A 514715-nucleotide genomic window follows, 5' to 3' on the forward strand; every position below is an offset into this window, starting at 1 on the left:
CAAAATTAAACAAACAAAAAATCTTCCCATAGAAAGAAATGGGAAATATAGACAAAATATAAAACAAATATAAAATAATTATTAAAAATGTTAAACATATCAAACAATGTGTAAAAAAAGTTTGGAATATTTTATTGTACAAATTAAATAATAGTATGAAATATATACAGTGTTTTATATTCTATATTCTAATAAAAAATATGTTGAATGAAGAATAAAAATGTATTTAAACATAGTTCCATAATATCTAAAAATTATAATCAGTGGAAAATAACATCCAAAGATGTATGTAATACAAATATGTATTTAATCTGATTTACATGTTTGTAGAAAAAAAAAAGTTTATTTACTTTACTTTATAGTTGCTTTTATTAAATATATTTGTCAAAACGTAAAACTGCACAACAAATTGAGATTGTCAACAAATAAAGTTCAAAAAATATATGTGACATTTTTCTTTTAAATTGGGGACAATCTTGGACAAAAAGGTGACCTTACTATTCCCGCTCCAATCTAAAACAACTTGGGGAAGATGTTGGACACTACAAGTGTGACAGTTACTCCCACTTCAATCTAAACCAACTTGTGGAAGGTGTTGGACATTAAAGAGTGACATTTACTATTTCCCTCCAATCTAACCCAACTTGGGGACAGTGTTGGACATGAAAGGGATGATACTTAAACCCAAATTTAAGAGGGCCTAGCGCCTCCTTGCGCCACATTAGCATCATTTTTTTTATGCTAATGTGGGCCAATGAGGCCAAATTTGCCACGCCATATTTACAAAGTGGGGCAATGCATGCATCCACTTTGTAACCTCTTGCACCACATCATGCCTGCGCCAGGCAAAATGTATGTAAGGGGGGCATTCCTCCATTAGGGGCAGCACAAAAATGGTGCAGTGGAATCTAAGAGATTCAACTGTGTCATTTTTTAGTCTACTTTTAACGCCTGCACAGAGCAGGCGTTAAAAGGGGGCACACCTTTGCTTTTAGTGGGCCCCTATGTACTGTGCAGGATTAGCACCAGCATTTTGGCGCTAATCCTACATAGTACATGAGTGTCAAAAATGTTGATGCTATTGCCCCTACCCTGCGCCCTGGTGCTATATACACATTGAATATAAAAAAATACAGTACGTTACATATTAATTAGCACAAATAAACAATATTATACGCAACAATATTTACTACATCACTATGTCTGACAAGTATATTAGAAACCACAGTAAAAAAGATACTTTTACTTTTGATATTTCTGTCCATGATATATTTGAAGTCCTGATATCCTTGACTTTTTACTTCTATAGTTCAATATTTATTTACATATTTTGTCCCAACCCCTCAACATTGAGACTTAAATTTAGTTTTCTTTAATGTGCACCCCCTTTGAGCCACTGTGCAGTTGCCCTTTAAGACTTCCGACATTGAAGACTGTCTTTCCCATGGCCATAACATCACCTAGACCTGTGAGCGAGCTCCAGGCTCTTTCTGTCAACCCACCTTGTACAATATTCTTCGCACAGAAGCTGACATTGAGGGCCTGAGCTCCCTTCCTTCCAAATATAGTCACTCCATTTCATGTCAGGCTATCACTCTTCTGGCATTTTTTTCTCCACTTCAGAGAAACTCCATTATTGGACACCAAGGCCCTCATTAAGGCCCTCATTATAAGTTTGGTGGACGGGAGCACCTTTCCAGCAAACTCCCAACCCGGTGGCCGCCACTGTAGTAGGGACCTCCCCGCCAGCCCCATTATGACTTTCCTACTGGGCTCACAAGTGGAAATCAAGGTTTTCGCCGGTCAGCCCAGCAGAAAAGTGGTAGCAGCATTGCTGCAAGCTCGTAATCAAGCCGGCTGCAATACTGCCGCACACAGTGGGCACCTTCACCCTCGTAATGCACACTGTCTGCACAGCAGACAGTGCTGATTGCGAAGGTGTTGGACAGGGGGACTCCTACACTGCCTATGCCATGGGGATGGGCAGTGCAGGGCACCCCTGTAGCCCCATGCACCTGTTCTCCACCAGCCTTTTTATGGCAGTGAAAGCACCATGAGAAGGCTGCTGGAGAACCAGATTGTAATCAGCGGGTGGCCTGAGGTCAGCGCTGCCCTGGCTGATTCCATCCTGCACCACCATCAGCCAATCGGTGTCTCAAATCCCAGCGAAGAAGGCGGTAGATTTGCAGGGCTGCTCGCCACCCTTGTGATGTGGCGGCCAGACTGCCACAACCGTGGTGGCCTGACATCCACCACGAGTGTGGCGGTCTGAGGAACACCACACTCATAATCAGACCTTAAAAAGCACCAGGGTCATATATACTTTTCACAAAGTATATCGGGTAAACGATCAGCTCATTGGGAGAAAAAGGGCTAGGCACTGCAAAAACAGATAATCTCCTGATGGATTGTTCTCTCTATAATGATCTGTGACATGCTATGAAGAAGCATCTTCCAGAGGGCTTACAGTCTCATTCTTCCGGAGCCACAGCTGCTATTCACTGCAGTAGCATGCAAGGTCCCTGTTCTGGATATTTACCAGGGTGCCATATGTTCACTAAGCACTACTGCCTCAATGGCCAGGTCCATCAGGGAGCCATTTTGTCTGCTTGGTTCCGCTGGACTTTTTTGTCTGAGTCCTGCTGGACTTTTCGGCCAGATGTGTTTTTGTGGTATCTATTCATAGGGTGAGATATCTGTGGTTAGAATTATCCATCAGAACAACAAGTTTCCTGCCTTTGATAACAATCTAGTCGATCCTCTATCTAACTGCAGACCCCTCGCTGACCCGCCCACCTCCTCTTTCTGTGAACTGGACTCTTTTACATTCTAAAAAGGTCCTATCCTAGAGATCAGCACACTGTTAATGCCAAAATGGGCTCTGCATCTGAGGGCATGGACAGCCTAAGAAAACAACTGATGTCAGAGTGCATGGACTGCACTTATATGTAGCTCTGCTCATCCTCTGTGCCAATGTCGTTCTGCTCCACGTCGACGGGGGCGGGGCAGTCCGCCAACCACCCCATCCAATCTATCCGGCAACACCGAGTCATATTCAGGGGCCAGGTGCGGTAAATAACAAACGGGATGCAGCCAGAAATAAACAAAGTGCGCATGTGCACAATAATAATAAAGTTCTAGATCTGGGGGCGCACACCCGTCCTGCTCGAACGGCAGAGTCAGAGTTTCCCATGAGATTCTGGGCTGTTTCCTGGCCCATGCAAGGGCAAAAAGCGAGGATCTGAGCCGTCTCAGAAAGGTAGCGGTGAGAACAAGAGGCAGGTTGACGAAGAGATACAAAAATATTGTCAAAACCACCATCTTGGCCACCGCAATGCGTCCAGTCAGGGAGAGCAGCAGCAAGCACCAAACCGCTAACTTTTCCTCCAACCACGCAACCAATGTACCATAATTAGCCGACCACAGCTCATCCACCTTCTGGATCAGTCAGATACCCAGATACTGCACTGGTCCGTCCGCCCAGCACAGGGGATAACCAGAGTGACACTGCACAGTAGCATCAGATAAGGGTAGCACCACCAACATAGACCAATTTTTTATAATCCCAGAGATCTGACCAAAGTGGACCACTTTATCCAGCAAGGTGTCGAGATGTAACTGCGGATCGCGGACATACAGTGCAACATCGTCCGCGTATAGAGAGATTAGGATAGGGCGTTGTTGGAACGCCAACCCCCTATGCTTATGATACCGACGTAATCATGCCGCAAGGGGTTCCATAGCCAATGCAAAAAGTGGCGGTGAAAGAGGGCAACCCTGACGAGTGCCCCTAACTAATTCTAATATCCTTAACAGCTTTTTTGATGTGTTCAATTTTGCACTAGGGATTCTATTTTTATTCCTCATGTTTGCAAGAATGCTGTCTCTTTCTTATAATAGAGCTACACACCGAGGATTTGAGCGGTTTGTGAGAAAGGTGTTGGTGTGTCCATGGGTTATAAAGAATAAAGTAATTACTGCCACACATGGTAAGGATATTGCAATCACCTTGGAGTTCCATTCCCTTACGAAGGAACATAGCCTTCAGCATTGTTCCTTCACATGGTCATGGAACTCCTTGGTGCCTTGCAATATCTTTAAAATGTATGGCAGGGGGTGCCTTATCCCATATAGAATTAAAAAAGTGTTGTTATGGTATTCGCGAAGATACAGTAAATGCCATTATTTAATAACTTATTCCAAAAAAAATGGTGTGTTGTGTGGGGAGGGAGAAGGTTGATGTTTTAGGCCATTCTTAATTTCTGTTTTTGGAGAAAATTTGTCTGTATTTACTTTTAAGTTTTGAGCAAAAGAAACAAAACATATCTATCCACTGAAAAGTCATTGATTATGGGTTTTGGGAAATAACTACCATTAGCACCCTCTATTGAATGCCGCGATTGAGTCAGCTATACACAGGGTTCAGAATAAGGTCAATAATTACAGCTGTTCGCTAGAGCCTAAGTTCACTGAAAACGTGTCTAGGACACGAGGAAAGCATCTACAGTGTGTTTGTTGCATTGCGTGTTAGGACTTCCAATTATGTAATTATGCTGGAATTTAGCCGCAGTTCTTTCTACTGGAGGATTTGGATGTAATTAGGGTAACGTGTGATAATAGCCTTATTGCAACAAGAGACAAGTGTTTAAAAACTAATAATTGCCCGTCACCCTGATTATCGTCCCTTGCTCTCGGCTGTTGGCCATACCTGTCTAATTTAACAGCTCTTAACACGCATTGCAAAGTGCGAGGGCATTTTCTGGGCATCTGGACCCGGGGGAAAGAGTCTTACCGATAGAGAATCAATGGCAAGTTTGAAAGAACTGGCATGATTGAAAGTTCACAGTTCCTGGGATAGAGTCTAACTGAAAGAGATACCACAATAGAGGGAGAATCTGGATCATGAAGACAGAGAAGGACTGGGCAGTACCTGTGCCCAAAGCTCTTTTCTGAAACACGCGGCTGCTACATACAATTAAATGTGCGAGCACAGAAAACTGAGGCGGCGTAATCCTGAAGCGATTTTGGGCCTCTTTAATCCATTTGCAGCCACTCCCTGCCCCTTTAGCTTACTCGGGCAACCTTCTGCCTTTATTCATCTTTCACATGTGTCCTTTGCTCTCAGTAAATGCCTGAAGCAGAAAAATAAGTGCCAACCCCCAAAAATAGGTGCCGGTGCTCCCACCGAAAACAACCGGCTCAAATTAAGCACTGTGACAAGGTAAATAATACGAGGACTGAACCTAATAAGGCAAATAATCATTGTATTATGCAAAAATCAGTTTACAATATTATTTAAACGGTTGATTTTTTTCCCCCTTATGGTAATATATGCATAGCATTTTTAAAATTACTTATTTAATATGGAAGAAACCATGATTTTGTCAATTATAGTAGCTGTCAATTGAGATCATTTGTACAAGTTTTCTGTACAAATATTGCCAAATTTCCGTGAAGGACAATATATGAAACTCTCACCAGACCTAAGATTTAGAACGTAAAAGACTGGCTGATTGAAAAGTAACCACTTAGGTAGGGCGAAGAGAGTGCAGTTAGATCCTGCTAAAACTTAGGCTCGAAAAAGTAATTACTGTAAAAACGGTGGCCCTAATGTATTGCTCGACTAGTTTGGAATAGCCCGCTCGTCTGAGTTTCCAGCCTTACCCGCAACAGATTCTCTTCCAGAGTGCGAGATTACTGAAAACACATCAACGTCACCTGCACCATTGCAGAACATGTCACCCTTACAAGAGACTGCACTGTGATAAAAGCTGCAGCGAGCCAAGAGGAAAGTTGTTTTCCTTTTTTCTCTTCCAGACACTCCATCAACTTGAAATGGCTACGTGACATGGTTGGATGATTACCGTTTGTTGGGAATGTTATAGGTATTTTCGGTCATTTCTATCCTACATCCGGGGTGTTTGCTGTCAGTTCATCATGAGTTATAATGCTGATCAGGATCTTGAATATGGTGCATGGACACTTTCTTCTGAGTTGCCTCCGTTGTTTCCTTTCAGTACAGTAGGTGCAGGCATATTCATCATCTCATCTTTTGACAAGAAGCTACTAGTCTGTAAACATCACTACCTAGCCATTACCAAGTGAGATTTTTGGAATTACATTTCTTATCACATTTTAGGTCCTACAAAATATTCGTGGATTGAACTGGTGGAGTTTTACTCCGCGGAATTCTATAGAGTGACAAGAAAACTCAACGAGATTCAGCAGAATTCCGCAACCTAGAGGAAAAATACTAATTTGGCTCTTTGCTCTGTTTTCACGCCGGTAGCTCATTTCACGATGACAATCAGTGGAAGCAGCACCATGCAAGGGTGCAGCCGTTTTATTTTACCTGCTTTCTGCTGTTCTGTGCATGCTGCTGAGCCTCTTTTTAAATCTATGCCAATCTTCCCCCATCCCAATCATTCACCCATCACTTACTCATTTTTTTCATCAGTTTGTATATTCTACATTATTATTTTTTTAAAAACTTTTTCAATACTTTTTGTGCTTTTTTTGTTTGTTTTCCCTTTTGTTGTGTTTCACTTCCTTCAGTTATTCCTTTCTTCTTCATTATTGTGTTGTCCTACTTCTTTTATTTCACCCGGCCCCATGACAGAACAAGCAGGCAGCAGCAGCGGGCCAGTGCCAACTGTACATCGTGTGGGTGCCGGTGCAATTCAGGGGTGCAGCCCTGACTATATTTTTACTGAGGCAGAGGTGGTCTTGCGTTTTTTTTTGATCTAGTCACACCTTCCCTCCATGCTGACAGCAAGCAGCAGCAGCAGCAGGCCAAGGCGAAGGTACGCCCTGCCGGAGCATCAGATGCAGTGGGTGGGCATTATCGATAGGGAACAAGGCCTGCTCGACCTTCTGGAATCAAGGTTGCGGGGGCTGGTGAGTAACATTATTATTTGTTTTCTAAAAATGCTATTTTTTTTTCAAATAGCATGCTGCTCACACTCAGAGGTAAGTTATGGTTCTGTAATGATTAATATCTGATCAAGCTTGAGTAAGCCATGTGCTCAGCACTACCTATTCATTGCTCGGTTGGGCTGATTATTTAAGGAGTGATGCAGACTCCTCAAACCTTTCAATAACACAGCAGTATATGAAGGCGTTAGTGTTCTCTGTGCTTTTTGTTATGTAGCTCATATAGTCCCAATCTCCCAGTGATGTGTAGCATGCATTGAAAAGGGAAACTGAGTTGGCCCATCAAAGGTGGTGGAGAAGAAAAGATCATTCATTGGAATCTGTTAGTAGTTCAAAATGTAGTTTAAGAAATTAGGAATAGGGCAATATGCTATCTGATTCAGAAAAGTACTATGCTACTGCGTCTACCTGTCAAAATATATTTTTTAGAGATTATATCACTGATCTTTTTTATATTCTTTATTTCTTACATTAGCACCCAAGGGCAAGAGGGCATCAGAACAGGGTGAAGAAGCTGCCACCACCAGCACTGCATCGGATAGAACCACCACCTGTTCTGCCTCAGATGGTTCTGCTGGCCCCAGTAAGTACTGTTATTATTATATACCTAACTTTTATCTCTCCCCTCTAGCTAAACAATTTTGCCTTGTGTGTATGTAGATACTGTCTCCTTTTTTTCAACTCCTCTATCTAATGTTTGTTACATTTTTGTTATCCCAGCATTACCCTTTTTTCTTTATTTCCTATTTCTGTATCTAATGTCCTCTTGAATGCAGCTTTCTTCTGCTCTTTTAGTAAGCTTTCTCTCCACCCTTATATGTTTTATGGTACTGTAAAACTAATAGAACAGGTGTCTGATACTGTGATGACTGGAGGCCAAAGTAAGCTATTATTCACCACAAGTTTGTTGAGAAGACTTTGTTGCTCATGGTCAAACAGTCAAAACAAGAGAGTGGCCATGGTCATGGACCCTTCAATTTTGTGTTATCATTAATTTATACAGTATACCAGCATTTTCCATAACAGTGCAGCATGGCAGGAAATTCATGAGATCCCATTACATTTGCCAACCAGTACAATATGTCCTTCACTAACCATTCAACCTCGTTCATTGCCCTTAAATAAGTCATCATAGTCCTGTCTCTCCCTTATTAGGAAATGTTTTTGGTTAGTTTTACTACATGGCTTTTCCAATATGTCAACCAACAAACCTCTAAAGTAGTTTCGATAGAAGAAACTGCTGACCAAATTGTAGTGAGGTAGTGCTGTTGTACTTTATTCAAAATAATAATTACTTAGCAGGCAACCCAGGTATCTAATATGGGTAATTTTTCTCTAGCTGCACAGACCACCAGTGCCGGACCCAGTGGCAGTAAAATTAAAGGACGCCCAGGAGGTTGGAGGGGGAAGAGTGGTGGTAAGTCACATTGCTTGCTTATTAACAAATTAAGTACACATTGGGCCTGATTAAGAGGCTGGCAGTCTTGAGACCTCCTGTCTCGGGGTGACAGTCAAGACTGCCGCTGCTGTGGAAGCCAGATCGCCACATTCTGACCCTCGAGGTCAGACGGCCAGGGTACCGCCATCTCTGCCGGGATCAGTGATCCAGATGGGCTGATGGTGGCGGAGGTCAGAATCAGCCAAGGCAGCACTGTATGCAACACCACCCTGCAGATAATGACCTGGTTCTCCACCAGCCTTTTCATGGCGGTATCACTGCCATGAAAAGGATGGCAGAAAACAGGTACAGGTGACCACAGGGGGCCCCTGCACTGCCCATGTACTTTGCATGGGCAGTGCAGGGGTCCTTCTTCCCAACACCCTCGCAATGCTTACAGTCTACTCTGCAGACTGTGAGCATTGGGAGGGTGCTGGTGCACCCTGCGGAGGCAGCATTGCCATCATCTTGATTAGGAGCCAGGGACAATGCTTCTGCCACTTTCCCACTGGGCTCACATACAGAAACCTTGGTTTAAGCCCATCAGCCCAGCTGGAAAGTCGTACTGGGCATAGTGGAGAGGTAGCCAGCATGGCAGAGAACTCCCCATCGGAAGTTTGGCGGATGGGGTATCCCGTTGGCAGAACTCATAATGAGGCCCTTTATTTGTTAAGCGAAGAATATTTCCCACTCATCATTGTCACCTCCCTGCCCATGGGAGTTCGCCATTCATGACCTAACTGCAGCATGGTTCAAATTGGCATTGCAGTGTTGGCTGTGCAATGTGTGTCTACTTCAGTTAATGCAGCATTACAAAGTTTTCAATGCAATACAAACTTTAACCAAGGTGTATTTCTCAGTGCTCACTCAGTCACCTCCTATTAGTACTTCACTCAGCTATTTTTTCCTATTTCTGTCCCAGCCTACCAAAAAATTGAAAAACGAATTCTTGGCATGTGCCACATTTTTCTGACAAATTGATTTATGTATATATATTTCATGACTTCCATGAAGGATGTACGCCTGTTCAAAATTTTCTTATTCATCATTCATCATATAGTGACTGACTAAGCAAAAGCTTAGCAGATGATGATTAGCAACACCCCTCTATTCTGTTGCAAAACCACCATCTGGCTTAATCCTTCTAACTTACCTTGCAATAGAGTAACTTTCCTTACTGCCAATTGAAAGCATTTATTGAAAATAATTTCTGTTGGAGGGCAAGGCTGGTGAGTAAAACAGGACTAAGTGCCTGATTACTACTTTGACGGTGTGACCATTGGACTGCCAATGCTGCAGAGAGGAGGCCGCCTTCAATCCTGCGGCCCCACACCCCATCGTATTATGATGTTTCCACCAGACTGACCAGCGGAAATGTCACAATTACGATGTTTCTACTGGTTAGCCCTGTGGAAACAGTGCAGCAGCATTGGACTCAGCTCCCTTATGGAGCCAAGGCCTATGCTGTCGCACACCAGCACCCTTGGAATGTGCACTGTCTCCATAGCAGACAGAGCACATTCTGAGGGTGCTGGCAGGGGGGACCCTGCACTGCACTGACATGGTATTTTCAACATGGTCGTGGGTAGAGCAGAGGCCCTCCTGTGGCCCCCAGCACTGGTTTTCCGGCAACCTTTTCATGGCGGTGCAATCACCATGAAAAGGCTGTTGGAAAGTGAAGTTGTGATCAGCACTATAGTGCTGCCTTGGGCAGTGCCGTGGCTGACCACGAGATTCTGCTGTGCCAACCCATCGGGATCCATGATCCTGGTGGTGGTGACGGTCTTGTGGTGGTCTGACCATCAGGATCATAATCTGGTGGTTGGACCCCCAGGAGTATGGCGGTCCCACCTCCACTTTAAGGTTGCCTGGCCTAGGATCGCCAAACTTGTGATCAGGCCCTAAGTGTCTGATTTAGAGTTTGGCAAATGGAATACTCTGTGATGAACCTGCCAAAAAATATATATATCCTGTTCTCTTTCCTGTACTGTATCTTTTTTCCACTGTATCCACGTCATACAGGATATCCACATTGTGAGATTATTATATTTGTTAGTAGTAGTACTATTACTTTTATTATTAATATTATTATTATTATTCATCTGTCTCTTTGGAGTCAGGATATGATAGAAAGTGGGTCAGAGAAGAGCAGGACCATTTGAATCAAAGTAAGTTAATAAACTGTCCATTACAGCAGCCCTAAAACATGCTTCAGACTACGGAGAGTAGCAGGCCCAATGCTAGCACAAATAATTGTGCTGCATATATTTTTTCTTAACTCATTATTGATAGGTAATTATTCTATTTATACTCAAAATGTCTGTTTAGTTTTTACTATGAAATCCTATAAACGTGGCCATAGAGGACCAGCAATATTCTGATACTGTGCCACTATATAAACATGTTTTTGCACTGACTATTACAATTTGTGTTTTTTATTTTTTATTTCTTTCTTAAAATTGCTGCTCCTGCTGATCCACTATCATGGCAGGAGATAGCCACCCGGCTGTGGTGCCACAGGATGGAGGCCATCCATACCAAGGATTGCCATTGGTGCCTTTGGAGAAGGCGGAGGCACGTGCTACTGCCCCAGTCCCACCACCCAACCACCAGCACCTTCATCCCAGCCACACCATTGCCAGCATCATCCACAGGCCGCCTCCTCTGCTGCATCCTATGGGAGCTGGTGCTGTTTAACGAAGAGGTGGCATGCCTTCACGCCTGGCTAGATGCCCTCTAAAGCCCTTTCTTAAAATACTTTCTTTTGTTGGGAGGGATTTTGGTGTTCAAAGAGAGGGTGAGAATTAGGAAGGGGAACTAGGGCAAGGACCCTGGACTAGTTACTTTGGACATGGGCAATTTATTTATTTGTTTGGGGATAGGGGTGGTCCTCTTGTGGGCAGAGGGGTTGGATTTTATTTGTAAAAAAAATAAATGGATAGTTTGTTTTTTCATATGACAGCAATCTATATTTTGTCTTTGCACAGTGTTAGACCTGACAGCCTTAGGGTGTTCATCCCCAAACTTTTTGCCTGCCTCCCTCCACTTATCTGACACTGTTTTTTCTGGTTTTGGACTCTGCACACTTTACCACTGCTAACCAGTGCTAAAGTCCATATGCTCTCTCCCTTAAACATGGTAACATTGGTTCTTTCCTGATTGGCATATTTGATTTACTTTTAAGTCCTGAGTAAAGTGCGCTACATGTGCCCAGGCCATAGACATTGGAAGCTACTAGTGGGCCTGCAGCACTGATTGTGCCACACACATAAGTAGCCCATTAACCATGTCTCAGGCCTGCCAGTGTAAGGCCTTTGTGTACAGTTTCACTGCTAGTTTGACTGGCATTTAAAAGTACTTGCCAAGGCTTAAACTCCCCATTTTCTACATGTACATCACCCCTGAGGTAGGCCCTTGGTAACTCATAGGGCAGGGTGCTATGTAGATAAAAGGAGGGACATGTACATGTGTGTATATGTCCTTGTAGTGGAAAACTCCTAAATGTGTTTTTCACTACTGTGAGGCCTGCTCCTTTCATAGGATAGCATTAGGACTCCCCTCATATACTGTGTGAGTGGTAGATTCTGATCAGAAAGGGGTAACCAGGTCATATTTAGTGTGGCCAGAATAGTAATAAAAAGTCCTGCTTATTGGTGAGGTTGGATTTTATATTACTATTTTATAAATGCCACTTTTAGAAAGCGAGAATTTCTCTGCACCTAAAATCCTGCTGTGCCTTACAGCCTGTCTCTAATCCACGTCTAGGCTAGGCTGGTTGACAGCTCCCTTGTGTGTTTCACCAAGACAACCACAAACACAGAACACTCAGTCACACCTGCACTTATCTGCATACTGAATGGGTCTTCCTGGGCTGGAAGGGTGGAGGGCCTGACACTTAAATTTCAAAGCCTAGTGGTCTGCGCTCACACAGTGGACTGCCAAACCCCCTACTGGGACCCAGACAGACAGACAGACCTGTACTGAAACAGGAATTTGTGCACTTCAAACCCACTCTTTGAAGTCTCCCCCACTTTAAAGGCATTTTCTGATGGATACAACTACCTGTGGATTCCTCACCTAATGAATTCTCCCCATGCGTAGCATTCAACGGAAACTTATCTCCAGATCTGCACGTCGGCAACGATGTCACAATTGCCCGACTCCACGCGGCTCCCCCTGATGTCATTGAGGCAATAACGGATACTTTTCCAGCTACCTGTATCCTTTGCTGTTCGTAGGGATACTTTGTATTTTTGTCGACATGTCGCCCCGAAGAAGTCAGGCTTCAAGCCTTGCAGGGAATGCGGAAGTCAGATGTCGGTTACTGACCCCCATAACTATTGTCTTTGGTGCCTGAGTTCAGACCACCACATCCAGGAATGTGGTTCATGCCAAAAATGAACCCTAAAGCCTTGAAAGTACGTAAGGCTAAACTGTTCTTAGCAAAAGCTAAGAAGGAGAGAAAAAGGCACCATAGATCATCGTCGGGGAAGTCGAGTCACAAGAAGCGGCGTCATCGTGACTCCAGGCATCAATCCAGAGGAAGCTGGTCGAAGTCGAGGTCTCAGTCTCCCCGACGCTGTAAATCCTGGGAGGTCAGCCCGACGGTGTCTCCTCAACCGTTGACTCCGCAATCTTCTCCGGCGCCGTCGGTCTTTAAGGTGGTGGAGACTCAGAGTCAACATGCCTCTCCGGCGCATCCAGGCGCTCAGGATTCGAGTCCGGCTCCTCAAGACTATCCTGCCTTCCCGGCTCCGGGTACGGATCCGGCGGCATTTTTTAATGCCATGTTTACTATTTTCCAGAACATGGCTCCGGGAGGTGGTGCGCCGGCTGGCCCCACTGGTCCCCCGGCATTTAACTTAGGCGTTCCGGCTCCGTACAGGCCGACTCCGTTTATGCCATTCTGTCTGGCAGGAGACACTAGCCAGGCGCCGGTGCCGGTGGTGCAGCTATCGACGTCATGGGAGAGGCCTTCGACGCCAGTGTCCGTTGAGTTGGAGGAGTCCCTAAGCCGAATGGCGTCGATGGGTGCAGGGCGTGTGTCCACGGCACCGATGGATCCATCTCCGGTGTCGGAAGGATCCGGAGATCCTGTGATGACGCCTTCTCGGCACCACTCTCCGATGTCCTTACACTCCATGTCGATGCCGTGGCTGGAGGCCAAATTGCGGTCCAGGAGAAAGGCCCTCAGGTTGTTGGAGGAGAGAGAGTACCAGAGGCAGCTCCTTGAGGAAGGGGAGATTGCGGAGCCCCAGAGTGAGTTTCAGGGGTTGGATACAGCCAGTGGACTGGATACTTCCCCGGAGTGGGATCTGGCCTCGCCATGGGAATATACTGAGGAGGGAGCCACGTTCCATTATGTCATCAGGAAGGCTGCTGATTTCCTGGAACTCCCCCTTCCTATGGCACAGGTTAAAACCAATATCCTGACGGAGGTGCTTCATCCTGCAACGGCCATTGCAAATCCACTGTTACCATTTAATGAAGCTCTCATGGATCCCATAGGAGAGGTGTGGAAGAAACCTGTTTCTTCGTCGGCAGTGAGCAGGTCGGTGACCAGACGGTATAGGTCTGCACCTGGAAACCCCGAATTTCTTTCTAAACATCCGTCTCCAGAGAGTCTGGTCGTACAGGCATCCTGTTCTTCACGATCTGCTCCTGGCTCCTTTCCTGGTGTTCCATCTGACGGGAGTCCAAGCGCATGGAGCAGTCGGCAAAGAAGGTTTTCTCTTCGTGCAGCTTGGCATTGATATCTGCTAATGCTACGTGTATCCTTGGCAGATACATTCACGGAATAATGGATGCAGCAAAGACAGCGTTACCGGACATGCCCCAAGACTTGCATGGTCTCCTCTCGGATGCCCAGGTAGCGGCTACGCAAGTCATACAGTCGAGGCTGGACACCACCGACTCTGTTGCTAGAGCCATGGGGACCTCTATTGCCACCAGGCCTCATGCTTGGTTGCGCACATCTGGATTCTCATCGGATGTTCAGGCCACGCTCTTGGACTTGCCTTTTGATGGGGCTAAATTATTTGCATTAAAGCTGACTCTGTGTTAGAGCGCTTTAAGGAGTGTAGAGCCACTGCTAAATCCTGGGGCCTGCAGGCTGTTTCGACCCTCTTTAGGTCCTTTAGGCGGCTGCAAGTTTTTGGACGAGGGGCTTGCTTTCGTGGGAGATTGCAGCAGGCAGGCCAGCAGTCTTCAAGTCTCCCTTATAGATCATTTAGAGGGTGGGGTAGTGTTAGACCTGACAGCCTTAGGGTAGTCACCCCTAACTTTTTGCCTGCCTCCCTCCACTTTTTGGACACTGTTTTTGCTGGTTTATAGACTCTGCGCACTTTACCTCTGCTAACCAGGGCTAAAGTGCATATGCTCTCTCCCCTAAAACATGGTAACCTGGAATCATACCTGATTGGACTATTAATTTACTTATAAGTCTCTAGTAAGGTGCACTCTATGTGCATAGAGCTGGTAAATTAAATACTACTAGTGGGCCAGCCGCACTGGTTGTGCCACCCACTTAAGTAGCCCCTTCTCCTTGTCTCAGGCCTGCCATTGACAGGCCTGTGTGTGCAGTTTCACTGCCACATCGACTTGGCATTTAAAAGTTCTTGCCAAGCCTAGAACTCCCCTTTTTCTACATATAAGTCACCCTTAATGTGTGCCCTAGGTAACCCCTAGGACAGGGTGCTGTGTAGGTAAAAGGCAGGACATGTACCTGTGTAGTTATATGTCCTGGTAGTGTAAAACTCCTAAATTCGTTTTCACACTACTGTGAGGCCTGCTCCCTTCATAGGCTAACATTGGGGCTGCCCTCATACACTGTTGAAGTGACAGCTGCTGATCTGAAAGGAGCAGGAAGGTCATATTTAGTATGGCCAGAATGGTAATACAAAGTCCTACTGACTGGTGAAGTCGGATTTAATATTACTATTCTAGAAATGCCACTTTTAGAAAGTGAGCATTTCTTTGCACTTAAATCCTTCTGTGCCTTACAATCCATGTCTGGCTTGGCTTGGTTGACAGCTCCTTGTGCATTCACTCAGACACACCCCAAACACAGGGTACTCAGCCTCACTTGCATACATCTGCATTTTGAATGGGTCTTCCTGGGCTGGGAGGGTGGAGGGCCTGCTCTCACACAAAGGACTGCCACACCCCCTACTGGGACCCTGGCAGACAGGATTGAACTGAAAGGGGACCTGGTGCACTTCTTAGCCACTCTTTGAAGTCTCCCCCACTTCAAAGGCACATTTGGGTATAAAACAGGGCCTCTGCACTACCTCATCAGACATTTGCTGGAGAAGAAACCTGAACCAGAAACTACATCCTGCCAAGAAGAACTGCCTGACTGCTCAAAGGACTCACCTGTCTGCTTTCTACAAAGGACTGCTGCCTTGCTGTTGCCCTGCTGCCTTGCTGAACTCTTGTCTGGCTGTGAAAGTGCTCTCCAAGGGCTTGGATAGAGCTTGCCTCCTGTTCCTTGAAGTCTCAGGACCAAAAAGACTTCTCTCTTTTACCTGGACGCTCCGTGCGTCGAAAAATTCGACGCACAGCTTGTTTCGCGGCGAGAAAAACGCCGCTCTCCGACGCTGATCGACGCAACGCTCTTGGGACGATCGAAGATCCGACGCACAGCCTCGCAAGGACAACGCCACCCGACCTCTAGAGGAGAAATCGACGCAACGCCTGCCGTGAGATCGTAATTTCAACGCGCAGCCCCGCAGATCGAAGTCTAGAGGAGAAATCGACGCGACGCCTGCCTTGAGATCGTAATTTTGACGCTCAGCCCCGCAGACCGACGCGCAGCCGGAGAACAAGCAGGAAAATCCACGCACAGACCTGGGACATCTGGTAATCCCCGCGATCCACAGAAAGAGACTGTCCGCGCGCCGGAAAACGATGCCGACTTCCCCGCGTGGAAAATACCAACGCAAGTCCGTGTGTGCTGGGGAGAAATCGACGCACACACCCTTTTTCCACGCACCTCTTCTCTGGTGGCCCTCTGAGGAGATTTTTCCACTCCCAACCAGGTACTTGTGCTTGAAAGAGACTTTGTTTATATTCTAAAGACTTAAGACACTTCATATCACTTTTCCGTGATATTTCTACAATTTTCCATTGCAACCTTATACTTTTTGACCTACAATTATCCTGATAAATATTATATATTTTTCTAAACACTGTGTGGTGTATTTTTGTGGTGCTATATGGTGGTATTGTATGATTTATTGCACAAATACTTTCCACATTGCCTTCTAAGTTAAGCCTGACTGCTCGTGCCAAGCTACCAGAGGGTGGGCACAGGATAATCTTGGATTGTGTGTGACTTACCCTGACTAGAGTGAGGGCTTTTGCTTGGACAGGGGGTAACGTGACTGCCAACCAAAAACCCAATTTCTAACATTGGTGATCAGCGGTGAGGATAGGACTTGTATTTGTGCAGTGACATACAGTAGCTAAGTATTTCACTACCTACCCACAGTTGAAGGTCAACTTTGTTTTTATCTCTTTTTGAAAACCCGATTTTTTTCCTGACAATTTTCAAAAAACTAAATCCTCACTCAACATGTCTCTGACTGGGTCTCAGACAGGGGAATTTGACCTTGTCCAGTTGGATGCATATACGGTCAAACAACTAAGAGGATTCTGCAGGGCATTGAGGGTACCCACCCAAGGGGCCTCCAGAAAGGAGGACTTTCAAGTGGCGCTGAGGGCCTGGGCAGAAGCCCATTTAGAGGATGATGAGGAAGAGGAGCCAGAACATGGCCCCTCAGAGGAATTTTCACTATCTGTGGATGGTGTTACCACTGCAATTGTGCCCCCTTCCAGACCAGGGAGCAGTGTCTCTATGCAAAGCCTGACCGCAGAGGAAAGGAGAGAGGAAAGGGAGTTCCAATTGCAAATGGCAAAACTGAAAATTGAGGCTCAACAGGAGGAGAGGAGGGCAGAGAGAGAAGCCAAACAAAGTGAAGCTGAAAGAACAGACAAACAGATTCAAGCAGAAGCTGAAAGGGCAGCCAAACAAGCGGAAGCTGAAAGAGCAGCCAAACAAGTGGAAGCTGAAAGAGCTTTGGCTGAAAAGAAACTATTGTTGGCTCATGAACTGAGCCTCAAGGAGCTGGAGATCAAGGCGAGGCAGTCTGAATCCAGCAATAATGGTGGCAGCATACAGACAGGACCTGCTGGAGAAAAGAAGGTTTGTATACCCAAAAATGTGGTGCCCAGTTTTGTGGTGGGAGATGACATAGATAAATGGTTAGCTGCTTATGAAGTTGCACTAAGGGCTCATGAGGTTCCTGAAGGGCAATAGGGGGTAGCTATGTGGGGTTATGTGCCGCCATTGGGGAGGGACACACTTCTCACATTGGATCAACCTGATCAAAACACATACCCACTTCAGAAAGTCACTTTACTTGCCAAGTTTGGGCTGACCCCTGAGGGATACCGTCAGAGGTTCAGGGACAGCACCAAACAAACCACACAAACATGGGTAGATTTCTTTGATTTCTCCAGTAAGGCACTGAATGGATGGGTGCGGGGCAACAAAGTAGCAGATTATAAAGGTTTATATGACTTGATTCTGAGAGAGCATATGCTTAATACTACTTATACAGAGTTGCGCCAGCACCTAGTGGATAGTAAGCTGACTGATCCCAGGAAGCTTGCTGAGGAGGCGGACCTCTGGGTTAGCACCAGAGTGTCCAAAAAGGTACCTGGGGGGACTCCCACAAAGGTGGTCAGGGTTCCCAACAGAAGAAAGAGGGGGGAGATAAACTTGCGGATAAGGAACTTTCCAAAGGCCCCCAAAAGAATTCCCAGGGAGGGGGTGGCAACCCTTCCTTTTCCAAATTTGGGAAAAAGCCAGGGACATATGACAATTCAGGGAAATCTAGCCCCAAATGCATGGAGTGTTACCAGTATGGTCACTACAAAGGCGATCCACAGTGCCCTAAGAGGGCACCGTCCACTACCGGACAGGCACCTGGGTTGACTAGTGTAGCGCTCGGGGGGAGATGGACCCAAGTAGCTTTGGGGAGCAGGTAGAGATTTCCCTAGTGTCCCTGGGAGAAGGAGAAATGGTGCCCAAGGCCCACATGCCCAAAAATACTTCCAAGTACAGGCAGTGGGTCACCATTGATGGGCAGAAGGTGGAGGCTCTGCGTGACACAGGAGCCAGTATGACTACTATCAAGAGTCAGCTGGTGTCAACAGAGCAGATAGTACCTAATACATTCCACCAGGTCACAGTCGCTGACAATTGCGAGAGTCACCTACCGGTGGCTCTGGTTCCCTTTGAGTGGGGGGGGGGGTTTCTGGTACTCTGAAAGTAGCTGTGAGTCCTGCCATGCCTGTAGATTGTCTGTTAGGCAATGATCTTGAGCACACTGCTTGGAAAGAAGTGGAGCTCAGGTCTCACCTGGAGATGTTAGGGTTACCTGAGTGGGTCTGCATGACCACACGGTCCATGGCTGACCGAGAGGGAAGTCAAGTGCATCTGGAGCCTGGAACGATGGCCCAGAGAGCTGCCAGGAGGAGGGACCAGGGGTGCGGGAAACCGGCCCCAGAAGTTCCCACAGTGGCTGACAGGGCACCTGAGGAGGAGGCTCCCGAGCCAACTGGGGAAGACATTGCCACCCTAGGTGACTTACCTGAGCTTGCTGGCTGGCAAGTGGAGGGTGGACCCACCAGGGAGGAATTCTGCAAGGCGCAGAAAGAATGTCCCACTCTGGAAGGTTTGAGGAAACAAGCCTCAAACCAGGCAGCAGGCGACGCCTCTGGCGATCACCACCTATATTGGGAGAATGATCTCCTCTACAGTGAGCCTAAGGTTCCGGCCTTTGGGGCAGCACGTATGTTGGTGGTCCCCCAATGTTACCGAACCTTCCTACTGGGTCTGGCTCACGACATTCCCCTGGCACGACATTTGGGGCAGGGCAAGACCTTTAACAGGCTTGTCACCCACTTCTATTGGCCCAAAATGAGGACACACTCAGATAAGTTCTGCAGATCTTGTCCTACCTGCCAGGCCAGTGGTAAAGCAGGCAAAAGGGTTAAAACCCCCCTGATTCCACTTCCTGTCGTTGGCACCCCCTTTGAAAGGGTGGTCATTGACATTGTTGGTCCCTTGGACCCCAAAACTGCCTTAGGCAACAGGTTCATCCTGGTTTTGGTGGACCATGCCACCCGTTACCCAGAGGCAATCCCTCTGAGGATCGTAACTGCACCGGTGGTGGCCAGAACCCTGATGGGGATATTTATCCATGTGGGATTCCCCAAGGAAATAGTGTCTGACAGAGGCACTAACTTCATGTCTGCATACATGAAGTCTCTGTGGGATGCGTGTGGTGTAACTTACAAGTTCACCACCCCCTATCACCCCCAGTCTAATGGTCTTGTGGAGAGATTCAACAAGACCCTGAAGGGCATGATTGGTGGCCTCCCTGAGGCCATGAGGCATAAGTGGGACGTCCTATTACCATGCCTTCTCTTTGCTTACAGAGAGGTCCCCCAGAGGGGGGTAGGGTTCAGTCCCTTTGAGCTTCTCTACGGGTACCCTGTCAGGGGACCCTTAAGCATTGTCCAGGAGGGATTGGACAAAGCTCCAAAGACACCCCCTCAGGATGTGGTCAGCTATATGTTGGCCCTCCGCAACCAGATGACCCGCTTCTGGAAAGAGGCCCAAAGTAACCTTGAGGCCAGTCAAGAGGTAATGAAACACTGGTATGACCAGAAGGCCACCCTGGTAGAGTTTCAACCTGGAGACAAAGTGTGGGTAATGGAGCCAGTAGAGCCCAGAGCTCTCCAGGACCGCTGGTCTGGCCCATTTGAAATAAAGGAGCGGAAAGGGGAGGCCACTTACCTAGTGGACCTCCAAACCCCTAGGAATCCCCTAAGGGTGCTCCATGTGAACCGACTAAAAGCTCATTTTGAGAGGTCGGAGATCAACATGCTTCTGGTCACAGATGAAGGAACGGAAGAGGAGAGTGAACCTCTCCCCGACCTCCTCTCTGCCCAAGAAGGTGATGGGTCAGTAAGCGGGGTCATTCTGTTTGACTCCCTGACTCTAAACCAGAAAGGAGACTGCTATGAGCTGTTGGAGCAGTTCTCCCCCGTGTTCTCCCTTACTCCTGGACTGACCCACCTCTGTGTTCATGATATTGACACTGGTGACAGTCCCCCTGTGAAGAACAAAATTTACAGGTTGTCGGATAAGGTGAAGGCCAGCATCAAGGAGGAGGTCTCCAAGATGTTGACTCTAGGGGTTATCGAGAAATCCAGTAGTCCCTGGGCCAGCCCAGTGGTGTTGGTCCCTAAGGCTACTGCCCCAGGTGCGAAGCCAGAACTCCGGTTCTGTGTGGACTATCGGGGTCTCAACTCAGTCACACGGACTGATGCTCACCCCATCCCCCGAGCTGATGAGCTCGTGGACAGGCTAGGCGCTGCCAAGTTCCTGAGTACGTTTGATCTTACTTCAGGGTACTGGCAGATCGCCCTGACTGAGGGGGCCAAGGAAAGATCCGGTTTCTCAACCCCTGATGGCCATTACCAGTTCCGGGTGATGCAGTTTGGGTTGAAAAATGCCCCCGCTACCTTCCAACGGTTGGTTAACTGGGTCCTAGCTGGCAAGGATGCCTTCTGTGCAGCCTACCTGAATGACATAGCTGTCTACAGTTCCAGCTGGGAGGAACACCTGCTTCACCTCAAGGAGGTGCTTCAGGCCCTGCAACAGGCAGGCCTGACCATCAAGGCCAGTAAGTGCCAGATTGGGCAGGGTTCCGTGGTGTACTTGGGACACCTAGTGGGTGGTGGCAAGGTGCAGCCACTAAAGGCCAAGATTGAAACTATCAAGGCCTGGCAACCACCGCAAACGCAGACTGAGGTGAGAGCCTTTCTAGGCCTCACAGGATACTACCGCAGATTTGTCAAGGGCTATGGTACCATTGTAACACCCTTGACAGAACTCACTTCCAAGAAAACAACCTATGTTGGTGAATTGGACAGAGGCTTGTCAGAAAGCCTTTGACGCCCTGAAGGAAGCCATGTGCACGGCCCCGTACTCATGGCCCCTGACTACTCCCAGGAATTTATCGTGCAGACAGACGCTTCAGAGCATGGCATAGGGGCAGTCCAAGCACAGCTGAATGAGGAGGGCAGAGATCAACCGGTAGTCTTTATTAGCAGAAGGCTATTACCACGGGAACAGAGGTGGAGTGCTATTGAGAGAGAAGCTTTTGCTGTGGTCTGGGCACTGAAGAAGCTAAGACCCTACCTGTTTGGGACTCACTTCCGGGTTCAGACAGACCACAGGCCCCTCAGATGGCTCATGCAGATGAGGGGTGAGAATCCAAAACTCTTGAGGTGGTCCATTTCCCTACAGGGGATGGACTTTACGGTGGAACATTGCCCAGGGGTTGACCACGCCAATGCTGATGGTCTCTCCAGGTACTTCCGCCTTAGCGATGAGAGCTCCCAGGAGGTCGGGTAGCTCTCCCCACTTTCAGCTGGGGGGGACACATGTTAGACCTGACAGCCTTAGGGTAGTCACCCCTAACTTTTTGCCTGCCTCCCTCCACTTTTTGGACACTGTTTTTGCTGGTTTATAGACTCTGCGCACTTTACCTCTGCTAACCAGGGCTAAAGTGCATATGCTCTCTCCCCTAAAACATGGTAACCTGGAATCATACCTGATTGGACTATTAATTTACTTATAAGTCCCTAGTAAGGTGCACTCTATGTGCATAGGGCTGGTAAATTAAATACTACTAGTGGGCCAACCAGTGCGGTTGTGCCACCCACTTAAGTAGCCCCTTCTCCTTGTCTCAGGCCTGCCATTGCAAGGCCTGTGTGTGCAGTTTCACTGCCACATCGACTTGGCATTTAAAAGTTCTTGCCAAGCCTAGAACTCCCCTTTTTCTACATATAAGTCACCCTTAATGTGTGCCCTAGGTAACCCCTAGGACAGGGTGCTGTGTAGGTAAAAGGCAGGACATGTACCTGTGTAGTTATATGTCCTGGTAGTGTAAAACTCCTAAATTCGTTTTCACACTACTGTGAGGCCTGCTCCCTTCATAGGCTAACATTGGGGCTGCCCTCATACACTGTTGAAGTGACAGCTGCTGATCTGAAAGGAGCAGGAAGGTCATATTTAGTATGGCCAGAATGGTAATACAAAGTCCTACTGACTGGTGAAGTCGGATTTAATATTACTATTCTAGAAATGCCACTTTTAGAAAGTGAGCATTTCTTTGCACTTAAATCCTTCTGTGCCTTACAATCCACGTCTGGCTGGGCTTGGTTGACAGCTCCTTGTGCATTCACTCAGACACACCCCAAACACAGGGTACTCAGCCTCACTTGCATACATCTGCATTTTGAATGGGTCTTCCTGGGCTGGGAGGGTGGAGGGCCTGCTCTCACACAAAGGACTGCCACACCCCCTACTGGGACCCTGGCAGACAGGATTGAACTGAAAGGGGACCTGGTGCACTTCTTAGCCACTCTTTGAAGTCTCCCCCACTTCAAAGGCACATTTGGGTATAAAACAGGGCCTCTGCCCTGCCTCATCAGACACTTGCTGGAGAAGAAACCTGAACCAGAAACTACATCCTGCCAAGAAGAACTGCCTGACTGCTCAAAGGACTCACCTGTCTGCTTTCTACAAAGGACTGCTGCCTTGCTGTTGCCCTGCTGCCTTGCTGAACTCTTGTCTGGCTGTGAAAGTGCTCTCCAAGGGCTTGGATAGAGCTTGCCTCCTGTTCCTTGAAGTCTCAGGACCAAAAAGACTTCTCTCTTTTACCTGGACGCTCCGTGCGCCGAAAAATTAGACGCACAGCTTGTTTCGCAGCGAGAAAAAAAAGCCTCTCTCCGACGCTGATCGACGCGACGCTCTTGGGACGATCGAAGATCCGACGCACGGGCTCGCAAGGACAATGCCGCCCGACCTCTAGAGGAGAAATCGACGCAACGCCTGCCGTGAGATCGTAATTTCAACGCGCAGCCCCGCAGATCGAAGTCTAGAGGAGAAATCGACGCGACACCTGCCGTGAGATCGTAATTTCGACGTGCAGCCCCGCAGACCGACGCGCAGCCGGAGAACAAGCAGGAAAATCCACGCACAGACCCGGGACATCTGGTAATCCCCGCGATCCACAGAAAGAGACTGTCCGCGTGGCGGAAAACGACGCCGACTTCCCCGCGTGGAAAATAACGACGCAAGCCTGTGTGTGCTGGGGAGAAATCGACGCACACACCCTTTTTGCACGCACCTCTTCTCTGGTGGCCCTCTGAGGAGATTTTTACACTCCCAACCAGATACTTGTGCTTGAAAGAGACTTTGTTTATATTCTAAAGACTTAAGACACTTCATATCACTTTTCAGTGATATCTCTACAATTTTCCATTGCAACCTTATACTTTTTGACCTACAATTATCCTGATAAATATTATATATTTTTCTAAACACTGTGTGGTGTATTTTTGTGGTGCTATATGGTCGTATTGTATGATTTATTGCATAAATACTTTACACATTGCCTTCTAAGTTAAGCCTGACTGCTCGTGCCAAGCTACCAGAGGGTGGGCACAGGATAATCTTGGATTGTGTGTGACTTACCCTGACTAGAGTGAGGGCTTTTGCTTGGACAGGGGTTAACCTGACTGCCAACCAAAAACCCCATTTCTAACAGGTAGGGTCCGCACTAGAGGGGCCATCCAGCAGCAGCACCCTTCCTCTTCCTCAGGGGTGGATGCAACAGGGGAAGCAGCCCTAGTCCTCTCACCATTGCGTCCCATGCCTCTCCGGTAGGGGGAAGGTTGTCTCTTTTTCTTCCCATGTGGGAGTCCATAACATCCGATTCTTGGGTCATCAGCGTGGTAAGGAAAGTCTGTGTCCTTCCCTTTTGGAAGATTCCTCCTCCCTTCCCTCCCCGTCCTTCCTTTTGTTCAGAAGGTCATCTCCTGTTGCTGGAACAGGAGGTTCAAACCCTATTGTCAAAAGGTGCAGTGGAGTTGGTTCCCAAGCCGGAGAGGGGTCAGGGATGTTATTCAAGGTACTTTCTGATCCCCAGAAAGGATGGTCGCTTGAGACCTATCCTGGACCTGAGGATTTTGAATTGGTTCCTCAAGCAGGAGAAATTCAAAATGCTGACTCTAGCACAGGTTCTTATGGCATTGAACAAGGAGGATTGGATGGTGTCTGTCGACTTGCAGGATGCTTATTTCCATATTCCCATTCTCAAGTCACACAGAAAGTATCTCCGTTTTGTGGTAGGGTCGCAACACTACCAGTTTCCGGTCCTTCCTTTTGGTCTTACTTCCGCACCTCGGGACTTCACGAAGGTGATGGCGGTTGCTGCAGCAGACCTCAGAAGGAAAGGGATAGCGGTATTCACTTACCTGGACGATTGGTTGATCAAACCAAGTCTCCGGAGCTTGTGTTGCATCCTCTGCAGCTGGCAACCCAGTTGTTGTTCAGTCTGGGCTTTTCAATAAATGTGCCCAAGTCTCACCTGGAGCCCTCTCATCGCCTCCTGTTCATAGGGGCAGTATTGGACACTACATTGAATCGGGCCTTTCCTCCGCCACAGCGGATTCAGGACATTCAGGCGTTGATTCCAATGTTTCAAGAAGGAGCGGTTGTTCCGGTCCTCAAGGTCTTTCGTTTGCTCGGTTTGTTCGCTTCTTGCATTCTGTTGGTCACTCATGCACGCTGGCACATGAGGGCTCTTCAGTGGTGCCTCCGCAGGCAGTGGTTTCAACACAAAGGGGATCTCGAGGAGTCGATAAATATCTCCAGAGACACTGCAGCGGATATACAATGGTGGGCTGCGGGCGGCAACCTGTCTCAAGGAAAGCCGTTTTCGCTGCCTCCTCCAGTGACCACAGTGATAACAGATGCCTCCACTTTGGGGTGGGGAGCTCATCTGGGGGACCTGGAGATCAAGGGTCGTTGGTCTCCAGTGGAGCAGATGTTTCATATCAATCTGCTGGAACTGCAGGCGATTCGTTTGGCCCTCAAGGCCTTCCTCCCTTCTCTTCGCTGTCAGTCGGTTCAAGTCCTGACGGACAGCACGACCGCGATGTGGTACATCAACAAGCAGGGAGGAGTAGGGTGATACCTTGTCTGCAGAGAGGCTCTGCGGCTCTGGTCCTGGGCACAGGACCATCGGCTTTGTGTAATAGCAAACCATCTGGCCGGGGTTCAAAACGTGCGTGCGGACAGTCTCAGTCGGCTCTTCTCAGACGATCACGACTGGCGTCTTCATCCGGATCTGGTTCTTCACAACTTTTGGATGTGGGGTTTTCCCCGGATAGACCTATTTGCTACTCAGGAGAACGTGCGCTGCCCGTCGTTCTGCAGCCTTCAGTATCCGATGTAGGGAGAGTTGGGGGATGCATTTCAGATGTCCTGGTACGGCCAGTTGCTTTACGCGTTTCCACCCATACCTTTGATTCCTCGGGTTCTGAGGAAGATTCGCCAAGACTGGTCCCAAGTCATTCTAATAGCTCCGGATTGGCCACGAAGGGTGTGGTACGCAGACCTACTCCAACTCTCACTGTGCCCTCTGCTCCGTCTCCCTCACAGGGCAGACCTCCTCTGGCAGTCGCAGGGGCAGGTTCTACACCCCCACCTCCAGAGCCTGCACCTTCATACCTGGAGATTGAATGGGGCAACCTGAGTGCTTTTTGTCTCCCATCGGAGGTGGTGGAAGTTATTTTATCGGCCCGAAGACACTCTGTTAGAAATGGGGTTTTTGGTTGGCAGTCAGGTTACCCCCTGTCCAAGCAAAAGCCCTCACTCTAGTCAGGGTAAGTCACACACAATCCAAGATTATCCTGTGCCCACCTCTGGTAGCTTGGCACGAGCAGTCAGGCTTAACTTAGAAGGCAATGTGTAAAGTATTTGTGCAATAAATCATACAATACCACCATATAGCACCACATAAATACACCACACAGTGTTTAGAAAAATATATAATATTTATCAGGATAATTGTAGGTCAAAAAGAATAAAGTTGCAATGGAAAATTGTAGAGATATCACTGAAAAGTGATATAAAGTGTCTTAAGTCTTTAGAATATGAACAAAGTCTCTTTCAAGCACAAGTACCTGGTTTAGAGTGGTAAAATCTCCTCAGAGGGCCACAAAGGAAGAGGTGCGTGGAAAAAGGGTGTGTGCGTCGATTTCTCCCCAGCACACACGGACTTGCATCGTTATTTTCCACGCGGGGAAGTCGGCGTCGTTTTCCGGCGCGCGGACAGTCTCTTGCTGTGGATCGCGGGGATTACCAGATGTCCCGGGTCTGTGCGTGGATTTTCCGGCTTTGTTCTCCGGCTGCGCGTCGAATTTACGATCTCACGGCAGGCGTCGCGTCGATTTCTCCTCTAGACTTCGATCAGCGGGGCTGCGCGTTGAAATTACGATCTCACGGCAGGCGTCGCGTCGATTTCTCCTCTAGAGGTCGGGCGGCATTGCCCTTGCGAGGCCGTGCGTCGGATCTTCGATCGTCCCAAGAGTGTCGCGTCGATCAGCGTCGGAGTGCGGCGTTTTTCTCGCCGCGAAACAAGCTGTGCGTCGAAATTTTCGGCGCGCGGAGCGTCCAAGTAAAAGAGAGAAGTCTTTTTGGTCCTGAGACTTCAAGGAACAGGAGGCAAGCTCTATCCAAGCCCTTGGAGAGCACTTTCACAGCCAGACAAGAGTTCAGCAAGGCAGCAGGGCAACAGCAAGCAGCAGTCCTTTGTAGAAAGCAGACAGGTGAGTCCTTTGAGCAGCCAGGCAGTTCTTCTTGGCAGGATGTAGTTTCTGGTTCAGGTTTCTTCTCCAGCAAGTGTCTGATGAGGTAGGGCAGAGGCCCTGTTTTATACCCAAATGTGCCTTTGAAGTGGGGGAGACTTCAAAGAGTGGCTAAGAGGTGCACCAGGTCCCCTTTCAGTTCAATCCTGTCTGCCAGGGTCCCAGTAGGGGGTGTGGCAGTCCTTTGTGTGAGAGCAGGCCCTCCACCCTCCCAGCCCAGGAAGACCCATTCAAAATGCAGATGTATGCAAGTGAGGCTGAGTACCCTGTGTTTGGGGTGTGTCTGAGTGAATGCACAAGGAGCTGTCAACCAAGCCCAGCCAGACGTGGATTGTAAGGCACAGAAAGATTTAAGTGCAAAGAAATGCTCACTTTCTAAAAGTGGCATTTCTAGAATAGTAATCTTAAATCCGACTTCACCAGTCAGCAGGATTTTGTATTACCATTCTGGCCATACTAAATATGACCTCCCTGCTCCTTTCAGATCAGCAGCTGCCACTTCAACAGTGTATGAGGGCAGCCCCAATGTTAGCCTATGAAGGGAGCAGGCCTCACAGTAGTGTAAAAACGAATTTAGGAGCTTTACACTACCAGGACATATAACTACACAGGTACAGGTCCTGCCTTTTACCTACACAGCACCCTGCTCTAGGGGTTACCTAGGGGACACATTAAGGGTGACTTATATGTAGAAAAAGGGGAGTTCTAGGCTTGGCAAGTACTTTTAAATCCCGAGTCGAGGTGGCAGTGAAACTGCACACACAGGCCTTGCAATGGCAAGCCTGAGACAAGGTTAAGGGGGCTACTTAAGTGGGTGGCACAATCAGTGCTGCAGGTCCACTAGTAGCATTTAATCCACAGGCCCTAGGCACATGTAGTGCACATTACTAGGGACTTATAAGTAGATTAAATAGTCCAATCAGGTATGATCCAGAGTTACCATGTTTAAAAAGGGAGAGAGCATATGCACTTTAGCACTGGTTAGCAGTGGTAAAGTGCGCAGAGTCTAAAAGCCAGCAAAACAGGCTCCAAAAAGTGGAGGGAGGCAGGCAAAAAGTTAGGGGTGACCACCCTAAGGCATGTCAGGTCTAACACACTCCACAATGTCTGTCTATGCGGGCAAATTGGACTAAATTCGTTCATTGGTGTGGAGAGCGACAAATTAATCCCTTAAGTGCCCATCTGTCAGATATATTGATGTTTGCTTTGTCGTTGGCGCGGCGAGGTTGCGCTGTGACCACTGTCAAAGGCTATCTCTCTGCTCTTTCGGCCTTCTTATGTCTTCCTGACGAACCCTCTTTGTTTAAATCTCCTTTAGTGTTAAGGTTTTTGAAGGGGCTTAACAATAGGTTTCCTCCCACTCCGTTTATCATGCCCCAGTGGGATTTAAATCTGGTGTTAACCTTTTTGATGGGCTCCCCTTTTGAGCCTCTTCATTCTTGCCCTTTAAGGTTTTTAGTTCTAAAGACTGTGTTTCTGACGGCCATCACGTCTGCTAGGCGTGTGAGTGAGCTTCAGGCTCTTTCTGTTCACCCACCTTTTACAACCTTTCATAAGGACAAAGTGGTTCTGAGGACCAGGGCGGCTTTCCACCCCAACGTACTGACTCCAGTTCATTTGGGACAATCCATCACTCTCTCGACATTCTACCGTCCTCCACATCCATCTAAGGAGGAGGAGAGACTCCATCGACTGGACCCTAGGATGGCTTTCAGCTTTTACATAGACAGGACGAGAGAGTTCCGCTTGGACGACCACTTCTTTGTCGGATACGTGGGGAAGAGGAAGGGGAAGGCCGTCCACAAACGAACGCTATCCTGGTGGGTCGTTCTTTGTATTAAGATATGTTATTCATTGGCTAAGAAGGATCCTCCTGAGGGGATCAAAGCCCCTTCCACCAGGGCTAAGTCGACCACATCGGCCCTGGCTAGCGGTGTTCCGGTGGCGGATATTTGTAAGGCCGCGACTTGGTCTTCCCTCCACACCTTTGTTAAGCATTATTGCTTGGATTCAGAGGTGAGGAGGGATGGCCATTTTGCGTGGGCTGTGCTGCAGGAGTTCTTGGTATGACCAGACGGACACCCTCCTCCAAGGTGGTACTGCTTCGGGACTCTATTCATTAGGTGAGGAATCCACAGGTAGTTGTATCCATCAGAAGAGCAAGTTACTTACCTTCGGTAACACTTTTTCTGGTGGATACACTAGCTACCTGTGGGTTCCTCACGGTCTCTCCCACCTCCCCGTTGTGTGTCTGGTCATACCGAGATTTCCTTGGGTATGCATATGTATTATGAGGTTATACATTTATTTATATATATATATATATATATATATATATATATATATATATTTGTATTGGTTTATAATTGTGCAGAACTTTTATGATTGTGCATTGGTATTGTTTCTATTATTGGCTTTTGCTTTTTCCATAAAGGTTTATTGGATACAGTTATGAAGTGTTTGGAATGTCAATGTTTATCTATTCGTCTCAAAGGCACGTCAAAAATGTCTTATACTGACATCAGCATGCTGGCGAGGGCCTCTTATTGCCTCGATGACGTCAGGCGGAGCCGCATGGAGTCAGGCGATTGTGACGTCCTCGCCGATGTGCAGAGCTAGAAAGAAGTTTCTGTTGAATGCTACGCATGGGGAGAATTCATTAGGTGAGGAATGCACAGGTAGCTAGTGTATCCACCAGAAAAAGCATTACCGATGGTAAGTAACTTGCTCTTTGGGTATATAAACTGGGTCCCTGACCCCACCAACTCAGACACTTCTGGCCCTGAACCTGCAACCAGTCAAGAGGAACTGCCTGGCTGCCCAAATGACTCATGTTGACTGCTTTGCTCAGAAGGACTGCTGTCCTGCTGTTGCCCTGCTGCCCTTTGCCTTTGCTGAGAAGTGCTCTCCAAAGGCTTGGATTAAGCTTGCCTCCTGTTTTCTAAAGTCTCAGGGCCTCAGGGAAACTCCTTGTGTGCTGAAAATCGATGCACAGCCTGACGTAAACGACGCACAGGCATTTTTGCAACCAAGAAATCGCCACACAGCCGAGCCGGAACTACGTAGCCTGACTTTCCGAGTGAAGATTCGATGCAGCACCTGCCTTGTGACCAGAAATTCAACACACTGCCCTACTGGATTGACGCACAGCTGAATGGGAACAACACAGCTGATTTCCAGAGTGAAAAATCGATGCATCATAATTAGGCTCTAAGTCTGTCTTATTACCTGAGGATAATTTCTTTCCCTACTTGTATACCACTTAGTTATACCCTTGTTCTATTATACTCTGTAACTATATTGACCACTAGGGTGGTATAATGGTATGCCTATTGCCTACAACAAACACAAAAAATCGCAATATTCAGTCAATGTATCAACTAAACTTCTTTACTTCACTTCTTAGTCCTCTTACCTGAATAGATGACGCAATGGCTGCTTCCTCTCTCAATCCTCCAAAAGTTAATTGCAGGGTTTGTCAAGGTGCCTTCTTAATGGTGGTGGTAGTAGTAGAAGGCTAGGGGACTAACAAGGAAGACATCACAAGCGAGGTCCCATTCCCACCGAGTTGAACTCCAACTGTAGGATTATTCAGAAGGATTATCCATCACAGGCAAGTAGATTGGAAGATAACGCATAGTTAGTGTGATATTTCTATGATAATTTATCAAAGGCTGAGACCAGACTACCACAATGGCACAAAGACCTAATATTATAACCACAACCTCCTCACCAAGTGTGTAATCCATTTACGGTGTAAATTCATAAGTAATACCTCAATATATCACCCACCCTGGGGGAAGAGTGTTAGGTGTTTGTTGAATTGATAGGAACGAGTAATTGGGGAAAGGTATGACGAAGACAAACACTGAGCAACAGCAATATTCATCAGGTCAATGAGCAGAGCATCATATTCATCATATCTGTGGGGGAAGGAAATGAAGGATTGACAGTTCAATTAAATGCATTGCAAACATTCCTTGACCCCCGGAGGCCCAAGTTATTATAAACCTAAATGTTCTGTCATCTAGGATTAAAAAACAAATTTATGTGGGTGTGAACCCACACAGTTCCAAATATTATGATTGTAAAGAAAAATTATAGTGTATATAAACACTATTCTTCTTGAAATGTCCATCTTGGGTGCCTAGCGAACCGGTTAGGCAAGCAGGAGTGCTACAGATCATTCACCTTTCATGCAGGAGAAGAGAAGGCCTGTGATTGTAAAACAGAAACAATATTGTAAAGTCAAGGTGATGGACAGAGATGGTAAGCTTCATGAGAAGTGGGCCAAGAGGCAGAGGAAGAGCAAAAGCTGCTACAATCATTCATGATGACTGATGTACGATTAACTGTGAAGTTAGACCAATTTTACAACCAATCCCAGACAAGTAGTTTTATGTCGCTGGCTGATCAATCTCACAAGAAGAACAAGAAAAGCAAAAGAATTTGATAATTTTGGGTAGATTTGTATTTAACTAAACTGACTGGTCTGGTCTCTGAAGAACCTGAAAAAAATTACAGCAAAGAATAGACAATGCAACTAAATCTGGCTAAGTGTGAAAGGGCTAAACACCTTCAGGCGAAATCACCCATAAACCCCCAAACATTGCAAATCATCAAAATTAAATTGACAAATTAGTTGAACACCCACATTGTCTGCTACCACGTGAATCATCATCACTCACAATCACACAATATCATATCACTCATTAGTGCAATGGTTACCTGTTCCAATCAAAGCATGGTGGTACTCAATTGTCATATTGTAGAAGTAGACCCTCTTTTTCCATGGAAGCAAACTACTGGGAGTTTTGTAAATTAATGATCTTTACTCGGGCAGCCCTGCTAGGAAATGAAAAAAAAACGATAGGCATGGGATGGAGGCAGACATTATTTTCAATGTACTTGAAGGGAATGGGGAGGCTTCTTTACTGCACAGTGCAATCCGGCCATTCATGTGAATAACTAGTGGGGCTGCATAAGTCAGACACAAAATATATATTGTTCCTCTAGGTAAAGCCATTTGTTTTTGGCAAAGCAGTTTGACGATAATATGAACGTACTATGGTGGCCTACTCAGTCAGGGAAGTTGAGCTTGTCCTCAAACTTGGAGGTTTACCTAGAAGCCAGTCAGCTAAAACACTTCAATCTGACCAATCGCCCTCATCCTGTTCCTGTGGTGTTTGAAGAACATTGTAATTGTGTAGTATAAAGTTGGTTCATTTTGATCATGGTCATTCTTTCAACGTTTTGAGGAGAGAGACTTATCCTACTGACTTTGACAACTGAACCAGCTGCACTGAACACACGCTAAGCAGACCCACTTGCTACTGGACAAGCCGGATACTTTATTGCCAGCCTGCTGAGCTTTGGCCATTGGTGATTCTTCCCATACAAATAGACCAATGGGTTTTGGTCCACTTAGACCTCCTTTGTGTCATCCATGTAGTCTTGGACCATCCTCTGACTAGTCACTGGTGCTGCTACTTGCTCGACCTCTATTGCCTTTGCCTCTGCACTTGACTTAAGCCCTGTTACTTGAATTAAGGCCATTGCAGAGGTTGGGTCTGATTCTTCTGTTACTGGTGTTGTTGTTGCCGGTGTTGTTGCTGGTGTCGGCTGCTATGAGACAACAGCACTGCCCTCTCTGAAGGTTCAAGACTGCACACCAGAACTTCTTGCCAGGATTGTAACTTCCAGCCATTCTTCTTCCAGGTCTCCCACTTGTTCAACAATCCACGTCCTGTATATTCAAACAGTCCCTCCTGAGAAAGGAATTAAAGTGTCCAGTATTTTTTCTACTGTGGATCAAGTATTGTGGCACAGATGTATTCCTTGGAGGGCATGATCTCTTTTTGCAGCCTTGGATATACAGCCAAGTGAAGGATTAACCCCTCGACCAACTCATGCCCTTCTCTCTTTGCCATTCAGACCGGCAAACCTTTTTTTAACTGGCCCTGTAGCAGATACAACAACAAGACATCTTAGCTCATCATACTGTCCTCCTTGCTGACTTTCAATGTGAAAAGCTCAAAAGGAAGTGATGTTTGTGTCAGGCACTTGACTAGGCTCTTTTTGTCAATCTCCATAGTCATGCTTTTCCCAGTTGCATCCCCTCCTATTTAAGGAACATAGTCGGTGATCGGTCTGTATTTCTCAAACAGACATTCCAACATGTAATAGAAAATGTTCCAATGTGTTGGCACCTCCTGTATGAGGGCTTTAACTGCCACTTTATTAGCACACACAATGATCCTCAGCTGCTTCTGGACTACAAAAGAATGGCTGAAATGAGTGCAGGTTCTACTGCAGGTGTCAATATGTTGTTCACTATGTCTTCTTTAATAAGGTTGATGCAATATGCCAAACACAAGACTCTGAAATATCCACCATTTGCCGAGGCCTTGACTATATGACTGCCATTGTCTGTGGCAACAAATCCAATTCTGAGAACTGGGTCACAACCATTCCAATACCTTGCTGTTAAAGTCTTCCAAGATATTTGCAGCTGCATGGGAATTCTCCATGGCAACCATTGCTACTGTTGCATGCAGCTGAATGCCCTTAAAGGTTTCTTCAGCGCTGTGACTTGCAGATAGAGGTTGTCTAACTCACAAAAAAGCGATCCAGTGTGCAGTGATACACATGTAATCACTTGCTTGACAACTGGTCCACATGTCTGTCTTCAGGCGGATAGTATGAACAGCACTCTTCTGCAAAGCTTGTCCAACCAATTGCAGCACATATTTATGGAGTGCTGGAACAGCAACTTTTGCAACAAAGAGAACCTTCCATTTTGGACAGATGGCCTCCACAAATTCTAAAAATCTCACTCTTTTCACAAAAGAAAAAGGGAAGAGGCCCAGCACTAACATTTTAGCCAACTTCCCCTTGTACAAATGTACCATTCAGTGGTTGCATTAGTTGGATCCTTCCTGTCTAAACATGCCTGTACTAGTAGCTTTGATTTTTTTCTTTTGTGGTCCAACTAATGGAGGTGACTTCTAGAGAGAACCACTCTGGTACCAATGCCCGAAGAACTGGAGGAAGGTGGGTGTGTTGACAATTGCCTCTCTGCAGTGCGTACTGTGGCTGATGTAGTGGTTGATGAAGGTGGCCTTACATGTATGGAGACTGGCGGTGGTGGAACCAGTGTCACATCCTTCTGAGCAGGTTGAATAGGAAGGTATCATCGGTGTCCTCTGAGCCAGCTTCCATGACAATGACTGGCTTGTCCTCCTCACCTCTTTCCTAATTTCAGATCATTGGGAGTGTCTTGGAGAAGATGATTGAATACCCTTTCTTTTTCTTGCCTGAGATCAGGAAGCCACTGGTGCAAGAAGCTGTACATTTTGGTCAGCAGGAAGGTCGACCTCCTGTTCTGCTCCTACTTCAGGATGACCTATTGCTGACTGTTGCTCTTGTTTTCCACTTTGCTCTGTTTCCTGTGATTATTGGTACTAGTTTGAGCTAAGACAACTCCAATTCAGATTCACTGCTTATCGCCATGATTGCAGTGGCTACCTTATTGAGAGAAATGGGCTTGGGATTAGGTTGAGGTTGTGCCGTTGTTGAGACACGAATGGTGCTCCCAGCTTGCTGCACAGAGTATGGTGGGACAGGCAGATGATGTTGCCGGAAAAAGACAGAGGGCTGGAAGCCTGAGGTGGCAATCTGCTTTTTCTTCTCCTCCTCACTGGCCATATTCTTGGCAGCACCTTTCTTTGAGGCCATCTTCAAGCTCTGTCAGTTGCCACTGCGCTGCACTAGCGGAAGCAGAGGAGTCACATGTCACTTTGTGCCCTGCCTCCTGTCTTGTACACCTAAAAGCAAACAAGAAAAACATTTAGTAAAACATGGCACTTTTGCAGTTTCAATCATGCATAGTACGGAGAATATATTTAATGAGGTTATCCCAAAAATTAGTGGATAACATATCTCGTTCACAAGTGAAGTTTTACCAAGCCTTACATACGCAAAGAGGAATATAATTTTGCCATGATCCAGATGGCGGAATTTGACAGGAACTCTGCTTTATATGTGTAATGTGGAGTTACCCAAATTCTGCCAACTCCATGAGCAGAATTATTTCTGCCTAGGATCTACTGTAAAATGGTTCATATACTTCATGTCTTTCGTATTTCTTTGGATAACATTGCCCTCTCAGGTCAACTTGCAAATTGGAATAGCTTCTAGATGATTTCTACCCATATGCTGCTCTCTAAAATGAGATCCTTATTTAAACATAGACAATTTTAAGGAAATATATTGCTTCCAACATTATGGGCTTCACCAGAAACATTAATCAAATAGCCAGTGTAACATATAATTTTACACAATGGGAGCACTGTTATCTGAAAGCCCAAGGGTTTTCCAAGAAAGGTTTATTTATTTTTAAATTGTTAATAGATCTGGTTCTTCTGCTTATTTTTATTTGCAGGTACCTGTTCTTTGTCACAGTTCTGATGACACAGCAAAAACATATGTATTCACACAGGTTCCTCAATTGTTTTTATACACAAGGATATAAAATGCTTCCATTTCTGTGTGTAGTGTATGAGGAGAACAGTCAATGCAACTTAAAGGATCTTACACATTTCTTGCAGATTTATAGCTAGGAGAATTTTTTTTTAATACAGCTCCACAGCAAATAACATGCCTGAATTTTACTACTGTTAAAGAATTGCAGCCTCTACTATGAACATTATACTTATACTTCTAAAATGGAAATGGGGATGGGCATTATCTACTGATGAAATGAATACATTGATACAAGATTGTATGTTTAAGATGCCATCCTATGCAATGTAGAGTGTGGTTCACTGGCTGATCCAGGCTCCTCAATATGCTATAGCATTTTGTTTGTTCTATGTGTAACATAAATATATAAAATTAATTTAGATTATGTAACATTTATTTTTGAGTTTAATATATTTTAAAATGCTCTATATACGTTTTCCACAGGGAGACTCTGCAGCCCTCCCGACCATCCAAGGTCAGTCTGTCCAGATCTTGAGAGGCATGACAGAAATGTGGTACGGCAGCAAAAAAGGGGGATTATAGTTTCACCTCAATTTCCTGGAAGCATTGAAACTATGTTCTTGGGAGCACCGTCAAGGGATCTGGTTCACCACTAATCACCTAGCAGGGTCTCTCATATAGTAAGCCTTCATTCCCAGTAAGGCAGGGTATATGGTATGTAAAGGTTTAATGTAAAACATGTGCTTAAAGTGACAAACACTTAAAAGTTATTTTCACTGTAGCAGGGTTAACTGTTCCATAGGAAAGCAATGGGAATAATTATTAAAGATAAAGAATGTTATCTCCACCTAGGAACAATGTACAAAGTTAATTCTTGGGCTTTTTAAAATAGTTCTTGTATACCCCGTTTATTGGTAAGGTCCATACTTAATATTTTACTAAAGGCACTTTTTAAAAGTCACCTTTTGCCTGCCTACAGGCTCTAGAAGCCTATTTGCATAAGCTTCTGTCACCCAGGAGCTAAATTGCTTCTTGATGAGGGGTGAACCTTGTCCCTGAGCTGAGACAAAGGCCTGGGGAGGTGTTTTGTTCCTTTGACAAAATGTCCATGTGGCCTGATTTAGAGTCTGGCAGCTGGAGTTATTCTGTCACAAATATGAAGGATATCTTGTCTGCCGTATTACAATATCATTATATCCTATGGGAAGCGGAATATGGCGGACAGGACCTCTGTTACATTTGTGATGCAGTAACCCATCCGCCAAACTCTAAATCAGGCCCTAATTCCTCTGTTTTTTAAATTCGCCATCTAGTTTTCTTTGGCACCATAACCAAGGGGTCAGGACTGGTAGGACTCCTCTTGGGGGTTCAGAACTCCCTCAAGCTGGGTCTAGGTGTGTGATCAAGATGGTTGGATCCTTTTATATGCTTGTGGCCCTGAACAGGAAGCCAGCAAACTAACACCTGGAGTCACTTCAGGCAGTCCTAGGTGCAGGGCTCAAAAGCAGGGCTGGCCTTTGAGGGTTTGTTGGACCCGGCCTTTTTTACAGGGGCATCCCAAATATTTTTGCCTCCTTCCGCCTATTTTTTTCTGACCAGTTTTTGGTGGCTTTAGGACTCTGGGCACTTTACCACTGCTAACTAGTGCTAAAGTGCATATACTCTCTGTGTAAATTGTATTGTGGATTAGTTTTCCCTGATTGGCATATCTGATTTACTAGTAAGCCCTAGTAAAGTGCAATAGAGGTACCCAGGGCTTGTAAATAAAAATGCTAGTAGTGGGCCTGCAGCACTGGTTGGGCCACCCACATGGGTATCCCTGTAAACATGACTCAGACCTACCACTGCAGTGTCTGTGTGTGCAGTTCTAAACTGCCAATTCGATCTAGCATGTGTACTCACTTGCCAGGCCTATGCCTTCCTTTTTTCTACATGTAAGGTACCCCTAAGGTAGGCCCTAGTTAACCCCAATGGCAGGGTGCAGTATATGTTAAAGGGACATGTGCTAGTGTGTTTTACATGTCCTAACAATGGAATACTTATAGACTCAGCATTCACCTATTCAGGCCTATCTCTCTCATAGGTTAACATGGGGATTGCCTAAATATCATTAATGTTCAGATTCCCTTTGGGACCATATAGAAATACCAAGTTTGTAGTCTCTGAATTCACAATTTAAAAATACATCTTTTAGTGAAGTTGTTTTTTAGATTGTCAGTTTGAAAATGCCACTTTTAGAAAGCGGCATTTTCCTGCTTAAACCATTTTGTGTCTGTAAGGAAATGCCTCCTTGGCATGGTTACCCGTCTGACTTTTTGCCTTTGTTGATGCTAAGTCATGATTTGAAAGTGTGCTGGGACCCTGCTAACCAGGCCCCAGCACCAGTGTTCTTTCCCTAAACTGTACCTTTGTCTCCACAATTGGCACAACCCTGGCACTCAGGTAAGTCCCTTGTTGCTGGTACCAAGGGTCCTGATGCCAGGGAAGGTCTCTAAGGGCTGCAGCATGTCTTATGCCACCCTGGGGACCCATCACTCAGCACATGCACACTGCCTCACGGCTTGTGTGTGTTGGTGGGGAGAAAATGACTATGTCGACATGGCACTCCCCTCAAAGTGCCATGCCAACCTCACACTGCCTATGGCATAGGTAAGTCACCCCTCTAGCAGGCATTACAGCCCTAAGGCAGGAGGCACTATACCACAGGTGAGGGCATTTGTGCATGAGCACTATGCCCCTACAGTGTCTAAGCAAAACCTTAGACATTGTAAGTGCAGGGTAGCCATAACAGTATATGGTCTGGGAGTTTGTCAAACATGAACTCCACAGTTCCATAATGGCTACACTGAAAACTGGGAAGTTTGGTATCAAACATCTCAGCACAATAAATGCAGACTGGTGCCAGTGTGCAATTTATTGTAAAATACACCCAGAGGGCATCTTAGAGATGCCCCCTGAAAACATACCTGACTTCCAGTGTAGGCTGACTAGTTTTTGCCAGCCTGTCACACACCAGACATGTTGCTGGCCACATGGGGAGAGTGCCTTTGTCACTCTGTTGGCAGGAACAAAGCCTGTACTGGGTGGAGATGCTTCTCACCTCCCCCTGCAGGAACTGTAACACCTGGCGGTGAGCCTCAAAGGCTCACCCCTTTTGTTACAGTGCCACAGGGCATCCCAGCTAGTGAGATGCCCGCCCCTCCGGCCACTGCCCCCACTTGTGGCGGCAAGGCTGGAGGAGATAACTGAATAAACAAGGAGGAGTCACCCACCAGTCAGGACTGCCCTTAAGGTGTCCTGAGCTGAGGTGACCCTTACCACTGGTTCTGGAGGGGGCTTTGTGCCCAGAGTGCTTCATCCTGCCAAGGACAGAGGTAGTGGATGTAAATCTCCACTGGTTCTGGAGGGGCTTTGTGTTCAAAGTGCTTCATCCTGCCAAGGACAGAGGTAGTGGATGTAAATCTCCACTGGTTCTGGAGGGGGCTTTGTGCCCAGAGTGCTTCATCCTGCTCATTGGCCTGCGGTGCTGGTTGCGGCAGTGTCCTTGGCAGCGGTGCTTGTGGCGGCGGTGTCCTTGGCTGCTTGTGGTGGCGTGTCCTTGGCACCGGTGCTGGTGGCGGCGGTGTCCTGTGTAGTGGTGCTTGTGGTGGCGGTGTCCTTGGCAGCGGTGCTTGTGGCGGCGGTGTCCTTGGCAGCGGTGTCCTGTGAAGCGGTGCTTGTGGCGGCGGTGTCCTGTGAAGCGGTGCTTGTGGCTGCGGTGTCTTTGGCAGCGGTGCTGGTGGCGGTGGTGTCCTGTGAAGCGGTGCTTGTGGCGGCGGTGTCCTTGGCAGCGGTCCTGGTGGCGGCGGTGTCCTTGGCAGCGGTGCTTGTGGTGGCGGTGTCCTTGGCAGCGGTGGTGGTGGCGGCGGTGTCCTTGGCAGCGGTGCTGGTGGCAGTCTTGTCCGCCGTGCAGGTTTGCGGCGACTTGCCTTTCTTTCTGTGCCCCTTCCCCACCTTGGATGGTGGCACAGCTGCTTTTCCACTCCCAGCTGTACTCCTGGGAGAGCCTTTGGTGGCAGATGTTTTGCCTTTCTCCCCCCGGGCAGTGGCCAACTTTTTATGCTTCTGAGGTGGGGGACTGTCCGTGGTCTGGCTCCTTGGCACACTGGCTGCCCTGCTGCTTGGCACACTCCAGAAGCCGGTAACTGCTGGCACCACTGTTCCCGCTGATGTGGTGGCTGAGGTGCTGGGTTGGGACCTGGAAAGGCGGGCCCTAGGGGACTGAAGGGGTGGAGGAGGTGAGGGGAAGAGGTCAAGGTTGGACAGGAAAGGTTTTTTGGACACACTGGGACGGGTAGATGGAGGGGGTTTGGGAGTGGAGGAAGAGGTAGTGGTTGTAGGAGGTGTACGTTTGCAGACTATGGGTGAAGGTACATGGGCTGAAGGCTGTCGTGAGGTGGATGGCTGTTGGGTGGGTGTGTGGTTGCATTTGTGTACCTTGGGAGGTGGGCTCACAGACACACTGGGAGAGGACACGGGATGTGTGAATGGTAGTGGGGGTGGTGAGTGCACGTGAGCGGGGTGTGGTGATGGGTGTGCTGGTGATGGACTTAGTGGCTGAAGATGTAGTGCATGCAGGTGTGAGTGGAGACGAGAGAGGGAGGAGGGAGACGAGGAGGAGGGGGACACAGTGGAGGAGGTGGATGTTGGTATGTCTGCATGGGTATGATGCTTGTGTGAGTGCCTGTGAGATGTGTGGTGCTTATGTTTGCCAGAGCTTCCCTTGTGTGTTGAGGTGTGTGCATGCTGGTCTGAGGGTGTGCTTGGGATAGGCTGAGGTACAGGTGTTTGGGTCTGGGTAGGGGAAGTTGGAGGGGGGAAGCTGGACACAGGGACAGTGGATGCCATCAGTGCTGAGGCCATAGTCTGAAAAGCTCTCTGTTGGGCTGCCTGACCGTAATGAATGCCCTCCAGGTATGCATTGGTCTGTTGCATCTGCCTCTCTACACCCTGGATGGTATTCAAAATGGTAGACTGCCCAACAGTGAGGGACCTGAGGAGGTCAATGGCCTCCTCACTGAGGGCAGCAGGGCTCACAGGGGCAGGGGCTGAGGTGCCTGGGGCAAAGGAGATGCCCACCCTCCTGGGTGAGCGGCCACGGGGCACACGCTGAGGGGCTGCTGGGAGGGCAGTGCTGGTAGGGGGGTGGCGGCTGTACTTGTAGATGCAGTGGGCACAGAGGGGCCCGCCACTGCAAGGGAGCTCCCATCAGAGGAGGAGTTTGTGTCGCTGGTCTCAGCTCCTGTCCCAACCGTGGAGCTCCCCTCGCCCTCCGTCCCACTGGTGGCTTCAGACTCCTTTGTCTTGCCCTCCAGGGCCATGTGGGATGCAGCTCCCTCCTGCTCCGGTGCCACTGCTCCTCTGCCTGATGATGCTAATGCACACAAGAACAGGGAGACTACAAAAAGGGGGGGGGAAGACACAAGGAAGACATGTTCAGTGCATGCAATACCGCTACCGTTGGCGGACACTACAGACACAGACGCCCCCTGCACTATGCCATGCACTTTGAGTTCCCTAATTAATCACAGGGACATGGGTTACAAGGCCTATGCCCGATTGCTGCACACATACAAATCATAGGAGCCTGACTAGGTGTAGTTGGCTCTGAACACAGGTGGGGTGGAGTGCCACATGACCTGCCTTACAAAGGGACCTTGCCTACTAAACTCACCCTGGCCTAGGGGAACCCACAGCCCACCTCCCCCAGCCAGACACCTCCAATGCACGCAGAAGTAGGTGAACAAGAGTGTATTCACCCCCTTGTGGCTGCTGTGATGCTCTCAAGCACCCATACAACTTTGGATACGCCACCGCCAGGATCCGTAACACCAGGGGGATCCTGGTGCGACGGGCATCCCTCCCATGTTGGAAGGCCATCCCCAGCTGGGCCTCCGCCATCTTCTTGCTCCAGCGGCGAATGTCCTCCCATCTTTTACGGCAGTGGGTGCTCCGTCTGTGGTGGACCCCCAGGGTCTGGACTTCCTTGGCGATGGCACGCCAAATATCCTTCTTCTGGTGGGCGCTGACTTACAGGAATAGTATAGGGGAAAAGGAGAAGATATAACCGTCCGCACCGTCACAGTCATTGGCCCGCATCCCTACCCTTGCCATGATGCACATGCACTCACCGTCGTTTCATGCACGCCTCATTCTCCCCCCCTATCTTCCATCCACACCATTCCACACAGGCATTGCCCATACATCATGCTCACAGTGTACTTACCTGTTTGTCTGGAGGACCGTAGAGTAGTGTGTACTGGGGGAGGACCCCATCCACTAGTTTCTCCAACTTCTCTGTGCTGAAGGCAGGGGCCTTTTCCCCAGACACATGATCCAGTGTCTCTTCCAGACTGAGGTCACAGCAGCACTTGCAGTGTAGGTCCTCTCCTGTCAAAGATCAGGTATCAAGTGAGTGAACAGAGAGAAAATAGCGGTGACGTCCGTGGCGGTGCGTACCGTCACCGCCGGCGTACATCGTCATTGGCTCCTGGGACCCATAGGGTCCAATGTTAACCAATGGAGGATTGTGCCACGGTCTTCGACCGCCTACCGCTACGGTGTACAACGCCAGCGCATTTACCTCATATCCCCTTGTCCCACATTACAGGTCAGGCAGCCGCCATTTCAGGGGGCCACATTGCTTAATCTTAAATGTGTCACACACATCTAGGCCTTGCATACACACTAAGACAGGCATATATCGGATTTAAAAAATTGTGGAATTAAGTTGTGTTTTCGTACCTCAGTGTTGGCTGACTCTCTGCTCACTGTTCTCCATAGAGCACGTCCGCTGGGGCAGGTGAGGAGATGGCGGCATCCTCCAGTGTACAGACCGCTGGTGGACCTGTCTACAATGGAGGAGCGACATGTAATTGTCAAATACAGACTGGAGCATGTCCCAATCCAGGAACTGTGTGCCCAGCTGGAGCCAGACCTGATGTCAGCTATCCGCCATCCCACAGGAATCCCCCCTCTAGTGCAGATGCTGTCAGTACTCCATTTCCTGGCAAGTGGGTCTTTTCAAACTACAGTGGCCATAGCATCAGGGATGTCCCAGCCTATGTTCTCCAACGTGTTGTCCAGAGTGTTGTCTGCCCTGCTGAAACACATGCGCAACTACATCGTTTTCCCTCAGGTGGAGGATTTGCCTACAGTGAAAGGTGACTTCTATGCCCTTGGACATCATAGGTGCCATTGATGGGGCATATGTGGCCTTGGTCCCCCCCCTGCCACAGGAGTGAACAGGTGTACAGAAACCGGAAAAGTTACCATTCGATGAATGTGCAGATGGTATGTTTGGCCGACCAGTACATCTCCCATGTGAATGCCAAGTTTCCTGGCTCAGTGCATGACGCTTACATTCTGCGCAATTGCAGCATCCTTTATGTGATGGGGCAACTCCGTGTGTGGCTATTAGGTGAGGACATGGACTCTATACAGTGTGACTAGGTGTCTGGGTATGGGGATATCCCTAAGAGTTAGTGTATGTCTAACAGTTGTCCCTCAACATTTGCAGGTGACTCTGGTTACCCCAGTGAGGAATCCCAGGACAAGGGCAGAGGAACGCTACAATGAGGCCCAGGGGCGAACTAGGAGGGTTATAGAGAGGACCTTCGGCCTCCTGAAGGCCAGGTTCCGGTGCCTCCATATGACAGGTGGTTCCCTATTCTACTCCCCAAAGAAGGTGAGCCAGATCATCATGGCCTGCTGTATGCTTCACATCTTGGCTTTGCGATGACAGGTGCCTTTTCTGCAGGAGGATGGTCCAGATGGAGGTATTGTAGCAGCTGTGGAGCCTGTGGACAGTGAAGACGAAGAAGCAGAAGAAGAGGATATCGACAACAGAAACACAGTGATTCCTCAATACTTCCAGTGAGACACAGGTAAGAAGACATAACTGCCTGCTACATCTGATACCCTTGTTCTACCTCTCATCTGTCTGTCACTTTCACCCAGTGTATGGACCCTGAGTTGTCACTTTCCCTTTCAATTTCACAGATGTGGGTCCCACTGTGTGACATCTGCTTTGTTTCCTCATGGACTAGAGCTGTGTGACATAGGTATGTTGACAATACGATGGATATAGCTGTTTTCCACAGTTATTGCAAATACACATTTTCGAAAGCACAGACTGACTCCAGATTGTTTTGTGATTTAAGGGTGTTTATTTAAGTGCAACATATTGGAGGGTGTTGTAAAATGGTCAGGGGTGATGGTGGAGGAATGTCCATGGCAGAGTCCAGTCTTTTAGTCTCACAGGTGCATTGTCCGAAGGGGCATAGGAAGGGGAGCAATTGCAGTTTAATGATGGACAGGGTGACAAAGTGGGACAGAAGGATGACAATCAGGGTGGTCTAATTTTTTGGCGGGGGTCTTGACATTTTTCTCTGTCTTTGTCCTGCATCTCAGGGACCGTTTGCGGGGTGGTTCTCCATCTGCAGGGGGTGGGTGCTGGTGTCGTGGTCCTGTGGTGGTGCCTCCTGTCCACTAGCGCCGGCGGAGGTGGTAGGCAGTTCATCGTCCAGGCTAGTGTCAGGGGCCCCTTGTTGTGCCACAGTGTCCCTCCTGGTGTTGATGAGTTCCTTCAGCACCCCTACAATGGTGCCCAGGGTGGTATTGATGGATTTGAGTTCCTCCCTGAACCCCAAATACTGTTCCTCCTGCAGCCGCTGGGTCTCCTGCAACTTGGCCAGTACCGTTGCCATCGTCTCCTGGGAATGGTGGTAGGCTCCCATGATGTTGGAGAGGGCCTCGTGGAGAGTGGGTTCCCTGGGCCTGTCCTCCCCCTGTCGCACAGCAGCCCTCCCAGTTCCCCTGTGTTCCTGGGCCTCTGTCCCCTGAACCGTGTGCCCACTGCCCCCAGGTCCCTGGTGTTGTTAGGGTGGTGGGTTAGCCTGGGTTCCCTGTTGTGGTGGACACACTGCTGATTGACGTGTCCTGAGGACAGAGGTATGGGCCCGCTGGGTGGGTGCTGTGCTGGTGTTTCCAGAGGGGGAGGCTCTGTTGTGGCTTGTGCCAGTGTGAGGGGAACCGACTGTCCTGAGGTCCCAGATGGGCCGGGCTGGGTATCTAGATCCAGTTCTGCTTTCATCACTGTGGGCCTCTTCTGTGGGTGGAGTGGACATGTCTGGAACCTCCTGTCCGGTGACGTTGGGTAGGGGCCCTGCAGGGGTGTATAGGCATGATTATTGCATCTGTGTGTGCCATGGTGTGCAATGGGTGGGTGACCCTGTACCCCAGTGCTTGCATTCTTGTGTAGGACCTTGTGTGCTAAATGTTTAGGGGTGTGTGTGAGTATGTGTAGTGGCCATGCATTGGTGATGGGTGTCAATGCTTTGTTGTTACATGCAGGGCTTGGTGTTGGGATGTATGGTTTGTGATAGTGGGACATATGTGAGGAGTTGGAGTGATGGGGTTGAGGGCAAGGGTGAGGGTATGTGATAGCATGCAGGTAGGGTGGGGGATGAAGTAGTGAAATATTTGCCTTACCAGAGTCCATTCCTCCAGCTACTCCTGCGAGGCCCTCAGGATGCTGTATAGCCAAGACCTGCTCCTCCCATGTTGTTAGTTCTGGGGGAGAAGGTGGGGGTCCGCCGCCAGTCCTCTGAACTGCAATCTGGTGTCTTGAGACCACAGAACGTACCTTCCCCTATAGGTCGTTCCACCTCTTCATGATGTCATCCCGTGTTCTTGGGTGCTGTCCCACTGCGTTGACCCTGTCCACGATTCTGCGCCATAGCTCCATCTTCCTAGGTATGGTGGTGTGCTGCACCTGTGATCCGAATAGCTGTGGCTCTACCCAGATGATTTCCTCCACCATGACCCTGAGCTCCTCCTCAGAAAACCTGGGGTGTCTTTGCAGTGCCATGGGGTGGTGTGGGTGATGTGTGGGGTGGTGTGTGTTGTGATGTGTGGGGTGATGTTTAGGGGTGTGTGGTGTTTTGTGCGTGGATGTTGTGTGAGTGATGGTGTTGAGTGCCTGTGGATGCTAGTTTGTAGATGGTGGTGTCTCTCTCTGGCCTTCAGTCGCAATTGTGGTCGTAAGGGTTTGTGGGTGATGTGGGTGTGTGTTTTATATTGTATTGGGTGTGTGGGAGTGGTTTGTGTATGTGTATCAGGTGTGTGTATTTGGAATTGTCCAATGTGGTAGTGTTTTGTAAAAGTGTGTGTATTTTGAGCGCAGCGGTGTGTACCTCCAATGGAATACCGCAGTTGAAAGACCGCTGCGTGGATTCGTGGATTGTGATAGTGTGGGCCTATTCCTGTTGGCGTGACGGTGGAGGTTTTGTTATCGCCAGTTTATCACTGACCTTTGGTGTGGCGGACTTGTGTGGGTGTCTAGATTTTGGGGGATTTCGAGCTGTGGGTCGTAATAGCTGTGGCAGAATTCCACGGCCGCGACAGTGTGTTGGCAGTCTTCTGCACGGCGGTACGCAGCATTTACTGCCAATGTTGTAATGACCCTCTTCATGTGATGGCAGAGCACTGGTTATTTAGGTGTAAGTGGGACAATGCGCAGTTCTGTCCCCCAATCCTGCCAGCAGATGGCCCATTGAATCACACCTAATCCATTTATTGTTTGACTGTCTGCAAGGAATTCACAAACTGTTAGCTACTCCCAGTCATATGATCCCAAGACAGCCTGCAGGTACAAAAGGCTAAGGACAGGAAATGCCCATTTTCTAAAAGTGGCATTTTCAAAATTGGAATGACAAATCTGACTTTACCATTAAAGAGGATGCATCATTACAACTGCATATATACCATACATGACATATCTATTTGTTCTCAAATAGGAATTACAGCTTATTAAATGTAATAAGGAATCCCCAATGTTATCCCATGGGAGGAGTAGGCCTCAGAGTAGTGAAAAACAAATTTAGGAGTTTTTCACAACCAGGACATGCAAAACCTAAAAGTACATGTCCAACCTTTTAATTACACAGCACTGTGCCCAATAGACCACCTAGGGCATACCTAGGGGTGAATTTGTTTTAAAAAGGGGAGTTAAGATTTGGTAAGGGGGTTTAAATGGTAGTGTGGCACTGCATTCAGCTGAAATGGCAGGCCTGGGGCATGTTTTAGGGTGCTGCCTAAGTAGTTGGCACAATAAGTGTTGCTGGGCCACTGGTAGCATATCGTTTACAGGCCCTGTGTATAAGGTATAGCACTGTTCAAATGACCTATAAGTAAATTAAATATGCCAGTTAAGTATATGCCATTCAAGCCATGGTTAGGGGAGTGAGCACAAGCACTTTAGTACAGGTTAGCACTGCTAAAGTACACAAAGTCCTAAGGGCAACAAAAATGAAATCATGCACAAATTGGAGGTAAGTAGGCAAGATCTTTGAGGGAGGACCACCCTATGTCTGACAGGTCAGACAGAGGAGAATTGTAGGATTGCTTGAAGTAAGACACACACAAAGTGCTGCAAAGGTAGGGAGGGTTACACTTGGAAACTTTTTCCCTACTAGTTAGCGAGAGGCCAGGAGTCATCCCTATCCACTGGCTAGTGCCAGGCAAAAATGTAACCCCCTGAGAACCCACCTCAGATCACTACTGAACCTGTGCAATACAGACTGGTGTCATAGTGTACTCCTCCTTAATAACCCCAAAACCTGGGGCTTAGAAATGTTTCAAATACTTTTTTGCCTGCAGAGCAGACAAAACACTGGGACCACTCTGCCAAGTTGGTTGGCATTCAATGATGTTGAACCCTCTTAGGCTCCAGCATATAGCCTTGTCCTACTGTAGGAATACTACTTCCAGAAAAGTGCTAAGTCTGAAGGTAGAAAGCTTCACTGGGTCCGATGCTGAGCAGGATGCAATCAATTGCTTCCCAGGTGCTTACTATGGACATTTCCTTCTCTCTGTTTTTTTCATCATTATAGATGACTTCATTGAGACCTTTTCCTTTATCAACCCATCATTCATGACCTTGTATTCAGCTTCAGCCTGCTACTTTTCCACTTTGCCAGATGGGGATCAACCTAGTCCTCGTATCTGACCCAGGCCCCATTGAGGTAGTGCTTAGGGATTATCCTTGTGGCAGTCTAATGCGAACAGTGGTGCTATTTTATTTAAAACTTTAAAAACATACCTCTGGTTCACCTTATTCAATTTTTGTTGTTTAGGTGTGTGCTATAGCTCAGGTTTACATTATTGAAAACCTTTACTGGACCTAACAAGAAAGTTATGTTAGGTTATGTGTATCTGTAAAATGTACTATCACCCACGAGGGTATGCTGCTACTAAAAAAGTGTGTGTGCCTAGCACTACCTATGGTATTTAGGTTAATACAAAAGACAGGCCCTAGTGTTTTTGCAGGATTAAAGGAGTGGGAGGATGTTCAGTGCTTTATGAGCAATGTAAGTGAATGCCCATCCTCTGATCTAGTTCTGTGTATGTGTGGGATGTGTGTGAGTAAGCGACCTGCAGAGTGGAGGTGTCTGGGTGGTTGGTAGAAAGAGATGTGAGTGTTCAGAGGGGTGAGGCCTAAATTGTGTAGTGTCTTGAATGTGTGTTTGAGGAGGTAGAAATGAGACAGTTCATGTATTGGGGGCCAGTTTAGCTCTCAGAGGTGTGGGGTGATGTTCGTTCTGTGTGGGAGGTTAAAGATGTGTCTGGCTGTGGAGTTCTAGATGGGTTGTAGTCTTCTAGTGAGTTACTTGGTAATCCCAGAATAGGAGGTGTTCCCGTATTCCAACTTGCCGATGACTAGGGCATGATTGACAGTTTTCTAATTTTGCTTGACAACTATTTGAAGTTCTTCCTCAGCATCTGCAGGCTGTGGAAGCAGGCTACAGTGACATTGTTGACTTGCACAGTAATGTTCAGTTTGCTGTTGATGATTATTCTGAGGTTCCTAGCATAGGTGCTATGTGTGGGACCGGGTTTGTCTGGCCACTATTTGGAGTCCCATAGTGAGATGTTCTTGTCGAAGATCACTACTTGTCTTCTTGATGTTGAGTGTGAGACAGTTGGCTTTCTTCCAGTTAGGGACTTTGATTCTGCAGTTGGTGAACTTGTTTCTTGTGTTTGGGTCTTGTCTGACAGGGATGGAGTATAGTGACATATTACTTGCAGTGGACTACCATCTACCCCACCTAATAATCCACTTTCTCACAGCACAATTCCTATGATTTCATTAAGGTGCTGTGAGAATTGAGCCTTGGCACAACAATTTGTACAATCAAAAATATTTGCCCAATTGTCTTTTTTAATTAGTCTCATATTTTCAATAGTAATTAAACCTTTGTAAGTACACTCCCCCACACCTGAATTACTAATATGAGTTACTGGAGTATTTAAATGGGATCTAATTCTCAGCTTTAGAAATGTGAACAAATAAAGGCTCTTTATGTTGAGTATACTTCAGTTTACTGGCCAGCGGAATGGTGCTCTATGGCTCTGGGCACTTCGCCCTCGCCTGTTACTTATTCTGGGCATTAACCTTGATGGTGCCCTGTTACCTGGTGAGTATCAAATCAGTATAGCAGAAGACATATTTTTAATTTCTTGGAAAGGCTATTGCGCTTATACCCAATTCTTATTGGAGGGCTTGTCTCCAGGCCATCTTCTTCTTCCTCCTTGAGAACTCCCTAAAAAGCTGGGGCCAGATGTAGCAAAGAAACATTTTGCGACTTGCAAATAGCGAGTCATAGCGACTTGCTATTTGCAACTCGCAAAATGGGTTGCAGAACGGTGTCTCAGACACCGTCTGCGAGTCGGTATGGGGTCGCAATGACCCACCTCATTAATATTAATGAGGTGGGTCGCAAATTGCGGCCCCATACCGACTATGGGCACTCACTGACATGGAGGCCTGCTGTAGTCAGCAGACCTCCATGTTCGTGACTGCTTTTAAATAAAGCATTTTTTTTTTCTTTTAAGTGTAGCCCGTTTTCCTTAAAGGAAAACGAGCTGCACTTAAAAAAAAATCCGAAACCTTTAGTTTCGGTATTTTTTCAGGGTATGTAGTGGTCCCTTGGACCACTACCTGCCCTGAAAAAATAATTTGGGGTCCATTCACAAAGAGGAAGGGGTCCCATGGGGACCCCTTCCAATTTGCGAGTGGGTTACCATCCACTTGAAGTGGATGGTAACTGCGACACCATTTGCGACCGCATATGCGGTCGCAAATGGTATTGCATACCACTAGGAATCGCAAATAGATGGGGAACACCCCTTCCTATTTGCGATTCTGAAATGCATTTTGCGAGTCGGTCCCGACTCGCAGAATGCATTTCTGCATAGGAAAATGCGATTTGCGACTCGCAAACGGCAGTTTTTGCCGTTTGCGACCCGCAAATCCTTTCCTACATCTGGACCCTAGTCTCTAGGTGGCAAATTAGTCAAAATTTGGCCGGGTTTTTCTGCATTAGCTTAGGCTACTTTTGCCAAATGTGGCATCTTTAAAAGCGTATGAATTTGCAGTTGCTGAGTTTCAGGTAGTGGATCTGTTTTCTACAACACCCCATTAATTGCTATTTTGCAGCTCACTGCTTGTGAAGCATGACTGCGTGATCCATTTGTCCTGGTTACAGTAAGAACTTTTGCTTGCGTAAGTAATTGAACAGTCTCCAGAGGTTTCTTCGAGGACAGAACAATGTTTTTCTTCATAGAAAACATAAACCATAGCAGTTCTCAGAAGCCTTGTGTTAGATCTGACACCTTGGGTGGTGGTCCACCAAACTTATAGCCTTCACCGTTTCTATTGTGCTGAATTATTCATGTTGGCTTTACAATTCTGTGCACTTTACCACTGGTAACCAGTACTAAAATGCTTGTGTTCTTTCCCTAAATCATGGTAGAATTGTCACATACCTGACTGGCACATTTAACCTACATGTAGGTCCCCAGTACAATGCTACTATATCTACTGAGGGCCAATAAATGTAATGCTACTAGTTGACCTGCAGCACCCATTGTGCCACCTACTTAAGTAGCCTTTTTAAGCATGACTCAGGCCTGCCATTGCATCCTGTGTGCAGTTTTAACTGCCATTTTGACCTTGCAAAATAAACCTCTCGCCAGCCCCAAACCTCAACTTTTTAATACATATAGGCCTTCATTACAACCCTGGCTGTAAATGCCGCTTACTGCCGTGGAGAAGAACATACCACTGCGGCCGCGGAATTCCGCTACAGCTATTACGACCCACAGCTCGGAATCCGCCATAGTCCAGACACCTACCCAATTCTGCCACACCAAAGGTCAGTGATAAACTGGCGATAACAAAACCTCCACCGTCACGCCAACAGGAATACGCCCACACTATCACGACCCACAAATCCACACGGCGCTCTTTCAACCACATTGGACAATTCAAAATACACACACCTGACACACATACACACACCACACCCACACACCCAATCCAATATAAAGCACTCACCCACATCACCCACAAACCCTTACTACCAGAATTCTGAAACCACGCCAGAGAGAGACACAACCATAAACAACACCAGCATCCACAGACACACAACACCATCACTTACACAACATCCACGCACCTCAAACAACACACACCAACACATCCTCTCACACATCACAACACACACCACCTCACACATCACCCACACCACATCATGGCACCTCAACGAAACCCCAAGTTCTCTAAGGAGGGGCTCAGGGTCATGGTGGAGGAAATCGTCCAGGTAGAGCCACAGCTATTCGGATCACAGGTGCAGCACAGCTCCATTGCAAGGAAGATGGAGCTATGGCGCAGAATTGTCGACAGGGTCAACGCAGTGGGACAGCATCCAAGAACTAGGGATGACATCAGGAAGAGGTGGAACGACCTACGGGGGAAGGTGCGTTCTGTGGTCGCCAGACACCAGATTGCTGTACAGAGGACCGGCGGTGGACCCCCACCTCCTCCCCCACAACTGACAAGATGGGAGGAGCAGGTCTTGGCAATACTGCATCCTGAGGGCCTCGCAGGAGTAGCAGGAGGACTGGACTCTGGTAAGTCAAATCTTTACTACCTCATCCCCCCCACCCTACCTGCATGCCATCACATACTCCCACCCTCACCCTCACCCCCATCACTTCAACACCTCACATATGCCCCACTATCACAACCCACCCATCCCAATACCAAGCCCTGCATGCAAAACCAAAGCATGGACACCCATCACCAAAGCATGTCCACTACAGATACCACACAGACCCCAAACCAAATATCACACAAGGACCAAGACAAGAATGCAAGCACTAGAGTACAAGGTCACTCACCATTGCACACAATGGCACACACAGATGCAATAATCATGCCTTTACACCCCTGCAGGACCCCAGTAGGCAGGCAGGCTCTGTGGCACCCAAACCCCACGTCACCGGACAGGAGGTACCATACATATCCAGTCCCCCCACAGAGGAGACCCACAGTGATGACAGCAGCTCTGCACAACTGGATCAAGATGACCAGCCCGGCCCATCTGGGACCTCGGGACAGTCGGTTACCCTCACACTGGCACAAACCACAACAGAGCCTCCCCCCTCTGGAAACACCAGCACAGCACCCACCCAGCGGGCCCATACCTCTGTCCCCAGGACACGTCAATCAGCAGTGTGTCCACCACTACAGGGAACCCAGGCAAACCCACCAACCCAAAAAATCAGGGACCTGGGACAGTGGCAGTGGGCACACGGTTCAGGGGACAGAGGCTCAGAAAAACAGGGAAGCTGGGAGGACTGCTGTGTGACAGGGGGAGGACAGGCCCAGGGAACCCACTCTCCACGAGGCCTTCTCCAACATCATGGGAGCTTACCATCATTCCCAGGAGACAACGGCAACGGTACTGGCCAAGTTTCAGGAGACCTAGCGGCTGCAGGAGGAACACTATCTGGGGATCAGGGAGGACCTGAAGTCCATAAACAACCCCCTGGTCCCCATTGCAGGGGTGCTGCAAGCCCCTGTCAACACCAGGAGGGACACTGTGGCACAACAAGGGGCCCTTGACACTAGCCTGGACGATGAATAGCCCTCCACCTCCACCAGCGCTAGTGGACAGGAGGCACCACCACAGAAAGACGACATCAGCACCCCACCCCCTGCAGATGGAGAACCACCCTGCAAACGGTCCCTGAGATCCAGGAACAAGACAGAGAACATTGCCAAGACCCCCGCCAGGAAATGAGACCCCCCTGAATGTCACCTTTCTGTCCCACGTTGTCACCCTGTCCATTCTTCAACTGCCATTGCTCCACTTCCTATGCCCCTTTGGACAATGCACCTGTGAAACAAATAGACTGGACTCTGCCATGGACATTCCTCCACCATCCCCCCTGCCCATTTTACAACCCCCTCCACTTATTTGCACAGAAATAAACACACTTCAATTACAAAACAATCTGGAGTCAGTCTGTGCTTTCACACACGTGTAATTGCAATAACCATGGAATATAGCAGTATCAATTTACTTGTGCACATACCGATGTAACACAGCTGTAGGCCAGGAGGAAATATAACAGAGGGCACAAAGTGGGACCCACTTCTGTGAAATGGAAAGGCAAAGTGACAAGTCAGGGTTCATACACTGAGTGAAAATGACAGACTTATGCTAGCTCCAATAATAGTATGAGATATGGGAGGCAGTGACATCTTCTTACCTGTGTCTCACTGGAAGTATTGCATGATGATGTTGGTCCTGTTGTCGATATCCTCTTCTTCTGCCTCCTCTTCTTCACTGTCCACAGGCTCCACAGCTGCCACAAGACCACCATCTGGCCATCCTCCTGTAGCAAAGCCAGGTTGTGCAGCATACAGCAGGCCACGATTATCTGGCACACCTTCTTTGGTGAGTAGTAGAGAGAACCACCTGTTATATGGTGGCACCGGAATCTGGCCTTCAGGAGGCCGAAGGTGCATTCAATCACCCTCCTAGTTCGCCCATGTGCCTCATTGTAGCATTCCTCTGCCCTTGTCCTGGGATTTCTCACTGGGGTCAGTAGCCATGACAGGTTTGGGTAACCAGAGTCACCTGCAAATATGGAGGAACAACTGTTAGACACACACTAACCCGTAGGGACAACCCCATACCCAGACAACTATTCACACTGTATAGGGTCGTTGTCCTCACCTATTAGCCACACACAGTGCCTCTGGAGTTGCCCCATCACATAAGGGATGCTGCTATTCCTCAAAATGTAAGTGTCATGCACTGAGCCAGGAAATTTGGCATTCACATGGGAGATGTACTGGTCTGCCAAACACACCATCTGCACATTCATAGAATGGTAGCTCTTCCGGTTTCTGTACACCTGTTCACTCCTGCGGGGAGTACCAAGGCCACATGTGTCCCATCAATGGCACCTATGATGTTGGGGGTATGTCCCAGGGCATAGAAGTCACCTTTCACTGTGGGCAAATCCTCCACCTGAGGGAACACGATGTAGCTGCGTATGTGTTTTAGCAGGGCAGACAACACTCTGGACAACACGTTAGAGAACATTGGCTGGGACATCCCTGATGCAATGCCCACTGTTGTTTGAAAGGAACCACTTGCCCGGAATTGGATTACTGGCAGGACCTGCACTAGAGGGGGGATTCCTGTGGGATGGCGGATAGCTGACATCAGGTCTGGCTCCACCTGGGCACACAGTTCATGGATTGTTGCACGATCTAGTCTGTAGGTGACTATTATGTGTCTCTTTTCTGTTGTCGACAGGTCCACCAGCGGTCTGTACACCGGAGGATGCCGCCATCTCATCACCTGCCCCAGCAGACATGCCCTATGGACAAGAACAGCGAGCAGAGAGTCAGCTAAAACTGAGGTATCACAAAATGTCATTTGAACACATTTATTAATCCGCAATGTGCCTGTAACTGTGAGTATTCAAGGCCTACATTGGTGTGATGCAGTTAATATTAATGCCATGTGGCCCCCTGAAATGGCGGCTGCCTGACCTGTAAAGTGGGACAACGCGATATGAGGTAACTGGCGTTGTACACCGTCGCGGTGGGCGGTCGAAGACCGCAGCGCAATCCAGCATTGGTTAACATGGGACCCAATGGGTCCGAAGAGCCAATGACGATGTACGCCGGCAGTGATGGTACGCACCGCCGCAGACGTGACCGCCATTTTCTGTCTCTTTACTCACTTGATACCTGACCTTCCACATGAGAGGACCTACACTGCAAGTGGTGCGGTGACCTGTGTCTGGAAGCGACGATGGCTCATATGTCTGGGGAAAGGGCCCCGGCTTTCACTTCGGAGGAGTTGGAGAAACTAGTGGATGGGGTCCTCCCCCATTACACACAACTGTACAGACCTCCAGAAAAACAGGTGAGTACACTGTAAGCATGTTGCATGGGCAATGCCTGTTTGGAGTGGTGTGGATGGAAGATAAATGGGGGGGGGCTGAGGCCTGCATGTGCAGACGGTGAGTGTATGTGCGTCATTGCAAGGGTGGGAACGTAGGTCAATGAGTATGACGGTCCGGACGGGTAATGATTTTCCTTTCCCCCACCAGAAGAAGGCTATTTGGCGTGCCATCGCCAAGGGCGTCCGGACCCTGGGGGTCCACCACAGACGGAGCACCCACTGCCATAAAAGATGGGAGGACATGCGCCGCTGGAGGAAGAAGACAGCGGAGGCCCAGCTGGGGATGGCCTCCCAATGTGGGGGGGTTGCCCATCTCACCATGACCCCCCTGATGTTCCGGATCCTGGCGGTGGCGTATCCCGAGTTAGATTCACGCATTACGAGGTGTCTGGGTGGGGGAGGTGGGCAGTGGATTCCCTTAGGCCAGGGCGATCTTAGTAGGCAAGGTTCCTTGTGAAGCAGGCTCTGTGGCACCCCAACCCCACTTGTGGTTAGTGCCATCTACACCTAGTCAGGCTCCTGTGACTTCCAGGTGTGCAGCAATCGGGCTTAGGCCTTGTACCCCATGGGCATTTTATTAACCTAGAAACTATAAGTGCATGGCGTAGTGCAGAGGGCTGCTGTGTCTGTTGTGTCCGTCAACGGTAGTGGTGTTGCATGCACTAAACATGTCTTTCTCCTGTCTCCCCCCCTTTTTGTGGTCTCCCTGTTCTTGTGTGCAATAGCATCATCAGGCGGAGGAGCATTGGCACCGGAGCAGGAGGGAGCTGTATCCCACTTGGCCCTGGAGGGCGAAACAACAGAGTCTGAAGCCACCAGTGGGACTGAGGGGGAGGGGAGCTCCACGGCGGGGACAGGAGCAGAGACCAGAGACAGCGACTCCTCTTCTGATGGGAGTTCCCTTGCGGTGGCGGGCACCTCTGTGCCCACCGCATCAACAGGTACATCCGCCACCCCCCCACCAGCACCACCCTCCCAGCAGCCCCTCATCGTGTGTCCGGTGGCCACTCACCCAGGAGGGTAGGCATCTTCTTTGCCCCAGGCACCTCAGGCCCTGCCCTAGTCAGCACTGCTGCCCTCTGTGAGGAGGCTATTGACCTCTTGAGATCCCTCTCTGTTGGGCAGTCTACCATTCTGAATGCCATTCAGGGTGTTGAGAGGCATTTGCAACAAACAAATGCATACCTGGAGGGCATTCATTCTGGACAGGCAGCTCAACTGAGAGCATTTCAGGCTCTGGCCTCAGCACTGATGGCAGCCATTGTCCCTGTGTCCAGCCTCCCCCCTCCAACTTCCTCCACCCAGACCCAACCCCTGTACCTCAGCCTATCCCAAGCACACCATCAGACCAGCATGCACACACATCAACATACAAGAGTGGCTCACGCAAACATAAGCACCACATATCTCACAGGCACTCACACAAGCATCATACCCATGCACACATACCAACATCCACTGCCTCCACTTTGTCCACCTCCTCCACGTGTCCCTCCTCCCTACCAGTCTCGTCTCCACTCACAAATGCATGCACTACATCCTCAGCCACTACCTCCATCACCAGCACGCCCATCACCACACACCGCTCACGTGCACTCACCACCCCCACTACCATTCACACATCCCCAGTGTCCTCTACCAGTGTGTCTGTGAGCCCTCCTCCCAAAGTACACAAACGCAGGCACACACCCACCCAACAGCCATCCACCTTATAACAGCCTCCAGCCCATGCACCTTCACCCAAATTCAGCAGACGTACACCTCCTACAACCACTACCTCTACCTCCACTCCAAAACCCCCTCCATCTACCCGTCCCAGTGTGTCTAAAAAACCTTTCCTGGCTAACATTGACCTCTTCCCTACACCTCCCCCCCCGTCCTTCTCCTAGGGCCAGGCTTTCCAGGTCCCAGCCCAGCACCTCCCCATGCAGCAGTGGGCAACCCACCCACTGGAAAGACTTGAGAGACTGTGGCTTTCCACTCCCCAGGATAAAGCATTGGACAAACCACCCACTGGAAAGACTTGAGAGACTGTGGCTTTGCACTCCCCAGGATAAAGCAGTGGGCAAACCACCCACTGGAAAGACTTGAGAGACCATGGCTTTGCACTCCCCAGGACCAAACTGTGGGCATGGAGCCCACTCGTGGAGCAGTGGCGTTGCGCGTTCATCAGGCTCAGATGCCCCCTCTCCCTCCCCCTGAGGTGCCTGTATATTTTCTATGTGATGCCTCTCCAGTGTTCTCTCCGTTTGGAGTCAGGTATCTAGTGTGGGCCTCGCCCATGCATTTTGGGACCAGTGGTCCACGGAAAATGATTGGTGCACTATCCGGACTTGTGTATTTGGTGTACATAATTGTTTATACTGGATGTTGCATTTTGATAATGATACTTCACATGATTACATTTGTTCAAATCATTTCCTTTTGTAGTTGTGTTCTTTCATGAGGTTGGGGGGGTGTATATGTAATGTTGCAGCATGTGTTTGTGTGAATGGAGTTGTGGGTGAGGGTGGGGGTGGGGGTGTTGCGTGTTGCGTCTGTGTGTCACTCTCTTTTCCCTCCCCCCTCACCTGTGTTGTAGGTGCAGTACTCACCGTAGTCGTCATCGCCGCCGTCGTTGGAGCTCCTGATATAGGAAAAGGAAGACCATCGCCGGCAGTATCTGCAATTTGGGCTCCATGGTGTCCTGGTTCCTCGTGGGGTGTGGAGAGGTGAGTGTTTTCCCTTCTGTGTACGGTTTCCGCCTTGTTTTTATTCGCATTGGTTCCGCCCGGAAAAGGTGGCGGATAGGCCTGTTGTGATAGGGTGGGCGGTACATTGTCTCCCGCCTGTCTGTTGGCGGTGTCCGCCGTTCTGTTTGTTTGTACCGCTGTGGCGGTCGGAGTGTTAAAGTGGCTGTTTATGTTGGCGGTTTCCTGCACCAGCTCTAAGACTTTCAGCAGCTGCTCCCGCGTGAACCGGTAACTGCCTGAACTTCCCTGGGTGGCCCACAGGACCCCTCAATGACCTCGACCTAAAAACAGAAGGAGACTTTGGTAAACACATTGCCTGATTTTTATGCATTTTTAAAGTTTTCTCCCATTGATTCCTATAATGGAGATCATGCACAAAAATAGAATTTTTGGTGAACTTTGAAAAATCATAACTTAAAAAGTATTTCCCGATTTTGATTGTCTTAAAAATTTCAGAAATATCTGCAGTATCTTTGTAAATTGGTCTTGAGTTATTCCTTTGAGTGTGTGCCCACTTTTATTGATACTGTGAGTACAACTATTGTTTAGCACTTCTCTAAGATTGGCCTAACTGACCAAGCTACCACACATATTAGAGTATTAGGTGGTCTAGTTCTTACCTCCGTAAACCAATGTCGGGTTGCTCGGACTTGCTGCACAGTGCACATTCTTTTTTGTACACTATATATATCCTACACATACTGCTTGTAGATAGTCTGGAGGCAGGGCAAGGAAGTCAGGAAACCTTTACACTTCGAAGTAAAGTCTCTAGAAGCATCCTCCACTTTAAACGCAGAACAGGGTATAAATATTGGACCTCAGACTCCAACTCTTCAGTACACTTCTAGACCTGTGGATACTCTGTCAGGAAGAAAGTCTCCTGTGCTGCTGAAAGGACTACCTCTCTGCTGGACTGCTACTCTGTAGGACTGCTGCTGTGCTGTGCTGACTTGCTGCCTGCTGTCTTCTTGCCTGGGTGAGAAGGACTGAGCCTCGATCTGCTGAATCCAGGACCACCAGAGTGACTGCGGGCTAGCTGGCTGGCCTCCGGAATTGAGCCTCGGGAAGAGAAGGTTCCAACTACCTCATCCCCAGCACCTGGACTGTGCTACCTTTGAGTCTACCCTGCCAAATGGTGCCATCCACAGTCCTCAACCCTTGGCAGTAGTCCTAAGGCGCTCTTCCAGCCTCTATGGAGCCAGCGGAACTGACTAATTTCCTCTGCTGCTTGGGCCAACTCCGAGCAGAAGCGATGCATCACCACCACTGCTGGGATCAAATCTGTTGCAAATACCCGCATTGCTTCCACAGCCTCTTCAGAACACCAACTGTGTGATGCATGTTCGGCACAGGCCCTCACATCCCTCATTGACAGCAGCCTAGATGACAATGCCAGACTCTGCATCACTGCCCTGCTGCTCCTCGGAACTGATGCATCGCATGGACTGCTCAACACATCCTCAACACGATACTTTGCACTGCAAGCCCTCGTTAATGAGATCCAGATGTCTCTGAACCGATGCATCGTTTCAGCTGTGCGATGCATCTTCCGCATGGATCTTGCAATGCTCATCAAAGCAGGATTTAAGGTAATTTGTTCAGTGAGCCTAACTCCATCCTAGTTAGTCAAAACTTGTGACTTCGTCCCAGTCCAGGAGGACCACATATGCACAGTTGGTGCTTTGTGGCATGTTCTACTGAAATATGTAAAATTGCATATGTCAGGTTCCACTAATTGGATTTTTGTAGTTTTGGACTTGTTTTCTTACCAAATTTACTTTATTTTTTAAGCTGGTGTGGGATCCTTTTGTGGTGTGTTTTCACTGTGTTACTGTTTGAGGTGCTACACAAATACTTTACACATTGCCTCTAAGATAAGCCTGACTGTTATGTGCCAAGCTATCAGGGGACAAAGCACAGGTCAATTTAGGGTTTGCTTGTGACTTCACTCCGACAAGGATTGTGATTTCTGGTTGAGTAGTGTTTCACCCCCTCAACCAACAATCCAATGTCTTACACACCAAAACAACAAAAATCCAATTAGTAGAACTGAAGATATGACATTTTGGAGATTTAAGGTAAGTGAAGGGCTCAGAATCACAAAGCTCTAATTATTGGGTTGTGCGAGACCAGGTGAAACTCACAGGTTCAGGCCAACCACAATGAAGCAATGGTCAGACACATGGATGAGGTTAATCTTGCTGAAAACGTTACCTTCTAAAAACTAGTGTCTAGTGTCAAGAGTACAGGTGGCAGTGGAGGAGGCTGCAAGGAGCAAGGAGAGAGTTGCAGATGGTGTTTGCTGTAATGCTAAGGGCACACCCTGCATTGCAGAGGGTCTGTGCTTTAGAACAAAGATCCAGACGCATCACGGATGGTTGTTGCTGGAGATTCACATTAGCTGTCACCAGAGGCTTCAATGCTATAGTCTAAAGTGCAGATCTCATGTTGCCAGTCATCATTGGTGGCTGCTGTAGCTCAAAGATTCAGGTTCACCTAAGCTTTATGTTGGTTAGTGGAAGTGGCAAGATATTGGCATGAACTGCCTATTTGTGGTCATGAAGAACCCAGAACTTCAGGATTTCTCCTTTTCTTCAAGAAGGAGCTCAACTGATGCCAAACCAAGGGTCCAGAACCAGGAAGGTACCTCTTGAGGATCAGAAGGGCTTAGGCAGATCCAGTTGCAGGTCCAGGAAGGTTCAGTTCCAGCATGTCAGCTGGGCAGTGGAAGGGCACCTTCCGGAGCTTATTGTGTTCCTGTAGCTCATAACAAAAGGTCACTTAGCCTAAGATGAATGCAGCAGGTCTAGTCTTCCTTCTCAGCAAGCAGGTCAAGCCTCTATGCAGCAGGATTGTCAATCAGTCAGTCAAAAATCACTTAATTTCAGCTTATAAAAACCATAAAAGTAGGGCACAATAAAATATGTATTACAATTAGCAGTAAAAAATGTCACTTCAGTTGCAGTACTAAGACCAGAAAGTCCATGATAAAAAAACAATCATACATATTCTTGTTGTCATGGGTGAAATACAGTAAGCTATCTTAAGGTACACATACAACATTAAAACTAAGAATGCCTATGATTGCCCATGAGAGAAATAATAATAGGGGGCCTAAGTGTCTAAATGGGATATGCCGACCACGGGTTGACTAAGTAAAATGTTCCAAGCCTAAGAGAAGTGCCTAAGGATAGCAAGTACAAGTTACGCCAGAATATCACATCTCATCAGCCTGATGGCTTCCCTTTAGTGCAAGTTGCCTAATGTGCTAAAAAAAGAAGAAAGTCCACCCCTGACATGAAATGTGGCAACCTGGGGAGAAAACAGAAAAATTATTCTAACTCAAGAAGCAGAGGGTGAGAAGGATAATAAACAAGTATGATGAATCCTAGACCTCTCTTATAATGCTACTTTAAAGCACTTGTGCAACCTTTTAGGTAAAATAGTGCATGTAATAAATGTACAAGGTGAAATAGTACATTAGGACATGAGGCTTTACTAGGGCAGCCATTTTGGTGAGTTTCCAGATCTTATTCCCGAAGCCCAGTATAGGTACCTAGAGTTACCAAAAATGAGTGGGTCAGTGGTAACACACCTCATGAGCCTAGCAGCCTCCCAATAATGTAAAACACCCAATAATCTACAATATGGGCAAAAAATCTCTTTCTTCTAGTCAGATATCGTGGACAAAAAACTATAAGTGTTCTTCTGAGTTATGTATCATCAGACGGAAGGGACAATAGACAGGTGGAGTGGTGCCCTTAGCCCATTTATCCGTAAATGTTTTGAGAGAGGATTGCCATATCTAACTCTAATGTATAGGTTTTTGGCATAACTGCAGCTGATCCCATTTAGATAGTGCTCAAAGCTAGGGGTGCATCTGTGTAAATTAATTTTGTGGTAAGACTCTCCTCTTTTTGATAATTCCACAAACTAAACAGCATGCACTCCCACAAGCTTTTCTTAACGTTGTTAACTATATCTTTGCTCATTACCATTGGGGTGTCCCGTTCTTCCTATGTTTTGATGTGAGCGCACTGATATTTGATTTTGCTAATCCATGGGGTACAGGCCCTTCGTCTAGCTTGATAAATTCATTTAGGGCATCATGTTTTTGCCCAAAGACATATCCAGTATTTTAAGGCCTTTAGAGGTATTACTGAATCAACCTTGTTCAGTGCTAGATCAAAGCGTATGGGTATTAAAGGAGTGCTTGTGAGCAAATCAAACATTGATCTGATAAAATTATTTTCAACAAGTACCAAGGAAGAGGTATCAGCGTTACCCCATAGCTCTGCTCCATAAGTTGCCCCAGCAAGGGCTGTAGCCCTGTAAACTTCTAATACTGGTTAAATTGCACCACTAGAAGTTGCCTTGAACTTCCTTAAAGCCACTGCCCCCCTGTGTTGTAAAATAGACTTACTTTTTTCTATCTATGGAGCCCAGGAGCAATTCTCAGCTAACTCCTATATAGTCACAACTTTTAACTTGTTCAATGGGGGAACCCTCCATAATATCTTACCCTAAAAAGAATGATGGGGCCTAGTTGCTATAAATTTGGATTGTGCTGCATTTGTCCCCAAACCTCTGGACCTACAAAAAGAAGCAAGCTGGTCCAAGAGAACCTAAAGGCCCAAGAGTGTTCTAGAAAGTATGAGCGAATTATCAGCAAACATGAATACCAGAGTACTGATGCTCATTGATTTTGCGGGATCATGATTGCAATAGCATAGCCACACCACAACACCATTAATGAACAAGCTGAACAGCGTGGGGACCATAATGCAACTTTTCTTTATCTCACGCTTAATTGGAACTCTTTGGGTGAGATCTCCATCCATGTGCTTTCTGACCTGTGCATGGGTTTCTGAGTGCAGTAAAATCCTTAGTAGGTGATCCAGAATGCCATAATTCTTTAAGATCCCCCAAAGGTTTTCCCTGTGGACCAGATAAAAAGTGGCCCTCAAATCCATTAAGTCCACCTATAAGTGGTCCCACCTCAAGTCAAAATATTTCTAGCATATTGTCTTGAAGCAGAACACTTGGTCCAAAGTACTAAACTTACCTTTAAACCCGGCTTGATGTGGATGTGGTGATCTGAAATCCATGAAAAATATTTTGTGAAGACTGGTCTACAGAAGATTATTTGACTGATGTCAATCAGGCTAATCAGTCTATAATTGGCCAGAAGATCCTGCTCTCCTTCTTGAAGATGGGGACAATGAGAGCGTCACATCAAGATGAGAGAATGCCTCATAGAGCTCCATTGTTGAAAGTATTTATGTATGGAACCCAAACTGAAGACTCAGGCATGTACAAGTCCTCTGGGATGCCACCTAGCCCTGGAGCTTTTTCCCTCTTCATTTGGCACGAGGCCTGTTCAGTTTCAACCAGCCCAAAACCTGGGAAGTTCTCCTTATTTTTGTCAATCTGAGAATCTATCTAGGTGGTTCCAGTTTTATCCACGTAGCCACATTCATCCCCGCATGCATACATCCATTCACACACACATCCGCACACACTTTCATACATACATGCAGACACACATTCACACAACTCAACATACATGCACTCACACCTCCAGACATGCACACACATACAACACACACCTGCATACATGCACGTACAGAAAAACACCCCCACACCTCCCACACACAACACCCCCACACCCCTCCCCTGTCGGAGCACCCACTTACCTGTGTCCAGTGGTCCTTCGGCAGGAGACGGGGCGGGGCTCTGCTGCCAGCAGCAGTGTCCACCAGCAGAACACCGCCAGGCAATCCTTCTGGCAGAAATCTGGCCCTAGTCATAATACGGTGGATAGATGATGACCGCGGCTATGTTCTTTTGGCAGCCACCATCGCAGCGGTAGGGTTTTTTTAATGCGAAGGTCCAAATAAGGGCCAAAGAGTCTTACTCCATGGAAACAATGGAAATGTTGATTCTACACAAAGTACCTGGTTTGCATTAAAAATTAAGCTGCATGGGAAAACATGCATTGAATAGTCAGCGTTGCATTGATTCTTTACTTGCAAGTGAGGAAGTGCATTGTTTCTTCTCTGGTCGGGTTAGTGATGCAACATTTTTCTCTCCCATAAGAGAGCGATGCGTCAATTTCCACGCGGGCATCTCGAGCCCCGCAGTCTTGTGCTGATTTTTAAGGCCCAGCGATGATGCATGAGAAATCCAGTCGCATGGTGTTGGACAACTGTGCTGCATGGGGTTTGCATCATTATCAGCAGCTGCAAGAGGGTGCTGCGTCATTTCTCCAGGCGCAATGTGTTGATCTCCCAGCCACGATGCAGGTGGAGCATCGATTTTAGCTGCGAGGTGGGTGGCTCTTTATTTCTCAGCCGAGTAGCAGGTGTGTGTCCAAATTTTCCCTGTGCGGCATCCTGTGCATGGATTTCAGTCCATGTTCTACCAGATTTACCTTTCAAGGGCCAGGGGCTGGATGGGCACCACTTGGCAGGGTAGGAGTCTCAGCAGAGAGTCCAGGTGCTGGCAGAGGAAGACTTTGATGGCCCTGAGACTTCAAAACAGGAGGCAAGCTCAGTCCAAGCCCTTGGAGATACGACACAAGCAGGAATATACCACGTAGTCCAGTCTTTGTCCTCTTTCAGGCAGAAGCAACAGCCACAGGCCAAACCAGTAAAGCACAGTCACAGGCAAAGGGGCAGTACTCCTCATCCAGATTTTAAGCTCTTTCCCTTGTCAAAGGTTCCTTTTGATTCCAGAAGTAATCTGAAAATCTGGGGTTTTGGGTCCACTACTTATACCCCTTTCTACCTTTGAAGTAGGCAAACTTCAAAGAAAAGTCTCTCTTGTTCACAATATCCTGCTTTACCCAGGCCAGGCTCCAGACTCACACCAGGAGGTTATATGCTGCATTGTGTGAGGGCAGGCACAGCCCATTCAGGTGTAAGTGACCAATCCTCCCTCCACTCTAGCTCAGATGGCACATCAGGATATGCAGGCTACACCCCAGCTCACTGTCTAGAGGGGATTCACAATCAGCCTAACTGTCAGTCTGACCCAGACAGGGAATACAGAAGCAGGCAGAGTCACAGAATAGTTTAAGCAAGAAAATGCCCATTTTCATACTGACAATTTAAAAAATAACTTTACCGAAGAAGCATTTTTAAATTCTGAGTTCAGAGACACCAAACTCCAAATTTCCATCTGCTCTCAAATGGAAACTGCACTTAAGAGGTATTTAAAGGCATCCCCCATGTTATCCTATGAGAAAGATAGGCCTTGCAACAGTGAAAAACGAATCTGGCAGTATTTCACTGCTAAGACTTGAAAAACACATCAGTACATGTCCCATGTTTAACATACACTACACCCTGCCCATGGGGCTACCTAGTGTGTAGCTTAGGGGTGCCTTACATCTATGAAAAGGAAAGGTTTGGGCCTGGCAAGTGGATGCATTTGCCAGGTCGAATTGGTAGTTTAAAACTGCACACCCAGACACTGTAGTGGCAGGCTTGAGCCATGTTCACAGAACTACTTATGCGGGTGGCACAACCAGTGCTGCAGGCCCACTAGTAGTTGATTTACAGGGCTTAGGCACCTCTAGTGCACTTTACTAGGGACTTACTAGTAAATCAAATGTGGCCATTATGGAAAAGCCAATTTACATACAATTTCACAGAGGGAGCACTTGCACTTTAGGACTGGTTAGCAGTGGTAAAGTGCTCAGAGTACCAAAAACAGCAAAAACAGAGTCCAGCACACAGTCAAAACATGGGAAGCAGAGGCAAGGGGAGATTACGCCAAGGATTCCAGATCTAATGGTCAGTATGACGGTATGAATCTAATATATCTTCCCTGGTGATTGATCTACAGCTTCATCTTTTAAGAAGCCAATGGATAGCTTTATTTATCAAGGATTCTCGCATTTCTTTAACTCCATGTGGAATTTTCGGAACATTTGAATGAGCATTTGATATTTCACCCCTGGGCCCCCTGATTTGCTTGGGATTGAGGGAAGGATTAAGGAATACGGTGGTTAAATTGTCCATTTTCTAATTTAGCACTTTAGAAAGCTGGCTTTTGCAATCTTGTAGACCCATTATCTCGTAATACTTTGTTTGGGTATGAGGATCACTTTCTAATGGTGGTACAAGAACAGGAGTTATGGAACTGTCATGAATCTGACTGTGTGCAGTTCTACCATCATCTATTCTTCCCAGGGATTTAAATCTATTCCGGCATTCCACCTCAGCAGTATGAAGAGCTGTTGCATTAGTACCACTTTCAGGTGCATGCGAGGGATAGGCTGTTTGGCTGCTATAGTGGAAGATAAAGCATTATGGACTACAACACTCGTGGTGGCTGAGCTTTCTAGTGTAGAGGGCTTTTTGAAAAAAGATTTTAGGTCCCCCTTGTCAACCTTTTCTTCCCTTTTTCCTCTTTTTTCTCGTGGCCAAAAGGTCCTCGATCTCTTCAGTCAGTGCATTTACTTCATCAAAAGTGCAGATACCTGTTGAGTGCTGTGGGTGCTTTTCAGCATTACCCAGTTTGGGCAAGTTTTGAGTAGATTTTCATTTCCACATACCAAGGTGTCTGTTGAGGCACTGCATCGGGGATGTATGTTTGGGCAAGAAATACTCTTTTGGGGAGCTCATGACCCAGCGAAATAATAGAACCAGATGTATAGTACACAGATGAAATCTTGGCATGACAAGAAAAGATAAAACTAACAGAGGTTAAAACACATCACTAATCAACATGTATTAAGGGATTGATGCCCCTTCATGTATCAAACTAGTAAATAATAAGTGAGTACTAATAAGTCTATCAACACCAGTGCACACTATGTAAGTTTGAATTATAATAAGTCCCAGAAGGAGATGTAGAGAGCCAGTCCCCAAGCTGACAGTAACTTGCAATTTGAGAGACCAATAGGGGTGGCTCAGCCTAACCTCTTCCACACTCTGATGGGTGCAGATGGACCCACTCTTTACTTGGGCTGTGCCTGGATACGTCCCAAATGCAACCCACAGGCATGGTGATCATACGTGCTTTAAAGCGCCTTCTCAAGTGGCACCTCGTGACCAGGGTCAGTCTGGATAATGGAGTCCACTCTGATGCTGCTCCACACAAGCAGAGAAGGAGAAGGGCATCCCATTGGGTGTGGTGGTATTACATGCTTTAAAGCGCCACCTCAGGTGCCCACCCCCACCCACCCCCGGCCCAGGGCAGTCTTGATAATGGAATCCATTCCAATGAAGCTCCACTTAATGCCCACTTCCCTCTCAAGCTTGAGTTTAGCCAGGTGCAGTTTGAACTCCTTCTCAGCTCTCCTGTCCAGCGCCTCTGGGTCAGATTTTGGAAAGAGATGCTGCTGCTTGCCTTGGATCTGGCTTGAGAACTGTCCTCCTCTTTCCTGGAACCATGATTAGGGGACTGCCATTCTCCTCCTCCAACTTCTCCTCCTCCTCCTCCACCCCCTTCTTCCTTTCCCCTGTGACCTGTAACTGGTGAGCCTCTCACCAGGCCCTGAGAGCCTTCTGGAGCTCCTGCTTCTTGGTGCCCTTGGTTGCTAACAGCCCCCTCTCTCAGAAGAAACCCTAAAGCTCAACCACAGTATAGCTCACTAGATTGAGTTCAAACTCCATCCTTGCAGGTAAGGTCACAGGCACAGACAGTCAGATAAAATAGGAATACATTTGGAAACAGCAAAAGAGCAACTCAGGATGAATTTAAAAAGAGGGCTCAACTTTCATCCCAAAAACCTGGCCTCAGTCCCAGACATCACCACAGTTACAACTCCCGGCTACAAAATGAAACATCGTGACTGTTTGAACAGGCATGGTTGTGGCATTGCCGACATACATAAGGAATGGATCACCTGCACCATCACCAATGACGGAACCTCCCCTATCATTGAACACATGAATTTCAAGCTCCACACCAACAATAATACCACAGTCAAGGGCACCCTAGCATGCAGACATCCTGGTCTGAGAATAGGACTCGGTCACAACATTGAAGAATTTATCACCCTGCTCATCATGGACTCACAATACTACATGCTCCTGGGAGACCTCAACTTGCACCTCGGCGACACCACTAACACCAACTCCACCAACCTAATAGAAAGACTACACAGCTATACAACTGTGCATCATTGGCCTCGAGCAGCTGGGCACTGACTACCCGCACAAGGCAGGGCATACCTACAACCTGATTTTTTTATACCAGCAACAGAATCAGCTACAGCCAGCTCAGAACTTACCTGGTCAGACCGCAGCTTCCTCACCGGGCCCCACTGCGTCGCCCCTAAGCACCACAACCACTCCCTCTGGCATCTGGACCAAAGTCACTCAACAGCACTGGGCAGATGCTCTCAACACCTCACAACCCAACACCACTACCAATATGGTCCAGGCCGTACAGAATTTTAACGACTGGATCCCCAGAGCAGCTGATCTTGTCTCCCCAGGCAAGGGAGCTAAGTCCCTAAAAACCACCAATCAAGCCAGCTGGTACACCTCAGAACTCAGAGAAGCCAAATGCAAACAACTAGAACGAAGATGGTGCACATACAAGAACCCCACCAAATGGGCCGCCTTCACATTAGCCCTCAATAACTACCTCCGCCAGATAAAAACCATCAAAAGAAGTGCCCTGGTCTGCCAAATCGAATCCAGCAGCAACCGGACCAAAATACTCTTCACCATCATCAGAGAGTTCACCAGCCTGTCAGCGGTCAAAAACACCACCCTCCCCTCACATGAACTCTGCAAGGTCCTCTCAGACCACTTCCACAGCATGATAGAAAACATCAACAAAAACCTGGATTCCTAACACCCAGGATCACCCATCTCTACTTCCACTTCCATCACAAAACACACGGTCACTGCATGGGAACAGCTCAATGCACAGACCACAGCTACTCTCTTGAGATCCAGGTGCCCTCACCCTACTCGACCTCTCCGGCGCCGTGGACACGGTAACCCACCACACTCTCATTGATGGACTATACCATGAAGGGATCACTCATGACGTACTCAGATGGATGGCTTCCTTCCTCAAGGGATGCACCCAGAGAGTCCGCCTCCCCCTTCTCCTCACAAGCTAAGCATACCATCTGCGGCATCCCCCAAGCATCATCACTCCGCCCAACCCTCTTCAACATCTACATGGCACTTTTAGTAAGCATCGTAAGAACACACACCATCAACATTGTGTCCTACGCCGATGACACACAACTCATCCTCTCGCTCTCAACAGATCCTTCCTGACCAAAGACACAGTTCTACAACCATATGAAGAGCGCCTCCACATGGATGAGGGACAACTGCATGGAACTTAATACAGACAAAATGAAAGTACTGCTCTTTGGCTGACATGCAACATTGTGGAACAGCTCCTGGTGGTCCATGGAACTCGGACAAGCCCCTACACCCAAAGACCACACCCGGAACCTCTTCATCGTCCTCGACAGTAAGCTCTCCATGAAACAGCATGTCAATGCTGTTTTTTTAGCCTGTCTCTATACACTTTGCATGCTTCACAAAATCTTCAAATGATTCCTCCCTTTGACACAATGAAGACATTAACACAGACCCTCATTGCCAGTCAACTGGACTACGGCAACACACTCTACACTGGCACCACCACCGAACTCCTGTAGTGACTCTAATCTGTCCAAACCAAGGCTGCAAGACTAACCCTCAACCTCCCTAAAAGAACCCATCTTACCCAGCACCTGGAGGACCTCCACTGGCTCCCTGTCAACCAGAGATGTCTTTTCAAGCCCATAACCCATGCGTACAGTTCCCTCCACAACCTAGGACCCACCTACCTAAATCCCCACCTGAACCTCCACAATCCACCTAGTCCCTCCGTTCCACACCAACTCTGACCCATTCCAGAAAGGAGCTGAAGACATGGCTCTTTGAATAATTTCTGGCAGCAAGTGCCCGGGGACCCTCTTGGTTTACAAGCTGCACTATACAAGAATGGTCTGATTGATGATTGATTGATGGTATTTGTTAGAAATGGGGTTTCTGGTTGGCTAGGGTATGCACCTCAGCCAGGCAGAACTTACCCACTCTAGTCAGGGCAAGGGAGTTACACATCCAAGATAACCCCTACTCACCCCCTTGGTAGCTTGGCACGAGCAGTCAGGCTTAACCTGGAGGCGATGTGTAAAGCGTTGCACAACACACACACACATGTGACGCAATATCCCCACCACCAAGGAAACACAACACCAGATTATATGAAAATATACTGTATTGTACACAACGTAATTATTAGACCAACATCACATAACAGTACTATCCTGCTACCTTAGCAGTTGTCAGAACGTTACACATTAGTTACTCTGCAAACTAGCAGTAGTCACACATAACACACAGGTTACTCAGTATTCTGCAACATAAGCAGTAGTCAGGAAACACGTTATCACATTAGAACACTTGTCATAAGAATATCATAAAACGCCCATAGTAGGAACATTAGAAAATCTATGGCAAGTTAGGGAAACATATTAGCAAGTCATGCCCATAAAAGGAACATGTGCACATATATGTAAAAGCATCATAGAACAGGTAGGCAATATATCATAATTAACAAAGTCTGTAGAAAGAACTTCAATTATAGTTATATTGGTCCCTTTCAAAAGTACCTGTCTTGATGAAGAGGCACTTCCAGTGCCTAATACGACCAATGGGGCCCCCGGCGCTCCTCTGCGCAAAACGGGGGCCTCCCTGAACATTGCGGACCGAGAGGGGCGGCACGCACCCTCTCTGAATTCCTGATGGGCCCCTTCTGGGACCCGTGATCACTGGGGGCCCCCCGGGCCTCCACCGGCCCTCTCCAGGGGGGGCCTGTTAGAAATGGGGTTTTTGGTTGGCAGATAGGTTGTCCTCTGTCCAACCAAGAACCCTCACTCTAGTCAGGGTAAGTCACACACAATCCAAAATCAGCCTGTGCTCACCCTCCGGTAGCTTGGCACGAGCAGTCAGGCTTAACTTAGAAGGCAATGTGTAAAGCATTTGTGCAATAAATCATACAACACCATAGTATAACACCACAAAAAATACACCACACAGTGTTTAGAAAAATATAGAATATTTATCTGGATAATTGTAGGTCAAAACGATCAAAGTTGCAATACGAATTTGTAAAGATATCACTGAAAAGTGATATTAAGAGTCTTTAAGTCTTTAAAAAGCAATAAAGTGTCTTTCAAGCACAGAGTACCTGGTTTCTGGTGGGAAATCTCCTCAGAGGGCCACAGGAGAAGAGATGCGTGGAAAAAGGGGTGTGTGCGTCGTTTTCCGCTCAGCACACACAGACTTGCGTCGTTCTTTTCCACGCGGGGAAGTCGGGCGTCGTTTTCCGGCGCACAGACAGTCTCTTTTTGTGGATCGCGAGGATTACCAGATGCCCCGGGTCTGTGCGTGGATTCTCCTGCTCGTTTTCCGGCTGCGCGTCGTTCTGCGGGGCTGCGCGTCGAAGTTTCGATCTCACGGTAGGCGTCGCGTCGATTTCTCCTTGGAAGTCGGGCGGCGTTGTCCTTGCGAGGCCGTGCGTCGAAATTTTGGTCTCACGGCAGGCGTCGCGTCGATTTCTCCTTGGAAGTCGGGCGGCGTTGTCCTTGCGAGGCCGTGCGTCAAAGTTTCGCACTCACGGTAGGCGTCGCGTCGATTTCTCCTTGGAAGTCGGGCGGCTTTGTCCTTGCGAGGTTGTGCGTCGAAGTCTCGATCGTCCCGAGGGCGTCGCGTTGATCAGCGTCGGTGTGCGGCGTTTTTCTCGCCGCGAAACAAGCTGTGCGTCGAAATTTTCGGCGCACGGAGCGTCCACGTGAAAGGAAGAAGTCTTTTTGGTCCTGAGACTTCAAGGAACAGGAGGCAAGCTCTATCCAAGCCCTTGGAGAGCACTTTCACAGCCAGACAAGAGTTCAGCAAGGCAGCAGGGCAACAGCAAGACAGCAGTCCTTTGGAGAAAGCAGACAGGTGAGTCCTTTGAGCAGCCAGGCAGTTCTTCTTGGCAGGGTGTAGTTTCTGGTTCAGGTTTCTTCTCCAGCAAGTGTCTGAAGAGGTAGGGCAGAGGCCCTGTTTTATACTAAGTTGTGCCTTTGAAGTGGGGGTGACTTCAAAGAGTCTCTAAGAAATGCACCAAGTTCCCTTTCAGTTCAATCCTGTCTGCCAGAGTCCCAGTAGGGGGTGTGGCAGTCCTTTGTGTGAGGGCAGGCCCTCCACCCTCCCAGCCCAGGAAGACCCATTCAAAATGCAGATGTATGCAAGTGAGGCTGAGTACCCTGTGTTTGGGGTGTGTCTGAGTGAATGCACAAGGAGCTGTCAACTAAACCTAGCCAGACGTGGATTGAAGGGCACAACAAGTTTTTAGTGCAAAGAAATGCTTACTTTCTAAAAGTGGCATTTCTAGAATAGTAATATTAAATCCGACTTCACCAGTCAGCAGGATTTTATATTACCATTCTGGCCATACCAAATATGACCTTCCTGCTCCTTTCAGATCAGCAGCTGCCACTTCAACAGTGTATGAGGGCAGCCCCAATGTTAGCCTATGAAGGGAGCAGGCCTCACAGTAGTGTAAAAACGAATTTAGGAGTTTTACACTACCAGGACATATAACTACACAGGTACATGTCCTGCCTTTTACCTACACAGCACCCTGCTCTAGGGGTTACCTAGGGCACACATTAGGGATGACTTATATGTAGAAAAAGGGGAGTTCTAGGCTTGGCAAGTACTTTTAAATGCCAAGTCGAAGTGGCAGTGAAACTGCACACACAGGCCTTGCAATGGCAGGCCTGAGACAAGGTTAAGGGGCTACTGAGGTGGGTGGCACAACCAGTGCTGCAGGCCCCCTAGTAGCATTTAATCTACAGGCCCTAGGCACATGTAGTGCACTCTAATAGGGACTTACAGGTAGATTAAATAGTCAATCATGGATAAACCAATCAATAGTACAATTTACACAGAGAGCATATGCACTTTAGCACTGGTTAGCAGTGGTAAAGTGCTCAGAGGTCAAAAGCCAACAACAGCAGGTCAGAAAAAATAGGAGGAAGGAGGCAAAAAGTTTGGGGATGTCCCTGTCAAAAAGCCAGGTCCAACATGACCCCCCACCAGCCTAAAGCCAGGGGAGAACAATCACTATCCTGATGTACTTCCCTGTTTGAGGCGACAGAACAAGGACCCAGGCCCACAACAGCAGGGGCATGCTCCAGTTCTTCGCCTTCCTGACTCCAATTGGATCCCTCTGTCCATACTCTCAGGGCCCACTAAGCCCATCCATGGGGAACCTTTCTCCTTTCCTGCGGATCCCATCTGTGCAGCACCTAACCTTACTTTGCTCACAGATGTATCCCAGGAGCAGGATAGTACCCCCATGACCAACATAGTGGTGTTGCCCACTCTACCCCTGGGGTGTGACACTTGTCCCCTCCCCAGGGATAACTCTGTCCACCCGGACAGCAAGCCACAGTGATTACTGACAGCTGCCAGGGATGAGAGCCAGGCCCCAGGCCTCTCAAAGCTCTCCAACCACTGTGGCTGTGGAGAGTGGGGGGCGGTAGCCCCAGGTGCTGGGCACCCTTTAACCACTCTCCCTTCCACCAGGTCAGGGATGACAGCCTGAACCTGGTCCTCCCCTCTGGGGCTTTGTACCCTCCCTCCTGGAGCGGTACCCCCAGAGTCCAACATGGCCAGGGGGCTTACAGAAGTCGCCCTGTACCATTCCTCCACCAGTGCAGGGCTGTTAACCTGCCACTGGCCCTCCAACCTGGGGTCTGTACCTTCAGGTTGGACTAGGGCCCGGGGTGAGGCTTCCCTCCCCCTGCCCTCCCTTCTGGGGTCCAGCACCCTCCAACTAGGAGTGGCCTCCTCAGAAGACAACATGGTAGGGGCACTGTTATCAGTAGCCCCTCCCTCCAGGTCCGGGGGGACACCCTGAACCTGGTCTTCCAGCCCAGGGTCTGTACCCTCAGACTGGATCACCGCCTGGCAAACCAGGACTTCCTGGGAGGCACACCTACCCCCCACCAGGTCAGAGTTTAACCTCTGCACCTGCCCATTCAACTCAGAGTCTCCACCCTGAAGTTGAACAATTGCCTGGCACGCCAGGACTTCCTGGAGGGCACACTGACCCTCCACCAGGTCAGAGTTTAACCTCTGCACCTGACCATTCAACTCAGAGTCACCACCCTGAAGTTGAACAATTGCCTGGCACACCAGGACTTCCTGGAGGGCACACTGACCCTCCACCAGGTCAGAGTTTAACCTCTGCACCTGACCATTCAACTCAGAGTCACCACCCTGAAGTTGAACAGTTGCCTGGCGCACCAGGACTTTCTGGGGGGCACACCTACCTCCCACCAGGTCAGAGTTTAACCTCTGAGCCTGGTTCCCCAACCCAGGGTCACCACCCTGAGGTTGGGCAATTGCCTGGCACGCCAGGACTTTCTGGGGGGCACACCTACCCCCCACCAGGTCAGAGTTTAACCTCTGAACCTGGTCATCCAACCCAGAATCCACACCCTGAGGTTGGACAATTGCCTGGCACAGCAGGGCTTCTTGGGAGGCACACTTACCTCCCACCAGGTCAGAGTTTAACCTCTGAACCTGGGTATCCAACCCAGAGTCACCGCCCTGAGGTTGAACAATTGCCTGGCACGCCAGGACTTTCTGGGGGGCACACCTACCCCCCACCAGGTCAGAGTTTAACCTCTGAACCCGGTTATCCAACCCAGAGTCAGCACTCTGAGGTTGAACAATTGCCTGGCACGCCAGGACTTTCTGGAGGGCACCCTGACCCTCCACCAGGTCAGAGTTTAACCTCTGAACTGGGCCATTCAACTCAGAGTCACCACCCTGAAGTTGAACAATCGCCTGGCATGCCAGGACTTCCTGGAGGGCACACTGACCCTCCACCAGGTCAGAGTTTAACCTCTGAACCTGGTTATCCAACCCAGAGTCACCACCCTGAGGTTGAACCATTGCCTGGCAGGCCAGGACTTTCAGGGAGGCACACCTACCTCCCACCAGGTCAGAGTTTAACCTCTGAGCCTGGTTCTCCAACCCAGGGTCACCACCCTGAGGTTGAACCATTGCCTGGTATACCAGGACTTTCTGGGGGGCACACCTACCCCCCACCAGGTCAGAGTTTGACCTCTTCACCTGGTAAGCCAACCCAGAGTCACCACCCTGAGGTTGAGCCATTGCCTGGCATTCCAGGACTTTCTGGGGGGCACATCTACCCCCCACCAGGTCAAAGTTTAACCTCTGAACCCGGTTATCCAACCCAGAGTCACCACCCTGAGGTTGAATCTTTGCCTGGCATGCCAGGACTTCCTGGGGGGCACTCTCACCCCCCACAAGGGACACGCCGTCCCCAAGGGCCACACAAGAGTCTGGTTGGCGCAGGTCTCCCGACCTCTGCCCATCCGGCAGAGTCTGGGTTTCCCCCAAACCAGAAACGGTCTCACCTGGGTCATTCCTGGGGGGCTCTGCTCTCAGAGCTGACCCCTGACTTTCAAGATCCTCCACTGGGGTCTGCCACCCCCTCTCAACCCTATGTCTGGACTTCTGCACCCCCTCACTAGGAGTGGTACTGCCAGACACCAGAACTGTTGGGATGCTGTCTACAGTCATCCCCCCAAGTTCTTCTGACACTGCGGGCTTCCCTCAAAAGGTGGCCCTACGGTACAGGTTAGGCTCTGAGACCTACCTGGGACACTACAATCCTCTCCCACCACACTTGGTCGGGAACCACCTAGACCACTCCCTTCAGGAGCACCCCCAAATGCCTCTTCAGACTCTCTGGTACTCACCCAAAAGTCTGCCTCCACTGTAAGTTCCCGGGGGTCAGAGAACTCACACTCCACCTGGTGTTGGCGTAGCTCTGGAAAATAAGGACCAGACATATGCTCTCCAGCAATTACATCACTCTGCCCTTCACATGTATTAACCACAGTACCCTTCACCCAACCACCCAGTAACTCAACCTTGGAAAAGCACTCTACTTCACCCTCCTGAGACTGGTGAGACAGTATCTGTCTGTCCCTGACACTCAACCCAAACTCTTCTGGGATGTCTCTACACTCTATATCCAGGACGTCCACCAGGGGGGAACCCTTTTCTCTGTCACTCTCTGCTAGAGTCAGTAAAGTGTCCCTCCCCCCAGTAGGAATATGACTCCCTGTGCCAGTTCCCCAATCCTTCTCAGGGACCCTGTGCATAACGGGAACTACCTCATACCCTTGAACTACCTGGGGTGTGTCAACTCCCTTCTTCAAGTTGGGCACCACATCTCTGGGCTTGTGCCCTTCTTCAGCAGTACTAGATGCAAGATTTTTGCTGCCACCATCTGAACTGGACTCAGCCCTTCCGGCCTCCAGTTTCAGCTCTTTACCGCTCAGCTCTTGAGCTGCAATCTTTTCTTCTTCCAGGGCTAAAAGTCTTTTTGCCTCAACCTCTGCAAGATACTCCTCTAATTGTTGCTCCTGTCGCCTTTGACTTCGGAGCCATTCATCTATTTCTGGGTCACTGTCCAACTCTGAGTAGCCTTCCTCCTCATCTGAGTAGTCTTCCTCCTCATCTGAGGGGTACTTAGTCATTTGGTTTCTTGCTGCCTCTCTCTCTGCCCATCTTTCCTCCCCCCAGACTATGTAGTGATGGAGCATCTCCGCTTTAGTAGATCTCCTTGCTACAGGAAGGCCCCATTGTCTGCAAAGCTTCCTTAGGTCAGCCTTAGTGAGGTGGTCAGTACGAACAAAGAATGAGTAGGTAAGCAATCCCATTTTGATAAGATCTTATCAGCAAAAACCAAAATCCAAAGTCCAAAATATCAATAGTATATCCAGGAGGACATCAGAGAACCAAGAGCCAAAAAAAAGATGAAAAATCAAGTTGACCTTCCACTGTGAGTAGGTAGTGAAATACTTAGCTACTGTATGTCACTGCACAAACACAAGTCCTATCCTCACCGCTGATCACCAATGTTAGAAATGGGGTTTTTGGTTGGCAGATAGGTTGTCCTCTGTCCAAGCAAGAACCCTCACTCTAGTCAGGGTAAGTCACACACAATCCAAAATCAGCCTGTGCTCACCCTCCGGTAGCTTGGCACGAGCAGTCAGGCTTAACTTAGAAGGCAATGTGTAAAGCATTTGTGCAATAAATCATACAACACCATAGTATAACACCACAAAAAATACACCACACAGTGTTTAGAAAAATATAGAATATTTATCTGGATAATTGTAGGTCAAAACGATCAAAGTTGCAATACGAATTTGTAAAGATATCACTGAAAAGTGATATTAAGAGTCTTTAAGTCTTTAAAAAGCAATAAAGTGTCTTTCAAGCACAGAGTACCTGGTTTCTGGTGGGAAATCTCCTCAGAGGGCCACAGGAGAAGAGATGCGTGGAAAAAGGGGTGTGTGCGTCGTTTTCCGCTCAGCACACACAGACTTGCGTCGTTCTTTTCCACGCGGGGAAGTCGGGCGTCGTTTTCCGGCGCGCAGACAGTCTCTTTTTGTGGATCGCGAGGATTACCAGATGCCCCGGGTCTGTGCGTGGATTCTCCTGCTCGTTTTCCAGCTGCGCGTCGTTCTGCGGGGCTGCGCGTCGAAGTTTCGATCTCACGGTAGGCGTCGCGTCGATTTCTCCTTGGAAGTCGGGCGGCGTTGTCCTTGCGAGGCCGTGCGTCGAAATTTTGGTCTCACGGCAGGCGTCGCGTCGATTTCTCCTTGGAAGTCGGGCGGCGTTGTCCTTGCGAGGCCGTGCGTCAAAGTTTCGCACTCACGGTAGGCGTCGCGTCGATTTCTCCTTGGAAGTCGGGCGGCTTTGTCCTTGCGAGGTTGTGCGTCGAAGTCTCGATCGTCCCGAGGGCGTCGCGTTGATCAGCGTCGGTGTGCGGCGTTTTTCTCGCCGCGAAACAAGCTGTGCATCGAAATTTTCGGCGCACGGAGCATCCACGTGAAAGGAAGAAGTCTTTTTGGTCCTGAGACTTCAAGGAACAGGAGGCAAGCTCTATCCAAGCCCTTGGAGAGCACTTTCACAGCCAGACAAGAGTTCAGCAAGGCAGCAGGGCAACAGCAAGACAGCAGTCCTTTGGAGAAAGCAGACAGGTGAGTCCTTTGAGCAGCAAGGCAGTTCTTCTTGGCAGGGTATAGTTTCTGGTTCAGGTTTCTTCTCCAGAAAGTGTCTGATGAGGTAGGGCAGAGGCCCTGTTTTATACTAAGTTGTGCCTTTGAAGTGGGGGTGACTTCAAAGAGTCTCTAAGAAATGCACCAAGTTCCCTTTCAGTTCAATCCTGTCTGCCAGAGTCCCAGTAGGGGGTGTGGCAGTCCTTTGTGTGAGGGCAGGCCCTCCACCCTCCCAGCCCAGGAAGACCCATTCAAAATGCAGATGTATGCAAGTGAGGCTGAGTACCCTGTGTTTGGGGTGTGTCTGAGTGAATGCACAAGGAGCTGTCAACTAAACCTAGCCAGACGTGGATTGAAGGGCACAACAAGTTTTTAGTGCAAAGAAATGCTTACTTTCTAAAAGTGGCATTTCTAGAATAGTAATATTAAATCCGACTTCACCAGTCAGCAGGATTTTATATTACCATTCTGGCCATACCAAATATGACCTTCCTGCTCCTTTCAGATCAGCAGCTGCCACTTCAACAGTGTATGAGGGCAGCCCCAATGTTAGCCTATGAAGGGAGCAGGCCTCACAGTAGTGTAAAAACGAATTTAGGAGTTTTACACTACCAGGACATATAACTACACAGGTACATGTCCTGCCTTTTACCTACACAGCACCCTGCTCTAGGGGTTACCTAGGGCACACATTAGGGATGACTTATATGTAGAAAAAGGGGAGTTCTAGGCTTGGCAAGTACTTTTAAATGCCAAGTCGAAGTGGCAGTGAAACTGCACACACAGGCCTTGCAATGGCAGGCCTGAGACAAGGTTAAGGGGCTACTGAGGTGGGTGGCACAACCAGTGCTGCAGGCCCCCTAGTAGCATTTAATCTACAGGCCCTAGGCACATGTAGTGCACTCTAATAGGGACTTACAGGTAGATTAAATAGTCAATCATGGATAAACCAATCAATAGTACAATTTACACAGAGAGCATATGCACTTTAGCACTGGTTAGCAGTGGTAAAGTGCTCAGAGGTCAAAAGCCAACAACAGCAGGTCAGAAAAAATAGGAGGAAGGAGGCAAAAAGTTTGGGGATGTCCCTGTCAAAAAGCCAGGTCCAACAGGGCCCAAGTCAGCGAAATCCTGTGAGTAAGGAGGGTGGCGCCACGCACCCCCTCCAATTTGCGAACGGGCCCCTCCAGGGGCCCACGAACACCTGGGGTCTCCCGGGGCCTCCGTCGGCCCTTCCACGAAGGGAGACCCCTTTATTGCAAAGGCTTGCCCTCGCAGGGGCCCTGAAGAATCTGGGGGCGCTTCGAGCCTCCGATGAGGCTGCTGCCTGCTCCCAAGACAACCAAAGCCTTCTGAGGCTTCTCTAGGCGAGGGAGAGGTGTCCTCCTCTCCTCCTGCCCCTCTGACGGCAACCGAAGACTTCCGAGGCTTCTCCAGGCGAGGGAGAGGCGTCCTTCTCTCCTCTCGCCCATCCGACGATTCTCCAGCCCCATGCAGGGCCTTCCGGTGCCCCGGGGGCGCTCCTCGGAGCGATCCCTACCCCGGGGGCACCGCTAGGATCAGGCTTGCTCCTGATTCTTTTTGTGTTGCTTTTCTCGTGCACCGGGGGCACTGAGCTGAGCGCGATCCTCGCGCTCTGAAGCCATCAAACAACCCGGCTGCGGCAGTGATCCGGGGGTTCCAAATCAAGCGCTTTTCACAGCGCTAAGGCAAATTCTGCAGCCTGGGCTGCGGCGGTGATTCTTCCTTAGCGATTAGGAGAGCGCCTCCTGGACCAAGGTTGTAGAGATCGTTTACAGGGGTCAGGGGCCACTGCACCCTGCCCCTGGGAACAAATAAGCAAGGAAAAGGTACAGGGCTGGTAGGCCCAGCTACAGTCCAGGACAAGGGGTGCAGATGGTGGCAGTTCCTCCTAGTGACCAGGCAGGTCACAGGTCAGCACAGCAGCAGCAGTCCAAGGCGGTTTCCTGGTGAGTCCATTCATCAGCGTTCTGTGTCCAGTTTCAAGTTCCAAGAATGTTCAAATTGTGGGAAAAATTCCCCTGTACTTATAGTCCGTTTTTACAGTGTTTTACAATGATAGGGAGAAGAGGTTCTAGCCAGTTACAACTGGTTCTGGTAGTGCCCCCTCTCTCCTTTCAGCACAGGCTCCAAACATCAGTGGGGGGTTAACGACCCTATTGTGTGAGGCCAGGGCACAGTCTTTACAAATGCAGGTGTGCCCGCCTCTCCCTTCTCTCAGCCCAGGAAGACTATTCAGTATGCAGATGCACCTCTGTGACACCTCCACCCTCCCTGTGTACAGGCTGTCTGAAAAGTATGCACAAAGCCCCAACTGTCACTCTGCCCAGACGTGGATTGGAGTCAAGCTGCAACACCAGAGTCATAAGCACAGATAAATGCGCACTTTCTAGAAGTGGCATTTCTGTGATAGTAATAAAAAATACACCCACACCAGTAAGCAGTATTTATTATCACCATCACAACCATACCAAACACGCCTACGCTACCCCTCATAAATCAGACAATACCCCTACACATAAGGCAGGGCATTTCTAATGCAATCCTATGAGAAGGCAGCACTCACAGCAGTGAGACACCAAGTTAGGCTGTTTGTCACTACCAGGACAGGCCATGCAATATAGCACATGTCCTGCCTTTCTACATACATGGCACCCTACCCATAGGGCTATCTACCGCGTACCTTAGGGGTGACTTACATGTAGTAAAAGGGGAGTTCTGGGCCTGGCAAGTAAATTTAGATGCCAGGACCCTGTGGCAGAAAACTGCGCACACAAGCACTTTATTACTAGTTAGCATTGGTAAAGTACACAGAGTGCTAACAGCCAACAAAAAATTGATTCAGAAAACAGGAGTGGTAATGGCAAAACCATTGAGTGTGACCCTACAGAGAGGGCAAGGTCCAACAAGTAGTAACCTAGTTAATAATATGATTCTTGAAATGCCTAAGAAGAAACATAATTAATATTTTACCACTAGAATTATCTAAGCAGCAATCTAATTCATACTAAATCCCTTCAACTCTCTAACCAGAGACACTTTGAATATTATACCCCTAGAAATATGTAATAAGCATGTGAAAATGTGCTAAACATATAAAAGATGATTTGCCTGGACGGTCTTCTTTTTCTACTGTATTGGGAGAGTTTGGATAGATATATGAGGCCTTTTAAGGAACATCAGCTCCCCAGGTCCAGGGAAAACTTCCGATATCTATGGGGATTTACCACCCGGAATATGTTGCAGACAGTTTGATAGGACATATCAATAATGTTTAGAGTCAGGCTTGGGTGGCACACTAGCAGAGCATTTAGCGGTGGCTAGGATGCCTCAGTTAGTGCACAACTGTTCAGTCAAATTAGCGCACTAGCAATCCACAGTACATATATGGACCATCAAAGTTAAAAACATGGAGCTTATGCCACAAGTTCTAAACAGAACTTGACCACTGAAGTCAATACGCTGCAGGAGTTTTTTTCTGCATTGTTCCAGTTCCAGCTTTTGACTTAGGACTTTATAGACTCTATTTTTGGAGCTCAAATTCCTCCACTGGAGAAAGGCTGTATGCAGTAGCAGAGCAGGGGGATACAAGGCCTGTTAACTTTATCACAAGCTCCTGATGAACCCCTTTTTCTTCACAACAAAAAGCTTTGAGCATGACAAATCTCTAAATCTTTCTCACAGCTTTCCCCCTTTTTTCTGGGCAGCCTGGGCACCATGTCCCAACTATGAAAGTGAGAGTTTGTTTTTAGAAAACAAACTGTCACTGAACCTAACACACTTGGAGATTTCTCTCTGGGCTTTGGGGCTATTAACTGATTTCCCTGCTCACCACTGCTGTTCCTCACATTGAGGTCCCAGTCAGGTAAATCTCCTGGCAGTCCTCTGCCTTAGATAAAGCAGAGTCACTGTCATGATGACCAGTGGCAGACAGGCAAAGAGGTCAATGGTTTTAAATGGAGAGGTCAGTGGAGTTTCTGCTGGCAGAAACCCTATGGTCCTCCCACTTCTAAATGGGCAGGGAAACAATGACTTTGATGGGGCCAGCAATCAGCCAATATATGGTGGTTCACCCACTTTGCAACAATCTAAATGACCCTGGTGGTCCCTCAAGAACCTATCATAATTCTCACAGATACTTCTCAAAGTTTTCTGAATGTGGGTTTCCACAATAGAAGTGACACTCTTTTCCTCCTTTTAAGTTATTTCAGTAACAAATAGACCGCCAACATTCCTCAAGTTAAAAGGCGAGGCTTTTGTGCTCACTTTGTCACTTCAAATGCAAAACAGACTGCCAATATCCACTGAGTACCAAAGAAAAAAGATTAAGGGGTCATTTCAGTTTTGGAAGGCAGCCCATCCTCTGCCAGGGTGGCAGGAGAAATCAGTCTATCACCCTGACGGAGCTCCCGCCTGCAAGATTTAGAAATGTCTTCTGGCCCAGCAGACATTGCTAGCATTGACAGGAACCTCCATCTAGGCAGTTCCTGCCAATTCAATATCAGTTTGATGGACACATATGTCAACATGACGGAGCCCTATGTCAAACCTAACAACTGGTTTCCTCCCATGGCAAGGGGGGCATTGTGCCCTTTTCAGTGCTCATGGCCCCCAGGTTTTTCCTTGTGGTGACAAAAATGGATGTAGGTCAGCCCTTCTAAATTAGGTAGGTAGACATATAACCAAACCTCCGCTGGCTATTACACTGTAGGAGTTTGACCACTGCATAGAAGAAATAGTGCCCGCTGTTGTCAGACTATGGTCTGACAGAATTTAAATTGTGTGGGCGACCATAATGTTGGTGGGGAGGGAACTCTGTCACTGTTGCGTCAGAGTTCCCTCTCTGCAAAGATTTAAATGAGGCCCTAAGTTTAATTGCCTGAACACGGAACATACGTTGTAAACGACAATCATCATTTATGATAAAATGTGCTTGTCTGTGGAGTAAATTACAGCAGAGGATAAACAAAGGGAAAGCAAATAATCCTATTCTGTGTAAGACTTTGCTTGCATAATAAAAAATTATGCACAGCCATAGATGACATACGAGAAGAACTCCTTCAAGTCCACACTCTTCATCATTCCAATATTTCTAAGCCTTCTGCTTTGTTACTGATTTATAACAAAACAAAGCATTAGAGTACAACATGTATGGTATCTATGAAATTAAATGTGCAGGCATGAATTACTAATGCTGAATGAAAATTGCAATGAATGTGTTTTTCCAGAAAATGTTAAGATGGGTGTGCACGCCTAGCTTTCTAATTGATGGTTGCTCTAAAAAGCTGGTATGTGTAACTCAAGAAAAAACACCTTGACGGATTAAACCTGAAATCTGAGACACTTCTGTGCATATGTCACAAATTCTGTCGTAGGCCGATTATCTGTTTTTTTGTGGGTTGAAATTATGCCTTTCATAACTGACAATATTTTTGGCTCTCCTGATTGGTCTGATGGACGGTGACGCCCTCATCGTGTAGTGTATAAAATGAATTTCTTACATTCTGATAAAGAGACCGATCGAAGCAGGTGCAGCAGGTGCTGCCTCTGGGACATCTTACACAGGTACTGTACCATGTGCCTTTACTTCTCTGCGCCTCGTGGTTTAACTTTCAAGGGCCATCCCAGCAATAACAGTGATGCACCGGACTGGAAAGGCTCTCTGTGGATCTGAATATTTCTCCTAATATGCTCGTACAAGCTAAAGCACAAAAGTGAATTGCTCCGCAAAATGTGCATGGTTCAGCGAAATTGCGGGAGTCGATGTAGAGCAGGGAGAGGGTGAAGAACCTTATACAGTCATTCATGGAAATGGTTTGACTCCATGCGGTAAAGACTTTGTTTTTGTTCAATTTTGGTTTTTTCTTCGCAAAAATTCGATAGAGCAGGGCACACTGGTAGGTAATGATATATAAGATATGAATGCCTTATTTTCTAGGGTGGCTCAGTGAGTTAAACATTAGTCTCTGAGAGGTCATGAGTTTGAATGCAGGTAAGGCCAACTCATCCTTTTGTACCCTGTAAACTGAGTACCGTTAAATTGGGTAATAGACGTGTTACTTCCGGTGCTTAGAAAAGGCAGTGGCGCAGAATGCAGTGCTATTTAAACACAAGCTATTAATACTGTAGGGATCATTGTCTTCTACTTGTATCTAGAATTATATCATTTTACAATTCTCGCTCATCTTAGGTACTATTTCTCAGGTCGATGTTCGATTAACATCAGCTCCTTTGATGTGGAGGAGCATTACCAGAGACATAAATTGTATTAGGGGTGTGAGCAGCACTTTTGTCAATTGGAATATGCCTTTTAGACACGTTAAAATATCCTTTACATTTAGTCTCATCATATTATACATCTGCCTTCGGTAAGGAAAACAGTTCTATATGGCCCTAGAATTCTCTGAAGACTTATTTAGAGATGCGTTTTCAGTAATCTGAATAGGTTTGCAGTTGTGGGCATGGGAGATCCAGCGCGTTCTGTTGTGTCAGCAACCTCCTTGGAGAGGGACGTCATTTCTTTATAGACATGCTACAATTACACTCCTCAGACAAACCTTAAGGTACTCCATTTAGGAGAGTCTGTGGGCCTCTGTACTCAAAACAAATTGTCTTATTCCATTCTTGGGGAACAACCTCCCTCAAACAGTAAGAGGATGGGCGAATTTGACTGCGAGGCCGTTGCAATATAAACCTTTTATTGAAGTAATTAACGGAGCTGGTTTTATTTTGAAGTTCAGTCCTTCATGAAGTCGACATATAGATGTTGTCATTAAATGCCTAAAATAATCAATAATAAAAACCCTTGCATAATACTAAATAACGAGAAATTTGGAATATTGAAAGAAAATCATATGTGAACAGAAGAAGCCGGAAGTAAAGAAAGGAGATTGTTTAATAGGCAATAATATTATAGTATGAAATACATGATGGCACTTTATGTTCTGGAAAAGGGATTGCTAGCTAGTAGCTAAATGACAGCCCCAAGAATCTAGAGACCGGTGACTGAATCATAAAAAAAAATTGATAGACACAATTACCTTGGAGTTGAGTAAGGCAGTGTTTGGGCTAAGCTCCACCGCACTATGAAAGCAGATTTGTGTGGTGGTGATGTGTGACAAGGATGCTTGTGCATATGCGCTGTGTGCATTTTGTTGTGGTGGTGAGATTTTTATGATGTATTTTTGTGGCACGTTATTTCGATATGATGTTGTTGTGTTCTACTATAGCTTTGTATTATGTTCTGTATTGGTGTGCTGTGCTATGTTTTATGTTGTTATTTTGTTTTGTGTTTTGTTATTGTGATGTGTTTATTTGTGCTCTGTAACTACTTGAGTCAGGAGCATAAATGTTGCATTCCTTTAAGGTTCCACTCAGTGCTCAATTTGTAGAAACAATCAGTGCTGGGGCCCACAGTTTTACTCAGAGGGCTGTGGATGGCACTATGGTATGCTGGTATGCCGAATTCCAGAAACGCATAGTGCTATATCCACCTGGTGCCTCTTTAATGCACCACCAGACACTTCATGCCCCTTTGTCTCAGTCTTGCAGGTTCTTATTTTCTCCATTTGTTATGTTTTTTTCCATCTCCCTCTCCTCATTGTGTATATTCCCCTCTCTTGTTCTGGGTCTAAGTCTGATTAGGAACTGAAGTGAAGGTCCCCAAAAATGAGTGCCAGTGGGCCCCACTTCCACCCACTGGCTCAAATTAAGCACTGGTTTCACTAGCAAATAAAAAAAAATCATGTTGTAAGGTAGCACAAATACTCCAGCTATTCCACTTTTTACACTAGACAGCCAATGTGTGAAATTGATACTTTCAGCACTCACATTATGTGCCCCAGTTCTTTGATTTTAATCCTCCTTTTAGCACTTTACAAAGTGTTGAAGAATAGAGTCAAATCACTTCTCCCCTTGCTAAAGTCGCTATTACACATAATGAAAAGAATACATTTGTTTATCAGTGTATATTATGCGTAAGGCATTATCTCATGGATCATGATCACCTCCTCCACAGTTGTGTAAAAAGTGTTACTTAGCTAAACTTTCCAGGTTGAAAACATTTGTAAAATAAAATAAAAAAGCGATTCAGTTCAGATGCTCTTGGTAAGAATTTAGAGATATTTTATAGTAAATCTAACAGGATTGAAAGTAAATACTCCTGCAGGATTTGACCACTGTTGATATGTCTACGATGTCTATTCGAGTTCATTAATTCGAAACACTATTTCTATTAGTAATTAGTTATATTTTGTGAATAACTGGGTTTTAAATTCAGCATGTCACTGCTGTGTCTTAGTATCCGTGGGTAAAAGAATGTTTTACCCACTGTTGCTAGTCATAAAGGAATTCCAGGCTTGTCTGGCTGGGCACCGCTGGGGAGCAAAGAGCCCACCCTAGGGTAGGAAAAGCACACAGTTGTGGGGATGAGTGGCAGGAGGCCAGGTTTTTTTTTTCTTAACTTTTGGGAAAGGGGGCGAAGCTGTGTTGTGTATAGCTCCCCATTATTCCTCTGACCCTGTGTAGCAGTTGAAAGCAGGGAAAGATGATTTTGAAAGTCATACATAATATAAACTTGTAGACCGGTAAAAAGTAAATAACTTGGACGTTTTTCACCTCTGCCTTGCTCTTGTTGTCTATTTCATGACAGTCAGAAATCCTCAGTGAAAAACTTCCCCATTATTCATTTTTACTCATCTATAATTCTATATGTATATATCTCACAAGTGCAATCTCGCGCAGTAGCACAGTAAACTTGCCACTGGCCCTAATGTAAGTATGGACTTGGTAGTAAAAAATGGCTATAATGTAGGGACAGTCAGCCCCAGTGCCTCTGCACCTGCAGCACTATTGGTAACTATGCCCCTGCTCTTCTATACAATACTGGGCTTCCCTGAGCTGACATAATTTTCTTTTTTGCTCTATGATTACTCCAGATGCGTATGTAGCCACCGGAGAAAGTTGATCAAGATAACAGATTATCCCAAGCAGATGGTGAAAATCAGGACCTTGTAATAAAAAGTGATGTATAGGTCCTAATGGTAAGCCCGAGGCCACTGTCACATAGGACAGTTCTCATACGTTATATGTGCTACACAAGGAAAAAAATCACTATATACCTTTACCGACTTCTAGTTTCTATTATTAACGAATAGCATTATAATTGAAACTTTTTGGCTTTCTCAATAAAATTAATCTCTCAACATTTTGATACTGATTGAAAGGTCTCTATTTCGTTATTTCAGTTTCACGTGTTTATGGAAGTATTCTTATCCGCTCTATATTTTTACTTAACAGAGAAACACACTTGTTTAAGCCACATTACTTCAGAAAGGTCAGGTATTTTGTTTTATAAAAGCATACCCTGTGGACTCGAGAATGCAAATGACGCCCAGACAGGATCTTTGAACTACCTTGTTTCTACTACCACGTGTGCCTGGCATAGCAGCTCTTTGGGCTTTTTTTTGCAATTTCAGGTAATATGAATGTGTCCCGGAGCTTCAGAGCGCACACATTAAACAATGTTGGGCAAGGAGGAATTAGGTGGATTACCCACAATCACAGGATGTTAAGTGGAAGGTAGGGTTCCATCCTAGTTCCTTAGTTCCAAGGTGGCAGCTCTAGGCACTTGGTCACATCTCCACATACGAAATGCGAAAAAAGCCAAGCATTGTAGAATCTACTCAAATCGGCATTTGCGAACCCCGGAAACAACCTCGAATATACTCAAAGGCACAGTCAGAAGCAATGTTTCTGGTCACATACACCTTTTTAGCCTGTTCAGCAATAATTAGAAGGCGGCTCCGAAGAGATCTATCCATAAATGAACCAGTTTCAGGCTGCGAGCTGAATTTCTCTTGAGCTGTTAGGTGTGTATTTCACTGGTATGATGCTGGGCAGAAGTGAGCAGTTAAATGTAGGTTTGTGAAAGAATTCAGAACCTGGCGGCTGTCTGTGTAACCCCATACCTGAGCTTATTTCGTAGAAAAATATGAGTAGGTTTACCTCAGAGGACCAGACCAGCGTTGTATTGCGTCAGGGTGGCGGAAGAGTACTCTTAGGCCCATCTCGTTTCTCGTTCACCTTATCTCTTTGTCTCACTCTTCCAAGTTGTTTTTGTATTCCGGATTATTCTCTTTGTCATTGTGCTTATTTTTTCTCTTCTTCTGTTTCCTCCATTTTGTGCCTTTTTTAGGCGGCACGTCAAGGTCTGATCAAGAAAAACTAGTCTAATTACTCTTTAAGGATGACAGTAGCCACCAGCAGAAATTAAGCACTGCCAACGTATGAGGAAGGCAGAAAGGGCACGAACATAAAAGTCGCCCCAATTTGACAATCAGATAGCTAAAATGTGGACCACTTTTTCAAACCGGGCCATTTTTCAGCTAGTAACCACATGCTGTATAGGTGTTTTGCAAAGGCTGGGAGATAACATGATTTTTTCCTTGGTGCAGACAATGATTATAGCAATATCAGGGGAAAGAACAGTAAAATAACGCCCAGCAGACCATAAAACAAGCCCACAAAGAGCCAAAAAAGGCTCACACTCTGACCTATCAGACACGCCCTTCTTGCACTGCCAGAGGGCCCTATCGGCCAGTCCGACTTTTAGCACTGCCTAATACCATCATTGAATACACCGCGAGGAAGGTATGACATAGATGACCCTATACAAGAACCTTTGATGCAGCTCGGTGAGTAAAAATAGTCTCAGCAACCACAAAGAACATCAGGTTTTGCGGATCTCTACATGCAGTTAGTACTTACAATGCAGAAAATCAACAAGATCATCAGATATTGATACAACCTTAACATTTAGGTGAGGGATATAGAAAATAGTAGCAGCAGTAGGTGACTGTTGTCAATGTCAAGCTATATGTATGATTCCAAAAGGCACTCCTAATACTAATTTCACATTTACCTGTAGTTGTGAGAATAACTGGACTAAACCAGTAACTAGAGGGTAACATTTCTCAAAGATCTCCAGGTTTCTCAGTGGAGTGTGAGGAAATCATTTCCACATTTATTTTTTCCAATGCAAAAAGCAAGGGAAATAATGTCCTTTGTATTTTACCCCTCAGAAAAACTAAAGGAACGGCAATCAGAGGAACAAGAATGCACCCCAAAAAAATCAACTATTGTAAATTTCCAAATGTACGCCTTTGAATTTTGTGAAGGAAAGAGTAAACCTATTCAAGTCAAGGTGTAAAGAGATTGTTTTATGAATCAGGTGATGAAACATAGCACACCATTAATGTATAGAAAAAAGAAATCACACAATGTAAATAAAAATTCAATTTCAATATGGTGAACCTGAACATTTTCAAATAGTACTTAACCCACAAAACCCCAGGGGAGGTTTCAGATGTTGGTCTGTGGCTCCCATTCCTAATTTGGTGATGGCTCTTGTACCGTTACAGTGAGCTGTGTCTATTGAACTGGTAGCTTTTTAGCACTGGCCACCTGAAAGCAGGTAATTCATTGTGGCTTCTTCATATCCGACCACTGGACATGTCCATCTCTGCAGGGTTATGCCTTCACCCTCCTGTTTAACTGAATTAATTGTTGTTGGTTTGAATCCTCTGTGCACTTTACCATTGCTTGCTCACTCCCCTAAACATGGTAAGGTTGGCTTACACCCAATTTTCATATTCAATTTGCTTGTATGCCCTTAGCAAAGTGGTTCTACATGTACTCAGAGCCTTTAAATTAAATAATAATAGAGGGTCTGCAGCACTGATTGTGCCGCCCTCTTAAGCTGGCTGTTTAAACATCTCAGGCCTGCCATTGTAGTCTACGTGTAGTTTTAAACCATCATTTAAACATGGCAAATTAACCCTTTTGCCAAGCCTCAACCTTCCTTATTAATACATATAAATCACGCTTAGAGTAGGCCTGTAAAGTGTTACATACCCTGGAGGTGAAAAACTTAAATATGTTTCCACTACTGCCTATATCTCCTTTAGGATAGCATTGGGTTACCTTATTACTATTGATAAGTGATAACATTTGATTGGGAGTCGGTAGAAATGTCAAGTTTAGTCTCAAATAAACTGCAATTTTAAATCCTCTTTAATGGTAAAGTTGGATTTTAGGTCTCAATTCTAAAAATGCCACTTTTAGAATTTTAATATGTTCTTGTCCTAACCATTTGGCGCCTGTATCCTCAGTCATTTGACTGGGTGTAGTTGGCAGTTGGCCTTTTTGTAGTTTTCTCAGAAAGTACCACAAAGGGGAGGGATTGGGTGTTGACTGGATGGGTCATCTGGACCTGATGAGAGGGGCAGAGCTTTCATCTACCATACTTGAACTTCAAGGAGCTGCCTCAGCCCACACACACAAAACTTCACACTTGGCTTTTTTGACACCAGACATCCTGGGACAGGGCAGAGGAAGGAAGCAAATGCCAGAACCAGATGTGGGGGAAAGTTTCTCACTTCAAAACTGGCACCAGGTATAAATATTGGACCCCCAGGTCAACTGTTCAGATCACTTCTGGACCTGTGGAAAACTCAAAGCAGGATTTCTCTGCTGTCTTGCTGCTGGAAGGGCTGCCATGCTGGAAGAAGTACTGCCATGCTGCCCTGATGCCTGAGGAAGGAAGATTGGACCTGTTCCTTGACCTGAGAACCACCAGAGTGACACCAATGTTTAGCTGATTGGCCTACTGTTCTGAGCTACAGATGCATAATGTGCTCCAGCGACCTGTCCTGCATCTGCCCAGCTGCAGAGACTCAAATGGACATGCCTGTGCTCTGTAGCTGGAGAGAGTGCTGACCCCCAAGCAGTGCCTTCCCAGGTCCTGGACCCTTGGCTGCCATCAGAATGTACTCCTCCTTGCCCAACAGGGGTTCCCTCTTAACTGATGCAGTGTGACGCAACGACAGAGCTTGACACAGGACCTCGCATCGCAGCACCTCACAGCTTCTGAGCAGATATTTTGTTGGAACCAAAGATGTGCCACACATCTTGATGCAGACCCTTACATCATAGCACCTCACAGCTCCTGATTAGTGGCCTTATCGAAAACTGATGCAGTGCAATGCATTTCAACACAGCATCTCGCAGCTCCTGATTGGTGGCCCTGTCAGAACCAACACAACTCGATGCAGCTCAACGCAGGACCTTGCATCTCAGTCCAAGAACAACCAGGTACATTGCCCAGAGGGACCAACTCGGTCCTGTACTCGGCCTATGCTCCATTGGAGTCATCTTGAACCTGTGACTTTGTCCCAGTGTGGTGCAACCAGATAACCCCATTTAGTTTGTTGCTCTTTTTTGGTGCTATGTTTACCTAAGAATTTGAAATCGCATATGTCCGTTTCTACTGATTGGATTTTTTGTCATTCTGGTATCATTGTGTTTATGCTTTTAAATTGGTTTGTGATTTTTCTTGTGTTGTACTTTCCCTTTTTTACTGTTTGTGTGCTGCATTAGATATTCACACAGTCCCTCAAAGTTAAACCTGATTGACTTTGTGCAAAGCTGACAAAAGGTTAAACACGGTTTAATTTGGTTTTCTTGTGGTCACCCTGATGAAGACTATGGTTGTTGCTTAGAAGGCTGAAAATACTTTCTCACACTGATTATCTGCGAAAAGGTGTCCCTTTAACATGCATGATGTGCAGTCCCTGACTTCAAGGGACTATTAGCTGGCTGTGGTAAGCAAAGAATCTGTCTAGTCCAATGGCTAATAAAGTCATGGGCATAGGACATAAAGGTAAAAATGGCCATCATTTCTCGATGAGCAGGAAGTGGTTGGTTATTGCACTTCCACTATTGAAATGTAAAAATAAACATTGTAGTACTGGGCAGCCCCTCCTCTACTGCATCCCGGAGGGCATGCTTAATTATGTGATGGTGAAGGAAAGAGATGCAGGGGAGGCAGGAATAAATGATCTCTATACTGGTTGAGGCAGAGGGTGGAGCTAGAGGCATTCCCACTGAACTTGGGAACAGACGGCAGTATCCAGAAACAGAGTGAGAGAAAGATAGAGACAGAGAGAGAGAGAGAAAGAAGGCAAAGGAATATAGAGGGAGTGTGTAAAATGGAGGAAGAGCAAAAGCAAGAGAGAGGGCAGAAGTGAAAGAGCTATGGAAAGAGGTGAATGAGGAAGAACCTGAGGGATCATAGAGAGAGGGAAAGTGGGTACAGAAAGAGACAGCATAGAGTGTGAAAGAAAAATAGAGAAAGGGGAGAAACTTCCGAAGGAGACAGAGACCGATAAATGGAAATAGGGAGAAAGAAACAAAACAGGTACATAGTGAGATAGACAGAGAATGAGTCAAAGAGGGAAAACATTTCTCTGATGATTTTTTGCTGACTCGGCTCATGCTTTGGGTATTAATGTCAAGCTGTACTAGTTCAGCCCTTCTCATGAATTCTCTGGCTTTCCACCTCTGCTTTTCTGGCCCCCATTATGAGTTAGTCATCTAATTACGCTTCAATGTCAATCGCACCAAATTTCAGTCTCTCAATTTAATTGTGAGATAGAGGTGATATCCGTGCAGGAAACTCACTTTGTGAGATCAAAAAAATCTTTTGCAACCTCTTTGTGGGTTGCCCACTTGCATGTTTCATCTGCTAAAGACGTTTGTAGGGGCATGGCAATTTTCTTTAGAGGATTAGAGAATGGAATTATAGAATCGTCTTCGGCTAAGGAAGGTAGTTGGATGTGGGTTACATTTTTAATTCTTAACCCACCACTTATATTATTTAATTCCTTTGCCCTATTACAGATAACATTAACTACTGGACGCATGGCTGCCTGATGGCCCCAACGTTATTTAATTTATTGATTGAGCCCTTAAATAAGGCTCTGGCCAAAATTAAGGCCTCGTGATCTTTTAGGAGAAACTGTTTTGCTGATGACATCGTTTTGTTTTTGTAAAATGAAACAGAGAAAACTGCCAGATTTCCAATACCATTTAGAAATTTACATCAATTGGTGGATACAATGTCAACCATTAGAAAACAGAAACCTTCGCGTTAAGTGCCTCTCCTGATGTTCTTTCCTGCTACAGAGCAGTATGGGCATCTTCATATGACACAGCATACTCCTCTTCCACAGAAGACTACAATGCATGTGATGTGAAGCTTTTACACTGTCCATTGTAGTTCTAAAGGTTTGAGTTTAAATGCCAAGCATATAGAAGACATGCTAATTGGTGTTTAGCATTACCCAATTTCAAATCACTTCTAGTTTTAGTTCATCTAACTAGACAGGTAGCTATGATACTTCAATTATTGTAAGAATGTTTGATAAGCTGAAGATTGAGTAACACTATTTTAAAGAAACCCGCTGTCATAAAAGCGTTAGATTTAAATTCATTAGCCCTCTGATTAGTAGGAAAACTACACTTTCAACCACTTTAAACTACCTATCATTCATGGAAGGACTACTTTTGCAGGAATGTAAAGGGTTTGGTTAGTCGTTTTAACTGGCAAAAGGTGGCACAATATTGGTATCTGCTCCATCATGGATTTTTGTGTGGGGAGATGGGAGTTGCGGGATTGGTGTTCTGATAATGAAATCTGTTTTTGTTTCTCATATTAATAAAAACAGGTCTATCTTCTAGGCTTCAGAATGTTAGTGAATACTCTGAAAGCTTGTAAAGGATTTATTTCTAGAAGAGTGATAGATGTAGGGTGCTGGTATAAAATATTAAAAAGTGTGGCGTATGGCTGGTGTGTCAAGCGTTTTCTTATGAAACTGGAGTAAGAAGTTAGAATGAGGGTTACTAATCAGATGTGGAAGGAGATGTCAGTTCAACTCTGAATCTATTGGGGTGCCAATTTTAGATGGACAGACATTTTTATAAAGTGGATGATTTATTAATCTAAAAGGGACTCAAGAAAGCTGTAGGAAGTTGGCTCTGTATGTGCTATTTCAAAGTAAGGAATAGCATGCACAGAGTCCAAGGGTTCCCCTTAGAGGTAAAATAGTGGTAAAAATAGATAATACTAATGCTCTATTTTGTGGTAGTGTGGTCGAGCAGTAGGCTTATCCAAGGAGTAGTGTTAAGCATTTGTTGTACTTACACATAGACAATAAATGAGGTACACACACTCAGAGACAAATCCAGCCAATAGGTTTTTATATAGAAAAATATCTTTTCTTAGTTTATTTTAAGAACCACAGGTTCAAATTCTACATGTAATATCTCATTCGAAAGGTATTGCAGGTAAGTACTTTAGGAACTTCAAATCATCAAAATTGCATGTATACTTTTCAAGTTATTCACAAATAGCTGTTTTAAAAGTGGACACAGTGCAATTTTCACAGTTCCTAGGGGAGGTAAGTATTTGTTAGGTTAACCAGGTAAGTAGGTCACTTACAGGGCTTAGTTCTTGGTCCAAGGTAGCCCACCGTTGGGGGTTGAGAGCAACCCCAAAGTCACCACACCAGCAGCTCAGGGCCGGTCAGGTGCAGAGTTCAAAGTGGTGCCCAAAACACATAGGCTAGAATGGAGAGAAGGGGGTGCCCCGGTTCCGGTCTGCTTGCAGGTAAGTACCCGCGTCTTCGGAGGGCAGACCAGGGGGGTTTTGTAGGGCACCGGGGGGGACACAAGCCCACACAGAAATTTCACCCTCAGCAGCGCGGGGGCGGCCGGGTGCAGTGTAGAAACAAGCGTCGGGTTTGTTATGGAAGTCAATGGGAGATCTAGGGATCTCTTCAGCGCTGCAGGCAGGCAAGGGGGGGGTTCCTCGGGGAAACCTCCACTTGGTCAAGGGAGATGGACTCCTGGGGGTCACTCCTCCAGTGAAAGTCCGGTCCTTCAGGTCCTGGGGGCTGCGGGTGCAGGGTCTCTCCCAGGTGTCGGGACTTAGGATTCAAAGAGTCGCGGTCAGGGGAAGCCTCGGGATTCCCTCTGCAGGCGGCGCTGTGGGGGCTCAGGGGGGACAGGTTTTGGTACTCACAGTATCAGAGTAGTCCTGGGGTCCCTCCTGAGGTGTTGGATCTCCACCAGCCGAGTCGGGGTCGCCGGGTGCAGTGTTGCAAGTCTCACGCTTCTTGCGGGGAGCTTGCAGGGTTCTTTAAAGCTGCTGGAAACAAAGTTGCAGCTTTTCTTGGAGCAGGTCCGCTGTCCTCGGGAGTTTCTTGTCTTTTCGAAGCAGGGGCAGTCCTCAGAGGATGTCGAGGTCGCTGGTCCCTTTGGAAGGCATCGCTGGAGCAGGATCTTTGGAAGGCAGGAGACAGGCCGGTGAGTTTCTGGAGCCAAGGCAGTTGTCGTCTTCTGGTCTTCCTCTGCAGGGGTTTTTCAGCTAGGCAGTCCTTCTTCTTGTAGTTGCAGGAATCTAATTTTCTAGGGTTCAGGGTAGCCCTTAAATACTAAATTTAAGGGCGTGTTTAGGTCTGGGGGGTTAGTAGCCAATGGCTACTAGCCCTGAGGGTGGGTACACCCTCTTTGTGCCTCCTCCCAAGGGGAGGGGGTCACAATCCTAACCCTATTGGGGGAATCCTCCATCTGCAAGATGGAGGATTTCTAAAAGTTAGAGTCACCTCAGCTCAGGACACCTTAGGGGCTGTCCTGACTGGCCAGTGACTCCTCCTTGTTGCTTTCTTTGTTCCCTCCAGCCTTGCCGCCAAAAGTGGGGGCCGTGGCCGGAGGGGGCGGGCAACTCCACTAAGCTGGAGTGCCCTGCTGGGCTGTGACAAAGGGGTGAGCCTTTGAGGCTCACCGCCAGGTGTTACAGCTCCTGCCTGGGGGAGGTGTTAGCATCTCCACCCAGTGCAGGCTTTGTTACTGGCCTCAGAGTGACAAAGGCACTCTCTCCATGGGGCCAGCAACATGTCTCTAGTGTGGCAGGCTGCTGGAACCAGTCAGCCTACACAGATAGTTGGTTAAGTTTCAGGGGGCACCTCTAAGGTGCCCTCTGTGGTGTATTTTACAATAAAATGTACACTGGCATCAGTGTGCATTTATTGTGCTGAGAAGTTTGATACCAAACTTCCCAGTTTTCAGTGTAGCCATTATGGTGCTGTGGAGTTCGTGTAAAACAGACTCCCAGACCATATACTCTTATGGCTACCCTGCACTTACAATGTCTAAGGTTTTGTTTAGACACTGTAGGGGCACAGTGCTCATGCACTGGTACCCTCACCTATGGTATAGTGCACCCTGCCTTAGGGCTGTAAGGCCTGCTAGAGGGGTGTCTTACCTATACTGCATAGGCAGTGAGAGGCTGGCATGGCACCCTGAGGGGAGTGCCATGTCGACTTACTCATTTTGTTCTCACTAGCACACACAGGCTTGTAAGCAGTGTGTCTGTGCTGAGTGAGGGGTCTCTAGGGTGGCATAAGACATGCTGCAGCCCTTAGAGACCTTCCTTGGCATCAGGGCCCTTGGTACTAGAAGTACCAGTTACAAGGGACTTATCTGAATGCCAGGGTGTGCCAATTGTGGATACAATGGTACATTTTAGGTGAAGGAACACTGGTGCTGGGGCCTGGTTAGCAGGGTCCCAGCACACTTCTCAGTCAAGTCAGCATCAGTATCAGGCAAAAAGTGGGGGGTAACTGCAACAGGGAGCCATTTCTTTACAAAAGCTAATTCTAAAGTTGCCACTCTGCCCAAGATGCTGAATGAGAAAATTAGGGACTGCTATCATATGATATATATTTGTCTAAATTAGAAGAGTATAAGAATGATTTCTTTACTACATAATAATTCAAACAATTTTCATATTGTATTAGATCCTTTATTTAGTGTGCTTTGCAAATAATCTGTATGGAATGAACAATGAGGAGATTCCTTTTGTAACAATGCCTATTGCTAGATAATTAATCACTCAACAACGGTGCAGGCATCGAGTTTCAAAATTGATATAATTAAAATTTTAGGATAAAGTAATGACATATTTATATGCAAGAATGATAGGTTCAACTAAGACAGTTTTGAGACCTAGAAATACCTGCCTGATGTATTTCTTTTGGTTTAAATTAAGTGATGTGCTTAATGGTAATCGTGTGCCCAGATAACCTTGCATTTGTATTCTGACTATCATACGTATTGTGACATTTGTATATTTTCAGTTCTGAATAAACCAAAAAATAAAAAAGTGATGCACTACTGCAGGAGGCTGGCCTGGTTTGTAGTGCTTATCTTGGGTACTTACACCTTATACCAGGTCCTGTTATCCCTTATTAGTGAAATGTAGTAGTGTTCTAGAAGCTTAGGCTGATAGAGGTAGCTATAGCAGAGCAGCCTAGGAGGAACTAGGAGACATGCAAAGCTCCTGCAATACCACTTATAGTTACACAGTACTTATACACAACTAAAGACAATACTCAGTGTTACCAAAAATAAAGGTATTTATTTGGGTGACACAGAACCAAAAATATCTTAGGGACAATACTCCTTCTGGAGGTAAGTATTATACACAATATATGCACTAGACACCAAAATTAGACAAGTAAATAGAAATAGAACAATTCAAACAATAGGAAATGCTATAGAATGCAATGGGAGAAAATAGGTCTAGGGGCAACACAAACCATATGCTAAGAAAGTGGAATGCGAATCAGGAATTCCTCCCCTAGACAAGTGTAGTGTGTGCAGAATCACTGGGAGAGTAAGAATACAGTAAAGGTAAGTAAATTACCCCACTCCAGAGCCCAGAAAAGCAGGAGTAAAGTACTGCATGATTAGGATATTGCAGCAGCCAACCAAGTCTGCAAAGAACAACTGCTGGATTTCTAGACCTGAAGACCTGCCAATTGAAGGGGACCAAGTCCAGAAGTCGAAAGAAGTTCCAGGAAGGACAGGAGCCCCTGCCAACCCAGAAGAGGGTGCAAAAGAAGAGTCCCTCGTGAGTCAAAGACTGCAGGAATGCACCCTAGGAAGGTGCCAGCTGGTTCCTGTGTAATACAAAATATGTCCACGGCTTGAGGATCATTGCAGACATGATTTTGTGTTGGAAGTCGCCAACAAGCCTTGGCTACAACAAAAGTGCATTTTGTGTCAAGATGGCACTGGATGGACCCAGGGGGGACCTGTGGGGCCTCAACTCTGTGTGAGGAAGAAGAAAGGGCTCTCCTTTGTCCCCAGGAGTCACAGGATCCAGGGACAAAGGAGTTGCAAAACGCGGTTGATGCTGCACAACAAAAGAAGGTCCCATGCCAGCAGAGAACAACTAAGCAAGTTTAGCGTCACAGGATGAAGTGCTGGGGACCTGGGCCAGGCTGTGCACGAAGGGATTTTGCAAATAGTGCACAGATGCCTCAGGAGGTGAAGAATACGCAGTACCCAGGTGTACCGTCGCCCTTGAGGAAGGCAAGGTCTTACTTCCTCCAAATTGCATCAGCAGGACCTCAGGACAGTTTATGTCAATGATGTCCACCCTCTGGGTCCTTAGGAGCATGCTCATCACTGTAAGAGGAGACCAAGGGTACCGGTCGTCGTCTTGGAAGGTGCCTGCTTGGAGTAGGGGAGGTACTCCGTCACTCCACAGTAGATTTCTTTAGCCCCTCTGGTGCAGGATTTAGACAGGGAGTCCCCAAAGCATGCACACCATGGAAACTGTTGCAGTTGCTGACTTGGAGCTGAGCTTGCTGAAGAAAAGTATCTCTTGTAGATACTTTGTTGCAGTTTACAGCGTTTCTTGGAGCAGGCTGCAGTTGATCCGAATTCAGAGGAGCTGAAGTTATTGCAGAGGATTCCTGAAGGAAACTTGCAAGCAGAATCTGAAAAGAACCCAGAGGAGAGACCCTAAATAGCCCTGAGAGGGGGATTGGCTACCTTATCAGGGATGGACCTATCCAGAGGGGTCTCTGACGTCACCTGCTGGCACTGGCCACTCAGAGCCCTCCAGAGTGCCCCACACCTTGCAAAGCAAGATGGCTGAAGTCTGGGACACACTGGAGGAGCTCTGGGCACCACCCATAGGGTGGTGATGGACAGGGGAGTGGTCAGCACCTTTCCTTTGTCCGGGTTCGCACCAGAGCAGGGGACAAGGGGTCCCTGAACTGGTGTAGACTTGCCTATGCAAGGAGGGCACTATCTGTGTCCTTCAAAGCATTTCCAGAGGCTGTGGGAGGCTACCCCTCCCCAGCCTGTAACACCTTTTTTCCAAAGGGAGAGGGTGTAATACCCTGCTCTTAGAGGAAATGCTTTGTTCTGCCTTCCTGGGACTGGGCTGCCCAGACCCCAGGAGGGAAGAACCCTGTCTGTGAGGTGGCAGCAGCTGTAGCTGCAGTGCAAGCCTCAGAGAGTTGGTTTGGCAGTCCTGAGGGTCCATGGTGGAGCCCCCAGGATGCATGGAATTGGCTCCCCAATGCCAGATTTGGAATGGGGGGACAGTTCCATGATCTTAGACATGTAACATAGCCATATTCTGAGTTACCATTGTGAAGCTACATATAGGTATTGGCCTATATGTAGTGCATGCGTGCAATTATGTCCCCGCACTCACAAAGTCCCTGAAATGGCCTTGAACTATGTGGGGCCACCTTTGCTAGTGCAAGGGTGCCCTCACACTTAGTAACTTTGTACCTAACCTTCAGCAAGTGAACGTTAGACATATCAGTGACTTATAAGTTGCTTAAACGCAGTGAAAATGCCTGTGAAATAACGTGTGCAATAGTACATGAAGGCTGCAATGACAGGCCTGTGCAAGGGTTTGTCTGAGCTCTCTATGGGTGGCAAAAGAAATGCTGCAGCCCATATGGATGTCCTGGAACCCCAATGCCCTGGGTAACTAGGTACCATATACTAGGAACGTATAGGGGGTCCAATGTGCCAATTGAAATTGGTAAATGAAGTCAGTAGGCTTCAGTGAAAAATGTAAAAGCAGAGATATGATAAGCACTGAGGTTCTGGTTAGCAGGGCCTCAGTGACACAGTCAAGCACTACTGACAACACATACATAAGGCACAAACTATGAGCACTGGGGTCCTGGCTAGCAGGACCCCAGTGAGACAGGCAAAACACACTGACATATAGGTTTTTATCTATGAGCACTGGGGTCCTGGCTAGCAGGATCCCAGTGACACAGTAAAAACACACTGACACACACTCACAAACAGGCCAAAAGTGGGGGTAACCATGCTAGAAAGAGGCTACTTTCTCACAACTACAAGTACGATTCCTGTATTAATTGGTGCAATGATATTATTGGAAGTTCTAAGAAGTCTTCCATGTCAACCCAACAGAACATATATATGTCATTTGTAACAAGCACTTAACCTCACTTGAACCTCTACTCATAAAAATAGGGAAATATTCATAACTGTAGGTGAGCAGAAAGGCCCGGACTCCTCTAACATTTATCCAGAATCTTTTTGCCCACTATCGATTGCTAAGTGTAAAGAATTAGTGGTGGCATGGAAGTCTGTAGCTGTTGATCTGACATTTAAAGCTTTTGTTATCGCAAAATGGCCTTCTTGGATGTACTATCCCTATTGTGTGAGTCTGTGTCCTGTTACCGACTCACAAAATAGGGATTCCGGCTCACAATTAGGAAGGGGCATGCCAATGGCATCCCTTCCTAATTGCGACTCGCAGGCCTTGTATAATTATTTTTGACCGTGATCCACAGACCTCTGCCTACTTTGAAAAAATTAAAGGTAGCTTTTCACTTTTGTTTTTTAAATGCATCCGTTAAGGAAAACCGGCTGTGTTTAAAAAAAACAATTGCTTTATTAAAAGAGCAGTCACAATTAGTGGTCTGTTAACCCCAGCAAGCCACCATTCCTGGGATTGTTGACATTCACAAATGGGTCGCAAATTGCAACCTGCCTCATGATTATTGATGAAGCAGGTCCTTTGCAACCCATTTGTGAATTGCAATCAGTGTGATTGACAATTTGTTTCGGGGCTCGCAATTTGCGATTCACAAAAAGTCTCAAAACAAAATAGTCGTACATCTGGCCCCTAAACCTTTCCTACTTGACAAAACTTGTTGCCCAAACACCAATTACTTTAACAGCTTCTGCCATTTATTTGGAAAATCATGGATGATCTAAGAATCTAAATCTATAGAGACAGTGTCACAGTGCTGATATTATGGCTGCTTTGGCCTTTTTTAAACCACGTTTCAGGCAGTGTTAGAGTTTTGGGGGCATTTTTCCAGGATCCACTCTTTAAAGTCTTCCCGCCTCCTTTTGGTTCCAAGAAACGGAGAATCAGCCCCATGCACCTCACTTACTGTGTATGTACACAAATAGATGAAAAGAGTCTTCAAGGCCAATATATTGAAACAGATTCACGTTCTGCGGATTATAAAAATAGATGGTGTCATATTATTTTTCATTTAGTGAAATAAAAAATGTAAGGCAGGAAGAAACTACAGTTGGTAAAAGTACCTCTAAAACATCAAAGATGAATTCCACTTGCATGTTAAAAAAATATGTTACCAATTAATGTGTGTTCATGTTACTGTGTCCTGCACAATGATGATGTTGAGTAAATAATGAAATATAAATGCAGTTGAGAAAAACTTGTTTCTGCTAGTTCATTCTTCCACATGATGTTTTCATTATACAATTATTGTGTTTTCCATAGATTTGTACTCAGACTGGGCCAATGACACAATCTTCCTGAACTGGTGATAACGCTGCACCACTGGACATGGCGTCCCTCGCCCTTGTGGTGCTGATATACAGTAAGTATTGCATGTCCAATGGCCCCTGTACATGTAACATGTTCTTAATTTGGCAATGATGTCAGATCTTTTTCATGAAAAAAATGCCTGAAATAAAAAAGCAGGACACAAAAGAGGACTCGTCTCTTCCCCTCTGCATGGACACGGAGTATGTGTGTCTGTGTGTATTTTTGAATAGTACAAACATAGCAAAAAGACAGCGGAACTGAGTGGTGTACACTAATGAATTTGTGGGATTCTCTTTTCAGTACCACACACACACACACACATAGTAACAGCAAGGGAATCCTGAGACTCCCAGCTCCTAAATTACTCTGCCATCTACCATTAACACCAATTACCCAGGAAGACCCCTGACCCCAATCCTGGAGTGGGCAGAGACAAGCAGGGTTGTGCTTGCACCATAATGCTGATGCCCACCACTGTTCCACCAATGACATGTCCAACCCAGTAATCAAGGGTAGTACCAACTAAAGTAGTTGTGAGGTGATGGCAGTTTTAAGACCTGTTTAAACTATTTGAAGTGCAGCCAATATTTATGAACATAACAATGATGCCACATTAATAGATGAAAATAAAATCCATTCACCATGTACATGTAAGCAAGTCAACAATTGTCCTTTTTTCTCTGTGTAGACAACATGTTTCATAAAATGTGGGCTATGACTCTAGCACCACTTCTCTTCGAGAAAAGTCATTCCTCTGTGATGGATTAAGAAGACTTATAATAAGGCCACATAAAATTGCTTAACAGCTTCCCATATGTAACATTAAGGTGTCTTTGAACATTAGAAACCATAGGGCAAGTAAGTGCATTCTAATTGGAAATCTGCCAGTCTAAATGGGATGACGTAGACAGACAGATAATCAGTAGTTTCCTATACAAGCTTTCCGGCTGTCTTTAAATGTCTGCCTCCATTAATTGTTTACTACTCAGAGCCAGATGCCCTCATACTGAGAGTAGAGGTGAGAAAGATTACAATTGAAAAATCTTCTTCACCAAGATACCCACAGATACCCGTTCCTACATACCTGTACACTACATTTAATCAATTTTCTCCACGTATTGCTCAGAGAAATGGCCTTTAAAAATGCCCTAGCAATTACATTGGAAATGCAATTGAACTCTTCTGTGCAGTTCTGCAATGCTTTTGTTAATTCTACAAGGCCTGCAAACCTAGGGGCAGATTTCAGAGATCCTAGCGCCACTGGAGCATCACTTTTCATGACGCTCCTGTGGCGCTGTGCACTGTGCGATATTAAAAGGAGGTATAACGCCAGTTTGTGTGGCGTTACGCTTCCTTGTAAATATGGGCCCCTCTGATGCAGTTTTTTGTCTCAGAGGATCATGCAATGGGTTTTGCAGTGGGCGTTCCATTGCAACACTCATTGCTTTTGACGCTGCCCCAGATTTACGAGTAATTGTTAACCTATAGCAGCCCCAAAAACTAACTCCAGGGGTGGCGTTAGCATGGCAATACGAGGAGGAATGCTTTTATTCTTCCTAGTATTTTGCTTTTTCCATGTATGCTACATTCTGCAGCACAATGAGCAATTGTTTATGTGCTGAAAGGGATATCTTCCAGCACGTAAACAATCTATCCCCTCAACCAGATACCCTTGCACTATGGTGCAAGGATGCCTGTGTTGGCGGAGGCAGCTTAATTCAGTGCCGGTGCTGGGGGAATGTAAGGGTGCACTGTATTCCTGTAAATACAGCTCAGTCCTGCGTTTCAAAAGCGGTGCAGGGCAGCATTGCTATTTTTGGTGCAGCGCTGCACCACTTCACCATAAATCTAGGCCATAATGCCTTACTCACAATTACACTGAAACCTTGGTCGAGTTCCAGAGAAAAGAAGGACAGAGGACATGCGTTCAAGTGCTGTGAAGAGACCTTTTGGAAAAAAATGCGATACATGTAGGATGGGGAAATGTGTCACTGATAATAGCTTAAGAATAGGAGAGCTACAATAATGCATGTGCAATGCCGAGTGAAGAAAATCTTTTTTTACTTGCAAGCAAAATTAATTTAACTGTTGTTTTAAGTCTTACTTTGCACCAAATGTATGAGGTGATTTACTTGGTGTATGAGGGTAAATATCATTAAAGTCAAGGGAATGTTATTTCGGTATATCCTTTAGGTACCAGCCAATTTTATCTAGTTTTATGTCTTGAATCCTGCATTAATTAGGTCTATATATTAACTGTTCTTCCTTCTTTTTACAGCATGCCTGCAATTATGCACTGCTCAAAGTAAGTACTGGGTCCCATTATTTGAAGAAGACTTATAACCCTTCCACATCAAAGAAGGCACTTGTAAAATGTTACCCTATTTACAATTGTGGGTTTCTGCAATAGTGGATTATAACACCATAGCTAACACCACGTACTTGAAAGGCAAACGGAATGTGCCCTTCAAAGTAACTAGTGCGAACTGGGGCAATTTAATTTATGATGACTATCAGTTCCACTCAAACAGCGCTTTCACTATTCCATATTATAATTCTTGCTGAATGTTGATCTGTATATTGATTTTATTATGAAAAGTTGCTGTTGCTTCCTCTCCATTGCTCTGTTTAATATGTATCTCACTATTCCAAGAAGTGCATAGGTGGTAAAAATGTGTATGTACCCCAAAGTTATAAACAGTCATTGAGACCCTTCTCTAGATATTCGTATTAAACTTTTCTTTCCTGCTCAGGAAGTAGCAGCATCTTAATGATAGCATTATCAGTTTGTAGATGTGGGGTAAAATCCAATATATGTGTTTATTGTGTGTCCTTTATTTTTACTTTGTCCCCTAATATTTTAATTTAAAATCACCTTTCTATTATTTTGAACATATGAGTGAAGCACAGATCAGACCAGACACTCATACCTTGCCACAAAGAGCTTAGCATGGTCATCTGAAAAGCACAGATTGACGTTACAATATCTATTTCTCCCTGATACATCCTGGATATCCTGCACATTTCCCAACCACTTTCCAATTTCAAGGTGTTGTCAACATCTTTGGCTGAAACACCATGGTATTAGTGTATTGTTGTAGTTGAACCCATAGAATTCCCATTCTGTATATAACATATTCATGGAACTATGTCTTCTGAATAGTTCTCTTTTCATTTCTGCCACTATCGCAGTTCCTGCCTTGTTTAATGGCGTCATCAAATCATCATGACTTAATAGTCACTGTAACAAATGATAGTTCTATACCCATGCTTATCATCTTCCGTCTAGTGATTCTCTTGAGTAAACCAATTCCCTATTTATAAATATGTAAACTACCCAGTATCTTAAAAATATAACATTTGCTGTTTCCGAATGATCTAGCTATTTTCTTAAGACATTTAATTCGGTTTCAGAATCCAGTAAATTGTCAAATCTGGGTATACTTTTTCATTGTATGCTTTCTAAGGAACTTAAAGCCACAGTGGTGGCAATGTCAGGCTTTTTTCAACAGTTTTTCTCAACTACTTATTCAATTTCTATCATAACCATAGAAGGTGAACATACGGTGGTAGAAATATTCTTTGAATGGATACCTTAAACGGAATCTAAGATGGATCCTCCAAAGCTCGAGTCCAATGACTTGTTAGATTGCAGCATGCATCATTTCAATTCTCAGGAGGCAAAAAATGTTAAGAACAGATCTCATTAATACTTAGGTCACTTAACTGATGTCCAGTGACTTGATGCATTAACATTAGGATCCTTTGTATGACTTGCCAAGCGTTTATATTATTCTCCTTCAAATCATCTTAAAATACAGGCTAATGACTGTCACACCTTGACTTGAAGTATTGTAAGATGCATTGAAAGCTGCACTTTTCTGGTGTCACTACACTTCAAGGACACAGATGAATTTGTTAAATAGTCAATTTGCCAAACCTTTATAGTAGACTACACAGAAGACAGGTTAGTAATTTTCATTTTCACATGATTCCATTACAATTGGGGTTCTTTTTACAATGAGGCCTTGTTACTACCCCACAGGAACTGTTGAAATGTTAATGTGTTTGCTAACAGTCCTAGAACTGTTTTCTTGACCACTGAAAGACATGGCAATGGATTTGCAAGACTATTTGTAAAATCACTGATATAAACACCTAGCAAAATAGCACCCTTCAACAGCACCATTGCCATAAACATCCATGTATCTGACAACACAAAGTGCAAGGCTTTGGTATACGCATGAAATAAACATGTATTCAGTTATTTTGTTATTACAGAATAATAGAAATTTCACTATTTAAAATTGCAATACAAAAACAAGAGTTCTGTTTTCCTAGAGGGTTTATTCCTGAAGGGGGTGAGTCCCCCTCCTTTGTATTCATTAAGGTGGCAGTGATGTTAAATCATAGAGTATTGCTATTTTTCACTGTCATTATTTTTGTGTTGTAACACTGTGCCGGTTGTTTCAGAAAAGAGCTGGCAAAGCCAGCCATTTTGGCTTCAATGTGATAACATTCGGAAAGAGCGTGTGTGCATGCCTGTGTTTGAATACATTGGCACATTAAAGTCAGACCTATTGACTTCACCAACTCTTGTTACTTTAAATGCTGTCTCCAAATGCTCCTGGTCGGATGTTAGGTTTAAGCAGTTAAAAAAATTTGTTCTAAAACCTATCATGCTGCCAATGGATGAATAAAATCTGTGTACCACGTAGTGCCAGTGTAATGGTATTTTTATTCTCAGTGTGGTTTATTACCATGTTTTCCTCATGTCTAAATTCAGAACAGAAGTGACTGAATATTCTAAGCACATTAGTTACATAAATTATGTATCAATGCAACTTACAATAAAGTGATTGTCAACCTCTCCCTTTGTAACCTCAACTTCTGCTCTTCCATTCGCACTAAGCACAGACATCATGTTGCAATTTTCTATCACTGTATCAGATGTTTAAGGGTCTACAGGCTCATAGAAATGGCATGTGATTGAACCATATCTTTGCAGTCTCCGGGACATGTGGCATCTGGTAAAAGGTTGCAGCTCTCTCTCCCAGTGAAGCTCTCTGCTCCATTTAGCACAGGCTGGAATCTCCTCAGTGGTTTCAGGGCAATGGCCATCTTCATCCTGGAAAGTAGTCGCGACCACAAACGGAAAGTTTAAGAAGCAGGAGTGAGAGAGGGATTTTCTACAGCTGTGGCTGACAAACATGGCTCGGATACGGCAAGAGAGCAGGGGCATGGGCAGTGGCATTTGCTCCTGGGCGCCTCCTCATATGAAAGTGTGAGGGTCAAGTGTATGCCTGGAAAGCGGTGGGAGACTGGGCTCCCAGACAGAGGTATGTGAGCTTGGGGTTTGCTCCTGCGCTGGTAGCATTGCTACCATAGGGGGTGCCTGACCGTGGTGGATGACAGGAGCAGGCCATGCCTCTGATAGTAGTGCAGCTGAAGGAGCAGTCATCTTGGTATGGGGTGTATATAACCAGCAGCGTCTGCAGCTCAGGATGCAGCACCGGGTCACTGCTCCACTGAGCTCTCATCCACAAAATGACAGCTTCAGGGCGCAAGGTGGGCAACACGGGGGAGTGTCCGTGAAGTGGGAGCAAGATCAGCTCTCCCCACTGCAACATGGCCAATCATTCCTGCCGCATGCTGCTCCAATATAAAGATGTGATGCGAATTCAATGCTGACAGCAACAAGAAGAAAAAGCAAAAGAGCTAGTGTTTCCCATCATAAATGTGAACTTTAAGTGCTGGAAATGTATGTATCCACAAAATGGCATGAGCAGGTGCAAAACATAAGGGCCACCACGTCAAACCAATAGCTATAGGGAATCACGACAACGAACCAGTGAGTGAATGGAGTTGATTGAAAGCCCCTCCGTGTAATGTATATTATGTGTTATATGTTGTGATTCCATAGGCTCCGCTGACAGCCACAGCGGTTTGACAACAGACCTAACAATGACGGTATATGTTCCACTTGATTCGGCTCGACCTTCTAGTGGAGTTGACGGCTGTCGCTGTTAGTGTGACTTGCACTACTTGGAACTGTAAAGAACATTTACTGATTTTCCTAAGCTGTTCATCCTCCTTTTGTATAGCAGGTGGGAGGCACCTACTGTAAAAATGCTTGCAGATGTCCACCGACCTGCAAATTAAAGGCTCATGACTTTGGGTATCTGGGTGCAGCACTTCCAAAAATGCAGTTCACAGTGAGGAATGATAAATAAGCTGTCATGGTTTTAAAAAACAACACACAAGGCTTGAACCTCATTCTTTTTGGAAGGATCATAACCAGAGTTAGGTATGCAGTATGGATCAGTATACAGTTTTTCAATGTTTGGTGAAGTGGTTTATGCTGGCACTCGATTGCTTTCCCTGTTTCACCTTCTTACCATTCTCCATAATTATGGTGGATGCACTCCAGCCACAAACCTTCTAATTAGTATACGTACCTTAATGCTGTTTTTTTTTAATCGAAATTTATTTTTACTGGCATGGCTGTTATCAATTACTCTGTATAAAGAATCAGGGTTTTCGTGTATTATTTTGTATGAAGCATCACATCAAATTGGACATTCACCTGTGACAATAAAAATAAATTTCTATGCATTTTTCACAGTTCAAGGACTTTATATTGTCTCTCAAATAAGCAGCTATTTAGTTAAATATTGTTGTTGATTATAAGTTATCTGACAGCTTAGCACAACGCAAGGTTTTCGCTATCTATCCATCTATCTGCCTATCTATCTATCTATACGTTTTGCCTTTTGCACTAGGCATAGTTTTGTTTCTTTAGCACAAACATAACATGTCATTTGTTGTGCAATGTGTTACAGAACAAGAGCATTTACTACATGATGAGCACAATATCTAGCTATCTTGATCTGAAACATTGGTTTTATTCTCATGATCACTTTGGCACATACAAATCTATTCGGCAGCACCGATAAGTCCAAGACACTTACTTTTGCATTTCGTTATTTCAAAATTAAACATGATACAGAAAATGTATTATACATTACTTTAAGAACCTTAAGGCAGGAGATGTGAATAAGGGTATGTTCTCCACAAAACAAGAATACAGGATATAAATACAATTTCGCCTCACGATATTGCTTCAATTAGAGTGTAAAACACACACACACACACATTTTTGTAGTATGGTGTGCAAATAAAATCCATTGGAGATTCCAATTTCTCCTAATACATTTTTTAAAACGATGTGGTTGATAAAAGTAATGATTATCACTTTTTTTTAATTCCAGACAATCCTGTGATGTACCCATATGGACTAAGCGAAGGGGACTTATTTATGGGCAAAGTGGATGATGGCAGCACAATCCCTCTCCCCATTACTGTACCGTTCCGCTTCTTCGACCAGACATACTTAACTCTCATTGTAAGTCTCATTGGAGTGAAGATCACTGTATTTAAATGTAAATTCCAGAGGATCAGCAGATTTAACTCAAGCCTTTGATGCTTAGAACTGTTATTTAACAAAATGCAATGCCCTTGCCCTCAACTAGATACATGATGTGGGGAAATGCCTGAAACAATCCAAACAGCTTGTACATGGTCAGAGAGTTTGTTTCCACCCGGTACCACCATTATACAAATGCCCCAAAAGAGATCTGTAGCCCACCATCATCCACTCCGATAGGGAACAGAAGCAACAACAGATGCACCTTGACCTTATAGGCCCGCATCAGTCAGAGGCATCTCTCTAGCTCATCAAGATCAATTGCTCCTAAATCTAGTTATGCATTTTTATTTGATTTAAATACACCTAACTCATATCACGAAGTGACCAGTGAGCTGAACAGAACAGGTATTCCAAAAGTAGGGATTTGGTTCAAGATAAAATAGTGTTGTTTGAGCATCATACTTTTGATTATCGGCAGGGAGTTTTGTGGTGGATAAATATGTTTCAGCCGACAGCACAAATGGATAGTGTTAGTTTGGCAGACAAACAAAGCTGAAGAGACCTTCGAGGCCCAGGAAGCATTGGCCTGGGCATTTTCGTGACCATCTTCTTTTATTTGCTAATTAGTGATTGCCCACCTGTATTAAGGCTTTGCAGTGTGATCCAGCAGGCCCGCCAAGATCAGACAACATAGGCACCAATTCCGAAAATATATAGAACTTCTATTTTAAAAGAGAGGCATTTGTGGTTCTGACTTCTACATATCGATTCCTAAAACCTGCATTTTACAATCATATTGGAAAATCTGTCATTATGGTGGATCCATCCCATCATAAACGTGGGGTTGGTGACATGACAGATGCCAAACAAAAAGAACAGCCACTGGTGTTGGGACATTCCCACCCCCGGAACTATTTTAAGTGCGGGACTAATCCTGAAAGTAACTGTAATTCCAGTGTGACTACCAAAGTAATAATACCAGTTCTTCTGACAGTGCACAGGAAGGATTTACTCCAGATCGTAAAATAGTTTCCCTATGGGGGAAAAACTTTATATTTGCAAATGAACATTGGTGCGTGACTTGTACCAGCCGACTTCAAACAAGTGAAAAATATGCATTAAAACGTTTTTTAATCCTACACATGTATAACGTTCATAATTGTGTAGGGGTACTGCGGGAGACCTTTGTGAACAAATAAAAGAATCACACACACGACTTTTTGAGGATTTTGCTTTTTGAGCCGGGCCTGTAGAAGTTAAACGGCCAAACCATTTTGAAAAACTCTAAAGACAATACAGCTTAACTCATCATCAAAAACAATAAAAAATAAAACTATTTGAGTGTGTGCAAACGGACATTTTCTGAGTAGCATTCTCAAGGTATGTGAGAAATCATGGCCAGAGCGATCACTGCACATGCTACAACAGCAGCCAAACCTGTCTTTTCATAATTTTCAAATTAGTTCATTGCTGTACTTTCAGGGCGTGTAAAACAGCTGTCAGTGAAAAGCTTCTTTGACTATTCCCACGCATAGGGTGACCCCTTCTGGTGGAATTGTACAACTACAGAGATTGGTAATAGTTCCGCGCAGACGTGAATGTAATTGGAACTGTTGGGACTTTTTCTAGTGCTTTTCTAAGACCTATCATTCTTCCTACAGGTGAACACGAACGGGGTGGTGTCCTTCGGGGTGGCCGTCTCCCAGTACACCTCGGATCCTTTTCCTCTCTCCGATGGACGAGCGTTCGTGGCACCATTCTGGGCAGATGTGGACATCCGCATTGCAGGAAACGTGTTCTACCGAGAGTCCAGAAACGCCACCCTCCTGCGGCGAGCTTCGAATGAAGTCCACCGCTATTTTGGCCTTTCATCGTTCAATGCCACCTGGCTGTACATCGCCACATGGGACAAGGTGGCATATTATGGGTCTACGTCCTCAAAGGTAATTACGTAGCTCTTCAGCTATACTCATGAACTTGAGAATGGGCCGACACACCACGGTGATCACAGCAGTCAGTGCTCAATAAAAACTGCTTACAACGCAAGCGATACAGCCACAAACACCTGCAAATCATATGACTACAAGAAAATCACCCTCGCACATTGTGATGATGACCTCAGACCATACACACAGGTCTGAGTCCGCCAAGGTTCTCGAAACCCATCACTAACAAACATACCATGCGTCTATATTATCACCTGTATGCTGAAATTCATTCATTTAAATTATATGTACATCTTCAAAATAGGAAACAAATAGTAACACCTACAATCGAGATTAAATATTGCGAGGTTGATATTATTGACCCAGATACGAGTCTGTCATTGCCAAACTCGCAAGGCATTCTGGGATAATGACATACGCCAGTGTTCATAAAAACTAGACCCGACGGTTAATTGTTCAGTTGTGAAGCATTAGAACCATTGGTCAAAGAGCATCAAAAAACGTACGGGAACAGTGATGCTGCATGTAATGGGCGTGGGGTCAGTGATTGTGGGGGGCGGAGGTCAAATGTGTGGTTGAAAAATATATTGTGTAAGCCTTTTTGGTATTTCACCTTCAGGTAGCTGGACAATATAGCAAAGCTTAAATGGAAAAATACAAGTTAATCAGTGGGAAATGCACCGTAGTACATTAAGAAGCATCTATTATTGAAGGTACTGCAAAGATCTGTATGTGTAACCAGAGAGCCATGGGGTGAATCTTGGTTGGTGCAGTGGAGAACAGTAACTTGTGTATTTTTAGTGCTATGAGTTCTCAGACTGACAGAAAGCTCTGTGAACATGTACGTCATTATTTTAAACTTTCTTTGCACACAGTATACGATAGACTTCTACAAAACGTGCAAAAAGGTTAAAGATAAAATGGTGTACCAAAATATAGATTTTATTAATACCAAAACTACACGTAGTTTGTTTATTTTTTTATAAACCTGCTCCTTAACAACACATACTTCACATCTCAGCTGGTAACTCCCTTGCAATGCAACTCAAAAAGACTAAGGACCTGATTTAGATGGTGGTTAATGAGTTACTCCATCACAACGTTGATGGATTTGCCATCCACCAAAATATAAATCCCACTATATCCTATGGGATTTATATTTCGGCAGACTGGAAATCGGTCACCGTTGTGATGGAGTAACTTATTTGCCATGATCTAAATCACACTCTAAATCTATCTCCTCAGGAGTCTTGAAGTGATTCTGTTAACTAAAGCCAATACTGGCTTCCAAGCACCTTTTACATTTCCAAATTAACCAGTTGCACACATTTGCATTGCTTTCGGGCAAGCAGACACTCAGGCAAGGTTTGTATATTGTTTAGCTGGCTGACGCCCTTCAGTTTCACAGCACAGGACACTCCCTGTCTGACACTTAAGTGGAAGCTTTTTAGCTATTTTGTTTTTATCTGAATTAACTGTCCCGGGATGGGATGGATGGTTTTTCGTAAAAAGTAAAAAAGTAGGGGAACTGTTTTTCATAAATTAAAAAAGTATAGGCACACCACGCCCCTTCAATTCCGCCCACTTCGACCTCTGATTGAGACTGTGCGCTCAACTTTGACCTTTGTCTTTTTGTACCACCTTTGTGTCATTACAGGTGAACACATTCCAGGCTGTTCTCATCGCTGATGGCGTAATGGACTTCATTCTGCTGAACTATGACGTCGTCGTGTGGACGACCGGCACTGCAAGTGGGGGGAGCCGAACTACCGGGTTGGGAGGCACACAGGCACAGGTAAGCAAATTTGTCCAAGAGAAGACTTTTTACACTGCTTAAAACTTTGGAAGTGATTCGTTTTCAAGAAGGTGAATCTGGTGATGACCCTTTTAGACCGTTCTTCATAAAGTGTCGTAGGTACTTTGAGAGTCGCAGATTTAGCAAAGTGAATCTGTATGCCTGCCTGCAAAGGCGCCCGACATAATGAAACTAAGAAGATGGGAGACGTTTTCTGTATGTTCCTTCCAGCTAGGCTGGGGGTTCAGGTAAATGCACACCACCGCCCCGGAAAGTCAGCAGGAACGCCCTGGTATTGTACAGGACACTTTTCACATCCCTCTACCTTTGCAAAGTTGTTTTTAAAGAACTCTAATTTGCATCTTCGTTCACCACTAGTAAATTCACTTTCTTTTTTTGATCTATATTGGAAACCTTATTAAATGGGACTAATATCGATTGCTCTCCCTCTACCTTATTCAGTGGGATCTTGGCAATCTTTTGGCAATTTCTCAATTGCCGGAAAAGTAGGAATCGGCCTTTGCATATACCCCATCTGCTTGTGTTGACTGATTGCTTTTCTCCCCACAGGCTGGCTTTAACAGCGGAGGCTCCTCTCACTACTTCAGTATCCCAGGATCAAGGACGGCGGACATCTTAAATGTTGCATCTACTAGTAATGTCAACACCCCGGGAGTGTGGGCGTTCCGAGTGGACACCTTCCAGAGTGCGGGTGGATGCGTGTATAATGGTGAGGCAGCTTCTATCAGCTGGTTTACGTGTTCTTACCTTATAAATCCCATGGCACGTGGCAATGGGTTGCAGGTTTGGCACTGTATTGATCCGAGGGAAGGTAGCAATGCTAGGACCCATCCAGCCTCAGCACTAAATCATTGCAAATCGCTTGCAAAAACTGCTCTTTTAAGTACAAGTGGAGCGCTCCAGCAGGCAAATTTCTATTTTGCCTAAATAGGTTAGTCTCAGTTCGTTCCTGTCAAGGTTAGTTCCCCTGTATGAATGTAGATATGAGCTGACATCAACCCAGATTGCAGCCCCAAGGCAGTGAAGTCCTGTACCTCGGCTGGTGACAGAAGTGAATGCTGAAACACATAGTATTCAAGGTGCCCAGACAAAGAAGCGCATGTAAGATGTATAGCACAGAGCTGGAGGGGGTTTGTGTGGCACATGGAGGAGCAAGGGAGTCTGTGTGGGGGAGGCAGGCTTCTTCAGTGGGTGTTTGATAACTACGGGTGTCTCGTGTGGTGCAAGAAGACAGCATTTACATGGAGGGGGGTGCATGACAGCAGGGTGAACAACAGCAGGAAAAATTGCATGAAAACATACAACTACTATACACCCGATACCTTAGGTCGTGGCACTACCACTAACCACCCGATGGAAACTAATAGCTTGTCATTCCATGCCTCTTCCACATCCCTGCACACGTTCACTCGCTCACATGTCCCCATTCACAAGCCGTACATGTATTCATGTGCCCGGATGCACATGTAAACATTTTTTCTATTCTCTAAACGCTCTAGGAGTGCGCTTGGACAGATACGCCACTTTCATCTTTGCAGTCGTACTCCCGAGAATCGTGTGACTTCCATTTTTTAAAGTATAGTCCTTTCCCCTTTTCTGTGCTATTTTTTGCCCAATGCAGATCAGTGTGCTCAGTTCTACATTGTAGAAAGGCAGCGCCGCTATGCAAGTGTACGTTTCCCCCCCAAACTACTAGGTGGGGCGCCCTTCTTGCCCGTGGAGAGCCGCCTGCACCCCGATGAAGTTTGGAATGCTCTGTTCCCCCGACCACACTGGAAAGAGTTTTACTTCAGTCTTTCAGTTCCAACGAGTTGAAAAAAAATCAGAAACGAGTTTTTGAATGGCCACAGAATCAGGTTGTGGACTTTCACAAATTCTCAAGGCAAACCACTCCTTGCACTGCCCACTCACCACCCATTGTGTGAGACTTATTCGTGTACGATGCATGCCAGTGTAAGGTAGTAATACACAGGAGTACATGGATATATGACACTTAGACCGCCTTTTGTCAATATATGTCAATAATAGTAACTCCAGACATTTTTATTGCAAAACTTTAATTATCCAAATCCCTTTTTGAAACTGGTGCTGTCCCTAATGTGTGCATAAAAGGTCACATAGAGGATACCTTGCGGTGCACAGTGTACATTAATCAGTTGTATATCTGGGAAACGCTTTGTAATACAGTCTTCTGTTGAAAGTTGACTTGTCTTAATGAAATGGTAACAAAAAGTCAGTGTTCACGGCTCCGTGCACCAGCCACACAATACATCAGAACATTTTTACTGAAATGTCAGACAGGACACAGAGACTTTATTTATTGCTGATATGTCTCATTCTCATTTTATTCTAGGGGCTTTCCTCACAGCTGGCACAACCTTTTGGAACACCACCTTTTGCCAGCATAAATGCCAGTGCCTAAACACCAGCATAATCACTTGTCAGAAACAACCCTGTGTGTCCTATGAAACCTGCAAGCCCGTAGCAAATTACTACAGCTGCCAGGCCACGGGCAAGAAGACCTGCCTGGCCTCCGGGGATCCACACTACACCTCATTTGATGGGCGCTACTTCAACTTCCAGGGCACATGCACCTACCTTCTCTCCCAGCCCTGCCGTAACAACTCCAACCTGACCTACTTCCGTGTAGAAGCCAAGAACGAGAACCGTGGAAATACAAAAGTGTCCTGGGTCAAGCTTGTGCGCGTGGTGACATATGGCAATGAAATCGTAATGAGCAAAGGCCTGAGTGGGCAAGTCTATGTAAGTCAACTAATGCTCACCATGGGAGCTACTGAAATGTGTAACATACCCCTCTGAACCTTTGTACCACTTTCAAACTAACTTTATCTCAAAGGTTTGCTGTATTGTACCTTCCCATAATGCTATCTAGTCCATTCTTCACCTCAATCATCAACTAACACCACATACTTTCTTCTCCAAATAGAGCTATGAGTTATTTTAGGACCAGAGCTTCAGTCCAGCCTACCTGGCAGGCTTGGTGCCTCTGCAACTCTCTTTCACTTGTAGACGTGCCTCCTCCCACTCCCTTAGTCACACCAGGGGTCGGGGCAGACCTCTGACTGCCTCGTAGGATCTCCATTTTACCAGCAGTACGCATCTGAGACAATGCCACATATGGCTCCTGTGTGAAAGGTTAATATTCTTATGTCAGTGTTCTTTTGGAAAGACAACCGAGTGTGCAAGGGAAATGTCGTGTGAATTGAGATTTTTTGTTTTATATACAATTGACATTTCTTTCTCTCATGTGTTTAGATAATCAGTTGATCAATCATCTATCCTGCCCATGTTTAATAGTACATAGAAGTGCGTAGAAGTCTCACCTTCCCTTGTGTCCTAACGTTTCATCCTAATTGTTCCTGTTTTTGTTAACTTTTAGCTAAATGGCAATAAAGTTCGTCTCCCGGTGACGCTTCTTGGAGGAAACCTAAAGGCTTACCAAACCGGCTTCACGGTGGCCGTCAGCACCGACTTTGGCCTGGTTGTGACCTACGATGGCTTTTCCCACACAACAGTCACCCTTCTGCCCAACTACGCGAACTCCACGTGTGGTCTTTGCGGGAATTTGAACAGCAATTCTTCAGATGACTTCATGACCCCGAATGGTACTCAGGCTTCCACTGAGGCGCTCTTTGGCAAGAGCTGGAAGGTGCCAGATAACGATGCTCTTTGTAGTGATGACTATACTGCACCCACATGCACCAGCCAGAACCAGACTCTGTACAATGGTAGCACCTACTGCGGCTTGATGAGGCTCACCACAGGTGCCTTTGCATCTTGTATTCCAGTTCTGTCTCCAGAGAACTTTGTGTCTGGCTGCATCTATGATCTCTGCGCTACCGAAGGGAATCAATCCACCCTGTGTAATGCTTTGCAGAGTTACACTGAGCGATGTCAGGCATTAAACGTCACTGTTGGGCAGTGGCGAAGTTCTGGATTTTGTGGTGAGTGATAACCAGATAGGTGAGAAGGAGGTTCTTTAATTGCATAACATCAACATGTTAGAATATATATCAGTAACACTGGGCGATTTGTGGCAGGTCGGATATGAGCTGAGCTGTATATGAGACGCCTGTTCGATTTTTTTACTATTTCTGAGTGAAACAAAATATTTTGTAATGAAAATGTGATATAACCCACTAAAGGCGAATCTACTGTCACAGTTTCTACTGAGTGTGATACGTGTGTGTATATATAGGCATATGATTGTTTTGGCGCATGATCATATTGTCAGCCACTACGCTGTAATGAAATCAGTTATACGTTCATGATGCAGTTCAGCTACATGGGATGGCATTTATTTATGTTGAATTAGAGAAAAACATCTTCACCATACTGCATCCGTTTCTTTTACAGGAGCCTCCTGTCCCGCCAACAGTATGTACCAGACCTGTGGCACGGCTTGCCCATCCACCTGCTCAGATTCCACGTCCAATCTGTACTGCACCCTGCCATGTCGAGAAGGATGCTTCTGCAACAGCAGCTACATCTTGAGTGGTGGCAGTTGTGTTCCTATTAACACGTGTGGCTGCAACATGGATGGTCAGTACTACAACCTCGGGGACGAGGTCATTCTGACGGGCACCTGCAGCCAGAAATGCACCTGCAGTGAGGCAGCCCAGGACATGGTGTGTGAAGATTATGGATGCAGCTCTCTGCAGGAATGCAAAGTTGTAGATGGAGTAAGAGGCTGCTACCGGGGACCCTATGGGATCTGTACCGCATCAGGTGATCCCCACTACCGCTCATTTGACGGACTCCTCTTTGACTACCAAGGAACTTGTAAGACCACTCTCAGCAAGTATTGTGGAGCTGCTGGAAATCTATCAGACTTTAGCATCCAGGTTGTTAACGAACACCGGACATCCACCAGGGTGGCCTGGACACGATCTGTGGAAATCAGAGTCTATGGCGAGCTGATATCGATAGTTGTCGGTCAAAAGAACAAAGTGCAGGTGAAGAGCTAACCCATACACTCTGTACACAGCCATGTGTTCTTCTCTTTACCAGAGGTTACTGGAAACAAATGTTCAGACTGGAATATAATTAAAGCTGTACATTTATATGTGCATTACAATTTATTAGGTACGCAATAAGGAAAGTACTGCAAATGGTAGCCTTATTGCACCCCCAAAAGTGAGCTGGTCTTTTTTTGATATTTGAAATAATTATTTCCTCACTGAACACTGGGACAATCAGGTATTTTTAGGGATTTTGTGCGTTACCTATGAGCGTGCTGCATGGACTTTCTGAGCTGGTCTTTTTGTTTAGGAGCAAAGCTGCACGTGTTACATTAAAATCTTGACCCTCTTGTGCTTCGCTCTATCAGTCACATGCATTGTTTAAGGAATAGTGTCATTGTTTAGAGACCAGATGCATTACTTGAGTTGAACATGGTTGAGCACATACGTACATTACAGCAAACAAATGAAAGGAGCCAATATGGAATGTGCTCAAGCATAGTGTGTGCCTATTATATGTTTGGAAAGACTGCGTTTTTCATGAGACTGTGTGGTTGGGTCAGTGTGTGCTGCATTCAGGGAATGCGGCAATGTAAATTTCCATATATGCGCAGACTCATAGATTTGCATGTTGTTTTTCGTTTCAGGTAAATGGATCGCTGGTCAATCTTCCAGTAAAACTGCAGTCAGGGAGGGTCCAGGTCATTAAGAGTGGCTCCACAGCCAAACTGCAAACAGACTTTGGCCTCTCTGTGACCTACGACTGGAGCCACAGTGTGGTTGTCAAGGTCCCCTTGGCCTACTCAGGGCTTCTCTGTGGCCTCTGTGGTGACTTTGATGGCAACAAGACTGATGATTTCAGGGCTCCCAACGGTACCTTGCTTACCAGTGCAGGAGCATTTGGTAACAGTTGGCAAGAGGATGATTCTCTGTTTCACTGCTTGGATACCAACAGCCAGCCACAGTGTAGCCTGGCCTTGCAAACTCAGTACAGATCCCTACAGTCATGTGGGATAATGTCTGACCCCATTGGCCCATTCAGGGGCTGCAACAGGCTGGAGGATCCCAGCACCTACATGGACAATTGTGTTTATGATTTGTGTGCGACGGATGGTGATAAACAGAGCCTCTGTGATAGTCTTCAGAGTTACACCCAGGAGTGCCAAAACCGTGGTCTCCCTGTCCTATCGTGGAGGAACCTGACTGGATGCGGTGAGTGCTGCTTGACATCTTCCGCAATATAAGGCTGTCCTTCCTCTCTCATCATTGGCACACTTTTATTGTAAAGGTTAAATACCCAACAGAAAGGTCTCTCTACTCATGAAAAAAGTTTTGTGAATCAGGCCCTATGTTCTTGCAAATGCTGATTTTTTACTTAAAGTGCAATCACGTTCTGGAAAAATATACAACGAAACTAGCCTTAAGGCCAATACGTAGCTCTGGAAGTCTATATTGTATTCACTCTGAAGGTTAGTGAGCCCATGAATGCCACTTGATATTAAAAGTTTGCTTTACTCATGCATTTCGTAAAGAGAGGTGAAATCAATTAAGACCCCTTACTGAACGGCACTCTCAACTGCTTCTTTAATCTAGCATTTGGGTCTTTAGTTGAATCCGACTTGTTCAAAGCATATATTGGGAGGCACAAACTTGGTGCAAGTTCACGGTGCCCCAACAGTATCCATCCCTTCCCCTCAAACACAGATTTTATAACTTTATTTGTTTTTCAGCTACTCGCGGTAACAGTAACTTTTATTGGAATCCCTTTCACCTTTTATATTGCCTTATTTTCGTTTGATGTAAGATGAAGCAAGTGGGTTTCCTTTCAGAATCAAGTTACTTGCCTTGAAACTCAAAAAACAAATTATTAAACTCTCTACTATAATTGAAACTATCCCAAGATGTTGAAGATCATGAAAGTTATCCTTAGCACTGATGATTCTGTACTGAAGCATGCAACAACTAGCAACACTTGTCCCTAGTGAAATATGGGTGGTCTTTCTCCTGAGCACAAGATTGTGTTTGTTCTGTATTGTGCATTCTTAGTCCCTATCACAAGGCAGGGTAATGATGATGGCAGACTGAACTGTTTTCAATGTATGATCATTTAGAAGGAATGGTTTTCTTTCTACTGAAGATATAGATTTAGAGATTGCACAAACCAGAAAATGCAGCTTGGTGTTTAGTTGGCACCATAATATGAATAAGGCCCCAAACAGACCATTACATATATTAATTTGGGAGCTGAAGTAAGGAAGGAGGAGTTTGTGGTTAAAGTAGCAATCCAGTATGCCCATTCATAAAGGATAGATTAGTGTTTATTCATGTACTGTATTATTGTATTTTTACAGATATCAGCTGTCCCAGCAACAGCCGCTATGAGCTCTGTGGGTCTTCTTGTCCTTCATCCTGTGCCGCACCAAGTTCATCATCCAACTGTTCTACACCTTGTGCAGAAGGATGCCAGTGTAACAGTGGCTTCATCCTCAGTGCTGATGACTGTGTGCCCCAGAATCAGTGTGGTTGCACCTACAATGACCAATATTTCAAGGCAGGACAGACCTATCGACAAGGAAGCAATTGTCAAACGTTGTGTAAATGTGATGGATCTACTGGAACAATCCAGTGCTCAAGCTCCCCCTGTGCCTCCACTGAGGTCTGCACCAGCATCAAAGGGGTGTATGGTTGCTACGCTTTACCAGATGGTATCTGCCGGGCCTCAGGAGATCCTCATTACACCAGTTTTGACGGGCAGAGATTTGATTTCCAGGGAACATGCAAGTATGTGTTGTCTGAGCTCAGAGGGACAACTGGTTCTCTCCCGTTCTTCAGAGTGGAGGTGAAAAATGAAAACTGGCAAGGTCTTCGTGTAGCTGTAACCACAGAGGTTTTTGTAACAGCTTATAACACACTTATCCATCTCCAAAGTGGTAGACGGGGGAAGGCGGAGGTAAGAATTGTGATGTTTGTTATTGAACTGTTTTATTGTGTTAACCTGAACTACTCGTATTCAACTTAGATTTCAGACCTCAACAAAGCTTTTGGATTAATACTTCCTAATACTTCATACTCAGAACTCATGTGTGCCTATTATTCAAGCATCTTCATGCTGTCAACCCTTTCAAGCTATGTGTATGTGTGTGTGTGTGTGTGTGTGTATATATATATATATATACATATATATATATATATATATATATATATATATATATATATATATATATATATATATCTGCTGTCTTGTTGTTTTGTCTTGGGCAAACTTGACTCTAAGGCATCAGAGTGCTTTACAAGGGCACCAGACACTATACAAGATTCGAAATTTGTTTAACAAAACATTTGCCCTTATGCGTATTGAAATTTATGTTCCACGGGATATGCAGTGGATTGCCCCACCCCCGTTCAATGTCAAACAAGCTATTTTTGAAAAGCTCACACATTGAACCTGAGATTTGCAAAACATGTTACTGTCTTGATCCTTTCAGTGGTGTATGTTACGACTAAAACATCTCTTTCTGCCTTCTTCAGGTGAATGGAACTGTTGTGAGTCTGCCAGCTAGCCTCAATGGTGGAAGTATTATTATCTATCAGAGTGGATCCTACTCAATCCTAAAAACAGACTTTGGACTGCGGGTAAACTATGACATGGTCTACAGTGTCTTTGTCACCCTCCCTTCTCGATACTGGGGGCAAGTTGGAGGACTCTGTGGGAACTTTAATGGTTTGACCTCTGATGACTTCACCATGCGCAATGGATCCATAGTTAAAAATGCCTTTAACTTTGGAAAAAGCTGGATATCGAATGGCAGTACAGGCTGTGACCATGGGTGCTCTGATTCCTGTCCTGTGTGTAACCAAGATATGCTTAGTCAATCAAAATCTGCCTGTTGGATCATTCAGAACCCTAAAGGTCCCTTTTCATCCTGCCATTCGAAGGTGGACCCCGCTCATTACTTCTCAGACTGCGTCTATGACCACTGCCTCACCGGTGCAAATAGCACAGTCCTTTGCCAAGCCATCGAGGCCTACGTGGCCACCTGCCAGGCTGCAAATGCCACCATCTCAAGCTGGAGAAGTACTAATTTTTGTGGTGAGAACATTTGTTACTCTTATATGTATGTGTGTATTTATATCTTACAATACAAAACATAGCTGAAAGTAACGTTTTAATGATGTTTTAAGTGATTTATGGCAAAAGAGATACAATCTTTCCAAATGAGTTACTAAGTAATTCCTCTGAAATCTAACCACATGAAGAACGTGCAGTATATTGCAATCACCGCTCTGTTTTAATAATCATTTACAGATGGTAAATAACACTGGCTGCAATGTATTTTAAGTGAAATTTATCTATCTTAATGATGGCATTGGAATGAGTTTTCAGGAAGTGGAAAGTGCTACCACAGAGTGGATGCAGTAAATCTTAAACAAGGCACCAGAGCTATATATTGCCCCTAGATGAGACACAACCTAACATTCTTATCGCTGTGAAATGGTCAAAACGTGATTATGATAAGAATAAGCAAACACTCATCTCCCTATTAGGGCTACAACTTTATGTTCTTAAGTGGTGCATGCAAGTTCCTTTTCCACCTCAAACAGAATAATAAATATTCCACAAAATCATTATACAAAACATTTCTCAAAATATAATCATGTTCAGCAGGAGGCTTGCCCATACAGTAATGTAGACTACCTCTAGAAAGTAGGACGACATATTTCCACTGTTTGAACATTGAGAACTACCTTAGAGAGGCCATAGACAAGAAGAATTGGGTACTATGCTTCAATACAATTTTATTTAATACTCTTATTATTGCTAAAGTGGAGCCAGTTCTCAGGTTTGTGGCAAGGAATAACAGCACACATTCATCCCACACCAGTAGATGAATGATTCCACTCACACTCTAAACCTCTCCTTTCCAGAGGCAAAGTATGGACTGAATAAGCAATGTGTTGACACCAGTGTCAACCCTCAAGTATTATTTTCTAGGGCTACCCAAATTATGATTGGATACCAATAACATCTTAACTGATTTGAGGAAGCCAATGCCTGAATCAGACTGAGAATAAAGCTACACCAAGGGCAACTAGGAATGATTGCCATAATCCAGAGATCCGTTTTCTTCTCATGACCTGAGGGGTATCGCATGGTGGGGATTATGTTTATAGATGCACATTTATTTTGACAGTAGGAAGTTGTGTTAGTGGTTGAGGGGGGTGAAACCCTACTAAAGCAGCAACCACAATCCCTGTCATTGTGAAACACAAGCAAACCACAAATTAACCTTTGCTTAACGTTTGGTAGGTTGGCACAAAGCAACCTTGCTTAACTTGGGGGCAAAGTCTAAACTAATTATGCAGCACTTCAAATAGTAATGAAGTGAAAGCATACCAAATGGATAATCTCACACCGATTTATAACAGCAAAGTAAACTTTAATATATTACTTGAGACTGAAATGAAAAAATTCAGTCAGTAGAACCAGAGATATGCAATGTTAAAGATTAAGTGAAAATAATACTTAGAAGCACAATACACTAACTGTGGTCAATTGGCCACTCCAGACCGGGACAAGGTCGCAAGGTCAGGCTGACCAGGATGGAGCGCAGGCCCGAAACAGGGACTGAATGAGGCCCGCTGAACAAAGCACCATAAAATGCTGGTTGAAGAGTGTTGCGAGATCCCTCGTTGATGAAGTGTCACTCAGAGGCAGTTCTGTGGAAGCTTTGAGGCTGTGATAAGGTATGCGGCTCTGCTGTGCTTCTGCCACATGACCACTGCTGGGTTGGCAGAGAACCTTCAGACCCACTTCCAAGTGTCCAGGACTGAGGTGGAACTCTTTGGAGGGGCAATACTCAGAGCAGACTGAGTCTAGGTGTTGGGTTCAAAGTGGTTTGAGCCTTTTCTGTCCCTGAGGCTCTGATCAGAAGGTCAGACAACTAGTTCTGGGTTTAAGGTGCAGGCCCAATCATTTTCATTAAGGCAGCAGGGCAGCAGAGCAACAAAGTAGCAGGCCTTCCTGCATAGCAATACAACAGTCCATCTTAGTCTTCCACAGATGAAGATGTGTACTGAATAGTTGAGTCTGAGGGTCCAATATTTATAGTTGATGCCAACTTTGTGGTAGGAGAAAGTTTTGGAGGTTTTCATTCCCAGAGATGTTTTGAATTTACTAACTCCCTTCCCTGGTCCTAGCTTGTCTGTGGGCACAAATGACTAGTGCCAAGCCCTTTGTGAGTGCCCTCATGCAGAGGCTTTGTGATGTACAATTGAGGTAGGTGACAGCTCCACCCCCTATCAAGTTAGAGATGGGCTATCCTGCTGTTGGTAATGGGCCATACTACAGGGTCACCCCCAAACATCTTGTTCTCCACCTCCTAATTGTTGCTGGATGTTTTCTTGTTGGCCTTAGTACTCTGCACTTTACCACTTCTAACCAGTGCTAAAGTGCTTGTGCTCTCTCCCCTAAAACATGGTTTGATTGGCATTTACCTGATTGGCATATTTAATTTACATGTAAGTTCTTGTAGAGTGGTGTGCCATATACCCAGGGCCTGTAAATTTAATGCTACACATGGGTCTGCAGCACATATTGTGACATCCACTCAAGTAGCACCTTAAAACAGACCCCAGGCCTGTCATTGAATCCCGAAGGTAGTGTCCTACCGCCATGTCGACTTGGTATTTAAAACCCCTTGCCAAACCTTTAACTCCCCTTTTATTACATATGTCACCCATAAGGTAGGCCCTAGGTAGCCCATACGGCAAGGTGCTGCTTAATTAAAAGGTACAACATGTACTTGTTAGTTCTACATGTCCTAGTACTGAAAAACTCCCAAATTTGTTTTCTCACTACTGAAAAGCCCACATCTCCCATAAGGCTACATTGGGGATTCCTTATTAAGATTAAGGCCCTCATTCTGACCTTGGCGGGCGGCGGAGGCCGCCCGCCAAAGTCCCGCCGTCAGATTACCGTTCCGCGGTCGAAAGACCGCGGCGGTAATTCTGACTTTCCCGCTGGGCTGGCGGGCGGTCGCCTTCAGACCGCCCGCCAGCCCAGCGGGAAAGAGGCTTCCACGATGAAGCCGGCTCGGAATCGAGCCGGCGGAGTGGAAGCTGTGCGACGGGTGCAGTTGCACCCGTCGCGTATTTCACTGTCTGCGCAGCAGACAGTGAAATACATGTAGGGGCCCTCTTACGGGGGCCCCTGCAATGCCCATGCCAGTGGCATGGGCACTGCAGGGGCCCCCAGGGGCCCCGCGACCCCCCCTACCGCCATCCGGATCCCAGCGGTCGGACCGCCGGGATCTGGATGGCGGTAGGGGGGGTCGGAATCCCCGCGGCGGTGCAGCAAGCTGCGCCGCCGTGGAGGATTCAATGGGGCGGCGGTACACTGGCGGGAGCCCGCCAGTGGTGCCGGTCCGACCGCGGCTTTACCGCCGCGGTCGGAATCCCCATTGGAGCACCGCCGGCCTGTCGGCGGTGCTCCCGCGGTCCTCCGCCCTGGCGGTCAAAGACCGCCAGGGTCAGAATGAGGGCCTAAGTCTATGATTGTAATTTATAAACCAGAGCTGGTAGATACATCATGTTTGATATCTATGAACTTGTAATGATAAACCCTCTTTAATGGTAAAGTTGGATTTATCATCACAGGTTTGAAAATGCCACTTTTAAAAAGTTGGCTTTTTCCTGCCCTTAGCCCTCTGTGCCTGTAACCTGCCTTAGGTCACAAGACTGGGTGTAACAGACAGTTGGGACTTTTAGAATCCACCCCGGACAGTCACACAACTGGGGGATTAGCAGAGCCTGAATGTGCCATTAACTGACTTGATAGGGGCGAAGCTAAGCACAGCCCCACTTGCAACTGAATAGGCTGGGCTCTGCTACCACGAAATAGGCTTAACAACCCTGTATTGGCAGGGCAGCCAGCTAGGAGCCCGGGCAGGGGAGGCAGGACATTCCTTGAACTTCAGAGAACCTTTCTGGAAACTTCACCTAATTTCTAGGAGCAGGCACCAGGGTATAAAAATAGGGCTCCCAGACCTTACTCCTCAGTACACTACTGGACCTATGGAAGGGCTCTCAGAGGACTGCCTGCTGGCGTGACCTACTGTGCACTCTACCAGACTGCTTTTCTGCCTGGAGCCCGCTTGGAACTTTTAGAGTCCATTCCTGCTGTAGAATCCTGTATCACCACCTGCACCCAGGACTTCAGTAGTGACTCCAAGGGCTAGCTCAGCTGGTCTCCTGTTCTGAGCCACAGGGACATACAGGCTCCAACCATCTTAAACCTGCACCTGGACCAAGACTAAGGGAGTCTTGCACCCCCAAGAGGTCTCCATCCACTCCTGGACCCTTGGTTGTGGTGATAAAAGTGCCCAGGTGGCCATTTTCTGAAACCAAGGACTTACTATTTTAAACGTTGAATTAAAAAAAAAAAATCATAACTCCGGTTCTAATAGTTGGATTTTGATGGTCTTGGTGTCAAATAATTTAGTAACATTTTCTCTGTTTTTATAAATTGGTTTGGGATTTTTATTGTGTTGTATTTTCACTGTGTTGCTGTTTGTGTAATGCATAAATACTTAACACATTTCTTCTAAATTTAGTCTGACTGCTTTTTGTGCCAAGCTACCCAGGGTTAAGGACAGGGTAAATTAATGACTTTTTGTGGTTTTCCTGCAAGGGATTGTGCCTGTTACCCACACCAGTCATCCAACAACCCAGTTTATCACACCTGCCGACATCTATCCCCCCTTGTCTCCCTCTCTGGGAGCAATACACAAAGACCAATTGCTGGCTACATTTAGTCATGTGACCCAGGATGCAGGGTGCAGGCACCAAATCTTTGGGATAAGAATATTACAACTTTCTAAAGTGGAATTTTCAGAATTGCTACTTGAAATCCGACCTTACCATTAAAGAGAGTTTTAAATTACAAATCTTTAGAAACCAAACTATACATTCATATCTGCTCTCAAATTAAATGTTATCACTTAGTAAATTAATAAGGTAAACCAATGTTATCCTATGGGAGAGGAAGGCCTTGCAGTAGAGAAAAACACATTTTAGAGTTTATTTTACCACCAGGACATGTAAAAGTTAAAAGTATATGTTCAACTTTTTAAGCACACCACACCCTGTCCTATGGGCTGTTTAGGGCCTTTCCTAGGATTGACACGTATTAAAAAGGAAGGTTTAGGTTGGCAAGAAACTTATTTCGTCAGGTCAGAATGGTAGTTTAAAATGGCAGACCTGAGCCAAGCTTAAATGGCTACTTAAGTGGGTGGCACAAGCAGTGCTGCAGGCTGACTAACAGCATTTAATTTACAGGCCCTCAGTGCATGTAGTATCATTTAGCTAGGGACTCACTAGTACACTTTCATTGCAAATGGGTTTAAGACAATTTCACCATGTTTAAAGGAGTGAGCACAAGCACTTTGGCACTGGATAGCAGTGGTAAAGTGTGCAGAGTCCTAAAAGCCAACAAAAACGGGTTAGGAAAAGAGGAGAGCGAGGTAAAACGTTTGGGAACGACCCTGCAAAAATGGCCAAGTACACCAGTGACCCAGTACCGTTTAGAGAACTCGTGTATGAGATATTTTAAAACTGATGTGATTCGGTTATCGATAAACTAACTGCACAGATAAATATAAAGCTTGTACTTAACACTCTGGACACTCATTTATAAATAGAAGTACCTGGTTCATAAAATACGGGGCAAAACTGTGCTTGCATTCCGCATCTGCAAAGCAAAACATAAATTGCACAGTCTACACAATCAATTGTTCTTTTCTTGTGCATGTACAATCAGAGGCTGGTTAGTGGGCATGCCTCGATTTACCAGAGGCCATTCAGAATGAGGTCCATGATTTTCTGTGAATGCCAGCAGACATGTAAATTTAATTAACATCCTCATGATTTTTCAGGAGTCAGAGATTAAATACTAGAATGTCAGTAAAATTGAATGTGGAGGATAATGCTACAAAGGCATTTGTGAAATGTCGCAGTGGTATTACTACCCCTTCTATTAGATGGCACACTTATCATTAATTAAAAAAATGAGTTTTAGAAATAGAACAATCGGAAATGCTATGATTTAGTGGTATAAGGCCTAGAGGGGAATGAACATCATCTGTATACTGAAAGCACTATACTAGGAGATACAGTCACAGAAAGTTCAACTGATAGCTATTCTAACTATAGCATCACGTGCCATGTCCTCTCTCAGAAATAGTGTTATGATTTTTTAATTTAACACACATTTCTCATTTTCCTAGAAGGTAACCCGCAATGGGCTGGATAAAGTGCAGCAGAGTGTGTTATCAAGAAACGCACTCCATTTAGTTGTTTTAAATTGCAGTTGTAAAGGCTATTGAGTGGTACAGTCATGGATGTGCTGTGGTAATTCTCCTTTTACTTTTATTACTTCTAGCTATGCAGTGCCCAGAGAATAGTCAGTACACACTTTGTGGACAGCGCTGTCAAGATTTGTGCGCTAGTTCTATAGTGATGCCCAAGTGTGATGCTACCTGCGTTGAAGGTTGCATCTGCAACAGCGGTTTCAAGAGAAGTGGAGATCTTTGCATCCCAGATTCACAATGCGGATGTTCTTATGATGGGCTATACTACAATGTGAGTAGATCCACAATGTATCATCTCTATTTAGTGTGCAAAATCTTCTATGTTTGATCGTGTAACACTGCTGTAGGTATAATCATCTGACCACAGTTACCTCTTACTCACAAATGACTGGGATACTGCTGCATCTACCAAAGAGAAGCAAGGATGCGCATAGTTTAGCAGTGATTGAGAGTCGAACAGCAGACAGGGACTATTCCAGACAGTGTTTAGATGAGGGTATATTCCTGCCCATCCACGAGAGCCCCGTGGCTTCTGATTCCTCTGTCCCTGGCCACTGCTAATCCAACATCGTCAACAAACGTAGCATATCAATGGACACTGTTGCTTCCTGGCCTAATTGCATAGACCAGGAAGCAAAACAGTACAAGTACGGAATCTGGGACAGATCTATATGTTGACCAAGTTTATATGTGAATAGCACATTCAGTTCGTTTTTTACTGTGTATCATGTGGAACATACTACACCCTTTATGTTAGGACAAAGCTAAGCTACAATCCCCAAATGCAAGCACAGAAAACAGTACTAGGTGAGACAGTCTAGCCAAGCACTTTAGAATTACCTTACATAATCACCCCAAACTCTAGATTATTGGATAGTTTAAGCCAATTTAGAATTGCCCAACTTTAGTCCATGTCATGTGGCATCGAAATGTTATTGCTACACTCTAGCCACATACATGGCGAAGCTCCCATCATCTAAAGATATTCTGGCACCAAGAATAATTTGCAAAGGTTATCTACTTCATTAAAAAAAAAAAAAAAATGTTAAACTCCTTTGTTAAAACGTCTAAAATAGTTATACAATATTTGCAATGTGTGTTTTTTCAGTGCCATTTTGTTATAAATATCGTTCGTATGCTTTTTGCATTTTTATTACGACCACAGTGAATATTTTTGACATTCTGAGGCTAATAAAATTGTAAATTCATTTGTATCAGTCACTAGAATCTGACTGCATCTTACTTTTTCGTATCTTTCCTTCGTTCTCTTATTCTCTGCTTCACAGGTTGGTGAACTGGTTTGGCTTCCTGGATGCTCCCAAAGGTGTCGGTGCAGTTCTTCAGGCCACTTTAACTGTGTCAATAGCAGCTGTGGGAAGGGGCAGGAATGTGCTGTGAAGGATGGAAAACTTGGCTGCCAGATGCCCTGGGCAATCTGCACAGTGACTGGAGACCCGCATTACCATTCATTTGACAAGGCTGTGGCCAATTTCATGGGAACCTGCGCCTACGAAATCAGTCAGGGTTCCGATTCCTCTTCAGGATTCTCCTTCCGAGTTGTGGCAGAGAACAGGCGTTACCAGAACCCCAGAGTGTCTTTTGTATATCGAGTTACCATCTGGTTCAACAGTACTGAGAGAAATGTGAAGTTGGTCTTCGAACAAGGGAAAGCTTCTCTGGTAAGACATGTATTTGCTACCGGCATTTCAGAAGACCCCCTTTCTCTTATCTCATGTCTCCATGCTTTTTCCAGGGTCAACCCAACGTTCACTGCTTTAGTGACTTCTTAGCGAAATCAGAACGTTTTACTTCTAGCTACTAGCACCATATTTTAAAAAACAATTTGGTACTTTAATCAGTCTTATAGATCCACAACATAGCAGCAAAGCCCTATGAATATGTTGCAACTAATCAACAAAGCCATTTATGAACATATGAAGGTGTCGCTTATGAATGAGTTGAATGAATGAGTCAAAATTTGTTTGGGATTATTCTTGTATTGTGTTTTCACTTTATTGCTGTTTGAGTAATGCATACATACTTTACACGTTGCCTCTAAGTCAATCCTCACTGCTTTGTGCCAATCTCCAGAATGTTCAGCACAGGTTTATTTAGTGACTCTAGTGGTTCACCCTGACAAGGATTGTGATTATTATTCGAGTTGTTTTCTCACCCCCTCAACTAATACTCCAATTCATCAAATGCATCTCAGTATTCATTAGAAAGGGGTCTTTCTTAGTGGTAAATGTACATGCCATATAACTATGGAATTCTTTGTTTTGATCTCATGTTTCCCCCTTTTTTAAAGTGGCTGTGAAGCACTCAGATGCTAGGTTCACTATGATCAAAGGTTTTAATTATATGTGTGTGTGTGTTAGTGTGTGAGTGAGTGCATCTACTTCTGTGAGTGCCTTTGTTAGATGCATATGCCTACTCATGTCAATAGAAGGCACAATGAATGACTCCCTTTTATGTCTTTCAGGTTAATGGTGTCAAAACCACACTTCCGGTTACCCTAGGATCCATTGGCAATGTGACAGCAAAGATGAGTACAATCTCAGTGGTAACCCCCTTTGGAATCCGTATTCAGTACAATGGAGTCAACACATTAATGGTGCAAGTTGGGCCGCAGTACCAAAACCGACTACGGGGGATGTGCGGCAACTACAACGGAGATGGAAGGGATGACAAGTTGAAGCCTGATGGAACCATGGCAAGGAATGACACAGAGTTTGGGAATTCCTGGAGAGCAGATATCAGTTCCCCTGGGTAAATACAGAAACACAGATGAAGAATACATGACCTATGATATCTCATGTTTGCATGAGTAGTACAAAACAGACTGGATTCACAAACCCTAGCCTAATATTTAAAATATTTTTATACATTTAACTTATATCTGTAGGACAGCTTAGTTCTTGTACTCATATAACCTCTTAGTCTGTGAATTGCAATTTTTTTTACCACAATCCTTGCTTAAAAATCTGTTGATGTTTGCAAAATATTTAATTTGCAATCCATCATTTGTATATAAAATATAAATTATCATGCCATGGTATGTTGCAGTGTGCTCAGTTAAATACCATAAATAAACCTTGCTCTGTGCACACGTGCAAATTCTGTACATTGGAAAATTGAATTTGTAAATGTCATGCATAGATGCACATTCCTGAATGGGTGATCTTTCATAATTTCTATCTTCAGGGTCTTTTTCTTGGGCTCTTTGATAAAGTCTGTGTCCAGCAGAAGTATCTTTTTCTACCAGGTATAAAAAAAACAGATACACAATAATAGGAAGTGTATTATGACATTGAATACATGCTTATGATAGAGGCAGCAAAATACTTCGAGATGATTGTCACGTAATAATATTATTTCACTAGATACGTTGTAGCAGATGCCAAAACAAATACGCGGCTGAATGTTCATTCATTTTTGTCTCTACTTACAGTTGTGTGGATGATGCTGGTTTGATCAATTCTAACAAAACCTGCACTAATTTGGGAGCCATTCAAGGACAGTGTGGGATCATCACCCGCCCATTGGGCCCCTTCGATGAGTGCCTCTGGTATGAGGATGCAGATCCATTTTATGAATCATGTGTGTATGATCTCTGCTACTATGGTGCCAATAAGGGGATGGTCTGCACAGCTGTCCAGTCCTTTGAGGCAATCTGTAATCTTCACAGTTTGGTAATTCCTGATTGGAGGTCGGAACTGCAATGTGGTAAGTCAGCAGCTTTCCTACACTGCTTTAATTGCTTGAGCTGTCTATTTCATCGACTTTTAAAATGATGGTGAGGAAATCTGTGTTAGTGGTCTATTGCTGCTTCACATTGTATACTACTGGTATTTCTCACTATGCATACTTTAAAGCTGTTTGAGGTTAAGGCTTCCTTCTGTAACAGTTGATGCCGAGGTTGTCACCCAGCTTGTGGGTTCAGGCTCTTAAAAGTAAATCTCACTTTAACTAATCATTCTCCATTTCAAGTGCGTTCATGTACTGTAAGAAGCCTTTTGTATCTGGTGATGAGTGGAGGAAAATATCTTGCATATGTTTTGAGGCTTCAACTTCAACTATACTACTACCATCAATACTACGTGTTTTGCTTCTCAACATGTACAGTTTATACTGACCGTAAACGGCTGAAAGAAATTCTGAGAGGAAAGGGTTGGACTCAGTCTCAACCCATTTCTCCAAATGTGTTGGACCATGGTACGCCGTATTGTAGGATTTTGTATTTGGAGTAAGTATATTCCTGGGCGAGTAATAAAGCTGCCAATTGTTTTTCTAGACTTTTGAAACAAGAAGCTGATGAGTTTGAAATGGATCAGGGTGATTGGACCTGTGAAGGTGTTAAAATGTGCACCATCACAGAGGGTTGTATGAGTGAACAAGAATGGTTGGAAGAGTTGAACAAAGGTTTGTAGTTGATGGAGGTAGATTTCAAGGTCAAAAGTGGTGGAAAGGAGGCCAATTCTGAGAAAAAAAATAAGAATATGACTTTTTTAGTAAAAATGAGCTTTCCCTGCAGGATGATTTTTTTGTAATCATTGGTCACATCTGACACCTCCTAAAGCAGTTAGAATGTGTCTGGTAGACTTAGTTCATGTAGGACATCTTGGCATTAGTAAACCAAAGGAAATATTGGGTTGTGACTATTGCAGGCCAAGCATGGAGTGGTAAATTGAGACAGTCATATTGGAATGGCTAGATTGCCAACTAAGTGGCCAGGTAAAGAAGACAAGGATACCACCCATGGTGTGTAGTGAAATTCCATCAGACCCATAGGTTGAGGTAACCTTCAACATTGCAGGCCTATTCAAGAAGACTAGATGCCACAGAATTTGTATTATTTAATATGTGTTCCTGGTGGCCTGAGGTCAGGATTGTAAAACGAATCAATGCCAAGTCTATGACGAGAGGGATTACTCACGAAAATGCTCACTTTATCATCCCCAAACACATGAAATGGTTGAGTGATTTAACAGGACTTACAAAAGGGATGCAACTGGCTAAAAGTATGAAAAGGACCTGGAGGATACCAGAGGGCTACAAATTTGCACCACATGCCACAACGGGCAGTGTTCTGATTGAGTTGATCATAGGGAGGAAAGCATGTACAGCTGTATGTGCAGCTTGGGTTAAAGAAAAAATGATGGTGGCGATTTCGATAGTGGTGTGGAGAGCTGTAGGGGAGAGTTGAGCAAACAGGCAGCTTGAAAGACCAATTACAATCTTTGCCAAACAGTTGTAGATTCTATGGCGGAAGTGAAAGAGTTGGTGGTTGTGAAAACAATTACTGCACTTCAACATGGATCAAATTTCAGTGAATCCTTAAACATACTAAGTTAATCAAAGGAACTGTAAGCTTGAAGATAGTCTCATTACTTCCTCATCCAAATAATTTTTCTCAGAAGTCAAGTACCAGCAGAGATACTAACTTTTTTGGTAAATGACAAAAAAGGAGCAAAACTAATACCTTTAGTAAAGATGAGGTTGTGATAAGAGAAAAACAACAAGGTCCTGCAGAATATGCCTAAGACAATCATAGAATCACGATTTTGTATGTAATTACATATTGTGATATGCCAATTTCTATGCTATATTTGTATTTTAGTATTTTGTATTGCGTTTTTGCACTAATTCTCTATTCGTTGCTTAGTAATTGTTAAGCTAAATCATATTTTTCCCCACTGTTTGTTTTCTTTTCCTCACTGTTTATTTTCTTCTCCTCTTTCCTTTGCCCTACTTGCTCTTTCTTATATTCTGTGTGTTATGTTATTTGTGGAAGAGAAATGTATGGTATGGGGTCAGCCGTACAGTGATGCCTAATTTAGAATAGTGTGGCTTTGTTTCCTCCTGATTCTTTGTAATTATTTGAGAATGTGGCTTTTATTTGTGACAGTAGGTTGGTGGTTGGATCCTCTCAAAGAATAAATCTCACTTTGGATTATTATTTTTTCGTTTCAACTGTTTTCAAATCCTAAAAGAAATTCCGCGCAAATGTAGTCTTATTGGGCAATCCTAGCAAGACACATCAGGTATGGTCATTTCTATAGGCAATTGTAATTGATATTACTTGCAAATATATGACTCTCAGGGGTATATTTACAAGCCCCTTGTCCACCTTGCGTCACCCTAGCATTGATTTTTTTAAGCTAAGGCGGCGCTAAAATGGCCTTTTCCCAGCCCCAGATATACAAAGTAGCGCAATGCAAGCATTGCGTCACTTTGAGACCCCTTCACCACACTATGTGCGTTCTGACAGAGGGAGGCCCGAAAGAACGGCACAGTGAAATTTACAGCATTTCACTGCACCATTTTTTCCGTCATTTTTAACGCCTGCTCAAGGCAGGCGTTAAAATGACACACCCATCCTAACCTATGACCTCCCTGGGCTTTGCTGCACTAGAGTCAATGTTTTTAACACTAGTAGAGCAAAGCACCACAATAGCTTATAACATGTTGACACTATTGTGCTAACGACCACCATGGTACGCCGTATTGTAAATAAGGCTCAACCATGGTGATGTTAGGAGGCAGTAGGGGGGTCGCAAGAAATGTGGCGCATCGGGACCGATGCCCCACTTTCTTGTAAATATGCCCCTTAGTATGTCATTACAACAAGTTTGTAATGCAATTGTAAATGCTAGACTGGTCAAGATTTACTACACTCCCAGCAATGAGACAGAATTAACGATCAAGTGACTCTACTAATTTTGAACTCTTCTCTACAGATGACAGCTGCCCCGAGAATAGTCACTATGAACTGTTTGGCACTGGCTGCCCAACCACCTGCAGCAATCTTCATCAAAGTGCCCCTTGTACAGCAGCCAGCATAGACGGGTGTTTCTGTGATGAAGGGTTTGCTCTTGACTCTGGTCTCTGTGTACCAGAAAATCAGTGTGGCTGCACCATGGACGGTGTCTACTACAACCTGGGAGATGTGGTCTTCCTAACAGATACCTGCAACCAGAAATGCACCTGTATTGCTCAACAGATGGTGTGTGAAGTCCACACGTGCGCTGCTCTAGAAGAGTGTAAGGTCATGAATGGAATCCGGAAGTGCTACCCTGTAGACAGTGGAATCTGCTGGGCCTCTGGAGATCCTCACTACCGCACCTTTGATGGAGTGGCCTTTGACTACCAGGGAACTTGCAAGTACACCCTCAGCAAGTACACCGCCCAGAATGGCACTCTCATTGACTTCAGTGTCATGGTGCAGAACGAGCACAGATCATCCCCAGTGGTGGCCTGGACACGAACTGTGGAAGTAAATGTATATGGGGAGCAGATTTCTCTCGAGAGTGGAAAATATGGTACTGTTCAGGTAATGAAATACTGTGATTTTAGTTGTTCTTTTCACAAGAAGCAATTAAATGTCTATTCATCCTTCTACTGTGCCTCATCCCCCCTTAGTTATATGAGACTTCTTCTACCCCTGCATTATTTCTTTCTAGTTTCTTTAAGTGTGTATCCCCTGGGTACTCAGTTATCTTCCTTTCAGTCAACCTCATCCTGCTCCCCTTCCTCCTCTATGCCAACCAACGTTGCTAAGCTTCCTTTTTGTACTAGTGTGCTTCTTTTTCTTTTTCTGGCACTCTGTCTATTTACTGTTTTGTTTACTCTCTATCTCACTCCTCTTCTGCAAGCCCGTACTGCCTTCATCTAATGTGCTTGCCATTTTGTATTGGTTATGTTTCTTGAAATACCTTTTCAATTGTTTTCTTTAAATGATGACTACACATTGCTTTTGTTTGTACATAAACTGAATTATTTAGGGCGGGTGAGCTTTCTTAGGTCATTTTAAAATCATTTTTGATTTCTTCTTTTGTAGTGTGAGTTTTTTTTAATTCAGCGATATGGTGGAAGTTTATAATTATCATATTAAGCATATTTATGTTCCTGGTTTAATTACATTAAAGAACGTCAAGCAAAGGTATTTATCTATTTGAAGCCATCTTTACAGCTAGAGTTTGACACAAGAATCCTTAGCTGAACACGATAATACCCACGGTTATCTATAACACATTTAGAGATTTCTCCCATTTGTTTAAAATATCTTTATATTGTTTTATCTTCCCTTCCTGAAAAAAGGATTCCATGTTATATTAAATGCAACCAACGTTGTTCCCAAATATTGGGCAACAGCCCAGTGCCATTAGCCTCTGGTGGCAAGTGGACTGCTAAAATATGTGGGTGTCCTCAAAAACATGGTGTTGAGGCTCAAGCAATGAATAGTAAGTCTTGCACATAACCTGCAGTAAGATGTTCAATGCAAACATCAAAATTGCTGTAGAGGGAGGCTCTGACGTCCATCACCAATATTATTTAAATGAATTCCACTGAAAGCAAAACAGGCACACTACCACTTGTACTTAGATCGCCCACACTTAAATTGTATATATTTGGGAAAGAGTCTAAGACTATCCACTACAGGCTGCATCCACAGTAATATGTGTATCAGTTAGAGGATCTGTTTTAGAGAATGGATGATCAGTGAAATAATCCGGTAATTTACATATACCCATATAATGAATAATATCAAAAGAGATCAATTGCACCTTTCAAGGCAGACACCCAAATAATGTAAATAATGTAGTTATTTTGTTATCCTGATACTGATGTATTTACAAACACATCAGTGCAGACATGTGTGAATTGTTTTGTACATTAACCTAAGATGAATATTTTATTTAGGACAAAAAGTTAGTAGATGATATCCTTTTTTAAGCTTGGACAGATCCTGAAAACGATAGTGATTTGGGGAGTAACTTTGAAAACCATTCCATCAATGTGCTTTGTTTTGAACAAAACGCATGTAAATTGTGGTAAGCGGATCATTGTAAATAAGGCGTGGTTAAAGCATTAAACAGATTGCAGTAATATGCTCACTTCTCAGTCAAGAAAGCTGAAAGGAGGATGATAAAATGTCAACAAAACTAGGGAGAAAAGTTGAAGAGCAAGAGAGAAAAAGATAACTGGGAAAGCCAGGTCATGAGTTTAATCTTCCATATTAAATTAACATTTCAATACTGCAATGAATTTACAGAAACCAGGCAACCATTATGTGTCATATAATTCTCCCTTACTATCAGTATGATGTAGCCTCTGCCTGTCATTCGCTTACTCTAACCCGAGGAAAATTACTTTTTCCTGTATTATTGGGCGTTAACATCCAGAGGTCAGATTCAGCAAAATAATTTCGTAATGCTCAGCATAATACTGATAGATGTATCTGAAGATGAAACATAATGAGCCACGATGCCACGTTAAAATATTAAGAAAGGAAAGAAAACAAGTAAAGTTTAAAAAGCGAAAATAGGTCACGTGCTTCATGGGGCGATACGGTGGCTTTGAATTTGAATAGTTTAGTGTAATTTAAAGTGTGGAATTGGACAGAAAGTTTAAACAATTGTGAGACATGTCACAGGGGAATACAAATATTAATTCAACGAAAGGCATATGTTGAAATGAAAACTATGTTTATGCATTTTAGGTTAATGGCTCCCAGTATATTCTTCCAGTTTCTCATCAGTCTGGGAAGATCCAGGTCTACTACAGTGGCTCCTCTGCAGTCCTCCAGACAGACTTTGGCCTTGTGGTGTCATTTGACTGGAAACATCATGTGTCTGTGCAGGTGCCTGCAGCATACTCAGGATCTCTTGCAGGTCTTTGTGGAAACTTCAATGGAAACAAAAGTGATGACTTTAGGATTCCAGATGGATCCCTAGTGGGCAGAGCAATTGTGTTTGGAAATAGCTGGAAACAAGATGATGATGAAGACTCTTCCTTCATCTGCGTAGACACTGACAATCCGCCAGTGTGTGCTGCGGATATGGTGTCCCAGTTCAGCAACCAGAACCACTGTGGAATCATGAAAGATCCAACTGGTCCATTTAACAACAGCATCAATGCTGATACTGAGGTCTACTTCAAGAACTGTGTCTATGACCTGTGTGGAACAGATGGCGATCAGCAGACACTCTGTGAAATTATTAAAAGTTATGCCCATCATTGTCAGAACCGTGGCAATGCCATACGGTCATGGAGGAGCCTTATTGGATGTGGTAAGCAAAAAAGGGATTTATTTTTAAATGTCGAAATGTCCCTGGAAGAAGTAGACCTTTAGCTCAGATCCATGCAGTACACAGGGTGTTTATTAAAATATTCATGTGATCGTACCACTTACAGCCAGTTTAACAAAAAAGTTGGAAATTTGCAGCTGTAGGTTTCCATTCTCACTTGCGTGCAGATTTCCAAATACTTAAAGTTTTCCAAAGACTTCTTGTTCACACCCGGAATCCTGTGGTATTAATTTGTAAAATGTATGTTGTAATGTAAAGATATGAATGTCTGTATTTCCCCACAGGACAGTAGGTTGCACACATGCAAATGTGCTTGTTAAATCTTATATTCTCCACAGATATGAAATTGCCATCTATGTAGGTTGAACCATGTATTTCCTTCAAACAGTAATATTGTAAATATAGAACTCCATCATCAGCAGCTACTTTAAACAGACAAACAATGTCAGGGATGGCTGAACAGAATCCCAACAAACATGTCACCATAGAATTAGAGATGGTAACTGCGAGGAACATCCTGTGTGCCATCAAACAGACAGTGAGTGCAAAGCTCGAGTTATCTATAATATCACACAGACCCCGAGGTGAATAGAATCCTCCTATTTAAACTTAATCATCTTTAATTTTCACTCAGATCCCGAGGTGGAAAATATTCGCTTCATTCAAAGTTATTAATCTTTACATTTTTTTTAAAGAACTTTATTTTTGCATTTGTGGCACAGCACGTCAACACAGTGACGGGAATTAAACATGAAAGATGAGTAAAGAAAACAGACGTTACAACGTCACAGGTAGATGAGGCAGGTACATACAATGCTAGTCAATAATACATTATGAAGACACCCAATTGCATTTTCACATGTTTAAACATTGGTAACAATAAAGAGCTCTGGAGATTGTCAATAGGAAATTTAGAATTTTAATAGAAACTGAGTAAATCGTCTCCATCTTCACCCAGCTCCTCCCCATCAGGAGAGGGGGACGAGGAGAGCCCCCAGGGTTCATGAACCTAGCAAGGAGACCCATCCATACCCCAAGGTAATCTTCAACCTTATTATGCCTACAACATCTCAAGCGAGTCTCTTTAGCCAGTGCCTATTCAGCTACATCCACCACCCATTGCTCCACGCTCGACCCCCTCTGACCCATCCAAGTTATGGCTACCCACCTGTTACCCAAGAGTAGCAGTATGTGTAGGAATTTATAAGCCATCTTTTGGCCCTTTGGCCAGGGAACATCCCCAACAGGCACACCGTGGGTTCCATAACCACAGGTATCTGCACCACCCTGCTCATGAGTGTCAATTCTTGCAACCTGACTGCATGCACCTCTGGTCAATCCCATGGTAGATGTACAAATGTAGCCACCAGTACAGAACACCTGGGGAAGTCAAAAGGCTTACTAGGATCCATTCTATGAAGCATCATAGGTGCAGTGTAAAAAAGTAAAGTGGATAGGTTTGGACCTAGAGCTACTAGACACTGTCTTTACCAACGAACGCATTCTCAGCCACCAAACATCATCAAGCTGTACCTCGAGATCACCATTCCAAGCCTCCCGGGCCGTGAATGGGGTGCACAGATGATCTACAGTCATAGCTCTGTATAAAAGGGAAACAAGATGAAGACCCCCATCCAGCTCCAACAAGCCCTTAAAGGTCTGCTATGAGGCCAGTGCTGCCAGAAATGTATGCCAAAACTCCTGCAGAATGGTGGAAATATCGGCATAATAGAGGAACTGTTTAGGTCCTACCCGAAAAGTGATTATCTTTAATTGTATGTTATCTGTGCCCCATCTATTTCATTTCCTGCTGTTGTTATTAGCAGTTAAGGACAAACGGAGGCATTGGAGAGCCATTCACAGCATAGGAGCACCTACATCCACACCTGTCGTGTTTTACCCTCCACTTACAAAAACGTCATTTACTACCAGCCACCTACTCAACCCTCAGCATTTACCCTTCCCGCTCCACCTAAAATGGAATGAAACTGTGTCCTTCCTCTCACCCACACACCCTCAATTCAATGTATCCCTGCCCCACCCAAATACATTCAAATTATACCTGGTCTGCCACTTACCCTGACAATCCTCAATGTCTGCACCTCACACAGAGAGAGGTGTGTGTGCTTTATGCTCTACATTAGAGCAGAGAACAAGTGGTGCACTGAGACTCTCAGAGGAACCTGTCAGTGTTATCTGGAATTCCTTTAGTATGTAAGATTGTTTCCCACTTTTGTTACGTCGTGGCAGTGAAAAATAGATTTAGAATCTGCTAATAGCAATCTGTGAGATAGAATTATAGCTGGAGAGCTATCAATAAGAGGGTTATTTTCAAGTGAAGGGTTCCAAGTGATATCAAACAGGCAACAAGATTAAAGCTAGATTTGTCTATGATGTCACTTGGAACTAAGGTTGAAAACGCCACATTATTGACATCTACCCATTTACAATTTCATTTTGTGTGACCTCAGAAATCCTTTTACCCTGTGTGTTTGAATATGTGGATCTCCTACGTAGAAGTGGAGGATACATTAAAAGTCAAGAGCAAAATAGCGCACCTGCTAACTTTATTTCAAACATATCATATGCCCGGTTCCCCTTGCCAACACCTTCTCCCAGCTGTCTGTCAGAGCAAAGACCCAGCGTCACCCCGAAGGCCTGGTGACAGCAGCTGGTATCATGGTTGGAATGTCTAATAAGCGGGTCGCACTGACAGAGAAGTACATTTTGCATTCGAGCACACTTCCGGTGGGTCTGCCCATCCTTGAGAGAATCAGGGGGGGAGCCTGTTATCTGCCATTTCACCTCGTCTCCCATTTATGCGAAGCACTGGTTGAGGTTGTGGAATACTGTGGGAGCGAGTTATTTCCTTCGAGGTGTGTCAAAACAGTGAACAATCTTTTGTTTTTTCGCTGTTGTTTTGTCAAAACAGTGAATAAACAGACTCAGAATTAGCTATTAATTCTAATGGAATTGCTATCCACGCAAGCAACAAAAGGATTGCTCTTACGTTAATAAACTTTGCTGCAATGGTAACACTATGTTACTGTACGATTCCTTAAGTAAAGTACTAGTTGCTAAAACAAAATTCTTGCGCCCTCTGCAAAATGAAGGTCGACATAATTTCATAACTTTATCAATAGTTGCCAGAGAGAAATGTGTCCTAATATAATAAATCCAGAGCTAAGAATCTTTTACTTTGAACGGGGAAACCCTAGAGAAAAGCTTACTTTTTCATCAGGATACATCTGGAAAAGCATCCAGGAATCATATCAGTAATCATTATTTGATGATCTTAAAGAAGAAAAGGTTCAGCTCAGAGAAAAATAAAACTTTTACTGAAGTTGCTAAAGATATAGCTTGTGTTACATTAAGCGTGTCCATTCTTCTTGGTAAATAACAACACGATGTTTAAACCTGCGCGAACTTTTAATCTCGTGTACAAAAATGTAACCTTTAGAGATCTGCTTGTAGAGGATACATCCTTTTGATAGTAAAACATACAAATTTAGTTGCCATGCTGCTGAATCATGTTTTATCTTCTTGCACAGCAATGTAGGCAGTGAACAGTGATGTTCACGAGCAGAAGGAATCAGTGGATTGTCACATGATACATCTCCATTTTCAACGACTGCATTCTAATGCATGAGTACTACTAAGATATTTTATCACTAACACCTATGTTGAAAATATAGTTATTAATATTGTTATTATTATCATTAATACTCTTATTATTACTATTTTTGTTGTGAATAATGGTAGTTGTATTTTCTTTTTTCATTAGTATTTTTATTAGAACCTTTATTATGAAAAGTAGTTCTATTATTATTATGTTGGTTTAATTTTCTTTCTGTAAAATTGTGCAAAATATGACAAGTACTCACACAGCAATCAATTTCATTTATTATAAATTTAATGTCATTTTGATTTTCCCAGATATTACTTGTTCAAGTAATCAGAAGTATGAGTTATGTGGACCATCTTGCCCTGCTACCTGTGCCGGTGCCTCAAACCCCTGCCGCAGTCAGTGCAAGGAAGGATGTCAGTGTGAGAGCGGATTTGTTCTAAGTGGCACAGACTGTGTGCCGCAGAGTCAGTGCGGCTGCACAGAAAATGGCAAATACTACAGAGCAGGAGACACCTTCTGGAAAAAGGACAACTGCCAGACTTTGTGCCGGTGTGATGGCACCACCAGGACTGTCCAGTGTTCACGCTCATCTTGTGCCACTGGTGAGACTTGCACCACTGTCAAAGGCATCTATGGCTGCCACGTTCTTCCTGACGGTATCTGCCGAGCCTCAGGAGACCCTCACTACACTAGCTTTGATGGGAGAAGGTTTGATTTCCAGGGCACCTGCAAGTATGTCTTGTCTGAAGTCCAAGGTTCTAATGGATCTCTGCCCTTCTTCAGAGTGGAGGTGAAAAATGAACAATGGCAAGGCCTGCGGGTGGCTGTGACCAAGGAGGTCTTTGTTTCTGTGTATCAGACTCAGATATATCTCCAGAGTGGGAGACGTGGCACTGTTGAGGTAGGTCAAGAGTCCAAAGAGCATAGGGTGAACACATGCGCCCCTTGATCTGAGCAAGCCTTTCATTAGCATTTGCAAAAATAGCAGTTTTTGATTTTTAAGTAAACACGTATGAAAGAAACATATTAGCAGAGACCTGGCATACACTGAAATTCATCTGTAATTTGTTCAAATTCTGTTGTGGAATATCTAGAAAATCTTGCAGTTCTAAGATACTCTTTTGCATTCATTCTCTTACCAAACTGGCATACAGGATACAGAATGGTTCAAACAGCGCACAGTGAGATTGTTGCACTCTTGCAGCCCAACAACTTTTTATGTATGTATGTTTGTATGTATGTATGTATGTATAAATGTATGTAAGTAGTGGTAATTATATAACACAAATCACCATGTAGCAATGGAGCATTGCACATGTGAATGAAAGTTCAACATGCATTATTGGAATGGTTTATGAGATGCGGAATGAAGGAGAGTATCTAGGGGGCGAGATGATAATGCTCTGTGGAGAAATGCAGCCTTAGTTTAGTTCTGATTGGAAGTACAGTGGTTCTGCTGTCTATATGAATATTCTTCCAGATCCTTGATATATAGATTGAGAAGTCTTGCCTTATGTTTTTAATTCCCTTTATTACCTCGTTTCCTATCTAACGATGGCTCCTGGAGACAACTTTACTTTAAACAAACTCAGTACGAACCTCTTTAGATTTCAGATTTACTTGTAGGTTTAAGCGATGGCGCTCACATTATTTCACATTACATCAAAGAGTTCCAGTTATTCTAGTCTAATTCCAGCCTCATACTATTATAGATAACTAGAGTTTAGAACAAAGACTACATTTAAGTGGGAAGGTTATTCCAGAAGGTAGATTCATCTTTCAAAAAAAGCTACTGCATTGGAGGACTTCACAATGTGAGAATGAACATTCTAGTTCTTAGACTTATTTCTTAAGCTTTGTTTCATGTTTGAGGTAAGAATGGTTTGAATGGTTTCACTCTGGGACCAAATGAGTAGTCTATTCACAGGAGGTGACAGGTTGTTGGGTTCGTATTCCTAATAGGTAAATACTGGTTTTCCAGTGCAGACGAGGCTAGAGATATGATGCATGCAACCATCCTTTTACTTTGGGTGGGATTAATACTGCCACTATTATTTAAAGACTTAAGACTGGGCAACTGCAAGTTTTCATCACATTATATAGTTGTTCAGTGTGTGGTTAAAAACGTACATATTTCAACAATTATATTTTATGGTGAAGTTCTCAAGACTACTGCAGCTTTGTCTTAGAGTAGTAAGTTGGTTTGAGATTTATCAATTTCTCAGGGCCACTATCGATGTGTGGAGGAGTTAACGTATTATGTACTATTGAGTTTGTTAGAGTCAAACGTGCCACACAAATTGACAGAGTTTAGTTGTCCCACTCAAATGATATAAGTAATGTTAGCTGGAGCGAGCCTCTGTTTACTGCTAAATGTTATAAAGTTGTTGTTATTAGTGTAGTCTGGAAGCATGATAGGGAATATGTATGCTCAATGTTCTACATGATGTACTTTAAGATTAAGACTTCACTGTTTTACAGATGGCGGCCTAAAACATTTGCACTCCTGCCTTTTCTGGCAAGGATATCTGCCATCTAGAACATTCAAATCAAATCATCTTTCTTGTCATTCACAATAAACGAAATGCACAGCTGCAAGACAGATAAGTTCTTTAGAGGGCTCAGATTCATGGAACCCCTTACCTCCCTGAGGCATCCGAAGAAGCTGCAGAATTCACAATTTTAAAATTCTCTCCCCAACATGTGGGGACATGCTCACTTCAGAATACTTTCAGCCCTGGAACACACTCTCTCGCTCTTCATGTCCAACATATCTCTGTCTGTATGAAGTCAGTTAATTGAATCCCACCATACACTGAAAAATCCTTGCTATTCCCACCTAGAGTTAAAGATTATTTAATAGGCTTTGTGTCATTATGTTGATTTACTTTGTGGCCAGGGCAATTCGTTTACTTAATAACAAAACTTTTTATTATGACTTTCTCCTCCAGATAAATGGAATCATTCAGACTCTGCCTGTAAATATCAACAGTGGAAGAATCATCATTTTTAAAAGTGGGGCCTACACAGTACTAAGAACAGACTTTGGCCTGACAGTCAACTATGACATGGTCTACAGCGTCTTCGTTACACTTCCTGATCGATTCCAGGGCCAAACCAGTGGTCTGTGTGGGAACTTCAACGGGTTGGTGTCCGATGACTTCACTACCCGAATTGGGTCTGTCGTTACCAATGCCTTCACCTTTGGTAGCAGCTGGGTTTCTGAAGGCAGCACCAGCTGTGACCAAGGCTGCTCAGGTGACTGCCCAGTCTGCAGTGCAGACAAGATCATGGCCTCCAAGCGAGCCTGTTGGATCATCCAAGATCCCAGGGGGCCCTTCTCGTCCTGTCACTCAATGATCAACCCCGCTCACTACTATTCTGACTGCGTTTACGACCACTGCCTGACTGAAGGGAACAGCACGGTCCTGTGCCATGCCATTCAGACCTATACAGCCACCTGCCAGGCTGCCAATGTGACCATCGCCACCTGGAGGAACAGCTCCTTCTGTGGTGAGTAAACGATTTTATAATATGAATGAAGGGGATTAATTATGAAAGTTAGTATGTTGAACCGAAAATATTTTTAGAGCAATTTGAGACCTATGTATATAGCAACCCCTACTATTGTAGTTAACTGGTAGGAACAAAATGTCCTATTGCTGATGATTCCTAGCCATAGCATTATCAGCACATGCTTATCAGCATGAAGCACTTCCTACACATTAGTGTGGTCTACCGTAAGACACAATGCTGCTAAAGAAATTGTCCGGTATTCATTATACATTATATGATGATCTTGTAGTGGAGTAATGGAACCAACCATATGAGTTATAAGATGATTGCATTATGTGGTTAGGTAAAGTCTTAATTAGTAAATTGAATAGTTTACATTTGCCACCTTTCACATGGTAGCCACCATCATAAAATACATGAATAGAACCGGGTCCATTTTTACTCTTTGTTTATTGACAACTCCACCTTAAATTGTGTCTTTGTTACCTATTTAATGGCCCCATATAAAATCTTCCTTAAGCTACAATGCGCTCTTAACACCTGAGATGGATGGCAAGGTTTGGATTCATCCTTTCAAAGTGATTAAACTTGAACAATCATGATAGTGCATCTGCTGGCATGCAGATTATGAAAAGTGATATGTCCAAGATTGTTGCATTTCATGATTAATAGGTGTGGTAATACGTCAGCAATATTATTATTTCTTTTGGTATTTGCAGTCATGGAGTGCCCTGTCAACAGTCACTATGAAGTTTGCCACAGGAGGTGTCAAGACTCATGCATCGCCCCCTCTTTGCTCCCACACTGTGATGCCACATGCTCTGAGGGCTGCTTCTGTGATGATGGGTACCAGAGAAGTGGGGACACCTGCTTAAAAGCGGAACAGTGCGGTTGTGAGCTTGAGGGGATGTACTACAACGTGAGTGTAACTTGCTTATTCAACTGTCTTGTTAGAAATGGGGTCTTTTGTTGGCATTGGTTTGCACCCTGTCCAAGTAGGGACCCTCACTCTAGACAGGGTAATGGAGCCACACACCTAAGATAACTCCTGCTCACCCCAATTGGTAGCTTGGCTCAAGCAGTCAGGCTTTTCTCATAGGCAATGTGTAAAGTATTCCTACACACACACACAGTAACACAGTGTAAAAAAAGTACTCTACACCAGAAGAACAAGACCAAAGTGACAAAAATCCCAAAATAAACAATTAAAGATACTTATTTTCAAAGATTAAATCTTTGTATACCGCTTAGAAACACAATAGCTCCAACTGGCGCTACAGAACATGTTGACGGAGTCATTTCCAACAGTCCGACGCCACTCGCAAGGGATGTCGGGCTGGTCACAGAGTCGCACAGACCCCGAGTACAGTACCTTAGATGACAATGAGGAACCGAAGGCGTTGCACGGAGTCGGGGAGGTGAGGTGTTACTGGAGCTGGTGCAGCATTGGTTCCTTACTGCCACAAGGGAGGTGAGGCATCGGTTCCTTACTGCTAGGCAGGGGAGGTGAGGTGTTGGTTCCTTACAGTTGGAGGGGAGGTGATGCAGCGTTGGCAGCGAGGTGTCAGTTCCTTTCAACAAGGCAAGGTTGACGAATCCAGCTGGTAAAGACACGAGGCGTCAACTTTGAATCACAACTCAGAACCACACGTGCTGCATGGATTTGGAGCCGGGTGCCACAAATGTCGGTGACACAGCACTCTGGACTTCAGAGGTGCTGCGGTGGTGTCGGGCTTCACAGTCATTGCACTCAGCGGGGACCAAGGCTCCAGTGCATACAGTGGTGCTGGTTCTGAAGTTGTTCTGGAGTTGATGTGCTTGGTTTCTTCTTGGTTGCACCAGAACTTACTCCCAGTCGCCCAGGAACTGGATGTGGAACTTCTTGGCAAGTCAGGACTCTCAGCAAGGGAGCCCAGGTGCTGGCAGATGAAGCCTTTGATGTTCCAGAGACTTCTTAACAGGAGGCAAGCTCAGAAGCAGGATATAGAAGGCAAAGTCCAGTCCTTTCACTTCCAGGGCACAAGCAGCAGGCCAGCACAGCAAAAGGCAGAGAGGCAGGCCCTTCTACAAAAACATCTCTTCTTTCTGGTAGAATGTCCTCAGTCCAGAAGGATTCTAACTATGTGGGGTCAGAGTTCCAGTACTTTTACCCATTTATGTCTTTGAAGTAGGCAAACTTCACATAGGAGTCTTTGTAGTGCACAAGACCCTGCCCTTCTGTACCCTTGCCCCAGACACACCCCAGGTGGTTAGAGACTGCTCTGTGTGAGGACAGGCACAGTCCTATTCAGCTGCAAGTGTCAGCTCCTCCCACCACTCTAGCTCAGGAAGACCCATAAGCCCTGTGATGGCCCATCAGGATATGCAAGGCAAACCTCAGCTCCCTTTGTGTGACTGTCTAGAATGAATTCACAAACGACCCCACAGTTATTCTGACCCAGACATGTATTCAGTGGACAGGCAGAGGTACAGAAGTGTTAAGCAAGAGAATGCCCATTTTCTAAAAGTGACATTTTCCAACTAACAATTCAAAAACCAACTTCACTAAAAAATGTATCTTTAAATTGTGAGTTCAGAGACCCCAAACTCCACATCTCTATCTGCTCCCAATGGAAAATTACACTTAACAGATATTTTATGGCAATCCCTATGTTACCCTATGGTAGAGATAGGCTTTGCAATAGTGAATACCAAAATTAGCGGTATTTCACAACCAGGACATGTAGAAGACACCATTCCATGTCCTACCTTTTATTAAATACCCTGTACCCTACTCATGGGGCTACCTTGGGCCTACCTCAGGGGTAACCTACAGGTAACAAAAGGGAAGGTTTCGGTCTGGCAAGTGGGTGCACTTGCTAGGTCGAGATGGCAGTTTTAAAAATGCAAACACTGCAGTGGCAGGTCCAAGACATGTAATCATGGCCACGCATGTGGGTGGCACAATCAGTGCTGCAGGCTCACTAGTAGCATGTGGTTTACAGGCCCGAGGCACACATAGCACACTTTACTAGGGGCTTACTAGTAAATCAAATATGCCAATCATGGATAAAGTAATTGCTAATACATTTTAGACAGAGAGAATATGCACCTTAGCACTGGTTAGCAGTGGTAAAGTGCCCAGAGTACTAAAGCCAAAAAACACAGGTCAGAAAAAATAGAATAGAAGGCAGAAGGTTTTGGGATAACTCTGCAAAAAGGGCCTGGTCGAACAAGTCTCCTCACAGATAAGTATGATTTCTTGAGTCAGATAAGCTGAATGCTAGCTTTCCTGTTTCTCTCCCCTTGAACCTCAATCAACACATCTTAGACAGAACCCATGACATGAAAACATGGTTTCATTTGATACCATTTGGAGTGGTACATTTCATGTTCTCAGGGCATCGTTCTTAATTCACCATTAGGCCTTGTGTGTCCATTTTCACAGGCACATAGATGTATATTTCTATTCATTTATTCATCTGTTACTAAACCAACTTCTGCCATTCTGCCCACCTTTATTCATACTCATTATCCATTAAAGAATTCTACAACTGTACCATTTGCTGATAAAAATAATAACCCACTGATCAAACTTCATTTTAGTTAGTAATAAAGATACTTTAACATTACAAAATACATTCTTCTGGAGACTGGGTGACATTCAAGAAAGGATGTCATCTGCACCTTTTTCAACGTCCTATATTAGAAGGCTTACTTGCAATCAGGAGTAAATTGTGTGTGTCATAGAGCAATTACATTATGTGGAAAATCAATGTTTATTCTTTCCATTTTATGTTTTCCTCCTGTGTTCCTTATGTCTACCTTTTCCTATTCTGTCCTACTCACTGTGTTAATCTGCCCCTGATGTACGTTTTATTCTTATAACCTTTCATAGCCTCGACATATTTTCTACACTCACCTGTTTGCCTATTTCACCTATGCATGCCCTGATCCCTCTATCCATTCTTTTAACTATGGATGTAAAATTCCTCTTCCTTAGCTATTCAGTCTGTTTTTGACTCTTTCAATGTCTCTCAGGTTGGAGAATATATCTGGCTGTCTGACTGCTCAAAGAGGTGCCGCTGTGACTCCACTGGTAATTTCCGCTGTACTAGGAGCAGTTGTGCCCAGGGACAGGAATGTGTAGTGAAGAACGGGAAACTAGGATGCCAGTCGCCCTGGGCAATTTGCACAGTGACGGGAGACCCACACTACCACACCTTTGATGGCACTGTAGCCAACTTCATGGGAACCTGTGCCTATGAGATCAGCCAAGGCTTTGATTCTTCCTCAGGATTCTCCTACCGTGTGGTGGCAGAAAATAGACGCTACCTGAACCCCAGAGTTTCTTTTGTGTACCGCGTCACCATCTTGCTAAACAGCACTGATGGTAACATCAAGCTGGTCTTTGAACAAGGAAAAGTACCACTGGTAAGTTGTCTGTTTTTCAGTTTGATGAATATGTATTAATTTTTGAATTCTCGCATTCCAGACTGACCACGTCAGTATGATTCACTGTTCCAAGAGCCCTTCCTCAATTCATATGTTTTATCTTATTGTCCATGGGAGTCCAGGAATCCAGCTGAAAATCAATACAGAAAAATATGCACAACAGTTCTGGGCAAAGTAAAAGCAAGTGACAGCAGATGAGCACCTTGTGATTTATTTTAACAATTCTTGAGTTGTTGGACATCTTAAGATAGCATGTCAGCCCCAGACTATGGAAAGTTCAAATCTAGTTCACCGCTGCCTCATCATCTTCAGTCTATCCTTTCACTCCATCACTTAGAAACAACTTAACAAAGAGAATGCGTAGCAGATTGAAATCTTACTGAGTGAAAGATGCTTCATTTACCAATCACTGTCTTCTCTCCAGTCCAATATGTGACCAGAGTCCCACTGGTTAAATGTTTAATGGCTTTGATTTTAAGGGCTTAAAATGCTTCATGACTCTGGTCGTTATTTGGACCTTTGTTGAAAACGGATCTCAGCTAAAAATTTGTAGATGACCTGCCCGTCCTATTTAAAGCAAAAACACATGCATACCCTTTAGATAGGGAGGATGAGATGTCTGCCAAATTTTGGCAGTGTCCAGCATTTGCCAAACACTAAACAACCCCGTCTTCAGGTAGATTTTGACTTTTTGTTTTTCAGTGGTGAGTTCTCTGCTTATAGACATTGATACTTATTATATATGACGTTCTATACCTTCTTGTTATGGTGATTGATCTAGGTTCAGCTATCAACATACAGGTGGGTTGTTTGCAGAGGTTAGGGTCTTAGGTTTGGTACCAGATATTCCTGGTGTCGAGTTTGTCTCATTGTTTCTTTGTTCCTCATTTTAACTCTCAGATGTAAACTCTAGATAAATGGATTTATCAGTAAATACTGGTTGTGAAACTATATTATTGATTTGTTGAGGCTCTGATTTAGATTATTGGAGCAATGATGTTTATTTATCAAGAGATTCTTGTAATGACTTCCGTCTCTGTCTTTCAGATCAATGGAGTTAAGACCCGGCTCCCAGCCATGCTAGGATCCCTTGTAAATGTCACAGCAACTAAGAGCATTATCTCTGTGAATACAGCCCATATGGTTCATATCCAGTACAATGGTGTCAACACAGTGACTGTGAAGGTTGGGCCCCAGTACAAGAATCAATTGCGTGGGATGTGTGGCAACTACAACGGAAATCCCAAAGATGACAAGGCAAAGCCCGACGGAATACTTGCACGAAACGATGCAGAGTTTGGGAACTCATGGAAATCAGATATCAGTTCTGCAGCGTAAGTAATTCTGAATCTCGCTACTTAAATAAAAATCAACAGCATATGTACAGCATGCTAAATACTGAGGAAAAGTCTTTTAGAGTTGCAGGAACCGGGTGTCTAATCTGTGATCAGAACACTATTTGGAGCACCCTGCCTACTTGCCTTAGTAATCTGATCATCCTACAGAACATGATTGGCCATAATCAAGACATGTTGTAAAGGGCCAGCAGACTGGAACCTATTTAATAGCAGTTCCTTTTTTTTGTTAATAAACATCATGAGTGTTCATCTGGTTTTAAAATATTAGGGTAGAAACACTGCTACCTTTTTAATTGTTGGGTTTCACGTTGTAGCTTCAAAGTATATTTAGTGTGCAAAAACAAACGATAGGCAAATTCCAAAGGGGTAAAAAAACAGACAGAACAAAATATAATAAAGAGTTTTTTAAATATTCAGCATTTAAAAAAGACAAATAATTGATTTGTATTTTGCTGATCTTTAGTATTGTATTGAATTGTTTGTTTTTATTAGTTTGTTTATGTTTCATGATATTCGGTTGTTCAGAATCTGGTGATTCCAATGAAAATTATAGTAATTTGGGAAAAACGATAATTTAGCCAAAGCACTATATTTAGGCTCAACATCTCAGAATATTAAATGTTCTATAACTGTAATATATTTATGAGTAAGCATTAATCAGATACATTTATCATGTTGCTGTTTCACATACTAAAGTGGTGTTCTATACCTTGTCAGTGGCACTTCTGACATTCTTTGTGAAATATGGTGGATCTCTCTCAGAGTGAAAGTAGAGTTATGTAACGGAATTACAACCATTTCTAACTATCCTACAGGAACTTTGAGGCTTGTTGGTGGTAATAGTTTTTGTCATGTTTACATCCCTTTTCCTCAACCAAAGGGACCAGTCAGCCCCTTCTACGAAATGTGGCCATTGCATTTGGGCTCAGAAAAGTAGGATGTTCAACATACTCAGCTATTACTTGATTGTTTGAAATTTGGGATCAGAACCATTAAAGATTTAACAATATCAAACCTTTCTCCACTATAAAAGAATCCCTTGGAACCAACCGATTTCTCATGTTACAGTGGGTTATCCAGTTGCGGCTGGCTGCGTGCTGAAGGGGCAGGGCGACACGCAGGGGGAGGGGAAAATAAACATTAAATTACAAAAAGAAAAATGTACCTGCCTTGCTGCCACGCTCCTTCTTCCTGGTCACTGGAGGCACAAACTCCCAGCCTGCCCTGCGGCCAATCCTGACACTGCTCAAAGCAGGTTTAGTATTGGCTGGGAGCACCCAGAGCACTCCCAGACACAGTGTGCATGTGTGTTTGGCTGGCCCGAGACGGAGGCCAAAACATGCATGCGCAATGAGGGGGAGTGCTGCGCACTATGTTGCCTAACATTTAACCATAGTATATTTGAATATGTTGGAATTATGGTTTTGAGTCCATGGGACAACAAAGTGCAGGACACGATGAGCTATGTATGCAGGAGAACCCATACAACGATATGGGACTTTGAGGATGCTGAAAACCTACATCTCTGAGGCTAACATCTGTGTGTGGTGGCAACAACAATAAAATGGAGCATTAGTATCTTTGTATCTGAGAAGAGGAGACATTTTGAAAGAGAATAAGATAGTCCGACATATAAAAGCCATGAAAATTGTCTGAACGAATTTCCATGTGCCGTGGCTAAAGACCATTACCCTTCACACAGAAATTGTGCATATAAACAAATAATGTAGCTTTTCTTATGATGGTGTCTTTTCCTCAGTCAGAAAGACTCCATCAGAAAGTCTTCAGAAACAGAGCTCTTAACACCACAAATTTAGAGACAGACTTGAAATTTCAACATTTTCAATCTTCTCATGCAATTATATGTAACAATGGCGACTCTAGCCCCATTCAGCGTTCTCAATGAATTATCACGATTAGCTTTGAAACATCTTGTAACAAGGAGTTCCATATAGTAGAATGCAATTTCCACTGACAAAGTGATACCTCTATTTCAGCAGAAAGAAAATGCTCCATTTTGCCTGTGTGCCAGAGCTGAGGAAGTTATATTAGCCAGGGGCCTTACAATTGAACACAAGAAAAGCGATTTGCTGCAAAAGAAACCATAGAACTATATGTGAGAGTGAGAACATTGAAAAACGTCATAGTTTGAGCCCAAACGTTTCTGGGGCTAATAATGGTTATGGTCTCCGAGCTCACAATTTAAAAATGCATCTTTTAGAAAAGTTGATTTCACGATTGTGTGTTTGAAAATGCCACTTTTAGAAAGTGAGCATTTTCTTGCTTAAACAATTTATTTGACTCTGCCTGTTTGTGGATTCCCTGTCTGGGTCAGTTTGACAGTTGGGCTGATGGCATCTCTCACTAGATTGTGACAAAAAGGGAGCTCGGGTGTATTCTGCATTTCTTGATGAGCGATCTGTGCTAGGAAGGAGGGGAGGAGTGGTCACTCACACCTGAAAGGGCTGTGCCTGCCCTTACACAATACAGTCTTTAACCCCCTGGTGTGTGTCTGGGGCCTGTCCAAGACAAGGTAGGATTTCACAAACAAGAAAGACTTTTCTTTGAAGTAAGCCTACTTCAAAGGGCAAAATGGGTATAAGAAGGGCACTCAAAACCACAGACTTTAGAACACTTCTGGAAACCAAGAGGAACCTCAGCCTGGAGAAGAGCTGAAGAGTTGAGGAAGAAGAGCTGCCCTGCCCGTGACTGTGCTTTCTGGAGGTATCCTGCAGTTGCTGCTTCTGCCTGTGCTAGAGGACAAAGACTGGACTTTGTGTGCCTCCTTTATTGTGAAGAATTCTCCAAGGGCTTGATTCACAGCTTGCCTCCTGGTGTTTGAAGTCTCAGGGACAGCAAAGACTTCTCTCTGCCAGCCCCTGGAGCCTCTGCTGAGACTCCTTCTCTGCCAAGTGGTGCCCATCCAGTTCCTGGGGCCCTGGAAGGAGAAGCTTGTAGGACAAGAGTGAGAAATCCACGCACAGACCACCGGGCGGGGAAAAGATAGACGCAACTCCGAGACGCGACTGAAAAACAACGTGCCGCTGGCTTCGTGGTTGAAAATCATCGCTCTCCTGCCCTGCGTGGTTTTCGGACCATCATGCGGCAGGATTTCAGACGCAAACATCGCTGGGCATGTAAAAATGACGCATGGCCTGCCTGGTCCCGAGAGTGTGGTTCGAATCGATGCATCACTCTCCTGCGGAGAGAAGAAACGACGCACACCGACTCGACTGAAGGAGAAACAACACGCGGTCTCGCTCGTGAGTGATATTGACGCATCACAAGCCCTTTTTGACGCACACTCGCCCATGCAGGGTTATTTTTTACGCACCCAGGTACATTTCCATGCTAACAACATTAGCGTTGTGTTTAAAATTACATGAAGACTCTTTTGGTTTTTTAATTGATGACTTGTGTATTGTGCATTTTTGTCATTTGGTCTTGTTTTGTTTAGATAAATATTTTCTATTTTTCTAAACCTGTGTTGTGTCATTTTGTAGTGCTTTCATTGAGTTACTGTGTGTGTTGGTACAAATACTTTACACCTAGCACTCTGAAGTTAAGCCTGCCTTCTCGTGCCAAGCTACCAAGGGGGTGAGTGGGGATTAGCTGAGGGTGATTCTCTTTTACCCTGACTAGAGTGAGGGTCCTTGCTTGGACAGGGGGTAACCTGACTGCCAACCAAAGACCCCATTTCTAACACATCTTCTTCTGCATTTCCAGTCATGTAAGTCATTTAAAGTGTTGTGAGGCACGCAAGGCCAGTATAACACCTCACTGGGTTTTTAAATGCCATTTCATTGACTCTAACCAACATGTATGCCCCACCCTGCTAGCAAAAACGTTCCTTGAAAAAGATTTGGGTGATCATAATATAGGCCTCAACAGACTGATGGATCCTGGTAGAGGATCTTAATGAGGTAGTGGGAAAGGTGCTACATATGCATGTCACAGACCTTGTCAAATGTATAGGTGTTGGTTACTTGAGGTGTTATTTTCACCCCAAGAGGAGGAAAGTCACCTTTTATCTAAGTGCACACAGGTACTTCTCTATGGCTTGATGCCAATTACACTGAGGGGGCCAACATCTTTGTGTGTGATTATTGAGCCATATAACTGTAGTAAGCTATGTTGTGGTACATAATCAAACAATTGAAAGTACCTACTTCTGGAATGCTAATGCATTGTTTGTGTATATCTGAAACTTCCAATGTACAAAATAGATATGGCATAGTGCCCTTAGGCAAGAGCACTCAGTCTCCAGGCTACCAAGAAGCTGACTTCCTCGTCGCAGGTTCCTTTTATTTGAGAGGGGAAAATTAATTATTGATGGTGGACATCATCTTATCGTAATAGGAGGTGAGAGAGGTAACTTCTTGAACTTTGGAAGTGAGTGAGTAATATCTTGAAAGATGTGGAGCAAGATAAAGAGGTTTGATATAACTCACCTAATAGCTGAATGTATTGAGGCTGTTCAATGGCTAATACCTTGGGAAAAAAGAGAGAACGTGGAATTAGGAACTTCCACATGGTGCCCTGTTCCTCAGCAAATGCACAAATCAGTGTCCACTTTTCTGAATTAGAACTCACTCACTACCGGAAAGCTGCAATATTCCATTTTCAAAGAAACAGTTTGAAAGTAAAATACATTTTCAGTGTTTGAAAAACACAGGAAGGCTCTCTTCCTTAGGTGTAGGAGCATGTTCTCCTTATGTGTCTCTAAACAGGGTGTTTTACAGGAGTAAAGGAGGAAGGAACTATGTAGAATCAACTGCACAGGGTGGTGAAAACGAAAGGGTGTAACACGCCACTATGCACCTCATAGCTTAATTAGCAGAGAATTCACCATCTCTTTCACTACACCTAGTACAGAGTGAGGATCGGTTTACAAATTAGTAACATTGTATTTTCTCCTCACAGGTGTGTGGATGACACAGGTGTGATCAGCCCTAATGACACGTGCACTAATCTGGGAGCCATCGAGGGGCTGTGCAGGATAATCACCCGCCCATCAGGCCCCTTCGATGAGTGCCAGTGGTACGAGGATGCTGAACCATTTGTGGCCTCTTGTGTGTATGATCTCTGCTACTACGGCACCAACAAAGGGATGCTTTGCACGGCTGTCCAGGCCTACGAGGAGATCTGTAACCTTCACAGCTTGGTGATTCCAGACTGGAGGTCAGAGCTGCAATGTGGTGAGTAAACCATCCTCCTCCGCTGCAGTTGAGGATTTAGGCTGCCCCGTTACATTAATTAATTTCACATTGATAGCATGAACAAACATTTATAAAGATATTTAATTTGTGTTTCTCAGAAGCTTTTGAATTTAAGTCAAACTATGACTTTAAAATCCTAATATTCCCAGGCAGAGTGTTTACATAATATGCAGTGAAGTGCTTAATTCAGCAGCAAGCAATATAGTGTTCATAACTTATTCCTCATGCAGCTTCAAACCCGCTAACATGCAATTGCTGTTTACTTGTTTTGTTCTTCACAGATGACAACTGCCCCGAGAACACTCACTATGAATTGTTTGGCACTGGCTGCCCAACCACCTGTAGCAACCTTCATCAGAGTGCCACATGCACAGCAGAGAGCGTGGACGGATGCTTCTGTGATGAAGGGTTTGCTCTTCACTCTGGACTCTGTGTGCCAGAAAGTCACTGCGGCTGCACCATGGATGGTGTCTACTACAACCAGGGAGATGAGGTCATCCTAACAGATACCTGCAGCCAGAAATGCACCTGCATCGCACAACAGATGGTGTGTGAAGCCCACACGTGTGCTGCCCTAGAAGAATGTAAGGTCATGAATGGAATCAGAAAGTGCTATCCTTCAGAAAGTGGAATCTGCTGGGCGTCTGGAGATCCTCACTACCGCACCTTTGATGGTGTCACCTTTGACTATCAGGGAACTTGCAAGTACACTCTCAGCAAGTCTACCGCTCACACTGGCAGTCTCATAGACTTCAGTGTCATTGTACAGAACGAGCACCGTTCCTCACCAGTGGTGGCCTGGACACGAAGAGTGGAAGTAAATGTCTATGGGGAGGAGATTTCCATAGCAAGTGGAGAATATGGCAGAATTCAGGTAAGAGAGCTTATTTAATGACTTGTTCTTTTCAACTAAAGAAAAGTACTACACTTACTAACCAATAAGATGCCTTTAAACAACACTGAGAAACCATTAAATCCAGTGAGTAAATGCTATATGTGAAAAAAGAGAGGACATTTTACAAAGATTTATAATCATCTTGTTAGCCTTGTACCAGTTGCTGCCCTTATGAACAGTGATTTGCATCATCAGTTCTACAGCTGAGTGCACACAGAACAGAGATAAGACGTAACCTCAGTGCCATAGGTGCAATATGAGCAGTAAAATGCAACCACTCTTACAAATGTGTGCACACAGAACAGAGTTTACAGAGAACTCCATTGCCACAGGTGTCGTATGAGCAGTAAAAACCATTATCAATTCTACATTTGTGTGCAGATAAAACAGGGGTTGCACAAAACCTCCATGCCATAGGTGCAGTTTGAGCAGTGGAAGGCATCATCAATTCTACAATTGTGGGCTCACAGAACAGAGATTACACAGACCTCAGTGCCATAGATGCAGTACGAGCAGTAAAATGCATCATAAATTCTACATTTGTGTGCACACAGAACAGAGATTACAGAGAACCTCAGGGCCATAGCCGTGCACAGGAGTGCTACATAACTAGTCCACACATTTTACAAGCATGCATATACTGTGTTATGCACTGTTTTTCCCATCCCATATGATCACAAAGGTGAAAACATTGTGGCACAAAAACTACACGGTATCCGTATGTGCAATCCATTAATTACATCCAAGAAAGTCATCAAACCACATTACCGTTTCCGAGGCCTTTGGTAGAGAAAGAGTGTAAAAACAGGTAGACACAGCTGAATACCTCAGTGTTTGGTGTGTCCATTTTCATAGCAAAGCCTCATTCAGACCTACCTATAGATACATTCCATAATCATTGAATGTCACTGTTGTTTTTCATCTACCTGTGCCTGTGAAGGTTCAAATTAGCAGTATTAAACTATCAGCCTCTAACGATGGGTGGGTGTAGTCAAATGAACGGGTGCCACTCTATTTTAATGCCACAGTGGTTAGTAGGCATGCTCATGGCATGCAGTGACACACAAAATGACAACATGGAAAGGGGAGGTGTTGATCTTCAAATGTAAATAGATGAATCAATGTGTATTTTACCCATATCTCTCGTTCCTCTTTTTGGATTTTTATCAATTTGATTTATTTCAAATTGATTTATCCTGTGTTTTTATAAATTGGAGTGAGATTTTTATTCTATTGCGTTTTCAACTTTTTAAACTGTTTTGCATATTTTCTTAAGTTAAGCTTACCAGATCTGTGCATGTATAGCAGCAGTTGAGCGTATATTTAAATTACTGAAACTATTACTGGACCTAACAAAAATAGTGACATTATTACTTGTGGTGGACTACTTAGAAGCCAAACTAATACTCCATTTTCCCACAGAGGGCATTTAGAATACATTAGTCCAAGATACTGAATAACCCTTTCCTTTGGTATATATATATCATTTGGAGGATACAGCCTCAGTGTTCTCACATGCCCATAACAAGAGCCCAAGTGCTGTAGCCTAAGTGCTGTAGCAGCCTAAGTGCTTTTGCAGCATACCTTTACATGCCTTTCTACCTGTCTCATCACTTTTTGGACACTGAGCTCAACGTCCATAAGCTAGATAGAGCAAAATAATTGTTTGTGCTTAACAAAATATTGGTAGATAAACATAGAGATGAAAAAGTGATGTTTCACAATGGTCCATGGAAAATGTCACAAAAAGTAAAGAAAACACAATCAAAGAAAACATTGTTAAAAAAGATGAACATCAGGCTATAAGAGAGGAACTGAGGAATTCAAATGTGATTAGTTTAGTAGAGTCAAGAGAGTGGAACTATAAGGAAATCTAAAAGAATTGTAATAATGTGGAACCTCAATAAAAGAAACACGGACAACTGTCAAGTTTCTTAGGCAAAGGTTTATACATGAATTCATGGGGACAAGCGCTTGACAGCTGCATTCCGATTTGCAGAAAAACACCCACTTGATCTTTTTATTCAGAAAACCACAAAAGGCGTGAAAATGCATGTCCAATCATGATACAGAGATAATGATTACTGAATCATTATAACCAAATACATGGCACCATGTTGATCTAAAAGTAGAAAAACTACAAAATCATCAAAATATCGAGCCAATCAAAATGAAATGGCAACTTGTGCAAGAAGGGGATACAGAAGTAGTTTGCATGGCCCATAGTGGGGGCTTAGTATATGCATAGTTTTGATGATTCTGCACAATTCCTACCTAATCAGGTGTAGGTCCTAAGGTCTTTGGCTATATATGATCATATATATTTCTAACTATTGCTGTTTCAGGGCAGGCGAGGTGATGCATACCACGTGGGATGTATTTTGTACAAGGCTTGCGTTACAAGCTAGTCAGCAGAGTATATTAATTTACCTGAGCTCATATGAGCTTTGACACTTACTTGTAGAAGGAGAATTATACCATGAATGAACAGCATATATTTTAGGTGAAAATATGTGTTTTTCATTTCAGATCAACGGCTCTGAGTATATTCTCCCAATTTCCAGTCAATCTGGTAAAATCCAGGTCTACTACAGCGGCTCTTCTGCAGTTGTCCAGACAGAGTTTGGGCTTGCGGTGTCCTTCGACTGGAGACATCATGTAGCTGTGCAGGTGCCTGCAGCATACTCAGGATCTCTTGCTGGCCTTTGTGGAAACTTCAATGGAAACAAGAGTGATGACTTCAGAATTCCTGCTGGATCCCTTGTGGGCAGTGCAATCTCTTTCGGAAATAGCTGGAAAGAAGTAGAAGAGGACACTGCTTTCATCTGCATAGACACTGACAATCCACCAGTGTGTGGTGAGGACATGGTGTCCGAGTTCAGCAACCAGAACCACTGCGGAATAATAAAGGATCCAACCGGTCCATTTAACAACAGCATCAATGCTGACACTGAGGTCTACTTCAAGAACTGTGTCTATGACCTGTGTGGAACAGACGGAGATAAGCAAACACTCTGTGAAATAATTAAAAGTTATGTGCACCATTGCCAGAGCCGTGGCAATGCCATCCGGCCATGGAGGAGCATCATTGGATGTGGTAAGTAAAAAAAGAGTTTGATGAATAAAATATTGTGTGTGGGGAAAAAAAGCAATTCAATCTAGGGTAACCATCTCACTCTAGGCAATTTCGGACCCTGTCTCCAGCCCTGGAGTTTTCACCCACAAATCGTTGTATTCAGGTGTGTTAGTCTAGGTAGCTAATTGGAAACAATACAAGACTACAACACCTAGAATGCATTAGGATATCATAAAATGTCCAGGACTTGAACCAGTATCCGTAGCAACTGGAGGAAGGAGATCAAACTAATATATGTTTACATGCAGTCTAATTTATTACCTTCAATTTTGATGGTTAATTCCTTGGAATAATATGAAAGTGAGTTAATATCTAACTCTCTGTACAGCTTGTATTCATGCATGTAGAATGGCGTTATTGTGCGAAATGGCCTCATAAACTGTGTGGCCTAGATGAGTAGTGGTAGTGACGGGTTTGTGAATCTGTACAGGCAATTTGTATTCATGAAATATATGAGGAAGCAATTTGGTCATCCTTGCACATCCCATTGGAACACTTATCTAGGTATGAATGATTTAGAAATCCCCTGTAACAATTGTAAAAATAAACACAGATTTGTGAACTTGACTGCAAAGCATTCATAGTGTCACGTAGATCTCATGTTCTGGAGTACTCATGTTTGCCATAATTTCACCCCATATAACCTCCAGCATCTAATTTTGCATTTCCGCATGAGCAAGTCTAGGTCAGAAAAAATAAATGGTAATTCCAAGTCAACTCACATGTTCTTAATTGTTTGTGTGACAATAGTTGTCAGGAGTTCACATAACACAACATAATACGTAAAAGATGAGCACATTCTGATGGATATTTCATTCCATCTCATGTTGACCTCACAAATCTTTTATGTCAACTCTGTAATCCTTATTTTTTAATGATTTTTTAGGGGAACTGTTACATGGGATACAATGCTCTATTGCAAAATGTTGATTCTTCTGGCCAAACAGGATCACAGTCTTTGTTATTTTCCTTTTAGCATTTTTCATCGTGACTATAGGACTTGTTTTATCCCGAAAAAGCGAAACCTTTTTTTTGATTAACAGAATCCTGTACATTAAATATTTCTCTACACAGATCTTTGTGTGGTAGAATTATTATATCTTACATTACCAAGCTGTGTGATATGTTGTTATTGAAATCTAGGTAGCACTTGGGTATTGTGGATGTAAGCAAGACACCTTTAAAGAAGCTGTGCACATCTCTGTATCTGTTTTCATTTTTTATCCTACAAGGCATGATAATTGATTTATGATTTATCCTCAAAGCATGGAGGTGACAGCTGTGACATTCTCAGCCATACAAACAACAACATCATGATTATTATTATTATTATTATTATTTTTATCATTATTATTGTTATTATTATTGTTGTTGTTATCATTATTATTGTTAGTAGTAGTAGTAGCATTAGTGTTATGCTAGTTGCTCTCCAGTATGTTTAGTCATTGGTACCATAACATAACTCCTTCTCTCCATTTTTATATTTCAGAAATTACTTGTCCCAGTAATCAGAAGTATGAGTTATGTGGACCATCTTGCCCTGCTACCTGTGCCGGTGCCTCAACGGTCTGCCGCAGTCAGTGCAAGGAAGGATGTCAGTGTGAGAGCGGGTTTGTTCTAAGCGGCACAGACTGTGTGCCACAAAGTCAGTGCGGCTGTACAGAAAATGGCAAATACTACAGAGTAGGAGACACTTTCTGGAAAAAGGACAACTGCCAGACTTTGTGCAGGTGTGATGGCTCCAGCAGGACTGTCCAGTGTTCTCTCTCATCTTGTGCCACTGGTGAGACTTGCACCACTGTCAAAGGCGTCTATGGCTGCCATGTTTTGCCTGATGGTATCTGCAGAGCCTCAGGAGACCCCCACTACACCAGCTTTGATGGGAGAAGATTTGATTTCCAGGGCACCTGCAAGTACGTCTTGTCTGAAGTCCAAGGTTCCAATGGTTCTCTACCCTCCTTCAGAGTGGAGGTGAAGAATGAAAAGTGGCAAGGTCTGCAGGTGGCTGTGACCAAGGAGGTTTTTGTTTCTGTATATCAGACCCAGATACGTCTCCAGAGTGGAACGTATGGCACAGTTGAGGTAGGTGAAGTGTCTGAATGTATTGATACTAAATTATTATAAACTGCTATAGAATTTCAATTCCTGCATTCCAACAGCACGTGCACCACTTTTTTGAATGACTCTTAATTATGAGCAGCAAGGTCCCTCAATTAAATCATCTTCTTGGGCACACACTTGCAAATAATTTGTTATTTTGTTTAAATCCCATTGCAGAATATCCTGAGGCCCTTACATTCCAAAGACAGGGAAACTCTATAGCACACACGCTCATTTAGAACAAGAGAATTAACATAATTCCAGGAGGCCTGATACAAGCCACATTTACAGGATTTGAATCTAAATGGAAATTATGTACTTAGCTTTTTATTACCCTGAAATTCTGGAAGGGGCCTGTGTCTGCTGGTTCTTTGTTGGGCATTCTTGTTTTCGCATATTCAAATTTTGATAAACTTAATCAAAAATAAGTTCTATTTTTCTAACACCCTATGATTGTGGTTGATGTTTAGCTTATTAATAGTAACTATTCTTAAGCCTCTAGTGTAATTTTCTACATATAAGGCCTGATTCACTTGAGGCAGAATCTCCACACTTGTGGTGGAATCACTCCACTGCGTTTCCACCCCGGGTGCGCAGATTCCACCCTGAGTGCATAGACTCTGCATCGTACCTTTAGTACACGGATGTTCCTTAGTGAATCAGGCCCATAATTTCTAACCTGCCATTGCCTGATCTTAATAAGGTAAATTGTGTTCAAGAGTCATGTATTCTCTAAAGACCATGGCCCTGAATAAATTATATGTGGAAAGGAGTGAATTGCATTCTGTATTGTTTTCATATAACATTTTTCGTTATTTTTAATTTTTCACTGTATGATATGATTACAAAAAATAAATGCACACAAGAAGAAGTAGTTGCAGTCAGGCACCACCCAATCCCAACCTCCCTCTCTCAATCTTTGTTGAATATGCATAGACCTCTCTTTCCCCATCACATGGCATATTTCTCCTCATTGTAAATGCGCCAGTACAAATTGAAACATGATTAGTATGGTTACTGGAATAGCTATACAAATCTAGTGTTATTTGGTGAGACAGTTGTGTGTGACAGAAGCGGCAGAAATACAGCATATGGACAGAAAGGAATGATGCATCTAGCTTCTGTTTGGTCCACACTTTATACATGTGTGGTTACCGTAATTGTGAGATGGTTATAAAAATAACAGCAGAAAAGAGAGGATTATGTGGACGAACCATGGTCTGGGTGGTGCATCAAACATGTGTACCTTCAATCACTGATATCAGTTTCTAAGAGCTATATTCCACAAAACATAGCGAAATGTTAAAAAACAACTTGTAATATTTCCATCTGAGGTGCAAGCTTATACAATTGTAGTTTGGTCTTTTTCCTGATTCGCTTTGTCGCCAGAGCAATTATCACATTTAATAATGAACCATTTACTATAACTTTCTCCATTAGATGAATGGAATATCTCGCACTCTACCTGTGAATATAAACAATGGAAAAGTCGTCATCTTTAAAAGTGGGGCCTACACAGTACTGAGAACAGACTTCGGGCTGACAGTCAACTATGACATGGTCTACAGCGTCTTTGTTACACTTCCTGCTCGATTCCAGGGCCAAACTAGTGGTCTGTGTGGGAACTTCAACGGGGTGGTGTCCGATGACTTCACTACCCGAAGTGGATCTGTTGTTTCTAACGCCTTCACTTTTGGTAGCAGCTGGGTTTCTGAAGGCAGCACGGGCTGTGACCACGGCTGCTCAGGTGACTGTCCAGTCTGCACTGCAGACAAAATCATGGCCTCCAAACGAGCCTGTTGGATCATCCAAGACCCCAGAGGGCCCTTCTCCTCCTGTCACTCAAAGATTGACCCAGCTCACTACTATTCTGACTGTGTCTACGACCACTGCCTGACTGAAAGGAACAGCACGGTCCTGTGCCATGCCATTCAGACCTACACAGCCACCTGCCAGGCTTCCAATGTGACCATCAGCAGCTGGAGAAACAGCTCCTTCTGTGGTGAGTACAGGGTTTTATTGTTTTTTTTTTGCCAGTGAGCTAGTTATGGAGGGAAGGGTGTAGCTGAATTTGTGGGTACAAGGCAAAAGGTTTTTGATATCTAATATTATTTATTGTATTTTTAACAATGTTTGCATTGATGTAACTAAAAACATATCAGCAATAGATAGACATCTTTAAAATATCTCAAACTACACAAGAAATACATGACACTCTTCTAATGTATGTAGTAAAACCTCAGAGTATGACTTGACTACAGCATCTGTTACATACAATTGCAGATCAATATCTGGAAAGTGAGCTAGTTTTGCACATTGATGGATTGTACCTAAACTGGACAATAATTCATAAACCACATGCCAGGTATCTTCTGTTGTCCTGCCTTAAACGGGCAGTAGCTGCAAAATAAGAATGGCATCTCAGGCTTAGCAGATTGTGACAGTTCACAATTATAATATGTCTCTGGCTCACTTCTAAAGAGGCAGTTCATCCTTCTAGCGTTACTGATAATTGACCATGGCCCTACAATGGAAACCGGGAAAAGCCTCAATCTGATCATCATAAATCTACTCCTAACATTTAGCATCAAACCCAAATAAAGATAGAGTTCTATGGTGATAGACTTGAAACAAAAGGTGTAGATTCAGAACATTAGGACAAATGTGCAGGTTGAAACCACAAATTCAACAAATATCCAGTGAGGCTTCCCCAGCTCTAGAGATGTGAATGAACTACATTCCTGAAACAAGGCCTATTTTCCTTAAAACATTGTACTAGCTAGCCTAGTCTTTAAAAATAGTCATGCTTTCACTACAATAACCCAGACTTTAAATTTTGTCATGGTTTCGCTATATTTGCATAGTGATTTTTAGCAGTGTCCAGTAGTATATGTTGGTCATATACGCTTTCTGAGGTATCAAGTACAGAGGAGCAAGCAAAGTCTTGTAAAGACAGATGTACTTTAACACACTACATTCCAAATAGAATCTCAGGCTAAAGATGGGTATCTGCATAGGTCACATAATGGAATAATATCTGCATTAATTTCCCTCTCCTAGTTCCATAATTAATTTTGTCTATTAACTCTGTATTTATTTTTCTTGACACGAGAGTCTGTTAACACATTCTATCAGTAACATCATTCTTTTGGGTATTTGCAGCCATGGCGTGTCCTGGAAACAGTCATTATGAACGCTGCAACCAGAGGTGCCAGGATTCCTGCATTGGCTCCTCCTTGCTACATCTCTGTGATGCCACCTGCTCTGAGGGTTGCGTATGCAATGATGGGTATCGGAGAAGTGGGGATACCTGCATAAGAGCGGAGCAGTGCGGCTGTGAACATGAGGGAATGTACTACAACGTGAGTATAGCTTGCTTCCTCCAAAATTCTATTCCCCTCTCAGATAACCTTGATTAAATTAGTATTGTCACCTGAGCAGTAGTTGCCATATTAACTCTGCCAGAAAAGTATGAAGGATTACCATTGAGCCCTCTCTGTACAGTCACTGCATTTATGTCTAACCAACTGCACCAACTCTCATATTAACTAGAAGCTATTGCAATTTTTTCCAACCAACAGAGGAAGCAGTCATGTACTTATACTTTACTACCTCTATACAGAGACATAGTACTCCTAGTTTTCTTTAACTGTGATGGATTTCCTGGCATGACCAAATCTGTATTTACTTACCAACCAGCCTGTGCAATCCAGTAACTTTACTTACTGATTTATCCTCCCATTACTCCTCTCCCTGTCATACTATATTTATCATCTGTCAAATAAATCCACAACTTTTCTCACATTTATTGTACGTCTCTATAAATGTGCTTTCAATAGTGTACAAGAATGTGTTAACTTTCTGGTAAACAAAACACTTGTTTTACATTAAATATGAATGGTACTGTAAAATAGTTCCTCCAACATACTACCTACTGATCATGCCAGTGCCTATCTTCTTCCTCTTAGAAATATATTTCACTCTGTATCCTTCCTTGCTTTGGGTCGAGGATATTTTTCTTCTTACTCTTCTTCTCATCTTTTCCCACTACTTCCACTGAAGCCTCTGATCACATTTACAACCACCTTCCCCCTGTGAGCCCCCATATCCCTAGGACAAACTCTCCAGAAGTTAATCTCACTTTCAATTGAAAATGTGCATGGAAAGTTGGGATGTCTTATGAAAGGATATCACAGTCTTCCTCGCTGTTCAGTAAATATCCTCACTTTTCAACTGCATATAATAGAGAGACTGAGAAATTCTCTTTTGTACTTTGTTACTGGATGTAAGCCTCCAACATATTTATTCTAATTTATAAAAGTGTCTTTGCTTGAGTAGCCATGTGTTGTTCGATCCATGTTATAGACATAGTTTTGTGAATACATATATATCTCTCTTCTTAATTCATGCCTCTTACTCTCTGCATGCCTTTTTTATTTCTTGCAATGTCCTATCTTCCTGTCTCTTTCCATTAGGAATGTTCATCTGTCTGTCCATAATGTTATCTGTGGATGTCTAAGATCTCTGTCTGACGTATGACATGTTGACTGTCTCACAGGTTGGAGATTTCATCTGGCTCTCTGGCTGCTCCAAGAGGTGCAGCTGTGACTCCACTGGTAACTTCCGCTGTATTAATGGCAGCTGTGCCCAGGGACAGGAGTGCGCAGTGAAGAATGGAAAACTAGGATGCCAGAGCCCTTGGGCAATCTGCACAGTGACGGGAGATCCACACTACCACACCTTTGATGGCACTGTGGCCAATTTTATGGGTACCTGTGCCTACGAAATAAGTCAGGGCTCTAGGTCTTCCTCAGGATTCTACTACCGAGTTGTGGCAGAGAACAGACGCTACCAGAACCCCCGCGTATCTTTCGTGTACCGCGTGACTGTCTGGCTTAACAGCACTGATGGTAACGCCAAGCTGGTCTTTGAACAAGGCAAAGTTCCAATGGTGAGAAGAATAATTTTGTCTGTGTGTAGTGTTTGAATAGTTGCATGACAGACTGACATTGCCCACATGATACATGTACCAGTGAGGCATCCCTGGGTGCACAAACTTTCACTATAGTTTGTTGATTTGAAAAAGGGCCCCGCACTGTTTGTTGTTTTGTTGTTGACGATTTCTACTTAAAATGGACGGTGGAAAATAAATGTGCTCCTGTGTCTCGAATATTTACATTCTTGCATTACACAGATGTGCTCCAGTTATGTACATATCTTTCACAATTACTGGTATAAAGAACAAAGAATACGTATTTAATTAACTTTTGACTCTACATATTGTGATGGGAGAGATGAGTATTGTTCACAGTAGCACTATTTCATTATTGCTTGAGGATTTGTTTTCTGTTTGCTTATATTTTCCTATAGAATGATATCACCGCAATTCCTTACCTTCTCCTAATAATATTTAACCAATAATATTTAAAGGGGAGTGAGCCCAGATAGTTTTTGACTCTACTGGTGTCAGAGATGCCTGGGTGAAGCGAAGATCTGCCCTTCACTCTCGTCAATACCTATGTGGGAGCGCCATACACCTTTCATAATATTGCTTTAAAAATTAAGGCATTTGAAATGTGGGGTAGAATTCACAGTTTACATGAATTACAGATGCTGCCTTGGGTTAAACTGCTAGAATCCTTACTTGTCATGGAACAATGCGAGTTTTTGAGTATTGGGCATAATAGCTCTTTTTAAAGTTCCTAACAAGGATTATGTCACAAATTAAATCATGTATTGATGTTATTCACAGTTGCACAGTAATTTTAAGAAGTCTGATGAAATGTCAGTTGATTTAACAATGTGAGCAGTTGATCTTCTCCTAGCATTTAAAGAAACAACTTTCAGAGAAAAAAGATTTTTCATAGATATTATGACTAACCGTCCATAAAGCTGAAAAGGAAACATATTTTCCTCATCCATCTCAGAATTAATACAGATATGATAAGGGAAATATATCCTTCCAACAGCAGCAATGTATCTATCCAATGTCACATTTTATAATTTGTACAAAGTGGTGTCTAGCCTTTGCACCATATTGCTAAAACAGACGTTGCATGTGGATCAAGGATCAGGCCGCAAGAAGTGGGCGAAAAGGGCTTAATCATACACTTGATTGTTAATGAGATTTTGAAACTGGCTATTTCAAGGATATGAGAGGAAATATGATTTTATAGTATTTTATTGCATTGCATAGTTTTATAAAGGGCTAAATATTTAATGGCATATTAGTCCACCTATGGCCGCTATCACTTTTCAATGTGTGTTTCATTCATCTATCCATCATCTGTGGCTTATAACCTTCTGAATATTAAAATCAGAAAATAGGAATGTCCTGGTAGACAAGAAAGATTTTCTCGTCTTCAATTAGAATGCACATACGGTCTGTTAAGAGGTGCAGGAATATATAGCACTGAGAGATCTCATGTTCACCCCCTCAGTCTCTTCATTTATAAGCCAAGGTAACAGCTCACGTCTTTTGTTAGCTCTTTCTGTAGTTTCTCCCCCTTGCAGCACTGCTGTGCGTTTTGGGACTCTTTAAGTTGTGTTTTAGCTCACACTGTGGTGCTGTTTTGTGTTTTTTTTGTACAGCGCACAACACATGTATAACTGCATAGTAGAAAAAGCAATTATTGGCTTTCTGTGGTTGCTGAATACTATCCACGTTCCTGGCCTGGAAATATGGCATGCACGTGGTTACCAGCTTACATATTGCCACTCTCCCAACTTATAGTGGCTAATGGACATTCTGCTTAAAAACAAATATTGAATAATACTTTTATTAAGAAAACTTCTTCCCATATGTGTGTTTCTGGACAATGAACCGACTATAAATCATACAGCAAAAAATGTGGATGAGTATTAATTAGGCTATACTCCTGCGATCTTCGCAGAAAGCTGTAAACGAAAGTGTAGTCAGAACTGTCACAATTGGTCATCTTCCAACATGATCTGCCAGAGTCTGTATAAGTTTGTATAAGTAGGCATGTAGGTCAAAAACATGTGTACTCTATAAACTCAATATATGTTTTGACATCTACTTACGAAGTATCATCCTGTTCACTACGATCACCTGTTATTTGTTAAGTATATTAATTCTAACTACATGCTTCTATTAGCATCAGTAGGTACCCGTAGGGTATGGGTGGTGTGATTAGTTCTTAGTGTTGTTAGAAATATCCCACTTATTTCTCACTTATTTGAATTTCAGATCAATGGAGTCCCAGCCAGACTCCCAGCAACCCTGGGTTCTCTCGCAACCATCACATCAGCCAAGAGCGCCATCTCTGTGGACACAGCCTTCGGGGTCCGCATCCGGTACAATGGTGTTAATACACTCACAGTGCAAGTTGCGCCGCAGTACAAAGGTCAAGTGCGTGGGATGTGTGGAAACTACAACGGAAACCCCAAGGATGACAAAATGAAACCTGATGGAACACTTGCGCGCAATGATGCAGAGTTTGGAAACTCCTGGAAAGCAGATCTCAGTTCTGTAGGGTGAGCAATTTTGTATTTCGGTTCTAAAAATCAGAAAACTCAGCCATAAAGTATAAAGCAGGCTGAAGAAGGCTTTGCCGATTATTTTGCTATGGTCTACATATGATGTATTCATGCCAGAGCACAGACGTCCTTACACACAAACGCACACACCTACGCAAAAACACACGCCCACACACAATTTAGAATGAATTATATCTAAATCATTCAGAACTGAATGACATTTATTGGGAGCAATACCAGGCACGTAGCATAAGTGTGATATAAAAGCTGTATCTAAAGCATCACCGAATTGGCAATAGTGAAGGCTTATTGACTCATAAGCCCTGTCACGTTGCGTGACGCAACTGTAAAGTTAGCTTGTGCCTCCATGTTCAAGGTGTGATATACTTACAAGGGGATTCTATTTTCCCTGCGCCTGAGGAGTCTTGGCTCAGGAACAACCAATGGAAGTGGGCATCCTAAAATCTAACTGAGATATTACTCGTCCTGTCAGGCTCACCCACATGACTGCATCATTGGCTCATAAAGATACACAATAAAGACTGTATGCACTTGAAACCAAAACACTTAATGGCAATGAGGACTGCCACATTGGCACTGATAGAAACATTTCTAATAGACAAGAGGAGATGGGCACGTAGCACAGTCAGAAGCAGTCCGTCATGTCTATCGCTATCATGGGAGACATGTGAATGCCAGCATTGTATGCCCATATCACATTGATGACCACATACAACGGGGTTGCCTGACTGCTGACCTGGCCTTTGAGTAATTGACTAACCTGTGGAAAGTCAGCCCTTTTGTTATTAAATGTAGAGGCATTCAGTGTCCTGGGATATGACATTCTTGAGTCGGGCCTCCATTTACATCTGGTGACGAGTCCATTGGTGTCTTTAACTATCCCCAATAGCACTTCCTGGGGTGTGTGCTTGTAGTTCGATGCTAGGTAACCAATACACCACATCACAAACATACTTTTAGAGAAGCTGATGAAAACCACTTAGTATAGTTGCATTAACTATGATATGTACGTAAGCATCGTACAAGCGTCTGCAAAATGCTTCAATAAATGAAAAGAGCAGCATAGAAACAACTGTAGTGAAATGTCTGGAAATGAAACAGCTGTACAGTGAAAAAATGTTGTATGATCGTACCGTGATAACAAAATAAAAACCAGTAACTAATACAGCGAAAGGACCAACTTCTATGAATTTCATTCTCTCTCCTCTCCTCAGCTGTGTGGATGATACAGCTGTGATCAGCCCTAATGACACCTGCACTAATATGGGAGCCATCGAAGGGCTGTGCAAGATCCTCTCCCGCCCATCAGGCCCCTTCGATGAGTGCCAGTGGTACGAGGACGCGGAACCATTTGTGGCCTCTTGTGTGTATGATCTCTGCTACTACGGCACAAACAAAGGGATGCTCTGCACAGCTGTCCAGGCCTACGAGGAGATCTGTAACCTTCACAGCTTGGTGATTCCAGACTGGAGGTCAGAGCTGCAGTGTGGTGAGTCAGCAGCTCTGTTTCACAGTTTATGATGGGGGGTGCTTAATTCATTCAGCTCTTTCCCAAGCGTAGCGCAGACATATACAGCTATGTTAAGCCTGTGAGGAAAAACCTTAGCATATGATGGTAAATTCTTTCAAATTACATAGCAAACTTTAATATGTGTTTCACTGAGGCATTTGAATCTTAGTGATATTGCAAATTCTGAAGTCCTATTGAACTGGAGTACAGTGTCTGTGCAGGATATTCGGTGAAACAGCAGATAATACATTGTTCTTAACTTCCTGCAGATGAAGAGCCTTACATATAGTTAAAATCATGTAATTCCAGTTCTGTTCCTTTCAGATGACACCTGCCCCGAGAACAGTCACTATGAACTGTTTGGCACTGGCTGCCCAACCACCTGCAGCAATCTTCATCAAAGTGCCCCATGCACAGCAGTGAGTGTGGACGGATGCTTCTGTGATGAAGGATTTGCGCTTCACTCTGGACTCTGTGTGCCAGAAAGTCAGTGCGGCTGCACTATGGACGGTGTCTACTACAATCTGGGAGATGAGGTCTTCCTAACAGATACCTGCAGCCAGAAATGCACCTGCATCGCACAACAGATGGTGTGTGAAGCCCACACGTGTGCCGCCCTAGACGAATGTAAGGTTATGAACGGAATCAGGAAGTGCTACCCTGCAGACATTGGCATATGCTGGGCCTCTGGAGATCCTCACTACCGCACCTTTGATGGAGTTACCTTCGACTATCAAGGAACCTGCAAGTACACACTCAGCATGTACTCCTCCCAAAATGGGACTCTCGTTGACTTCAGTGTCATGGTGCAGAATGAGCACCGATCATCGCCAGTGGTGGCCTGGACAAGATCGGTGGAAGTGAATGTCTATGGAGAGCAGATTTCCATAGCAAGTGGAGAATATGGCAGTATTCAGGTATGGATACACTGTGATGCTACTTGTTCTTTTCAACTGCAGAAATAGACTTTAAGTGCTTAAGGGGCAATACTTTTGCTGCTACCTTTGGAAGAGTCACTCCATTTAAGGTTATATCTGCCTGATTTGAGAGACAGGAGAATTCTGTCACTCTGACAGTGAAACCTGCCTAAAGTTGAGTATAATAGACAGCTCAGCACTAATGTTGCTTAATGATCTCTTGAGAGATTGAAATTAGTTCTTGTGTTTAGCGCATTGAGTGTCTAATATTTTCTGTAGATAAAAAGAGCGCATTTGCCCTCTGTTCAGAGTCAATATAGATTTGGCTGCTTACCATTAAAGCTGGAGTTCGCCCTCCTCGAGTTTTATTGTCTTGCTACTTGTTAAAGGGATTCATATATTGGCCTGGTTTATTTGCAAGCATATCTAATTTCAATATTCTGGCTTCACAGTCCAATATCACAGAATGTAGAACCTTGGGCACTTCAATTTAATTTATTTAAAATGGCTGAATAGCTAGTTACTTACATACTGTCTGTTATGCCAACTAGCATGTAGAGCAGCAAACAAAGGACCTCCGATTCTGTCTTGGGAACGTTTCCACACAGCGCCCCAGCTGCAGCTCAGGATTTCTATTTCTGCTTCCACAATTCACCTCCAGGTGTTATTTGGCCTGCTTCTCTTCTGTTTGCCTTCTGGGGTCCAATGGGGACCTGCTTTTGTGACAGAGTCTTGAACAGTTACACCAGTTCTAGTGGTTGACCTGTTTTGCCGTATATGTTCCTCATATTGCAGAGATAGCAGTATGAGCAGCCATTTCTTGCATGTGTGTGATCCTGAAATCGAATTTAGAACATTGCTAGCTCTAAACGATGGTGGCATCCATGGATCTGCATAGTGTTTTCACAAGTGAAAAAGCTAGTTAGAGAAGTATGGTCTCATGGAGTACTTCCTCCCTTCTACACTAAGTCAAAGATATCCTGACACATCCATCCATGGGCTTTGGGCTTTCCCTTGCCATCCAATTCAATTGGAACAGGAGCAAAGCAGGGTTCTAAAAAGGTTATATATTCCTCGTATATCATTAGATTTAATTTCCAGAATTTTCTTTTTTGGAAACGTGGTGAACTGAAGTTTCTTGTGGCCGATACCATCATGATGTTCCATCAGAAGCTTAGACTTGCCCACAAGGGGATTATAATAGGGTGGGTTTGTTAGCAAAACCAGTGGTACATTTTCTAGCTTCTTGTGGATCGCTAACAGTGTCCACTCACAATTGTGGTTGTGCTCCATGAGTTGAGTTTTCATATTCAAATTGTCATCCTCATGGGCCTTTTTAAAGTCCTCCAACAAGGAGACCCTCAATCTTAGGACCTTATTTATAGGCCCCTAGTGCCACAGGAGCGTCACATTTTGTGACACGCCTGTGGCGCTAAGCACAGCGCCGAATTTACAAGGTGGCATTAAGCCACTTTTTGTTGCTTAAGCCACCTTGTAAATATGGCCCCTTCCCACGCAGCACTGTGCGTGGAAGGGGTGTGCAATGGGTGTTGCTGTGGATGTGCCACAGCAACACCCATTGCATTTTGACGCTGCCTCAAATTTATGAAATTTCATAAACCTGAGGCAGCGACAAAATCTAACACTACCCCGAGGGGTGGCGTTAGCAGGGCGCAACGAGGAGGAATACTGCTGCACGCATAGAAAATGCAAAATTCCAGAAATTATTGTTTGTGTACAGGAAGGTATCCCTTCCTGCACATAAACAATCATTTGAAAATGACGCTTTGGCACTTCTGTGTTTGCTGCACTCTGCAGCACACACAGAAGTGCCAAAGCGTCATTAGTGATTGTTTATGTGCAGGAAGGGACTCCTTCCCGTACATAAACAATCATACCCCTCAACACAGACAACCTTGCACGATGGTGCAAGGATGCCTGCGTTGGCGCTGCAGCTAAATTTAGCGCCAGCGCAGGGGGAAACACAGGGATGCGCCGTATTCCCTTAAATACAGAACATCCCTGCGTTTCTAAAGTGACACAGCACATTGCTTCCAATTTTGGCGCAGCACCACGCTGCACCACTTTTCTTTAAATCCGGCCCTCAGTTTCACACAGAGTTGCAGCTTCCGTCCTTGCAACTGAAGCCTACTTTTAAATTCGTTGGTTACCCTGTTTCTTCTCCCATTAAACAATGGGGACAATAAAGTTTGCACACTGACAGCCTGTGCAGAAAGTAAGCTGTCTGCATCTGTAGCAGCAACAGCTCTCTGACATTTAGCTGGAAGCACTTGGGGTGCTTCTCAGCTTGCGTCTTGTGCTTGGACTAGCTATGGACTGGGCGTGTGGTTCTGTAACTCTCTCTGTGTTCTTGCAGTGCGGACTTTCACCAGATTTCCCACATTCCTTTACTGTATTTCTTGTCGTGGACCTACTCGTTCTCATTTCGGGTTTTACTTATATAACTACTGATACCCGGATGTACACAAGATGTAAACTGTGACAGGACTAGTGGGTAACAGGGTTGCTACTGAAGATTCAAATTAGATATGGTAAGAACAAATTGTTTGACAGGCGATGCTGCTGTGAATTAATTGCACAGTATTTCAAACAGAATACGTTAATTAGGCTAAAGGTATAGGTCAGATATATGGGCCAACTTTGGTACTCCTCAGTGAATTTGATTTGTATTGATATCGGTGAACTTTTTTACATTTGCCAATTTAATGCATTTTGAGTTATGTTGATCAATACAAATGAAAGTTGGCTGAAGTTTTAAGCCAGAGGCACACATATGCACGGTCGTCAGTCATAGAAGCTGAGAGGAAGGGCAAGCAATGTAGACCAAACTGATGAGAAATTAAATACAAGTGAATTGAACAGCGCAGTAATAGTGGGAAAAAACTCAGAAATCGTAGGTTGTGAATTCACGCTCCAGATTTCACTTTTATGATTGCAAAACCCTTGGCAGTGTAACAGGCCAAAATTTTATGCAAAATGCGAAGGCATTTGTTTAATATAACAATAATGCATTTACTGTGGCCACAGGTTAGCTATGCAAACAACCCTTTAGCATTACACTGTCACTGACTCCGAGGGAGCTTCCTTAACCCTGTGGTGTTTGAATTGCAAAATCCATAATATTAGAACTGTATTCATCATCATATTGATGACAAGTAAACGCCCCGAATCACAATACTGCAAGAAATGCTTTAAAGGATGAACCGTAAAATATAAAAGCAAACGGCCAGATGTACACATTATCAAGCTTGATTTAAAAGGAGAAGTCAAGACTTTTACATTTACCGGATTTAAGACTACATAGGGTCTGGAGTTAAAATGAAAGAAAAGAACAGTTGTAAGACATGAAAAAAGGAAAATGTGAAGAAAATAATTAAATTAAAATCATGCATTTTAATTTACATACATATTGTCATTTCAGATCAACGGCTCTGAGTATATCCTCCCAATTTCAAGTCAATCTGGTAAAATCCAGGTCTACTACAGTGGCTCCTCTGCAGTCGTCCAGACAGATTTTGGCCTTGTGGTGTCCTACGACTGGAGACATCATGTAGCTGTGCGGGTGCCTGCAACATACTCAGGATCTCTTGCTGGCCTTTGTGGAAACTTCAATGGAAACATGAATGACGACTTCAGGGTTCCTGATGGATCTCTGGTGGGCAGTGCAGTCACTTTTGGAAACAGCTGGAAAGAAGATGACGAGGACTCTGCCTTCATCTGCATTGACACTGACAATCCACCAATGTGTGGTGAAGATATGGTGTCCCAGTTCAGCAACCAGAACCACTGTGGAATCATGAAAGATCCAGCTGGTCCATTTAACAGCAGCATCAATGCTGACACTGAGGTCTACTTCAAGAACTGTGTCTATGACCTGTGTGGAACAGACGAAGATAAGCAAACACTCTGTGAAAATGTGAAAAATTATGCCCACCATTGTCAGAGTCGTGGCAATGCCATTCGACCATGGAGGAGTCTCATTGGATGTGGTATGTCAAAAATGTTTGGTTATTTTTTTATTTTTTTATTTTTTTATTTCACTCTTGGTTTTGCTTTTCATTTACCTCAGAGGACTGTAGGTGAGTAAGAGCATGGTTACTGTAATAAAGAAGTAAGAGTCCAACCAGCACGAGGTGGGCCCCCATCGTATATTCCTCACTCTCATAAGCATGAAGTTCAGTAAAAGGTTTTTAGCAGTTTAGTCATGGGCCTTTTCTAAAAAACATCAAATATGTGAAACACATATTTTTGCCCCCAGTTTAGATACAAGGAAATATACATCTACACACTTGCTGTTTATAGCTTACCAATAATTGCCACTAGGAAACATACTATAATAAAATATGCAAAAAGGTGAACATATTCGGCTCTGATCCCTCAAATACAAACAAAATAAGAGCATTTAAAGTAAAATGTTCTTATCCTCGTCTGACGTATTTGATTATATTCCATAATTTCATCACATATTTATCTTTCATTTGATCTTTGAAATCTTTAATATTTAATATTTTGGGAGATGGACTGGTCGTGACATATGTGGTATTCCGTTATATACTCGTGTTGATCAATCTGAATAAATGAAAATAAAAGAATCCTCTTTACTTTAACCTTAAATCACCATAGTTATTGGCAAGTTTAAATCATAAAAAAGGTGGCGATTTCAATTTCATTAACATGACTCTAAACATTAAATATATTCTGGAATACATTCCGTCATTTTTGTAGTAACACCTGTACCTTTCCATACCGTTCTTTACCATATTTTTGCACAGTGCATAGGCAGCAGCACATGCTGTTTGTGAGAACCAGTGAATGAATGTTTCCACATCCCTGCATCTCTATTTCATATATTATCACCTAAGGGATTAGAACCACTGAAACATCTATGATGTGTATACAGTGCTCCAAGAACACTGCTTTGGTGTTACATACTTTCCAAAAAGTATTGTTATTATTCTTATTATTCTTATTAGTAGTAATAGTAGTACTAGTCGCGGCTCGTGCTGATTCTGGGGGCGGGGCGGTGCTGGGGGGTTGTAGAATAAATAAAATAAAAAATGTACCTTTGTTCCCGTGCCGCGCCCCGCTCCTCTGTCCCTTGACGCTTTCACTTCAGGCACAGGCTCCCAGCCTGCCCTGCGCCTATCCTGACGCTGCTTAAATCAGTGTCCGGATTGTCTGGGAGCGCCCAGCCAGGACGCTCCCAGACAGACTGGGAGCCTGTGGAGGCCCTCTTCAGCCCAGAAACCGAGAGAGCCTACAGCGCATGTGTGCTTGGCTGGCCCACGACGGCCGGCCAAAAACACATGCGCCTTGAGGGGAGTGCACAGTGCACTCCCCTCTGCTCGTCACCCCCAATGCCTCGCCCCACTTCACAAGGAAGGGATAATAAACATAGTTTATTATCCCTTCCTTGTGAAGTTTTTAAAGCAGTTGCTGCTGGCGGGGGGGGGGGGGCAACGCTCCTCCTCCCTCATGGAGGAGACGCCCCTGAGTAGTACTATACTTGATTGCTGTATTAGGATTAATGTTTGAAACTTTTATAGGTACACCTTTAACACTATGTTTTTTCCAGACATTACATGTCCCACTAACCAGAAGTATGAGTTATGTGGACCATCTTGCCCTGCGACCTGTGCCGGTGCCTCAACCTTCTGCCGCGGTCAGTGTAAGGAAGGATGCCAGTGTGAGAGCGGGTTTGTTCTGAGTGGCACAGACTGTGTGCCGCAGAGTCAGTGCGGCTGCACAGAAAATGGCAAATATTACAGAGCAGGAGACACTTTCTGGAAAAAAGACAACTGCCAGACTTTGTGCCGGTGTGATGGCACCACAAGGTCTGTCCAGTGCTTGCGCTCATCTTGTGCCACTGGTGAGACTTGCACCACTGTCAAAGGTGTCTATGGCTGCCACGTTCTGCCTGATGGTATCTGTCGAGCCTCAGGTGACCCTCACTATACCAGCTTTGATGGGAGAAGGTTTGATTTCCAGGGCACCTGCAAGTACGTCTTGTCTGAAGTCCAAGGTTCTAATGGATCTCTGCCCTTCTTCAGAGTGGAGGTGAAAAATGAACAATGGCAAGGCCTGCGGGTGGCTGTGACCAAGGAGGTCTTTGTTTCTGTGTATCAGACTCAGATACGTCTCCAGAGTGGAAGACGTAGCACAATTGAGGTAAGTGAACAGTCTGAATGAAGTAATCCTAATTTATAGCAGCTTTGTAGAAAATGTCCATGTTTGGCTTCCACTATGAAAGATACCTCTTTTTACATCCCTCTGTCTCTATGAGCAGCAAGGAAAGATCTTAATTGAGATTTTGAAAAACTGTAAGAACATGTTTTAAGCAAACATATAATGAAGATAACAGTGACTACGTTTACTACTGCAAATCTTTTTTAATTCTATGTTGTTCAATTTTATGTACATTTTCTTGACTAAGTCCTGAGAGTCTTGCATTTCAAAGACATTGTTATGCATTCCGGCCCTAATATTTAGCAAATTCTCCATTAATATCCATAAGTTTAGGCATAACGTAATGTAGGACTGTCTTTCTTCAGGAAACTCGTACATTAGCTACATCTGTAGACAAATCCATTTATATTTGAGCAACTTCAATTGCCATTTGCCTAATTTCTTGCGTAATATTAATCACAATAATAATCTGAAGTATTAGAGCTCTATGCTGTTAGCTTTAACCTCAGCCATTTCAATTTAAAATGTGGTCACATGTAGGACATTCAAGATAGCTCATTAGTTATTCAACAAGACACCTTAGACAGCAGTTCACAACTAAGCTCCTCTGACCATTTCACAAATTGCTAAGTTTCAGAATGTCTTTACTTGTCGCACCCATATCAAGGCCATGAATCTGATTTTACAAACAGAAGTACATCATATTGTGTAGCTGTAGATAGGTATGTGGTAAGTAACCTTCAGCCCTTTCTCTGTGAAACTCCAATGATCCTTCTGCCAAAATCAGATTATTAACAGAGCATAATGTAGTGGATATCTTCTGCCCAATTACAAATGGCAGAACGGGTATAGGTGTATGTGGACACATCATAGCTGAAGGCTACAGCAATGGAAGCTGAAGTGTGTAGCACAAACAAGGAAAAGGCTGCCATTTTGTTTTCAGGCCACGGCCCATCTACATGACTTTATGGCCCTTTTCCAACAAACAAAGGATTGACCATCAGGCCACAGGTACAGTAAACAAAAAGCAGTGGAAGAGGACAGTGTAGGGAGTGTCATCTGCACAAACATGTAAAACCTGCAACTATATTTTTATCAACAATTTTTTGATAGGGGACGAGGTACTATGCAACACTAATCACTACATGGTGCTTTGGCCACTGGTCACATTACATTAAAGAGTTACATTGAAATTAACCTAGTAATACTCTTAGCACTGAAGGCACAAAGTCTAATTTGAAATTAGGAGGATTTTCTGTAAGGTATTGCCTGATATAGAGAAACTGCAACCATATTTTGAGGAAGTCTTTGACTCTAACATGGTGGAGAAGGCTGGTGTTCTGCAGGATTCTTCCTGATTGATATAGTTTATTTTAAAGTTTAATGGAAGGTAGGCGAATGCACCCAAAAGGTAACTATAGTCAATCTTGTATGGGTATTACACAGCAATCATGACTCTTCTTAGCACTAAAGAGCCAGTGTTAAACATTCCCATAGTGCTTTTGTTGGTATGTTGCTGTGTTCCAAATTTTAGAAGGGAAATCCTGATTTTACCTGGGGCAGAATAAACAACAAGTAGCCAATTCTGATATTAAATATGATTCATGCTAGTGCCCCTTCACCTTCAGTGGGGTTAATGGGAGCACATTATTTACAGACTTGCAGTTGGGAGTTCCAAGGTTTCCAAGTGTATGCTTCTTTTAATCCAATTTTCTCTTCACAATTCACTCAAAAGTGTCTTGCTTTATTGTGGCTAGAATGGCCAAAGTTGGCAAATATCATTAGTGATAATTGTTTTTCTGGAGATGTTAGAGTCAGAGACCGTGCTTAATTTGTAAAATAAAAATAGATGTAGGTGCCCAATTCTTTCCTTGAACTGCCACTGCCCACTTCTATCATATAGCCCACTGTCTCCACTGTTGGTGCCCTCATACACCACTAGCATCCTTTAGGGCTGTGTTGCAAGTAGGCCTCCCTGCCTCAAGAAGAATCTGTGGGGGGGGTCTATCCCAAAAATATTTTGAAAGAGGGGTAACACAGGGCAATGCATGCCTTTTGCATATAAAGGATATACACAACTAGGGTATTAGGCTGTTCATACCTTTTGATATCGGTGACAGTTCACCTGGTTCACTCGTGACAGCCATGCCCATTTGTGTTATATTGCAAGTGATGTTCTGTCCTGTGTCAAAATATTTTGCTGTTGCTGCCTGTACAATAACTCTTTAAATAAGGAACATAAATAAAATAAACTCATTGGCAATACACAAAACATGGATCGACTGAATCATTTATAGGTCTCCAGACTTATTGTTACCCATAGCTATAGAGTGGGCTTTCAGTCAGCCCCTTAATCATGATCAGATGGCTTTGTTGCCTATCACAGTTGTGTACTCCTCATTAGATAGCTTTTTACCCTATTCCTGTGTTTATCACACCAAGAAGCATTTCAGTTTCACAGTGTTCTGATTGAAAGACCTGTGTCCTTGAACTACATTCTTGAAATAATTATTTTTAGGTTACACCTGAGACAGAACATGCCCTGTTTGCTTGTGACATTTTTTGTTAACATAATACCAAAAATACTTAGAGCCCACCCGTTACTTGTTGGTTTCAGTTTCTTTTTGTGTGTTTGTCCTTTCGGTGGAGCATGGACGAAGTTTAGCTTTCTGTCCTCAGCCACTGGTTACACATTTCTGGAGGTACTTTTTTAATTTTGCTTAAGCACTCCAAAAGGGAGCATCTTGTCTCCCTTATGTACTGCTCTCCATCTCACCAACCCTTGTGTTGCTCTCTCTCGCCCATGTCCTTCTATCCCCGCATATTGCTCTCCAAACCATGTGCTTCTTTATTCTTCAGCTCTCCCCTCTCAGCTGTGCTCCATGTTTGTCTCTCCTGCTCTGCTCTATACTCCTTTCCCTGCTCTATTTGATCCTTCCACCACCCTCCATATTTCTTCAGCTCTCCAACTCCCAACAATAGCCCCCAACAGTCCCCCAGGTTGCCCTGCTCTTCTTCATTTCTTTAATTTTACACACATATACAAAAATATCACAAATCACAGTAAGCCCCTTGTGCAAAACGCTTGCCAGAGGTCATTCTGTAGCACAGAAGTCTATCCTCTATGCCTCCAACTGCAGCACAGGCCTCCCAACTCTCCATGTACATGGAAATTGCTGAATAAAAACATTCTCCACTGCTTCTTCTCATCCCAGTGGCGCTAAACAATCAATCACCAGGCACACTCAATGATTCCAAGATCAGTAATGCTGCATTGGTCAACACTGCTGAAGTGAAACAAAGTCTTGTGTCCAGCACTGGCACTGTAGGCAGTTCATTGAGGAATGTCACTGCAGTTTTCTAAGGACCTCTTTTACCCCTTTTTAAAAGTACAGAGCTTTAACATTTCTGATAAATGAGCACTGAATTTGTGCCTCGTTGTAAAAGGGTAAGGGGTCACTTAGACCTTAGAGCTAACTAAAAAAGGGTGCAAGTTTTGACCCATTCTTTGGACCACAGCCTCACTTCAGCTATGTGTAAGTAGCACTTTCTTGTATATTGCTGCCACCAGATTGTTGCAAATTGTAACCACATGCTTAGCATGTAAGCCATGAATTAACTCATGCTAAATGGGAGCGTAAATTCAGTTGCAGCTCCTCCGCAGCTGCAGAGGAGCATCGCCTCACTGGCTCAGCTCCAGCTGCTGAAAAACTAAAACAATATTTTAATATTGTTTTATTTTTCAGCTGCTGGCTGAGTCAGCATGTGCAGGGAGCGGTGGGCCAGGCCATGGGACGGGGGGATGGAGTGGAGTCACTGGAGTGCACTTAAAAGTGCGCATGTCAGCTTGGCTGGTCGTCTCAGGCCATCTAAACAGACATGCGCACTTAGGTTTCTCCAACCCGGCTGCGAGGCACATCCGGGTTGGAGAAACAGCACAGACTCATGTACACTGTCTGAGCGGCAGACCAAGCCGCTCAGACCAATTCTAGTGCTGCTCTCATGCTAAGTATACCATGAGAGAAGCACCAGGATTGCGTGGGGGAACCTGTGCTGGTATCCCAGGGGCTGCTGGGACATCATCAGGAGCAGGAGAGCAGAGAAGTAAAGCGGCCAACAGCGTTGGTGGCAGGACAGGTAAGGTGTTTTTATTATTTCCCTAATCCCCTGTGCACCCATACCCCCCTGCTTGAGATTTGTGGCAGCCGCCACAGCGGTCATTACTTGCCAGTTTTTATTTTTTACAGAAATAGGTAATTTGCAGCCCAGGGCATGAGCAAAAATGAAGCGAGGTAGGTTTTTGCACCTCTTTACAGCTGATAACAGCAATTTAAGTAGCATCAGAGCTAGATTACTGTTCCCTTAAAACATTTGGAGGGAACGTTTACACTGGACTGGTCATGGTTAGTTATTGTTGATGCTGGTGATTTAATTTTTTTAAACATGCTTTTCTTAATTATTTCTATGTGTAATGTTTTTCCCTTATTCCCTGGTCTGCTGTACCCTGTTCTGGTGTCAGAAAGGAGTGATACCAGAATATTGTGGCCTAAATATTGTCTGACAAAAATAGTTTTCCCTCTCTTTGGAGTTACCATAAAAAATTGATATCCAATGGAGCAATCATTTTGATATTTATGTCTGGTGATATTTTTGTATTTTCAGTATTCTGGCACACACCAGTGATATATATTGATCTGAGAATCATACAGTGTCTCCAGACCACAATCTGCATAGTATACCCATTTATTTGCGGAGAAATGTTTTATAGATTGTTGAATTAATATTAGTAAGCCACGTGTCTCTCAGTTGGTAGAAACAGTAGTGGCAAACAGATGAATATAAATTAATACTAGTTAGAGCTGCCTTTTGTTTGGTAATAGACATTTGCACTTTTTATGACAGGTATTACAAATTGGCTATTGAAATTGCATCAGGAAAGGGAAAATTAATGAGCACACAGTTTTCTAGGAGAGACACTTATGGCACAGTTTTCAGCTCTACCCATATATTTCTATTTCCAAAATAGTAAAAAAAAAAAAAAAACCTTAATATTCCCAGCTACAATCAAACATCATATAATACAGTTGGTTATTTTAATGATTTACTTTGTTGCTAAAAATATGAACATCCAAGATACCTAGTCTTTCAATATGCCATTCTCTTTTAGATCAATGGAATCATTCAGACTCTCCCTGTGAAGATCAACAGTGGAAGAATTGTCATCTTTAAAAGTGGGGCCTACACAGTACTAAGAACAGACTTTGGCCTGACAGTCAACTATGACATGGTCTACAGCGTCTTCGTTACACTTCCTGCTCGATTCCAGGGCCAAACCAGTGGTCTATGTGGGAACTTCAACGGAGTGGTGTCTGATGACTTCACTACCCGAAGTGGGTCTGTCGTTACCAACTCCTTCACCTTTGGTAGCAGCTGGGTTTCTGAAGGCAGCACCGGCTGTGGCCACGGCTGCTCAGGTGACTGCCCAGTCTGCAGTGCAGACAAGATTATGGCCTCTAAGCGAGCTTGTTGGATCATCCAAGACCCCAGAGGGCCCTTCTCCTCCTGTCACTCAAAGATCAACCCTGCTCACTACTATTCTGACTGCGTCTACGACCACTGCCTGACTGAAGGGAACAGCACGGTCCTGTGCCATGCCATTCAGACCTACACGGCCACCTGCCAGGCTGCCAATGTGACCATCGGCAGCTGGAGGAACAGCTCTATCTGTGGTGAGTAAAGGAGTTCCTCGTTTTTAAGGAGTGAATCAACTGTGGCAGAGTAAAAAAATAGAACATAAAAAGCTTTTAAGCAACAATGAAGTTGTCTATCTGTGATTGAAAATTAATATTGATTTGATCTTGATTGAAAATTACAATCAAGCTTTCTTAAATTGTTTCCAAAAGATAGAAAAAAATGGATCAACTCAAAGAAACTAAAACTTTACATTAAAGACTCTATAGAGAAAATACTGTATTAATGTAATCTACCCATTAACAATTTAAAGCACATAAACTGTCACTTTAAAGCTCAATTTAAGCCAGCTGTCAGTTTGTAAAAAAATCAGTGCAACTATGTACGTGTAATGTACAGTAGTGATGATCATCTCCATCTAGCTGCCGACTTGCACACTACTTAATTCAATGTTATCCCACTGGAGTGCGCATGAGAAACCTCCAGTAGAGTCACTATATTTTACAGAGTACTGAAAATGACCACCATTTTGGGTCTGTTTCAAAGCGGGAAATTTGAATATAGAGGTCGTAATGCAATCACTGTTGATGTTTTGCATATTTAATAGGAGCACCTCTAGTGTTAAAGTAAATTATCAACAAGTCTCAGAATAGTGAAAATAACTTAATAATATTAATTGTAAATAATTTGTAAATACATCATTTTGTATTTTATCATTTTATATAACATTAATGACAGAAATGAGCAAACTTGAATTAAAATGTATTGTTAAACAATTAGATTTTTAATTGGTATCACAATTAGATATTTTCAAAACTGCCTTTTTGGGTCAGAAATCATTCCCTCTCTGTCTTACACATTAGGACATTGTTTGCGGTATTCTGTAAAATGTAGTGACGCTAACCTCCAGAAACAAAGCTTTATATGAGTTAGTGTGTCAGAAGTTCTCGCCGACTCAAGACCGTGGTAGAATATTTGCAAGTAGAAGCTTTGAGTATATATACCCAACGTCTCGTCACCATTAGTAAGTTAGCTTTTCTGAGTTATAATGAAGCTTGATTAACTTCACCATCTAATTTCTACCGTAACAGATCAAATTTACTTTGTTCAGGCACTTTTACTCATTTTTGGCTGAGAGTTAAGAATTCTTTCATTTTTTTGAACATTTGTACCATCTGAAAATGAATGGTTTTATAATACTTTCCATTATATATTTTCCTAAACCACCACTAGCATAGCACTAAAAGGCCTTTCACATCGCATAACGCACACTTTATGCTCAGCTCTCTATCCTTCCGAATGTGATTCCAGGAGCATAGGTGTCAGTGGTGCAGCCAGTGCAGTGGCACCGAGGTCTGCTTGGGGACCTGCATCTCTCTTTGCCCTTGATGAAGAGAAAAATAAACAGCTGGTGCTCTAAGGAGTGGGCAGTGTAGTAGAGCAAAGGGGAACTGCTGAGGAGAGTAAAAGGGAAAGAAGATCAGAAGGCTAGAAGAGGAAAGACAGAGAAGCGATGGGAGAGGAAACAAGAAAAGTTGGCAAGATCAAAAAGTAGCAACGTGATAAAAAGGAAGACAGTGGAACGAGACATGGAGGAGAAACTGAAAGGGCTATAGGAGACTGAGAGAAATGGAGGACAAAAACAGAAAAGAGAAAGAGAAGTTGAAAAGAAAACTAAATATGGAGGTGAAAGAAGGAGGAAGAAGATAAGGAGAGGAGAGGGCCGGTGAGAAACACAGTGGAAAGGGAGACGCAAAAAAGGACAAAAATAGGTGATACTGGGGAGGCGGTAATAAGTATTTCTAGCCAATGGGGAATGAAAATAATCAAAAGATCGAAAGCTAGAACAAAAGATATGAATGTGCAAGGGAGCAGAGTGATACAGGTAACAGGGTGATTAAATAGAAGTAGGGAGGAGGATGAGAGGAGGTAGATAGACATGAAAGAAAAGGTAAAGTGCGGATACAGGATTTAGAAGAGAGGAATTGCTGTTATTGAATAAGAAACTCTGAAGCCCAAAAGTAGCAATGTAGTTACCGTTAGAGCAATAGGTGTGTTGTTACTGGTGCTCGAGGGTTCCATGGCCCAAGGTACTCCAATCATAGCTGTTATTTAATATCAACCAGGAATGGGGTACGATTTTCGATAAGTTCATGCTTGCATTAGGGCTCATGACATCCATGGACTCTAAAGGTTCAATTAAACAGTGTAAATGTCTGTTCTAAACAAAGATGCTTGAGTATTGCTGGGGAAGACTGAAGTCTGGAATTCAAGAATGAAAATGTAATATTGTTGTTAGAAATGGGGTCTTTGGTTGGCAGTCAGGTTACCCCCTGTCCAAACAAGGACCCTCACTCTAGTCAGGGTAAGTCACACACAATCCAAATTATCCTGTGCCCACCCTCTGGTAGCTTGGCACTGAGCAGCCAGGCTTAACGTAGAAGGCAATGTGTAAAGTATGTGTGAAATAAATCATACAATAACACAATATAGCACCACAAAAATACACCACACAGGGTTTAGAAAAATATTTAATATTTATCTGGATATTTGTAGGTCAAAATGATAAAAGATGCAATATGAAAATGTAAAGATATCACTGGAAAGTGATATAAAGTGTGTTAAGTCTTTAAAAAGCAAACAAAGTCTGTTTCAAGCAGAAAGTACCTGGTTTGGAGTGAAAAATCTCCGCAGTGGGCCGCAGAGGAGGAGATGCGTGGAAAATGGTGTGTGCGTCGGTTTCGCCCCTTAACACACAGACATGCGTAGTTATTTTTCACGGGGGGAAGATGTTGCGTCGATTTCCGGCGCGCAGACAGGTCTACTCTGTGGATCGTGGGGTTTTCAGACGTCCCGGGGTCTGTGCGTGGAATCCTGGGCATGTTGTCCGGCTGCGCGTCGTTCCGGTGGGCTGTGCGTGGAATTTTCTCCCTTACGGCAGGCGCTGTATCAATTTCCTCTCTGGAAGTCGGGCGGCGCGCTGTCCAGGCAGCGGCAAAGTTCTGGTTGCACTGCAGGCCCTGCGTCGTTCTTTTCCTCGCAAAGTCGAGCGGCGTCTTTCCTGTCTGGCGTGCAGTGAATTTTTCATTGCAGAGCAAGCTGTGCGTCGAATTTTTCGCCGCACAAGGAGTCCAGTTGAAAGAGACAAGTCTTTTTGGTCCTGAGACTTCAGGGTACAGTAGGCAAGCTCTATCCAAGCCCTTGGAGAGCACTTCTGCAGCAGGGCAAGAGTTCAGCAAGGCAGCAGGGCAACAGCAAGGCAGCAGTCCTCTGTAGAAAGTAGTCAGGTGAGTCCTTTAGGCAGCCAGGCAGTTCTTCTTGTCAGGGTGCAGGTTCTGGTTCAGGTTTCTTCTCCAGGAAGTGTCTGAGGTGGTAGGGCAGAGGCCCTGTTTTATACCCAAATGTGCCTTTGAAGTGGGAGAGACTTCAAAGAGTGGCTTAGAAGTGCACCAGGTCCCCTTTCAGTTCAATTCTGTCTGCCAGGGTCCCAGTAGGGGGTGTGGCAGTCCTTTGTGTGAGAGCAGGCCCTCCACCCTCCAAGCCCAGGAAGACCCATTCAAAATGCAGATGTATGCAAGTGAGGCTGAGTACCCTGTGTTTGGGGGGTGTCTGAGTGAATGCACAAGGAGCTGTCAACTAAACCCAGATAGACGTGAATTGTAAGGCAGAGAAAGATTTAAGTACAGAGAAATGCTCACTTTCTAAAAGTGGCATTTCTAAAATAGTAATATTAAATCCAACTTCACCAATCAGCAGGATTTTATATTACCATTCTGGCCTTACTAAATATGACCTTCCTACTCCTTTCAGATCAGCAACTACCACTTCAACAATGTATGAGGGCAGCCCCAATGTTAGCCTATGAAGGGAGCAGGCCTCACAATAGTGTAAAAACGACAGAGGTACATGTCCTGCCTTTTACCCACACAGCACCCTGCTCTATGGATTACCTAGGGCACACATTAGGGGTGACTTATATGTAGAAAAAGGGGAGTTTTAGGCTTGGCAAGTACTTTTAAATGCCCAGTCGAAGTGACAGTGAAACTGCACACACAGGCCTTGCAATGGCAGGCCTGAGACAAGGTAAAGGGGCTACTAAAGTGGGTGGCACAACCAGTGCCGCAGGCCCACTAGTAGCATTTAATCTTCAGGCCCTGGGCACATATAGTGCACCTTACTAGGGACTTATAGGTAAATTAAATAGTCCAATGGGTATGATCCAATGTTACCATGTTTAAAGGGAGAGAGCATATGCACTTTAGCACTGGTTAGCAGTGGTAAAGTGCGCAGAGTCTAAAAACCAGCAAAAATGAGGTCAGAAAAAGAGAAGAAGGAAGGCAAAAAGTCTGCGGATAACCCTGCAGAAGGGCCATTTCCAACAATTGTATTCGGGGCTTTCATGACTGCCATGCTCCCAGAGCCTTCTTTATGTGTAGTGTAATTATCTGCAGCTGCCACTGATGTAGGAGGGTCTCATCTGCTGAATGACGTCACATGTGCAGAGTGGCATACAACTTCACGTTATCACAATTGGTTCATGTAAAGTGGTAGTAAAATATTTCACAGGAACCTAATGGTTAAAGATTGGTGTCTGCTTTGGTTATGTCATAGGTTATGCTTCTCCTCCTGTGAAACTAATAGTGTCTGTAATGTTGTATTTCTTGACTGTTAAGTCTCTTATCAGTCTAACAAGCAATGTATTTCTTTTGGTATCTGCAGCCATGGAGTGTCCAACCAACAGCCACTATGAGCTTTGCCACCGGAAGTGCCAAGATTCGTGTGTCTCCTCTTCTTTGCTCCCACACTGTGATGCCACCTGCTCTGAGGGCTGTGTCTGTAATGATGGGTACCAGAGAAGTGGGGACACCTGCGTGAGAGCGGAGCAGTGCGGTTGTGAGCATGAGGGGATGTACTACAACGTGAGTGTCATTGCTTCAATGCTGGTTGTCCCCTCACATGTCAATATGAGTAGAAGGGTGTGGGAGTCTGAACACCAGCTGGTAGAGTTCATTCCACCATGAACTCCATGATGTATCCATGTGCGCTCAGTGTATACCAGGTAGAACATGTCCTGCCTGTTCTATCAGAAAATATTTTTCCTGGTAGGATACTGTGGAATGATATGTGAGTTCTCTCCATATCCAGTGACAGTGTCTCTCACTTTCTACCATAATCTAGTATTCAGTCTAAGCATTATTGCCTAAATCTCTGGCAATAACATTTGATAATTGCCCTTCTCCTAGTTTTTGGCCCAAGCCTCAGGTGAGGCTGTATAAAGGGGAAGGGGACGACAAATGGCCGTTATTGCCCGGAGGTAAACCCAAACTGGCACTTCCACCCCAACACATACCCAACATAAAGAGTGCTGTGGAGAGTGGGCGGCCTCCCACCTAAATAGGCTCCATCCTCCTGCATCTCTCTCTTAACTCTTCTAACCAAAGCCGGTGCACAGATGGCTGCCTGGAGTTCCCGTTGGTTTTAGTGAAGGAAAGCCAAATCAGCCGGAGAAAAGCAAAAAAATTGTTTGTTTACTTTTTCCCACCTTTCTTTGGCTAAAGATGAAACCCTTTTTATCCCTCATACATCCATACTCATATGCACCTCATTTCCCCACATTGCAGAGTTTGCTCTGTCCTCTTTGCACTCTTCTCCCTATTTGTCTGCCTCACTGAATCACGTACTTGGGTATTTGTTCTCATTTTTTCAATGGTGTTTTAGCTTTGGTTTTGCATGTATGCTACAGAAAAATGGTATGAAAAAACTATTTTGTTTGCTAACCTGATTTTCGGTGCCAATAATTCAATTTGGAATAGCTGTTGGTGGCCTGAGACCTGTGGACTGCCTCCTGTTCCGGTGAATGTGGCAAGGAATCTGGCTATCATCTTTGATAGTACCCTGACCTTTAAAAGCCAGGTTAACAAAATCATGAGCTCTTGCTTTTGGAAGATTAAGATACTGAGATTTGTTTTTCCTTTTATACTGATGGAGCCCTAGGTGCCAGTTGTCCTGGTGCACATCAACTCTCACCTGGACTACTGTAATACCCTTTATCTATAATGAAAATCAGTACTCCCTCAACGAAATTCAAGTTATCCAAAATGTGGTGGCACGATTGGTCCTAAGATTACCTCAAAGTTGCTTGGAGAGTGAGGGCTTAAGGACTCTTCACTGGCTTCCTGTGAGGAAGCAAGGCAGCTTTAAGGCCTTATGCTTGGTGTTCAAGTCCTTTCACCAGCTGGGCTCACACTACTTTCGGTCCACCCTTACGTGGTATGTTCCTAGCAGGTCATTAAGATCTACATGCCAGAGAAAGGTCAATGTTCTCAGATTTCGGAAAATTAGATGGGGGGAAAGAGCCTTTACAGTGTCTGCTGCCAGGCAATGGAACAAGCTCCCTGATTTCATCAGAGGAACGGACTTTTATATGATTTTTTGGAGACGGGTGAAAACTTGGCTGTATTCTGCAGCATAGTGGTTGGTTTGGCTTACCTGGTTTCTGTGTGCCCTTCTGCTTTTGCCATTTCTCCTGCGACCTAGTTTCTAGCGCTTAGATGCCTTTTTGGTTTAAAATGTTTTACAAATGCAAATACTACACAATACAATACAACCTTGGGTTAAATACTGTTCATTAATAGGCCAGAAACAATTAGTTAATTCTTGATGAGTGTGCTTTATTTTAGTATACTAGGGTGTTCCTGTGAACAGCATATTTTATTGTTGGGGATTAGATTCATATTTCAAATATATCTATTGAGTCTCCTCCCATTCTCTTACTGCCTTGTTCTCTTGTAAATAAGTATTTACATAAATGATTCATATGTATATATCCATGTGTTGTTGTGCCTTAGGATGTCGAGTCTTGTCTGACTCTTTCCTCTGAGTAATCTCAGTAAACCCCAATCTCTCTTTTTCACATATTATACATGTATACAGTTAATCTATCTGCTGTTTCCTATCCATGTATGACCCTTTTTCTGTCCCACAGGCTGGAGACCTCATCTGGCTCTCTGACTGCTCAAAGAGGTGCCGTTGTGACACCACTGGTAACTTCCGGTGTGTTAGTACCAACTGTGCCCAAGGCAAGGAGTGTGCCATTAAGAATGGAAAGCTAGGATGCCAGATGCCTTGGGCGATCTGCACGGTGACTGGGGACCCACACTACCACACCTTTGATGGGACTGTGGCCAATTTTATGGGTACCTGTGCCTATGAGATCAGCTGGGGCTCTGATTCTTCTTCAGGATTCTACTACCGTGTGGTGGCAGAGAACAGACGCTACCAGAACCCCCGCGTATCTTTTGTGTACCGTGTGACCATTTGGCTGAACAGCACTGATGGGAACATCAAACTGGTCTTTGAACAAGGAAAAGTTCCTCTGGTGAGATTAACAATTTATCTGTATAATAAATTATAGAAATTCCATACTAACCATGTACACCTGATTTACTGTTCATTTGCTTTATTGGTGTCTAAGAATGCAACTTTAAAAATTGACATATGAAAATAGATGTACACAGCAGTCAAGGCCAAATCAAAAATTACTCAGAGTATTGTCATTAGAATATTTATTTTGATTATTTAAATTTGTCTCCCAAACACTTAAAAACAGTCAGATGCAGACGTTGGAAGACACTTTTTAAAGTTTGATTCTTGATGTGCGTTAGGAATAATGGATATAGAGTAGTGTGGGCCAGTATAGTACTATAGGAGCCATGCCTTATACATACATTTTCTTTGTTCTTTTACATCTAGATAAAATTATAAAATATTTCCGGTAGCTCCAAAAAGGCTTCTTGGCCTACAAAGTGGCAACATGAAGTTGTGTTTAGCACTAATCCTTTTTTTGTGTACTAAAAGATCTGGTAACCGCTGCCATGAACCCTCCTTGCTTTAGAAAAAGTGAATGCCTAACTAGTGCCGTCTTTCGCCGGACCGGGAAAAAACTATTTATATCTTGAATTCATTCTAGAAATCATCACCGTCTTAACAATATTCACTTCAGATGCTGTTTTTAAAAACATCTGGAGCCAGCAGTTTCATGACTGTCATTGACCTAACCAAAAAAGTTCTTAGGAGGCCACATGTTATTAATTAACTCTAATTATTTTACTAGTAGAATTCAATACGCTGAATGTGATTGATCTACATTTGGTTCTTGTTGCCTTCAAAAATCGTTATATTCAGATCCCTCTCTGTCTTTCAGATCAATGGAGTCAAGACCATACTCCCAGCCATGCTGGGACCTCATGTAAACATCACTGCAGCCAAGAGCGCCATCTCTGTGGACACATCCTTCGGGGTGCGCATTCGATATAATGGTGTTAACACAGTCACTGTGCAAGTTGGGCCCCAGTACAAGAACCAAGTGCGGGGGATGTGTGGCAACTACAACGGAAACCCCAAGGACGACAAGGCAAAGCCGGATGGAACTCTTGCGCGCAGCGATGCAGAGTTTGGGAACTCCTGGAAGGCAGACATCAATTCAGCAGGGTAAGCAATGATATGTCTTACCTTTAAGAAAAAACACACTAAAATATATATTGAATTCTGTAGGTTTGGGGAAGTGTTTGCGTGTTGTCATCGTTTTCCTGCAGGACGAGTGATTTTTGATCTAAATTATTTTTTTTTAAATCACATAAATGCAGACTTGCTTAGGTCATATGTATTTTTTTATGAAATATTCACACACTAGTGAACTTTACAGTAAATTATTGGTAAATCATACTTAACGCAATTACATGTATTAATAATATACATCTTAGTTAGAATGCGCAGCTTATGAAATGTTCATAAAAAGTATCAGTGAATGAATGAAAAAAGCCGGGTTGTGAAGTCCTCTGTTATCCAGAAAAGACATCCTGGCGCTGGGGAAATATGCAAATTATTGAATGTGGTTTCCATCCTTATGATAGATAGGCATCTTGGGGAGCCACACAAAGGAGAGCAATCACTGAAATATGAATGATATAAATGCTCAACTAAAAGTGCTGTACAAAAAATGTGTTGAGTGCACAACACTATTCATCACGGCCCAAAGAGGATTCGGCAGGAGGTCATAGTGAAGCAGCACACATCCCTAGAATGAGCATCATCGTGTACCTGCCTAACCAATGAGTGCTGTTTCCCATTCTAGGACAAGCCCCCCAGCTTTACAGGCTCTTCATCCATGTCAAGGGGCAGAGCAAAGGGGTCATTCCAAGGGCGACAACTTCTGAATGAGGCTACGTCATTCGCGGCCCTTAGCTTTACTGCTTAATATAAGGCTGCACTACAGGCATGATGTTGTGCACGCAACAGACACAATCGAAAGGCCAATGCATTGCCTCCCTGCATTATCCCGTCTTCAACCAAGGAGTTTACTATGAGCACAGTCTAGAGCCTGCTCTGCTCCCCAGTGTGACTTTTTGGGGTTGGGACTCTTTCAACTGGGAAGAGCTGCATAGTACAATTCTCATTGAATATTACAACCAAAGTAAAATAAATCTGTAGTGAAACTGATTGAAGCAACACATCTTGCTACACATTCTGAGCTTGAGAAACAGCCGACAATGGTAACAATTGCTGCTTATAAGTGTTAAAGGAGGGGCTATCTGTATGGAGGGAGGGAATAAGAGGAGGGAGTGATCAGTGTTTTTTGTAACAGCAATGTCCGTGGTTTGAGAACAATCATTTAAAAAGAGGCATCTTCCTTCTGTTTGGTTTTAACATAAATTCAATTTATATTGTCAATGGCTCGTTATACCTGAGTTTCATTCTCTCTCCTCTCCTCAGGTGCATGGATGATACAGGTGTGATCAGCCCCAATGACACGTGCACTAATCTGGGAGCCATCGAAGGGCTGTGCTGGATCATCACCCGCCCATCGAGCCCCTTCGATGAGTGCCAGTGGTACGAGGACGCGGAACCATTTGTGACCTCTTGTGTGTATGATCTCTGCTACTATGGCACCAACAAGGGGATGCTCTGCATGGCTGTCCAGGCCTACGAGGAGATCTGTAACCTTCACAGCTTGGTGATTCCAGACTGGAGGTCAGAGCTGCAATGTGGTAAGTCAATAATTCTCTTCTAGGATTCTGATATTAAGAAAGTCATGTTTCATTCATAACTTGTCCAATAGTAGAATCAAGAAACAGAGTCGTATTGGATAATCTCTCTATATGGATGTACTGCATTGCAACATTTGTATAGATTTACATTCACTGCTCTTGCCCTAAAGCAATGTCCTGGGATATTAGAGGCTGTGCAGCAGGTTTTGTGTGGTTGAGAGAATGTAGCTTTATAGTCTGTTAACACGTGAGTAACACAATAGGGTGATTGTAGTTTTGCTACCCTGGGCTTGGTACCACTCCTGGGCTTGTCAGTGTTCCATAATCTTGAAAGGTATTTGGGCCCAGATATACAAGACTTGGTATGGGGTTTGGATATCTTTTTTAAACACAAATTAGGCCCAAAATGTCTGGTTGGGATTTACAGTCCAATGCAACTCCCTTTGGATTGTAACCAAAAGTAATGCAAAGCTGTACAGTGTATTAATTTGCATCGAGGGGGCATTCCATGGGTGGTCCCTGGGCATGCCCATCCACCACCCATGGGATTTTAATGCAAATGGCTGTATGCAAAAATTGTAGACAGGGATTTGCCACAAAATCCTGTGCTTCTCTGAGGCAGGTGTAACAAGTAGAAATATTTCAATTTTTCCTTGTTCTTCCTTCTTTGCTTGTATGTTGCATTCTATATATATTTATATATATATTTATATATATATATATATTCCTCTAAATATATAGACTCTCACAGGGAGCAGCCATCGTTTGTGGATAAATCAGCTTTTGTAGATCCCATGAAGTATCTGTGAACGTTAATATGGTAATTTGTGTTAGATAAAAATAGCCAGCTTTAATTATGTTCTGGACTTTGAATCTTGAGTGAAGCAGTTTACAAACTTTACTTTGTATTCAGTAAAATCTTTAATTCAGTATGGAGCGATACATTGTTCAGGGCTAACTGTATCTGCAACACTTGAAATCAGTAATTATATCACGGCGCACACTTCCTGTTCTTCTTCGCAGATGAAAACTGCCTTGAGAACAGTCACTATGAACTGTTTGGCACTGGCTGCCCAACCACCTGTAGCAACCTTCATCAAAGTGCCCCTTGCACAGCAGAGAGTGTAGACGGATGCTTCTGTGATGAAGGGTTTGCTCTTCACTCTGGTTTCTGTGTGCCTGAAAGTCAGTGTGGCTGCACTATGGACGGTGTCTACTACAACCTGGGAGATGAGGTCTTCCTAACAGATACCTGCAGCCAGAAATGCACCTGCATCGCTCAACAGATGGTGTGTGAAGCCCATACCTGTGCCACCCTAGAAGAATGTAAGGTCATGAATGGAATGAGGAAGTGCTATCCTACAGACATTGGCATCTGCTGGGCCTCTGGAGATCCTCACTACCGCACCTTTGATGGAGTTGCCTTTGATTATCAAGGAGTATGCAAATACACCCTTAGTAAGTCCAACTCCCAGACCGGCTCCCTCATTGACTTCAGTGTCATGGTACAAAATGAGCACCGATCATCACCTGTGGTGGCCTGGACACGAACAGTTGAAGTGAATGTCTACGGGGAGCAGATTTCCATAGAGAGTGGAGAATATGGCCGTGTTCAGGTAAAGAAAGACCTTATTTCTTTTAACTTGCCAAAGTTGACCTATGGAATATGATGTATCCATTTTTAATGACAGGTATAAACATCCATGTTGAGAGCAGATAAAACCAATACCAAGAATGGAGAATAACAATAAGTGTCTTGAGCTAAGAATTGAGATGGTTTTTACAGCATTTTTAAACATGTTTGATATACTGAAAAAGAAATTCATAAAATATATGTGGTGCATGAGTGAATGCCAGAGCTACAAGCCTTACAGCTTGATTACTGTTTAAAGAGGTAAAACACAACATCACTTCTGCACGTATGTTCATATTGAACAATTTTTGCACAGAGGAAAATGCCATGGGGGAAATCCCAGGTTGATATACAGCTATACGGTGCACAAGGATGTTTACAGCTGTATGTATGGCAAACACCAGGCAAATCACTTTATGCAAAACCTTTAATTGCACATAAGATTGTTAGACCTCATAAATACAATGCTGAGGATCAGTTAACAAGAGTGATATGTGCTCACCAATGGCATTAATTGAGTACTGCAAGTGACAACTATGGTGATATGGGGAAAAGAAAATATTGAGCTTCCATCACTATCAGAGACATGATGCTCTACTTTGCTTAGGCATCTGAGGTTAATTCATTTATGTCATTTAACAGCCACACTGCAACTCAAATTATCCACGCAGACATAAATTAATTATATTTGTGATTGACTCTAAGAATGTACAAGCTAGTTTGCAGCTAAATTAAAATCCAGTAGAACAAGCATAATTAATATCTTTATCAGTTAGTGGAAGTTTTTTTAATGACTGGAGGAAGAATACAGTAGTTATCGTATGTGGTTCACAATTCTTAATTACAGGACCCATTCAGTAGTAATTAAATACAGATGTCTATTATGACGTTGATGCTTTTCTTGTGGGTAATCTCAAAATTAGTCCAGCAACCTACTTAATATTGGTCCTAGTGTTCTTTGTTCACTGCAATTCCATTTGCCAATTGTAGATTATGTATGTGGATGGACAAAATGAGGTTTAGCTGACTTTTGAAGGTGGACAGATTCACATTTCTCAGCCATACAAGCAATTGGTAGCCTTACAGAAGGATACCAACTTTGTGTGAAAAGATAAGGAAGACAAAAGAACAAAGAAAGACAGATATGAAAAATTAGATGCCTCCTCCAGATCCAATATTCTGTATTGTAACAACTGTCAAAGACAAATCAGCCTCTATTTTCTGGGTAATAGACAAGATTATGGATGTACGGTAAACCTGTGAAATGAAGATAACAGGTTACCAACTTGGCTTTACTACAGCTTGCCATTCTGATTGCCTTTTTAATGAGTGAAAATTCAGGAGATCATTGTTTATCCAGTTATTTTGGAAATTGAGACCTAAATTGTTAAAGTTATGCCAATAGTTAAAAAGTGTTAAATCACAGTGTTAGGTATAAAGTGTAAACCAATAAAAACAAAAATGCATGAAAATAGAAGAAATACAAATTTCTTTATTTTAAATGTTTGATGACTTTAAATGTGATTAGGATATCACGATTAAGAGTGTGTATTTGCAGATGAAAGGAAAATCTAATGTTAGAAATGAAGAAAGAAACTTCAAAGTGAACCATTAAATAAATTTCCTATATTTTACTGAAAACTATGTATAACCATTTCAGATCAATGGCTCCCAACATATTCTCCCAATTTCCAGTCAATCTGGTAAGATCCAGGTCTACTACAGCGGCTCCTCTGCAGTCCTCCAGACAGACTTTGGTCTTGTGGTGTCCTACGACTGGAGACATCATGTATCTGTGCAGGTGCCTGCAGCATACTCAGGATCTCTTTCTGGCCTTTGTGGAAACTTCAATGGAAACAGGAGCGATGACTTCCGGGTTCCTGATGGATCTCTAGTGGGCAGTGCAGTCACCTTTGGAAACAGCTGGAAAGAAGAAGACAAGGACTCTGCTTTCATCTGCATTGACACTGACAACCCACCAGTGTGTGATGAGGATATGGTGTCCCAGTTCAGCAACCAGAACCATTGTGGAATCATGAACGATCCAACCGGTCCATTTAACAGCAGCATCAATGCTGACACTGAGGTCCACTTCAAGAATTGTGTGTATGACCTGTGTGGAACAGACGGTGATCAGCAGACACTATGTGAAAATGTGAAAAACTATGCCCATCATTGTCAGAGCCGTGGCAATGCCATTCGCCCATGGAGGACTCTCATTGGATGTGGTATGTTGAAATAAAATGTTGTTATTTATTTATTTCACTATTCGTTGTGATTTTCAGTTACTGTATGATGGTGTATTTGAGTTACAATTTGGATGCTGTAATGATGTATTCTTCAACCCGCGCAATATAGACCCTAATATTACATTCCTCACCTGATTTTCTGAAACACATGAAATTTGACTGTAATTAGGAAACAGATATATTTTTGGCCCCTTGGTTAGACACAAGTAAATTTACATCCTCACACTTGCTGCTCATAGTTTACCGATAATTGTCACTAAGGCACATACTATAATAAAATAAGCACATTGTTGTGCATAATCTGCTCTGTTCCCACAAATAGAAAAGAAAGCCTCCTGAGTACAATGTTGCATTCTGCGTCTGAAGTATTCCATCGTATGTGATACTTTCACCACATATTTACCTTTCATTTAATCTCTGTGATACTTATTTTTTATAATCTCAAAAAATGGACTGATTACGATTCACATAGTATTCTATTGCATTCATTTCTTGATCTGTGTGACTAAATCAGAATAAAATAAGCTTCTTTAGTCCTGTACCGCCATAGTTATGGGTTTGACTGATTAGCAAAATAGACTGCTATTTTCTGCTTTTTTTATTTTTTTATTTTTTATTGATAGCCCTCATCTAGTCCTCTGGCTAACCAGGTATCCCCCTAGGGGGCTCTTTATACAGGTCGATTGACCTCAAAGCAAACTATCCTTTCAGGCCCCCATCTGGAGACGAGCAAGTCTCTAGCTCTTTACCTTTAATAGGTCTCCCCAAGAGCCCTTGAGACCAGCCATTGGTATAGTCATAGGACCTCATAATCTGTTTCTTTCCCATCACCTTTTTAATGGAACCCAAAACTCCTTTTTCTTGCTTTCCTTCTTACTCGTACCTAGGTCCAAAGTCATATTATACACCAAAGCGTCCATCCACTCAGTGTGAGTAGAGGGGGAAGCACTAACCCACTTCCTGCATATCTCCTTCCTGGCCAGCAACAAGATATAAAAAAGCAATTTAGCATAGTTTCTATTCAACCCTTCTGGGCCAGGAAGACATCCAAAAATAACCACTGGAAGGCTTACCTGGCATGAAATCGATAGAATACTTCTAATTTCTGCTTTGTTTACACATCTTTAATCCTTACTAGGTCTTGAAAGAAATTCTGTCCTCATTATTATAGCAACTGTTATTGAGGTGAACACTCTACTGAATTCTTCTGCTGGTTGTATGAACCAGTGAGTGAATGTTTTTGCATCCTTACTTTATGTATTGCCTCCTAAGACATAAAAAAACACAGAAACATCTGTGATGTGTAGACAATGCTACAAGGACACTGCTCTGGTTATATACTTTCCAAAAATGTTATTATTATTAGTAGGAGAGGTAGTAGTAGAAGTAGTAGTGGCAGTAGTAGTGATGGTGGTGGTAGTAGTATTGGTGTTGTATTTCTTATTGTAATTATTTTTATACTGTTTTTATAAGTGTACAATGATTAGCACCAAGTATCTAAGTTTATATCAATTTAATGGCATTTTGATTTTTCCAGACATAACGTGTCCCAGTAATCAGAAGTACGAGTTATGTGGACCATCTTGCCCTGGTACCTGTGCCGGTGCCCCAACGGTCTGCCGCAGTCAGTGCAAGGAAGGATGCCAGTGTGAGAGCGGATTTGTTCTAAGCGGCACAGACTGTGTACCACAGAGTCAGTGCGGCTGCACAGAAAATGGCAAATACTACAGAGTAGGAGACATTTTTTGGAAAAAAGACAACTGCCAGACTTTGTGTCGGTGTGATGGACCCACCAGAACTGTCCAATGTTCACTATCATCTTGTGCCACTGGCGAGACTTGCACCACTATCAAAGGTGTCTATGGCTGCCACGTTTTGCCTGATGGTATCTGCAGAGGCTCAGGAGACCCTCACTACACCAGCTTTGATGGGAGAAGGTTTGATTTCCAGGGCACCTGCAAGTACGTCTTGTCTGAAGTCCAAGGTTCCAATGGTTCTCTGCCCTTCTTCAGAGTGGAGGTGAAGAATGAACAATGGCAAGGCCTGCGGGTGGCAGTGACCAAAGAGGTCTTTGTTTCTGTGTATCAGACCCAGATACATTTCCAGAGTGGAAAGCATGGCACAGTTGAGGTAAGTGAAGAGTCTGAATAAAGTTCTCATAATGTATACCAACTTTGCACTGAGGGCCAGATGTGTGAAGCTTTTTTGTGTTTGCAAATGGCCTGATTCTCCGAATTGGGCTGTTTACGAACACAAAAAAGCATTTTCATATGTAACCTGTTACTGAATCACAATTTGGGAGTGCAAATCGGAATTTGGATGGGGCATGTTTAGAGTATCCCTTCCCAATACCTATTCACAATGGTATGTACAAATGCTTTGTGACTGAAATGCTATTGCAAAACATTTCCATTTTACCACCAGCTCAAAGTTGTTGGTAACCCATTCGCAAATGGGAAGTGGTCCTCAAGGGACACCTTCCCCTTTGAGGATGGTTGAAAAATATTTGTTAAGAGCAAGTAGTGGGCCCAAGGACCAGTGCCTATTCTAAAAAATGAAAATAAATGTTTTCTTATTTTTTTTTATGCATCCAATTTTTCTTTAAAGAGAATAGGCTGCATTTCAAATAACAAAAAAAGATTGCTTTATTGCAAAGCAATCAGAGGCATAGTGGTCTGCTGACCCTAGCAGGTCACCATCCCTTTGAACCTGAAACCTATCTTATTCATGTTGTATACCAAGCAAACGAAACACTTCAGCAGAGAAAACCATAATTGTACTTGTCTGGAAAAAATATATTTTTTTCTCTGCATTACTTAAATAGTTAGATTGCTTTGTTGGGTAGTGGCTCTCCCTGTGTTTGTTTTATTTAAAATGATTGTTTGCTTATCACGGGCTATTAGGCATACAAAATAGGTAATTTTGCTTATACAACACAATTGTTTTTTTCTGACTATGGTAGGTTTGGGCATATTTACTCAAGTAAGTTATGCATTTTTAAGAACATTTCATGTGGTAGTTTTTTTTCGACTTCTTATATTGAATATGCCTACGTGTAATCCTTCTTTTTTTCGTTTATTTTCCAGTCTTGTGTAGCTTGGTTATGGTATGGTAAATCAAGTTAAGGATCGTATGCTCGTGAGAGCACACCCTGGGGTGCGTTATATGAGTAAAATAGCTAACTGCATGCTGGAGTGTTCCGGGGATCATCGCGACAGAAAGAACTGTACAAGTCACTTGTAATGAATATATTTCTATCTGGGGCAGGCTTATATTGAGCTGTAAATGTTATAAATGTGCAGTTACGATTATTGTGGCTAAGTTATCCATAGAGCAGCAGAAGAGTGAGCATTTGACAGTGACTCCAGGTACCAGGTGAAGCACTTAATGTTCAAAGCGTCAGGATTATAGAGAGATTTCTTCGACATCTAAAAACACGAAACAAGTAACTTATAAAAAACGCAGCTCATAATAGTTTATTGTAGGATAAAAGTATATAAAATAGAAGTTGATTTATTTGCTGAAATCTCCACCATCACATTTAATAACTATCCACTTACTATAACTTTTTCCATCAGATGAATGGAATCATTCAGACTCTGCCTGTGAATATCAACAGTGGAAGAATCGTCATCTTTAAAAGTGGGGCCTACACAGTACTAAAAACAGACTTCGGCCTGACAGTCAACTATGACATGGTCTACAGTGTCTTCGTTACGCTTCCTGCTCGATTCCAGGGCCAAACCGGTGGTCTGTGTGGGAACTTCAACGGGATGGTGTCTGATGACTTCACTACCCGAAGTGGGTCTGTCGTTACCAACTCCTTCACCTTTGGTGTCAGCTGGGCTTCTGAAGGCAGCACCGGCTGTGACCACGGCTGCTCAGGTGACTGCCCAGTCTGCAGTGCAGACAAGATTATGTCCTCCAAGCGAGCCTGTTGGATCATCCAAGACCCCAGAGGGCCCTTCTCGTCCTGTCACTCAAAGATCAACCCCGCTCACTACTATTCTGACTGTGTCTATGACCACTGCCTGACCGAAGGGAACAGCACGGTCCTGTGCCATGCCATTCGGACCTACACAGCTACCTGCCAGGCTGCCAATGTGACCATCGGCAGCTGGAGGAACAGCTCCTTCTGCGGTGAGTAAAGGAGTCCCTTCTTTTCAAGGAGTGAATCAACTTGCAGAGAAAAAACAGAACATGAAAAGCTTTTAAGCAAAAATGACATTGTGTGTTTCTAATAGAAAATTAATGTACATTTGAAACATATACCTAGTTGTGAAAACCCGTATGGAGAATACCTCTGAATTCTATCCAACACTGCAAGAGTAAATTCAGCATTTTGCTAAGAAGCAGTCTATAATACGGGCCGGCACCTAGTTTCACAAACACGAACAAGATAAATAGGAAGACAGAAAAATGGTGGAGTAAGAGAACCGGAGGGCAAAAATAGAACAGAGAAAGAGAAGTAGAAAAGAAGATTAAATATTGAGGTGACAGAAGGAAGAAGAAAAAAAAACGCAGGAGAGGGTTAGTAAGAAATGAGGAACACAGTGGAATGGGAGATGCCAAAAAGGATGAAAAGGAACTATGGACGAGGCGGTAATAAAAGTTTTTGGAAAATGGGGAATGGAAATAAGCGAGAGAGCGAAAGAGAGAACAAAAGATATGGATGTGAAAGGGAGCAGAGTTATACAGGTAACATGTTGAATACATAGAAGTAGTCAAGAGGATGAGAGGAGGTAGATAGGAATGGAAGAAAGGGAAAGTGCGGATACAGGAGTTAGAAGAGAAGAACTGCTGGTATAGAATAAGAAACTCTGAAGCCCATAAGTAGCGATGTAGTTACCGTTAGAGCAATAGGTAGTGATGTTACTGGTGCTCAAGGGTTCCATGGCCCAAGGTACTCCAACTATAGCTGTCGTTTAATTCTGCCCAGGAACGGGATGGGTACGATTTTCGATAATGTCATGCTTGCATTAGGGCTCATGATATCCATGGACTCCAAAGGTTAAATTAAACGGTGTAAAGGTCTGTTCTAAACAAAGACGCTTGAGTATTGCTGGGGAAGACTGAAGCCTGGAATTCGAGTATTAAAATGTAATATTGTATTCGTGGCTTACATGACTGCCATGCTCCCAGAACCTTGTTTATGTGTACTGTAAGTACCCGCAGCTGCCACTGGTGTAGGGAGGACTCATCTGCTGAATGACGTCACATATGCAGATTGGCATACAACTTCACATTATCACAATAGGTTCATGTAAAGTGGTAGTAAAATATTTCACAGGAACCTAATGGTTAAAGATTGGTGTCTGCTTTGGTTATGTCATAGGTTATGCTTCTCATCCTGTGAAACTTATAGTGTCTGTAATGTTGTATTTTGTGACTGATAAATCTCTTATCAGTTTGACAAGCAATGTATTTCTTTTGGTATCTGTAGCCATGGAGTGTCCAACCAACAGCCACTATGAACTTTGCCATCGGAAGTGCCAAGATTCCTGCGTGTCCTCTTCTTTAATCCCACACTGTGATGCCACCTGCTCTGAGGGCTGCATCTGTAATGATGGGTACAAGAGAAGCGGGGACACCTGCGTGAGAGCGGAGCAGTGCGGCTGTGAGCACGAGGGGATGTACTACAACGTGAGTGCCATTGCTTCAATGCTGGTTGTCCCCTCACATGTCAATAGGAGTAAAAGGGTGTGGGAGTCTGAACACCAGCTGGTAGAGTTCATTCCACCATGAACTCCATGATGTATCCATGAGCGCTCAGTGTATAACAGATAGAACATGTCCTGTCTGTTCTATCAGAAAACATTCCTGCTGGTAGGATTCTGCGGAAGGATATCTGAGTTCTTTCCATGTCCAAAGACAGTGTCTCTCACTTTCACCGGAATCTGGTGTTCAGTTTAAAAATTATTCCCTGCAACTGTGCCGATAATTATTTGTTAATTGCACTTCCTCTAGTTTTTTACCAAACCCTCAGGTGAGGCTGTATAAAGGGGCATGGGGTGACAAATGGCAGTTATTGCCCTGCAGGTAAGCCCAAACTGGCACTTCCACCCCAAACTCACACCCAACATAAAGAATGCTGTGGAAGCATGGGTGGACTCCCACCCTCCCACCTGAATAGGCCCCATCCTCCTGCATCTCTCTCTTAACACTTCTAACCAAAGCTGGTGCACAGATTCCTGGAGTTCCCACTGGTTTTAGTGAAGGAAAGCCTAATCAGCCAGAGAAAAGTAGAACAATTATTTGTTTACTTTTTTTCCACCTTTTTTTGGCTAAGGATGGAACCGTTTTTATCCCCCAAACATTCATAATCCTACGCACCCTATTTGACCACATTTCAGAGTTTGCTCTGTCCTCTCTTTGCACCCTTTTCCCTATTTGTCTGCCTCACTAAATTACTTACTTGGATATTTGTTCTCAATTAGCTTTGGTTTTGCATGTATGCACCTTCATCCATGCTACAGATATACAAGTATAAATAAAACAATTTAGTTTCCTAACCTTTTGTTAAATGGTGTTCATTAATAGGCCAGATACAATTAGTTAATTCTTGATGTGTGCTTTATTTTAGTACATTGGGGAGCTCCTGTAAACAGCATATTTTATTGGATCTGATTACATTGACATTTCAAATATATCTATTCAATCTCCTTCCATTCTGTTATTGCTTTGTTCTCTTGTAAATACATACATATATATATATATATATAAACTGTATATATGTTCCTATGTCGTAGGCTCTTGCCTGTCTCTTTTCTCTCAGTAATCTTAGTAAGTTCCTAATTCTCTGTGTCAGGTATTATCCATGTATGGAAATACTCTGTCTGCTGTTTCCTATCCAAATATGATTCTTTCTCTGCCCCACAGGTTGGAGACTTCATCTGGCTCTCTGAGTGCTCCAAGAGATGTAGCTGTGACTCCACTGGCAACTTCCGCTGTGTTAGTACCAACTGTGCCCAAGGCAAGGAGTGTGCCATTAAGAATGGAAAGCTAGGATGCCAGATGCCTTGGGCGATCTGCACGGTGACTGGGGACCCACACTACCACACCTTTGATGGGGTTGTGGCCAATTTTATGGGTACCTGTGCCTATGAGATTAGCTGGGGCTCTGATTCTTCTTCAGGATTCTACTACCGTGTGGTGGCAGAGAATAGACGCTACCAGAACCCCCGTGTATCTTTCGTGTACCGTGTGACCATTTGGCTGAACAGCACTGATGGGAACATCAAACTGGTCTTTGAACAAGGAAACGTTCCTCTGGTGAGATTAACAATTTATCTGTATAATGAATTATAGAAATTCCATACTAACCATGTTCACCTGAATTACTGTTCAAAAGTTCCCTTAATGGATGGAAAAATGTCCAACATATTTCGACTTTTATAAACAACACTTTTGAAGAAATGTTTGCTTTATTGGTGTCTAAGAATGCAACTTTAAAAACTGACATATGAAAATATATGCGCACAGCAGTCAAGGCCAAAACAAAAATTACTCAGAATATTGTTATTAGATTATTTTTTTATAATTATTTACATTTGTCTCCCAAACACTTAAAAACAGTCAGATGCAGACGTTGGAAGACACTTTTTAAAGTTTGATTCTTGATGTGCGTTAGGAATAATATGGATATAGAGTAGTGTGGGCCAGTATAGTACTATAGGAGTCATGCCTTATACATACATTTTCTTTGTTCTTTTACATCTAGATAAAATTATAAAATTATTTCCAGTAGCTCCAAAAAGTCTTCTTGGCCTACAAAGTGGCAACATGAAGTTGTGTTTAGCACTAATCCTTTTTTTGTGGACTAAAGGATCAGCTAACCGCTGCCATAAACCCTCCTTGCTTTAGAAAAAGTGAATGCCTAAATTGTGTCATCTTTCCCAGGGACCGGAAGAAACTATTTGTACCTTGAATTCATTCGAGAAATCCTCACAGTCTTATTACTATTTACTTCAGATGATGTTTTTAAAAACATCTTTAGTCAGCAGTATCATCACTGTCATTGACGTAACCAAAAGACATTTTAGGAGGCCAGATGCCGTTAATTAACTCTAATTATTTTACTAGTAGAATTCGATAAACTCAATGTGATTGATCTACATTTGGTTCTTGTTGCTTTTAAAAATCGTTATCGGTCAAAGGGATGTTTTATTCAGATCCCTCTCTGTCTTTCAGATCAATGGAGTCAAGACCATACTCCCAGCCATGCTGGGACCTCATGTAAACATCACTGCAGCCAAGAGCGCCATCTCTGTGGACACAGCCTTCGGGGTGCGCATTCGATACAATGGTGTAAACACAGTCACTGTGCAAGTTGGGCCCCAGTACAAGAACCAAGTGCGAGGGATGTGTGGCAACTACAACGGAAACCCCAAGGACGACAAGGCAAAGCCGGATGGAACTCTTGCGCGCAGCGATGCAGAGTTTGGGAACTCCTGGAAGGCAGACATCCATTCAGCAGGGTGAGCAATGATATGTCTTACGTTTAAGGAAAAAACACACTAAAATATATACTGAATTCTGTAGGGTTGGGGAAGTGTTTGCGTGCTGTTATCGTTTTCCTGCAAGATGAGTGATTTTTGATCGAATTTTTTTTTTTTAAATCACATAAATGCAGACTTGCTTAGGTCATATGTATTTTTTTTATGGAATATTCACACACTAGTTAACTTTACAGTAAATTATTGGTAAATCATACTTAACGCAATGAAATGTATTAATAATATACATCTTAGTAAGAATGAGCAGCTTATGAAATGTTCATAAAAAGTATCAGTGAATGAATGAACAAAGCTGGGTTGTGAAGTCCTTTGTTATCCAGAAAAGACATCCTGGCGCTGGGGAAATACGCAAATTATTGAATGTGGTTTCCATCCTTATGATAGATAGGCATCTTGGGGAGCCACACAAAGGAGAGCAATCACTGAAATATGAATGATGTAAATGCTCAACTAAAAGTGCTGTACAAAAAATGTGTTGAGTGCACCACACTATTCATCACGGCCCAAAGAGGATTCGGCAGGAGGTCATAGTGAAGCGGCACACATCCCTAGAATGAGCATCATGGTGTACCTGCCTAACCAATGAGTGCTGTTTCCCATTCTAGGACAAGCCCCCCCAGCTTTACAGGCTCTTCATCCACGTCAAGGGGCAGAGCAAAGAGGTAATTCCATGGGCGACAACTTCTGAATGAGGCTACGTCATTCGCGGCCCTTAGCTTTACTGCTTATATAAGGCTGCACTACAGGCATGATGTTGTGCACGCAAAAGACACAATCAAAAGGCCCACGCATTGCCTCCCTGCATCACCCCGTCTTCAACAAAGGAGTTTACTATGAGCACAGTCTACTACCTGCCCTGCTCCCCAGTGTGACTTTTTGGGGTTGGGGCTCTTTTAACTGGGAAGAGCTGCATAGTACAATTCTCATTGAATATTACAACCAAAGTAACATAAATTTGTAGTTGTTAGAAATGGGGTTTTTGGTTGGCAGTCAGGTTACCCCCTGGCCAAGCAAAAGCCCTCACTCTAGTCAGGGTAAGTCACACACTATCCAAGATTATCCTGTGCCCACCCTCTGGTAGCTTGGCACGAGCAGTCAGGCTTAACTTAGAAGGCAATGTGTAAAGTATTTGTGCAATAAATCATACAATACCACCATATAGCACCACAAAACTACACCACACAGTGTTTAGAAAAATATATAATATTTATCAGGATAATTGTAGGTCAAAAAGAATAAAGTTGCAATGGAAAATTGTAGAAATATCACAGGGAAGTGATATAGAGTGTCTTAAGTCTTTAGAATGCAATACAGTGTCTTTCAAGCACAAAGTACCTGGTTTCTGGTGGAAAATCTCCTCAGAGGGCCACAGGAGAAGAGATGCGTGGAAAAAGGGGTGTGTGCGTCGATTTCTCCTCAGCACACACAGACTTGCGTCGGAATTTTCCACGCGGGGAAGTCGGCGTCGTTTTCCGGCGCGCAGACAGTCTCTTTTTGTGGATCGCGGGGATTACCAGATGTCCCGGGTCTGTGCGTGGATTCTCCCGCTTGTTTTCCGGCTCTGCGTCGTTCTGCGGGGCTGCGCGTCGAAGTTTCGATCTCACGGTAGGCGTCGCGTCGATTCCTCCTTGGAAGTCGGGCGGCGTTGTCCTTGCGAGGCCGTGCGTCGAAAGTTTGGTCTCACGGCAGGCGTCGCGTCGATTTCTCCTTGGAAGTCGGGCGGCGTTGGTCTTGCGAGGCCGTGCGTCAAAGTTTCGCACTCACGGTGGGCGTCGCGTCGATTTCTCCTGGAAAGTCGAGCGGCTTTGTCCTTGCGAGGTTGTGCGTCGAAGTCTCGATCGTCCCGAGGGCGTCGCGTCGATCAGCGTCGGTGTGCGGCGTTTTTCTCGCCGCGAAACAAGTTGTGCGTCGAAATTTTCGGCGCACGGAGCGTCCAAGTGAAAGGAAGAAGTCTTTTTGGTCCTGAGACTTCAAGGAACAGGAGGCAAGCTCTATCCAAGCCCTTGGAGAGCACTTTCACAGCCAGACAAGAGTTCAGCAAGGCAGCAGGGCAACAGCAAGACAGCAGTCCTTTGTAGAAAGCAGACAGGTGAGTCCTTTGAGCAGCCAGGCAGTTCTTCTTGGCAGGATGTAGTTTCTTGTTCCGGTTTCTTCTCCAGCAAGTGTCTGATGAGGTAGGGCAGAGGCCCTGTTTTATACCCAAATGTGCCTTTGAAGTGGGGGAGACTTCAAAGAGAGGCTAAGAAGTGCACCAGGTCCCCTTTCAGTTCAATCCTGTCTGCCAGGGTCCCAGTAGGGGGTGTGGCAGTCCTTTGTGTGAGGGCAGGCCCTCCACCCTCCCAGCCCAGGAAGACCCATTCAAAATGCAGATGTATGCAAGTGAGGCTGAGTACCCTGTGTTTGGGGTGTGTCTGAGTGAATGCACAAGGAGCTGTCAACTAAACCTAGCCAGACGTGGATTGTAAGGCACAGAAGGATTTAAGTGCAAAGAAATGCTCACTTTCTAAAAGTGGCATTTCCAGAATAGTAATATCAAATCCGACTTCACCAGTCAGTAGGATTTTGTACTACCATTCTGGCCATACTAAATATGACCTCCCTGCTCCTTTCAGATCAGCAGCTGCCACTTCAACAGTGTATGAGGGCAGCCCCAATGTTAGCCTATGAAGGGAGCAGGTCTTCCAGTAGTGCAAAAACGAATTTAGGAGTTTTACACTACCAGGACATATAACTACACAGGTACATGTCCTGCCTTTTACCTCCACAGCACCCTGCTCTAGGGGATACCCAGGGCACACATTAAGGGTGACTTATATGCAGAAAAAGGGGAGTTCTAGGCTTGGCAAGTACTTTTAAATGCCAAGTCGAGGTGGCAGTGAAACTGCACACCCAGGCCTAGCAATGGTAGGCCTGAGACAAGGAAAAGGGGCTACTTAAGTGGGTGGCACAATCCGTGCTGCAGGTCCACTAGTAGCATTTAATCTATATGCCCTAGGCACCTGGAGTGCACATGACTGGGGACTTATAAGTAGATTAAATAGTTCAATCAGGTATGATCCAAAGTTACCATGTTTACAGAGAGAGAGCATATACACTTTATCACGGGTTAGCAGTGGTAAAGTGCGCAGAGTCTAAAAACCAGCAAAACAGTATCCAAAACGAGGAGGGAGGCAGGCAAAAAGTTAGGGGTGACTACCCTAAGGCTGTCAGGTCTAACATGTGTCCCCCCCAGCTGAAAGTGGGGAGAGCTACCCGACCTCCTGGGAGCTCTCATCGCTAAGGCGGAAGTACCTGGAGAGACCATCAGCATTGGCGTGGTCAACCCCTGGGCGATGTTCCACCGTAAAGTCCATCCCCTGTAGGGAAATGGACCACCTCAGAAGTTTTGGATTCTTACCCCTCATCTGCATGAGCCATCTGAGGGGTCTGTGGTCTGTCTGAACTAGGAAGTGAGTCCCAAACAGGTAGGGCCTCAGCTTCTTCAGGGCCCAGACCACAGCAAAAGCTTCTCTTTCAATAGCACTCCACCTCTGTTCCCGTGGTAATAGCCTTCTGCTAATAAAGACTACCGGTTGATCTTGGCCCTCCTCATTTAGCTGTGCTAGGACTGCCCCTATGCCATGCTCTGAAGCGTCTGTCTGCACGATAAATTCCTGGGAGTAGTCAGGGGCCTTGAGCACGGGGGCCGTGCACATGGCTTCCTTTAGGGCGTCAAAGGCTTTCTGACAAGCCTCTGTCCAATTCACCAACCTAGGTTGCTTCTTGGACGTGAGTTCGGTCAAGGGGGACACAATGGTACCATAGCCCTTGACAAACCTGCGGTAGTATCCGGTGAGGCCTAAAAAGGCTCTCACCTCAGTCTGGGTTCGAGGTGGTTGCCAGGCCTTGATAGTTTCGATCTTGGCCTGGAGTGGCTGCACCTTGCCACCACCTACTAGGTGTCCCAAGTACACCACGGAACCCTGCCCAATCTGGCACTTACTAGCCTTGATGGTCAGGCCTGCCTGTTGCAGGGCCTGAAGCACCTCCTTGAGGTGGAGCAGGTGTTCCTCCCAGCTGGAACTGTAGACAGCTATGTCATCCAGGTAGGCTGCACAGAAGGCATCCTTGCCAGCCAGGACCCCGTTAACCAACCGTTGGAAGGTAGCAGGGGCATTTTTTAATCCAAACGGCATCACTCGGAACTGGTAATGGCCGTCAGGGGTGGAAAAGGCGGACCTTTCCTTAGCCCCCTCAGTCAGGGCGATCTGCCAGTACCCTGAAGTAAGATCAAACGTACTCAGGAACTTGGCAGCGCCTAGCCTGTCCACGAGCTCATCAGCTCGGGGGATGGGGTGAGCATCAGTCCGGGTGACTGAGTTGAGACCCCGGTAGTCCACACAGAACCGGAGTTCTGGCTTCGCACCTGGGGCAGTAGCCTTAGGGACCAATACCACTGGGCTGGCCCAGGGACTACTGGATTTCTCAATGACCCCTAGAGTCAACATCTTGGAGACCTCCTCCTTGATGCTGGCCTTCACCTTATCCGACAACCTGTAAATTTTGTTTTTCACAGGGAGACTGTCACCGGTGTCAATATCATGAACACAGAGGTGGGTCAGCCCAGGAGTAAGGGAGAACAGGGGGGAGAACTGCTCCAACAGCTCATAACAGTCTCCTTTCTGATTTAGAGTCAGGGTGTCAGACAGAATGACCCCGCTTACTGACCCATCACCTTCTTGGGCAGAGAGGAGGTCGGGGAGAGGTTCACTCTCCTCTTCCGTTCCTTCATCTGTGACCAGAAGCATGTTGATCTCCGACCTCTCACAATGAGCTTTCAGTCGGTTCACATGGAGCACCCTTAGGGGATTCCTAGGGGTTTTGAGGTCCACTAGGTAAGTGGCCTCCCCTTTCCGCTCCTTTATTTCAAATGGGCCAGACCAGCGGTCCTGGAGAGCTCTGGGCTCTACTGGCTCCATTACCCACACTTTGTCTCCAGGTTGAAACTCTACCAGGGTGGCCTTCTGGTCATACCATTGTTTCATCACCTCTTGACTGGCCTCAAGGTTATCTTGGGCTTCTTTCCAGAAGCGGGTCATCTGGTTGCGGAGGGCCAACATATAGCTGACCACATCCTGAGGGGGTGTCTTTGGAGCTTTCTCCAATCCCTCCTGGACAATGCTTAAGGGTCCCCTGACAGGGTACCCATAGAGAAGTTCAAAGGGACTGAACTCTACCCCTCTCTGGGGGACCTCTCTGTAAGCAAAGAGAAGGCATGGTAAGAGGACGTCCCACTTACGCCTCATGGCCTCAGGAAGGCCACCAATCATGCCTTTCAGGGTCTTGTTGAATCTCTCCACAAGACCGTTCGTCTGGGGGTGATAGGGTGTGGTGAACTTGTAAGTTACACCACACGCATCCCACAGCGACTTCATGTATGCGGACATGAAGTTAGTGCCTCTGTCAGACACTATTTCCTTGGGGAACCCCACACGGGTAAATATCCCCATCAGGGTTCTGGCCACCACCGGTGCAGTTACTGTCCTTAGAGGGATTGCCTCTGGGTAACGGGTGGCATGGTCCACCAAAACCAGGATGAACCTGTTGCCTAAGGCAGTTTTGGGGTCCAAGGGGCCAACAATGTCGATGCCCACCCTTTCAAAGGGGGTGCCAACGACAGGAAGTGGAATCAGGGGGGTTTTAACCCTTTTTCCTGCTTTACCACTGGCCTGGCAGGTAGGACAGGATCTGCAGAACTTGTCTGAGTGGGTCCTCATTTTGGGCCAATAAAAGTGGGTGTCAAGCCTGTTAAAGGTCTTGCCCTGCCCCAAATGTCCTGCCAGGGGAATGTCGTGAGCCAGACCCAGTAGGAAGGTTCGGTAACATTGGGGGACCACCAGCACACGTGCTGCCCCAAAGCCCGAAACCTTAGGCTCACTGTAAAGGAGATCATTCTCCCAATATAGGTGGTGATTGCCAGAGGCGTCGCCGGCTGCCTGGTTTGAGGCTTGTTTCCTCAAACCTTCTAGAGTGGGACATTCTTTCTGCGCCTTGCAGAAGTCCTCCCTGGTGGGTCCACCCTCAACTTGCCAACCAGCAAGCTCAGGTAAGTCACCTAGGGCGGCGATGTCTTCCCCAGTTGGCTCGGAAGCCTCCTCCTCAGGAGCCCCGTCAGCCACTGTGGGAACAGCGGGGGCCGGTTTCCCGCACCCCTGGTCCCCCCTCCTGGCAGCTCTCTGGGCCATCGTTCCAGGCTCCAGATGCCCTTGACTTCCCTCTCGGTCAGCCATGGACCGTGTGGTCATGCAGACCCACTCAGGTAACCCTAACATCTCCAGGTGAGACCTGAGCTCTACTTCTTTCCAAGCAGTGTGCTCAAGGTCATTGCCTAACAGACAATCTACAGGCATGGCAGGACTCACAGCTACTTTCAGAGTACCAGAGACCCCCCCCCACTCAAAGGGAACCAGAGCCACCGGTAGGTGACTCTCGCGATTGTCAGCTACTCTGACCTGGTGGAATGTATTAGGCATTATCTGCTCTGCTGACACCAGCTGACTCTTGATAGTAGTCATACTGGCTCCTGTGTCACGTAGAGCCTCCACCCTCTGCCCATCAATGGTGACCCACTGCCGGTACTTGGAAGTATTTCTAGGCATGTGGGCCTTGGGCACCATTTCTCCTTCTCCCAGGGACACTAGGGAAATCTCTACCTGTTCCCCAAAGCTAGTTGGGTCCATCTCCCCCCCGAGTGCTACACTAGTCAACCCAGGTGCCTGTCCAGTAGTGGACGGTGCCCTCTTGGGGCACTGAGGATCGCCTTTGTAGTGACCATATTGGTAACATTCCATGCATTTGGGGATAGATTTTCCTGACCTGTCAAATGTCCCTGGCTTTCTCCCAAATTTGGAAAAGGAAGGGTTGCCACCCCCTCCCTGGGAATTCTTTTGGGGGCCTTTAGAGAGTTCCTTATCTGTAAGTTTATCTCCCCCCTCTTTCTTCTGTTGGGAACCCTGACCACCTTTGTGGGAGTCCCCCCCAGGTACCTTTTTGGACACTCTGGTGCTAACCCAGAGGTCCGCCTCCTCAGCAAGCTTCCTGGGATCAGTCAGCTTACTATCCACTAGGTGCTGGCGCAAATCTGTATAAGTAACATTAAGCATATGCTCTCTCAGGATCAAATCATATAAACTTTTATAATCTGCTACTTTGTTGCCCCGCACCCATCCATTCAGTGCCTTACTAGAGAAATCAAAGAAATCTACCCATGTTTGTGTGGTTTGTTTGGTGCTGTCCCTGAACCTCTGACGGTATCCCTCAGGGGTCAGCCCAAACTTGGCAAGTAAAGTGGCTTTCTGGAGTGGGTATGTGTTTTGATCCGGTGGATCCAATGTGAGAAGTGTGTCCCTCCCCAATGGCGGCACATAGCCCCACATAGCTACCCCCCATTGCCCTTCAGGAACCTCATGAGCCCTTAGTGCAACTTCATAAGCAGCTAACCATTTATCTATGTCATCTCCCACCACAAAACTGGGCACCACATTTTTGGGTATACGAACCTTCTTTTCTCCAGCAGGTCCTGTCTGTATGCTGCCACCATTATTGCTGGATTCAGACTGTCTTGCCTTGATCTCCAGCTCCTTGAGACTCAGTTCATGAGCCAACAATAGTTTCTTTTCAGCCAAAGCTCTTTCAGCTTCCACTTGTTTGGCTGCTCTTTCAGCTTCTGCTTGTTTGGCTGCCCTTTCAGCTTCTGCTTGAATCTGTTTGGCTGTCCTTTCAGCTTCAATCTGTTTGGCTGCTCTTTCAGCCTCAGCTTGTTTGGCTTCTCTTTCTGCCCTCCTCTCCTCCTGTTGCGCCTCAATTTTCATTTTTGCCATTTGCAATTGGAACTCCCTTTCCTCTCTCCTTTCCTCTGCGGTCAGGCTTTGCATGGAGACACTGCTCCCTGGTCTGGAAGGGTGCACAATTGCAGTGGTAACACCATCCATAGATAGTGAAAATCCTTCTGAGGGGCCATTTTCTGGCTCCCCTTCCTCATCATCCTCTAAATGGGCTTCTGCCCAGGCCCTCAGCGCCACTTGAAAGTCCTCCTTTCTGGAGGCCCCTTGGGTGGGTACCCTCAATGCCCTGCAGAATCCTCTTAGTTGTTTGACCGTGTATGTATCCAACTGGACTAGGTCAAAGTCCCCTGTCTAAGACCCAGTCAGAGACATGTTGAGTGAGGATTTAGTTTTTGAAAATTGTCAGGAAAAAAACGGATTTTCAAAAAGAGATCAAAACCAAGTTGACCTTCAACTGTGGGTAGGTAGTGAGATACTTAGCTACTGTATGTCACTGCACAAATACAAGTCCTATCCTCACCGCTGATCACCAATGTTAGAAATGGGGTTTTTGGTTGGCAGTCAGGTTACCCCCTGGCCAAGCAAAAGCCCTCACTCTAGTCAGGGTAAGTCACACACTATCCAAGATTATCCTGTGCCCACCCTCTGGTAGCTTGGCACGAGCAGTCAGGCTTAACTTAGAAGGCAATGTGTAAAGTATTTGTGCAATAAATCATACAATACCACCATATAGCACCACAAAACTACACCACACAGTGTTTAGAAAAATATATAATATTTATCAGGATAATTGTAGGTCAAAAAGAATAAAGTTGCAATGGAAAATTGTAGAAATATCACAGGGAAGTGATATAGAGTGTCTTAAGTCTTTAGAATGCAATACAGTGTCTTTCAAGCACAAAGTACCTGGTTTCTGGTGGAAAATCTCCTCAGAGGGCCACAGGAGAAGAGATGCGTGGAAAAAGGGGTGTGTGCGTCGATTTCTCCTCAGCACACACAGACTTGCGTCGGAATTTTCCACGCGGGGAAGTCGGCGTCGTTTTCCGGCGCGCAGACAGTCTCTTTTTGTGGATCGCGGGGATTACCAGATGTCCCGGGTCTGTGCGTGGATTCTCCCGCTTGTTTTCCGGCTGCGCGTCGTTCTGCGGGGCTGCGCGTCGAAGTTTCGATCTCACGGTAGGCGTCGCGTCGATTCCTCCTTGGAAGTCGGGCGGCGTTGTCCTTGCGAGGCCGTGCGTCGAAAGTTTGGTCTCACGGCAGGCGTCGCGTCGATTTCTCCTTGGAAGTCGGGCGGCGTTGTCCTTGCGAGGCCGTGCGTCAAAGTTTCGCACTCACGGTGGGCGTCGCGTCGATTTCTCCTGGAAAGTCGAGCGGCTTTGTCCTTGCGAGGTTGTGCGTCGAAGTCTCGATCGTCCCGAGGGCGTCGCGTCGATCAGCGTCGGTGTGCGGCGTTTTTCTCGCCGCGAAACAAGTTGTGCGTCGAAATTTTCGGCGCACGGAGCGTCCAAGTGAAAGGAAGAAGTCTTTTTGGTCCTGAGACTTCAAGGAACAGGAGGCAAGCTCTATCCAAGCCCTTGGAGAGCACTTTCACAGCCAGACAAGAGTTCAGCAAGGCAGCAGGGCAACAGCAAGACAGCAGTCCTTTGTAGAAAGCAGACAGGTGAGTCCTTTGAGCAGCCAGGCAGTTCTTCTTGGCAGGATGTAGTTTCTTGTTCCGGTTTCTTCTCCAGCAAGTGTCTGATGAGGTAGGGCAGAGGCCCTGTTTTATACCCAAATGTGCCTTTGAAGTGGGGGAGACTTCAAAGAGAGGCTAAGAAGTGCACCAGGTCCCCTTTCAGTTCAATCCTGTCTGCCAGGGTCCCAGTAGGGGGTGTGGCAGTCCTTTGTGTGAGGGCAGGCCCTCCACCCTCCCAGCCCAGGAAGACCCATTCAAAATGCAGATGTATGCAAGTGAGGCTGAGTACCCTGTGTTTGGGGTGTGTCTGAGTGAATGCACAAGGAGCTGTCAACTAAACCTAGCCAGACGTGGATTGTAAGGCACAGAAGGATTTAAGTGCAAAGAAATGCTCACTTTCTAAAAGTGGCATTTCCAGAATAGTAATATCAAATCCGACTTCACCAGTCAGTAGGATTTTGTACTACCATTCTGGCCATACTAAATATGACCTCCCTGCTCCTTTCAGATCAGCAGCTGCCACTTCAACAGTGTATGAGGGCAGCCCCAATGTTAGCCTATGAAGGGAGCAGGTCTTCCAGTAGTGCAAAAACGAATTTAGGAGTTTTACACTACCAGGACATATAACTACACAGGTACATGTCCTGCCTTTTACCTCCACAGCACCCTGCTCTAGGGGATACCCAGGGCACACATTAAGGGTGACTTATATGCAGAAAAAGGGGAGTTCTAGGCTTGGCAAGTACTTTTAAATGCCAAGTCGAGGTGGCAGTGAAACTGCACACCCAGGCCTAGCAATGGTAGGCCTGAGACAAGGAAAAGGGGCTACTTAAGTGGGTGGCACAATCCGTGCTGCAGGTCCACTAGTAGCATTTAATCTATATGCCCTAGGCACCTGGAGTGCACATGACTGGGGACTTATAAGTAGATTAAATAGTTCAATCAGGTATGATCCAAAGTTACCATGTTTACAGAGAGAGAGCATATACACTTTATCACGGGTTAGCAGTGGTAAAGTGCGCAGAGTCTAAAAACCAGCAAAACAGTATCCAAAACGAGGAGGGAGGCAGGCAAAAAGTTAGGGGTGACTACCCTAAGGCTGTCAGGTCTAACAGTAGTGAAACCTAAATGAAGCAACACGTATTGCTACACATTCTGAGCTTGAGTAACAGCCGACAATGGTAACAATTGCTGCTTATAAGTGTTAAAGGAGGGGTTTTCTGTAGGGAGGGAGGGAATAAGAGGAGGGAGTGATCAGTGTTTTTTGTAACAGCATCGTCCGTGGTTTTGAGAACAATAATTTAAAAAGAGGCATCTTCCTTCTGTTTGTTTTTAACACAAATTCAATTTATATTAAGTCAGTGGCTCGTTATACATGAGTTCCATTCTCTCTCCTCTCCTCAGGTGCATGGATGATACAGGTGTGATCAGCCCCAATGACACCTGCACTAATCTGGGAGCCATCGAAGGGCTGTGCAGGATCATCACCCGCCCATCGGGCCCCTTCGATGAGTGCCAGTGGTACGAGGACGCGGAACCATTTGTGACCTCTTGTGTGTATGATCTCTGTTACTACGGCACCAACAAGGGGATGCTCTGCATGGCCGTCCAGGCCTACGAGGAGATCTGTAACCTTCACAGCTTGGTGATTCCAGACTGGAGGTCAGAGCTGCAATGTGGTAAGTCAAGAATTCTCTTCTAGGATTCTGATATTAAGAAAGTCATGTTTCATTCATAACTTGTCCAATAGTAGAATCAAGAAACACAGTCATATTGGATAATCTCTCTTTATGGATGTACTGCATTGCAACATTTGTATAGATCTACGTTCACTGCTCTTGCCCCAAAGCAACGTCCTGGGATGTTAGAGGCTGTGCAGCAGGTTTTGTGTGGTTGAGAGACTGTAGCTTTATAGTCTGTTAACACATAGGTAACACAATAGGGTGATTGTAGTTTTGCTACCCTGGGCTTGGTACCACTCCTGGGCTTGTCAGTGTTCCATATTCTTGAAAAGTATTTGGGCCCAGATATACAAGACTTGGTATGGGGTTTGCATATCTTTTTTAAACACAAATGGCCCAAAATGTCTGGTTGGGATTTACAGTCCAACGCAACTCCCTTTGGATTGGAACCAAAAGTAATGCAAAGCTGTGCAGTGCATTAATTTGCATCGAGGGGGCATTCCATGGGTGGTCCCTGGGCGTGCCCATCCACCACCCGTGGGATTTTGTAACAAGTAATAATATTTCAATTTTTCCTTGTTCTTCATTCTTTGCATGTCTCTTTGCTTGTATATTGCATTCTATATATATTTCTATATATATTTATATATATATCTAAATATATAGTCTCTCACAGGGAGCAGCAATCGTTTGTGAAAAAATCAGCTTTTGTAGATCCCATGAAGTGTCTGTGAACGTTAATATGGTAATTTGTGTTAGATAAAAATAGCCAGGTTTAATTATGTTCTGGACTTTGAATCTTGAGAGAAGCAGTTTAGAAACTTTACTTTGTATTCAGTAAAATCTTTAATTCAGTAGGGAGCGATACATTGTTCAAGGCTAACTGTATCTGCAACACTTGAAATCAGTAATTATATCACTGCGCACACTTCCTGTTCTTCTCCGCAGAAGAAAACTGCCCTGAGAACAGTCACTATGAACTGTTTGGCACTGGCTGCCCAACCACCTGTAGCAACCTTCATCAAAATGGCCCTTGCACAGCAGAGAGCGTAGACGGCTGCTTCTGTGATGAAGGGTTTGCTCTTCACTCTGGTTTCTGTGTGCCAGAAAGTCAGTGCGGCTGCACTATGGACGGTGTCTACTACAACCTGGGAGATGAGGTCTTCCTAACAGATACCTGCAGCCAGAAATGCACCTGCATCGCACAACAGATGGTGTGTGAAGCCCACACGTGTGCCACCCTAGAAGAATGTAAGGTCATGAATGGAATGAGGAAGTGCTATCCTACAGACATTGGCATCTGCTGGGCCTCTGGAGATCCTCACTACCGCACCTTTGATGGAGTTGCCTTTGACTATCAAGGAGTATGCAAATACACCCTTAGTAAGTCCAACTCCCAGACCAGCTCTCTCATTGACTTTAGTGTCATGGTACAAAACGAGCACCGATCATCACCTGTGGTGGCCTGGACACGAACAGTTGAAGTGAATGTCTACGGGGAGCAGATTTCCATTGAGAGTGGAGAATATGGCCGTGTTCAGGTAAAGAAAGACCTTATTTCTTTTAACTTGCCAAAGTTGACCTAGGGAATATGATGCATCCATTTTAAATGACAGGTATAAACATCCATTTTGAGAACAAATAAAACCAATACCAAGACTGGAGAATAACAATAAATGTCTAGAGCTAAGAATTGAGATGGTTTTTACAGCATTTTTAAACACGTTTGATATACTGAAAATAAATTTATAAAATATATGTGGTGCATGAGTGAATGCCAGAGCTACAAGCCTTACAGCTTGATTACTGTTTAAAGAGGTAAAACACAACATCACTTCTGCACATATGTTCATACTGAACAATTATTGCACAGAGGAAAATGCCATGGGGGAATGCCCAGGTTGCTCTACAGCCATACGGTGCACAAGGATGTTTACAGCTGTATGTATGGCAAACACCAGGCAAATCACTTTATGCAAAACCTTTAATTGCACATAAGATTGTTAGTCGGACCTCATAAATACAATGCTGAGGATCAGTTAACAAGAGTCATATGTGCTCACTAATGGCATTGACTGAGTTCTGCAAGTGACAACTATGGTGATATGGGGAAAATAAAATATTGAGCTTCCATCACTATCAGATACATGATGCTTTACTTTGCTTAGGCATCTGACGTTAATTCATTTATGTCAATGAACAGCCACACTGCAACTCAAATTATCCACGTAGACATAAATTTGTTATATTTGTGAGTGACTCTAAAAACTTACAAGCTAGTTTGCAGCTAAATTAAAATCCAATAGAACAAGCATAATTAATATCTTTATCAGTTAGTGGAATTATATTTAATGACTGGAGGAAGAATACAGTAGTTATCATATGTGGTTCACAATTCTTAATTATAGGACCCATTCAGTAGTAATTAAATACAGATGTCAACCATGACATTGATGCTTTTCTTGTCGGAAATCTTAAGATTAGTCCAACAACTTACTTAATATTGGTCCTAGTGTTCTTTGTTCACTGAAATTACATTTTCCAATTTTAGATAATGTATGTGGATGGAGAAAATGAGGTTTAGCTGACTTTTGAACTAGGTGGACAGAGATTCACATTTCTCAGCCATACAAGCAGTTGTTAGCCTTACAGAAGGATACCAACTTTGTGTGAAAAGATAATGAAGATAAAAGAACAAAAAAAGACAGATCTGAAAAATTAGATGCCTCCTCCAGATCCAATATTCTGTATTGTAACAACTGTCAAAGACGAATCAGACTCTATTTTCTGGGTAATAGGCAAGATTATGGATGTATGGTAAAGATAACCTATGAAATGAAGATACAGGTTACCAAATTGGCTTTACTACAGCTTGCCATTCTGATTGCGTTTTTAATGAGCCAAAATTAAGGAGATCATTGTTTATCCAGTTATTTTGGAAATTGAGACCTAAATCGTTAAAGTTATGCCATTAGTTAAAAAGTGTTAAATCACAGTGTTATACATAAAGTGTAAATTAATGAAAACACCAAAATGCATGAAAATAGAAGATATAAAAATTCATTTATTTTAAATGTTTGATGACTGTAAATGTGATTAGGATATCACGATTAAGAGTGTGTATTTGCAGATGAAAGGAAAATCTAATGTGAGAAATGAAGAAAGAAACTTCAAAGTGAACCATTAAATGCATTTCCTATATTTTACTTTAAACTATGCATAATCATTTCAGATCAATGGCTCCCAACATATTCTCCCAATTTCCAGTCAATCTGGTAAGATCCAGGTCTACTACAGTGGCTCCTCTGCAGTCCTCCAGACAGACTTTGGTCTTGTGGTATCCTACGACTGGAGACATCATGTATCTGTGCAGGTGCCTGCAGCATACTCAGGATCTCTTTCTGGCCTTTGTGGAAACTTCAATGGAAATAAGAGCGATGACTTCCGGGTTCCTGATGGATCTCTGGTGGGCAGTGCAGTCACTTTTGGAAACAGCTGGAAAGAAGATGACGAGGACTCTGCCTTCATCTGCATTGACACTGACAATCCACCAATGTGTGGTGAAGATATGGTGTCCCAGTTCAGCAACCAGAACCACTGTGGAATCATGAAAGATCCAGCTGGTCCATTTAACAGCAGCATCAATGCTGACACTGAGGTCCACTTCAAGAATTGTGTGTATGACCTGTGTGGAACAGACGGTGATCAGCAGACACTATGTGAAAATGTGAAAAACTATGCCCACCATTGTCAGAGCCGTGGCAATGCCATTCGGCCATGGAGGACTCTCATTGGATGTGGTATGTTGAAATAAAATGTTGTTATTTATTTATTTAACGTTTCGTTGTGATTTTCAGTTACTGTATGATGGTGTATTTGAGTTACAATTTGGATGCTGTAATGATATATTGTTCAACCCGCGCAATATAGACCCTAATATTACATTCCTCACCTGATTTTCTGAAACACATGACATTTGACTGTAAGTGGGAAACAGATATATTTTTGGCCCCTTGGTTAGACACAAGTAAATTTACATCCTCACACTTGCTGCTTATAGTTTACCGATAATCGGTACTAAGGCACATACTATAATAAAATAAGCACATAGTTTTGCATAATCTGCTCTGTTCCCACAAATAGAAAAGAAAGCCTTCTGAGTACAATGTTGCATTCTGCGTCTGAAGTATTCCATTGTATGTGATACTTTCACCACATATGTACCTTTCATTTAATCTCTGTGATACTGATTTTTTAAAATCTCAAAAAATGGACTGATTACGATTCATATAGTATTCTATTGCATTCATTTCTTGATCTGTATGACTAAATCAGAATAAAATGAGCTTCTTTAGCCCTGTATCACCATCGTTATGGGTTTGACTGATTAGTAAAATAGACTGCTATTTTCTGCTTTTTTTATTTTTTTATTTTTTATTGATAGCCCTCATCTAGCCCTCTGGCTAACCAGGTATCCCCCTAGGGGGCTCTTTATACAGGTCCATTGACCTCAAAGCAAACTATCCTTTCAGGCCCCCATCTGGAGACAAGCAAGTCTCTAGCTCTTTACCTTTAATAGGTCTCCCCAAGAGCCCTTGAGACCAGCCATTGGTATAGTCATAGGACCTCATAATCTCTTTCTTTCCCATCACCTTTTTAATGGAACCCAAAACTCCTTTTTCTTGCTTTCCTTCTTACTCGTACCTAGGTCCAAAGTCATAATATGCACCAAAGCGTCCATCCACTCAGTGTGAGTAGAGGGGGAAGCACTAACCCACTTCCTGCATATCTCCTTCATGGCCAGCAACAAGATATAAAAAAGCAATTTAGCATAGTTTCTATTCAACCCTTCTGGGCCAGGAAGACATCCAAAAATAACCACTGGAAGGCTTACCTGGCATGAAATCGATAGAATACTTCTATTTTCTGCTTTGTTTACACATCTTTAATCCTTACTAGGTCTTGAAAGAAATTCTGTCCTCATTATTATAGCAACTGTTATTGAGGTGAACACTTTACTGAATTCTTCTGCTGGTTGTATGAACCAGTGAGTGAATGTTTTTGCATCCTTACTTTATGTATTGCCTCCTAAGACATAAAAAAACACAGAAACATCTGTGATGTGTAGACAATGCTACAAGGACACTGCTCTGGTTACATACTTTCCAAAAATGTTATTATTATTAGTAGGAGAGGCAGTAGTAGAAGTAATAGTGGCAGTAGTAGTGGTGGTGGTGGTGGTGGTAGTAGTATTGGTGTTGTATTTCTTATTGTAATTATTTTTATACTGTTTTTATAAGTGTACAATGATTAGCACCAAGTATCTAAGTTTATATCAATTTAATGGCATTTTGATTTTTCCAGACATAACGTGTCCCAGTAATCAGAAGTACGAGTTATGTGGACCATCTTGCCCTGCTACCTGTGCCGGTGCCCCAACGGTCTGCCGCAGTCAGTGCAAGGAAGGATGCCAGTGTGAGAGCGGGTTTGTTCTTAGCGGCACAGACTGTGTACCACAGAGTCAGTGCGGCTGCACAGAAAATGGCAAATACTACAGAGTAGGAGACATTTTTTGGAAAAAAGACAACTGCCAGACTTTGTGTCTGTGTGATGGACCCACCAGAACTGTCCAATGTTCACTATCATCTTGTGCCACTGGCGAGACTTGCACCACTATCAAAGGTGTCTATGGCTGCCACGTTCTGCCTGACGGTATCTGCAGAGGCTCAGGAGACCCTCACTACACCAGCTTTGATGGGAGAAGGTTTGATTTCCAGGGCACCTGCAAGTACGTCTTGTCTGAAGTCCAAGGTTCCAATGGTTCTCTGCCCTTCTTCAGAGTGGAGGTGAAGAATGAACAATGGCAAGGCCTGCGGGTGGCAGTGACCAAAGAGGTCTTTGTTTCTGTGTATCAGACCCAGATATGTTTCCAGAGTGGAAAGCATGGCACAGTTGAGGTAAGTGAAGAGTCTGAATAAAGTTCTCATAATGTATACCAACTTTGCACTGAGGGCCAGATGTGTGAAGCTTTTTTGTGTTTGCAAATGGCCTGATTCTCCGAATTGGGCTGTTTACGAACACAAAAACCATTTTCAGATGTAACCTATTACTGAATCACAATTTAGGAGTGCAAATCGGAATTTAGATGGGGCATGTTCTCAATACCTATTCACAATGGTATGTACAAATGCTTTGTGACTGAAATGCTATTGCGAAACATTTGCATTTTACCACCAGCTCAACGTTGTTGGTAACCCATTTGCAAATGGGAAGTGGTCCTCAAGGGACACCTTCCCCTTTGAGGATGGTTGAAAAATATTTGTTAAGAGCAAGAAGTGGGACCAGCCCTACTCTAAAAAATGAAAAGAAATGTTTTCATTATTTTTAATGCATCCAATTTTCCTTTAAAGAGAATGGGCTGCATTTTAAAAAAAACAAAAAAAGATTGCTTTATTGCAAAGCAATCACAGGCATAGTGGTCTGCTGACCCTAGCAGGTCACCATCCGTTTGAACCTGAAACTTACCTCATTCATGTGATATATAAAGCAAACGAAACACTTCAGCAGAGAAAACCATAATTGTACTTGTCTGGAGAAAATATATTTTGTTTCCGCATTACTTAAATAGTTAGATTGCTTTGTTGGGTAGTGGCTCCCCTGTGTTTATTTTATTTAAAATTATTGTTTGCTTATCACGGGTCAGCACAGTCTGTTAGGCATACAAAATAGGTAATTTGCTTATACAACACAATTGCCTTTTTCTGACTATGGTAGGTTTGGGCATATTTACTCAAGTAAGTTATGCATTTTTAAGAACATTTCATGTGGTAGTTTTTTTTCTGACTTCTTATATTGAATATGCCTCCGTGTGATCTTTCTATCGTTTATTTTCCAGTCTTCTGTAGCTTGGTTATGGTATGGTAAATCGAGTTAAGGATCGTATGCTCGCGAGAGCACACCCTGGGGTGCGTTATATGAGTAAAATAGCTAACTTCACGCTGGAGTGTTCCGGGGATCATCGCGACAGAAAGAACTGTACAAGTCACTTGTAATTAATATATTTCTATCTGGGGCAGGCTTATATGGAGCTGTAAATGTTATAAATGTGCAATTACGGTTATTTTGGCAAAGTTATCCATAGAGCAGCAGAAGAGTGAGCATTTGACAGTGACTCCAGGTACCAGGTGAAGCACTTAATGCTCAAAGCGTCAGGATTATAGAGAGATTTCTTCGACATCTAAAAACACGAAAAAAGTAACTTATAACAAACGCAGCTCATAGTACTTTCTTGTAGGATAAAAGTATATCAAGTAGAAGTTGATTTATTTGCTGAAATCTCCACCATCACATTTAATAACTATCCACTTACTATAACTTTCTCCATCAGATCAATGGAATCATTCAGACTCTGCCTGTGAATATCAACAGTGGAAGAATCGTCATCTTTAAAAGTGGGGCCTACACAGTACTAAGAACAGACTTCGGCCTGACAGTCAACTATGACATGGTCTACAGCGTCTTCGTTACGCTTCCTGCTCGATTCCAGGGCCAAACCAGTGGTCTATGTGGGAACTTCAACGGAGTGGTGTCTGATGACTTCACTACCCGAAGTGGGTCTGTCGTTACCAACTCCTTCACCTTTGGTGTCAGCTGGGCTTCTGAAGGCAGCACCGGCTGTGACCACGGCTGCTCAGGTGACTGCCCAGTCTGCAGTGCAGACAAGATCATGGCCTCCAAGCGAGCCTGTTGGATCATCCAAGACCCCAGAGGGCCCTTCTCGTCCTGTCACTCAAAGATCGACCCCGCTCACTACTATTCTGACTGTGTCTATGACCACTGCCTGACCGAAGGGAACAGCACGGTCCTGTGCCATGCCATTCGGACCTACACAGCTACCTGCCAGGCTGCCAATGTGACCATCGGCAGCTGGAGGAATAGCTCCTTCTGCGGTGAGTAAAGGAGTCCCTTCTTTTCAAGGAGTGAATCAACTTGCAGAGAAAAAACAGAACATGAAAAGCTTTTAAGCAAAAATGACATTGTGTGTTTCTAATAGAAAATTAATGTACATTTGAAACATATACCTAGTTGTGAAAACCCGTATGGAGAATACCTCTGAATTCTAGCCAACACTGCAAGAGTAAATTCAGCATTTTGCTAAGAAGCAGTCTATAATACTGGCCGGCACCTAGTTTCACATACACAAACAAGATAAATAGGAAGACAGTGGAACGAAACATGGAGGAGAAAGAAAAAATGGTTATGGTAGAGTAAGAGAACCGGAGGGCAAAAATAGAACAGAGAAAGAGAAGTAGAAAAGAAGATTAAATATTGAGGCGACAGAAAGAAGAAGGAAAAAAAAGGCAGGACAGGGGTAGTAAGAAATGAGGAACACAGTGGAAAGGGACACGTCAAAAAGGATAAAAAGGAACTATGGACGAGGCAGTAATAAATGTTTTTAGAAAATGGGGAATGAAAATAAGCGAGAGAGCAAAAGAGAGAACAAAAGATATGGATGTGAAAGGGAGCAGAGTGATACAGGTAACAGGTTGAATACATAGAAGTAGGCAAGAGGATGAGAGGAGGTAGATAGAAATGGAAGAAAGGGAAAAGTGCGGATACAGGAGTTAGAAGGGAAGAATTGCTGGTATAGAATAAGAAACTCTGAAGCCCATAAGTAGCGATGTAGTTACCGTTAGAACAATAGGTGTGATGTTACTGGTGCTCAAGGGTTCCATGGCCCAAGGTACTCCAACTATAGCTGTCGTTTAATTCTGCCCAGGAACGGGATGGGTACGATTTTCGATAATGTCATGCTTGCATTAGGCCTCATGACACTCATAGACTCAATAGTTCAATTAAAGGGTGTAAAGGTCTGTTCTAAACAAAGATACTTGGACATTGCTGGGGATGACTGAAGTCTGGAATTCGAGAATTAAAATTTAATATTGTTTTCGGTGCTTTCATGACTGCCATGCTCCCAGAACCTTGTTTATGTGTACTGTAAGTACCTGCAGCTGTCACTGGTGTAGGAGGGCCTCATCTGCTGAATGACGTCACATATGCAGATTGGCATACAACTTCACATTATCACAATGGGTTCATGTAAAGTGGTAGTAAAATATTTCACAGGAACCTAATGGTTAAAGACTGGTGTCTGCTTTGTTTATGTCATAGGTTATGCTTCTCGTCCTGTGAAACTTATAGTGTCTGTAATGTATTTTGTGACTGATAAGTCTCTTATCAGTCTGACAAGCAATGTATTTCTTTTGGTATCTGTAGCCATGGAGTGTCCAACCAACAGCCACTATGAACTTTGCCATCGGAAGTGCCAAGATTCCTGCGTGTCCTCTTCTTTAATCCCACACTGTGATGCCACCTGCTCTGAGGGCTGCATCTGTAATGATGGGTACAAGAGAAGCGGGGACACCTGCGTGAGAGCGGAGCAGTGCGGTTGTGAGCACGAGGGGATGTACTACAACGTGAGTGCCATTGCTTCAATGCTGGTTGTCCCCTCACATGTCAATAGGAGTAAAAGGGTGTGGGAGTCTGAACACCAGCTGGTAGAGTTCATTCCACCATGAACTCCATGATGTATCCATGAGCGCTCAGTGTATAACAGATAGAACATGTCCTGTCTGTTCTATCAGAAAACATTCCTGCTGGTAGGATTCTGCGGAAGGATATCTGAGTTCTTTCCATGTCCAAAGACAGTGTCTCTCACTTTCACCGGAATCTGGTGTTCAGTTTAAAAATTATTCCCTGCAACTGTGCCGATAATTATTTGTTAATTGCACTTCCTCTAGTTTTTTACCAAACCCTCAGGTGAGGCTGTATAAAAGGGCATGGGGTGACAAATGGCAGTTATTGCCCTGCAGGTAAGCCCAAACTGGCACTTCCACCCCAAACTCACACCCAACATAAAGAATGCTGTGGAAGCATGGGTGGACTCCCACCCTCCCACCTGAATAGGCCCCATCCTCCTGCATCTCTCTCTTAACACTTCTAACCAAAGCTGGTGCACAGATTCCTGGAGTTCCCACTGGTTTTAGTGAAGGAAAGCCTAATCAGCCAGAGAAAAGTAGAACAATTATTTGTTTACTTTTTTTCCACCTTTTTTTGGCTAAGGATGGAACCGTTTTTATCCCCCAAACATTCATAATCCTACGCACCCTATTTGACCACATTTCAGAGTTTGCTCTGTCCTCTCTTTGCACCCTTTTCCCTATTTGTCTGCCTCACTAAATTACTTACTTGGATATTTGTTCTCAATTAGCTTTGGTTTTGCATGTATGCACCTTCATCCATGCTACAGATATACAAGTATAAATAAAACAATTTAGTTTCCTAACCTTTTGTTAAATGGTGTTCATTAATAGGCCAGATACAATTAGTTAATTCTTGATGTGTGCTTTATTTTAGTACATTGGGGAGCTCCTGTAAACAGCATATTTTATTGGATCTGATTACATTGACATTTCAAATATATCTATTCAATCTCCTTCCATTCTGTTATTGCTTTGTTCTCTTGTAAATACATACATATATATATATATATATATATATATATATATATATATATATATATATATATATACACACACATATATATATATATATATAAACTGTATATATGTTCCTATGTCGTAGGCTCTTGCCTGTCTCTTTTCTCTCAGTAATCTTAGTAAGCTCCTAATTCTCTGTGTCAGGTATTATCCATGTATGGAAATACTCTGTCTGCTGTTTCCTATCCAAATATGATTCTTTCTCTGCCCCACAGGTTGGAGACTTCATCTGGCTCTCTGAGTGCTCCAAGAGATGCAGCTGTGACTCCACTGGTAACTTCCGCTGTGTTAGTACCAACTGTGCCCAAGGCAAGGAGTGTGCCATTAAGAATGGAAAGCTAGGATGCCAGATGCCTTGGGCGATCTGCACGGTGACGGGAGACCCACACTACCACACCTTTGATGGGGTTGTGGCCAATTTTATGGGTACCTGTGCCTATGAGATTAGCTGGGGCTCTGATTCTTCTTCAGGATTCTACTACCGTGTGGTGGCAGAGAATAGACGCTACCAGAACCCCCGTGTATCTTTCGTGTACCGTGTGACCATTTGGCTGAACAGCACTGATGGGAACATCAAACTGGTCTTTGAACAAGGAAACGTTCCTCTGGTGAGATTAACAATTTATCTGTATAATGAATTATAGAAATTCCATACTAACCATGTTCACCTGAATTACTGTTCAAAAGTTCCCTTAATGGATGGAAAAATGTCCAACATATTTCGACTTTTATAAACAACACTTTTGAAGAAATGTTTGCTTTATTGGTGTCTAAGAATGCAACTTTAAAAACTGACATATGAAAATATATGCGCACAGCAGTCAAGGCCAAAACAAAAATTACTCAGAATATTGTTATTAGATTATTTTTTTATAATTATTTACATTTGTCTCCCAAACACTTAAAAACAGTCAGATGCAGACGTTGGAAGACACTTTTTAAAGTTTGATTCTTGATGTGCGTTAGGAATAATATGGATAAAGAGTAGTGTGGGCCAGTATAGTACTATAGGAGTCATGCCTTATACATACATTTTCTTTGTTCTTTTACATCTAGATAAAATTATAAAATTATTTCCAGTAGCTCCAAAAAGGCTTCTTGGCCTACAAAGTGGCAACATGAAGTTGTGCTTAGCACTAATCCTTTTTTTGTGGACTAAAGGATCTGCTAACCGCTGCCATAAACCCTCCTTGCTTTAGAAAAAGTGAATGCCTAAATTGTGTCATCTTTCCCAGGGACCGGAAGAAACTATTTGTACCTTGAATTCATTCGAGAAATCCTCACAGTCTTATTACTATTTACTTCAGATGATGTTTTTAAAAACATCTTTAGTCAGCAGTATCATCACTGTCATTGACCTAACCAAAAGACATTTTAGGAGGCCAGATGCCGTTAATTAACTCTAATTATTTTACTAGTAGAATTCGATACACTCAATGTGATTGATCTACATTTGGTTCTTGTTGCTTTTAAAAATCGTTATCGGTCAAAGGGATGTTTTATTCAGATCCCTCTCTGTCTTTCAGATCAACGGAGTCAAGACCAGATTCCCAGCCATGCTGGGACCTCATGTAAACATCACTGCAGCCAAGAGCGCCATCTCTGTGGACACAGCCTTCGGGGTGCGCATTCGATACAATGGTGTTAACACAGTCACTGTGCAAGTTGGGCCCCAGTACAAGAACCAAGTGCGGGGGATGTGTGGCAACTACAACGGAAACCCCAAGGACGACAAGGCAAAGCCGGATGGAACTCTTGCGCGCAACGATGCAGAGTTTGGGAACTCCTGGAAGGCAGACATCCATTCAGCAGGGTAAGCAATGATATGTCTTACGTTTAAGGAAAAAACACACTAAAATATATACTGAATTCTGTAGGGTTGGGGAAGTGTTTGCGTGCTGTTATCGTTTTCCTGCAAGATGAGTGATTTTTGATCGAATTTTTTTTTTAAATCACATAAATGCAGACTTGCTTAGGTCATATGTATTTTTTTTATGAAATATTCACACACTAGTTAACTTTACAGTAAATTATTGGTAAATCATACTTAACGCAATGAAATGTATTAATAATATACATCTTAGTAAGAATGAGCAGCTTATGAAATGTTCATAAAAAGTATCAGTGAATGAATGAACAAAGCTGGGTTGTGAAGTCCTTTGTTATCCAGAAAAGACATCCTGGCGCTGGGGAAATACGCAAATTATTGAATGTGGTTTCCATCCTTATGATAGATAGGCATCTTGGGGAGCCACACAAAGGAGAGCAATCACTGAAATATGAATGATGTAAATGCTCAACTAAAAGTGCTGTACAAAAAATGTGTTGAGTGCACCACACTATTCATCCCGGCCCAAAGAGGATTCGGCAGGAGGTCATAGTGAAGCGGCACACAGTCCTAGAACGAGCATCATGGTGTACCTGCCTAACCAATGAGTGCTGTTTCCCATTCTAGGACAAGCCCCCCCAGCTTTACAGGCTCCTCATCCACGTCAAGGGGCAGAGCAAAGAGGTCATTCCATGGGCGACAACTTCTGAATGAGGCTACGTCATTCGCGGCCCTTAGCTTTACTGCTTATATAAGGCTGCACTACAGGCATGATGTTGTGCACGCAAAAGACACAATCAAAAGGCCCACGCATTGCCTCCCTGCATCACCCCGTCTTCAACAAAGGAGTTTACTATGAGCACAGTCTACTACCTGCCCTGCTCCCCAGTGTGACTTTTTGGGGTTGGGGCTCTTTTAACCTGGAAGAGCTGCATAGTACAATTCTCATTGAATATTACAACCAAAGTAACATAAATTTGTAGTGAAACCTAAATGAAGCAACACGTATTGCTACACATTCTGAGCTTGAGTAACAGCCGACAATGGTAACAATTGCTGCTTATAAGTGTTAAAGGAGGGGTTTTCTGTAGGGAGGGAGGGAATAAGAGGAGGGAGTGATCAGTGTTTTTTGTAACAGCATTGTCCGTGGTTTTGAGAACAATAATTTAAAAAGAGGCATCTTCCTTCTGTTTGTTTTTAACACAAATTCAATTTATATTAAGTCAGTGGCTCGTTATACATGAGTTCCATTCTCTCTCCTCTCCTCAGGTGCATGGATGATACAGGTGTGATCAGCCCCAATGACACCTGCACTAATCTGGGAGCCATCGAAGGGCTGTGCAGGATCATCACCCGCCCATCGGGCCCCTTCGATGAGTGCCAGTGGTACGAGGACGCGGAACCATTTGTGACCTCTTGTGTGTATGATCTCTGTTACTACGGCACCAACAAGGGGATGCTCTGCATGGCCGTCCAGGCCTACGAGGAGATCTGTAACCTTCACAGCTTGGTGATTCCAGACTGGAGGTCAGAGCTGCAATGTGGTAAGTCAAGAATTCTCTTCTAGGATTCTGATATTAAGAAAGTCATGTTTCATTCATAACTTGTCCAATAGTAGAATCAAGAAACACAGTCATATTGGATAATCTCTCTTTATGGATGTACTGCATTGCAACATTTGTATAGATTTACTTTCACTGCTCTTGCCCCAAAGCAACGTCCTGGGATGTTAGAGGCTGTGCAGCAGGTTTTGTATGGTTGAGAGACTGTAGCTTTATAGTCTGTTAACACATAGGTAACACAATAGGGTGATTGTAGTTTTGCTACCCTGGGCTTGGTACCACTCCTGGGCTTGTCAGTGTTCCATATTCTTGAAAAGTATTTGGGCCCAGATATACAAGACTTGGTATGGGGTTTGCATATCTTTTTTAAACACAAATGGCCCAAAATGTCTGGTTGGGATTTACAGTCCAACGCAACTCCCTTTGGATTGTAACCAAAAGTAATGCAAAGCTGTGCAGTGCATTAATTTGCATCGAGGGGGCATTCCATGGGTGGTCCCTGGGCGTGCCCATCCACCACCCGTGGGATTTTGTAACAAGTAATAATATTTCAATTTTTCCTTGTTCTTCATTCTTTGCATGTCTCTTTGCTTGTATATTGCATTCTATATATATTTCTATATATATTTATATATATATATCTAAATATATAGTCTCGCACAGGGAGCAGCAATCGTTTGTGAAAAAATCAGCTTTTGTAGATCCCATGAAGTGTCTGTGAACGTTAATATGGTAATTTGTGTTAGATAAAAATAGCCAGGTTTAATTATGTTCTGGACTTTGAATCTTGAGTGAAGCAGTTTAGAAACTTTACTTTGTATTCAGTAAAATCTTTAATTCAGTAGGGAGCGATACATTGTTCAAGGCTAACTATATCTGCAACACTTGAAATCAGTAATTATATCACTGCGCACACTTCCTGTTCTTCTCCGCAGAAGAAAACTGCCCTGAGAACAGTCACTATGAACTGTTTGGCACTGGCTGCCCAACCACCTGTAGCAACCTTCATCAAAATGGCCCTTGCACAGCAGAGAGCGTAGACGGCTGCTTCTGTGATGAAGGGTTTGCTCTTCACTCTGGTTTCTGTGTGCCAGAAAGTCAGTGCGGCTGCACTATGGACGGTGTCTACTACAACCTGGGAGATGAGGTCTTCCTAACAGATACCTGCAGCCAGAAATGCACCTGCATCGCACAACAGATGGTGTGTGAAGCCCACACGTGTGCCACCCTAGAAGAATGTAAGGTCATGAATGGAATGAGGAAGTGCTATCCTACAGACATTGGCATCTGCTGGGCCTCTGGAGATCCTCACTACCGCACCTTTGATGGAGTTGCCTTTGACTATCAAGGAGTATGCAAATACACCCTTAGTAAGTCCAACTCCCAGACCGGCTCTCTCATTGACTTTAGTGTCATGGTACAAAACGAGCACCGATCATCACCTGTGGTGGCCTGGACACGAACAGTTGAAGTGAATGTCTACGGGGAGCAGATTTCCATTGAGAGTGGAGAATATGGCCGTGTTCAGGTAAAGAAAGACCTTATTTCTTTTAACTTGCCAAAGTTGACCTAGGGAATATGATGCATCCATTTTAAATGACAGGTATAAACATCCATTTTGAGAACAAATAAAACCAATACCAAGACTGGAGAATAACAATAAATGTCTAGAGCTAAGAATTGAGATGGTTTTTACAGCATTTTTAAACACGTTTGATATACTGAAAAGAAATTTATAAAATATATGTGGTGCATGAGTGAATGCCAGAGCTACAAGCCTTACAGCTTGATTACTGTTTAAAGAGGTAAAACACAACATCACTTCTGCACATATGTTCATACTGAACAATTATTGCACAGAGGAAAATGCCATGGGGGAATGCCCAGGTTGCTCTACAGCCATACGGTGCACAAGGATGTTTACAGCTGTATGTATGGCAAACACCAGGCAAATCACTTTATGCAAAACCTTTAATTGCACATAAGATTGTTAGTCGGACCTCATAAATACAATGCTGAGGATCAGTTAACAAGAGTCATATGTGCTCACTAATGGCATTGACTGAGTACTGCAAGTGACAACTATGGTGATATGGGGAAAATAAAATATTGAGCTTCCATCACTATCAGATACATGATGCTTTACTTTGCTTAGGCATCTGAGGTTAATTCATTTATGTCAATGAACAGCCACACTGCAACTCAAATTATCCACGCAGACATAAATTTGTTATATTTGTGAGTGACTCTAAAAACTTACAAGCTAGTTTGCAGCTAAATTAAAATCCAATAGAACAAGCATAATTAATATCTTTATCAGTTAGTGGAATTATATTTAATGACTGGAGGAAGAATACAGTAGTTATCATATGTGGTTCACAATTCTTAATTATAGGACCCATTCAGTAGTAATTAAATACAGATGTCAACCATGACATTGATGCTTTTCTTGTCGGAAATCTTAAGATTAGTCCAACAACTTACTTAATATTGGTCCTAGTGTTCTTTGTTCACTGAAATTACATTTTCCAATTTTAGATAATGTATGTGGATGGAGAAAACGAGGTTTAGCTGACTTTTGAACTAGGTGGACAGAGATTCACATTTCTCAGCCATACAAGCAGTTGTTAGCCTTACAGAAGGATACCAACTTTGTGTGAAAAGATAATGAAGATAAAAGAACAAAAAAAGACAGATCTGAAAAATTAGATGCCTCCTCCAGATCCAATATTCTGTATTGTAACAACTGTCAAAGACGAATCAGGCTCTATTTTCTGGGTAATAGGCAAGATTATGGATGTATGGTAAAGATAACCTATGAAATGAAGATACAGGTTACCAACTTGGCTTTACTACAGCTTGCCATTCTGATTGCGTTTTTAATGAGTGAAAATTAAGGAGATCATTGTTTATCCAGTTATTTTGGAAATTGAGACCTAAATCGTTAAAGTTATGCCATTAGTTAAAAAGTGTTAAATCACAGTGTTATACATAAAGTGTAAATTAATGAAAACACCAAAATGCATGAAAATAGAAGATATAAAAATTCATTTATTTTAAATGTTTGATGACTGTAAATGTGATTAGGATATCACGATTAAGAGTGTGTATTTGCAGATGAAAGGAAAATCTAATGTGAGAAATGAAGAAAGAAACTTCAAAGTGAACCATTAAATGCATTTCCTATATTTTACTTTAAACTATGTATAATCATTTCAGATCAATGGCTCCCAACATATTCTCCCAATTTCCAGTCAATCTGGTAAGATCCAGGTCTACTACAGCGGCTCCTCTGCAGTCCTCCAGACAGACTTTGGTCTTGTGGTATCCTACGACTGGAGACATCATGTATCTGTGCAGGTGCCTGCAGCATACTCAGGATCTCTTTCTGGCCTTTGTGGAAACTTCAATGGAAACAAGAGCGATGACTTCCGGGTTCCTGATGGATCTCTGGTGGGCAGTGCAGTCACTTTTGGAAACAGCTGGAAAGAAGATGACGAGGACTCTGCCTTCATCTGCATTGACACTGACAATCCACCAATGTGTGGTGAAGATATGGTGTCCCAGTTCAGCAACCAGAACCACTGTGGAATCATGAAAGATCCAGCTGGTCCATTTAACAGCAGCATCAATGCTGACACTGAGGTCCACTTCAAGAATTGTGTGTATGACCTGTGTGGAACAGACGGTGATCAGCAGACACTATGTGAAAATGTGAAAAACTATGCCCACCATTGTCAGAGCCGTGGCAATGCCATTCGGCCATGGAGGACTCTCATTGGATGTGGTATGTTGAAATAAAATGTTGTTATTTATTTATTTAACGTTTCGTTGTGATTTTCAGTTACTGTATGATGGTGTATTTGAGTTACAATTTGGATGCTGTAATGATATATTGTTCAACCCGCGCAATATAGACCCTAATATTACATTCCTCACCTGATTTTCTGAAACACATGACATTTGACTGTAAGTGGGAAACAGATATATTTTTGGCCCCTTGGTTAGACACAAGTAAATTTACATCCTCACACTTGCTGCTTATAGTTTACCGATAATCGGTACTAAGGCACATACTATAATAAAATAAGCACATAGTTTTGCATAATCTGCTCTGTTCCCACAAATAGAAAAGAAAGCCTTCTGAGTACAATGTTGCATTCTGCGTCTGAAGTATTCCATTGTATGTGATACTTTCACCACATATGTACCTTTCATTTAATCTCTGTGAAACTGATTTTTTAAAATCTCAAAAAATGGACTGATTACGATTCATATAGTATTCTATTGCATTCATTTCTTGATCTGTATGACTAAATCAGAATAAAATGAGCTTCTTTAGCCCTGTATCACCATCGTTATGGGTTTGACTGATTAGTAAAATAGACTGCTATTTTCTGCTTTTTTTATTTTTTTATTTTTTATTGATAGCCCTCATCTAGCCCTCTGGCTAACCAGGTATCCCCCTAGGGGGCTCTTTATACAGGTCCATTGACCTCAAAGCAAACTATCCTTTCAGGCCCCCATCTGGAGACAAGCAAGTCTCTATCTCTTTACCTTTAATAGGTCTCCCCAAGAGCCCATGAGACCAGCCATTGGTATAGTCATAGGACCTCATAATCTCTTTCTTTCCCATCACCTTTTTAATGGAACCCAAAACTCCTTTTTCTTGCTTTCCTTCTTACTCGTACCTAGGTCCAAAGTCATAATATACACCAAAGCGTCCATCCACTCAGTGTGAGTAGAGGGGGAAGCACTAACCCACTTCCTGCATATCTCCTTCATGGCCAGCAACAAGATATAAAAAAGCAATTTAGCATAGTTTCTATTCAACCCTTCTGGGCCAGGAAGACATCCAAAAATAACCACTGTAAGGCTTACCTTGCATGAAATCGATAGAATACTTCTATTTTCTGCTTTGTTTACTCATCTTTAATCCTTACTAGGTCTTGAAAGAAATTCTGTCCTCATTATTATAGCAACTGTTATTGAGGTGAACACTTTACTGAATTCTTCTGCTGGTTGTATGAACCAGTGAGTGAATGTTTTTGCATCCTTACTTTATGTATTGCCTCCTAAGACATAAAAAAAACACAGAAACATCTGTGATGTGTAGACAATGCTACAAGGACACTGCTCTGGTTATATACTTTCCAAAAATGTTATTATTATTAGTAGGAGAGGCAGTAGTAGAAGTAATAGTGGCAGTAGTAGTGATGGTGGTGGTAGTAGTATTGGTGTTGTATTTCTTATTGTAATTATTTTTATACTGTTTTTATAAGTGTACAATGATTAGCACCAAGTATCTAAGTTTATATCAATTTAATGGCATTTTGATTTTTCCAGACATAACGTGTCCCAGTAATCAGAAGTACGAGTTATGTGGACCATCTTGCCCTGCTACCTGTGCCGGTGCCCCAACGGTCTGCCGCAGTCAGTGCAAGGAAGGATGCCAGTGTGAGAGCGGGTTTGTTCTTAGCGGCACAGACTGTGTACCACAGAGTCAGTGCGGCTGCACAGAAAATGGCAAATACTACAAAGTAGGAGACATTTTTTGGAAAAAAGACAACTGCCAGACTTTGTGTCGGTGTGATGGACCCACCAGAACTGTCCAATGTTCACTATCATCTTGTGCCACTGGCGAGACTTGCACCACTATCAAAGGTGTCTATGGCTGCCACGTTCTGCCTGACGGTATCTGCAGAGGCTCAGGAGACCCTCACTACACCAGCTTTGATGGGAGAAGGTTTGATTTCCAGGGCACCTGCAAGTACGTCTTGTCTGAAGTCCAAGGTTCCAATGGTTCTCTGCCCTTCATCAGAGTGGAGGTGAAGAATGAACAATGGCAAGGCCTGCGGGTGGCAGTGACCAAAGAGGTCTTTGTTTCTGTGTATCAGACCCAGATACGTTTCCAGAGTGGAAAGCATGGCACAGTTGAGGTAAGTGAAGAGTCTGAATAAAGTTCTCATAATGTATACCAACTTTGCACTGAGGGCCAGATGTGTGAAGCTTTTTTGTGTTTGCAAATGGCCTGATTCTCCGAATTGGGCTGTTTACGAACACAAAAACCATTTTCAGATGTAACCTATTACTGAATCACAATTTAGGAGTGCAAATCGGAATTTAGATGGGGCATGTTCTCAATACCTATTCACAATGGTATGTACAAATGCTTTGTGACTGAAATGCTATTGCGAAACATTTGCATTTTACCACCAGCTCAACGTTGTTGGTAACCCATTTGCAAATGGGAAGTGGTCCTCAAGGGACACCTTCCCCTTTGAGGATTGTTGAAAAATATTTGTTAAGAGCAAGTAGTGGGACCAGCCCTACTCTAAAAAATGAAAAGAAATGTTTTCATTATTTTTAATGCATCCAATTTTCCTTTAAAGAGAATGGGCTGCATTTCAAAAAAACAAAAAAAGATTGCTTTATTGCAAAGCAATCACAGGCATAGTGGTCTGCTGACCCTAGCAGGTCACCATCCGTTTGAACCAGAAACCTACCTCATTCATGTTATATACAAAGCAAACGAAACACTTCAGCAGAGAAAACCATAATTGTACTTGTCTGGAGAAAATATATTTTGTTTCCGCATTACTTAAATAGTTAGATTGCTTTGTTGGGTAGTGGCTCCCCCTGTATTTATTTTATTTAAAATTATTGTTTGCTTATCACGGGTCAGCACAGTCTGTTAGGCATACAAAATAGGTCATTTGCTTATACAACACAATTGCCTTTTTCTGACTATGGTAGGTTTTGGCATATTTACTCAAGTAAGTTATGCATTTTTAAGAACATTTCATGTGGTAGTTTTTTTTCTGACTTCTTATATTGAATATGCCTCCGTGTGATCTTTCTATCGTTTATTTTCCAGTCTTCTGTAGCTTGGTTATGGTATGGTAAATCGAGTTAAGGATCGTATGCTCGCGAGAGCACACCCTGGGGTGCGTTATATGAGTAAAATAGCTAACTTCACGCTGGAGTGTTCCAGGGATCATCGCGACAGAAAGAACTGTACAAGTCACTTGTAATTAATATATTTCTATCTGGGGCAGGCTTATATGGAGCTGTAAATGTTATAAATGTGCAATTACGGTTATTTTGGCAAAGTTATCCATAGAGCAGCAGAAGAGTGAGCATTTGACAGTGACTCCAGGTGCCAGGTGAAGCACTTAATGCTCAAAGCGTCAGGATTATAGAGAGATTTCTTCGACATCTAAAAACACGAAAAAAGTAACTTATAACAAACGCAGCTCATAGTACTTTCTTGTAGGATAAAAGTATATCAAGTAGAAGTTGATTTATTTGCTAAAATCTCCACCATCACATTTAATAACTATCCACTTACTATAACTTTTTCCATCAGATCAATGGAATCATTCAGACTCTGCCTGTGAATATCAACAGTGGAAGAATCGTCATCTTTAAAAGTGGGGCCTACACAGTACTAAGAACAGACTTCGGCCTGACAGTCAACTATGACATGGTCTACAGCGTCTTCGTTACGCTTCCTGCTCGATTCCAGGGCCAAACCAGTGGTCTATGTGGGAACTTCAACGGAGTGGTGTCTGATGACTTCACTACCCGAAGTGGGTCTGTCGTTACCAACTCCTTCACCTTTGGTGTCAGCTGGGCTTCTGAAGGCAGCACCGGCTGTGACCACGGCTGCTCAGGTGGCTGCCCAGTCTGCAGTGCAGACAAGATCATGGCCTCCAAGCGAGCCTGTTGGATCATACAAGACCCCAGAGGGCCCTTCTCGTCCTGTCACTCAAAGATCGACCCCGCTCACTACTATTCTGACTGTGTCTATGACCACTGCCTGACCGAAGGGAACAGCACGGTCCTGTGCCATGCCATTCGGACCTACACAGCGACCTGCCAGGCTGCCAATGTGACCATCGGCAGCTGGAGGAACAGCTCCTTCTGCGGTGAGTAAAGGAGTCCCTTCTTTTCAAGGAGTGAATCAACTTGCAGAGAAAAAACAGAATATGAAAAGCTTTTAAGCAAAAATGACATTGTGTGTTTCTAATAGAAAATTAATGTACATTTGAAACATATACCTAGTTGTGAAAACCCGTATGGAGAATACCTCTGAATTCTAGCCAACACTGCAAGAGTAAATTCAGCATTTTGCTAAGAAGCAGTCTATAATACTGGCCGGCACCTAGTTTCACATACACAAACAAGATAAATAGGAAGACAGTGGAACGAAACATGGAGGAGAAAGAAAAAATGGTTATGGTAGAGTAAGAGAACCGGAGGGCAAAAATAGAACAGAGAAAGAGAAGTAGAAAAGAAGATTAAATATTGAGGCGACAGAAAGAAGAAGGAAAAAAAAGGCAGGACAGGGGTAGTAAGAAATGAGGAACACAGTGGAAAGGGACACGTCAAAAAGGATAAAAGAACTATGGACGAGGCAGTAATAAATGTTTTTAGAAAATGGGGAATGAAAATAAGCGAGAGAGCAAAAGAGAGAACAAAAGATATGGATGTGAAAGGGAGCAGAGTGATACAGGTAACAGGTTGAATACATAGAAGTAGGCAAGAGGATGAGAGGAGGTAGATAGAAATGGAAGAAAGGGAAAAGTGCGGATACAGGAGTTAGAAGAGAAGAATTGCTGGTATAGAATAAGAAACTCTGAAGCCCATAAGTAGCGATGTAGTTACCGTTAGAACAATAGGTGTGATGTTACTGGTGCTCAAGGGTTCCATGGCCCAAGGTACTCCAACTATAGCTGTCATTTAATTCTGCCCAGGAACGGGATGGGTACGATTTTCGATAATGTCATGCTTGCATTAGGCCTCATGACACTCATAGACTCAATAGTTCAATTAAAGGGTGTAAAGGTCTGTTCTAAACAAAGATACTTGGACATTGCTGGGGATGACTGAAGTCTGGAATTCGAGTATTAAAATTTCATATTGTTTTCGGGGCTTTCATGACTGCCATGCTCCCAGAACCTTGTTTATGTGTACTGTAAGTACCTGCAGCTGTCACTGGTGTAGGAGGGCCTCATCTGCTGAATGACGTCACATATGCAGATTGGCATACAACTTCACATTATCACAATGGGTTCATGTAAAGTGGTAGTAAAATATTTCACAGGAACCTAATGGTTAAAGACTGGTGTCTGCTTTGTTTATGTCATAGGTTATGCTTCTCGTCCTGTGAAACTTATAGTGTCTGTAATGTATTTTGTGACTGATAAGTCTCTTATCAGTCTGACAAGCAATGTATTTCTTTTGGTATCTGTAGCCATGGAGTGTCCAACCAATAGCCACTATGAACTTTGCCATCGGAAGTGCCAAGATTCCTGCGTGTCCTCTTCTTTAATCCCACACTGTGATGCCACCTGCTCTGAGGGCTGCATCTGTAATGATGGGTACAAGAGAAGCGGGGACACCTGCGTGAGAGCGGAGCAGTGCGGTTGTGAGCACGAGGGGATGTACTACAACGTGAGTTCCATTGCTTCAATGCTGGTTGTCCCCTCACATGTCAATATGAGTAAAAGGGTGTGGGAGTCTGAACACCAGCTGGTAGAGTTCATTCCACCATGAACTCCATGATGTATCCAGGTGCGCTCAGTGTATAACAAATAGAACATGTCCTGTCTGTTCTATCAGAAAACATTCCTGCTGGTAGGATTCTGCGGAAGGATATCTGAGTTCTTTCCATGTCCAATGACAGTGTCTCTCACTTTCACCGGAATCTGGTGTTCAGTTTAAAAATTATTGCCTGCAACTGTGGTGATAATATTTGTTAATTGCACTTCCTCTAGTTTTTTACCAAACCCTCAGGTGAGGCTGTATAAAGGGGAAGGGTGTGACAAATGGCAGTTATTGCCCTGCAGGTAAGCCCAAACTGGCACTTCCACCCCAAACACACACCCAACATAAAGAATGCTGAGGAAGCATGGGTGGACTCCCACCCTCCCACCTGAATAGGCCCCATCCTCCTGCATCTCTCTCTTAAGACTTCTAACCAAAGCTGGTGCACAGATTTCTGCCTGGAGTTCCCCTTGGTTTTTAGTCAAAGAAAGCCCAATCAGCCAGAGAAAAGTAGAACAATTATTTGTTTACTTTTTTCCCACCTTTTTTTGGCTAAGGATGGAACCGTTTTTATCCCCCAAACATTCATAGTCATACGCACCCTATTTGACCACATTGCAGAGTTTGCTCTGTCCTCTCTTTGCACCCTTTTCCCTATTTGTCTGCCTCACTAAATCACTTACTTTGATATTTGTTCTCAATTAGCTTTGGTTTTGCATGCATGCACCTTCATCCATGCTACAGAAATACAAGTATAAACAAAACAATTTAGTTTCCTAACCTTGTGTTAAATGGTGTTCATTATTAGGCCAGATACAATTAGTTAATTCTTGATGTGTGTTTTTTTTAGTACATTAGGGGGCTCCTGTAAACAGCATATTTTATTGGATCTGATTACATTGACATTTCAAATATATCTATTCAATCTCCTTCCATTCTGTTATGGCTTTTTTCTCTTGGAAATACGTATATACATCCTGTGTTGTAGGATATCTAGTCTTGCCTGTCTCTTTTCTCTCAGTAATCTTAGTAAGCTCCTAATTATCTGTGTCAAGTATTATCCATGTATGGAAATACTCTGTCTTCTGTTTCCTATCCAAATATGATTCTTTCTCTGCCCCACAGGTTGGAGACTTCATCTGGCTCTCTGATTGCTCCAAGAGGTGTAGCTGTGACTCCACTGGTAACTTCCGCTGTGTTAGTAGCAGCTGTGCCCAAGGCAAGGAGTGTGCCATTAAGAACGGAAAGCTAGGATGCCAGATGCCTTGGGCGATCTGCACGGTGACTGGGGACCCACACTACCATACCTTTGATGGGGTTGTGGCCAATTTTATGGGTACCTGTGCCTATGAGATCAGCTGGGGCTCTGATTCTTCTTCAGGATTCTACTACCGAGTGGTGGCAGAGAATAGACGCTACCAGAACCCCCGTGTATCTTTCGTGTACCGTGTGACCATTTGGCTGAACAGCACTGATGGGAATATCAAGCTGGTCTTTGAACAAGGAAAAGTTCCTCTGGTGAGATCAACAATTTATCTGTATTATGAATATGGAAATTCCATACTAACCATGTTCACCCGATTCACTGTTCAAACGTTCCCTCAATGGTTGCAAACATTTCACAACATAATTCGACTCTTGCAAACAACACTTTTGAAGAAACGTTTGTTTTATTGGTGTATAAGAATAAACTTTTAACACTGACGTAGGAAAATAGTCACGGCAGTAAATGCCAAATCAAAAATTACTCATAATATTGTCATTAGAAATATTTATTATAATTATTTAGATTTGTCCTACAAACACTTGATGCAGACTCTGGAAGACAATTTTAAAGTTTGATTCTAGATGTGAGTTACGAATTATATGAATATAGAAAAGTGTGGTCCAGTATAGTACAATATGATTCATGCGACTGCTAATATTATTATCTTTCCAAAAAAAAGGGAAACCCCGTCTAAGATCCAGGATCTTATCGGTGCATAACTCTTATTAATAGTGATGCTAAAATGAGTTCTCAAATTTTAGCCTCATGATTGAGCTTAGTAACTGATAAGTTGGTCTCCCCATTGCAACATGGGTTTATCCCAGGGAGGGGCACTACAGATCATACCCGCCTGTACACTGCTCTTTTTAATACCTCAATGGTTTCCGGAACACCCATAGGTTTAATTTTGCTGGATGTAGAAAAGGCCTTCAACAGGGTTTCCTTGGATTTTCTATGGAGTGTTATGGGATACCATGGATTTGGGCTTTACCTTAGGGGAAAGGGGCGATGCAATAAGATCCAAATCCAAGAAAGGGTACCCCTGTTCTTTTATTTGCATTGTACACCAATCCCCTTATTTGGAAATTGGTGTTAACTCCTGCGTTTGCGCCGATACACTTTCAAGGATGGAACACTAACGTGCTTGCCTACGCAGACGACATGGCTATAGTGACACCTAACCTGGCTGAAGTGCTAACACATTAAGAGCAAAACGCTCAGGATTTTCCGTGGTTGTCAGGTTACTCGCTCAACTGAAGTAAGACGCAAATATTATTAATCGTCATGTAGGGTTCTGCAGTAGTAGGGTGGTGGACAGGGCCGTGTACCTGGGAGTCACAATGACCTTTGAACTGGACCAACTAGTGAATATCCTTTAACCCTATGAAGGACGATACAGTTCTGCGCAGAATGCACAACTTACATTTATTTATTGTCTGTCGGTGTAACGTCATCAAGATAATCTTGTTGCCAAAAATGTTGCATTTATTTGGGGCCATCCCTCTTGAGTTTAACAGCTACTGGTTTAAGGCCTTGGATTATATAATTACACCATTTATCTGGGCTTACTCTAATACTAGGAGAGCTCTTAAGTAATTGACCTTACTTAGAGACAGAGGTGGTTGGGTACTACTGAATCTCAAACTCTACCACTGGGCAGCTTCTCTTCAATATATGCAGCCACTTTCCAGAGGTCAGTATCAGTGGGTGGATTGTGGTTCGGCTGGAATTCCATTTATATATGAGGTCTTGCTCAGGAAAGAAGGCAGAGGTAGCATTTTGAGACAGGTGGAACCCAGCTATTTTAAGAAAGTCCGGTTTAAGACCGTATAAGGTGCTTACTGGGTATGGGCGCCGCTACGTAAAAAATTAGGGTTGGGGCATCACAATCATTATACTGTATTGCAGAGAAATCCACTACTCCCTGACATATTTAGGTGCTCACCTGTAGTGGACTGGGCCTCTTGCATAATTATGCAATTAGGGGATTTTTTTCCACAGGATGGAATTATGTCATTCGAAGAGATACAGAATACATTTGAGATAACACAGAAAGATTTTTTCAAGTTTTTACAAATTGGAGGCTTTTTAAGTCGGAAGCGGGAGGTGCCAAGGGGTTTCAGAAGACAGAACAACTAGCACATTTGGTCGGCGGGATTCATGAACTGTTAGCCAGCTTTACACTGATCTAAATGCCTTCACCTTGACATACAGAAGCAATCTGAAAAATGGCAAACTAAGCTGGGGGTATCATTTTGATCCCTTTTAGAATCACTGGAGCTGGCACGTACTATACCAGTGTCATCATCTAATTTGCAGCCACATCACTACAAGACCATTTTTGATCTATATTAGACCCCTCAAAAAATCGCAAAGTGGGTTGGGACAGCTGGCACCACATGCCCCCTGTGTCAATGTCCTGCGGTTGATATTATCCATATGTTTGGCACCTGTTTAGGCCTTTAGCCGCTGTGGGGAGGGATTGCCAATTTTGTGATCTATGCTTTGGTATCCATATTGAGATAACCCCTCAACTTATAATGCTGGGTGTACATAAAGATGTGGTCCCCGGCCCTGCTCAGTGGTTTGTACTCATTGCTATGGCAGTGGCCCGCCTTTGTATTGCATCACTCTGGTTAGACAGGGGCCCCCCAACCTTTCAAAAATTACTTTCTCAACTTTTGGCGATTTGTAGTTTGGAAACGGCTTCATATGATAGGAGAGGTAAAAAAGCCAGCCGGAAAGGAAAGATGATCTGGGCTCCCCTTTTGGAATGGCATAGGAATTTGCAAGTATGAGGTTCGCAGTCTGATTTGCTGGGGCACTTATCCAGTGGCTGTTCAACGCTGGCTGGACCACATTAGGTCATGGGCTCTATGACGGGGTCTTTTAGATGTTTCTAAATGCCTAGAATTTTGGTCTTGTCTGTTCTATTTTTAATTATCTGCTATTATTCAATAGGCTAATCATTGCACACGTAATGCTTCTGTTTGTAGTGTTTAAAGGAATGTTATTGCTCTATTGGCTGCCTGTACTTCGCATGTGTTATTTGACATCTCCGCATGATTTCTTTTTGGAAAGTGTCTCTTTCCACCTTTTTGTTTGGATCAAAGCTTTGTTTTGTAGAGAATTCTACTAATGTGCGGCTTTCATTGTTTTTTCTGCAAAATTTAAATAACAATATATATTTTTTTTAATGATATGGATATAGCAAAGTGTGGTCCAGTATAGTGTTATATGATTCATGCCCTAAACATTCATATGGTTTGTTCTTTTACATCTAGATAATTTTTTTAAATACTAGGAATTATGTTCGATATTGATTTATTTCCGGTAGCTCCAAAAAGGCTTCTTGGCCTCCAAGTGACAACTTGAAGTTGTGTTTAGCAGCAATCCTGCTTTTGTGTACTAAAAGATCTGGTAACCGCTGCCATAAGCCCTCCTTGCTCTAGAAAAAGTAAATGCCTAACTAGTGCCATCTTTCACAGGGACCGGAAGAAGCTATTTATACTTTGAATTCATTCTAGAAATCCTCGCAGCCTTATCAATATTCACTTCAGATGCTGTTGTTAAAAACATCATGAGTCAGCAGTTTAATGACTGTCATTGACCTAACCAAGAAAAATTCTTAGGAGGCCACAAGCCATTAATTAACTCTTAATTATTTTGCTAATAGAATTCGATAGACTCAATTTGACTGATCTACATTTGGTTCTTGTTTTTTTTTTTAAATCGTTACCTGTCAAAGGGATATTTTATTCAAATCCCTCTCTGTCTTTCAGATCAACGGAGTCAAGACCAGATTCCCAGCCATGCTGGGACCTCATGTAAACATCACTGCAGCCAAGAGCGCCATCTCTGTGGACACAGCCTTCGGGGTGCGAATCCGATACAATGGTGTAAACACAGTCACTGTGCAAGTTGGGCCCCAGTACAAGAACCAAGTGCGGGGGATGTGTGGCAACTACAACGGAAACCCCAAGGACGACAAGGCAAAGCCTGATGGGACTATTGCGCGCAACGATGCAGAGTTTGGGAACTCCTGGAAGGCAGACATCGATTCAGCAGGGTAAGCAATGATATGTCTTACCTTTCAGAAAAAAAACACTAAAATATATAGAGCATTCTGTAGGTTCAGGAAAGTGTTTGCTGGTTGTTATCGTTTTCCTGCAGGACGAGTGATTTTTTATCTCAATTATTTAAAAAAAAGTCACATAAATACATACTTGCTTAGGTCATATGTACGTTTTAAGAAATATTCAGACACTAGTGAACGTTACAGTGAATTATTGGTAAATCATACTTAACGCAATTAAATGTATCAATAATATACAGCTTAGTTTGAATGAGCAACTTATGAAATGTTCATAAAAGTATCAGTGAATGAATGAACAAAGCCGGGTTGTGAAGTCCTCTGTTATCCAGAAAAGACATCCTGGCACTGGGGAAGTATGCAAATTATTGAATGTGGTTTCTATCATTATGATAGATAGGCATCTTGAAGAGCTACACAAAGGACAGCAATCACTGAAATATGAATGATGTAAATGCTCAACTAAAAGTGCTGTACAAAAAATGTGTTGAGTGCACCACAATAATCATCACGGGCCAAAGGGGATTCGGCAAAGAGGTCATAGTGAAGCGGCACACAGCCCTAGAACCAGCATCATCCTGTACCTGCCTTATCAATGAGTGCTGTTTCTCATTCTAGGACAAGCCCCCCAGCTTTACAGGCCCTTCTATACACGTCAAGGGGCAGAGCAAAGGGGTCATTCCAAAGGCAGCAACTTTTGAATGAGGTTACATCATCTGCGGCCCTTAGCATTACTACTTAATATAAGGCTGCACTACAGGCATGATGCTGTGCATGCAACAGACACAACCAAAAGGCACAAGCATTGCTCCCTGCATCACCCCGTCTTCAACTAAGGAGTTTACTATGAGCACAGTCCACAAACTGCCCTGCTCCCCAATGTGACTCTATGGAGTTGGGACTCTTTCAACTGGGACGAGCTGAATAGTACAATTCTCATTGAATATTACAACCAAAGTAACATAAATCTGTAGTGAAACTGAATGAAGCAACACGTATTGCTACACATTCTGAGCTCGAGAAACAGCCAGCAATGGTAACAATTGCTATTTATAAGTGTTAAAGGAGGGGCTTTCTGTAAGGAGGGAGGGGATAAGACGAGGGAGTGATCAGTGTTTTTGTAACAGCAATGTCCGTGGTTTGATAACAATCATTTAAAATGAGTCATCTTCCTTCTGTTTGTTTTTAACACAAATTCAAGTCAATGCTCTTTATACCTGAGTTTCATTCTCTCTTCTCTCGTCAGGTGCATGGATGATACAGGTGTGATCATCCCTAATGACACCTGCACTAATATGGGAGCCATCATTGAGCTGTGCAAGATCCTCACCCGCCCATCCGGCCCCTTCGATGAGTGCCAGTGGTACGAGGACGCGGAACCTTTTGTGACCTCTTGTGTGTATGATCTCTGCTACTACGGCACAAACAAAGGGATGCTCTGCACAGCTGTCCAGGCTTACGAGGAAATCTGTAACCTTCACAGCTTGGTGATTCCAGACTGGAGGTCAGAGCTGCAATGTGGTAAGTCAAGAAGTCTCTTCTACGGATTCTGACATTAAGAAAGTCATGTTTCATTCATAACTTGTCCAATAGCGGAATCAAGAAACACAGTTGTGTTAGATATTCTCTATATCTTTATGCACTGTATTGTAACATTTGTGTAGATCTTTATTCCACTGCTGTTGCCCCAAAGCGATGTGCTGGGATATTAGAGGCTGTGCAGCAGGTTTGTGTGGTTGGGAGAATGTAGCTTTATAGTCTGTTAACAAGGGCATAACACAATAGGGTGATTCCAGTTTTGTTACTCTGGGCTTGGTACCGCTCAGGGGCTTGTCAGTGATCCATAATGTTGCAAAGTATTTGGGCCCAGATATAGAAGACTTTGAATGGGGTTTGCATAAAATGTTTAAAACACAAGTTCAACGTATAATGTCTTGTTGGGATTTACAGTTCAACGCAACTCAGGTTGGATTGTAACCAAAAATAACACAAAGCTGTGCAGTGATGTATTTCTATCAAGGGGGCATTCCATGGGGTTTTGACGCAAATTGCTTTCCACAACGAATTGTAGACAGGCAATTGCCCCAAAAATCCTGTACCTCTCTGAACCTCACATAAAAAGGAGAAATATTTTTATTTGTCGTTGTTTTTCCTCTTTGCTTGTCTCTTTGCATGTGTGCTGTATTCTATGTATAAATAAATATACAGTCACACACTGGGAGGAGCCATTGTTTGGAATAAATCACCTTTTGCAGATCATACAAAGTGTCTGTGAATGTTCCTTTATATAAGAGAAGCTTTTTTGTAGTATGAAGGGCCTCCCAAGCCCGTCGCCATCAGAAGTGGCTTGTGGATATGTGCGTTTTGCATTTTATAGAAAATATTAATTTGTGTCTAAAATATTCAGTCTTAATTATGCTCTGAATTTTGAATCTTGAATGAATCAGTTTTGAAACTTTACAGTATATTCAGTAAAATCTTTAATTCAGCAGGGAGCGATACATTTTCAAGGCTAACTGTATCTTCAGCACTTGAATTCAGTAATAATATCACAGCACACACTTCCTGTTCTTCTCCGCAGATGACAACTGCCCTGAGAACAGTCACTATGAACTGTTTGGCACTGGCTGCCCAACCACTTGTAGGATCCTTCATCAGACTGCCCCATGCCCTGCAGAGAGCGTGGACGGATGCTTCTGTGATGAAGGGTATGCTCTTCACCTTGGCCTCTGTGTGCCAGAAAGTCAGTGCGGCTGCACTATGGACGGTGTCTACTACAACCTGGGAGATGAGGTCTTCCTAACAGATACCTGCAGCCAGAAATGCACCTGCATCGCACAACAGATGGTGTGTGAAGCCCACACGTGTGCCGCCCTAGAAGAATGTAAGGTCATGAATGGAATCAGGAAGTGCTACCCTGTAGACAGTGGAATCTGCTGGGCCTCTGGAGATCTTCACTACCGCACCTTTGATGGAGTTTCCTTTGACTATCAAGGAGTATGCAAATATACCCTTAGTAAGTCCAGCTCCCAGACCGGCTCTCTGATTGACTTCAGCGTCATGGTACAAAATGAGCACCGATCATCACCTGTGGTGGCATGGACACGAACAGTTGAAGTGAATGTCTACGGGGAGCAGATTTCCATAGCGAGTGGAGAACATGGCCGTGTTCAGGTAATGAAAGACCTGATCTCTTTTTATATGCAGAAATTGACCTAACTTACAAGAGGATGTGATGCATCCATTTCTTAATGACAGGTATAAACACCCATTAGGAGAACAAATAAAACCAATACCAAGAATGGAGAACAACAATAAATGTGTAGAGCTAAGAAAGGAGATGGTTTTAAAGCGATTTAAAAAGCAACATGCTTGATAAACCCCAAAAAAAATATATATATTTGTAGTGCATGAGTGAATACCAGAGATACAAGCTTAGAAGCTTGATTTCTGCACTTCTGTTGATATTGGACTATTACTGCACACAGGAAAATGCCATGGGGAAATGCCCATATTGCTAAAAAGCTATCCGTTGTGAAAGGATGTTTACTGCTATATGTGTAGCAAACACCAGGCAAATCACTTCATGCAAAACCTTTAATTGCACACAAAATTGCGAGCCAGGCCTCATAAATACGATGCTAAGGATCCGACAACAAGAATCATATATATTCACTATTGGCATTAATTGGGTACTGCAAGTGACAACTATGGTGCCATGAGGAAAAGTAAATATTGAGCTTCCATCACTATCAGATACATGATGCACTACTTTGCTTAGACATGAGAGGTTAATTCATTTTATGACAATTAACAGCCACACTGCAACTCAAATTATCCTCACATACATAAATTACTTATATTTATGACAGTCACTAAAAGTTTACAAGCTAGTTTGCAGCTAAAATAAAGTCCAATAGAACAACCATAATTAATATCTTCAGCTGTTAGTTTAAATACATTTAATGAATAGAGGATGAATACAGTAGTTATTGTATGTGCTTCACAAATCTTAATTGTAGGATTTATTCAGTAGTATAAGCAGTTGTTAGCCTTATAGAAGGAGACCAACGTTGGGAGAAAAGATAAGGAAGATAAAATAACAAAGAAAGACAGATATAAAAAATAGGATGTCTCCTGCAGGTCAAATATTCTTCATTGTAACAACTGTCACAGAATAATCAACCTCTATGTTCCGGGTAATAGAAAAGGTTATTGATGTAAGGTAAGGATAACCTATGAAATGAAGATACAGGTTACCAATCTGGCTTTAATAGAGCTTGCCATTCAGATTGCCACTCGAATGAGTGAAAATAAAGGAGATAATTCTGTATCCAATTATTTTGGAAATTGAAAGCCGAATCTTCATAGTTATGCCAATAGTCAAAAAAGTGTTAAATCAGTGTTATTTATAAACTATAAACCAATAAAAAAGACAAATGCATGAAAATAGAAAATATATACATTTCTTTATTTGAAAAGTTGACTTTAATTGTGATTAGTCTCTGACGATTAAGCGTGTGTATTTACAGATGAAAGGAAAATCTAATGTGGAATTGAAAAAAGAAAATACAAAGTGAATAATTAAATGTGTGTCCTATGTTTTAATACAAAATATGTATAATCATTTCAGATCAATGGCTCCCAAAATATTCTCCCAATTTCCAGTCAATCTGGTAAGATCCAAGTCTACCACAGCGGCTCCTCTGCAGTTGTCCAGACAGAATTTGGCCTTGTGGTGTCCTACGACTGGAGACATCATGTAGCTGTGCAGGTGCCTGCATCATACTCAGGATCTCTTGCTGGCCTTTGTGGAAACTTCAATGGAAACAAGAGTGATGAATTCAGGGTTCCTGATGGATCTCTGGTGGGCAGTGCAGTTACTTTTGGAAACAGTTGGAAAGAAGAAGACGAGGACTCTGCTTTTATCTGCATTGACACTGACAATCCACCAGTATGCGGTGAGGACATGATGTCCCAGTTCAGCAACCAGAACCACTGTGGAATCATGAAAGATCCAACTGGTCCATTTAACAACAGCATTAATGCTGACACTGATGTCTACTTCAAGAACTGTGTCTATGACTTGTGTGGAACAGATGGAGACAAGCAAACACTCTGTGAAATAATCAAAAGTTATGCGCACCATTGCCAGGGCCATGGCAATGCCATTCGGCAATGGAGGAGTCTCATTGGATGTGGTATGTGAAATAAACCTTCTTTATGTATTTATTTCATTGTTCATTGAGAATTTCAGTTACCTTAGGGCGGTGTAGATGAGTTATACTTTGAATGCTGTAATGATGTGGTGTCCAACCTTTGCAAGATAGACCCTAATATTACATTCTTCACCTGATTTTTTTAAACACATGAAATTTGACGGCAATTAGGAAACAAATGCATTTTGGCCCCTTGGTGAGACAAGAGTAGATTTGCATTTACACACTTGCTGCTCATAGTTTACTGAAAATTGACACTAAGGCACATACTACAATAAAATAAGCACAAAGGTGGGCATAATCTGCTTTCATCCCTCAAATAGAAAAATAAGCCTTCTGATTAAAATGGTGTATTCTGTGTCTGAACTATTCCATCACATCTGATAATTTCACTACATATTTACCTTTCATTTCATCTCTTGATTGTGAGACATATAGTATTCTATTACATACATTTCTTGATCCGCCGGACTAAAACAGAATAAAATAATCTTTAACCCTGTATCACCATAGTTATAGATTTGGCTGACTCATAAAATAGACTACTGTTTTCTACTTCATTGACACAACTCTATCCATTAAATAGGTCTTGAAATAAATCTGTCCTCATTCTAATAGCTACTGTTATTTAGGTGAACACTTTACTGAGTTCTTCTGCTGGTTGTATGAACCAGTAACAGAAACATGGTGAACCACCACAGAAACATCTGTGATGTGTATACAGTGCAACAGAACACTGCTCTGGTATGACATACTGTCCCAAAATGTTGTTATTATTGTTATTACTATTATTATTATTAGTAGTAGTAGTAGTAGTAGTAACAGCAGTAGTAGTGGCCATAGTAGTAGTATTGGTGTAGTATTTTTTATTGTAATTATTTTTATACTGTTTTTTATAAACGTACAATGATGAGCACCAAGTATCCATGTACATATGAATTTAATGGCATTTTGATTTTTCCAGACATCACGTGTCCCAGTAATCAGACATATGAGTTATGTGGACCATCTTGCCCTGGTACCTGTGCCGGTGCCCCAACGGTCTGCCGCAGTCAGTGCAAGGAAGGATGCCAGTGTGAGAGCGGGTTTGTTCTGAGTGGCACAGACTGTGTGCCACAGAGTGAGTGCGGCTGCACAGAAAATGGCAAATATTACAGAGCAGCAGACACTTTCTGGAAAAACGACAACTGCCAGACTTTGTGCCGGTGTGATGGCGCCTCCAGGACTGTCCAGTGTTCACGCTCATCTTGTGCCACTGGTGAGACTTGCACCACTGTCAAAGGTGTCTATGGCTGCCACGTTCTGCCTGACGGTATCTGCAGAGGCTCAGGAGATCCCCACTATACCAGCTTTGATGGGAGAAGGTTTGATTTCCAGGGCACCTGCAAGTACGTCTTGTCTGAAGTCCAAGTTTCCAATGGTTCTCTACCCTTCTACAGAGTGGAAGTGAAGAATGAACAGTTGCAAGGCCTGCGGGTGGCAGTGACCAAGGATGTCTTTGTTTCTGTGTATCAGACCCAGATACATCTCCAGAGTGGAAAGAGTGGCACAGTTGAGGTAAGTCAAGAGTCTGAATGAAGTAATCTTAATTTACCGACTTCGCACTTAGAGCCAGATGTACAAGGCAAAATTGCCCGGTTCTCAGAACTGGGCTGTCTAAGAACACAGAAAGGCATTTTCATAAGTAACATGTTCCGAATTGCAATTTGGGATTGCAAATCAGTATTTGGTCGGGGCATGTTTAGGGCATCCGTTCTTGATACCTATTCGCAACTGGACAGTGGTCACCTTCCCCCTTGAGAATGGTAACAAAATGTTTTTAAGCGCAAGCAGTGGTCCATGGACCATAACCTACTCTTCAAAAATTTAAAGAACATTTTCATTTTTTTAATGCATCACATTTTTTATTGAGGAAAACAGGCTGCATCTAAAAAAAAAAAAAGATTGCTTTATTGAAAAGCAATTATAGACATCGTGGTCTGTTGGCCGTTGCAGGCCATCTTCCCTGCGATTTTTGCGATTCCCAATTGGTCAAAACCTGAGACCTACCTCATTAATATTCATGAGGTAGGTCTATTTGTGAACCATAGGAAAAGGTAAAACACACTTTTGTACATTAGTCTTTGCAATGACCAAATACTGAATCAGAAAAATTTTCATTTTGGGAATCGCAAACACTACTCTTCGTACATGTGACCTATACATTTTTATTATTTACCCATGCTTTCTGAGCAGCAAACATTCTTACTTGAATCACTGATATTACATATATATATGTGTATGTATATGTATATATACATATATATATATATACATATATATATATTTAGATTAGATATATAGATAGATACTCTTCATATTTTCAGTTGTGGGGGGGATATTATACTTTTCTCCGCATTACTTAGATTGCTTTGTTGAATATGGTCCCTTATCATGTTTGTTTTACTCAAAATGATGGTTAGCTTATCCCAGCTCAGCACAGGATGTTAGGCATGTTAGGCATACCAAATGTGTCACTTACTTATAGAGCAAAATTTTTTTTTTCTGTCTATGATAGGTTTTGACATCTTTACTCAAGCAAGTTGTGCATGTCTAAGGACATTTAGGCCCAGATTTATGAAGAGTGGCAATGCACCTAGTGCAGCGTCACTTTCCTGGCACCACTTAGCACCCCCCTAACGCCACCACGTGTGCACCGTATTTAAAAGACGGTGCACCATGCTGGTAGTTAGGCGGACTAGCATCATAATTTTTAACGCTAGTCCAGCGCTTTGCAGGACTAGAGTCAAAAAAATTGACGCTAATCCTGCAAAGCACCCAGAGGCCCATTGATCACAATGGGAGCCTCCTTTTAACGTCTGCGATTAGCAGGCATTAAAAAATGGCAATAAAAATGGTGCATAGGAATCTCATAGATTCCCTTGCGCTATGTTTACCCCCCTTGCGCAGGCAGAATGTGGTGCAAGGGGTTACAAAGTGGTGCAATGCAAGTATTGTGCCACTTTGTAAATATAGCGTGGTGTTTTTGCCCTTCCACTGCCACATTAGAGTAAATAAATTACGCTAATGTGGCATTGGAATGGCGCTGGGCCTTAATGTGATAGTTTTTTTTTCGACTGCTTATATTGATTATCTCTATGTGTGATCTTTCTTTCTTTTGTTTATTTTCCATTCTTGTGTAGCTAGGTTTTGGTATAGAATCGTATGCTCGCAAGAGCACAGCCTGGTGTGCGTTATATTGGTAAAATACCTAACTGCACGCTGGATTGTTCCGGGGATCATTGCGACAGAAAGAACTGTACAAGTCCCTTGTAATGAATATATTTCTAGCTGGGGCAGGCTTATATTGAGCTGTAAATGTTATAAATGTGCAGTTACGGTTATTGTAGCAAGGTATCCATAGGGCAGCATTTGACGGTGACTCCAGGTGCCAGGTGAAGCACTTAGCCAAAGCGTCAGGATTATAGAGATATCTCTTGGACATCTAAAAACACGAAACAAGTAACTTTTAAAAAACGCAGCTCATAATAGTTTCTTGTCCGATAAAAGTATATTAAATAGGAGTTGATTTATTTGCCGATTTACTCCAACCATCACATTTAATAACTATCCACTTACTATAACTTTTTCCATCAGATCAATGGAATCATTCAGACTCTGCCTGTGAATATCAACAGTGGAAGAATCGTCATCTTTAAAAGTGGGGCCTACACAGTACTAAAAACAGACTTCGGCCTGACAGTCAACTATGACATGGTCTACAGTGTCTTTGTTACACTTCCTGCTCGATTCCAGGGCCAAACCAGTGGTCTATGTGGGAACTTCAACGGGATGGTGTCCGATGACTTCACTACCCGAAGTGGGTCTGTCGTTACCAACTCCTTCACCTTTGGTGTCAGCTGGGCTTCTGAAGGCAGCACCGGCTGTGACCACGGCTGCTCAGGTGACTGCCCAGTCTGCAGTGCAGACAAGATTATGTCCTCCAAGCGAGCCTGTTGGATCATCCAAGACCCCAGAGGGCCCTTCTCCTCCTGTCACTCAAAGATCGACCCCGCTCACTACTATTCTGACTGTGTCTATGACCACTGCCTGACCGAAGGGAACAGCACGGTCCTGTGCCATGCCATTCGGACCTACACAGCGACCTGCCAGGCTGCCAATGTGACCATCGCCAGCTGGAGGAACAGCTCCTTCTGCGGTGAGTAAAGGAGTTCATAGTTTTCTTATGGAAAAGAAAAAAAGAACATAAAAAAAAATGAGGGTCATATTTGAAAGAAGCATATGCAGCCATCGTGCTGTTGTTGAATAGCATAAACCAGTTTTCTTACTGCTAGTGCATCCCAATCTCAACCATCACTTATTTTTGCATCATTATCATTACTGCATCAATTTATTGGCACATGCTAACTACCGTGAGCACTCTCTACTCGTCTGCCTACAAGTGTGGTCCACCATTGTACACCCTGCAATTGACCCATAGTGTGGTTCTGGTGTTCCTGTTCAAGTAATGAAATGATGTGCAGAGTATGATGATTGTACTTTGAGATAAGATAACTTATAGAAAGTTCAAGAATTTAAGCCAACTTGCCACCTTCTACATGGTAAACAACTGGTAACATGTTTAGCACTGGAGAGACCAAAACTCCCGTGGGACGATCTTTCATTCCCCTGGCCAGTTATGGCTCTCCTTTTATTTCATTGTTATCATTTATTGTTACATATACACGGCAATAGTAATCTACAGGAATGATGACTGGTAGCACTTAGTAAGCATGACAAAAGGCCCATTATTTAGTCAATATGTTATCGAATTAAAAAAAAGATGCTTGCACATTATCTGTCATGCAGATTACTATGAACAGCTGTTCCGTCTTATTCCCCTTTCCCAGACACTGCAAATACCCCGACTTGGAATAAACCCTACTTCTCTGAAACAAGGCAGGCCATCATGCTTGCTGTGCAGAGTTTCCCTATCTGCCTGCCTTGTTCCTCAGAGACTAGTGCAGTTCCTCTATAATGATATGCATCACTTTAGCAGCACCCACTTATCTAGCAGGGCCACGCCCATGTCACCAGATGAGAAGATTTACTGCAAAATGTCCGTGGCACGAGGTGTCACTGCCTAATTTTGAGTGTCAGTATAGGTCAGATGCCATGCTCAGCCCCGTGCACACCCCACAGCCCTAGAGTCAATATTGTCTCAGTGCTGCAGGTCTTGACTGGTAGGTGAGCGAACACTTGCAATTAGTAATGCTGTCTCTATTCCTGTCTGCAGCCATGGAGTGCCCTGTCAACAGCCACTATGAACTGTGCCACCAGAGGTGTCAGGACTCATGCATCGCCCCCTCTTTGCTTCACCACTGTGATGCCACCTGCTCTGAGGGCTGCGTTTGTGATGATGGGTTCAAAAGAAGCGGGGACACCTGCGTGAGAGCGGAGCAGTGCGGCTGTGAGCACGAGGGGATGTACTATAACGTGAGTCTATCTTCTTTACCACCTACAGTCTCCTCTCTGGTAAACCTGAGTTGTCTGGGCACCAGCTGCCTATAGTCCCTCCGCTGCGAAGGTTTGTGAGATGGATCCTCTCTAATTAACCTGGAGGTGAGATGGGCCTTGAAGGCAATGTAAGACATGCCTGAGGCTAACCGGAAGTTCATGTTCTCTTCCTGCTCTACCCATCTGATACTGCTACATGCGTATGTTTTTTTACCACTGTGCATTGGGACGCTACTGCCTGTAATTGTGAACTTTTGGAACGTTTACTGGAATGGACTGAAGGCCATCACTGGATCTTTAATAATTCCTTTTCCTATTAATTCGTTAATCAGCTGAGACTGCCAAACTGGATATAGAGACATACTTTTAGCTACTTAAAATCCATCCATTACTTTAGAACGCATATTTCCAAATGTGTCCTTAATTACTGGCAGGAAATATATCGAAAACGATTCCATACGTTACTGAGTCTCTGACTCTCCTAAAAATACATGTTTTACGGAATCCAAATTTATCTTTAACCTTTGCCTAGAAAATAATCCACAACTGCCCCATACTTTCATGGACATATAACTCTCCTAAATATTCCTGTTTCTGCTAGCTAGTAATGACACTTCTTTACCAACAGTTCAAGGACTTGTTTAGTTTGATGAAATGTCCCCAGATTTCTTCTTGCTGCCCTTGTCAGTCCACCTGTCACTCTTCTACAAGACCTGCATTTCATCCTCGTTCACTGGCTCCCCACAGAGACCCGGATCACATTGAGACGACTTACTTTGCCTTCAAAGCACTTCTCACCTCAAGGATTAATGTAAATGCAGAAACAAGTCATCTGTTATGTTGAACACTCCAGTGCCCCGCCCGAAAATATGCTCTTACTTCTAGCTTTGGCAAGCCGCTCACAACCTGCACTTTCAAGAGCACTTAACGACATTTCTGAGTTATCGTCTTCCTCTCATAGCCACTGTATAGCTCCACAAAGTACTTGACCTGTCACATGTTCTCAGTTCTTAAGCTAATGCATGTACATGTGTTAAATTCATGCTCAATAAATATTTGTATGAATAAATGAATATCTACACTAACATATCATAAATGTTAACATGTATGTGTCTGGGCCTCTTTGACCGTACTCAAAGTGGCTCTTCTGAAAGTTCCGAATGTTGCAGTTGATGTTACATTTAAACCATGTCTATTCAATCTTTTTTTATTCCCAGTTGCATTGCTATCCTGTATATTGTAACATTTCTTAATTTTTCTCTTCTGTCCTTCTAATCTTCTGTGTTCATCTGCTGTTTACTGATATCATATTCACAATAACCTTCCTATTCTTCAATTATGCATTATATATGCTCGGTGAATTCTATCTTGATGTCTGTGAATTTGAAAACTCAGTAGAATTGCATTTCTGCATCATTGTTCATTAAACTACGAGAATAACGCTAGGTTTGAAGGAAAGGGTCCTTTGCAGGAGCACAGTTCTGGTCCAGTTGTTACAAGAGGCCAGTCAAGTCAAAAGGGTACTGGTGCAGATGGCAGTTACCACTTGTTTTCTCCTCTGAGCACATGCCAGTCCCCCAAACAGAGTTCTGCCAGCAGGGCCCTGCCCACATGGACACTGCAAGGCTACACCCCAGCACTGTCCATGTTGCTACACACTTTAGGACCTAACAATGATTGTGGCAGCAACTAAACGCCATGCCTATCAACCATTTTTTGCTCCAGAATGTCACTCTTAAAATTACTGCGGAGCAGGAAATTAGCATGGAGAGTCAAAGCAGTAGATTTTTGCTATGCTTCGTGTTAGACCTGACAGCCTTAGGGTAGTCACCCCTAACTTTTTGCCTGCCTCCCTCCTCGTTTTGGATACTGTTTTGCTGGTTTTTAGACTCTGCGCACTTTACCACTGCTAACCAGTGATAAAGTGTATATGCTCTCTCTCTGTAAACATGGTAACTTTGGATCATACCTGATTGAACTATTTAATCTACTTATAAGTCCCCAGTCATGTGCACTCCAGGTGCCTAGGGCATATAGATTAAATGCTACTAGTGGACCTGCAGCACGGATTGTGCCACCCACTTAAGTAGCCCCTTTTCCTTGTCTCAGGCCTACCATTGCTAGGCCTGGGTGTGCAGTTTCACTGCCACCTCGACTTGGCATTTAAAAGTACTTGCCAAGCCTAGAACTCCCCTTTTTCTGCATATAAGTCACCCTTAATGTGTGCCCTGGGTATCCCCTAGAGCAGGGTGCTGTGTAGGTAAAAGGCAGGACATGTACCTGTGTAGTTATATGTCCTGGTAGTGTAAAACTCCTAAATTCGTTTTTGCACTACTGAGAGACCTGCTCCCTTCATAGGCTAACATTGGGGCTGCCCTCATACACTGTTGAAGTGGCAGCTGCTGATCTGAAAGGAGCAGGGAGGTCATATTTAGTATGGCCAGAATGGTAATACAAAATCCTACTGACTGGTGAAGTCGGATTTAATATTACTATTCTAGAAATGCCACTTTTAGAAAGTGAGCATTTCTTTGCACTTACATCCTTCTGTGCCTTACAATCCACGTCTGGCTAGGTTTAGTTGACAGCTCCTTGTGCATTCACTCAGACACACCCCAAACACAGGGTACTCAGCCTCACTTGCATACATCTGCATTTTGAATGGGTCTTCCTGGGCTGGGAGGGTGGAGGGCCTGCCCTCACACAAAGGACTGCCACACCCCCTACTGGGACCCTGGCAGACAGGATTGAACTGAAAGGGGACCTGGTGCACTTCTTAGCCTCTCTTTGAAGTCTCCCCCACTTCAAAGGCACATTTGGGTATAAAACAGGGCCTCTGCCCTACCTCATCAGACACTTGCTGGAGAAGAAACCGGAACCAGAAACTACATCCTGCCAAGAAGAACTGCCTGGCTGCTCAAAGGACTCACCTGTCTGCTTTCTACAAAGGACTGCTGTCTTGCTGTTGCCCTGCTGCCTTGCTGAACTCTTGTCTGGCTGTGAAAGTGCTCTCCAAGGGCTTGGATAGAGCTTGCCTCCTGTTCCTTGAAGTCTCAGGACCAAAAAGACTTCTTCCTTTCACTTGGACGCTCCGTGCGCCGAAAATTTCGACGCACAGCTTGTTTCGCGGCGAGAAAAACGCCGCACACCGACGCTGATCGACGCGACGCCCTCGGGACGATCGAGACTTCGACGCACAACCTCGCAAGGACAAAGCCGCTCGACTTTCCAGGAGAAATCGACGCGACGCCCACCGTGAGTGCGAAACTTTGACGCACGGCCTCGCAAGGACAACGCCGCCCGACTTCCAAGGAGAAATCGACGCGACGCCTGCCGTGAGACCAAACTTTCGACGCACGGCCTCGCAAGGACAACGCCGCCCGACTTCCAAGGAGAAATCGACGCGACGCCTACCGTGAGATCGAAACTTCGACGCGCAGCCCCGCAGAACGACGCGCAGCCGGAAAACAAGCAGGAGAATCCACGCACAGACCCGGGACATCTGGTAATCCCCGCGATCCACAAAAAGAGACTGTCTGCGCGCCGGAAAACGACGCCCGACTTCCCCGCGTGGAAAAGACCGACGCAAGTCTGTGTGTGCTGAGGAGAAATCGACGCACACACCCCTTTTTCCACGCATCTCTTCTCCTGTGGCCCTCTGAGGAGATTTTCCACCAGAAACCAGGTACTTTGTGCTTGAAAGACACTGTATTGCATTCTAAAGACTTAAGACACTTTATATCACTTCCCTGTGATATTTCTACAATTTTCCATTGCAACTTTATTCTTTTTGACCTACAATTATCCTGATAAATATTATATATTTTTCTAAACACTGTGTGGTGTAGTTTTGTGGTGCTATATGGTGGTATTGTATGATTTATTGCACAAATACTTTACACATTGCCTTCTAAGTTAAGCCTGACTGCTCGTGCCAAGCTACCAGAGGGTGGGCACAGGATAATCTTGGATAGTGTGTGACTTACCCTGACTAGAGTGAGGGCTTTTGCTTGGACAGGAGGTAACCTGACTGCCAACCAAAAACCCCATTTCTAACATTGGTGATCAGCGGTGAGGATAGGACTTGTATTTGTGCAGTGACATACAGTAGCTAAGTATCTCACTACCTACCCACAGTTGAAGGTCAACTTGGTTTTTATCTCTTTTTGAAAATCCGTTTTTTCCTGACAATTTTCAAAAACTAAATCCTCACTCAACATGTCTCTGACTGGGTCTCAGACAAGGGACTTTGACCTAGTCCAGTTGGATACATACACGGTCAAACAACTAAGAGGATTCTGCAGGGCATTGAGGGTACCCACCCAAGGGGCCTCCAGAAAGGAGGACTTTCAAGTGGCGCTGAGGGCCTGGGCAGAAGCCCATTTAGAGGATGATGAGGAAGGGGAGCCAGAAAATGGCCCCTCAGAAGGATTTTCACTATCTATGGATGGTGTTACCACTGCAATTGTGCACCCTTCCAGACCAGGGAGCAGTGTCTCCATGCAAAGCCTGACCGCAGAGGAAAGGAGAGAGGAAAGGGAGTTCCAATTACAAATGGCAAAACTGAAAATTGAGGCGCAACAGGAGGAGAGGAGGGCAGAAAGAGAAGCCAAACAAGCTGAGGCTGAAAGAGCAGCCAAACAGATTGAAGCTGAAAGGACAGCCAAACAGATTCAAGCAGAAGCTGAAAGGGCAGCCAAACAAGCAGAAGCTGAAAGAGCAGCCAAACAAGTGGAAGCTGAAAGAGCTTTGGCTGAAAAGAAACTATTGTTGGCTCATGAACTGAGTCTCAAGGAGCTGGAGATCAAGGCAAGACAGTCTGAATCCAGCAATAATGGTGGCAGCATACAGACAGGACCTGCTGGAGAAAAGAAGGTTCGTATACCCAAAAATGTGGTGCCCAGTTTTGTGGTGGGAGATGACATAGATAAATGGTTAGCTGCTTATGAAGTTGCACTAAGGGCTCATGAGGTTCCTGAAGGGCAATGGGGGGTAGCTATGTGGGGTTATGTGCCGCCATTGGGGAGGGACACACTTCTCACATTGGATCCACCGGATCAAAACACATACCCACTCCAGAAAGCCACTTTACTTGCCAAGTTTGGGCTGACCCCTGAGGGATACCGTCAGAGGTTCAGGGACAGCACCAAACAAACCACACAAACATGGGTAGATTTCTTTGATTTCTCTAGTAAGGCACTGAATGGATGGGTGCGGGGCAACAAAGTAGCAGATTATAAAAGTTTATATGATTTGATCCTGAGAGAGCATATGCTTAATGTTACTTATACAGATTTGCGCCAGCACCTAGTGGATAGTAAGCTGACTGATCCCAGGAAGCTTGCTGAGGAGGCGGACCTCTGGGTTAGCACCAGAGTGTCCAAAAAGGTACCTGGGGGGGACTCCCACAAAGGTGGTCAGGGTTCCCAACAGAAGAAAGAGGGGGGAGATAAACTTACAGATAAGGAACTCTCTAAAGGCCCCCAAAAGAATTCCCAGGGAGGGGGTGGCAACCCTTCCTTTTCCAAATTTGGGAGAAAGCCAGGGACATTTGACAAGTCAGGAAAATCTAGCCCCAAATGCATGGAATGTTACCAATATGGTCACTACAAAGGCGATCCTCAGTGCCCCAAGAGGGCACCGTCCACTACCGGACAGGCACCTGGGTTGACTAGTGTAGCACTCGGGGGGGAGATGGACCCAACTAGCTTTGGGGAACAGGTAGAGATTTCCCTAGTGTCCCTGGGAGAAGGAGAAATGGTGCCCAAGGCCCACATGCCTAGAAATACTTCCAAGTACCGGCAGTGGGTCACCATTGATGGGCAGAGGGTGGAGGCTCTGCGTGACACAGGAGCCAGTATGACTACTATCAAGAGTCAGCTGGTGTCAGCAGAGCAGATAATGCCTAATACATTCCACCAGGTCAGAGTAGCTGACAATCGCGAGAGTCACCTACCGGTGGCTCTGGTTCCCTTTGAGTGGGGGGGGGTCTCTGGTACTCTGAAAGTAGCTGTGAGTCCTGCCATGCCTGTAGATTGTCTGTTAGGCAATGACCTTGAGCACACTGCTTGGAAAGAAGTGGAGCTCAGGTCTCACCTGGAGATGTTAGGGTTACCTGAGTGGGTCTGCATGACCACACGGTCCATGGCTGACCGAGAGGGAAGTCAAGGGCATCTGGAGCCTGGAACGATGGCCCAGAGAGCTGCCAGGAGGAGGGACCAGGGGTGCGGGAAACCGGCCCCCGCTGTTCCCACAGTGGCTGACGGGGCTCCTGAGGAGGAGGCTTCCGAGCCAACTGGGGAAGACATCGCCGCCCTAGGTGACTTACCTGAGCTTGCTGGTTGGCAAGTTGAGGGTGGACCCACCAGGGAGGACTTCTGCAAGGCGCAGAAAGAATGTCCCACTCTAGAAGGTTTGAGGAAACAAGCCTCAAACCAGGCAGCTGGCGACGCCTCTGGCGATCACCACCTATATTGGGAGAATGATCTCCTTTACAGTGAGCCTAAGGTTCCGGGCTTTGGGGCAGCACGTGTGCTGGTGGTCCCCCAATGTTACCGAACCTTCCTACTGGGTCTGGCTCACGACATTCCCCTGGCAGGACATTTGGGGCAGGGCAAGACCTTTAACAGGCTTGTCACCCACTTTTATTGGCCCAAAATGAGGACACACTCAGACAAGTTCTGCAGATCCTGTCCTACCTGCCAGGCCAGTGGTAAAGCAGGAAAAAGGGTTAAAACCCCCCTGATTCCACTTCCTGTCGTTGGCACCCCCTTTGAAAGGGTGGGCATCGACATTGTTGGCCCCTTGGACCCCAAAACTGCCTTAGGCAACAGGTTCATCCTGGTTTTGGTGGACCATGCCACCCGTTACCCAGAGGCAATCCCTCTAAGGACAGTAACTGCACCGGTGGTGGCCAGAACCCTGATGGGGATATTTACCCGTGTGGGGTTCCCCAAGGAAATAGTGTCTGACAGAGGCACTAACTTCATGTCCGCATACATGAAGTCGCTGTGGGATGCGTGTGGTGTAACTTACAAGTTCACCACACCCTATCACCCCCAGACGAACGGTCTTGTGGAGAGATTCAACAAGACCCTGAAAGGCATGATTGGTGGCCTTCCTGAGGCCATGAGGCGTAAGTGGGACGTCCTCTTACCATGCCTTCTCTTTGCTTACAGAGAGGTCCCCCAGAGAGGGGTAGGGTTCAGTCCCTTTGAACTTCTCTATGGGTACCCTGTCAGGGGACCCTTAAGCATTGTCCAGGAGGGATTGGAGAAAGCTCCAAAGGCACCCCCTCAGGATGTGGTCAGCTATATGTTGGCCCTCCGCAACCAGATGACCCGCTTCTGGAAAGAAGCCCAAGATAACCTTGAGGCCAGTCAAGAGGTGATGAAACAATGGTATGACCAGAAGGCCACCCTGGTAGAGTTTCAACCTGGAGACAAAGTGTGGGTAATGGAGCCAGTAGAGCCCAGAGCTCTCCAGGACCGCTGGTCTGGCCCATTTGAAATAAAGGAGCGGAAAGGGGAGGCCACTTACCTAGTGGACCTCAAAACCCCTAGGAATCCCCTAAGGGTGCTCCATGTGAACCGACTAAAAGCTCATTGTGAGAGGTCGGAGATCAACATGCTTCTGGTCACAGATGAAGGAACGGAAGAAGAGAGTGAACCTCTCCCCGACCTCCTCTCTGCCCAAGAAGGTGATGGGTCAGTAAGCGGGGTCATTCTGTCTGGCACCCTGACTCTAAATCAGAAAGGAGACTGTTATGAGCTGTTGGAGCAGTTCTCCCCCCTGTTCTCCCTTACTCCTGGGCTGACCCACCTCTGTGTTCATGATATTGACACCGGTGACAGTCTCCCTGTGAAAAACAAAATTTACAGGTTGTCGGATAAGGTGAAGACCAGCATCAAGGAGGAGGTCTCCAAGATGTTGACTCTAGGGGTCATTGAGAAATCCAGTAGTCCCTGGGCCAGCCCAGTGGTATTGGTCCCTAAGGCTACTGCCCCAGGTGCGAAGCCAGAGCTCCGGTTCTGTGTGGACTACCGGGGTCTCAACTCAGTCACCCGGACTGATGCTCACCCCATCCCCGAGCTGATGAGCTCGTGGACAGGCTAGGCGCTGCCAAGTTCCTGAGTACGTTTGATCTTACTTCAGGGTACTGGCAGATCGCCCTGACTGAGGGGGCTAAGGAAAGGTCCGCCTTTTCCACCCCTGACGGCCATTACCAGTTCCGAGTGATGCCGTTTGGATTAAAAAATGCCCCCGCTACCTTCCAACGGTTGGTTAACGGGGTCCTGGCTGGCAAGGATGCCTTCTGTGCAGCCTACCTGGATGACATAGCTGTCTACAGTTCCAGCTGGGAGGAACACCTGCTCCACCTCAAGGAGGTGCTTCAGGCCCTGCAACAGGCAGGCCTGACCATCAAGGCTAGTAAGTGCCAGATTGGGCAGGTTTCCGTGGTGTACTTGGGACACCTAGTAGGTGGTGGCAAGGTGCAGCCACTCCAGGCCAAGATCGAAACTATCAAGGCCTGGCAACCACCTCGAACCCAGACTGAGGTGAGAGCCTTTTTAGGCCTCACCGGATACTACCGCAGGTTTGTCAAGGGCTATGGTACCATTGTGTCCCCCTTGACAGAACTCACGTCCAAGAAGCAACCTAGGTTGGTGAATTGGACAGAGGCTTGTCAGAAAGCCTTTGACGCCCTAAAGGAAGCCATGTGCACGGCCCCCGTGCTCAAGGCCCCTGACTACTCCCAGGAATTTATCGTGCAGACAGACGCTTCAGAGCATGGCATAGGGGCAGTCCTAGCACAGCTAAATGAGGAGGGCCAAGATCAACCGGTAGTCTTTATTAGCAGAAGGCTATTACCACGGGAACAGAGGTGGAGTGCTATTGAAAGAGAAGCTTTTGCTGTGGTCTGGGCCCTGAAGAAGCTGATGCCCTACCTGTTTGGGACTCACTTCCTAGTTCAGACAGACCACAGACCCCTCAGATGGCTCATGCAGATGAGGGGTGAGAATCCAAAACTTCTGAGGTGGTCCATTTCCCTACAGGGGATGGACTTTACGGTGGAACATCGCCCAGGGGTTGACCACGCCAATGCTGATGGTCTCTCCAGGTACTTCCGCCTTAGCGATGAGAGCTCCCAGGAGGTCGGGTAGCTCTCCCCACTTTCAGCTGGGGGGGACACATGTTAGACCTGACAGCCTTAGGGTAGTCACCCCTAACTTTTTGCCTGCCTCCCTCCTCGTTTTGGATACTGTTTTGCTGGTTTTTAGACTCTGCGCACTTTACCACTGCTAACCAGTGATAAAGTGTATATGCTCTCTCTCTGTAAACATGGTAACTTTGGATCATACCTGATTGAACTATTTAATCTACTTATAAGTCCCCAGTCATGTGCACTCCAGGTGCCTAGGGCATATAGATTAAATGCTACTAGTGGACCTGCAGCACGGATTGTGCCACCCACTTAAGTAGCCCCTTTTCCTTGTCTCAGGCCTACCATTGCTAGGCCTGGGTGTGCAGTTTCACTGCCACCTCGACTTGGCATTTAAAAGTACTTGCCAAGCCTAGAACTCCCCTTTTTCTGCATATAAGTCACCCTTAATGTGTGCCCTGGGTATCCCCTAGAGCAGGGTGCTGTGTAGGTAAAAGGCAGGACATGTACCTGTGTAGTTATATGTCCTGGTAGTGTAAAACTCCTAAATTCGTTTTTGCACTACTGAGAGACCTGCTCCCTTCATAGGCTAACATTGGGGCTGCCCTCATACACTGTTGAAGTGGCAGCTGCTGATCTGAAAGGAGCAGGGAGGTCATATTTAGTATGGCCAGAATGGTAATACAAAATCCTACTGACTGGTGAAGTCGGATTTAATATTACTATTCTAGAAATGCCACTTTTAGAAAGTGAGCATTTCTTTGCACTTACATCCTTCTGTGCCTTACAATCCACGTCTGGCTAGGTTTAGTTGACAGCTCCTTGTGCATTCACTCAGACACACCCCAAACACAGGGTACTCAGCCTCACTTGCATACATCTGCATTTTGAATGGGTCTTCCTGGGCTGGGAGGGTGGAGGGCCTGCCCTCACACAAAGGACTGCCACACCCCCTACTGGGACCCTGGCAGACAGGATTGAACTGAAAGGGGACCTGGTGCACTTCTTAGCCTCTCTTTGAAGTCTCCCCCACTTCAAAGGCACATTTGGGTATAAAACAGGGCCTCTGCCCTACCTCATCAGACACTTGCTGGAGAAGAAACCGGAACCAGAAACTACATCCTGCCAAGAAGAACTGCCTGGCTGCTCAAAGGACTCACCTGTCTGCTTTCTACAAAGGACTGCTGTCTTGCTGTTGCCCTGCTGCCTTGCTGAACTCTTGTCTGGCTGTGAAAGTGCTCTCCAAGGGCTTGGATAGAGCTTGCCTCCTGTTCCTTGAAGTCTCAGGACCAAAAAGACTTCTTCCTTTCACTTGGACGCTCCGTGCGCCGAAAATTTCGACGCACAGCTTGTTTCGCGGCGAGAAAAATGCCGCACACCGACGCTGATCGACGCGACGCCCTCGGGACGATCAAGACTTCGACGCACAACCTCGCAAGGACAAAGCCGCTCGACTTTCCAGGAGAAATCGACGCGACGCCCACCGTGAGTGCGAAACTTTGACGCACGGCCTCGCAAGGACAACGCCGCCCGACTTCCAAGGAGAAATCGACGCGACGCCTGCCGTGAGACCAAACTTTCGACGCACGGCCTCGCAAGGACAACGCCGCCCGACTTCCAAGGAGAAATCGACGCGACGCCTACCGTGAGATCGAAACTTCGACGCGCAGCCCCGCAGAACGACGCGCAGCCGGAAAACAAGCAGGAGAATCCACGCACAGACCCGGGACATCTGGTAATCCCCGCGATCCACAAAAAGAGACTGTCTGCGCGCCGGAAAACGACGCCCGACTTCCCCGCGTGGAAAAGACCGACGCAAGTCTGTGTGTGCTGAGGAGAAATCGACGCACACACCCCTTTTTCCACGCATCTCTTCTCCTGTGGCCCTCTGAGGAGATTTTCCACCAGAAACCAGGTACTTTGTGCTTGAAAGACACTGTATTGCATTCTAAAGACTTAAGACACTTTATATCACTTCCCTGTGATATTTCTACAATTTTCCATTGCAACTTTATTCTTTTTGACCTACAATTATCCTGATAAATATTATATATTTTTCTAAACACTGTGTGGTGTAGTTTTGTGGTGCTATATGGTGGTATTGTATGATTTATTGCACAAATACTTTACACATTGCCTTCTAAGTTAAGCCTGACTGCTCGTGCCAAGCTACCAGAGGGTGGGCACAGGATAATCTTGGATAGTGTGTGACTTACCCTGACTAGAGTGAGGGCTTTTGCTTGGACAGGAGGTAACCTGACTGCCAACCAAAAACCCCATTTCTAACACTTCGCAAATACAAGATAAATCTGAATAGGGATTCTGATTCTGAACACAAGGCTGAAATATCTCAACTTTTTTCTGACCGAATGAGTTTAATAGCTCTAATTCTGTTATATTATCGTGCTCTATCATAGTTCTCTCTTTCCTTTCAGTTTATTACTGTCTGTCCATCCATCCTATTTTTTGTGTATCAAATGTGGTATTTATAGGCACACTATATTTGACCCTTTCTCTGTTTCATAGGTTGGAGAATTCATCTGGGTTTCTGACTGCTCTAAGAGATGCCGCTGTGACTCCACTGGTAATTTCCGCTGTGTAAGCAGCAGTTGTGCCCAGCAACAGGAGTGTGCAGTGAAGAATGGGAAACTAGGATGCCAGAGCCCTTGGGCAATCTGCACGGTGACGGGAGACCCCCACTACCACACCTTTGATGGTGCAGTGGCCAATTTCATGGGAACCTGTGCCTACGAGATCAGCCAGGGCTCAGTCACTTCTTCAGGATTCTCCTACCGCGTGGTGGCAGAAAACAGGCGTTATCAGAACCCCAGAGTGTCTTTTGTGTACCGCGTCACCATCTGGCTGAACAGCTCTGTTGGGAACATCAAGCTGGTCTTTGAACAAGGAAAGGCTCCACTGGTGAGAAGAAAAATTATATCGCCCATATTACCATTTAGTGATTCTTATTCACTTGAATTCCAAACTGGCCAATGCAATGTGATTCACTTTCTTATGTAGCCCTCCACGGATTCATTAATTTTACCTTTGGAGATATGGTTTAAAAATAGAAGTTTGCAAGGCAGTGTTGCCATCATTTAATCATTAGTAGTGTTTATTCTAATCAGGCAGATTTTTGTCAAATTCATTTGCATACAGGCTGATAAAGAAGCAATGCTTTTTATTTGGACTCTACTTTGCCACGAAAGAGTAAAGAGGGTTCGTGCTTTATAATTTTGATTAAGTCTGCTGCTATTGTTGTCATTCTTGGAATGTATGGGTTGTTCAGAGACAATGGGGGTCATTAAGAAACCTGCCGAGATCGGCGCTCACGATCAACAGAAGACCGCCAGCGCGCAGACCCCCCGTCCGCCACATAATATACATCCAGCTGGGCCGGCGGGCAGAAACAGTGTTTCTGCCAGCCAGCTCAGCTGGATACAGGGCCTGAATATTGATGCAGCAATGTAGCAGTGCGGCGGGTGCAGCAGCACCCGTTGCGCATTTCACTGCCCGTAAATCGGGCAGTGAAATGCGCAACGGGGCTGTGCATGGGCCCCCAGGGGGGCCCGAGTCACTCATTCCCCCAGCCTTTCCCTGGTGGTGTAAACAGCCAGGGAAAGGCTGGTGGAACCTGACTCATTATCCGGCGGGCAGCAGTCGGATCAGAAACTCCGCCACCGCCAGGCTGCCTGGTGGCGCAAGCCTGGCAGTGGCGGAGTTTCAAACTTGGCGGTTCTGCCATGTACATTATATGGCGGTCTAGATCGCCATGCTGGTGGCGGTAATTACCACCACCGCCGGCATAGCGGCCCAGACCGCCATGTTCATAATGACCGCCAATGTGTTTAACAAGCAAAGCCGAACTTCTCAGTGTCCTCTTAGGCCTCCTAAACACTGGGCATGTGCTCTCAATCTAGAAACGGAGAGAGCCCGGTATAAGTGGCAGATCTTTTAGGGAATGAAAGGGGTGAGTGGTGCACCTGTGATTCCTTTGACAAATACTCACATCTGTGTTGTTGTGCACCTCTGAAATTTCCATGAATATTTTGAGCTGGCTGCTTACTCAGAGTCAGCCTTCTGAGTAAGAATATAGATATTCACATTTACTGCCGGACTTGAGATGGCATCCTGTCTGACCAAGAAGAAAGAATTCGCCAAGGGGAAGAATGATCTGCTTACAAGGGTGGATTCTGTCTTTAGATTTGTGTAGACCATTTTAGTGAGCGTTTTGTGAACTATGGAAAAATCTCTGTCTTGTGGCTTATCCAACAATGTACTAGCATGGGCAGAGTAGAATGTTTTAAAAGTTTGCATTTTCTAATGAATTTAGTGGTGATGTACACCCTGCTGACCCGACAGGTTAGCAAAGGCCTTGGCCTCCACTTTCCTGGCAGAGAAACACGCATCAAATTTAAATGTCCGGCCAGGCAGGAAGGGACCTCTGTGTCTTCATTGGAGCCACCACTGAAAGCCAGCACTGTTATGCCTTCTTGGTCAAGCAAACTTCCAAAGGAGTTGTTTCTTTAAAAAAACACAAAGGCCTTGATGCACAGGAACATTTTCCCCTGACCGTAGAAGCCATTGTGTTTTCCATACCCATGGCCTCTATGCCGTGCATGGCAGTCCAAATTTGGCAAAACGGGTGGTGTCCACACTGTAAATAGGCTATGGAGACCGTCTCTTTGGCATATTGTCCCTGTGGTGGAGGAGGCGTCAGGTCGTAGAAATATGCTCCCAGCATCAGGGGAGGCTCAACTAATGTAAACACTGTGCTTCCTTGGCACATAGAGCAGTGGAACTGTGATTTTAGGTTGGCGGGAGCACAGCCATTTTACTGTTGTCCTCAAACTCTGCCACACTCAGAATAACCCAATTTATCTCATCAAGTCGAACTAATGTAATCGTTTAGTTGTTAAGGGGGCTGTTTTATGTGTTTGCATTTCATCCTTACCGAAATGTGCTGTTTTGCATATTGGTCAACAAAGTAGCATTTAGGCTGATTGATACAAATTATCAGACATTTCTGAATACCCTGTCGCCCTGTCACAAATGGTCCTCTTGCAGCAGAATCTGCCCCGTTTTTAGGGGCGAGCGCAAAGCGCTCTGTTCCCTGCTGTAATCTCTCTTTGGGATTTTAACCACACCCATGACACATCAGTCCCTTACACTGGTTCGTGGGCTTGCCTTTTAAAATCCGCTTGCTTTCATTAGTAAAAGGCATGCATGCGTTCTGGACTACTTTTTCCCTTTATTTTGCAGCGTGATCACGCTGCGTTTTACACAGCGCGATCGCGCTCGTTTTTTTGTTTCATTTAATGTGGCAAGAAAAGACTTGCTAGGAGTTTGCAGCGCTAATAGCTCTAACTCGCCGAAATGCGAGACCTGTTGCATTGCAAATGCTTGTTATATTTTAGGTAAAGAGGAAAAAAATGAATGTAAACGTTTAGGAGCTGTTAAAGAAAACTATCTCAGTAGATACAAATATTTAAACAATGTATTTTATATTGTATCCTCTATGAACCTCAGAGGTCACTGCAAAAACTATAAAATTTTAGTCACACGGAAAGAAATTATTATAAATATATCATACACCATCACACCTAGTAAATACTGGATTTGCATTAATACTGAAAAGCTCACGCTATCCATTAAGTTCATTTATCACAACTTTGATCATTCTGCTCACCATTTTTAAATCACTTATATTAAATGCATCTTACCAACTGAAAATTGCGAATCAACGAAAAGCAACAAAGGTACAAACTGGGCCCCCACAACATATATTTATTGCATTCTCTCCAAGATATTTACACAAAACCGTCAGTCAAAACTGTCCTCTCCAACTTCCAGCAATGCCAAAATATTTCTCTATTAAACAATCCAGATCGAGTCATCTCGTTATCTGTCACTGGTATTGCCCAAGCTAATATGCATGCACATTTGAACTTTATTCTAAAGTCTGAAAAGATATTAGGCGACAGAATAATACAGGCTTGAATAGACTGAACTGAGCCTGTTTTGTCCACAAATATCATACGTAGAGCACATAGGGCTATTTCCATGGCTTGTTTCTATGAGTAAGCATTTCCTGTCAAAAGAGATTGTTTTTACAGAACGTGGTCCGCCTTCTCTGGCAGGACACCAGAATTGTAATAGGTAACCATCCAATACAGTGCCAGCACTGCATCTACACTTAAATGATTCAGAACATCCTTTGATATATAGAAACCACACTTACATCACACTTCCCTTTGACCAGTGCTCTTTTTGAAGACACCGGCATCATTTTAAATGTTTGGTAAATTGATTATTATCAGGAGTATTTGTACAGTTTTGACTTTCAGTATTAAGAGTGATTATTTCCAAAGCTGAATACTTTTGAGTTTGTTGATCAGTGGTTGAGGTGGTCAGATCTTGACAACACTTGGCAAGGTTATCTCCCCTGTCCATCGCATGGTTCCTGACATCACCTCTCATTTATCAACTTTAGCTAGCTAATGTACACATTGATATCAACACATGTAACTGCTTGATTGATATTAGGTTCTTGCATTTATTTACCATTTCCCTATATGTATCGATGAATAGTCTTAGTGACATAATTCTCTTGTCTTTCAGATCAACGGAGTAAAAACCCGACTCCCAGCCACACTGGATCCTATCGCACACATCACAGCAGTCAAGAGCGCCATCTCTGTGGACACGCCCTTCGGGATCCGTATCCGGTACAATGGGGTAAACACAGTCACAGTACAAGTTGGTCCCCAATACAAGAACCAAGTGCGTGGAATGTGTGGCAACTACAATGGAAACCCCAAAGATGACAAAACAAAGCCGGATGGAACACCTGCACGCAACGATGCAGAGTTTGGAAACTCCTGGAAAGCAGACATTGATTCTGCAGGGTGAGCAATATTTGCATTTTTAGTGAAACAGAACTCAGTAATAGCGATAGAGCATGCTGATTATTTTAATTTTCATAAGATAAAGTCCTATATGTGCATTTGGGACAGAGGTGTGCTTTGTGATGAAGTGAAGGCTAACAGTGAAGCTTGGAGTGGACTTGATCACGAGTAAATGTGAACAATATGCAGAACAAATGGCAATGCATGGGATTAGTGATGAAGTGAAGGTTGACAGTGAAGCTGGGAGTGGACTTGATTGCTAGTAGATATGAACAATATGCAGATCATATGGCAATGCATGGGATACAACATTTTTGTGCAAAACATCACAGCCCGAACTTCACCAGACAGAAGAATTGTTTGGTAATGAATCCATCATTCTTGTGAAGGTTTCTTGTGTAAAGACGGCACTAAACAATGAAGGTGCTTTTTTCTTTCCAGAAGGAACTTTCTTCATTCAGAACCCCTTGTCAGTGCTGAATCAATAGAAGTGGCTTCATTCTCTGTTTGGGAGGGCTATAGGTAATCAGAGGCTACTGTGCCTCGGCCGTTTGCCTCCGATGTCCCAGGTCCGTGCACCTATGGCTCTGCAAAACTGGGCCAAGTACAGCTCTTTCAGCACTTGACTCTAGGTGGCAGCAGTGGTGAGCAGTCACAGGCTACTCACAAAGGTAGTGGGGGTGGACAAGCTCAAAACTCTGCATTCACTCAGCAGCCCAGTAACTGATTGCTTAACTAGTTACTTCCTTTGGTAATGAAAAGTACCCACATAAAACAATATTTCACAGAACAGGCTGCAAGTATAATTAATTTACTCACCCCCACCCCTTCTCTCTGGTGTTCCGCCTTTGTGTAATTAGGCGGTTTCCTGCTTCTGGGTTCGAGTTCTCCAGTATTAAGGTATCAAGGGTCAGGTGCAGATGACCCATTTAAATAGTTTGTGTGCACAATTATTTCAAACAGTCCCTGTATTATAGTTATCACCACAGAAGAGTTATTTTAGTCTTTCTCAGGTTTCCACAGCGGCCTACAGCACCCGTCCATCCCACTCCATTTTCCAGGAGAAGGAGTGCCAGCTGGAGGTTCTTCCTGAGTCTGCAGCAAATAGCAGCAGAAACCACCGCTTGGAGTCCTTGCAGGTGTGCGAGGACTCCAGTGGTGATGCAGGCCTCCATCTGTTAGTGAACTCACTTCTGGGTTTGGATAATATAGGGATTAGGCCTTGGTAGGGGTCAGAGATCACAGCAAAATGAGACGCTTCTGATGCAGTCACTGATGCAGTGCAGTCTGCCTCTGGCATCGTTCCTAGGTGCAGCTCAACAGTGCATTTAGGCCAGTACTTTGAATGTGCAGAATAGTGAGTTTGAGCACAATTCTTCAATGCAGTGACACTATCCACCTGGGCACAATTCTTCAAAGTGGCTGCAGAGGCCCAGATGCCTATTACAGTTCCTGTCTGGAATTGGTAATAAGGAGAGACTGCACCCATGTTCCTCAGTAGATGCAGAATCCTCTCCTCAGTTTTCTTGTTCTGGTGGACCCACACACCACCGGGGCTGAAGCTGCTTCTGACTCTCCGCGGACAGTTACACCTCACACAGCGATGGTAGGCTCCTTCCCTCTCCCAGCAGGGGGGTTGGCTTTCAGGCACTTCATGTCAGAGAATCAGCTTCTTCCTTCTAGGCAAGACTTCTGGCAAACGCCCCTCACCTCTGAGATGCTGGCTGTCAGGCAGACACCAGCTCAGATTGCACAGAGTACTTTGTCGCCCGCACTCTTTCTTGTTCAAAGAAAATTTGGGACTGGAACAACAACTGGGTCTATGTCTCCCACCTTTATACAGTCAAACCAGACAGAGCATGTGATTTCTGTGCCTGCTCTTTCAGAACATGTTTTTTGTGATGGTTCTCCTTTCAGGTGTCCATTTCTAAACAAAGCTTTTGTAAAGGGTGGTGCTCCTCAAGGCATAGCAGTCTCAGGCCTGGAGCACCCACAACAGACAAAAAGCTTTTTGCACCTGACTATCAACAACCACACTCAGCAGGGATGAGAGTAGAGACAAAGGGCTGGCCTCACATAAACAGGTCCCAATCACCTTTAGCTTGAAAAAAACCCTTCACAAACCTTCCCAAACACCATTTATCAAATGGCAGTGCTACAGAATGACCTATAAGAAGTTCCTTTCAGAAAATGTTCTAAATATGTTTCTAAAGTAGCCTTGGCTCCTCTGTCCCCGTTTTAGTGTCTAGGTCTTCTGCCTCTAGCTTCAGGAATGGCAGCTACACACTTCCACTGTCTGGGGAAACAATCTCACCTCCATCTTTTGCACAGGCACTGGCTATGAGCTTCCAAAATGGAAGCCACAGGCCTCCATTACTCTGGCTCACTCATACACACAATACATGTGTCATGCAAGCCATATACACAAACATGCACAACATGCACCTGGGATGTTAGTACTAGTAACTAGATAAGCACATACAATCGTTACAGCAATACAATGCACTTGTAGCAGGCATATTTGTACCTGAGTGCCATTCTCAAATTGGTATTAGTAACTCATTTAGAGAGCAAATTAATTGATAATACTAGCACTGATTGGCACTGACAGGTGACGCACTCATTGTACCATGACTCTAATGCTTATTAATACTAGCAATAACAGACATCGTCATTTTATAGGTCTCACCCATGCCAAGTATTGGTTTTGTAAATGAGTTTTTCCGTTGGCAGCCATGTCCGTGTGTGCATTTGCACCAGTCATCTTTGAATGTTTTTTCTTAAGACATTTAAAAAAAAATCAAAGCTGTCCACCATGCATCCGAATGCATACATGCTGGTCATCTTTGTAGGGTGAATTTTTCCTTTTAAAGGAAATTATTGAAAGAGGACCATTGTTTACATGTGCGTGTGCATGGCAGCTATCTTGGAATTGTTCTTTTGCTGCAAGGAAAAACCATGAAAAGGTGGTTATCGTGTCCACCATGCAGTAAATGATTTACAGAATCAGGTGTTAATGACAATATGAGGGACTGGATATGGCTCTGTAAGAAGTAATTGAAGACAGAATATGGAAGACAAAAATATTGTTGGGCCAAAATACTGCAGCAAAAATATTGACAACCAAAATGCCGAGCAGTAAGTGTATAAAGGGAAGTATTGATGTACTATCTGTTACATATTACATTTATGACTGCTCCAAATGTAATGCCCATCTCATATTGGTACATTCATCCTGGTTGTCTGACTTTGACTAACCTAGGGCTAAATATTTGTACTTGGTGTTGCATAAAGCAGTGGTCTTGGGGGTTTCCCTATTGAGTGGTCTGTCCACTTGCTAGATATCGTTTGCCCTTTTCTTGTTTAACTGTTGCCAAAAGACAGCCCCGTAGTCCTACTATGACTGGACAGACACTTTGGCTAAGTATGCATTATAACTTGTATAGTTGCTCTTCTTCACAATCAGAGAAGTGTAGCCACCTAGCTGGCCCACAGGTCCCTTACTCTGGAATACACTGAGGCTATCCCTTTAAAGCACTAAAAGGCATATTTACAAGCTCTGTGGGCCGCTGGTGCGTTACTTTTTGTGATGCACTGGCGGCACATGGTGCAGATCCTTATCTACAAGGCCATGCAGAGCCACTTTGTGTGGCTTTTTGTGGCCTTGTAGATATGGTGTAAGGCAACGCAGTACAAGTCGCTGCATTGCCTTACACTGCATCAGGGAGGCATACCACGGGCAATGGGGTGGGTTTTCTCATGCAAGACCCATGGGTTTTGACACATTCCCAAATTTACAAGATTCGTTAAACATGGGAATGCGTCAAAACTGTACGGCTCCCCAGGGAAGGTGCAACGAGGAGAAATATCTTTATTTCTCCTCGTTGTTTCAGTTGTTTCATCTTTGCATGTGTGCTGCATACCATGGTGTAAGGGTGCCTGCGAAGGCACTAGACAGCAATTTGTGCCCCAGTCCAGGGGGAAAGGACAGAAATCCACTGTATCTTGTAAATATGGTGCATTTCTGCCCTTTCTCTGTGGTGCAGGGCAGCGCAGCAAGGTTAGCATGGTGACTTGCTGTTTATAGAGTGAAGGTCCCTTCATGCTAGAGACCCCTCAAAATTAGACAAAGGTGACTATATAGAGAACATTTAAGGACATGGTGGGAATGTACAGTTGGTACGATCTGTTGGAGACTGTCATCCTTACAGGCTACAAAATACTAAAATACCCTGCATCCAGCTTTTGAACTTGCATTCGATCAGTTTTGGTAAGCTGCAGAGTCTTACTCTAAAAGTAAAACAAGTAAAATATATCTACAGTGCTTTTGAACTAATGTAACTTTACTTCTACCTGGAGTAGTAGCAGGCTTTATTGAAATAACAGTTCCTGCTTGTGAGTTTTTATGCAGTTTAATTAAGAGAGATTCAATATATATTGAGTTCTTCTAGAAGTGATATATGTCGATACAAAGAGATACAGTTTCTATTCTCTCCTCAGGTGCATGGATGATACAGGTGTGATCATCCCTAATGACACCTGCACTAATCTGGGAGCCATCGAGGGGCTGTGCAGGATCATCACCCGCCCATCAGGCCCCTTCGATGAGTGCCAGTGGTACGAGGATGCTGAACCATTTGTGGCCTCTTGTGTGTATGATATCTGCTACTACGGCACCAACAAAGGGATGCTTTGCACGGCAGTCCAGTCCTACGAGGAGATCTGTAACCTTCACAGCTTGGTGATTCCAGACTGGAGGTCAGAGCTGCAGTGTGGTGAGTAAAGAATATTCTTCCGCTCCTTTAAATAATTGAGATGCCCTTTTCCAGTATTCTTCTTGTCAGTAGTAGGAAGGGCAAACGGAGCCCAGTCAGACAATTAGAAAATATCAACATACGTTCTAAATTGCAATATGTACATCAGGGCTACTAAATTCCACTGAGAAATGTGAGTTTCATAAAAGCATTTAAGTATCAGCTATAGTAAGAATTTTAAAACCTGAATATACCATTATGTATAATGAACAAAAGATACTGTTCTACATACGAAGCACTTTAATAACCGTAAGAAATAAATCATTAGTGTCACTATTTTTCTTCACAGATGAGAGCTGCCCCGAGAACAGTCACTATGAACTGTTTGGCACTGGCTGCCCAACCACCTGTAGCAACCTTCATCAAAGTGCCCCATGCACAGCAGAGAGCGTGGACGGATGCTTCTGTGATGAAGGATTTGCGCTTCACTCTGGCCTCTGTGTGCCAGAAAGTCACTGCGGCTGCACCATGGATGGTGTCTACTACAACCAGGGAGATGAGGTCATCCTAACAGATACCTGCAGCCAGAAATGCACCTGCATCGCACAACAGATGGTGTGTGAAGCCCACACGTGTGCCACCCTAGAAGAATGTAAGGTCATGAACGGAATCAGGAAGTGCTATCCTGTAGACAGTGGAATCTGCTGGGCATTTGGTGACCTTCACTACCGCACCTTTGATGGAGACGCTTTCGACTATCAGGGAACTTGCAAGTACACTCTCAGCAAGTCTAATTCCCAGACCGGCTCTCTCATTGACTTCAGCGTCATGGTACAGAACGAGCACGGATCATCACCAGTGGTGGCCTGGACACGGAGAGTGGAAGTAAATGTCTATGGAGAGCAGATTACTATAGCAAATGGAGAATATGGCAAAGTTCAGGTAAGGAGGCACTGTGATGTTACTTGTTCAAATATAGCCCTGAAAGTCATTTTATATGCTATCTCTGTTTGTTAGGAGGTGTAACCAGATATTAGGAAATATTTAAACTAGTAGAAAGATTGAATTTGTGTAAAATAAATACATGGAGCTAAAAAGATGCATTTTGTGGAAAACAGTTTAAAAAGATTGAGAAAGAAATGAAATGCACATAAAACTACATGAATTACTGTGTCAGCTAGTTTTTAAATCAATTTCCGCAATTGTGAGCAGTAAAGTGAAACATCGGAGTCTTACAGACCTATGCATATAAGAAGGACATGGCAAGCGAACAGTGCAACACAGGGCAGTATGATAGGTTAATATACAGAACACCCCAAAACCAATTAATTGAATTGTAAGAATAATTGTATTTTTGCACTGGTTCTCAAACAGCACATTACCACATTATTGTCACTATTAATGCATATCATACATTAGTTTCAGCAACTTTATGCACGCTTTTGATTATTGTTAGAAATGGGGTTTTTGGTTGGCAGTCAGGTTACCTCCTGTCCAAGCAAAAGCCCTCACTCTAGTCAGGGTAAGTCACACACTATCCAAGATTATCCTGTGCCCACCCTCTGGTAGCTTGGCACGAGCAGTCAGGCTTAACTTAGAAGGCAATGTGTAAAGTATTTGTGCAATAAATCATACAATACCACCATATAGCACCACAAAATTACACCACACAGTGTTTAGAAAAATATATAATATTTATCAGGATAATTGTAGGTCAAAACGAATAAAGTTGCAATGGAAAATTGTAGAAATATCACAGGGAAGTGATATAGAGTGTCTTAAGTCTTTAGAATGCAATACAGTGTCTTTCAAGCACAGAGTACCTGGTTTCTGGTGAAAAATCTCCTCAGAGGGCCACAGGCGAAGAGATGCGTGGAAAAAGGGGTGTGTGCGTCGATTTCTCCTCAGCACACACAGACTTGCGTCGGTCTTTTCCACGCGGGGAAGTCGGGCGTCGTTTTCCGGCGCGCAGACAGTCTCTTTTTGTGGATCGCGGGGATTACCAGATGTCCCGGGTCTGTGCGGGGATTCTCCTGCTTGTTTTCCGGCTGCGCGTCGTTCTGCGGGGCTGCGCGTCGAAGTTTCGATCTCACGGTAGGCGTCGCGTCGATTTCTCCTTGGAAGTCGGGCGGTGTTGTCCTTGCGAGGCCGTGCGTCGAAAGTTTGGTCTCACGGCAGGCGTCGCGTCGATTTCTCCGTGGAAGTCGGGCGGCGTTGTCCTTGCGAGGCCGTGCGTCAAAGTTTCGCACTCACGGTGGGCGTCGCGTCGATTTCTCCTGGAAAGTCGAGCGGCTTTGTCCTTGCGAGGTTGTGCGTCGAAGTCTCGATCGCCCCGAGGGCGTCGCGTCGATCAGCGTCGGTGTGCGGCGTTTTTCTCGCCGCGAAACAAGTTGTGCGTCGAAAGTTTCGGCGCACGGAGCGTCCAAGTGAAAGGAAGAAGTCTTTTTGGTCCTGAGACTTCAAGGAACAGGAGGCAAGCTCTATCCAAGCCCTTGGAGAGCACTTTCACAGCCAGACAAGAGTTCAGCAAGGCAGCAGGGCAACAGCAAGACAGCAGTCCTTTGTAGAAAGCAGACAGGTGAGTCCTTTGAGCAGCCAGGCAGTTCTTCTTGGCAGGATGTAGTTTCTGGTTCCGGTTTCTTCTCCAGCAAGTGTCTGATGAGGTAGGGCAGAGGCCCTGTTTTATACCCAAATGTGCCTTTGAAGTGGGGGAGACTTCAAAGAGAGGCTAAGAAGTGCACCAGGTCCCCTTTCAGTTCAATCCTGTCTGCCAGGGTCCCAGTAGGGGGTGTGGCAGTCCTTTGTGTGAGGGCAGGCCCTCCACCCTCCCAGCCCAGGAAGACCCATTCAAAATGCAGATGTATGCAAGTGAGGCTGATTACCCTGTGTTTGGGGTGTGTCTGAGTGAATGCACAAGGAGCTGTCAACTAAACCTAGCCAGACGTGGATTGTAAGGCACAGAAGGATTTAAGTGCAAAGAAATGCTCACTTTCTAAAAGTGGCATTTCTAGAATAGTAATATTAAATCCGACTTCACCAGTCAGTAGGATTTTGTATTACCATTCTGGCCATACTAAATATGACCTCCCTGCTCCTTTCAGATCAGCAGCTGCCACTTCAACAGTGTATGAGGGCAGCCCCAATGTTAGCCTATGAAGGGAGCAGGTCTCCCAGTAGTGCAAAAACGAATTTAGGAGTTTTACACTACCAGGACATATAACTACACAGGTACATGTCCTGCCTTTTACCTACACAGCACCCTGCTCTAGGGGATACCCAGGGCACACATTAAGGGTGACTTATATGCAGAAAAAGGGGAGTTCTAGGCTTGGCAAGTACTTTTAAATGCCAAGTCGAGGTGGCAGTGAAACTGCACACCCAGGCCTAGCAATGGTAGGCCTGAGACAAGGAAAAGGGGCTACTTAAGTGGGTGGCACAATCCGTGCTGCAGGTCCACTAGTAGCATTTAATCTATATGCCCTAGGCACCTGGAGTGCACATGACTGGGGACTTATAAGTAGATTAAATAGTTCAATCAGGTATGATCCAAAGTTACCATGTTTACAGAGAGAGAGCATATACACTTTATCACTGGTTAGCAGTGGTAAAGTGCGCAGAGTCTAAAAACCAGCAAAACAGTATCCAAAACGAGGAGGGAGGCAGGCAAAAAGTTAGGGGTGACTACCCTAAGGCTGTCAGGTCTAACATGTGTCCCCCCCAGCTGAAAGTGGGGAGAGCTACCCGACCTCCTGGGAGCTCTCATCGCTAAGGCGGAAGTACCTGGAGAGACCATCAGCATTGGTGTGGTCAACCCCTGGGCGATGTTCCACCGTAAAGTCCATCCCCTGTAGGGAAATGGACCACCTCAGAAGTTTTGGATTCTCACCCCTCATCTGCATGAGCCATCTGAGGGGTCTGTGGTCTGTCTGAACTAGGAAGTGAGTCCCAAACAGGTAGGGCCTCAGCTTCTTCAGGGCCCAGACCACAGCAAAAGCTTCTCTTTCAATAGCACTCCACCTCTGTTCCCGTGGTAATAGCCTTCTGCTAATAAAGGCTACCGGTTGATCTTGGCCCTCCTCATTTAGCTGTGCTAGGACTGCCCCTATGCCATGCTCTGAAGCGTCTGTCTGCACGATAAATTCCTGGGAGTAGTCAGGGGCCTTGAGCACGGGGGCCGTGCACATGGCTTCCTTTAGGGCGTCAAAGGCTTTCTGACAAGCCTCTGTCCAATTCACCAACCTAGGTTGCTTCTTGGACGTGAGTTCTGTCAAGGGGGACACAATGGTACCATAGCCCTTGACAAACCTGCGGTAGTATCCGGTGAGGCCTAAAAAGGCTCTCACCTCAGTCTGGGTTCTAGGTGGTTGCCAGGCCTTGATAGTTTCGATCTTGGCCTGGAGTGGCTGCACCTTGCCACCACCTACTAGGTGTCCCAAGTACACCACGGAACCCTGCCCAATCTGGCACTTACTAGCCTTGATGGTCAGGCCTGCCTGTTGCAGGGCCTGAAGCACCTCCTTGAGGTGGAGCAGGTGTTCCTCCCAGCTGGAACTGTAGACAGCTATGTCATCCAGGTAGGCTGCACAGAAGGCATCCTTGCCAGCCAGGACCCCGTTAACCAACCGTTGGAAGGTAGCGGGGGCATTTTTTAATCCAAACGGCATCACTCGGAACTGGTAATGGCCGTCAGGGGTGGAAAAGGCGGACCTTTCCTTAGCCCCCTCAGTCAGGGCGATCTGCCAGTACCCTGAAGTAAGATCAAACGTACTCAGGAACTTGGCAGCGCCTAGCCTGTCCACAAGCTCATCAGCTCGGGGGATGGGGTGAGCATCAGTCCGGGTGACTGAGTTGAGACCCCGGTAGTCCACACAGAACCGGAGTTCTGGCTTCGCACCTGGGGCAGTAGCCTTAGGGACCAATACCACTGGGCTGGCCCAGGGACTACTGGACTTCTCAATGACCCCTAGAGTCAACATCTTGGAGACCTCCTCCTTGATGCTGGCCTTCACCTTATCCGACAACCTGTAAATTTTGTTTTTCACAGGGAGACTGTCACCGGTGTCAATATCATGAACACAGAGGTGGGTCAGTCCAGGAGTAAGGGAGAACAGGGGGGAGAACTGCTCCAACAGCTCATAACAGTCTCCTTTCTGATTTAGAGTCAGGGTGTCAGACAGAATGACCCCGCTTACTGACCCATCACCTTCTTGGGCAGAGAGGAGGTCGGGGAGAGGTTCACTCTCCTCTTCCGTTCCTTCATCTGTGACCAGAAGCATGTTGATCTCCGACCTCTCACAATGAGCTTTTAGTCGGTTCACATGGAGCACCCTTAGGGGATTCCTAGGGGTTTTGAGGTCCACTAGGTAAGTGGCCTCCCCTTTCCGCTCCTTTATTTCAAATGGGCCAGACCAGCGGTCCTGGAGAGCTCTGGGCTCTACTGGCTCCATTACCCACACTTTGTCTCCAGGTTGAAACTCTACCAGGGTGGCCTTCTGGTCATACCATTGTTTCATCACCTCTTGACTGGCCTCAAGGTTATCTTGGGCTTCTTTCCAGAAGCGGGTCATCTGGTTGCGGAGGGCCAACATATAGCTGACCACATCCTGAGGGGGTGCCTTTGGAGCTTTCTCCAATCCCTCCCGGACAATGCTTAAGGGTCCCCTGACCGGGTACCCATAGAGAAGTTCAAAGGGACTGAACCCTACCCCTCTCTGGGGGACCTCTCTGTAAGCAAAGAGAAGGCATGGTAAGAGGACGTCCCACTTACGCCTCATGGCCTCAGGAAGGCCACCAATCATGCCTTTCAGGGTCTTGTTGAATCTCTCCACAAGACCGTTCGTCTGGGGGTGATAGGGTGTGGTGAACTTGTAAGTTACACCACACGCATCCCACAGCGACTTCATGTATGCGGACATGAAGTTAGTGCCTCTGTCAGACACTATTTCCTTGGGGAACCCCACACGGGTAAATATCCCCATCAGGGTTCTGGCCACCACCGGTGCAGTTACTGTTCTTAGAGGGATTGCCTCTGGGTAACGGGTGGCATGGTCCACCAAAACCAGGATGAACCTGTTGCCTAAGGCAGTTTTGGGGTCCAAGGGGCCAACAATGTCGATGCCCACCCTTTCAAAGGGGGTGCCAACGACAGGAAGTGGAATCAGGGGGGTTTTCACCCTTTTTCCTGCTTTACCACTGGCCTGGCAGGTAGGACAGGATCTGCAGAACTTGTCTGAGTGTGTCCTCATTTTGGGCCAATAAAAGTGGGTGTCAAGCCTGTTAAAGGTCTTGCCCTGCCCCAAATGTCCTGCCAGGGGAATGTCGTGAGCCAGACCCAGTAGGAAGGTTCGGTAACATTGGGGGACCACCAGCACACGTGCTGCCCCAAAGCCCGGAACCTTAGGCTCACTGTAAAGGAGATCATTCTCCCAATATAGGTGGTGATTGCCAGAGGCGTCACCGGCTGCCTGGTTTGAGGCTTGTTTCCTCAAACCCTCTAGAGTGGGACATTCTTTCTGCGCCTTGCAGAAGTCCTCCCTGGTGGGTCCACCCTCAACTTGCCAACCAGCAAGCTCAGGTAAGTCACCTAGGGCGGCAATGTCTTCCCCAGTTGGCTCGGGAGCCTCCTCCTCAGGAGCCCCGTCAGCCACTGTGGGAACAGCGGGGGCCGGTTTCCCGCACCCCTGGTCCCCCCTCCTGGCAGCTCTCTGGGCCATCGTTCCAGGCTCCAGATGCCCTTGACTTCCCTCTCGGTCAGCCATGGACCGTGTGGTCATGCAGACCCACTCAGGTAACCCTAACATCTCCAGGTGAGACCTGAGCTCTACTTCTTTCCAAGCAGTGTGCTCAAGGTCATTGCCTAACAGACAATCTACAGGCATGGCAGGACTCACAGCTACTTTCAGAGTACCAGAGACCCCCCCCCACTCAAAGGGAACCAGAGCCACCGGTAGGTGACTCTCGCGATTGTCAGCTACTCTGACCTGGTGGAATGTATTAGGCATTATCTGCTCTGCTGACACCAGCTGACTCTTGATAGTAGTCATACTGGCTCCTGTGTCACGTAGAGCCTCCACCCTCTGCCCATCAATGGTGACCCACTGCCGGTACTTGGAAGTATTTCTAGGCATGTGGGCCTTGGGCACCATTTCTCCTTCTCCCAGGGACACTAGGGAAATCTCTACCTGTTCCCCAAAGCTAGTTGGGTCCATCTCCCCCCCGAGTGCTACACTAGTCAACCCAGGTGCCTGTCCAGTAGTGGACGGTGCCCTCTTGGGGCACTGAGGATCGCCTTTGTAGTGACCATATTGGTAACATTCCATGCATTTGGGGCTAGATTTTCCTGACCTGTCAAATGTCCCTGGCTTTCTCCCAAATTTGGAAAAGGAAGGGTTGCCACCCCCTCCCTGGGAATTCTTTTGGGGGCCTTTAGAGAGTTCCTTATCTGTAAGTTTATCTCCCCCCTCTTTCTTCTGTTGGGAACCCTGACCACCTTTGTGGGAGTCCCCCCCAGGTACCTTTTTGGACACTCTGGTGCTAACCCAGAGGTCCGCCTCCTCAGCAAGCTTCCTGGGATCAGTCAGCTTACTATCCACTAGGTGCTGGCGCAAATCTGTATAAGTAACATTAAGCATATGCTCTCTCAGGATCAAATCATATAAACTTTTATAATCTGCTACTTTGTTGCCCCGCACCCATCCATTCAGTGCCTTACTAGAGAAATCAAAGAAATCTACCCATGTTTGTGTGGTTTGTTTGGTGCTGTCCCTGAACCTCTGACGGTATCCCTCAGGGGTCAGCCCAAACTTGGCAAGTAAAGTGGCTTTCTGGAGTGGGTATGTGTTTTGATCCGGTGGATCCAATGTGAGAAGTGTGTCCCTCCCCAATGGCGGCACATAGCCCCACATAGCTACCCCCCATTGCCCTTCAGGAACCTCATGAGCCCTTAGTGCAACTTCATAAGCAGCTAACCATTTATCTATGTCATCTCCCACCACAAAACTGGGCACCACATTTTTGGGTATACGAACCTTCTTTTCTCCAGCAGGTCCTGTCTGTATGCTGCCACCATTATTGCTGGATTCAGACTGTCTTGCCTTGATCTCCAGCTCCTTGAGACTCAGTTCATGAGCCAACAATAGTTTCTTTTCAGCCAAAGCTCTTTCAGCTTCCACTTGTTTGGCTGCTCTTTCAGCTTCTGCTTGTTTGGCTGCCCTTTCAGCTTCTGCTTGAATCTGTTTGGCTGTCCTTTCAGCTTCAATCTGTTTGGCTGCTCTTTCAGCCTCAGCTTGTTTGGCTTCTCTTTCTGCCCTCCTCTCCTCCTGTTGCGCCTCAATTTTCATTTTTGCCATTTGCAATTGGAACTCCCTTTCCTCTCTCCTTTCCTCTGCGGTCAGGCTTTGCATGGAGACACTGCTCCCTGGTCTGGAAGGGTGCACAATTGCAGTGGTAACACCATCCATAGATAGTGAAAATCCTTCTGAGGGGCCATTTTCTGGCTCCCCTTCCTCATCATCCTCTAAATGGGCTTCTGCCCAGGCCCTCAGCGCCACTTGAAAGTCCTCCTTTCTGGAGGCCCCTTGGGTGGGTACCCTCAATGCCCTGCAGAATCCTCTTAGTTGTTTGACCGTGTATGTATCCAACTGGACTAGGTCAAAGTCCCCTGTCTGAGACCCAGTCAGAGACATGTTGAGTGAGGATTTAGTTTTTGAAAATTGTCAGGAAAAAACGGATTTTCAAAAAGAGATCAAAACCAAGTTGACCTTCAACTGTGGGTAGGTAGTGAGATACTTAGCTACTGTATGTCACTGCACAAATACAAGTCCTATCCTCACCGCTGATCACCAATGTTAGAAATGGGGTTTTTGGTTGGCAGTCAGGTTACCTCCTGTCCAAGCAAAAGCCCTCACTCTAGTCAGGGTAAGTCACACACTATCCAAGATTATCCTGTGCCCACCCTCTGGTAGCTTGGCACGAGCAGTCAGGCTTAACTTAGAAGGCAATGTGTAAAGTATTTGTGCAATAAATCATACAATACCACCATATAGCACCACAAAATTACACCACACAGTGTTTAGAAAAATATATAATATTTATCAGGATAATTGTAGGTCAAAACGAATAAAGTTGCAATGGAAAATTGTAGAAATATCACAGGGAAGTGATATAGAGTGTCTTAAGTCTTTAGAATGCAATACAGTGTCTTTCAAGCACAGAGTACCTGGTTTCTGGTGAAAAATCTCCTCAGAGGGCCACAGGCGAAGAGATGCGTGGAAAAAGGGGTGTGTGCGTCGATTTCTCCTCAGCACACACAGACTTGCGTCGGTCTTTTCCACGCGGGGAAGTCGGGCGTCGTTTTCCGGCGCGCAGACAGTCTCTTTTTGTGGATCGCGGGGATTACCAGATGTCCCGGGTCTGTGCGGGGATTCTCCTGCTTGTTTTCCGGCTGCGCGTCGTTCTGCGGGGCTGCGCGTCGAAGTTTCGATCTCACGGTAGGCGTCGCGTCGATTTCTCCTTGGAAGTCGGGCGGCGTTGTCCTTGCGAGGCCGTGCGTCGAAAGTTTGGTCTCACGGCAGGCGTCGCGTCGATTTCTCCGTGGAAGTCGGGCGGCGTTGTCCTTGCGAGGCCGTGCGTCAAAGTTTCGCACTCACGGTGGGCGTCGCGTCGATTTCTCCTGGAAAGTCGAGCGGCTTTGTCCTTGCGAGGTTGTGCGTCAAAGTCTCGATCGCCCCGAGGGCGTCGCGTCGATCAGCGTCGGTGTGCGGCGTTTTTCTCGCCGCGAAACAAGTTGTGCGTCGAAAGTTTCGGCGCACGGAGCGTCCAAGTGAAAGGAAGAAGTCTTTTTGGTCCTGAGACTTCAAGGAACAGGAGGCAAGCTCTATCCAAGCCCTTGGAGAGCACTTTCACAGCCAGACAAGAGTTCAGCAAGGCAGCAGGGCAACAGCAAGACAGCAGTCCTTTGTAGAAAGCAGACAGGTGAGTCCTTTGAGCAGCCAGGCAGTTCTTCTTGGCAGGATGTAGTTTCTGGTTCCGGTTTCTTCTCCAGCAAGTGTCTGATGAGGTAGGGCAGAGGCCCTGTTTTATACCCAAATGTGCCTTTGAAGTGGGGGAGACTTCAAAGAGAGGCTAAGAAGTGCACCAGGTCCCCTTTCAGTTCAATCCTGTCTGCCAGGGTCCCAGTAGGGGGTGTGGCAGTCCTTTGTGTGAGGGCAGGCCCTCCACCCTCCCAGCCCAGGAAGACCCATTCAAAATGCAGATGTATGCAAGTGAAGCTGATTACCCTGTGTTTGGGGTGTGTCTGAGTGAATGCACAAGGAGCTGTCAACTAAACCTAGCCAGACGTGGATTGTAAGGCACAGAAGGATTTAAGTGCAAAGAAATGCTCACTTTCTAAAAGTGGCATTTCTAGAATAGTAATATTAAATCCGACTTCACCAGTCAGTAGGATTTTGTATTACCATTCTGGCCATACTAAATATGACCTCCCTGCTCCTTTCAGATCAGCAGCTGCCACTTCAACAGTGTATGAGGGCAGCCCCAATGTTAGCCTATGAAGGGAGCAGGTCTCCCAGTAGTGCAAAAACGAATTTAGGAGTTTTACACTACCAGGACATATAACTACACAGGTACATGTCCTGCCTTTTACCTACACAGCACCCTGCTCTAGGGGATACCCAGGGCACACATTAAGGGTGACTTATATGCAGAAAAAGGGGAGTTCTAGGCTTGGCAAGTACTTTTAAATGCCAAGTCGAGGTGGCAGTGAAACTGCACACCCAGGCCTAGCAATGGTAGGCCTGAGACAAGGAAAAGGGGCTACTTAAGTGGGTGGCACAATCCGTGCTGCAGGTCCACTAGTAGCATTTAATCTATATGCCCTAGGCACCTGGAGTGCACATGACTGGGGACTTATAAGTAGATTAAATAGTTCAATCAGGTATGATCCAAAGTTACCATGTTTACAGAGAGAGAGCATATACACTTTATCACTGGTTAGCAGTGGTAAAGTGCGCAGAGTCTAAAAACCAGCAAAACAGTATCCAAAACGAGGAGGGAGGCAGGCAAAAAGTTAGGGGTGACTACCCTAAGGCTGTCAGGTCTAACAATTATACAATAGAGAACCAGTGAAATGTGATATTTAGTGCCAGGATCAGCTAAGTTATCACTCTCCGCTGTGGATACAAATATCTCAAAAAGTGTGAACCTGACTTCAATGTGGTGCAGAGAATCAGACAACAAGCAATAAACGTACTTGTGACGTGCATTAAGATGCTTACTGCATGTGACAGCCAAGGAGAAGAGGGATTTCGTGTGTGAACAGTTACATGAACCAAAAATTGAATTAGAATAGACAATTAATGCTAATCATTTTTGTGGAACAGGCACACTGCCACTAATATATTTTCTACTTTGATCCCTCAAACACCAATTGCACATATTTGATCACAATTCTAAGGACATTAGAAAATAATTATAAAAGCTATGTTTAATCATTTCAGATAAATGGCTCCCAGCATATTCTCCCAATTTCCAGTCAATCTGGCAAGATCCATGTCTACTACAGTGGCTCCTCTGCAGTGGTCCAGATAGACTTTGGCCTTGTGATTTCCTATGACTGGAGACATCATGTGTCTGTGCAGGTGCCAGCGGCATACTCAGGATCTCTTGCTGGTCTTTGTGGAAACTTCAATGGAAACAAGAGTGATGACTTCAGGATTCCTGATGGATCCCTTGTGGGCAGTGCAGTCACTTTTGGAAATAGCTGGAAAGTAGAAGATGAGGATTCTCCTTTCAACTGCATAGACACCGACAATCCACCAGTCTGTGGTGAGGATATGGTGTCCAGATACAGCAACGAAAGCCACTGTGGAATCATGAAAGATCCAACCGGTCCATTTAACAGCAGCCTCAATGCTGATACTGAGGTCTACTTCAAGAACTGTGTCTATGACATGTGTGGAACAGATGGCGACAAGTCCATACTCTGTGACATTGTGAAAAATTATGCACACCATTGCCAGAGTCGTGGCAATACGATACGGCCATGGAGGAGCCTCATTGCATGTGGTAAGTTAAAATTGACTTTGATTATTTCTTGTTGGGAAGTGCACCTCACCTTTTGTTTACATTAGAGTGATTCAGTGTGAAAAGTCTGCAAGTTGCTTATCAACTACTACCTCAAACTGGATGGAGTTCCATTACAGGCTTTCTAGAACCTTCCAGGTTTCATTCTCTTTCTCAAATGCATTGAGGATGAATCTGACCTAAGGCACAAAATAAGTGCATTTATCATCCTCTGGCCCTGGGAGTCCTGTTATTTTCCTTTCCGGTTCATGCATTTGAAGATCCATTTGATAATAAAATATCTTGTTGTCCAGGAAAGATTCATGTTGGGAGCGTAGTTGAGCAATGATTTTATGCATATCTTGATCTTTAGCACCTATAAGCCCTGCTTATCTTTAACTTGCATCTTGTGTTTCTGGGTGCCAGTATAGTGCTTTCAGAGCTGGTGTAGTGTCTCTGATTATTCACTTATCCAGGCATATTCTGAATGTCTGATTTTGAAGTGTTTGACAGTTATCAATGACCTTCTTTGAAGCCCTGTGTAAACATTCTTGCAGTGGACATGCTATCACCAAAGCTCTCTAACTAGTTGCAGAGGAGTATGGTAAATCTCCTGGAAAAGAGGGAAATCGATTTATGTTCTGGACCATCACTTTAGCTTGGGTGATGAATCTGGGTTCTAGGTATTATACTTCCAGTATAATGGCTTGTGGTGCATTTAACCTGAAAATCTATTCAAAGTGTTCCATACTGGCTAGTGTTTTTCCAAATTTATAAAACCCTCTCTTTTATCAACAGTAAACATGATGTACACTAGTGAAAGTAATCTAGATGATGATGTTAATGTGCTTCATTGGCTTATCTTCCAGCTGAATTAATGAACCACCCTTGCACATTTGAGGTTCACCTAATAGAGTTCAAGGAGCTGTGCTAGGGAGTGGACATAGATATTAGACGGCATGCAGGATAGGGAGACACTCTGCGGTACTCCACATGTTTAACACATGATAAAGATTCAATTGATCAAATACAAACTACCTTCCTGGTGTTTGAAAAAACAGTTTAAATCCATTGATTTTGAAAGAATATTCAATGTGGACGAGGCAGGTTTTAATCACAGCTGCTTCCAGTGCTCATATTAATATTCTTGTAACCTTCCTCGTCAATCAATTGCCAATTAATCTAATTTCAGTGGAAATTATATCACAAATAAGCTACACTGTTACCTCATAATTGCCTTCCTGTTGGATGAAAGTGCCCTTCACTTAGGCCTCAAACATCTAATGATGTGGGAGGGTTTGAAATATTTTCAAGCTATTCTTGTTAAAAATATGAGATGAAACAAAATGGTAATAATTGCAGATTGCTGTAAATCGCTACTATATAACTTAAAATGCAAAGCTAGCCAATCTTTAGTTTGAAATTTAGAGGCTGATTTAGAGTTTTGTGCCTGGGTTACTCCACCACAAACATGATGGATATCCTGTCCGCCGTACCACAAGTTCCTTAGGATATAATGGAATTGTAATGCAACGGATGGGATATCTGTCACATTTGTCATGGAGTAACCATGACACCAAACTTTAAATCAGGAACATAGTTCTATTTTTATTCATAATTGAGTTTATCAGACAACCCAGTCTTGCCTCTGTATGCTACCAGGATGGGAAGAAATGAAAATTGTTAATATGTCACATTCTAATATAGAACGAATAAGTTCAAAAAAATGTGCAATTATTGATCTCTCCCTTAGGTAGGAAATTTGTATTTATATTATCTCAGTTTAATCATATTTTACCCCCTTACTGTAACATTATAGTTATTCAACTGCTTTGTCAGCAGCCACATTAATATGATGCATATTTAACAGGATGGGGAACAGAAGTCCAGGAAACAATTGAAACCAAATTGATTATTCAAATAAGCAGGGACATCACAGCAGTGGTGGGTTTGCTAATCATGAAAAGCATTGCAGCTTCTTGAGAACAAGCTTTATTTGTACCATGTGACATCTCTATAATACCATAACTTATTCATATATTGTCTTCAAAACAGTCCTGCAACAGGCGAATATACTTTCCTCTAGATCTAGAAACATGTAGTTTACATACATGCCTCTTAGCAATTGGGTCAAGAATTACCACCCTCACAAATTCCCTAATATAATGAGCACACACATAAACATATTCGTCTCTGATTCCTAAAATCGCCTACCTAATGAAGTTTTTCCATAAGAAGTAATCATTTGGCTCCCAACACAAGTGTATCCACCATATCAGCTCTGACGGTGTTAATATTTGATGAATAGGAAAATTGTCTTTTTCTTCTAAAAACATTAAGTTGTAGCTCCACTTAAAGCACCTAAAGGCGTGATCCTTTTTTTTTAGAAACTGTTGTCAGTTCTTTAGGTTAAATTAAAAAATATATTTTGTTACCCCCTTTAGGCTTCTCTCAGTTGTAATTGGATTCACTTGATTACTAGTAATATGCAGCTATCTTTAATTTCATGACCACAATTCTAATCATTAAATACCTCTTTACACAGATCCTATATTACTTGTAGTGATAAATGCAGATGATGTTTGCATGCTACTGAATCATTTAACATAGTCTTGCACAACCATTTAGGATGAGGGGATGTGAAGATTATGAGCAGCACAAATCAGTGACTGGCCACCTATTCCTACAACATAATTGTTGATGTATTGCCTCCAATGGCATAAGTACTTTAGAAATGGATTACGGTAATGTCTGTACTTTGTCAACAGTGCTGAGAGTCCACTTACTATTAATACAGTGGAATGTTGAGAACTCCATTGAAGACAATGGAGTGCCATATGTCCAAGTTTGTCTACAGCAGTTCTACTGCTCCAACATTCCCATGTTTGTGTTTATGTTTCTCCCTTTTTAAGTTAAACACTACTTGGTGGAATGTTCTGATATCAGTATAGCTTTTCTGTCTCAGCTATCCCTAAGTTATTCCCCCTCATCTGCAACTTGAGCCTCTTCCTCTGGATCAAGGCCAAGAACATCAGTTATAGGCCTCAGCAGCAGGCATTAGCTATAGGAGAACATTAGAATGCTAAGAGATCCATTGAAGACAGAAGTGGCCCAGGGCCCATAATTGCTGGTCAGACCTACTACAAGGCTCCAATGATCATCTTTCTCTTTTATGCATTTTTAATTAGCAATATAATTGCAGTGGGTGGAATACTCTGATAGCTGTATAGACTTTTAGACCTTCCGTGTTGGGCTCTGGCAGTTGTTATAGGCCCTCACTCTCATTATAGGCCACACATAATTCAGGTTTTGGCCTTTAACAAATATGATTACTCTTGACAGTGAGCTATAAAGCCTAATTATTACTATCAGTATTATTATCATGATTATTGTTATAAGCAGGAGTATAATTATTGTTATTATTATTATTATTATTATTTTTGTTGTTATTATTTCTCTCCAGTATTATTATGTTACTATTGTTTATGTGACCAAATGCATGCAGCAAATTCATAGCATTTTGATTTTCTAGATATTACTTGTCCCAGTAATCAGAAGTATGAGTTATGTGGCTCTTCTTGCCCTGCTACCTGTGCCGGTGCCTCAACCTCCTGCCACAGTCAGTGCAAGGAAGGATGTCAGTGTGAGGGCGGGTTTGTTCTAAGTGGCACAGACTGTGTGCCACAGAGTCAGTGCGGCTGTACAGAAAATGGCAAATACTACGGAGCAGGAGACACTTTCTGGAAAAACAACAACTGCCAGACTTTGTGCAGGTGTGATGGCTCCAGCAGGACTGTCCAGTGTTCTCTCTCATCTTGTGCCACTGGTGAGACTTGCACCACTGTCAAAGGCATCTATGGCTGCCATGTTCTGCCTGACGGTATCTGCCGAGCCTCGGGAGACCCCCACTACACCAGCTTTGATGGGAGAAGGTTTGATTTCCAGGGTACCTGCAAGTACGTCTTGTCTGAAGTCCAAGGTTCCAATGGTTCTCTGCCCTTCTTCAGAGTGGAGGTGAAGAACGAACGATGGCAAGGCCTGCGGGTGGCTGTGACCAAGGAGGTCTTTGTTTCTGTGTATCAGACTCAGATACATCTCCAGAGTGGGAGACGTGGCACAGTTGAGGTAGGTGAAGTGTCTGAATTCTGAATGAAGTAATCATAATATCTATCAACATTGTAGACCATTTTATTGCCAGGTTTCCATCAGCAATTGAATAATTTTATTTAATTTGCCTTTCAATTGGAACATATTGAACATATAACAGTGAATGACACATAATAAATTATGTAAAGAGTGACGAGGCATACTATTGTAAATATTTTGTTTCTATTTTATTTAAATATTGTTGAAGAATACCAAGATAGTTTTGCATTGATAATATTTGACATTCATACCTCAAAGCACCCTTGTGAAATACAAAACTGCACTTACCTTGCAAATTGAGATTGTCTTCATTCTTCAGGCTCACAACTGGAGGCAAATTGCTTTCTGTTTAATCACCCACAGTATGAGGATCAGTACAATCACATTTAATGGAAGAGTTATCCTTTTTTTCATTTATCACAATATTCGGAAATATTTGAATTCTAGACAATTTTAGCACGGTAACATAATCTCAGGTCTTTTATACTACTGTTTTGTGACAGCTCAGACTTTTTAAGATAATCCAATCCATAAATCTAAAATGTCACAAAGAAATTGTCAACTTCTTTGAATATCTTCACCACTCATCCACAACTGCACCATCAAGGTACAAAGCCAGTATCTTAGACACATTTAGATCAAGAGGATAACACCAGTAGTTTAGTTATAAGTGCACTGAATTTCTTAATGCATTTGATTTGGTTCATTGATAAAGCTATTGTGATGTACTGAAATGAAGTCATTTAGATTGTGACACACTTGTAAAATTGTGAAAGTGACAGTCCTTAAGAAAGGAACCTTTCTAGGGCTACTCATTGCATTTGTGTTTCTGAAGGTAACAATGGTTCCGAACTCTTATCACTTTGATCATGAAATGATCACTAGAAGAGTTCAACATTGTTTTAAAAGGCACATTATCCAAGCACTTTGGAAATCATGATCATCTTTTGAGAGGTTGAGGAATTTGTGGGTCCAGAGAATGATCTCAGGTTTTTGATTGAATTTGTATAGTTTGTTTTCGTTTTTTGAGCAAATATTGAGTTTGGGCACAATTTTTTTTGTCATCAGTGTAGTTAGTCTTGTATCGGTTTCATATTTCAACCAACAGACAGTTCTACTCCCTTTGAAAGGGTTTTAAATCCATTAATTGAGGATTTAGTTCTTCTGTTTATTTAGTTTGTTGGTAAGACAATTAATTTTATATGCAATACAAAGCCATTTACCATAACTTTCTCCATTAGATAAATGGAATCATTCAGACTCTGCCTGTGAATGTCAACAGTGGAAGAATTGTCATCTTTAAAAGTGGGGCCTACACAGTACTAAGAACAGACTTTGGCCTGACAGTGAACTATGACATGGTCTACAGCGTCTTCGTTACGCTTCCTGCTCGATTCCAGGGCCAAACCAGTGGTCTATGTGGGAACTTCAACGGGGTGGTGTTCGATGACTTCACTACCCGAAGTGGATCTGTCATTACCAATGCCTTTACCTTTGGTGTCAGCTGGGTTTCTGAAGGCAGCACCGGCTGTGACCACGGCTGCTCAGGTGACTGCCCAGTCTGCAGTGCAGACAAAATGATGGCCTCCAAGCGAGCCTGTTGGATCATCCAAGACCCCAGAGGGCCCTTCTCCTCCTGTCACTCAAAGATTGACCCTGCTCACTACTATTCTGACTGTATCTATGACCACTGCCTGACTGAAGGGAACAGCACGGTCCTGTGCCATGCCATTCAGATCTACACAGCCACCTGCCAGGCTTCCAATGTGACCATCGGCAGCTGGAGGAACAGCTCCTTCTGTGGTGAGTAAAGGATTTCATCGTTTTCATACTGTAACTCACTAAGGGAAGTGAAAATAATAAAGGCAATGAAATTGTGCTCCTGTTAAGCAGTGTGATATACTTTTGCTATATTTCCTTATGTGAAACAACGTGTGGAGGAAGGACCAGAATTGCTGGCAAGGATACTGCTTAGTCTGAGTCAGAGAACATGTATTTATTTGCACAGGACAAAGCATTGGGAAACGATTAGTATCCTCCGGCATCTATAGTTTGACCCCTTTTATGAAGCTGCGTAAATGCACAAAACATAAAAAGATGTTCCACAAGATGTTTCAAGAACCCAGAGGATAAAGCCACTGCTAACAATGTTTAGAGGCTCGCGCCATTGGCAGTGCACATTATAGAAGTTGTCTAACTCACCCCCTTATAATATATATTTGTCTAACATTTGTCTAGCTTCAGGTATGTGTTTTGTATGAATTGTTGCGGCCATATATATTCTAATCCAACGAGTAATGCCAAGAGCCGCTGGTTTTGGGCAAAAGGCACTTCATAAGCTGGGTCACTCGTGTGTGCTATAAAGGATAGGCAGCTGAGAACCATGTCAGATTTCAGGACGTGTGACTCACTTGTCAGAGCTGCCGACTTTGAAACTGAGGAACCAGTTTCAAGTGTTGCCATTGGATCAACACCTGTGATTTTCATCAAATCACTTAGGCCTCATTACGAGTTTGGCAATCATGAGACAGCCAAACTTGCCGTGGCGGTCGGACAGCAGCACTCCTGGCGGTCCGACTGCCAGATTACAACCCTAGCGGTTGGACTGGCAGCAGACCGCCGCCACTGCCAGGATCAGGGATCCTGACGGGTTGGCGGTGGTCGAAGTTCTGGTCAGCCACAGCGGTGCTGAGTTCAGCACCACCGTGCTTATCACGACTTCCCTTCCCGCCAACCTTTTTATGGTGGGATCCCCACCATGAAAAGGCTGGCAGAAAGGCAGTGTTGGGGGCCATAATGGGGCTCCTGTACTACCCACGACCATGTCCTGGGCGTTGCAGGCCCCCCCCTGTTCAGAACCCTCGGAATGAGCACTGTCAGCTATGGCAGCAGTGTGCATTCCAAGGGTGCCCGGAACCCTCTGTGCGACGGCATTGGCCTTGGCTCCCTGAGGAGTCGAGTCCAATGCCACAATACTGTTTCCACCGGGCTGACTGGCTGAAACCACCTAATACGGAGGTTTCTGCCGATCAGCCCGGTGTAATAATTGTAATAGGGTGGTGGGAGACCTCCAGCTTTGCGGTGGATTCCTCCCCACGAGTCTGGCAGGCCGGTGGTGGCCTGCCAAACTCATAATGAAGCCCTTAATCTCCTAGTGCCTACAAAATAAATTAATGTGTCCTTGTGTAATGTAACTGGTGCTCATGTAAAGCTCTCCAATACCTTTGGGCCGAGTTCACGCTGTATACAATTGCGGAAAAAGCAGAAAAATCATCTGGCAATCATTCAGTTTATTGCCCAATTAAGACTGCAGTGGATGTGTAGAAGACTTTTTAATTGCCAAATGCCCCTGTATTGGGCCACGTGATCACTCACTAGCAACACCTGGTGAGGTTGCCAAAGAGCCCACTAATTTGTCAAAACATCATCAGACTCAACTAGTGGGGCCTCTGCATCCTTTATCATGCAGGGTACTCCGAACAGCCTGAAATCCTGAAAATGTTACAGTTCTTTCACAAAGCCCACAATATATAGCCAGAATTCAGTGACTTTATGGTATGCAGAAGCCCTGTTTCTGCTAACACTGGAAAAGTTTGGTTGAATCCAGAGCTTCACTGAGGCTGCAGTGTATCTCCTACAATTGTAGGCTGCTCTCTAGCTGCACGCACTGATGTCAGGATGTCACATCTGCTCAATGAAGTTCTGAGTGGTGTGCTTTTACACCCTACCAATAACAGTATTTCTTTTGGTATCTGCAGCCATGGAGTGCCCTACAAACAGCCACTATGAACTTTGCCACCGGAAGTGCCAAGATTCCTGCGTCTCCTCTTCTTTGCTCCCACACTGTGATGCCACCTGCTCTGAGGGCTGCGTCTGTGATGCCGGATACATGAGAAGCGGAGACACCTGCGTGAGAGCGGAGCAGTGCGGCTGCCAGCACGAGGGGATGTACTACAACGTGAGTCTATCTTGCTTTTTTCACACTTTATTCAAATATTGCAGGTAGCCTTTCAGTCATGTCAGAGTGTGTGGGTTGGATCGGTAGGAATGCTTAACTACGGTCAGTTGGACTTGAGCATGATAATAAATATAGATAGGGAGGTGTCTGTTTTAATGTACTCTTGAAAAGCGGCCATACTGTTTGGAATCAAAGTGTATGCCTGGGTCTTGCTGTGTATTCACTCATCAAACTGACACCAGGCTCGCTGACTTTACTATACAATGAAGGAGGCTTCTAGAATTGCCTATCCTGGTATGGAAAGCTCCACAAACACATGGCAACATATGTCAGAGTCAGTGCTTAATTTGTGCTTGTTTTTTCCGGTGCTGAGCACCGGCACTAATTTTTGAGGGCCGGGGGTTATTCTTCAGCCTCAAGCATTTGCTGCGAGGAAAAGACACACATGAGAAAGACAGAGGAAGGGAAAAACGAAAAAGCGTCACATAGGGAGAAAGTAGAAAGCTACCAGAGTGAGCTGAAGGGGCAGCGAGTGGCTGTAGATGGATTGAAGAGGCCCGAGATTACGCCGCCCTAGTATTCCGTGTTCGCACGTTTAAATACAGCAACCGTGTGTTTAAGAGGAGTGCTTTGGGCACCGGCACCTTTTTATTTACAAATTAAGCACTGGTCAGAGTTCCAGGGAGCAGTGAGCAGGTGGTTCTGGAGCTGCCGACCTTCATGTCATCTGACCTCTATGTTCCACTGCGTCCAGCTAAAATATTACCAAGTCTTGCAGTTGAAAGTCTTTATCTTACCTTTCTAACACATCTGTTAAATCTCTCTTGTTCCCGTAATGTATTGTTCCCCGGTATTTGATGTCTGCTGTCAACTCTGTCATTCAAATCCTTTGTGCTCACGTGTCCTTTACGAATCTGCTAGTAATAATTTCTGTCCCATTTCAAAGTATTTCCTACACTTTCAGTCTGTTCTAGTATCTTGGTATGCCCTATCCCCTCTGCCTGTATTTTTTCTCTGCATGTGCCCCATCACTCTGTCCGTTCTATTACCCAAGTGTGTATCATTCCTCAGTCTGCACTATTTAATGCATATCTGACCTGTTCTCTGTCTCATAGGTTGGAGACTTCATCTGGCTCTCCGACTGCTCTAAGAGGTGCCGCTGTGACTCCACTGGTTATTTCCGCTGTGTTAGCACCAGTTGTGCCCAGCGACAGGAGTGTGCAGTGAAGAATGGAAAACTAGGGTGCCAGAGCCCTTGGGCAATCTGCACCGTGACGGGAGACCCCCACTACCACACCTTTGATGGAACTGTAGCCAATTTCATGGGAACCTGTGCCTACGAGATCAGCCAGGGTTCAATTGCTTCTTCGGGATTCTCCTATCGTGTGGTGGCAGAAAATAGACGTTACCAGAACCCCAAAGTTTCTTTTGTGTATCGCGTCACCGTCTGGCTGAACAGCACAGAAGGGCATTTCAAGCTGATCTTTGAACAAGGAAAAGTTCCTCTGGTAAGATTAACACTTTACTTATAACTGTGCTAATGTTTGTTTGTTTTGCAATAGTGCAAGACCAGCTTGGAGTGCTTTTTCTTTTATGTTATGTGAAAACCATGATAAGATCATGTTCATTTGCCTTCATGCTAACGCATCGACGATCGTGTTAGATGGTTTAATTGATTAACTTTATTTTTTAATTTCAGTATGGGAGGCAACCGTTTTTGAATGGTATTTTTTTTTACACATATAGTATGAACAGGATCCTGCACCGTCTGAAAAAGACAGGTAGAAATATGCAGCTGCTGAGCCTCTCCAAAATCAGTAATAACAAAAAAATTGGGGAATGGACGGCAAGAGTAGAAGAGGGCTGAAATTGTGCCATCCTGTTGGGGGGATGAGGGTCAGAGAGGTGGAACCCAAAGAGAGAGAGGCACAGAAAAGTGAAAGTGAAAGAGTGTGGGAGATTAGGACCCCGGAGATTGGGGAATATGAGATCCAGAAAAGCAATACCCTCCCATGAAGTGCTGAAAGCTAAATCAAAAAATAGTTCTTCCTCATCAAAATCAAAAAATAGTTCTTCCTCATCAGCGGTGTTAGAAATGGAAGGATACAATTCATCTGGGAATGGATAAGAATGACATGTTTAATGACCCTGAATTTTCTGTCTCGCACCATTTTTCGATTGACTCCGTCTTCATAAGGATTCAGGGATGAACTTTTTATGGTTTGGTTTGACAGCACGGCTATCACCAGACACCGATGTGATAATCATAACCAGAAGAAGGGCTTTGGCTCCGCCCACAAGCTGGGATTGAGATTTACAAGATGTGATACGGTTGCCTCCGAAAAGTGCTTGTATTGCAATGCTATCGATTGATGGAAGGTTTTTCCAACGTGGAAAAATGAGCATTACATGCTGGGATTTGCAGTCCCAACACAAGGGTTCAGCTTCTCCTTCAGGCCATGGTGTAAGTGGGCTACAATCTCCGTGATGCTTGTACATAGTGACATCATGCACCAGGAAGTGTAACCTGTGGTGCTGTGAAACAACCCTACTTTTTTACTGTTTATTGTCAGCAATGCCACCGTTTACCCCTGTGCGCCGTCTTCCCTCTGTTCCCTTTTAAATAGTGGTTCCTCCAGGCAGTGTCAGCAAACCCCCCTCTTCAGCCCTGGTTTTCTCTTTCAGACCCCCCGTTGTGCACTATTTCTTCACCCACCCAAGTATCACCAGCCCTTTGTACCCAAAGTGCTCCCCAGATCCCTCCCCCAGTACCGTCACTCCTAGAACTTTCCGGGTGCAGGTGCAGGCTGGTGTCAGGAGCAACGCGGAGTAATGTTGAACAGAAAAAATACACATTACAAGAAAAACTGTTTCAGTCAATGGCTGCTCCCTGCACACAAAGGTATGTTACATTCCCATGCCAAGGCCCCCCCATCTGGGGGAGTCCAAGGACCAGAGGACGCGGGACGAGCCAGCAGCAGGGGCAGTGCAGGGTACCCTGACTCCACAAGAATGTATAACGGGTTTTTGTGCTGGCAATCCTGCTGTATGCTGCTCCTTGGTTTGGTGTCTCTAGAACAGTGTTTGACTGGCCTAGAAAGCAATCAGCCAGTGCCCAACGCGCTGGTCACACAGGTCAACATGTGGTCTCTTTTCGCTGTTTGTGTGCCTGTTTTATGGCTTGCTGGGTCGGTTTTAACTATTGATATCCCTGATAATAAAGCAAACATTACCTGCAGCAAGTTCAAATCCATTATACAGAGTGTCTTTACAAGTTCAAAACTGCCTTAATTTGCAAACATGGGCCACATTTTAGCTTTTTTACTGCACTTGGGGGCACTTTTATGTTGGTGCCCTGGCCTAGTTTCTGTCCTAATCTGACCCAGTTTTGGAATACAATACACTGTAACCGATCCCTATAAATAACTGTTTATCCACGAAAAGTGATGACAATCTCAAAGAATTCGCAAAGTCAACAAGTATTCACATGGGGAAATTTCTATTAAATTCAATGAAATTCGAGCCCATGTGGGCACTTGGTGAATATTCTGGTGACTGGTTATCAAACTGGTGCCTTTTTAGGTTGAGCATTGCAACGCGCATGTGCTGGTTTTCCGACATGTTGGTGTGTATCTGAGCTTTTAACAACGCCCACCTCACGCCCATCGCTACCACTCTTTCCTGGGCTTGCCCTTCAAAAATCCTTTGATTACATTGGTAAATGGTTTACCTTTGTCCCTCCTTGGGGAGGTTTTGTTACCGCCTTGGCCATCGCCCCTGTTACATGGCTAATTGCACTTTTGCTGATAAGTTTAACTGCAAGCGAGCTTCTTTTCCTTTTGTGTAGCTCTTCACGCTGATGCTCATAGCGGCCGTGGTGCTGTGAATCAGCTCCCTTATGTGAAAGTCTTTAACTTTCAATTTTCAATTTATGTGGCAAGAAAAGTCGGTTTAGGAGTTTATAACGCTAATAGCTCTAACTCGAGCAGATGCGAGACCCTTTGCATTGCAAATGCTTATTGATGTTGTAGGCATGGCTTTTACTAGCTAATCCGGAAACTCCCAGAGGTTCAGGGAGACTTTCACAGTAAACATGCGCAGATTACTGACACGTTTACAATTCCAAGTCCTCGCTTTGGTGCTGTTTTTCAACTTAATAGTTACACCCGTGGTTAACAGAGCTATAGAGCCCCAAGACCGCAGCAAGAAGCTGTATTTAAAAAAAACAACAAATTGATGTTCAGCAATTCTTCATAACCAAACAGCGTAGCTCTCAGCTTTCTAATCCATGTCGTAGGGTCTGCCCGAGCGATGGCAGCGCAAAACCGTCTGTGCAAACACATCCATCCACCTCTCCCAATTTACTCCAGGAATACCCTGTTTTCTGGCAAACTGCTACATGGTCATCATTCACCTCCCCACTACCAAGAATCCTCGAGCGTTGCTCCGCATACAGCCATGTGACATTTTAGACCTAGTTGGACAGAGCCCGATACTTTTCAGGTGTCAATGCACCCATTACCTTGAATTAAGCCTCATACCTACGAGGGTTTTCATTCATCAAGATATTTATTTCAGGTCAGTTCCTTAAGTCTTGCCTCTGCAGCCTCAACCCTGAGAACTCTGTTGTTCTTAGTAGTAACAAAAGGTCAGTCTTTCCAGATTTTACTCTCTGAGAATGCAAGTTATTTAGGTGGGGTGGCAATTATGTTAGAATCACCAGTAGAGAGGCTTTGGTTCCACCCACATATTGGGAGCCTAAAGTCCAGTATTCGATGGGACAGAAGTTATGGTTTGCTCCGAAGAAATTGTCTCAGAAGCTGGATATCAATTGGTCAATCAAGCTGTTGCACAGTGGCATCTTGCAAAGACCTAGCAAACACAGCATTGAACGCGAGTCTCTGGGTGGCTGGTCTATCTCCTCTAGAGAAAAGAGGATGTCTATTCATTTTACTTCTCAATCGGCAGAGTACCACTTCAGTAGAAGCACTTGTTCCTGTGTGCACTTCTGTCATGGCCACGAGGTTTAAATTGGAGAACGTGTGACGTGGGGTGGAGTCAGGATGGCACCTCACAGAGTACTGGAGCAGAGTTGTGTGGTTCTGAAGTGGAGGAGACAATATGGGGCTGCTCTTGCAGGGGTCACTGCTGATCTGGGAGGAGGCCAAAAAGCATGCAGACTGTGTGAGACTGAACAGCATTCTCCTGTTCCTGAACATGTACCACCATGTGAAGGAGCACAAGAGGGAAGTGCTCAAGTGGTGTGAAGAGGTGGGCCTGCAGGGAGTGGGATAGGTAAACCTGCCTCTACTGCATCTCTCAGCCACATGCCCAAATTCTGGTGCACCTGACCCTGTTGAAGCCTCTGTCCTCTCACAACTGTGAGAGATGGGTGAGGATTGGTGTGTTTGTGGGAACTATCGTATAGATAGATGTCTGTACATGTGCACTGGTGTCACAACAACTGTTCAAGTCAGGAAAGCTTATAGTTCTCATGAAGTACCTTAACCACACTAGAGGTGGACATACATGTCAACAGACCCTATTCAGGTGGGAAATATTTGAAGGCAAATATGGCTTTACTTTAGCTGTCTCCTGTCTGAAATTGCCTCTGCTTCAATAGAAGTCATGGGAAAAAATATATTTCCTCCATTTTTGTTTTGAAATCTCCCTCTTACCAGCTTCAAAATGTTGGCATGTATGTGTGCATTGCCTGACCTAAAGATGGTGGCTGGATGGGGTTCGGCCATCTGGTAGCAGTGTTTACGTTCTGTTGTGGGACATCTGTCACTACTGCTGACAGTTGATTGGGTGCCACCACCATTAGCTCCAGTGGCCCAGTATAGCCAAGTGATAGTGCAGTGCACTCTTAGCTTGCAGGCTTTTTATCTACTTGTATTCTATTCTTTTAATTTATCTTTCATGTGTTGTTAAGTTCCATGTGTTTTTATTCCAGTTGTGTCAGAGGGTGACTGAAAGAATGAGTTAATGGATTGATAAATAGAAGTATGAGTGCAAAGATGTGTGGAAGAAGGCATTTATGAGGGCCTATTGAGTGCCTAAACCTATAAATGACGCAAAGGGCACTTTCAATTATAAGCCAGACCTATTGGCATTGCCAATGCTTGTTTTCTTGGTAGGGGCACTGTTTTCTGTGTCAGTATGTGATTGTTGCTGTTGTGCAATACTTATTAGAAATGCACCTGGCTTTAAGTGTTTTACCACATATGTGGTAGCCAGGGAGGTACTAAAATGAAGATAGGAAGTTGTGAATGATGTGCCACAAGTGGTGATACAACAAGCTCATTTGTTAGTCTTCGTCTAAGTAGTCATTTTAGGTCATAGACATCTTAATATATTGATCACAATGTTTATTTATAGGAAGCACTTCATCGGTCTATGTGCTTATTTGCCGGCATTGGCACCTTTATGAAGTGGTTGGAAATTAATTGATGTGAGGTGAAGTGGCCTATCTTAGAATACTAATGTATAGAGTGATTAGTTGGAGAGCTTAATGCTTTGGATTTGATATTAGGAGTTCTTGTGCTTCAGTTTTGGATGCCACTGACAATTAATGGCATATTAATCTGCTCTCTTTATCTCTTGGACCATGATATCATCTCTCGTTGTCTAACTGTACCTCAGTTGTTTAACTGGTACAGATTGGCATCAAAACATATGATTGATCAATTGAGAATTTTATTGGACTCTTGGTGCCTTATTTAGAGATTGGCAGACGGGTTATTCCATCACAAATGTGTCAGATGTTCAGCCCACTTAATTACAAATAGCATAGGGTGTAATGCACTTGTAATGAGGAAGACAGGTTATCCATTATGTTTGTAATGGAGTAACCATCTGCCAACATCCAAATCGGACCATTAGTCAGAAAAATCTCTCTATCTGCTGAGGGTTCCTTAAATAACATCCCCGCTTGTCTTTCAGATCAACGGAATCAAAACTCGACTTCCAGCCACTTTAGGATCCATAGCAAATGTCACAGCAGTCAAGAGTGCTATCTCTGTGGACACGCCCCTTGGTGTGCGCATACAGTACAATGGTATCAACACAGTCAAAGTACAAGTTGGACCCCAGTATAAGAACCAAGTGCGAGGGTTGTGTGGCAACTACAACGGAAATGCTAAGGATGACAAGGTGAAACCGGATGGTACGCTTGCTCGCAACGATGCAGAATTTGGAAACTCCTGGAAAGCAGATATTGATTCGGCAGGGTGAGTGATTTTTCATCTTAGTAAACTGGAAAACAGAAACATCAAAAGAGCTTCCTGAAAGTTAAGGAAGAGCACGATTAATATGTATCTTAAGGCTCACACAAAGGTTCATTTGGGGCAGAGTTTTCCTTCATGACATACTACCACTAGGGTGTATATGATAATAATTGGGAGTGTTGTTTCAAAGGCATTTCATGTACCCCTATATGGCCAAATTAATGTATTATGAACAATATGTCAGTGTATGAATAGTATCTCTGACTTGGCCAAACTGCAAGCTTGTTTGCCAATAAGTCGCTATTAAGTCAAGCATTGTGTATATTTAATTTGCATCTTCATATTAAAGATATGCCCAGAGGTGGTGCTTTTTGCCCAATGTATGGTGGCCTCTACTCAGGGCTCAGCCATCTGAAGTAAAAAGAGCATTCTTAAAATCACAGAATGTTTTTCTGACTTTTTTGAAGCTACACTGACATTTATTAAAGTGGTTTGCTCATATCAGAAGACTAATGGGAACCTAGGCCCTTGGACTTCCATCATGCTGGGATGGGCACATTGGCACTAATGGGCAAAATTCTGATATGGGACAGGATCTCTGGCACATACCGCGACAGACACTGATAGAAGAGTCATTTATAGTACCATGATACGGATGTCTAGTAATACTAAAAAATAACAGCTACCTATAGTTAAACACATACTAGGCACTGTATCCAAATCTTATGTCTTGCCTGGTGCCACTCTCCTTTGATCTGAAACAATGAGAGTGACATATGTTCACAGATAAAGAGTGGTAAATATTTACACTGTACTGATGAAGAAAATGTAAAGAACTTGTTCCTACCAGAATAGACAGTATGTTGTGGTTCAGCCAGAGTCAAATGTTAATCATAGTTTTAAAACACTAGTTGATAACTACATGTTTTGATTTCTCATACTTAAGCTTTTATACGGCCTATATCGGTACCGGAAACTTGGTTGTCAGACTATAGGCCTGTGGTTAGTTGACTAACTTATAAAAAAACAGCAGATCTGTGATTCTGTAGAACAATGACCAGTGCACTGATAGGTCACCCTAGAGAGTGGACTGTCCATTCATGAAAGTTCATTAGCGCAGTTTCTACATAACTATCACCAAAGGACAACTTAGCAGTCCCTTTTACCAGCTGTCACCAGAAGCCAGCTTGGCTTCATGCTTGGGTGTAGCTGCTTCCCCTGGCACTAGATATATGCTACCGCCAGGCAGGACCACAAGTAAAGGGGTTAGTGAGGGTACTTTCTCAATTGCAGGAAAGAGTGGTCAGATTTTAGTCTCCTTTTTCTTGGGGTATGCCAAGAGTGTCTGAACGGAACATTAGATGTGGAGTCTGAGTGTTCTTTCGGAATAATCCTACTCAACTGTCCCCAAAAGAAAATTACAGGGGTTACTACCGCTACAAGAGAGAACATGGTGAGGAATGTATAGATGGGACTGTATGGTGGAAGCGGCTGTGCTTATAGAGCTCAGGCTTCTAATCTGCCGTGCCTCTCAGTGAGAGGGTCATACTGCTTTTCTCTTTTGAATAAGGACTCCCCACTTTGGTGTTAGATTTGCACATCTGCAGGGTATTTGAATAAAACTGTACACCTCGGTGCTCTAGTTTACAAAAATGTATAAGCTTCAGAAGCCAACAATAAAAAAAACAGTCCCTTCTAGCAACTTTAAAAAAAAAATTCTTCTTGAGTGAAGCGGGAGGAAGCAACTCCTATTGTAATTAGCACAGATTTAGTTTATATTTATTTTCTGTAGAACTAACAAAATGTCTGAAACTCTTCTTAGGTGTAAGGATGATACAGGTGTGATCAGCTCTAATGATACCTGCAATAATCTGGGAGCCATTGAAGGGCTCTGCAGGATCATCACCCGCCCATCGGGCCCCTTCGATGAGTGCCAGTGGTACGAGGATGCGGAACCATTTGTGGCCTCTTGTGTGTATGATCTCTGCTACTACGGCACCAACAAGGGGATGCTCTGCACAGCTGTCCAGGCCTACGAGGAGATCTGTAACCTTCACAGCTTGGTGATTTCAGACTGGAAGTCAGAGCTGCAGTGTGGTAAGCTAATAGCTCTCTGACACAGTATGTTCTAGATATTTGGTATAGCATTTTCACATTCATCCCTTTCCTAGTAGTCGGAAGGATAAACAGAGCCCTATGAGGCAATATCAGCAAATGTTGCTAAATTGCAGTGTGTTTCAATTGTTTGTTTCAATTCTATACAGATTTCTAATTTGTGTTTCTTAGAAACATTTGAATCACAGCCATGTTTGAATATTTTAGTACCTAAATGTACCATGGAAGTTGAAGGGAAAATTTAATTCCGAAGTATGCAATACGTTGCTCTTGACTTAGTCCACCCCCAGTGCTTAAAAGAGTAACAATGACATCATTCTACCCATGTTTATTCTCCACAGATGACAACTGTCCAGAGAACAGCCACTATGAACTGTTTGGCACTGGCTGCCCAACCACCTGTAAGAACCTTCATCAAAGTACCCCATGCACAGCCGAGAACGTGGACGGATGCTTCTGTGATGAAGGGTTTGCTCTTCACTTTGGCCTCTGTGTGCCAGAAAGCCAGTGCGGCTGCACCATGGACGGTGTCTACTACAACCTGGGAGATGAGGTCTTCCTAACAGATACCTGCAGCCAGAAATGCACCTGTATCGCACAACAGATGGTGTGTGAAGCCCACACGTGTGTCACCCTAGAAGAATGTAAGGTCATGAATGGAATCAGGAAGTGCTACCCTGTTGACAGTGGTATCTGCTGGGCCTCCGGTGACCTGCACTACCGCACCTTTGATAGAGTGGCTTTTGACTATCAGGGAACCTGCAGGTACACCCTCAGCAAGTCCAGCTCCCAGACTGGCTCTCTCAATGAATTCAGCATCATGGTGCAGAACGAGCACCGCTCATCACCAGTGGTGGCCTGTACACGAAGAGTGGAATTAAATGTCTACGGAGAGCAGATTTCTATAGCAAGTGGAAAATATGGCCTAGTTGAGGTAAGGTGATGATATTTGTTTACGTGATGTTATATGTTCTTCTCTACTAGCTAATGTGATGACTCTTTCCTAATCTGAGGTCCAAGCAACCGTTAGAAAAACATTTAAGACCTGTAGCAAGAATGGAGGATATCATGATATGTAAAATGCTCAGGTGGCACAAATTCTCAAACCCTTTCAACACAAATCTAATGAATGGACATCCAGCTCTGGTCACTGTGCCAGTCACCAGCGAGCAGGCTAGAAACTGACTGCTGCCTCTATAAGCAGGTAAAGCACAGGGTCACAGTCCCATACATGTACTGATTGCAGAATGCCACAGGGGAACGTGCTCGGTGCTTAAAGAACCTAGCCATACATTGTAGCAGGACATATGTACATTTATGCACGTATTAGCAAATCTCAAGTGACCACGTCAGTAACATCTTTGTTACATAGTAAACAGCATATTAAGTATCTTTATGTGGAACGTCTAATAACAAATGGGAGAAGCATAACACACATCAGAGTATTTACAGCTATGGTTAGCCAGAGCATGAATTAAGAATATTGCACCTGAGCAAACGCATTTCCACTATCACAACAAATCGCTATGCACCACTCATTTGTAGGTATTTCCCTTTGTTGTCAGATATTGCTTTTACCTGTCTAATTGTCTATAAAAATGGTTCTAATTTATCACCATATGTAGACAAAAATAAGAAAGATCGTCTGTTGACTGTTAACCTTTATTGCTAGATGTTTATAATGAAGTGTGAACCTGGCCTTGCAGATGATGCCAAACATCAGATGGCAGTCACTAGACATGGACCACATTAAGATGCTTCCTTCATGTAACAGACAAGTACGACTGAGAAGGGGAAGGACTTAAGCTTCCATCATGGACACTTGCATGAAGCAGTAATCTGAAAAGCCAATTATTTTTCCAGCAATTGTGGAAGCACCCTGCTAGATCACTCAAATATAAATTATTCATATCTAGGAAGGTGTTTAAGGAGTTACAGAATAGTCTTACACATAAAACAGATGCCACAGAACAGGAATGTGCAAAATGTTCTCCAAATACTGGACATAAAGTAAAGGAATGGAAGCTAAAACAGTAGTTTAAATAAACTTTTCAATGTTGGACAGCCAATCTCACAGCTGTAATTTTTTATACGGATTTTTCAATACAGTTCAGTATATTCCTTTAAAATTTCTTGCACAAAATGTCCAACAGAATTATTATTTATACCAAATAAATAAGTGAAACATTATCCCTTTCAGGCTTGATCAGGCTGTAGATCCAATATTGACCTGTAGATTAGTCCTAGAGCCACGCCATCAATTTACTTAACATAGGTCATCATGATCATAGTGACCTTTCCTCACACAAACTACTTCAACCAATTGTAGATTGTATGGGGTTAATTAATTAAATGTGGTGTCACTGAAGCCTTAAAACAGCTGACAACATCTGCATACTTGTACGTAGTGGAAGCTGGCATGTAGAATATACCATAAAGACCAAACCTGTGAGGAAAGACACAGGGACAATGAAAGGTCAAGGGACAAAGAGAAAGAGAACTCAGATAACTGAGGCAATAAGGTTAATGAAGACCTTTGACACTGGAACTAGAACACATTTCACAGATTAACAAAGAGTATTCTCTGAATAACAGACAAAGATAAGTGTGAAACAGAAAAAGTATGCATAAAGTGTAGGTACAAGTTATTTCCTTGACTCATCCCTTTGGGGCACTTTATTATCCCTTCATGTGTACAACTCCCCTGAGCGAAACCCAAGAATACTATCCTTTAATCTGTAATATAAGACATTGAACTCACCACTCTCAGGTCATCAACAACATAACTTTATAGTGTACATCCTCTTTTTGGAGATGTGCTAAGAGGTGAAAAGATGTGGAGCACCAACGGTACATGAAAAATATTTTAGAATGAAAGACGAAAAACACTTACAATAATAGAAATTGTAAAAATGTCAAAGGAAACATCATGCTTTAAATTTTGAAAATGTTAACTTTGGTTGGTTTAGCCCGATTGAGGCAATGGCAATATTATTTTTAGAAAAATAGAAATAACAACATGTAGAGGGACTGTGCAATTTAAACCTTTGTAATATAATAATATATTTTGATTTTAAAATGTTTATTCATTTCAGATGAATGGTTCTGCATGTAATCTCCCAATTTCCAGTCAATCTGGGAAGATCCAGGTCTATTATAGTGGCTCATCTGCAGTTATCCAGACTGACTTTGGCCTTGTGGTTTCCTTCGACTGGATGCATCATGTAGCTGTGCAGGTGCCAACAGCATACTCAGGATCTCTTTCTGGCCTTTGTGGAAACTTCAATGGAAACAAGAGTGATGACTTTAGGGTTCCTGATGGATCACTGGTGGAAAGTGTGGTCACCTTTGGAAACAGCTGGAAAGAGGATGGTGAAGAGTCTCCTTTCAATTGCGTAGACACTGACAATCCACCAGTGTGTGGTGAGGATATGGTGTCTCAGTTCAGCAACCAGAACCACTGTGGAATCATGAAAGATCCAACCGGTCCATTTAACAACAGCCTCAATGCTGACACTGAGGTTTACTTCAAGAACTGTATCTATGACATGTGTGGAACTGATGGTGACCATCAAACCCTCTGTGAAATTGTGAAAATGTATGCCCGTCATTGCCAGAGTCATGGTATTGCCATCAGGCCATGGAGGAACATTCTAGGTTGCGGTAAGTAGGTTTATTTTCCACATATTCAACATATTGGTACTCATGCCTATTTGACAACTTTTACGAACAACAATACAGTGCAGATTTTGTTGAAGGTAAATTATCACAACTTACAGTTATGCAGTGTGCACATTCATCATACTAGATTTACATCCAACATCCAAACCATCATTTCCTGGAACAACGATATGGACTAATGGAGAAACCAATGCAGTTTATTACATCATTGGGACTTAGCACATATCTAGGGAAATTTTCAATCTCTACAAGCATAATACAGGCAGCTCTGAAGGCAGCAGTTCTTCCTCCAATAGAACTGGCTTTTAAAGGAGATGATAATGAATAACAGAATATTCTAGGAAGACGCTGAGTCAACCTACTTTTAATAGTTCCCGAAAAAAAGTAGCAATCACCCATCATTTCTGAAATAATTTCCAGTTTATCATGATCCCCCACAGAAAGTATGAGATTTCCGTCTTGACTCGATATATGCCACATTGCCAATATTTTCGAAAAATAATTCAAATTTTGCCTTGTGCCTGCTTAACAATAATTTCATGCCCAAGTGGGCAACCGAAGCTCCCCATGTATGGATGCTTATTGAATGGTTCCTTACGTTCAGATGTGCGTGGAATAGGCCTCCAGTTCTAAATTCGTCAAAATTGCACATAGATATTGGCACAAATACTAGACAATTGTGCCAATTTTCTGGCATCTGCAATGCTCTGTTTCCGAGAGTTCACTTATAAGGAAATGCTGATCTCCTTTGTGCTTGATGAATCCTGCATGCCCCTTCTTGCTTCTCAGATAACAATCAGGCAGGAGGTAAGGCTGTTTCTTATTGACCGCCAACTAAAAATAATGTATTAGTATGCGTGGTAGGGAACAAGTAGATGATCCCAGGTGTGAATCTATCAAATATTGCCTGATCTCTCCAGCTTTATAGCACATATTATAGGAGGATCCTTGAGTGCTGAACAAAACAATGAAATCCTTTTCATTGAAAAGTTGAGCTGAAAGCCGCACTTGGGAATATCGAATCAGTGTACCACACCTGTAGAGACTAGGAGAACTGGACAACCTTAAATGAAAATAGCAGAAAAATGTATCACTATAACATTTAGTATAGACAGGCAAGCATTCTGAGCTAATGAAGGTTACAGAACTGGCATGAGAGGTTCAACCATCTCTTCTAATACACAAGAGAAGAGACGAGGCCTATTCACTGTGGTTTTACCTTCCTGCACAACTTTGTTTAATAAGTCATTTATTACCATATTTGAGTGTGGGAGATCCATGGTTCACAAGAGGTAAAGTCTCAATTGAGTCTTGATGCTCACCCCCACCCTCATCAGTGGTAATGGTAAAAATGGTCCTAATAGCAAATGACAAACTGTGTTTCTGCATTTTCATGTGTATTTGTTATGTTGATGGAAGGAAAGGCACTATCAATTGTATACCAGTCTGCAGTTCACAGGATTCCCTTGAATCTTGCTTGATTGAATCAGGCCTGAGCGATTATTGGTCGGGTACCGCGTTCGTTCATGGATCCCTTGTTTCTACCATGAAGAAGAGATTTTGAAACCTCTTTAGGGAACATTATGAATGATCTGTTTACCTTGGCATTTGGCCACAGGCATTTATGCTCCATTACATATTAATATGAGGAATTGGTTGACTTTATTCACCTACCTTTCCTAAGATCACTTTATTTGAAATGCAGGTATGAAGTTCTTCCCATTGCCACCTACACATCATCTTGGTTGACTTCCACCAGCAAGTCTAATTTTTTGTTTTATTTAACAATACAGAGGAATCTGGAGACTGTTTATTGTTCTTTTGTATTGCATTCCAGAGGCCTAAAGCAAGATGGATAGTTCCTTTATGCCACTCTGTGGGAATATCAAATTGCTTAAATGCATTATGTATGTGCACAACTGTCACTGATAAGACCGTAGTTTTTGATGTTTCAAAATTAGTACATGCTGCTTGGATAATAGGACAGAAATCACTGAGGCTGGCTAACATTATGTCTGAATTACAACTGTGACTGTACAACATTTTAACTGTTGATTTTAAATTCTGATATTTTTATTTTTTTTAGATTTTGTAAGATTAAGGTGGTATTTGTTGATAGATTGTATTATCCAATCAGGCAATGCAGATTGATTGGTTGTTTGCCATACCTTATCATACCTTATCGTATCACAGACCATGCCTTATCATACCTCACCTGACCTACTACTATATATATATATGCATAACTATGCATTTATATATGTGCATGTGTCTGTGTGTATATATATTTATATATATACATATATATGTGTGTGTGTCTGTGTGTGTTCGACAGAAGTTGGTTGTCAAATTGTGTTAAACCTGCTGAAAAGTTACCTCCAATAGTATGCCTATGGTTAAAGTGCATCCATATTGTATTTTTCTTCTCCAGAGATGAACTGTTCCAGTAACCAACAGTATGAGCTGTTTGGACCTTCGTACCCGGCCACCTGTGCAAACACCACTGTGCCAGCCACCTATCTTACTCCATATTTGGAAGCATGCCAATGCAAGACTGGGTTTGTGCTCAGTGGCATGGAGTGTGTAGCTCAAAATCAATGCGGTTGCACAGACAATGGAAGATACTACCATGCTGGAGAAACTTTCTGGAAAAAAGACAACTGCCAGACATTTTGCAGATGTGATGGCATGACTGGGGTTGTACAGTGCTCAGCTTCTCCATGCACAAATGGAAAAATATGCACCACCATCAAGGGTATCTATGGCTGTCATACTCCACCTGATGGCATCTGTCAAGCCACAAAGAACCTGCACTACACCACATTTGATGGAAAAAGGTTTGACTTCCATGGCACGTGCAAATACATCTTGTCTGAGTACAGTGGAGCCATAGGAGATCTGCCATTCTTCAGAGTTGAGTTGAGGAATACGCAAAGGCAAGTCCTTCAAGCGGCTGTAACCACAGGGGTCTTTGTGACTTTGAACCAGATGCAAATACATCTCCAGGGTGGCAGAAGGTCTACTGTCAAGGTAAATATGAACACTTTGTAACTCAGAAACGCTAGACAAACACATTACCAAATATAAAAAGAAAAAATCTTGATTTTCTCTTAAATGTTCCTTATATTTCTGCATTATTTGGGGGTATTCAAAAAATCTCCTGAACCAAACATCGAAGAACCCAAAAAAAACTTCAAAAAAAAATCACCCAACTCCCCAAGAAATCTCATAAACACAACATCCAAGTGCATTGTTTGATTCCAATGCAACCCATGCATCACACATAGTTGACTACCAGATTTTCAAACTGCACTTGACGTTATGAATATTATCCAATAGCAAATATTTGATGGAAATCCTACTAAAGATGCAATGCAAGCTAGATGTGCCCTATGGTTGGCAAATGAGTTTCGAGGTGAAATTGCCATAAAGAAAAACATACGCTCTCATTTCCATAGGCGTGAAATGGGCATGCCTAACAAACTTGAGTTTGGGTATGCGATGGTAAAAGGCTCCAGCCTCAGTCCTGCATACTACATCATTCTCTATAAATGAACGAACCACATAAGTTTCTAACATTAGCATCTAACTTCCAATCTTAAAACAAGCACAGACGTCAATTCCCAAAGCAAACTACCACAGTCTGCATCAGACATCTTTCTGCATGACAAATCCCGAAAGTGCTAAAAAGTCATACCTGCCATAGAATGTGTGTCATAACAATGCCAATAGGCTAGTATAGTGTTGCATTATTTGGATCACAACAACCATTGTAGGTACCAAGTCAAGTGCATGTCATCAGATTTCAACTGGTTTTCAGGTTGCCGCAAACCATATAAATGCTGAAAGAGTAATAGAGATTATTGTAATCTTTTTCCTCCATGGTTTATCACATCCCATCCTCTGTGCCTGGGGTTATGCAAGCAATCACTTAGAGTCTTATGACATGAATTCCTTCCTGTGGATGGTTTGGTGAGGATTAGTCATTTCATTTTGACTTTTTGTGGCAACTATTTTACTATTTGACCATTGTAGTTCAGCGACAGAAGTAAATTCTACTGCCACATGGACAACCCATCAGAATGCCAACAGCTTTATCCATTCACCTTGTTCTTTCCATAAGGAAGTTAGATTTTAGCCTAAGAGTAGGTATTTCGGAAGCTGAAAAGCAGTATAGACTATAAGATTGACACCAAACAATCTGAAAGATTTGCTTTGCCTATTCACTGGCATCTCCCAACATATAATCAGGAATATGTCTGGAAATTAACCATAGAAGCCATAATGTCAGTATTTGTACAAAATTGTATGATTTCCGGCACTTACATATTTATTTCTAAATGCTCATTGATTGAGCCCTAGTATTGCCGTAAGATGGGTTGGCGGGATAAAATTCACTTATTTTTTTGCAGTTGCCTTGTAGCTATCCACCAAGCTCTAAATGACCCCTGTAAATACAATGGTATTTGTGTTCCTTTCTTTAGATTTCCCTGGAAGAATATGTTTGTATACACTAAAAGACTGCATACAGTAAAATATTGTATGCTCCCATTTTCAGCGCGGATTAATATCTAAAACCAAGGAAACAAATAGCAACCTATATTTTGTTCATTTAGAGGTATTAACAAGTGGAAACCCGTTTTCGTTTGGTCCTTAAAATGAAAACAAAACTTACTTCAATTGCTGGTTTAGCTCAGTAAAAAAATGTTAGCTGACATACGTACTCCACAGGATGTGAACACTCTTATTAGTAATGTTTTCAGGCATCTGTGCGGCCCGCTCTCCTCTTCATCCCAGAAAGAAGAGAAGCGTCTGCCTCTAAGCAAGGATGCTTTGAATTTTCTGCTCATTGTCAAGAGGCAGGTACAAAGAGTCCATGGTTTCTATAGTTACACGCCCTTGTTGTAAAATATGCTTGTATTGCACAGCTCAAATACATTGACATTCTTTTTTACTTGTTTCTTTCTCTCCTAACTTTCTTTGTTTCTTTCTATCAGATCAACGGGATTGCTCAGATCCTGCCAGTAAACCTTGGTAGCGTTGTCATCTTCAGGAGCGGAGCGTACACAGTACTGAGAACCAGCTTTGGCCTGACGGTGAACTATGACATGGCCTACAGTGTCTTTGTCACCCTTTCTGCACAGTACAGGGGCCAAACCAGTGGCCTGTGCGGCAATTTCAACAGCAAGACCAACGACGACTTCACCACCCAGAGTGGCTCTCTTGTCAGCAGCGCCTTTACATTTGGTAAGAGCTGGATGTCAGAGGGCAGCACTGGCTGTGACCACGGATGCTCAGGTGACTGCCCAGTCTGCAGTACAGACAAGATCATGTCCTCCAAGCGAGCCTGTTGGATCATCCAAGACCCCGGAGGGCCCTTCTCCTCCTGCCACTCAAAGATCGACCCCGCTCACTACTATTCCGACTGCGTCTACGACCACTGCCTGGCAGAAGGGGACAGCACGGTCCTGTGCCATGCCATTCGGGCATATGTAGCCGTTTGCCAGGCTTCCAATGTGACCATCGCCAGCTGGAGAAATGGCTCATTCTGTGGTGAGAGACACATTTTTCTCGTGCTTGAATTTTGGGCGTATACCAGGTATAGAGAGAGATATCTAAAGTTAGTCTGCAGGTGCAATGTCATGTAATTAAGAGGAGGAGTCTGGGTGAGTCTTCCGGGTCCTGTTCCGTTGCAGCGATGTTGCTCTGATGCGTGCAGCCCCGCACAGGTGTAGCTGCACGTGACAAATAAACCAAAATGAAATCATACCCCAGAACCCCACCTTTTAATTTGCATTTAGAGAGTCAAGCATTCACGCAAACAACTACCAAGTTGAAATGATTTGTTACACTTTTGTCTTCCCGAAGGCCTACAGTGCCCGGCGAACAGTCACTATGAGCTGTGCGGGCCGCAGTGCCATGACACGTGCAACGCCACCTCCCTCCTACCTCTCTGTGGTGCCACCTGCTCTGAGGGCTGCGTCTGTGATGCCGGATACATGAGAAGCGGAGACACCTGCGTGAGAGCGGAGCAGTGCGGCTGCCAGCACGAGGGGATGTACTACAACGTGAGTACACCAAACTCTCAGCTCCATAGTAAGGCCGCTCTCCTATGCACTAGTATGTACGTCACTAGATTGTCAGTGCCTCCTGTCAGCAGCTGTAAGACCCAATGCAACCCTGTGAATGCACCTCTTAAGCAGAAGCACTGGTCTGTAGCACTTCACTTTTGATGGTCTTAGGCCAGGTTATTTTTTGCTTACTACAAAGGTCTTAACCCCTTGTAACTTTTCTCTTTTCATGAAATAACTAATTGCGCTGATTATGCTTTTTACTTCTTTTTGTAGTTACTTTTAAAGTATCTTCTTATGTGATCTGGAACACAACGCTGCTAGTCCGCAACCAGGGCTGGCTAGTGGAAGGGCTTCGGGGATGTGGTGGGGGTTGTGCGTGCCTTTTGCACTCCCAGGGAACTTCCATCTTCAAGATAGGAGATCAGGCGCATGCATCACCCCTTCCCTCGCACTCCTTGGGGGTTTGGGTGAGGGTTCTACCTTTCACAACCTTGCAGTATGACGGGATGGGGCTCTCATTTGCTTGGGGATTGGCCCTATGCATACTGGGGACAACTTTTGCCCCATTCCCTGCACAATGTTGCACATTCTGGCTAAAAGGAAACGTGACACACTATGCACCACCTATGAATTGAGGCAAAGCCATACCCCCTGTTTGATGCTTTATATGTGGCAGGGTCCAAGGGGCACATGTGGGACTCTTCTATTTGCCCTCATAGCAGTGGCGTAACAAAGGCCCCCGCAGCTCTCACAATGCAGTGGGCGGAGCTCCAGGGAGGCCCCTCCGTGTACTTTGCAGGGGGTGGGGGGCAGGGGCTCAAGTTTCGTTATGCCTCTGCCTCAAAGTGCTGGCTCTGTCTTCATACATTGAAAGCACAAAAGCTGGTTTCACCCAGTGCACTGTATTTCTACTATTCCACTCTCTCCAGTGCTTGTGCTGTCAGAGTTTGCTCATCTGTTGGATAGAGTGGCTTTTTTGTGTAACAACCTGCACTGTCAGGGGTGTATCGCAGGCCCTTTAGGCACTGGGTGGTGGGCACATTCAGCCCTAGGTGTACGAATATCAGTGAGATGTCTGTGAGATATGGGGGTCTCTGGGACCCACATCACATTCTGCAGGCAGCCCCACCATTTGTATTACTCCTCTGGGTGTACAGTCCCCGCCAGACTTACCCAATGAAAGTGCACACCAGCACACAAGAGGACCAGCCATTGTGGGTGCTTGAGTATGTTTGATAATATAGAAGCAAGACCCATGCTGTGTTCGAAGGAAAGATAATGCAAATCTTATGTCTCTATCAACATTTCAAGTCATCTGATGCTAATGTCATAGTCATGATGCTACTTTATAAATCTAAAACTGACTCAAAATAAATGTAAAGCTTAACATGTGCTTCTCTAGCACTTACACACAGTGATGGTAACAAAAGCATTCCAAGTTAGGGGCCTACTTCATTGGCGACAACAAGTGCATTCTCCAGACCAGAGAGCATTCTCCAGACCAGAGTTACTGATCCTTTTTCTCTTTCCTTTCCTCTTTTACTCTTGTGTTCTAGGTTGGTGACCTTGTCTGGCTCTCTAACTGTACTCAACGGTGCCGCTGTGACTCACCTGGCATCTTCCGCTGCCAGAGTTCCAGCTGCCCGCAAGGCCAGCAGTGTGCCATCAAGAATGAGAAGCTTGGCTGCCAGCCGGACTGGGCACTGTGCATGGTGAGCGGTGATACCCACTACTACACATATGATGGCGCCATCGCAAGCGTCCCAGGGACCTGTGCCTACGAGATGAGCAAGACACCGAATATCGTCTCTGGATTTTCCTTCCATGTCGTTGCTTACCATATGCATGGTGGGGACTCCGAAGTGTCCTTTGTGTACCTGGTTGAAATTTGGTTGGAGAGTACTGAAGCCAGAGCTCACATCATTCTGGAGGAGGGAATGCCAGTGCTGGTGAGTGCTAAATGAACAAACACCATAGAAATGGATTGCCTCAAGCCAGCCACCTCTATGGCTGTGATGTATGCCCGACCAGATGTGTATTTCTTTGTGAACCCATGGTTCTTTGTCATACATAGGAAACAATTTCAACTCATCCCTGCACTGGATAAACTGTGTCTATGTTTCTTTTACGGTGTGGTACCTTGCACTTAAATCTTTGTCATTTCATATATGAGTATATACCACTAATTTATATGAGGTGGATCTTCATTGTTAACAAGTTATTTTTGATACCCTTTTTGTTTTTAATTAATTCTCGAACGAGCTACCAAAAGTAATAATGGCACTTGCTGCTGGAAACGTGATTTATAAATTACTTTACTTTACTTACTTACAGTTAAACTAGAAGTGTGCAGAAGTACAATTATGTTGTCTGGCTTGTGAAAAATTGATAACAAAGCAATTGTCTAATATTGTATTGTTTGTGAACTTCATTTGCCGGTGCAATTTCCTGGACAAAAATATATTTCCAAGAAATTTGTCTCCTACAAAAAGTAGCACTTGCTGGATTTTTCTCCAGCAGGATTATTCACCAGCTGGGTGCTAGAATCTTTAGGAACTTGATGCAGTTTTTGAAGGCGGACGATTAAAAAATAGTCCCCTTCTTGGGGCAAGTGTTCTTTGCCAATTTAAACAACCATCACTGTGATGAAATTCACTCTTTTTTCCTCAACCTCATTAGAAGAACACAACAATCCAAAGAGTTAGTGTTCAACTGATTCCTACTTAAATTGTGACTTGGTCAATATTTTGGCAACATTGGTGGTATCAGAAGAAATATTTTATACATTTCTTTTTGTGCTAGTATTTCACAAGGTGTTGTTCTCTTTCAGATTGAAGAGGACGCGGTCACCTTACCAGCCCAGCTGGGCTCCTTAGGAAGTATATCCATGGTTGGACAAATGATAACAGTGGACACAGCCTTCTCGGTCAGGATTCAGTATGGGGCCAGTACTTTGATTGTTCGTGTCGGACCTGAGTATCAGAACCAGTTACAAGGTCTTTGTGGAAACTATAATCAGGACCAGAGTGATGACAAACTAATGCCCAGCGGAATCATAGCACAGAGCGACGCAGAGTTTGGGAACTCCTGGAAAGCCAACATTCATGTCCAAGGGTACGGAGCAATGAGTTAACCTGACAAAAGGAAGTTTAAGGCAGACAGTCTCTAAGGATGTTGAGAGGAAAAGAAAACTGGGACTTTGCTTCCAAAATATCTTGCTGCTATGAGTTTTGGGCTGTGAATGATCTTCCCTGGCCCTACTAATACACCCTGTGCCCGATTCACAAATGTAAACTTAGACCAAAAGTCTAAGTTTAGAACAGAAGTTTAAGTTTAGACCAAAAGTGTAACTTTACTCGTAGTAAAGTTACACTTTTGGTCTAACTTTATACTTTCAGTCTAAGTTTAGTCCAAAAGTCTAAATTTAGACCAAAAGTCTAACTTTACTTCTAGTCTAAGTTTAGTCTTTTGGTCTAAACTTAGACTTTTGGTCTAAGTTTACCTTTGTGAATCGGGCCCCATATATCTAACTTTCTTTTGTTATGGTTGTGCACTCTTAAGTTTATTTTTTCTTGTTGAAAAGCAAAGATCTTCTGCAGGCTTGGGCTATAGAATTATTTTGAGGTTAGGGAGGTGAAATATTATACATATGTCCCCAAACATTTGCCAAATAGCATTACTTCGCACATTTGTGAAACATGAAAATGCAAAATTGCCTACACCTAAAAGGATTTGCTTCTAAATCTCTCTCTTTTATGAGAATTCATATATTTTCCTTCTGCAAAAGTTAGTTTTCACTTCATTTTTATTCACTTAAAAAAAAAAGATAACCTTGTTCAATAGAGTTTTTCTTTTACCAAATCACACTGTAGGCTAAATTCTACTTCCCAGAACTTTGTACACCTGTTTGCAATGTATTGCTGCCACTGAGAAGACAAAGATAGTGTACAATCTGATTCTCCCTTTCTTCTCTTGATATGACCCGCAAGCATCTTCTAATTTGTGTCTTTTTTCTCCAGGTGCCAGGATGATGATGGAGTTGATGAACCTTGTCCAGATCTTGCAGCCATGGAGAGTCAATGTAACATCATTGCAAACCCTTGGGGACCTTTTGCTGAATGCCACTGGCACACAGATCCAAAGGCGCACTACCTTTCTTGTGTGTACGACCTGTGCACGTACGGTTCGACTAAGGAGATGCTCTGTACTGCCTCTTACTCCTATGAAGTGATTTGCAGCGCTCACAGTGTAACAGTACCTGACTGGAAAACCGAGGCGCAATGCCGTAAGTGTCTGATTACTATATACTGCTGTTTTAAAGAGTTGGAGATTGATGGTGGCCTGGACATTATTTATGATTTTGTTTTTATTAAAATGATAGCAAAGGAATGTTAAATGCACTCTGGATTTTTCAGTTTTCTAGCACTGATATTATTAGTACAGAGAATACTTTAGAGTAAGTTATATGCTTTCTTTTCATATATACTTACACTATTAGTTTTTTTCTTGGACCTCGGGCAATATTTGATCCTGTATTTACCTTTGGAATAGTAAAACCTATATCAAGAAGTGAAAGGTGATCACTAAGCTTAATGAACAGAAACAAGGTATGGTTGAAAACATGACCCATCCATCTCATAATCTGACACAGCTTCAATGGCTTTCTATTTTATCAGTCTTAAAGTATTCATTGGTACATTCATAGCCATTTTTTAAAGTTAAGAAGAGGATTTTGCACCCTGCATAAAGTAATTATCATGCTCAGCATGTTTGTGACAGAATGAATAGGTTTGTGTGTTTTCTGTGTATCCAGTATAAATATATGAAATATCAAAGCAACACTTGATAGTGATCATAGTAGGTTCGCTAGCAGAGCACTGGATGTGTCTTTATCGTTTATTTTCAGGAGACAGGATCTGTGACAATCAAAAACCTCCAATGCTCTAAGGGTGGGGGGAAATCTGGAGATTAATTGTGCTTGTTCTCTTGTAGCTTTCTGCTTTCCATCCAGTGTCGGTCTTAAGGGTTTCTGTACACAAAAACCCTGATTTCTCTGTTTTCATTCACAGCAGTAACAGCAACAACAACAGCAATCACCACAGTCACAACACCAGGTAAGCTACAGCTTTTCAAGTTATTAGTGTAAAAACCACCATTTCATACTTCAAAGTTATTTCAATAAATTCACCATGTACTCCGTTTTATTTGTTCTTTCTGAATCAGAAGTGTTCTAGACTAACATGATTATTCTGAACCTATTGGCAAAGTGACAAACAGAGTAACCCAGTACAGAAATTAAACTGTCACATGGTTGCAGATTGGTTTGAATGTATTTGTACACCTGTTAATTTTAACACATGCTTCCGACATCCTTGTCTGGAAGCGGATGTTAAAATGACCACTGATGACTGTTGCCACCACAAAAGGTTTGAGGGATTTTCAGAATAGCAAAGATGACAATGTGGTGATATGGCCACAGCTGCCGACTTTGGAACTGGAGAACCATGTTCAAGTTTCAGTGTTGACTCAAAGTGCCCCAAAACCTTTGGTTCGAAGTCACACCATGTAAAAAGCCTGCAAGCAAGTAGGGTGTAGAATAATGGAGATAAAGAGAGCGAGAGAGTGCTCCACAACCGAGTGAGGCTGTATGGAAAATCTAAGCAGTGTTTGGAATGGCAGAATTTGGCAATGTCCGGGCAATGCAGAAGTTCACTCTGAATCCCATAAAGACATGTAGTTTGTTAGCTAAATAGGATGGGTGCCCAATGTTGGGGCTTTGTAAGTAATTTTGCAGATTGTTGTTGATTACATTTATATTAAAGATGAAGTAACAACAGGCTTTTTAGAAGGGAGACCCAGAGCTAGATGAACTATTTACTGCTCGCAAAATACTAGTCACAAATGTTTGTGACTAGCAAATAATTTTCCATTCCAATCTGCGTTTTAATGGCTTGCTTCCGAAAATTCAGATTCAGAGTGGGTTGCAACCACCCTACCTCATTAATATTCATGAGGTAGGTTGCTAATTATGACTAGATCAGATTGGAGGCTAACAAGGTGATGGTGACCTGCTGGGTTCAACAGGCCACCACGTCTGTGATTGCTTTAAAAAAAAGTAAACGTTTTTTCAAATGCAGACGGTTTTCCCTAAAGGAAACTGGGCTGTGTTCAAAAAGCAGAGTTTACCTTAGTTTTGTTTTTTGTAGAGCTGCCAGTGGATTTGCAGACTCTGTAACAGGTCCTAAAATGGGAATAGTGTATAGGAAAAAGCATGTTTTATGGTTGTGAATGCAGAATCAGAGAGTTCCCAACTGATTAAATGCTTCATACATTTAGCACAGGATGATGGTAGCACACCAAAACATAAAAGAAAAGTGGGATCCCTTCTATATATCCACATGCTAATAAATGTGAAGTTGTATGTATAAGGAAGTTCATATTAAACATCTTGGTCATTTGATTGTATTTATATGTTCTCTTTAATTGTGTGGTTTAGTATCAGTACAGTTCTATATTAATGATGGGATTTTCCCACTGCAGAAATAACATCTCAGACTACCGCAACCTCCAACATTAACTCTGAAGCAACTTCGATGGCTACCCCAACAACCACTGTCACTATTGATGCAACATCTGTCACTACCACAAGTGCAGCACCAACTACTGAAGCAGCATCTGTCACTGCCTCAACCACCACCACCACGTCTGAAGCTGCGTCTGTCACTACTCCAAGATCACCCAGCCCTACCAAACCTGCGTCTGTCACTAGCCCCGTCGTCACCATCACTACTGAAGAAATATCTTTGCCTACAACAACAACCACCGCCACCTCAAAATCAGCATCTGCGACCATCCTAAGGGCTACCACATCTCCTGAACCTACACTGGTCACAACCCTAACTGTCACTATCGCTACCACTACTGAAGCTGCATCTGCCACAACCTCAACTGTCACCACCACTACTGAAGAAACATCTGAGACTACGATAAGACCAACCACCACTACAGATGCATTACATATGACTTCTCTAATAGCCACCACTATTACTAAACCTGCCGCTATCACTACCCCAACCATCACCACCACTACTGAAGCATCGACTATGTCAACTACAAGGGCAACCACCACTACTAATGGGCCGTCTGTAACTACAACAGCCACCAATACTGAAAATGCATCTGTCAGTACCTCAACCATCACCAGCACTAATGAAGCTCCCTCTGTCACTGGTACTACTCCACAGACAACTACCCCTACTGAACCTGCACCTGTAACAACTCAAAGTGTCCCTACAACTACCAATGTTGAATCTGCCACTACCCCAATAGCCACCATTCCGACTGAAACAACATCTGTGACTAGTCCAACAACCACCTCCACTACAGATGCAACAACTGTGGCTACCACAAGGGCAACTACCACTACTGAGGAAACATCTATGACTGCCCCAAGAGCAGCCACAACTGTGGAAGTGACTTCTGTGGCCACCTCAAGAGCAACCACGATTTCTGAAAGTGCATCTGTCACTACTCCAGCTGTCACCACTACTTCTGAAGCCTCATCCGTCACAACCTCAACTGTCACCACAACTACTGAAGAAACACCTTTGACTACCCGAAGACCTATCATCACTACAGAAGCATTACCTGTAACTTCTCCAATAGCCACCATTATTACTGAACCTGCCGCTATCACTACCCCAACCATCACCACCACTACTGAAGAATCGCCTGTGTCAACTACAAGGGCAACCACCAATACTAATGGGCTGTCTGTAACTACAACATCCACCAATACTGAAAATGCATCTGTCAGTACCTCAACCATCACCAGCACTATTGAAGCTCCCTCTATCACTGGTACTACTCCACAGACAACTACCCCTACTGAACCTGCACCTGTAACAACTCAAAGTGTCCCCACAACTACAAATGTTGAATCTGCCACTACCCCAATAGCCACCATTCCGACTGAAACAACATCTGTGACTAGTCCAACAACCACCTCCACTACAGATGCAACAACTGTGGCTACCACAAGGGCAACTACCACTACTGAGGAAACTTCTATGACTGCCCCAAGAGCAGCCACAACTGTAGAAGTGACTTCTGTGACTACCTCAAGAGCAACCACGATTTCCGAAAGTGCATCTGTTACTACTCCAATTGTCACCACTACTTCAGAAGCCTCATCCGTCATAACCTCAACTGTCACCACAACTACTGAAGAAACACCTTTGACTACCAGAAGACCTATCATCACTACAGAGGCCTTACCTGTAACAACTCCAATAGCCACCATTATTACTGAACCTGCCACTACCACTACCCCAACCATTACCACCACTACTGAAGCATCGACTGTGTCAGCTACAAGGGCAACCACCACTACTAATGGGCCGTCTGTAACTACAGCAGCCGCCAATACTGAAAATGCATCTGTCAGTACCTCAACCATCACCAGCACTAATGAAGCTGTCTCTGTCAGTAGTACTACACCACAGACAACTGCCCCTACTGAACCTGCACCTGTAACAACTCCAACTGTGACCACAAATAGCAACACTGAATCTGCCACTACCCTAATAGCCACCATTCCCGGTGAAACAACATCTGTGACTAGTCTAACAGCCACCACTACTACAGATGCAACGACTGTGGCCACGACGAGGGCAAGTACCACTACTGAGGAAACATCTGTGACTGCCCCAAGAGCATCCACAACTGTGGAACTGACTTCTGTGACTACCTCAAGAGCAACAACTATTTCTGAACCTGCATCTGTCACTACTCCAACAGTCATCACTACTTCTGAAGCTGCATCCGTCACAACCTCAACTGTAACCACAAATACTGAAGAAACACCTTTGACTTCCAGAAGACCTATCACCACTACAGAGGCATTACCTGTAACTACTCCAATAGCCACTATTATTACTGAACCTGCCGCTACCACTACCCCAACCATTGCCACCACTAATGAAGCATCGAGTGTGTCAACTACAAGGGCAACTATCACTACTAATGGGCCATCTGTAACTACAACATCCACCAATACTGAAAATGCATCTATCAGTACCTCAACCATCACCAGCACTAATGAAGCTGCCTCTGTCAGTAGTACTACACCACAGACAACCACCCCTACTGAACCTGCACCTGTAACAACTCCAGCTGTCACCACAACTACTGAAGAAACACCTTTAACTACCAGAAGACCTATCATCACTACAGAGGCATTACCTGTAACTACTCCAATAGCCACCATTATTACTGAACCTGCCACTACCACTACCCCAGCCATTACCACCACTACTGAAGCATCGACTGTGTCAGCTACAAGGGCAACCATCACTACTAATGGGCCGTCTGTAACTACAGCAGCCGCCAATACTGAAAATGCATCTGTCAGTACCTCAACCATCACCAGCACTAATGAAGCTGTCTCTGTCAGTAGTACTACACCACAGACAACTACCCCTACTGAACCTGCACCTGTAACAACTCCAACTGTGACCACAAATACCAACACTGAATCTGCCACTACCCCAATAGCCACCATTCCCGGTGAAACAACATCTGTGACTAGTCTTACAGCCACCACTACTACAGATGCAACGACTGTGGCCACGACTGGGGCAAGTACCACTACTGAGGAAACATCTGTGACTGCCCCAAGAGCATCCACAACTGTGGAACTGACTTCTGTGACTACCTCAAGAGCAACAACGACTTCTGAACCTGCATCTGTCACTACTCCAACAGTCATCACTACTTCTGAAGCTGCATCTGCCACAACCTCAACTGTAACCACAAATACTGAAGAAATACCTTTGACTTCCAGAAGACCTATCACCACTACAGAGGCGTTACCTGTAACTACTCCAATAGCCACTATTATTACTGAACCTGCCGCTACCACTACCCCAACCATTGCCACCACTAATGAAGCATCGAGTGTGTCAACTACAAGGGCAACCATCACTACTAATGGGCCATCTGTAACTACAACATCCACCAATACTGAAAATGCATCTATCAGTACCTCAACCATCACCAGCACTAATGAAGCTGCCTCTATCAGTAGTACTACACCACAGACAACCACCCCTACTGAACCTGCACCTGTAACAACTCCAACTGTCACCACAACTACTGAAGAAACACCTTTGACTTCCAGAAGACCTATCATCACTACAGAGGCATTACCTGTAACTACTCCAATAGCCACCATTATTACTGAACCTGCCACTACCACTACCCCAGCCATTACCACCACTACTGAAGCATCGACTGTGTCAGCTACAAGGGCAACCATCACTACTAATGGGCCGTCTGTAACTACAGCAGCCGCCAATACTGAAAATGCATCTGTCAGTACCTCAACCATCACCAGCACTAATGAAGCTGTCTCTGTCAGTAGTACTACACCACAGACAACTACCCCTACTGAACCTGCACCTGTAACAACTCCAACTGTGACCACAAATACCAACACTGAATCTGCCACTACCCCAATAGCCACCACTCCCGGTGAAACAACATCTGTGACTAGTCTTACAGCCACCACTACTACAGATGCAACGACTGTGGCCACGACTGGGGCAAGTACCACTACTGAGGAAACATCTGTGACTGCCCCAAGAGCATCCACAACTGTGGAACTGACTTCTGTGACTACCTCAAGAGCAACAACGACTTCTGAACCTGCATCTGTCACTACTCCAACAGTCATCACTACTTCTGAAGCTGCATCTGCCACAACCTCAACTGTAACCACAAATACTGAAGAAATACCTTTGACTTCCAGAAGACCTATCACCACTACAGAGGCGTTACCTGTAACTACTCCAATAGCCACTATTATTACTGAACCTGCCGCTACCACTACCCCAACCATTGCCACCACTAATGAAGCATCGAGTGTGTCAACTACAAGGGCAACCATCACTACTAATGGGCCATCTGTAACTACAACATCCACCAATACTGAAAATGCATCTATCAGTACCTCAACCGTCACCAGCACTAATGAAGCTGCCTCTATCAGTAGTACTACACCACAGACAACCACCCCTACTGAACCTGCACCTGTAACAACTCCAACTGTCACCACAACTACTGAAGAAACACCTTTGACTACCAGAAGACCTATCATCACTACAGAGGCATTACCTGTAACTACTCCAATAGCCACCATTATTACTGAACCTGCCACTACCACTACCCTAACCATTACCACCACTACTGAAGCATCGACTGTGTCAGCTACAAGGGCAACGACCACTACTAATGGGCCGTCTGTAACTACAGCAGCCACCAATACTGAAAATGCATCAGTCAGTACCTCAACCATCACCAGCACTAATGAAGCTGTCTCTGTCAGTAGCACTACACCACAGACAACTACCCCTACTGAACCTGCACCTGTAACAACTCCAACTGTGACCACAAATACCAACACTGAATCTGCCACTACCCCAATAGCCACCATTCCCGGTGAAACAACATCTGTGAATAGTCTAACAGCCACCACTACTACAGATGCAACGACTGTGGCCACGACGAGGGCAAGTACCACTACTGAGGAAACATCTGTGACTGCCCCAAGAGCATCCACAACTGTGGAACTGACTTCTGTGACTACCTCAAGAGCAACAACGATTTCTGAACCTGCATCTGTCACTACTCCAACAGTCATCACTACTTCTGAAGCTGCATCCGTCACAACCTCAACTGTAACCACAAATACTGAAGAAACACCTTTGACTTCCAGAAGACCTATCACCACTACAGAGGCATTACCTGTAACTACTCCAATAGCCACTATTATTACTGAATCTGCCGCTACCACTACCCCAACCATTGCCACCACTAATGAAGCATCAAGTGTGTCAACTACAAGGGCAACTATCACTACTAATGGGCCATCTGTAACTTCAACATCCACCAATACTGAAAATGCATCTGTCAGTACCTCAACTATCACCAGCACTAATGAAGCTGCCTCTGTCACTAGTACTACTCCACAGACAACTACCCCTACTGAACCTTCACCTGTAACAACTACAGCTGTCACCACCATTACTGAAGCTGAATCTGTCACTACCCCAAGAGCCACCACCACCACCACTGAAACAACATCTGTGACTAGTCCATCAGCTACCACTGCTACAGATGCAACATCTGTGACAACTACAAGGATGACTACCACTACTGAAGCAGCAACTATCACTACCCCAAGAACAACCACAGCTGTGGAAGTGACATCCGTAACTACCCAAAGGGCATCCACCACTACTGAAGCTGTTCCTTTCACCTTCACCACTGTTACTGAACCTGCCACCACACCAACCGTAACCACCACTACTAAAGCTGCATCTGTGACTACCCCAACAGCCATGACGTCACCAACTACTGAGGCATCTATCACAGGTAATGTCTTAATATTGATCTCCATGTAAATGTTCTAAACCTGTCTACCATACTTCCTTTTCAAATGTGACAGCTTTAACATCTATTTCAATATTTTCTTTTATTTTCTTGCTATTCCTCTTCTTCTTCTTCTTCTTCTTCTTCTTCTTCTTCTTCTTCTTCTTATTATTATTATGACCTGGCCTGAGTGAGTCTGGAGGGGAGCCCCCTCTGTATTCTGTGCAGGGGTGCCCCCCTTGAGGGGTGGCTGCTACCTGGAAGGATTGCTGAGGAAGCACACAAGCATGGGGTGGGGTGAGGGGGGACAATACATTTTTTAAAAAAGACTCACCTGTCGCTGCCGGCCTTCCATGTCCCTCTGTTCCCACCACCTCGGTCCCATCTCAACTTGCCCCTCTCCCCACCCAATCCATACCCTTTTCTCATGCTATTACACAGCATGAGTGAAGCGACTGGATTGGCCTGAGAGGACTGAAATGCCACTCAGTTAGGGAGTATGAGTCTGCACTTGGTCTCCACCCAGCTATGCAATAAAGCTTGAGTGGAAAGTTCTAAGTGTGTATGTCGGTTTGGCCATCCTATGACAGCTGGCCAAACTGACATGCACACTTAGGCTCTGATTTATACTTTTTTTGTGCCGCATTTGCATCATTTTTTGACGCAAAAGTTGCGTAAAATTACAAAATACAATTGTATTTTGGACGTTTACACCGCTTTTGTGTCAAGAAATTACGCAAATGCGGCACAAAAAAAGTATAAATCAGGGCCTTAGAGTGCATCTAGCACTCCTCCTCCTCCGCTGACACCGAGCATGCTGGCCACACCCCACCCTAGACTGGCGGACTTGTATTGGATGGCTAAGGAAAAAAATAAAATGATAATAAATTACTTTTATTATCATTTTATTTTTCTGTCTTTTACTGACTTTCAGCAGTAGGACGATGGTCCTCTGCCATAGCCGAAGGCTGCCCCTGGCCCGTTCCAGTCTTGTTATGCCACTGCTTTTTGATCTAAATTTCGTTTACTTCTATTGGGCCGAAGTTATCTTTCTATGTCTTCATAGTTCTGTTCCCTAATTCTTTTATGTCTGTAGATTTATTTGACTGTCTTTACTACAGTTGTAGCAGATATTTCAGACACAATGTGCAAAAAACAGACACAAATATAGCACAAATGAAAGTCGTTGTTATAGCTTCATAATTGACATAGTAAATCCTTAACGGATTGTTTCTTTCTCCATCATGAAGGAGTCTCCGTATTTTCATTGTTTGTAGAAATCATTCTGTCACAATTCAGGAAAGATTTGGTGCAACTAAATATAAGATGCACAAAAATGTATTTGCGATTCAAAACTCTCAGAATTTAACAAACAATAATTGCAAATAAGTCAATAGAATATCCATAATTATTCTGTATATTCCACTGCTTTAAGTTTAAGGTTAGAGGCAGGAACCTGGGAGAGATAGGATGGGTAGCTACGAGGAATGCAAGGGACACCTACACTAAGGTTTGGGAAGTATCTTCAGAACCATTCATATACACTTGTTATTCACAAATAGATTGAACAACTGTGTTTATAGGGTGATAAAGAGTAGGGAACACCACTAACTTCATAGGACATTGGTGTCTCCAAGTGGTAAAATACTAGGGAAAAGAGACAAAAAGTTAAATGTGCACTGCATACTTACTCATATTCTGAGTTAATGGGGGCCAATTTATGTCTTCCTGGCAATCCTCAATGTTCGTAAATTTCTGTGAGCATTCCTGGAGAAGTAACTGGGCCCTAAAAATTTAGGAACATTCTTAAAACATAACTTTTCTTGTGCATCAAGCCTGAAAAGTCCTCTGAAATGTTATAAGATAGATATAAAAAGTACAATTTCGAATTTTCTACACTTTATTTAAAATATAAAATTAACCCTGAGGTAGACAAGGGAATTAAATGGTTGGTCAACCATCTTGCTACTAGTACTGTCTAATTTTGGTGACATTTGTGTAATGCGTTTCTTGACACCTTATTTGCCATCCATGCCTTAGTACTCTTCTTCCTTCTTTCTACTCAACCACCTTTGGACCTCACACTGAGTCATTCTGTAGCAGTAATCTATGCAACACATTCACCTTCTTTTGCTTATACCTAACTTACTTTCCTATCACAGTCAAACCCTCCTTTCCTTTATCTCTCTCTCAGTTTATTTTCAAGAACCAATCCCTGTACCACTATTTATTATTGGATGTGCTTACACTATCCTAATTAATTAATTAATGCATTAATTAATGTGAACATCTATATAGTGCACACTTCTGAGTAAACTATATATACCTGTCTTCAGCGATGCTCCTGGAATATTCATAAAAAATTGAAGGCTTTAAGTGATTTCCAAAATTTGAGATGGATGGATTTTCTGCAGGGCGTTAACATTTGTAATTTGGTGTCCCCAGATGAAAAATAATCCACTTCCTGAAGTTCTGCTTTCATCTGGGGACAGTCATGACATTTTCTTTGGGTGAACAAAGGGTTTGGTCCTGGTATTGTGTGAACCGACAGAATAACCCGACAAAGTTTTGCAAAGAACTTGGAATGCATTCCCTGATAACACCTTTTCTGAAACAATCATCTGGATGAATTTGACAGTCACAATCATGTAAATACCTTATTGCCAAGTCTGCCCAGCTATGTCTCCTCAACACCTGAACGATCTGTTCTAACCTCACTTATTCCTCTGATAAAGTTTAACCCCCTACTCTTTATCTTGCTGCACAGCTGTAACTTTATTTCACACTGTGCAATGTACAATATATATTGTTCTTTTTCCCACACACATAAAAAAGAGCAGATACACATGGAGCAGTTCCTCAATCAATAAAATGAGAACATTTTCTGTTGTTTATTTTTTTTTAAAGATGGCGTGTGCCGGGTTTCGGGATACCAACATTACACCAGCTTTGATGGTAGAAGATTTGAGTTTCAGGGCACCTGCAAGTATGTCATGACTGAAATCCCAGGTGCATCTGGTGCTCCACCAGCCTTAAGAGTTGAGGTGAAAAACGAAAACTGGAAAGGTCTCAGGGTAGCCATGACTACTGAAGTTATTGTTTCTCTGAACGAGACCCAGATACACCTCCAAAGCGGAAGACGAGGACACATCAAGGTAAATATAACTTCTTGGAACTCTGGTGAGTGCTGGGGGACAACATTCTAAGGCATTTATCCTACCTCTTCATCTTCTATGGATTAGATACCAGTAGTCCACAAAAGATGTATAACAATAGGTGACACAATCTCTTAACGTTTCATGTTATAGCTTGCTTGTCAGAATATCAGGTACAAAACTATTGACATGAAAAAATATTGTGCGCAAAATATCGGCAATCAGAATCTGTATCTATCTATCTATCTATCTATCTATCTATCTATCTATCTATCTATCTATATTTCTATATACATATATAGATATAGATATTTCTGATTGCAGATATTTTGCCCACAATATTTTTTCATGTCAATATATTTAGACTTCACATTATTATTATATATATAGATATGTATATCTATCTATATATATATATATATACACACACACACACATGCACACATGCACACACACACACACACACAAATGCACACACGCACACACACACATATCTACATATATGTCAGTAAGTCTAGCATTACCGCTCTTAACTCCGCCTCCGTGTACCTTGGCATTATATGTATTTTCAAGGAGATATAGTTATTTTATACTTACCTTTATATACCTATCTTGATAATATTCCAGTAGTTGGTATTCTGGATACAATATCTTTGCATGATGATTAGTAAAATATTTCAGGACTATACCCTTAAGAGAGGGAATCTTCAGTAGTGTATGATATTTTGTAAACCAGAAAATTATGCCAAGACATTTTATTCAAAGCTGTGTAACAGCAACAAAAGGCGCAGCTGAAAAATCCTCCTGATGTCTTTGTACTAAAAAAAATATAGATATAGTTTATTTGATCGTAGTGGATACAGAAAATGAGAGACCACTACTTCTAATGGCAACCTTTTACACTGGTGCGATCTAATTTCTTCCATTGCAGTATTTATCACTCAAGCCATGTACATGCCAACATTTTTTATTGCATTTCTCCTATAAAATCTCTAAACCAGCAGCATTTGGTTCTTAATTTTATTTTGTTGTGTATGTACTAATGCATCTTCATGGAAACATGTGTTGGTGATACATGCCCAGTCAGATTTAAAAGATAAAACTGAGTAGTTGGTCAGTTAAAATTTTAATATTTGCTCTAATGAAAGTATATCTGCATTTAACAGGTCAATGGAGTAACTGTGAACCTTCCTGTGAATCTCCATGAGGGGCGAATCGTGGTGTTCAGAAAGGGAGCTTACTCCATTCTGAAGACAAGCTTTGGGCTAACAGTGAACTACGATATGGTACATAATGTCTTTGTCACGCTTCCTTCTCGATACCAAGGTCAAACGTGTGGTCTGTGTGGAAACTTCAATGCTGAGCCGTCTGATGATTTCACCATTCGAAATGGCTCTGTTGTCAACAGTGCCTTCTTTTTCGGGAAAAGCTGGATGTCCGAGGAGAGTCCTGGCTGTAATCATGGCTGCTCTGACAACTGTACTGTGGTTGAAAATACAGAGGACATTATGGCTAACTCATCCTGCAAGATCATGCAAGACCCTAGAGGACCCTTCTCTGCATGTCACTTACATGTTGATCCAACGCCTTATATCGCTGATTGTGTTTATGAAAGTAGCCTTACCAGAGGAGACACCATAGTATTGTGCCAGTCAATTGAGGCCTATGTGACTTCTTGTCAGAAAGCAGGGGTCGACATTCAAAACTGGAGAAACAGCTCTTTCTGTGGTAAGAGATCCTTTTCCTAAATTAATGTTTTAATATTTAATTTTACTTTTGAAGTTGTTTTCTCTCAGAGCATTAGCAGATTGATAAAGAGCAGCAGTCAAACAGTTTGACACTGAAGTTTCATACTTGAAACATCTTATCCTTCAAGTTGAGGTCTGCAATCCTATAGCATTATTATAGTTATTCATTATATCTGAGAGACTTAATATAAAATTACCTAGGAATGCTTACATCAAAATTCTGAACCAATCTGCCACCAGACACCACAAGCCTATTTAGATGAGTTCTCCTCCCATGTTCCAGGGCCCACACTTGTTCTCTCACCCAACAGTGACTGTAGCATGGTTGTCAAGAAAGGTCCTGGGAATGAATAGGAAAATTCCTCCCTAGCGTCTCCAAGTCATGAGATGTAGCGCTAATGTTACCTTTTGTTCTACCTACGGCTCCAATCCACTCTCAGATAGTTACACCTGTTAAGTGCTCAGCGTTTCTGGTGGACATAGTGGAAACACAATTTAAGCCCTTTGGCTTAGGCAGCACAAACTACACATTTATGAAGTTACTTTTCCACCTAGGTTATCAAACATCTGATTTTTCTATTAAATCAGACTTTGAAAATTAATTAAAAAATAACTTTGAAGAATTTGTCTAGCATTTTCCCACACTGATAGATTATGAATATTTTAATCCAATCGAGGTCTTAACAGGTAAAAGCCTAGCACAGCTTATAGAATGAAATTGCATTTGAGTTTTATTTCATGTCAGATCATATTAACCAAAATATATAGTGTGCCGTTTGGGCTTACAAGGGACACTTTAAGGGTGATTTATGAATATGTAAAAATGGCCTTATCCTACTTAGCAAAGGAATATTCGCCTTGCAATGTGTCACCACAGGGCATTTTAAAAAGCAACTCAGCTGCAGTGTTCCTGGCAGAAATGTGGGTGGTGTAAATATATAAGGTAGGCCACATATGACATTTAACTTCCATGCTATAGGTGCATTTTCTGCACCTTCTGCAATAGTCTTAAATGACAGCTAAGAAGATCAATTGAGTTAGGCCAATTTTACCAATGCCATTTTACGGTCAGCATATACGCACTGTGGGACTGAATTGCAGTGTCACCATGCACATAGTCCTAATAACATTAAAAAAGGTATCCCACAAAAGGTGAAAAATCTAGGATGACCATGCAGATGAAGCAATTTTCCATTATGACCATTTATATCTGCTGGAGACCAATGCTTGTTGAACAGGCCAGATCCCAATGTCCTTTGTAAAAGCGCATTTTCATCTTAATGTAGCTCTCAGTATTGTGAGCCTCTTCTGAGTCTTTCATGTTACTAACCTCTCGCTGAGTTTTTTTTACCATATTATTAGGTCATGTCATTTAAAATAGCCTGTCCTGGTGACTCTGCTATGGGGGCTGTTTTGCAGGATTACTTACTCCCATAGATTCATTCCTTCAGTCAGGATTATGAGTTGCAGATCTAGCATACATTTGCTGCAGCTCCCCAGGGTCTGTTATACAACGTCTCTTAACTCAGTGTTGGGCTCTCAGTTTACAAAAGCACAGTCAACTCCTAAATTATGTACCACTTGTAATCAGAGTTTAGTTTCATGACTTTTGAGGCACAGCATACATTTTACCTTATCCAACTAAATTAGAGTTTTGAGATACATATTTTAACTAATGCAGTTTCACCAACATGGCACATTTCTACCAGTTAACCTCAAATATATTGCCAGTGTGATTGGAATACATCTGTGTCATTAGGTTCAAAGTAAAACACACAATGACCAGAAAGAGGTGAGGAACATAACTTGTACACATTGCTTATTGATTTCTTAGTAATTGAAGCAAATCACTTTTGGTTCTGGTTGTCTTCCTCATAGTCTCTGCTGTCTAGTAAGGTGTCCTGGGGCAGTTTTGTCTGATCGTGCTGCAGTCATTTTAAACTGAGCTCTGCTGTAGAAGAGATGACGAAAAGAGGAGATACAAGAAGGAATGTAACATTTTACTTGATAAAAAAAGAGGACAAGGGGTGCAAAGAAAAGACAGAGGCAAAGCATATCAGATCCTTGGGACACAGAAAGGTAACAGAAGAGGTGAAGAAAAGAAGGTTGAAGGGATATACATTAAAGGAGGAAATGAAGAAATTAGGAACAGTAAGTGAGAAAAAAGCTAAAGTAAGGGACAGTGGTTAAAGGAAGAGATAAAGAGAAGTGTGAACAGGGGACAGCAAGAAATAGAAACGATGCACAAAATATGGCTGAAAAAATAAAACTAAAGAAGAATTGAACAAAAGAATAGATATGTAAATCATTTCCATTACGATTGTTTACAGCCACCCAGTGCCCAATGAACAGCCACTATGAACTCTGCAGCGGTGAAAGATGCCAGGATACATGTGCTGCAGCCTTGGTGCAGGCTCATTGTGGGCCCACCTGTCTGGAAGGCTGTTTCTGTGATCAAGGATACCTGAGAAGTGGAGACACCTGTGTAAAGGCCGAGCAGTGCGGCTGTGTGCACGATGGGCGTTATTATAATGTAAGTGTAAAATATTTTTCCATTCATTAGATACATGTACTATTTACTCCCAACAGATCGGTGCACAGTTTTATTGAGCCCATAACAAACCACTTCATCATGGAAATAATTTTTTATTGTTGGTAAGCCAATGCAACCGAATGACAGTTTTACTATTTTGTTATTTATAGGACTATTGTTAACCAGAACAATGGAAATACACTCCAAACAGTGACATTTGGTGCACAATGTGTTATTGTCACCAATAAGTTCATTTGGTCACTAGGCTAGCAAGGGGCTATTAAACAGGAAGTGATCAAAGTGCTCACATATGGGAGTCACAGCAAGAGCAGGAAGCGTGATAGTACTTTGTGTTTACACTTATTGCCTGATTCACAAAGATAAACTTACACTTTTTTGTAAGTGTACATTTTTTGATATTCATATACTATAAGTTAATAGTAGGTTTACGACTGAGGAGACCCCTTTCATCTTTGTTTATCAGGTCCTTAGAGTTACCAGACATGTACCACTTGCCTGTGAAGTATTAGGGTGAAAATATAGAACTAATGAGATGCAATCCTGCTCAAAGTTGAAATCTTGCCCCATGATGTGGTGCCTACTTAAAAGAAGACCTGGAAGTAATTTCACTCTCATGCAGAGCAGATCAACTGTTTCTTACAGTTCAAGCCATGGCAAAATGTATGCAAGATGGTAGAATTGCATTGGGAAGGAACACCTTGCCTCGCAGTTTGGAAGTTGCATTGGGATACGAGTAGTAATTGGGCAGACAGGAGATTGAATGGAAACAGTAAACCATTCACTGTGAATGCATAGTGTAGTATAGTGGGTGTGGAATGAAAGATGACAGGATAGTCTGTCAGAGGGTTGAAATGTGAACTGACAAAGCAGTCATCATTTTGAATAAAGTGGTAACGGAAATTCGCTTTGTAGGTTTCAGCTGACTTAAACTGGAAGTGATAACTAATACCATCCACCTAGTAAGCTGTTCCAATTCATATTGATGGAATGTCTGCAGTATATCCTGTTCATTATCACTACATTAATATTTAGAACCATTTTTGTAACTGTCAGATGATTTCCCATGCTGACTCCCCTTAGACTGTGAACATTATTAGTTGACCTGAAAAATATACTAGAAAGGTAATTTTGTTTACGGGTGGGTGACAAATTGAGCTCTGCTGTCAGAGTTTGTGGAGTTTTGCCCACTCTCTGCTTGGAACATGGAGTTCTGGCTAAACTTGCCATGGCGGAGTTTGTTTGCATGTGTGGCTGGCCAATGTGGAGTTGACACATGCACGCAACAATTGCATCCCTTAGTGTGATTTTCAGTTGCTAGAATACCTTCCAGTGAGTTTTCTTAATGCAGGCAGTCGCAAGAAGAAAGTATACTCAAGTGGCGGAAAGAAGTAGTGCCTTTTGGCACGCATGGGGTACCATTTGTGCTGATTTTATAGTGCAGAACAATCTCCCGGGGCTATAAATCAGCGCAAACAGTACGACATACCCAAGTTCTGCCTGCTCACAGAACTTTGTGGAATCTCGCGGAGCTTCTATGTAAGTCTGTGGAATTCCGCAGAGTAAAATTCTGCAAGATTTGACTAGGCCAAATTATATTGTCTAACCTGTTTTATTAGTGGAATTTAAGAAATAACCTTTGGTGATAGTCTATACATTATTGAATGTACCAACTGAAAAAATTATATTCTATGTTCTAAGAGATGTATTTAGGTTTTTATATTCAACCTGCCATTCTGCATTACAGGTTGGTGAGCATGTCTGGCTCTCTAACTGCTCTCAGAAGTGCAGCTGCAGCTCTCCAGGAAACTTCCAGTGTGCCATGTCCAGCTGCAGCGCAGACCAGAAGTGTGTTGTCAAGGGAGGAAGGCTGGCCTGCCAGGATCACCTGAGTATCTGCACAGTCACTGGTGACCCCCACTACTTTACCTTTGACGGCGCTGAGGCATCCTTCCAGGGGGCCTGTGCCTATGAGGTCTCACAGACCTCTGAGTCTTCCAATTTCTCATTCCGTGTAATTGCTGAGAACAGACATCGTGGAAACAAAAAGGTCTCCTTCGTATCTCGCGTGGATATCAGGCTGTCACTGAATGGCATCAGCAAACGCATCATTGTGGGTCAAAGCAGAAGCGTGCAGGTGTGTGACAAGAGGCACAATTCATGCCATCAACATCCATGTCACTTCTGTACTTTACATCTACCCACCTGTAGCACTCACCTTCTCGCCAGTGTTGCTCACAAAGCTCTTATCATCTATCTCACTCTTGTAAATGTCTCCAGATACATGTAGGATCACTATAAAGATTCAGATTTTGAGACCTGTAAAGTGACTGTTATGATAACTGCTGAGTGTGAAGCACTAGAGTGGACAACACACTGCTGCCTTGGTTTTAAAAGAACAGATTAGAAGTTTTGATGTTCTGAAATTCATAATACTAATTTATTTTATGTAAATGCACACTGTCTAGACACACTCCACTCATTTATATTCTGCTGCATATTGGAAACTGCTGCATATTGAAAACATTTCAGACAGTAAAATCAATAATACATTTATCAATAAGTCAATATGAAGGTAGGAATGGAAAATTGGCATAGTGGCTCGACTTTTCATTTGAAATATTCGACTGTGAAGAGCTAAGATACCAGCAGACACATTTCAAACATGTTCTGTTTGCTAACATATTTCTTAAAGTGTACAAGTTAGTGCTGGTCATAAGGGATCAGCAAAACAGAGAATGTAGCAAGAAGAGAAAGATTTGGAGTGTAGTCCACAGGCAAAACCATGCACTAGGAGAAAAAGTTGATTCTTTAGGATCATAAAATCCTAATGGAACTTTAGGCTACTGTAGTTAATGTTAAAGCACAATATGCTGTACAACTAGACTGACCTCTTTAAACCGTCTGTACTTTGCCATAGAACAGATATTCAGGAAGGTTTTTTAAAAAATTTCTGCTTGTGGCAAAAAGACTTATTATTCAGGTTCTTATTATCTCTCGATTGGACTATGGCAATGGACAATACCTGGGTTCCCCTAAGTATGTTAAAAGAAGGCTACAGGTGGTTCAGAACACCGCTGCTCATCTTCTTTTGGAGATACCCAGGCATGTTTCTCTTAAACCTGCCCTCTCTTTTCTTCATAGATAGAGAGAATAGAGTTTAAAACATTGTGCTTATTCATAGGTCCTTACATATCAGAGATTCTCCTCTTTTAAGGACCCTTGCATCTTTCTATCAACCTAGCAGACACCTCAGGTCCTCATCAGCGGCGTTGGCCATTATACCTAAAGTAAAAATATCAAGTTGGGGAGATACTACTATGGCATATCTTGGAGCTAAATTGTGGAATTCTCTTCCCATTAGCCTGCGGATAATCAGCCATGAACGTAATTTCCAGAAAGCACTTAAAACCTGGCTATTTTAGAGCCTTGTCTCATATATTTTCGCAGAGGTTCATGTTCAGCGCTGGGAGGCCTTCGGGTAGCCTTGTGCTATATAAGCAACTTAACATAACATAACATTAGGTTAAAGTCACATTATTTTTGAGTTGTCAGGTGGCTTGCCCGTCGATGTTGTTAGCATCACTACTACTCCAAATAGATGATCCCTCCTTGTTTAATAAAGTTTGAGGCGTGTCAAACAGAATATCTTCTCTGCTTTGTTTGCTATTATTGCTTTCCCTTAAACAAACATTTACCTTTTGCCAGTGCACAGTTATGACATTTATTAATATTTCAATTAGAAGCTTAACACATAAGTTTAGTGGTTTGCGGAAGGCCCTCAAGAACTATATTTTCTGTTAAGATTGGTTTCCTTAGTCAGTTCTGTTTCTGATAGGATTGGTTCCATGGGCTGGTTCAATTATCTGACCTCTTGTCAGACGTTTATGCTTGATAAGTTTACATTTGTTCATTCATTCCCTTAGAGGCCAAAAGGCTACATCAATGATTATTCATATTTGACATAACAGTCTGGTGCCCGCAAATGTTCCCCATCAGCTAGTAAAATTTTAGAATGATGGCTAACTTTATTACACAAAGAAAAAACATTTGTAACCTCTAAATCGCACTGCCAATTTAGCTCCAATTCATGGGCTGATCCCATAGGCATCGGAGTAGAAGCAGCACATTAACTATTCACTGTGTAACCACCCCACTCAAAGGGCGTTATTGTTTTCTTTCTTCAATATACTATTTATTCTTTCTGCAGAAGTTCTACATATTTAATGTATATAACAACAAAGAAGAACCTTACATGTATACAATATTCAATATACTTATTTTCAGTATGGCAAATTTCCTGATGCAGTGCAATTTTCTTTGGCAAGTATTGTGATATTTTGGCAGTGAAATATTTTGGGGAAATCACCTCCGTCTTAAAAATCATAAAAAAATCCATATTTTGCTTGTTCTCAAAGATTGGATTGCAGTGACTTTGCTCTGTTGCATTGTTGGTTGAAAGCATTCTTGATGGGTTTAGTCTGCAGGAAAAAGTGCACTTCTAGAAATCAGGAGCTTACATATTGCAGACATAGGTAAAGTAGGTCTATACACGTTACCCATTCTGTACAACTGCACAGTCTAATGTAATGAAGATATTGAATAACAGATTCTTAATATCTCAGGATCATGCCAGAATAAACCATAATCCATGTGCCTTTTTTTCGTCACAGGTTGATGGGGTTTTGACGCGTCTGCCAGCAAACATTGGCTCACTTGCCACAATCACATATAAGGGTAGAGTTGTTCTGGTAAAGACAACACAGAACATGGAGGTTCAATATGACGGGGTTAGTACACTGCTCATTAGAGCTGGTTCAGAATATCAGAACAAACTCACTGGGGTGTGTGGAAACTTCAATGGAAAGCCTGATGATGATAAACTGCTACCGAATGGTACCAAGGCAAAGAATGATCAGGAATTTGGAAACTCCTGGAAATCAGACACCAGCACTACAGGGTAAGATTTAATAAGCAACTATCTGCTATCACACAACTACCTGACATTGATCATCTACATAGCTATTGATGAGCTATTAAAAATGTGCTAATACATTAAAGTCAGAGAAAGCTTACACTAAATACTGACTCATCCAAGGGTTTCAGATCATTCAACTATACAAGCACTTGCCATAAATGTGTTTCATTGCCATAGTTTTAAAGTATGCAAGTGAGTGTGTCAGATGAATAAATTTTTAATGGTGAGGCATGAACAAAGGTCACCACTGTTATTCATAATATTTCGTTGAGGATGAGACTGAAGATTTGGAGGATGAAAGACCTGCACTTTGCTGTGTGCTGCACTCAAATTCAAATAACCCTGAGAAAAAGTAGTCCACATCAGCAAAGCCTGCATTACAGGTGCAGTGCTGAATTGCACATCGGTTTACTCGTGTTACAGCTATGAATCTTTGGTGATAAATTGGTATTTTGACTTTTTTGGGGTCACTTGATAAAATTAATCACAAACACTTTGCAATTTAGCACAGTGTTGCATGATATCAAAACTTAGGTAAAGGTCCTATATTTGTAGTGTGGTCACATTCTTCCACCCATTTATCCAGATGCAAAATGGACGAGGCTGGGCAATGATTTAGGGAACTAACACCACGCCCCAGACAGATGAATTATTTGAATCAGAAAAGTGGATATTATGAAGAGAGCAGATAAACATCCAATACAGAGTGTTACTCATCTGTTCATGACATGCAAAATTCTGAGCCCTTAAAATTGATACTGGTGCAGTTAACTCATCAGTTTATCTTTTCATGTATCGATAAAGTGAGCACCACTGAATTAATTAATAATAAAACAATAAGATAGAACAACAAATATTCTTTTTAGGGTCAAGCGCGCAAGCGCTCTGGCCTGTTGTAATCTCTCTGTGGGCTTTTAACCATACCCACTCTTGCTATTCATTCTTTGTTGTGCTTGCTTTAAATGCTTAATTTTTATTGGTGCATTTTGTGACATGCTTTTACTTTGTGTGCTGAGTTCCCTCTCAGGCGATTTCACTAAATGAACATTTTTGTTGGCCATCACACTACATCACGCTTCCTCCTGTTACAGCGTGTGATAGCCCCTCCTCCGGTTTTGGTTTGCCTTTCATCCCAGCCGCGATCCTTTCTAAACATTCACGCAGGGAGCCAATAACTCGAGCGCTCATGTTCTTGGCAGGCATGGCGCTTTGGAGTGACCTGCTTCTGTCAACAGATTTACTTTTCATTTTCATTTTATGTGGCAAGAAAAGTCCAGTTAGGAATTTACCTCTAATAGCTGTAACTCGAGCAAACGCGAGACCCACTGCGTTGAAAATGATTGTTTATTATAATGTTTTATGAGCACAAATATTTTCCTGAATGCATCTGCTCACTTGGTTGAGAATTACTGTTTGTTTTCGTTGTTTTCCGTTTCCAGACACTAAAATCACTCACTTCCAATTCAGGACCAGATTCACAATCTTTGATCATAGAATACTTGATTCTGGTCCATAAAGGGCTCGATTGGAAACCCTAATCAGCCATGGTAAAAATGTTCAAATGTTCCTTTTGGGTAGGTTTTCACTATAGAAATACCAGATACATGCATGTAAACCAACCTCACTCTCGGAGATGGCAGTGAGTACATTGGGACCATGGTGACAAGCTCTGAAACCAACCTCCCTACCTGTAGATAGCAGTGGAAATGACACGGTGGATGGTAAAAAGCCAGTCAAGCCCTGATCACTATTGGTGGATATTTGTGCCTGGAGACAAAAATTAGTATTAGGCAAAATCCCCTGTCTGCAAAAGTAAGTTTAGTGAAATGGATGGAAAAGCAAAATTTACAGGTTAAAATACTGTGCAAATGCATTAAAGCACCGCAAACTCACTGGCATTTTGCTGTTCACCAACATTATGTAGGTCACTTACTTCACTTGATCCACATAGAAAACAAATCAAACGGGTTCTTACTTATGCTCTCTACAGATGCAAGGATATGGTGCAGACCCCTAACTGGTTACCTGAAGATGCTGGACACGAAGTTAAGAAAATCTGTGGCATCATCACTAATCACACTGGGCCGTTCGAGGACTGTCACTGGTATGAGGACCCAGAGCCTTTTTACAGCGCCTGCCTGTACGACCTCACTCTGTATGGCAAGGACAACGTGATGGTGTACTCGGCTATTGGCTCATATGAACAGGTCTGCAAAGCCCATGGGGTGACCATCCACACATGGTGTCCTGAGGGCTATTGTTGTAAGTACTCTTGTCTTCGTCAGATGGACTTTAAATTAATCACACCTAGTGCTGTTATGTTCGTGTATAAGTGTATTGTGAAGGATTGTACAGAGTTTCACTGCTGTTGGACGATAGATGATCTAATATCCTAGTGCTAATTTGCAATAGGTTTGCACTTGCGCTCTCTTTTGCTGCCTGTGTGATGTAGAACGAAGCAAGCTAAAGTTTCCGTGGTCTATATTGCACTATTAATTTTCTCTTTTTAGAACACGGAAGCAGGAGAGAAGTAATTGTGGAAATACTAATAAACATATGTAACACTCATTTGCCTACATGGAGCCCTATGGGGTTCTGTGGTCTCTTCACAGCTCTTAACCCCACCACCAGCATACCTGCAAGACTTTTGATAGCTACTTCCCTGACTCCATTACCTTTTACATAAATAATATGACATCTAATGTGCAAAGCTCTATGAAACGACTAGGGTCTGGCCCACTAATTTTGTATGTTATGACCTGCAAGAGAAATTTCTCTCGAGTTGACAGGTGGGACCTTGGTTGGCTGGACCACCTTTTTCAGACTATTGAGTTATCAGTCTCAATGTAGTTGCTTCTTGCTCTTCTTGCGCACGGTTATGACCAGGTAAAACACCCGACTCCAGCTCAATGGTTTTTGAGAATATATTTGAAGGTTCTGTTTTTCTGTATTGTCAAAAGGTTTGCTGGACTCCTGCGATATCTTGGCCTGCTCGGATGACGAATGGTGCGGAGAGGCTGACGAAAAGTACACGTGTAACAAATATGAGACTCACAACCGCCAAGACCTTTATGGTGAACCTTTTATCATACTTCTGCATTATGTGTTCTCTCTCTCTTCTATTCTGGCTTTCTTTGATGTTTCCTATATTTTTCTTGTCATTGTCTATAGCTTCATATTGAACTGGGCGTTGGACTTCTAGACATTGGGGGTCATTCTGACCCTGGCGGCCGGTGACCGCCAGGGTCACCGACCACGGGAGCACCGCCGACAGGCTGGCGGTGCTCCCTCGAGCATTCTGACCGCGGCGGTTCAGCCGCGGTCAGAAGCGGAAAGTCGGCGGTCTCCCGCCGAGTTTCCGCAGCTCAGGGGAATCCTCCATGGCGGCGGTAGGGGGTGCCGCGGGGCCCCTGTGGGCCCCTGCAGTGCCCATGCCAATGGCATGGGCACTGCAGGGGCCCCCGTAAGAGGGCCCCGCAAAGTATTTCAGTGTCTGCTATGCAGACACTGAAATACGCGACGGGTGCCACTGCACCCGTCGCACCTTCCCACTACGCCGGCTCAATTCTGAGCCGGCGTCCTCGTGGGAAGGTTGATTTGCCCTGGGCTGGCAGGCGGCCTTTTGGCGGCCGCCCGCCAGCCCAGGGCAAATCTCAGAATCACTGCAGCGGTCTTTCGACCGCGGTGCGGTGTTCTGATGAGCCCCATTGACTTTTTTGCTTTTCCCTCGCGTCTTTAGGCCCATATTTAACAGAAAATATTGGACCACGAAACACCAAAATTGGCAGTGCCACGCTCCGTTATTTCACAACACAGGGATGCACCATATTTAGTTGAATTTGGCGTACCACTGCGTTGTCCACTGTGCCGGTGCTAAATTTGCAGCCGAGCGCCAACGCAGCCACCCTTGCGCCATGGTGCAAGGATGGCTGTGTGAAGGGGGAGATTGTTTTTGTGCTGGAAGGGAAACCTTCCTACACAAAAACAATCTTAAATGGCGATTTGCAGAATGCAACACACATAGAAAGAGCAATAAACGAGAATAAATAAAAGCATTTCTCCTCGTTGCACCCTGCTAACGCACCCCTCTGGTGGCTTTAGATTTTGTCACTGCCTCAGGTTTACGACGACTAGTAAATCTGAGGCAGCGTCGGAATGCAATGAGTGTTGCTGTGGCATGCCCACAACATCACCCATTTCACATCCCTTCTGCGCAAAGTGCTGTGTGTGAACAGGCCTTATTTACAAGGTAATGTTAAGCCACAAAAAGTGGCCTAATGCCACCTTGTAAATATGGTGCAGAATATAGCTGCCGGAGCGTAATTAAAAGTGACGCTCTGGTGGCCCTAGAGGCTGCTATATATGCCCCTTAATGTTTCTGTATATTTGATGCTGCTTTTCTCCAACTTTGTTTTAATGTATCCAGGATTATGTTTGCTTATTACTGTTTCTATCCCACACTATTTTTTATATGCCCTGTCTCAATACTCTGCCGTATGTTACAATTACTGGTTTACAAATATTCTTTATTTTCCTTTTAATGCCTAAACTCCATTTTTTACAATCCCTGTCAATCATATATTCAGAGTGACATTCCATGCCTGATTTAGAACTCGGCGGACGGGTGACTCCATCACAATGGTGATGGATATTTTGTCTGCCCAAATCTAAATCCCATTGAATAGAATGGGTTTTAAATGTCAGCAGACGGTATATCTGTCACTGTTGTGAAGGAGTAACCCGTCTGTTGATTTCTAAAATCAGGCTCTCAGTCACAGCAATGGCATAGAGTGACAGTGACACCTAGCCAACACAATACCTGACAGCTGCAGCTACACCCAGTTACTGAAATTCAATAGAGCCACACTGACACACAGCCAAACCAATACTTGACGTCCAAAGCTACACCCAACCACAACATGTGGCTACAGCAATGTCATACCACCCCAGCCATACCCAGCAACAATAATGGCAAACTATCCACAGTGTCATCCATTCACAACAATGGAATACAGCCACAGTGATACCCCACCACAAAAATGTTATACCACCACAGTGACACCCAATCACAGCAATGGCATACATCCACAGAGACACCCAGCCAAAACATAGCATATAGCCTCAGAGAGACCTACCACAATAATAGTATCCCACTACAGTGAGATCCAGTCACTGAAATTGCGTATGGATGCCATCACACCCAGTCACAACAATGCCAAACAACCACAGTGACACTAGACACAACAATGCTAGAGTCACAGTGACACCCAGCCACAAAACTGGCATACCAACCAACTGACACCCGTCATGGCAATAGCATAGAGCCATCATGATACTCAGCCACAACAATGACATAATACCACAACAACACCAGGCTAAAACAATGTTGTACCACAACAGTGGTACCCAGTAGCAGTAATGGCATACAGCGACAGTGAAACCTAGTCACAGCAATAGCAAACATCCACAGTGACTCCCATTCACAGTAGTCTTCAGCAACATTGATTGAGAGATCTCTTCACACATGACTAGCGCCACGTGTAAACCACCTGACACTCATTTAATGTGAATTCTGCCCAAGTAGGGGAAACAAATCTTAATTTTTAAGGGGACACATCAGTCTGATAAGCTGTCACTGAGCTAAGGCTATATATCTGCAATGAAGATGGATATAAATATATTATTAAAGTAACAGCTTGATCTGACCATCATGTTTGTAACATTTAGATTTCAATCTCATCTGCGAAGGCAGTAAGAGCTGCTTGTCCTTCTCGAGATCATTGCTGAGTGCCAATGGGATCCCAGCAGAATCTCTTCACCTGGCGGATGCCAGTTGTGTTGGGACACTGGAGGATGATCGAATTGTCTTCCCCTTTGGCAACATATCGCAGAGCTGTGGAAGCCAACTGAAGGTAAATGAATCTACTAGGGCGAATTTGATCAAATTTATTAGGGCATTTTTGACAATCAAAGATTATAATATGATCAATAATGAATAGCTCTGTTGTAAATATTCTGTGTTTATTGTAGAAGCTGTCACAGTAAGGTCAGAATCTAAGACAAATCTCAAACACATCTCTATTTTAGTGCTGCTTATTACTGTACTGGGATAACAAAATGTATTAAGTGCTAATCTACACTAAGTTGTTCTTTTTGTAATACACCACACTCAATTCTGCCATTACGTATAATTTACAGCAATCATGTTTTTCTAGAATTACCCTACACCCCTGCACAAATTTGTAATGGCTATGCACACAATTAAACACACTCTAGCACAGGCATACACACAGAGCTCTCCTACCTTAACTGGTCCATGACCTTTATCGTTACTGGGGACACTCACTGACTAATGCTGTAGTTTCATAGTATATCCTTACTGGTAGGAATATGAATTACCGTTTTGAAATATGACTCAACAATTTTGATATTTTAGGTCAACAGCACTCATGCTGTCTACTCCAATGCAATTGAAGGTCACTACATCCAACAAAAAGGACCAATAATTCTTCAAGATAAACTCATTCACATTGACTTCTCTTGTGCCTATCCACTGAGCATTAACTTGTCCTTCCTCTGGGCCATACATGTTGTGCCAAGGTAAGAGTTTCTCAGTTACCAGGTGTTGTTCGAGTGTAGTTTAGTTGATGCTTCCAGTTAATGTATAAGCTATCATGCTATTACTTGTCAAACATATGGTAATCTGTATAGCATTATTGAAGATTAGGCATCTGATGTTTACCCTTTATAATATTTCTGATGACAATACACCTAGTACTTCAGAAGTAGCAACATATTCCTTGCCACTGAATTCTTTGTGTATCAAGCCTTTATAGTTTACTGATAAATTGGACACTAACATTTCAAATATTGGAGAAAACAGCCACAGACACTTTTTGCTTCAATTGAATACTTGTTTGACCACTGGTGTTACAGTTGTCTGTTGGTTGTGGACATTGTTTTCTTACTCACCAAATTTTTCCAACTGATGTTGCCTTATCTTCTTCATTGATATATTGCTGTTTTTAACAGTGTTGTCAACATGTCATTGCCAAATGGCCAAGGACACCTGGAAGCATCTCTTATCCTGTATAAAGACTCTAATTACAGCCAACTCATCCCAGTGTGCCCTGTGATCCTCACCATCAGCGAAAGGGTCTACATTTCTATTGAGGTGACCGATGTTGATACCACCCAGTTTGTGCTGCAGTTAAGATCCTGTTGGGCAACTCCAACTATTGACCCTTCCTCCACCGTAAGATGGGATCTCATCAGAAACGAGTACGTTTTCAGATTAGAAAGGATTTGGTCTAACATTAGTAATATCTTTTATAAACCTGTACTTTCTCTATTGGATACTAACATTTTTAAAGGGTTTGATGTAATGTTCTTTTTGTGTAGTTAAACCTACGCTATCTCTACCCCTGCTTTCACGTGTTCTCTTTTTACCATTGTCTTTCTGTTTTTTTCTCTCTCTCTCTTTCAGTCTTCCACTGTCTCCTTCCTGGCCGTGGCCCTCTAGCTTTCTCTTCCTGTTTCTCCCTTTCACTCTCTCAGTGAGGTGGAGTTTTGATTATGTTTAATACGTGGACAAAGTACGTCATAAGAATTGTGATGGATGCAGCTAATGTGTACCAAAGTACGCTTCTTAGGTACTTACAGAGATTGTGCCTTTATCACTTTGCTATTTTTACAACAATTGAACAGCACTCCTTCAATGTGACATAACAGTTGAAGCAACTGCCTTCTGAGGCTCATTAATCAAAAGGTCAAATGGACAAAACGGGCCTTGTTCTAGCCAAATATACAAGTAATCTAATCATGTGGATAGGCTTTTTGCAAAAAGGAGATCTAAAGTACATGAACATTACTAATGGTAGACCTTATCAGTGACCCACATTCCACCAGGGAAGTATCTTTTTCAACGAAATGAGCAAAGTGGATATCGCCAGATATTGATAGCCAAATATTGTCGAAGAGCTGATCATAATTACTTTTCCCTTATGGATGACACTTATTAATGTGCTTCTGACATGGCAGATTTTGGAACCTTTAAATTAATGCACAACCTATATTGGACAATATTACTGCATTTACATGATAAGATTAAAAATACACAGTTATTAAAATATGAGCAATGCAAGGTTTATTAAGCAATTTAACAATATTATGGGTGTAGTCATATTAACACTAGACCTGGGCGGATCCCGCGGCGTTACAGAAAAGCTCTGCGAGATTCCATGGAGTTCTGTGAGGGGGTAGAATCGGGCACATCGCATAACTTGTGCTGAGTTTTAGCACTGGGACCTTCTTCTGTGCTTCAAAATCAGGGCAAATGGCACCGTGTAGGGCACCAAAGAGTGCAGCTCTTTTCAGCGACTAATGTAGATCTTAAACTCGAGTGGAAGCTTTCTCAACACGTACAGTCAGAGCTTGCCATGACCGCCTGTGTTGAGAAATCTCACAGGGAGGCATTCTATTGCCTGAAAATAACGCTTGCAGACACAAATTCTCCCATGCCAACTTAACGTTGGTAAACCGCGCAAGAGAAAAAAAACCTCAACACGCGGCTCTTGGTGGAGGTTTTGCCTTGGAGTGCAAAGTGGGCAAAATTCAGCAAACTCTGCGGACAGAGTGGAATTTTTTTACCTAACCATAATTAACACCAATCCTAGGAGAAGTCAATGACACATTCAAGATCAAATATTTAACCATGTTTCAGCTATTTTACTATAGAGCAAGGATGAAATGTCTGAAACTGTAGACATATTACTGTATGTCTTTATGTATGTCAAAGCGTAGATTTAAGGTGCTCTGTGTGTGTCTCTTAAAGTTGTACTTCACCTGTGTGTGTTTTAGGATATCTGCCCTAAATGTCCACAAGCATCTTTTTGAAGGGGAAGTGAAAGTGTGCAGAGGTTTTAAAAATAAAAAAATAAAAGATGGTAGATATACAAAATGTAATGTGCTAAGAAGATAGCTTAAACACTTCATCAAATTCCAGATTCATGATTGTTTGATCAGGAGCCTCTCTTAGGTGGAAAGTGTTAAAGTGGTTTAGAAATAGTTGCTCTACTAAAGCTGTGGACTAACATGGGACCAATTGGTCAGTGAAAGGACCAGAGATTACGCACAACTGTTTAAAGAGCAAGTGATTGGCATCCTATTTCACTTAAACAGTCCCCATTCGTGTACCTGAAGTTGGCAGTGGTTTAGATGATTCTTCCGCTCTGGATCCAGACTTTACTTCTGATTGTAAGAATCAATGCATCAGAAGGCAAATTGTTCAGTACAAGTCATAGAGTACAAGAAGCTGATAACATTTAAACTGGTAAAGAAGAAGCTCATAACATTTAAACTGGTAAAGATAAAAGAGTTGTGTGTCCTCGTAGGGTAGAATTTGGTTATGTGGAGTTTGTTGCATATCACAACGTAAGGATATGTTTTCTGTTGTTTGAATCAGATGTCCAGTCAGCAACAATGGGTCAGTGAGTCTGGAAGGTCATAATCTCCCTACCATCAAGAGATTCTCTTTCAGTGCGTTCGAATTTATCGGTGATTCACACATGATCTACATTCACTGCCAGGTCAACCTCTGCAACATCCAAACATCTGTTTGCTCGACGGTGAGTAAAACTGAGGCACCAGTGACTTTGTTTTCCGGTTCTTCAAAACGATGCTAACTGCATTTGTACTTTGTTTTCCTAATTGCTCGCTCTGATGAATGTTATGTTTCCTCCTCGTCAGTGGAGATGCTGTGGCTGTGCTGGGCTATATCAAGCTGCTCCTGGGCACTCTCACTCCAGCAGTATCTGCCAGTGGGGAAAGAACAAACATGCCTGTTAGTTGTTTGTTAGTTAGATATAGAAAACCTCTCCCACCCGTTTAACTAATCTCTTGTTGGTGGTGCTGGGAGGTCAGATAGCAAATTAGGGCCATCGTATTAGCTCACTAACTTACATATAAGAGACTTCAGAGCCAGGCCCAAAGAGATGGACATTCGGGTGGAAAAACCATTATGTGCATCATTATGGTAAGATTCGGTTTGTCCCCTGACATGGGTTTGTGTGAGTTGAGAATGTGATAGGGATGAAGAATTTCCCTTGGAGCAGCCATGGGTCTCTTGTTCTGAAACTGGAAATGAGAAGCCAGCCTTGAAAATGCCTCCTTCAAGACTAAACGCGTTGGTTAACAATTTTGTGATGAAGTAACAAACACAAAAAGAAGAGTATTTGTAGGAGCGCACATCACCCCAAATAGTGCTTATATAGTAGTAGCAGATAGCAGATGCATGCTGTCACTTATTTCTGAAAGGTTCTCATAGGACGTTTACAGGCTGGGATGTATTGACATATCTAACACCATGAATAATGTGAACAAAGTGGCTTAGCTTGCAATGTTGTAGCAAATGATCTTTACATGATTGCATATACTGACATGTATTACAGGGTACTTTTGATGAGGCATTTTCCATTTTAGCTAGTTGGAGGTGATATTTTAATGGACGATATTTCAATTACCTGGGATTTAACAGTGTATAAAATTGAGATGTATCTTTTTTTAAATGGCAATTTAGGGGGGAGCAGTTTTTTTTTTTTTACCATGTCTTAGATACAGGGCCTTTAAAGTGGTTTTCTCTTTTGTTCCTTCAGATGTGCTCCTCCAGGTCCGCACGAGCGGCGCAGGCAAGCCCAGTAGCACAAGGGTCACTTATATCTACAGGGCCGTTTGTATATGGATCAGGAGCAATGTCAGACACACCGGGTAAGGAGTTTGTCTTAAAACTTCAGACTCTGTCCTCTTTTGTTGAGCGCCCCTGGCAGCTCTTCGTGTTCTCTCACGAGAGACTTGTGCGGACTGTCATGTGCTATTGATTACTATCATTGAGTGGGTGAAGGTGCCATGACTTGCAAGTGGTGAAGCATCGAGTCCCATTGCTCTTCAATGGTAATAAAAAGCATATCAGGCTCTCTGCATCCGAATATATGGCTGGTGCATTTGAAATATGGTTTCTGCCATGGCATTGTTTCATGTGTATTTGCTTTTAAAAAGTTATTTACCCAAAATCAAGATGCAAGTGTTTAAAGTGAGGGCTCAGGTCTATGAGAAGCGTTGTTTCCATGTTTAAAGAAACTGTACGATGCATTCCGCGAGACAGTAAATGTAATTTTACTTATTTCAAGTGTGTGCATCTCTCTCTCTCTCTCTCGGTTTCTCTCTCCCTTCCTCACTATTTATTATATATATATTATACACACACACACATGTATATATATATATATATATATATACACATATATATATATAAATGTACACATATATCTATATATATTTATATTTGTTAAAAATCTTGTAGATATAGATTTGGATTTTTAGACAGTAATGCCTATAGACCTCTTGTACCACTGTACATTGATATATTTTTCCACAGAGCAGTCCCTTATGCTAGCTAAGCAGGGAAGCATTGTGCCCCATGATGCTACATGCTCTAATCAGACTGCCATTAAATAGAAGTTAATTAAGTTACGCTTCAAACACGCTGACCATGAGGGTTCAGAAAGTATTTACCCTCCATTCATTACTTTTCAATATCCGTATCCTTATCACAACAATGAAACTTGTTAAGAAAGATGTAGATTTGAATTACTCATTGTGCATATCCATAGATTGCATGGAAATTGGAATTGTGTAACCATTTATAGATCTGATAGCAGTCTGAAACGTTAGGTACACTACGGGGGTTAGCTAACCTTGGAAGTATTATCATGCAAACTTGAAGTTTCTCCATTTGTAGAGATGGCTGCTGGGATGGAAGAGACTTGGGCATTTTACTTATTCGGCTGTCTAATAAGACCATCTGATTTACTTATTCTGCTGTCTACCAACATTGTCAGGAGGCCGAACAGTGAAAACGGGGCAGAGCATAGATACTGTATTAAACTGAGTAGTAAAAGAGTATTCATCCATGAATATCGCTCAAACTGGGAGATAGTTTCCTGGCAGTATTTAAACCTTCTATAGTATCAGTGGTAAAACCCAATCTCCAAACTCAATAATACAACTCCCCCATATTGGGCTGAGTCAAGTATTGTTTTAGTTTGCAGTGCTGTTCTCTATATGTGTTCTGGTGAAATTTTAACACTGATTGTGGCTACGTACAAAGCATTCAGCTAGGGAAGAAACATACGGATTAGTTTTAGTGTGCTAGTGTTCATAACCTCTTTTTAATCAACGTAACCTTACACCTGATTTGACAATCCATATGAGAGAGTTTTTAATTGCTTAGTATCCAGTGTTAGTAATAACTTTACATTTTGACTTGTGACACTTGCAAGGTGTGACAGTGTGTAGTGTGGTTCTTTGCCTCCTTACCCCTCACTTTTTGAAGGCTCCCTGCTTCACTATAGGCAATGTTGTGTTAAAAGGCCAGTACATGAGACCTTATGACTACTGGTCAAAAAATAATTAATTATTTTTCATTCAGTGGGTTATACCCTACTACTGTCACTTTTAAGTGCTGCAAATAACAACAGCTATTATACCTAGACTAGACTGTACTTGAATACCTGACGGTGGAAGGATGCAATGTTGGAGCTCCAACTTTTGATCTGTGTCTCACCACTTATATTTGGGGCAAACGTTCAATTGCTGAGCCAATTAGTGGGATTGCCCAGTGACGGGGGGTACTATCCCATGCGTGTTGGTATAGATGATTGACAATTCCCTTTATGTTAATAGTCATGGAGAGATTCCAAAATAGAAGAGGTTATGCAGTTCTACTGTTGGTATTTTCAGTTTTTGGCCTCTCTCTATACATTGATGTGGGCTATATACAATGATAGCCACAAAAATATGGAGAATTAAAATCGGTAGACGTTGAAGAGTTCCTCTACCAATAGATTAGACTGATGCAAGGTGGGTGAAGCGAGAAAACTGATGATTTCATCAGCTCCTGGACTGACGTCATTTTGACTTACTGAAACAACTTTATTCTGTAGTTTTACTCAGTAACTGGACTGAATAAAGAAGTACAGAAATTGCCTTGTTGTCTATACACTTACAACTAGCTTATTTTTTCCACTGTGCACACACTCATCGCTTCATATTAAACCTGTTTCAAGTCTTGGAGACCTGTTTTAAGCAAAGCCAACATTAGGTAAAGTGCTTGCCTTCAGATAATTTAATGAATGCAACACGCACATTTCTTTTGGTTTCCTCAAGTCTGGGAGCTGAGGGATGGTAAGAGTATTGGTGGAAGGTGATGCAAGACAGTGTATTCGGTCCCTTAGTTATATGGAACAGAAAGTGTTTATATCAGCACAACCAGTGGGATTGCTGAGTGATGGATGATACCATCCCACGCTTGTTTCTGTAGACCATTATTGATTCCCTTTATGTGAATAGTTATGGAGGGATTCCAAGAGAGAACAGAATATGTGAATCTAGTGTAGATATTTTAAATTTCTTTTGGCCTCTTCCTATATTGATTTGAGATATATAATGATAACACACGAACCGTGCTCCAACTGCAGAATTGTGGAGACTTAAAATCTGTAAACTTTGAAGACTTCCTCTACCATTGGTCTGATACAGGTGAAACAAGAAAGTTGATGAAATCAGCAGCTCCTGTACTATTTTCAATTGACTCCTTACCTAAACAACTGTACTCTGTTGTTGAACCATGGAAAGAAGTACAGAAACTTGCCTTGCTGCCTATACACTTTTCACAACTCGTTTCTTCCTTATACTGTACACATACTAAGCTCCTTACACTAAACTTACCTCAAGACTTGGAGACCGTGGCTTAGCACAGAAGGCATTGGGTAAAGTGCTTCTCTACTGATAAAATAATGCATGCAACACTCACATTTGCTCTGGTTTTCTCAAGTCTTTGAGTTGAGGGATGGTAGGAGAATTGATGGAGGGTGATGCAGGGCAGTGTACCTGGTTCCTTGAGTTTATGAGACAAAAAGTAAAGGAGTCTAAATGGCTGGGGAACCTCCAGTCTTCCACTAGATGGATAAGGTCAAGTCATCAGATGCCATTATACGCTTAGAACAGCAGAACTGTGTTGAACGGTGTCTCACTAAAGGATGAAAGGGTCTTACACTATACTTGGTTAATAAATGTATAGTCTTAAATTAAAAACTAATTTTTGTTTGTGTTCAGCTTATGTAGAATCCCCATCCAACAACAAGAACAACAACAGCAACAACAACGATGATGAACTACATGAAATACTGACACTTCAAGCCCTGTTGAGTGGTTCACACCATTCTGCTGCCACCTGTCTGCCATTGCTGCTACTGCTCTGCTGGCTGGTAATTGTCATGAGTTGAAGACCCTGAGGAACAAACGAGACTCCCTAACAAAAGCAATGGGATCCAAGGCCATCATTGCCACCTCCTCAGTAAAGCGTGTTTCAATTCAACTCCAGAAAAGCGAAAGCCATTTTAAGGTCCAGCCACTGATAGACTCAGATCTGCTTTGTGAAAAGCAGTAGGAGTCAGGCAGGAGTCGCAAACAACAGTCTTGCATCAAACAAAAGAATTAAAAACACTGCTTTTCACCCTCTTGCAGATAACAGGCTGTTCTGCGGTTTTTGATGGGTCAGATGGCTTTCCAGTTTATGTTTTGTATTCAGAATGTTGGATAGGAAGGCAAAGGCTTTGCTGCTTGCAGTCTGTATATGAATGGTTTTGAAATTAGATTTTTTGATAGATCTGAACACCTTAAATCTTTTAACCCTCATCATCTATCATTGGTAGCACAAACTGCCATATGTTCTCAATATGCACTAAATAGAGCTGCCATATATTAACGTACTTGATTACTGTGAGTTATTCAAAATAAAACTGAGTATAAGGTAATACACTGTCCAGTACAAATCACTGCCCGTCCTTAATGTTTCTCAAAACAAATCACCATCTTATAGTTTGCTGACCATGACAAGTGTGTTGAGCTTTTCCCTTTACAAATTTAGACTTGACGTCACTGGCTTCCACCAAAGTTAATCTAATTTCATAGCTGAATTTCTAAACAGGCTTTCCTTTTTCCTCAGCTACCTCATCATCACTTTTTTTAAATACCCCAGAAACCTGCTAACTTCTTGAAATTCTGTTCTTTAAACAGGTGGTTGGTGCTAAAGCAAATATTTTTCTTGTAGATAACCAGATGTTGTTTGGTATTTAGGTGGAGGTTTACTAAATAAATAATAATAATACCTTGTTTCGATTGGAAATAGGCAGTATTGTCACAGTTGTGTGAATTGTATGATCACCTGATTGAACGTGGCTGTTTGATAATGTTATTGTATTGGTTAAATTTACCAATCATTCGTACCTTCATCGTGAAAGATGTTGTATGAATGATGCTATTCAGTTGAATCCACGTGCCACCAGTTAGATAGCAGAATGGGTTCAGAAGCAAATGAGCTTATGGTGATGTGATCTGCTTTGTTAAATCTAGATCTTGTTATAATAAATCAAGTTGTACTGCAAAAAGTGTCCATTTCTGTTGCACTACATTTATTGAATTCTGTTCTGGCAAACCCTACACTGTTGTGAGCAGATGTAGCACAAACTTTCAAGATTCACATAGTTTCGAAAAGCTGAAAAGTATGTATTTAGATTAAAAAATAATAAAATGGAGGAAAATGTTTGCCTTTCTAACACAACTCAGTTGTCTAGCTCATCTGCCCCTGTGTTACATAGTAAGAAGAATTATGAATGGACTTGTACATTGATGCATCTATTCCAATTGGTCGCATACATGCATTTGTGCACTTGCCATCATGCATATCAATATGTGCCTATTTTTAGTTGTTCTTTTTGACGAAGGAAGGTCTGTATGTTCATTATGATGGAGCCAACATTTGTACTTTGAATCATTTTTGTATTTTAAATTGTGGGTTCTTTTGTATCCTATCCTGATTGCTTTCATGTTGGGTGGTGATTCAACTATGTAAGAATATTTATTTATTTAAAATAAATTTTTCTGTGCATTAATGATGCTTTCCATTAATTTCTATCCTCTGCACATTTCCGACTGGATTTCCTAATTCATTATTTTATTTAGGCACTTTACAAATGAGAGATAACCATTACTCACAGCAGAATGACAATACAAGAATGAGAGTTTTATTTAATATGTATGAAACTGAACTGTATTTAAATTGCATGTCTATAGCGCCTACCACAGCTGAAGAGGCGTATGTAACAGAGTGTGCATAGCAAGTCAGATGTCTTGAAAGACGTAAAATAAAGATAGTACAGAAAAGGAACATGGGGGAGTGACCATGAAGGTGGGTTTAAGGAGTCTAAGAGTCAGCCAATGGATAGATGGCATTGATGTCTCTTTAGCTGCTTCCTGTTTGAGAAGAGTGAGCGTCAGTTCTTCTAATGTTTCCGGCTATTGTGGCCCTCCTGAAGGGGCATAGGGCATTGTAAATCTGCATGTCTCAATCCCAGAGATAAGTAGAAGAGCAGCAAAGTATAGAGGGTTTTCAGGGATGTTGCTCTCTATGCAATGCAGCTGAGCTTGAATTTGTGCAATGTGTTTAATGATAACCAAAGGATTCTTGTGAGAATGGGGACACTCTAGGCAATCACTTTAGATGAAAAAACCTTTTGCTGCAGAATGCAGGATGGCTTTGAACAGGACCTTGAAAGATTCAGGAGTCCAGGCAGGATGACATTGTCAAAATTGAGACTACTAACTTGTGAACTATCATTGTAGTTGCTGTGAGAAATCGGATTGTATGATGACATGGGTGTGAGCCTTGGTCAACAAACAACCACAATCCCTTGCAGGGTTAGCCACAAAAAGTCACTAAATTAATTTGTGCTTAAAACTGGGTAGCTTGGCACAAAAAGCAGTGAGGCTTAATTTAGAGGCAATATGTAAAGTATTTAAATAGCACACACACAGTAATAAAGTGAAAACACAACACAAGAAGAATCCTGAACCAATTTAGAAATATAGAGTAAAGGTCAATAACTAACTTGACACCAAAACAACACAAATCTAATCAGTATAATTGAGATTATGAATTTTAAAAGTCTATGATTCAAAATAATGCTTAAAAGATAAAAGCACCAATTGCATGCATCTGGTCACGGTTACCACCACAAACAAGGGTCCAAGAGTGTATGGAGACCTCACTCAGGCTGGGTCCAGATGCAGGTTCAAAATCCGAGGACCATTGTGAAGAGTCAGGGCACAAACTGTTCAGTGGGGCTGTGCCCAGCTCCACCCCCCATCCTGCCAGTGTCATAGTTTGACTCTTGCTCAAGGCAAGACTGCTGGTTTCAGGATGACAGTACTTATGCTTGTAGGCGACTGTGCCAGTCCTACAACAAATCGCAACTGTTGTCCCAACCCTCCCGGCTCACAAGCAGCACCTCACCAAAATCCTAAACAGTAAAAGGTGATTTGTGGCAGCCTTTGCGCATGGACTCAAGAGTGTGACATCTCAGGGAGTGTCATGGTTAAACAGAGATTATCCCTTACTCACATGAACATCATGTCTCAATCAAACACAGACAATGAAGAAGGTGCAGTAAAGTTTTCAGTAGGTTTCATTTAGCAAAATTGCAAGCTGCGATAAGTTGTATGGGCTGCAATGATTAGGATAATGAACAGTGCAAGAGTCATTATTACAAAGACCCCCACCATCTTGCATTAATATGTAATGACATAGCGTATGAGATATGTCCTAATACCCTAGCATAATGAGCCTAACCTCTAACCTAAAAGACATCTAAGAATGCTAAACCTAATCTGCAATGCCAGGTCCATGAGAAGAGCTCCCCAGCCCTTGTTACCTTGGAATGAGGTCTCTAGTTCAGATTCCGTAGGGATACGATGACTGGGTCAGCGCCAAGGCGACGTGCCGCATCAATAGCAACAATGGCATCTAGTCAGAATCCCTATGACTATCTGTTTAAGTGAGGAGTATTTATACAGATCTGCTTGGACCCCTGATATAGTTCTCCTCCCAAACAATAGATAACAAGACATGCTTGGGATGATAATGTATATAAACAATTCCCTTGAAAGTGTGAAGTGGGAAAGTACCAAATGTGAACACCTACAGTTTGTTTATCTTTGTCTCTTGATATTGACGGCTTAGCACGGTGGCACTGATAACGCAAAACTAAAACATGGGCCTTACTAAAAATAAGGCAGCCGTCTTACAAGATGTAATGAAATAAATGTGCTAAAACAGAGCAAGCTAAGTAGGGTAAAAGTCACTAGGCGACGAGGGCACGAGTCTGCAAGCCAAAGGCTAAGCTAACTGCTGTATCCCATTAAAACAAACCAGGATTTACTACACTCTCCTCATTGCCGTAACAAGTATGATGCCATAGTAGTGACACCAGTGAAGGTGAATGAACCTTAATGGTTAAAAAGCGCTCTGGACTAAAAGCTAAAAACATAAAAACTAGGTAAAAATCATATTTAAAAACATGTTAAAACCCACAATAGTTAACAAACATTATTAAATAGTTATTTTTAAGCCATAGATACAGCTTACATGTCTTTGCAACATTTTTAATTACTGGGGTGGATGAGTCTGAAGAAAATTCATCAATGTCGATGAAGTAACGAGAAGCAGTCTCTGCAAATACAGGAGCAGGTGCATCTCCAGTGGATGGATCCACTTCGCGTGGAGGCTCAAAGTAGACAGTGTTGTCAGTCTGTGTAGTGTTGGTGTAGAAAAATTCCAAATCTTGGACAGGTGCTGTCATTGAAGTGGTAACTGGAATCAGCAAGAGCTCATTTTCTGCCCTCCCTACGGTCAAGGAGATATTTGTAGCATTGTTGGACATTGTTCTATAGTCCGAAGTAGTGTTGTTATTTCTGCTTTGAAGAGGTATGTCCTGTTGGGTAGTGAGAGGGGACCGGGAAATAGTCAAGAGACCTCTGGGTCTACCGTGCAGGATTGACCACATGGTGAACTTTGACGTTATCAATGTAAATTAATCTGTTTGCTCTGGAACCAGGCAGTGGTGGTAAGATGATAGTTCTAGTACCTTATACTCCCAGGACTGGGACCGGTGCTCTGTAGGATAAATTCCTTCTTCACTGCGATCTTTTCACAAACCAGACCCTCAACCTTAGGAATCCAGCCAGTGGAAGTTGTTGTTAAATCCCTTATTCCTAAGGTGGCAGCAATGGCGGATGATTTATCATCACAAAATTGCTGAAGCTCCTGTAAAACAGTGAAACATTCATGCATGTCAAACAGTGTGTCTGCTTCCCCAAACCAGGGCCATCACGATCTGAGACATACATAGGTATCCCAAAGTGAACCTCATATGGAGTGTCCCCCCCCAAGTAATGTCTTGGCAGATTATTCAGTGCTCGCTGGACCCCATGCAGGTGATGAAGCCAGTTGCGGCCAGAACCTAATACTCTAGCTGTTAAGCATTGGTTTAGATCATGGTTCTGCCCCCCGAATTTCCCTCGGGATGGTATGGTGAGGAGTAGTGGAGTTCAACACTTATCGCCCCCATTGTGTCCCTGAATGCCATGGAGGCAAATGCATGGCCCTGCTCCGAATAGAATGATGCAACTGCATATGTACCGATAAAGATCAGCAAGTCTTTTATAACAGTTCGAGAGTCAGGCGACCGCTGAGGTCATACCCACAGGAATCTAGAACAAGAATCTACAGCGACTAAGATGTATTTGTATGCACCATCAGATGAGGTGGACCACAGTGGTCCAGGTACACACATTGTAGTGGCCTGCTGGACACTAAGAGGGATGCCTTTGTGGGCGTTTGATGTTTGAGCCCTTCGTTTGCTGACAAAGGTCACAACAAAGGACATAGGGGGTCATTCCAACCCTGGCGGTCGGTGTTGAAGCGGCGGCTGACCCGCCAACAGGCTGGCGGTTAAAAAAATGTAATTCTGACCCTGGCGGAAACCGCCAACAGAGACCGCCACTTCAACACTCCGACCGCCACGGCGGGACAAACATACAGCGCGGCGGTCACCGCCAACAGACAGGCGGCAGACAATGTACCGCCCACCCTATCACAACCCACCAATCCGCCACCTTTTCCGGGGCGGTAGCCCCGCCGATAAAAACACGGCGGAAACAGCCATTTCAAACGGAAAACGCTCATCTCCATATACCCCACGAGGAATCTGGACAGCATGGAACCCGAACTCCACATCCTCCCAGCTATTGTCTTCCTGCTCCTCTACCAGGAGCACGAACGCCGGCGCAGAAGACAACGGTGAGTACTGCACCTACGACACAGGGGAGGGGGGAGGAGAAAATATTACGGGTACACACATACGCGACACACCCACCCCCACCCTCACCCACTACAACACACATATCAAAGCATAGCAATACATCACAGTTACACCCCCCAAACCCCCCGGAAGAATGCAAAGACAAAAGGAAATTATCATAAACAGTCGAATATATTGTATCACTGGCTTATAAAAATATCACACATTTAAAACTATTATATACATTAATATTAAAAGTCCGATAATTTTTGCAGGCATTGTCCGTGGACCACTGGGCCCAAATCACATGGGCAAAGCCCACACAGGATACCTGACACCATCCTGGGGAGTGCAAAGCCACAGTCTCTCAAGTCTCTACACTGGGTGGGTTGCCCACTGTGCCATCCTGGGGAGTGCAAAGCCACAGTCTCTCAAGTCTCTACAGTGGGTGGTTTGCCCACTGTGCCATCCTGGGGAGTGCAAAGCCACAGTCTCTCAAGTCTCTACAGTGAGTGGTTTGCCCCCTGTGCCATCCTGGGGAGTGCAAAGCCACAGTCTCTCAAGTCTCTACAGTGGGTGGTTTGCCCACTGTGCCATCCTGGTGAGTGCAAAGCCACAGTCTCTCAAGTCTCTACAGTGGGTGGTTTGCCCACTTTGCCATCCTGGGGAGTGCAAAGCCACAGTCTCTCAAGTGGATGACAGTCTCCACTGGTTCTGGAGGGGGCTTGGTGCCCAGAGTGCTTCGTGCAGCCCTGCCCGACACAGATGAGGGCCTGCCCCTTCTGCCAATGGGCCAGCGGTGCTTGAGACGGCGGTGCCCTGTTCAGCGGTGCTTGAGATGAAGGGCCCAGTGCAGCGGTGCTTGAGATGAAGGGCCCAGTGCAGCGGTGCTTAAGATGAAGGGCCCAGTGCAGCGGTGCTTGAGATGAAGGGCCCAGTGCAGTGGTGCTTGAGATGAAGGGCCCAGTGCAGCGGTGCTTGAGATGAAGGGCCCAGTGCAGCGGTGCTTGAGACGGCTGTGCCCTGTTCAGCGGTGCTTGAGACGGCGGTGCCCTGTTCAGCGGTGCTTGAGATGAAGGGCCCTGTTCAGCGGTGCTTGAGACGGCGGTGCCCTGTTCAGCGGTGCTTGAGATGAAGGGCCCTGTTCAGCGGTGCTTGAGATGAAGGGCCCAGTGCAGCGGTGCTTGAGCTGAAGGGCCCAGTGCCGCGGTGCTTGAGATGAAGGGCCCAGTGCAGCGGTGCTTGAGATGAAGGGCCCTGTTCAGCGGTGCTTGAGACGGCAGTGCCCTGTTCAGCGGTGCTTGAGACGGCGGTGCCCAGTCCAGCGGTCCTTGAGATGAAGGGCCCAGTGCAGTGGTGCTTGAGATGAAGGGCCCAGTGCAGCGGTGCTTGAGATGAAGGGCCCAGTGCAGCGGTGCTTGAGACGGCGGTGCCCTGTTCAGCGGTGCTTGAGATGAAGGGCCCTGTTCAGCGGTGCTTGAGATGGAGGGCCTTGTTCAGCGGTGCTCGAGATGGAGGGCCTTGTTCAGCGGTGCTCGAGATGAAGGGCCCTGTTCAGCGGTGCTTGAGAAGAAGGGCCCAGTGCAGCGGTGCTTGAGACGGTGGTGCCCTGTTCAGCGGTGCTTGAGATGAAGGGCCCTGTTCAGCGGTGCTTGAGACGGCGGTGCCCTGTTCAGCGGTGCTTGAGATGAAGGACCCTGTTCAGCGGTGCTTGAGACGGCGGTGCCCAGTTCAGCGGTGCTTGAGATGAGTGTCCAGGTCAGCGGATCCGGCCATGGCATGGATGTCACTCGCCACCTGACATGTGGCTGGCGGGGCCTTCCTGCCCATCTATCTGGTGGCTTGCGGGGCCCTCCTGGGCTGCAGTCCCGGGCCTGTGGGTGTCCTCCTGCCCACCTGGGACGTGGCTTGCGGGGCCCTCCTGGGCTGCAGTACCGGGCCTGTGGGTGTCCTCCTGCACACCTTTGATGGGGCTGGTGGGGCCCTCCTGGCCAGCAGGCCTGCTGGCGGACTTGTCGGGCATGCTGCCCTTCCCACCCTTCCCTAGTCGCCTGTGGCCCTTCCCCACCTTTGGCGGTGTGCCAGGTGGCACCCCACTTCCAGCCGGAGCTATGGTAGGGATTTTGGTCCCCGGGGTCTTTGGCCTCTCGCGCCGGGCACTGGCAATCTTCGGGTGCTTTTCCGGGGGTGGGCTGGCCGTGCCTTGGCTCCTAGCAGAACTAGCTGCCCTTGAGGGTGCGGGACTCCACAGTCCTTGGCAAACAGTCTTTATAGGTCCTGGTTTTGTGGTGGCTGAGGTGCTGATTGGAGTCTTATGAGATGGACAGGGTGGGGGAGTTGTTGGAAAGAGGTCAAGTTTGGAAAGGAAAAGCAATTTAGAAAGAGAGGGACGGGTAGGTGTAGTGGGTATGGGAGTGGAGGAAGAGGATGTGGTTGTAGGAGTGTGAAGTCTGGTGTCTTTGGGTGCAGGTGCTTGGGCTGGAAGCTGTCGTGAGGTGGATGGCTGTTGGGTGGGTGGCTGCCTGCGTTTGTGTAGTTTGGAAGAGGGGGTGACAGACACACTGGGAGAGGACACAGGGGACGTGTAAATGGTAGTGGGGGTGGTGACTGCACGTGTGCGGAGTGTTCTGGTGGGTGTGCTGGTGATGGATGTAGTGGCTGAAGATGTTCTGCATGCAAGTGTGAATGGAGACGTCACAGGGAGGGAGGAGGGAGACGAGGAGGAGGGGGACACAGAGGAGGCAGTGGGTGTTGGTGTGTCTGCATGTGGATGTTGCTTGTGTGAATGCTTGTGTGATGTGTGGTGCTTATGTCTGGATGAGCTTCCCTTGGGTTTTGAGGTGTGTGCAGGCTGGTCTGATGGTGTGTCTGGGATGGGCAGAGTTACAGGGGATTGGGTCTGGGTGGAGGAAGTTGGAGGGGGGAGGCTAGAGACAGGGACAATGGCTGCTGTCAGTGCTGAGGCCAGAGCGTTGAACGATCGCTGATGGGCAGCCTGACTAGAATGAATGCCCTCCAGGTATGCATTACTCCGGTGCACCTCCCTTTCTACACCCTGGATGGCATTCAAAAGGGTAGACTGCCCAACAATGATGGTCCTCAGGAGGTCAATGACCTCCTCACTGAGGGCAGCAGGGGTGACAGGGGCAGGGCCTTAGGTGCCTGGGGCGAAGGAGATGCCCACCTTCCTGGGTGAGCGGGCACTGGGCAAACGCTGAGGGGCTGCTGGGAGGGCGGTTCTGGTGCGCTGGGTGGTGGCTGTACCTGTTGTTGCGGGGGGCACGGATGTTGCCGCCACCACAAGGGAGCTCCCTTCAGAGGACGAGTCGCTGTCACTGACATCAGCACGAGTCCCCGCTGTGGAGCTCCCCTCGCCCTCCGTCCCACTGGTGTATTCTGACTCCGTTGCATGGCCCTCCAGGGCCATGTGGGATGCAGCTCCCTCGTGCTCCGATGCCACTTCTCCTCCGCCTGATGATGCTAATGCACACATGAACAGGAAGACCAGAGAAAAGGGTGGGGGAAGAAATAAAGACATGTTGAGTGCATGCATAGGCGACACCGTTGGCTGAGAGGACAGACACAGAAGCCCCCTGCACTACGCCGCGCACTTGGGGTCCACTACTCAATCCGTGGGACATGGCCTACAAGCCTATGGACGACAACTGCACACATAGATGACACAGGGCCATGGATACCTGTACTTGGAACCCTACAGAGGTGGGGGGCGGGGGCACAGGGCCATGCCTTACGGAGGGGCCTAGCCTACAGAAATCGCCCTGGCCTAGGGATACCCACAGCCCTCCTCCCCCACCTAGACACCTCCACTGCGCGCAAAGTCAGCAGAATGTGTTTGCACTCACCCCCTTGTGTCTGCTGTGATGTCCTCACGCTCCCATCCAAATCGGGGTAGGCCACCGCCAGGATCCGGGACATCAGGGGGGTCAAAGTATGACTGGCACCCCTCCCACGTTGGGAGGCCATCCCCAGCTGAGCCTCTGCCGTCTTCCTGCTCCAGCGTCGGATGTCCTCCCACCTCTTCCGGCAGTGGGTGCCCCGTCTGTTGTGGACCCCCAGGGTCCGGACGTCCTTGGCGATGGCACGCCAAATAGCGACTTTCTGGTGGGTGCTGACCTATGTGACATGTACAGGGAGAGAAAAATAGTCATCACCTTCTGCATGCTCGATGTGAGTGGCCCCCCATCTCCACCCTTGCCATGTGGCACATGCTCTCATCTGTCGTTTGATGCATGCCTCAATCGCTCCCCTCCCCACCATCTTTCATCCACCCCACTCAACACAGGCATTGCCCAATAAGCATGGTCCCAGTGTACTTACCTGTTAGTCTGGAGGACCGTAGAGTAGCACATACTGGGGGAGGACCCCATCCACAAGTTTCTCCAACTCCTCCACAGTGAAGGCAGGGGCCCTTTCCCCAGTCGCATGAGCCATTGTCTCTTCCAGACCGAGGTCACAGCAGCACTTGCAGTGTAGGTCCTCTCCTGTGGAAGATCAGGTATCGAGTGATTAAGCAGATAGAAAATGGCGGTCACGCCCGCGGCGGTGCGTACTGCGGCGGTGCGTACTGCGGCGGTGCGTACCGCGACCGCCGGCGCACATCGTCATTGGCTCCTGAAACCCATAGGGTTCAATGTTAACCAATGCGGCTTTGCGGCGCGTTCTTCGACCGCCTACCGCCGCAGTGTGCCACGCCAGCGCATTGACCTCACATCCCACTGTCGCACTTCACAGGTCAGGCAGCCGCCATTTCAAGGGCCCACATGGCTTAATTTCTACTGCGTCACACATACCTAGGCCTTGCATCAACAGTCATACAAGCCATTCAATGCATTGTGAATCGTGTTATGTGCAAGCTGTGGGAACGTACCTGTGGGTTGATTGACTCTGTGCTCACTGTTGTCCTTCATAGGCACCGTCCGCTGGGACATGCGAGGAGATGGAGGAATCTTCCTGTGTACAGAGCGCTGGTGGACCTGTCGACATTGGAGGAACGACATGTCAAACTGACATACAGGCTTGACCGAGCCACTATACAGGAACTGTGTGCCTAGCTGGAGCCAGACCTGATGTCACCAATCCGTCAACCCACAGGGATCCCCCCTCTAGTGCAGGTGCTGTCAGTACTCCATTTCTTTGCAAGTGGGTCATTTCAAACAACAGTGGCCATATCATCAGGGATGTCCCAGCCCATGTTTTCCAAGGTGTTGTCCAGAGTTTTGTCTGCCCTGCTCAAACACATGCGGAGATACATCATTTTCCCTGAGGTGGGGGATTTGGTTACAGTGAAGGGTGATTTCTATGCCCTTGGACATATTCCCAACATCATTGGTGCCATTGATGGGACACATGTTGCTTTGGTCCCCCCCAGCAGGAGTGAACAGGTGTACAGGAACAGGAAGAGTTATCATTCCATGAATGTACAGATGGTGTGCTTGGCAGACCAGTACATCTCCCATGTTAATGCCAAGTTCCCTGGGTCAGTGCATGACGCCTACATCCTGCGGAATAGCAGCATCCCGTATGTGATGGGTCAACTCCAGAGGCACCGGGTGTGGATATTAGGGGACTCTGGTTACCCCAACCTGTCATGGCTACTGACCCCAGTGAGGAATCCCAGGACAAGGGCAGAGGAACGGTACAATGAGGCCCATGGGCTTACTAGGAGGGTGATCGAGCGAACCTTTGGCCTCCTGAAGGCCAGGTTCAGGTGCCTCCATATGACAGGTGGATACCTAATGTACTCACCAAAGAAGGTGTGCCAGATCATCGTCGCCTGCTGTAGGCTTCACAACCTGGCTTTGCGACGCCAGGTGCCTTTTCTGCAGGAGGATGGTCCAGATGGTGGTGTTGTAGCAGCTGTGGAGCCTGTGGAGAGTGAAGATGAGGAAGCCGAAGAGGATGACATAGAGAACAGGAACACAGTAATACAGCAGTATTTTCAATGACACGCAGGTAAGAGTACACACCGGCATATTACATTTACTTAAAGACTTCTACCTCTCTACTGTCTGACTTTTTCCCCCAGTGTATGGTAACTGTGTTGTGACTTTCCCTTCCGTTTTCAGAGATGTGGGCCCCACTGCGTGACATCTGCTTTGTTTCCCCATGGACTACAGCTGTGTGACAGCGGTTTGTTGGCATCACAATGTGAATGAACATTTTGGCACGGTCATGTCTAGTACATTTGTTAAAATCACAGCCAGACTCCAGATTGTTTATGTGCAATAAGTGTGTTTATTCAAGTGCTCTAAATTGGATGGGTGGTTGCAAATCGGTGAGGAGTGATGGTGGAGGATTGTCCATGGCAGAGTCCAGACTATCAGTATCACAGGTGCATTGTCCAAATGCCTGTGGAAAGTGGAGCAGGAGCAGTTTAAAGTTGGACAGGGTGACAATGTGGGACAGTGGGATGACAATCAGGGCGGTATCCTTTGCTGGCGGGGGTCTTGACATCTTACTCTGTCTTCTTCCTGGATCTCAGGGCCCGCTTGCGGGGTGGTTCTCCTTCTGCAGGGTGTGGGGTTCTGGTGGCCTGTTGGTCTTGTGTCAGGGCCTCCTGTCCACTAGCGCCGGCGGAGGTGGTAGGCAGTTCTTGCTCCATGCTAGTGTCAGGGGCCCTTTGAGGTGCCACAGTGTCCAGCAATGTGGTGACTACCTGATTCAGGGCCACTACGATGGTACCCATGGCGGAACTGATGTTTCTTAGTTCCTTCCTGAACCCCATATACTGTTGCTCCTGCAGAAGCTGGATCTCCTGAAACCTAGCCAGGACCGTCGCCATCGTCTCCTGGGAGTGGTGGTATGCTCCCATGGTGGAGGAGAGGGCCTCGTGGAGAGTGGGTTCCCTGGGCCTGTCCCCCCCCTGTCGCACAGCAGCCCTCCCAGTTCCCTGTTTCCCTGGTCCCCTGGACCGTGTGCCCACTACGACTGGCCCCAGGTCCCTGTTGTTGTTGGGTTAGCCTGGGTTCCCTGTAGTGGTGGACACACCGCTGATTGACGTGTCCTGGGGACAGAGGTATGGGCCCGCTGGGTGGGTGCTGTGCTGGTGTTCCCAGAGGGGGGAAGGTCTGCTGTGGCCTGTGGCTGTCTGAGGGGAACCAAAGCAAAAACAACAAGTGATGGACGGAATGCTGAACATTGTCAAACACTCACCCCCAGTCATAGATCTGGGTTTAATCCATCGTTCTTTTGCTCACCATGCCACCCCAGTTTGGACCCAGCCATATGCAAATCAGTCTTGACCCTGTTCCTCAAGGGAACAGTCCAGACCGAACTGCCAAGCCAGGTCCTCACTGGACCGGAAACAAGCATCCTGGGACCGGTTTCGGGGTTTCACCCCTCATCAGCCAGGCTAGCTTGAATCCAGTGGCATGGGAAGCACGGGACCCACGTCTGGGCATACCCTTCCCACTTAGGGCAACAAAGCAAAAACAACAAGTGATGGACGGAATGCTGAACATTGTCAAACACTCACCCCCAGTCATAGATCTGGGTTTAATCCATCGTTCTTTTGCTCACCATGCCACCCCAGTTTGGACCCAGCCATATGCAAATCAGTCTTGACCCTGTTCCTCAAGGGAACAGTCCAGACCGAACTGCCAAGCCAGGTCCTCACTGGACCGGAAACAAGCATCCTGGGACCGGTTTCGGGGTTTCACCCCTCATCAGCCAGGCTAGCTTGAATCCAGTGGCATGGGAAGCACGGGACCCACGTCTGGGCATACCCTTCCCACTTAGGGCAACAAAGCAAAAACAACAAGTGATGGACGGAATGCTGAACATTGTCAAACACTCACCCCCAGTCATAGATCTGGGTTTAATCCATCGTTCTTTTGCTCACCATGCCACCCCAGTTTGGACCCAGCCATATGCAAATCAGTCTTGACCCTGTTCCTCAAGGGAACAGTCCAGACCGAACTGCCAAGCCAGGTCCTCACTGGACCGGAAACAAGCATCCTGGGACCAGTTTCGGGGTTTCACCCCTCATCAGCCAGGCTAGCTTGAATCCAGTGGCATGGGAAGCACGGGACCCACGTCTGGGCATACCCTTCCCACTTAGGGCAACAAAGCAAAAACAACAAGTGATGGACGGAATGCTGAACATTGTCAAACACTCACCCCCAATCATAGATCTGGGTTTAATCCATCGTTCTTTTGCTCACCATGCCACCCCAGTTTGGACCCAGCCATATGCAAATCAGTCTTGAATGTTTGACAATGTTCAGCATTCCGTCCATCACTTGTTGTTTTTGCATTTTTCGCCCTAAGTGGGAAGGGTATGCCCAGACGTGGGTCCCGTGCTTCCCATGCCACTGGATTCAAGCTAGCCTGGCTGATGAGGGGTGAAACCCCGAAACCGGTCCCAGGATGCTTGTTTCCAGTCCAGGGAAGACCTGGCCTAACAGTTCGGGCTGGACTGTTCCCATGGGGAACAGGGTCAAGACTGATTTGCATATGGCTGGGTCCAAACTGGAATGGCATGGGCAGCAAAAAAACGATGGATTAAACCCAGATCTGTGACTGGGGGTGAATGTTTGACAATGTTCAGCATTCCGTCCATCACTTGTTGTTTTTGCATTTTTCGCCCTAAGTGGGAAGGGTATGCCCAGACGTGGGTCCCGTGCTTCCCATGCCACTGGATTCAAGCTAGCCTGGCTGATGAGGGGTGAAACCCCTAAACCGGTCCCAGGATGCTTGTTTCCAGTCCAGGGAAGACCTGGCCTAACATTTCGGGCTGGACTGTTCCCATGGGGAACAGGGTCAAGACTGATTTGCATATGGCTGGGTCCAAACTGGAATGGCATGGGCAGCAAAAAAACGATGGATTAAACCCAGATCTGTGACTGGGGGTGAATGTTTGACAATGTTCAGCATTCCATCCATCACTTGTTGTTTTTGCATTTTTCGCCCTAAGTGGGAAGGGTATGCCCAGACGTGGGTCCCGTGCTTCCCATGCCACTGGATTCAAGCTAGCCTGGCTGATGAGGGGTGAAACCCCGAAACCGGTCCCAGGATGCTTGTTTCCAGTCCAGGGAAGACCTGGCCTAACAGTTCGGGCTGGACTGTTCCCATGGGGAACAGGGTCAAGACTGATTTGCATATGGCTGGGTCCAAACTGGAATGGCATGGGCAGCAAAAAAATGATGGATTAAACCCAGATCTGTGACTGGGGGTGAATGTTTGACAATGTTCAGCATTCCGTCCATCACTTGTTGTTTTTGCATTTTTCGCCCTAAGTGGGAAGGGTATGCCCAGACGTGGGTCCCGTGCTTCCCATGCCACTGGATTCAAGCTAGCCTGGCTGATGAGGGGTGAAACCCCGAAACCGGTCCCAGGATGCTTGTTTCCAGTCCAGGGAAGACCTGGCCTAACAGTTCGGGCTGGACTGTTCCCATGGGGAACAGGGTCAAGACTGATTTGCATATGGCTGGGTCCAAACTGGAATGGCATGGGCAGCAAAAAAACGATGGATTAAACCCAGATCTGTGACTGGGGGTGAATGTTTGACAATGTTCAGCATTCCGTCCATCACTTGTTGTTTTTGCATTTTTCGCCCTAAGTGGGAAGGGTATGCTCAGACGTGGGTCCCGTGCTTCCCATGCCACTGGATTCAAGCTAGCCTGGCTGATGAGGGGTGAAACCCCGAAACCGGTCCCAGGATGCTTGTTTCCAGTCCAGGGAAGACCTGGCCTAACAGTTCGGGCTGGACTGTTCCCTTGGGGAACAGGGTCAAGACTGATTTTCATATGGCTGGGTCCAAACTGGAATGGCATGGGCAGCAAAAAAACGATGGATTAAACCCAGATCTGTGACTGGGGGTGAATGTTTGACAATGTTCAGCATTCCGTCCATCACTTGTTGTTTTTGCATTTTTCGCCCTAAGTGGGAAGGGTATGCCCAGACGTGGGTCCCGTGCTTCCCATGCCACTGGATTCAAGCTAGCCTGGCTGATGAGGGGTGAAACCCCGAAACCGGTCCCAGGATGCTTGTTTCCAGTCCAGGGAAGACCTGGCCTAACAGTTCGGGTTGGACTGTTCCCATGGGGAACAGGGTCAAGACTGATTTGCATATGGCTGGGTCCAAACTGGAATGGCATGGGCAGCAAAAAAACGATGGATTAAACCCAGATCTGTGACTGGGGGTGAATGTTGGACAATGTTCAGCATTCCGTCCATCACTTGTTGTTTTTGCATGTCTGAGGGGAACCGACTGTCCCGAGGTCCCTGATGGACCGGGCTGGTCATCTAGATCCAGGGAGACAGAGCTGCTGTCCTCACTGTGGGCCTCTTCTGGGGGTGGAGTGGACATTTGTGGACCCTCCTGCGCGGTGACCTGGCGTTCGGGTCCTGCAGGGGTACAAAAGTATGGTTATTGCTTCTGTGTGTGCCATGGTGTGCAATGGGTGGGTGCCCGTGTACCCCAGTGCTGACATTCCTTTGTGGGGGCTGTTGTGACGGTGGTTTGGGGGGGGTTGTATGTGTATGTGCAGTGGGCATGCTTTGGTGATGGGTGTCCATGCTTTGTGGACGCATGCAGGGCTAGGTTTTGGGATGGGTGGGTTGTGATGGTGAGACATTTGCAAGGAGTAGGTGTGATGGGGGTGGTGGTGAGGGTGGGGTATGAGTTGGCATGCTGGTGGGGTGGGGGGGATGATGTAGTGAAGATGAGACTTACCAGAGTCCATTCCTCCAGCTACTCCTGTGAGGCCCTCAGGATGCAGGATGTTCAAGACTTGCTCCTCCCATGTTGTAAATTCTGGGGGAGGAGGTGGGGGTCCGCCGCCAGCCTGCTGCACTGCGATGTTGTGCCTGGATACCATGGAACGCACCTTCCCCCGTAGGTCGTTCCACCTCTTCCTGATGTCGTCCCGATTTCTTGGGTGCTGTCCCACAGCGTTGACCCTGTCGACTATTCTGCTACATAGCTCCATCTTCCTGGCAATGGTGGTGTGCTGCACCTGTGTCCCGAACAGCTGTGGCTCTACTAGTACAATTTCCTCCACCATGACCCTGAGTTCATCATCAGAGGACCTGGGGTGTCTTTGCGGTGCCATGGGGTGGTGTGGGTGATGTGTAGGGTGGATTGTGTGGTGCTAAGTGTGGTGATGTGTATTGTTGTGTTGTGTGAAGTGCGTGCTAATATTGCTGGGTGACAGTGAATTGGGCGTCTGGGTGCTCGGATGTCTTTTCTCGGTGTGTGTTCACGAATCTCTAGGAGTGGAAGTTTGTGGGTGATGTGGGTGTGTGTTTTATATTGTATTGAGTGTGTGGGAGTGGTGTGTGCATGTGTATCAGGTGTGTGTATTTTGAATTGTCCAATGTGGTTGTGTTTTGTAAGTGTGTGTGTATTTCGAGCACAGCGGTGTGTACCGCCAATGGAATACCGCGGTTGAAAGACCGCCGCGTGGATTCATGTGTCGTGATAGTGTGGGCGCATTTCTGTTGGCGTGACGGTGGAGGTTTGGTCATCGCCAGTTTCTCGCTGCCCTTTGGTGTGGCGGTCTTTTGTGGATGTCGGTATTTTGGCGGTTTGCCTGTTGTGGGTCAGAATGACCGTGGCGGTGTTATGGCGGTCCTCTGCACGGCGGTAAGCGCCTTTTACCGCCGAGGTTGGAATGACCCCCATAACGTTTTGTCTGTTTCTATAGACCTGGCAAACAGATGCGTTTATGTAAGAGTGTTACTGTGGCCAAGATACCAGCATGAGCAGATGCAACACCCTCATGCGCTGCTTTTATTAGATCTAATCTCTGGTCCTCGTTGGGGATCACTCAACCTCCAACCCCAGGAAGTGTTGCATAAGCAACATTCTGTGCACTGATGTGGTAAGAATATTTTGTAGGGTACGCTTTCAGGAGAGACTTGCCTTCAGCTAAAGCTTTCATGACAGTCAGAATTTCATTATCCAATCTTGTCTGAGAACGAGTCACTGCAGCCACAGAAGCAGTAGCTACTGCAGATTTGGCTGCTTCATCAGCCAAAGTGTTGCCTATAATGTGCACTCCTACACATTGGAGGCCACGTGTATGTACCACATTGACACACAGTAGCTTATCTTTGAGATCAGCCACCCTCACCCACAGAGTTTTGTGTTTTATGGTGGTCGCTTTGCAATCTCTAAACCCGTTTAGTCGCCAATGATTAAGATAATCATTGTAAGACTGGATGTAGTAGTATGAGTCGCAGACAATTAAGGTCAATGCTCCTGGTCCTGTGTGTCATAGCGCTAAAATAAGGGCTTTGAGTTCAGCCAACTGACTTGTGCAGTCCCCTAGGGTCGGCGTGTAGGTATTGTGTGGGTGGAAAACTCCATCCTTCATCACTCCATCCAAGCTGTGCAAGCGGCTGAATTGATGTTTCGTACCTACAGCTGGTTGTGCTGAACCATCAGTGTAAATGACATTATGGTGTCTGTCAAGAGGCAGGATATCTAGAGGAGCAGGGTACTTCTGTTCGTACTGGAGAAATTCCTGTGTCTGAAGTTTTGGATCAAAGATGTTGTCAACATTGGTGGCAGTCAGGTACGTTGCCCACGGAATTCAGCGTGGATGTGATGCTTTAGTGTTAGGAACGCTTTCTTTGGTGACGGCCTCAAAGGCTTGCACTAGGGTAACAACAAATGATGGGTCTCCCTTAGGCAAGTGGCCTCTCCTTAATGACAGTCATCTGAACTGCAGTTAGATTTTTTTTTCTGTGGGTGCAAAACATTGTTCTGCATTAGAATATAAATGAGATTTGTATGCTATGGACACTGTGTCGCCCTCGTTAAAGGTGACATAAGTAAACCCAATGGCACCAGCAATTATTCTGATGACCAAATTTGTTTCGTTGTCATGTGTTTGCAAGTGTTTTGCTTCTAGCATGTCCTGTTGCAATTCCCTAAGAATGCATGTATGTTCAACTGTCCAGTGTCTGCTAGAAAAATCAGAGCGTAGTAAGTCATAGAGTGGCTTGATATGTTGTGCATAGTCAGGAATGTATGTTCTGCCAAAATTGAAGAAACAAAGGCCCTCATTACAACCCTGGCGGTGGGTGTTAAAGCAGCGGTAATACCGCCAACAGGCCGGCGGAAAAATTGAATCACGACCATAGTGGAAACTGCCAACATAGACAGCCACTTTAACACTCCGACCGCCACGGCGGTAGAAACAAACACCGCAGCGGTAACTGGATGCCATGGAGCTCGAACTACACATCCTGCCCATGCTGCTCTTCCTCCTTCTGTATCAGGAGCAGGACAGACGCCGTTGACGACCACGGTGAGTACTGCACCTATAACACAGGGGAGGGTGGGAGGGAAAAGAGAGTGACACACACACCCAACACCCAATACCTCCACCCTCACCCACAACACCATACACACAAATACATGCGGCAACATTACATATACACCCCCCTCACCCACTGGAAGAACGCAAGGACAAAAGGAAATGATTGTAACGAGTGTAATCAATAAAAATCAGATAGTGCAATTTCAAAGATCAGTATATACAAATATGTACACCAACTACACAAGTCTGGATAGTGTTCAAATCATTGTCCTTGGACCAGTGGTCCCAAAATGCATGGGTGAAGCACACACAAGATACCCGACTCGAAATGGAGAGAACACTGCAGGGGCATCAGATTGAAATGAAACAGGCACCTCAGGGGAAAGGGGAGCACCTCAGATGGATGAAGGCATGACGCCACTGCTGCACGAGGGGGCTCCATGCCCTCTGCTGTATCCTGGGGAGTGCAAAGCCACAGTCTCTCAAGTCTCTTCAGTGGGTGGTTTGCCCACTGCTGTATCCTGGGGAGAGCAAAGCCACAGTCTCTCAAGTCTCTTCAGTGGGGGGTTTGCCCACAGCTTTATCCTGGGGAGTGCAAAGCCACAGTCTCTCAAGTCTCTTCAGTGGGTGGTTTGCCCACTGCTCTATCCTGGGGAGTGCAAAGCCACAGTTTCGCAAGTCTCTTCAGTGGGTGGTTTGCACACTGCTTTATCCTGGGGAGTGCAAAGCCACAGTCTCTCAAGTGGTTAACAGTTTCCACTGGTTCTGGAGGGGGCTTTGTGCCCAGAGTGCTTCATCCTGCCAAGGACTGAGGTAGTGGATTTGACTCTCCACTGGTTCTGGAGGGGGCTTTGAGCCCAGAGTGCTTCATCCTGCCAAGGACTGAGGTAGTGGATGTGAATCTCCACTGGTTCTGGAGGGGGCTTTGTGCCCAGAGTGCTTCATCCTGTCAAGGACTGAGATAGCGGATGTGAATCTCCACTGGTTCTGGAGGGGGCTTGGTGCCCAGAGTGCTTCACATGCAGTGTGACTGGTCCCTTTACCTCACATGGTTGTGTGTGCCACGAGATTGCCTAGGAACAGGTAGCATGATATGCCATGGAGGCAGAAACATACCCCACCCTGCTGCGGCTTCGTCTGCCACCTGCAGGTGGGACCAGTGGAGAGTCATTCCTCATGGAAGCTGGACAGGGTCCAGGAACTCTCCTCCAGCCTCGGACAGCTGCCCACTAGGGATGATAGCCACGTCAGCTGTGGTGGCACTGTCTGAGCATGTCGTGGGGCTGGTGGTGGTGCTTGCAGCGGTGTCTGTGGCGGAGGTGCTGGCGTTGGTGCATGTGTCTGCACCTGTTGAGGGACACAGCAGGACATCTCCTGCAGCCTCGGACGGCTGCCCACTGGGGATGATGCTGGGACTGTTGCTGAGGCAGAAGACGTGCAGGTGGCAGTGCTGGTGGCGGTGCAGGTGCAGGTGGCGGTGTCCACCGCCGTACAGGTTGGTGTAGTGGTTGACAGAAGGGGTGACTCTAGTCCCTCAGCCGGAGCCACCGTGCCCTGCCCTGACCTGCTCTTTGGCTTGTGTCCCTTCCCCCACCTTTGATGTTGCCGCTGGTGTCTTGCCACTGTCCACTTTTGGTGTGGAGGAGCCCTTGCTGGCTGGTAGGTACGGCTTCTCCCACCAGGATGTGGGCACCTTCTTCACCTTGGCAGGTGGCGGATTGTCCTTGGCCTCACTAGGTGGCACACTGGCAGCCCTGATGGGTGGTGCACTCAATGAGACCGCAGTTGCTGGCACCACTGTGTCTGGGGATTTGGTGGCTGAGGTGCTGGGCTGGGGCCTGGAAAGCCTGGCCGTAGGGGAAGGCCGGGGGGGGGGGAGGTGAAAAGAAGAGGTCAAAGTTAGCCAGGAAAAGCTTTTTAGACACACTGGGATGGGAAGATGGAGGGGGTTTGGGAGTGGAGGAAGAGGTAGTGGTTGTAGGAGGTGTACGTTTGCTGAATTTTGGTGAAGGTGCATGGGCCGGAGGCTGTTGTGAGGTGGATGGCTGTTGGGTGGGTGTGTGCCTGCGTTTGTGTAGTTTGGGAGGAGTGCTCACAGACACTCTGGGAGAGGACTCTGGGGATATGTGAATGGTAGTGGGGTGGTGATTGCACGTGAGCCGTGTGTGGTGATGGGCGTGCTGGTGATGGAGGTAGTGGCTGAGGATGTAGTGCATGCAGGTGTGAGTGAAGACGAGACAGGGAGGGAGGAGGAGATGGTGGAGGAGGGGGACACAGTGGAGGCAGTGGATGTTGCTGTGTCTTCATGGGTATGGTGCTTGTGTGAGTGCCTGTGGGATGTGTGGTGCTTATGTTTGCCATGTCCACTCGTGTGTTGATGAGTGTGCATGCTGGTCTGATGGTGTGCTTGGGATAGGCTGAGGTTTAGGGGATTGGGTCTGGGTGGAGGAAGTTGGAGGGAGGAGGCTGGACACAGGGACAATGGCTGCCATAAGTGCTGAGGCCAGAGCCTGAAATGCTCTCTGTTGGGCCGCCTGCCCAGAATGAATGCTTTCCAGGTATGCATTTGTTTGTTGCAAATGCCTCTCAATACCTGAATGGCATTCAAAATGGTAGATTGCCCAACAGTGAGGGATCTCAGGAGGTCAATAGCCTCCTCACTGAAGGCAGCAGGGCTGACTGGGGCAGGTGCTGAGGTGTCTGGGGTGAAGGAGATGCCCACCCTCCTGGGTGAGCGGGCACGGGACACACGCTGAGGGGCTGCTGGGAGGGCGGTGCTGGTAGAGGGGGTGGTGGCTGTACCTGTTGATGCGGTAGGCACAGAGGTGCCTGCCACCGCAAGGGAGCTCCCATCAGAGGAGGAGTCGCTGTCGGTGGTGTATGCTCCTGTCCCCGTCATGGAGCTCCCCTCACCCTCCGTCCCACTGGTGCCTTCAGACTCCGTTACTTCACCCTCCAGGGCCATGTGGAATGCAGCTCCCTCCTGCTCTGGTGCCACTGCTCCTCCGCCAGATGATGCTAATGCACGCAAGAACAGGGTGACAAAACAAAAAGAGGGGGGAGACAGAAGAAAAACATGTTCAGTCCCTGCAACACCACTACAATTGGCGGACACAACACACAGGGAGCAGCCCTATGCACTGAGCCATGCACTAATAGTTCTTAGGAAATTCACATGCCGATGCCTAAGCCCAATTGCTGCACACCTGGAACCCACAGGAGCCTGACTAGGTGTAGATGGCTATCACCAGTAGTGGGATTGGGGTGCCACAAAGCCTGCCTGACAAGGGACCTACCCTACCAAGTTTCGCCCTGGCCTAGGGGAACCCACAGCCCACTTCCCCCAGCCAGACACCTCGTAAAGTGTGCAGAGTCAGCTGAATGAGAGTGTACTCACCCCCTTGTGGCTGCTGTGATGCCCTCAAGTGCCCATCCAACTCCGGATAGGCCACCTTTAGGATCCGGTACATCGGGGGCCATGGTGCGACCGGCACCCCTTCCACGTTGGGAGGCCATCCCCAGCTGGGCCTCCACCGTCTTCTTGCTCCAGCGGCACAGGTCCTCCCATCTTTCCCAGCACTGGGTACTCCATCTATGGTAGACCCCCAGGGTCCGGGCATCCTTGGCGATGTAACGCCATATACTCTTCTTTACGTGGGAGCTGACCTAGAGGAAAAGTGAAGTTAGAATGGATGTTACTATCCCCTACATTTCATCTCACGCATTGCCTAAACACCTCCCACCCTGTGCCAGACATACATACACACACACTATCCTGACATGCTGGCCTGTCCCCCTGCTCACCCTCTCCCATCCACGACACTCCATACAATCATGTGCCATCCACCATGCTCATAGTGCACTCAAATGTTTGCCTGGAGGACCGTACAGTTGCATGTACTTGGGTCCTCCACCCCATCCACCAGTTTCTCCAACTCCTCCGAAGTGAAGGCAGGAGCCCTTTCCCCAGACACTGTAGCCATCGTCGCTTCCAGACACAGGTCACAGCAGCACTTGCAGTTGTCGTAGTTTGTACTCTTGCTCTAGGCAAGACTGCTTGTTAAAGGTTGACTGTACTTTTGTTTGTAGGCGACTACGTCTTTCCTACAAGTCGCAACTGTTGTCCCAACCTTACTGGCTCACTAGCAGCACCTCACAAGAAACACAATAGTAAGAGGTGATTTGTGGCAGCCTTTACGCATGGACTCGAGAGTAAGACATCTCAGGGAGTGTCATGGTTAAACGAAGATTACCCCTTTCTCACAGATGTATCATGTCTCGTACAAACGCAGGCAATGACAAAGATGCAGTAAAGTTTCAATAGTTTTTATTCAACATAACTGCAATTTGCGATAAGTTGCATGGGCTGCAATGATTAGGATAATGAATAATGCAAGTAACAGAATTGTGAAGACGAGAGTCATTATTACAAAGACCCCCACCATCTTGCAATGCATAAAAAAGACATACAGGATGTAATATGTCCTAATACCCTAATGTGAAAGGCCTAACCTCCTACCTAAAGGAGAGCTGGGTTTGTTAAACCTAATCTGCCAATGCCATGTCCATGAAAGGAGCCCCCCAAACCCTCGTTACCTTGGAATGAGGTCTCTATCTCAGACTCCGTAGGGACACGAAGACTGAGTCAGGGTCACGACGACTGCAGCATCGATATCAATGATGGTGGCAATGCCCTTTGGTCAGATTCCCTCTGAAAATCTGTCTAAAGTGCGATATATTTATACAGATCTTCAAGGACCCCTGACGTAGGTGTGTTCCCAAACAATAGATAACAGACATGCTTGGGACGGCAATTAATATAAACAACCCCTCGAATGTATAGAGAGGGAAGATCCCTAAGTGTGAACACCTACTGTTTGTTTGTCTTTGGTGCTTGTTCTTGACGCCATAGCGCGGTGAAACGGATAATGTAACTCATAACATGTGGCCTAACTCTAAACAAGGCAGCCATTTTAGAAGAAATACATAATTAAATGTGCTAAGCCAGAGCAAGCTATATAGGTTAAAAGTCACTAGGTGATGGGGGCACGAGTCTGCAAGCCAAATGCTAAGCTAACTCCTGTTATCCCATTAAAATGAAGTAGGATTCACTACACAGTGTAGGTCCTTTCCTGTTGAAGGTCAGGTATCAAGTGAGGGAACAGTTAGAAAATGGCGGCCACGTCCGGTGCGGTGCGTACCGTCACTGCCGGTGTACATCGTCATTGGCTCCTGGGACCCATAGGGCCCAATGTTAACCAATGCTGAATTGCGCTGCGGTCTTCGACCGCCTACCGCGACGGTTTACAATGCCAGCGCAGTTACCTCATTTCCCCTTGTCCCACCTTACAGGTCAGGCAGCCGCCATTTCAGGGGCCACATGGCATGTAAAAAAACTGCTTCACACCTATTTAGGCCTGGAATACGGACAGATAAGGGCACATTGCGAATTTCTAATGTTTTAGCAAATAACACATTGTGATACCTAAGTGCTGGATGACCCTCTGATCACTGTTCTCCTCCATAGGGCACGTCTGCTGGGGCAGGTGATGAGATGGCGGCAGCCTCTGGTGTATAGACCCCTGGTTGACCTGTCAACAATAGAAGAGAGACACATCATTATCACTTACAGACTTGATTGTGCAACAATCCAGGAACTGTGTGCCCAGTTGGAGCCAGACCTGATGTCAGCTATCCGCCAACCCACAGGAATCCACCTCTAGTGCAGGTTCTGGCTGTACTCCATTTCCTGGCCAGTGGGTCTTTTCAAACAACAGTGGCCATGGCATCAGGGATGACCCAGCCAATGTTCTCTAACGTGTTGTCCAGAGTGTTGTCTGCCCTGCTGAAACACATGCGCAGCTACATCGTTTTCCCTCAAGTGGAGGATTTGCCAACAGTGAAAGGCAGCTTCTATGCCCTGGGACACATCCCCAACATCATTGGTGCCATTGCCAACCAGTACATCTCCCATGTGAATGCCAGGTTTCCTGGCTCTGTGCATGACGCTTACATTTTGAGGAATAGCAGCATCCCTTATGTGAAGGGGCAACTCCAGAGGCACAGTGTGTGGCTAATAGGTGAGGCCAAGGACCCAATACAGTGTGAATAGGTGGCTGGGTCTGGGGTTGTCCCTAAGGGTTAGTGTGTGTCTAACAGTTGTCCCTCGATATTTGCAGGTGACTCTGGTTACCCCAACCTGTCATGGCTACTGACCCCAGTGAGGAATACCAGGACAAGGGCAGAGGAACGCTACAATGAGGCACATGGGCGGACTAGGAGGATTATAGAACGCATCTTTGGCCTCCTGAAGGCCATATTCTGGTTCCTCCATCTTACAGGTGAATCCCTATACTACTCACCGAAGAAGGTGTGCCAGATAATCGTGGCCTGCTGTATGTTGTGCAACCTGTCTTTACGACACCAGGTGCCTTTTCTGCAGGAGGATGGGCCTGATGGTGGTCTTGTGGCAGCTGTGGAGCCTGTGGCCAGTGAAGAAGAGGAGGCAGAAGAAGAAGATGTAGACAACCGAAACAACATCATCATGCAATACTTCCAGGGAGACACAGGTAAGAAGATGGAACTGCTTCCCACATCTCATACTATTGTTGGAGCTAGCATAAGTCTGCCATTTTCACTCTGTGTATGGACCCTGACTTGTTACTTAGCCTTTCCATTTCACAGATCTGGGTCCCAATTTGTGCCCTCTGCTATGTTTACTGCTGGCCTACAGCTGTGTTACATTGGTATGTGAACAAGTACATTGACATTGCTATATTCCAAAGGTTTTGCAATTACACATTTGTGAAAGCACAGACTGACTCCAGATTGTTTCATGAGTTAAGGGTGTTTATTTCTGTGCAAATAAGTGGAGGGGCTTGTGACATGGGCTGGGATGATGGTGGAGGAATGTACATGGCAGAGTCCAGTCTATTTGTATCACAGGTGCACTGTCCAATGGGGCATAGGAAGTGGAGCAATGGCAGTTTAAGGTGGACAGGGTGACAAAGTGGGACAGAAGGGTGACATTCAGGGGGGCCTTATTTCCTGGTGGGGGTCTTGGTAATGTTCTTTGTCTTGTTCCTGGATCTCAGGGACCGTTTGCAGGGTGGTTCTCCTTCTGCAGGGGGTGGGCTGCTGGAGGGCTGTGGTCCTGTGGTGATGCCTCCTATCCACTAGCGTCGGCGGAGGTGGAGGGCTGTTCATCGTCCAGGCTAGTGTCAGTGGCCCGTTGGTGTGCCACTGTGTCCCTCATGGTATTGACAAAGTCTGCCAGCACCCCTGCAATGGTGACCAGCGTGGTGTTAATGGAATTCAAGTCCTCCCTGATCCCCAGGTAGTGTTCCTCCTGCAGCCGCTGGGTCTCTTGAAACTTGGCCAGTACCGTGCCCATGGTCTCCTGGGAATGGTGGTAAGCTCCCATGATGTTGGAGTGTGCCTCATGGAGTGTCGGTTTCCTAGGCATGTCCTCCCCCTGTCGCACAGCAGTCCTCCCAGCTTCCCTGTTATCCTGTGCCTCTGTCTCCTGAACCGACTGCCAGTGACCCCAGGTCCCTGATTTTCTTGGGTTGGTGGGTTTGCCTGGGTTCCCTGTAGTGGTAGACACACTGCTGATTGATGTGTCCTGGGGACACAGGGATGGGCCCACTGGGTGGGTGCTGTGGTGATGTTTCCTGAAGGGGAGGCTCTGTGGTGGTTTGTGACTGTGTCAGGGGAACCGACTGTCCCGAGGTCCCTGATGGGCCGGGCTGGTCATCTTGATCCAGGCGTGCAGAGCTGCTGTTATCACTGTGGGCCTCTTCTGTGGGGGGACTGGATATGTCTAGCACCTCCTGTCCGGTGATGTTGTGTATGGGTCCTGTTGGGGTGTGAATGCATAATCTTAGTATCTGTGTGTACCATCTTGTGCAATGGGTAAGTTCACCTCTACTCCTGTGCTTGCATTATAGCCGTGACCCTTGCGTGATTGGTGATTTTGGGGCATGAGTGAGTCTCTCTACTGGACATGCTTTGGTGAAGGGTGTCCATGCATTGGTGTTACATGCAGGCCTTGATTTTGGGATGTATGGGTTGTGGTAGTGGGGTATCTGTGGGGTGTTGTGGTGATGGGTGTGAGGGTGAGGGTGGTAGTATGTGATGGCATGCAGGTAGGGGGGATCTAGTAGTAAAGATTTTCCTTCCCACAATCCAGTCCTCCTGCTACTCCTGTGAGGCCCTCAGGATGCATTATTGCCAAGACTTGCTCCTCCCATGTCCACCGCCAGTCCCCTGTATAGCAATCTGGTGTCTGGATAGCACGGAACGTACCTTCCCCCGTAGGTCGTTCCACCTCTTTCTCACCCCATGTTCTTGGATGCTGTCCCACGGCGTTGACCCTGTTGACGATGCTCCGCCATAGCTCCATCTTCCTAGTAATGGATGTCTGCTGCAACTGTGATCCGAATAGCTGTGGCTCTACCCCGATGATTTCCTCCACCATGACCCTGAGCTCCTCCTCAGAAAACCTGGGGTGTTTTTGCAGTGCCAAGATGTGGTGTGGGTGATGTGTGAGGTGGTGTCTGTTGTGATGTGTGAGGGGATGTGTTGGTGTGTGTTGTTTGAGGTGCGTGGATGTTGTATAAGTGATGGTGTTGTGTGTCTCTGGATGCTGGTGTTGTGTTCGCTAATCTGTCTCTCTGGCCTTCTTTCAAATTTTTGGTTGTAAGGGTTTGTGGGTGATGTGGGTGTGTGCTTTATATTGGATTGGTTGTGTGGGTGTGGTGTGTGTATGTGTATCAGGTGTGTGCATTTTGAATGGTCCAATGTGGTTGTGTTTTTGTAAATGTGTGTGTATTTTGAGCACAGTGGTGTGTAACGCCAATGGATTACTGAGGTTGAAAGACCGCTGCGGTGATTCGCGGGTCATGGTAGTGTGGGTGTATTCTTGTTGGCGTGACGGTGTGGGTTTTGGTATTGCCAGTTTATCACTGACCTTTGGTGTGGCGGACTTGTATGGGTGTCTGTATTGTGGCGGATTCCGAGCTGTGAGTCATAATACCTGTGGCGGATTTCCGCCACCGCAACATTATGTTGGCGGTCTTCAGCACTGCGTAAAGCAGGATTTACCGCCAGGGTTGTAATGAAGGCCAAAGTAAAGACTGTTGTTTCTTGAGAGTGTTAAGTGGGTGGAGTTGAGCACTTTTCTCTAGAAAGTGTGGGGCCAGGCTCTTCCCCTTGTTCGGTAGCTCGTATCACAGGAACAGTATGCTGAGAAATACTATTTTTGTTTTTCTAAAATGAAATTTGTAGCCAAGGGCTGTGAATCCTAAAATGACCCGATCAACCCTGGCAAGATGAATGTTGAGGTTGTCATCTGTGAGATAGATGTCATCCACGTAGGGCAACGCTTAGGAATCAATATCATGTAATATTGATGTTACTCGGGCTGAGAACAGCGTTTTTTTGGGAGCTAAATGAGAATGCACTCAGGTCCAGACTTTCATGTGCTAAGTTCTGCAGAAAAACCCATTGGAAATATGTTTTGTATTTTTTACGCACTATATTGTTAATTAGTGCTGTGGTGTGCAAATTGTGTATGGCGTATGTACGTGTACGACTGTTTAAGTGTCTGTAATCTAAGACTATTCTATGAGAATGGTTGGGTTTTGCAACTAGGAATAATGGGTTATTCATTGCAGAGACACAGGGCTCAATTACTCCCTGGTACTCGAGCTGAATGAGGATCTCCCTCACTGGAGCTATTGCTTTGTGTTAACAGGATATTGTGGCTTAGGCTGGGTTGTAGACCTGATAGGTATTTCATGACAAGGAAAGTCCTTGTCCCAACATACATGATTTTGGTACAGTGCAGTGTAGGCATGTTTTGCCGCCACAGAAACAAGATCAATGAAAGAAGGCAAGATGACATCTCCCCCATGTGGGAGTTTACGGACGTGCTGAGGTGGCCAGTTCCTTTCGGCCAGCAGGATATCACAACTAAGTTCATCCCAAAAGATCACACCAATGGTGTGCTCCACATCTCCCTCAATTTGGATATTTAAATCATAAACCCTGTTGGGTGGTAGTACATGTCAGTCTGCTGTCTCTGTGACATCCAGATGATCTTTCAGACTCTGGCGAAATCTCCTGACTTCTGCTGCGCTGTCTAATAGTGTCACTGGTCAGGTCTTGTTCTTCAGCAGTGTTCTCAAGTGCACTGGCATTTTTAATTGACAGTGCTGCCACTTTTTTTTTTTTTAACTGTGGCTTTTGTTGTGGGGACTTTTCTTCTTTTTTGTCTGAAGACTGTCTTTCTTCTGTTTCACGTATTACAGGACGTCGATCAGGACGGCCCCCAATCTCACTACATCTTTCCGGTGCATCAAGAAAGGAACAAGAGGGACGTAAATCAGTATATCTGTCAGAAGCTTTTATATTTTCTCTATTTCTGAGAGTATATCTCCTTTTGGAGTTCTACAGATGTGGACAATCAGCTCTCTGGTTTTGTCTATCTTAAAAAAATGTTTTTGCTTATCCAAGCGCTTGTTAGAACCCTCCAGTGCTTAGTCGCTTTCTTAGGGGTGGCACTCTGTTCCCAAACAATAGATAAAAAGACATGCTTGGGATGGTAATTTATATAAACAATTCCCTCAAAAGCGTGAAGAGGGAAAGTTCCAAATGCGAACACCTACAGTTTGTTTATCTTTGTTGCTTGATATTGACGCCTTAGCACTGTGCCCCTGTAACGCAAAACTAAAACATGGGCCTAACTAAAAACAAGGCAGTCATCTTAAAATATTTAATTAAATACATGCGCTAAAACAGAGTCAGGTAAGTAGGGTAAAAGTCACTAGGTGATAGGGGCACAAGTCTGCAAACTAAAGGCTAAGCTAATTACTGTACCCCTTTAAAATAAACTAGGATTCACTACGCCCTTTGATGGACCATTCAGTCTCTGCTAATCCCACTATTGTGTGACTGTCTACGAGGAATTCACAAAATCTAACAGTCAAATACACCCAGGCATGTGACCCAAGTCAGTCTTCAGGTAGAAAGACCCAAGGGCAGGAAAATGTCAACTTTCTAGAACAAAAATCTGACTTTACCATTAAAGAGGGTTTATCATTACAAGTTGATAGGTACCACACATGACATCTCTACCTCCTCTCATTTAGGGATTACAGCTTATTAAATGTAATAAGGATTCCCCAATGTTATCCTATGGTAGGGGTAGGCCTTACAGTAGGGAAAACAAATGTGGGAGTTTTTCACTACTACGACATGCAAAATGTAAAAGTAACTGTCCTACCGTTATATTGCACAGAACCATGCCCTATGGGCTACCTAGGGCCTACCTTAGGTTTGAGATGTATGTAATAAAAAGGAAGTTTAATTCTTGGTAGGGGGTTTTAAAAGCCAGGTTGAAATGTCAGTGGGACACTACATTCAGGCTGCAATGGCAGGTCTGGGATATGTTTTAGAGGGCTACTTAGGTGTGTGGCACAATAAGTGCTAAAGGTCCACCTGTAGCAATTAATTTACAGGCCCTGGGTATATGGTGTGTCACTCTACAAGAGACTTACAAGTAAATTAAATATGTCTGTTGGACCTGGCCCTTTTTGCCCCAAACTGTTTGCCTCCTTCCTCCTATTTTTTCTGACCAGTCTTTGTTAGCTTTAGGACTCTGGGCACTTTACCACTGCTAACCAGTGTTAAAGTGCATATGCTTTCTGTGTAAATTGAATTGTTGAATGGTTTATCCATGATTGGCATATTTGATTTACTAGTAAGTCCCTAGTAAAGTGCACTAGAGGTGCCCAGGGCCTGTAAATCAAATGCTACTAGAGGTCCTGCAGCACTGATTGTGCCACCCACACGAGAAGCCCTGTAAACATGTCTCAGATCTTCCATTCCAGTGTCTGTGTGTGCAGTCTTGCACTGCCAATTTGACTTGGCAAGTGTACCCACTTGCCAGGCCCAAACCGTCCTACTTTATACATGTAAGGCACCCCTAAGGCACCCCTAAGGTAGGCCCTAGGTCGCCCCATTAGCTCAGTGCAGTGTTTGTTAAATGTAGGACATGTACTGATGTGTTTTACATGTCCTAACAGTGAAATACTGACAAATTTGGTTTTCACTGTGCAAGGCCTATCTCTGTCATAGGTTAACGTGGGGGCTGCCATTAAATAATATTAAAATGCAGGTTCCCTTTTAGAGCAGATAGAAATGTGTAGTTTGGGGTCTCTGAACTCACAATTTAAAAATACATCTGTTAGTGAAGCTTGTTAGTTTGATAATGCCACTTTTAGAAAGTAGGCATTTTCTTGCGTTAACCATTCTGTGACTCTCCCTGTTTGTGGATTCCCTTTCTGGGTCAGACTGATCATTGGGTTGTTTGTGAATCTCCTCTAGACAGTGACACAAAGGGAACTAGGGTGTAGCCTGCATATCCTGATGAGCCATCTGAGCTAGAGGTGAGGGAGGAGTGGTCACCTACACCAGAATGGGCTGTGCCTGTCCTCACACATTGCAGTCTCCAACACTTGGTGTATGTCTGGGGCCTGGCCTGGGTAAGGCAGGATCTTGTGAACAACAGAAACTTTCCTTTGAAGTTTGCCTACTTCAAAGGCAGAAAAGGGTATAAGTAGTGGACCCAAAACCCCAGACTTTTAGATCACTTCTGGAAACAAGAGGAACCTCTACCAAAGTGAAGGTCTGAAGACCTGCCTGTGACTGTGCTTTGTTGGGCCTTCCTGCAGTTGCTGCTTCTACCTATGAAAGGGGACAAAGTAGGGACTTGTTTGTGCATTCTTGCTTGAGAAGAATCTCCAAGTTCTTCAACTGAACTTGCCTCCTGTTTTGAAGCCTCAGGGCCATCAAAGACTTTCTCTGCCAGCACCTGGACTCTCTGCTGAGACTCCTGCCCTGCCAAGTGGTTCCCTATCAAGTCCCTGGGCCCTTGAAAGGTGAAGTTGGCAGAACAAGGACTGCAAGCCACGCACAGAACACTGTGTGGGGAAATGTTCGATGCACCACCTGCAATGCAGCTGATAAACAATGTGCTTCTAGATAAGCACCTGAAATCAATGCTCCACCTGCATCGTGGCTGGGAGATGAACAAATTGCGGCTGGACAAATGATGCAACACCCGCTTGTGGCTCTGATTACGACTCAAACCCCACACAGCACAGTTTTTCACACACATTGCCACATCAAAGTCATTGTGAACCTGCGCGGATCCAAGGTACCCTGTCTGGAAATCGACGCATCACTCTCTTGCGAGGGAGAAAAACGACACATCTGCTACCTGACCGGAAAAGAAAGGACACACTGCCTCACTTGTGAGTAAGGAATCAACGCATTTCTGACTTTTAAGATGCACGCTCACCCGTGCAACTTTATTTTTAACACAAACCAGGTACTTCCATTGTTTTCTATGGACTAAGACTCTTATTCATTTGAAAATTCATATTTTGACATGTGTATGTTGGAGTTTTGTAATTTTGGTCTTGTTTGATTTAGATAAATATTACCTGTTTTTCTAAATTGATGTGGTGTCCATTTTGTAGTGTTTTCACTGTGTTACGGTGTGTGTTGGTACAAATACTTTACACATTGCTTCTGGGTTAAGCCTTTCTGCTCGTGCCAAGCTACCAAGGGGGTGAGGGTGGGTTAACTAGCTGTGTTTCTCCTTTGCCCTGACTAGAGTAAGGGTCCTTGCTTGGACAGGGGGTAACCTGACTGCCAACCAAAGGCCCTATTTCTAACAATGTCAATTGGGTATACACCACTTAAACCATGGTTTAGAGGGAGAACACAAGCACTTTAGCACTGGTTAGCAGTGGTAAAGTGCACAGAGTCCTAAGGCAAGCAAAACCAAAAATAAACAGTAGATGTAGGAAGAGAAAGGCAAAAGGTTTAGGGATGACCCCATAAAGGGCCGTTTCCAACAGTTACTCTTACACAAAAATAATTTTGAGTTTTTCATGTTAGTGAAAATGAAGTTGGCAGTTTCAACTATATAATTTATGTGCAGAATCAATGATTAAGAAGAATCCAGAGTTACAGTCATCGATAGACATAGACAGCAAGCAGTCAGTGTGTACAGTGAATGAGTCATTAAGGTTGCAGATTGCAATGAAGGAGACCTTCTCTGCTGGGAGTGTGCGCATATGACAATATCAGTCACAGGGTAAGCTGTTTATCATTGCAAGCTTAAATATTGTTATAGACCTGCATAGATAGGACTAAAAGAATACTCAGGGCATTTCCATAACATATTAAAACAAATACACAGAGCAGGGTAGATACCACTAGCTTAAGGCCTCAAATGAGCCAGATAGCATTTGCCAATCTAACAATGAACATAACATTTTCATAAAGATAGATAGGATGGCTGGTGACCCCAGTAAAGTCATACAACCCAGTTGGAAATCCAACTGAATAATGTATATGGAAGCAGGAGATAAGGGGACTGGAAATTGATAGAAGGTGAAACCAGATGAATGAATGCAGAATGGCAAATGAGTTTAGGAAGCACAGAGTGAAAAATGAAAATAGATAATGGGGACAGATTTGCCAACATTTCATGCAATACGATGCAGCAAGACAACTTACTGTGCAGCTTCAAAAGGAGAGGGCAGGAGTGCAGCATATCTACTGAGATATGATGAGTTTCTGTCTTCTGTCTGTGCTGGTGCACTGACTACAGGCTAGGGCTAATGCTGGCAGGACTATTTTTGTTCTGGAAGGGAAACCTTCCTGCTCAAAAGCAACCCCCCAGAGGTTTTTTCCTCTTTATAAGTGTAGTGCAATGCTATACACTTAGAAGTAAAAACAAGGAGAATTAAATATATTCCTTCTCGTTACATCTTTTCTGGGAAGGTATTGCATGTTGACACATTCCCTAGATTGTTAGTGTTACTAATCTGGGGTGGCACAAAAATCCATTGGTGTATGCGTGGGAACACCCAAGATCCACCATTAGAATGCCTTCCCAGGGCAGAGTAATGCAAGGAAGTGACTTGCACTGCCTTGCGTTACTCCAGATTTACTATGCTAGGCAAAGCCATGCAGGGTGGCTCTGCGTGGCATAGCATATCTCAGTTAAGGGCTTACATTGTCTCACATTGCCATGCCTGGCACAACAGAGACTAAGGGGGTCATTCTGACCCCGGCGGTCTCAGACCGCCGGGGCCAGGGTCGGCGGGAGCACCGCCGACAGACCGGCGGTGCCCCGCAGGGCATTCTGACCGCAGCGGTTCGGCCGCGGTCAGACAAGGAAAACCGGCGGTCTCCCGCCGGTTTTCCGCTGCCCCTGCGAATCTCCGCCGCCATGGGGATTCTGACACCCCCTACCGCCATCCTGTTCCTGGCGGGTCTCCCGCCAGGAACAGGATGGCGGTAGGGGGTGCCGCGGGGCCCCTGGGGGCCCCACTTTGTATTTCAGTGTCTGCTATGCAGACACTGAAATACGCGACGGGTGCCACTGCACCCGTCGCACCCTTCCCACTACGCCGGCTCCATTCGGAGCCGGCGTCCTCGTGGGAAGGGGTTTCCCGCTGGGCTGGCGGGCGGCCTTCTGGCGGTCGCCCGCCAGCCCAGCGGGAAAGACAGAATGGCCGCCGCGGTCTTTTGACCGCGGTGCGGTCATTCGGCGGTTCCCGCCAGGCGGGCGGCTCCCGCCGCCCGCCGGGGTCTGAATGACCCCCTAAAATCCTTATTAAATCTGGGCCCTTATAAGGAATGTTTCATGTATCATATTATGTGGATTATTATATTGCAAAGAGTGAGATATGGTGCCAAGCTTGGCAGGGTGGCTCCCCTCCCTGTCTAGCCACTGGCCAGTTCTTCACCATCCCTCTATTGCTGGAGCCTTAACTCTGCCTACTTTTCCTGAAAGGGCAATAGACAAGTCATTCTCATGGCACAAACATCTGTTTACACCAACCAGGCAGTTCAGAGCCCTTGCATTTTAATGGACCTAGGTTTCTAGAAGACTGCTAATCAGCCCACTCTAGGCTGCAATATTGCTCAAACTGAAAGGCTCCTAGCTGATTTAATCTAATTGTCTGTTGCACAAGCAACCTGCCACATTAGTCCACCTTTCTGACCCTTGCCTATTACAGCACTTTTTGGTTTCAGCAGTAATAATCTTGACATTAAATGGCAGAGCCAAAAAGAGCCTCGCTCAAGTTTTCTGCTCTGGTCTTCCGCAAAACAACTAGCCAGTCCTGTTGCAGTTAATGTCATGGTGCCAGGTCCCTTCTGTAGTTGGAAGATCCTTTAGTTGCCTTTTCAGTAGCTTGGCTCAGAGCAGGCAGGCTTCAATTAGAAGGCAATGTGTAAAGGGTTTGTACAATAACTTATAAAGTAACACAGTGAAAACACCACAAAAAGTACGCCACACCAGTTTAGAAAACTAGATAATATTTATCTGAATAAAACAAGACCAGACCAACAAGAATCCAATATGCACAAGTCAAGATATCACTTTTTTAGGAGTTTAGGTAAGTCTTAATCCATAGGAATAAATGGATGTACCTTTTTAGCACAAAGTACCTGGGATGCATGAAAAACAACAACGCAGATGGCTGCAGAGGAGGTGATGCGTTGGAAAGTAAAGCGATGCATTGATTTTTGCGGTGCGGCAGATGTAATACATTCATTCTTTCCTTCTGGGCAATGTGATGAGTTGCTTCCCAGGTGCACAGACTTGGCTCCTTACAGCAATGTGGGGAAAATTTGTCGCCCAGGAATGATGCATGGAAAATTCAAAACACGCTGCGATTTTGCAGGCATTGCATTGATTTTTCAGGCACTGCATCGATTTTCTGACACTGGTTTTTCTCTCTCTTTTGAAGTCTCAGTGGCCCTGAGACTTCCTAACAGGAGGCAAGCTTACTAGGTGCTGGCGCAACTCTGTAAAACAGATACTGAGCATGTGCTCTCTCCTGATTAAATTGCACAACACAATATAATCATTAACTTTTCTGCCCGCACCCAGCCATTCAGTGCCTTGGTAGAGTAATCAAAGAAATGTACCCAGGATAGGATGGGGAGTTTGTGACTGTCCCTGAATCTTTGGCGATACTTCTCAGGGATCAGATCAAGTTTGGCAAGTAAGATGGCTTTCATAGGGATGTACTTGGTCTGGTCCCCAACCTCTAATGTTAGAAGTGTGTCCCTCCTACATGTTGGCATGTGTTTCCACTAACAAGCCCCTCAGTGCTCCTCAGGCACTCTATGGACCCTCAGTACAATGTCATAGGCAGAAAAACACGTATCAGTGTCATCTCCCACCACATAACTGGGCACACAATCTTTGGGTGTACAAACCACCTTGTCTCCATCAGGTACTGCCTGTATGCTGCCAGCATCAGTGCTGGAATCCACCTGACTCCAGACAACCAGTAGGGGATAATCAGCCCTTTGTGTGGGGACATGCACTTTCCTTTTCACGTGCAAGTGTCAAATTCCCTCTACCCTTCCTGGCCAGAAAGAACCATCAGAATGCAGATGAATACAGAAGAGCCCTTTGTTACACCTGTCCTCCCTGTGTTTGTGACTGTCTTGAGGAAATGCACGAAGTGTAGTTGTCACCTAACCCAGACATGTATTGGAAACAGACTGCAAGGCACACAGAGCAGTAAGAGCAGGGACATGCCCACTTTCTGAAAGTGGCATTTCAAAAATAATAATGTTAAGTCCGACTTCACCATTAAAGAGAATTTATCATTACCATTCTAATGATCTGAAACATTATGTAGTTACTCATTTCTGCCCAGAAATTACAGCTTAAAAGTCTATTAAGGAATTTCTAATGCTGGCCTGTGAGTGGTTTAAGCCTTATAGTAGTAAAAAACGACTTTGGTGTTTTTTTTACTACCAGGACATGTAGAACTTAAAACTACGGGGTAGATTTAAGAGCCCCTAGCGCTTCCTTGTGCCATATTAGCATAATTTTTTTTATGCTATTGTGACCCAATGAGGCCAAAATAATTGTGACAAATTTATAAAGTGGCGCAATGCATGCATTGCACCACTTTGTAACCCTTTGTGCTACATTATGCCTGCACCAGGCATAATGTATGAAACGAGGGACGTTCCTCCATTAGGGGGGCTGAAAAAATGGCCCAAAGAGATCTAATAGATTTCTTTGCATCATTCTTTTTAGCACTTTTAACACTTGCTGAGAGCAGGCATTAAAAGGAGGTACACCATTGTTCACAATGAGTCTCAATGGCCTTTGCAGGATTAGCGTCAACAGTTTTTATGCTAATCCTGCAAAGCTCCTAACTAGCGTCAAACATTTTGATGCAAGGTCCCCTAACTACCACCATGGTGCGCCGTATCTTGCATACGGCGAACACATGGCGGTGTTAGGGGGGCGCTAAGGGGTGCATGAAAAGTGATGCTGCAATCAGTGCAGTGCCACGTTTCTTAAATCAAGCCCTACATGTCATGCCTTTTACTGACAGGGCACCCTGCCCTATGGCCTACATAGGGCCTCTCTTGGGTGTGACTTGTATGTAATAAAAGGAGAGTTTAAGGTTCTGCAAGTAGTTTTAATTGCCAAGTCAAAGTGGCAGAGAAACTGCAAACACATTCTCTGCAATGGCAGTCCTGAGACATGTGGGTGGCACAATCAATGTTGCAAGTCCCCTACTAGCATTTAATTTACCAGGTATTCAGGGTATATGATATACTACTTTACAAGGGTCTTACAAATACATTAAATATGCTAAACAGGTGGAAACCAATGTTACCATGTTTAAAGAAGAGAGTGAATACACTTTCCCACTGGATAGCAAAGATAAAGTGCTCAGAGCCCTGAAGCCAACCAAGAACAAAGTCAGAAAAAAAGGTGAAGGAAGGCAAAATGTTTGGGGTAACCCAGCAAAAAAGGGACATCTCCAGCACCTTCCCTAACTCCCAAGGAGCCTACAGTTTCCCGTAAGGCAGACTTTTAGAAAGATCGAAGCACTTGCAAAAGGTAAGTTATGTTATTGACACAAGAATTACTAACCCTGCCATTATCAGTTATCCAAATACAACAGCTCTTAGCCCTTATTACTTTACAAACTTCGCCTTCCTTAGCCAGGAGAATATCTAATGCTGAGTGATTTTGCATAAGCATAGCCCTAAAAAAATCATTTCCACATTTATCTGCTTTAAAGGTACAGGAGTACCTATTGCAAGTTTATCAATGAAAGTAGATAAATGTCTAATTTTCACAACATTCATTGTCACACCTGTAGAAGGAATCATAGCACCTAATATATCTAAGACTACAGTCCAAAATTATAATAGTCTTACATTGCCCATGTGTAATGCAAGGTAACACAAAGACAATGCAACATTAAAGTCAGATTAACCAAGCAACGCAAAGCCACCTTGCAGGGCCTTGCAGTGCTTGGTAAATCTGGAGTAACTGAAGGCAGTGCACGTTTCTGCCTTGGGTTACTCTGCACCAGGGAGGCATTCTATGGGAGAAGTGTGGCTGTTACCAGCCATCCACCCATGGATTTTGGCACATTACCAGTTTACCATTAGTTGTAGACCTGTGAATACATATAAAATGCATGCAAAATGCTATGCCTTCCCAGAGGAGGTGTATCTTTATTTCTCCTCAGTTTGTTTCTTCTGCCTATGAGTGCTGCTTTCTGCGGCACACCTAGAAAGAGTAAAAAGCCTTAGAGGATTGTTTTTGTGCAGGAAGGTGCCATTTCTTACACAAAAAACAATCCTGTCTACAACTTGGGCACCCTTGCACTATGGTTCAAGGGTGTCTGCATTAGGGCACGTCAGGACATTGTGTGCCAGCACAAGGAAAGGACAGGATTGCACCACATAATTTTAAATATGGCACATTCCTACACTCTCCATTGCACATAACGTAGGGCAGCAAGCTGTCTTGCTGCATTGTGTGAAAGTTTGATAAATCTGGGCCCATGTTTCCAAAGCTCTGTTTCTCTCTTTTCACATTCACTATATCACCCATTTCATTCACATGGAAAACAGAAGGAAATGCTAAAGCGAGTTAACAAGAACCAACCCAATTATGCAGCTTCATACACTTACTCAAATATGTCAAGCATTTCAATTGCAAAAAACTATTTTCAGGAATTTGCAAATTTGGATTTTTTTTGTCAGCGTATGCCATTTTTTCAACTTCAAAAATGTATGCATTCCAATCTTTATCAACTTCATGAGCCGGAGATGCTTCAGGGGGACGGCTGTGCCTCATCTAACTTACCCTTAATTGTAGACTTACCCATAGCTTCAAATAAGGGAGGTACAACTCATTCACCTCCACTTCTCACACATTAAACTTCTCAAAGTCACTCTTTCTGTCTCACACTCACATTCACATTCTCTAAAGAAAAGACATAGCACCTGTTTCTTTTTGCCTGTATGTGACAGGGTTGCTGCACTGGAGTGTAACGAAGATAACTCCTGTAACGCAGGCGGGCTGCACTCCTGGGTCCCTGGTGGAGCCACGGAGAGGCCGTCACCAGGGAGTCTTACAACTTCTGGGTGAATAGGCTGGCGGGCCGTGTCGCGGAGGAAGGAGGAGGAGAGAGACGCAGAGCAAGGAGCAAGGAGAGAGTCGAGAGAAGAGGCAGAGGAAAGAACGGAAGGAGAGGGAGAGAGAAACACGGATTGAAGGACGGACTAGGAGCGATCGAGAGAGAGAAAAGAGAAACAGGAGAGGGAGAAGGGAGAAGGGAGAAGAATCAGAGGGTAGGAGAGATCATCAGGAGAGAGGAGACACATACCAAAGACCGGACGTGGCTATCAAAAGTACGGTCTAAATTAATAAAGAGACTTTGAGTAGAGAGAGAGAGGGCACAGTGCTGTGAGAAGGAGGGAGGGAGAGGGGAGACTAAACAAAGGGCCCTGGGGAGCCCCAATAGTGATAGATATTGAGCACCAACAGAACCCCATGACCACTCTATTTCCCCTCATGCACACCAACCCTACCCAACCCCGCACCCTAAAGAGGAAGAGTCACTTAACTGATTCCATTCTTGTTCTGTCCGAGGTTGATGACCTTCCCAGGGGTACCCACCCATCACCTAGAAGAAGAAGAGACACAACATCAAGGCCGGCCCCTGAGAAGCAGAGGGCACGCTGGCAGATGCTGGAAAGAGGCCAGACGGAGGAATGCCAACGTGGAGGAGCTTACTGCTGGAGAACCCCATCGTATTCAAGGCACCATAGGTGAATAGGTGCCCAGAGAACAAGGAGGCCAAGGCGCCGATGGGTGACAGTTGAAGAGTCCCAGTGGCTGAGGAGAACGAGGTGAGTGACAGGAAGGGGGTTGGACCCCCACGATCCCACTGGAGTGGGGGCTTTGGCTGGGGCTGGTAGCTGGCCAGGGGATGCACCCCTCCCCTCGGCGATGGAGGCCTGACAGAGGTTCGGGCTGGTGGCTGTGGCAGCACCTGGACGGATGGGCAGAGAAGCCATGGCTGGCCCCTGAGGAGCAGAGAGCATGCAGGCAGATGCCTGAAGGAGGCCTGACGAGGCAGAGCTGGCGTAGAGGCTCGGATCTCTGGAGAGCCCCATGGAGCCCGTGACACTCCGGGTGACGGGGTGCCTGGAGAACAAGGGGGCAGCAGACCCTTCAGGCGCCAGTGGAATAGGCTGCTGGGAACTGGAGGATCGTCAGGAGAGGAGACTGGGCCCCTGCACACCCCCTTGTGAAACTGTGCTGCGTGTCACCCCGGGTGACGGAGGATTGAGAGGGGTTCGAGATGGCGACTGTAGCAGCAACCTGACAGACAGGGGCCCCACCGTGGCCTAAATCGAACTGGTAGAGAGGGGGAAAGACATGTTGAAGGAAGTTGGGGCCAGATGTAGGTATATTCCATTTTGCGACTTGCAAATTGAGAGTCAGATCAACTCGCAATTTGCGAGTCGCAAATTGGAATGTAGGATGGTGTCCCTGACACCATCTGCGACACGCAAGGGGGTCGCAAAGGCCCACCTCATTAATATTAATGAGGTGGGTTGCAATTTGAGACCCCCTTGAGACTCGCGCCACTCACAGGGATGGGGGCCTGCTGGAGACAGCAGACCACCATGTCTGTGACTGCTTTTAAATAAAGCAGTTTTTTTTTGGTAATGCAGCCCGTTTTCCTTAAAGAAAACGAGATGCATTACAATACTAAAAAATGAAACGTTTTAGTTTCATTTTTTCAGAGCAGGCAGTGGTCCTATGTTCTGGATTTTTTTTTTAATGCCATTCACAAAGGGGAAGGGGTCCCGTGGGGACCCCTTCCCTTTTGCAAATGGATTAGCACCCATTTGAAATGGGTGCTAACTGCGATTGCTTTGCGACTGCGTTCGCGGTCACAAAGCAATCTGACATTGCACTGTGACTCGCAATTAGGAAGGGGACTCCCCTTCCTAATTGCGACTCGCAAACCCGTTTTGCGATTTGGTAACCAGGTTACCGAATCGTAAAAGGGGTTTGGTGCATTGCCAAGTGCAGTTTGCATGTCGCAAACATCAAAATTTGCTGTTTGCGACGTGCAAACTGTGTGCTACATCTGGCCCTAAGCTCTGTATATACTATCTCAAAGTAAGGTATACAAGAGTTCCCCTTAGAGGTAGGATAGTGGCAAAATTAGATAATTCTAATGCTCTATTTTGTGGTAGTGTGGTCGAGCAGTAGGCTTATCAGAGTGTAGTGTTAAGCATTTGTTGTACACACACAGGCAATAAATGAGGAACACACACTCAAAGACTTAACTGCAGGCCAATAGTTTGTATATAGAAAAATATATTTTCTTAATTTATTTTAGCACCACAAGATTCAAGATTTGAAGTAAATACATAAAATGTAAGGTACTCCACACAGGTAAGTTAGGAACTTTGAATTAGAGCAGTATCATACACAGTTTTATTTAAAATGGCAATACGCTATTTTAAAGGTGGACACTGCAAAAATCAACAGTTCCTGGGGGAGGTAAGTAATGGTTAGTTTTTCAGGTAAGTGAGGCACTTACAAGTTCAAGTTCCTGGGCATAGGCAGCCCACCGTTGGGGGTGCAAGGCAACCCCAAAGTCACCACACCAGCAACAAAAGGCCTGTCAGGTGCAGAGGTCAAATGAGGGCCAAAAACACATAGGTGCCTATGGAGAACAGGGGTGCTCCGGTTCCAGTCTGCCAACTGGTAAGTACCTGCGTGTTCGGAGGGCAGACCAGGGGGGTTTTGTAGAGCACTGGGGGTGACACAAGTAGACACACAAAACACATCCTCAGCGGCACAGGGGCGGCAGGGTGCAGTGGGCAAAGCAGGCGTCGGGTTTTGAATAGGAATCAATGGAGGGACCCGGGGGTCACTCTAGCGGTGCAGGCAGGGCAGATGTGGGCTGCTCGGGCCAGCCACTGTCTGGACTAGGCAGAGGGTCACCTGCAGGTCACTCCTGCATTGTAGTTCAGTTCCTTCTGGTCCTGGGGGCTGCAGGTGGAGTGCTTGGTCCAGGCATCGGGTTCCTTGTTACAGGCAGTCGTGGTCAGGGGGAGCCTCTGGATTCTCTCTGCATGCGTCGCTGTGTGGGTCCAGGGGGTTCGTCTCGGGCTACTCACGAGGTCACAGTTGCCTGGGAGTCCTCCATGTAGTGTTGGTTCTCTGGGACTCGAGCCGGGGGCATCGGGTGCAGAGGGTGAAGTCTCATGCTTCCAGCGGGAAGAGTGAAGTCTTTAAAAGTTGCAAGAAAGTTGAAAAGTTGTTGCTGTTTTTTAACAGAGCCACTGTTCACAGGAGTTTCTTGGTATTTTGGTTCAGGGCAGTCCTCTGAGGTTTTAGTGGTTGCTGGTCCCCGTCGGATGCGTCGCTGTGCAGGTTCTTTGAGTCTGGAGACAGGCCGGTAGGGCTGCGGCCAAGTCAGTTGCCGTGTCCGTCGTCTCTGCAGGGCTTTCAGGTCAGTAGTCCTTCTTCTTTGTGTAGGTTGCAGTAATCTGATTTCCTGGGCTTTGGGGTGCCCCTAAATACTAGATTTAGGGGTGTGTTTAGGTCAGGAGGGCAGTAGCCAATGGCTACGTTCCTGGAGGGTGGCTCCACCCTCTTTGTGCCTCCCCCCTGAGGGGAGAGGGGCACATCCCTAATCCTATTGGGGGAATCCTCCAGTTTCAAGATGGTGGATTTCTAAAGGCAGGGGTCACCTTAGCTCAGGACACCTTAGGGGTTTTTCTCATTATCTCCTGCAGCCTTGCCGCCTAAAAAAGTGGGGGCGGTGGCCGGAGGGGTGGGCATCTCCACTAGCTGGGATGCCCTGGGGTGCTGTAACAAAAGACTTGAACCTTTAAGGCTCACCGCCAAGTGTTACAGTTCCTGCAGGGGGAGGTGAGAAGCACCTCTACCCAGTGCAGGCTTTGTTTCTGTCCTCAGAGAGCACAAAAGCTCTCACCCTAGGGGGGCAGAAACTCGTCTCAGTGGTCAGTCCTGCACTGAAGGATTGGGTAAATTACAGGGGGCATCTTCTAAGATGCCCTCTGTGTGCATTTTATAATAAATCCAACACTGGCATCAGTGTGGATTTGTTATTTGGAGAAGTTTGATACCAAACCAGTATTCAGTGTAGCCATTATGGAGCTGTGGAGTTCTTTTTGACAAACTCCCAGACCATATACTTATTATGGCCATACTGTACTTACAATGTCTAAGAATAGACTTAGACACTGTAGGGGCATATTGCTCATGCAGCTATGCCCTCAACTGTGTATAGTGCACCCTGCCTTAGGGCTGTAAGGCCTGCTAAGGTGGGTGACTTACCTATGACACGAGCAGCATTTTGTGTGCATGGCATCCTGAGGGGGATGCCATGTCGACTTTGCCTTTTTCTCCCCACCAACACACACAATCTACAATGGCAGTGTGCATGTGCTAGGTGAGGGTTCCCTTAGGGTAGCACAACATGTGCTGCAGTCCTTAGGGACCTTCCTTGGTCACAGGGCCCTTGGTACCACTGGTACCTTTTACGAGGGACTTATCTGTGTGCCGGGGATGTGCCAATTGTGGAACAATGGTACATTTTTAAGTGAAAGAACACTGGTGCTGGGGCCTGGTTAGCAGGGTCCCAGCACACTTCTCAGTGAAGTCAGCATTAATATCAGGCAAAAGGTGGGGAGTAACTGCAACAGGGAGCCATTTTCCAAAACCTGTGCTACTGGCCCGATTGACACAGTGGTTGTTGGGGGCCCTGGGTCACTGGAGAATAAGACCGAATGGACCGAAGAGCCCAGGGGAAGGGGCCCCCAAGTGCAAGAAGGCAAACTGTAATGCATAGAACCCAGCACAGGGTTGGGGCCCAGTAGCAACCGACATCCCATAGACCTAGACGATAAAAGGTGTAGCGAGACTGATCACATATCTGGACAGACCAAGGGTGCCTCCCTGAGAGATGAATATTAGTCTGTAAGAAAGAGGCAGGGAAACCACCTGGAAGCAAGTTAACACCCAACAAATTCAGTCCTCCAGTATTGGAAGGCGATACTGCCAGAGAAGGACCCCATCTTGACCTTGTTTGCGATGGAGAACAGTCGCCATTGGGGGATAGAAGAGAAGGGGTGAAGCGAGAGACAAGTGATAACGAAGACACCAGGACACTGTCGTGGACTCCAATCCCCCCAGCCAGCCCGGGAGGTGCCTACTGTAGGCATGGCAAATGCTCAGGCAGCATGGAAGAACTCCTCTATTAAAGACATGTTCACAAAGCCAGCAGGAAAGAAAGCAGACTGAACCGAAAAGGAATGCCTGGCAGCAGCCTCTTCAGATGTCACTTCGGAAGTGGATGCGCCGGTCACAAGATTGTTTCTCAAGAATCTCTTTACCACTCTGAGGGATGACATAGCAGCCATGCAACAAGAATTAGCAACAGATGTCAAAGATGTTAGACGCAAAATGGGTGAACCGGAACAATAAGTCGACTCCCTAGAGTGGGTATGCAACAATCGAAATGAAGAGCTAGAGGAGCACAGGCGTGAGATCCTCTCACTTAGAGACAAAACAGCAGACCTCAATTACCAACTGGAAGACTTTGAGAACTGATTGAGATGGTGTAACATACGCATTAAAGGCGTTCCGCTCCAGGCAGATGTGGGGAGATTGAAGGACTGTGTCCTCCGCTTCTTCCGCCATGTGGCCCCGGACTTGGGGGAGCAGGACATTATTTTCGACCACACTCATAGACCGGGTCGACCGGCTCACTCTCCGGGGCAACCACAAGACATTCTAACATGCCTTCATTACTACTGGCAAAAAGAGGTTATCATGGTGGCAGGGGAAGATAAGAACTTCATTCATACCCGAAATGGTTTGACCAGCAGTATTTCACCTCTGGCCCTAAGAAAACAGCTGGAGTAGTGATCCTCTTGGCTATGCATTTCCCAGATCAGGTAGTCCAGACCCAGTTTGGAAGCACGGGCAGAGCACTCTTCTTGCACATTGCCACTCAAGGATACACATTCATGCTAGCAAACTTATACACACTAAACTCTCAACAGGAGGCATTCTTTGAGGAGTCTGTAGGGCAAATATTAACTACAACATATAGAGACATTATGATAGGAGACTTAAAATTGGTCCTACATGCTACATTGGGCAGGTCCACACAAATGGCAGGACAGGCAGGCGCACACTCCATGGCATTTAGACAGTGGTTGGTGGAGACGGGCCTCAAAGATGTTTGGCGACAACGCCACCCACTAGATAAGAGTTACACCTTTTCCGCAGCCCACCATTCCTATACCCGGATCAATTAGTTTTGCCTCTCCCAACACTTGAGCACACACATCATAGCTGCAGACATTGGGGTGGCAGCCCTGTCGGATCACTCACCAATTTCAGTTGTCTGCCACTTGCCGGGGTCACCAATACAACAACACTTCTGGCGTCTAAATCACACACTTCTGCGCCAGGACGAGATGATTTCAGAAATAACCATATCTATCACAGAGGCCCTCATTCCAACCCTGGCGGTCTATGACCGCCAGGGTGGATGTCGCTGGAAGCACCGCCAACAGGCTGGCGGTGCTTCATTCGGCATACCAGCCGCGGTCACCCAGCCGGGTCCGGCGGTTTCCCGCCGGATTACCCCCGGCTGGGAGAATCCTCCATGGCGGCGCTGCAAGCAGCGCCGCCTTGGGGATTCCGACCCCCTTCTCGCCAGCCTGTTTCTGGCGGTTTTCAACGCCAGAAACAGGATGGCGGGAATGGGTGTCATGGGGCCCCTGGGGGCCCCTGCACTGCCCATGCCACTGGCATGGGCAGTGCAGGGGTCCCCTAACAGGGCCCCAGCAGGATTTTCACTGTCTGCATAGCAGACAGTGAAAATCGCAACGGGTGCAACTGCACCCGTCGCACACCTGCAACACCACCGGCTCCATTCGGAGCCGGCTTCTATGTTGCGGGGCCTTGCCCGCTGGCCCGGCGGGCGCTCCTTTGGCGGGCGCCCGCCGGCCCAGCGGGAAATTCAGAATGGCCTCCGCGGTCTTCTGACCCCCAGAGTTTCTAAAACTAATGATAACCCAGATGTCCCGGAGGCCCTGCTGTGGGACACAATGAAGGTAGCGATTCGCAGCATCTTTATTGCAAGGGCAGCCTGGTTGAACAGGGATAGGACAGATAAGAGGGCCCAATTGGAGACCAAAGTCAGGGTCTTGGAGGAGGAACACAAATGTTCAGGTGCCTGCATAGTCAGGAGGCAGCTGAGGGCTGCACGCAAACAGCTCAGAGCTCTAGACATAGGCAAAGAGGAATATGCTCTTCTGTGCTTAAAATAGAAATTTTATGTAGAAGGCAACAAAGCAGTACATTTGCTAGCTCGCTGGCTCCGCCCTCAAACCCTTCAGCAGCAAATAATGAAGGTGGCAGATTCTCAGGGCATCCGGGTAGTTCAAGATAACCATATAGCACAAGCGTTTGAACACTTCTACACCACATTGTATGCGGCCAAACACCTAGACCCCAGCCAAGCAGAATCCTATCTCGGCCAACTGCTGCTGAACACCCTCTCTGCTCCAGTGTCAGCAGCTCTAGAGAAAGATATTGATGTCTAGGAGGTACTGCAGGCAATACTAAAGCTTGCCCCAAACAGAACACCAGGCCCAGATGGCTACACAGCAGCCTTTTACAAGACCTTTGCCACAACACTAGCACCTGTCTTAGCTAGACTCTACAACTCATTTAGCATAACCGGTACCCTAACAAAATCTATGCTTCAAGCAACTGTTATAGTCATTCCTAAACCAGGCAAGGACCCAGCCCTGTGCTCATTCTACCAGCACATCTCGCTATTAGATGTAGATGCCACGATCTATATGGGAATCCTGCTGGCACGGCTGGGTCCTTACATGCAACACCTAGTTGACCCAGATCAAGCAGGATTTATTCCACAACACAATTGCAGTGATAACACTAAGCACCTGTGTCACTTAGTCGACAAGGCTCACCACTCCCATACCCCCATGGCACTTCTCTCGGTTGACGCAGAAAAAGGGTTTGATGGACTGCATTGGTCATATCTACAGCTGGTTCTCACTAAAATGGGACTGGGATTGAGATTTAGCTGATGGGGGTCATCCAGTTACAAATCCCCAAGAGCAACAGTTAGGGTGAATGACATACTATCTCCCGCCTCTGCTATCAATAGAGGAACTAGTCAGGGTTGTCCGTTGTCACCGCTACTGTTTGCTCTTTACATGGACCCTTTTGCAGTCAGGGTGTGACTCAACGGGAACATTAAGGGCCTGAAAATAGTCTGCAGAGAGCACAAGCTGGTGTTTATGGTGATGAAGTGATGATCGTACTGATGGATCCCAAGGACTCCCTGCCCCCACTGAAGGGTGAATTGGAGTGGTTCGAGAAGACCGCAGGATTTAAAATTAACCATGCAAAACCTAGCATTGTTAACATTACGCTGCCCGAAGTCGACCAGACTTACCTCAAATAACACTGCCAATTCATATGGGCGCCTCAGGGAGTCAGTTACCTAGGCCTCCAGATACTTCCAACGCTGGGGCATGCGATAGATAGCAACTATACGAGGCTCTTGCAGGGAGCCAGGGCAGACTTGATATCCTGGAACAAACATCTGTTATCGCGGCTGGGTAGTTTAGCAGTACTTAAGATGTCACTGCTTCTGAAGATGCTATTCGTCATGCAAACCCTGCCACTGCAGCCCCCCTCAGTCCTAAAATACAGCGGCTTATTGATGATTTTATTTGGGGAGGCAAAAAGACACGGATTGTGGGGAAATATGCGTATCGGGCTCCTGGGGAAGGTCGGCTGGGCATTACATGTGTAAGGAAAAACTACCAGGCTGCCCAACCAGAACCTGCACGGAGAAGCACTGGTGCTTCATCGATCAAGCAGTGGCCGGCGTCCACCTTTGGAAAGTACCCTGGCTGCCTAAGCCCATGGGCCACCTGGAGTCTACATTTCTCCTGTCTTACGAGCCACTATGGGAGTCTGGCATGCAGTCCTGACCCGCTACAACCTATCTTCCCGCATGTCACCCCTGACTCCCTTTATAGGTATCCCAGAGTTTCCCCCTACAGCATGAGGCACCTCCTTTGACACTTGGCAGAAAGCAGGTTGCAGGAGGCTGGGAGATGTCTTTGACGTGGAGGGCATTATGGACTTTTCACAATTACTAACATGTTACGACCTGCCCTCCACTGTTCAATGGCAATACTTGGCCCTGAGGCATTGGCTACTACAGCTTAACATCCGCATTCATGCGAGCCTCCCACTGACCAGTTTCAAAAGGTGGCTCGTCACTTTCTCAGAGGACAAGCGCATACTCTAAGATATCTATAAATTTCTCAACTCTCCCATAGAATTTAACAGGTCACGAGTGCAGAAAAACTGGGAACGGAAGTGCGAGCGCACCTTTACAGGCAAGGAATGGAGGGACATCTGGCGCAGAGCACACAAATCAGCAACTAGTATGATGGGTAAAGAGATATTGATCAAAACAGTACACTACTGGTATTACACGCCAGCTAGAGTGGCTAAGTGGAAGAAGAATACGGATGGGTTATGCTGGAGACACTGCGGACAGCCAGACACCCTGGTTCATGTGCTGTGGCACTGCCCCCAAATTCAGGCTTACAAAAACAAAACAAAAATTGGATCACATATCTGCTGAGATTCCCTAGCTACATTCTTTTGGGCCTACCAAACTCACTCACATACCCCCTTCATTCGCCAAAGGAGTGAGTGATAACATTGGCACTGGGTACAGGTAAACAAGTCATACAGGTATGCTGGGTGTTAGAAATGGGGTCTTTGGTTGGTAGTCAGGTTACCTCCTGTCCAAGCAAGACCCCACACTCTAGTCAGGGTAAGTTACACACAATCCAAATGATCCTGTGCCCACCCTCTGATAGCTTGGCACTGAGCAGTCAGGCTTAACTTAGAAGGCAATGTGTAAAGTATTTGTGCAATAATCATGCAACAACACAGTAGAACACCACGGAAATACATCACACAGTGTCTAGAAAAAAATCTAATATTTATCTGGTGAAATGCAGGTCAAAAACAATTAAGATGCAATAAGTAGATGTTGAAAATATCACTGTAAAAATGATATAAAGTGTCATTAGTCTCTTGAAAGCAATAAATGTCTCTTGCAAGCATAAAGTACCTGGTTTGCGTTCAAAATCTCCACAATGGAGGAGAGACGTGGAAAACAGGGAGGTGTGCGTCGATTTATCGGGCCACACACAGAGATGCGTTGTTTATTTTTAATGCAGGGAAGGCTTTGCGTTGATTTCTGGCGCTCAGTCTTGGATCCTCTTCGGGTTGCGGGCTTTTTGGATGCCCTGGGGACGATGCATTGAAACCTGGCACTGACAAGATGAAGTCACAGGGGGTGCGTCGATCCAGTGGGCGTTGCATAGAAATATCTACCGCATGGCAGGCGCTGTGTGGATTCCTCTCTGGAAGTCGGGCTGCGTTGTTCTGGCTTGGCTGTGCATTGATCCAATGGGCCTTGCCTCGAATTTCTGGTCGCTACGCTGGCACTGTATCGACCTTCTCGTTGTAAGTCGGGCTGCGTCGTTCCGGTTCGGCGTGCAGTGAATTTTTCACCACGTTGCAGGCTGTTAGTCGTTTCTGGCAGGCTGTGCATCTATTTTCGACGCACAAGGAGTTCTTCTTGCAGAGATGAAGTCTTTTTGGTCCTGAGACTTCAGGGAACAGGAAGCAAGCTCTATCCATGCCCTTGGAGAGCACTTCTCAGCACAGCCAGAGTGCAGCAAGGCAGCATGGCAACAAAAGTCCTTCACAGAGAGCAGTCAGGTGAATCCTTTGGGCAGCCAGGCAGTTCTTCTTGGCAGGTTGCAGGTTCTGGTTCAGGTTCTCTTCTCTAGGAAGTGTCTCTGACAAGAGTGCCTTGTCAAGAAGTGTCTTACTTCAGAAGTGTCTAAGTTGGTAGGGTCAGAGACCCTGCTTAAATACCCCAATGTGCCTTTGAAGTGGGGGAGACTTCAAAGAGTGGCTTGAAAGTGCACAAGATCCCCTTTCAATTCCATCCTGTCTGCCAGGGTCCCAGTAGGGGGTGTGACAGTCCTTTGTGTGAGGGAAAGCTACTGTTCTGTGTCCAGTCCTTTAATGAATACCTCCACCCTAGCAGCACAGGAAGGCCCATTCAATATGCAGATGTATGCAAGTGAGGCTGAGCATCCTGTGTTTGGGGTTTGTCTGAGTGAATGCAACTGAACCTAGCCAGACATGGATTGGAAGGCACAGAAGGATTTAAGTGTAGAGAAATGCTCACTTCATAAAAGTAGCATTTCTAAAATAGTAATATAAAATCCAACTTCACCATTAAGCAGGATTTTGTATCACCTTTCTGTCCATACTAAATATGACCTGGCTACTCCTTTCAGATCAGGATCTACCACTCAAACAGTATATGAGGGTAGCCCTAATGCTATCCTATGAAAGGAGCAAGCCTCACAGCAGTGTAAAAACAAATTTAGGAGTTTTACACTACCAGGACATATAGAACACACATGTTCATTTCCTGCCTTTTACCTACATAGCACCCTGACCTATGGGCTACCTAGGGCCTACCTTATGGGTGACGTATATGTAGAAAAAGGGGAGTTTGAAGCTTGACAAGTACTTTTTAAATGCCAAGTCGAAGTGGCAGTGAAACTCTACACACAGGCATTGCAGAGGCAGGCCTGAGACATGGTTAGTGGGCTACTTATGTGGGCGGCACAACCAGTGCTGCAGCCCACTAGTAGCATTTAATTTACAGGCCCTGGGCACATGAAGTGCACTTGACTAGGGACTTACAAGTAAGTTAAGTAGGCCAATTGGGTATGAGCCAATGTCATCATATTTTAAGGAGAGAGCATATGCACTTTAGCACTGATTAGCAGTGGTAAAGTGTGCAGAGTCCTAAAGCCAGCAAAAATGAGGCCAGAAAAAGAGAAGGAGGATGGCAAAAGGTTTGGGGTTGACCCTGCAGAAAGGCCATTTCCAACATAGGGGTACGGATCAAATACCAACACAGTTGAAATGCTCCACAAACTATGGGACCTTATGAGTATGGAACAGTTAAAAGCTAGTATAACGCACACATTGCCACTGTTTGAGAAGGCATTGGGAGGATGCGTGCGCTTTCTGTCTGACAAATTTAGGGAACTCACCTGCTCCACATACTTACACATATTGGGTCTCACACGATCCCTGCACACCAACTCCTGATCTAAAGGGGAGGCCCCTCCTCTGCTGCCCTCTCTCATGCTTCAGGCCTCAGGTTAAATGCTATGCTTTGTGAGGTTAACGCATTTTTCCCGTCCCCTCCCCATTTCTCTTCTCTTGGTCCAACATATGTTTTTACCCACCAGCCATTGGATGTAGGTGGATGTATGTTGTATTGCTTGTTATACGAATAAATAGATCTAAACCATAAAAATGTTATTGCAAATATTACATTGATACTATCAACGATGTTATGGAAGATGTCATGAGTGCAGTAATTTGTGGGGTAATTAGCAGTGCATGATGAGGGCACAAGTTATAGTTACCTTAGAGTACAAGTTATAGTTACTTGAGATAACTCTAAGATATATTTTTATAATGCCCTCCCCAAACTAAATAGTAATCAAGCCCTGAGGCGGTGGTGTTCTGTCATGGTGGGGGAGATGGGAACTCCCTCTTTAATTTATAAAGCATCGGGCAGGTGATGGTCCCTTGGGCAGTGGGGAAGGATGATGGGCCTTCCGAAAGCTAATAATTATTTTAACCCCGGGGAGGTGGTGGTCCCCAGGGTGCAGGGGCCAGGTGTCCTCCCTGTACTCCATTTAAAGAATCCCCCCAGGACTTGGCCCACCCGGGGCTTCAAAAAGATGAAGGGCAGGAGCCTGCACTTTGTTTTTGTTTTACAGTTTTGCAGAATCCACTGTGAATCGCAGTGAAAATTGAAAAAAAATCTATTTAGCCTGGGGTGGTCAGCTAAGTGGTCAGGGTGTATGTACCATGGCCCTTTTAACATTTTTTTCTGGGACTCAGCTGCCGAGTCCCTAGATGGCTGCCAACACTTCTTGTTTGAAGTTTTGACAGCCAATAAGATCTCAGAACAAGATCAGGAGGGGTCACACATCCTTTGCATCCTATATACACACATTTTTTCCCCCTCAATTTCTCAAAATCTCCTGAACAGATTTACAGCAAAACAAAAGAAAAGTCGCTTTCTGGACTAGGACCTACCTTTCTGCTAAATTTTTTGTATTCCGTCCAATAGTTTTGGCGCTATTGCTGTTCAATTTTTCCTACGGAAAAATGAATGGGGAAAACATTTTTGGGAGACCACCCGCTTTTTCTCACCCCGCCCGGATGGATCACCCCAAACCAATCCAGACAGCAACTGACGAGACTAGAAATGTTTTTGGGAATGTTTTGTGAAGATTCGTTAAGCGACGCCAAAGATTTAGGCAACTAAAAAAATGCTTTTTATAGAGAAAGGAGGTCTGAACTGTAATCACCTAGTGGTGTTGTATAGCCATTTAGCAATAGTTTTACACATGTTATTTTAGCAAACTAGGCCTGCCACAGTGCACTTTAGCCCAGATATACTTTATTCGGCTTTGCTTTTTGTTTAATTAACATTAGCCACATTTGCGTTCTTGTTTTATTTTCTCTTTCTAGTTGTTCTTTGCCTAGGACCGCACCATGTCCTTAACAAGACATTTCCTCTAGGCTACAGTAAGATAGATTGCCGGCAAACCTGGTACACTTTGTCTCCGACATTCAGAGAAACATACATACGCTTACATGGGGATCATTTCTCAGAACATTAGCTGTTTTATTAGAAAAACACCACTTCACCCCATACGCGTTTGAGAGAGATTCCAGCCAGATGATCATGACTGTATGCTGATTGCTGATTGCTTTGATACAGCTGCTAATTTAGACTACCTGCTTCCTTGCCTATGAGGGAACAGTGTATATCTAGACTACAGGCCTCCTTGCTCATTTGATTCTTTCATCTTCACATCTTCCTCTTTGCAGAGACTCCTGAGCCTGTTATGAGACATACTAGGTAAATCATCTCACTTACACGAAATTGACACTTTTCTAACATTAAGTTTAATCCAGTAGCTGACAATCTTTACAGCACAGTTCATACTCTCATATATTGTTGTGGAATATTTTCTTTTTATATTAACACATCATCCTGATAACATTTTACTCCATCACCTCCTCTCACAATATTCATCAAACTCTCTGAAGCATAGAGAATGCCAAAATAAGTACAAACAGCATCCTTTCAAATTTAAATGTTCTTATTTGTGTTATGAAAGCTGCTCTGGTAACATTTTTCCAATTCAGTCAGATGGTACGCCAATGTCAACTCTAAAGTAGTAAAATGTTTTGCTCCTGCAAGTGTTACCATTTTATCAATATTAGATAGTGAGCACTTCAATTACTCCTGTTTCCTGCATTCTCTCTAGTTCCTTATGCATGCTTTCTTGTATAATTAATATTCTTACTTTTGTGACCACAGTTTGGCATCATTGCATAATAGTATTTCTAAAAAAAACTTCAGGAATCATTTCATGATTACACGTGCAATTTTCTTTTAAAAGTTTCTGCCATTATCTCATTCTTCTTGCACGTATTGTGCTGCTTTAGGATTCAGTGAAATCCCTAATAATTTCGCAGTCAGCTACCCAATGAAACAATCCCCTTTGTTTGAAACATACATTTTCCTCACCATGTATATTTCATGTAATTTCAGGCAAGGCTAAAAAGAAACTGTCATCTTGCAGGAATGCCCCCACATCCTTTAGATTTTGCCTCAATTATATGCAATTTTTGTATGGCTAAAAATATTATTGAATCTGTCTTTTGAAACAATAGTGAAATGTGGGTATGAGTAAAATGTCATCTCAATCTTTACTCCATCAATTTCTACTGTTTCACTCAGGTTCTTTTTCACATTTTTGACTATCCATAAAGCACATTCTTTCCTCCTTATTTTGCTCCTTCTTTATCTTTACCCTCTTTATCAAATACCAGAATCACAGGGCACTCCTTTGCATTTGCCATGTGCCCTTGCTTTCCACACCTAAAACACTCTCCTCTGAAATCCTCTAAAATCCATTCTTCCTCTAGTCTCCTTCTTTTTATACCTGACTACTTCACTGACTGATATTTCATCTATACACATGCTAATATTCTCCTTTTCAGTTCACTAACACTTTTGAAAATGTGCTCAACAGTGTTTGCCATCGCTATTACTTCCTCCAGTTGGGGCTTCCTGTTAATCTAAAGTTAATTTGTTATTTTATTCACTATTACATTTTAACACAAATTGATCACATATTTCTTCTGTTGAATTTCCAAATTTGTAAGTATTAGCCTAGTTCCACAAACTTGTGCTGACATCTTCAACTGTCATCATCATCATAGTTCAATACTTTATTTCGACCATATGCCATAAAAGCAAAGGTGAGTATAAATCTCATTAAAACGTTAAAATCAACGCACATAAAAAAATATAAAATAGCCAATTAAAAATCCATTTCAGCACAAACTTAAATATGGAGCTATTACAGAAATAGTGCACATAGACCCCCTCCGTCAATAAAATTACTATTTCAGGGGTGAATATCGCCTAGAGCCTGGTACATTTGAATGCCAAGGACAAACATTTAGAGACACTCCCTTTGTCTAGTCCTCCACATAAATAACAAAAAAACAGGAGAAGTTGAAAACCAAACATTGTCTGGCGTCAGTTTTTAGAATGCAAAGGGCTGTTAGATGTTGCCTATAATCCAGCAGAGAGGAACGATCCACTTCCTTCTGCCCTTCAAACAAGCTTGACAAAAGAAAAAAACATGCCCTTCTGTTTCCTTATCCGCCCCACAAGAGGGATAGGCACAGCTATCTCGGACAGGACAATTTGGCAGTGAAGGGAACAATTTATTGAACGCTATATCTAAACTGTAAATACAGCTTCCTCGCTAAAGGGGGCTCAATCTTGTCTAAGAACTGTTCTAATGTGTAATAATCCTTGGTCTACAGGAAAGTGTCAGCCAAAGTACCAAAGGTGGGTCGAGCCTGCATTTGACTCATTTTATGCTACCATTACTACCATTTTAGGGTTATTTTGCCAATTGCAAAAGCTACTTCTGAGTCTATCCACAGGTCACCACAACCCATCTGTGTCAGAGTGCTATTATGTACTTATTCCAAGGGATACTTCCTGAGCCAGAAATACTTAAGACTGAGACCCTCACAATAAAAATGTAGCCCAAATGCGTCTCCAATAAAGGATTGGCCTGATCCCCACCCTCTCCATGAATGGCTTAAGTCCCAAGTCAAGCTTGAGCGGAAACCTTGGTATACAGTTTGGGAACCCCGGCAATTGGCACAGGAAGCTGTTCTCATTAATTAACAGTTTTTCTGTGTCCTTATGACCCCATACCTCAGCCCCATAAAGGGCTGCCCCCAGGGCTCGCTGTTTGTAAATTTGATAAACAAATGATGGGGGGGTGGTCCTGTAGAGCCTGAGTGGAAAAGGGACCAGTCAAACAAAATACATGCATCAAAACCCCCCACTGGCTATTGATACATGAATTCTCAGAAAAACCCCAAAGCAGTACATCAATACCTTGTGTCAATTTATAGTTCAATGTTATAATTTGTTTATATCACTTATAAGGTTCTTCACACACTCTCCACATTCTAAAACACAAAGAATTATCAACATATACAGTGCAAAAAAAACAATGACATGTCTCCCTTATCTGTGAACATCAGCAGGTTATTGTTCTCATCAATGACATGTATCCCTCAGTTATAAAAACTGAACTTTATCTCCACATACAACATCAAAACATTATACCGATGGATGAATTTGCTCAAGTTCAGAGTCCCATCAGTTACTTAGATAGTGTGCTATGCATGCACCAGTCCTTGGATTAGCTACTATATCCTATGCCCATTAATACAAGAGGAGTATAGTTCCAAAAGTATGTTTCCTTCTTCAAGTTCCAAATTATGCATCGTTGGTTAATTCAAAGTACATTTAATGCTGATCAGGGGAATCATGAGGCGTTCCTCTTGTATCTGATAGGCAATGCGTTTTGACCATTATATGTACTGGGCAAATGCGTTGAAGTGAGGTCACCAGAGGGCTGATTGACATTAAGAGAGTGTTGTTGGCAACCCTTAAAGCAAGAGTTTTAATGTTTTTCAACCAAGGGGCATCCCCATGACAGTAATTCCAAAAAGAAATCCGATCTTTACCATAAATTTAAAAGAAGGTCGGGGTAAGGATGCAGCCTTGATGCACAAGAAAGAGATCCATCTTCTCACACATTTGTCCACAGCACACTTGAGCAAAGTTGTGACTATAAAGCCTAATTAGAACTGCCTTGGGGTTCACCTATGTCTGCCAGTACCTGTCATAATGTTAACCTAGGAGCTAAGTCAAAAGCTGAACGCAAGTCAACAAAAGCAATGTTAAGGTGCCCACCTCCTAGGACTACTGTGTTCCAAGCTATTAATTGTAATTGGAAGACCTGGTCCACCATGCTGGTACAGTCCTGGAATACTGCCTGAAGTGGTGTTAGTATCTCTTTCTCACCCATCCAGGCATGTAGCTGCTCAAGGAGTATGGTACTAAACAGCTTTTGGGAACACTCTATTAAGCTTATTGGCCTGTAATTGTGTGGGGCTACTGGGGAGCCCTTCTAATAAACTGGAATTAGCTCAGCCCCTGCCCAGCTTGGTGGGGTCAGTTCCCCATCCATAATAGGAATAAATACTAACACAGAATAGGGGCGCAGACATCTATTTCCCTTAAATACAGATCCCTCTGAACTTTGTCCAGCCCAGGAGCTTTATTATGGACAATTGTAGTAAGTTATTGGTACAGAATTGTTTCAAAGTTTTTAATACTACTGCCATGCCCCCCTCCATTTGCTTGTTAGCCTGACAAAAATGTTGGAAAAGGCTTTCATCACTCTTCACAGAGTGGAGGCTGGAGAAGTGAGCAACCCGTTTTGCTGCTGGGGCATTGGTCTCAACAGGTCGAAAACATTTCATTCTTCTCATCGAGACCACATTTCAGAAGACATGCTGATCACCTTTCCTAGCTTCAACCATCAGACCTTCCAACTTCCCCACTTCCCAATCTCTTTTGGCAGATTTAATAGTCTTAAAGATATTCCTGCTGGCTTTTATTACTCCCCTATCACATTGTTTAATTGCAGACAAAAGTGGGAGCCTTGCTTCCTTACAGGCTCTGTTGTACCGGGGCTGGAGGTGGTCCTCCTCTCAAAGGCCCTCTTTGTGGCCGCATAGAAATGTTCCTTTAAAGCTCTGCACAGCTTTTTTTGGGATAAGACCACTCAGAGGCCGGTCAGGCTGGCATCAATAGGCAGCTCAGTATCTTTGCGGGGGTTGAGGTATGCAAGCATGGTCTCGGCAGACATGGCTTGCTTGATGTCCTAAATGACTTCTCTTGCTCCAGACCACATTGCTAGGAGTGCGATGCCTTTGTGAGTGGCCCGGTGAGTTGAGTCAGATTTTTTATGAAATGGGAACAGTACGTTAAAATTCCCAGGAAAGTTGTCAATTCAATGACAATGGAGGGGGCAGATGCTTTGTGGATGTTGCTGAACCTAGCAGGGTTTGGAGTGATCCCTCTGGCAGAGAAGCCATAACCAAAAAAACACATCTCTCTTAAGAACTCACACTTTTCATTTTACAACATGAGGCTGCAGCTTTGCAAATGGTGGAACAGGGCCTGTAGCCATTGGAGATGCTCTCCCAGCAATGAGGCATGGATCATGATGAGACTGCTGATGTTCAGGATCAAGGAGTCCCGCCAGCACTCCCCTGATAACATTTTGAAAGACCTCCACAGGGCTGGAGATGCCGAAATTCAGGGGCTTGTATTGCCACAGCCAAAGGTGCATGGAGAAAGAGGTTATGTGCCATGACTCTGGTGTCAGGAGTATTTGGTGGTACCCCGAGCGAAGGTCTATCTTCAAAAACCACCGGGAGCCCGGGAGCTCCCTTACTATGTTGTCAACTGTGGGTGTTAGGTGACGTTCCCGTTTGATGGTGATGTTTGGGACCCTAATATTGAAGCATATGCATACCTTCCCCGTTGCTTTGGCTTACATGCAACGACAATAGGTGTCACCTATGTTGTGGGCCCTTCCACTCTCTTGATGATGTTGATTTTCTCGAACTTCATCAGCCTTGCTTATACCTTGGATCTGAGGTGGAAGGCAATGTGGCGGTGTCTCAGGGCTACCTGCTGCACAGACTGGTCGATATGGAGATGGACCATCTGGTTTTTCAGGCATTCAGTGCCCTGGAAGAGGTGTTCAAACTTGGTGAGGAAGAAATCCAGGGCACTGACATGGACACCAAAGGCAAACTGAACCAGCTTTTGCTGTTTGGCAGCGGAGTAGCATTCCTACACCGTCTTTAGTGACATATACCTTTGCTTTTGTGGCTTGCTCTTGATGGCTGATGGTAGTGGTAAAGACTCCTGCCAGTGGGAGTCACATGGTGGTAGAGCACAGAGATGGGGGTGACATCATGGCTTGATGTAGTGCTAGAGGTAGGACGTTGATTAAGGCTTCTGTATCGCTGAGCGCCACTATCGGTTGTCTTTTGACTATGACTCTGCAGCAAGGGGCTCTGCAGAAGCGACCTGGATCAGTCTGTACCATGTGGATGATGTGGACAGTTCCCTCTGACTTGACTTTATCCATGTCATCATCTTCAGCTATCATTGCATGGTGTGGATGCCATCCATTGATATCCGAGGCACTTACAAAATGTGTTCGAGCAGCTTGGCTGATGCACAGCCTCAGATAAATTGGGCACAAATTTCATCCTGTTCATTGGGGAGTGTGCACGTGGTAGCCAAATCACAGAGCCTCGCATAGAACTCATCCACTGACTCCTCTGGCATTTGCCAGGCTTGTCTGAGCGTGAGTTATTCGTGGTCTGGATTTGTTAGAGGTGCAAAATGAGTTGTCAAAGCCATCTTGAGCGTGTTGCAGGTATGGGGAGTCCAGCTTCCTAAGCTTTCTTGGACAGTTTGTGAACAGCGGTGGTCCTAAAGTGCTGAAGCACTGGTTGTTGTTGCTCCTCCATGATTCCAACCGCTGCAAAGTAGTTCTCTGGGCAGTCCACCCACATGGCCCATTTTGGGGAGTGGGGCAATGGTGCACCAGCTATGACAAAAGGTTGATGGTGGGCACTGACATCATGAGATTGGATATCTGGTGCTCATGAAGCTGCCGGGGTTGCTGCTGCTTGCTGAGGTTAGGTAGTCCAGAGGTGGGGTGGTGGTCTTCCTGTTTTTTCTCTTCTCCTGTTTTGGTACACAATTGCACCTGTGCGGCAAGTGTTTGCACAGTGACCTCTGCCTTTGGCAACTTATGGTGTTTACAGGAATTTTGCACAGCCTTTATTTCCCCTTTACTGTACTTTGTGCTTGCTGTTGATTCCCACTTGGACCCACATCAGGTAGGGTGGTAGAATGTGGTTGTCACTCTATGTTTGGCCCTGGAACATTCCACAAATTGTGCTCCTGGAGCACATGCTGTGCATTTATGCTGGAATGCAGTGTGGATGGTGGATTGCATGCTGTGAGGCTTTCTGTCTACTCCTAGCATTTAATGGGCAGAGCTGCGCTGATGACACGTTGAGGCTGCCTTTCTCTGCTGAACTTATGGGTGGTTCAGGCCTTTCTGAGTGCCACATGGTGGGCAGTGGATCCTCTCTGATGTTGCTAGTTGTGATGTCAGAAATTCCCCTCAAGCACAGGGCCTAGGTATGAGAGCCGGGCCTGCGTTGCATGGGTGCTAAAGGAGACATGAGACACAGGATGCTGCCTGGTGAGAGGACTGCCTCTCTGCAGCCCTGCCTGTTTGTTTATCCCTGAAGTCACATGACCATGGGCCAAACTAAAATGGGCTTTGGACACTGGGGTGTGAAGGTGAACACCCCAGCGCAGCCTGAAACATCACCGTGTACAGGCACCAGTGTTAGTGATCTAATTCCAATGACCAAGGGGGTCATTCCAACCCTGGCGGTCGGTGTTAAAGCAGCGGCCAACCCGCCAACAGGCAGGCGGTCAAAAAAATGGAATTCTGACCCTGGCGGGAACCACCAACACAGCCCGCCACTTTAACACTCCGACCGCCACGGCGGGACAAACAAACAGCGCAGCGGTCACCGCCAACAGGCAGGCGGCAGACAATGTACCGCCCACCCTATCACAACTCACCAATCCGCCACCTTTTCCGGGGCGGGAGCCCCGCCGATAAAAACACAGCGGAAACAGACTACGAACGGGAAAACGCTCACCTCTATACACTCCATGAGGAATCTGGACAGCATGGAACCCGAATTAAACATCCTACCAGCTATTGTCTACCTGCTCTTCTACCAGGAGCACGAACACCGGCGCAGACGACAACGGTGAGTACTGCACCTATGACACAGGGGAGGAGAAAAGGTCACGGGCACACACATACACGATACACCCACCCCCCCACCCCAAATACCTACACACCAATGCAGAGCAACAAGTCAGAGTGACACCCCCAAACCCCCCAGAATAATGTAAAGACAAAATAAAATGATCATTAAAATAGAAGTATATTATAGCTCAAATGAAGTAATCTGAATTATGAAAGATGAAATATACATATTAAATAAAGAACATAGTAAAAAATATATACATAGGCTATAAGTCCTGCACATTTTGCCAAAGTTCCATTGTTCGTGGGCCAATGTGCACAAACACATGGGCAAAGCCCACACACGAGACCAGATACCATTGGAGAGAACACTGCTCGGGCATCAGATGATAAAACTACAGGCACCTCAGGGGGAAGGGAAGGGGGGGCACCTCAGCCACATGAGTCCACGACGCCAGATCCACGATGGGCCTCCATGGCCACTGTTCCATCCTGGGGAGTGGAAAGCCACAGTCTCTCAAGTCTCTACAGTGGGTGGCTTGCCCACTGTTCCATCCTGGGGAGTGCAAAGCCACAGTCTCTCAAGTCTCTACAGTGGGTGGCTTGCCCACTGTTCCATCCTGGGGAGTGCAAAGCCACAGTCTCTCAAGTCTCTACAGTGGGTGGCTTGCCCACTGTTCCATCCTGGGGAGTGCAAAGCCACAGTCTCTCAAGTCTCTACAGTGGGTGGCTTGCCCACTGCTGTATCTTGGGAAGTGCAAAGCCACAGTCCATCAGGTGGATTACAGACTCCACTGGTCATGGAGGAGGCATGGTGGCCCGAGTGCTTCGTGAAGCCCTGCTCGACACAGAACCGGCACTGCCAATGGGCCAGCGGTGCCTGACAGGAAGGGCCCAGCAGAGCAGTTCAGAGATGGCGGTGCCCAGCGGAGCGGTGTTTGACAGGAAGGGCCCAGCGGAGCGGTGCTTGAGATGAAGGGACCAGCGGAGCGGTGCTTGAGATGAAGGGCCCAGCGGAGCGGTGCTTGACAGGAAGGGCCCTGTTCAGCGGTGCTTCTCACGGCGGCGTGGCCCTGTTCAGCGGTGCTTCTCACGGCGGGGCCCTGTTCAGTGGTGCTTCTCACAGCGGCCCCTGTTCAGCGGTGCTTCTCACGGCGGCGTGGCCCTGTTCAGCGGTGCTTCTCACGGTGGGGCTCTGTTCAGCAGTGCTTCTCACGGCGGGGCCCTGTTCAGCAGTGCTTCTCACGGCGGGGCCCTGTTCAGCGGTGCTTCTCACGGCGGGCCCTGTTCAGCGGTGCTTCTCACGAGCGGTGCTTCTCACGGCGGCCCCTGTTCAGCAGTGCTTGTCTTGTGTTTCTAGGGAACCAGACCTGGCCAATACTTCCCGCTCAGTCGCCATCCGACCTTTCGGTTGCGGGCCCTCCTGCGATGGAGTCGTGGGCCCGTGGGTGTCCTCCATCACACCCAGAATGGGGCTGGTGGGGCCCTCCTGGCCAGCTCGCCTGCTGCCTGACTTGTCCGCCCTGCTGCCCTTGCCCTCCTTCGCTGAATCTCTGTTGCCCTTGCCTCCCTTTGTTGATGTGCCAGGTGACGGGGTAAGGCTACTGTCCTTGGTGGCAGCCGTCTCAGGCTTGTCGCGCCGGCCCTTCGCTTTTGGGGGACACAGAGGAGGTAGTGACTGTTGGCATGTCTGCATCTGGATGTTGCTTGGGTGAATGCTTGTGTGATCTGTGGTGCTTATGTCTGGATGAGCTGCCCTTGGGTGTTGAGGTGTGTGCAGGCTGGTCTGATGGTGTGGATGGGATAGGCAGAGGAACAGGGGACTGGGACTGGGTGGAGGGAGTTTGAAGAGGGAGGCTGGAGACAGGGACAATGGCTGCCATCAGTGCTGAGGCCAGAGCGTTGAACGATCGCTGATGGGCAGCCTGACCTGAATGAAGGCCCTCCAAGTATGCATTGCTCCGATGCACCTCCCTTTCTACACCCTGGATGGCATTCAACAGGGTAGACTGCCCAACAATGATGGTCCTCAGGAGGTCAATGACCTCCTCACTGAGGGCAGCTGGGGTAACTGGGGCAGCGCCTGAGGTGCCTGGGGCGAAGGAGATGGCCGGCTTCCTGGCCGAGCGGGCACGGGCCGAACACTGAGGGGCTGCTGAGAGGGCGGAGCTGGTGCGCTGGGTGGCGGCTGTACCTGTTGTAGCGGTGGGCACGGATGTTGCCGCCACCGCAAGGGAGCTCCCTTCCGAGGACGTGTCGGAGTCGCTGACGTCTCCACGGGTCCCCGTTGTGGAGCCCCCCTCGCCCTCCGTCTCACTGGTCAACTCGGAGTCGGTTGCATGGCCCTCTGGGCCCATGTGAGATGCAGCTCCCTCGTGGCCGATGCCACTTCTCCTCTGCCTGATGATGCTAATGCACACATGAACAGGAAGACAAAGAAAATAGGGGGTAGGGGGAGAGATAAAGACAGGTTGAGTGCATGCATTGGCAACACCGTTGTCGGAGAGGACAGACACAGAAGCCCCCAGCACTACGCCGCGCACTCGGGGTACACTACTCAATTATTGTGACTTGGCCTACAGGTCTAGGGACGACAAATGCACACATAGGTGAGGCCGGACCATGGATAGCTGTACATAGCACCCTACAGAGGTGGGGGTGGGGGCACAGAGCCATGCCTAACAGAGGGGCCTAGCCTACAGAAAGCGCCCTGGCCTAGAGATAGCCACAGCCCTCCTCCCCCACCCAGACACCTCCACTGCGCACGAAGATAGCAGAATGTGCTGATACTCACCCCCTTGTGTCTGCTGTGATGTCCTCACGCGCCCATCTAAATCGGGGTAGGCCACCGCCAGGATCCGGGACATCAGGGGGGTCAATTGGCGGCTGGCACCCCTCCTACGTTGGGAGGCCATCCCCAGCAGAGCCTCGGCGGTCTTTCTGGTCCCGCGGCAGATGTCCTCCCACCTCTTTCGGCAGTGGGTGCCCCGTCTGTTGTGGACCCCCAGGGCCCGAACGTCCTTGGCGATGGCGAAATGTCGATCTTCTGATGGGCGCTGACCTATGTGACATGTACAGGGTGGGAAAGGAAATATCATCATTTTTCTGCATGGTCGATGTGAGTGGCCCCCCCTCCCCAACCTTCCCATGTGGCACATGCTCTCATCTGTCGTGCGTTGCACTCCTCATTCGCTCCCCTCCCCACCATCTTACATCCACCCCACTCAACACAGGCATAGCCCATACTACGTGCTCCCTGTATACTTACCTGTTGGTCTGGAGGACCGTAGAGTAGCACATACTGGGGGAGGACCCCATCAACAAGTTTCTCCAGTTCCTCAGATGTGAAGGCAGGGGCCCTTTCCCCAGTCGCAGCAGCCAGCCGGTCTCTCCCAGACCGAGGTCACAGCAGCACTTGCAGTATAGGTCCTCTCCTGTGGATGATCAGGTCTCGAGTGATTAAGCAGTTAGAAAATGGCGGTCACGCCCGCGGCGGTGCGTACCGCGGCAGTGCGTACCGCGACCGCCGGCGCACATCGTCATTGGCTCCTGAAACCCATAGGGTTCAATGTTAACCAATGCGGTTTTGCACCGCGGTCTTCGACAGCCTACCGCCACGGTGTGCCACGGCAGCGCATTGACCTCACATCCCATTGTCACACTTCACAGGTCAGGCAGCCGCCATTTCAAGGGCACACATGGCTTTATTTCTACTGCGTCACACAGGCCTAGGCCTTGCATTGCCACTCATACAAGCCATTCAATGCATAGCGAATCGTGTACTGTGCAAGCTGTGTGAACGTACCTGTGGGTTGCTTGACTCTGTGCTCCATGTTGCCCTTCCTAGGCACCGTCCGGTGGGACTTGCGAGGAGAAGGATGAATCCTCCTGTGTACAGACCGCTGGTGGGCCTGTCGACAATGGAAGAACGACATATCATACTGACATACAGGCTTGACAGAGCCACTATACATGAACTGTGTGCCCAGCTGGAGCCAGACCTGATGTCCCCCATCCGCCAACCCACAGGGATTCCCCCTCTGGTGCAAGTTCTGTCAGTACTCCATTTTTTGGCAAGTGGATCATTCCAAACAACAGTTGCCATATCATCAGGGATGTCTCAGCCTATGTTTTCTAAGGTTTTGTCCAGAGTGTTGTCTGCCCTGATGAAATACATGCGGAGCGACATTGTGTTCCCTGAGGTGGGGGATTTGGCTACAGTGAAGGGTGATTTCTATGCCCTTGGACATATCCCCAACATCATTGGTGCCATTGATGGGACCCATGTGGCTTTGGTTCCCCCCCAGAGAAAGTGAACAGGTGTACAGGAACAGAAAAAGTTATCATTCGATGAATGTCCAGGTGGTCTGTTTGGCAGACCAGTACATCTCCCATGTAAATGCCAAGTTCCCTGGGTCAGTGCATGACGCGTATATCATGTGAAATAGCAGCATCCCTTATGTGATGGAACAGCTACAGAGACATCGTGTGTGGCTATTGGGGGACTCTGGTTACCCCAACCTCTCCTGGCTATTGACCCCAGTGAGGGATCCCCAGACCAGGGCAGAGGAACGGTACGATGAGGCCCATGGGCGTACTAGGAGGATCATAGAAAGAACCTTCGGCCTCCTGAAGGCCAGGTTCAGGTGCCTGCATATGACAGGTGGATCCCTAATGTACTCACCAAAGAAGGTGTGCCAGATCATCGTGGCCTGCTGTATGCTTCTCAATCTGGCTTTGCGACACCAGGTGCCTTTCCTGCAGGAGGATGGTCCAGATGGTGGTGTTGTAGCAGCTGTGGAGCCTGTGGAGAGTGAAGAGGAGGAAGACGACGGGGACGACACAGACACCAGGGACACAGTTATACAACAGTATTTTCAGTAGCACACAGGTAAGAATCAACCACCCAATTTTACATTTACTTACAGCCTCCTGCCTCTCTACTGTTGGTGTTTCCACCCAGTTCCTGTTCACTGATTTGTGACTTTACCTTCCCTTTTCAGAGCTGTATGCGCCACTGCGTGACTTCTGCTTTGTTTGCCCATGGACTACAGCCGTAAGACAGTGGTATGTTGTCATCACAATGTAACTGAACATTTTTGCACCGTTATGTGTAATGCATTTGTTAAGAATACAAGCAGACTCCAGATTATTTGAGTGAAATAAGTGATTTAATTAAAGTGCTACATTTAGGTACATGATTGTAAAACGGTGATGGGTGGGGGTGGAGTAATGTCCATGGCAGAGTCCAGTTCTCAGTCTCACAGGTGCATTGTCAATATGCCTGTGGAAGGATGGAGCAGGGGCAGTTTGAGGTTGGACAGGGTGACAATGTGGGACAGTGGGATGACATCAGGGGGTATCTTATGCTGGCGGGGATCTTGGCATCCTACTCTGTCTTCTTGTGAGATCTCAGGTTCCACTTGTGGGTGGTTGTTCTTCTGCAGGAGGTGGGGTTCTGGTGGCCTGTCGTTGTGTGGGGGCTTCCTGTCCACTAGCGCCGGCGGAGGTGGTAGGCTGTTCCTGGTCTAGACTAGTGACAGGGGCCCTTTGGGGTGCCACATGGTCCCGCAATGTGGTGACTATCTGGTTAAGGGCCACGACGATGGTCCCCATTGCGGCACTAATGTTCCTCAGTTCCTCTCTGAACCCCATGTACTGTTCCTCCTGCAGTGCCTGGATCTCCTGGAACCTGGCCAGTACCGTCGCCATCGTCTCCTGGGAGTGGTGGTATGCTCCCATGATGGAGGAGAGGGCCTCTTGGAGAGTGGGTTCCATGGGCCTGTCCCCCCCCTGTCGCACAGCAGCCCTCCCAGTTCCCCTGTGTTCCTGGGCCTCTGCCCCCTGGACGGTGTGCCCACTACCACTGCCCCCAGGTCCCTGTTGTTGTTGGGGTGTTGGGTCAACCTGGGTGCCCTGTAGTGGTGGACACACCGCTGATTGACGTGTCCTGGAGACAGAGGCATGGGCCCGCTGGGTGGGAGCTGTGCTGGTGTTCCCAGAGGGGGTTAGGTCTGCTGTAGCCTGTGGCTGTCTGAGGGGAACCGACTGTCCCGAGGTCCCCGATGGGCCGGGCTGGTCATCTGGGTCCAGGGAGACAGAGCTGTTGTCATCACTGGGGGCCTCTTCTGGGGGTGGGATGGACATCTCTGGACCCTCCGTGGCAGTGTGGTGACGTTCGGGTCCTGCAGGGGTATAAGGGTGTGGTTATTGCTTCTGTGTGTGGCATTTTGTGTGATGGGTGGGTGGCCGTGTACCCAAGTGCAGGCATTCCCTTGTGGGGGCTTTTGTGAGGGTGGCTTGTGGGGGTGATGTGTGTGTGCAGTGGGCATGCTTTGGTGATGGGTGTCCATGCTTTGTGGACGCATGCAGGGCTTGGTGTTGGGATGGGTGGGTTGTGATGGTGAGCCATTTGCAAGGAGTTGGTGTGATGGGGGTGAGGGTGGGGGTATGATTTGGGATGCAGGTGGGGAGGGGGTGGGAAGAAGTAGTTAAGATTAGACTTACCAGAGTCCATTCCTCCAGATACTCCTGCGAGGCCCTCAGGATGCAGGATGTGCAAGACTTCCTCCTCCCATGCTGTAAATTCTGGGGGAGTAGGTGGGGGTCCGCCGCCAGTCTTCTGCACCGCTATGTTGTGCCTTGATACCATGGAACGCACCTTCCCCCGTAGGTCGTTCCAGCGCTTCCTTATGTCATCCCGATTGCGTGGATGCTGTCCCACAGCGTTGACCCTGTCGACTATCCTTTGCCATAGCTCCATCTTCCTAGCAATTGTGGTGTGCTGCACCTGTGCCCCGAAGAGCTGGGGCTCTACACGAACTATTTCCTCCACCATTACCCTGAGTTCTGCGTCAGAGAACCTGGGGTGTCTTTGGGGTGCCATGGGGTGGTGTGGATGAGGTGAGGGATGTTGTATGTGTTGTAGAGTGTGGTGTGTGTGGTGGTGTATGGTGTTTTGTGCGTGGGAATTGTGTGGGTGATGTTTTGATTTGCCTCTGTGTGATGGTCTACTCTAAGCAGTGCTGTCTCTCTCTGTCCTTCAGTCGCTATTGTGGTCGTAAGGGTTTGTGGGTGATGTGGGTGTGTGTTTTATATTGTATTGGGTGTGTGGGAGTGTTGTGTATATGTGTCTCAGGTATGTGTATTTCAAATTGTCCAATGTGGTTGTGTTTTGTAAGGGTGTGTCTATTTTGACCGCGGCGATGTGTACCGCCAATGGAATACCGCGGTTGAAAGACCGCCGCGTGGATTCGTGGGTCGGAATGGCATGGGCGTATTTCTGTTGGCGTGACGGTGGAGGTTTGGTCATCGCCAGTTTTTCGCTGACCTTTGGTGTTGCGGACTTTTGTTGATGTCGGGTTTTTGGCGGTTTGCCAGTTGCGGGTCAGAATGACCGTGGCGGTTTATCGCAGCCGCGGCGGTGTTATGGCGGTCTTCTGTCTGGCGGTAAGCGCCTTTTACCACCGAGGTCGGAATGACCCCCCAAGTGTTAGTGCTTCCATGCATATTGTTCAAACCTTTGTTGCATGGCACTTCCTACTGTTAGCACTTTTCATGTTTTGTGTATTCTTTTTGTCACTATCCCTATTTTGTTACCCTAGTATTAATGTTTGAGGATTAGTGTTAGTGGATTCATCAGTGTTCCTGATTGAGTGTTTCCATGTCAATATTAGTACATATGTGCAAGTGTCCCTCAGTTTCTTTCCCACCATTATTATTGCAGTTTCAGTGTTATTGTCTCTTTTCCCCATCTACTCATGTCCTGTGATTTCTTCAGTGCCATTGTTCATAGCCCAATGTCAGTATCCCAATATCAATGACCCATGTTAGTCTCAGTGTCTTTGAGTCAATGTCCGCTAGTCCAAGCAGGAACTACAATCCTAGTCAGGATAAGTCAGATACAGACCATAAATTAACCTGTGCCCATCCTCTGGTAGCTTGGCACAGAGTAGGCAGGCTTAACTTAAGAGGCAATGCATGCAGTGTTTGTGCAGCACGTCAAACAGTAACACAGTGAAAACACCACAAAACTAATCCACACTGTTAGAAATGGGGTCTTTGGTTGGCAGTCAGGTTACCCCTTGTCCAAGCAAGCACCCTCACTCTAGACAGGGTAAGTCACACACAATCCAAATTATCCTGTGCCCACCCTCTGGTAGCTTGGCACTGAGCAGTCAGGCTTAACTTAGAAGGCAATGTGTAAAGTATTTGTTCAATAAATCAAAGAATAACACAATATAGCACCACAAAAAACTACACCACACAGTGTTTAGAAAAGTATATAATATTTATCTGGATATTTGCAGGTCAAAAACTATCAAAGATGCAATAAGTAAATGTAGAGATATCACTGAAAAGTGATACAAAGGGGGTTATTACAACTTTGGAGGAGGTGTTAATCCGTCCCAAAAGTGACGGTAAAGTGACGGATTTACCACCAGCCGTATTACGAGTCCATTATATCCTATGGAACTCGTAATACGGCTAGTGGTATATCCGTCACTTTTAGGACGGATTAACACCTCCTCCAAAGTTGTAATAACCCCCAAAGTGTCTTAAGTCTTTTTAAAGCAAACAAAGGTGGTCATTCCAACCGCGGCGGGCAGCGGTAGCCGGCGAATGACCGCACCGCGGTCAAAAGACCGCAGCGGCCATTCTGGCTTTCCCGCTGGGCCGGCGGGCGACCGCCAAAAGGCCGCCGGCCGGCCCAGCGGGAAAGACCGAGCAACGATGAAGCCGGCTCCGAATGGAGCCGGCGGAGTTGCTGGGGTGCGACGGGTGCAGTGGCACCCGTCGCGATTTTCAGTGTCTGCTTTGCAGACACTGAAAATCATTATGGGGCCCTGTGAGGGGGCCCCAGGACACCCGTTCCCGCCATCCTGTTCCTGGCGGTTTTTACCGCCAGGACCAGGATGGCGGGAAGGGGGTCGGAATCCCCATGGCGGTGCTGCAAGCAGCGCCGCCATGGAGGATTCCTTGGGCCAGGGGTAAACCGGCGGGAAACCGCTGGTTGCCCTTTTCTGACCGCGGCTTTACCGCCGCGGTCAGAATGGCCCAGGAAGCACCGCCAGCCTGTTGGAGGTGCTTCCGCGGTCCCCGGCCCCGGCGGTCATGGACCGCCAGGGTCGGAATGACCCCCAAAGTCTCTTTCAAGCACAAAGAACCTGGTTCCCATGAAAAATCTCCACAAAGGGCCGCAGAGTAGGAGAAGCGTGGAAACAAAGGGGTGTGCGTCGATTTCTCGGGCCGCACACGCCGATGCATCGTTTAGTTTACACACAGGGACAGCTGTGCGTCGGTTTCTGGCTCTTGGTCGTGGATCCTCTTCGGGTTGCAGGCTTTTCAGATGCCCCGGGTCTGTGATGGGAATCCTGGGCTTGCCGAGCAAAGTCACAAGCGCTGCATCGCTCCTGTGGGCATTGCGTGGACGTTTCTTCTGCACGGCAGGCGCTACGTTGATTTCCCCTCAGGAAGTCGGGCTGTGTCATCCCAGGTTGGCTGTGCGTCGATCCGGTGGGCCGTGCGTCGAAGTTCCGGTCGCAACTCAGGTGCTGCTTCGATCTTCTCCTTGAGAAGTCACGCTGCGTCGTTCTAGTTCGGCTTGCGGTGAATTTCTCACCGCGGGGCAGGCTGTGCATTGTTTTTGGCAAGCTGTGCATCAAGTTTGCGCCGCACAAGGAGTCCAGTTGCAAGAGAGAAGTGTTTTTGGTCTGGAGACTTGAGGGAACAGGAGGTAAGCTCTATCCAAGCCCTTGGAGAGCACGTCTTCACCTCAGCCAGAGAGCAGTAAGGCAGCAGGGCAACAGCAAGGCAGCAGTCCTTCACAGAAAGTAGTCAGGTGAGTCCTTTGGGCAGCCAGGCAGTTCTACTTGGCAGGATGCAGGTTCTGGTTCCAGTTATCTTCTTCAGGAAGTGTCTGAGTTGGAAGGGGCAGAGGCCCTGCTTATATACCCAAATGTGCCTTTGAAGTGGGGGAGACTTCAAAGAGTGGTTTAGAAGTGCACCAGGTCCCCTTTCAGTTCATTCCTGTCTGCCAGAGTCCCAGTAAGGGGTGTGGCAGTCCTTTGTGTGAGACAGGCCCTCCACTCTCCCAGCCCAGGAAGACCCATTTAAAATGCAGATGACTGCAAGTGAGGCTGAGTATCTTGTGTTTGGGGTGTGTCTGAGTGAATGCACAGGGAGCTGTCTACTAAACCCAGCCAGACGTGGATTGCAAGGCACAGAAAGATTTAAGTGCAGAGAAATGCTCACTTTCTAAAAGTGGCATTTCTAAAATATTAATATTAAATCCAACTTCACCAGTCAGCAGGATTTTATATCACCCTTCTGGCCATACTAAATATGACCTTCCTACTCCTTTCAGATCAGCAGCTACCACTCAAACAATGTATGAGGGCAGCCCCAATGTTAGCTTATGAAGGGAGCAGGCCTCACAGAAGCGTAAAAACGAATTTGGGAGTTTTACACTACCAGGACATGTAAACTACATAGGACATGTCCTGCCTTTTGCCTACACAGCACCCTGCCCTGTGGGTTACCTGGGGCATACCTTAGGGGTGTCTTATATGTAGAAAAAGGGGAGGTTTAGGCTTGGCAAGTACTTTTAAATGCCAAGTCGACACACAAATGCCTTCCAATGGCAGTCCTGAGACAAGGTTAATGGACTACTAAAGTGGGTGGCACAACCAGGGCTGCCGCCCCACTAGTAGCATTTAATCTACAGGCACTGGCACATATAGTGCACACTACTAGGGACTTATAAGTAAATTAAATAGTCCAATTGAGTATGATCCAATTTTACCATGTTTAAAGGGAGAGAGCATATGCACTTTAGCACTGGCTAGCAGTGGTAAAGTGCGCAGAGTCTAAAAACCAGTAAACACAGTGTCCAAAAAGTGGAGGGAGGCAGGCAAAAAGTTGGGGGTGACCACCCTAAGGCTATCATGTCTAACACACACTAAGTTAGGAAAATAGATTATTATTATTATTTTATAAATAAAACAAGACCAAAATGGCAAAAATCCAATGAGTAGAAGTCGAGGTATGAATTTTCAAAGAATAAATGTGAAAATTGCACTTAGAAGCAATAAGCACCCATGGGGACTGGGACAAAATCAAGAGTTCAGGCCACTCGCGATGGAGCACAGGTCAGGTACAAGACCCAAGCAGAGCCCGCTTAGTAAAAGTACCTTAATACTTGTCACACCATCAGAGGCGTTGATGATCCCCAAGCAGTTTGGGTATTGCACCGGATTTCTCAACACAACTGCGACGATGCATCGGTGCTGGTGAACAAAGCATGGTTCTGAATGCAATGTACTAGGTTAATCCACAGTGGAGATGGTGATGTGTTGATCTCCAACGGGTGGAGGCAATGAGCTGGTTCTGAAGAGTTGGTTCTAGAGACTATGTAGCGGATCAGAATGTGATGTGCTGGGTTTTTGCATGCAACAGCAAAGATGCACCACTTCTGATGAAGATGCATGGGTTCTGGTAGTTGAAGCACTTTATACTCACTTCCGAAGGCCCTGGACTGAGGAGGCTCTACTTGGTAGAGCACGATTTGCAGCAAGCAAAGTCCAGGGCTGTATGTAGATTGCAGAGATGTCTTTCATGTCCTTGAGGCTTCAGAACGGTAGGCACGTGTGCTGGATTCAAATGAGATTAGTCCAGTTCTTCCTCAGCAGGGAAGAGGACAGCAAGAAACAGGGCAGCACAGCAGAAAATCAGTTCTTCCAGAGCAACAGTCCAGAGTGGCAGTTCTTGTAGCAGCACAATAGTCCATCTTCCTGGCAGAGTTCTTCACAGGGCTGGTAGTGTACTGATTTGGGAGGGTCAGAAGTCCAGTATTTATATCCAGTGTGCCTTTTCATGATGTTGATGGCCCATCAATCACGCCTAAGCCTCCTTTGTGTGTGGCTGACTAGAGGGAATGCTCTTTTGTCACCCAGCCTAGACGTGAATTGGAAGCAGGCTGAAGGCACACAGGACTAAGAGCAGGAAAATGGCAACTTTCTAAAGGTTGTATTTTCAAACTGTAACATTAAATCTAACATTGCCATTAAAGAGTGTTTATTATTACAGTTCCATAGGAACTAGTTTTGACATGCTTACTACTTTTCAATTAGGAATCACAGTGTAATAAAGCATCCCCAATTTTAAACCATTAGGGTGGTAGGCCGCACAATAGTGAAAAGCTAATTTGGTAGTTTTTCTTTACCAGGACATGTAAAACTTAAAAGTATATGTCCTGCCTTTTAATTACATAGCAACCTCCTGCCCAGTGGGCTACCGAGGGAGTAACTGAGGGGGTGCTTGCTTGTAATAAAAAGGGAGTTTAGAGTTTGGCAACAGGTTTTAAACGCCAAGTCGACATGACCATGTAACTGCACATACAGAGTTTGCAATGTCAGGCCTGAGACGTGTTTAAGAGATACTTGTGTGGGTAGCACAAGCAGAGCTGCAGTCCCACCAGTAGCATTCACTTTAGAGGCCCTGGGCACATGTAGTACACCTTACTAGGATCTTATAAGTAAATTAAATATACCAATTAGGTATATGCCAATCAAACCATGTTGTGCGCACTTTAACATCCATCAACACTGGTAACATTCTCAGAGTCCCAAGGCCAACAAAAAATAGCTCAGCAAAAAGTGAAGGGTGAAAGGCACAAAGTTTAGAGGTGACTCTGTAGAGAGGGCTATGTCCAATAATAAACCTTGGCAGTGTTTCAGTGCCCAAGCCCATGCCACTGTCCCAGTGTTAATTTCACTACGTGCAACTCTTTCAGTGTCTCCTTGGCAGTGCCCTTTTGTCAGTATCCAGGTGTCAGTGACCCAACTCAGCAACCACAGGTCAGTGCCCCTAATAAGTGCTCTTGTGTTAGTGGCCTTGAATCAACTGATGTTCTGTCCAAGCATCAGTATCTAAGAGTGAATATCCTAAATTCCCTGTGTCAGTCTCCCTGTGCCATGGCCCCATGCAAATGTACCAGCATCAATTGTTGTGCGAGTGTCTCTGTCTCCAAGTCAAGTTCCATATGTTGGGTTTCTATTATCGGTCTCCTGAGGGAAGTGTCCCAGTGGAAATGCTCTTGTGTTAGTGTTGCTAAGCGAATGCTGGTGCTGCTGATTTATTGTTCTAATGTTTCCCTGTGTCAATGTTTGTGACTCATGTTAACGAGTGTGTGCCACTGACACCATGCAACATCCCCATGCTATTGTTAGTGCCCTTTTGTTCGAGTGTCCTTAAACCCATCATAGGCTTAATGCCAATGTCCCTGCAGAAGTATCCTTTTTAAGCAACCCCAAATGATATGTCCCTGCAGTCAGTGTTGATGTGTCAGTGTAAAGTACCACAGTTGTGATATTTCCCAGTGTCACTATCTTAATGTCAGTATCTTTGTGCCCCAGTGTTAGAAATTGGGTTTCTGGTTGGCAGAGGCATACACAGCAATTAATACAAACATGTATGAAGTCTGTCAGTTCTGAAATTATAGAAGGCCACAGAAATAGACGAGACAGCAATTCCCTTATTATCCTCCTACATAGTTAGCAAAGAATCTATGAGAGTGAACACCACTGTTAACACAAATTTAAGGCTTATAACGGAGATTTAATGATTTCATTTGTTTAAATCAGCAATTCCCTGCAAATCTGTGAGTCCATATGAGATTAGCACACTTCCAAGGAATAGAGTTGTTAAGGCATTTTGAACCCATCTTTGGATGGTTCACTTTGGGAGTCTGAACTGATCAAAACTGCAAGAAGAAATAAAACAGCAAAATTACATCCACTAAAATCTCATGAAAAATATACAAAAAATTAATCACAAAGGTTTCCAACTTTGCAACTCACGCTTTAAAACAACATGTTCACAAATGCCTGAAGCACAGACAAAAGTTCTCACCAATGCATGCATTATAAAAACCAAAATACCGAAGAAAAGAGAAAAATCCTGCAATATTGATAACAAGCGGACAAATCATGAAACTCAGTTATGAAAATATAAAATATGGAGGGTAGTGGGACTTAAGATCTAATTCCCACACATTGTGGAAGCCAAAACTTGAGATGCAAAAAAATGATTTGCCAAACACAGAGTGGACACTATTAATTAAAAGGTCATATCAGCTTAAAAAGAATTAATAACTCACAATCAAGGGGAATATTCATTTTGAATGGCAGATGGATCCGGAACCAAACGTCAGCGGTTTCTTTAATAACAGAGTGGGTCCTCCAACAAAGAAATCAATGTGGATACTACAAAATTCCAACATTCGCTTCGTTCTTCCCAGAAATGAAAAATTCGACCCACTTTCAAAGAGGGGTTAACAACAAGAGGCATCTCCTTAGTCACACACGGCCTCTTAACTAATTAATTCTGCAAAATAAATATGAAACATAGGCCCTGTCAAAACTTCACAACTATATGGCCTGGAAGAAACTTTGTAGCCCGCACAGCGTAACCTGTTCATAGCGGATCACCGCAGATCATATACCGCATAGCTACTTTGTCGCAAGATGCGTATATAGAAAGCTCATGCCAGCTTTGAAAGCATTATTAACTCACAGAGGAGGAGATAGAATGCAAAACCACACATCTCTGATATTTTAATGTAGAAATGTGTCCTTCAACAAAAACAACAATATAGGCACCCCAAGAATGAAAACCTCGCTTAATTCCACTCAGCAGAGAGAAAATTGAACTCACCTCCAAACAACAATTCAGAGCATACTGTATCTCCTTCATCAAGTGCGACCTCATCAGTATCCCACTCTACAAAAACAATCCATCAAGCAGATGTAATCTAAATGAATACACGATGGAATAAAGCATGCTGGAACCATGCATGCCTGAAAAACGTGGTCGGAACAACAACTGCGTTGTTTTCACGAATGCTTTATCCACGAATGCCTTCACAATGATTTTTCATTGTAAAGGCATGCAGGGAACGGCATGCGTGGTTCCAGCATGCAACTCTCCCAACACCCCGCCTCCAGCCCTAACACAATCCTACCCCTACTGCCACCCCACCCCAAAAAAACATCCTACCCCGCCCCTGAAAACAATCCTGCCACAACCCCACAACCCCCACCCCTAAAAACAATCCAATCCCAGCCACCCACCCAGCTCAGAAAAACTGAAACTACCTAGAACCCCAGCTCCTAAAAACTGAAACTACCCTGACTCCTCACCTACACCCCAAACAACTAAAACTACCCTGACCAACCCACCATCACCCCTCAAAACTAAATCTAACCCAGCCTCCTAACACATCATACTAAAACTACCCCAACCTCCACCCTTAAAACTAAAACTACAATGACCTCCTCCCCGCACCTAAAACTACCATGACCCCATACCCCCACAATTAAAACTACCCTGACCCCCAACCCCTAAAACTACTGTGAACCCCCACCGTTGACCCTAAAAACTAAAACTACCCGGAACCCCCTAAAACTTAAGCTACTCTGACCATCCAACCCTGCCCCAAAACTTAAACTAACCCCAAACCTCCACCCCCTTCCCTAAAAACTAAAACTATGCCCCTAAAACTTAAACTACCCCACTCCCCACCCCATCCCACCCCTAAAAACTAAAATAACCCCAACCCCCACCCCTGCCCCTAAAACTTAAACTACCCGACCTCCACCCTGCCCCTAAAACTTAAACTACCCTGGACCCCCACCCTGCCCAGAAAAACTAAAATTACCCCAACCCCCACCCAGCCCCTAAAAACTACCCGACCTCTCACCCCACCCCTAAAACTACGGCGACCGTCCACACCTTCCCCTAAAACTTAAACTACCCCAAACCCCCACCCTGCCCCTAAAAGCTGAAATTGCCCTGACCCCCCACCCCACCCGTAAAAACTAAAACTATCCGCCCCTAAAACTACCTCCTACCCTACCCAGCCCCACTTACCTTGCCACGTCCTCTCCCGATCCCGACCTCCCACCCCACCCCTAAAACTTAAACTACCCCAAACCCTTCACCCCCTTAAACTTAAACTACCCTGACCCCCCTAAATACTGAAACCACCCAGATCCCCACCCCACTCATAAAAAACTAACACTGTCCCGACTCCCCGCCCCTAAAAACTAAAACTACCCCGTCCCTAAATCTACCCCTCAACCCTGCCCCAGCCCCATTTACCTGACCGCGCCCTCTCCCGAGCCTGAGTATGTTTTCCTCTGCCTTAACCACGCATGTTTGTTGTTCAGGACATGCGTGATTAAGGCAAAGAAAAACAGAGTCTTTGTTCACAAAAGCATGTTCCGTTTTCTTGGACAGCACACCTTGTTGTTCAGCAGTCGTTGTTTAAGCTGTTTCCTTATCTGAATACCACTCGCACAAACCACTCGACAGAAAGAAAATTCTTGAATGATGGAAAACGCTTGTTGCGACTCACTCCCAACCTGATCCACAGCACTAAGTTTTAACACTCCACAAACTGTCAAAAAGCGGACAGAGAATCACACTACAGACAGTCATTACAGTGTTCTTCTTACGGAAGGAGTACAAAAAGGCAAATGAGTCAACTGCCACATACCTGCAAAAGCATGTCTGCAATTATTGGTCCAATGTCACTGAATGCCAAAACCGATCCTCTTGAAGGGCTATCTTTTATATTGAGTGCAGAAGTACCCAAAAATTAGGGAGAGGGTCCGTCCAAGATGCTGCTAATGTATTATGGGAATTGCAGTGTTTCCCAAACCAAAATTAATGAAAAAGAAACACACAATTGAAACTTTCAGCCAGATGCTTACTACAACATACCTGCAATGACATATTTCTAATTACTACACAATGGCACCAAATGCTACAACGGATCCTATTGGCTAGACTTCTTTAGAATTGTAGACAGAAGTTAACAAAAGATGGTTTCCAAAACATTCCATTTTGCTCCGGGTCGATTATGGGATTTATAGTACCACCCAAAACAAAATTAGTGGAAATGAGGCGCGCACTACAAACCTCCCAATGGACTGAACCACATCCGTCAAACCTTCTCAGTGCCACGCCAGGACGGCTGTACATGCACTATGTGAAACCAATCACTATTTAGATGTTATCTCAGTGACACGATCATGGGGACAAGCTTTTTATGTGTTGTGGAAATAAAAGACCATAGGGCAAGTCATAAGACTAAAATCTGGAATGATACATTTTTAGAACACACTAGGGGCCAGATGTAGCAAAGTTTTGTGAGTCCAAATGGCCCGATTCGCTATTTGCAACCTCGCAAAATCCGAAATGGGATGCAAAAATCCCATTTCCAAAATGCAAATAGCGATGCGACACAGCACCGACTTGTAAAAATTGCAACCTGATTTTGCGACCCGCAAATAGGGAGTTGCAAATTGCGAGTCACAAACCATATGCAAAAGCCAGTCGCAAATTACAACGAGTCGCCAAAATGCCCATTTTGCACATCTAGATTGCCACTGATTCAGAGCAGGTGGTAAAAAGAAACCAAAGTACAAAAGGACTCAGAATGGCTGAACTGTAGGTGATAGCATGGAGGAGGAGGCAGAGATTGAGAGGATATACTGAGCGAGGCAGACAATATTTCAACAAACTGAGGAGGATATATATGACAAATATAGACTGAGCAGTGCTGCAATCTTAGAATTAATTGAACTACTGAATCCTCAGCTTGACCGACAGACAATGCACGGCAGCGCCATCCCTACACATGTGCAAGTGCTATGCTCACTGCACCTCTTGGCCTTGGGTAGCTATCAGGGGGTGATTGCTGTGGCAGGTGAGGTATCCCAAAGTGCACTCTCACGATTCTTCAGATGTTTCCTTGATGCCATACTCACACACATTTCCAGATATATATACCTACCCAGGATTGAGGCAGAAATTAACAGCACCAAGTTGGACTTCTACAGAATTGCCAACGACCCCCATGTAATTGGGTGTGTGGACGGACACATATACAAATTTGCCCTCCTGCAAATCTGGAATATGTGTTCCGCAATAGGAAATGTACCCACTCACTAAACATCCAGGTGGTATGTGACGCCCATAATGTCATTACTGACATTGCAGCTAAATATCCAGGGAGAACACATGACTCATACATATTCAGGGACAGTGGGATACACCAACGCCTAGAACGTGGGGAGTTTGGAGACGGATATCTATTAGGTATTGCTGACTACACCCTGAAGCCATACATACAGGTCACTGTGTAACCCATTGATGCCCTGCTAAATTTGCCTTTTTTGTCAAACAGGTGACAGGTCATATACCCTGAGACCATGGATACTCACCCCGTACCTAACACCTGGCAATCAGAACGAGAGGCGGTATAACAGTGCACATCGGCGGACCAGAACTGTAGTGGAGAGGACCTTTGGCTTGTTAAAGACAAGATTCAGATGTAATATAATCATGCTCATGCCTTTGCAGATTGGTAAAACGTGAACGAATGGTCAGTATTTTTGTCCGTGAACGGTGGCAACTCCATTTATACACCTGTAGAGACATGCGACCAATACATTTTTATTTGCAACAATCCTTTTCAGGAAAAAAGGCTATGGAACGGATAGGGGGTTCAAAATATGTGCACTGCACCTCTTCGCCATCCACCGGAGAACATGTAAGAATTTTGTTTCTTCATACACCCTCTCAGTTCTGAAGGCCTGCTAACGGCTAACTTTTCACTCTGTATAGGTTTTTTAATTGTTTTTTTTGTTTAAATTTTATGCAAAGAAAAACACAAAGGAATAAAACAGGTATGGGACAGCATTGCAGAGCACGTGTTGGAATAACGGGTGAAGGCATAACATTTCTCACATACAAGTACTTCTCACAGCAGAAAGGAAAACAACTACGTAGAAAGAAAATAAATCAGAGAATCAGCTAAGAGCAGAAGTTAAAAATAGCTTAATATAGAAATGTAGCGTAAAAGTCAATATGTCACAATTGTAGACTTGACAGTCCAGTGGTGTAACAAAAAGCAATAACACACCCCTAAGTGAAAGGGACACAACCACAGAACAGAAGAAGGATAATATGGTAATGTGTAATAGTTACCAAACAACATGACTTAATATAGGGTTCACAGGGGTTTGGTATCAGCAAAGTAAGGGCCACATTTATATTTTATACTTTTTGACGCAAAATGCACTGTCGCAGTTTTGTGTCAAAAGTTTAACACCGGCTAATGCCATTTCTTTACGCCACCCGGGCGTCAAATTTATACTTTGACTCTCCGTGGCGCAAATCACAGGTTAGAGTCTGTTTTTTTTACTCAAACCATTGCACCACGTCGTAGAGAAAAACAACGTTAATGTGGCGAAAATGCAGATTGGAGGTGGGAGTCCAGCACCGCAGGAGGCTCTGGACCACATGGAGGGAATGGTGGTAGCCGTCATCCCAGAGGAGATCGTCACAGGGATTCAAGGACAGGACAATGCAGACTACCAGGAAACAACACAGATGGAGGGTAAGTTGCATGGGGGACAAAAATGCCTATATGTTAACTGTAAGCGGGGGTACATACCTACTACACAATGCATGTCAGCCATGAAAATCAAGTAGTGGAAAGGGCAAAGGGGCACGGCACGGGTGCATGGGCTGTGCAGGGGAAACCAGGGGCACAGCACAACACTACACCAACAACCTTTGCATGGGGGTACTCTGCCATGCCAAGGCTGTTGGAAAGGCCAAGCCAGTCCAGGAGGGTAGGGTACAACGTAAAACTGGCCTTCTGTCACACAACAGCTGGTATTGTCGCTACATGAACTATGGCTCCATTTCCAGTCTCAGGACATATCCCCAAGTGGTATTTACCATTGACAACAGTTGCCACCACCACCTGTGCTGTGGGTGCAGGTTAAGTAGCTAATGGCAGTTATGTGCTCATGGATCAAACACACTCAAAATGCAGTGTTCAGGATGATGAGGTTATCAATCCCCTGTAATTCCTAACACAGTGCAAATCCTGTCAAATGCTCATGTCTATATGCGCTATCAACATTAGGTATTGTTACTTACATTATGAAGCACACAGCAGTAATGTCATACCCATGCTGCACATTTCAGGGTCTACCCCGTGCCTTTGTTACAATAGCTGCAATGCCACCTTGCAATATCCCAAATGTCATACTGCTAAGAGAACAGCATTGAGGGGGAGGACATATGTGTCTAGCTATTGAAACACACCTGCACCGTCATTAGAGGAAATGGAACCCTGCCAGGACCATCACTGCAATCCAATGTAGCACACAGGCCGTTTTTTTCATGAGGACGTAGGGGCTCCACCCAGGCCATATTTCCTATCTTCTATCTTGTTTATATTATTATTTTCATGGTACAGTACGTATGTACAGGTTCATCAGGCAGGGTCAGGCAAGTTTCACAGGCACATGTGCTTAGTGCACATGTGCCACTTGTTGCAGATTTAACAGGGCTTACATTTTCCTAGCCCTGGTCCTCTTTGGGCTTCGACACCATAAAGCCACACCCCTCTATGATGAAAGGCATGCTTCGCTGATTGAACACAGCGTGGGCGCATTAGGCTTAAGCCCTGTGCTGCCCAACACTGTGTGTCAATCAGCAAGGCTGTCAGAGGGCGGGCTTCATATTAAGCTGGCGCTTCTTTATGACACAGTTCATTCGAGCCCACTGACTCTCCGCTTGATCAGCAGGAGCTGTGACATCATGTGGGGCCTACGCACTGACATGGAGGCAGCAGATGAAGACTTAGCTAAGCACCAGCCCTGCTTTCCTTGGCATATCGTTGGAGGGCCTGCTTGCAGCTCAGAAATGTTGCTACCCCAGTACAACTACCATGGTATGTGGCTTTACACTTATAAATTGAGATGTTTGTGCCCCTAAACTGAACTGGTGTTTGTGAATTGCCCCGTCTGTGGGTGGAAGACAGAACGCGAAAATGAGTGTGTGTTCTAGGTTTTGGTGTGCTGTAGTCAGTGGTACTGTGTCCCATTGTTATATCAAACACATCTATATTCTTCTGAGTGGAAAATAAATGAGTGACAGTCTGTGTGTATCTGAGTGTGTGGGTGTTACTCTTTGGGTGTGCGCGCACGTGTTACTGTGTGTGTAGTACCTGAAGGTTAGTATGTGTGGGTATTTGCCTGCCTAAGGTCACAAGTCTCAGCGCAGATTCCGTATACCTCTGTGTGTGGCTTCTGTGTAGGATAGCATACGTATGTGTTAATCTGTGTATGCGCACGCGTGTTACTGTGTGTGTGTGTTAGCATGTGTGGGTTAGTATGTGTCTGTGTGTATTTGCGTGCACGCCTGCCTAAGGTCACAAGTCTCAGCACACATCATATATACCTCTGTGTAGCTGCTGTCTAGGATAGCGTGTGTGTGTTGGTATGTCTGTGTCAAAGGGGTTGTTGTTGTTGGTGAGCAGTGTTTGCCTGGGAGGTCATCAGGGTTACTCAGTCAATTCTTTGGCCTCTTACCAGAGCCTGAACAGGCCGACCGGGTCTGTTTAAAGCTCAGAGGCCATCTTGCTTGACGCATATGTTTAAAGCACAGATGCACTCTTGCCTTCTAAGCTGGCTCATTTCTCGTCTGGTGTCACCTGGTGCTGAAATGCCCACCTCTTTCCGATCCCTAAGACTGGGGTGTACTTGTGGGTTTCAATTCAACCCCACTTTGGTGTGTTTAACTAGGTAAAACAGCAGCCTTGTTTCTGCCTGCAAGGGAACGTTTCAGGGTGTAAACTTTCTTACTGTATAAAATGTCAGAATCCGGAAGATGGGAGTTAAATCATTAGTTATGTCATGGTAATCCGGGTGACCTGTTTCTGGTGGCGGCGCTCATGGCACTGGAAGTAGTCCTGACGGTCTATGGCTGTCCAAGCAGGGGTCTGTGCTTGTCCTTTCATCAGCCTCCTGTGTCATGCAGCACACACACAGACTGCCAGCTGTCATCTGTGGACAAGGGGCACTGGTGGCTTGTGCACATCCTTGAACTGTTGGACATAGTGATGTGCCATCTCTGCCTGGGAGCGTTCCAACACCCCCAGTCCCATACGTGCAGATGGAAGCCAGCTGCCTTCTGTGGACTAGGGAATCAGGTGGTCTCTGAAAATCCCTTCACAGTTGGACACCGTGGGAGCCAGCTTCTCTCTGGCATGAGGGACACAACACCTGGCATTTACACGTCCTTGCACTGTTGGACACATTGACGTGTCATTTCCTCCGGGGGACATTAAAACTTCTCCAGTATTATAAGTGTAGAGGGGAGCCAGCTTCTCTCTGGGATAAGGGACACGACACCTGGCAGTTACACATCCTTGCACTATTGAACACATTGACGTGCCATCTCCTCCCAGGGACATTAAAACTTCCCCAGTATTATTAGTGCAGAGGGGAGCCAGCTCCTCCTTGGGATAAGGGGCACGCATGGCCTTTGCATGTCCTGGCACTGCTGCACACACTGACATGCCATCTGCTTCAGGGGACATTAAAATTCCCCCCAGTCTGTAACTGCAGAGGGGAGCCAGCTTCTCTCTGGGATAAGGGGCCACGTGATCTTTGCATGTCCTTGCACTGCTGGACACAGACATGCCATCTGCACCGGGGGACATTAAAACCCACCCCATACTCCTGCCTGGGTCTGTTTTTTTTTGTACCCTACAGGGAACAGGGCTCGACCTCTCAGTCTCAATCCTACCCCTGTGTAGCACTCCCTCCTTCCCTTCCATTAGAGATCCATGAATGAATTCACCTCTTCCAGCATCCATTCCATCCATCTTGCCACCAAAACTATTTGTTTGACCATCCGTTCACTCATCAATCTATGCCATATTTCAATTCACCAGGTTATCCATCTTTCCACAACACCATCTGTTCTTCTATCCAATTCATCCATCCACCCCTTCCTTCCATTCGCCCCACAACCTCATCCATCCTTCCATCCATCCATAACCCACCCATTCATTCATTAACCCATCAACATATTTTCTTATTCATCCTCTTCAAACACAACCATCCCCTCACCCATCCATCCACATCACGAGTCATCCATCCATCCATACAGACCTGCATGCATCCACCAATCCATCCATCCACAACTGGCAAATAACACTTATCAATTTCTGAACAAATGAATGCATAAAACGTTAAGGTATTCCATGTCAGTGATTTAGTTCCTGTTTATATTTATCATGTTTTACTTAATCTTGCATTCCTTAAGAGTGCTCATTATTTCTAGGATGTTGTATTTCTGTATTTTTTGTGTAGCTTATTTCTATGTACAGTGCATACTTTGAACTGAGTTGCCCTCAGGCATTTTTAACGGGCCACCACTGAGAGCTCTGAAGCAAAGACTGAAGGCACTACGAATTTCTCACAGTACCTGTCAATGGGTCTATGGCCTCCCTACTGAACAAACAGAGTAATAGTCACTTATTCCAGTTGCAATTGTGATTCTGTGCAACTGTGTGCGAAAAAGGTGCACAGTTACCAAAATATTGAGAAGGCAAGTAAAAACAAATATAGTGCTTAGAGGTGAGTGGGTGTGTTTGCGGGTTGTGAAGTGAAAGTCTCTGGTTATACTGAATAAGCAGCTACCTACATCATTATCATATGGAATCTCTTTATAGATGTCATAACTACAGTCACAATTGCTTTATTAACCTTCGTGCTTTCAGATTTGCTTGAAAATGTACCATGGGCCCACTCTTCTTTCAAACATTTCCCAGGGGAGAACCCCCCCTGATCCCCCCTTGTGACAGTCGGGCTCACTCACTACGCATGCTCACCACTGGGCACTCATCCCGCACTATTATGCCCCACCACTTTCAAATGTCACTAGCCGCCACTGGTAGCACACATTCCCCAACATCAGCATTACACACTACCGATGCTGACACCTGTATCGTGTCATGCCAATGCTATACATAGTATATGCTAGGTCTCAGCAACATATATGTGTATGTGAAATATCTGAGACTGGGTCAGTTCCATATTGTTAACTGTGGTGCAGCATCAGAACACCCACAGCCATTGCAAGACCTCACCATGCTAATGGAAGTAGACGGAGGGTTGAGTAGGACAATTACGTGGCAACATACAATTTGGACAGAACCTACACCTAGAGGATGTGATGCAGACAATTCCCCAAACTGCCCACACTACATGTGACATGCTGGTGGGGCATAGGCCTGGAAGAATGCTATTATTAATGACAGGAACAATGAACAGGAACCAAGATGACAATGTTCCACTAATAGGAAGTCAGTAACGTCACATTACAACTGCCACAACACAGACACACTAATTGTACAATATCTCTTTGTAGAGGACGATGGCTCTCCTGGGGATATGCCTGTCCTGGACTTCCCTGATGACATGGTTGACGAGCTGACAAACATTAGCCAGCAGACCCTCCAAGATGTCCTTGGAACCCTCCAGACCCCACCTTCAGTCGCAAGGAGGAGTACAGATACAGCAGCCATCACAGAAGACCCACCCACCACCCCAATGGTACAACCTGCCAGCTCAAACCCAGCTGAGGACTCTGAGAACACTGGTACCACCTTTGAGAGGACAGTAATGGGAGTACAGCGGGAGCTGGTCAGTGAGGTCCGGGTGGGGATGCAAATATGGCAGCCAGCCTTGAGGGGATGCACACATGCATGATGTCATTTGCAGAACAGGCAGCAGCCATGTAAGCACTACCATCCCTTCTGCAAGGACTACAACAATGTGTAAGGGAATTCACCACAGCAGGTAGGGATTTGCCACAATACCTGGCATCCCAAACCTTTCACTGCGTGCATGAATGCAATCATGAACCCCTCAGGGCTGACCTGGCTGCCTACCACAGTGATGTAGCTGCTATGCTCAAGAACCAGCAGCTCCTCCTTGCTGCAGTAATGCCCTTAACAGCCCCACAGTTGGCAGCTACCGGGAATTCTGACTCCACTTCTTCAAACACTGAAGTGTGTGTTGCCCCTTCAAACCCACCACCACCAAGGGCAGAGGAGATGACAGACAAATCAGAAGATGAAGACATGGAACAGATCACCTGCACCCGTAGGAGTACCCGGTAGCACCAGTCCATGACACATGGGCCCTGATATCCTAGGTCCTGTGCTTGTTAACATGCCAGTCTTGCTACAGTTGGTCACATGCACTGTTCTCCAGCACACTGTTTACCTTGACCCTATGCTCTGTAATTGTCTCTCACTACCTCATTGGCAATTCATGTTCCTCTGCACTGTATGACACTTCACCCCAGCATGTCCAATGACATGTCCCATTGCACTTGTGTTGCATCACAATAGAATGTGTCACACTAATCGACTCACAATCCTGGACTATGTAAATATTGCACTACAGCACTTTAAAATAAATAGGACTTACACAACCACTTTGTTTCTGTGTAATGTGACACATCAACTGTGTAGGAGATTAGTGTTGTATGTCACATGTCAATGGCCATAGAATGTTAATACAACAGTGTTGAAAGAATGTGGGCTAATAACTATGCACTGGGGTCTGGATTGTATCATCATCTGTTCTTCCTGGGGCTTATTTCTGAAGTGAAATGAAAACAAACAGTATAATACTGTGTAGGACAGAAAAAGTCAGCCTCAAGGTATGTATAAACTGAAACTCAATTTGGCCAACATTCCCTTCAAGACAATCTTTATGTATGTGACATCTGACTATAAACTTTCATCACACACACACACACCATACAGCAGGAATGGATGTGTACGAGTGTATGGACAAATATGTAACCTGGCAGTACAATGTAAGAAATGATAGGTGTGAGGTATGTATACAATACTACATAGGATTATAACATCACTCAGCTTATCAGGGTTCACATAAACATCAGGCTGCAGGTAGACGTCCCACAGTGCCCAAGATTCCAAATCAGGACTCAAACGATGACAGATTTAAAAACACATCCAACCTTCACAACACATTAGGAACCATAGTAACCTTGAGCGGTGGGTGCAATTGATGGCAGATGTATAGAGAAGTAGCTTTGGTGTAGCTGCCAGTGTGTCAGCTCATTAGAAATTGGGAATAACCATGTCAATAATGGGATTCTGATGCAGGATAGAACACAAATGCAAATACTAAATTGACACAGTACACCCGTGCCAAGGCCCTGATCCCCAAGCGTATGACACATACTGTAAAGGAGTACCTAAAACTTTATTTCACAGTAATATAGGATACTAAAACTAGGGGAAACACCTTAACTAACCTAACCTATCCTAACTACACATTACCCAAAAGTGGCCCTAACTACCCTAAGCTAAACTTAACTAAACACTCTAAACATCAACCCCCATCTCCCTTATATGACGGGGCACATGTAGGACAACATATACGAACCTAAACACATACTAACGTATCCTAAACAAATATATATTTTTTGGGTATTTTGTTTTATATATATAATTTTTTATACACATAAACCCCAACATCATGGAACAAAAACAAACATGTAATAATATAACCCCCTCCACCCCCAACCCACTTATACTAACTAAACAGCCTACTGTAACCTAACACTAAGCCCCCTAAACCCACTAAAGATAAGAACTAGGAAAGAGGAGGGAGGGGAGGGAATCATGGGTGAGGATCCGAAAGTAACAAATTGGCCCTCCACAGGATCTTCTTAATACCCTGCAGTCTCCTGCTATCGCGGGACACCTCCTGCTGCAACCTGTCCATCCTGTGCAATATCTGTTGCATGTCACGTCTCATGGTCTGAAATTCAACATTGTTTATCACAGCAGCTGGGGTTGTTTGTGTTCCACTTGTTGATACCACTGCTGGTGCCGGTGCTGTGCTTGGAGGGGGAGGAGCAGGAGCTGCTGCCTGTGGGCCTGGAGCAGATGAGGTTGAGGGACCTGCAACAGTGGCTGTCATCCTTTGGGTGACTGTGGTCTGAGCTGTAGTGGTGGTGGTGGCTGTTGTGGGCAAGGCTGCCCCCCCTTGGGCAAATGCCCTCCAGACCCCTTTGGGTCTCTCATGGCGATAACGGCATGCCATATTGCAGAACCCAGCCTCCACATCTAGTATGTGGCGGAAACGCACTGCCCACCTCTGGAATTCCCTGATCTCATGGGCATTCATGTTGGCAGCTGTACAAATGGAGAAAGCCAAACATTAGTGACATCATTGTGTGATACATCTATAGATGATATTCTAACACTTCATCAAAAATAGCAGATACAGTCCAAATCACAGTACACATCATAGAATGTCCCTGAGGAATGACAGGCCAACGCAGCCTACACATCCACTATCTAACAGCACAGCAATGCACAACAAGGTGTGTACCTAATTAAATGATCTGTGCATCATTGTACTGCTATTAGTCACATAACAAATGCTGCAAGTACTCCCCTTGTGTCAGGGCAACTAATGACTGTCTTCTGGATGACAATCAAGGCCCACAAGACCTATGATTTGTAAATGGAATTGCGTGGACAGTATGCAGTTGCTAATCATGAGGAGGTATCCTAGGTTGGTACAAATGAATGTTTGAATTACATGTCTGTTTTCTACACTGGGATACACATATTTCCTAACCCTAACCCTGTGCCTCGGGGGGATGGACATGCAACACATACTTTCAAACATCAAGGACAGCCAGGAAGCTTTGGACAGCTGTCCATGGGTTTAGTCAGTCCACCACAGGTAAGGAGGGCTGCCAACTAGGATTGAGTCAAACACTGGACAATCACATCCACATTTATGTTTCTAACTGCGGACAATTGTCAACATCATTAGATCTCACTGATACCTTTCCAAAAACAAGCACATTGATGCAAGCACCCATCTGGGCTTGACCTGCATGCACACCTATGACATTTCACACAAGTGCCACATAAACGGAGCACAACATGTGTAGGTAGATGCTGCTAGGAAGTCAAACATACAGTCCTACAAGTTCATTAGTTCACAGGGATGCTCAAGTCTGTGGGTAATACTTCGACATCACTGGTCTGTCTGAATCAGGGAATGACTTGCTGACTAAATCATGAAACTGGCCACCTCCAAATTAATCTTTGGCAGACATGTAGCAAAAAATCACCCTGTTCACCTGCCCATGCCTATAGCGCAGCACTCGACTCCCAATATATGAATCTCTGCCACAGAATGTCCAACTCAAACATGGAAAAAAAATGTCAACCTCCAGTCAAGTCACATATCAGATCATGTGCCAGCAGATCATACCTTGCAATGAGTCCAACACACAGGAGTCAATCACACAACAGCTGCAAACACAACACAGGACAAACATATCAACACTTACTGGATACGTCTGGGTCCACAAATTGAGCCACTTCACAAATTGTATATGGGGCGGGTCCACCTGTAAAGGGTTAAATGTGCTCAATGTCTGCTCCCTGTACAGAACTTGGATCAACAAATTACTGTGTGTGACATTTTATGATAGAGCAGCACATCAGGCATGTAGAGACCCCAACAGACATACTACTGCAAACATGCATTGACACTGTCACTCCAGTGAGTGATAGACACACATATGCCCACATGCACTGGCCCTAACAATCATGTGGTGCCAAACATGATTACTCAATTTTGTGCAGAATATTTTCTAGAGGGTACTCCATTTCATAATTTGTTATTATGAGAGACATGCAAAGCCAGATTCCTGGTGCACTGCAATACCAGTGACGCAGGTATTGTGGCTTGTGCATCAAGAGACAATGAGTTACTGTGTGATGCTCATGTGGGTTGTTTTTTGTTCTGGAATTATTGTGCTTTCAATAGTCCATTATATGTGTGCCTGTGTTGTATGTAGGTTACATATGCCACATTGGCAGTTTACCCAGAGACGGATATGCCCCCATGACACTATGATGGCAGGGACCCTGTGTGTTAGTTGATGACAATGTTACGCTAAACATGGATTGGCCATTTGTCTAAATCAAAACAATAACAAAATATATGCTGACAGTGTCTAATTTGATCATCCTTGACAGAATGCATGGGCACAGGTGTAGTCATTGCACCTGAAATGTGTTCCTCTGGGCCCTGCATATCTATGTCAGGTATTGTACATCACAGTTTGCCACATTCATTAGCTTACACTTGCCAAGTTGGGTGATCTGTGGTTATACAACCGAACTGACACTGTCCGGTAATTAAAACATGGTTTAAAAAATGTCCTACTTCTGCAATCTTGATGATGTAGGTCTCTATTTGTAAGCACCTTGGGAATGGCGGCATTCACAGGAATGCTGACCTGCTGATCTTAGCATACCACCATGTCTGTGATAACCTTCATACTGAGAAGTTAACAATTGCACATATGCTGCACTAGAGCAGCAGTGGTGTACCAAACGTAAACTAGCAAACTATTTTATCACTTTAAATGTAAGTGGTCCCTTGCACAACATCATGCAAATAAATAATTTCTGACCATGCATTCACAAAGTTCAGGGATCCCATGATGACCCATTAACTTTATAAAATTGTTTGGCTATAAAGTGACACAGATGGCAAATGCACCAGCTCTGTACCAGAAATTGTGCCCAAGGCAAAAATGTTGTTGAGCCATGCTACTCAATGATAGGATTTCTACGCCTGCTCCGAAAAGCCACAAGTGGAACCTGTGTACTGCTACTGCATTCTGGTAGCATCCGGGCACAATTACGTTTGGCCATGTGAAAGATTATCTGTACAGACGTAAACACACAGAAACAATGAACTGAGGGCCAGATGTTTTTTTATGTGTAGCATTTGCTTCATTTGTTTACGCTACAGCTATGGAAAGTAGCACAAAAAATGTGGATATTATCAAGTGTGCATTACACTGCCATCCATAAGTATAAGATATTACCAGAGGTGAGGAAGATCTTTGTACGTAGGGCCATGAATACTGTGCAGACATGTATTAAAATATTTGGGGACTACTTTGGTTAATTGCATTAGCATGTGAAATACATCTAATTCCTGGTACACTCACAGGCCCTAAATAATACTTTTGTTTGTGCCACATTGCCATCATCTATTGACGTCAAAGCAGCACTAATTAACAGGATAAAATTGTCTTTTGTAAGTTTGTTTAGCTTTTGCGTCAACAAATGACGGTAATGCATAGCAAAAATAGTATTCATCAGGGCCACAGTTTGTTCAACTTGCATTCCACATGTCCACAAACATTGCATGCAGCATGTCACAAAATCTGCTATTGTCACTACAGAGCATTTAACTGTACACATTAGTCTAATTTGTACTCACCAACAGGGGCACCAATCACCACACCCAGGTGGTCCAGCAGGTATCGCTCTTGGCCCACCAGGTCAGCCCAGCGATGTTTCAGTTGGTGGTCATTGCGCTGGCTGTTGAACAGTCTTTTTAGGTGGAACAGCACCTTTGCCCACTTGAGCCTCCTAGCCTCATTGTGATACCCCTGTATCACCCTGCCACGAGCCTCTAACATCAGGGGGAGGAAATGGCACACCAGCCATATAAAAGCCCCCAGCTCCTCCTCACCCATTCTCCCCAGACGCGGTCTTCCCAACATCTCAAAAATAATAAGGATAGGAAAGGGTAAAGAGAGAAATACAGGGAAAGGAGGTATGGAAAGGAATCTCAAAGAACCCACAAACAGCCCAACAATACCCCAACTAACAACACCCACTAAAACACTCCCAACAGTACAAAGACAAATCTAATCTCAAAAAATGACATAAACACACTTACGCTGATTTACACAGACACTTACAAAAACAACAGATGACAATGGAAATAGCACACAGGAGACAAAAGCACAATATTGACAGACACAACTCTATTCACAGCCACACAGTCTAGAAGAATCACGGACTGCAAAGTGAAAGTGAAAGTACACCCACTGTACCATTTCTGTAAACAGGATATCCTATTACATCACTTCCTGTCTCAAATGCGGTGCGTTTTTATTATAATGCGTGAAATTTTATGACGCTTACGGGCTTTGCATCAATATTTTTTTACGCATATGCTTAAAAATTCCCCCACATTCAAGGATAAATACTTTTTTAATGGATAACCAATTTCATGGGGTGCAGTGTTGGAATTAACGCTAGTGACCAATCGATGTATTATGGGTGTGAGTGTCATTTTTTAATGCATATGCGTCATATTTTGACACATATGCATCTTTTTTAATGCTTTTGCGTCAAAATATCTATCTATAACTGTGTTTGTGTCATTTTTCTTTTTTCAACATACATGAAGGCTATAACTATACAAAAATAGGATGTTATGACCTGCTGTGTGTGTTCTAGTGTTTGGGCACATGTAGCAGATTACACTACTGCGAACCATAATACTCATGTTGTTGTGCCGGCTTAGCTCTCTTAACTGATGCAACAGCTACACAAACGTTTGGAATAAAATTGGTATTTCCTAGTTTGAGCAGGTGTTGCATCAATAGAGGATAGCAAGGCTATGCAACTAAAAAAATGCGCTCATGGCCTGTGTGTTTATGTCTGTGAATTGGGTATTTCAATTGTTATTGTTCCTCTGTGTGAACGTCACAAGAAGTGTTTTGCATAATGTGCTTGTATGAATGTGTTGTAATTGTGGATAACCGTCAGATGCCATTCATTGAGGTACATCAGTCATGATATGTGTTTGTTATATCTGTTGCGTCTTATGCTGTGTGAACTTCCCTGACTTTGGGGACAAAACATCTCCCATGACAAACTATAAACAGGACAGCTAGAGGACGGTTGCTAATGGCAATGTCAGAAATGTAACCCATCACATGTAATGAAATGTTGGCTACCACTTCATGGTCACTTGTGTGTATGCTACCCATGAGTCAGGCATTTGAACATGCTAGGTAGGTACAGTGTTTGTGACACAGAGGCTCAAATCCATTCCAAAAATGTTTTGGTACACCACAGTTTGACTAATGTAAATGACCTATGTTTCTCCTGTGGCTGTGGAGGACCAGCAGACCATGCTGCATGTGTTCACATATTTCCAGTGGTTTATTGCACAAAGGTGTCCAGTTCAATTGTGTGGCCATGTGTACCCTGTGTCAGTATTGGCCTCCATTTTGTCATAGTTACGTGCAGGTCTAGTCATGAATCTGTGAAACCTTTACCTCAATTAACAGAGTATCCTTCAAAGCAGATTTGCCCTAAAGCCAAAGATCAACTAACGACACACATGGTGATAGCCCACCTATGGCACTGCAGAACTTTAATAAGGCTGATGACAGGGCAACCTTGGTGTGCTCAAAAACATAATGGATGAGTAACAGGTAACAGGCAGCTTTCATCACATGTGTACACAGGGTGGTCTTGGAAATTCCCACTTCAACAGGGAACATCAGTGCCTCTGTGCTAATTAATCTCACAGCTAGTCCCCACGCAAGCACCATCAAAAGGTGGTGGCAGAAGTGATTCTGTGTGTGGACCGTCAGGGCACAAACATGTTTTGTATTCACATACACATTGTCAAGCCTTGTTTGTTGTGCTGGAGGCACCGTACCGAATTCATGCATACAGCCATAGCACACTGTCACTGTTTGGCAAACATAATTACAGGCAATACCAGACAAGGGACGGGGCTGGATTGAGCCATTTGAATACATGTCCCAGAACTGATTACGATGAGTAACATGATAAAAAATACTATATATTTGAGGATTCATAGTAGACCTACCACACACAATAACCCATGAGGCAAGAGAGGGCATGGAAAGCAACTATGAGACAAATGTAGCCACAGGGAACCTCTATGTTTAATGCAAAGACTGGAACCAGTCTGGCTAACAGGATGTAGGCTCTGTCAGGAACAAACATGAGAAAGGCAAATACACAGTGAGCAGACTCTGACTGGGACAAGCAGGCACAACACTGTGGGAACTAAAAACAGTTTGTGCTGTGGCATGCAACGTTACACAATCCCCCAAGGGCTCTGGTACATTGTATGCCAATGCACAACAAGGAAATTCTGAAACTGGCAGCTTCCAAGCAGTTCCAGGCAGCTGCAAAGGCAGGCCAGGTTCAAATGGCTGGTCTGCATGGTAATGCTCAGTCTCTCACAAGTTGTGGAGTTGAGAATCAAGAATCAAGAATCAAGAATCAATCCATGGTGATCCACAATGGCCTGCACATTGATGGAGTGTGTGTGCTTCCTGTCGTGGTATAGATGGTCCGTTGCAGCACGTGGCACAATCTGTACATGTGTGCAGTCAATGGCACCAAGCACGTGTGGGAAGCCATTGATTTGATAGAACCCCTGTTTGGTCTCCTGCTGCTTCTGCTGTGTATTGGGGAAGCTGATGTGGCGGGGTGTGAGGGAGATGATGGCATCAAGTACCTTGGGAAGGAAGGCAGAGAATGAGGGCTGTGAGATCCCGGCAACCAGGGCACCAGTGGTTTGAAAAGAGCCACTTGCCAACATGTGCAGGACAGCTAGCAGCTTGGTCTCTGGTGGAATGATGTGGGGTGTCTGCAAGCTGGGTGCCAACTGTGGCTCAATGTGGCGCAGCAGCTGCTGTATGGCTTGCCAGTTTAGTATGTACCTCTGGATGATGTCATGTTCCCTGAGGCCCTGAAGGGTTGTCCTGGTCCTGCATATCCTCTCCTGTCTTCAGCATTGCCTTTGGGGTCCCTGTTGGTGTGGTGGAAGCTGCTGCTGTTGCTCCTGTGCTCTGCATCTTCATGCATGCTGGATGAATAGTACCTCCATGTCTTCCTTTTTGAGCTCTGATGTTGCTTCTGTGGGTTTTCCTTAAGTACTGGTGTGTTTGCCCCATTTTAACGCCTGCCCTGAACCAGGCATTACATTTTGGCGCAAGTCGGGATTTGCGCCATTTTCCGGCTCCGCCTCCGAGACGTGCCATATGTCATATTTTAGATGGGAACGCCTGCCTTGCATCTCATTAACACAAGGCGGTTTTACGCATCCAGAAAATGGCGCACACTGGGATATTTTGATGTTAGATGGGTCTAGCGTCAAAGTATAAATATGGTGTTAGCTTTGCGCCGAATTTGCGTCAAAATAAATTATGCTAATCTGGTGCAAAGGGAGTAGAAATATGGGCCTAATTGTCCAATGTTTCACAGAGTAATCTGGATCGAGGCCTCCAATGGGGATTTTTAAGAGAACTATTGTCTGTACTTCTTAAGTAGGATATCCAGTTCAGCCAAGATTTCAAAGTAGTAGAAGAGGTATTTTCCAGTTAGTGAGAACAGATTTCCCAGCTGCAACCAGTAATATATCTAATAAAAGGGAATCATCCATTGTCTTAAGTTGAGGATCAAGGAAACCTTGGATAAGTGAGGTAAAATATTATCTCAGTTGTATTTAGGAAAGGGACCATACAAAATTGAATACACGGTCCCATAATTGAGAAACATAACGACAGGAAAAGACGAAGAGCCTGATTTAGAGTTTGGCGGATGGATTACTCTGTCACAAATATGACGAATATCCCATCTGCTGTATTACGATTTCATTTTATCCTATGGAAATCATAAAATGGCGGACTGGATATCCGTCTCCAAACTCTAAATAAGGGGCTAAGGACAAGATGTACAAAGCCTTTTTGCATTTCCTAACAGTCAAAATTGGTATTTCTGGCCATTAAGAAATGCAAAACCGCCTTTTCTTATGTACAAAGGCCTTTAAGGAATTGTAATAGAATAGGGATTTGAAAATTGGCATTTCCTATTTGTGATTCCTATTCTGATGTACAATTGCAACTTGGGCATTTAAGAGATGCAGTTACCACCGACTTGGCGTTGGTGGTAACCAGGTACAATTTTTATAAAGCACCCAAAGGTGCTTTTTAGAGTCGAGTGTGCAAATGCTCTGCAACTGTTGTAATTTCTCCATGGGCTTTTAACCATGCCTATATCACAGCCATCACTTTTGTTGGTTTGTGGGTTTGCCTATTAAAATTTGCTTGATTCATTAATGAAAGGCATGCATACGTCATGCCTTTTCCGGTGTTTAACCCTCCTAGAGAGCACCAGCCACCTACTGAAACCATATTACTACCAGTTTAATTCTATTGTTTATCCTAGCGCTCCTTCGCAAATTCAAGGTTTCACACAGCACGATTGAACTCGTTTTTTTAAAATTACTATGCAAAGGCGAAACCAGACAGGTCTTTTTGTTCTGATTAGTCACCTTCACGCTCATGGAGTGGTGCTTTAAATCAGCTCCCTTATGTGAAATTGTATTACTTTTCATTTTGAGTTTATGTAGCAAGAGAAGTCCGGTTAGGAGTTTACAATGCTAATAGCTCTAACTCGAGCAAACGTGAGACCCATTGCATTGCAAATGCTTGTTTTAATTGCAATAGAGAACATACATGCCCCTTAGGCATGTGTGTACTCTACAGGTGCACCCCTATTTTTGAGGTGCACAAGGGGGGGCCTTTTGCCCTTTGCTGTCCCTTATTTTGCATTTCCTAAATAGTGATTTCTTAATAAAAAGTTGCTATTTAAGAAATGTAAATCCTGCCCATTGACTAAAATGCAATGGAATTTCTTAATACCGATTTCGTAATAGCGATTCCTACTTGGTAGGAATCGCTAATAGGAAATCGGTGTCTCTATACCTTTCTCTGTCTGTCTGTTTTGTAAATAAGTATTTCTATGAAGTCGCTATTTAAGAAATGCACAATTGCATTTTTGTACATCTGACCCTATGGGGGTCATTCCTACCCTGGCGGTGATGGACCGCCAGGGCAGGGGACGGAGGAAGCACTGCCAACAGGCTGGCGGTGCTTCAGGGGCCGCGGTCAGAAAAGGGAAACCAGCGGTTTCCCACCGGTTTTCCCCTGCCCCAAAGAATCCTCCATGGCGGCGCTGCTCGCAGCACCGCCATGGGGATTCCGACCCCCTTCCCGCCATCCTGGTCCTGGCGGTAAAAACGGGTGTAGTGGGGCCCCTGGGGGCCCCTGCACTGCCCATGCCACAGGCATGGGCAGTGCAGGGGCCCCCTAACAGAGCCCCATAATGATTTTCAGTGTCTGCTTTGCAGACACTGAAAATCGCGACGGGTGCCACTGCACCAGTCGCACCCCTTCGACTCCGCCGGCTCCATTCGGAGCCGGCTTCATCGTAGAAGGGGGTTTCCCGCTGGGCCGGCGGGCGGCCTTCTGGCGGTCGCCCGCCGGCCCAGCGGGAAAGCCAGAATGGCCGCTGCGGTCTTTTGACCGCGGTGCGGTCCCCGCTTGGCGGGCGGCGACTGCCGCCCGCCGAAGTAGGAATTACCCCCTATGTGTTGTAAGTCACCTTATTGCAGTTCCAACATGATGGGTGATCTTTGAGGGACATCTTTCAGCTGGGGGGGACACATGTTAGACCTGACAGCCTTAGGGTGGTCACCCTCAACTTTTTGCCTCCCTCCCTCCACTTTTTGACACTGTTTTTGCTGGTTCTAGGACTCTGCTCTCTTTACCACTACTAACCAGTGCTAAAGTGCATATGCTCTCTCCCTTAAAACATGGTAACATTGGCTCATACCCAATTGGCATATTTAATTTACTTGTAAGTCCCTAGTTAAAGTGCACTACATGTGCCCAGGGCCTATAAATTAAATGCTATTAGTGGGCCTGCAGCACTAATTGTGCCACCCATAAGTAGCCCTTTAACCATGTCTCAGGCCTGCCACTGCAAAGCCTGTATGTGCGGTTTCACTGCCACTTCACCTTAGCATTTAAAAGTATGTGCAGAGCCTTAAACTACCCTTTTGCTACATATAAGTCACCCCTAAGGTAGGCCCTCAGTAACCCATAGGGCAGGGTGTTGTGTAGGTAAAAGGCAGGAGATATACCTATGTGTTTTATGTGACCTGGTAGTAGACAACTCCTAAATTTTTTCCACTGCTCTGAGGCCTGCTCCTTTCATAGGCTAACATTGGGGATACCCTCATATACTGTGTGGGTGGTAGATTCTGATCAGAAAGGGGTAGACAGGTCATATTTGGTATGGCCAGAATGGTAATACAACATCCTGCTTACTGGTGGGATTGGATTTTAAATCACTATTTTAGAAATGCCTCTTTTAGAAAGAACAATGTATTCAACCCAGATCTGTGACTAGGGGTGGGTGTTTGAAAAGTTTCAACACTCCGTCCATCATCATTTTGTGTTTCTAATGTTCCCCTAAGTGGGAAAGGTATGCCCAGAAGTGGGTCCCTTGCTCACTGTGCCACTGGAATCAAGCTAGCCTGGCTGATGAAGGGTGATACCAGAAACCGGACCTAGGATGCTTGTTCCAGTCCAAGGGAGGACCTGTCCTGGCAGTTCTGGCTGGACTTTTACCATGGGGAACAGGGTCAAGACTGATTTGCATATGGCTGGGTCCAAACTGGGGTGGCATGGTGAGCAAAGGAACAATGGACTAAACCCAGATCTGTGACTGGGAGTGAGTGTTTGAAAAGTTTCAACACTCCTTCCATCATCATTTTGTGTTTCTAATGTTCCCCCAAGTGGGAAAGGTATGCCCAGAAGTGGGTCCCTTGCTCACTGTGCCACTGGATTCAAGCTAGCCTGGCTGATGAAGGGTGATACCCGAAAACCGGTCCTAGGATGCTTGTATCTGGTCCAGGGAAGACCTGGCCTGGTCGTTTGGGCTGGACTCTTCCCATTGGTAACAGTGTCAAGACTGATTTGCATATGGATGAGTCCAAACTGGGGTGGCATGATGAGCAACAATGGATTAAAACCAGATCTGTGACTGGGGGTGAGTGTTTGAAAAGTTTCAACACTCCGTCCATCATCCTTTTGTGTTGCTACTTTTAGAAAGTGAGCATTTCTCTGCACTTAAATCCTTCTCTACCTTACAATCCACATCTGGGCTAGGCTGGTTGACAGCTCCCTTGTGCATTTCACCCACACAACCACAAACACAGGATTCTCAGTCACACCTGCACTCATCTGCCTACTGAATGGGCCTTCCTGGGCTGGAAGGGTGGAGGGCCTTACACTTACGTTTCAAAGGACAGTGGCCTGCCCTCACACAATGGACTGCCAAACCCCCTACTGGGACCCTGGCAGACAGGGTTGTACTGAAAGGGGACCTTGTGTACTTCAAAACCACTCTTTAAAGTCTTCCCCACTTCAAAGGCACTTTTGGGTATATAAGCTGGGTCTCTGACCCTATCAATTTAGGCACTTCTGAACTTAAAGATATTCCTTGGAACAGACACTATGCCCCAGAAACTGCAACCTGCCAAGAGGAACTGCCCGGCTTCCCCAAGGACTCGCCTGGACTGCTTTTCTGAGAAGGACTGCTGCCTAGCTTTTGCCCTGCTGCCTTGCTGACCTCTGGCTCTGCTGAGAAGTGCTCTCCAAGGGCTTGGGTTGAGCTTGCCTCCTGTTCCTTGAAGTCTTAGGGCCAAAAAGACTTCACCAGCAAGCTTTTTGCTAGTTTCTGGCCTGCAACGCAAGTCGGACGTTGCCTCGACTCCATCGACGTCACTCAGGGTCAGCGCAACACCGCAAAGTCAACACCGTATGTCCTGACGGATCGAAACCAGCGAACACGCCTGGTCACAAAGGATCAACGCCTCACGGATGACGCAGCATCAACTCCCCCGGCCCACGGACGGAACCGGTGCCTCATCTCCTCCTGCCTTGCAGTGCGGAATCGACGCCACAACACTTCAGACACCGTCAGGGACTGATGCTGCACTTACTCCAGGGACGTCTCTCTCCATGCAATGTCCTTGTTCTTTGTTTTCTAAAGGTACTGTACCTAGGGGTACGTGTGACTCCATGATCAGCACCAGTGGTGTCGGACTCTTAGGAACAACCCCGTCAATGATGCTGTGATAGCCCCAGTTGGAGCTATTGTGTTTTCTAGATGCTTTAGCTGGATTTAATCTTTAAAATTTCACACCTCTACTTAGATATATTGGATTTTCATTGATTTGACCTTAAATTAATCAGATAAATATCTTACATTTTTCTAAACCTGTGTGTTGTCTTTTTGTGGTGTTTTCACTGTGTTATTGCATGATTTATTGCACAAATACTTTACACATTGCTTTCTAAGTTAAGCCTGACTGCTCAGTGCCAAGCTACCAGAGGGTGGTCACAGGATAATTTGGAGTGTGTGTGACTTACCCTGACTAGAGTGAGGGTCCTTGCTTGGACAGGGGGTAACCTGATTGCCAACCAAAGACCCCATTTCTAACATTGGTGATCAGAGGTGGGATAAGACTTGTATTTGTGCAGTAACATTCAATAGCTATGTGTACACTACCTACCCACAGTTTAAGGTTGATTTTTCCTCATTTTCTAAAATTTCGTTTTTCTGCTTGACATTTTAACCTAATCCTCATGCAACATGTCTCTGGCTGGGTCACAAACAGAAGCTGGAGAGTTTGACCTAGCCAAGCTGGAGACATACACTGTCAACCAGCTGAAGAGGTTCTGCAAGGTGATGGGAGTATCTACCCGGGTGCCTCAAAGAAGGAGGAGTACCAAAAGGCGCTGAGGGCCTAGGCAGAAGCCCGTTCACAATAGAATGTTGAGGTGGAGGAGCCAGAGGGTGGCCCCTCAGAAGAGTTGCCACCGGCAGTGGGGGATGTTAGCCCTGGAATTGTGCCCCCTCCTAAACCAGAGAGCAGTGTCTGTAGTCATGGCCTGACCACAGAGGAAAGGAGGGAGGAGAGAGAATTCCAACTGCAAAAGGCAAGGTTAAACATGGAGGCAGAAGAAAGGAAAGCTCAGAGAGAGGCAGAGGAGAAGAGAGCTGAGGCTGCAGCTGCGAGAGCCTTGGCTAAAAAGAAACCTCTTTTGACTCATGAACTGAGTCTCAAAGAGCTGGACCTCAAGTCTAGACAGTCTGAGTCCAGCAGTGATGGTGGCAGCATACATACAGGACCTTCCGAAGGCAAGAAGGTTTGCATACCCAAAAATGTGGTTTCAAGATATGTAGTGGGAGATAACATTGATAAGTGGTTGGCTGCTTATGAAGATGCACTAAGGGCTCATGGGGTGTCTGAAGAGCAATGGGGGGCGGCCTTGTGGTGGTCTGTACCAGTAGTGGGGAGGGACACTCTCCTTGCATTGGATCCTATAGATAAAAACAGATACACAGCCATGAAAGCTGCTTTGCTTGCCAAGTTTGGGCTGACACCTGAGAAGTACTGTCAGAGGTTCAGGGACAGCACCAAACGTTCCACACAGACTTGGGTAGACTTTTTTGATTTTTCCAGTAACGCACTGAATGGATGGGTGCAGGGCAGCAAAGTAAATGATTACAAAGGGTTGTATAATCTGATACTGAGGGAGCATTTGCATGGGCTAGCACCAGAGTGTCCAAGAAGGTATCTGCGGGGGACACCCACAAAGGTGGTCAGGGTTCCGAACAAAAGAAAGAGGGGGGAGACATTTAAAAATAAGGAGTTCTCAAAAGGCCCCCAAAACCATTCCCAGGGGGGGGGGGGTGGTAACCAGTCCCAACCTGATTCAGAAAAGAGGCCAGGGTATTTTGATAAGAAGAAAGGGAAGTTTGTACCCAAATGCTTAGAGTGTACCAAGTTTGGTCACTTCAAGGGCGACTCCAAGTGTCCCATGAGGACACAGCCCCCACTGGAGGGCAGAGACCTGGGTTGGCTAGTGTAGCTTGCCGGGAGGAGGTAGTCCCAGCTAGTTTTGGGGAACAGACAGAGGTAACCCTAGTTTTCCTGGGAGATGAGGAAATGGTGCCAAAGGCCTACATACCTGCCAATACTTACAAGTACAGATAGTGGGTTACCATTAAAGGGTGAAGGCTCTGTGTGACACAGGAGCCAGCATGACTACTGTTAGGGGTCAGCTAGTGTCAGCAGAGCAGGTCATCCCCAATACATTCCACAAGGTCGTAGTTTCTGATAATTGTGAGAGTCACCTACCAGTGACTCTCATTCCCTTTGAGTGGGGGAGTCTCTGATACTCTAAAAGTAGCTGTGAGTCCTGCTATGCCTGCAGATTGTCTGTTAGGCATTGACCTTGAGCATAGTGTCTGGAAAGAGGTTGAGCTTAGGTCTCTCCTGGAGATGTTAGGTTTGCCTGAATGGGTCTGATTCACCACAAAGTCCATGGCTGCCCGGGAAGGGAGTTAAGGCCGACTGGAGCCTGGAACAATAGCCTAGACAGCTGCAAGGAGGAAGGGAAAGGGGTGCAGGAAACCAGTCCCAGATGTTCCACTGGTGGTTGATGGGGTCCCAGAGGAAGAGGCCCCTGGGCCAACTGGGGAGGACATCGCCCCCCTGGGTAACCTGCCTGAACTTGCTGGCTGGCAAGTTGAGGGTAGGCCAATCAGGGTATCAGGTATTCTGCAAAGCGCAGAAAGAGTGCCCTACTCTTGAGGTTTTGAGGCTACAGGACACAGCCCAGGCGGCAGGTGAAGCCTCTGGCGATCACCATATCCATTGGGAGAATGATCTCCTTTACAGTGAGCCTAAGGTGCCAGAAGTTGGGGCACCAAATGTGCTGGTTGTCCCCCAGTGTTACCGGGCCTTCCTACTGGGCCTGGCTCACGACATCCCCCTGGCGGGTAATTTGGGACAAGACAAGACCTTTGCCAGGCTTGTCACCCACTTTTATTGGCCTGAATGCGGATCGGCTCAGATGCTTTCTGTAGGTCCTGCACCACCTGCCAGACTAGTGGGAAGACATGGAAAAGGCACAAGGCCCTCCTGATGCCACTCCTCGTCATTGGCACCCCCTGTGAAAGGGTGGGCATCAACATCATTGGTCCCTAGGAGCCCAAAACTGCCCTAGGCAACCAGTTTATACTGGTTCTGGTGGACCATGCCACCCGCTATCCAGAGGCGATCCGTCTAAGGACGCTGACTGCACCAGTGGTGACCATAGCTCTTATGGTGATATTTATGTGGGATTCCTAAAAGCGATTGGGACTGACAGAGGCACAAACTTCATGTCTGCACACATGAAGTCTATGTGTGATGCGTGTGGGGTGACCTACCAGTTCACTACCCCTTGCCATCATCAAACCAATGGACTTGTGGAAAGGTTCAACAAGTCCCTAAAAGGCATGATCACAGGCCTACCTGAGGCCATGAGGCGTAAGTGGGACGTCCTCTTACCATGCCTTCCCTTTGCTTATAGAGAGGTGCCCCAGAAAGGGGTGGGTTTCAGCCCCTTTGAACTTCTCTATGGGTACCCCGTCAGGGCACCCCTAAGCATTGTTAAAGAGGGGTGGGAGAAAGCTCCCAGGAAACCACCCAGGATGCGGTCACTTACAAGCTGGCCCTCCGCAACCAGATGTAACGGTACTGGAAACAGGCAACGAGCAACCTCAAGGCCAGTCAAAAGGTGATGCAACCAGAAGGCCACACTGGTAGAATTCTCACCTGGAGACAAAGTTTGGGTAATGGAACCAGTAGAGCCTAGAGCTCTCCAGAACTGCTGGGCTGGCCCATTTGAAATCAAGGAGCGTATGGAGGTGGCCACTTATTTAGTGGACCTCAAGACCCCTAGAAACTCCCTGAGGGTGCTCCATCAAAACAGACAGAAGCCTCACTTTAAGAGGTCTGAAGTCAGCATGCTTCTGGTGACAGATGAGGACATGGAGGAGGATAGCGCCAAGGAAGGTGATGGGTCAGTGGACGGTGTTAAACTCTCTGACTCCCTGACCCTAGATCAGAGAGGAGATTGCTGTGAGTTATTGGAGCAGTTCTCTTCCCTGTTTTCCCTCACCCCTGGACTCACACACTTGTGTGTCCATGACATTGACACAGGAGACAGTCCCCCTGTGAAGAATAATGTTTACATAGTGTCAGATAAGGTGAAGTCCAACATCAAGGAGGAAGTTGCTAAGATTCCTGCTTTTGGTGTGATAGAGAAGTCCAGCAGTCCCTGGTCCAGCACAGTGGTGTAGGTTCCCAATGCTGCTGCTCCTGGTGCCAAGCCAGAGCTTAGGTTCTGCATGGTCTACCGGGGTCTCAATCGTGTCACAAAGACAGATGCTCACCCCATCCCCTGAGCTGATGAGCTCATAGACAGGCTAGGCACTGCCAAGTTCCTTAGTACCTTTGACCTTACGTCAGTGTACTGGCAGATCGTCTTGACTAAAGGGACAAAGGAGAGATCTGCTTTTTCTAATCCTGAGGGTCATTACCAGTGCTTAATTTGTGCTTGTTGTTTCTGGTGCTGAGCACCGCCACTTATTTTTGAGGGCCGGCGCTTGTTCTTCTGCCCCAAGCGTTTGCTGCGAGCAGAAGACACATATGGGAAAGAGGAGGAAGAGAAAAACGAAAAAGCATCACAAAGGGAGAAAGCAGAAAGCTGCCAGAGTGAGCTGAAGGGGCAGGGAGTGGCTGTAAATGGATTGAAGAGGCCCGGGATTGCTTCGGGATTACGCTGCCTCAGTATTCCGTGTTCCAACATTTAATTGCAGCAGCGATGGGTTTAAGAGGAGGGTACGTTTTTATATATATATTAAGCAGTGGTCATTACCAGTTCCGGGTCATGCCCTTTGGACTGAAAAATGCCCCCGCTACCTTTGGACGGTTGGGTTAACAGGGTCCTAGCTGGCAAGGATGCCTTCTGCACAGCCTACCTAGACGACATTGCTGTCTATAGTTCCACCTGGGAGGAACACCTGCTCTAGCTCAAGGAGGTGCTTCAGGCCCTGCAAGAGGCAGGCTTGACCATCAAGGCCAGTAAGTGCCAGATTGGGAAGGGTTCTGTGGTCTACTTGGGGCACCTAGTAGGTGGTGGCAAGGTGCAGCCACTCCAGGCCATGATTGAAACCCTCAAGGCCTGGCAACCACCAAGGACCCAGAATGAGGTGAGAGCTTTCTTAGGTTTCACCAGATACTAACCTCGGTTTGGTAAGGGTTATGGCACTATAGTGGCCCCCTTAACAGAACTCACATCCAAAAAGCAACCTAGGTTGGTGAATTGGACAGAGGATTGTCAGAAAACCCTTGACTAAAGGTGTGGGGTAGTAGGAACTGAGGGTAGGACTAGGTCAGTCTTCTTTCAGTGCCCGGTATTAGTTAGGTCGCTTTAAATCCTAAGGCGGGGAAATCATGGTTGGAAAATGTCCAAGCAAGGGGGTGCTGTGTTGTCCTACAAGGGGAGGGGGGATTTCCCTTACGGACTAGGTGGTCTCACACACATAATAGTGTCTTGCTTCATCATTTGACCACCTAGCCCCACCCAAGTAAGATGATACTACTTGGGCGGACTCAACCTCTTGGTTAAAAGAACCAGAGGGAGTGCTGAAATTAAACTGACTGGATAGTTACAGAGATCCAGAAGGGGTGAATAATAAAATTACCAAACATGTCACCAGTAGCTACTGCTAGTTTTAATGATGGTGCATGCTGGTAAGACTAAGAACAAGGGGGAGAGGCTCGTTAGAGAATAATGTCTCTTGGAGTCTAAAAAGAAATACGTATGACCAACATGTTTCTGCCCTCACTAGGTGCTGGTAGGTCAGGGGCATTCGTCAGGGTCGGAGCACATGCAGAAAGTGAGGTGCTCAAAGTGAATAATGTATGGCCTACCTGAACAAGTAGTTCACGGTGGGGTAGGTCTGTGATAGATGATAAATAAACCACAATTTATTCAGAGTGAAAAGAATATATCCAGAGTGAAAAAAGGTGGCAAACCACTGCACACAACACAGCAATAGGTGAAAAATGTAAAAGGCACTAACACACGCATGCAAATGTGACTTACCCCGGGGTTGGGGGCGATTTGCCTCTGGTCTGGATAGTGCCGGGGTGGGGTTTTCCCTTGTAGTCACACTCTGAGGAGATTAAGGCCCATATTTATACTTTTTGACGCTAAACTGCGCTAACGCAGTTTAGCGTCAAAAAGTTTTGCGCCGGCTAACGCCATTCTGAAGCGCCATGCGGGCGCCGTATTTATTGAATGGCGTTAGCCGGCGCAAGCAGACCGGCGCTGCCTGGTGTGCGCGAGAAAAACCACGTACACCAGGCAGCGCCGGCGTAGGGGGAAAATGGCGCATGGGCGTCTTAAAATGGGGCAAGTCAGGTTACGTCGAAAAAATCGTCGTAACCCGACTTGCGCCATTTATTTTCGACGCCCATCCCCCATCAACATGACTCCTATCATTGTAAAGATAGGAGTCATGCCCCCTTGCCCAATGGCCATGCCCAGGGGACTTCTGTCCCCTGGGCATGGTCATTGGGCATAGTGGCATGTAGGGGGGCACAAATCAGGCCCCCCTATGCCCAAAAAAATTATTAAAAAAAAAAAAAAAATACTTACCTGAATGTCCCTGGGGTGGGTCCCTCCAGCCTTGGGTGTCCTCCTGGGGTGGGCAAGGGTGGCAGGGGGGGTCCCTGGGGGCAGGGGAGGGCACTGTGGGCTCATTTTGAGCCCACTTGTCCCTTAACGCCATGCCTGACCCAGGCGTTAAAAAGCGGCGCAAATGCGCCGTTTTTAGCCACGCCCACTCCCGGGCGTCTCTTTTGCCCGGGAGTATAAATACCACGTAAAGGCCTGGGAGTCATTTTTTAGACGGGAACGCCTCCCTTGCATATCATTAACGCAAGGAAGGGGTTCACGCTAAAAAATGACGCACATTCCGGAAACTTTGGCGCTATTCTCCTCTAACGCCATAGTATAAATATGGCGTTAGTTGGCGTTAGTTTTGCGTCGAAATTGCGTCAAAAAAAACGACGCAATTTCGGCGCAAACGGAGTATAAATACGGCCCTAAGGGTTTAGCAAGGAAGAAAGAAAGAGACAGAAATAGCCTGAAGCTTCCTCGCTGGAGATATTTGACTCCCAAAAGAGTTTAAGTCAGAACAAAGGATTCTTCACTGCGACTTCATCTAGTGGCTCCCTGATGACAAAGACAGGTCCTCCTCTGACACCACCGGCTGCCTTACTCCATTGAACTATACTTTCTTTTAAAAATGTTTTAAAGTCTGAAGGTAAGTTGGGACATGGCCCAGTCGACTTTGTGTATCTGGCCTGCACTCCATCGTAATCAGCCATAACGTTTGTCTTTACCCCGGTCTCGCCCTAGATGTCCACAGTTGGTGCTCTGATCTCTTAGGCACTAGTTTTCACTTAAAAAATTTAAAAACTCATAACTGTGTTTCTACTGATTTAATGTTTGTCACTTGGGCACAAATAACTTATTAAGGGGGTCATTCTGACCCTGGCGGTAATTACCGCCATGGCGGAGGTCGGCGGCAGCACCGCCAACAGGCTGGCGGTGCACCGCTGGGCATTCTGACCGCGGCGGTTCAGCCGCGGCCAGAAACGGAAAGTCGGCGATGTACCGCCGACTTCCCGCTGCCCTTGAGAATCATCCATGGCGGCGGAGCGCGCTCCGCCGCCATGGGGATTCTGACACCCCCTACCGCCATCCGGTTCCTGGCGGTTCTCCCGCCAGGAACAGGATGGCGGTAGGGGGTGCCGCGGGGCCCCCGTAAGAGGGCCCCACGGAGAATTTCAGTGTCTGCTTTGCAGACACTGAAATTCGCGATGGGTGCAACTGCACCCGTCGCACCTTCCCACTCTGCCGGCTCCATTCTGAGCCGGCGTCCTCGTGGGAAGGGTGTTTCCCGCTGGGCTGGCGGGCGGACTTTCGGCGGTCGCCCGCCGGCCCAGTGGGAAAGCCAGAATGACCGCCGCGGTCTTTCGGCGGGAACCGCTTGGCGGGCGGCGACCGCCGTCCGCCGCGGTCAGAATCACCCCCTAAGTCTTACTCTATTTTTCTAAATTTGTGTGAGATGTCTCTTGTGTTGAGTTTTCAATTTATTTTAGTTTGAGAGCTGCATAAATACTTTTCAAGTAAAGCCTCACTGTTTTAGTGCTAAGCTACTAGAGGTTAAGCTCAGGCTAATTTATTGTTTTTTTGTGGTTTTTCCTGACAAGGATTGTGGCTGTTGCTTGAGCAGGGTATCACCACACTCAACCAATAACCCAATTTCTCACTGAGTACGATAACTAATGCACCAATTTCCGGGCCCTACTTAAATAGGGGCCTAAGAAAATTAGGCCGACACTGTCTGTCCTCAAAAGAAAGTTTTTATTCAAATGGAAGAGTAGACAGAAAATGTGCAAATTAATGTCAAGTAGTGTTTAATGTACATCCTTAGTTTGCAGTGGTTTTTAGAAATTAGCTGCTTCCTTGTGTTAAAGTTGGGATTGCGGGTTTTAGAATTTTTGGCCTGCAAAATGATGCTTTTATTTAACCATCTTAAACATGGAGATTTATAAATGAAAAATTGATCTGCATGGGCTGTTGTCTTTAAGGTCTGGTGACGGCAGTTTCTTCGCTGTGCCATGTGTTAGACACAGCCCATTCTGAAGGTTCATCCCACATTTCTGCCTCCTTCAGCCTTCCTTAACTGAACCTGTTTGTGCTGGTCTTTATTGTTCTCTGTAATGTTGCCCTACTAAACAGTGGTAAAGTCCTTGTGCTCTTCCCTAAACATAATAAAACTGACCTACACCTGATTTGTGCCTTCATATTAATTGTGGTTCTTTAGTAAATGGTACTACATGTACCCGGGCCTGTAAATTAAGTACTGAGTATGCAGCAGCATTCATTGTGCTACGCACTAAAGTAGCATTGGAAGTAGCAATGGGAAATATGTCTCAGGCCTGCCACTGCAGCCTGATATACAGTTGGTTGTAAACTGCCATTTTGAAGCTGCAAAACTTTTTGCCAGGTCTAGATCTTCTTTTTTATGAGCTATAAGTTAACCCAAGGTAGTGCTCATAGGGCAAGGTGCATGATATTAAACAAGTAGGACATGTGTGTCTAGGTTTTACATGTAGTGACTGAGGAAAAACTCCTAGAGTCCTATTTTTCACAGTTAAAATGCCAAGCTCCGCCATAGACTAACACTGGTAGGCTCAGTTCATTGCCAGATAGTGATGTGATGTTTATAGTCAAACCTTTTGAATCTTCTTTAAAGATAAAATTGGATTTTAATTTACTTCTCTGAAAGAGTCCCTGTTAGAAAGTTGAAATATGCAAAAAAGTAATGAAATGAATGCTTGAATTAATCTCAGCCACTGGTAGTTACTTAAGGTCACATCCCAGTCCATCATTATTTACCGAACTATATGTGTGGAAAGCAGTTTGATGTATGGTGTGATTGTGCATCCTTACCATATAATAAACTCACTAACCCATTTTCGGTCCACTCGGACTCGTTTGCAAAACCTTAGCTCAACCTTGGGTATCTGTGGCACTGCGCAGTTGGGCTTTCTCAAACAAACTACTGTGAAGCACTCAGAAGTACCAAGCAGTTTAATAAGAAAGAAGCATGACACAAAGAAAGTTTGACATCAATTTATAAAAATAGCTCTTATTTTTATGAATGTATATACAACAAAATGAACCTAATCCACCATGGGCTTCCTGAGACATAAATCAATAACCAAATAATAAATCACTGCTTTTCAATCAGATCGCAAACAAGCAATGACAAATACCATGGATAGCAGGTTCACTTTGGAAACTTTGAAAGCTTTGTAAATTTGTGTAAAATTGGTCTGGCCTACTTTGGGTAACAAACTCAAGCAGGGAGTGAATCACATGGGCCAATAAGTCTTGGTTGGACAGTTAGGTTACAGTCAAAGCATTCTCCAGTCCAGTTCCAGGTTCTATGGGTGAACCCCGACAGACATCATGAAGTAGTGCTGATGCAAGTAATGTAGAATGCTGAAAGATGCTGAGGATGCTGATCTGGTGATGGGGGTCCCCCTCAGATACTCCTCAGTCCACAGATACAGCGAGGGACTTTGGGTATAGGTGTTGATGTTCCTCAAAGTCTGCGTGAAGTCCAGCCAGAAACCAATCAGCACTGGTCTAATTCTCTCTGGTTCCAGTAAAACCCTTTAACAGGGCATAGCTTCCTTCTTGGGTGACCAACCTATCATGGGTGACCAAACTGCACTCCATGGATTCTCCTGGGACCAGCAGACTGTGGTGCAACCTTTGAGTGTAAGCACTTGGTATCCTAGGCCAATCTTCAGTGGTCAGCAGCAGTCAGGCAATCTTGGCTACAATTCTTCAAGGCAGTCTTTAACTTTTGTGGCCCTGTAGCTGTAACAGGAAGTCAGCCTACTTTTGGAGTCATTGTCTTCTGTGAATGGTCCGGGCTGACTTTTCCTTGAGCCAGGCACCACAGGCAAAGTTCTCTCTTTGCTAGACCAAGGAGCAGCAGGTGCAGTCCAGTCTTTGATGCAGCCTGTCCTTGCCATGTCTAGGAAACAGCAGGGCAGTGCTTCTTTCTTTAGTAAAGATATGATCTTAGGTATGTATGCCAGAGGTGCCACTTTTGTACCCTGAACGTGTCCTCGAAGGATGCAGTGGCTAGCCAATAAAAATGACACTTAGAGGATTTTTACTGTTGTGACAAATAAAACATATCTACTTTTTAATATGCAGCACCCTGCATTAAGGCTTTATAGGGCTACCTTTAAAAGGAAAGTCTGTACTTTGTCATTGGACTTTAAAAGTTGAGTTAGGTGTTCAAAAAATGATCTGCCAGACAGCAGTGATAGGCTGGTAGTTGTGCTTTGCCTTGTCATAATTGCATTGGAACATTTAGTGCTGCAGTCTAGGAGGAACACTTTGAATTAAAGGCCTTTGGTTCTCCTGGCACCATATATGGCCTTATAAGTAAGTTAGATATTGTCATTTGTGGCTGAGCCAACCAGGCAAGCACAATTTAAGGCTCCGAACACAGGCATTGAATCCTGGTGAGTATAGCTCAGAGCACTCTTAGGGCCAGATGTAGCAAAGGTTTTTCCCCATTGTGTGTCTATGGGAAAAACTGTCGTACATATGGCCCTTAGAGTCAAAAAACCTGCAGCACCAGATTATGCAAAAAGAGGCATGTCCTTATACCATGCCACCTTATCTTTTCTTATCTCATCTTATCTTATCTTATCTTATCTTATCTTATCTTATCTTATCTTATCTTATCTTATCTAATCTTGTTTTCTGCGTATTTATAGAGTGCACAACTACCTGAAGGTTTCCCAGCACTAAGTTGGTTGAGCAGCTTTCTGAATTTGCTCTCATTGGGCTCAGTTCTCAAACCTCTTGGCATGGAATTACATAGTTTAGGGGACAGATAGGAAAGATTCCCCTCCGCCCATCCGGCCTTCTGAATGTTTGGAACCCTCAAAAGACCTGTATTAGAAGTCCTCAGAGTCCTATTTGGGATGTAGAATGTCAGAAGGGACCTAATAATTTGTATTCCTCTATAGTTAATTGCCATGTGCATCAGGCATAAAGGTAAATGTTATCCTCCTTTCCACGGGGAGCCAGTGCAAGGTGTCTGAGGCACTTTTGGCTAAAGGCCACTTGGGAAGTTTAAGGATGGTTCTTGTTGAGGTATTTTGTGCCACTTGAAGCCTTTTACAACAAATTTAGGAGCATCCAAATACAGTGAATTTGCGTAGTCCAGGCATTATAGAGTAAATGCCTGTAGCATGATTGTTCTGGAGAGAGTAGGTATTAAGTCAAGTATTTTTTGCAGTTTTCTCAGCACTGCAAAGCAAGAACTAGTCACTTTTTTGGCTTGTGCTTCAGTTGAAAAAGGAGCTATCTAGTCATATTCCTAAGCTTTTTATAGAAGATGATGGAGAAGGTGGAGTTCCTAGACTGTTTGGCCAGTCTGACATTACTAGTAGGGATACATTGCTCCCCACTACCATTGGTTTGATTTGATCTCCATTTAGTTTTACCAAGTAACTCGACATCCAGTGTGTTACTTTCTCCAGACAAGGACCTGATGCTGGGAATCCTCCTTTGGGGCAAGAGAAATGTCCAGTTGATTATCATCAGCATATGAAATAGTAGATATTCCAAATTCCTTCACCAGTGGCTGTACATAAAAACTGTGGGACTGCGTGTAGACCCCTGCAGAACCCCACAGTTCAGAGTAGCAGGGTGGTTGCCATATCTGGAACGATCTTTCTTTTAAGAATAATGACAGCCATTTTAAGACACCATTCCTCACCCCTATTTCCCTCAGTCTGCATGCTAAAAATTTTTGGTCAACTGTATTGAAAGCCGCACTCAGGTCAAGGAGGATAATGGCTGCTGCTCCCACTTATCGAGGATTTGTTTCCTCTCATCCATTACCACTAATAGTGTAGATTCCGTACTGTGTTTTGGACAGAAGCCATTCTGGATTTCATCCTGGAGTGAATTCTCCTCTAAATACCCAGAAAAATGCTCATTAGTATGCTTCTCTAAAACTCCCCAAAGTTGGGAGCAAAGATATGGGACTATAGTTCCTAGGGCAAGCAGGGTCAAGACTTCTTTAGTAGCGGCTTAACCACAGCGTGCTTCCATTCTATAGAAACTAGGCCTACAGAGATTACATAACTCACAAATGATGAGCAAAATTTATTGGCTTCCGTGTACGAGAATATGAGTGGGTCGGCTGTAAAGGAGAACCTGATTTCACTTTTCTGCACAGGATTGGAAGTGACACTTCAATGATTAGAGGAAAGTTGAGGAGACTAGGGCCCTCATTATGAGTTTGGCAGGCAGCGGAGGACGCCTGCCAAGCACTTTGGGCCAGAAAACCGCCACTCTGGTTTTCCAGCTTCTGGCCCTATTGCGAGTTTCCCACAGGCCAAACTATTGACGTTGGGAATGGTGCGATGAGTCGGGTGTGCAGCACCCATTGCGCTTCTGTCAGTACTACCACCCATACAGTTATGCCAACCAAACAACACCATCCAAAATATGATCCACAAATCACCACAGCGGTCATTCAGTGGTGATAAACCATTGGCGGTGCAGACCGCCACAGCAGAAATGCCCACCCAAATACAAAACAAGACAACATTAGCCAGAACCAAAAACCCAACCCTGACACAAATACACACTTTGCACACACCCACCAACAGCACTATAAAACACCCCCCCACATCACCCACAATCCTTTGCAAACACCCGCAGACCGCTATACTTTTCCACGCCACTCATAGACAGAACTGCACACACATATCACAACTACCCATTCATCTGTCACGCACCACACACCAAACACCCCAACACTTCACACATCACCCTCTGCCCAACACACTCCACACAACACCCATGTCCCCACAAAGGCACCCCCAGTTAACTGATGAGGAGTTGCGGGGCATGGTGGAGGAAACAGTCAGGGTAGAGCCATAGCTGTTTGGTGCACAGGTACAGCAGATATCCATTGCAGAAAGATGGAGCAGAGGATCGTGGACAGGGTGCACGCCGTGGGAGCATATCCACAAACAAGGGACGACATCCAAAATAAGTGGAATGACCTACGGGGAAGATGCATTCCATTGAAGCAAGGTACCAGATCGCCATCAGCAGGACTGGTGGGGGACCCCCACCACCTCCCCAACAGCTGACAGCATGGGAGGAGCAAGTCTTGGCAATACTGCATTGCGAGGGACTCACTGGAGTAGCCGGCGGACTGGGCACTGGTGAGTCAACATTTGCAACCCCATACCATCGCACACAGTGCACTACTCCAATTACCACACCCAAATGGCAACCCCTGCATGTCATACCCACTGCATGCACATCCCTTCTGGCCCTGCATGCACACCCACCACCAATGCATGCACATCATAGAGAACTAACAATCCCACAATTCATCTCCACACACAACCAAAGGTGGCAGGACAACACCAATAACATTGTGAAATATAGTAATGCAGAATATGTCACAGACATGTAGCATTATTCAATACTTACATCCCCACAAGTGCCCCAGCCAATGTCAGAGGCAAGGAGGTGCCACAGTTACCCAGTCCCCCACCTGAAGATTCCCCCAGTGATGACAGCAACTCTGGAGCTCTGGATCTGGATGAACTCCCTGGACCATCTGGGACCACTAGTCAGTCGGCTACCCTATCCCATATCCAGGCCACCACAGAGCCCCCTCCTCAGAATCCAACGATCCCAGACCCAGGTCCCCAGGACATGTCAATCTGTAGTGTGCCCACCTGTACAGGGACCCAAGTCCACACCACACAGGCAAGAAAATGAAGGTCCTGGTGTCAGTGGGAGTGAGCACACCGTTCAGGGGACACAGGCACTGGGGGACAGGGATACCTGGAGGACAGATGTGTGCCAGGAGGAGGACAGGATCAGTGAACCGACTGCTGAGGAGCCACTCACAAATGTCCTGGGGGCTTACCAACAATCCAAGGACATGATAGCCCAGGTGATCAACATCATACAGGCGAACCAGCGGCTGCAGGAGGTACACCACCAGGAGGTCATGCAGCAGTCCCAGGGCCTAAATGCCAACATGGCCTCCATTGTAGGGGTGCTGGGTGACATGGCCAACACCATGTGGGAGGACAGAGCAAATCAGCGGGCCACTCTACCCAGCAGCCATCAACATCTGCTGCAGCTAGTGGAGAGGAGGCCCTGCCACAGGACCCACAGTCCACCAGCACCGGTCCCCCAGCAGAAGGTAAACCACTCCGCAAACGTTCCCTTTGATCGAGACAGACACCAGAGACACTTGCCAAGTCCATGACCACCACCAAGAAATGAGCCCCTGCAGGATGTCCCCCTGGTCCACTTTCAACTGCCATTGCTCCCCTTCCTATGGCCCCTTGGACACTGGACCGCGGCAACAAACAGACTGGCCCACTAAACTGGACTTTTCTCAAACATCACCCCACTCCATTGCACTATCCCTTCATTTTTGTCACTTCAATAAACACCCTTGAACACAATGGGAGTAATAGTGCTTTATCAGACGAAAATGTGTAATGTATTGAACTGAAACATCCTGTGCAAATGTCTTGAAATGTGTGAATCCTTCCAACAGATGGCTTTAAGCAGTTTGTAGACATCACATCAGTACACAGTTGAGACCACACCAACATTTGCAAAATGGGAAGGCATAGGTGACAGCCAGTGAGGATGCAAAGGTAGTGCATGGCATCATGCTACAGCCACACAGCACAACACTTAAATGGAGAAAAGGTTATTTCAACAGTCTTACCTGAGTGTCACTTGAAGTACTGCTGTATCATATGTATCCTGATGTCCGCATTCTCCTCCACTTCCTCCTGCTCACTGTCCTCAGTGTCCACTGCTGCCACAGGTGCATTGTCACCCCCCTCCTCCTGCAGAGAGGGCACATGTCATCTGAGGGCCAAGTTCCAGAACATACAGAAGACAACAACAATCTGGCAGACCTTCTCAGGGGAGTAGCATAGGGATCCACTTGTCAGATGGTAGAACCTGAACCTGGCCTTCAGGAGACCAAAGGTCCTTTCAACAATCCTCCTGGTACACCCATGAGCATCATTGTACCTATTCTCAGCCCCTGTACTCAGATTCCTAACAGGTGTCAAGAGCCAGGACATGTTTGGGTAGCCGGAGTCTCCTGAAAGAAGTGAGGGACACAGGGGATGACTCCTGAAGGCATACACTGACATACATTGGGTGGGGGCTCAGGCTCACCTATTAGCCACACTCTCTGCCACTAAACTTGTGCCAATAGTTGTAGGACACTGCTATTCCTCAGGACAAAGGCATCATGCACCGACCCAGCTTACTTGGCAATGACATGGGAGATGTACTGGCCAACAAGGCACACCATCTGGACAATGAGTGACTGGAAACTCTTCCCATTCCTGTACACCTGTTCATTGGCCCGGGGTGGAACTAAGGAAATATGGGTCCCGTCAATGGCCCCAATAACATCTGGTATATGTCCCTTTACATAGAATCCAGCTTCCACAGTGGGCAAATCATCTACTTGGGGGAATACGATGTAGCTGTTTGAGCAAGGCTGCCAAAACCATTGCCAGAGAAATAGAGAACGTTGGCTGTGACATTCCTGCAACCAAGCCCACTGTCACTTGGAAAGAGCCTGTTACCAAGAAATGGAGCACTGATAGTATCTGCACAAGAGGGGAGATTACTGTGGTGAAACAGATAGCAGGTATCAGATCAGGCGCCAATTGTGCACACAGCTCTGTGATTGTGGCCCTGTCCAGACGAAAGGTGAGTATGATGTCCCTCTTCTCCAGTGTAGCCAAGTCCACAGGGGGTCTGTACACGGGGGCTTGCCTCCTCCTCCTATTCCTCTGCATTGGTACCTAAGGGACCCAAAAGTAAGAAGGGAGTGAAAACAGGAAATATGGACACACCACATCAGTGTACACAGAGCATGTTTGTATGTTGGACACTGGAAATGCCTAGGTGTGTACATTCAACACCAATGATGCAGTTTTTAATCAGTAATTGTGTACCAGCTGTAGAAAATGGCAACCATCTGTCCTGAATGCAGGGACAGGTGGAAGTGAGCTCACTCTGCTGGCGTTAGGCGTCATGGCGGAAGGCGTACTGCACCACCGTGCAATTCCACATTGGCTTACATGGGGCTCTATGGAGAACAGGAACCATGAAGATCACCGCTGGCGCTGATGGTGTACACGGCCGCGGATGTGACCACCATTTTCTAACTCTCACTTCACTTGATTCCTGACTTTCCACAGGACAACATCTCCACTCCATGTGCTGCTGTGACCTGTGTCTGGAACCTGCCATGGCCCATGCGACAGGCAAAGGAGCCCCAGCCTTCATGTCGGACGAGTTGGAGCGCCTAGTGGATGGGGTCCTACCCCTATATGGCCAGCTCTATGGGTCTCCAGACCAACAGGTGAGTACGCCATAGGTACGTTGCATGCAACATGGCTGCATGGAGATGTGTGTGAGTGCATAATACAGAGGTACGGGTCATGTGTGTGCCTAATGAGAGGCAAATGCAGTTTGTAGGCCATTTGAGTGTCAGGCTGGATTGTTTTGTTCATGTTGTCCCTCTGTTTGTATTTACTCTCCAGGTCAGCGCCCATCAGAAGAAGGGGTTGTGGCGTGCCATCTCCAAGGACGTGCAGACCCTGGGGGTCTACAGGCGGCAGAGCACCCACTGCAGGAAACGGTAGGAGGACCTGAGATGCTGGGTCCGGAAGACTGCGAAGGCCCAGCTGGTGTAGGCCTCCCAATGAGGGAGGGGTGCTCGTCAGAACCTGACCCCACTTATGGGCCTGATGGCCCCCATACTGGCGGTGGCCTACCCAGAGCTGGATGGGTGCTTGAGGGCATCACAACAGCCACAAGGAGGTGAGTACAGTGTGTTTGACACCCATCTCTGTTGCCTGGCATGAGATTTGGGTGCAGGCTACTAGTGAGTGGATAACCCAATATGCCAGCTTAGACATTGCTGCGTGGCCCAGCTTAGGTTAATTGGGTGATTTGCTTGTTTTTGATAGCTAGGTAGATAGGGATTAGTTGGTCCCGGTTGGTGTGCAGATGGCAGTGTTTGGCTCCTACATGCTGTGGTACTTAGCCTATGGTATGCCAGTGTGGTCCATACTGCCCATTCTCAGTCTCAGTGTGTGACAGTGATGTGTATGCCATCTGTGGTGTTGGTACTGTGATCGACTCTGTGCTCCCTTTCTTTCTCCCCCCTCTCTCCTTTTGTCATCCTGTTCATGTGTGCATTAGCATCATCTGGCGAAAGAGCAGGGGCACCCGTGAGTAAGGGAGCTGCAGCCCATGGGACCCAGGAGGCAGAGTCCACCAATGCCAAAGGGACTGGTGGGATGGAGGGCGAGGAGAGCACCACAGGGAGGTCAGGAGCTGATACCACTGACTCTGATTCCTCCTCCGATGGGAGAACCCTGGTGGTGGCGGACCCCTCTAGGACCATCCCAGCTACAGGTTCTAACGCCACCCCTGTACCAGCACTGCCCCCCCAGTAGACCCCCACAGGAGGGTGGGCATCTCCTTCGCCCCAGGCACCTCAGGCCTTGTCTCAGTCAGCCCTGCTGCCCTCAGTGAGTAGGCTGTTGACCTCCTGAGATCCATCTCTGTAGGGCAGTCAACCATAGTGAATGCGATTCAGGGGCTGGCATCCTAGATACAGCAACGCAATGCCTTTCCGGAGGGCATTTTTGGAAGCTTGGGGGCCCTACAGAGATTGTTTCAGGCTCTGGCCTCTTCACTGATAGCAGCCAGTGTGCCTGTTTCTTCTATTATCCCTCCAACTACCACTTTTCAGTGCCAGGCTCCACCCCACGCACACATTCAGACAAGCATGCACACAAAACATCACACAAGACTGGCACAGACAAACACAGGCAGCACATTTCAGTCCACAAGCACTCACACGCTAACACATAGATGCACACACAACATCATCCACTGCCTCCACTGTCTCCCCCTCCACCTCCTCCCTCACAGTTACATCCGTTCTCACACCTGCATGTGTCGCGTAGGCTCTCATTATTCTAATGAGACTACTGGGTTTCGAGTGGTAGAATCGCCCGCGGTGTGGGGTACTGAGTCTGACCCACTGCAGGTGATATCTGTCACTCCAATTTGGGTTTTGCTCCGGCTAACTAGCAGTGCCTCATCTCTACCCAAGGGCAGGGATGATTGCGCAGCCAAGCGCATGACATAAATAGTTTCTCAGGGAAGCCGTGGTCACTCAGGTCTCATCCGTTTCTCTCAGTTACTTAAGTCTCATATACACAATGACAAACAGAGGCAGTACATGTTTCAAAAAGTTTTTAATGAAGTGTCTGCATCTTAGATCATAAAGCGTGAGCTGCAATAACCAGGACAGCACAACATAACAAGATAAAAATTGTGACTAGGAGAGTAAAGCATAGAAATAATGCTACCATGTTGTCACTAAAGTCAATAGACCAGTTCCTGCCTAAGCTATAATAGAGGACAGTGTGTTAAGTTTTAATTTTGCCCTTAAGGTACCCCTGGGAAGACATCATCCCCATACCTGAGCAAAGGCCTGAAGTCTGCGTGAGCAGCTGTAGTGAAGCATTCTGCAATCGGCATACAGTTGTGGTTCTCTGGCTGGAATCTCCCTCTAACGTGTAATAAACAGGGAAGTGTTTTTATAATAAAACAGCTAATATTCTGAGAAACTGTCCCTACATAAGGATGTGTATTTTCTATGAATGTCAGAGACCAAACTTATATCACGTTCATCGACAACCTATCTTTCTACAGCCTTGGAAGAAGCACAGAGTGAGCAAGAATGTTTTGTTTGAGAACATAGTGCTGGCCTAGGCAAAAACAGTTAGATAGAAGAAAATAAAACCAGACCGTAAACTAATAAAGCGAAGCTGGATAACACATGTCTAGGTGAAAGTGCACAGCGGAAGGCCTAGTATGCTAAAATAATGTGCATGAAGCTTACAACTAAAATGGCTACATAACACATGCACTGCATCAACAGTCCCTGAACCTGACACCTGCACAGCCTTGCCCACAGTCACCACAACAGCAGACATGCACCCGCACACTACATGCACAATCACCACCATCACTACCTCATGCAGCATACCCACCTCACTTGCAGAAACCACCACAACATCTTTCTACACGTCCTGTTTGACGTTCCCCACCTTGTCTGCCCCCCAAAGACACACAAATGCGCGCACTCACACCCCAACAGCCATCCACCCCACACATGCACACTGTCCATGCACCAGCACACCTCCTCCTCCTACAGCCACTCCCTCTACCTTCACTCCCATCATATTGGCAAGAGATGGGATCTGATAAAGATGGAATGTGCCTCAGAAGCATCCTAATAGAAAAGGCAAAAGAAAGAACACAGAAGTACAGAAAGGAACACGCTTATGTGGGGTTGTGCTCCTTGTGAGAGGGAGAAATGCAGTCACTCAAAGTGAAGTTAACCAGTGATTTAAGCAGGCTGACCCACAGCCCATTCTAAATGCTGTGGTGGATGGAAGAAAAATATGAACGACAAATCAAGAGACCAATGGATGAAGAGAGGTGGCTAGAAGCCCCCATATGTAAGCATTTTACACATAATTTAATAAAATCAAAAGGCCCTTGCTAAAGCCAGAACAAAAAAAAAAAGATTTGGAGGAATATCTTATTCCTTTCATTTCACATCTTAAGTAAACATCGTAAAAAAACAATACTCTGAATTGTTCTCAGTGGCATTTTGTTACAGGAATCATCTCTTTAAGGGTGGAATGGTATTGTTGGAATGTTTCTGTTGTTTGGCATCTAAGAGTGAGAATCCTGGAGCTGGGAGTTGCTGCTTGAGCCTGGGACGATCACTTGTAGATATTGTGTGCACGCCAACCGCATTGGGAAGATAGTCCTGTAATCTTCATCATAGTGCTTACATTTTTATTTATTTTGAATACACATGTAAATTTAACTACGACTGCAAAAATGGCACTGTGAAATCTAAAAGATTCCACTGCATCATTTTTTACAGCTACTTTTAATGCCTGGTCAGAGCAGGCGTTAAAAGGGGGCACACCATTGATTATAATGGGACCTATGTCCTGTTCAGGGTTAGCGCCAAAATTTAAGTGCTAACCCTGAACAGTACATCAATAGCGTCAAACAAATTTGATGGGTGGCAAGTCCCGCAAATGCAGCACTGCAGATACCACTAAATTTTGCATTAGGACACCAGCCACAGGACTGAATTTAGTTAATATTGGATTGGAATTTTTCCCTAACTATTTCCATATTCATATTGTTTTACAAGAGGCACCAATGTGCATCAATGGTGCCAGATTTTGGGTGCTAATTCGGTGGCACCCTTTAACACTCTACATGTCTGTAAGGTTCTCCACAATGCTTCCAGAATTCCAGCAGCTCTGAGGCAGAGGCAGGTTTCTACTTGATTGTTGTGTGTGGATTTACATGGTGGCAGTCTGATAGAATTTCCCTCAAAGGGCAGAAGGTGGAAATATTTTTAATAAACCAAGCCAAACATGTCACAAAGATGTTTTCATAATTAAATGTTTTTGTACACATACAAATATTTACAGATAACTTGCAAAACATAGATAGCATCTTCTTTTTTCTCAGAAACTCTGTACCAGCAGCTTGGAACTGTCCTGACTTCTCCTCAGATTCTCCGGACTCTTCTAGATTACCTATTTAAGGGTTTTCCTTCATAGGGAACTGAATTTGTTTGACTTTATTTGGGAGAACAGTCTAACCATTTGCCTTTGCATTTGTGATTTTGAATTGCTTTAAACAATATTGACTAAAACATCAACATTTTGGCTATTAACTTCTAACTAATTTCAGGATTTGAATTTATAACTTTCCTAATCTTAAAAAAAACTGTCATGGTTTGTAAATCTCATATTTCCTGTGATCTTTGTGGGGGCTAATGTGCTGCATGTTACTGAAATACATTGATGTGATGGCAGCCTTAGTCATAACTAAAGAGTCGCTTAAGGCAGCACAGTCTGAACATGAGTTTACACCAAAATGTGGATGGTGCAAAATGCTTCATCAAATTTGGTAGCACAGTATGGTTTAAAATGAGTCTTAGTAGGTCCAACTTTGCCCCCTTGTTTACATTTCCAGGCTTCCATGGTCTCATTTAGAGCATTGACAGCTCTCATGCATGAGCATGAGTGTGGGTTACTGGCTGAGGAGGGTGTTAACCCTTCTCAAGCAACAACCACAATCATTGTCAAGGTAAACCACAGTAGCCACTGGATTAACCTGTGCTTAACCCACTGGTAGCTTAGCACAAAAGCAGTCAGACTAAACTCAGAGTCATTGTGTTAACTATTTATGAAACACATATACAGTGAAAAGTGAAATCACAACCTAAGAAAAATCCCAAAACAATTTAGGAAAAAACTAATAAATAATTAGACATAAGAATAAATTAACTCCAATACGTAAAACCAGAGCTATGAATTTGTAAAGATTTTGTGAAGTCTAGTTCCTAACTGAACAAAGCACCAAGTGCAGTATCTAGTCTTACAAGACAGGTGCAAAGTAAAAGGTTACTACAGTGGAGAGTGGATCTGATACAAGAAGTGTCACGGTTGACTCATCGCTTACGGGAAGGACCAGACGGAACTGCAGGATGGTCTTGCTTCTTGTAGGTCCTGCCTTGAGCGAGGTATGGGCAACCCTTTCTGGTAGCCACGGTGCTGCTGACAAGGGAACGTCAAGGCAGTCTGTGCCCTCCAAAAGGAGTCCCTGAGGAAAAACCTGAAGGGAAAAAAACCTCAATGGCTGGAACTCCCTGGAACAAAAAATAGGCACAGGCAAAGGTAAGTCTTCAAATAAAAAAAATATAACTGGAAGGACTAGGAAAAAAAGGCCAGAAAAAGGCTGGAAAAGCCAGGGCGTGATCACCACCAAAGGAAGTGTTGCAGCGCAATGAGACCGAGTCTCATTCCTTATATACCCAAGAACAGGAAGTGACATTTAGGAAGGAAAAAGACGCCATGTTAGATTGGGAAAATCTACCATAGGGAATATGGAGGGAGACAGCATGTTGGAAAGGGAACCTGATGCATGCAGGGAAGAGGAAAACATGCTGGGGAAAAAAAAGAACATGGCTCCACCCAAAAAGAGACAGGCAAGAAGAGAAAAGAACAAAACAGAAAAGAGAAGAGTAAAACAGAACAAAAATACCAGGTAAGTTATATAGTGGGGGTAATGGGGGCCCACTGTTAATCCCCAGGCCGCACTGCGCCCGAGCTCGCCGAGGTCCGATGCCCAACCTAGGGACTCGTGTGAGGTAGGGCTGGAAAAAAGGGGCACGGAATGCCCGGCGGGTGAGGAAATGTACTGCGGCCCCAGCCGCGTCCCGAACCGGTTTCCCTGACCGTGCCGCAGCAGGCTGTGGTGCAACAGTAGGCCCCCCCCCCCGGGACCCCGGGTTTTTGCGGATGCAGACGGAAAAATTGATGAACCAAAAAAGGAGCATACACAGAAGAGGCATCTACCCAGGAACACTCGCTCAGAGGGTAGCCTTTCCAATGGATAAGATATTGGAGGCGATTTCGGAACAGACGTGAACCACAAATTCACCATAAGAGGCGGAGGACAGTTGAGAGACATGAAAGACAGGATGAATTTACCATGTCCGAGGCAAACACAGCCGAAAGGAAACTGGATTGATCTTCTGAAGGATAGAAAAGGGTCCATAATAATGAGGCTTGAACTTGTTTTGTGATAAAAGGAGAGGTTTGTCTTGTACTTTATAGGATCGAGCTTCACAGCGTCTTTTATCAGACACCTTTTCATCTGTTGCTTGGTAGATAGAAGGTTAGAATGGATTAAACGTTGAATATTACGTAATCTTCGAGTATATGAAGTGACTGGAGAAAGTGTAGAAGAGTATTTTACTACGGTAGGAAAGGACTGGATGAAAACCATATGAACTGAAAAAAGGAGTGTTTTTCGAGGCACTATGTACTGTATTATTGTATGAAAATTCAGCCATAGGTAAATATGTGGACCATTACTCTGAGTAGTATTACAAAAACAGTGTAGATACTGTTCCAGTCCTTGATTTAGACGTTCCGTCTGCCCATTAGTCTGAGGGTGGAAACCAGAAGACAAGCCTACCTCGATATGTAAATCCTTACAGGAATGCTTCCAAAAACGTGATATATATTGTGGGCCACGATCGGAAAGGATAACGTGAGGGAGACCATGAAGACGAAATATGCCTTGTATAAAGATTTGACTTAATTCTTGGGATGTGGGTAATATAAAAATCAAGTTGACTAATCAAGCTAACAGGACCGGAGGGACTACATAGCCCAGACTGCTTTATGGCCCCAAGAGGCGGCCATCTTGTGCATCACCTGCTCCCACTTGCCAGATCCAATCAGCGCTATAAAGCCCGAGCGGGCAAACCGCAGTGTGGGACGCGCGCGGGGCGAGCCCGGGCAAAGCCCGGGCCAAGGGCGGGCCCATCTGCGCCCGTCTTCGACCAACCGAGGCCGAGCAGGGCCACCACCCTGAGTTTGGCATTTTGCCTTAGCCACCTCAAATTGTTCTGTCCCCCTTTAGTCTTCCCTCATCTCTCATCTTAGGCCCCTGTCTCATCCCATTACACTGCCACAGATATGGGTAAAAGAAAAGCAATCGAGGGTGGGGTTGGGGCTGAGGGGAAAAAACACAAGAAAAAATTCAAAAAGTCGGGCTGTAACGAAGTACTAGACCGCATTGATAACCTCCTAGCTGATTGCGGGGAAATATTAACTCCTTCACCCGGCACCGACCAGCCATTGACTCACAAACCATGCCCTGCAACCCAATCATTGACTAGCAAGCAGGGAAGCATACCCAATATGTTTAACAAAGCCAGGGTACGGGTGAGGACTGAGACCAGCGCAGTGCCCCCCAACCCTGCAGATTCAGTCCCCAGCCCTGTTCCCTTCACGACCCAGCTATAGAGCCCCCTCCGTCACCTGTTACTTGTACCAATTGTTTTCATCTGTTATCATGTCCCTCCGATCCACCTACAATTCAGGATCTTGCAGTTTCACCTGCCCAGGACAGGGCAGAAAGCTTCGCAAATATCCAGTCATCCCACCCTCCCCCAAACGACGACTTGGCAGTTTGCATACAAACACTCAGGGCAGAAATAGCAGCCCTTAAGTGCATAATACGCGACCTCACGGTCACAGTGGGGCATCTCATGGAAGAGAGAGGGAGAACAGCTAGGGAAAGTGCTGCCACCCCAGCTCAGACAAACACTACCACTCTGACTTTACCTGTTCCCACCATGCTCCATCACGTCAAACACCTTTGAGGCCCCCCCGGTTCTTTACTTGAGGACCCCGTCCCTAGGACTTTGGCCGGAGTCCGCATATTGGGTGACCGCATACCAGCAGGTGTGCAAACTGACTCCAAGATCACAAATTTCAACTCCACACCCCTCATTAAGGGGAGGGCTGTTGCTCTGGTAGTACATATTCTCCCAAGACTACCACTCTCCCTCCCCAGAAAATCTTTATGACCAACATACCTAGATCTAACTCTCAGGGGGGAGGGAAGGGGAGGGTTCCCTGTTCAACAAAGTCACCCATTGGATTTGTCATAGCAGAGGATGTCTTTCAGTAATTAAGAAAGAAATTCTTAGGGCCAGATGACACCGGTCCCAGAGCTCCCTGTCCGATTATATCGAGCTCCTCCTAGTAAACGGGCAGCTAGCCTATGACTTAGTAGCCTTAGACCAAAGAACTAACCCCCGGGTGGGTCCACCATTCAGTTTAAACTTGAGCCACCCACTTCACTTTGTGTGCCACCCTCCCTAGTGGCTCTAGACAAAGACACTGACTGTTCCATGATTGATTGACCATCCGAGATTGAGGTGCAGGCCCCCCACATCAGACCTGATAGTGGCATAAGCTCTAACAATTGTGCCCGCACCGATAGTCACCCAGCTGTCATCGCTGACCAGACACACAGGACGGTCTCTACTGCTTCCCCCAATGTCACCACACTAGTCACCCCAGATTTCCAGGGAAACCTGCTCCCACTTCCCAACTCCCCGACCACCGGCCAAAAAGTAAAGATTGTCTCATGGAATGTGGCAGGCATAAAATCCAAGCTTCCGTTTCCGCACTGGAACCTTTTCATCGACCAATACGACATATGTATCTTTCAGGAGACCTGGCTAATTGAATCTGCCCATAAACCCGGCTATGCAACCTACCACATACCCGCCGCTCCCAGCAAGGCAGGCCGCCCATCGGGGGGTCTCCTAATTTGGATAAAAATCGCACTACAGTGTGTAGTGAAACTGATACCCACCGACACCCCTGACATCCTTGGTATTCGCCTCAAGGGAACAGGGCCCACTGCCACTGACATTTTTAACATCTATGCCAGAGGGACAAGGGGGACCAACCACTCTGTGACCCTGCAGTCCCTAGAGACCCAACTGGGCGAAAGACCCTCCAAACATGCCATTATTGTAGCGAGGGACTTTAATACCACCTTTGAACCCCCTGGTCTGGACTATATGGGTGATTTCAGGGAAGAAGATAACATTTGGCACATACCCAAGTTGGAGCTCCCCCCATTAAGAAGTGGCACTCGGCCACCCTTCAACTTAATGCCCTGACCCTCGGCCAAGGTCTGAGGCCTGTAAATGGAAGAACCAAATCAGATAAGCATGCCACCCACACGTTCACTGGTTCACAGGGGAAGAGCCGAATCAACTATATATTGATGGACCATAGATTTTGGCACTTGGTTGATGACATGATAGTCTGGACCTGAACTGACAGTGACCACAATCCACTCTGTCTCAGTTTAGAGTCACCATGGGGCAGGGCGCTCCCAGCAACAACCACTACCAAAGTAGCCAAAGTTGTACAGGCTCAGAACAACAGACGGCGACTTAGATGGAACAAGGTGATCCTGGGAGATGATATTCTCTCTTCCATCGATTTGGACCTGACACTTTGTGTATCATTGATATCTACGATGGGAGAGGATGTGGGAAGCTGTTCCTCCCTAATTGATGTTCACACTGAGTTTTTCCAAAGGTTGGAACAGCTTCTATCCCTGCCAGCTGCTCATAATTCTGGCAGTGCTTCTCCCCGCGAGGGGGTTAATTGGTACAATCGGGACTGCCGGCTGGCACAAACATGGCTAATTAGCAGAATCAAACATAAGGATGTCGCCCGAGTTACTGCGGAACCAGTACAGACAGACGCAGAACAAGGCCAGGAAGGACTGGGAGGAGGAAAGATGGAGCCTCCTGAGGGATGCATCTGAACGCAGGGACTCTAGATCTTTTTGAGCCATAATAAGCAAAAGAAACCTAAAGGGATCCCCTGCAATTGGCAATAACATCCTGCCCTCAGATTGGTTCCACTATTTAAACTCTCTCTATAAGGTCAAAAGCCAACTCGTAACCATCTCAGCCCAACCCCAGCTGAGTACCATCTATGGGGATTGTCTATTCAACTTGGGAGACATCCGAGAAGCAATTAACAACATAGTTAGACTGAAAGCTGCTGACCCCGATGGCATCCCTGGAGACCTCTTCCTTTACAACATCGACAAATGGGCGAGTAAATTCTCCTTCTATCCAATGCAATTGTCAGGGGAGCTCCGATTCCTAAGTCCTGGAGGGGTGCCAAGGTAATACCCATTTACAAGAAAGGCAACAGGTCCCTACCCGCCAACTATAGGCCCATTAGTTATATAGATACAGTACAAAAGGTATTCTGTTGTGCTCTATTATCGAAAATCCAAGATTGGATCAATGAGAACAGCATTTTATCACCACTCCAGGCTGACTTTAGGTCCAAAACAAGCACCATAGATCAGGTGTTCAGGTTTCTGCTCTTGTATTGGAAGGTCGTAGTGATAGGGAAGGGGAGTCTCTATGTAGCCTTCATAGACCTTGAATCAGCATTCGATCTGGTCCCTAGAGGTAAACTTTGAGAGGTCCTCAAGGAGATGGTATGTCCCCAGGGCTTCTGACCACAACAATCCGACTACACGAGGCCGACTATGCAAAAAATACGCTGGGGGAACCAGGGAGATCTCTCCGATCCGATCCAAGTGCTCAGGGGCATTCGGCAGGGCTGCGTACTAGCTCCCACTCTTTTTTCCCTTTATTTGAATAAGGTCATCGATCATCTCACCTCCCAGCCCTCTGATGCACTAGCCCTAGGCAACGAAAAGATCACAACGCTTTTGTTTGCCGATGATACCCTGATAGTATCCAAAACCCTGATGGGCCTCCAATCCTCATTGAATCAATTCAATGACTTCTGCTCCATGAGAGGCCTAGAAATAAACACCTCTAAAACCAAGTTCATGGTCATGAACCCCCACAGGTCACATAGGGGGAACCTTTTCCTAGGTGGGTCCAAACTAGAACTAGTCAACACCTTTGATTACCTGGGGATCAAACTATCAGACTCAATGTCCTGGAAATCCCATATCAATTCCACATCATTAAAATTCGTCCAGTTAGTCGGTGTCCTTTTAAGGGAGCACTATGCCTCCTCATCACGACCAATAGATGCTCCTCTCCACATTTATAACATGAAGTCTGTTAGCGCAGCTCTATACAGGTCTGAACTCTGGGGCTTCGAGGATATAAGGGAACTCACCCGTAAAGAGAATATGTTTATGAGAAAACTCAGCTCTCTGCCCCCAAGACCCCGCTCCTTCCTCGGCACATGGATCTGGCCCGCAAACCTCTAGGCTCTATAGCTGGTCTTAGGCCGTTGCTGTTCTGGAGGAGAATCATGTCAACTCCTGAACTTTCCCCCTATGCCACCGCATTTAGGGAAGTTTGCTCTATGGATACCTCCAACAAGATCAGGTGGATCCACTCAGTTAAGTCAGCATTGATTGCCATTGGGATGGGAAACTCGTGGAATTTTCCACACACAGGGCCACCAACGACCAAAGAAAGAGTGAAGTCCTGTTATTGGGAGTGGGTATCCCAGTCCATATCTCGCTCGCTCTCACTAGGGCGTCTATCTAGCGAGCTTCTGGAATTCAAATCTACCTGGTCGCTAGAGCCTTACCTGGACTGCATTTTAGAGCCGACCGATAGGAAACTCAATATGCAGTTCAGATTTGGTTCCCTCCCTCTTAATACCTTTACCAGCAGATGGCAAAACAAGGCCCCAATCAACAACTTATGCCCCTGCTGTACCCTGTATCAGGAGTCAACTGCCCATGTCTTCTTTCTTTGTCCATCCTATGCTCATCAACGAAGGAAATGGCTCACGCCAACTTGCAAACGGCTCGGGACCTGAGATCATGCTGTGGCCATGAGAATCTTAAAATCTGACTCCAGTCCGCCCATTGGCATTGCAGTTACCAAATTTCTCGGGGGAATGTGGCGCACCAGAAGGAAATCGACTAAGACAGTCTAGCCCCAAGTCTTTGTAGTTATACATGTCTATCTCTGTCCCAATACTGTATCTTGGAACTGTGTTATGCCCTATTCTTTTTATCGTACTGCATTTCGTGCATTATTATTTTTCTTGTTTATTTCAACCCAACCTATTTTATGAATTCTAACCCATTATTTCTTGTGGCGATATGCAACTTTTATGGCACTGGATCCCGAAATAAAGTTTTATGATGATGACTGAAAAAGAAAGCCCAACGGGCTTGGCAACTGTTCTGACATTGGAAGTTCCGTAGACATTGTAAATTTCGGTGGTCAGTTCGTACTTCAAACGGTTCTCTAGATTCCATAAGGAAGTGTCTCCATTTGTTACATGCTGTTTTTAGTGCTAAAAGTTCCTGTTGCAAAACAGAGTAATTACGTTCAGATTCCGATAGCACATGAGACAGATAAAAGATTGGATGTTCTAATCCATCGTCAACTTGTCTTTGTAGTAAGGCAGCCCCTATAGCTTTCTCCAAAGCATCAGTGCCCACGATAAATTTCTTGGTGGTATCAGGACGTCGTAATATCGGAGCTTGGGTAAAGGCATGTTTTAAGTTTTGGAAGGCACTTTCGGACATATCAGACCAGATCTCAACCCAGCACCTCAGCCACCACATCACTGGGCACAATGGTGCCAGCAATAGAGGGATTTTGGAGTGCGCCAAGCAACAGGACTGCCAGTGTCCCAAGGAGCGAGGGCAAGGACATTCCGCCACCTCCAAAACAGAAAAAGTTGCCCACATCCCAGAGGGAGGAGGCAAAAACACCTGCCACCAAGGAATCAGGCAAGACAAAAGTAGAAAGTGGCAAGACAGCTGCGCCACCATCCAAGGTGGGGAAGGGCCTGAAATGAAAGGCAAGTCCACGTCGACGCCAACCTGCACGGTGGACAAGACCGCCACCGGGACCGCCACCTGCACCGCCGCCACAGACACTGCCGCCAGCACCCCAGACACTGAGCCCTTCGTCTGCACCGCAGACACTGTGCCCTTCACCAGCACCGCAGTCAGTGAGCCCGCCACCAGCACTGCAGTCAGTGAGCCCGCCACCAGCACCGCCGCTACTGACACCGCCGCCAGCACCGCAGTCAGTGAGGCTGCCACCAGCACCGCAGTCAGTGAGCCTGCCACCAGGACCGCCGCCACAATGACCGCCACTAGCACTGCCGCCACAATGACTGCCGCCAGCACTGATGCCACAGAGCCCGCCGCAAGCACCGCCAGCGGCCCCGCAACATCCTGAGCCAGTGGCACCACCACAGACATGGCTGCCATCCCCAGTGGTCATTTGTACGAGGCTGGTGGTCAGTTCTAGGGGCCTAGGCAGCTTGCATGTTGCACCACTGTCAGTGGAGTGTCACATCCACTACCTCAGTCCTTGTCAGGATGAAGCACTCTGGGAACAAAGTCCCCTCCAGAACCAGTGGAGAACAGCATCCACTTACCCAGTCCTTGGCAGGATGAAGCACTCTGGGCACAAAGCCCCCTCCAGAACCAGTGAAGATTCACATCCACTACCTCAGTCCTTGGCAGGATGAAGCACTCTGGGAACAAAGCCCCCTCCAGAACCAGTAGAGAAAGGCATCCACTGCCTCAGTCCTTGGCATGATGAAGCACTCTGGGAACAGATCCCCCTTCCAGAACCAGTGGAGAACAGCATCCACTCACCCAGTCCTTGGCAGGATGAAGCACTCTGGGCACAAAGCCCCCTCAAGAACCAGTGGAGAAAGGCATCCACTACCTCAGTCCTTGGCAGGATGAAGCACTCTGGGCACAAAGCCCCCTCCAGAACCAGTGGAGATTCACATCCACTTCCTCAGTCCTTGGCAGGATGAAGCACTCTGGGCACAAAGTCCCCTCCAGAACCAGTGGAGATTCACATCCACTACCTCAGTCCTTGGCAGGATGAAGCACTCTGGGCACAAAGCCCCCTCCAGAACCAGTGGAGAAAGGCATCCACTACCTCAGTCCTTGGCAGGATGAAGCACTCTGGGCACAAAGCCCCCTCCAGAACCAGTGGAGATTCACATCCACTTCCTCAGTCCTTGGCAGGATGAAGCACTCTGGGCACAAAGCCCCCTCCAGATCCAGTGGAGACTGTTATCCACTTGAGAAACTGTGGCTTTGCACTGCCCAGGATACAGCAGTGGGCCACCCACCCACTGGAGAGACTTGAGAGACTGTGGCTTTGCACTCCCCAGGATAAAGCAGCGGGCAACCCACCCACTTGTGAGACTTGAGAGACTGTGGCTTTGCACTCCCCATGATAAAGCAGCGGGCAACCCACCCACTTGTGAGACTTGAGAGACTGTGGCTTTGCACTCCTCAGGATAAAGCAGTGGGCAACCCACCCACTTGTGAGACTTGAGAGACTGTGGCTTTGCACTCCCCAGGATACATCAATGGGCATGGAGCCCCCTCGTGGAGCTGGCGTTGTGCACTCATCCGGCTGAGGTGCCCCCTTCCCTTCCCCCAGAGGTGCCTGTTTCATTTTGATCTGACGTCCCAGCAGTGTTCTCTCCGTTTGGAGTCTGGTATCGAGTGTGGGCCTCGCCCATGCATTTTATGCCCAGTGGTCAACGGACTATGAATGGTGCACTACCCAGACTTGATTGGTTGGTGTACATAATTGTTTATACTGTATGTAAAGTTTTGACTAATGGATGTTTATTGATTACAATCGTTCAACTCATTTCCTTTTGTCTTTGCGTTCTTCCATGGGAGTGGGGGGTGTAAATGTAATGTTGCAGCATGTATTGGTGTGTATGGTGTTGTAGGTGCAGTACTCAGCGTGGTGGTCACCGCCGCCTTTCGTGCTCCTGGTAGAGGAGCAGGAATATTATCGCAGGGAGTATTTGGAGTTCAGGCTCCATGGCGTCCTGGTTCCTCGTGGGTTGTGTAGAGGTGAGTGTTTTCTGTTCCAAGTTCTGTTTCTGCCGTGATTTTGTTCGCGTTGAATCCACCCCGGAAAAGGTGGCGGATTGGCCTTTCATAATAGTGTGGGCGGTACATTGTGTTCCGCCTGTCTGTTGGCGGTGACCGCCGCTGTGTTTGTTTGTACCGCCGTGGCGGTCGGAGTGTTAAAGTGTCTGTCTATGTTGGCGGTTTCCACCAAGGTTGTGATTCAATTTTTTTTACCGCCGGCCTGTTGGCGGTCTTACCGCCACTTTTACACCGACCACCAGGGTTGTAATGAGAGCCCAAGTGTGCAGCTAGTGCAGTCCTTCACAGTGCAATGTCCAGGTGCAGGTTAGGGATCCGAAGTGCAGGCCTTATTCTTCTATCCTTGTTCCTTGTAGGGATCTGAGGTGTGGGTGCAGGTCTGCTAAATGTATCCTTGCTTCTGGGGTGGGGCCACTGTCCAATCACAGGCCGGCCAACACCCTCCTGGATGACCACTTTCTAGGAAGTGCACAAAAATAAATACCAGGGAGCAACATTACTTAAAAATCCAAAATGGCAGAAAATGAACTTTGGAGGTTAGGTCTCGCTGAGTCCACCTACTGTTGTGGCTAAAAATCCTTAGCACACCCCTCTCCTGCCTTCTCCTAATCTGATCAACAGGGCTCCTGGTTCTCTGGGTTTGCAGGAAATGGCAGAGGTCCTGATCTGCTCCAAACATCCTTCCCTCCATTGTAGAGCAGTTTGGCTGCTCTCCCCCCATCCTGTTTCACCATATGCTGTGGCAGAACCTCTCCCCCAGGCACTTCTTTTGTGTTCAGCCCAGGCCACTTCACACCTCACCAAGGCATCCTGGCCAGGCTGCGAGAGGCTGGCCTATCAGAGAAGGGCACTACAGAGCTGAAACTGGTAACTTTTAGGAAGAGTTACCAGTTTAAAAAAAAAAATCAAAAAAATGACTCTAATGTGGCACAAGGTGGCACTAGGGGCTTCTTTAATCTGTCCCGAAGTCTGGGATTTTACCGGCAAAGACATTGGTCTAATCAAAGTTGTTGATCACATGAGAATAACTATATAACCAGATGTAGAGTATCTCAAACAGCTTCTCAATAGAGGTGGTTGTAGGAATTATGCCTGTTATTTAACCCATGCTAGAGCAAGGCATCCAAAAAGAAATATTAGGGAGTCCCTGCAACTCACCTGTGGTGGGTGTGCAAAAAACAAATAAAAAGTAGAGGATATTCCAAGATATAAGAAACGTGATCAGATAGTCATTCCATATTGTCCTGTAGTACTGAATCCTGCTGTGATACTTTTCCAAATACCCTGTGATGCAGAATGATTTTCAGTTATGGACCTGTGTCAAGCATTCTTGTCTATACCTCTGCATGAGGATAGTCAGTTCCTCTTCATTTTCTGATTCCAAAATAACATTTTGGTTTTGTGCCAAGCTCCTCAGGGATATACAGAGTGCCCCCAATCTTAAGTCAGACCGTGAACAAAACTGGAAACCTTGCAGTTGCTGGGCAACTAAGTTTCGGTTCAGAATATCAATGACCTATTTGTGGCATCAGCAAATCAAGATGCATGCAAACAGGACACCATTGCCTTGTTGAACCATTTAGAAGGGAATGGATACAAAGTGTCTGCTATAAAATTGCAGTATTGTCCAAGGAAGGCTCTGTATCTAGGACATCACATTGGGAAAGGAGCTAAGAAAGTGCCCCAAGAGAGAATTTTTGCAATTCTGAGAATGACCTTTCTGCCGACACAGAGAGCAGTCAGGATGTTTCTGAGAATAATTGACTAATTTTGTCAGTGAATTTTCAGCTTTTCCCTAGTATCAAAGCCTCTCTGTAGACTTACACAAAAGGTTATGTTTGAACCATCACACTGGGACAACAAATGCATGTGAGCCTTCCCAGACCTGAGAGAACGTCTCTGTCACTCACAAGCTCTAAAAATGGCTGATGAAAGAGATTTTGTACTCCATTGCTAGGAACATTATGGGTGTGCACTGTTAGTGTTGACACCGACCCATGGCGAAGCCAAACAACTATTTGCTTATTTTTCTGCAATACTTCATCCAGTAGTAGCAATTTTGTCTGGCTACTTTAAGACAGTGGCTTCAGTTGGTGTCAGTATTCAGTATTCAGTATTCAGCTGTGTAAAGGTATAATGATGGGATACTTACTGTGGTGGTTTCTCACTCAGTTATGATCAACTTGTATTTGGGCTTGTATTCAAGCACAACACATGACAAATAGCAAACTCACACGATATTAACAAATTATTCTAGTGACCGAACACATCACTCTAAAGCAATACCACACCTTGCTACACTTTTGCCCATGTCTGATGAGGATGATGATAATGGTGTTGACAATGACTGTTTGGTTGTAATGAAATTGTTTACCATGTCATGACCCAATATTCAATTTTAGCTTGCATGTGGACAGCTGTGGTTTAAGAGCTGGGCAATAACCCCTGGTAGTAGCTCACGCTCTATGTCCCTTAGAAGGTGTTATGGAAGCCTCTAATTTGTGCAATGTGGCATCCACACACAGATGAACATATCGCTCTGATTAGAACGTGTTATGTCTCTAACAATTTCAAAGTTACTCTCTATACTGGCAGTCAGTACTTGTACAGTGTGGTTCATGATTTCAGGCAATTGTGGTCTCAGAGAGGTTTATGTCTTCTCCTGGCTCCTCATTTAGGAATGGAAACTATGTGATGGACTTACTGTATTTATTGCTAATGCTCAAGTTGATAGCTGGTGTGAAATGCGAAGGGATTTTGTGACTGCTGGAAACCACTTTGTATATGAGGTGGCAATGTATTGCTCCTAAGTCATGCATGCTTAATATGGATCATTCATGTGATTCTGATTCAACCATGTTGTTGAATGTTGCAGATACCTGGGAAGAAATAAAGAGTATTCAGGAGAGAGCCCCAGAGCACAAACAGGAGAACTAGGTTAGGTCTCGATCTGAGAGAAATCCAGATGAGATCTGAATTTCGACAAATGGGAGACCACTTTTTGGTTCAATCCCCATTTCCATGTAATTGTAGAGAATCTATGTGACAGATACATTACTTGCCAGTAGTTTGTTGTGAGCAGAATGACAATCATGACTATGAGTTACATAGAAAGATCAAGTGGTACCTTTAATTGAATTGACTTTGTGGAAATGCCCATTTGCACCAGATACTGCATATCTTGGCAGTATTCTGCCTCTTTTCTTATTGGATGGAAGTTTACCTGACTAGGAGAAATGGCAGTCTCACAGTGACCAAACTTTTATTAAGGGACCTAGGGGCAGATTTATGAAAAGTGGCGCTGCACCTAGCGCAGCGTCACTTTTCTGGCCCACTTAGCGCCCCCTAACCCCACCATGTGCACACTGTATTTATTATACGGTGCACCATGGTGGTAGTTATGGAATTAGCGTCAGAACGTTTGACGCTAGTTTAGTACTTTGCAGGAATAGCATAATTTTTTTTGACACATCCTGCAAAGCACCCAAAGGCCCATTGAAAGCAATGAGAGCCTCCTTTAACGCCTGTTCTGAGCAGGCATTAAAAATCCCACAGAAAATGATGCAAAGAAATCTGTTAGAGTTTTTTGTGTCACTTTTTATGGCATCCCTAATAAGGGAACGGCCCCTTTGCATACATTACACCTGGCACAGGCATAATGTAACACAAAGTGTTTCAAGGTGGTGCCATGCATGCGTTTGCCACTTTGTAAATATGGCGCTAGGATTTTGGCTTTCTAATGCCACATTAGCATCAAAAACATTTTGCTAATGTGGTGTTGAAATGGCTCTAGGCCTTCCTAAATCTGGGTCTAAATCCCTCAGTTCAGCCTAGCTGTTTCTCTGGAGTCAGATCATGGGACTCAATTCACTAATGAGGTTGTGAGGATGTTGTATGTGGCACTTCAAGTAATATAAAGTGTCCATTGTAGCTACAGGACAGAGGCATCTGCAATTGTTAAAACAAATAAATGGGACACTGAAGTCTCAACTTGCTTTAAATGGCCTGATGCCCTTCCCTTGGTTCTGATGAGTCTCTGAAGTGGCACTGATTGGAGGACGGGCCTCCCTTCCCGCAAGAATCTGATGGAAAGAGCCATGAGACTTCCTGAGGTGCTAGCAGCTGTGCTTGTGAATACAACAGATGATATGTTTTATTTCTCGCCAGTGTGAGCTGGCAGCTCCACTTTTAGGACAAGAACAGTGTCATGACCTAAGTCTTGGACACTGGATTGTGGGGAAGAAGCACATTAATATATTATATTGGGAGCCCTGGTGGTATGGCCCTTACCAAGTTGTCCTCATAACGAATACTGTCGTTAAGTGAAGAGGATTTCTGAAGTGGATTCAGGCCTCCCATACCAAAGAGTGATACAAGTCGATGTTGAAGTGGTGGCAACAGCCACTGTTTTGCAGGCTTAAACTCTAGAGCAAATCGAAGACTCGGTGGAAGGAGAAGATTGCACATAAGTGTCTTAGAGCCAAAACATGAAACATGCAGAGCCTGTTGTGAATGAGCCATGAGTAACCAGAGTAAACCAAATTGCAGAGACTAGAAGTGTGCACCCCGATCTTGAAGAAGGTTCAAACCATTTGGCCAGAGGAGGATAGAAAAGTGGACAGAAATATGAGAGAGACTGAGAGCTGTTGTGTCAGTCCAACATATCACAAAAAGAGTCAATGAAGAGACAGAGACGAGTGAAAAAAGTGACAGTTACTGTGAACTGTCATTTGTCAGAAGGTCAAGGAAACAATGGGTGCCTATCCAAAGGTAGCTTCCGAAATGACTTTGCTGAAAGTGGGCATAACTCAAGAACACATGAGACTGAGAATCAATAGAAAGAGTTTGGAAAGCTTCCATGAAGAATGCTACCATAGTGAAGATGAAATGATTTTTAAATGACTCAATTTCAGTGATATATTCAGGCTTTTGTATACTAAGGGCAATATTCTCAATCTTTCATGCAGCACAACACAGCAAACCACCTTGTTGCACAATGTGAAATGGAAAGGGCAGGAATGCACCATATTTAACATTATATGGCACATTCCTGTCCTTTCCGTGCACTGGTGCACTTTTGGAGGCCTAGCGCCAATGCAGGCAGCCTTGCGTCATATTTGCAATTGTTTTTGTGCAGGAAAGTTCTCCTTCCTGCACCAAAATAATTCTGAGAGGCATATATCTCTTCAGCACACTTGGAAAGTGAAATAACAAGGGGAAATAAAGATATTTAAAGTGAAATCACAAGGAGAAATACACATATTTCTCCCTGTTATGCCTCACTTGGGGAGGCTTAGCATTTGCATTCCCAGGCCTATCACTAATGGTAAATCTTTGAATATGCCAAAATACAATGATGGACGTATGGGAACACCCATGCTCCACCTGTGGAGTGTCTTCTTGTAGCAGAGTAATGCAAGGCAGCGATGTGTGCTGCTTTGCATTATTTTAGATTTACTAAGCCATGCAGGGCCACGCAAGATGGCCTTGCATGTCTTGATGAAACTCACTTAGGCACCGATTTATACTTTTTCTGCGCCAAATTACCGTCATTTTTTGATGCAAAGGCGACGCAAACGTACAAAATACAATTGTATTTTGTGTGTTTGCACCACTTTCGCATCAAAAAATGATGGTTATGCGGTGCAAAAAAAAGTATAAATCAGGGCCTTCGTTTTTTGTGTCTCCCTTATGCCCCCTCATGTGGTGCAAAAGCTACACAAAACCTCGATAAATCTCGCCCTAAATATATTGTGGAATTATTAGTCTACAGCAGATAGTAGGACTGCCATTTTGGACAAAACTGGTTGCAGGATTAGTTTCTGATTCTGAAGTTAACTGGGCTGATACATTGAATAAACTGATAGTTTTGCTGAATTTGCACAGTGAAAGCAACAAGTAGATTTTTGTTTTTTCCTTTTTGATTTTTCCTTTTTCTTTTTTGATCTGACTTGAGAGTAAGTATGGCATCTAATTCACCAATCAAATGAAAAGTCATTAAACCTAGTCCTGGGTGAGATTACAATTACGCTGGAGTAATTGGAGAAATTTTGATAATTCATACTATTTGACATGGAATTATGGATAATAATGCAATTACGCTCACGCTTCTAGTTAAGAGTAATTTTGAGGAAATAATTCTATTGCAACAGCATATTTAGTGAGCCCAACAGCATTCTAGTACTGCTGGCCATGTTCTGTTGCATTTAGATCTATTTTTATTGCCCAAAATGCATCCCCACATCCATTTTTGATGCAACTGTGCATTTTGTGCTACAAACTTAATGCTAAAAGCTGCGGGAAAATCATCCCCCAGATGTACATTCAGCAATTTCTGTCACATTTAGCGTTATTTATCCATTTCAGCTGAATCTTGCAGAGTTTGTAGATAATTCAATGTGGTTATGATATGTGAAATTACATGAGTTACACCAATCCCTAATAATAACAATATGGTAATTGACTACGGTTTCTTGATTAGTCTTTTAAGGAGTCTAAATTCTTCTGTTGATCATGCTTCCACTGAATCTAAGCCTGATTTAGCCTATATAAAGGATCAACATTGATAGAAATATTACATAGAGATAGCTCAGAGGAAAGTATTTCTGAGAATGTGTTCTTTCGGTTACTGCATGAAAACCAGAATTATCTGTTTGCAAAGGGGTGCTATATTTGCACTTATTTATCCGCCTCAATAGCAGCTGGTGACTTATCATCATTTGCCGATAGCCTATGTGTAGGAAGCTGGCTATGTATATACTATATCAAAATGAGATATAGGTGGTCATTACAACCCTGGCGGTCGGTGTTAAAGCGGCGGTAAGACTGCCAACAGGCCAGCGGAAAAAAAATGGAATTAAGACTGTGGCGGAAACCGCCAACAAAGACAGCCACTTTAACACTCCGACCGCCATGGCGGTACAAACAAACAGCTTGGCGGTCATCCACAAGGGGGCCACATGCCCACCGTTCAATCCTGGGGAGTGCAAAGCCACAGTCTCTCAAGTCTCTACAGTGGGTGGGTTGCCCACTGTTCCATCCTGAGGAGTGCAAAGCCACAGTCTCTCAAGTCTCTACAGTGGGTGGGTTGCCCACTGTTCAATCCTGGGGAGGGCAAAGCCACAGTCTCTCAAGTGGATAACAGTCTCCACTGGTTCTGGAGGGGGCTTTGTGCCCAGAGTGCTTCATTCTGCTAAGGACAGAGGTAGTGGATGCTTTTCTCCACTGGTTCTGGAGGGGGCTTTGTGCCCAGAGTGCTTCATCCTGCCAAGGACTGAGGTAGTGGATGCTTTTCTCCACTGGTTCTGGAGGGGGCCTTGTGCCCAGAGTGCCTCATCCTGCCAAGGACAGAGGTAGTGGATGTGATACTCCACTGGTTCTGGAGGGGGCTTTGTGCCCAGAGTGCTTCATCCTGCTCGTGACGGCCTCAGTAGCATCAGTGCCCTTGGCGCTCATGGGCCAGCGGTGCTTGTTGCAGCGGTGTCATTGGCAGCGGTGCTTGTGGGGGCAGTGCCCTGTTCAGCGGTGCTTGTGGCGGCGGTGCCCTGTTCAGTGGTGCTTGTGGCGGCGGTGCCCTGTTCAGCGGTGCTTGTGGCGGACGGGTCCTTTGCAGTGACTCAGCTGCTGGCGGTCCTGTCTGGCCCAGCGGGGCTGGTGCTGGTGGTCCTTCAAGGCCCAGCGGGGCTGGTGGTCCTTCAGGGCCCAGCGGGGATGGTGCTGTCGGTCCTGTCTGGCCCAGCAGGGCTGGTGCTGGCGGTCCTGTCTGGCCCAGCGGGGCTGGTGCTGGCGGTCCTGTCTGGCCCAGCGGGGCTGCTGCTGGTGGTCCTGTCTGGCCCAGCGGGATAGTGCTGGGGGTCCTGTCTGGCCCAGCGGGGCTGGTGGTCCTGTCCTGGGCAGCAGGGCTGGTGCTGGCGGTGGCCTCCTGGGCAGCTGGGCTGGTGCTGTTGGTGGCCTCCTGGGCAGCAGGGCTGGTGCTGGCGGTGGCCTCCTGGGCAGCTGGGCGGGTGGTGCTGTCCCACTGTGTTGACCCTGTCCACTATTCTTCGCCATAGCTCCATCTTCCTAGCTATGGAGGTGTGCTGCACATGTGATCCGAATAACTTTGGCTCTACCCGGACGATTTCCTCCACCATGACCCTGAGCTCCTCCTCAGAGAACCTGAGCTGTCTTTGCCGTGCCATGGGGTGGTGTGGGTGATGTGTGGGGTGGTGTGTGTAGTGATAAGTGGGGTGGTATTTAGTGGTGTGTTGTGTGAGGTGCGTGGAAGTTCTGTGGGTGATGGTATTGTGTGCCTGTGGATGCTTGGTAGTTGTTTGTGGTGTCTCGCTCTGGCCTTCTCTCTGTAATTTTGTCGTAGGGGTTTGTGGGTGATGTGGGTGTGTGTTTTATATTGTAATGGGTGTGTGGGAGTGGTGTGTGTATGTGTATCAGGTGTGTGTATTTGTAATTGTCCAATGTGGTAGTGTTTTGTAAGAGTGTGTGTATTTTGAGTGCGGCGGTGTGTACCGCCAATGGAATACCGCGGTTCAAAGACCGCTGCGTGGATACGAGTGTCGTGGTAGTGTGGGCGTATTTCTGTTGGCGTGACGGTGGAGGATTTGTTTTCGCCAGTTTATCACTGACCTTTGGTGTGGCGGACTTGTGTGGGTGTCTGAATTTTGGCGGATTCCGAGCTGTGGGTCATAATAGCTGTGGTGGATTTCCACGGCCGCGGCAGTGTGTTTGCGGTATTCTGCACGGCGGTAAGCGGCTTTTACCGCCAATGTTGTAATGACCGCCATAGTGTGCAAAGAGTCCAGGGGTTCCTCAGAGGCTTAACAGAGGCTAAAGTAGATAACACTAATGCTCACTTTTATGGTAGTGTGGTCAAGCAGTTAGGCTTATCAGAGGGTAGTGCAAAGCATTTGTTGTACACAAACAGACAATAGAAGGAGCACACTCCACTTAACTCCAGACCAATAGGTTTTTAAACAGAAACAATATGTTTTTTTACTTTATTACTAGAACCAAAAGACTCAGTTCAGAAGTAAGTACTGTTGCAGGTAAGTACTCAAGATAGACATCAATGTAACTTTGTTTCACTTTAGCAAAGTAAACAGTACTTTTAACAGTTTTTAAGAAAACAGAGAATTTCTATTTTAAAAATGAGTACTTAGTGCAATTTCTGAACAGTTCCAGTCTCTGAGGGTTAGGAAGTCCACCCCTGTCCAGGTGAAGAGGTCAAAGCTGAAGCAAATTTAACATGGGCTTCTATGGGGACTGGGGGCACTCAGAATCAGATCTACAGGTAGGTAAGCACCCTCATCCTCGAAGACCTGGGGGGTTTAGAAAAGCAGTGGGGGGGGCACAAGTAGGCACCAAACACACACCCTCAGCTGCACAGGGGCAGTCGGGTGCAGTGGGCAAACAAGGAGTCAGGTTTTCAGTGCTTTTCTATCGGGGGCTCTGGGGTTTACTCAGATGCTGCTAGCGAGGTCCAGGAGGTCGTCTCAGGCAAACCACAGGATAGACAAGGAGGAGAACTGCCTGCTGACCATAGCTGTACCAGAGGTCAGGTTCTTGGAGGCCTTGGGGCTGCGGTTGCAGTGTGTCTCCAGGAGTCAGATACCTTCATCTGGAGGTGTCACGGTCAGGGGGTTCCTCTGGATTCACTCTGCAGGCATTGTTGTGGAGCAGAGTGGTCAGAACTCACGCATTCGGAGTGAGGCTGGTGTCCTAAGTTATCGTTTCTTCTTGGACAGGGCCGCTGCCCATGGGAGTTCTTGGTTGTTTTGGGTGCATGGCAGTCCTCTGGAACTTAGCAGAGGTCGCTGGTCCCACTGAATGCGTCGCTCTCCTTTTGCAGGTTCTTTGAAGTAGGAGACAGGACAGTAGGGCTGGGCCAAATCGGTTTTCTTCTTCCTTCTTCTCTGCTGGGGGTTTCAGCTATGCAGTCCTTCTTCTTCTTTTTTTTTTTTTTTTAATTGAGATTTTATTGAACGTTGACAAAAAAAAAAAAACTCACATGGGGTAGGAGCTCCGACAGTTTTCAATGGTTGCGTACAATGCTCAATAAACAGTGGAACGGGGAAAATGGGTAGATCAGTAGGATAATATCAAACGTAAACATATTATATTATATCATACCAAATCACGCAGGGGACAGGGAAGGCGTTGAGAATGAAAATGAAAGAAGAGTGTGTGGTGCGCTATGTCTGGTTATGTCGGGTTACAGTGGTTGTGGAGTCGTGAGGCTATTAGGTTGTAGAGTTGTATGGCTCTCGGAGGTGGGATTGTAGGATAGTGTGGACTGCAAACAGTTTTGGTCGAGTAGGCAAGCTGGCTAAGCCAGCCTATTGGTATGTCATAAGGCATAAGAGTCAGGGCGCCTGACTGTCTGGGAGTGAGTAAGCAGGCAGGCGGGTGGGTGTGTAATCTCTGTGCCGTGTCGCCGCCTGGGTCGGGTGCCAGCCGTTAAGTGTCTGGGTCCATACCGAGTCTGGGGGTCGTCATGACTGGCGATATCGTAGATTGTAACGGTGTTGGGTTGGTGGCGGATGGCGGGGGGGTAGGGGGAAGGTGCGTCGGGAGGGTGGGGTTTAAAACCTCTGACCGTGCTCTGTCCCTTTCTCCTTTAATACAGATGTCCTTTCCTTTGTCCTTTCGGCGGCACTTGGGGCTGTGGGGAGTGTTCTTAAGGGGGGGGAGGGGAAGGGGAGGGAGAGGGTAGTGTGCAGTTCACCAACTACGCGCTGTGTTCTACGTTTCACGCTTCATGCTCTACGCGCTCCGTGCTCTATACTACATTCCCCATACTACGGACCACCACCCCTACTACTACATCCCACCTCCAGCCAGAAAGGGGGCCCATACTTGGGTAAAGATTTGGGCTTGATCTTGCAGGTTGTAGATAATTCTTTCATATGTGGCCGTGCGGGTCATGGCTATGATCCATTCCTCCGGGGTTGGGGAGATTTCTGACCGCCAATGACGGAGAATACAGATCTTTGCAGTGGCTAGTGCTGTGTGTAGCAGTCTTCTTTGCGGTCTGGAGAGGTCTGGTAGGGCGGTCGCGTCATGTATGAGTATTAGGGAAGGGGGGAGTGGTTACGGGAGTGTCAGTGATTCTGCCAAGGTGGAGCTCACCGCGTCCCACAGTGGTCGGACCGTTGGACAGTCAATTAAGATATGGTTTAGGTCGCAGTGTGTCTCTGGGCATCTCCAGCATTGCGCATGCGGGAGAAGGCCGATCTTGTGCAGTTTCGCCGGGGACCAGTACCAATCGTGTAAGACCTTGAAAAGGCAGAACTTTAATCGTGCTTCGCTAGTTCCTCTGTCCAGGGCTTCCAGGACATCCTCCCACTCGGTTGGATCTAGAGGTTGTTGTAACCGAGTTTGCCAGTGCAAGCGCAATTTCTCTAAGAGGGGTTGAGAGTAGTGATGTTTGGTGATTAGGTCGTAGAGACCCGCCATGACTCCCTTTTGTTGGGCCCATCGCTGCAGGTAGGTCACTATAGGTGAGGGTTGGGACCACCGTCGGGTAGCTTCGGTCCTGCTCATGCAGTGTTTGAGCTGCTGGTATCTCCATTCTTGGTTTGGCCGTAGACCGAATTCTTCCCTTTGCCTAGGAAAGGTTTTGATCGCCTCGTTTTCCAGTACCTGGGAAAGGGTGTGGATACCAGCCTCTCCCCACTGCGACCAATTAATCACTTTCCCGCCTATCTGGAGACCGTTATTGCGCCACAGCGGCGCCTGGGAATGAATAAGGGGGTGTACTCCAAATAGTCTGTGGGCCCTTCGCCATGCTGCTCTAGTCGCTTTCAAGATAGGGTTCACCGGACTGTTCGATGGGATATCCTCGTGATAGGGTCCCCCAAGCCCTTCGTTTGCGGATAGTAGCCGCCTTTCCACCGCGATCCATTGTGGTGGGTCGGGCGTCACAAGCACTGTGTGGGACAGTTGTGACAATTGTAATGCTAGCGAGTAGTGCTCCACTGATGGGAGTCCCATGCCTCCATGTGAGCGGCGGGCTATGAGTTTGGCGGGTGATAGTCGTGGTCGCATAGGGCCCCATACGAACGATCTGATGAGGGAGTCTATGCGTCGTAGTGTGTGAAGGGGCACTTGTAAGGGGAGGAGTCCTAGGACATATGTGAAGCGAGGCACCGTGACCATCCTGTTCGCTTGTACACGGCCCCACATGGACAGGCCCAGGTGAGTCCATTTGGCGAAGTCGAGTTTCATCCGTGTGATGAGGGGGTCGATATTATCCGCTACCATATGCGCCATACCCGGGTTGATTAGCACTCCCAGGTATTTAAGGTGTTTTGGCGTCCACCGGAATGGGAAGCCTAGGAGTGCAGCTTTTGTAGTCACTCGCGAGAGGGGGAGGGCTTCATTTTTGTCCCAGTTGACGCGGTAACCGGACAGTGCTGCGAATCCGTCGATGACATCTAAGAGGGCCGGTATAGAGCTTTCTAAGTCCGTAAGTGTTAATAGGATGTCATATGCGTACAAGTATATTTTAGATAGGCCGTCAGGAAGTGCTAGGCCGGTTATAAGGGGGGAGGATCGGATAGCTGCGGCCAAGGGCTCCATGCCCAGCAAGAACAGAAGAGGGGAGAGGAGGCAGCCCTGTCGTGTGCCTCTGAGGATTGGAAAGGGGTCTGAGAGGAAGCCCCCACAGTTGACTCTTGCCTCTGGTTGGTCATAGAGTAGTCGCACCATTGAGATGAATTTGTCTCCCAAACCAAATCTCTCTAGGGCCTTGAATAGGTAGGGCCATTCTATGCGATCAAACGCCTTTTCGGCATCTAGAGATAGAGCTAATGCGGGCTCCGGTGAGTCTTTGGCTGCCCAGAAGGTATAGCACAAGGTGCGTAAGTGGTTCCTAGAAGTGCGTCCCGGTACAAACCCCACCTGTGTGTAGTGGATTAAGGATGGGATAACTTTGCGCAACCTATTTGCCAAGATGCTTGCTAAAATTTTAACGTCGCTGCTTAGAAGAGATATGGGCCAGTAGCTGCCGCATAGCAAGGGGTCCCTCACAGGTTTCGGTATGACAGCTATCGCTGCGTTGTTGGATATGGCACCTAACGTCTGCGTGGAACAGGCTTCATTTAAAGCTTCGTGCAGGATATCTATTGCCTCTTTTCCTGCCCATTTATAGAATTCCGCCGGGAAACCGTCCTCCCCGGGCGATTTGTGGTAGGGGAGGTTGGAGATGACGCTCTCTAGTTCCTGACTAGTTATTTCCCCTTCAAGGAGGCTACGACCCGTGTCTGACAAGGAGGGTAGCTCGAGGCCTTCTAGGAAGGTTGTTATCTGTGCTGGGTTAGATGTTATTTCTGGGATGTATAGGTGTCTATAATACTGCGCGAATTCGTTTTCAATGGCTTGCGGGTGTGTCAGTATTTCTCCCGAGGGAGCGCGTATGGCCGGTATGGCGAGGGCTGCCGTTCTTTGACGCAGTTGGGCTGCCAGCAGGCGTCCCGCTTTTTCACCTTGGTTATAGTGTCTCCCTTGTATTCTCTGTAGAGCATATTCAGCCTGTGTGGTGTATAGCTCATTGAGGGCCATTTGGGCACGTTCTAATGTTTGGCGCCCTGGTAGAGAGGGGTGCATAGTGTATTGTCTGGTAAGACGACGGATATCTAGTTCTAGTGCCGCCTGCTGTTCCTTTCTGTCTCTATTCGCCAGCGCCGTCTCTCGCATGAGCCGTCCGCGTATCGTGGCCTTAGCTGTGCCCACAGTATGCGCTTGGACTTGACTGTACCTTTATTATCCTGAGAAAAGGTGGCTGCATGATCTTGTAGCTGTAGTTTGCCTTGTGGGGATCGGTAGCATTGGACCGCAAACCTCCAGGGTTTGCAGCCCGGGGATACTAGTCCTAAATGAATAGTCACGCTGATCGGAGAGTGGTCCGAGAGGCCACCCTCCATTATGGTATTATCGTGGGCGTGAGCCACAAGACTATCGGACAGGAGGAAGTAGTTGAGTCGGGATTGGGTGCCATGTACCGGCGAAATGAAAGTGAATTCCCGTTCCGTCGGGTGGGTCAGCCTCCAGTGGTCCACGAGTCCGTTGTCCAAGAGGACATCGGTCTGTAGGGCCCTGTCTGAGTTATTGCTTGTGTCAAAGGGTCCCGTTCTGTCCAGGACTGCGTCCCTGGCTATGTTCCAGTCCCCCCCCTATTACATACCGAGAGGCTCCTATCTCCGTCAGGAGTTGATTGATTTGTAGAAAGAAAAGGCGCTTGGGGCCCGTTGGTGCATAGACGGAGCACACGCAAAGTGAGGAGTCTCCTACCTTTAGCTTAGCAAATACGTAGCGGCCCTCGGGGTCGGACCACGATTTGATAATCCTGTGGGGGAGGGTTTTACGTATTAATAATGCCACTCCGCATTTCCTCGGGGTGTTCTCTCTGTTGGGTGAGGGTGGGTTGCAGCTGAATAGGACCGTGCCTACCCAGTCCCGTCGGAGTTTGTCGGATTCCAGTCTGTCAAGGTGCATCTCTTGTAAGAGGGCAATGTCGGTTCGTTTGTCATTAAGGTAGTTCAGGATTTTTTTCCTTTTTATGAAGTGGGTAAGGCCATTCACATTCCATGACGCGATCCGTAGGGGTGCTACCTTCTTTGCGTCAGGCATAGCGGTCTTTTAGAGGGGCTTACCCGGGGGGGGGAGGGAGTAGGCGTCAAGGATGAAGGAAAAGGGGGGGGAGGGGAAGGAGGAAATAAGGACAAAGAGACACAAAAAACAAAAATAAAAACCAGAATATAGAAAAGGAAAGAATACGGGACACAAGTCCCGGTGTTCTCGAACTGTGACCTGCGGGTCTAAAACCCAAGTCCGTCGAGCCCCGTTGCCCGTCCAGCAGGCCGTGCATCCAGAGAGGCAGCGCACGCTTGGCGTCCAGGTCCCCTTCGGTCCTATTTGTTTCCATAGGGAGGTGTGTGTGTGGGCTCGTTACGCCCATCGTTAATGGCGGACAGTTGGCGGGGGGGCCGTGGGGAGTCAAGAGGACCGGTTGTATGGGGTTTAGTCTACCTTCATCGTCGCTACGTACTCCACGTCTCAAACCTGCGGTACTCTAGCACGCTCCATGGGTTGGTCATATCCCCCCTCACTATTACAGGGAAAGAGACCAGCAGGCGGGCAAACAAACAAGCAGGCAAACAAACGAACAAGCAAACAAACAAACAGGCCGCCCATCATGACCCCTCGGGGCGAGGGAGGGGGGGGAAGGGGGGGTGGAGCGAGACCCAGCAGTAGTAGTTCACGCCTCAGCGAGGGGGCGGGGGGAGAGAGGGTGCGCTCCGGCTCGTTGCTAAGCAAGCCTGGGAACATGGGGGTGGTGTGTGAAAAAGGGGATGTTTGTTAGGAGAGAGGGGAGGAGAGAGAAGGAAGAGGTGGGGATAGGGATAAGCATCAGTAGCATTGTTACATCTCGCCGGGTCAATCTGGGGCAGGGGCCCCCATTATTGGGGTAACCCATGAGTTCACAAAATCAGGTACTCATCTCTCTGTTTGCTCTTCTCTTCCGCCTCCGGGGCTGCTGGGTCCAACCGCAATAGTCTAGTGTCTGACATGACCATGAGTCCAAGGGTTCCGGGAGGGGGGGGTGCTGGTGTCCGCCCTGCCTGGGGGGGCAGCTGTGGGCTTCAAGGGGGAGCAGGATTTATCTCTGTCCGACATCTGGGTGTACATCGCCACCGCCTGTAGCACTTGGCCCCTGTCATCATGGCTTTTTGCAAGTCTCTCTAAGATTCTTCCCCTGGGTTGGGGGTCCAAGGTTGTTCCTCTCTCTGGGTTAAAGGTGGCTTCAGGGTGGCTGGTTTCCGAGGGAGTCTCTCGTATGTCCTGGAGGGGCAGAGTTGCCGTTTCCATAAGGTGTGCCTGTTCTTGGAATTTGTCTAGGAATGTTCTCAGATCCTCTGGGTCGAAGAAGGTTCTTGAGTCGCCGTTTTTGGTGATCCACATTCTGGCCGGTTCGAACAGGCCATATTTCATGTCCAGGTAGCGGAGGCGGGGGCGGAGAGAAATGAATGCTCTCCTACGGTCTACAGTTTCTTTGGAGAAGTCTGCAGAGAGTCGGATTTCTGTGGTGCCCAGCTTCAGTGGGCCTTGTGCCCGGGCTGCCTGTAATAGTTGGCAAGCTTGACCATGGCGCAGAAGGCAGGCTATGATTGAGCGGGGGCGTCCGTTTCCATCCTGTTTCTTCGGACCCAGCCTGTGCAACCTTTCAAATTCCAGAGGGGGGTCAAATGTTATCCACGTTATCTTAGGGAGCGTGTCTCGGAGGAAGGAGGTCAGGTCTGTGCCCTCTATGCCCTCCAGGAGTCCCATTAGGCGGATGTTGTTCCTGCGGCTTCTGTCCTCCAGGTCCGTTAGTTTGCTACGGAGGTGCATGAGTTCTTGGCCATTGTCAGTCCAGGAGGCTACCTGGGTTTCCACTGTTGCCACTCGTTGATCCAGTCCCGATATTTGCGACTGGAAACCTGCTGTCTCTAGGCGCATAGATCTTGTCTCTGCTGTCAGCGCCAACATGGCGCTATCCATACCTTCCAGCTTACGTCCCACTGCCGAGATCTCCTGCAGGATGCGGTCCATGGACGCGCCCTGCGGGCCTTCTTCCATGTTGCCGGTGTTGATGTAACAGTGGGGCGGGGGTCCTTTGGGTCTTTTACCGGTGGGTGCTTCTGTTGACGCAGGGCTTCCGAGAAGAGTAGTTGACGGGCGGTGTTGCCCGGTGGTTTGCCCGTCGTTTTTCCTCTGGGCATGGCAAGTCCCCTCTTGCTTCCTCGTGTCCCAGGGTAGTCTCAGTGGTAAGGCAGAGTTTGGCACCGTCTCGGTAGACTCTGGTGGTGTCCCCCGGTCCCAGCTTCCCCCTCTTGTCTCCTGGCCGGGGGGGGGGAGAGCGGGGTTTGAGAAGAAGGAGGAGAAGGCTTGGATGTGACAAGGGTCTCACCTCCGGTTTCTGCACCGCTCCCACATGGTCTGCCGCAGGAGTGTGCACCCCTCCAAAGTCTTCAAAGGGTCTTTCTCTCTCTCCCCCCTCCTGTCGAATGCTCTCTGCCCGGTCTTGTGGCTCGCTCCGCCCTGGTTCGCGGCTCGTCTTCTTGGTCGGCAGGGGTCTTTCCCACTGTCCCCCACGTGTCCGGTTCTGCGGTTCAGTGGCCCCTCTGTCCGTCGCTGACTTTCTATGCGATTTCCGGTTTACGGTGTGAGGTTTAATTCCCCACTCCCCCTGTTCATGGGGAGCTGTGGCGGTAGGTGGGGACGAAAGGGTGCAGAAGTGCTGTAAGGTGTCTCCCTCCAGGTCCCGCCGTCTGCCGTCTGTTTGCTGGCCGTGGGGGGGGGGAGGTGGTACTCACTAGGCGGCTTCCCTCCTTTGCTCGAGGCCCCGGCTTCTTGTCTTGTCGCAGGCTTTGGCTTCTTTCTCCAATCTCCTCTGATTTTCTTTAAAGGGCGCGGGTCTCCCGATGGTTCTTGTGGCCAGTCCTGGCTGTCGGTTCACTGCCCTAAGGTTGGCGGGGGGTGGGGGGGCCCTCCGGTTGCTCCCAGCCTCTCCCTTCTTGTCATGTCTATTTATTTATTTTTTTATTTGATTTCTTGTGGCCTTTGGTTTATATTTTTATTTGTTTCTGTATTTTTCCCCTATTTTTGTTTTCTTTTCCGGTTTTATTGTTTGTTCTGCAGTTCTCCCGCTCTCCCGCTCCTCGCGCCGCGGCAGTGTGTTAGGAGGGGGGGAGGGAGGGAGGACACAGATCCGCCACCGAGCACCTCCCTCCAGGTCCCGCCGCCCGTCACCGGTCGGCTGGCCCCGGAAGCAAAAGCGCGTCTTCCAAGGCGGCCTCTCTCTGTGTCAGTCGAGGCCCCGGCTTCTCGTCTTGCCGCGGACCTCGGCTCCGCCCCCCGCTCGGGTTTTCAACGGGGAGCGCGGGTCTCCCCCTGGGGCTCACGTCTCTTCCGCATTGCCGGTCTTATGTCCCAGGGTTGGCATGGGGTGGGGGGCTCTCAAAGCGCCTCCGGCAGTGCCCCTCTCGCCGCGCGGCCCGCCGTCCTGCGGAGCCCTTAGTTTAGGCGGCCATCAGTAGTCGTGGCCAGACCACGCCAGTCCTTCTTCTTCTTGTCAGGTCACCAAGAATCGAATGAGCTGGGCTCAGGGAGGCCCTTAAATCCTCAATTTAGGGGCATTACAGGAATCAGAGGGCAGTAGCCACTGGCTACTGCCACTGAGGGTGGCTACACCCTTCTTGTGTCCACTCCCTTGGGGAAGGGGGACACAGACCTAACCCTTTTGGTCCCTGTCTCCAAACTAAGAGGATTCTGCAAAGAATGGGTCACTTTAGCTCTGGTCACCTTAGGGGTGGTCCCAACTAAAGTGGTCACTCCTCCTTGTTTTTCCTAAGTTTCCCCTGAACTTGCTGCCAAAAGTGGGACTTTGTTGGGAGGCAGGCATCTCCACTAGCTGGAGTGCCCTCGAGCACTGTAACACGAGGCCTGAGCCTTACCACCAGGTGTTACAGTTCCTGCAGGGGGGAGGTGTGAGGCACCTCCACCCAGAGCAGGATTTGTTTCTGGCCTCACAGAGCACAAACACCCTCACCCTATAGGGTCAGAAACTTTTCTGCTGGTGGCAGGCTGGCACAGACCAGCCAGCCCTACACTAGAGGATTGGGAAAATAGCAAGGGGCATCTCTAAGATGCCCTCTGTGTGCTTGTTAGATAAAATCCAATACTGGCATCAGTGTGGATTTAGTGTGCAGAGAAGTATGATAACAAACTTCCCGGTATTCATCAAAGCTATTCTGGAGCTGTGGAGTTCGTAATGACAAACTCCCAGACCATATACTTAAGATAGCCACACTACACTTATAATGTCTAAGAATGGACTTAAACACTGTAGGGGCTTATTGCACATGCAGCTATTCCCTTGTCTGGGGTATAGTGCACCCTACCTTAAAGCTGGAAGGCCTGCTAGAGTGGTGGCTTACCTATTCCACAGGCAGTGTTTTGTGGGCATGGCAACATGAGAGGAATGCCATGTCGACTTTTCCTTTTTCTCCGAACCAACACACACAATCTGCATTGTCAGTGTGCATGTGTTCGGAAAGGGGTCCCTTAGGGTGGCACAATGTACGCTGCAGCCCTTAGGGACCTTTCCTGGTCACAGATCCCTTGGTACCACTGGTACCTTTTGCAAGGGACTTATCTGTGTGACAGAGGCATGACAATTGTGGAAACAATGGTACGGCTTTAGTGAAAGATCACTGGTGCTGGGGCCTGGTTAGCAGGAACCCAGCACACTCTCAGGCAAGTCAGCATCAATATCAGGCAAAACGTGGGGAGGTTACTGCAACAAGGGCCAGTTTTCTACATTATGACTTGCATGTTTCTGAATTTTGTTTCTATCATCCTGCACACTTTTAGTATTATTGCTCAAACTATGACCTGTCAATAGATAATTTCCGTATGATTTTGCGTAGGGTGTTGAATTTTCAAAAAGGAGCAGAGACTGTGCTTTCAATGTTGCCTTTACTAAGACCACTCACATAAATACAGCCTACTAACTAATTCAGTTGTAATGCTTTATGTAAATTGAGCAGGGATGAGAAACATTTTGTAAAAGAACCAAATGAGAGAATAAGAGAGGAATGGCAAAACAATAAATTAGGGAAAGGAGAAAGAAGCGATGAAGGATTTAGGGGTACATACAAAATTGACTTTGGACCTAAAGAAGAAGAGGGAGCTTTTGTATTGTAAGGGAGAAAGATGAAGTTCAAGGCATCGTTATTTTTCACGCAGGGAAGATGTTGCATCGGTCTCCTCTGTGGGTTGCGGGGTTTTCAGACGCCCCGGGGTCTGTGCGTGGAATCCTGGGCTTGTAGTCCGTCTGTGCGTCATTCCAGTGGGTTCTGCGTGGAATTTTCTCCCTCAGGGCAGGCGCTACGTTGATTTCCTCTCTGGAAGTCGGGCGGCGTTGTCCAGGTGGGCTGTGTGTCAAAGTTCTGGTCGCACCGCAGGTGTCGTGTCGATCTTTCCGGTTCGACGTCGAGCGGCGTCTTTCCGGTTCGGCGTCCCGCACCCCTTGCTCCTCCACTTGGCAGTTGTCTGGGCCATTGTTCCAGGCTCCAGACGCCCTTGACTTCCCTCTCGGTCAGCCATGGACCGTGTGGTCATGCAGACCCATTCAGGCAATCCTAACATCTCCAAGTGAGACCTTAGCTCTACCTCCTTCCAGGTAGTGTGCTCAAGGTCATTGCCTAACAGACAATCTACAGGCATGGCAGGACTCACAGCTACTTTTAGAGTACCAGAGACCCCCCCCACTCAAAGGGAACCAGAGCTACCGGTAGGTGGCTCTCACGATTGTCGGCGACTATGACCTGGTGGAATGTATTTGGTATGACCTGCTCTGCTGACACCAGCTGACCCTTGACAGTAGTCATGCTGGCTCCTGTGTCGAACAGAGCCTCCACCCTTTGCCCATTGATGGTGACCCACTGTCTATACTTGGAAGTATTGGCAGGCATGTGGGCTTTCGGCACCATCTCTGCATCCCCCAGGGACACTAGGGTTACCTCTGTCTGCTCCCCAAAACTGACTGGGAGCATCTCCTCCCCGAGCGCTACGCTAGCCAACCCAGGTGTCTGCCCTCCTTTGGGGGGCTGTGCCCTCTTGGGACACTTGAAGTCGCCCTCAGAGTGCCCATACTTATTGCGCTCTGCACAGTGGGGTACATACCTCCCTGTCTTATGGTCAGCAAAACCTTTCTTCTGAAAATCAGACCGGGACTGGTTACCACTACTCCCTTGGGAACTATTTTGGGGGCCTTTGGAGAACTCCTTGTTTTTAAGTTTTTCTCCCCCCTCTTTCTTCTGATGGGAACCCTGACCACCTTTTTGGGTGACCCCCCCAGATACCTTTTTAGACACTCTGGTACTAGTCCAGAGGTCCGCCTCCTCAGCAAGCTTCCTGGGATCAGTCAGCTTACTGTCTACGAGGTGCTGGCGCAACTCTGTAAAACAACACTGAGCATATGCTCTCTCAGAATCAAATTATACAATCCTGTGTAATCATCTACTTTGCAGCCCCGCACCCATCCATTCAGTGTCTTACTGGAAAAGTCACAGAAATCTACCCATGTTTGTGTGAATAGTTTGGTGCTGTCCCTGAACCTCTGACGGTATTTCTCAGGGGTCAGCCCAAACTTGGCAAGTAAAATGGCTTTCTGAAGTGGGTATGTGTTTTGATCTGGTCTGTCCAATGTGAGAAGTGTGTCCCTCCCCAAAGGTGGCACATAACTCCACATAGCTGTACCCCATTGGGGAACCTCATGAGCACTTAGTGCAACTTCATAAGCAGCCAACCATGTATCTCCCACCTATCTATGTCATCTCCCACTACAAAACTGGGCACCACATTTTTGGGTATATGAACCTTCTTTTCTCCAGCAGGTCCTGTCTGTATGCTGTCACCATTACTGCTGGATTCAGACTATCTTGCCTTAAGATCCAGCTCCTTGAGACTCAGTTCATGAGCCAACAAAAGTTTATTTTCAGCCAAGGCTCTCTCAGCTGCAGCTTCAGCTCTTTCAGCTTCAATCTGTTTGGCTGCTCCTTCAGCCTCAGCTTGCTTGGCTTCTCTCTCTGCCCTTCTTTCCTCCTGTTGAGCCTCAATTTTCAGTCTTGCCATTTGCAATTGGAACTCCCTCTCTTCTATCCTTTACTCTGCGGTCAGGCCTTGCTCAGATACACTGCTCCCTGGTCTGGAAGGGGGCACAATTCCAGTGGTAACATTACCCACTGATGGCGAAAAATCCTCTGGGGGGCCATCTTCTGGCTACTCCTCCTCCTCAGCATCCTCTTCTAAATGGGCTTCTGCCCAGGCCCTCAGCGCCACTTGAAAGTCCTCCTTTCTGGAGGCCCCTTGGGTGGGTACACTCATCTCCCTGCAGAACCTTTTTAGCTGCTTGACAGAATATGTCTCCACCAGGGCTAGGTCAAAATCTCCTGCTTGAGACCCAGCCAGAGACATTTTGAGTGAGGATTTAAGTTTAGAAAATTGTCAGGAAAAACGAATTTGCAAAAAGAGATACAAAATCAAGTTGACCTTCAACTGTGGGTAGGTAGTGAAATACTTAGCTACTGTATGTCACTGCACAAATACAAGTCCTATCCTCACCGCTGATCACCAATGTTAGAAATTGGGTCTTTGGTTGGCAGTCAGGTTACCCCCTGTCCAAGCAAGGACCCTCACTCTAGTCAGGGTAAGTCACACACAATCCAAATTATCCTGTGCCCACCCTCTAGTAGCTTGGAACTGAGCAGTCAGGCTTAACTTAGAAGGCAAAAATACACCACACAGTGTTTAGAAAAATATATCATATTTATCTGGATATTTGCAGGTCAAAACGATAAAAGATGCAATAAGAGATTGTAAAGATATCACTGGAAAGTGATAAAAGTGTCTTGAGTCTTTAAAAAGCAAACAAAGGGGGTTATTCTAACTTTGGAGGAGGTGTTAATCCGTCCCAAAAGTGACGGAAAAGTGACGGATTTACCACCAGCCGTATTACGAGTCCATTATATCCTATGGAACTCGTAATACGGCTGGTGGTATATCCGTCACTTTACCGTCACTTTTGGGACGGATTAACACTCCTCCAAAGTTAGAATAACCCCCAAAGTCTCTTTCAAGCACAAAGTACCTGGTTTGGAGTGAACAATTTCTGCAAAGGGCAGCAGAGGAGGAGATGCGTGGAAAATGGTGTGTGCATTGGTTTCGCCCCTACACACACGGACTTGCGTCGTTATTTTTCACACGGGGAAGACGTTGCGTCGATTTCCGGCGCGCGGACAGGTCTCCTCTGTGGGTCGCAGGGTTTTCAGATGCCCGGGGGTCTGTGCGTGGAATCCTGGGCTTGTAGTTCAGCTGCACGTCATTCCGGTGGGCTGTGTGTGGAATTTTCTCCCTCACGGCAGGCGCTGCATCGATTTCCTCTCTGGAAGTCGGGCGGCGTTGTCCAGGTGGGCCGTGCGTCGAAGTTCCGGTCGCACCGCAGGCGTGGCGTCGATCTTTTCCTTGCGGGGTCGAGCAGCGTCTTTCCGGTTTGGCATGCAGTGAATTTTTCACTGCGGAGCAAGCTGTGTGTCAAATTTTTCGGCGCACAAGGAGTCCAGTTGAAAGATAGAAGTCTTTTTGGTCCTGAGACTTCAGGGAACAGGAGGCAAGCTCTATCCAAGCCCTTGGAGAGCACTTCTGCAGCAAGGCAAGAGTTCAGCAAGGCAGCAGGGCAACAGCAAGGCAGCAGTCCTCTGTAGAAAGCAGTCAGGTGAGTACTTTTGGAAGCCAGGCAGTTCTTCTTGTCAGGGTGCAGGTTCTGGTTCAGGTTTCTTCTCTAGGAAGTGTCTGAGGTGGTAGGGCAGAGGCCCTGTTTTATACCTAAATGTGCCTTTGAAGTGGGGGAGACTTCAAAGAGTGGCTTAGAAGTGCACCAGGTCCCCTTTCAGTTCAACCCTGTCTGCCAGGGTCCCAGTAGGGGGTGTGGCAGTCCTTTGTGTGAGGGCAGGCCCTTCACCCTCCCATCCCAGGAAGACCCATTCAAAATGCAGATGTATGCAAGTGAGGCTGAGTACCCTGTGTTTGGGGTGTGTCTGAGTGAATGCACAAGGAGCTGTCGAATAAACCCAGCCAGACGTGAATTGTAAGGCACAGAAAGATTTTAGTGCAGAGAAATGCTCACTTTCTAAAAGTGGCATTTCTAAAATAGTAATATTAAATCCAACTTCACCAGTCAGCAGGATTTTGTATTACCATTCTGGCCATACTAAATATGACCTTCCTACTCCTTTCAGATCAGCAGCTACCACTTCCACAATGCATGAGGGCAGCCCCAATGTTAGCCTATGAAGGGAGCAGGCCTCACAGTAGTGTAAGAACGAATTTAGGAGTTTTACACTACCAGGACATGTACACTACACAGGTACATGTCCTGCCTTTTACCCACACAGCACCCTGCTTTAGGGGTTACCTAGGGCACACCTTAGGGGTGACTTATAGGTGGAAAAAGGGGCATTTTAGGCTTGGCAAGTACTTTTAAATGCCAAGTCGAAGTGACAGTGAAACTGCACACACAGGCCCTGCAATGGCAGGCCTGAGACGAGGTAAAGGGGCTACTAAAGTGGGTGGCACACCCAGTGCTGCAGGCCCACTAGTAGCATTTAATCTACAGGCCCTGGACACATATAGTGCACTCTACTAGGGACTTACAAGTAAATTAAATAGTCCAATTGGGTGTGATCCAAGGTTACCATGTTTAAAGGGAGATAGCATATGCACTTTAGCACTGGTTAGCAGTGGTAAAGTGTACAGAGTCTAAAAGCCAGCAAAAACAGTGTCCAAAAAGTGGAGGGAGGCAGGCAAAAAGTTAGGGGTGACCACCCTAAGGCTGTCAGGTCTAACAAGTAGTAGATTACTTCTTTAGCGCTTTGATTCCTTCTGTAGAAATTGTTTTAAATGATTTAGTGATTAGAAAAGTGTCCACTTTGTAAACCATCTCACTACTAACACTGCTGGTGATTTAACAAGTGTTAATACAGGGCATGTTAATTAAGTGTTACTAGTGGGCAGCAGCACCAATTGTGACATCCACTAAAGTAGCAGTTTAAAACATGTCTCAGGCTTACCACTGCAGCCTGTAATGTAGTTTTAAACTGTAATTCTGACCTAGCTGAAACCTTTATTTTTACAACCTATAATTTACCGCTTAGGAAGGCCCTAACCATTCATATGGCAGAGTGCATTGTATTTAAAAAGTAGGGTGTGTGTTTAAGTTTTACATATCCTCGTAGTGAAAACCTCATAACATTGCTTTTCATTCTGTATCATCTATCTCATCGATCTCTCTCATAGGCTAAACCTGGGTTACCTTATTTCAATTAAAAGGTATTGACTAAGGATTGAACGCAGATGGATATATGATATTTACACTCAAATAAATTGTAATTAATGGTAAAGTTGGATTTTGGATTAGATTTGAAAACGCCACTTTTATAAAGTTGATATTTTCCTGCCACAAGTTTCTGAGGCCTTCTAGGAGTTTCCAGCTGCATAGGTTTGTTAATTGGTCCCCATTAGTATTCAGTATTGGATCCAGACAGTGCAGATTAGGAACTGGGTGTAGCTAGGAGAGAGCCTTACTGACAGGATGACTGCGGCGGAGCTGCACCCTGCCCACTTATTATTTAAAGAGTCTTGCCTCCACCACACATAAAGGAACCTGACATCAGTCCTGCCCTGCTGTTTGTCACCCAAGACATCTTGGAGTCCAGACAAGGGTAAGAACTTTCTAATACCGATTCTTCCATACTAAGGATGGTACCTGATATAAAAATAGGACATTCAGACCTTTCTTCATTACACTTTTGGACCAGTGGAAGATTCACAAGAAGGACTGCCTGCTCCCTGCTGCCAGAAGGACTGCCCTGATATTGGAAGAACTGCCTTGCTGCCCTGCTTTCTGAGGAAGGAGGACTGGGCCTGCTCCTTTGAACCTATGACCACAAAGTGATCCCAGGGGCTAGTTTACCTGCCTCCAGCGCGAGCTACTGGGACACATCAGCCTTCTACAGGCCTCCCTGCACCTGACTGGATTACCAGTATCAAATGGAGTTCCTTGCACCCTGCTGCTGTCCTTTCCTGGAATGAGATCTAACCCCCCCAAGTGATGCCCCCCAGGTCCTGTACCCCTCTAACTGCTGTTAGTTGTACTCCTTGTACCTACAATGAAATGCTGGGATTCTTCAATCTAAATCTCCCTGCAGAACTGACAGACAACTGTGACCTACCTGCCAAGGTACACAGCTGGCCAGCTCCTGTTACATTTGTATTATACAGCAGTAAATCATTTTCAGGCGGACCTTTTGGTTAAGGTATCTGGTCTTCTGGCACCCTCTTCGGCTACAGCCTGCAGCAGTGTCCTGTTGAAGGGATTTCACTTCAGAAAAATCATCCATGTCTGAAGGTAGAAATCATCAGTGCAACCTCGTTCAGCAGCTCCCTGATGACGATGGCGTACACTTGGATATTGCCTGCAGCCATACCCAATAAAGTCTGCTTTCCCAAGAAATCGCCCAAAAACTTTTTTGAGTCCAAAGGTAATTCTCAGACCGGG

General features: G+C 45.2%; 1 protein-coding gene and 1 long non-coding RNA gene across 3 annotated transcripts; one reads left to right on the plus strand and one right to left on the minus strand.

Annotated features, from left to right (window-relative positions):
• Positions 1 to 83440: 83440 nt before the first annotated feature.
• LOC138246422 (uncharacterized) lies at positions 83441 to 358398 on the plus strand. 2 transcript variants are annotated; one of them, XM_069201032.1, is made up of 104 exons: positions 83441 to 83487; positions 101429 to 101528; positions 103755 to 103781; positions 108748 to 108881; positions 110567 to 110848; positions 112509 to 112646; positions 113217 to 113376; positions 115021 to 115430; positions 116068 to 116632; positions 117045 to 117643; positions 118297 to 118861; positions 120001 to 120599; positions 121178 to 121739; positions 128088 to 128287; positions 129303 to 129695; positions 130499 to 130785; positions 131468 to 131742; positions 134757 to 135349; positions 137519 to 138089; positions 142044 to 142636; positions 144687 to 145248; positions 145971 to 146170; positions 149272 to 149664; positions 150733 to 151019; positions 155967 to 156241; positions 156544 to 157136; positions 159687 to 160254; positions 161783 to 162375; positions 163834 to 164395; positions 165556 to 165755; positions 166952 to 167344; positions 169604 to 169890; positions 171129 to 171403; positions 171749 to 172341; positions 175784 to 176351; positions 177938 to 178530; positions 183716 to 184277; positions 188959 to 189158; positions 191225 to 191617; positions 192443 to 192729; positions 194011 to 194285; positions 195309 to 195901; positions 197579 to 198146; positions 199705 to 200297; positions 201746 to 202307; positions 203611 to 203810; positions 205047 to 205439; positions 206358 to 206644; positions 217586 to 217860; positions 218812 to 219404; positions 221096 to 221663; positions 223228 to 223820; positions 225251 to 225812; positions 227143 to 227342; positions 228641 to 229033; positions 229952 to 230238; positions 231523 to 231797; positions 232751 to 233343; positions 235035 to 235602; positions 237162 to 237754; positions 239185 to 239746; positions 241075 to 241274; positions 242493 to 242885; positions 246417 to 246703; positions 247974 to 248248; positions 249309 to 249901; positions 251361 to 251928; positions 252911 to 253503; positions 255583 to 256144; positions 257222 to 257421; positions 269132 to 269524; positions 273224 to 273510; positions 278011 to 278285; positions 278614 to 279206; positions 289760 to 290327; positions 293857 to 294449; positions 295712 to 296273; positions 298229 to 298428; positions 299544 to 299936; positions 305374 to 305660; positions 307480 to 307754; positions 308114 to 308706; positions 310868 to 311435; positions 313885 to 314483; positions 316451 to 317006; positions 317322 to 317521; positions 319084 to 319476; positions 320358 to 320641; positions 321547 to 321812; positions 322597 to 322641; positions 324068 to 329962; positions 332867 to 333114; positions 334281 to 334842; positions 337193 to 337395; positions 339161 to 339550; positions 342087 to 342373; positions 344382 to 344653; positions 345352 to 345465; positions 348119 to 348303; positions 348828 to 348991; positions 349424 to 349672; positions 351855 to 352017; positions 353044 to 353155; positions 356561 to 358398. In XM_069201032.1, exons 2-104 carry the CDS (start codon positions 101495 to 101497, stop codon positions 356728 to 356730), a joined length of 45519 nt encoding a protein of 15172 aa, XP_069057133.1. In that variant the 5' UTR covers positions 83441 to 83487; positions 101429 to 101494; the 3' UTR covers positions 356731 to 358398. The 2 variants fall into 2 exon arrangements, with proteins under 2 accessions (XP_069057133.1, XP_069057134.1); XM_069201033.1 differs by having other exon boundaries at positions 322600 to 322641.
• Positions 349734 to 396989, minus strand: LOC138246423 (uncharacterized). Its single transcript, XR_011194274.1, has 2 exons — positions 396935 to 396989; positions 349734 to 352203 (listed from the first exon to the last, which is right to left on the minus strand). It is a non-coding gene; the product is annotated as an uncharacterized lncRNA (long non-coding RNA).
• Positions 396990 to 514715: the final 117726 nt, after the last annotated feature.

This window comes from Pleurodeles waltl, chromosome 7 (assembly GCF_031143425.1).
Source record: "Pleurodeles waltl isolate 20211129_DDA chromosome 7, aPleWal1.hap1.20221129, whole genome shotgun sequence".
Taxonomy (NCBI): domain Eukaryota; kingdom Metazoa; phylum Chordata; class Amphibia; order Caudata; family Salamandridae; genus Pleurodeles; species Pleurodeles waltl.

Coding starts and splice junctions, on each gene's coding strand:
- LOC138246422 (XM_069201032.1), top strand. CDS start 101,495: ATGGCGTCCCTCGCCCTTGTGGTGCTGATATACA. Junction 131,743..134,756: donor GAGGTCGGAACTGCAATGTG/GTAAGTCAGCAG, acceptor TCTTCTCTACAG/ATGACAGCTGCCCCGAGAAT. Junction 221,664..223,227: donor GAGGACTCTCATTGGATGTG/GTATGTTGAAAT, acceptor TGATTTTTCCAG/ACATAACGTGTCCCAGTAAT.